General features: G+C 45.4%; 1 protein-coding gene across 1 annotated transcript; it reads right to left on the reverse strand.

Annotated features, from left to right (window-relative positions):
- Positions 1-32,031: 32,031 nt before the first annotated feature.
- On the reverse strand, positions 32,032-455,283 carry LOC138566975 (endothelial PAS domain-containing protein 1-like). Its single transcript, XM_069644763.1, has 15 exons — positions 455,132-455,283; positions 277,031-277,221; positions 174,127-174,269; positions 169,868-169,952; positions 167,662-167,768; positions 136,633-136,811; positions 109,393-109,499; positions 105,959-106,106; positions 98,505-98,710; positions 94,361-94,506; positions 93,192-93,308; positions 78,781-79,238; positions 47,995-48,112; positions 43,178-43,340; positions 32,032-32,546 (listed from the first exon to the last, which is right to left on the reverse strand). The coding sequence occupies exons 1-15, from the start codon at positions 455,155-455,157 to the stop codon at positions 32,356-32,358; spliced, it is 2,385 nt and encodes a 794-aa protein (XP_069500864.1). The 5' UTR covers positions 455,158-455,283; the 3' UTR covers positions 32,032-32,355.
- Between the last annotated feature and the right edge of the window lie 121,433 nt (positions 455,284-576,716).

A 576,716-nucleotide genomic window follows, 5' to 3' on the forward strand; every position in this document is an offset into this window, starting at 1 on the left:
CATGTTTGGGGTGTGAGAGATGTGTGCTGCTGTCATGGACATGCATGATGTACATGTCTGAGTAGTGTGTGCTCCGTGGATGCATGACCCATGTCCGTGACGATGTGTTGAATCACTGATACAGCCTACTCATCCATGTATCCACTGTGTCTGTGGGCATACGGGGCCAGATGCATGACCCTCCGGTGATGCATGTGCATGTGATCAGCATGTCCCATGATGCATGTGAGTTTCAGCCCACCATTGGATGTTTCTACGGTGCGGTGGACATGGATGCAAATGTTTGTTGCATGTGCCCTGCCGGTTCCTGCATGTGTGTTGCCTGCACTGACCCATGTGTTGTTGGGAGACATGATGGAAGTGACGTTTGACAGTGCCACTCATGTGCTATTGCTTTCTGTCTAGGGGACTATTGTACAGTACCCTGATGCTTGTGTTCAATGTCTCCCTTTACACAACGGCGAGTGAAGAAGAGGGTGGAGACGGCGCTGTGGAGGAAAGCGGCAAGGATGCCTCCACCGGCCGGCGACGCAAGGCCCAGTCACCCTCCCAGGAAATCCATCATCCGGGAGCGAGGAGACTGGTGCCGCGTCTGCCACTACAGCAGCAGCGGAAGGGGCGGATGAGCCCCCACAGGGGCTTGCAACGGCGGAAGACGGTGTGGAGCCATCCAGGTTGGTGGTGTCTACAGAGGAGGAGGCCACTACAGAGCCGCACATGGGTCCTGGCGGGGGTGGTACCACTGGTGCAAGTGGTGCAGTCCTGGGGCAAGGGCAGGAGGCAGCACAGGTCACCGCGGAGGTGCCTGTGCATGTCTCTGTCCCTGACACTGTGACTGCATCACCATGCACCTGCAGGGATGCCCCGTCCCAGGCCTGTCCACAGGTAGGGGGGAGGTCCACGTCATCTGGCACTCAACCTGCAGATGAGGGGACCCGTGACCGGATGGAGTCCGTCCTGATTGGTGTTGCTTTGCGCACACGTGACATTCATGATGACGTGCGTGCTTCCTGGGGGGACCACGCACATCATCACAAAGAGCTGTGTGCCAACGTGATCCAGTTGGGAGGGTCCATGGTCGGGGGTTTCCTCCATGTGCCGGCCAGTCTTGCGGCCCTCTCCTCCTCTGTGCACACTATACGCCAGTCATTTTCTGTGCCATCTTCCGGCCTAGATGCCACCAGGGCCCCCTGTGGATCTGCCCCAACCAACACAGCCAGCCAGGTGGAGATCCTATCCCTGCCGCAGTCGGGAGTCGGAGGTCCAGCAGGGCTGGCCACCCCACCAACTGGACCCCAGAGGATGGAGGATGTGCCTTCATCATCGGGCAAGGCACGTGCACGACGGCGCCGGGGATTCAATCAGCCCGGATGCCGTCGTGGTGGCAGAGGAAGTTGCGTCGGAGGCAGCAGCAGGCTCAGCATGGGAGGCATCGTGGCTCAGGGCCATCAACACCCTGGGGGCAGGCATCGGCCGAGGGGCAGGAGGACCCCGGACTGGGAGTGCCTTCCGTGTGGCAGCGGTTGGGCCGGCAAATAGATGCGGAGAGGCGGTGGGCGGAGAGGGCATGGCTCAGGATGGTCAGGGCGGAGAACGCCATGCACCGGGCTTTGAGGCGGGCGGAGGGCCTCGAGGAAACTCGCAGGGAGTTGAGGGATTCCATGGCTGCATCCCTGCGAGACCTCGAGTCCAGGGAACAGGCCCGCCTCTGGAACATCGACATGGATTCAATGATGCCCTGGGCCAGAACATCAAACAGTGAGCCGTGGGACTAGCCCAACGCCTTTGTAAATAGTTATGTAGTTTTAGGTTTCTTTTATTTATTTTTTCCTTTGGGGCGCATGGACTATGCCCTGCCTTTTTGTTAATAGTTATTCAATAGGTAGGTTTTTTCTTAGGTTTCCTTTGGATTGTTGGGCACATGGACCCTTGATTTTTACATTGTATATAGTTATGGACCTGATTTTATATATTTTTTTTTTACCATGGAGGAATGGTTTTGTTTTTATTTTGACTTTGGATTTGGTGTTATGGACGGACACTTTGGAGGCATTTTTCTTTGCATTTTATTCATTTCACCATTAATAATTATTCCTTGATTTCGGACATCCTTTTATTTGTCATTTTATTCTTGTGTAATTTCGTTTCATTAATTCATTTTTGTATATAATACATTTTTATTTTTTACTTCATTTGTGTGCTCTTCTCTCATTGGTTTCGTGCATGTCACAATGTGGGTTTTCTCAGTCATGTGTCTCCATTGTGTGGGTCTGACAGACTTGCACTCATGCACATACTGCTTATTTGGGATCTATCATGAAATGGGGATTTCAATTTGGAGTGGATGGAAGGCTTGGTTGGATGTTTGGACTGGGGTGGCGTGGGGTGGGATTTGGGTGGCCATAAGGGCCATGGATCTGGATTGTGATGACGTGTTGGGTGGGGGACATAAGTCGGGCCTGCTGGCAGGTGCCCATCACTGGGGGTTGGTGGGGAACATGAGTCGGGGCTCCCAAGTGCATGGTGCCATGTGGCCTGCCTACGGGGCATGGCCAGGGGTGATGGGCTGCCTGCGGAGCATGGCCAGGGGTGATGGGCTGCCTGCGGGCTATGGACTGGGGGGATGGGCTGCCTGCGGGGCATGCCCAGGGGTGTGGGGTGGTCCGCTGTGGTGTTAGCTGCCTGAGGGGCATGGGGGTGGGGCGCACACCCGGGAGAGAACATACTGCCAGATCGCGTGTAAAACTTCACACGCACCCCGCTCGCGCCAGCGAAATTGCGTGTAAAACTCCCAGCGCACCCCTCGGAATACACGTACCCCACTCGCGCCAGTGAAATCACGTGTAAAATTGCCCACGCACCCGCTTTTTCGTGGTTGGGGGGCTGTATGCTGGTCCACTGGACTTTGCTCCATGTACTAGATTTGTGCAATGTTTTTGGCGCACGGGCGGAGTTGGGGACGTAACTGGCGCTGCTGCAGGGTCGCTGCGCCACTCTGCGCCATGGCTGCTTATGTGTCAAGCTGAGATCCTGGTGTCTGCGGAAGCTGCTGAACCCCCGACAATCCACCCAAAATGTGGCACTCTGAGCTGATAATATATATAACCGCTCAAGTTTACCTCACTTCTAGGGGAAAGGGGGAAGGGACAAATAAACAAACACCAGGCTGGAAGCTATCAACTCGCTGGTTCTTCACCTGTAGTTAAAACATAAACATGTAATACACCTCATTACTCAATGGGTTACTATACTAACCTTAAAACTCTATATCCTTTACCAAAATAGTCAAAAAACCATACCTGGTACTTCTCTTCAATATGCCCAGAGAAGTGATAAGCAGACAAGACTTCCTTACTTGTTGACCAGAATCTTAAAGATCATTCAGCCTTCTCAGCAGGTCTATGAATGTAATATTTAACTTTGTATTTCGTCTTCTCAACCTCAAGATTCTTGAACAAGGTCTAAAGTTCTTCAAATAAGTTTAAGGAAGTTCTTTTAAGTTCTTGTATTTATTTTTATATTTTCTTTTTAGAGTGTCTTTTACTCTGGAACGAATTTAAAACTTGCGATGAAATCTTCACGTGGAAAAATCCAGCACACGCGCTAAAATCCAAACCGCGGGTAAAACGCACACGCGCTGAAAATCCAAACCGCGGGAAAAAACACACGTGCTTTACTCCGAGTCGCGGGAAATACGCACACGCGCTTAAAATCCAAACCGCGGGAAAAAACACACGCGCTAAAGTCCAAGACGCGAGTAAAACTCACTTGCGCTAAAGTCCAACCCACGAAAAAATACGCATACGCGCAAAAACCAAATCGCGGGAAAAAAGCACACGCGCTTTTATTTTATCACGTGACACTTCTGAGAGCTCGCGCGGAAGCTCCACATAGATTTGTTCTTGCGCACGCGCAGATACGAAACACGTAATATAATACACACGCGAACTCACATAGAAAAACCCTCGCGTATATGAACAGTAAACGCGAGTCCAAAGTTCACGCTCGCGCTTCACTCTCACGCGCAGAGTCACACGCGCAGGCTCAAGGTAACGGGGAAAAAAATCACGCGCTAGTTTGAAATGATACGTAGGAAAGAAAACAAACGTACGCGCTTCAGTTTTTGGATACAGGTTTGCGATTTCAATCCTTTTAAATTAATATAAACTTTTTACAAAGTTCAACAAAACATGGAAAGTCACTTATCTTGTGATTGAGTCTTGAAAACTTCTTTTCTCAGAAAATTGGAAATTTCTCACTCCTGTCCTGTGTCTCCACCAAACTCCATACACGACTCCTGTTATATTTTCAAAGATGCCGCTCGACTGCTTGAAACTTGACACCCTTGAACAAGTTAAGCAGGAGCTGCATAGCACACGACCTCTCAGCTGGGCAAAGACGATGAAAGGCAGTTTAGAATGTTCACTGTCCTCCCTATAAACAATCTCCAGCCAATTAGAATTTAGACTGATAACCTCCATCTTGGCTTGGGGCATTTTCCATAGACTGCAATGAAGGTTAAGGGCAAAATTGGCTGTTTAAAAATATAACCCATAATAACTTCCCAAAACCTTTCTATACTAAATATGTGTCTCCCCTGACCCAATGTAAATGAGTATATGATACTGTATGTAAAAGAATATGTCGCTCCAACCTGACAGTACCCCCTCCTAACGCCCAGTCCCTGGGCCACTTTTCAATGGAAATTTTTTATGGGATCTTTCAACCAAACGAGGAGCATGCACATCACTTGCTTTATCCCAAGTGCGCTCTTCAGGACCAAAACCCTCCCAATCAATGAGATACTGTAGCTTTCCTCTTACTCTTCTAGAGTCCAGAATTCTCTTAACCAGAAATTCTTCGGAAGCATCTTCCTCAATCACAACTGCTCAAGGAGTAGGTGTCAATCTAGTTCCTTTAACCACATGTTTTAATAAACTAACATAGAAAGTTGGATGAGTTTTCATATGTCTGGGTAATCTAAGACGAACAGCCACAGGATTAATCACCTTTTCGACAACAAACGGTCCTACGAAACGAGGACAAAACTTATTTCTTCCTTTAATTCTCAAAAACTTGGTTGATAACCACACCAAATCTCCCTCACTATATTGAGGACTAATCTTTCTTTTACCGTGAGCAAACCCTTTGTATTTTTGTTTACTCTCCACCAACACCCCTTTTGCCTTTTCCAAGTTTCTTTTCATGACTTCTAGTCTCCTTTCGACTTCTGGGTTTCCTGAATCATTATTGATCTCAATACTAAGAAAACGAGGATGAAAACTTCGTCCCAAATAAAACGGAGACATAGAGGTGGCATCCTTACTACAGTTGTTATATGCGAATTCTGCAACCCACAACAAATCTACCCACTCTTCACCTGTCTGCAGATAACACCTCAAATATTTTTCCAACTCCTGATTTATCCTTTCTACCTGCCCATTGGTTTTGGGATGGTAACCTGATGATAGACATACCTCAACTCCCAATCTCTTACAAAAAGCTCTCCAAAACTTAGAAATAAATTGAGACCCTCTATCTGAGATGACCTGACTGGGAATTCCATGTAATCTTACCACTTCTTGCAAGAAACTGTGAGCTACACTATCAGCGGTAACCTCTCCCTTCATTGGAGTGAAATGTGCTTCTTTAGTGAGTAAATCAACTACAACCAATACCGATGTACACCCTTTAGCTTGTGGAAGATCCGTGATGAAATCTAAGGACACTGAGTACCAAGGCCGCGGTGGAACTGGTAACGGCTCCAATAACCCAGAAGGCTTTCCGATGAGATTCTTAGATCTAGCACAAACTTCACAGGTCTTAACAAAATTAAGGGTATCTTGTCGAATTTTTTCCCACCAAAAATTTCTTCTGACCAACTCAAGAGTCTTCTGATACCCTGGATGTCCTGCCAAAACTGATTCGTGACACTCCTTCAACATTTTTTCTCTAAGTTCAATTGATGGTAAATAGTTTACCTTATTTAGATGACAGACTCTATCTTTAATTTTGCGAGCTGGATCCAAACGAACCCAATCTTCAAGTTGTCTCTCACAAATGGATTACCGTACTTTCTTGAAGATTTCGTTCTCCTTTTCAATCCCAGCAAGAACAAAACGTTCTGGAGCGATCAATGGAAGAGGCTCACAGACCGACTTAACCTCACTTTCTGGAAACTGCCTTGACAGAGCATCTGCTTTTTTATTTTGATTACCTGGCTTAAAAGTAACTATAAAGTCATAATCCGCAAAACATAAGGACCACCTAAGTTGTCGAGGTGTCAGAGTTTTTGCTGTCTTCAAAAAAAGTAAATTTCGGTGGTCAGTTAATACTGTCACAGTGTGACGTGCTCCTTTTAAAAAATGTCGCCATTCTTCAAATGCTGCTTTGATAGCAAGAAGCTCTCGGTCTGAAATGGTGTAATTTTCTTCCGCAGGTGAAAATCTCTTAGAAAAGTAGGCCACTGGATACAATTGTCCTGTAACATTATGCCTCTGAGACAACACTGCTCCCATTGCCACATTGGAAGCATCAGCCTCTACAAAAAATGGTTTGGAAGTATCAGGATGAATCAAGATAGGAGAAGTAATTAATTTCTCCTTCAAAATTTGAAAAGCCTCATCAGCCTTAGCTTCCCAAACAAATGGAACTCCTTTTTTTAAAAGTCGAGTAATTGGAGCTACTGAACTGGAGAAGCCTTCAATGAATCTTCGGTAAAAATTGGCAAATCCCAAAAAGCTCTGTATCTCCTTCACCTTAGTTGGAGTAGGCCAATCACGAACCGCTTCCACCTTTTTTGGATTCATTTCCAGGCCACAAGGAGTGATCACAAATCCTAAAAATTCTACCGAATCCGTATGGAACTGACTCTTCTCCAATTTAGCGTAAAGATTATTCTCTCTCAATTTTCTTAAGACCTGTCGAACGTGAATTTTGTGTTTCTCCAAATTCTGGGAAAAAATCAAAATGTCGTCAATATAGACGATAACAAAAACATCAAGAAATTCCCGAAGAACCTGATCGATAAAAAATTGAAAAGCCGCTGGGGCATTGCAAAGACCGAAAGGCATCACTTGGTACTCGTGCAAGCCAAATCTGGTCTTAAACGCCGTCTTCCACTCATCCCCCTCTTGGACCCTTACAAGATGATAAACTCCACGTAAATCCAACTTAGAAAATATGGTAGCACCTTGGATTTGATTTAACATTTCTGAAATGAGAGGGAGAGGATACCGATTTTTCACTGTCATTCTATTTACCGCCCTGTAATCTATACAAGTTCTGAGAGAACCATCAGCTTTTGGCACAAAGAACAATGGTGAGGCTGCCGGCGATTGAGAGTGCCGAATAAAACCCTTAGCCAAATTTTCCTTTAAATATTCTTTCAAATAATCATTCTCTTTTTCTGTCAAGGCATAAACCCTACTGCTAGGTAAAATAGCTCCAGGCTCCAACTCTATCTTGCAGTCAAAAGGTCTATGAGGAGGTAACTCTCCAGCTTCCTTTTCATCAAATACATCCCAAAAATCCTGATAACAAGTAGGAAGTTCACCCACAACTACTCCAATGTCAAAACCTATTGCCCCTCTTTCTGCAAGCGAAAATGAAACGGAATTCACAACTTTTTCCTTCTCTTCAAAAGATTTTCCTGAAAAACAATGTTCCAGACAAAAGGTTGATTCTAAGGATACAGTTCTTGCACTCCAATCAATTCTGGGATTATGAAGAGTAAGCCAGGGCATACCCAAAATAATTTTCAAGATTGGCGCATCAATTAACTCAAAAGAGATATTTTCTTTATGACCTCCAGTCATCTCCATCTCAAGTAACTCTGTATTATGAGTGATTGGACCTGAAGAAAGAGATGTCCCATCAACTGCCCCGACCTGCTCCACTTCTTTCTTTGCAACTAAAGGAACACCTAGAGTTTTTGCCAATCCCCTATCCATAAAATTACCCGTAGCTCCTGAATCAATAATAATTGGCCCAGAACCTAAAATTACTTTTTCAAACATCAAGGATACGTTCACAGTTATGTGAGGAACCGCTGTCTGTATTGTGTTAGCCACTTGTTGTACTCTGCCTGAAGATTTGGAGATCTTCTTGGGGGTAAAAGGACAGTTTTCAAGAAAATGGCCACTCCTACCACAGTATAAACACAAATTATTCTCCCTTCTTCTTGCCTTCTCTTCCTTGGACAACAGACCTCTCACCCGGCTCTGCTGGTCAATTATCTTTGACTTCACTTCTCTGTTCACCACCTCAACTTTAGGCCTCTCCATTCTTCCTGGAAACCTAACCTCTTCCTGAGAACGTCTACGCTCTAAACGTCTTTCTGTTAAACGAAAATCCAACTGAACTACCAAATCAATCAAGGCATCTAAAGTATTTGGTCGCTCCAAAACTCCAGCCAGAGCATCTTTTAACTCATCCTTTAAGCCCCTATAAAATAAGGAAGCCCTCTTCTCCTCTGGCCATTTACTTTCTAAAATTAAAGTTCTAAATTGAGTGATATAAGAAATCAACTCCTTTCCTCCCTGGGGCAGTTCCAGTAATTCTCCATCAACCTCTAAAGATATCTGTCTCTTATCAAACATTTTCTTAAATTCGGTCTGGAAAAGGGAATAATTATTCAAAGCCAAACTCTTTTGACTCACCAAAAGACTTCCCCACGCAGAAGCTTCTCCAGATAAATATGATAAGGTGAATGTTATCTTTAAAGCATCTGTGGAAAACAACTCTGGACGACTTAAAAAATGCAATTCACATTGAGTCTGAAAAATTTGAAACTTTCTTGAATCTCCCAAAAACATTCGGGAGCGGCCAAAGGAACAGGCATAACTAAAGTTCCTAAACCTCCCACTGCCCCTCTGGGAAGTCTAGGTTCTTGTTCTTCTCCTACTCTCACCAACTCAGGTGGGTTTCCTGCACCTTTCGAAACTTCCACTTCTCTTTCTTGTATTTGAGTTACCTTTAAATTTAACTCATCCATTCTTTGACAAAGACTTGAATATTCCTGATGAGCCACCCGTAACTCTTCTCTCATTTCCCTAACCATTACTCCCAATGACTCCATGGCTGTCTCGTCGGGGTTCATAACAGCTTGGGCAGACACTTTTTTTATAGGCCTTTCATTCTGTCAAGCTGAGATCCTGGTGTCTGCGGAAGCTGCTGAACCCCCGACAATCCACCCAAAATGTGGCACTCTGAGCTGATAATATATATAACCGCTCAGTTTACCTCACTTCTAGGGGAAAGGAGGAAGGGACAAATAAACAAACACCAGGCTGGAAGCTATCAACTCGCTGGTTCTTCACCTGTAGTTAAAACATAAACATGTAATACACCTCATTACTCAATGGGTTACTATACTAAACTTAAAACTCTATATCCTCTACCAAAATAGTCAAAAAACCATACCTGGTACTTCTCTTCAGTATGCCCAAAGAAGTGATAAGCAGACAAGACTTCCTTACTTGTTGACCAGAATCTTAAAGATCATTCAGCCTTCTCAGCAGGTCCATGAATGTAATATTTAACTTTGTAGTTCGTCTTCTCAACCTCAAGATTCTTGAACAAGGTCTAAAGTTCTTCAAATAAGTTTAAGGAAGTTCTTTTAAGTTCTTGTATTTATTTTTATATATTCTTTTTAGAGTGTCTTTTACTCTGGAACGAATTTAAAACTTGCGATGAAATCTTCACGTGGAAAAATCCAGCACACGCGCTAAAATCCAAACCGCGGGTAAAACGCATACACGCTGAAAATCCAAACCGCGGGATAAAACACACGCGCTTTAATCCAAGTCACGGGAAATACGCACACGCGCTGAAAATCCAAACCGCGGGAAAAAACACACGTGCTTTACTCCACGTCGCAGGAAATGCGCACACACGCTGAAAATCCAAATAGAGGGTAAGACGCTAAAGTGCAAGATGCGAGTAAAACTCACTTGCGCTAAAGTCCAACCCACGAAAAGATATGCATACGCGCAAAAACCAAATCGCGGGAAAAAAGCACACGCGCTTTTATTTTATCACGTGACACTTCTGAGAGCTTGCGCGGAAGCTCCACATAGATTTGTTCTTGCGCACGCGCAGATACGAAACACGTAATATAATACACACGCGAACTCACGTAGAAAAACCCTCGCGTATATGAACAGTAAACGCGAGTCCAAAGTTCACGCTCGCGCTTCACTCTCACGCGCAGAGTCACACGCGCAGGCTCAAGGTAACGGGGAAAAAAATCATGCGCTAGTTTGAAATGATACGTAGGAAAGAAAACAAACGTATGCGCTTCAGTTTTTGGATACAGGTTTGCGATTTCAATCCTTTTAAATTAATATAAACTTTTTACAAAGTTCAACAAAACATGGAAAGTCACTTATCTTGTGATTGAGTCTTGAAAACTTCTTTTCTCAGAAAATTGGAAATTTCTCACTCCTGTCCTGTGTCTCCACCAAACTCCATACACAACTCCTGTTATATTTTTAAAGATGCCGCTCGACTGCTTGAAACTTGACACCCTTGAACAAGTTAAGCAGGAGCTGCATAGCACACGACCTCTCAGCTGGGCAAAGACGATGAAAGGCAGTTTAGAATGTTCACTGTCCTCCCTATAAACAATCTCCAGCCAATTAGAATTTAGACTGATAACCTCCATCTTGGCTTGGGGCATTTTCCATAGACTGCAATGAAGGTTAAGGGCAAAATTGGCTGTTTAAAAATATAACCCATAATAACCTCCCAAAACCTTTCTATACTAAATATGTGTCTCCCCTGACCCAATGTAAATGAGTATATGATACTGTATGTAAAAGAATATGTCACTCCAACCTGACAGTACCCCCTCCTAACGCCCAGTCCCTGGGCCACTTTTCAATGGAAATTTTTTATGGGATCTTTCAACCAAACGAGGAGCATGCACATCACTTGCTTTATCCCAAGTGCGCTCTTCAGGACCAAAACCCTCCCAATCAATGAGATACTGTAGCTTTCCTCTTACTCTTCTAGAATCCAGAATTCTCTTAACCAGAAATTCTTCGGAAGCATCTTCCTCAATCACAACTGCTGAAGGAGTAGGTGTCAATCTAGTTCCTTTAACCACAGGTTTTAATAAACTAACATAGAAAGTTGGATGAGTTTTCATATGTCTGGGTAATCTAAGACGAACAGCCACAGGATTAATCACCTTTTCGACAACAAACGGTCCTACGAAACGAGGACAAAACTTATTTCTTCCTTTAATTCTCAAAAACTTGGTTGATAACCACACCAAATCTCCCTCACTATATTGAGGACTAATCTTTCTTTTACCATCAGCAAACCCTTTGTATTTTTGTTTACTCTCCACCAACACCCCTTTTGCCTTTTCCAAGTTTCTTTTCATGACTTCTAGTCTCCTTTCGACTTCTGGGTTTCCTGAATCATTATTGATCTCAATACTAAGAAAACGAGGATGAAAACCTCGTCCCAAATAAAACGGAGACATAGAGGTGGCATCCTTACTACAGTTGTTATATGCGAATTCTGCAACCCACAACAAATCTACCCACTCTTCACCTGTCTGCAGATAACACCTCAAATATTTTTCCAACTCCTGATTTATCCTTTCTACCTGCCCATTGGTTTTGGGATGGTAACCTGATGATAGACATACCTCAACTCCCAATCTCTTACAAAAAGCTCTCCAAAACTTAGAAATAAATTGAGACCCTCTATCTGAGATGACCTGACTGGGAATTCCATGTAATCTTACCACTTCTTGCAAGAAACTGTGAGCTAAACTATCAGCGGTAACCTCTCCCTTCATTGGAATGAAATGTGCTTCTTTAGTGAGTAAATCAACTACAACCAATACCGATGTACACCCTTTATCTTGTGGAAGATCCGTGTTGAAATCTAAGGACACTGAGTACCAAGGCCGCGGTGGAACTGGTAACGGCTCCAATAACCCAGAAGGCTTTCCGATGAGATTCTTAGATCTAGCACAAACTTCACAGGTCTTAACAAAATTAAGGGTATCTTGTCGAATTTTTTCCCACCAAAAATTTCTTCTGACCAACTCAAGAGTCTTCTGATACCCTGGATGTCCTGCCAAAACTGATTTGTGACACTCCTTCAACATTTTTTCTCTAAGTTCAATTGATGGTAAATAGAGTCTGTCATCTAAATAAGGTAAACTATCTTTAATTTTGCGAGCTGGATCCAAACGAACCCAATCTTCAAGTTGTCTCTCACAAATGGATTACCGTACTTTCTTGAAGATTTCGTTCTCCTTTTCAATCCCAGCAAGAACAAAACGTTCTGGAGCGATCAATGGAAGAGGCTCACAGACCGACTTAACCTCACTTTCTGGAAACTGCCTTGACAGAGCATCTGCTTTTTTATTTTGATTACCTGGCTTAAAAGTAACTATAAAGTCATAATCCGCAAAACATAAGGACCACCTAAGTTGTCGAGGTGTCAGAGTTTTTGCTGTCTTCAAAAAAAGTAAATTTCGGTGGTCAGTTAATACTGTCACAGTGTGACGTGCTCCTTTTAAAAAATGTCGCCATTCTTCAAATGCTGCTTTGATAGCAAGAAGCTCTCGGTCTGAAATGGTGTAATTTTCTACCGCAGGTGAAAATCTCTTAGAAAAGTAGGCCACTGGATACAATTGTCCTGTAACATTATGCCTCTGAGACAACACTGCTCCCATTGCCACATTGGAAGCATCAGCCTCTACAAAAAATGGTTTGGAAGTATCAGGATGAATCAAGATAGGAGAAGTAATTAATTTCTCCTTCAAAATTTGAAAAGCCTCATCAGCCTTAGCTTCCCAAACAAATGGAACTCCTTTTTTTAAAAGTCGAGTAATTGGAGCTACTGAACTGGAGAAGCCTTCAATGAATCTTCGGTAAAAATTGGCAAATCCCAAAAAGCTCTGTATCTCCTTCACCTTATTTGGAGTAGGCCAATCACGAACCGCTTCCACCTTTTTTGGATTCATTTCCAGGCCACAAGGAGTGATCACAAATCCTAAACATTCTACCGAATCCGTATGGAACTGACTCTTCTCCAATTTAGCGTAAAGATTATTCTCTCTCAATTTTCTTAAGACCTGTCGAACGTGAATTTTGTGTTTCTCTAAATTCTGGGAAAAAATCAAAATATCGTCAATATAGACGATAACAAAAACATCAAGAAATTCCCGAAGAACCTCATCGATAAAAAATTGAAAAGCCGCTGGGGCATTGCAAAGACCGAAAGGCATCACTTGGTACTCGTACAGGCCAAATCTGGTCTTAAACGCCGTCTTCCACTCATCCCCCTCTTGGACCCTTACAAGATGATAAACTCCACGTAAATCCAACTTAGAAAATATGGTAGCACCTTGGATTTGATTTAACATTTCTGAAATGAGAGGGAGAGGATACCGATTTTTCACTGTCATTCTATTTACCGCCCTGTAATCTATACAAGTTCTGAGAGAACCGTCAGCTTTTGGCACAAAGAACAATGGTGAGGCTGCCGGCGATTGAGAGTGCCGAATAAAACCCTTAGCCAAATTTTCCTTTAAATATTCTTTCAAATAATCATTCTCTTTTTCTGTCAAGGCATAAACCCTACTGCTAGGTAAAATAGCTCCAGGCTCCAACTCTATCTTGCAGTCAAAAGGTCTATGAGGAGGTAACTCTCCAGCTTCCTTTTCATCAAATACATCCCAAAAATCCTGATAACAAGTAGGAAGTTCACCCACAACTACTCCAATGTCAAAACCTATTGCCCCTCTTTCTGCAAGCGAAAATGAAACGGAATTCACAACTTTTTCCTTCTCTTCAAAAGATTTTCCTGAAAAACAATGTTCCAGACAAAAGGTTGATTCTAAGGATACAGTTCTTGCACTCCAATCAATTCTGGGATTATGAAGAGTAAGCCAGGGCATACCCAAAATAATTTTCAAGATTGGCGCATCAATTAACTCAAAAGAGATATTTTCTTTATGACCTCCAGTCATCTCCATCTCAAGTAACTCTGTATTATGAGTGATTGGACCTGAAGAAAGAGATGTCCCATCAACTGCCCCGACCTGCTCCACTTCTTTCTTTGCAACTAAAGGAACACCTAGAGTTTTTGCCAATCCCCTATCCATAAAATTACCCGTAGCTCCTGAATCAATAATAATTGGCCCAGAACCTAAAATTACTTTTTCAAACATCAAGGATACGTTCACAGTTATGTGAGGAACCGCTGTCTGTATTGTGTTAGCCACTTGTTGTACTCTGCCTGAAGATTTGGAGATCTTCTTGGGGGTAAAAGGACAGTTTTCAAGAAAATGGCCACTCCTACCACAGTATAAACACAAATTATTCTCCCTTCTTCTTGCCTTCTCTTCCTTGGACAACAGACCTCTCACCCGGCTCTGCTGGTCAATTATCTTTGACTTCACTTCTCTGTTCACCACCTCAACTTTAGGCCTCTCCATTCTTCCTGGAAACCTAACCTCTTCCTGAGAACGTCTACGCTCTAAACGTCTTTCTGTTAAACGAAAATCCAACTGAACTACCAAATCAATCAAGGCATCTAAAGTATTTGGTCGCTCCAAAACTCCAGCCAGAGCATCTTTTAACTCATCCTTTAAGCCCCTATAAAATAAGGAAGCCCTCTTCTCCTCTGGCCATTTACTTTCTAAAATTAAAGTTCTAAATTGAGTGATATAAGAAATCAACTCCTTTCCTCCCTGGGGCAGTTCCAGTAATTCTCCATCAACCTCTAAAGATAACTGTCTCTTATCAAACATTTTCTTAAATTCGGTCTGGAAAAGGGAATAATTATTCAAAGCCAAACTCTTTTGACTCACCAAAAGACTTCCCCACGCAGAAGCTTCTCCAGATAAATATGATAAGGTGAATGTTACCTTTAAAGCATCTGTGGAAAACAACTCTGGACGACTTAAAAAATGCAATTCACATTGAGTCTGAAAAATTTGAAACTTTCTTGAATCTCCCAAAAACATTCGGGAGCGGCCAAAGGAACAGGCATAACTAAAGTTCCTAAACCTCCCACTGCCCCTCTGGGAAGTCTAGGTTCTTGTTCTTCTCCTCACCCAACTCAGGTGGGTTTCCTGCACCTTCCGAAACTTCCACTTCTCTTTCTTGTATTTGAGTTACCTTTAAATTTAACTCATCCATTCTTTGACAAAGACTTGAATATTCCTGATGAGCCACCCGTAACTCTTCTCTCATTTCCCTAACCATTACTCCCAATGACTCCATGGCTGTCTCGTCGGGGTTCATAACAGCTTGGGCAGACACTTTTTTTATAGGCCTTTCATTCTGTCAAGCTGAGATCCTGGTGTCTGCGGAAGCTGCTGAACCCCCGACAATCCACCCAAAATGTGGCACTCTGAGCTGATAATATATATAACCGCTCAGTTTACCTCACTTCTAGGGGAAAGGAGGAAGGGACAAATAAACAAACACCAGGCTGGAAGCTATCAACTCGCTGGTTCTTCACCTGTAGTTAAAACATAAACATGTAATACACCTCATTACTCAATGGGTTACTATACTAAACTTAAAACTCTATATCCTCTACCAAAATAGTCAAAAAACCATACCTGGTACTTCTCTTCAGTATGCCCAAAGAAGTGATAAGCAGACAAGACTTCCTTACTTGTTGACCAGAATCTTAAAGATCATTCAGCCTTCTCAGCAGGTCCATGAATGTAATATTTAACTTTGTAGTTCGTCTTCTCAACCTCAAGATTCTTGAACAAGGTCTAAAGTTCTTCAAATAAGTTTAAGGAAGTTCTTTTAAGTTCTTGTATTTATTTTTATATTTTCTTTTTAGAGTGTCTTTTACTCTGGAACGAATTTAAAACTTGCGATGAAATCTTCACGTGGAAAAATCCAGCACACGCGCTAAAATCCAAACCGCGGGTAAAACGCATACACGCTGAAAATCCAAACCGCGGGATAAAACACACGCGCTTTAATCCAAGTCACGGGAAATACGCACACGCGCTGAAAATCCAAACCGCGGGAAAAAACACACGCGCTTTACTCCAAGTCGTGGGAAATACGCACACGCGCTGAAAATCCAAACCGCGGGAAAAAACACACGCGCTTTACTCCAAGTCGCGGGAAATGCGCACACACGCTGAAAATCCAAATAGCGGGTAAGACGCACAAGCGCTAAAGTGCAAGATGCGAGTAAAACTCACTCGCGCTAAAGTCCAACCCACGAAAAGATATGCATACGCGCAAAAACCAAATTGCGGGAAAAAAGCACACGCGCTTTTATTTTATCACGTGACACTTCTGAGAGCTCGCGCGGAAGCTCCACATAGATTTGTTCTTGCGCACGCAGAGATACGAAACACGTAATATAATACACACGCGAACTCACGTAGAAAAACCCTCGCGTATATGAACAGTAAACGCGAGTCCAAAGTTCATGCTCGCGCTTCACTCTCACGCGCAGAGTCACACGCGCAGGCTCAAGGTAATAGGAAAAAAATCACTCGCTAGTTTGAAATGATACGTAGGAAAGAAAACAAACGTACGCGCTTCAGTTTTTAGATACAGGTTTGCGATTTCAATCCTTTTAAATTAATATAACCTTTTTTACAAAGTTTAACAAAACATGGAAAGTCACTTATCTTGTGATTGAGTCTTGAAAACTTCTTTTCTCAGAAAATTGGAAATTTCTCACTCCTGTCCTGTGTCTCCACCAAACTCCATACACGACTCCTGTTATATTTTCAAAGATGCCGCTCGACTGCTTGAAACTTGACACCCTTGAACAAGTTAAGCAGGAGCAGCATAGCACACGACCTCTCAGCTGGGCAAAGACGATGAAAGGCAGTTTAGAATGTTCACTGGCCTCCCTATAAACAATCTCCAGCCAATTAGAATTTAGACTGAGAACCTCCATCTTGGCTTGGGGCATTTTCCATAGACTGCAATGAAGGTTAAGGGCAAAATTGGCTGTTTAAAAATATAACCCATAATAACTTCCTAAAACCTCTATACTAAATATATGTCTCCCCTGACCCAATGTAAATGAGTATATGATACTGAATGTAAAAGAATATGTCGCTCCAACCTGACAGTACCTGACATTATGGATGTATAAATCCATGAATACGCTGTGCGCCTAAATGTGTTTTGGGGCACGCGGCTGGCGGAGAGTGCCGCATGCGCCGAATTCTAGGAATTACCCCCAATGAGTTTGCTTCAAAACTACTAGAATACCTATACAGGCGAATGGATGTCGGTTAAGGTACGAAGAGTAAAATTATTTGTTGGTGACAGCAATTATCACAAAGCATTATATACATAGCAGCAAGTTGCAAGCATTTTTATAACTTTGCAAACATTGCATAGAGTTGCAAACGTTGTGTGACCTAGTGCAATACAGCACAGGACGCCATAGCGTTTGATGACATTGCTTATGAGTTGATGGCGGGTGGAAGTGAATTTACATGTGCATATGTACTGTCATGTAGATACATTGTGGACAAATGATGAGGAACTGGCAGTTGAGTAGAGTGGCGGCCGGGCAGCTCTCCTAATTTCCATTAGTGCCTTGCAAGGGGTTGCTGGGGCTTAGACTTTTAGGTTGAGAGACAGGGCTTCAAGTGATATGAAAAACACAGGCACCATTTATCCCTTCCTACTTTGCAAGTGACAGAGACAGAGCAGCCCTGTTGCCTTACGTTACCTTGCACCGGTTTTGTGTCCAGCGGACACACTTGGTCTTCACCCATCCGGGCAAAGCCTGTTAGGCCCTGCCCCAATGATTGCTTTAAGCTACAAGACTTTGGGTCTGAGCTAAAGGCCATCAGTGATTGAGTGGAAGGCTGACATGGGACAGAGTTTGCAGGATTTGGGCCTGCGGCCTGCAGTTAGAAAGGGCGGCAGAGCTTAGTGTAACATGCGTGTAATCTCTGCCTTCTCCATAATAAGTCACTCTTAGACAACACGTAAGCCCCCACTAAATAGAGGCACTCTCAGCTCCACTTTCATTTCTACGGTTCCTGAATGAACCACATTTTGAAGCGTCTACTGGGTGGTCAAATTGCATCTGTCAGTTTTTCAGTTGTCTGTTATATGGAGCATGCAGCATAAACACAGATGGAGGGAGCCAAGCAGTGGGAATTTAGGGGATAATACCGGCTGTATTTTGTATGTGTTTTTTTTTTATTTAGTGCAAAACTATTAAGATATTGAGTTCTGCACAACAAGGGTGCATGGTAATGGGTACAATATTATGGATACAATTAGAAGGATATATTAAGTGTGAGGAAAGGTCAAACAATACAGAATACACCCTTTTCTAAAGGAACCAGTGGTCTGACCCCTCAGTCCTAAGGCCAATACCTTTGTCTTGAAAGCAAGGCAGCTGGCGACGGTGTCCAACAAAGACACTCCGTTTCACAGAATGATAGTGTCCTAGGGCAGTGTGTGGTCCGGTCTAATGGGACCCTTGTTGCCACTTGCTATTGGTAACTTGGCCAGGTCTCCTGTTGGCCGTGCCGTGCCCTTCTTTCTGGTCCACCTTTTAATTCCGCGCTCGAACTGGGCTTCTAATGTTAGTGTGGCGTTTCCCCTCTCTATGTTCTACCTTAAATATGCAGGGCTGAAGCCTCAGGGATCAACACATGGGCTGGGAATATGTATCTTGATTACAGGCCAGCCAGGTGAAGTGGGCATGCTCCATAACCAATCAGAATCTTATCTTTGCTTGGTAGTATTTAAGGACTTCAATGGCCCATTTATTGCCATGCGTTCAAGTCCTATACTAGTGTAATTTCATTTTGCGACTAGTGCATACAATTAGCTGTTTCGTTCCTTGACTTTCTTACAATGAAACTTCACCGAAATTGATGTTAGAGGCGTAATTTTGAAGAATAACAATTCTGCAAAATGTTGGGCATGATTAAAAGGGGATGTGGGTCATTTACTCATAGCATCCTTCAATGTCTGAATAGAAAACCTTTCCTTACAGTCCATTCATTTCACTAGTTGGTCTTCCCCTAATTTATTGGTTCAGGCCCAGGTGACAAGGGTTCCAAACTAACTTTTTGCCCGAGAAGCCATTATGTGCCGAGGCAAAAATTTTAGGGGGCAAATTAAATTCTTAGATGCTACATTTTTAAAATGTTGACGAATTCAAAATGCCATTGCAAGACATCAAGCAAAACCGTTTCCTGTCATGTTATTTACTCGCCGCGAACCTCCCAGGAAGGGCAGACTGTAGAAGGAAAGTCCAGGACTGGGAGCATGGTGTCTGAGTGCCATGCAGCTAGATGCACACCCTACCCAGCCTCAGTGTAATGCCAGTTTGCCCAACCCATTTAAACCCCCAGTTTATCAAACCCACTATACTCCACAGCACTGGTATATTTTCAGTTTGAATGAACACCATACACTCCTAGAGTTTACTGGATTGTCTAACTAGTTGCACCATCCCAGCAAGTCACACGGTTTGTCAATCCCAATATAATGGCAGCTTTAACAAGCGTAGTATATCCCTAGCCTGGCCATCCTCCCAGTTTGCACTACAGAGGTATGGTTCTAGTTTCCAGTTTTCCAAATCCTAACACATTGCCATATCTATAATCCCAGCAGGTCCTCATTTTGCACACTGCCCCCGGATACACAATTGCAGTATGCTTCAAGTACGTATACTTCTAGTATAGTCCCACAGTGACAATTCCAGCAGAGTTCCAACTCACTATTGCGTAATTCTGGTATACTCCCAGTGTGCTATTGAACAGTATTATTTTACACTTTTTTACTGGGCAATCATGCCAGTAGATTACCCAGCTGGCACAATGCCAGTGTATTTGCAGTTTGACATTTACAGTAGATTCCCAGTTTGAACAACTCTGTATACTTCCAGTATGACAACCCCAAGTATATTCCCAGTTTGCAAAATGGAATTATACTGGTGTCAAATTGAAAGTATTTTTTGAAACTATTCAAAGTACATCGGGATTTTGCAAATCAATCCTGCATATTCCTAGATGCGCAATCACAGTGTACTACTATTTGCAAATTTGCAGTGGACTCCCTGTTGGACAGCCAAAGTATATTCCTAGTTTGACAACTGACCTATATACCCACAATGCCAGCTTTACCAAATGCACCAATGTCCCCAAATGGCAGTGCTGGTTTAGACGGTTTACCAATCCCAGAACATTTAGTACGTAAAAAACGGAGCCCACACGATAGAATATGGAAGAGTAGCAAGGATCAAGGTAGTTTTATTACATTGCATTCTAATACAAAAACTGGCAGCATGTCCACGTCCAAACTTCAAGCAGCAATCTTACTCCAGCTCCCACAAAGTTGTAGGGTTTATTGAGTTGACAAACTAGCTTTTAGCATGATGAGCTCACTTTGCATTGGAGGGCAGCCAGCCCTGGTAAGACGTAGATCTGCTGTATTAAGTCATGTGACATGAACCGTCACAGAGATGCTAATTCTGCAACCTGGATGGTGAACATATTTGACAACTGGGCTCTCTACCAAAATTTGCGAGAACAGACCGCATCCCCTTCGCCCATTTGCCCCTTGTCATCACAAAAGCAGGACCAAGGAACACAAGGGATTAAATCAGAGTTGTGTCTGGACACAACGAAAAGGTTTTTCTGGCTTGTGCATGCTCACCAATAATGGCTGCACAATCATGGGGCTTGTATTCCGTTGGACTTGGTAAAAGAGTTGCAAGATTTAAAAAGGCAGTAGGTTGGTGAAATATGAGACTAGTTCAGTAATAGAATTCCATATTTTGTCGAGTGAGAAAGTGGAAGATGTAATTTCGTTTTCGATAATAGTGCAGTTATAGCATGTTAATAGTGCAGTTATAGCTTCTTAATAGTGCAGTTATAGCCTGTTAATAGTGCAGTTATAGCCTGTTAATAGTGCAGTTATAGCTTCTTAATAGTGCAGTTATAGCCTGTTAATAGTGCAGTTATAGCATGTTAATAGTGCAGTTATAGCTTCTTAATAGTGCAGTTATAGCCTGTTAATAGTGCAGTTATAGCATGTTAATAGTGCAGTTATAGCATGTTAATAGTGCAGTTATAGCATGTTAATAGTGCAGTTATAGCATGTTAATAGTGCAGTTATAGCATGTTAATAGTGCAGGTATAGCATGTTTTACCACAACTTCAAATGGGAAACGCAGAACAGTGCATTCACATTATTGTACTACACACGTGGTTGCAGTGACAGACAAGAGGGGAAACCTGCAGCCACTAGGTCAAGCACTGTGCTATAATTAGAGTGTTCACTACTTTTCACTGTGGTTTTCAGAAACAACTGCAAGCAAAAATGAATTTATTTGGTGGCAATACAGCCTCACCTTTTCATTGTATTCTTGCAACCCTAATGAAGGTACAATAGCACACGCACATTTTAATAAAGTGAAACTCTTTTTTTGCATCTGCTGACCATGGGGATGGTGTTGGGGTATGCAATGTGTTACTTCTTGCAATGGTTTGACCAATACTGCATAACCTAGTATCCATAGGTCGCATTACCCTGCCATCTCTAGAAATGTGTGCATCCGTTTCATTGTGCTGGGTCTAGGTATTTCAATAGGACTTCGGTTGCAGGGCTCATTAGCAGCCGATGTCCTGCCATGATGTTGCATCCTGGGTAGGTAATGCACCCCCAACATATCTGCAATGTCTGATGGATGCTTTGAGACCCTCGTTAGTGCATCTTGTTTGCAAGCATCATAATATCATGAGGCTAAAAGGAGTCTACGTACTGATCCAATATAGACTTTGCTGGGAATTTTACATCATCTTAACTCTTCTTGTAAAGTTGAGGAAATAGGGTATGGGGTGTATCCCTAGAGGACGCGTTTCCAGGTGTACTGTAACACACCGTACAACAAATCAAACCAGTACTGCATCTGTGAACTCTGGGATGGAGAAGAAAGCAAGACCGAGGTCTACAACTGTAAAGGTGGTAGCTGAGGGTGGAATGCATGACAATATTGTTGCAGGATTTAGTGCCATTGGGATGCATATTGGGATGCATGGCAACACTCCTGTGTTGACAGCACAGGGGTCCTGCACAGAAATGTGAGTGTCCTTTCTGCCTTTTATACAGGGGGAATAGGAGTATTACAATGGCTACTCATTGGGACAGTTATTCCTTGCTACAGCAATGAGTGTGTCACCGGGGCGAAGCCTTCTTCTGCCTAAGGCTGCAACTGGTACTGGGGAATGGCAGGCGGTTGCTAGGAGGGGCCACTCGTACTCAAGCAGACTCTCTACTCTGAATATATGCTACTTTATTGTCATCTGAGGACTGAAAAATCATGAGCTCATTTTGCTGCGAGCAGTGAGGGCAATTGAGGCATAAAAGCGAGGCTTTTTGCTTTTATGCCGCCATTTTGTGCTATGTCCCATTTCGAGGGATCGCGGGAATGCAGTTTTTTTCACTTTTAGTAGGCCGCCTTGAATCGGCCGAGAAAAATCTGTCTTTTTGTTAGGCGACCTACAAAAAGCAAAATGATGACATAGAACCGATAATAGTGGTGGAAGCTTTTATATTGCTTAGCTAATGTACTAGTTTCTGTGTCTGCTAGACATGAAACAGACTGCCCTTCTATAACACACTGCACATATGGTGAATGGGTATAAGGGACTCATAACAAAGCTATCTCTCATGCTGTCCTAACACTGATCCCTATTTGGAGTAGCTGGTGCTGTGTTGTGTTGTCATAAACACTGGTGTGCCTGAATGAGGTAAACAAGGTGGATCTGGGAGTGAGGGTGGATAGTTTTGGTGTAGTCGATTGGGACATTCTTTCTTCCAGTTATCATCCTGTTTGCAATAGTTACAGGCTGTGGGGAATCTAAAGCCTGTCCCCTGGGATTTCTCTACCGATCCTCTACCTCTCTCTCTCCCAGTTGAAAACCTCTCCCTCCCCTTTGAGACATAGTCTTCCCTTGGAGGTTATGCAGCGGCAAGGCCATGGGTTTGTTCTCAGTATTTTCTCTGTTGCTCTTGGCACGCGAGATAATGATTAGCCATCATAGCCAATTGAGACAAAGGCTCTGTTTGCCTCCCAATCTTTATAATTTTTAACTGCTCAACAGAAGCATTAGCCAAGTTCTTGTTCAGAGTTTGTTGGTTTCATTATGACAGAATGCTGGGAAACAAACGTAAGCTGATCCAGGTAGTCTGCAGGGTAACCCCCCTTGTTCTGTTTAAAATTCTTAATCTTGCCCCGGTCTGTCTTTTTGAGGCAAACCTCATGAATGACATTTAAAGGTTTCCTCTGTGCATGCCCCAAGTCTTTGTGTATCCCAAGGTCAATCAACGGCTAGCTGCCTTGTCGGATAATTCTCCGTCTAATGTCAGCAGGCCTCATTACATGCATAAGGTGCATGGATCAAAATAAGGATTTGATTAGCAGGAGCTAGAAAACAGCTCCTAGGTATTCGGAACCTCCTAGTAAGCATGACATTCTTATGGGAAACCAGGAACTATTATATAACTTGACACAAATGTATCATTGTGCTTTAAATGTCTTCTATATGTGTCCCAATGCTCATTTATACACATTGACAAACATACATAAGGTTTTATGGATACGTTTGTATGGTGCCAGTTGCCCTGGGTAGCCAAACGTAGCACATGCTAGATGTTGGTGTCAAGCCCACCAGGCTCCCCTAGTGTATAACCAGGAGCGAAATAACTCCACACAATTCTGACCCCTGCAGTGGTTCATATCAGCCCATGAGGGGTTAGAGCATTGTATCACAGTGTCACGTTCTTCAGTAAAACTTTCTGGCTCTTACCTAATATTTGAAAGCTGTTTCCTAGGTTTATGAGGTCTGCTGTCCACAGTGTGTGTCCACGGCAACCAGGGTGTTTCCTTCATCAGAGTTCTTTTACCTGTCTTAGATGGGATTGAAATATCAGTGTATGTCCCTTGTAGTTGGTGCCTGTTCTGTAGATGGTTCCAGATAGATGAAAGGAGTGTTTGGCCAATCTGAGGAAAACTGGGAGTGGCCACCTTCCCTGCCACCCTATTTGGGGAACAGGCTGGTGAAGTTGAACCAGAGAGTAATGATAGTTTGGGATTGGGTACCGGGTGGAAGGTAGAAACTGGGCAAAGTTTAAGTGGGCAATGGGGAGCTGTTGCGCAGGTTGGGGTGGGGTCTGGACAGTTTACTAAAGAAATCTGCTATATCCTCTGCTGTACCCTCATCTTCCATATCATTACCAATTGAGAGCACAGCGGGGTGAGTGCTGGCCTCAAATCTGCTTATTTGATTGATGTACCCTGTAATCAAATTTTATTTTAGATCTTCATCTCAGTTCTTCAATCTGCTTAATTTGGAGGCATTGAGTTTGCTTGATACCTGTCGGGACCAATCAGAAAAACTACTGAACCGATGAGCTTGCCAACCAAACACTGCAGCAAGAGCCACTTCTTTGGCAGTTGCTATTTCCCTGCCCCTGACTGCTGCGGCTGTGGTGCTGGTTATTACAGTAGTGGAGCTGTACAAATATCGTGCAGGCTGGCTGGCGCACTGTGTGGCATGGCCAGCACAAGCACCCAGCATCTATTACTGCCTTCCAACTCATTTCTATCCCTGAAAATGGATAACAGCCACCACCCTGCCATTCTGGGTCATTAGGCTCATGAATACATTTCCCTACCCATAATGCAGACACCGTGGCCAGTGAACACTGAGTTTGCTTGTTGTGTGGCTATGACTAACTGACAGTTATAATATAAAGTTGCAAAAACATCACATAAAAATCATGAGTCCGGGACAACAAGTGCGACGGCTCAGAAAGAAGTGGCGGGGCTGAGCCTTCGCACACGTCCCCACAAATTAAGCACTGGCGGCGGGCGCATGTGGAGGAAGTGGGCAGGGCTTAGCCTACTACTAGTAACTTTGTCATCACATAGCCCTGGGTGAGGAAGATGGGGCCAGATTGAACAGGGACAGATAACCAATCCAGAGAGGGTGAGGAAGGATAAAAAGAGACAACAGGAAGTGTGGGTTATTAGAGAGAGAGAGAGATATATTTCTGAGGCTTGTGGAATCTGCTTAGATCACATGCTGTGCATAGGCCGACATCTAGTGGAAGCTGCGGAGTATTACAGTTTGTTTTTCGAAACTCGAAAATGGGCGTCGACACAGGCGTGTCAGTAATGCTATCCCTAGTGTGACGTCCACTGTACCCAAGATCCCTCACGCGTCTGGGATCCTCAGATTGTTTTTTTCCGCCATACTGGTCGGAAGCATCTTGCGGAGTCCCCTGGCCTTAGCCATACTTTTGCTAATTATTGCAATTTAAAATTATTTATTGACATCCTTCCCCACCCCAACGTCGACCATCGACACTCGACGACGGCTGGAGAAGACATCGACCGTCGGCTGCTGCACGACGGATCTGGGCCTCGGAAGGCCGCTGGCCTCGGCCCGGGCCTAGTAGGCCGCTGGCCTCGGCCCTGCAAGTAGGGAGAGTGGGGGGTGGTACATACTCTTCACTCTTGGTATATAGGTACACCTTATATATTTCCTACACTTACCAGCCCGCTGCCTCAAGGTGCGTATGGAGGGTACCCCTTTCCAATTCTGCCCCAAGTGCAACCGCAAATACCCTTGGGTCGACAGGCACGCCACGTGCAATCTCTGCTTGCCGAGGGACCACCCCGAAGCGAACTGCAGAGCGTGTAGTAGGTTTAAACCTAAAACACTTAAGGACCGTTCGACAAAGCGTTGGGCCCACCACGCCAGGCAGGCAGCCATGGCAGCGGAGGGCGCCTTCAGCGATGGCAGCGACGCCGTACTTTGGGACGGCGAGGGCATTACGGCGTCGAAAGACTGCCGAGCGCAGGTCCCCGACCTCGGAAGGTTGTCCGGCAGGGCGGCTATGGGGAAGACCCCCGGCGACGCAAGCGCTACACCTACACACACTAAGCACACTAAGTCCAACCGAACCTCGACGACGTCGACTTCTCGGAAAGAGGCACGGATAGAACGGTCCGACTCGGTGTCCTCTGGGCGCTCTCGATCGAGATCGCCTCATGACGCAAGGCAATCATCCACTCTTGCCAAGAGTGCCTCGCTCCCTAGATTAACGGAAGTTCGATCGTCGGAAGACGAAGACGACTTCCACCCCCAGGCCGCGCTCCAAGAGACCGAGAGCGCAGTTAACACCAGCGAGGCCCCACGCTCGAAACAAGATACCTCTCCCGACCCTCGGCGCCAGGCGTCGAAAGTCTCTGGGGCCTCCAAGGGGCAGGGAAAACATTTTTCCACGCACGGGGAGGGAGGGAAACAGCGGAAAGCTCAGCCTTCCACTCCTGTAAGACCATCCTTCCACCCCAAGCAGACAGATAAACATAAATCTACTGGGACATCAACATCCAGCAAGGGTACCCTTGATAAGTCCTCTAAGTTGCCTACTAAAGTCATACCCTGTTCCAAAGAATGGTCCAGTGAGGACATAGACAGGGTCATGTCAAGGATGTCTTCCTTAGCGGATTTTTATGACAAAAACCCAGAACATTTCCTTTCGTATGACCCTCAAGGGGCCACACCCTCAGGCTCCTCTGATCCTATCCCCCTAAGTAAAAAGGCCCGGGTCGAAAGACCTGACCCCTTCGAGGTGCAGCCTTACTCTACTCCATACTCTACTCCACACCCCAGATACCAAGGACAACCTTTCCCTGAAGGGGACCAGGAGTTTTCAATTATGGAGGAACGAACTGGGTCTGAATACTATGCGGAGGATGAGGACCTGGAGGAGGTAGAAGATGAGCAGGAAATTTACAGAGTAGATTCCCCGGTAGAGAGCGAAGCCCCAGTTACCGACTCGCCAGTTGATAACCAACCCCTCCTTAATGAAGTTCTTGCTCGCGCAGCAGAACATTTTCACATCGACACCCACGGTGTACAGGAGGAAAAGGACTTCACAGAAGAGTTGGTGGGAGAAAGGAGGCCGGTCGCTCAGACCATCCCTATCCTTAAATCCATCCAACGTAGAATAGATCCATCCCTGGTGAATCCTAACCTCACCAGAGCCGTCAACCCCAGAGTCGAAAAACTTTTTCGGGCAGCCCAGTCTGACCCTCTTTATATAAGAGGTCATCTTAAACCAGACTCCCTAGTGGTTACCAACACTCGGAAGAGGGCTGGGACACCCTTATCGTCGTCAGAAGCTCCTCCCGACAAGGAGAGCAAAAGACTGTACGGGTTTGGCAGGAAGGTAGCCTCAACGTCCGCCTACCAAGCAAGGATTGCAAACTCCACCACCCTGTTGGCAAGTTACAACTGCCATCAATGGGAAGAGGTCGCGACGCTCATAGCCTCTGCTCCTGAACCGTTAAAGGGCCAGTTGGCTCGGATCTCGGCAGAAGGGAGAGCCGTGTCTGGTTGCATATTAAAAGCAACTTTCGACGCTGCAGACAACGCAGGAAGATTGATAGCAGAAGGTACTGTTATCAAGAGACATGCGTGGTTACGGCAGTCGGGGTTCAAAACAGAAACACAGGCTTCATTAATAGACAAGCCGGTGGAACCAGATCTATTGTTTGGGAAAGCGGTCGAAGACGCACTTAAGAATGCCAAGGACGAGTACGAGACTCTCAAATCCCTTGGCCAGCTTACCAACAAACCCCCGAACCAGAGGGGGAACAGTAATTTTCGTCGCCCACGCGGCCAAAATTCACAAAGAGGCAACTATGCCCAAGGACAGGGTACACAATGGAACAACAACCAGCAGTCTACCCAAAGTTACAGCAAGGGTAACAAGAGAGGTCGTGGAAGAGGCAGAGGCAGCCCCAACAAGGGAGGTGGCACGCCTCCGCCAAAGCAGTGACGCTCAGTTCAGGGTCCCTTCTCACACAACCCCAGTAGGGGGACGCATTTCCAACTTCACCCAGGCTTGGGAAGGGATCACCTCAGACAGATGGGTGCTGTCAACAGTGTCCACAGGATATTGTATTGAATTACTGCAGCGTCCCCGGAACCACCCTCCACGACAAAGAATACACTCCTTAGAACATCAGAAGATCCTTCTCGAGATCATCGCCATTCTGCTAGAAAAGGACGCGATAGAACTCGTCCCAGGACACCAGGTAAACAAGGGTATCTATTCAACTTACTTCCTTGTGCCAAAGAAAGATTTAACAATGCGCCCAGTATTGGACCTACGGCCTGCCAACAAGTATGTCAAGCCCCAAAAATGCCGTATGACCACGCTACAAGAGGTAATCCCCCTCCTAAAAAAGGGGGACTACATGGCAACCTTGGATATGAAAGATGCTTATTTTCATATTTCCATGCTCCCGGCGCACAAAAAATACTTGCGCTTCAAAGTGGACAGTCGCCACTACCAATTCAAGGCACTGCCCTTCGGGATAGCTTCAGCACCAAGGGTATTCACCAAGGTACTGGCGGTGGCAGCTGCACACCTACGCAGGGAGGCAATCCCAGTGTACCCTTATCTGGACGACTGGCTCATAACGGGGGAAACCCCAAGAATTTGCAGGTCAAACATTCAGAGGACTATCGACCTCCTCCACGAGTTAGGCTTCTCTATCAACGAGAAGAAGTCAAGTCTGGTGCCAAGCACCTCAAAACAGTTCCTAGGAGCAATCCTAGATACTCAGAAAGGGTTGACCTTCCCCTCGGAAGAGAGAATTCGGAATATACTACTGCAAATTCCACATTATCAGTCAGGTCAACAAATAACGGTACGCAAAGCAATGCGGTTACTGGGCATGATGGCGTCATGCATTTACCTGGTCCCCCACGCGCGTCTGCGCATGCGTCCCATGCAGGAATGGTTGGCGAAACAGTGGTCTCAGGCAAGTGGTCAGTGGGACGATCTAGTGGTCGTTTCGCCAACACTCGTACAGAGCTTACACTGGTGGACAAAGGAGAATCTCGCAAGGGGAAAACCCTTTTACGATCCCGAAGTACAAGCAGTGGTAACTACAGATGCTTGCCTGACTGGGTGGGGAGCTCACCATCTCCACCACACAGCTCAGGGTCTCTGGTCTCACTCAGTGGCCAAGAACCACATCAACCTGCTAGAGCTTCTGGCAGTATTCCGAGCGCTTCGGGCGTTCGAGCCCCATCTACTAAACTTGTCGGTTCAGATCCGGACGGACAGCACAACAGCCAAGTTCTATCTGAACAAACAAGGAGGGACTCGTTCGCCAAATCTGTCCAAGCTTGCCCAGAAAATCTGGATATGGGCACTCAGACGGAACATCTTCCTATCAGCACAACATGTTCCAGGGGAGCTCAATTCCCTAGCGGATGCCCTAAGCAGAGACTCCCTCCCAGAAGAACACGAATGGGTCCTTCACAGAGAGATCGTAGAAGATCTCTTCTCTCAGTGGGGTTTCCCCACTATAGACCTATTCGCCACAAGCGAAAACAAACAATGCCCAGGATTTGCATCCAGGTTCCCCCAGCCAGACTCCCAAGGGAACGCCCTGTGGATGAACTGGTCAGGGATGTTTGCGTACGCTTTTCCACCAACTCCTCTCATCAGGAAGGTGGTGTACAAGATGAACAAGGAATCGATGACGCTCATCCTAGTTGCTCCCATGTGGGCGAGACAACCATGGTTTCCACACCTACGCAGGATGGCGCTGTGCGAGCCCATCAAACTCCCAGCCTGGTACAACCTACTGTCCCAGCAACAAGGTCTAACAGTGCACCAGGAACCCAACTCAATGAACCTGGCAGCATGGCTCCTGAGGTCATAGAGTTTGGGCATCTCAATTTACCACAGAGGTGTATGGACATCCTAAAAGAATCCAGGAAACCAAACACAAGGCACTGTTACTTTGACAAGTGGAAGAGATTCGTTATTTGGTGCCAGAATAAACAAATCAACCCAGTTGATTGCACTCCTTCCAACGTGATAACATACATGCTCCACCTGCTGGACGCAGGTTTGGTTTTTAACTCTCTGAAAGTACACCTGGCAGCCCTCTCGGCTTACACCACATCCCATAACAAAGTATCGTGGTGGAAAGTACCAGTAGTTAAAGCCTTCATGGAAGGAGTAAAGAGACTTCACCCTCCTATTTCGAACCCACCGCCAGGATGGGACCTCAATGTGGTGCTAGCTAAGCTCATGGGCCCCCCTTTCGAACCCATGCATAAAAGTAGTCTCAAACACCTGACTTATAAAACGGCCTTCTTAGTAGCCATTACCTCCATAAGAAGGGTCAGTGAAATTCAGGCTCTGTCAGTGCAGGATCCTTTCTTTACTATCCACAAGGACACCCTAGGTTCTCACCTAAATTTATATCTAAATTCCATGTAAACCAGTCCATCGAGCTTCCGGCTTTCTTCCAGAACCCGCAAAGCTCGGCTGAGGTGAAACTACACACCCTTGATGTGCGTAGGGCGGTCCTCTACTATGTAAATAAAACCAAACCGCTAAGAAAAACAGATCAACTGTTTGTCTCCGTAGCTACAGGCAGAGAGGGGGATCGCGTCTCTAAAGGCGCGATCTCGAAGTGGATTATCAACTGTATACAGCTGTGTTACTCTCTTTCTGGAAAAACTCTGCCTTTTACGCCAAGGGCCCATTCTACTAGAGGCATTGGTGCCACTCTGGCTTTCATTGCAAATGTTCCCCTCGACACCATTTGCAAAGCAGCTACTTGGAGCTCTATTCACACTTTTACTCAGCATTACTGCATTGACACTCATTCCAAGACAGATACACAAGTGGGACAAGCGGTTCTAAGACACCTGTTTGCTCATGACCCTTCTCACCTGTTTGCTCATGACCCTTCTCACATCCCACCTCCTTCTTCGGGTACTGCTCGCTAATCTATGCACAGCATGTGATCTAAGCAGATTCCACAAGCCTCAGAAGGGATACATTACTCACCGTAATCGTATTTCTGATGCTTGTATCTGCTTAGATTCACATGCGACCCACCCTTCCTCCCCTCCGAGAGAAGGCGCATGATTGCTTGTAGTCTTACCTTTCTGTCTATCTGCTTGGATTATCTGTACTCACGCTACTCCTCATGCTTCCTCATGTCAGAAAAAATACAATCTGAGGATCCCAGACGCGTGAGGGATCTTGGGTACAGTGGACGTCACACTAGGGATAGTATTACTGACACGCCTGTGTCGTCGCCCATTTTCGAGTTTCGAAAAACAAACTGTAATACTCCGCAGCTTCCACTAGATGTCGGCCTATGCACAGCATGTGAATCTAAGCAGATACAAGCATCAGAAATACGATTACGGTGAGTAATGTATCCTATATATATATATATATATATATATATATGAGAATTTTAACACAAACCCGTGAGCTGCCCCAGAGATCGATGAGTGATTCTTAGGAGGCACATTGTCGAATGCAGCTAAACATGCTAGGCTTCACCGCATCAGAGTAACGCAACGTGTGGGTCTCCGTAACAGGGCCAGAGAGACTGTTGGATGATACGCAGTGATGGGCTTAGAGAGACTGCATGTATGTTTTGGTGCAGTGTCAGCTTTAGAGAACCTTTGCAGCATCATAGGAACAGTGTCAGACCTACAATGACCATAAAGGGCACAGTGACAGGCACAGAGTGACTGTAGCATGAGGTTCATGGCAAGAGGCTCAGCGAAACTGTTGACACGCTCAGAAAGACCATCATCTCTCCAGATGGCAATTGCCATCTCTGGCCCTTGAGGAGACATCCCAAGAAGAAGACAAAGACAAGTGCAGTGACAGACTTAGGAAGTGCAGCATGATAGGCTCAGTGACATGCTTAGAGGGGCAAAATAATTAAAGTGACAAGCACAGAGTGACTGTAGCATGATGGTCACAAACGTGGGCCAGAGAGACTAGCAGGAAAGGCACAATGGCAAGCTGAGGGTGACTAGTAAAATGGTCAAAGTGCCAGGTTCTGGCTGTAGCATGATACAAATGGGGGCAGGTTTAGAGAGAAGGTAGCATGGAAGACAGTGAGATTTGTCTTAGCACAGTATGTGGCATGAGACCTGGTAAATAATGTTGAAGACAAATGTATTCCGATTTATTGTGAAGCATCTCTTAGACCACACTTCGACATAAGCTTGTTGCAAAGCATCATCAAGGACCACGCTTGCAATGTAATGACGGTCTCATCATTAAAATGCTGCTTTGACAAGCACGTTCTTGAGCTGCCTATGACTGTTGACATAGGAGAAAGCTGAGAGATGGACCCTGTTTCTTGATCTACGTGTATCGGGCATTGTTTGTTTCACATTTAGCGTATCCCGTCCAGAAATGGTTGAAAAGTCAGCGCACAAGTTTCCTCAGCCTTTGGAGTGCCATTTCACAGCAGCCTTGCTTAGTGCTGAATGTGGCAGCTACCTAGAAAAGCAGGTGCCATGGCTGCCTGCATGGCAGTGGAGACCTGGTCCAGCACGCGCAGCAGCTCGCGTCCTTGCAGCAGCCGGCACTGGCCCTGAAGGGGGGCATTCACCTCACAGTCCAGGTTATTAAGCACCGGTAGCGCGCCGAGAAGAGAATGTCCGAGATCTGGAAATAAAAGCACAAGTTACTCATCATAACCTTTAAGCCCTTTGATTTTGGCATTCAATGTGATTCAGTTTTGAGAATTTGTAAAGCGGAAGCCATACATTTGCCATTCTTGGACATCTTCACATGTGTTAGATGTCCAGCCATTGGATGGTACCAGAGCAGGAGCATAGCACTTTAAGAAAAACAAAAAGCATGGGTGGCTCCACTCACACCGAGGCTCCCTCCCCCCAATCCCACTCAGGCTTTCAATTCAGTGTCTCTTTTGTTCTCCTGATAATCGAAGTGTATCTTGTCTAGGAGGGAGTTAATAGATTAGTGGTCATTTCTGTGAATGATCGGATTGAAGGTCTAACAGCACGATAGTTACTAAAGTGTAAGTAACATGTACTTATAGAGCACTGCCAATTGTAATCCAAATAAGGGAAGATTCCTGAGCATGATGTGAGGAAATTACTTCTACTCTGCAGGAGTACAAAGATGAGTAGTGGTTAAAGCGCCACCTCAGCCCCCACAGTTCTACAAATCAACAGTGAACCCAATCATGAAGGGAAAAGAGACACTGCCAAGAGATATACCTCCATTGCCTTTTGTGGTAACGTGAGCAGAGGGACGGATATATGCTTAGAAGTGGCGTGAATGTGAGGCTGTAGCAGCCCAAACAGCAAAAGTACAAAAGTTCCAAAATAAAAGAATGTCCAGTCAAAGTTCTTTAAAAAATATATTTGTACTTTAGTTAAACAAATCACCCACCCCTGTAAGAGAAGATAGAAAATACAGAACTAATATGTGTAGGCACTCTGTATACTTTGGGAGGGAGGAAAAAGGCAAGAGTTGCAATAATGTCACTCAATGGATATGTTTCTTGAAGAAAAAGGTGCACAAGTGCTTTGACCAGTCACCAGGGCCCCACAAAAGACCAAGGGGACAGGTGGTCTCAATAGTACCTGATTCCAGTGCGTATGTTGTTCAAAAGGTTCGAACTAGGCTTCAGGTTGCTGTAGGTGTGGGCCGAATCAGGTTTGAGGGTGGCAAGTTGCCTTGATCCCAGGTGGTAAGTCGATGTTGAGTCGGTGCAAGCAGTGCTCTTTGTGTTTCGAAGGCGGCGTCAAGCGATGCAGGTCAAAGGTCACTAGAAGCGGTTTGGCGATCAAGCGTGGTTCAAGTCAGTGAGTGACACAATGCTCCAGCGGTTCGAGTCAAGCTGCAATGCGAAGTTCCGGCGGTACGATGTTTGGTTTAATGCAGCGGTTAACAGTTGTCAGCACTGTGTGCTGATGCTCGAGGCAAACAGGTGACAAGGCTCTGCTGAGGTGATGCGGCATCGAGCCGGTTCGATGATGCAGCAACAGAGGTTCAAAGGTGAGTGCCAAAGGTAGCACCAGGGTCCTGGATGTTCGAAATCTGCAAACATGGTTCAAATGCACTCTGAGGTGTTCATTCAAGCAATGAAAAAAAGGAGACCAGGCTTTTTTGTCGCTTTGGATGCTGTAAATCCTTTTCAGTCTCTTCCAGCCTAGGAAGGTGCGCTAGCAGAGTGGCAGGCCTTGCTCCTCATCAATGTCCCTCCCAATGTGCTCTGTCATGGGTAAAGAGCAGGGGTATCCTTTGCCTCAAAACACTTGTCTTCACCTCAGGTAGAGGTCTCTGAAAAGGACTGCTTTCCCAACAGAGTCTAGATGAATTTTTCCTGATTTCCTTGAAGGTCCAAAAGTGACTCAAAGAACGAGCGGGCGATCTCCTTTTTGACAGGCGAAAGGCCACAAGGAATTGGATGAAAGTAAGCCTGCTTTAAGGGTTCCAATCCCCATCTCCGCGACAAGTGACCCTGGCCTCATGATGTCCTATTCAAAGTATGCTGTATTTCCGGAAGTGGAAGGGGCAGGAAGGAGAGAAACCCCCACAGAGAAAGAAGAAGGAGGAACCCTTCCTCAAGCTCACCTTTGCACGCTGACTGTCCTAACTCCACCCCTGTCTCAGCCTGCAGCTTCAAAGTCCCCCCTGGCCCCCCCCCCTCCAGTGTGAGGCATGCCTTTAATTTGGAATTGCTTCTTTGAAGCCAAGCTCCAAGGAGATCTCCTGTTGTGAGCTACTGAGCCGGACAGGGAGGAGTTACCTATCGTCCCAGTGTGTCAATAGAGGTGGGCATCCTACTTTATTGTCCCATTTATTGGAATGCAGACAGTCAAGTGCCTGGAATCCACATCTCCTCTCACAGCTGCTCTTAGCTCATAGGGTTGACACTTGTATGCTACAAATGAGATGCAGTTTTAATAATTATGTGAACCATCAGCCGCCATGCAAAACCCTAGGTATGGCTTTTATTTGCAGATTATTTGGACACGAGCTGATAGTTTATCATAAATATGATGGGTTTGGAACATAGGGGCACACTCAACGTATTTGCTGTCACAGCGGTTGGCAAACAGGTAACCTGTGACCTCAGAACAAGCTCTGTGCTAATGGAATGACATCAGGATACTGATGTAGCAGAGCACAGGTGTACAGTATGATTTTGTCATGGAGTTTAAGGAAAAAGGGCTCTGATTAGCAGACCACCCTTTCTGAGATGGATTACCCATATCATTGTGTCATAAATAAAAAAAGCCAGGGCTGTTACACTCTGGTCAGATGGCAATCCTTCACACATGGTTTTCAGTGGGCCAGGTGGCACTGGACCATCTGGTAGGTGTTCTGGCCCCATTCATTTTTCACCAATGCCTGATTCAAATGGCCATTCTTAGAATAAGCATTTTTGATGTTGTGTTCATTTTCAGATAGTGGGTGGAGTAGCATGGGGCTAACTGTCTCTTAAAAATTTCTGACAGCGTGAACATGAATGGTTGCTTGTGTAAGGCAACCCTAATTGTATCACAGTAGATTGCAGGACCATCCAGTGATTAAAAGGGAGTTTGGAAGATTCTTTCAACATTGCAAAAACTGCACAGGTAACAAATAGCTCGGTGAACACATGGCCTGATAGACGTCAAGGAGGGGGTTTCAAAAAGATTACTTACAGCATCTAAAGAAGAATATGTAAAGATTATTGCTAGTCAAATGTATTGCTAGTCAAATCTCTTGGTTTAAATAAAAGTCAGTGAGCTTCATTACACGGATGGCGGTAAGGGTTTACCGGTACCGGTATTTTACCGGTGCCGGTAAACCCTTACCGCCTTACTACGAGGTCCCTTTGTGGGTTGGGGAATTTAACGCCTGCTTTTTGCAGGCGTTAAAAATCCAACCCGCAAAGGGACCAGGGAGCTAATTACGGTACCGCAATTTGCAGTACCGTAATTAGCGCCTTCCCCATTCCCATAGAGCCCTATGGGGCAAAAATGGGAATGGGGAAGGGCAATGGTAGAAGGGGGAATTACCGCCCCTCCAACCTTGGAATACGGTGGTAATTCCCCTTTCCACCAAGGCGGTGCCGGTATTTTACACGCCATCCGTGTAATGAGGCCCAGTGTCTATGTCAGACAGAAAAGAAAGACTGTTTATATATATATATATATATACTTTATATTTCCAAAAGCGTGGTTGGCTTTTCAGCTGAAAGAACTGTAGGCCACAAATTGACCTGGCCACCACTGACACATCGATTTACCCTGTCACTAATGTTTCCAGAGGCCACGGGTTCGAAAGTCTTAAGAGTCCAAGCATTCTAAACAACAATTCCTCCTAACCCTCCCATTCTGTAGCCAATACATTCTTCAGTGTTAGATCAGGCCTCAGTTGAGGCCAGGTAGGCGTTACAGGATTTATCTATCCTGTATGCACGAATGGACCAGAGAAGTGGTAAACGATCAAATAACACTAACAAGACATTTCATTGGATTTATATATCACCTCTGGAGCTCTTCTCAACATACATCCCTATTGTAACCATTATGCAACTCCATGTCATGTAACCACATTGCCACGCTCAATGTAACCAGTAAGCAATGCCGTATCATATATTGAACCTACCATCTATTAACAGTGCCTCGATGCCTCCGGGCTGTAAGTGTGCTATATAAGTTCAAATAAATAAATAAATATGTCTCCAAAGGGCACAGTGGTAGGAGCTGACCATCAGCTTCTACATTGTTTCTTGAAATATAGCTGTGCGGCCGCTTGGAAAATGGGCACATGCTTGTCAGAAAGACAGACATGCTGAGAGGTTAACCCCCTCTCGGGCAACAATGCCGTCAAGTTCATTGATTGAGGGGCACAGGTTGGGCTGAACAGAGCTACCAAGCTTATTCTGCAAGAATACCTGTGCACTTTGAGGACTGTGTTGCAAGGAAGACGGTCCCCTGCAGTGAGATGTATCCATGAGAGGAATGGGGGCATGAGCAGGAAGACAGAGTCCATCACTTCCGGGTGAAGAGCTCATTCTAGCTTTTAAGGATGGTGGGAGATTGTGCAAGTTGAGAGAGTATGTGGCCCCTGCACTAGCCTTGGCACGAACAGGGCGCTGTGTGCCGACTTCTGTGTTTGCCGTCCCTTCTCCTGTGACCTGCGATGATTCAATGCCATCAGGGTTGCAGCAGACCCCGGAGCGGGCCTGGTCGACGCAGTGTTTGCATTGAGCTGAGCATGCCTGCAGGGAGAACAGTGATTCACAAAGCATGCAGATTGCCTGTCACCACTCCCCCCTCTCTTCTTCTTCCCCAGCACTTTGGGAGGGTTCATGAGCAGTGAAAGGCCAATGGATGCAACCAGCATAGCATTACATTATTCTGCTTTTCTCTTTACTCCTTTTCTATTTCTATCTTTCCACTGCATTTTCCTCTTCACTCATGGCGCTTTGAGATGCCTAGTGGGCGTGAACGTGAAGTGCAAGGTGCCAACATAACATACCATGATGTTGGGTCCTTCCCACTTTCCCCCTTTCTTTTGGCCTCCTTTTCACCCCATGCCCATTCAGACGTTCTGAGGCCAGTCACTGCATATACAAGCGTCAACGCAACATAGTCCTGATGATTGGGGCGTGTTCACAACACAAGCTGCTTTGCTGATTCTTTGTGATACCGCGTCTATAGGGCTGAATGCCAAGGAAGCACTGCCAGGCAGCATAACTCTGCCTCATCTCCTTTGAGGCACTTCACCCGCTTAGTAAATGTGCTGGTGGGCACCACACTGCCTCTACTGATTGTGCAAGTGGGGGAGGGTATAAGGCCAGTGCACTGGGCTTACCACAGAGAGCGGGTGCTGCACAGCCTCATGTTGGCACGTATTTTGATTTGAGTCACTAGCAGCAGGGATGCAGAGGGTTCTGGACCTAATGTGCTGCTGCCTACGCCTACTGTTCAAGAGCCATCATTTGTGTGGGTCACAGTAAATGCCAGCCAGAACTCAATGAAGACTACGGATCTACCTGACTTAAGTCCTTTTTTTTGCATGTCAGCCGTTGATACAGCTCTAGAAAAGGGATGTTTGTCACCTCAGTTGGATCTCTCAAACCTGGGACTTTCCTAAATGCTACCTGGAATCCTCTGCTTGAGGCGAAGCCTAAAACAGGGGGCGCACTGACGTCCTTTCTTTTTCTTTCATCAGCAGGCGACAGAAACCTCAGCGGAAACTCTTCCTAAAGATCTTGGGCCGTCCATGTAAATGAGTGTGAACATTCGTGCCCACGCAAGGGGACATTCATCTCCCAACCGAGAGGTAGTCACAAGAGACCGGGGTCATGAAGGAAGAAGGGGCACAGTCATGGAGCACAGTCCTCACTGCCACACAAGATACAATGAAGGAAGCCAAGGGAAGGGGGCATGTGAAAAGGGCGTCCACTTTCCAGAACTGGCCCCTCTCCATTGGTGGATACACATTGAGCGCTCCATAAGCAGCTGATGAGGCACCACCTGCTCTGGAGTGCTCCAATGGCTGGACACAAGGGGCTAGTGCATAGCATTTAGACAGGTTACACAGCGTTACTGTAATCTACACCTACCATCAGCTGCTGCGACTAGTAAAGCAGAGCTTTTAAATAAGTAAGGTGACAGGTCGGACATGAATAGTTTCAAAAGAAGTCAAACAGCGAGCATCAAAATACAAATACCAACACAACCTCTTTTCCCAGAACCTGGGGTCAAAACATTGATGATATAATTCTGTTACTTTTGAAATACCCACCGTGGCATATGCTATCTCACGTTTTCTTTATCCTCTGACACGTGAAAATGTTTTATTTTACACAATAGAGGAAGCGCAACATTACTTGTGACCTTTGAAAATGGACCCTTATTTGTAAAACAATTCATAGAGACTATGCGGCCGATCGATTCTTGGGATTGCTTTCTCATTGCAAATTGAGGTGACCAGGTGGCTTCCTTTGCACCACAGCAAACATTGTAAAGGACCCTTGGTCTTTGCAATTGTTGTGAACCCCCTGTTTTGTACAATGGTTTTGCACGGGTTTTGCTGGCTTCCTCTATGTGCGTTTTTCTCCTGGTAACTGCTGTCGCATTTCTAGTATACCTCAGGGTGTGGCAGTGTGCAGGAAGGAACACCAACCGAAAATCCCTTGCTCTTTTTCCCGCTCAATCCAGCTAACCACCCTCCTTGCATTACGGATCCGCCAGAGCACCAAGAGTCCATGCAGGTGGCAACAGTGCGCGGTATAAGAACCTTTAACATCAAATAACATACCAAACTACAGAGAAATTGCAACCGACTTGCTGTGTAATAAACAGTGCAGATGGAATGCCTCCTTCACGGTGTATTGCTGCTGCAGTGTTTGTTGAAGTGCTGTTCCTGGCTGCCAGTGCAGGTATGTAGAAATATGATGCAGGATATTCACAGTATGTATACAAACATTTAACATTAAATGCCATGTCATTTACTTCATATCCTTGTATTTATATGATCCTTTTTGATGTTGTTATATGTTTATATTTTTGTTGTCTATCGTGTGGGGAACAAAGCCTATTTATTTATTTTGCAATTTGTATAGTGCACCCAACCCAGAGGCATCTAGGCGCTGTTCTTACAGAAATGGTCGTACAAGGTACTGTAGTTACATAGTTACATAGTTACGAAGTTACACCAGTGTCAAACAGCCATACAATCATACAAGGCTATATGCGCACACAAATGGTGCACATCCAGCGCTGGTAATTTGGCTGGCTCTCGCCGGATCTGAGATCTGGCACCAGATGTGGAGCCAAATTTCAGGATCTGGTCAGTCAGCCACCCCAAACCCCTGTTCTGCGCTGGCGAGAAGAAGAGAAAAAAAATCGCACGCAAGCAAACTGTAACTGCTTCTGGTGACCCCATGCAAGAGGTCACAAGAGGAAGTCACAGTCCTCAGCTACAACCCGGTTTATTTATTTATTTATGCAATGTTTGTTAGATACATGGACCGGCTTATTTATTTATGCAATGTTTGGCGGATACCTGTATCCGACAAAAATTACATACATAAATAAATATACAGGTATGTGACAAACATTGCACAAATAAATACCCCTATTAACGTCCACACGATGCAGCCACCCAATTGCTTTCAGAGGAGAGCTGCAGGAGCTGTGCCGGGTGTGGTTCAAGTAAAGGAAAACGTTGCTTATGGAGAACAGAAATCACTGGGCCTCATTACACGGTAGGCGGTGAGCCATGGCGCTATTAGCGCCATGGCTCATGCCGGTAAAATACCGGCACCGCCTTGGCGGAAAGGGGATTTACCACCCCATTCCAAGGTTGGAGGGGCGGTAAATCCCCCTTCCGCCATTGCCCTTCCCCATTCCCATTTCTGCCCCATAGGGCTCTATGGGAATGGGGAAGGCGCTAATTACGGCACCACAATTTTGCGGTGCCGTAATTAGCTCCGAGGTCCCTTAGCGGGTTGGATTTTAACGCCTGCAAAAAGCAGGCGTTAAATCCCCCAACCCGCTAAGGGACCTCGTAGTAAGGCGGTAGGGATTTACCGGTACCGGTATTTTACCGGTACCGGTAAATCCCTACCGCCATCCGTGTAATGAGGCCCACTGTGTTTGAATGGTACCCAAGGGGAATTTTTTTTCTGTAAAATGGAATGCAAATTATGCATTAAAAAAAATATTGACTCAGCAACACTGGTCATAAATATTATCCGCAAAGTGACGTAACTCATCACCAGTGCCATGGAAGTGGTTTAAAGTGGAATTGATATATAGTTTGGAAAAGAAGCAGCATGAAAGAAATAGTGCCGTTTACAAATATTATTTTGGACATTTCCTTTGATCAAAGGTCAACTGCCAGCTCTGCTTCCCTTAAACCTGCCTCCTCGGGCACCGCCTCCCCCAAACACCACCCCCACCCCGGCCCTTATGGGACCCCCCATCTTTTTCTTTCCATTTCCACCACTGTGCACATCCATGGCACAGATAGATACAACCATAGCTGGTGTCGGTGTTGGCAACTGCCCCCCTGTGATGCAGACAACACGATTTGCACATGCCTTCCCTAGCCACGAGTGGAGAAATACATCGCCACTACGATACCAAAGTCCCACCCACGCTGCCAGATGCTGCGATGCCACTGCTGTGGTGCAACACACTGCAGCCTGCTATGAACACTCACCCACCAGTCTCAAGAAAACTGGCAGTAAATGGCATTGGACATCTTAAAGTTGAATAACTTTAAAAGGTGGAAAAACGGTGAAATCGGACTTAATTTTGTACAGCCCAGATGTGACCTGTGTCGTATGCCCCAATCTTTGCAAGAGATGGAGAGAGGGCTGTAATCTGCTGTCAGCACTACTGGACACCAGGAATATTTTAGAAAGCCTGTGGTGACGTTTACAGATAAAGAGCGAAGCACTGAGGCATATTAATTGGCCAATCGCCTTCCTGGTCCTTCCAGGGCCATATTTGATATGATAATGATATGATATGGCATTCATAACAGGCATATACACAAGTGTTTCAAGGCATCCCACCGGCCAGCCACAGGATCACACAGGATTTCTTTTTGATGATACATCAAGACCAACACATGTACCCGTAGCTTGACTACCCCCAGCAATAAAACTCCCAAAGTGGTCAATCTGGAAATGGTATATTTTCTGCGCTAGGGAACCCTCTCTGTGCCAGGGCAAAGGGCCGGAAGATCACTTGCTTGTCCGATTGTAAAAGAAAACGTTACATTGGACCACGCTGTGAAGTCCACCCAGGCAAGCAGGCTCCCCTTTTTCTTACAGTACATCCAAAGTGACTCCATGATATCTGACTCCCAGGGTATCAGGAGGTTACACGAGACCCAGTCCCTTGACCCCCTTGAGACCAGAAATCCCACACACCCAGCAGCCCCCTACAAGAAGGCCCATCGCTCGTCCCATGTGATCCACAGCATTTATGTAATGACACCGAAATCTGACTGTCAATCCTGCACCATGTGTCGGCTGATCCTGATGGCATAACTGGACCTATGATTCTGATGGGAACATATTATCTGGCGGAATACTGTGACAGGGGAAAAATGCCCATGAGAATGTTTAGTCCCGAGTAAAACAACAATCTCAATACAATGGCAGGGGTAGCAATGTTAAAGCGATTACTGAGCCATACGGAAATGCCCAATGGCGGTGTCTGGCAGGAAAGGAACGTGCATCAGAATACTCTTGCCAAGGAGACAATGGGCCTCATTACGACCCTGGCGGAAATCATGGCGCAATATGCACCATGGAGCACGGCGGAAAGCTGCCGATAGCGCCATGGGGGTTGGCGGATTTACCGCCCCATTCCGACCTTGGCGGGGCGGTAAATCCCCATTCCCCATTTTACCCTTCCCCATTCCCATTTTTGCCCCATAGGGTATAATGGGAGTGGGGAAGGCGTTAATTGCGCCACCGTAAAATACGGTGGCGTAATTAACAACAAGGTCCCGTAGCGCCATGGATTTCTCCGCCCGGAAAAACCAGGCGGAAAACGCTCCACGGCGCTACGGGAACTCGTAGTAGGGCGGACGGGTCCGCAGCGAATAACGCTGGCGTAAACCCACTCCGCTAGGGTCGTAATGAGGCCCAATGTCAATTTCCCATATGCGGAAGAGACAGATATGGGGCGAGGATTCTAAAAGGTTTGAAACCATATGGAAGATATGTTGGTAAACGTGGAAAATGTATATTACATATTTAACTTCATTTTGGCTGTTGATGTGAAATGACATCCTCATACTAGGAAAGACAGGAGTAGGTGTTTGGGGAAATTGCTGTCCTTCAGGAAAGGGAAGTAAGTGGACTTCAGATCAGAGCCATTGTCTGCCATTCGGTGTTGCTCTTACAGTGATTTCACTAGCCCTCCGGAAGCGGGGTGATCATGCTATCGCTGAAGTATGTGGGTGTGTGTGGACCCACATGAGATGGGAATCGTGATTTGAGATTCTGATATGGCAGTGCCCGGCACTATCACAAGGGCACAGGGCCAGATAGTTCCAAGATAGCCTATGCTTCTTAATTTATCAGCCTTTCGCATAATAGTATGTTAGATAGCATTTAACAAGATGGGTGTACATGCTATTATTTCCAATATTGTAAACTAACTTCATTGAACCTGATGGGAATCCTGGTAACTTAACCAACAGCAAAGAGAAGCTCATCACTTCCCAAGTCCCCATCATGTACTTCCAACTTAACCTGAAAATCCAAAAAGCAAAAGCAACAGATTCTCCCGTACCTGCTTTGGGCATATTGTTGTAGTTGCCTGGGCTTTGCCAGGCTGGCTGTCTGTAAGCTTGCGATGTGTCTGGAGGCTCCCAGCTGGACTTGGAGAACCACTGTGTCCCCTTCTTGAATGCAGACTGCTGCTCTGAAGCAACGCGTGTCTTCTCAGGCAGGGGCTAGAAAATCATAAAACGGTGTAATTGTGGAGTAGGAACCATTCTGGGAGATCAGGGACAACAGTGGTGGGATAATAAAGGACCAGCTCAGGTAGAGGCAGATGGGTAGGACCCGAAGATTTACAATAAACAGGGTGATGGATGGACAGAGTAACTGAGTCTAAGTTGGGGTGAAAGCTTTTTCGCACCGCAGGAGGCCAACAATGATATAGGCCCTCATTACAACCCAGGCGTTAAGGGGTTAACGGCGCCGTTAAAAGGTGTTGGCGCCGTTAAACCCTTAACGCCTGATTACGAGGTCCCTTTGCGGGTGGCACTTTAATGCCAGCTTTTAGCAGGCGTTATAAAACCAACCCACAAAGGGACCTAGGAGCTAAATTACGATACATGCAGACATCACAATGAGTCCATGGGCTTCATTACCACCCAGGTTAATTAATAGCACCATGGTCCATGCCGGTAACTTACCGACTCCGCCATGGCGGAATGGGGAATTACCACCCCATTCCGAGGTTGGCGGGGCGGTAATTCCCCATGCCGCCATGGCCCTTCCCCATTCCCATTTTTGCCCCATAGGGCTCAATGTGATTGGGGAAGGTGCTAATTACGGCACCTTAAATTACGGTGCCGTAATTAGTTCTTATGTCCCTTTGCGGGTTGGTTTTTTAAAGCCTGCTAAAAGCAGGCGTTAAAGTGCAACCCGCAAAGCAACCTCGTAATCAGGCGTTAAGGGTTTAGCGGCGCCGTTAACCCCTTAACGCCTGGGTTGTAATGAGGACCCCTGTGTGAGTACACTAAAATGCAGGTGGGTAGTCTGGGCCAGTGCAAGGACTTTGCTACCACAGATGAAGTGACATTCAACCATCCCCCGCCTCACCCTCGCCTCTCAATGGATCCACATTTGCTTAGTGTAGTAACAGTTTGACGTCCTCACCCCACTAGTATTTGCATAGGCAGCCACAAGAGTATTTCCGGTTACCCTTTGTCTCTAAAAAGATGAGGCAGGAATCCAGCTTCTCCTAAAAATGCCCCGTTCGTTGTCGTACACAGAAAGATGTTAACATCATCAAGTTACTATCCAAACAACCAGCACCGCTACCACATCCCTCATAAGCTTGTTCAACTCCAAAATACAGTACATGCGGCAAGCCACACCACACACAGTCCCTTTTCCAAACCTTTCAACACATGGGACATATTCCACCCCATTGACCAAAACACCCTCAACACTCTCACAGCCAAAACGAAACCAGCACACTTTCTGGATGACACCTACAACCTACGTCTAGCTGCATCACCACCCTGACTCTACACTGGATCAACATCCTCAACTCATCCCTCTCAAACAGCACCTTCCCTTCCAGAACTCAAAACAGGTTTTACACACATATTTTGTACACATGCACAGAAAGTGTGCAGCTAACGGGAATATTTGGTTTGTTCTCACTCCCTCGAATTTATTTAATGTTAGCGTTGCGCAGCGGCTTTAACACCACGCTGCCGCATTGGATCCTTAAACAGACACTTCTTGGGTCTCTTCTGGTTCAATCAGGAGAGATGGACACAATTTGTATCTTGATTAAATTGTTTATAAGCATCCTGCAGCGGAAATGTCCCATACAGGTTAGGACGTTGTGCCTAATGTAGCTTTTGTTGCCAGGCTTGCAACCAATAGTCGGACACAGACTATTCTTGGGTAACAGTTATACCCTTCTCTAGAGTGATTGGACAACAACGGCTCCAGCCCAGCAGCGCATACCATGAACCCCAGCATTCATTGAGAGGGTATTATGCCATTATCCCACCGTGATCAACACACAGGGTAAGACTTGTCTTCTAGTGACTATTCGAACTCCACAGAGGAGTACTATTCTACAAGGGCTACAACATGGTAGCCAGAACATATAGCTATTTATTCACAGTAGGAAGTAGAGACCCACTATAAAAATTCTATTCTTTTACCTATAGGAACTTTGGTAACAAGAAAAAAAAAACAATTATATCCATCCTCTAGCCCCAATCAGAAGCAGATGCATTTAGAAATACACTGTGTAAGCACCAAAACACAGTAAGTTTGATGATCTTCTTCCTTCAAGAGGGAGATCTGTCCTTTCTTAATAAGACATGCATTAAATGCTTATTTCATTTATTCCAATCAGAATTTGAACTAGTACACACTTTCAAACATAAATCTCTGTTCATTCCTTGACAGAGAAAAACAGGACCCCACCATCCCACTTTTTCTCCCCGTCCTGATGAAGGCCATCTACTCCTCAGCAACACAGATCAGCTAATGATTGGCCAAAACATAATTGTGTCGAATCCCCCCCAGTGTTAAATGTCAACACTGCAAATGTTGTAATCTGATGCACATCGTCTATATGTAATTTGTTCACTATGATTCCTCAGTATTGCAAGGGACTGTACATGTCATTTTATATTCGGGTCCAGGCCAAACCACTTGGAAAAACACCAATGTATCACTTATGGATACTGTATTCTCATGAACATGTGTCCTGTTATAATAATTTTAAAAAAATGCTTCAATATTCATTTATGCATTAAAACATTTGGTGAAAATGAAAATCAATTTCTTCCAATCTAAAACAATGTCAATTGTCTCAAGCGTGAAAATTGTCTGAAGTGTGTACACTACGTTCGGTCACCCTGATCGTTCTCTTTTTTCAATTTAATATTTAGCCTGTCAAGCTGCTGAGTTGGTTGAGTTATCAGGACCTCCTCAGCAACATCTAGATCATAGCCTAGATCTGCGTATCAGTCTTTATCTCACAAGGTGCCTTATATAACACACAGTCAAGATGCCACTCTTCGGGATGAATTTCTCATATTTATTTGCTCTAATTGCTCAGACACCTGTAATTCAAATGGACTGGCCACTTCTCAATGGGGCGGTATTACTCAGCACCTAGCTCAACACCTTGCCCATGCCAGCCACCAGACTCTGTTCTCCTGAGGGTCGTCCTTCACAGCGGCAACACCAATCTAATCATCTGAAACCAACATTCCTTTCTCAGCTGCAGAGAGCTGCTCGACCGGGCACAATTAAGACCGGGCACAATTAACTATCTGCACTGCTCTTCTCCCTTTCTCCATAACCTTGGCTGTCTGCACACTCGCTGCGGGGAAAGGATGCATAAAATCTAATAAAATGGACATAGCAAAAGCTCCAGAAGGTGGACCAATTCTCTAACTATCAGAAGCTGCAACTTCAAACGTGGCCTAATCCAAAATGGTGGAACTCTTGCTCGCGCAGCACACAGACCTCATGTTACTTCAACACAACCCTTACGCTATCTCACTGCTGGACACTTCCAATACCCATTTACCTGCTACCAAAAGATGTACTAAATGTCAAAGGAAACAGCATATTCTAAGATCTCCTTAATGCAATCAAAGCACAACATCAATCACTAGTACTAGCTACAACATTTTTAAGCACACCCTGGCTCTATCCTCTAAATATAATAAGCAACGTTATCACATTGTTGCTCCTTGTTTCATTGTGTAAGACTCTGTGATGCTCTCTAAAATGGCAAAATACTGACGCTAAAAGACCGCTCTTCTTGCAAATACAATTTACGCAGCCTAAACCTCTTCCCACGGTTGGTGCATTGCACTTGCATCCTAATACCAGATATACTTTCAAATCTGCTCCCCCTCTAAACTTCACACTCTCAAAAACGGTCTCACCCCCATCGCCACCTGGATAGCAACTCACTTCCTGAAACTCAATCCACCCAAAACAGAAAACCTTCTCATCTTCCCACCTGCCACAGGGCACAAATCTGACCTCAATCTCTGTAAGAAATCACCATGCACAACCCACACATAACCCCCTGCACATATGTCTAGTCCCTAGGCTTCACCATCGACCGACACCAATCCTTCACACAACACATAGCCACAGTCACCAAAACATTCAGCCTACAGATGCACCTCCTACACAAAATAAGACACATCCTTCCCCCTGACTGCTTCCATACCACAGTTCAGGCACTACTTCTCTCCAAGCTGGCCTATGGAACTGCTATCCCACTGATCCCCCCGACAACACCCATGTCGCCCCCTGCAAACCATACAGAATGCAGCAGCATGACTCAGTCTACACCGACCCAAACACTCACACATCACCCAAGCTCTCTACCAACTGCACTGGCTACCAATACCCCATTGACTTTTTTCAAAGGACTTTACATAATTTACAAGGCCATTCACTGCAAAACCGCATTCCACCTTGACAACAAACTGAAACCCATCACCCCAGAAACACCAGACAAGTCAGCCCACATCTTTTGCATGTTCCACTTTGCAAGCTAACCTGCACACAACAACAAGCCTTCATCAACTGAGCACCCAGAACCTGGAACACCCTCCCACCTAGCATCTGTGCCACAACTCCTAGCAATACCTTCTGCAAAAGCCTCAACACTTATCTCTTTCCTTGCACCTAATGAAGCCACCTCCCTTGCTGTCCTTTGCCTATCCTAATCTTCCCATCGTGTTCTTAAAACCTGTAACTTCTCTTTCACCTCCTCCCTTTTGAACTTTTAAAGGCGATCTGAGATCCTCTAGGTAGGCCCAGGACTGTATAGAAGTTTAAATAAATAAATTAATATGATGGATGTTCACTTACCTCTGAGGCCTGCACGAGTGCAGGAAGTTGCAAGTCCAGCTTCCGTTTCAGGCTGAGGGGCTGTGTCCGTGAAGAAGAGACTTTTGTCCTGTGCCTTGCCTGCCAAATATTTTGTTTCCTGTTTAATGAATGAAAGAGCGATATTTTTAACGTGCAAATTGGCTCTTAATTAAAGATAGTCAATCGATGCAATATTCACAAATAGCCTATAGTTAAAAGGGTTTTACACTGCTGCAATTTCTTTACACCAACAATCCACTATTTCCCTTTATGCTGATGTACTGTAATGTTTTGTATTGATGCTTTTATGATGTGTGGGAGGAGTGGGGAGTACACAAGCTTGTTCCTATATCGGAAAGGTCTGTAGGGCTGGACCACAGACAACCAGTCACATATGAGATGTTGAAATATAGTATTGGGTTTGGCATGATGATTGTGTGGGCCATTTCCAACTCCACATTTCCTTGGGTCCCTTCACTTTTTATTGACCAGTTCATTGTGCAGTTTATATGGGCATATTTTATTGCTGTTGGCCACTTCAGACTAAAAGCCTCACAACGCCTCTAAAGACATTTAGAAAAAGCATACATCTGGTTTGCCAGAATCTGGAACTTTGCACATATTAGTATTAGTACAGAGTAAACGATTTATTTCAGTATGCAATCCATAAAAGCCACATATTAACATAAACAATCACAATACACTAATACAAAATGCCATGACTTCAATATTTCCTAAAAACATGCCAACTGTGATTCCATAAAATCCCAATTTAAAAAAGAAGCTGTTTCATAACAATTTTGATGACCAAGATACTCTTAATCCACGTATTTCCTTCTTAAACGCCACTCTTTCTTCAGATATTGAGCCTGAGCCCAGTGTTCAGAATCGCTCTTGGTTCCCAAAATGTTTTCAATGGCCTCATTGGTAGTCACAATATTTAGGTTCTTATACATTTGGAAAAACCATCTACACCTCAAGAAGTTGTTTTACAGAGGACAAAAGATAAAAAATGCAGCAAATCCTCTCAGTTTGACAAATCATGCATCCGACTGTAATGCCCCCACTCCAATTACCTGCAACGACTGCCAATGGCAAGACCCCTATTCTGGCCTTCAAATACAAGATTTTCACTTCTTTGTCTTCCAGGGTACTTAGATACTTTTCTGGGCCAAAGTAAGTGATGAATACTTTGCCGTTATGCCAGTGGAGTCTATCAAAGACAATTTCAGTTGGTAGTACCAGTCTTCATATTTCTGTACAATGCACGCTACAGGGACTAAGTTCCCTAAGCTTGTGGTTGTAGATATCGGAGGGAGCCCCAATTTTGCACTTAAATCAGAAATGTTATGAAACCAGGGAGCTTTTTTTTGCACCGCTTTGTTCAAGAATATTCCCAAATGCGGATTTATGAGAAGATAAAGACTCTATTGTCATAATCTTATATAGGTATACAAGGGTTTTTTGTTTGGCATCATATACTCAGTAGTAGTCCCATCAACCCCTAACTGTAGTCTTAGAGATATCAATGGTGTGGTAATCGGAAGTGAGAACATCTTCTTCAAGATGCCAATCTCTCTTTTTTCTAACTTCCTGAGATCTGAGTGTCCCCGAATCTCAGCCCCATAGAGCGCCAAAGAGTTGGCACACGCTCTCAATAGCTCCAAGCTTTGGTATGTTGCCTTCCAACCATACTGTTTCAAAAAGCCTTGTGCGGCCCCCCCTCTTGTCTCATAAAGTTCAATATAGACACATCAATCTGTTTCCCCTATCCTCATCTTTCATCTAAATGGGCTCCCGGATAGTCCTAGAAGTTAACCTTCTTGACTTTAACATTTCCAAAGAGGATTGGTGGGGTAGATTTTCCAATGCCTTTAGAGCATATCAGTGATTTGGACTTAGAAAGACTGATTTCCAAACCCATACTCAAAGCTAGAGCTGCAAATGAATTCAACGCCTTTTGGATACCGATCCTTGTTTTACTGATCAATACTGTGTAATCGGCATATAGGAGGATTGGCATTTTTTTCCCCTCCCAAGCGTGGGGCATCCATGTCTTGATTTTAAATTTCTATGGCAATTGTAATCATATACAGGCTAAAAAGAGTAGGGGCTATAACACAGCTATGTCTTACGGCTGTAGCCACTGTGAAGGGCCTTGTCAGACACTTACCCTTACCCAAGTTTACCTGAGCATACGTATCTGTGTAGAGGCTTTGTATAGACGCTAAGCGATTTATCGGAATATACCCAGTTCAAGTAAGTACTGCCGTAGCTGTTCTCTTTGAATGAGACGCAGTCCATAGATCTATAAAGTCCAAATACAACTTTTGATTCCTAAGCTTTATGTACTTATCACAAAGTAACATTAACCTAAAGACCTGATCCAGGGGGGCAATGCCCGCTCTGAAGCCTGCATGCAAATCAGAAAGAACTCTGTTTTGGCTCATCCATCCCTCCAATCTCTTCTAGAGTATTTTCAGATAGATCTTAGAGGTATCATCAATTAAGGAGATGGGCCTATAATTTTGTGAATCGCCTTGGTCCCTTTTTTATGTATTGGAAGCATTATGGCTTCTCTAGAAGTTAGAGGTAACAATTGGTTGCTAGTTATACTAGCAAACATTCCCCAAAGAATAGGCCCCATACTATTAGATCCGTGAGAAAAAGATTGGCCGGTATTACATCCGGTCCTTCATTCCTTTTCGGTGACAAGATTGCCTCTTCAAACTCCTCTGGAAATATGACCGACAGGTAATTGGTCTGCATACACTGCAAAGCGGTGTCTGCTTAAATGCATATACCAGTCGTTTTTCACAACCGACAATTCGATAGGCAAAGAAGTCATAGAAGTATTGGCAGAGGCAATCTTCCAGAAAGCTTTGGCGTCTTTCTTTTTTCGGTCACTAACTTGAGGTCCTCCCATTTCTTTTTTTCAAATGCAGCTTTCTTTTGTGCTAGAAATACCTTGTATTCATTTCTTATTCGTATTACTGCCTGACTGTCCCTTTGTTCCTTTAATTTCAGAGTTGCCAATAAAATGTCTTTCTTAGTGCGACATTCCTAGTTAAACCACCAACATTAGCATATGCCATTTCTCCCCCTGGATGAGCAAGACTTTGTCGGTAGTGGAAATAGCAAATTTAGCGAAAAATGTACGCAATCAGATGCTAGAATTTCAAATATAGGAATTTTGCACTTCGTACATTAGGCCTATTTGATTCTTATCAACTAACACTTGCCATTGTACCCTTAACTTGTTCCAGGGTCCCCTGTGCTTTATTGTAATAAGTAGTCTGATTATTCATTCCAACTCGGAAAGGGGTCAGGGGGAGACAGTAGTAGTAGTGGTAGTAGTAGTAATATTATTTATTTATTAAATGCAAAACCTATCACCAGCACAAGACAGTTTCAAGGCGCTGGGACACAAAGTCATAAAGACAATACAACAATTTAAATAATTAAACACAACATGATAAAATCACTATAAGGTTAATTCTAAAAACAGACAAACAGCCTAATTTCAAGTGAATCAGCAGGTAAAATGGAGGCGGAAAAGCACGGCTTAATTCTTTTCTGCCTTCATTTAACACACAGCCCCATTTTGGAGCATTGACGGGGCGGATGATGGGCATGGAGTCGAGCCAGATCTCCACCGTCCTGATATTTTCGTGCAGGCGTACAACAAATGGTTTCCCATGGCATCCATTTATAAACACCACCTGCATGGCATATCGTTTTTACGAAACAGTGTGAAAAATGAAAGAGTAACGGCGAGTTTGCCTCGTTTTTACTCCTTCATTCTATCCTCTGCCTCGTGAATGTGTACAATTACACGCATTTGAACGTTGATGGTCCCCTGCATACAATTTCGATTTTTCATAAAATGATCTTGAAAGAGTCTACTGCCACCGGGATCTCTCTATTAGTTCCCAGATTTCAGAGGGCCATATGGATCTCTCTCCCTTGAACCAACTGTAGATGCAGTGGTCACCCTTGTAGTTGAAAACCTTGGATGATGCCCCCACATCCATTAGTAGCAAGTCCTGGCAAGACGGCCACCCACAGGAGATAATGGGAGGAGCCTTTGAACAAGAGGAAAGGGGGCTTGAAGTTGATGAGGGTGCTCTTGTTAGTGTTAATTCAATGGTAGATTCCTATTTCATACCAGAGTTTTCACTCACTTTAAGCTATGATGTTTTAATTGAAAGGGTTCATTCGGAATCTGGCGATTAATGTGTGCATTCCAATTGCCGAGTTTGACAAGATAGGCTCTGGTTGTGCGGGGGAACGTTCCGCGCATGGCGTAAGTTACATAAACCTGAAAGATGAGCAGCAAATTAACGTGCCAATGCTACGCAGGTGGGGCAATCCAAAAAGTGAAAAGATTTCTGAGGGAAGTAAGTTAAATCTGGGCGCATGAGTGCCCATTTAGCTACATTGAAACAAGCCTCTGCTACACTACGGGACTGCCACAAATTAAAGGTGAAAGGGCACTTTGTAAAATAGCAAGCTGAAGTGTGCATGATAGTGACGGCAATAGGGATGCAGCCATTAAAATGTCGCATTTCTTAATTGTTGCTTTAATGTCATGGAAAGGTTTGCAGCAGAGAAGGGGTCATAGATTTTAGTATGGGATGAGCATAGGGCTTTAAAAATGGCCTTCAAAGCCAATAGCATAGAAGGAATTACTGTTGTCAGAAACAGAGCTTCCAAATATGTTCAGTGTCAAATGTGGGGAAACCAAAGTTTCTGTGCACCCTATTTACGTGCAAGATGCTGCAAGTCTTAAAGTCTCTACATTGTGTTTGGTTCCCATCTCATTAAAAGCAGCCGTATTTGAAGAAATAGAGCAAAGGGTTAAAACCAGCTGCCACAGATGCCATTAAGTGTTCAAATTGACTGACTACTTCGGTGATTGGGTGGAAATATAACAGTACGTGTTGGATGTGCATTGATCTGAAATAATTAGAATATTTAGATCTAGAAGCATCCCTTCTCCTGGTCCAAAAATAATTAAAACTGTTTCCACTATCGATGAAGGCTTGATTTCTACCTCCACACAGCCACAGATGTCACAGCATGACACCATCAAGTGCCACTGGATTCTGAATTTATTATAACACTAGCCGGGACTTTCGGTACGACAAAATGACATTTTGGCTGCCCTCGACTTCTGGAAGTTTCCAAAAGTTAACTGTTTGTTCAAGTCGATGCCTGTAGGCCAGTATTTTGCATAGATGATTGTTATGTTCTGTAGCACTGTTTGTGGTGGATAATACACTACTAGAGGAAGTCGTTTTTGTGTGTAACTGGATTGCAACAGTGACCTAATGCCCCTGGGCTTAGGTGCTTTACAAATGAAAAAAGAAATAAATAAATACATTTAAAGGAAATTGTCCTGATTTAAGGAATGAACATGATAACAGATTGAACAATATGTTAGAGATATTGCAAAACAAGAGATTAACAATGAATGATGGCTAATACACACGTAGAGTGCTTTCAGTCTAGTGAGGTTTGTCAAAGATGCACATGAGCGTTCGAACAATCATGAATTATAATAATACGTAGGGTTGGATTTACAAATCCTACAAAGTAGGACACTTGGTGACAATTGGTGACAAAAGGCACTATTTGTGTAGTGTTCTTAGTTGGTGGGTGGTGAGAAGTCAAGGAAGACCCATACAGGGTCTTCCTTTACATCACATGTTCAAAAAGGGCTTGAGGTTTTGACCTGTGCAAGTGGTTCTTACTACTGCATCAACCTGTCCGCAGAGTGCCAGTTATTTAGTGTTAATCAAAGCAGAGCGGATTATGATAAGTCTCCAAATAGTTATGCCACTGGTTCCAAGACAAATGTTTATGCAGCTAGTGTGGCCCCAAGAGACTGTGGAAATAAGACAGCTGCTAACGGTGTATGAAACCCCAAAAGTTGGTCGCACTCTCCATGCAAATGTCAACTTTTGTTCTAGTGCGGTGACTATACGGTGCATATTAAAATTCCTAAACATACAAACTTACCTACTTTCACTTTGGCACTCATAGTCTTGCAACTCTACTATGCTGCTGGTGCATATTTCGGATTTTCATTCAAATTGGTCAGCATCAGCCAGAAGTGTACTCCCCAAATACTCCTCGCGAGAGGGGCTCTATAAACATTAACCTGACTGTCAGTAGAACATAGAATACTAATCAAAGAGCACTGTGTGACACACAGCTGGATTCTAGGGCTGGCCTAAGCCTATAACACTGATGTACCTGATCTATGAGCCAACCAGAAGCCTGTGTCGCTTAGCATGTAAGATGCATCACTGAACACAACTTAATTTGGACCATTCCTATATGTGTATTCCCTCAGTCCCACTCTTTTAGTATGGGTACCCAGCACCTAAATGCCTGCATTGGGCGAACAATGCACTCTATAAGTTGCAAAACATACCAAAATGCAAGAGGTACTCACCTTTCGGTGTGGAGAATATTTTAGCAGCTAAAAACATTCTGCATGTAATCTATCTAAAGACCAGGACTTGACACTCTGATCCTTAGAACAGAAGAAGTTGGTTATAATAAAGCCAGCCGACAAGGGAGGAGGGATTGTTATACAGGATGTGGAACAGTATGATCAGGGAGCTTACAGACAGCTCAGTAATGTGCTGTATTATAGCAAATTGACTAAAGATCCAATCAAGGAGTTACAAAAAACTATACTGAAAATAACTGAGCCAGCATATGTTGAAGGCCATTTAATTTCAGAAGAATTCACTTATCTTAATGAAAAGAATCAGAGATTATCAGCCTTTTACCTGGTGCCTAAAATTCACAAATCTTTACATTCACCACCAGGAAGACCCATTGTTTCTGCCTGCGGGACAATCTTAGAATCAGTGGCACAATACATTGATTTCTTTGTCAAACCATTATCTACATAGGGTGCTTCATACCTCAAATATACGAGCGAAACTATCTAACTCATTACGAGTTTGGCGGTAGCCTTGCCGGTAAAACCAGCAGGCTGCCGCCAAACTTGCAATTCTTTCCGGCGCCTGCAAATCGGCAATTACTGGGTCATTACGGCCCTGCAATTGAATGGAATGCTCCCCATTCCCCCGTAGGGCACAATGGGAATGGGGAGGTCAGATGCACCGGCACCATTCTGAATGGTGCCGGTGCATCTGACATGCTGTGCTCGCGGGTGCCGTTCTGCCCGCCAGGTCCGACATGGCAGGCAGGTAGGAAGGCACCTGCGAGCACAACTCGTAGTTTGCCGGTCCGGGAACTACGGTACCAGCAAGCTTACCAGTACCGTAGTTCCCAAACCGGCAAACTTGTAATGAGGCCCATAGAATTGTTGTACACAAACATCTCTCACGATCAAGGACTCTATGTACTAAGGAAGGCTCTAGACACCAGGCCACATTAGATCTCCACCGATGTTCTCATCAGTTTAGTAGACGTTTGTCTCAAATGGAATTACTTTATCTTTAGGAATGAGTTTTTCAGCCAAACAAAAGGAACATCAATGGGGGCAGCGTTTATTTTATTTATTTATTTATTTGCATGCTTCTATAGCGCCGAAAGCCCGCAGGCATCAGGGCGCTGTGACACCAAACACGTACAGAGCTAGATGAACAAACTAATCACTGACCCGGAGGGTAACAGGGGAAGCTATTTGAAAAGGTGAGTTTTCAGGAGTTTTCGAAATTGAAGGTGGTTTTCTTGGCTTCTCAGTGCTAGCGGAAGGGCATTGCACATCTGGGCTGCCTTTACTGTGAAAGATCTGCCCATGCCTGATTTGAGCCTGTGCTTCTGTTCAACTAGTAGGTTTTTTCCTGCTGAGCGAAGCTGTCTCTTTGGTGAGTAAAATTCCAAAATTTTCTTCAAATAATAGGGCGCTTTGCTGAAAAGGCATTTGTGCAACAAGGTAAGGGCTTTAAATTCAATCCTGTCTTTGACTCTAAGCCAGTGGAGAGACTCTCTGGCTGTATTGACATGGTCTCTTCTAGCCAGTTGTTTAACAATCCTGACAGCGTCATTTTGTATGACTTGGCACGTATGTAGGTTTTTGGCACTTCCCCCTATCAATAAGGCATTGCCATAATCTAACCCAGATAGCACTACTGCCTGGCAATGGTGGCCATGTTATAATCGTTAAAAAAGGGTCTAATGGCCCTCATTAATCGCAGGTAATAGGCAGTGTTGTTGCGCAGGAAATTGGCCTGGGCCTCTGAATTAACCGAGGAATTTATCGTCATGCCCAGCGCCTTCACTTGGGTGGAAACTGTTATGGTGGCCTTTTTAATGTGAAATGTTTTTATATTCCCCGCCCAATTTGTCAAGTTGGCGGCTGGAGCCGAATAGCATCAGTTCCGACTTTGAGTCATTGAGGCACATCCAGTTGGATTGCATCCATTCGTCAATTTTACCGTATATTAAGCCTAATTTCTCGCTGTCTTTCTAATGTAGCCCCTCTAACTCTATTATAAGCTGCATGTCATCTGCGTAATTTTGGAGAAAAAACTCCAAGTTCTGAAGTCACACAGTGCACGCAATGTTTGGCACAGAGTGCATTTGCACCATGTTTGGCCAACCTGTTTGTAAATTAATTTTAGGCAAGACACATCTAGTCTCCCAACAATCCCCCTCTTCCACACATGAAACTATACAAAAGATACATTGACTAGGCCTTATCATCTGCACAGACAATCAAATCCAACTTACAGAGTTTGGCCTGTGGATCAAAACTTTGGATTCCAATTTAAAGTTCACACAAACTTCTATTTTCTATCTAGATCTGCTCATTAAAGCAGATCAGGGACAACTAGCAGTAACTCTATACCGCAAGCCCACCGATAGGAACACCATCTTACATCATTACAGCCAACATCCTCAAAGTTTTAAAAAACAACATCCCATTTAGTCAGTTTCTCAGAGCCAGACATAACTGCATTGATCTTGCAGATTTCTACAAAGAAGTAGAGATCATTACGCAACGCATGAAAGCAAGGGGTTACTCGAGACAGCTACTGAAGCGCTCACTCAAAAGGGTCCAGTTTTACAATAGGGAAACCCTATTTGGACAAAAGGATAAAAACATTCAACAACAGGATGACATGCGCTATTACCTTTGGACCCAATAGCAATAAAATTCGGAACTTGATACTCAACAATTGGAAGATTTTGCAATTATATCACCAGAGTTAGCAAAACCTCTGTTTGCATTTAAAAAAGGAAAAACCTGAGGCAATCCGTAGTGCATGCCACCAGAAAAGGGGAAAGTAAACCCACAGACCTGCAGAGCCAACTCAGTTTGGAACCACTACCAGGGCTCTTCCCAGGTAGTAGTTGCATTGCGGGGCCAATCCACCATGAAGATCAAAGGATTCAAATATGAAGGGAAAATATGGAAGCTTAAAGCACACACCAATTGCAAAAGCGCAAATGTGGTGTATATCATGCAATTCCTGTGTAAACTACTTTATGTGGGCAAAACCCGGTGCTGTTCAAGAATTTGGAAAGGCACTGTCCTAGCACCACTGGTGCCGCGCTTTAAAGAAAAAAGCCTTTCTGTAGACGATCTACGATGGTTCGTCATGGAACAAATCCATAAAATCAATTCCAATAAAACTATTGGCACAGCATTGGCCAAAAGCGAACGATTCTGGATATTTTCTTTGAGATCATACTCCGAGGATGTTAATGACAATGAAGAATGGGCACCATGTGTCTTAGAACCAAGCCAAAACATTGCCTCCAGTTAGCTGGGCGAACTTCAAAAACATTTCATGATTTTTGGAAGCAGAGTTTCACAAGCTTGTAAGGGGTCACAAATGAGAGGTGGACACAAAGTGATAGTGCTTTCAACACCAGACATCTTTATTAAAAGAAAAGGGTTGGATAAAGGCATCTCGGTCCCTATCCTAAACAGAGTTTCCCTACCTAGGAAACTAAAACTAAAGATCAGTCTGTGTCTTGTCGTCAAAATTTTGCAAGCTCTCCTTGTGTCCAAACCTTATCTGGCCCTCGCACTAGAAATGAAACAACTAAGAAGTGTAAGGAAAGTTATCTCTGATATAGGTTTAGCCAAAAATGTTTTAAAATGCAAAGCAAATAGATAAATCCAACAAAAATGGTTTGTTCCAAGGAGACATCCTTGGATCCAGAGGATGGTTCCCTTCCCCTGGATTATTTCAGGAAGGATGGCGAAAGTGTCTTTTCCAAACAATGTTTCCTTAAGGATGGTAGGAATATCTTTTCCATACAACGTCTCAAAGCTGGCAAAAGTGTCTCTTTTATACAACAAATACTTCAAGGATAGCAACAGTGTTTCTTCCACACAATATCTTTCTAAGGATGGCAAAAGTGTCTCATCCACACAATATCTTTCTATGGATGGCAAAAGTGTCACTTTTGTATAACAACTTCTCAAGGATGACTTCCTGGCATACTCCCCTGCCAAGAATCCTTTAGTAGATTCTTAGATCCCCTGGAATAATCTCCTGCCAGGTATCTATTCACAATATCTTTTTCTTTCATATACTTTACATGGATTACCTGGTGTACTCCCCTGCCAGGAATCCCCCTCTTGGTTTTGTAGATCCTCTGGTATTCTCTCCTGTCAGTTATCTTTTCCCCAAAGGCTCACTGCCTGATTTACTTAGTTTATCAGGACGTCTTTCAATGTTCTCCCAGTCTTTCAGTATAGCACAGTTGTACTCAGACACTGTCTATACTTGATTGACTTTAGATGCTACTTTCCCCATATTGAAATTTCACATATGGAGATTTGTTCAAGTTCTGTCTTTTAACTTCTTCAGCAGTGTTCATTTTCTTGTGGCAATACTTGTTCCATCTGCTTGTGATAACATTTGCTCCAACTTTCCCCATATTGACATCTCATATATTTGCAAATTCTGTCAATCTGTTTTACTTGGTCGGTATTCAAAATGAGTTTTCATATGTTCATGTGCCTGTTGGTACGCCCCGAAGTTCCCACTGTCACTGGGCCAGCTCACTAGTGTTTGAAGGCGTTTCCGACCCATGGCATGCTGCTGCAGCAAAGTCTTCACTCGGGAATGGCGTCTCCCACTTTGCAGACCCTCTTCCAGTGCTCTCGCCGGCTTTGCATTCAATTGCCGGTTAAGCTGCTGCTGTTCGGCACTACCTCGTCCTTGACAGCTTTGTTGATGCTCCTGGTTCCTTGGTGCTTCTTCACTGGTGCATAAGATACAGAAGACCAGGTAACCAACCTGGCCACACAGCCGCTCTCTGTATTTGCCCAACAAGGGCCGTGCAGTTTCCAAAATTAGAGTCAAGTAGCAAATGCTCACTGTGTTAGCAGAATAAATCTTGTCCAAATAAATCACTAGTAAGGTCAAAAGTGATATGTGTTTATCAGAAAGAAAATTCCAAAATGGTCACTAATTTAATCTTAGTGAGGGCGCGGCTAACACATCCCATAATTGTTATAGACATAAAGTGCCAATGCATTTCGGAGCATGTCGCTCCTTCATCAGGGCAAGTCTAAATTACACAAAGTGTTGAGTATTGCACAAAAGTAACAGGTTTAAGAAAACATCGACATAATTATAAATGTGGTACAAAGTATAACCATACGTGAAAAAAATAAAAAAAGTAGAAAATGACATACCAATGTTCGATGAGATTCAGGGTGTATAGAAAGGGTAGGCAGTAATAAAAAGAGAAAATACCAAAATGAATATTGTGCAACTCAAAAGTGTAAATGGTGAAAGATGGTGAAAAGCATGGAAAGTTACCTCAATGGATCGAGGTGGCCCGTGGTGAAAATGTGCGGGGAGTTGTCAACAAATCCACGTAAGATCGACGTTTCAATCTGTGGGTGCAACGGCATGTATTAAAGTGGGCTGAAAATGAACCTGCCACTGAAACCGGTTCCATAGGTCTAGAAGCTCACCTGCACTCGTAAAGCTGCGAGTATACTGAAGCTGGGACTGCGGTCAAGCGGAGGACGCCGTTCCGCATTGCCAGGAAACAGCGTTGCCAAGGTTACTCATGTTAATATAGACACGTGACTCAAACGTGTCTTGAAACCGGCGCGATGCCGATGAGGGGTTGCACACTATGCAATCAGGCAATCCGGGCCAAGATTAATAGAAAAAAGAAATATCAGTGTAGCTGGAGATGATAGCGGAATTTTAGAAGAAAAAAACGGACAAAACCGAAGATAAGGAAAAGGCTAATAGACATAGAAAACATACTAAGAATTTAGAGAAAATCAGTGAATGAAATCAAAGATCTGGAAAATAAATTCATAAACAAGCAATACAATAATAATGAGCATATCAAGCACTCTGTATCAAGATGACAGTGATATAGAAAGAGAAATCATAAAAGTGTAACCTGTGTATCCTAATCATTGCATAACCTAACAATACCACCAAGTGGATATAGCAGTGAGATATGTCATCTACATTCATTGTAAATACACCGGTCGCATGTAGTAGCACCAGAAGGCGCTACCTTGGGTCCCAAACCTCAGTTCGGGAAAAGCGACAATGGTGTATGAGTGTAAGCATCTAGATCTGTAATAATACAAATGTAATAACTGTTCAAATTTAGAAAAAATAATAAAAATGATGTTCACATTTAGATCAAAAATTAAATAAAAGACATAAATGGCCTCCTCTGACAAAGTGGACATCTGTTGTCAAAAGAGTCCCGGTTCAAAGGTTCACTGATGATGGAAGGAGATCCTTCACTTAACACTCATGTATCAACATAACTTTCGAAATCAAGCATAGAAAACAATAATTCAAATGTAACAGTGATAGTTAATTTCTTCATTCAAGCCATTAGGATAAAGGCTCCCAAGTTTATCTATCCAAAAGGTTTCCCTTTGGTTGAGCCGCAGGCCCAAATCCTCATGAGGATTGGTTTTCTTCAATACTTCCAGGATGACAAATCTGACTTGAGTCAAGTTGTGGCTTTCATCACGCCAGTGGCGAGCCACAGCCGAGTTGGTGTTACAATTGCGTATACAAGAACGGTGTTCGTTCCAACGTACCTTTGCGTTTGTACAATTCAATCTTGGTATTAAAAAGAGTGGTACTGTGAGTGGGTACAAAACTTAACCCCTTTTGTAGGGTATCCTCTTCAGTTTTATTCAGAATTCTATGAGATTTGTTTATGACTAGGTTTTCCTCAACTGCAATCTTGTTTGTGGCTTGTTTTTGGGGTTTCCTCCTCCCCCTGCGGGTTCTTTTGGGCGAGCTCCTAAAAAAGGCGCAGTCGTGGATGTGCGTGAGTGATCGAAGAGAGAACTTAAAACTCCAGTATATGTTTCCAAGTTCTCTATCCAGAGCAACAAAATAAAGAATTCAATTAAGAAACATTGGAGCATCTTTAAGAATGATGTAAGGGTCCAGAATCTATTTGAACAACTTCCAGTATTTGCTTACCAAAGGAGCAAAAACCTACGAGATGAACTGGTCCATACGAGGCCATCGGTGAAAGAATCCATCACTTTACGAACAGGAACATATCCGTGCTTACATTGCATCAACTGTAATCTGGTGATCAAGGGAGACACAATATACCATCCCAGAACAGGCAACAACATTTTCTTGAAGACATTTGGCACCGGTGATAGTGTGAACATTATATATGGTATAAAATGTCCCTGTGGTAAGTACTATGTTGGACAATCCAAAAGACTGGCAAAGGTACGTTGGAACGAACACCGTTCTTGTATACGCAATTGTAACACCAACTCGGCTGTGGCTCGCCACTGGCGTGATGATAGCCACAACTTGACTCAAGTCAGATTTGTCATCCTGGAAGTATTGAAGATAACCAATCCTCATGAGGATTTGAGCCTGCGGCTCAACCAAAGGGAAACCTTTTGGATAGATAAACTTGGGAGCCTTTATCCTTATGGCTTGAATGAAGAAATTAACTATCACTGTTACATTTCAATTATTGTTTTCCATGCTTGGTTTCGAAAGTTATGTTGATACATGAGTGTTAAGTGAAGGATCTCCTTCCATCATCAGTGAACCTTTGAACCGGGACTCTTTTGACAACAGATGTCCACTTTGTCAGAGGAGGCCATTTATGTCTTTTATTTAATTTTTGATCTAAATGTGAACATAATTTTTATTATTTTTTCTAAATTTGAACAGTTATTACATTTGTATTATTACAGATCTAGATGCTTACACTCATACACCATTGTCGCTTTTCCCGAACTGAGGTTTGGGACCCAAGGTAGCGCCTTCTGGTGCTACCACATGCGACCGGTGTATTTACAATGAATGTAGATGACATATCTCACTGCTATATCCACTTGGTGGTATTGTTAGGTTATGCAATGATTAAGATACACAGGTTACACTTTTATGATTTCTCTTTCTATATCACTGTCATCTTGATACAAAGTGCTTGATATGCTCATTATTATTGTATTGCTTGTTTATGAATTTATTTTCCAGATCTTTGATTTCATTCACTGATTTTCTCTAATTTCTTAGTATGTTTTCTATGTCTATTAGCCTTTTCCTTATCTTCGGTTTTGTTCGTTTTTTTCTTCTACAATTCCGCTATCATCTCCAGCTACACTGATATTTCTTTTTTTCTATTAATCTTGGCCCGGATTGCCTGATTGCATAGTGTGCAACCCCTCATCGGCATCGCGCCGGTTTCAAGACACGTTTGAGTCACGTGTCTATATTAACATGAGTAACCTTGGCAATGCTGTTTCCTGGCAATGCGGAACGGCGTCCTCCGCTTGACCGCAGTCCTAGCTTCAGTATACTCGCAGCCTTACGAGTGCAGGTGAGCTTCTAGACCTATGGAACCGGTTTCAGTGGCAGGTTCATTTTCAGCCTACTTTAATACATGCCGTTGCACCCACAGATTGAAACGTCGATCTTACGTGGATTTGTTGACAACTCCCCGCACATTTTCACTACGGGCCACCTCGATCCCTTGAGGTAACTTTCCATGCTTTTCACCATCTTTCACCATTTACACTTTTGAGTTGCACAATATTCATTTTGGTATTTTCTCTTTTTATTACTGCCTACCCTTTCTATACACCCTGAATCTCATCGAACATTGGTATGTCATTTTCTACTTTTTTTATTTTTTTCACGTATGGTTATACTTTGTACCACATTTATAATTATGTCGATGTTTTCTTAAACCTGTTACTTTTGTGCAATACTCAACAGTTTGTGTAATTTAGACTTGCCCTGATGAAGGAGCGACATGCTACGAAATGCATTGGCACTTTATGTCTATAACAATTATGGGATATGTTAGCCGCGCCCTCACTAAGATTAAATTAGTGACCATTTTGGAATTTTCTTTCTGATAAACGCATATCACTTTTGACCTTACTAGTGATTTATTTGGACAAGATTTATTCTGCTAACACAGTGAACATTTGCTACTTGACTCTAATTTTGGAAACTGCACGGCCCTTGTTGGGCAAATACAGAGAGCGGCTGTGTGGCCAGGTTGGTTACGTGGTCTTCTGTATCTTTTGTTCTACGAGCCAGGGTGTCTCCAGACTCATCGTAGCCAGCTCCTGAAATTTTTTTTTTTAAAGATTCTCCTTAATTTGAATTTCTTTTGAGACATCGATTTGAAAGTGTATTCAAATTAGTGGTGCCCACTTACCCTCCCTCCTGCTCTTCACTGGTGCATGCCATGCTTCCCTGGGTCTCCCACCACTCCAGTAGGTAATGCTGACAAGCGGCAGCTTGGAAGCCTCTGCCTCTTACAGCACAGACCGTTCTCGTGCGTCTGCCTTCACCTGCGGTTTCGCTTTCTGCTTCGCCTGCTCTGCTTCTCTTCTCTCTGACTCCTGATTGAAAGTGCAAGCTATTTGTAATTGTCCCACGCAGCTGATCTCCATTGTAATATCTAGTCTGTGTGTTTAGCTTGGAGTTTCCTTCAAGCCAGCCTAACTCCTCCTTCCTCTTCCTCGTCTCAGTACTTGAGGTCTTATGGAAGTTGACAAAGGATGTTAAATGGAATTATGTGTATTTGAGGTGTGAATGTTATTCTGCTCAGAGTGTTTTGCAGAAAGGAAGGGTTCTTTTGGTCCTATTATGGGAGGGATTTGTAAAGGTGCCAATCAGCCATCAAGAATTACTGAATTATGTGGTATTCCTCTCTGGGAAGGGAAGAATATCATGTCCCTCCTGGCAGGGTCACTCCTTTTTCCCGACAGCCATCTCCTCCCATGTGATCCTCCCTCTTAATACCACCCCCAGGGTCAGGATCATGTAGTGACTTCCGTGTCCTGGCCACATGGGAGGTGATCCTTGGCTGGGGATTAGTGTTGACTTCACAGGATTCCTTACAGCTTCCATCTAGAATTTTTCTGGGAGGCATTAGGTAGTAGATTATATTTCCTAGTAAGCGTGTCAAATATATGCATAGCCTCAGCATTGCAGAGTAAATTCACATTTTCCCTTAGGATTTCTGCAGTCCCCGCAGGATACCACACAGATGCAAGCAATTTCCAGATGACCACTGTTCATGCCGGATACCGTTCTAGTCATCAGAATGCAGACTACTAACGAGTCTGCAGGATAAACAGACCCACGAGGCAAGCGCGTTTCACTAACATTGACCCCGTACAGTTCCCTAATGTTTAAGCATGAGAAAGCCATTAATAAAGTGATTAAGGGTGACCGACTACCTATGGGATCCACTACACAGACAAGCATACATCATAAATCTTAAATAAACATATGTTCAGGATAAGAAGAAGGCTCTTTTATCAAAGGTATGCATAGCAATGCTCTGAAGTAGGGAACATTCAGGAAGTCACGGAAACACAGACAGAATCTTGCTATATTGAGTATTGTAATGTGTGAGCCCTAAAGATAGAGTGAGAAATTACTGCCACAGCAAGAACATGATTGTGTCATGGATTTAATTGCACACATAAACCTATATATTGAATGTGAAAGAACAGTACATCGAGGAACACTTGAGGATAAAAAGGAACAACCATCTTTGCACATGAATCAGTTGTGAAAAGTAATTTCCCCAAGTAGTATCATTATCAAAGACCGTCAATGAGAACTGTTGAATCAACTGGAGTAAACTACTAGTTTAACTATAATTTGAATGTTCTTGTAGAATTAACTTCTCTAGAGAATCAGGGAACAATGAGTGAAAGATGGCTGTCAGAGACAGACCGGTGCATCAGAGATATAAAGCCACGTCGTTATCCCTGCATCTTGGGGAGATGTATTCAGAGAGATTTATGATGTATCTATGGTGATCTATCTGGATCCATATTCATTGTAATCTCAAAATGTGAAGAACCATTATCAACAAGCAAAGGAAATATTGCAGTGGCTATACGAGAGTCACTTGTATGGTAAATATGATAACAATCTTTGTTTCCTTAATGGAGGGAGGAGTTTCCAGGATGTTTTTGCACACGGCAACCCCTGTGGATCATTCCAAGGTGCAGGCCATACAATGGTCAAAGTTCATTTGGGTTTTCTTGGTTGTATATATATATATATATATATATATATATATATATATATATATTTATCCATTTATTTATGCACCACACTAAATAGTTGTAAAAATAGAACCTCAATGTGCAGCTAGGATCAGAAATTGAATGAACAACTTTAGGAGCAGAAAGAACGGTTATTAAAGGTGCAGAGGAAAGGGAAGGCAAATGTCTTGATAGCTCTCCTGAAGGATTTGAGGAAAGGTGAGAGGCTTTTCCAGAGCTGGGGGGTGGGTAGGTTGAACAGAAAAGCAGCTGTCACCTCTTCCAGTGTAGTTAGAGTTAGTACTTGTCAAAAGATTGCGATGGGCAGATCTAAGAGGGCCGACTGGAGTGTATGTGAAGTTTCTATTCCGGGATATACTGGTGCACTTTCTGTCAGACCTTTGAAAGTCAAATCTAGGGTTTCTTTTCATGTCATTCTTTTGTGAACCACGGGCTACTGGAAATTTGTTAGGGAAAGGGTGGACTCTTTCCTTAAGACCTGTTACCCTGACAGCTGTTATGTTGAGATTTTGTTTTTATTTCTTCAGGTTCAGAATCCACACATTTTGCCAACAATGATTCGGCACCAGTGGCAAGAGGTATCAAATGACAGTTCAACATGTACAAAGTCAAGATGTTGATATGCAAAAGAAAATTATGAAAATGTTTTAAGGTGTTCAGATAATAACGAGGAAACCAACCGCAGAGTTAAATAGTGTAGGCCTCTGTGCTAAAAGCTTTGATTTTCCTGCAGTTCATAAGAAATGACAGCCTTGATTTGTTGGTCTTTTTTACAATTGTCAAAGAGATTAACCTCATGGCAATGGAACTGGATATTCCTCACAATTGGGTTGTGGGGGCACAGGGGCTGAGCGGTTATCACACATTCTGTTTTTCTTTATGGTAGCTACTAGCCCTAGTCCTATTGTCTTTCTTCTAGTTCTCATTAGATTACGTTTTAGGTTCTGGAGAGTGTCAATTCGCAGTTTACCCAACTTAATTGACAGTAAGTAGCATTGTCCAGTGAATCTCTCTTAGGAGTCAATGCAGGAAAGGTTCATGCCAAGACTCTAGTAAAACCATTTAATTCCAGTGTCCGAATAGATTTGAGATTTTGATTCCAGAGAGGAGAAGCAGATGTTGAAGGCATATCCTTGGTGCATGTTGCAGAGTGCCTGTTTAGCTTTAGTATACAGAATTTCAGGCAGCCCTCTACGAGTTGAAGAGCTCAATTATTGAACTCATTATGTTCAACGCAGTCATCAATAAAATGAGTGCCAAGACATTTTGAATTGGTTCATCACAGTGGAATGAAGATGGGGAAAAGGGAGGTAGCAATTTCCTCCAGAGCACTCGCCAAGTTGAAGGAACAAGATTCTGTTTTCAAAAGAAGACATTAGAGAGTGGGTTCATATGGAGGCGGTGGGGTGACTGATAAATTGTAGGTACTATGTGTGGGAAAACATAGGGACAACAGACCCTATAAGCGCACCCTACTGCACTTGTGCGATCTGAATGACACAAGGCCCAATAAGATCATTGTTTTCGTCCTCCCTCTGTTTCCCCCTCCTTGTCTTGTCGCGCCTAGAAACACTTGTGTAAGACACGTTATAAATGCCATATCATATCAGGTTGGAGGGCAAGGTCTGCACCCAGGGTAGCTGGGGTATCTTTTAATTACAGAAGTGTGCTTAAATTGTTGCAAGGGACATTTTTGTCAAAGAATGTTATAAGATTGGCAAAATCAAGGTGTGATGCCGGAAACCGACCCAAATTAATATACAGCACGATGGAAAACAGAGTAAGTTCTGCACAGAAATGAGTCAGAAGCTGTTTAGTTAGAAGGACACCATTATGCAGTCAGAGTTGATGAGAGTAAATGTTCGAGGGCTGAGAAAGGAGTAGTGGTTGAGGAGGATTTGCCCTCTTGGGAAGTTCATGATGACTAGCCCTTTAGGGAGGATTTCTTTTGCCATTAGATAAGATATTTCTACCCACAGCCCTCGCCAAGGCCTTCACTTTGCTCAGCCTACCATGGCTCGGGCTGGCATGCCGTTACGGGCCATGTATGTCCCACCTGGGCATGAAAGCCATAGTAGTATCATAGAGTTTTCATGCAACACTATATGGGGAAATAATCTGCCTGGAAATTAATCGATTAGATACTACTCTGTTATGAATGAAAATACATTTTTAGATTGTTTATCCTGTTGTTTAATACTTTTTTAAGATGTTGTGTATTCTGACATGAAAGATATTTGGGTTTTGTGGTGTTGTGAAAAATAGTATTTCAGAAATAAAGATTTTGGATGGTGGCGCGCTTTGGAGCCTGCCCAGGAGGGCCACTCTCTAGTGAAGCTCCTGACTGGGACCCGCGATAAAGGAATGATTTCTTATCTCCAAACCTGATGGAGTTACCCAAACAGATCATAACAGGCAGGGAAAGCTGCTGAAACAGTACTAGAGGACTGCAGTTCCTAATCTTACCTCATTTGCCTCAGGACGGAGTGTTTTCAGTGGCAGCCCTCAGACATACCTCGCATGGTCGAACTTATCTGCCGATGCACGCCGTGGTGCAGGGCGGTCCAATGGTTGCGCACGCACCCCGTGTGAGACAGCCACTGGGCTGATGAACAAACAGCTCAATCCAAAAGCGGCAGTCATCTAAGTGCATTGCCCGACCGGATACACCACAACTGCAGGCAAAAAATGGCACTGAGCAAGGACTGCTGAGCATGGAGAACGGGGTAAGATTCCCCACTGTGGGTGCACTTGCCAGAATATGTGCTAGTTCCGTTTTGGACACTACATGCACCACTCCCCGTTCACAGGCACCCCAGACCTGACAAGTTACACACACACACTCCGGCGCTACCGTGGACGGGCTGGCCTAGGCTAGATTGTCAGCAGCAAAGCGACATGTACGGACTTGTGTAGTCCCAAACTTGTCCGAATGGCATGATTGCAGGGCCCCATCAGAAGAAATCACTGCTAGCGCCAGGCTAGTAGAATCGCTGAAGCAGCCGCACCAGCCAACAGCCCTCGTTTGCCTCTATCCTGAGCTGCATATAAAAAGGCCAATTACTCAAGAGACCCAATCCCACTCTCCACAGAAAGTTTGGTGGGGCCCCTGCGGTCAAGCCTACCTACTTAATACCGAATGAAGACTGCAGGTATCTACATAATAATGCATACAAGTACTTCGGTGAGACGATGAACTGAGGGTATCCTACAATTACAAGTGACAGCACCATTGTGAGCCACCCATGGGCCAACATATGTATGTGTAGGTGGTCCTCCAAATAAGAGTCCCTGCCTGCGGGAACCGCAACCGGCCCGCTAAGCCATTAGTTGGCTACAGGGACTATCGCCAGGTCCTTTGGGTAGCCTTACCGAAGACCTGATGTGCGATATATGAGCGTCAACAGGAAGGAATGCCAAGGTACCCACATGCCTTCGCAAGAGCACGGGATAGCTAGCATGCAAGTTAAGCATTAGGTTGACAGCCAGCCTCTCAAGCAAGCAAAAGATGGCTTCTAAAGTTAACACAAATAGGTGTGCAAAGCACTGAGCTAATTGCCGCGCTCCCAGACTAAATACCTAACAGTATAGTCGGCACCACACCATCATGTCATGTCATACCTCAGACTCGTGTCATGTCAAATCTCAGTCTCGGAGTCCGGCAGCAGAACAAGCAGGACACCTCGGCACAGAAGCAATCACAGAGAAGAACGCGGAAACAAGGCTCAGACTATCAGAAACCATAGCTGCTAACTCCCATGCTAGACATGAAAACGCTAAACCAAAGAGTACTAGACACAAATAATGCTGTCTAAGATGTTGCCAAGGAGCTTCAAGACCTCAACAACTGCATGAACCTGCAGTCTGAATGCAAAGCCGACAATGAGCGACACATAAGTGGAGTGGGAGACAAATATGAGACATTGTCGATTGAAATGGACACTACAATCAAAGGTATTGAACGCATCACAGCAAGGGTGCAGGACCAAGAAAGGAAGGATAACGTCTGTATCCCTGGGGTACCAGAAGATAAGGACACGCACGTAGTGGAAATGGTGGTCTATGAATTGCTTGAAAAAGGCATTCAACAGGTTAACACCAAAGACCTTATCATAGTTTGAGCCCGTAGTGCCCTAAATAACACAGCCGAACAGAGGGGACCGTCTTAGGAACATCACTGGGCCTCATTACGGGTCTGACGGCACGGCTTCCGCCAGCCCCGTGATTTTACCAGCACCCGTGAATGGGCAATTACCGGGTCATGCCGAGGCTGGCGGATCCGGTAATTACCCATTCGCGGGTGCCGGCAATAAGAGACTCCACATTCGGCCCCATAGGGCTGAATGGGAATGGGGAGCTTGGATGCACCAGCACCATTCACAACAGTGCCGGTGCATCCATGAGTTATGCCCGCGGGTGCCGCACTGCCTGCCAGGTTGAACCTGGCAGGCAGAGCGACACCCGCGAGCACAACTCGTAGTATGGCGGTACAGTAGCAACGTGGCCGTTAGTGATATCTGCCATACTTGTAATGAGGCCCACTGTGTACTTCCTAAATGTACGACATTAAATCAAAGTAATGCATGGATATCAACGCGTTGGAGAAATAAAAATGGAAAACAGCACAGTGATGGTTTTCAATGTCTTTTCCATTGAGGTCTCTCACGAACAGACGGAATTCAACCACATTTGTGTGGCGTGAAAAGGTTCGAACGAGCAATATTACATTCAGTACCCAGCAATCATCTGTGTGTTTTGTCAGGGTGAATGGCACTTGTTTGACACCCCAGATACGGCGTTGACCTACTCGAAACAGCATGTTTGTGTTCCTCAAGAATCACTACACTCACAGCAACTGGTGGCAACCTTTCTCATGAGAGCATTCAGAAGGTCACAGCTGTTCCTCCCTGGAAAGGAACAGTGCAGGCTAAAAGAAAGCAAGGGGGAAATCTAGAGTCAAGCCACAACTAAAGGAAAAGGTTCTGTCACCTCCCAAACACGGCAAAGCAAGGAATGAATATAATGACTGCTGATGAAACCTGAAACTCCTCTCCCCAGGTGTCCCGTACGCCTCAGGCTTTTACAACATCCCGAGGTACGGGAATTGGTCTGTGGTAACCTTCAAGTTGTACATGCAGGCTAACGTAGCCCTATGTACTTTATTTACAATCATGCTCCTTATGCCCTTCACACCCTCCGTGCCCATCACACCAGGCCCTAAACCTACCACATGAGATGGAGATGAGATGGTAAGCTGTTTAAGACTCACTCGCCAGACTTCTAGACAGCTAGATTTCACCTCTATTGGGCTACCATGAACATGGACCAAATAACTGAGATAGCCCTTGAGAGTGGTCTGTCTGGCCATGCAAGTAATTGATTGATTGATTGATATTTTATTTCTATCGCGCACGTACACAAGTGTTTCAGAGCACGACAAGGCAAGGGAGGGGAACAGGGGAAAACAAAACAGAGATCTTACTAGGCCCAGTTAGATTGAGAATCGCAAGTGCATGGGAGAGGGGGAGGGGAAAAGTGCATGGAAGGGGGGAGAGGTGGAAAGTGCGAAGCAGAGGAGAAACAGATAAATAAATAAAAAAGGCAACAAACAGTGGTAATGCAGCCAGCAATTTGCAAGTGCTAGGTTTAAGGCAGCAGACAGGATAGGTCTGAGAAGTGCAGGAAGAAAAAGGGGGGGCTGTATGGGTACAGATACAGACCCCAGTGCAAGGGGTGGCCCGGAGGCAGTGCAAGAGGGTGGCAGGATGAGCAGGTTCCTGGGCCCAAAAGACAGAGGGAGGGTGGCCAGGTGCACGGTGCCAAGAGAGAACAGATCAGCAGGGGGGAGGGGGAGCGAAGGCAGATGAAAAGAGGCAGGTCTTGAGGTGCTTCCGTAATCCGAGATGGTTCTCCTCAAGTTTTAGAGTGGCAGGGAGGCTGTTCCAGAGGGAGGCCCCAGCCGAAGACAGAGAACTACCCTAAAAAACATACTCGACAGTCCCTCCATCTGCTGAGTGTGTAGTGCATGTTGGTCATTGTGATCACACAGAAGGCACTATTGCTGCCTTCACCTTTGCATTCTGAGATGGGGAATGCTTCTAGCAAAAAGGAGATGTTCCTTCCACTTTAACCGCAATCTTATTTCTTATTGTATCCCTCTTTCAGAGAAGCAATGTTAAGTATAAGAATGTATAGGTGGACCATGATTTGTAATCTAGGTTGGTGGGATTCTAATGTGATAGAAGCATTTGAAAAGTTCACGTCAATCAATGAGTCCATAACCATATGGGTATGTGATCAAGCAAATCTCTTGTTGTACCGCAATAGCTTTACCCAGGAGCAGTCTGGGTCAGAGTCGATTAAGCAAGGCCCGCAAACATCAGGAGATAGCTATGGTCAATTTAAAATGTATATACCCAAATGTACAATGTATGAATAATCCAGTAAAAAGACTCAGGATTGCTAATTATATAACCAGAAGGCGGACATAGTTTACCTCCAAGAGACTCATTTTGCTATGGAGGAAGTGCAGAAACTTTGCAGGGGCTGGGTAGGACAAGCCTTTTCCGCACCTTTCCCATGGAAGAAAGGGGACCCAATTCTTCTCCATTGACAACTGCCGTTTTCTTTCTCACAAAACCCTTACCATATCCTAATGGATATTTCCTTATCATGCGGGGAACGTTATGATCACAGCCTATCACATTAATAAATGTATGCAGCCCTACTTGTAGCAACTCTAACTTTTGTATACATCTCTTTACAACGATGGCCCACCTGATGACTAGTCTCACATTTAAGGGAGGAGACTGCAACTTAGTAATGTCCCCTATGCTGGATACGCACCCTGGGTATTCTGCCTCACGTAGCCCACAACGGGAGACCTGCACTCATAAGGAGTTAATGGGAGACATGAAATACAAAGATGTGTGGAGAGTGTGTAACCCATAGAGATGCTATTATACCCTTTTCTCTCAGCCCCACCACAGCTATACCAGGATAGACATTTGGCTTGCACCGCAACATATATTGCCCTGCATAACAGGATGCACCATCCTTGCCATCACACTATGAAATCACACCCCAATCACTCTCTATGGCAAACTTTCAGTGGAAGATAGCCCACACCACACTGCTGTTTAAATGTAGGGATGTTGGAGTACCCAGAGCAAATAACCCAAAAGAAATATAGGAGAAGAATACTCTGCCTTCCACTTCTGGGATGCCTACAAAGCCTTCTTGAGTGGTTCCTGTACGTGTCAGCTTAGTCTCACAAGCTACGTACTTGGAGGAGCAAAGAGGCACATATCACAGATGAGCTTAAGACTGTAGAACAATCTCATAAACATCTCCGAGATAGAGCCTCACTGTGCAATCTAACCCAAGCACGACATGACTTCAAAGCCCTTACTATGAACAGTGTCGGCAAATATTTCAGCTGCTTTATGAAGAAAGGGACAGATCGGCCAACTTAACAGCATTCATGCTAAAAGTCCAACAACAAAATAGGATCACGGAGCAAGTTTATAAGGTGGAAGGTGTGCTCGCTAACAGAGATCGAGAAATTAATCTTGAGTTCTACAATTTTTATGAGAGCCTATATGTAACCCCCTCCTCCATTAGACACTCACAAGCTGGGTGTTTTTTTTAGCTGCCATTGACCTCCCAAAATTGAATCATATGGGCGTTGAAACTCTGAACAGCCCTCTTTTGCTAGATGAAATCAGAGGGCAATTCTTGGGATGCCTAAGGGTAAAGCAGCAGGGCCTGATGGTTGACATTTATGCAGCCATGCTGGAGCAAATAGCTCCTCGCCTCTGGGAAGTATGCTTGGAAGCGGGAGAATCTGGCCAGCTAGCCAATTCAATGAACACTGCAAATATAGTCTTAATGAAAACAAATTGGAAAGATCCCACAAGATGCGGATCATACTGTAAATTTCCCTAATTAATGCAAATGTCAAAGTGGTAACCAAATGCCTGGCAACACCCTTACGTTACATCCCAACTTTAGTGCATGCAGAATCAACTGGTTTCATAGCAGGCAGGCACTTGGCGGACAACCTGCAAATGTTGGTAAATATACTGGCAGACACAATCGACCCAGATGCAGTGATCGTCTCCCTCGATGCCGAAAAGTATTTTGCTCGAGTCAGCTGGGACTATATGTTTAGGGTACTAAATACATTCGGCATTGAGGGGCACTTTTTGAGTTTAATGAAACTGCTATACAAATCCCCCAATACCTCTGTTCTTATGAATGCCCAAACAAGCTCCCACTTCGAGTTCCACACAAGACAGGGGTGTGCGCTTTCTCTGTTGCTCAATGCACTCACTATTGAGCTACACACTGCCAGAATTAGACGCAATGAGCACTACAGAGAAATCACAATTTAGGAAGTAGAGCATAGAATCCTGTTATATGCCGATGATGTTCTCCTGCAAGTGGGATAATATGCGAACACACTCCCAAGACCTCTAGAAATATTAACACTCTATGTCCAAGTGGCAGGATATAAAGGGAACTTTGACAAATCAGAGATGATGCCAACCTGCCCGAATATACCGTAGGACCCAGACTGTTTCGCACCATTCAAATTGCAAGAAAAGGCCATTAAATGCTTAGGAATATACATCATGGCAGACATACGTAAAATAGTCCCTCAGAATTATAATATAATAGTACCAAAAATCTGTACAGATCTCTTTAGATGGAACAAACTACCACTCGCACTCTAGGGATGTATAAACATGATTAAATGGAACTCCCTTCCCAAAATCACATCCTTACCACAAATGCTCCCCTTCCCTCCTAGCGCAGCTATTCTGCGATAGCTTGAGAAGAGCACCCGCAACTTCATTTGGAAATATAAAAAGGTTCACCTGGTAGCTAAGGTACTCCAGGCTGGCAAGAAGATGGAGTTCTTGCCCTCCCATTATGGGCAAACTACTGCATAGTCGCACAGCTTGTTTGGACCAAGAGGTGGTTGGCCGATTCTGATACGGCATGCTGTTCACTCACAGACTGAAAAGGTTACCCTTCTGCCATTTACCTCTCCAAGGCAATTGTGATCCCTTGGAGCAGTTTACTCACCACAATTAAAAAGCACCCTATCGTAGTTGAGACTTTTAAAAGTTGCCATGGAACCCTATGTAAACTATCGATAAACAACGAAGGCATCCTGCCCCGGCTGTCCATTCATAAGACTCTAATGATTGTGGTAAGAAACACAAACAATTTGTTGCAGATAGCCACTGGTGAGACATTACTATTGCTGAACTATTTAGCGATTATGTTTCCAAGAAGTTCCAAGAAAATCAATGAACTACTAGGGCTACCTGCCATTGAATGGTTAACGCATGTGGCTATTATGCATGATCTGAACAAAGTCATTACAGAAGACTCACCCGAAAGGGTGGTGTTTGCGGATGAAAGCATATTGTACCGAAGGGAGGGCTATCCCAGGCTTAGAACATTTTACAGAACTCTTATGCCGATTAATATGCCGTGTGACACTATATTAGCCACCCAATGGTCTGAGGACTTACACAGAACACTAAATAGCAGTGACATTGTCGACTTCTTTAATCTATTTTACATGGCTTCAATAGCCTAAAGAACTGAAACGTACAGTTCAGGATTATTCCGCACACTTACTACACACCGGTGAAGTTACTAGCTATGAGACGTGCAGAATCACCAGATTGCTGGAGGTGATGTGGTCACTTAGGCATGCTGGGGCACATATTATGATCATGTCCCAAGTGCAGAGGTTCTGGGGTAAAGTGACCCGTGAATTTCACAGACTGGCAGGGTGGACGGCACAGCTCGATCCTATTCTTTTTTTGTTTTGCAGGGGTGTAGAGGATAACATAAAGGACCAGGCTGGGGCATGCACTACTCTATGTAGCACAGAAGTTAATTATGTCACCCTAGAAAGCAGTGAGCCCCTCTAGTGTCAAAGACTGGGAGAGCTTGGTCTCGCAGACTTGTTATAAAGAATGTGCTATATTCCTGAAGAGATGGCAACTACACAGGGTGGACAGGCTCACTGTCATTTTTGAAGAATTCCTATAGTAAGATGGCTGCCGCAATCAGCGATCATTACATACATCAGTCCCAGAGGCGTTGCTAGGGGGGGCTGAGGGGGCTATAGACACAGGTCTTTTGGTTGTAGCCCCGGATAGATGCTGAGGGGTTACAACCAAAAAGGCTAGCTAGCCCCCAGTCCCGACAGTCCCAAAATTAGTGTAGCCCCAGATCTTTTACAGACCTAGCAACACCCCTGATCAGTCCTATTGCGCAAGCACCGAGGATGAACTAGTGGTAGCGCTGCATGGAAAGCTGATACTGCTAGAACTTTAATTCTAGAAAGAGGCTTCGCTATTGTACTTTTAATTATCCAGGACACTCTGGTATGCCACATAACACAGCAAACCAGACTGATCAATATCATGATGTTGCCATTAGTGCAACTGACGTGCCTATGTCAGTTGCACTAATGCCACCCAGTAAATGGTGTAAGTATGGGTATGTGTGTCTTGTAGCTTTGTTGTGCTATTAAGGTTGCTCCTTCCTGCTCTATTCTAATCTAATTTAATTAAGCACTTCCCCCCTGCTCGTGGACCTCACTGCCACGCAAATATACTAAGCTCACGATAACCCGATGATATAAAGCACCTGCAGATGCTCCCTTTATCATCCAGGTATGTTGAATATGTCATGTTACGGTGTGTTTCTTTTCTATAACTTCTTCTGCACTTCCTGTGATGTTGCTCGTATGCTTATGGAAAGTTGATGATACAAATATTGAAATTAAAAAAACACTGAAGAGAATGAGATTTGGGGCATTCATGAACTTCAAACTCTCCCCTTTACTTGTCACTGCAAAAAGAAAGTAATAAAGATTTTGACTGACTAATTCATAATAATTTAGTAGACGACCCTCCAAATGCTCCCCTATTTACGCTCCCTTTTCTTGCCCTGGCCTGATCTTCCTCTGACAGTTCTGCCCCATCAAACCACCCTCCCTGAGACGGGTCAAAGGAGACACTTGGGCTATGACTCACAGAACAGGCCCCTACTCTATCTGTGAACATCCACCATAGAGGGAGGCCACGAGGTGGCCCCAGTGGGCGGTTCCATCCCTTAGGTGGCCTTCACTAGGTCACTACTTCTCCTCCCTACATCACGCCAGGGTAGCCCTATACCTAAACCCCTTTCAGAAAATAAAATACATAAATATCCTTAGACAATCACATATAAACCTAAATGATTAGCAAACTAAACAATACTAATACATGTATTAATTTATACATGTATATACATAACAAAACACTAATTACTATTAATATACACTAATTAGTAAAAGCTAATTACTAAATACTAATAATACATAGAAGCATGCCAATATATATACATTTGACTTGTATACAGTAGTGTCATGGGTATGGCTGCTGCGGTCAGCCACACACTTCTAGTACCTGTCTGGTGTTGTCATTGATTGAGATGGGCGGGGTCTGCTCCAGGCACTTAAATGGGGCTGACCGGCCCCAGGAATGTTTCTCATTCTGGTGGTGCCCCGTCCACCACATGGGACACCACATCAGACTTGGACGATGCCTCCAGGAACTTTTCTTGTTCTGGCGGTGCCCCGTACACCACATGGGACATGTCAGTAGGCTCGGCCTGCGCCTCTTTTCTGTCCGATGGTGGCTCTGTCCAACACATGGGTATGCCGCATCACTGCTGCACGTGCTGCGCACTCCCTTAGTGTTCTTAGCGGTACACAGTGCCCCTGTGGGGGTGGCACATTCACTGCCGCCATATCCCGGCATAAGTACATACCTTTGTGGCACCGCCATGCCCTGGGGGCCACCTCACTCACCACCATGCTGACCTTGCATTGATCTCTCCAGGTGGCATCCCCTCCACCATGGGAATGCCGCTACAGTCTCCGGTGAACGTTACAGGAAGCTGGGACCGCACCCTTTCTCCTCTGACCATGAGCGACACAAATTACTCTGGTGCTTCAGCAGCAGGCGAGAGCTTTTGACCCGGTCTGAGGGGATGCAATGGCCTGTAACTTAGATTCTTCACCACCCTGCCCTTCTGGTATCTGGTATCATCAGTTCCTCCCCCTGTGGGCCAACATGGGGCACAGCCACACTGTGTTGTCTGGACTGTCCCGCACCCACTGCTGGGACCTGGTGGCCCTGATCTTCTCCCTGGGCAACACCCTAATAAATGTCATTTAGCCATGGTGGGGCACTGAACGCCATGGCCCTCCAGGAATCGCCACTTGTTGCCTATGGCTCCCTTTTCAACAGTCTCCCTCTCCAACAGTTATTTGTTCATAGCACTCTCCCCCCTGCCCATTCCAGTCCGGTGCAGGGGACACTTGCTCCATTGTTCTTCCCCTTTCTTTGTTGTCCTTCCATATTCGGTGAGGCTGGGTGGCTAAGTCCACTGCACACTGGTAAGTGTTATAATCAAACAGACACGATAAAATAACTACTGCGTCACCTTTTGTTCCTTTTATTTTGCTTCAGGAAGTAAGCATGTAGCCCACCTAGTCGAGCCCAAATTGGGCCAGTGGCTACATGATATTATGATAGAATGTCAAGGAGGAGTGTGCATGTGTGTGTGGGGGATGTGGCGAGTGGGCATCAAACCTATTAATGTCATAAAGAGTGATTTTTGATTCTCATTGCAATGTTCTGAAATCAGACAGTTAGACCAGTGACTTGATGGTAACCCGGTCAAGACGGTCTGGGTGTCCAATCATTATAGTTTGAAAACTAGTGTTCATGAAGCCATGGGAAGGCATAGACACCTTCCTTATACATTGATATGTGTCACAGAATTGTGCAGTAGCCCTAAGTTCGTAGTGGGCTCCTAGTGAAAACTGGACACGTCATACATAAAAAGTCAGTTTCATCCATCTCCGGATCAAAGGGTTAAAGCCGGAGCTGAGCTCTATTGGTAAGCACCAAACCAAAGATTATGAGGTCCTTCCAGGATGCACAGAGTATGGTGACATGTCTAGAAATTCCATACAGTACTACATTCTAGTTAAGTCTGCTCTTACTTTTTGGTGTGGACGTACTCCTGGCCTTAGTTAGCATTCATGCAAAAACTCGCTTCACTTTACCAGCAACTTTGGAAACAAAACTGTAAATGGGTGTCCCAATTAAGTGCTACATTCTTCTGTCATGGAAATTAGGAAGGTGGTATTGTATGTTTCTTACCCTTCTATGGCTGATAGTGGGACGATTGCCGGTGCTTTGTATCCTAATATCGGAGGCCAATTCCCATAAAGAGCTCCACTGGATGAATTGTCAAAGGGTAGTTCTGGGGGCCAGGGGACATCAGGCCATCCAATAAAAGGTAGTGAGTATTCTTGGGCTGTGTTCCAGGAGTGGGTGATCTTTCCATTCTGTGGCCTTGCACGCATCACTTCCTGGTTCAATGGAATCTTGTGTTCGGATGATATATGGTATTTTTCAAATTCTGGCAGGGAATATTCCAAAAGAGAGGCGTTATCAACAAACTGGAAATGCATGGTGTCAAAATCGGGCATGTCTATAGCATGCGCGGAGCTCCTGGATGAGGGGAGATCTTCGCAGAATGTTGTGAGCGAAAAATCTTCTCCCTCCATAGGGATGTAAGGAGCCAACATCTCCAGGTCTGAATGCTTGAACACACTCTGAAACAGAGAGGAGATGTGTTATCATGGAAGGCACCATCTCATATAAATGGCATTACAAACGAGTCATCCTACTCTTTTGCATTATTCAGTGAATTTCTGTTGTTGATGAATAAGAACATGTCATGAATATGCAATAAAGAGCGCTGTCATTAAAAGTGTTACTCGGGGGGGGGGCTGGGAGGGGATGTGCTCTCTTCCCAGGGTAACATTTTCTTTTTGATCTACTACAATGGCACAGGATGAAGTTGACTCATGAGGAACAGCCTCTGCTCAAATGTCACAAACTAGAGAATGCCCTTGTCTTTTAGTGAGGGAGTGCTACCACCTTGGCTCCTTTTTATTCTCCACTATCCCCCTGGCCCTCTTACCACCATTGGGGGGGAACCACTGTCCCCTGTGCCCCCCCGTGGAAGACATTTAAAGATGGCAAGACTCTCCACATTGCCAATCGCAACACTCGCTCTGCCGTCAAACACTCGCCTGACATCAGCAACCTGCTCAAACTCATGGATCTTGATGTGCTAGTCCATCACAGAAACATGGTTCACGGATAGCTGCATCACAAGCTTTGACACCCTCCTCCCTGAAGGCTACAAAATCCTCTCTGCGCCCAGGCCTAAGAAGACAGGTGGTGGAGTGGCACATCTTCCCTGAATGGATACCTGTGTCTATCATCCCTACTCAGGCCTACTCCTCCTTTGAGTGTCTAGTTTGCAGACTCTCACTCGCCCCTAAATCTTCTCTCCTTATGGGCACCTTCTATCGGCCACCAGGTCAGTCCACTCTCTTCCTCTTGGAATGGTTGACCTGGCCTCCTCCCTATTCTCTACTTCCTCTCAACTACTGTTGGGGGATCTGAACATCCATCTGGACTCTCCTGACTCCTCAGGGCCTTTCCGCAACCTTTACGACTCTCTCTCCCTCTATATCCTACCGTCGGGCTCCAGGCACATCACAGGCCACACCTTGGATGCACTCATCTCTCTTTACCCCTCTCACTACCTCCCTCTCTTCTCTCAACAAACCTGAAGCTCTCCTCTCCTCTTGCAGCAACTCGCCCGGCACAACTACTCAGCTTCAAAGTCAACAGACCTGTGAATAAAGTGACAGTGACTGCCTTTGCCACCACCTAATCTCCTCAACCCATTCCTGCGGGTGACTACCACCCTGACACAGCCCTCGCTAACCTCATTCTCTCTATCTCCAACACTATTGACACTATTGCCCATGTCATGAGAGTCCGACTGAAGCCTTCCAAAAAGTGCAACTCTTGGTACGACTCCGACCTGGCTGCCCTTAAACGCAGGTGTAGGGCAGCTGAGCGGAAATGGAAGGCTTTGGGCGAACGATCTGACAAACTGGCCGGCTGCCTCCTTCACAGGCAATATTGACTCTGCATCCACTCCAAGAAAAGAGTCTTTATTCAAGCCTGCATCTCTGCGGCATCAAACAACACGGCCGAACTTTTCGAAGGGCCTGATCACGACTTTGGCAGTAGCGCCAGTGGTATTACCGCCGGCGGTATTAGCCCTACCGCCGAACTCCCCGGCGCTAATAGCGCCGGATCACGAGTTCAGTGGTAATGTAATTCCCCATTCCCTATTGAGCCCATTCCGGAATGCCCCATTTCCCGTTGGGCTCAATGGGGAAAATTCGCACTTACCGCCGGCAGATTTCCCGCTGGTGGTAATAGCGCAAACTTTCGGCGGATTTTTCCTCAGCCAAGAGCTGGGGCGAAATCCGCCGAAGTCCTGATTTGGCAGACCCTTAAATCTGGCGGTAACAGCGCGACCGCCGTATTTAAGGGTTACCGCCAAAGTCGTGATGAGGCCCAAAGTCTGCAAGGAACTTGCCAGTCCTGCAGCAGCCTCTTCTTCTGTCACACCCACCCAGGACCTTTGCTCGTCCCTGGCTGCACACCTCATCCAAAAAACCGAAGACATCCTTTCCACCATCTCTTCCACTCCACAGCATACACCAACACTGGAGCCTCCATTGGTCCTCCCTCCACTCACCCTCTTTTCTCTCTCACCTGTCACACCTGATGAGGTCACCAGACAAGTCTGATCTATGAAGGCTTCATCCAAACAGACTCACCCCTGCCCCTCTAAAATCTTTAAAGACAATATTGACTCCTTTGCTCCAGTCTTAGCTGATCTCTGCAATCTCTCCTTTTCCACTGGAGTCTTCCCAACTGCCCTTTAGCACTCCCTTGTGCATCCTCTGCTCAAAAAACCCTCTGCCAACCCCTCCATTCCGGCAAACGACCACCCTATCTCCATCACCTCTTTCCTGAGAAAACCTCTAGAGAATTTTGCTATCTCTCAGGTGACCATCCATGTTGAATCTTTTGGTTGCTTTCGTGACCATCAGTTTGGCTTTAGAGCATCCATAGGCCCCGAAACAGCTCTTCTGAACACCGGTGAAGATCTACTCTCAAATCTTGACACTAACACTCCCTCTGTCCTCATGCTCCTTGACCTCTCTTCTGCTTTTGGCATGCTTAACTTACAACATCCTTATTGCATGTCTCTGTGACACTGTGGGACTCACATGTCAGGCTCTGGCGTGGTTAACCTCCTTTCTCTCTGACTTCCCATCCCAGGTGGAACCCGAAGCCTTTCTCTCGATTATAGCTCTCTTAACCTGCGGCGTCCCCCAGGGATCTAACCTATGCACCTGGTTCTTCAATATCTATATGGCTGCCCTGGCACTTGTGAATGTCACTTTCGCCTCTAACTTCCAGTGTTATGTGGATGACACACAACTATCTTTCAGGCTACCCTCAGCCGCCTCCTCCTCATCACTCATATCTGACTGTCCGCTATTCAGTCATGGTGTGCTGCAAACAACCTTTGCCTCAATGCCAGCAAGACAGAGATCGTTCGCATTGGGACCCCTGCTCCCGCTTTCCCACTTTCACTCTGGATGGCTTCCCTTGGCCTTGCACCTGCACCCACCTGCGAGGCAAGAAACCTTGGGGTCATTTTTGCCTCTACTCTTCTCCTTCTCCTCTCACAGTTCGAACATCTCCAAAAAGTCTAACTATCAGCTACACCTCCTCAGAGATACTTTGCCTTTTCTCACTTCCCCCCAGCAGCTCGCTGTCTCCAGAGCCCTGGTTTTCTCTATGCTAGACTTCCTCAACCTCCCTTCTTCTTCCCTACGCCCTCTGCAACTCATCCAGAACAGAACCGGAAGACTTATCCTTGGCCGTAAGCCCAGGGACCGCATCTCTCCAGTGCTGAAATCCCTTCACTGACTCCCCGCGGCTGCAAGGATCAAGTTCAAGACCCTCTGCATTGTTCACAAGGCTTTCTGGGGCCTGGGACCGACCTACTTGCAACACTGCCTACCTAAATACTGTCCCTCATCAGCTCTCCGCTCATCTACCTCCAACCTTCTGTGAGTGAGCAGGTTTTCCAAGTAGAGATTTTGAGGGCGATCGTTATCCTCAGCAGGTGCCTCCCCCTGGAATAGCCTCTCTGCAAACCTCTGTCTTGAGCCTGATCTTATTAAGTTCTGCAAACTCCTCAACACCTTCTTCTTCTCCTTTTCCTTCTCCTTTGCCCCGTTCCCTGCAAACCTAGCTCTCAGCTTTTTCCCTCTCTTCCTCCTCTTCCTTACAGTTTGCTGACTGGCCGCCTGGTGTACCTCAGAGTCTCACAGGTCCCTGGTATCCCCGCCAGTCCTCTTTCGCGCTTCCCTCAGGGCCCTACACCCCACACACAATTAGTGCACTTGAGAAAAAACCAAAGAGAGTTGCTCTCTCTGCACATACCCCAGTCCCCACCGACCGGGTGCACTTGGACTTCCCATGCCCTCCCTGTGACCGTCTGTGCACTTGCACGATCTTTACACGCTATGCCTGAAGATCGTCTGTCTGCGCTCCCTTGTTTTCACCTCTTAATTGCACTGGTAAAACTGCACAATCGCTGTCAGGCTTATTTGCTGTAGCTCAAACTGTTAAATGTATTTTATGCACTTACTCTGCCTGTGCAGACTGTTATAGTCTCGAATTTTAAGGGCTCTGAGCGTCTGTTTTTTTTCCCACATTTTCCCACCCTTTTTGAGTGCTTTGGAACACTTGCCTGTGTGTAGGCGCTTTATAAATAAACAATACCATAACATACCATACCATTTCTTCTCTAACAGCAGGCAGTCTACCAGGGAATGGCTGGTTGAGTACAGCATAATGGTTCAACCCTTTGAGGACTCCACGGCAATATGCTCGAGACAGTGACTGGAACCTTCTACTCATTTTTCTATTAAAAGCCTGCCGGTAGCTTGCCTAAAAATCTGATTCTAGAGCACTGGTGGTCCAAAATATTATGGAGTCTCTTCAGGACTATGAACAATAGTTTCTTCCTCCTCAACAACTTTCTTGCCAAATGATGGTATATCATGGTTATCGCGGTATGGCAGGTGGAGTTAACTAATCTTCACAAATATTTTCTAAAAGGTCATACATTGTCAGATTTATCATCACAAACAAAACCAGGCACCCCGGGTCCAGAATTGAGCTTTTCAACATACTTTCCACTGAAATGCCACCCCTTGCTTCCACCAAACACACGTGTGGAGAGGAGGGGAGAAAGGTTTTCGTACCGTCATAAAACTAATACCGTGACACCCCTGCATGGGAGTGGGGGTCATTATACATTGAATGCAAGATTATTCTAATGGATTATATAGCGAGCTTCCAGAGAAAGAATACGCAATTGTTCTCAGAATTGTGAATGCAGCAGTACACATGGTGTCCACCCTGAGCCGCACTTGATTTGACAAACTTAATTTTATTTCATGTTCCCTGAAGTGGTATTTACCACATGCAGTATTTCTGCAGAAAGCTCCTTCCACCTCATAATGACCCCAATACCTTCTCACCTGGATCCATCAAAGTATTGTACTTTCTGGGTTTTCATCTGCCTTTTCAATGCATTGTGGGACCAGTATTCACCAATTTACTTCTGTTTTTGCACATATGCAAGTCGGCACATTTATTTATTTATTCATAGCATTTGTTACACGCCAAAACCCGGAGATATCATGGCGTGGGTTGCATAGGAGTGCTTTGTCTGGTTACAGAAGAAATTACAGTGCAGTCGGGGTAAAATGCATAATTGGTTACATAGAACAGCATAGTTCAGGGAGAACATAGTTACCACAACAGCTAATTATTTAGAGAACAGTGAGGCTGGTTAGAATGTATTGAATAGCCATGATTTCATAAGACTCTTCAACCGCTGGTGAGAAGGCTAATTTCAGAAATGCATAGGAAGGGAATTCCAGATCTTAGGTGCAGCAACTGGAAAGCTGACACCCCCTGCCCTGGAACTCTTAGATCTTGGGACAAATAGGTGTGTGCTAGAGCCCGATCTACGGGATCTAGTTGACCCTTTTTGGGTGATTCTATTGTTGAGATATGAAGGGCCATTGTTGGTAATGCATTTGTATGTGATGATGAGAGACTTGAATAGGATTCTCGCTTGGATGTGTAGCCAATATGCTTCTCTCCTGATGTGGGAATTGCATTTTGGCCAGATTGGTATTTGTAGTTTCTAGCAGGAGGATATTGCAATAATCCAATTTCAATAGTATGAGTGCTCGCGCTAGGGTGAGGCAGTCTTGTGGGGTAAGAAATTGGCGGCTGAGTGCAATGAGTTTAGCAATGTAGGCAGTGGCGGTTGACAGTGCATTGATATGCTTAGTCATGGTAAGGTTGGAGTCTAGGTATACGCCCGATGTTTTGACCTGTTTGAGGAATGGGATGGGTGTTCCATCAATGGTAATGGTAGAGTAGTCGGAGTGGAGGGTTTTTAATCAGGAAGGGGGACCCACAATGAGGATCTCGGTTTTTTCATCACTGAGACCCAAACTATTTGTGGCCATCCAGTTTTGTATTATGGCATAAATCTTGTAAATGGCAGCAGAGTCTTTTCATGGTTACCTGTGATGGGGATGAGGACCTGAGTATCGTCAGCAAAGTTGGTATAGACGGCTCCCATGGCATCAAGCGTTGCAAATAGAAGTTTGGTATAGGCGTTGTACAAGGTAGGTACAAGGTAGGAGATAAGCATGAGCCTTGAGGGACCCATAGGGGTACCGAGATGGGGTCGGCAGCCTCATTGCAAATGTATACTCTCGAAGTGCGTTACGATAGGAACGGCTTGATCCATAGGGTGGCTTTTGTGGAGAAGTTGACAATTTCTGACAGTTCATTACAAATCTTATTATGGTCCATCAAATCAAATGCAGCAGATAGATTGTGTAAGAGGAGTATTAGCCCTACCGCCGAACTCCCCGGCGCTAATAGCGCCGGATCACGAGTTCAGCGGTAATGTAATTCCCCATTCCCTATTGAGCCCATTCCGGAATGCCCCATTTCCCGTTGGGCTCAATGGGGAAAATTCACGCTCTTACTGCCGGCAGATTTCCCGCTGGTGGTAATAGCACAAACTTTCGTCGGATTTTCCCCCAGCCAAGAGCTGGGGCGAAATCCGCCGAAGTCCTGATTTGGCAGACCCTTAAATCTGGCGGTAACAGCGCGACCGCCGGATTTAAGGGTTACCGCCAAAGTCGTGATGAGGCCCAAAGTCTGCAAGGAACTTGCCAGTCCTGCAGCAGCCTCTTCTTCTGTCACACCCACCCAGGACCTTTGCTCGTCCTTGGCTGCACACCTCATCCAAAAAACCGAAGACATCCTTTCCACCATCTCTTCCACTCCACAGCATACACCAACACTGGAGCCTCCATTGGTCCTCCCTCCACTCACCCTCTTTTCTCTCTCACCTGTCACACCTGATGAGGTCACCAGACAAGTCTGATCTATGAAGGCTTCATCCAAACAGACTCACCCCTGCCCCTCTAAAATCTTTAAAGACAATATTGACTCCTTTGCTGCAGTCTTAGCTGATCTCTGCAATCTCTCCTTTTCCACTGGAGTCTTCCCAACTGCCCTTTAGCACTCCCTTGTGCATCCTCTGCTCAAAAAACCCTCTGCCAACCCCTCCATTCCGGCAAACGACCGCCCTATCTCCATCACCTCTTTCCTGAGAAAACCTCTAGAGAATTTTGCTATCTCTCAGGTGACCATCCATAGTGAATCTATTGGTTGCTTTCGTGACCATCAGTCTGGCTTTAGAGCATCCATAGGCCCCGAAACAGCTCTTCTGAACACCGGTGAAGACCTACTCTCAAATCTTGACACTAACACTCCCTCTGTCCTCATGCTCCTTGACCTCTCTTCTGCTTTTGGCATGCTTAACTTACAACATCCTTATCGCATGTCTCTGTGACACTGTGGGACTCACATGTCAGGCTCTGGCGTGGTTAACCTCCTTTCTCTCTGACTTCCCATCCCAGGTGGAACCCGAAGCCTTTCTCTCGACTATAGCTCTCTTAACCTGCGGCGTCCCCCAGGGATCTAACCTATGCACCTGGTTCTTCAATATCTATATGGCTGCTCTGGCACTTGTGAATGTCACTTTTGCCTCTAACTTCCAGTGTTATGTGGATGACACACAACTATCTTTCAGGCTACCCTCAGCCGCCTCCTCCTCATCACTCATATCTGACTGTCCGCTATTCAGTCATGGTGTGCTGCAAACAACCTTTGCCTCAATGCCAGCAAGACAGAGATCGTTCGCATTGGGACCCCTGCTCCCGCTTTCCCACTTTCACTCTGGATGGCCTCCCTTGGCCTTGCACCTGCACCCACCTGCGAGGCAAGAAACCTTGGGGTCATTTTTGCCTCTACTCTCTCCTTCTCCTCTCACAGTTCGAACATCTCCAAAAAGTCTAACTATCAGCTACACCTCCTCAGAGATACTTTGCCTTTTCTCACTTCCCCCCAGCAGCTCGCTGTCTCCAGAGCCCTGGTTCTCTCTATGCTAGACTTCCTCAACCTCCCTTCTTCTTCCCTACGCCCTCTGCAACTCATCCAGAACAGAACCGGAAGACTTATCCTTGGCCGCAAGCCCAGGGACCGCATCTCTCCAGTGCTGAAATCCCTTCACTGGCTCCCCGCGGCTGCAAGGATCAAGTTCAAGACCCTCTGCATTGTTCACAAGGCTTTCTGGAGCCTGGGACCGACCTACTTGCAACACTGCCTACCTAAATACTGTCCCTCATCAGCTCTCCGCTCATCTACCTCCAACCTTCTGTGAGTGAGCAGGTTTTCCAAGTAGAGAGTTTGAGGGCGATCCTTATCCTCAGCATGTGCCTCCCCCTGGAATAGCCTCTCTGCAAACCTCTGTCTTGAGCCTGATCTTATTAAGTTCTGCAAACTCCTCAACACCTTCTTCTTCTCCTTTTCCTTCTCCTTTGCCCCGTTCCCTGCAAACCTAGCTCTCAGCTTTTTCCCTCTCTTCCTCCTCTTCCTTACAGTTTGCTGACTGGCCGCCTGGTGTACCTCAGAGTCTCACAGGTCCCTGGTATCCCCGCCAGTCCTCTTTCGTGCTTCCCTCAGGGCCATACACCCCACACACAATTAGTGCACTTGAGAAAAAACCAGAGAGTTGCTCTCTCTGCACATACCCCAGTCCCCACCGACCGGGTGCACTTGGACTTCCCATGCCCTCCCTGTGACCGTCTGTGCACTTGCACGATCTTTACACGCTATGCCTGAAGATCGTCTGTCTGCTCTCCCTTGTTTTCACCTCTTAATTGCACTGGTAAAACTGCACAATCGCTGTCAGGCCTATTTGCTGTAGCTCAAACTGTTAAATGTATTTTATGCACTTACTCTGCCTGTGCAGACTGTTATAGTCTCGAATTTCAAGGGCTCTGAGCGTCTGTTTTTTTTCCCACATTTTCCCACCCTTCTTGAGTGCTTTGGAACACTTGCCTGTGTGTAGGCGTGTTATAAATAAACAATGCCATAACATACCATACCATTTCTTCTCTAACAGCAGGCAGTCTACCAGGGAATGGCTGGTTGAGGACAGCATAATGGTTCAATCATTTGAGGACTCCACGGCAATATGCTCGAGACAGTGACTGGAACCTTCTACTCATTTTTCTATTAAAAGCCTGCCGGTAGCTTGCCTAAAAATCTGATTCTAGAGCACTGGTGGTCCAAGATATTATGGAGTCTCTTCAGGACTATGAACAATAGTTTCTTCCTCCTCAACAACCTTCTTGCCAAATGATGGTATATCATGGTTATCGCGGTATGGCAGGTGGAGTTAACTAATCTTCACAAATATTTTCTAAAAGGTCATACATTGTCAGATTTATCATCACAAACAAAACCTGGCACCCAGGTCCAGAATTGGGCTTTTCAACATACTTTCCACTGAAATGCCACCCTTTGCTTCCACCAAACACACGTGTGGAGAGGAGGGGAGAAAGGTTTTCGTACCGTCATAAAACTAATACCGTGACACCCCTGCATGGGAGTGGGGGTCATTATACATTGAATGCAAGATTATTCTAATGGATTATATAGCGAGCTTCCAGAGAAAGAATACGCAATTGTTCTCAGAATTGTGAATGCAGCAGTACACATGGTGTCCACCCTGAGCCGCACTTGATTTGACAAACTTAATTTTATTTCATGTTCCCTGAAGTGGTATTTACCACATGCAGTATTTCTGCAGAAAGCTCCTTCCACCTCATAATGACTCCAATACCTTCTCACCTGGATCCATCAAAGTATTGTACTTTCTGGGTTTTCATCTGCCTTTTCAATGCATTGTGGGACCAGTATTCAACAATTTACTTCTGTTTTTGCACATATGCAAGTCGGCACATTTATTTATTTATTCATAGCATTTGTTACACGCCAAAACCCGGAGATATCATGGCGTGGGTTGCATAGGAGTGCTTTGTCTGGTTACAGAAGCAATTACAGTGCAGTCGGGGTAAAATGCATAATTGGTTACATAGAACAGCATAGTTCAGGGAGAACATAGTTACCACAACAGCTAATTATTTAGAGAACAGTGAGGCTGGTTAGAATGTATTGAATAGCCATGATTTCATAAGACTCTTCAACCACTGGTGAGAAGGCTAATTTCAGAAATGCATAGGAAGGGAATTCCAGATCTTAGGTGCAGCAACTGGAAAGCTGACACCCCCTGCCCTGGAACTCTTAGATCTTGGGACAAATAGGTGTGTGCTAGAGCCCGATCTAAGGGATCTAGTTGACCCTTTTTGGGTGATTCTATTGTTGAGATATAAAGGGGCATTGTTGGTAATGCATTTGTATGTGATGATGAGAGACTTGAATAGGATTCTCGCTTGGATGTGTAGCCAATATGCTTCTCTCCTGATGTGGGAATTGCATTTTGGCCAGATTGGTATTTGTAGTTTCTAGCAGGAGGATATTGCAATAATCCAATTTCAATAGTATGAGTGCTCGCGCTAGGGTGAGGCAGTCTTGTGGGGTAAGAAATTGGCGGCTGAGTGCAATGAGTTTAGCAATGTAGGCAGTGGCGGTTGACAGTGCATTGATATGCTTGGTCATGGTAAGGTTGGAGTCTAGGTATACGCCCGATGTTTTGACCTGTTTGAGGAATGGGATGGGTGTTCCATCAATGGTAATGGTAGAGTAGTCGGAGTGGAGGGTTTTTAATCGGGAAGGGGGACCCACAATGAGGATCTCGGTTTTTTCATCACTGAGACCCAAACTATTTGTGGCCATCCAGTTTTGTATTATGGCATAAATCTTGTAAATGGCAGCAGAGTCTTTTCATGGTTACCTGTGATGGGGATGAGGACCTGAGTATCGTCAGCAAAGTTGGTATAGACGGCTCCCATGGCATCAAGCGTTGCAAATAGAAGTTTGGTATAGGCGTTGTACAAGGTAGGTACAAGGTAGGAGATAAGCATGAGCCTTGAGGGACCCATAGGGGTACCGAGATGGGGTCGGCAGCCTCATTGCAAATGTATACTCTCGAAGTGCGTTACGATAGGAACGGCTTGACCCATAGGGTGGCTTCTGTGGAGAAGTTGACAATTTCTGACAGTTCATTACAAATCTTATTATGGTCCATCAAATCAAATGCAGCAGATAGATTGTGTAAGAGGAGGATGCACCATTTTCCAGAGTCACTTATGATGTCCACCTGTATTTTGAGGTCTAGAAGGGCCGTTTCTATGCTGTGTTTTGGTCGGAAGCCTGACTGTCTTGCTCCTAGTAAGTGGTTGCATTTGAGATACTCTTGGACTTGGGTGTATGCTATTTTGTCAACTATTTCTAACAAGAAAGGAACCCTAGTAATGGGTCAGTAGTTGATTGGTATGCTGGGGACCAGAGAGGGTTTCTTCAGAAGTAGGGTTACCCAGGCTTCTTTGATACTGGCTGGGACAGTGTTGGTGATGAAGGAGACATTAATGAATTTAGTAATGATAAGAGCTAAGGTGGGAGCACAAAGTTTGACTAGGAGCGCAGGGAAGCTGTCACCTTTACAGTTGGATGGTTTCAACCTGGAGATGGTACTTAGGGCCTGGTCTTGGGTGACAGTGGTGAATTTGAAAAGAGGGGCTGTGTTTTCCAGCGCTGGAGACGGGCACAAGTGAGGCCGTACTTTTACCGGACAGTAGTTTCCTTTTGGTCAGTATTTTCTCCTGGAGAGTACCAATTGTGGAGGCTAGTGCATTCTGGATAGGGGTGCACCAGGCTTTACTAGTGTTCATGGGGATGGTAGACGGGATGGGGGCTTCCAGTTCTCTGAGTATGGAGAGCAGTTCTTTGCTGTTGGAAGAGGCGTTATCTGGGCGCGTATTCAAAGAATTCGCTTTGTGGGCAATGACAGCTGCCTTGTAGTTTTTGTTGGCGGCTAGAAATGCATTAGTAGTGGCCATGTTCAGTGTCTTTTTGTGTAAGTGCACCAACGCTCTTTTGTTTCGTCGAAGAGCGTTGAGCTCTTCGTTGAACCAGAAGTTACTTTGTTTGGCATTCCGGGTTATTTTGGATGTGAGTAGGCCTGCTGCATTTATGGTTGCTTTTAGACAATAGACAATTATGGATAGGGTATCCGGTCATTGCATCGAATCCAAAGCATCGACAGACCATACCATTGAAAAAAAATGCATTGGAAAAAACCCATCGAATGCATTTAAATGGTAAAGGGCTTAGTTTAGTAAAAATGTGTTTTAATGGTTTAAAAAGGGAGCTAGGGGGGAAACCCCAATAAAAAAAATAAAACATAAAAAAAGCATTCAATGTTTTTTTTTAAGATGCATTTTTGTCCGTGGTGTGCCGATGATTTGGCTGTCGATGCAATCACTAGGAACCTATGATAGATCGAGGAGATGCTATCGGGGTTGGCAATTGGAATTGGGTAGGACTCAAGGGTATCAGTGAGAATGGGGGCGATATTTTCTATTGTAAGTTTGCGGTTGTTTCTCACAGTGATAGGGCGAGGTGTGGGTTTGGGTACACCCTGCGTATTGGGAGTCAGTATGATAAAGTATATTAAGTAGTGGTCCGACCACATAATTTCGGAGATAGATTCTAATGATAAACTGATGTTTAGTGTCAGGATCTAGTCCAGGGTTCTTTCTTTGGAGTGGGTGGGGGAGTTGACATTTTGGGACATTTTGGGAGTTGACATTCCAAGTGCATTTCTTGGAGGGCCATGTGAAAAGCGGTAGATTTCTGGTCCAGGTTATCAATGAATGAAGGTTAATGTCTCCTTAAATGATGAATTTTGTGCTGGGCTTGAGGAGCAGGGAAATTATTAGGGGATGTCTGATTCGGGGTAGTTAGCAATATTCGTTGATCTGTAGATAATGAGAAAGTTAATAGTGGTTTTAGGGTGGGTGGTAAATTTGAGTAGCAGGAGTTTGTAGCCTACCACTGGCTCTAGAGTGCAGGATCTGAGCTACAGTGTGGATTTGGCCATCATGTCTACTCCTCCCACTGTGGTATCCTGGCGGTCGGCCCTAAGGAAGGTATAGTCTGGAGGCATAGCCAGGGCTAGTAGAGGTCCAGAACCTTGATTTAACCAAGTTTCTGTAACACCTAGAAAATCTAGCTGTTGGTCAAGCAGTAGGTCATGTATGTCAAATTGCGTGCGTTCCTAGAGATTGCACGTTAAGGAGGGTGCCTTTGAGTATGGGGTTGGTCAATGGCAGGGGCAGGGTGAGGGCTGTAGATGTGGCAGGGGTGTTGTGGGGGTTGTGCACCTGAGTCTGTGAGGGGTCATGGACGCGCTGCTGAGTGGGAGAGGCGGTCATCTGTACCTTAGACCGAGTGGAGTCCTGGTCTCTTTGTGGTGAAGGGGCAAGGGTGAGTGGAGTTAGGCCCGTGGTGTACCAGCGGGGTGGTGACGGACATTGAGAAAGCTCTGTCTGCACAAAACACATTGGTGTAATCAGTACTTTTCTTCTAAGGCAGTGGCATGCAGCTCCTTCTTTGGATTAGCACTAAAAGGTTTGTTAACGGTGAGCTGTACCGTCATGCTCTGCCTGACCAACGTGGACCCAACACTGCAACCTATATGGACATTTCTGCCACTGCAACAACAGTAAATTCCTCAACGTGGTTCAGAGGGAAAAGCTACTTAAATACATAATCCTTTTAAGGCCAGACTTTCGCATTCCCAGCTACAAAAGAAGGTTAGCTACAAGCGATGTACTGGTACTGGTTGGGAACATGTTAATGACCCAGAGAAAAGTGCCTCGAATTTTGAAACCCTAAAATGGGGTGCAAGTTCTCTGTGGTGGACCCCTGAGCGTACCAAGGTTTGTCTACTAATGCTTCATATGGTGGTTCCTGATACTGCAGGTAGCCAAGGGGGGCTTGAAAAGCACCACCATCTTCTTCCCAGTAGGCTACTAAAAAGCTTCCTGTTGCACATTTTTATTTCTGGCGTTTTTTTCAGTGACCCAGAAGTGAAAGACTCTATGACCCTGTCCAACACCATTCAGTTATTCAGACTCCCAAATGTTCTCAACCTTTTTGAATGAGAACTGATAAAGATCCCCTCCTGTTCTGACCTGTAGAGTATAGTCAGTCTGGGGATCCACTGGGGATGCAAAGAGCTTCTCGATACAGTCCATGGGAACGGTCTGACCCTCCTGCTGGTAACACTGTTCACTGACGGTCTTAATGTCCTGTCAAACAGAAGCTGGTGATTAGCACTGAGAAATGAGGGTCGCATTCATGCCTTATAAGTTATCACTGCATGCTTGTACATATTGTAAGCTGTGCAATTAAATGCAATTGCACCAGTTTTTCCTGTGTTATCAGGTATTACCCAAAATTGACCTTTTACAATTGACCCTTTGCACAATTGACCTAATTACAGTGGTCCTAATTGACCTTCTGCACAATTGACCTTTGTATTATTTTGGGTTAAGGGTTGCGGGGGGTTTCCCCCTGCATATATGTCCTAATTGACCTTCTAAATTAGGTCAATTCTCCCGAGGTCAATTGTGAAAAGTATACAAACGTGTTATCACACTAACTTATTGTATAAATCACATTGCTTCAACCAACCAATAAGAATTCTGTCCCCCATCACATGACATCTAATCTTGTATGCAGATGTCACACTGACTTGCTCCCTCCAACTATAATGTTACAATCATTGTACAATTGAAATCGACCATGTCGATGGCCGTTTATTCAATGGGACAAGTATCAGTCAATATATAGTGTGCCATTAACCAGACACCCAGAGCCACAAGAAGGTTTCATGCAAGTTCTTGCAGACAAAACGACAAACCTAAACCCATCTTGCCATGAGAGCAGGTCTTATTTCAATAGGAGAAGCATCATGGAACATATCTTAATTTACATTTGGGAAGACTTGCCAGTAGTTTTCGCGTGTAGCGTGTGGAATTTAAAATCTCTGAAATAAATTCCTTTGGGAAACTGAGCACTTTTAATATAGATTGCAAGACTACTGATTTAATCTAAATGTTCAGCCACAGGTTTTTCTAAAAATACTATTGTGTTCCTAATATTTGTAAATGAGTCCCATCTTCCTCTCAAGACAGTGCTTAATACTCGAAAATAGTACACAGCAGTTTGCTTCCGAAACTGGGAAACACACTCTACCATGGGCCCAGTAACAGGTGTACGTGTTATGGGCCCTGGAGTGTACTGCAATGCTGCTATCTGCTAGCTAGGGGACTGTCTGCTGTACAGTGGATTTACTTACAGGAGAGGAGTGTATTATTGGGTATGCAGGACAGGCGGCTTCCGTGCAAAGTCTTTCCATCGTAGCATTGGCTCTGTATGTTGATCCTGATGGTGGCCTTTCTTCATGAAGGTGGATATCGCGTGGATATTCCAGTGATGGCAGATCTGCAATGAGAGCTGAGTGGTTACATCAGGAAAAGCAAGAAACACATAATTACATTGAGAATACCATATTTAAATTACAGTAACACATGGGATCAGAGATAGGACAGGCTTTGCCATCCACTATGCCCCCGGCAGAGATGTATACATGTAGGATGAGCTGTGTTAACTGTGGCTCCAGCAAAGCTTGTCATGCTGAGCATGGTGTTGCTAAGCATGTACCTGCAGAGACTGTCATGCTGATGGTGGCCTTGCTAAGCATGGGACTGCTGAGATTGTCATGCTCAGAGGGAAGCAACAGAGAATTCATGATGAGTGTGACCCTGCCCAGCATGTTCCTGTTAAGATTGTTGAGCATGTGCCCACAAGGATTGTCATTCAGAGGGTGTCTGTGGCAACCATGTACCTGCAAAGATTGTTAGGCAGAAAGTGGCCGTGCTAAGCATATACCTGGAGATATTGCCATCCTGGGGTTGCCTGTGCTAAACATGCACCTGCAGAGATTGGCATGCAAAGGTTGGCTGCACTGAGCATGTACCTGCAGAGATTGTCATGTAGAGAGTGCCATGCAGAGAGTGCCTCTGCTAAGCATAATTCCAAGGAGATTGCCAGGCAGTGGGTGGCTATGCTAATCAATGTCCCTGCAGAGAATGTCAGGCTGGGGAGGGCTATGATAAGCATATTCATGAACACAGTGTCAGGCTGTGGAGGGCTGTGCTAAGCATATACCTGAAGAGATGTCCTTGCTTAGTGTGGCAGTGTTAATCATGCAGAGGTGTCTATGATACGTTTGTACCCGCAGAAATGGTCATGCAGATAGATGGTGGCTATGCCAAGCATGCGCATGCAGCGATTGTCATGTAGGTGGTGGTCTGTGTTAAGCATATCCCTGCAGAAATTGTCATGCAGAAGGTGGCTGTGCTAATCATGTACATGAAGAGATAGCAATTGAGAGGGTGGCTGTACTAAGCATCTACCTGTAGAGATCATCATGTAGAAGGTGGGCTGTGGTAAGCATGTTCCAGTGGACAGTGTCATGCTGCGGATGGTTGGGTTAACTGTGTACCTTAAGCGATTGTCTTGCTTAGGGTCACTGTGATTCTTTGTAGTCACATTCCATTTAGCATTTGTACTGTGCTTAGTTTTCGACTTATAAAGCAATGTTGTCTATAATTATTATTAGTACCCGGCGAGGGGGGTGTGACGGCATTACCCAGCTAATGGGGAGGCTCAGAATGCGGGCATTACCACACGGTAATCCCGCCGCCCTGAGCCTCCTCAGGTTTGGCAGCCACCATCTCCCCTCGCAGGGGAATCAGGTAAGTCTTTATCCCCCCACCATCCACAGAATTCCCTTCCCGACTCTCCCACCCCCACTTACCTTCTTTTCTGTCCATTTCAAAAGTGGGCATGCTGGGAACAATGGGAACACTTCTTTCCCCAGTGCGTCCGCTCCCGATCTGCAACAGGGTGCCATGGAAAGGAAGAAGGGACTATAAGTAGTTTCTTCTGTCCTTTCCATGGCAGAAATGTTTTGGTTTACTTTTTTCCCTATTTTTTGAATGGCTGCCATGCAATGGGAGAAGAGACTAAGTGTAGTCCCATCTCCCTTTGCATGGTGGCCATTTTGTTTGTTTACTTTTTTTCACTTATTTTTAATGGCCGCCATGGAAAGGGAAAACAGACTTTGTTTTCCCTTCCGCGGGGGCCATTTTAACAAAAAAAACATTTTTTCTGTTCGCAAACGTCATAGCGTTTTGGAACAGAAACAAAAACGCCATTAGTACCCTGGTCTAACAGGCCGTGGTACAAATGGCAATAATCCCCTCACTTGTGGGCTATTACCGCAGAAGGTAACACTCCCGGGGCCTTCGTTAAGGCCCTTGCTACGTCCTGTTGCCTAATTATGGTGGAAAGATCCATGAAAACCAAGCCGCTCCCCTCTATCCCAGCGATCAATTATACTATTGTTGCACTGAATATTCTACTCGTTCATTTGCTACTGACATATTCTGCAGCCCCTTTTCTGACCTTGTGTGTATGTTTGGATGGCAGTAATGTGACTGGGGCCATCGAGTGATCAGGTCCATCCACTACACCTACCTTCTTCCAAAACCATGTGAAACAGCCTCGCAAAGAACATTTCCCTTTGTTTGAATTGTAGAACTAGAATTATGAGCCAAGTTATTACCATGGAAGAATCATGAAGTGCAAACTAATGGGTAGGATTGGCTACCCAGGGAATATTAATATCATCAAGAAACGTGCTTTACTGAAATCCTAAATAAGTACATTCATAATGGGCAACAAGAGCATTGGGTGTGAGAAATAACAAATGTGCACTATTGTAACATTTGGTCCAATTAAATGTGCACAAGGAAAGATAGGAATGACCCTACTCTTTCGCTCACTCAAATGCTGAATATTGACCAGAAGAACTCATCATACATATCAGTTCATGTGCGCTGCCTATTTTTAATTTCGGATAATTTATGGTTGATGTGCCTGGTTCATTCTATGCTTTCCATTGATCAACAGGTGATCAATGCCTCTGAGAGAAAGCCTTCCTTAAATGCAGTGCTCCAAGTGGGCGGGAGCGGTGCTCCTCTGCTTTAGTCAATTACGTTTGTCCGTTCCCATACTATTATTATAAAAAAGTAACCGTTCCGGAATGGTTTCATTTGAAAATAAAAGTGTAGGAAGAAGTTGAAACATCAGGCGTGTTGGTTTTTTGCTTCACGGTGAGCTATCATCGTACTGATGGGTTATTATTATTTTTTCAGTGGCCTGCTTGAGACACAAAGCCCTTTGCCCAGCCCCATCATAGCCCGGCTCCCCCAGTAATCAGAATGTTTCTTCTGAATTCAGGCAACTTAGCGTGGAAACACTGCAGGCGCAGCAGTACATGCAGTCAGTGGTAGAAGTGGGCGGGAGCGGTTGGGGGAGAGGTGCTCCTCTACTTTTTTAAATTAAGTTTTACTGTTCCTATACTTTTATTTTAAAAAGAAACCGTTCCGAAATGGTTTTGTTTTAAAATAAAAGTGTGGAAGAAGTTGCAACTTGCACTTTCAGTGCACTACACTGAACGTTCCCTTAAATAGCAGGGGCATGTTGTTGGGGGTTTGTATTGTGTGTGGGAGGGGCTGTGGTGATGGGGTGTGTGGAGAGTGGGTGCAGGCCAGCAGGGAACATAGTTCCACTACTTCTATTCGTACACTTCGACCACTGCATGCAGTTAATGAGTGGGTGGGAGGCGGTGGCTTTAATCTTTAGCATGTTCCTTAAGAGCTGCGAAGGATGGGTGATTAGAAAGGGGAGGGTGCGTATATCTGGCCTCATTACGAGGTAGGAGGTAGCCATTGTGCTATTCCCCTTACCGCATTCCGGGTCCGGGTTCCCGAAATAGGGATTTACTGGGTCATTCCAACCTTGGAGGACCCGGTAAGTCCCCATTCCGGGAACCATTCCCCATTCCCATTCGAGCCCCCATAGGGCTCAATGGGAATGGGGATGGAGCTAATAACGGTAGCGCAATTTGCGGTACCGTTATTAGCTCTGAAGTCCCTTAACGAGTCCCTTCCATAACGCCTGGTAAGGCGTTAAGGAAGGGACCTGCTAAAGGACCTCGGAATAGGGTGGTAAGGGATTACCGGCACCAATGTCCTTACCGGTGCCGGTAATCCCTTACCACCTACCTCGTAATGAGGCCCAATGAATATAGAGGGCAACACTGGTAGAAACTGGCTCTGTTTCCTCTTCTGAAGCTTTGTAGCAAATGACCCATCTCTCCCAAATTCTAACCATTGCGAGGAAGCAGCATTTCTGTCATTTTTCAATTAAAAATTTTAAATCAGAATTTGGGCAATTAGGGTTTCAATTTGGAATGGGGTTGCAAAATATGCGGTTGATTACGTACTATTTTGGTTAAGGGAGAAAATGAATACATTTATGCTGGGACGTGCTAATGAGTACCCTAGACGATATATCCTCATTGGACTCACCGCTCATGTTAAAGTCCAGCATGACGATGGTATCTCCTGGTGTGGGGGCCAGCTGGGCTAGTTCCTCTGGGTGCTCTCGGAGTTTTGTGAAAAGCAGGTCACTCTGGTCTGCAGGTGATGGATCGCCTGATGAAGGAAGGTCCCATGATTTGAAGAAGCACTCCGTCTGTTCAAGGGAGAAGATGATGTCTCGCTCCACAGGCTCACTATTAAAGATGACATGGAGGGTCGGGTAGAAGACAATAAGGTGATCAAGAGTCAGAAAGAATGTCTGTAGTAGCTAAAAGTTAATTACAGTATTTGAAACAGTCACCAATGTTGGAATCTCCCATACATTCTTCTGCTGAAAAATATCTACCCTTTCTGGCAGATACTCACTGAAGCCTGGGGAACGCTTCTCAGCACTTGAATCTACATTTGAAAGATGCAACAGTGGAGACATACGGTAACATGCCTCAAATAAGGCTTCAATGATTGTTTGCCAGCAAGGCTAGTTCTCAGAAAATGAATCAATAGGAGATTTAATTTGAGATAAACATACATACCAGTAATATTATTCCTGCAATGTTGGTACCATCCATAAATTAAAATCCCGAGAATTGCCATTCACCTACAATTAAAGCAAGGGGCTGCCAGCGGTGGTAGGCCATAAGATATCCAAGTGGTAGGGAAAGTTACTTAACTTGGTTTAATGTAACTAATGCAATGTACGTTGGGCCTGATTCATGGAAAAGTGCACAGAAAACCTGCAAGGGCCTTGCGCCGAGAAGGACACTGCACGAGCCTGCGCGCAGAATAAAAAAATGCGCACCCGCGTATCCATGGAGTTACCAGTGCAAAACCACCACATCTGCAGGCTGCGTGAGAAAAGCCCACGACACGCCCACACGCAGGGCCGTACCAGCCATGGAAACAGACCTTTTTTGCACTCCTCGCGCATGATTCAGTGCACCCCTGAAAACCTGCATGCGAACCCCCACAAGCAGGCCAGCACCCAGCCGGGGTGTGTGGGGTCCCTCATGACCATTCCCAGCACCCCCTCAAAACGCGTACCATATATCGTAAAAGTCATCATTAGCTGGTAAATATGCATGCAAACCCTCGCAAACCACTCCTGTAGCCTGATACGATGAATATGCGCACCCCTAAATCCGATCAGAACCCTGACTGCGTGCACGCACCCCATAATCTGACTTGCGATCTTACCATAGCGTGGCGATTCAATGCGCAAATGCCTGTACACCTGCCCTTGGGTGGCGGATAGTATGAAGGACTTGGGTGGCCAATTCCCTGCCGAGAAGTTGCGCGCTCGCATCCATGAATACGTCTAATGCCGCACAATTGTGAGCGTGCAATGGACTGCCTGTGGGCTGTCCCTCATAACGCCCACTTTTATTGAATGTTGTTCCCCATTTCTATGTTCCGTCCCTACTCTGCCCTCTGTGCAGGCCTTGCCCATGCTCTGTGTGGTGTCTCGCACAAGGCGCTCGACGCTTGGCAGAGATGTGCCGTGCCTGCGCGAACTCCACGCAAGTCCTGGAAAAGTACTGCACGTTCGATTCAATTAATTGACAAATGCGGATTTGCACTCAGTTTGGCACGCACATACTCTATTTTCCGCACAAATAATTCCATGAATCAGGGCCCATGTGTCAATCCTTTTTGATGGTATATAACGTCACTGATGGATCAAAGAACACTCCAATTCCCAAAGATGGTTCAAGAGTGTTTATTTCATTTTTTTTGTCAGGGTACTAGGACTGTTCTTCTCTCTCCCTCTCTCTTCTCTAAAAGCACCCCAATCCAAGTGTTCTTACTTTCCAGATTAGTATACGCTGCAGGTTTCACCCTACTGTTAGGTTCTGACTTTTGCTCAGAGGGAAACGTAAGGCCAGTGCCTTATCTATCTAAGAGACATCTTAAACTGTCCCTGTACTATCAATGTTGTTAGCTGCCTACAAGGAATTATAGGATGCACCTTCTAAGCACACTGTCTGATGTAGTCTTCTTCCTATCACCCTCACATACTCCTCTCCCTCTCTTAATTTGATGTTCTCCCCTTCCTACTCTCCTACTCCCAACTCCAACTTCCTTAGCTCCTTCCACCACCTGCGTTTTCCTTCTCTGACCCTCCGGTCTCTGTCACTCCTCTTACCACCCTTCAATGTTACTTCTCCCTCATGTATACACTACTTCTCCCTCCTCTACACTACTACCTCCTCCACATTAATGGTACTGTTCCACCCCACCTTCTATAGTCACACACCACTTCACATTCATCCCTACACTCCCTGTAATATTCCAATGTGCTAGTATTGCACGCACAGTCCACATAGACTCACCAACCAATACCTCACCTGCTCAGAAAACACCTCCACACTTCAGTCCACTGTCCTTCCTCCTGCTGGTCTCTTGGTCTGCCTTCTCCTCCCCCTCTGACCTCACCTGAACAGCCCACAACTTCCTGTTTTCTGTGGTCACTTTTATCACCCTCCATATCTTCTGATCTGGTTCTCTCTGCCCCGCCTGGTGGGGGTCACAATTACAGAAGGTTTCAAAAGGTGGGTCGAGCCCTGCTCCTTGTCTCCCTGCAAAGCCACCATTCTGCAACAATGGTGGCCTAAGCTGCAAAGTTTCCGAGATCATGTTAGGGGACCATGGCTCAGTCCCCTCACGGTAAGTGCAGCGCTTTTGAGTGGTTGTCAGTCTGCTTTCATGATGGCATAGGTAACCCACAACGGTTTTCCTTTGCTGCGCGCCGAGGCTAGGGATGGTTGTGCGTCGTCTGAAAAAGCTGCGTAGGATGTCTGGCTCATCGTTAGCTTGTTCTCTCGCTGCTGGTGGCATCTGTATGTGGATCGCTCAGGGCTTGGAGCAGCCACGTTGGCGCTCTGACTGCCTATTTGCTAGCTCTGGGTATCTGGCTGAGATCTGGCCTTTTATCGTGTGGGGCACTGATTGGCTGCTGTCTTGTAGGTGATCTCTTCTTGGCGTTGTTTTTTCTTTAGCAGCTGTAGAAAAAACAGAGCTAACTCGGCCATCCCTTTCGTTAAGAGGCATGCAGTCGATGTAAGTTGGTACTGCACATGTAAAGAATGAAGCCGGGGGAGGGGACAAGAATTGGGTCCCTCTTTACTGCCATCATCCACCTCTGGGGTTAGACTGGCTTCCACCCTGGTAGGCCTCCCACCCCAAAATGTGAGAAACTCCTCACAGCAAAGGCGTTCCTCAGGGGGGGCAGAGGGGGCTATCGCCCCAGGTCTTTTGGTTGTAGGCATGGATAGAAGCTCTTGTGTCCACAACCAAAAGGCTTGCTAGCCCCGAGTCCCTACAGTCCCGACATGAGCATAGCCCCAGAACTTTTCCAGACCTAGCACCACCTCTGCCTCACAGGATCAACTGTGTTAAAACGGAGCTTCATTATATAAACGCTCATCAGCATGCAGGGGAATAATAGGGGTCTCTTTTTGTCACATTGTTGCACTGTAGTCCAAGCCTGCAAGACTGGAGTTCACAATAAGAAACATCTTCTCCGGTGGGCAGTGGAAACAGGCACCAGAAATACATAATGAAGGGAGAGGAAAAGGCCAGATAAAGTTTATGCAAGCCATGATATGGTATCACTGATAGTGGGCTCCAGCTAAGCTGCCTAGGAATATTGAAAGATGCATGTAAGTGACTTGTGCCCTCAGTCATGTACCCGCCCCCACCAAAAGTGCACATGTCCAGCAGCACATCACCCTGACATTCAGCCCCAGGGAAGGAAGGACCCCGTGTAAAATGTGTTCTGTTAACATTGAATCCATGGACCTGTCAACTTAGTTTTGTTGTTGATCTGAACCTGTGGCACCCCATTTTCCTATCTTTTGGCATTTCTGATCTTGAAATAGGCCTGACTGTTTTAGGGGGCTGCAACCACTGAGTGTAGGGTGCCTCTGTAAAGGTAAGTTAATAACCAAATTTGAATAAATGAACCAATTATTATGTTATGTCCGGGGCACTGATTTCTCACTGTGTGATGTGCACTGTAGAGTAGTTGACTGTGAAGCCATACCTGCGCATCTACTGGATGTTTGACTCTAAAAGTAAAAAGGGAAGATCCAGGAGCCTCATAAGTGCTCGGGGGTCTAACAAAAAGTACATTGGCCGGCCTATTTTTGACACATTACAGCAAGGACCTGTCCATGGTAAGGAACAACAAAACATATTGATTAGGCACAATGCATATGCCAGTGTTACCACTGTTGAATCCAACATTATACGTTGTTTGAAGCCACTAGTACAATGCCCCAAAAGGTCACAAGATGGAAGGCTTCCTTTAAATAACCCGCTTCCTGAACGTACTAGTTAAAACCATTTCCTACATTACACATTGTGCAGTGAAATTTGGCACCATTACAGCGAAACCTTTTAACAACCTTTGCAACGACTGACCACTGCACAAACGACATTTGCGCTAGTTCACCATTGCATGGATGACTTGTGCACCTGACGGTCTCTGCAAATATTAGTTCCATGTATGTAACTTTGCCCGGCACAGGAGCATATTATGTAATTGGACCACTAGCCTCCACCATGGGCAACGCTTCACCGACAGACAGTGCAGCTATTGCGCCAACTGTATTAGCGTTGCCCACTTCTGGTCTAAGCCGAATTTCTGCTTTTTCCTCAAAGCACAATAAAGGGCAAGAGCTATATGAACGACCACTACCCGCTGAGAACAGGAACTTGTCATATACTCAAATGTAGCTAAAAAAAAGACCCTAGATCACAGCATACGCCTGAGTTCCTTCATGGCATGATCGTGGTTGGGTAGAGGCACACACAGAAAGTCCAGGCCTAGGAAATAACTTTCTGACCCTGCAAAGAAAGACTATAAGAAAAGTAACTCTTTTAAAACTTATCATGGAAGCACATACGTGTCTGGAGGTAGAACTGCCATGTGGAGTAACAAACAAATCGAAGAAGTTGCAGGGCATATATACTCCTGCTATGGAAAAATGGCATGCCGCAGCTCGCACGTGCCGAGCACATTGCCTCATTTCGAGTTAGGATGTATTACTGTGGCAGTACTGTTCCCTCCAAACGGAATTGCAGTTGCAACCGGTGGTAACTGTGGAATCTCAGGCCGATTGTGTGTTTGTTAGTCCCCATTCTGAAGTCCTATTGGACTTCATTGGGCAATGGCGGCAATGCAAGCCGCGGCAATACCTCCATTTATTGCAGGTAATATGGCTAGTGATAGTGATAGTCAAGTTTAGCTTAAGTAAACATATTACAACCAATGTTCAAAACAGTACAAAGAGCTATTGGTTTTCTGTAGCCAGGCTTGGGGTGACCTAACACGTGGTCTTGACTATCACTTGTCACTAATAGGTGGTGGTCACTATTTGAATTCTAAAGCATCAAAATGAATTATATTTGTCAAAAAAACCTCTTTGAATTTATAAAACTTCTTTGAATTTATAAACTTAAATGCAAAGATAAAAAACCAAACATTTTTGAATATTAATCTCTTTATGTTGAAATGCATAATTAATAAATGCAACTTTATTTTATATGAAGATGTGAATCTTTAAGTCTATTTGTGTTTAGATTTCACTTCTACTACACAGGATTGAACACGTGTGACATGACTAAATAACCTAATGTGTACTATTTAAATTTTAAAAAAAGAGTACCCCCCCTCAAATCCAGTTGTCAGAGCAAACCCACTTGTGTATCTTGTTCTCTACAGCCCTTTGCTCTGACACTCCAAGGGCATTTCCCTCTAGTTACAAAAAAAAAAAAAAAAAAAAATATGTCTTCAACCCAGACAGGAAGTTACATGATGAATACATGTTCTATTTAGTCTTTGCTCTTGTCTTTACTCTTCCCCTTTTTTGATGAATTCACCTTCTTTGCTTAAATGATGTAGCACACTTTCTGAATGTAACACGCATACTTTTAAAGAAACCTTTTTCACTTTTCTCTAATTAGGAATTAATAAACATAATGTTTTAATGCAATTAATGCTGGACTAAAATGTCAAATGGTGGCTTATGAAAACAGATGCTGAATATTTTCAAGTCACTGATACGTCCCGAACATTAAAGGAGAGCAGCATTCCCCAGCCTTCAGAATGAGTCACAAGAGCCTCTCACTGTCCCCAGATAGAGGCAGCCTCCCATTATACAGAGTACAGGGTCCTCTGGATCTGAGCCAAAAAGCGAATGCAGCAGAAACAACCTTTAAAATGTACCCTTCCCCCCAATTTCTAGGCGTAAGTTCTTCCACTTTTCACTGCCAGCTGGCAACATTAAATACTTTCCAAATATGATAATACCATAGTTATATTAAGAAGTTTCAAATTCTGATTTTTAGGATGAGCATTTCTTAATTAATTTTATGAATCTGCATTTGTATTTTTTACACACTTCTCTTTCCTATTCTGCCAGGGGTCTGTCGCGCCTCCACCACCATTTCTGGATCTGTGCCCTTCTCCCCTTTGTGTGTTTTGGGTATCTGTTCAAATTGGATTATGAAATTCAGTTCCATAATAGGTTTTTTTCTCTTTTTCGTATTGAACAATGTGTAAACCTTTTGTAGTCCCCATACATCAGTCTCTTCAAAAAGAACCCATATGGGGAAGCAAACATTCTCCAATACAGTTAGTAACATTGTCTCAGTCATAGATTATGGTACACAGGATTAGACAGTCCACACGCAGAACAGATATTTAATGAAGTTAGCAAAAAGAAGCAATTATTTAGAAAAGGAAACAAACCAGTGATTTGAGTGAATCGCTTGCTAACCGCTGGGAATGCCTCTGGACTGCATTCATTTCCATATGTTTCTGTATTTGCATTTATTCCTGGTTACAGACGTGATATGGCCGAGCATTTGTGTCTGGATTGCTCCCGATGAGGGAGGGACAGAGACAGATTTAGGCTTGGCTGAATCCCCCCCATAGTGATATGATATGATATGGCATTTATAACACGCCTATACACAAGTGTTTCAAGGCGCGACGAGGCAAGGGAGGGGGAACAGAGGGAGGACAGACAGCGATCCTACTAGGCCAAGTGTCATTCAGATCACGCACGTGCATGGGAAGGCGGAAAGGAAACGTGCGGGGGTGAGAGGAGGGGAGAGTGTAGTACATGGCACAAACAATACAAAACAATGGAATGGAATGCCACCCATGATTAAGTGGTTAGGAAGCATTAGTTGAAGCATTTCCATGCATCACATTTTACTTGCCATAAAGAAAGATTAATGTCCTGTTACCCAATCACAATAGAATTCTCATTTTCAATATTTGTACTGGGTGGTGTGTGACAATTTATATGGTTATTGTAATGTGATCGATTTCAGAGAGGGTTACAGTTCAAGCCATCATATGGGCAATTGTTATCTAATTGAGGAGAATTGGGTGGTCATGAGCAGCCAGAAGGTGAAGTATGAGGCCTTACCTTAGAATGTAGTTCATGCAGACAACACTTTCCGCTTGGAAGTGTCGGCCCGTGTAGACAAGTGTTGCATCTGTCTGAATCCAGATGTAGCCCCCATGCTTGGAGAGCATACGATACTGTGTTGTGGAAGTCTGTCCTTTGCTGAGCACTGTGGAAGAAAACAGTTGGAATCTTCAAAACTACAGAAAGTCTGTTCCTCTCTTTTGAGACTTTGTCTTTCCAGATTGCCACAGTTTAAGTTCATTCTCAAGCAATAAACGTCCCTTCATGCTTCAAGATGGCTGCTATCATAGCCATTATAAACAACACTCCTACTTAATCCAGCCAACTATCGCTCCATCAATCTTCTCTCTCAGTACTTACAAATGTTGCGACTTGTGATGTTGCAACATGTTTAAGTGGACTACGACCTATCTAGAGGCTAAGAAACCCAGTAATCCTTCACCAAATCGGGCATCCGGAGCAGACACTCCCCAGAAATACCACTCACCCATGTCCAACTTCTCAACCATTGCTCATGATTGTTATCTCTCTTTCTTCAGAGTTGTCTGCTGACTTCAGCACTGTTGAATATTGCCCTCTCATACTCACGCTCTCTCATCTTGGCTTTTAGTACACTGACCTCACATGGTTCAGCCGCTACCCGATTGGCTGCTATTTCTATATGGCTTGAAGAGATGACCTTGCTTAGTATATGGCTTGGAACACTGGCACTCGCATTGCATTCCCTGTAGGGGCTTCAATGGTTGGGACCAAGCCTGATTTGCATAGGTCTTCCCCTTCTGTAATGGCAGAGCAGGCTGATAATCAATGATCTGGAGGGTTGCCCAGAGCAATTGCTGTCGGTTTATAATAATTAATAACCTGCAAACCATCAACCTTATGTTTTTCATTTGTCAACCGAGTTGGATGGGTATGACCAGGAGTGAGTCCAGAGCCTGCTGTGCCTAGAAGCCCAAGCAACACTTCACGGATGATGCCTGATGAGGCCAAAAGTTGTCAGGGGTTGCTTATGGTTTCGTGCATAAGGGATGTGACCTAGTAGTTTCTTCCCTGTATGGGGAGGGGCCTTGCCAGATTTGCATATGGTCTTTCCATGTCCGAAAAGCATGCCAGGCTGAAATACAACGGTATGGAGGGTTTCCCAGAGCAGTTCCTGCTGGTTAAGAAAAAATCATAACTTTCCAGCCATCATCCTTCTGTTTTGCATTTGTCACCCAGAGTGGGATGGGTGTGCTCAGACATGAGTACCATGCCTGCTGTGGATATAACCTAAGCTGCATCTCACTCATGTCATCCAACGAGGACGCACAATGTTTGGGATTGCTTGTGGTCTCATACAGAAGGGATATAGGATAACAGATATGATTTGTCTCAGCTAATCCTAAGACTGGCAAAGTCACCAAATGTACATATGTCTACCCCTATGGGAGGACGAGTGAGAGTCCTTCTTTATGGAGCACACCTACGTTTCCTTATCAGTCTCAGACCAAGCACATAATCAGTTTCACTGCGACAGCAATTGCAAGTAGGGAAAGACTGCACTGCACCTTTTGGGGTTGCGCTTTTGAAACTATGATTAAGCTGCCGATGCAGCGAAAAGTTGGTTTGTGTTGCAGCAAGATTTAATAAAAGGTACCTGAAAATATGTAACGTCTTAGCCCAGTTCTTCCAGTGCTCCCTCTTTGTACTGTTCTCAGTGTCCTCCTTTGTTTATCTCAGGCCCTTTGAAATTGCACCCCCAGGGGTTAGCACGTTTAAAAACTCAAATATAAATAAGTGTATGAATAAACTCCCCCTCCCAAATAACAAGTAGAGAATAGTATCTCATATACGTAAATCTTTGCAACATACACCACTGACAAGCCAACAGACATGGCAAGCAACCAGCACATTAACCAGGTTGCAATTTATGTTAAGCTGCAAGCAATGGGTTTGGTAACAACTGCGTTGTTTCTGATGCAATCACTGTGTTTGTACAGTGTTTCTGATTCAAGCACTTCAATCTAATAAATACAAGTAGAAGAGGCCTGAGAGGCTGTGCAGAGCACTCTGCTGTCTGTGCAGGGGACGCTCATGCATGTCGTTATCATTTCCTTGGTGTTATGTAGAATAGACTATGCAAATAGTCTCTACCTAGGAATGCATCCAAAACCTCAACAAAAGAACTACAATGCAGCCAAAACACAGTGGCAAGACAACCCATGAGACTAAATAGAAGAGTCCACATCACCGCAGCTCTGAGAAGTTTACATTGGCTACAGTCAAGAAACAAATCCATTTCAATGCCCTGTGCATTTCCCATAGATCACTACGCAGGCAAGGAGGTGGAGCAGAAGTCACTTAATAGATACCCAGAAAAACCTTAAGATCTCGCACCAATCTCCAAATAGAAACAAGGCACTAAGAGAAAACTAAACTCGGAGGAACTGCCTTCTCCATTCTCATAGCCGAATTACGGAACTCGATTCTGAAGGAAGGTCAGGACGATGGAAGACCATGTAACCTTCTGGAAATGGCTAAAAACCTGGTTATTCAACTCGCTGAGATAAAAAAGGATCACTAATACTATGCGATGATCTACCTTATGAGGAGGCCACTTCAACTTCATTTTCAACCCCTTACAATGACCAAACCACACCCAGAGCCCACAAGGCTATGCGAAGGTGAACACCTTACAAAATGACAACAAAAGCACAGCTGCACAATATCCAGAACACCATCCAAAAACCTGCAATTTCCTTTTCTCTATCACCCTACCCCATCACACACTTACCACACATACCCACCCATGAGATAGCCAAACCACCTTGCTAAAACACCCAAACCGCACATACCTTTCTAAGCCACTAACAAACCCAAGTAGTCACCAGCTTCCAACAACATTGTCTCGGGAGGATAGTTTAGGGGCAACATGCTCGCCTTGGAAGCAAAACGACACGGAACAAAACAGGTTGGATCCCCGGGTATGCGCTTAGAAACCTATGGGTATTAAGCGCGTTATAAATAACCTATAATATCATAACACAATCATGGGCCGCTGTCCATCCGAAAACAAACATACAGTGTACAAAGCATACACAGAAAGCACATATGCACAGATACCAGTTTCTCCTGGTTCTTCACGCATCAACATATCCCTCTCTTCCTCCCTAACCAACCAACCCCAATTTACAATAGTGTCTGGAGATCATGGAAATGGCACCTGTGTGCGGTATAAATCAACTTAACATAACAAATACATGTGTTATGTATGTATCAAAGGTAATGTTTTTGTTAGAACATTTTCATTCTTAGGTGTGCAACTCCATTAAAGCCAATATGGCCATTGAAACTGACCAATAATGAGACTGTGTTTTTAGGTGTAAGATTCAAACCTTATGTCTGGGACTTTGGTGAGGGCTAGGCCTTCAGATAGAGGTCTACATACGTACGATTCTGGTGGGACTTCCTGATGAGTTCTGTGTCGAGGGCGTGGCAGTAGTCATACACTGAGCGGCCTTGGAGCTCGGTCCTGCTGTACCCCAGCAGCTCTTTTATCCTAATGAGTATTAGAATAGTGGAGAATTAGGTACTGGAACATAATGAAGTATGCATTAGTGAAGACAGGAAGAGCACACCATGCAGTGCACGCATGCCATCATCACTTTTTACAGAACTCTCTACTAGCACTTTGCACATTCAAAGGCTCATGTCTACTGCTGTACTGTTAGGACAAATGGAATTGAGTACACATGAACAGTACAATAAACAAACACTGTGCACAATTACCAGCTGGGAGTTCCCACAATCACGGATGGCACGGCAATGGGGGGTAGATCTCTCTCTCCTGCAGGTGCCTCCCTCTGGAATGGCATCCCGGCCCATCTCAACAAACTTGAGCCAGACCACCTGAAGTTCCGGAAGCAGCGGAAAACTTTCATCTTCTCCTCTGATTTCTCTCTCTGTCCCTCCCCAGCTGACCTACCTGACCTTCCTGTCTGCTGTACGGACTGGTTGCTGGGCTACTCTCAGAGGCTCTTTCTTGATCAGTCACCCTTGCACTGCCTCCGGGCCTACCAAGCGCTTAAACATAAATCACATCACACACACCACCCGTGGATTTAAGAAACATTAGATTAGGAGCCCGCACAACCACACCGCACACCAAGAATCACAAACACACGGTGAAAACACTCCTCCCACCAAAACATGCAAACACTCCTACTACTAAGACCTATGACCCTGTTACCATACAAACCACCAACACTGCCAAACCTAAACCTAGTATAAATAAGACCACCCAAATCCAACTTGCACTCATTAATGCTAGATCACTGCAAGCCCATGCCACAGAAATCCACGACTTAATCACCGACCTGGAGCTAGTCGCTCTAGACATCACAGAAACATGGTTACATGAAGCATCTGGACCAGCCATATGCCAGTCCCTACCTCCCGGGTACATCATCCTCTGCCAAGATAGACTTACACACAAAGGTGGAGAGGTGGCCCTTATAGTCAAAGAAACACTTAAGGCTAGACAAATCAAATCCACAACATCTGAGAACTTTGACGCCCTATCGGTAAAGATCTCCTTCTCACCCAACGACACAATGACAATGTACCTCATCTACCGGCCTCCAGGCCCGCTTCTGGACTTCCAAGCCAACCTTCTACACCTCATAGGTAACAACCTCAAACCGAACACTAGAGCCATACTCCTAGGAGATTTTAATCTCAGATTTAAGGATACAAAAGACAAACACAGTAAAGCCTTCGCTAAAGCTCTCCAGGACCTACAATTCATCCAGAAAATCGACTCTGCCACTCACACTAAAGGTCGCATACTAGACTGGTTAGTCAACCACAACTGCAGGGTAGATATCAATTCTATCACCGCACAACAGTGGACCGACCACCATCTCTCCATTTTTAAACCCCAACAAATGTGGCATCCATACAAAACCTTCCCATGCCAGCTGCCCTAGACAGATCTAAAAAACTACTCACAAAAGAGAGAATTCTCCCACTCCTAGAAGTCTCAGCATTAGCATCACCCCTCTCAAGTAAACCTAAAGAACTGGTTGATCTCTACAATACTACTATTAAAGAGGTGATCGACACAATCGCCCCATTAGAGAGTAAAAAAGCTAAAAGACTCTTTCATGTTAATTCATGGTTCAACCAAGATTTACAGGACCTAAATGTACTCAAAAGACAAGCTGGAAATCCTGCCCCTCTGCTCCCACTCGTGCCTCCTACCTAGCAATTGCTAAACAATATAGAAATGCCATTGCCAAAGCTTAAGCCGCTGCCTATAACACTAGAATCGCCAATGCTCAATCCCACTCCAAAGAACTGTTCGCCATCTTCAATGAGTTGGTCATACCTCCCACGTCCAAACATCAAATGGTTAAGGACGGGAAATGGTGTAATGACATCCCGAAGACTATGCTGGACAAAATTGACCTACTTCAACAACAAAAATTCACAGCATATTTGACAATTTACCCAAGACCACCAGCACAACACAGACTGCTCCCAACCCTAAACCACCCATCCAGCATGGCAGCAATCCACCACCGCCATTTACCTTTAGAAAGGTAACGATTCCTGAGGTTCTCATTATGAAGCAAATAAAACCCTCACTAGGCAAACGGGACGTCTGTCCAGCAAAGATAATCAAAGACTGCGCTGAGTCTCTGGCTCCGTTCATCACAATTTTCATTAACGCTTAATTTGCCTCTGGCTCAGTACCCTCTTCGCTTAAGGAAGCATGGGTTCGGCCACTGCTAAAACAGCCCACCCAAGACCCAGACTCTCCTAACAACAACAGGCTGATTACAACTGTGCCATTCTTGCTGAAAATCTTGGATAAGCCTGCATATCTACAGATACAAGCCTACCTAGAATTACACAACATCCTAGAAAAGAGACAATCTGGTTTTTGTCCATGACACTGAATCTGCTTTGCTTGACTTACAAAACCAACTCCTAAGAAATATGGAAAAGGGCAAATGTGACATCTTCCTACTTCTCAACCTGTCGGCTGCGGTCAACTTAGTTGACCACAAAATCCTAAATACACACCTCACAGACACGGCTCACTTCTCCACTGAGGCCACTACACGGATTACATCCTTCTTGGAGGGCAGAGCTATGAGGGTCTTCTTAGACCAAGCATCAGCCACTCCCTCCCCTATTAGCTGCGGAGTACCACAAGGCTCCTGCACCTCCCTTAGGCTCTACAACCTATTTACACTACCACTCTTTAATGACCTAGAAGAAATTCGACATAACTTTCACCAATTATGCTGATGATACACAAATTCCTCTCCCATTATCTGGTGATTACGAGCAAAACCTAAAAACCCCACCAAAAGCTGCATCACTAGGGGTAAACCCCTCTTTTTATTATCAACTTTGCGAGCATCCTTGTTGCTGCGGGTGTGATAACATTTTAAATCTGGGACGGATTGAATCCATTGATGTCCATTTTTCTATTTTTCAGCCCTCCTATTTAGTGTTGACCACTAAGTTTGTCCCTGACATTGGCTTTGTCTGTCTATTGGTCTGCGTCAACAGCAATACAATTGGCTAACTAGACTTTTTCGCTGCAGCAATCACAATGGCAGATAACCAAACATTCAGTTATTCAGAGCAACAGACCCTAGGAATCATGAGTGGCCCATCCATCTTTGATCCAGACCGTACAAACCCAAATGCGGCTCACTCTACTGACAGTGAAGATTTATTGAAACTCAAGAAAAAGAACTTTAGGACAGAACTACATGGACATTTTTTATGCAAATATTTAAAAGCTAACACCATTCCGGCCGGTTTAATTGTACACAACGGCCCTCATTACAACACTGGCGGTAAACAATGGCGCTATTAGCACCATGGTTGCTGCTGGTATTGTAACGAGTCCGCCATGGTGCAATGGGGAATTACCACCCCATTCCAAGGTTGGCCGGGCGGTAATTCCCCATGCACCATTGGCCCTTCCCCATTCCCATTTTTGCCCCATAGGGCTCAATGGGAATGGGGAAGGCGGTAATTATGGTACCGCAAATTGCGGTACCATAATTACCTTCAAGGTCCCTTAGCGGGTCCCTACTTTAACGGCTGGTCCAGACCAGCCGTTAAGGTCGGGAGCCGCAAAGGGACCTCGTAATTAGGCACTAAGGGGTTAACGGCGCCGCAGCCTTTTACGGCGCCATTAAGCCCTTAGCACCAGGGTCGTAATGAGGCCCAATGAGTCTTGTCTCTTTCTCTCAGACAAACAGTACACCACCACCTTTAGCCAGATTGCAATTAAGTGCAGCCAAGACCTTATGGTCTTAACTATCACTACGGCTCAAAGAATCAGTGCAGATATTCAAAAGTCTTTAGATACAGAGGAAGAAAAATTCTTAACCATTACCCTTATCTCAAATGCCAAAGACCAACTAGAATCCATCAACAAACTTTTCGAGGATTTCAAAGCAACCACAATTGCTAAAAAAATGAAGAAATTAGCAAAGGATATCCGTGAATTTAAACTTGAGAAGGTCTTTCCATATACTACGGATGATTATGCAGAAGCCAGGAATAAACAATCCAAACTTAAAAGAGGACAGGGCAGCAAGAAAAGAGGGGTTTCATTTTCTAGTACAAGCAGCAGTGGCTCAGACAATCAGGCCACACAGAATCAACAGCAGCAATTTAGTTATCCCCAACAAAACCCACCCTCTTTTTTAGGCAGAGGAGGGATGGGAATACCACAATAGGGTCCTCCTTGGTTTCAACCATACTTCCCAATGCGGAGACCATGGGGCGGGAGGCGACGAACTCGGTAAATCACCCAAGATCTCTAATTCCTATTTTTAACTTGCCAAAACTGGACATGAATCAATCCCAACCATCGGTTTTATCAAAGGGTCTTTCATTTGTCCCAACAACAGGGACTAATTGGTGCTCTTCAGAGACTGAAGTCCGACGATTTTTACAAACTATCAGATTAAAAACATTCATCCAGGACTCTCTGGACCAAATACCAGTTCAGGACTCTGGACTTTGACGTCCTTCCTCCTTTACACCCCAAGACAACCAAGTGCCAAAGGAAATTCTTACCTTTGAGAAATACGTTCTCAAAGACTTACACTTTCTCAAAAATAACAATACCAAAAGGTTTTTCAAACACAATCTATCCAGGGAAGAAGATCTAGCTCTCAAGGATTTGGCAGCCAATAAAAATATAATCATAAAACCGGCAGACAAAGGTGGGGCATAGTTGTTATGACCAACACCCAATACCTCCAAATGGTCAACAACTTACTAGAGGACAGGGACATCTATAAGAAACTAAAGAAAGACCCCATGAAGGAAATTCAAACAGAAATCAATGACGCAGTGAAATACGCTTCTGACCGTAACTGCATCTCAGAAAATGAATGCGAATTTCTGACTGCGAGCCAGGGACGCACCCCAACTCTATATGCATTACCCAAGATTCATAAAAATCCATCTAATCCACCTGGAAGACCAATAGTATCAGGGTGTGGCTCGATACTAGAACCCTTATGCACATTTATTAATACCTTTCTCAAGCCCATCAGCATTCAAACAAACACATATCTTAGAGACACCATGAATACAATCCAGATCTTTGAAAATCTAAGTATTAGTCACCATGGATATATCATTCCTTTATACAAGCATTGCTCAGGAACAAGCTTTGGACTTCATGTTACAATACCTAACAGACTGTGGGTCACAAGATCGAGTTCCCATCAACTTTTTTGATGGAACTATTGGAAATTGCACTGTGCAAGAATTACTTTGAATTCAATGGCACATTCTTCCTTCAAGTGAAAGGAACTGCTATGGGTGCAGCTTTTGACCCAAGCTTGGCTATTTTATTCATGTCCAAATTTGCAGGCGACCATATTTTCTGTGAAACCAACCCTTTCTTTAAATCCATTACAAACTGGAAACGATATATCGATGATATTGTTTTTATCTGGGAAGGTCTAGAAGCTGAGCTGTATTCCTTTAAGGACTGGCTAAACCAGGTGGACAGCAACATTCAATTTACTATGGAACATTGAAGATATCACATTATCTTCCTCGATCTAATAATCAAACATGAGGTTGGCAAACTACACTACACTACACTACACTACACTACACTACACTCCTACATTATAACAGCAATCACCTTCTCCACCTTAAGGACAATCTTCCTTATGGGCAATATCTGCTCATAAGAAGAAATTGCACCAACCTTTCGATTTTCACGAAAAAGGCAGATGAATTAGACACGAGAATGAAAGAAAGAGGGTACCCTAAAAATCTAATCAGCCGCTCACGCAAGCAGGCCCGAATCACGGACCGTGAGTCTTTATTAACAACAAAAACCCAGACATTGGACAACAACAAGATGACATGTGTCCTTACCCATGGATCTGACACTTTCAGGATAAGGAAAACCATTCTTAAATATTGGGACATTGTGAAACTAAACCTACCGGACGAGCCTCACCCCCGTTTTGCTCTGAAAAGAGCAACACATATAAGGGACAAACTGGTACATTCCAGTTAACAAAAACAGTCACCTAAGATGGGCCTTTGGGATCTACGATCAATGAAAGGCCACCATCCCTGCAGTGTATGTTCTGCATGTGCCTTTACAAAGAAAATGAAAGACTTTCAAATTGGTGAACACACTTGGACTCTGCCAACCTTATCAAACTGCAAGACCAAACAAGTGGTTTGTTGTATCGAGTGCCCATGCGGACTTAGATACATGGGACAAACCACTCAAGCTGTTCATATCCAAATAGCTGAACACCGTTCCCGCATCAGGTGCAAAACCACTATGGCACCTCTTGTTAACCATTACCTGACATCTAAACACTCACCCAACGTCATCTTGTGGTGGGTGTTAGATGTAGTAAAAAACTCGCCCAACATATCCAGGTGCTTGCTTGAGAAACAAGCACAGTGGATTTATCGGTTGGAAACCCATACCAAAGGACTTCATGAGGAATTCATTCCACCCATCTAAGATGTTAAACCTCTGAGAAAACCAGTTAGTGCAGTGGCATCAACACCATTACCATATTACCAGGTACTTATTTGGTAACCAAGTTGCAATTGCTTCCAAGTGAGAATTTGAATTGCATCGTTTTGGTCCAAACAAACTGTCTCTTAATTGAAAACTATTTTTTTTCCATTTTGGAAAAATATAGCAGCACAACTATAACCCTCAAAAATGCTTGCCTTAGCTGACAGTAGTCAAATCATTCACACATTGGCATCAGCTGTTTATTTTAAGGTGATCAACTTATACACAAGATCTCACATCGTAATTAGGCTATGAGCGGCACTCACCGCACAAACCCAAAACCATGCAGCCTAATAGCTACATGTAATAACATGGATGGCTACATATACACCGCTAAACAGACATCTTGTTTAAACCTATCCGTAATGAAGAAAAAGATTCATTTTTCTCTTTCAAATATGCCGGGCACTACAAAAACAAAGTGTTTTAATGTAACCTTGGTTACATCGCTACGTAATTTCAGGCAGCAATATGAACACCCAATCAGCAGTAAGCATACGCCCCAAACAGGTAGTGACTAACCAATTGTAAGCAGGCTATGTCACTCCAGGAAGTAGGCACTTAAGACGTTTCGTCTGAACTATGGTGTAAGCTGACTGATTGCTGCACTGCCCGAGCTACCGTGAACACTGACGGAAAGGTAAGCATCAGCCAATACACTCGTATACTTCAGCATTTACGCAGATTACTTAACAAACGGATTGCGCCCCAACATTGAGATAATTGGCATCCTTGTCCCCCGCTCCTTCCCGTAAGGGGTGTTCTTAAAGCCATAAGGACGGCGCAACAATGGTTTCTTTAACCACATTTAGAATTATGACAAATACTGCATGCATATTTGCATGCACCATTTTTAGACTACTGGTCCTATTGTGTCTGCCCCAGCCAACCCATGCTACGTGTTCCAGTCCGTGTCTGCCCACATGTAGCAGCACGGTCATGCCATCATGATTCCTAATCTATTTTCCTCTATTACTTTTCAGGATTCCTTCCCCGATATACATTTGTCATCAAATCAATTCGGACTCCGAAAAACCAACAAACATCACAAAAGCAATTCAAATCATGCTTCATCTGAATTGATTCAGGCTGAACAAACACAGATGCAATCCTGACGTTGGGAAATAAAAGGTAAAACATAATTGTTTGCTGTCATAACTTACCCATAACAACTCTCAGTAGCATAGACAACCCAAGTGCTCAATGTAATGGTTATACACATGCCAATAACGACGGGTCTTTATATTGGGACAAACTGCTCCTGCTTTTTCTTTACCAACTAATGTGGTAAGATTCCCTTTTTGTTCAGGAGTTTTGAAATAAGTTGTCAACATTCATGTTTACACTAAATGTAGAATACTAACCTTTGCAGTTAAATACAGCCAGTACGCAACCTCTGAAAAACTTTTTTCTTCTCTTTCTGTTTTTGTCTCCCTCACGGGGATTGTTACCCTAAAATGACTGCCCCAAGGAAGGCGTATTTTTCAAATTCAGGCCCCACAGGTGGTCTAACTGAAACGTAACAGAGGTCAACAGCAAAGAAAAACTATTTGAGTTTTTTACGAACTTGAAATACAGCATTTCTGACCTTCCACGTAGGCAAACCTCTATCTAGTGATACTTTGAATACTCATAAACAACTTAATCTGTACAAACAATATTACAAACTGCTTTTTTGTTGTTCTATTGTCTTGTGTTATGTAATGTTTTTGCTTATACAGGTTGCTTTAACAAAACATTTTTCTTAAACAAGAATAACCGTTTTTGGATCTTATTGTCCACATCAGTTTCGCTTTTAACTTTTATTAGCAACCTACTGTTTTCAAACTACTTGTATTATATTTTTCAACAGAAGTCTTTTTTTATACTTTTTGTCACCATGGAATAAAAAATGTTAAGATTTTCTCTTTTTCCTCTCCTCTTTTCCGGCTGACTACTCACTTTAACTACAAAGGTATTAATACAACTGAGATATTTAAAGATACTCAACATAAAAACGAATTGAATTAATTTCATCATTTGGGCCAAATAATAATTTTGCCAGCGGTCTTTTGGAAACTAAACGTATGTATATTTCTAAAAACCTTTCAAAACACATATGCTATCATCCAGGCCTGGATGGCAGCCAATGGCCTCTGTCTTAATGGGGACAAGACAGAGATCTTACTGGTGGGCCCTAAAGAAACCCTGAGTAAACTAGACAGCAAATACAGCAATTTCAAAATTGAGAGCACAGTAATTACAGTCTCTTCTTCGGTAAAAACTCTGGGAGTGTACCTAGACTCAACCTTGTCCATGGATAGACATGTAAGCTATATCTCCTCAGCAGCAGCACTGACAACTAAAATAATCAATGCGGTAAAACCTCACCTATCCACTGAATGAAAACTGCCTCAACATTGCCAGGGCCACCATAGGTGCAAAACTGGACTATTGTAATATCCTCCTACTGGGCACCTCTGCCAAAAACATGAACAGATTACAAATTACACAGAACAACGCACTGAGAGCAGCCCTCTGTATTCCCAGGAGGGAGCACAACTCCCTAGCAAGACAAAAAGCCCACTGGCTCCCTGTCAAAGAGCGCATCCTGTTGAAGACTCTCACTATAACACGTAGATGCATATCCCAAACTGCTCCCAGCTATCTAACTGAACAAATACAACTGCAGACACTTAGACCCAAAAGGGATTTTTACACAAACCAACTCTCAGTCCCTACCTTTCACAGAAACAAAGCCGGCGGCTCGAGTTTCGAATTTCTAGCACCAAAATCTCGGAACTCACTGCCACCTAAACCGAGATCTGAAACATCCCTCATGGCCTTCAGAAAGGCACTGAAAATCATCTTATTCAAGTAAATCTGTACCTAAAACACTACCTGAAACACGAATAATGTCTGTAACCAATATTCTACTTGTGCCCACAAATTGTACCTATGCTCACTGTTCCCATGTAACCTTGGAACATGAGCAATGTCTGTAACCAATCTCCTATTGTCCTCATATTATACGCATGTCAAGTAAGCCTCATGTAATAGCGCCACGTTGCCCGAGGGCAGTTGCACGCTTTAAAAATGCAAATAAATAAATGAATTAGGGGCTGTAACTGTAACCCTGCAGTCCCTTGTTTCCCTTGTGCTACCCAGAGCCGCGCTGCCCTGGCTGCACTTACACAGAGCATTGCTGCCCTGTTTTCCCCTCCCCTCTCCCTTGCACTCGCCCCTCCCTTTCCCCTTGCACTTCTCCTTCTTGCACTTGCACGATTTGAACGACACAAGGCCTAGTAAGATGGTTTGTCTTGTCCTCCTTCTGTCTTCCCTCCCATGTCTTGTTGTGCCTAGAAACACTTGTGCACAGGCGCGTTATAAATGACTTATCATATCATATCAACAAATGAATACTAGGCAGGGACATTATGGAGTGCCTTTCGACACCCTAAAATATTAAATCTGGCCATAATGTAAAATAATTTTCCAAGCCGCAGGAATAGCAGAAATGTATTTTTGTTACTGTGTCCCCTCGTGGGCTAATTGTGAGGAAATCGTAATGGTTGTTTTAAAAAGTATTTGTTTTGTAGATTAAAACAGGTTCCATGAGGGCACCGGACAGCTGGGTCTTTTAGGAAGGGGTAGCTATGGCAAGGGAAGAGGCCACCTTGCGGCCAGGATGCAATGAAAGCCTAATGGTCATCTTTAAGAAGCTTTTTTTCATCGCAGAAGATTTCTCCTTCCGAAAGTCACTAAATGGAATGTAGAGAGTAATCCAGAAATGTATTATTGTAACTGCACCCCGCCGTGAAATGTGAATGGTTTGGGGGGGATTCATTTTGTTGTAAAGAGCATTTATATTTGTGGATTAAAGAAGGGCTTCCATATGCACTTGCCAGTTATACCAATCAGAAGGGGTCGGGTGAGAGAGGGCCTGAGTCCGCCTTATAACCACGTTTAAGAAAGGCTCGAGGCCATTTTTATAAGCTACCTTTGACTGGTAAAAGACTGCACAACCCCAAGAAATGGACCAAAGTAAATATTGGGAGGAAACAAAAAATGTATTCTTGTGACTGTATTGCATGATGGGCTGGTGGATAGGGAGAGAAAATTATTTTTTGACATTCTATTTTTATTAATTTTATAAACCACTAGCAAAAAGTACCCGTTCTCCGAACTGGTTCTGTGGACAGACATGACAACACTGTCATAAATTGTTGAAAATCAATGATCGTGTAAGTTGCTGTTCCGATTCGCTGATTGATTGATGTGCTTTTCACTCTGAAGTAAACTGCACTGAGAATGGCTGACATACCCCGGAGCAGATGTTGGGGAGAGGCTAGAATTGGTGTGCTGCTGTATACTGGGACCTACTGTGCTCCCCTTCACCTGTTGTCTCACCCTGGCGTGGAGCAGTTCATTGCGGTGCATTGCAGTGCAAATGACCTAGGAACGGTGCATTCTAGGGTTGAGGACCAGCCTTTTTTTTTAGAATTTTCTTTATTGCACGCCACCAGTCTTTTTAGCAATAATGTCACGTATAATTTACCCAACACACCCAAGAGAGCAATAGGGTGATAGCTACTTGGATCGTCCCTGTCGCAACTCTTAAATATCAGGATTGCGTTTGCCGATTTCCAAGACAAGGGTATGGTTCCGGTTGCCAAAACATTCTCCAAAATCATGCCCAAAATATTAGCCTATTGTTCTGGATTTTGTTTGAGGACCACATTAGATAGTCCAGCCGGCCCTGGAGCTCGAGAAGAGTTGGAATATTTTATCAAATTTACAAGAACGTCAAAGACCAAATGAATGGTTTAGATACATGTCTCTCCTTTAGCAGTGGGTCAGCATGCAGGGCCATGAAGAACCTTACCCAAACAGCTTCTGCGACTCTGTTAATTTGAGCTGATTTGACACACTTTTCTGTGGATTTGATAATGAACCAGATTTCCGACGTGCTCTTTTTCTCTTAGCTCTCAACATTTTCCCAGCTTCCTTCTGGACCATTTCTCTCTTGTGGCCGATAAGCCAGTTTTTATAATTATTTCTTAGCATCTTAATGTCCATAGCTATAGTCGAGGATGTGGACCGTTTTAAGTGGCTGATTGCCTTCCGCAAGTCCAATCTTTTCGTGATGACCTGCTTATCGTGTACATGCTGGTGTCTAGACGAGTTTCCTTTTTCAAGAGTTTTTCGAACCAAGAATGAGGTCAGCAGCGGAACATAGTCAACGCATTTTCATTGCCAATACTCTAGACGAGTACATGACTCCCATTTGTTTTACGTTTCGTTTAGACATTTTGAGCCTACAGCCATTGTTTACAGGGTTCTATGTCATTTCATCGACATATTTTTAAGATGAGTTTTTTACAATATTTTTCAATGAACAAATTCATCAAAATTGAATTATTTTTTATTTTTGGGGGGTTGCCCTCCAAGCCCCTAATGCCTTTTGTTTTTCTCTATCCCCGACCCCGTCACACCTTATATGCACTTACCCAGCCCTTATATTTTTTGATGATTTTTTTCATGAAAAATGTTCATAAAAAAGCTCATCGAAAATAGAAATCCATTGATGAAAGGACCTTGTACCATTTACAGATTCCACCGACGTAGGCAGTTTGTGTATCTGTCTATCGCCTCCGACTGACCACGACATTTTTAGCAAGTTGTGTTCACTTGCCTTGGTTGGCACTATTTAAAAAGCATCGATAGCCTCAATCAAGTCTCTGGACACAAATATTAATGCAATAACAAAGTTTTAGGAGCCACGGCTCTAGGTCGGATGACAAGTCCTTTTCAAAATGGCCATTCAAAATATGGAGATCTCGTGAGTCCATTAATCGTTCCAGAGTAGGCCCCTCTGCTTCTGAGGATTCCAAACAATGGAGACCACTATGATACATTTTCCGTTCTCTCTAAAACAGGTCAGGTTTAAGTCTCCACATAAAATTATTGATGAATCCTTTAAACTATAGACCTCTGCAATTTTTTTACCATCTCTTTTGTCTCTGTTGTGGATGGATTCCAGTAAACATTAATCATTGTCAGATGTTTATTAAGAAGCTTCCTCAAGTTCTTTAGGTAGGCACTCGTTAAGAGTGTAGTTCGCTGGATATAATCCCCCCAGGTAATAGATCCAGCTACTTCAAACTTAGTTCCACTCTTTATTAGAGTCGAAAGCCCCACAATGGGTCTACCTGCAGCGCCCCTCACTGCTGGATTTATAAATGTTGTAAAACCATACAGGTTTGTTCTTAGCCAGACCTCTGGAAGCATATAAAATCTATATCAATCCAGCTTATCTCCCCCTCTGAAAACAGATGGGAGAAGCCTTGTGTTATCCGAGATGCTAAAATCCCCCCAAAAGTGTTTACTTTTTGGGGGTTCAGCTATTCGTTTTGCCCACTCGTTAGAGCTGCTGATAGCCAAGACAATGATTCGTCCTCCGGAAGCTCAGAGGGTTTTTGAGTTTTAATTTCAAACTTTCTTTCCTGACCCTTTACACCTTGGCGGGTTGTAGTGAGTGTTAGATTTGGTATAGGTTAGGGGTGGAGAACTTCTTCACCTACCGAATCTCGGGGACCTCTTGGTTGAAGTTTAAAGCCCCCATTTCTTGGTACCCTGGTCGTTTCACCTAAGGTTTCTGCCGAAACTATCTTTATCGACTCCTTGTTCATTGAATTTCTCTGCAAGGAATTATTTGGGGCTGGTGCGTCCCGATCTTCCATCAACCACATGGCGGATCCTCAATACAGGGCCGAAACACCCCCGTGTCGACTATATGTCATTTAATACCTCATTCAAAGATGCGAATTGAAAAATCGCAGGGATATACAGACATACAAAATCATGTGTGAATATTGGTAGATAAATTTTAATACAATTAATGTTTAGACCAAGATAGATCCACCAAGGAAGGTACATGTTGGGTAGTTTTGTGTATATCCATATGGGTATAAACAAGTACAAAACTTTGTTTTTTGTATTTATGCACTATAATGATCAGGCAAAAAATGTAGGTCTTTCTGTGCAGGAAATTTAGAAACTACTGTTACTTGTTACAAAAATGTTATGTTGAAACTACTGTCATTTGTCATAAAGATGTTATGTATATAATCTGTAGACCACTTGTGTTGTGGTGATCTGGGCCTAATGTCTGTGGAATTGTATGTATAGCACAATACATGTCTTTGAATACATGTGCTTTAAGTCCAATGTAAATCAGAAGTTTAGCGCAGCATCTGTTTCTGAGAACTGCACACCTTCCTGAACAAGCTACTGGGTCTGCACAATACAGGGAGGATAGCCTCACACTCACTTTTTTGTCTATCGGACTAAAGGGGTCATTATGGCCGGAGTGCCTTGATTTTTTGCCCTCCTTTTTTTGGATTCTCTGGGTTCCTTGGTCCGGCTTAGATGTACTCATATTCACTGTCGATAAGTTTGCTGACCTCCTGCAGGAAGTTCCAGCCAATGAACCCCCATCCACCCTGAGAGTGTTCACCCCTATTGCTGGTAGTATATAAGATCCCATATCCAACCCCGTAGGGGATGTCAACCCCATCCGGGCGTCAATCACCACGTCACCAACGTCTAAGTGATTTTGGTGGCAAGGGACTCGAGTTCAATGAATCTATTCTTTCTCTCAGGGTGTCAATGTCGTTCTGTAAAACCCTGCTGGTCAAACTACTAACTGAAGAGTTTAGACCTTCATTCCGCTGGTCGGGAGAGGAGCGGGCATTGATGATTCATTTTTCTTCAGCGGCTTTATAAGCAGTCTCTGTCAAAGCGACTTGAATCTCGAACCCACCCCACAGTAAGGTGCTTACATTTAATCAGGCTCTTTTTTGCGCTGGAATTCGACCCCATGTTCATGGGTTGTTGTTTGTTATGTGTGTCCTTTATCTCCTGACTCAACATTCAACAGCCGATCTTCCACCGGTGAGCGTGCACTGCAAAGGCTTCGAGAGCACTCCAACACTCATGTGTGAAGGTGCTGAAATTTGGGCGAAGGAGTGGGGTATCCAAATGTTATGTATTCAGTAATGGCTGGAGGGTTCTAACAGGTGACTCTGCAAAATGTGGTGCAGATTGGTCCAACGGTGTGGAATTGTATAAGGAACACCACTTCGCTAAGCCACAGACCCATAAATGAAATTAGATTTTTACTGAAATCCAGTGAACAGATGGGGTGTCCAAATGTTATGTAGCCAGTTCTGTCTGGAGGCTCCCAACAGGTAACTATGCAAAATTTGGTGCAGATTGGTGAAACGCTGTGGAATTCTGTAAGGCAAAACACTTTGCCACAAACAAACCCATTTTCACTTTTATAAATATAGATGAAATGAAAAATATACCACACTACATTATAAGTAGATCTTACACGATGCAAACCTGAATATAATTGTTTCTTCTTATGATTTCAGTGTTTAAATATGATATATCTATATAAATCTGTAAACGTCATAGTATTTATTGGAAAAGGGAAATAAAGTAGCTAAAGAAAATGCATCCATTAATGAACGAACTAGAAAAAATACTAACTCTCTCTATTAAATCACAGTATGACTTCAAGCGTCATATGTCAAATAACAATTCTTAAACAGATCTGAATGGATAAACAAATAGCAAAACAGCAACCAAACAACACGTGAAGCAGTGTTACATAAAATCTGAAGGCTATACGTATAGAAGGGTTTCGCATTTCTAAATATTCTAACCTATATCACAAATATCTCACTCAAAAAATCATTGTTCAAGCTCAAGTCTATAAAATTGCATTTGAAAAGAAAAACTGAGATGTAAATTCCTGTTAAAAGTGCCGGATTACAAGCATTTCATTTTCCGAAGTATCTCATGCGTTAATATGACATATTGGTCCTCATTAGAAGTTTGCCGTCAATTCTGCAGTATATCTGCTGATTTGCCTCCAAAATCGCCACTGTAGCATTCGCACAGGATTATGAGTAGCAGTATGCAGTGTAAATCTCAATTTCTGGAGTTCAAAGGACGTCATTGGGATTTTTGGCCGATTTACTGTGAGTGGCAATCCCATGGGGTAAATCTGCCGTCCTTTTGAGGTAAAATTGAGATTGAGGTTGACCTGCAGCATTTTGTTGGAGGAGAATCTTCTGCTTTACTTCGAACACCAGAATTTGGCTGTTTGGTAGAACTGGTGGTAAAAAAATTGCCATCACGTTTTACCATACTGATAAATTCATAATGTCATTAATTCATTGATTGGCTGAGATGGTTGATCCTATTCTGCCGTATAATTGTTAAATAGTGATCCAGGTTTTTTGATTGACCTGTTAGTCCACTGGGCCGATTGAGATTATGTGTTCCCATGACCTTATTTGTATGTTTTTCTTGCGTTATATGTAAAAGTCGCCTCCAGGTCATCATAAAGAGTTTTTCTGCATTTTGTGCACTATGTATTACATGTTTGTAATAAAATGTGTCAGTCTTTGACTGGCTTCTTTTGCACTTCTCTCAAAATGAAGCATGTATATTATTTTCCAGTTATCCTCAAAAAATAGCACATTGAGCATTTTATCCCATCTATCCCTGATGTTCCTCATTCCTTTTATCCTTAAATAGAGATTCTCTTGAGGTGGATTATAATTTAAGTACAAATTACTTATTTTGGCCGCATTGCAAGATTTTTGCAAGATTTTTTCTGCAATAGCTGTGTAGTTTGTTTCGCTTTGTTTTCATTATAAAGTGCCTAATCCAAAGGTTTTCCTCAAATCATCAAAAGATATTAATTGTTCCACTTCAGAAATTGAGTCTCTTAATGTATTAATTCCCTCAAATGACTATGATGACCAGTATATCGATTTATCACCAATTTTTATTCTTAAAATCCTCCACAGTTGTGCTTCTCCGTGCCAGTGTTTATGTAGCGCTACCAAGGAATTAATCTTTCTCCTAACAAATGTATTATTAGAATGTATTGTTAGCTAGACTTGGATAAATGTGAGTTGTTCCATGTGTAAGGGCGCACAAGGAGGAGACTGACACACAGGTGGCCTGGTTGTTGGCATACACTTGTATGGGAGAGGGGTTCCCCTACCTCAACTGAAATACTAAAGACTTGTCCAGAATGTCCGCATCAATCAAAACGTCCACCGTCCTGTGTCCAAAACCCTATTTCTCGCCCTTAAACTAATAACTAAACTAAACAGGTATTGGATCTTCTTGGTCCAGAAGAATTACTCCCTTCTTCTGGACAACAAATCACAGTTCCAACTTTAGGTGGGACCTTTAGCAGAGGGAATTAATCCTTTCCTCAGGTCTCAATCTCTTTCCAAGGTACAAAACAAAGTTCCAGGTTGAAATGTCACCAAGCAGTACAGTTCTCAGTTCAATACAAAGGGTAAAGTTCCCTTTCAAACATCAACATTCCTTATTGCCCATAGTTGTTTCTTCACTGTTGGGTTCCTGGAGAATGCCTCCCTTCTCCAGGTATCTTGCACACTCAATTACCAAGAGAATGACTCCCTTCTTCAGGTGTCTGACTCTCAGTGTTAATTCTCCGCACACAGACCAGGGAAGGACTCCCTTACACTGTACTCTCGCTTTACTTGCTCTCTTGCTTTCACAATGCCAGGAGAAGAATCCCTTCTCATTGCCTTCATTGGCTTTGTTCTCACACTCTCTTGGCTTTTAATTTCACAGATCACAATACCAGGGGGAATGACTCCCTTCCCCTGGCATTTCTCAGTATTTGTGTTACAATTCACAACAGCACAAGGAATGTCTACCTTCCGTGGCCTTTCACAAGCTTCTTATTACAGTTCACTACAGTAGGGGGAATGTATCTTTCTCCTGGGCTTTCTGAGGTTTCCTATTACAGTTCACAACAGTAGAGGGAATGTATCCCTTGCCCTGGCCTTTCTCAATCATGCACTGCCATGAAGAATATAGTTTACAAAGGTTCCTCTAGGCTTTGCCAGACCTGGTTCACTCTACTGCCACGTACTGCCACAAAGAAGATTACTGGCAAAAATTCCTCAAGATTTTGGCAGACCTGGTTTGCTCCTGCCAGGAACTGTGTCGTGTGCTCACCTGCTGCCTCTCACTTGCAGAGCACCCTCCCTGGGCCGCCAGGTGCGTGAGGCCGTTTGCGGCAATTCTGCCTTGGTATTCTGGGAGTCCAGCGCTGTACACGGCTGCATTTCTTCCCTGGCTCCCTATGGTAGTGCACATTGCGGTTGCCATGGCGCCTCAACAACGCTGCACAATGCACAGCTCAATGCTGCGATAATGTGGTCACATGAAATTGATTTCATGTGACCTACCAGGAAGTCATTCCCGGCAGTATTTAAATGCTCAACCTATGGACAACACTGCTTCTAAGCTGTTCTGCGGGTATCATTTCGTTTTTGCATGTGTTTTTGTATACCTTGGCTTCAGGATTTCTTGGCTTTGCATTTTTGGATTGCTGCTGTTTTTTCCCTCGTCGGTTTTGGTGCATTGGATTTTTTCTGGACTTGGATAACTAGATTTTGACCCTAGAACTTTGGCTTTTGGAACTGCTTTTGGATTTTCCCCTGGATTCTGGAACATTTGGACATTGGACTTGGTGTCACTCTTTGCTCTTTGCTCTACTTAGAACTCTGGTGAGACTGTGGAATTATTTCTTTCACCTAGCTTGTGCCCTTGTGACGTTGGGGTTAGGTTTCCTTATATTGGATTACTTGGAAACTCTGAATAGAAGATCCTTTCTTCAAGGCTTTTCCATTGCTGAATCAGGTATGCTATGTATACAGGGGTTACATGTGTATGTATAGTAGTATTGACTCTGTGTGTTTAATTCTCTGTTTCGTTCTAGCTGCCAAGTGCCAGGCGGTGCTGTATCCTGTCTGACCATTTGTCCCAATTTCCGGCCAGGTATTTCTTTGTTCTTCCCTGGCTGGTACTTGGGAAAGAATGCATAAATTCATGTGGGACCTCAGATCATGACATACTGCCACGAAGAAGATGACTTGGATGACTCTTCTCACTTCTTGGATGCGTGTCCCAGACTTGTATATGTTTCTCTTTCCCAGGGTTTCCCTCCTCACCCCTGCTAGGTATTCTTGGAGTTTCCCCAACTCTGTTACACCCTCACCAACCTTCCCAGCAACCCATATATCTTTTGGGTTCTTGCTGGTTTCATCCGGTTGGTCTGAGGCTCTCTGGGCTTCGGCCTTCACCAGGTTCTTTAAAGTCCGGCTGGCTGTGGTGACTCCACAGCGTGGTTCATTGCTCCGCGCGCGCATCGACACTGTTGTGCACTGCCCAGGCTTCTGAGAAGCCTAGACATTCTGTCTGCCGGGTTTCCGTTTGGTTCTGCAGCGCTGGACCGAAAAGAAACTTCCCGGCTCTCTTGCTCTTGCTCCAGTCACTGGCTTCTTTTCCGTACTCTGTCGAACAGCTTTTTTCCCTGCGGTTCCTTCTGGGAGGGCTTCTGCCTTTGGTAAGTCCTTAGTCTGTTTTTATCTTCAAACTAGCAAAACAACTAGAATGCGAATGTACGTTCTCTTGAGGACTCCTCATTGGTCCGCATGTTCTCCTTCCTCCAGTACATTCCAGGGCAACCTTTCTAAAATCATCCCTATGCTTCCTGCTCTTCCTTGTCCCAGTCAATCTTATATTTTCAATGCGACAAAGGCAAATGGAAGTGTGGGCTACAGAGGTTTGAGTGAAGGGATAGGAGGATGTGTGGTAGGTGAGTGGAGGTGATGAAGGGTTGGTATACTGCATTTCCCTTGGAAGGTCGCCTCTGTCCCTAGAGGGAGAGTCTCTCTCCATGAGATCCTCCTGCTGAGTGCCACCCCCAGAAGGACTATCGGCTAGCCCCTCACCTCCCAGACCTTATGGTAAGGGAGCTCCACTTTGGGGAAAAAGTGACGACATCCAAGGATTCATCAGACATGTTTGTCATATATGACCGCTAGACCTTTTTTGTCCTGTCAGAGATTTATCAGGCATTCCCCATGCAATCGATGATATAGCGCTAATGAAATTGTGCCTATTGTGATCATTAGTGTGTTAAGTACTTAAGTGCTATGTTGGGTGGTCTTATAAACCCTGCAGCAGATGGTGCATATAATCACTCCAATTTAAGCCTGAGTTATTTAATTCCTCAAAGTTTTCTTTTTGACTGTTTTGGTAATTGAGTTTTGGACTGACCATCATCTTTAAAGTATGTATGTCCCCATAATAAGTGAAGTGCTCTCTGTCATATTGAATTGCATTAAATCTTAGACCAATTGTATTCTATATTGTCTTTTATTATGTTCTGGGTCATGCTTTCAGATAGAAAGCCAAATATTTAAGATTGGAAGTGACAAATGTTCCCTCTAATGATTTTTCGATAGCTTTGGGAATGGTTGGCTTTTGGTGCACACATTATTTTCCATGTGTGCAACTGACTACCAAGGTGAGACACTTTGTGAGCATGTGTAGTTAGTGAGCTATCATCTCTGAAGAGAATTTCCCCTTCTCAACCACTGCAACGTTTTACAAATCAGTGTAAAAGGTGCGTCTTACAGCACTTTTTCCGAAGATATCGGCTAACAAAACAAATATTGTATGTGTGATTATAAGGAGAGCTCATCAACCGGTCCAAGACAGATCTGCCACAGTACCAAGCAAAGTATTCCTGTGCAGACAAAAATATGTGTATGCACCAAAAAAGCATTGTATGCTCAGTAGAAACAATAGGTTTAGTTGTGGCTCATTTGTTGACACTGCTCAGAGACAATGCAGACATTGGAAAAACACACTCAATAACAAAAAGCAAATAATACTTATCAAAACTTATGTGACTGGCAGAAAAATCAGACAGTTGAAATAATGGCAACTGAAAGGAATGTCACAACAATTTCCTGGCATGGCATGTGTCCTGTCAGAAACTGGGTGAGCTCAGCTAGCTGTGTCCGCCAGGAAAAGCCATTTAAAGAATGCTGCATTGCACGTAGAAACAATTATGAACTTTTGATAATCCTACATTGGTAATTATATTGATAACTGATCATTCTTTTAGCCTCACCATGATATTATGGTCAATTTTACAAAATGTCATAACTCTGCATGTACACAATTACTTTGTAGTGCAAACAAGATTGTTTGCAACATGCCGCATCCTGATATTGTTGCATAGGATTATACAAAGGCTTAGTAAAACCGTTTGTGTATAGCAGAGAGTTACCATATAATTTGTTAAGGTATATGCCCAATGGAACTCTTAACCTTGCAAATGATGCAGAGTGGTTAGAAAGCATTCTGACTGCTTTAATATCTGTTGCCCTAATACTATGTACAAGTAATATCAGGCATAGTTCATGCCCAGTATCCCTTTCAGTTCGAGTAAATGATATTGTAATGTTGCTCTCCACTTATAGGATAATGTTAGCAATGCTAAAGTAGGAGACACTGAACATGTCATTTGCCTAATCAAAATTCGTAGAGGGCAAATTAATATTTGAATTTTAACTTGTAAGGGTAAGACTTCAAACCACTTGTGTGACTCTCCTTTCTTCACTCTCTATACTTGAGCTCTCCACTTCTATTATTACTTGGTTCTGTTCCTATCTCTCTAATCTCTCTTTCTCTTTATCTTGCACTGGTCACACTTCTTCTCCCCAGCCTCTCCAGTATGGTGTTCCTCAAGACTCAGTGCTGGGCCCCTTTATTTTGTACATCTACACAATTGCCCTTGATTCTATTATTGAATTGTTCAGTCTTTCCTCTCACTTCTATGTGGACAACTCACAAATATTATTTTATGTGTCTACCTTTTCTGACTCTCTTCATGCCTCTGTCTCATCCTGACTCTCTGCTGTCCAGGGGGGGATGCATTCCCACTTTCTCCACCTTAAGCCCTCTCCGCATTGAGTGAAAAGGCCATGTGGGGTCTATGTTTTCTTTTTTTCGTTCCATAATGAATGATGTAGTGAACACGTGTTGTTGCTTGCTGATCTACCTGACAGAAATCCCACTTGCGTTTCAAGCTCTAAATCAGAGAGCAGCTCCTTCACTCTGCTAGCTAAAATCGTGGTCAATGTTTTGATATTTGCATTGAGAGAAAATGGCCGGTAATTGCTACCAAACACAGGCTATCGCCGTTTCTTTGAAATGAATGTTTAGTAAATTCTTCATTAAAAGATCCCTTTGAAATAGTTTCATTGTAACATTTTGTTAATAGCGTTTTCACCTGGTAACACCTCAGTTCATGAAACCCAACAGTGAGTCTGTCTTCCCCGGCTCGTTTACTGTAAGTCCTCTCTCCTTTTCCTTTTGTCACTTCCTGTACAGTAATTGGGCTTTCCATGAGATATTTCTCTCATCTGTCAGAGTGGAAATTTTAAGTTACCCTTAAAGCATGTTCTCCCTTTTAAAAAAAAAAATTCAATGCTAAATATGATTCCTGAAGGACAGGGCAGCTGGGCATTGGCATCTGCACAATCATTTCTACATTTCTACAACATATGCATACATGTGCTACAGCTGCAAAAACACCAATCAGCACCCTGCAGGGGATATTTCGCACCATCACATTGAACACTCTATACCCTCGAACTTGGATAAGACTTGATCTGAGTACCTTTACAATCAATCATCGAGACTGCTGCTGTTTGCATTAGGGCAGGGTTCTGTGACCTGTTGGTCTTCAGATGTTTTGAACTGCAACTCTGATGAACTCCAACCATTGATTTTGCTGGCTAGGGTTAATGGAAGTTGTAGTCCAAAGGTTGCAGACCGCTGCATTAGATTGATCAGTGGGATGATCATTCACCCCTGTTACACACACATGCATCTGCGGCAGTAACACAGTATGCAGTGACACTGGCCATGACACATTGCTCACCATCAGACATGATGGCTTATTATCATCCAACATAGGGTTCTCTCCACTTCAGCACTTCACAACCATGCATCTAGTTTATGATCTGCTGGAATCGAGGGAGGCTAGTGGGCCACTTCCAGGCTGATGGAAGTGCCATGTGGCCATACTAAAGTCAAATGTGCAAGAAGCATAGTATTCACAGCAAATACCTACAAAATCCCTTTCCTCCCTGTGAACTAGCTCTCCCAGATAAGGACGTGTCATTCAATCCGCTTGCAATTGAGTAAGGCATTTTATTTTTAAAAGAAAACTTTAATTTATAATGTTTGATAGTGAGAGATGGTATGTAGAAGCATAAGAGCGGGACAGCTCACAGAAAGTTAGTTCAGACATATTCAGACAGTTTTAAGGATGCAACAATACGTCTATGCTACACATCTTCAAGAATGGTTGGAATTGTGCCCAGCGAGAAGGCTCTCTGAGAAGACAAGATGCTTCTTGCTGTGGTGGAGTGTATGATCTTACCACAACATAGATCTGGGCCATTATGATTGGTCATTGACTGTTTAGGGTGCTGTGGTGGCATTCCCATCCAGGTAAACACAGAGCTAATCTGTAAATAAACTTTCTTTTCAACTTCTTTTGTTCATTGAGCAGCATCAACATTTCAGATGTAAGCAGTCATTTATCATTTATTATATCATTCACTTTTGATTCGACCGCTAATCAAAATCGTTGAAATGTGTACGCAGCTAGCCAAATCAAGAAACCCAGCACCAGAGGCATAACCGCTTGAATAGTCATCCTCATGGGGAGCGCCTATTTGGTGGAATCCTCTGGGGGTGCAATGCAATTGGATGCATTATTTAAAATTAATCTGTTCAGGTAAATTATTATAAGACGCTCCCTTGGGCTTGCCTACATTTGAAGGCTCACTGCTTATCGGTTAACACATGTTCGAGCTTGCTTCCAAACTTTGCTGAGCTCATACTATAAAAATTGGATATGATTGAATCATTACAGCGCTTACGCCTGCTGTTAGTGAGGCAACATTGCACAATATCGAAGTTGCATATTTATTTATATACCATTTCTCGTGGCCGGAAGTAATGCAGTATGACTAAAATGTAGGCGGGCCCATTGCTCATAAATAGCTCAAGGGTAATTCATGAACCATTGACAACTAGTTTGCAGGTGTTCGCGAGTCCCAGTTAGCATGTATTTGGTCTCAAAGTTAGCATTCTTACACTCCATTCGGCAGGATTAAAGGGTCAGGTAATTTTCAATAATTTATCCCATACAGTCGTTATACTGCTGAGTCTCCGAGGACCTATGGGGCAAAGGGTGCGGTATGGCCTTCTCCATATAGATATGAGGGATGGTGGACTTCCCATCTCAGTGAGCACCAAACTGAGTTTGTTCAACTAGGTTATAGGTTTGCAGATTGCAGATAGCCAAGCTGCCATGCACACATGATGTCCCAGATGCATTGTAGGTGATCCTGGCCAGGACCCTACCATATATGTCTTCCAAATGCAAAGAACAGAGGTATAGAGAATCATTTATAAGCATTCATAGAAGTAAACGCTATTCTTTTGGGAGTTAACTCCCTACCACTCTTGCAAATCTATTCTTCTCAACATCCAGGCCCTCAGCCACCCAGAGCCAGCAGGATAATAAGCGCCTTAGAAAAATACGTAGATGTCTTCCTTTTTTCTATATATTGGGCCTCATTACACGGATGGCGGTAAGGGTTTACCGGTACCGGTATTTTACCGGTACCGGTAAATACTTACCGCCATACTACGAGGTACCTTTGCGGGTTGGGGAATTTAACGCCTGCTTTTTGCAGGCGTTAAAAACCAACCCGCAAAGGGACCCAGGGAGCTAATTACGGTACCGCAACTTGCGGTACCGTAATTAGCGCCTTCCCCATTCCCATTATGCCCTATGGGGCAAAAATGGGGAAGGGCAATGGTGGAAGGGGGAATTACCACCCCACCAACCTTGGAATGGGGCGGTAATTCCCCTTTCCACCAAGGCGGTGCCGGTATTTCACCGGCATGAACCATGGCGCTGTTAGCGCCATGGTTCTCCGCCATCCGTGTAATGAGGCCCATTGACTCTCTTTCTAATCTTATGTAGCATTAGCTTTTAGCTCCCCGCTGTTTTCTCTGCAATTTGGGTTGAATCTTTGCCATTAGGGTTTTAGTCCAAAAAATCCAAGATTTGTGCCAATTCAACCCTTATAACAACTTCTCTATTGCCCAGAAAATGAATGCCAGATATGTATGTTAAACTGTTAAACTGGTTGGGGGGAATACATTCTTCCCCAAGGCTACCTGCAATTCCCTAAACACAAGCCAAAGGCCACAAGCGGTTACTGTGTTAGGACAGGAACTCTTGAACTGGCAACTTGTCGGTTTAAAGCCTGTAGTGTGTGCACTCAGCTGGCACTGTGAAAGCATAGTGTTGTATTAGTGGCAGCATGTGACAATGTAGCATTTTGCATATTTTGCGGCAAAAGAAAAGGATCACAATATTTTTTATAAGCAGATTCCTTTCCTTCTAGTATTGAATCCGTCCCTCCTGCAAGCCTGTTCTGCATAGCTTCCAGGCTCTTAGCCACCCACAGCCCATCAGGGTGGTAAGAGCCTTAAAGAAATGCAGAGATGTCTTCCTTTTCTTTTTTTCTAATATATTGACTTTCTTTTAAATATTCTGCCTGATTTGCCTTCGACACACTCTACCCCACCATTTCCTCTGCAACTCGGGATGAAGCCTTAGTGACGTCGTTGCAGCCCATACATCAAATAAATGTGCCATTACAACCTTTACAATCAGCAGTTATAGGCGCATTTTGGAAAATAAACAAACATTTTAGCAATGCCACCATTTTATTAGTGGCACAAGGTCCCTCAACGACAGACAGCTGATTTGACATGCCTGCCACATATTCCACAAAGTCCGCTCATGCTCTTTTTGTTGTCTCTGAATAGGATAAAAGATATGATTTACCCCAGGTAATCCTGAGACTAAGAAAGTCACCAAATGTACATATGTCTGCCAGTATGGGAGGACGAGTGAGATCACTGCTTTATGGAGTACACCTACATTTCCTTACCAGCATCTTTGCCTCATATCAAGCACACAATCAGGTGAACTGTGACAGCTATAAGAAGTTGGAAAGATGCCCCTACCAGAGGAGAGTGTGGCAAAGATGACCGAGGGCCTCATTATAAGTTTGGCAATTTCATTACGAGGCAGGAGGTAGCCATGCCGCTAATTGCGGGTACCGGGTCCGGGTTCATTGAATGAGGAATTACCGGCCCATTCCGACCTTGGAGGGCCCGGTAATTGCTCATTCAACGAACCCATCCCCATTCCCATTCAAGCCCCCATAGGGCTCAATGGGAGAGGGGAGGGTGCTAACAACGGGCCCGTTAATAACGGGCCCGTTGTTAGCACTCTGGTCTGCTCGCGGGACCCGCTAAGGGTACCTGGTAAAACCAGGCACCCTTAGCAGGTTCCCGCGAGCAGACTCGTAATGAGGCGTTAAGGGGTTGATGGCTCTGGCACCTTTACCGGCTCCGTTAACCCCTTACCGCCTCACTCGTAATGACCCCCAATGTTGGTAAAACAAGCAATATTTGCAAACATTGCCCTTTTTACTGCTCTGGTTAATTATGTGTTTCAGAACCAAGACCCACAAAAACGACTCCATTTGAGTGGAGATTATTACGTCCACAAAAATGGTACTACAAATTGGAAATTACATTTTGAATCCACATGGCTCTAAATCAAGCAGACCATTACCGTTACTATAGTGTTGGACTAACCCTAATTGGGTTTGGTTGTATTAACTGAGTTCAAACCACCAGGCACGTAATGAAGTGGCAGGAGGGAGTTGAAGGTGTAAACATTGAAATACATATCCTGAGATTGCTCTGGATGTAGAGACAGGGTATGCATTTAGCCTGTTGAATCTTCTTTTCCTTATTTGTAAGGATTCAGGCCTGCAGAGGCAGATGTTATGTATTTGTACCACTAGAATTCGTTGCCGGAAAGGTCACTACGGAGTGGATGTCAACAATAATGGTGCTCCCCTTCTCATTCTGGATGGATGACACCAACATCCTGCCTGGCCTATCAATGCTGCCGTACATTTTATGCTTCTTGTTGGTTCCTTAACAGGCTCCCCCATGGAAATCATTTGTAACCAGTGGATGCACAAGCACTCTGTGACCTCCAATGGAGAGCACCGACTGGTATTCACTCTATTCTATTCTGGTAGAGGCATCATGACTCCCTTTATCATGGTCACATGCCCAACACAGTCACAAATGATTGTGGCATGTCACACTGGCGCCTTTGAGGTCAATTGTGATTCTTTCACAAGACCAACTGTCAACAAAGCAGGAGAAGGCAGGAGGCCATTGAAAGAAGAAGAACAAAAGCAGGTCACTTGTGTGCATTCCCTCGTTGTTTGTCAGATGATCGACAAGTCTGTATTGGCTTAAGTTGAAAAGAGAATTTCAATTGGGACAGAGCATCAGAACATGGTGGGGAAGGTTTGGGGACTGGAGCCCAAAGGGAAAACCAGGTCAAAAGAAGGTCATTCGATTTGTTGCTGGATCCTGGCAGAATGCAGACCACAAGAGCTTGGTGTAGGGTACTGGAAGGGCATAGATAATGTAGCATGCTCTTTGTGAAGGAATATCCTTGGGTACTTGAAGACTGAGGACTCACCGGCCATCACATTGTGTAAATTTCATGTCAAGAGTGTGGCGACTCAAAAAGATGTTGGCACCTGGACTCTCCACTGGTTCACAGGGGAAGAGGATAGGTTCACAAAGAAGTACTGTGCATCTCTGGGGGCTTCCTGTGGTGTCAGCAAGCAGCTTCCCCTGACCCCGGCAGTGCAGTACCTGTCAGAAAAAACAAAGATGAAAATGTGAGTTAAGACAAAGACTTGCATGGACTGAGGGTGGCCTGCTCTAAGATTTAGATCAAACCAATAAAGGCACAGAAGAATTACCATTGTTAGGTGCTCATTGGATGTCAGTTTGTCATCAGGGTAGCCACAGTGACTGACATTATCTAGATAAGTGGTATTCAAACGATTTTATACTGAGGTCCCCCTTGAGTCAAAATATTGTTTCATGGCCCTCCTACCCACAAGCTCCAAGCTGCTTCTATAATCTATTAAAAGGGTATGCGTTATTATGTGGAATAACAAAATAACATATCCAATTACATCAAATCCAAAATAACTCATTCCAAAATAACGAATGTGGTAGAAAACTAAAAATGAGGTTGGGAGTGGAAATAGTGGTTTTGGGGTGGGAGAAAAGTATTAGGAACAAAAAAGGGGGGCTTTGGGTGGGGAACCAATGAAAGGAATTTGTTATTTTGTAATTAGCTATGTTGATATTAGTTCTAATTGGATTCGTTATTTTGTGATTCTACGTAGTCACATGTAACCATTAAATCAAGCCACCGTAATCCCTTAATAAAGAGCCTCACAACCCCTTCCCTCGGACCTCATTCGGGCCCACCCAAGGCTAGCCCTACAGTTTAAAAACCACAGATGGAGGAGACCACTGAAATAGAATGGTTGAATAATGATTTGAATGATGCATGTGCATGATCTCACCCTTTGGATAATGAAGGTGAGAGAGAGACCTGCAGAGAAAGGATCCATGTCTACCACCCATTAAGAGACCCTTACTTTGCTGTCACCAACCTTCCCTTAGTTCTATTGTTCTGCTGCACGTTCATAGACAATAGGACCCTTTCCTATCTTCGGTCCTAGTCTTTGGTAATCATTTACCCTCTACCTCACACATTAGAGCCATTGAAGCCCTCATGCAAAACATTCCCCTTTAAAAATCTTCCTTCCTGTTTGCTAATTTGTGCAATCTCTTTCCCTTCTCTTCCCATTCCATTTCCCCTTCTTTGGGCTCTCCACTCTGTCTCCTGGCCTTTCTCCTTACATTAGCTTGCCTCCATGACCTTGTTAGCAGCGCTAAGATGCAATTCAGTTTGAAGTGTGTGTGATATCAATGAAATAAAAATATGTGCCTTGGCAAATCGATGTTGGAATAATGGCAAACCACTTCAGAATGAAACCAATTTAACATGTAAGATTGAAAGATCAACGTGTTTTGCACATTGATTATAGCTTTTCATAAATGTCAAGAGATAATCAGCGAGCTGTCACAGACATTGAAAGCCACCGCACACATGTGCGATGTGCTGCAGGGCAGTCAAGCAGAGATAGCTTTGTGATAGTTTTGGATGCTGCAGACCTTTAATACTCCTCTTTGTATCAATCATGGGGAACATTCCCCATACATGCCCTGACAGAAGACAGCCAATAAACATTTGCAACAACGGAGCAATTATAGTTCAGGGAAGCTACACAATTATTCTATCCTTTCATCCAACCATCTTGTTCCTAATGAAAACTTCAATCAACTTCAACTTGCCAATTGCCTCCACTTGTGCATGCCTCCCTGAGCCGGATTCTTCTGGTCTATGCACCTCATTCCTGGAACAGAAAGGGAATCAGCCTGAAGGCGACTTGCCTCCTGCTCCTGTATCTAACACAAACTAGGTCCATCTGCTGGGCCTGCCCCTATTATGTATACCGAGCACACAGCTCCGTTGCCTCCTGCATCACCTATCATACGGATCAAACCAAAATCATTGCCTGATGTAGGTACCCTACATATTAGGTCTGCGGCCAAGCATCCTTTCACCATTTATGACCTATTTCAAGACTGTTTCATTGATCTCCTGGCCATAACTGAAATGTGGTTCACTGAAAACGCCCTTGCTTTGTTTGGACATTCCCTTGCCAGTTGCCTACAAAGTCATTGCTAACAACAAATTCTGATACACTCAGACAGATGCATCGCTTTGATCCGCGCTCTATCCCTTAATTTTGTTAATATCTCTACAAATCCCACTTTTTCAGTTAAGGGCTTGCTTGCAAACGTTCCCTTGATCATACACCAGCCATAATGTGATTATAATCTACAGACCCCCTGTTGAGCCCTTTACCTTCCTCAAAGAAGGGATAGGACATATCAGCAATTTTCAGTTGAGGTCTGAAAAGCTCCTTATTCTAGGTGGCTTTTATATCTGTCGGAAGGCAGCCCCAAGAAACATGGTCATGCCAACATTCCTTGACTAAGTGAATTGCCTGAAATTCGACCTCACCTTCCTTGGCTACCCATGAGGGAGACAACATTCTTGGACCACATTATCACAACCCTCTTCTGAATAGACCATCATGTCTATTGAAGAAAACAGCACCATAACTATGGATCTCCTGCCCCGCTCCCTTGGCTGAAAAAACTACAATTGCGAATAAAATACAAGAGCAAGTGGTTCACTGGTGAACTGGCACTACTAAAAAGAAAAACAGACAACTTGAATGCAAATGGTGCATAATCAAAGATAAATCTGACCACACTATTTCTATTAGGCAGCACAAATGTTCTCGCTAAGCTATTATTAGGAAACAGAAGGCCTTCCTCAAATAAAGAAACATGCTTGCCCAAAAAAACAACAGAAGCTTTCAAACTTTGCCAAATCTTCAAAATGCAGTTCAAGTGCTATTTTTTTTATTTTTATTTTTTTATTTTTGATTAAAATGTTCTGTTTGATTTTAGAAACTTTTCATTTCTACATAACAAAATGAAGTAATACATTTAAACAGAAGAAGAGGAAAGAGAAAGAATAAAAAGAAAAAAGAGTGAAAAGGAAATTGAGAGTATCACAAAATCCATATTTATATTTCATTCATTTCGAATTTCATTTAGTAATTGCCAGCCAAAATGTAATTATTGTCAAAAATAGGTTTTTATCTTGACCCCTTAACAAATTGTCCCATCTTTCTTGAGTTGATAGCTGTTTCTGCGATAAGCCAAAATAGTCTCTGTGCAAGGATCTTTGGTCCTTCAGTGCTGGGCAAATCATAATCAAATGGAACAAAGTTTCTTTGCAATTTGCGACTTTACAAAAGCGACAGTAAGGAGTTATGTTTTTTGTTTTGTCCATCATAGACTGATAGTCCCGCGTTGGTAAGATGTTAAACCTAAATCGGAGAAACAGATCACGAATGTTGCAATCCGGAAGGAGGTTTAAATAAGCAGGTAATTCATGAAGAGCTCTTGTTTCTGTTTGGCATTTTAGATGTCTTTTGTATTTATTTTGACCAGCGATGGTTTGGATCCAATCATTAGTCTGTATTTTACGCTTTGCGTGCTGAGGTCTATTGATCAACATTTCCTCAGAGATATCTTCGGCTTGCATTTTCATTTTGATTTCAGAAACCCATTTTGTTAGTGCAGTGATGTGGAAAGCTGAGTTTTTTTCTCTCAATATTTCCAGTGACGGGATCTTGTTTTTTGAGATTATTTTCCTAAGAAGGTCCATTTGCTTCCACAATACTATAGATTTGATGGACTGAATAGCTAGTTTGTAACAAATTCTTGCCATAGGAAACGACTTTGGGAGAGATAGAGTTTTCCTCCAAAACAACGCTTCATACCTGGTCCATTTTATGGTTTCTTGGTTGATCATGGACTCAGACGCATGCGTTAGTATTGGGATCACCTTTTGCTTGTACAAGGCTATTGTGGGTTTTATAGAGTATGTTCCATACTTCCTATGAAAGAAACAGCCTTGTCTGGCCAGGGATCTGGCTTTTTCCTCGATATGATTCTTCCATTCTTGTTCATTTGCAGAAGAGTTGATCATCACACCCAAATATTTCATTGACATTGTTATATTGATCTCATTTCTTTCTAGATATATTTTTAGAGTGGATTTATTATTTTTCTGCGAGGCAAGTTTCATCGTCTTCGTTTTGTTGCTGTTAATCACCAGGTCATTCTCATGCATAAATTCTTGAGTTTTATCTAAAGATTTTTGTAAGCCCGATACAGTTTTGTCCAAAATGATAATATCATCAGCATATATTAGTGTCAGGATAGATTCAGTATTGATTTTTGGTGGATTGGCTGCTGAGTTTTGAATTGTTTTGCTAAAGTCATAAGTATACAAATTATAGAGGCAGGCTGCCAATGGACATCCTTGTTTCAAACCATTGGAGGTGTGAATGGGAGGTGTAACCATTCCGTCATTGGTTAGCCGGACTCTAGCAGAGGTATTTGAGTAGAGTTGCTTGATGGGATTCAAAATAGAGGCTGGACAGCCCCAGGCTGTGAGTTTGGACCAGAGCTTTGATCTGTTCACTGAATCGAAGGCCATCTTTAAATCTATGAAAATTGCATATACTTGTTGTTTCTTGATTATCGCCTCATGTTTGATCAGATTCAGTAACAGTAGATTAACGTTTGTTCCAATTTTCTTGACAAAGCCAGTTTGCCTTTGTTCTTGTTTTGCATTTTCCTCAGCCCAGTTGTTAAGTTTTTTGACAAGATATCCCGCGAATAATTTACCCAAGGGATCCAGCAGGGCTATGGGTCTGTAGTTTGCGGGTCTTTTACGATCACCAGCTTTGAAGATAGGAATCAAAACAGCCAAAGTCCAACTTCGAGGGATTTTTTTCGTTTTTTCGATGAGTTGGAGAAGAAGAAGGAAGAAGGATGCCCATTCGTTCGGATTTGCTTTGAGCATAGAATTTGATAGCCCATCGGGTCCTGGTGCTCTGGAAGGGTTCAGATCCATGATGGTATTTCTTATATCATTAACGTCCCAATTGAGATTCCAGGAATCCTCGTTTTGTGTTGTGGCAGTTAATGAGACAATAGGGTAAGGATTATAGAGTGTTGTGAAATGCTTAGTCCATTCTTGAGCTTCCACTTCTTGGATCATAGATGTTGTTTTGAGAGAAGCGTTCAGTAGAGACCATAAATGCCTTGTGTTTTTCTCTTTGAGTGCAGCTAAAATTGCTTCGGCATCATTCTGTTTTATTTGGGCCTTGATTGCTTTAATTGCATTTGAGTATTTTTGTTTTTCTTTTTTTATTTTGATTTCAAAATCATGTTCTTTCATTTTATTAGTTGTCTAATTTGTTTTTGAAGAAGCTTTTTCTTCAGTACAATTTCTGGGTTGAATTGATGGGATTCAAAATAGAGGCTGGACAACCCCAGGCTGTGAGTTTGGACCAGAGCTTTGATCTGTTCACTGAATCGAAGGCCATCTTTAAATCTATGAAAATTGCATATACTTGTTGTTTCTTGATTATCGCCTCATGTTTGATCAGATTCAGTAACAGTAGATTAACGTTTGTTCCAATTTTCTTGACAAAGCCAGTTTGCCTTTGTTCTTGTTTTGCATTTTCCTCAGCCCAGTTGTTAAGTTTTTTGACAGGATATCCCGCGAATAATTTACCCAAGGGATCCAGCAGGGCTATGGGTCTGTAGTTTGCGGGGCTTTTACGATCACCAGCTTTGAAGATAGGAATCAAAACAGCCAAAGTCCAACTTCGAGGGATTTGTTTCGTTTTTTCGATGAGTTGGAGAAGAAGAAGGAAGAAGGATGCCCATTCGTTCGGATTTGCTTTGAGCATAGCATTTGATAGCCCATCGGGTCCTGGTGCTCTGGAAGGGTTCAGATCCATGATGGTATTTCTTATATCATTAACGTCCCAATTGAGATTCCAGGAATCCTCGTTTTGTGTTGTGGCAGTTAATGAGACAATAGGATAAGGATTATAGAGTGTTGTGAAATGCTTAGTCCATTCTTGAGCTTCCACTTCTTGGACCATAGATGTTGTTTTGAGAGAAGCGTTCAGTAGAGACCATAAATGCCTTGTGTTTTTCTCTTTGAGTGCAGCTAAAATTGCTTCGGCATCATTCTGTTTTATTTGGGCCTTGATTGCTTTAATTGCATTTGAGTATTTTTGTTTTTCTTTTTTTATTTTGATTTCAAAATCATGTTCTTTCATTTTATTAGTTGTCTAATTTGTTTTTGAAGAAGCTTTTTCTTCAGTACAATTTCTGGGTTGAATTGATGGGATTCAAAATAGAGGCTGGACAACCCCAGGCTGTGAGTTTGGACCAGAGCTTTGATCTGTTCACTGAATCGAAGGCCATCTTTAAATCTATGAAAATTGCATATACTTGTTGTTTCTTGATTATCGCCTCATGTTTGATCAGATTCAGTAACAGTAGATTAACGTTTGTTCCAATTTTCTTGACAAAGCCAGTTTGCCTTTGTTCTTGTTTTGCATTTTCCTCAGCCCAGTTGTTAAGTTTTTTGACAGGATATCCCGCGAATAATTTACCCAAGGGATCCAGCAGGGCTATGGGTCTGTAGTTTGCGGGGCTTTTACGATCACCAGCTTTGAAGATAGGAATCAAAACAGCCAAAGTCCAACTTCGAGGGATTTGTTTCGTTTTTTCGATGAGTTGGAGAAGAAGAAGGAAGAAGGATGCCCATTCGTTCGGATTTGCTTTGAGCATAGCATTTGATAGCCCATCGGGTCCTGGTGCTCTGGAAGGGTTCAGATCCATGATGGTATTTCTTATATCATTAACGTCCCAATTGAGATTCCAGGAATCCTCGTTTTGTGTTGTGGCAGTTAATGAGACAATAGGATAAGGATTATAGAGTGTTGTGAAATGCTTAGTCCATTCTTGAGCTTCCACTTCTTGGACCATAGATGTTGTTTTGAGAGAAGCGTTCAGTAGAGACCATAAATGCCTTGTGTTTTTCTCTTTGAGTGCAGCTAAAATTGCTTCGGCATCATTCTGTTTCATTTGGGCCTTGATTGCTTTAATTGCATTTGAGTATTTTTGTTTTTCTTTTTTTATTTTGATTTCAAAATCATGTTCTTTCATTTTTATTAGTTGTCTGATTTGTTTTTGAAGAAGCTTTTTCTTCAGTACAATTTCTGGGTTGAATTGATAGGATTCAAAATAGAGGCTGGACAGCCCCAGGCTGTGAGTTTGGACCAGAGCTTTGATCTGTTCACTGAATCGAAGGCCATCTTTAAATCTATGAAAATTGCATATACTTGTTGTTTCTTGATTATCGCCTCATGTGTGATCAGATTCAGTAACAGTAGATTAACGTTTGTTCCAATTTTCTTGACAAAGCCAGTTTGCCTTTGTTCTTGTTTTGCATTTTCCTCAACCCAGCTGTTAAGTTCTTTGACAAGATATCCCGCGAATAATTTACCCAAGGGATCCAGCAGGGCTATGGGTCTGTAGTTTGCGGGTCTTTTACGATCACCAGCTTTGAAGATAGGAATCAAAACAGCCAAAGTCCAACTTCGAGGGATTTGTTTCGTTTTTTCGATGAGTTGGAGAAGAAGAAGGAAGAAGGATGCCCATTCGTTCGGATTTGCTTTGAGCATAGCATTTGATAGCCCATCGGGTCCTGGTGCTCTGGAAGGGTTCAGATCCATGATGGTATTTCTTATATCATTAACGTCCCAATTGAGTTTCCAGGAATCCTCGTTTTGTGTTGTGGCAGTTAATGAGACAATAGGATAAGGATTATAGAGTGTTGTGAAATGCTTAGTCCATTCTTGAGCTTCCACTTCTTGGACCATAGATGTTGTTTTGAGAGAAGCGTTCAGTAGAGACCATAAATGCCTTGTGTTTTTCTCTTTGAGTGCAGCTAAAATTGCTTCGGCATCATTCTGTTTTATTTGGGCCTTGATTGCTTTAATTGCATTTGAGTATTTTTGTTTTTCTTTTTTTATTTTGATTTCAAAATCATGTTCTTTCATTTTTATTAGTTGTCTGATTTGTTTTTGAAGAAGCTTTTTCTTCAGTACAATTTCTGGGTTGAATTGATAGGATTCAAAATAGAGGCTGGACAGCCCCAGGCTGTGAGTTTGGACCAGAGCTTTGATCTGTTCACTGAATCGAAGGCCATCTTTAAATCTATGAAAATTGCATATACTTGTTGTTTCTTGATTATCGCCTCATGTTTGATCAGATTCAGTAACAGTAGATTAACGTTTGTTCCAATTTTCTTGACAAAGCCAGTTTGCCTTTGTTCTTGTTTTGCATTTTCATCAGCCCAGCTGTTAAGTTTTTTGACAAGATATCCCGCGAATAATTTACCCAAGGGATCCAGCAGGGCTATGGGTCTGTAGTTTGCGGGTCTTTTACGATCACCAGCTTTGAAGATAGGAATCAAAACAGCCAAAGTCCAACTTCGAGGGATTTGTTTCGTTTTTTCGATGAGTTGGAGAAGAAGAAGGAAGAAGGATGCCCATTCGTTCGGATTTGCTTTGAGCATAGCATTTGATAGCCCATCGGGTCCTGGTGCTCTGGAAGGGTTCAGATCCATGATGGTATTTCTTATATCATTAACGTCCCAATTGAGTTTCCAGGAATCCTCGTTTTGTGTTGTGGCAGTTAATGAGACAATAGGATAAGGATTATAGAGTGTTGTGAAATGCTTAGTCCATTCTTGAGCTTCCACTTCTTGGATCATAGATGTTGTTTTGAGAGAAGCGTTCAGTAGAGACCATAAATGCCTTGTGTTTTTCTCTTTGAGTGCAGCTAAAATTGCTTCGGCATCATTCTGTTTTATTTGGGCCTTGATTGCTTTAATTGCATTTGAGTATTTTTGTTTTTCTTTTTTTATTTTGATTTCAAAATCATGTCCTTTCATTTTTATTAGTTGTCTAATTTGTTTTTGAAGAAGCTTTTTCTTCAGTACAATTTCTGGGTTGAATTGATGTTTATGGAAGGTATTAGGTTTGTTTTTCTTATGGCATGGTTGATGATATTTCTCGAGGATCCAACCGTAGTTAAGTTTTGCTTGATCCTGAAGAGTGGACTCTTTAAAAGTTGATAATATGCCAGGTATTTGATGGTTTTTGATGCAAAGTTTATTAAGAGCATTATTAATCTCCAAAGCTGGCAAAGTTATTCATGGATATTTTGTTTCTACTGTGTCCCATGTGATTCTTATTTGGTGGTGATCACTGGTGGATTGAGGAATATTGTCAGTAGAAATGATTAGGTTTCTTAGCCCTTCTGATATAAAGATATAGTCAATAATTGATGTTGTGTTTTCGCGAGACCATGTTGGTATAGGCACTCCTTTATTGTTCACAGTGGGCTCAATTAATGAGATATTTCGGATGGATAATTCTTTGACCCATTTTTTGGCTCTTAGTGATAATGCATTTGACTCCAGATTTTTGGCCTTCTTTGTCAAATAAATGGAAGTTGAAATCCCCTGTGATTATAAATTCAGCTCCTTGGTTTACTGAGGCGATATTATCGATTTTGTCGTATATAAATTCAAGGAACTTGTTGTCATTCATTGCAGTAGGATTCCAGTATATATTGAAAATGGTAGTGTAGATGTTTTCTGTACGTTGTTCTTGATTTTTGTTAGGAGATGGTATGAGAATGGACATATACTGTGCCCACGGGTGAATGTTCATTCTTGATACAATTGTCCAAGAAGGGTTGATTTCAGAATGCCTGATGCTGGTCGGCCTTGTTGAGAAGAGATCTCAGGATTTGTTAAGGTTAAAAAACCTTCGCAAACTACCTCTTCTTTTAACCAAGTTTCTTGTAAGCATATTATATCAGTTTCAGCAAGCGCAGTTGAGCCTTCATTAAAGAGGTGTTTGTGGCCTCTTGTATTCCACGAGCATAGTGAGACCGTGCTCGCCTTGGTTGGTGGTCTTGTTGGTTGTTATAGGTATGTTTTCTTATTCAGGGGCCGACGGGCAAGGCCCATATTGGATCTTGAGTTGGTGTCAAGTGCTATTCCCACTCAGAGACAAGATGGCAACCTACCAGCCCTTTTTTCGGAATAAGGTCAATGATATCTCACTTAACATCAAAACAAAGGACAGATTTAACTTGCCGTCACAGCCGCTCATCCAATGTGCATCTCCTTCACTGATGACCACTGACAATTTGATACAAAACTGTGTCCCAAATTACTGCAAAGCCCCCTGTACCCAGCTATCACAATCAAAAAGCATATTAACACACTGGCTCATTTCTTAACCACACTCGTACACTGCTTCTTAAGTGCTTCTTGATATTAAGAAAGCCATCATTGTTCCCCTATTGACTGCTCAGTTTTTGAAACATATTGCCCAATCACAAACAAGCCATTCATGGGTAGGATCCTATGAAAAATGGCCACAAAACAGCTCATGGACATCTGCAAAAAAGAACATCTCTTACATAACTTTCAATCAGACTTCGGTCGAGTTCACAGCAGGGATTCCGTACATGAAGGAGACCCTCTTATTAAAGGCAGTCAAACATGTGCCTGCTGTGCTCTTCCTTTTCAATCTCCATGCACTTTCAACACTGTAAATCAGTCTACCCAGCTCTGAAGACTGCAGCACTGCCTGTGTATCCAGGAGCTGGTGCTACTATAGATATCCTCCTACCTGCAGGAAAGAAGTTCTCAGTTGAAACTTGGTTCCATCTGCCTCAAACCCTTCCACTCCTCTTTAATTGCTACTTAAATCCCTTGCCCGCATGGGAGAGACATTCAATACACTCTGACAGTTGTATGCTGATGATACACAGATTGCCATCAAGATACAAAACTCATCCAACTCATCACAAGCCATCATTAAGTGCCTCGTTGCTCTCCAAGACTTGACAGTTGATAATCACTTCTGCTTCAAAGCAGAAAAAACAGAGATCATTTTTCTTGGCATGCATCCTCCCTGCCCCTCCACTTTGACTGGCTTTCCTCCATGGTCTCTACCCACAAGCCTGTCCCATAAAGTTAAAAACAATGGCACCTTCTTTGACTGTAAACTTTCCTTTAGCCAGAATGTTACTGAACTCTCTAAATTCTGTCATTACCACTTGCACTTACTCAAACGGATACTGCCCTTCTTGATTATTCACCACAAAGTGGAGGTTACCAATTCAATGATCTTAGCCTGCATTAAATACTGCAATAGTTTACACCTGGATCACCCAAAACAACTCTCCTACATCCTTCAGCAAAACTGCCAGGCTTATCCCAAATCTTGAAGTGCATGATCAAATCTAATATGCCCTGGAGCCCTTTCCCTGGCTTCCATTGGAAAATAGAATTGACTTCAAATCTCTGAGCCTTATCCATAAAGCATTGCATGGCGAGGTGCCAAAGTACTTAGCTAGTTAAATCAAAAGATACCATCACCCAAGAACTTTAAAATCCTTATATTATAAGAATCTTTTGCCTTCTACCTTAAAGAAAAAGCACCTGGGGCAATACCCTACCATTGCATGAGGTGCTTGCTTGTGGAAATCCCTTCATGCCAATGTACAGTAAGAAAAGAGCATCACCAAATTCAGAAAACAACTGAAAACATTCTTTTTTAAACAAGCTTATACGTCTCAATGACTCCGATTGCGTCACATTTTCACCAGTCGCCAGTTCCTAAAGAGCCCCTTTCCTTCTACTGAATGCACCTGTTTACTAGTTGATTGTCAAGTGCACTTTTCACAGCACCCTTCATTTTTATACTTACACTGATCTCAATGTACCAAGTCCTGTGAATGATCAGTTCATCCTTTCGCTCCCTGTCTTGTCCCTCCCTCCACTTCACCTCCTTATTGGTGGGCCACATTTTTGTATTACATTTGGCACTGTATAAATCAACAACAAATGAATGAATAAATACTGTGTCCAATACTGGAGGCCAAATGTTCCTGTTTATTCATCCACCATGGCACCTGTTACTACCAGGAAGTCTGCATCAGCGCTATTGCTGGCAGATGAGAGTTCGGTTCATGGGTACCATAACTTTGGAGGGATTGTTTAGTTATCAAAAAGATTGGTGCTGTTGGTCTGTTCCAAAGAGCAATGTCCTTCACCGCCAGACTTATACTTTGAAAATTCTGTGGTTTAGAGGAAGGAACTATAGAGTCTTAAACATCCAAGCCATTAGGCCTCTCCCCGGATATTCATTTGTTGAGGTTTCGTTTAATCGGCCTAGGTTGGAAGTATTTTATTTTCATTTTCTATTTAAGAGGACAACCTATATAAAAATATCCCATTAGCAAAATATATAACCTACCACAGCCAAGACAAAGGCTAACATGTGACTAAATCCAAGAAGGTAAAAAGTATGGGAATGAATCTCAGTAAAAAGGAAATAGTTTTGGTGAAACTATTTATTGAGTTTTGTAAGAGAATTAATCAATTAACTAGTGGCCCCTGAACATTTCTTATCACTGGCAATTATTGGTTCAGGCACAGATTAGGCGGTGAGGTAATTATGAGAACATGGATCTTTTTCCAAGGTTTTTCTTGTTTTATGATGTGCAATGGGCATGTTCTGGGAATGCCAATGGCATTGTATCTTTTGTATGGTGTGAACCATTATAGCATGCGGAACCCTTAAAGGAAAGTCTCCAGTCCTGGGGTGTCACTTATAAGCCTTGGGAGGAAATTGGCGGCAGATAGTGAGTGTCACCATGACTCAGTGGTGTCCTGGAGCTAGCATAGTACCCTGGCCTGTGTACCATAGTAAAAGAGGGTTAGGATATAGACACCCTGTCTCACCCCTTCAAAGAATCTTAGATGAAACTGGCATCTTGATTGATTGATTGATTGATTGCTTGATTGAGGTATTTCTAACACTCTGCGGGCTGTTGTCTAGGCACAGATGGAGCAATCATGGAACAATCATGCTGAAGCTAAGGCTAGTAAATAATGACATAGAGAGAGCTTCGAAAAAGCATTACATTTTTAACTCCTTTCAGAAGGCAAAGAGAGTCGTCCGAAGCCCGGTTGGGAATGCATTGAAGAGAGTTGGCCAGCTGTGGAAAATCTACTGTCACCTCTAGACCTGCATCTAGCCGGAGGAGTGACACAGAGATTTTGGTGAGAAGATTGCAGATATTGCAGAGATTGAGTAGAGCAGTAGCACGTGATTTTATTGGGCAGATAAGGAGAAAACAGCACAGGAAGTCACTTGTAGACTATACACAGGATTTTAAATTGAATACACAAAGAGAACAGGACACAACAGAAGGGGAAAATCAACAACCAGCTTCCCTCAAAAAGGAGGGTTTTTAGGCATTTCCTGAAGGTAGAGTGTCTTCCTTCCAGGAGTAGGTTCATGGGAAGATCATTTCACGCTTGCGCAGCCAACACAGGGAATGGTCTTCCATTCGCCCTTGCTCTTTGAACCTGAGGAACCATGAGATGCTGAACGTCATATGACTACAAGGATCGCTGAGGCTTGTAAAAAGGCAGTTTTTCTTTCAAATAACGGATGGCATCCCCGAACATACATGTATGGGCCAAGGTGAGAACTTTAACTCTAACCCACACAGCCACTGGCAGCCAAGTGTTCGGGTCTCTTTCTGAGACCTGAACACTTGTTTCCCTCTTGGGGATATTGCATACTCTCTGAACAGCATAATTTTTAATTTTTTGCTGTTTTTATTACACATTCCTTGCTGGTGCCCCCAAGCTGTTGGCATGATGATTGCACAGACTAATGGCTCACAACTGTTTTGTATTGTTATTTATTTGGTATTTATATAGCGCATTAATCCAAAGCGTATAAAAACGGTACAATAGTGAACAAATGAAGATTGACATTGGGAGCCTGGAATCAGCCCTGCTGGATCAGATGTAGTTTCAGTGATTTACGAAATAAAGAATAGGAGGCGATAGAATGTAGAGGAATAGGAAGAAGATTCCAGTGCAGTGGGTCAAGGTGAGCAAGCATGCAAAAGCGTGATTGAGCACAAGGAGTGGGACTACTAGTCGAAACTGAGAATTAGAGCGAAGGAGTGTAGAATGAGACCAGTGAGGAAAGGTATTCAGGAGTAAGACCATATAGTGATTTAAATACCAAGCAAAGAACATTTTATTTAAGCTATGCATGGAAAGGAAGCCAGCCCGGAGTGAGAAGAGCAGATAATATTGATTCAGGCGAGGTCAAACAAAGGAGTACCCGAATAGCAGCATTGAAAAGAGATTTTAGAGGAGCAAGTCTAGAAGTAGGAAGACAAAAGAGTGCAATGGAATAATAGGAGAGATGTGAGTAGCCCAAGGACGAATTTCTCGCAGCACCCTTAGGTGATGATAAGAATTTTTCCACACAGCATTAACATGTGCATAAGCGCCCAGAGTGGCTTCCATATGGATGCCTAGCGTTTTTACCTTATCTGCCACCGAGATTTGACATCCTTCCACTTTAAACCTCTTGTATTCTTGTCCCAGTTTGGCCCTGGCTTGCTTGTATCCGTAGATCATGAGCTCCGTTTTTGAGCTATTCAAGCATAACCAATTTATTGTCATCCAATTTTTGATGAAGACAAATATTCTATTTAATTTTCCCAAACCTTGTGAATAGTTCCCACTAAGCTCCATCGTCTGCATAGTTAGTAAAATGCAGGCCCATCTGTTCCATTTAGACATATAATGGTTTTATATATACATAAATCTGCCATCCGCTCCCTCTGCCTTCTCTCACCTCATAACTCCATCTCCTCTTCTCTTACCTCACTAGGTTGGCTCTCTTTTCACTTCCAGCTCAAATTTAATTTCCTCTGTCTAGTCTTCAAAGCCCTCTATGGTTTTGCCCCTCCCTACCTATCCTCCCTTCTCACCTTCTATACGCTTGCTCATCCCCTGACAAACTGGCCTGTCGCCTTTTCCAAAGGCAATATCGCCTCTCTGTACTAACCAAGAAGCGAGCTCATATTCAAGCCTGTGTTTCTGCAGCATCTAACAACTCGGCCGAACTCTTTAAAATCTGCAAGGAGCTGGCCAACCCTGCTGCAGTATCCACCTCTCCTCTCGCCTCTCAGGCCCTTTGCAATGACCTTGCCTCACACTTTATCTGTAAAACTAAGGACATCCTGTTCACACTCTCCTCCTCTCCTTCTCCCCTCCCCTTCCCTCCTCTGCCTTCTGATCCTCCCTCAGATTCTCTTCCTCCCTCTTTCTCCGCCATTCCTCTTTTCTCCCCTGATGAGGTTGCCAGACAAGCCCGATCTATGAAAGCCTCATCTAAACAGGTTCATCTCTGTTCCTCCAAAACCATTAAGGACCACATTGACGCCCTTGCACCTGCTCTTGCAGACTTCTGCAACCTCTCCTTTGCCTCTGGTTCTTTCCTCTCCCCCCTGAAACACTCCATTGTGCATCCTCTACTCAAGAAACCCTCAGCTGATCGCTCCTGTCCAGCTAACTATCGCCCCATTTCCATCACCCCCTTTCTGAGTAACCTTCATTCTGACTCTGTCGGCTCACTCCATGACCACCAATCTGGCTTCAGAGCCTCCAGAAGTACGGAAACTGCTCTCCTGAACATCCGTGAAGATCTGCTCTCCAATCTTGACTCTAACATTCCCTCTGTCCTTATCCTACTTGATCTCTCCTCCGCTTTTGATACGGTCAACCACACCATCCTGCTCAATCGTCTCTGTGACAACCTTGGCATCACTGATCAGGCTCTGGCTTGACTTACCTCCTTTATCTCTGATCGACCTTCCCAGGTACAACTTGGGTCCTTCCTCTCCTCTATCTCCCTCTCTACCTGTGGTGTTCCTCAGGGGTCTAATCTCTCGCCCTGGCTTTTCAACCAATACTTGGCAACCCTTGCCTACTGCATCTCCATCTTCTGCTCCAACTTCCAATGCTATGCTGACGACACACAACTAATTTTCAGGCTTCCCTCTGCCACCTCCCCTTCCTCCCTCATCTCTGACTGTCTAATCGCCATTCACAATTGGTGTGCCACCAACGATCTCTGTTTAAATGCTAATAAAACTGAGATCCTCCTCATCGGCACACCCTCTCCTTCCTTCCTTCCGCCTTACTCTCTGGCCTGCCTCCTTCGGCCCTTCTCCTGCACCTACCTGCGAAGCAAAGAACCTCGGGATCATCTTTGATTCTACACTATCCTTCTCCTCCCACATCTCTGAAGTCTCAAAAAAATCTACCTTCTTACTACACCTGCTCAGAGATATCTTTCCCTTCCTCTCCTTCCCACAGATCCTCACTGTCTCCAAAGCTCTGATTCTCTCTAAGCTGGACTACTGCAACAGCCTCTTTCTAAAGCTACCTGCCTCCACCCTCCGCCCTCTACAGCTAATCCAGAACAGAACTGCGAGACTTGTCCTTGGCCTCAAGCCCCGGGATCGTATCTCTCCAGCACTGAAATCCCTCCATTGGCTCTCAGTGGATGCAAGGATTAAATTTAAAACCCTTTGCATTGTCCACAAGGCTTTCTAGGGCCTGGGTCCTAAATACCTTCAACTATCCCTCCTTAAATACCTCCCTTCTCGAGCCCTTCGCTCCTCTACTTCAAACTCCCTCAGGGTCAGCCGCTTTTCTAAGAAATGTGCAGGGGGCAGATCGTTGTCCTCGGCCGGAGCCTCCCTTTGGAACAGCCTCCCTGCCGCCCTGAAACTGGAGGAAAACCATCTACGATTCCGTAAGCTCCTTAAGACCTTCCTCTTTGCATCTGCCTTTGCCACTCTCCTCCCCTGTTGATCTGCCTTCTTTTCTCAGCACTGCCTCACCTGCCAATGGGGCCCCGTTGGCTCAGTTACCTGCCCTCCTGGACTTCCTCCGGCACTGCCTCCCGGCCACCCCTGCACCGGGGCTTGTTATCTGTACCCTCACAGGTCCCCCCACTCCTCTCCTGCACTTATCAGATGTTACCCTATCTGACTTGCCCTGCATTGCACCCTTCACCGGCTGCACAAATCACTGGTCTTATCACCTTATTTATTTACTTATGTATCCACTAACTTATTATTTATCCTATGCCTGAACTTCTTTGCCCCCCCTCCCTTTTTCTGTTGCACTTCCCCCTTTCCCTTTCCCATGCACTTGCACGTTCTCAATGTCACTAGGCCTAGTAAGATCGTTTGTTTTTGTTTTCTCCCCTGCTCCCCCCCCTTTGCCTGGTCGCGCTCTGAAACACCTGTGTATGGACGCGATATAAATAATCATATCATATCGTTCACTCCGTTCTGTGGATCTCTTCCTTCTCTCTCCTCTTCCTCCTCCTTGTGCCCCTTCCCGCTACCGCTCCTTCCAACTCCTCGCACCTTTCCATTGGAACTTCCTTCCCCTCCCCATCCACTCTATTACCTCCTACCCTTCATTCCGCACTTCTCTAAAACCGTATCTCTTCCATTCACCCCCTAGAATCTTTCTGCTTCCTCTCTCACTACTGATTCTACCTCTACCTACACCTCCTACCCCCTCTCTCACTATGGTTCCTCTCCATTACCCCTTAACCTCATCAATAATGTAAATTGTTCCTTGTTCGGTTTTCTGGTTTAGATTCAATTGTCATGTATTGCTTGTTGTATTTGCTTGTTCCTCTTGTAAAGCGCTTTGGATTGAAGCGCTTTATAAATTAAAATAAATACAAATACAAATACAAATTAAACAATGCTATGCTGAGGATTAAACAACTCTGCTGAGGATTTTCCTGCCTAACCAAAATTAAAGGGAAACACTCTAACACAGGATGCCTGGCCCTCACACTAAACGTCTGGCCCTCACACTAATCGTCAAATACAAAAAAAATATGGCAATTCAAAATAACAATAACAAAAATTCACAGTTTCTTGATAATCTCCCAATAACTGCGTGAGCTCCCTTCCTCAGAATTCACTTTGAATTCTACTCCAAGGTTCAACAAAAGGAAGAAACAAGGAACTGCTCTTTAGAGAAGATAGTCTCAAATCAGTTTTAATGTTTCAAAGTCGGGATAAAGTTGTGTTAACCGAATTTCCAACAAAAGCAACTCTTGTCTTCTTTGTGAAATATGGACTTTCTACTTCTACAGAACAGCACCAATGGTAATCCTGGCCACGATTCTTTGCCACAGTTCAAAAGAAATGCAACTCCTACAATTCTTAATAAAACACAGTTCTTAGTTAACCTTTAGTAGGTCATTAGTCACAAGATTAGGATTTACAATGGGTATATTGGTCAGGTTGACGTCACAGTGCTGCTACTTCCACTTCAACTTCACTTCTATTCAAGTTTATCATGAGAGCATTCTGCTTCATCTCATAATGCTTCACTTCCCTTGGGCTTCACAATGTTCCATCCACTGACACTTAGATATGCTACTACAGCTTCAGTACTCTGAAATACTACCAATGCTTCAGGACTTCGTATTTCAAAACAGTTTTTAGTTATGACAAGATTATGGTTAAGGCACTTCAACACCCTCTGACAGGCAAGACACTCTTCCTCTGAATATCTCTTCAAAGGGGACAGCCTCTTTGCCTCTCTTATCTGTCTCAACTTTAAATAATATACAGCAACAAGTACTTTTAATTGTGTCAACTTCAGATAGTATTCATGAGCAGCAAGTTTCCCTTCCCCAACTTTGCTTTCATCTCTCTGCCAACGGTTAGCCGAAATGATTACCTAGAAGGCTTGGTGCCACTCTCTTGGCTCCAGGTAATGCTTGCACACCTGTATCTTAAGCAACATTAAACTTTCTGTAGGCTCACAGTCTTAGCTCGTTTTCTGGCTTTAAGAAAGCTGCCTTCAGGCTCAAGAGGTTAATACTATTGGCTTGGGAAATACTTGTTTCTTCAATTGTAAATGTTAAGTTTAAAGGCTTTACTTCTTTAACAGGCATTTAAGGTACACATGCATAAATATGTAAAAAGTCACTCTTTTCATAGAAAGCAAAATGTGGCGCACTCAACCACTTCTTCATATAGTTTACAACACTTAAGCATTACAACAATGGCTGTTTGTAGCGTTTGCTCTTCATGTGAGTGAAATAGAATGATTACCACTCACACGTGAGTGCTACTTTCGCATTGTTCCATTGTTAAAGGTTTAACTAACTACTTCAGCTCACTTCTTTCTAATGCAAGTGAAGGTAGGACTGGATACTGTCTCTGGCAGTGTTCGCGCAATGAATCAGAACACACCACTGGTACGGCAATCTTCACAATTAGGCCCACATGGGGAAAGGCATCCTTCTTGCCTGCCTTTTCCATCTTAGAGTATGGGGGAACAGGACCCTCTCAGAACAAGCAGGTGAAATACGCTGTATCAATTTTCCTGCGTCCCTTCGGTTCTCCCACTTCTGCACAGATTACCAACACTTCTGCCTCTGCTATTGCACGCAGTCCAGTCACAGTTCCAGCTCTTTCTCATTGCCTGCACCCAAAGGGGACTTTTATGCCTCTCAGGTTCCTTCAGGTGTGGCCTGTTAGGCTTGATTGCCTGACTACTACTACAGCATGCCTCTTCAGCCTTCTTCCTCGTCCTAGTACTCATGGGATGATGGGACTCCTAGTCCCCAATAATAAAATCAGTTAGCTCAAATTCTGCTATTTGGCAAACAGCCATCAAAAGTGTAGGATTATGGGGAAAGTTGAACAAGGGGTTTTCTCAATCTTCCTGGACCGGTTCCCTCCACCCCCATGTGATCCTCTCGCAGTACACCAACCCCAGGGTCGGGTTCAGGAAGCGTCTGCCTTTCCCTGGCCACATGAGAAGAGTCCCAGATCAGGTTTCTACGAGGACTCGTGACTGATTCATCACAATACTAGTACATTTACTACATACCACCCAAAATGCAACCATAAAAGAATAAATAAGTAATACATGTTTGTACCTTAACATTTCTAATTCCACTATTTGTAAAATTGACTTAACTTACCTCAAGCTAACACTTCTCTGTTCCCTCTAACCTGCCTCTGTCCCTCACTTTCTCTGCATCCACTCCAGCAATCATCCAACATGGTCCCTAACACATCTGGCTGTACCACCTATCTGCACTTAAACATGTTTTTTAAAAATATATATATTTTTTATTAGTTTCACAGTTGGAGCAACAACATTATAATTGACCACACAGCAACTTCCAAGCATAAGCAGTTCAAATCACACCGAGGGATGTTCGACCTCCCTACGTGGCGGCGAGATCCTGAGGCCCGGGTTCCTGGTTCTCCCCCTCCTCCAACCCCTAGGCTTCCCACACCCAATATGCACAAAAGTCTGCACCCCTCATCAGTTGCCACATAGGCTTAAGTAGAGTCTTGCCTGACGTGGTTTGAAAGTCAGGGCCGGGAATTTTAGATCATAGTCTAGCTGGGGAGACCAGGTTGCTTGAAATTGGTGGCGCTTTCCCTCCTTTGCAGTAGGCACCCTTTCCACGACCAAAATATCCCAGACCTTAATCCACCAACATTCCAGATCTGGGCCTTCTGCTGTTTTCTAGCACACTCAGATAGTTAGCTCAAGTGGACTTAGGGATCGTGTAGCCTTCTGTCTCGTTTCAGGATGAGTGATACAGTGACATCTTTGGGTATATATTATTATTATTATTTATGTGAACCTATCTTACTCTGAGAGGTGAAATTCCCTTTTACAGTCCCCAAATGAACGGGGTTGGACATCCACAAACAGTTCACCCAGAGTACGTAGGCCCCCTCGGAGGGATGCCCGTGGTAAAGGCAGGGTTACTGAAGACCGGCGAGAGTGGGCCCATACCCCTAGTGATCTTTTTCCTCCTTAGTACCTCATCCCACAACTTTAGAGTGGTGTTCGTTGATGAGAGGAGATGAGACCAACGCCTACGTAACGTGTAAGAGACAAAAGGTAGGAAGCATAGGGGAAAATATCAGTGGATTGCTCAATTTCCGTCCACTTAAGTGCGGGAGTGTCAGCCGTCCAAGTGGACAGATGGGAGAGGTGGGCTGCCTCCGCATAGCTCAACAAGTTGGGATCCCCCTAGTCCGGATCCCCCCATCATCACCCTCTAGGGGGATTCTGGATTTTTTCCCCCTCAAATGAAGCCCAAGAGTTTGTGTTGGAGCCTTTCTAATATGGGTTTCGGGACCTCCACTGGGAGGGATGAACCGCAGTATAACAACGAGGAAGGAGGTTCTTTTTAGCTGCCGTGCACGCTATGTAGGTTGTGTCCCAGCGGATCGGACAGATAGCTTTCAGGGAGCTGATATCTTGTGAGGTTAGACCCACCACTAGCTCCACTGATTTCCCAAAATGAATGTCAAACCGTCCCACCTGACCAAATGCTTGGAGTTCCTGTAAGGTCACCTACATGGAGGGGGTGATGTTGGTTATAGATAAGAGAACATCATCGGCTTATAACGACACCTTATGGGGAGTCCTGCGCTACTGGGGACTGCATCGCATCGTTTTCATGTGTACATTGAGCCAATGGCTTCATGATGAGAGCAAACAACAGGGGAGATAGCGGGCATCCCTGACGTGTACCTGGAGTGAGGTATTCAGAGAGAAATAATTGACGGCTATCAATTTCCTAAATTGTGGTCCAAATCGAATGCTTCCAGAGTCAGGTGCATGAAAGACCAGTCTACCTTGTCAAACGCTTTTGTGGCTGTTTTCTAGCACACTCAGATAGTTAGCTCAAGTGGACTTAGGGATCGTGTAGCCTTCTGTCTCGTTTCAGGATGAGTGATACAGTGACATCTTTGGGTATATATTATTATTATTATTTATGTGAACCTATCTTACTCTGAGAGGTGAAATTCCCTTTTACAGTCCCCAAATGAACGGGGTTGGACATCCACAAACAGTTCACCCAGAGTACGTAGGCCCCCTCGGAGGGATGCCCGTGGTAAAGGCAGGGTTACTGAAGACCGGCGAGAGTGGGCCCATACCCCTAGTGATCTTTTTCCTCCTTAGTACCTCATCCCACAACTTTAGAGTGGTGTTCGTTGATGAGAGGAGATGAGACCAACGCCTACGTAACGTGTAAGAGACAAAAGGTAGGAAGCATAGGGGAAAATATCAGTGGATTGCTCAATTTCCGTCCACTTAAGTGCGGGAGTGTCAGCCGTCCAAGTGGACAGATGGGAGAGGTGGGCTGCCTCCGCATAGCTCAACAAGTTGGGATCCCCCTAGTCCGGATCCCCCCATCATCACCCTCTAGGGGGATTCTGGATTTTTTCCCCCTCAAATGAAGCCCAAGAGTTTGTGTTGGAGCCTTTCTAATATGGGTTTCGGGACCTCCACTGGGAGGGATGAACCGCAGTATAACAACGAGGAAGGAGGTTCTTTTTAGCTGCCGTGCACGCTATGTAGGTTGTGTCCCAGCGGATCGGACAGATAGCTTTCAGGGAGCTGATATCTTGTGAGGTTAGACCCACCACTAGCTCCACTGATTTCCCAAAATGAATGTCAAACCGTCCCACCTGACCAAATGCTTGGAGTTCCTGTAAGGTCACCTACATGGAGGGGGTGATGTTGGTTATAGATAAGAGAACATCATCGGCTTATAACGACACCTTATGGGGAGTCCTGCGCTACTGGGGACTGCATCGCATCATTTTCATGTGTACATTGAGCCAATGGCTTCATGATGAGAGCAAACAACAGGGGAGATAGCGGGCATCCCTGACGTGTACCTGGAGTGAGGTATTCAGAGAGAAATAATTGACGGCTATCAATTTCCTAAATTGTGGTCCAAATCGAATGCTTCCAGAGTCAGGTGCATGAAAGACCAGTCTACCTTGTCAAACGCTTTTGTGGCATCCAAAGCTAGGATGGCCAGCTTCTCATTGCTCTTAAAGACTGGTTCAATCAGGTTCAACGCCTGCCTGATGTTATCTCCTGTTTTCCTGCCTTGGATGAAACCCGTTTGAATGACGTTAACCCATCGTGGAAGGAGTGGGGCCAGGCAATTCGCCAACACCTTTGAATAGATGTTGGCATCAATATTCAAAAGCGAGATTGGCCTGTAGGAGGCACAATCGTTATGGTCCTTACCGGGTTTCAACACCAAAATTGTGGTGGAGCTTTGCATGGAGGGGGTCACATTTCCCGCTTCTGAGAATTTATTAAAAAGGGACGTCAAGGGGACAAGTAGCTGATCCTTAAAGAGTTTATAGACTTTAAGGGAGAAAAGCCATCCGGGCCAAGGGCCCAGGATTTTAGGGATTTAGTTACTGTCTCCGCTTCCTCCTGTCGAATCGGGTCTTCTAAGGCCTGCATGTCTTCCCGGGCAAGCTGGGGTAGGGGGGCCTCTGCGATATACTGCCTCTGTGCCTCTGTTGATCTGTCTGAGATGGCCATGGTCTCAAGTAAATGGGCCTGCACTAACTTCAGTTTATCCTGCTCACTGTATTGGGTTGCCCAGATTGATTCCGGAGGCCAATGATGAAATGTTGCCTTCTGGTTCTCGCAAGCTTCCTTGCCAGTAGATGGTTGGCCTTATTACTTTGAGCATAGTAGCCCTGTTTGACTGTTAGCAGGGTCCGTGCCATCTCCTCAGCATACAGGGCCTCTAATTTGTTTCGGCCTACCTGTAGGGCAGCGTGAACCTTGGGGGACCATCCCTTCTTGGATGTACCTTCAATGTCCAGGATTTCTTGTTCCAAGAGGCTCCTGGTCTGCTTTTTCCTTCTGTGATATGCTGCTGTGTGTGATATTAGGATCCCTCTGATGACCGCCTTCATGGCGCGCTACGTTATAGCCGGGGAGGTTAGATCAGTGGGGTTCTCTTGAAAGTAGTCTCTGATTGCTTTGGCTACCCCATCCCTCAAAGCCAAATTGTTCAGGATTGGGTGATATAAACGTCATTGTCATCTGAGTCTGGGTGCTGGGTTCCAAAATCTAATTTGCAGCAATAGTGGGGCATGGTCCGTGAGAACCTTCGGGGTGATGCACACTTTATTAGTGAATGACAAGAGCTGGGGTGAGGCCAGGATCAAGTCTATACGTGAGGAGGTACGGTGGACCTGTGAGAAGAAAGTATAGTCCCTTTCCTCTGGGTTAAGCACTGTCCAAGTGTACGGACTCCCAGAGATCTAAACAAATGGGGGATCCTCAGTGCGATTTTATAGTCTCAAGGGGATCCTTGTCGGGGTCAGGCACCCTGTTGAAGTCTCTCCCGATGATGACCTGCCCTTCCAGAAAGGGGAGGAGGGAGGCCTCTAGTTCTTCCAGAAAATGTTCTTGCCCCTCATTCGGGGCATAGATAGAGACCAGTGAGTGTAGTTGACCCGAAGTATCCCCTTCACTCCCATGAATCGGCCACCTGGGTCTGTGATCATGTCTAACTCCTCAAATTGAATGCCTCTGGCCATCAAGACTGCTGTCCCCCCGCCCCCTTTTGGTGCCGGAGAATTGAGGCCCTTAACATTTAGAGAGACAAAGTTCACATACGGCCATGGTATCTCTGTGCTCTCCTCTGTTGGTGTTGTGCGGAGGTGAGCGGGGGGAAGAGCACTTAAACATGTTCAATGTTGATTGTTCTTAATCTAAGTATGTCCACCCATGTATTGTCCCCGGTGACTGTTCCATTGACTCTGCATCCTCGTCAGAATGTCACTCGTTCTTACACCATTGAAAGAAGCTCACTGCTTCCCATCAAATCTGATATCTTATCTAATGTACATTGTTTGGTGATGAAAGAACATTGGTTTCCCTGTTTATAATTAATAAATAATTTATGTTAGAGTAACCAATGTATGTAGTAATTGTAGTGATATGTGCTAAGTGTTTGTACCTTAACTTTATTTCCACTGCTTACGGACTTTAATGTTTGTTAGATTAACCATAACTGTTTAAATAAAAGGTTTTTTTATTGATAATATGCAATATAATGTAATATGTACTATGTTATGTATATATATTTATATATATACATATATATATTACATGGCCTGCGTAGCGGCCATGTGGTAATGGTTAGTTGCTAAACCCATAGGAAGTGCACCTTTTTGGATGGCTTATAACTTTGCTCCCCCTGGACGAATCCTCACCAAACTTTGCAAAGAAAGTATATGGCCCACTCTATAGTCACGTTTGGTGACGTTTAGTCAAGGGGGGGCAAAGTTATAGGGGGAGTCCGAAATTTATTTTTTTCCCATAGACATAATGGGAAAAACTTTGCTCACGCCTACAGCCCAAACCGCTGGATGGATTTTCACCAAATCTGAGGCAGGTGCGGCGGCTTGGTCCCGAAAGCGTGCTTTTGTTAATTTGGTGTAAATCCGTCCAGTACCTTTTTTTCTAATGACCAAAACGTAAGGCAAACAAATTAGTGATATCTATGTCCGCTCCGCAGACTCACTTCCCTCTTCAGTCCGCAGACTGGCCTCTGATTGGCCCGAAAAATTCGCTGACTTTTGCATGGTCCATGGACATCGGACGCGGCCGCTGATTGGATGGTGAGAAAACGTGAAATGCGTCGGTTTCCCTGAAATGCCCGCCATCTTGGATTTGCAGACTTTTTTGGGGTCCGCAGACAGAGCAGTGAAAACATTAAAAGAAAAGCAACATTGCACTTGTCAAACTCAACAAACAATCTCTGGGGAGGTGGGGGGATGAGGATGAGATATGCCCATAAGAAGCCAAAAACTGGTTGGTTCACCCCCCGACAGTCCGCAAACACTCCAGATGTCCTGGGGCAGTCCTGTGGTGTTCGCGGACAATTCAGATGTCCTAGGACATCTGTACCTATTTCTGCATTACAGGGTGATAGAAAAAACAGTTTTTGGATGGCTTATAACTTTTGCGCCACTCAATGAAACTGCATGTAATTTTGCAATTTTATTCTAGAACTAATCCTGAATGGATTCTGTCAAGAGGGGGCAAAATTAGAGGGGGGGTCCCAAAATATTGTAAAGGCATATAAATGTGGTGTCATTTGACGAATGCACAACATTTGCAAAACGATTTTGGATCTAGATATAATGGTTTTCTAAAGTTTGGTGGGATTTTCTCAAGAGGGGGCGAAATTAGAGGGGGGATCACAACATTTTTAGATGGCTTATAACTTTGTTGCTATTTGACGAATGTGGACAAAGGTTTTGAGAAAGATTATAGACCCAACCTTCAATCTTTGTGTAAAGACTCAATGGATTTTGTCAAGTGGGGGCTAAGTTATATGACTATTGTATATACATACATTTTGACACTTGGAAAAAGTAGTCATATACCTTTGGTGACTGAGGTATAGCCTGTGGCCGTGGGCAGTAGTCAGATTGTCTGGGACATGGCACAAGGTCATGACACGGACAATCTGGCTACTGGCCATGACCGCTAGGGATGAAAAATGATGTTAAAGTGGCTATGTCTACCTGGGACCGGCTATGTGGTAAAGTTATTCGAAGGAAGGGTAGGTTTGAAAGGGAAAAAAAGTGCTTGTGGTAATATGTTCATAGGGTTTTGTGCAGGCTGCCATGGCAAGGGAAGAACGGTTGTGTATGGCGCCCTGCCTTCTCTTTCCATGTTGGCTGTCTTGGAAAAGGATTTTCCTTCCTTCTTACAGCGGGATGCCAGAGGCGTCCCGCTATAGGAAGAAAAATCTATGTTTTAGCACCCCGAGTTCCCGCTTTGGGAACCAGGGGTGCTAATGGCTCTTATCCCCCATTTCAGGGGCTGCAATGGATGATAATGGTGTGTAGCCCTCCTTATTAATTAATTAATTTATTTATAACACGCCAACGCCCGCAGACATCAGGCTGTATGGTTACAGTATTTGTTGAGGAAGATGAAGCGGAGGAAGACAGCTAACTTCTTGGCGAGAAAGGAGCAACCTTTCTGAGAGCATTGCGGTCATTGGATTTGGTGTGGAGGAGGTTGGAGTTGGTCCCGTAGGAGTACTGTCCAGGTAGTCTGTGACTGAGTACAAAATTGCACTCAGTGCATTTCACTTTGGTAGCTTTAGCCTTTGGTACACTCCCAACAGTAGCACAGAACTGGCCCACTCATAATTCGATCTTGGTGCTAGAAGTAGGCACTTCCTCTACCTCATCTTCTTGGTCCTCTTCGTTGTCTTTGAAAGTACAGACGCCTTCGCGAACACGTCACCATGCCGTGCGCATGGTCACGTGGCGCTGTCCAGAAGGTCTGTGATGAAGTCAGATGTTCCCGGACATCTACGGATGCAAAATTATTTCAAAAAGTTGTAATAAATGTATAGACGTGTTAAAAATTGTGCTACAAGGTGGGAAATGGCAGAGTTTTAAGGTGAAACTTTGTAAATTGGACAAAAATATTGCTTATTGGCTAAGTTTGATATTAGTAAGTTGTAGGAAAATAGCATGCACTGGTAAAAACCCATGAAATTCACTGAAAAAACTTTGTTAAAGGGACGTTATGGGTAAATTGCACTAATAAAAACCTATGAAATTCTATGAAAAAACTTTGTTAAAGGGACATTATGGTTAAGTTGTACTAATAAAACCTATGAAATTCAATAAAAGAACTTAGTTAAGGGGACGTTATGCTTATGTTGCACTAATAAAAACCTATGAAATGCAATGGAAAGAAATGGTTACAGGGACGTTATGGTTACAGGTAAAACCGAAAAACCTCAGAAATTCACCAGTTATGGTAAGCTAAGCAACCATAACCCACGCCACCACCGTGCACTGCTAAGGCTAACACCCAGGACATCAAAGATGACATTACAAATGTCATTGATGACATTGACCTAGTAACCATCACTGGAAGTTGACCTCCAGTTCAGAGCCACAACAGCAAGGCATTGCTTGCAATTAGCCCAAATGCAAAGCCTTCTACTCTGGAAAACTGCCTTTGTCTTACAGGGCAGTGCGTCTTTATACATAGCTTAATCAACCCAAGACAGACAGTTCTCAAGACTGCAGACAACACTGTAACAGGTTCCAGCCTTATTAGGGATCATCAGTGTAGTATAGTCTGACAGTCTTGTGGTTGGAGCACTGTGGCATGTTTAGCAAACACCAGCACATTTATGGTAGGTTCAAAAAGGCTTGAAAAAAAAACTTTCACCTGGAATGTGAAAGTAAAATAATCCATTTGAGCTAAGTCACTCATTCCATAAGGCCACCTAGTAAGCATTATTGTAAGTTTACCTCCAGTTCAAAGCCACATCAGCAAGACATTCACAGTCTGGTCAATAAGATTCAGAGTCAACTGAGGCGTGCACTTTAGTGTTAGAGTAAGGCCCAGCAACCGTTCAAGTACAGTCTTCAGTGTTTATAATGCTCCTAGCTTCAAGAACATTGAGAGTGGTTTGATCAACAGTGCGCCCCTCAAAATTGTGTAACTAACATCTGCAGAAAGTAGTACATTTTGTATGTGGAAAAGCCTTGCGCACAACTAGAAAATGTCAGGGGTTGTCACAAGCACACGACTGCAAAACCTGATAGGAATTTATGTTTTCTAACCATCAGCCAACCATTGTAATTTGTAGACAGCTCCCCTGAACGATGTCACAGAACCTCTATGAGGTGAGATGGCCATCTTTGCGTGGCAGATTGAAGGCAGAGCAATACAAGGTGAGTGCATAGTATGTCTGGTAGCTAGGGTCTAGGCATTGTGACAAGTCACTTACTCTAGGCATACTGCATGTGGCCCGGGACTCAATTTCCCAAAATACACCACAAGGGAGTAGACTGGTCAATGGACCAGGCTGTAGAAATAAGCAGTGTGGCACTCGCCAAACATGCACTTCAGAACCCATACTGTGGGAGACACTACAGCCGGCAGCACAGATACCACAAAACCCGGCACGCTGGAACGTGCAAAGTAATGCAGAACACACATACAGCTGATAAGAAGCAGTGAGGGATTTCCAAGATGGCACTGGATTCCACAGACACCGTACACACCTCTTAGTTGCAGGCTAGAAGGGAGGACATCGATACAAAGAACCAATCAGTAGAGTGATGGTAAAATGCCATTAGGCTATCACTGAGTCTAACTCATTCCAGATAAAGAGACACATGAGGATTGTAGGGAACTAACCAGTGTCCTTGCACCAGAGCACCAGGGCAATGAAAGGGGCTGAGAAATGTCATTCTCTGTCTTGGACCTGGAAGAAGCAGACGTACCTGCTGATGCTCCCTGGATGCAAGGGAGGCTGGTGGAGAGAGGACCCCTGAGAGCACTGTTGCCTGGAGGAAGGCAGTACAAGCCTGGAGGGGCTGGAAGGAGAGGTGGGGAGTTATGTCATGGGATCTCTGGAAGCCCTGGATGGGAAATGCTGACCAAAAGGGCACGCCAGACCCTTTTAAAACCTTGGGGGACCTGGAAAGCCAATGCCTGAGGCTTTTAACCCACATCCCCTGAGTGAATTTAATGCCCTGGCTAGAGGGGCCAAGGCCTATGTGAGAAACCAGCTGTATATGTTGAACCCAAGGCCAGGGGGGAAATACCTATTGGGAATATGGCAGCAAAGGACCCACAATAGAGCCCTACTCTGAATTCTGTACTCTTGATGCAAAGGAGCCAAGCAGATAAAGGACCCTGGCACAAGGGAAGGGAAAAGCGCTATATAAATGAAACAACATTTTAAAAAAAATACAATGCAGGGGACATGGGTATTACTAAGGGATCACTATTGGTTTATACTCATTCTGATTCATCTTCATGTAGAATTACATCAATTCCCCCTAGTAATATTGAGAAAGATAATAAAATGTTTATAGGCATACATTCTGGTATTGTTGTAGCCTTGCTCCATGTTCCACGGCATGACAGGTTGTGTGGTCATAAAAGCATTGAGAGGATATAATCAGGAGAATCTTAAATCGTTTCCCAGCAGCTAAGTGGTCCCCTTTCATATCAGTGGGTGGGGCATCAGGGTAAGATCAAGGGCAGGTGCTGATGAACATATCACGTGCCAAAGGGAAACTCATGTGAAATACGTGGATCGATTGCTGAATAGGAGATTCTGTGATTAAGGTGAGAGGGTTGTGGGGGTTGTGGAGGGGGGAGAAGGGCTGTGTTTAAGAAGACAATGCAACCTGAAGGGGATCTTGAGCTACAATGGACGACAGTAAGCAACCATATTTTGAATTATCTGTTTTTGTGGCATCATTAGCTGTAGTCGAGCTCCCAAATCTATTCTGTTATTGACTTTTAAACCTCGAAAAACCTGCTTTAAAAATGCACCATTTGGTAAAATATCTTAAGCGGGTGAGTGCCTCTTTAACAATGCTTTAGAATTGTACCCCAAACATAATGTGTCAACATATGAATTTTAAAATGGTACCCCATTTCGTAAAGTGTTGGGATTAGAGTGCCAAGTACCCTTTGAGTTTATTTGTAAATTGAGGCCCCAACCATATATGAAATGAGGCTGGTCTGCTATATTTTCTGCGTTTAGGGCCAGGCGTGACGTTGCTTTCTTCTGACCACCTCAGACAGTTACCAAAGATAAACATGTGGTAAATGACACCAGTCATTTTAAAAGGGCTAAATGCAAAGAAAAAAAACAACCTAAAAATTAGTTTGAGACCATCCTTTGAGTGGAAATGTGCCTTAAGTCTGAGAAATACTTTCTACTCAAGTAAAGATTCGGAAGACATCATTAAATCTCTTACTTTAGAAATAACTACTGCCTAAAAAACATGTTTGGATCTTGAAGCCCCTTGGAATCAAGGAGCACCTGGCTTGTAGCCTTTTAACTGCCTCCCACTCTTGAAGTGGTCTACGAATTACAGAGCAATGCCGGCTAGTGCGCTGCTACGGTGGTGCATTAATGGACCACAACAGTACCATCCGTGCTTTTGCTTACTTCTGGTGTCGCTAAGTGTTAAGAGTGTGAAGAACGCTACATAGAACATCAGGAAGTCAGGATACTGAGCCGACGAGAAGGCAGCTCTTGAGAATATACTTACTTCGTTAAGACCAGTACACAATGAAATAAAAAGCATTAGCACTAGGGGGATGGAAGCAGGGTAGGTGTCATCCGAGTGTGCCGTTCTTTGATTTTCCTGCAGCAGGTGCCCAATGCTCCTCCTTCTCCCCCCTTTCGCGGGCTTTGAATGCACGTGTCAACTCTGGCATTGGCCACCAGATGGTCCGAGGACCCTAGAATCATAGCACGCAGTGAGTGATGTCTCTTACTTTCCAAGACGCAGGCTTAAGATTCGGACTCCGTTCCTGGCTGGCCCAAGTGCATTTCATCCTGGCGAAAAAGTCACACGAGCTGCAGTCTTTCTTCTTCGAGGTCTCTGCAGACAAAATAAGATACACTTCAGATTGTGCAAACTGTACATCTTCATCTGCCAGGGCTCTTAGTGAGGCCTAAACCATGCTGCAATGTGGATAAAGCATGAATATATTGATGGTTGAAAAGCAGCAATGAATGATTCATGGATGGAGATGTTATACATGACATGGCTGCTGTAGAACTATGTAAAGCTGCTTGCACCAGTTCACATTTGAAGTGTAGAAATTGAGATCTAATACAGGACACACGTCATCCCTGATTGATTGCTGGAAGATGCATGTACTGACAATCCTGTAGACTTTCTCACTCAGGTCTCATTGAACATGACCCTCAAATAGTCAATCCTCAAAGGCAAAGAGTCGCAGCTAGCATGGGGATCCACTGACCTTACACGTTCCGCTCATGTACAAACCTTGGGTTGGCAAGCCTTTCAAACGGAAGAGAATAGCTGTGGTTAGAAGAGTGCCTAAGGCAGTAGTAACCAAACATCTGTTAACAGCATGGAAATATTTCACCCTAACCGTGCCACTGATTGGCCGACACATAGTTGCGTTTCTTAAAAGTCTAAATCAACTTCGAGGCTGAACTTGCATCAAATAGGTCTGGCAGGATTGTTGTCTGGGCCACGCCCTCTCAACCTGTCTCTGTTTGTATCTATAGGTTATACAGATTGTGGAATGCTCTGTAAGAATAGCTCAATCTATACACATCTACAAGTGCGGTGGCATCTTGCAGATGGCTCTGAGGTTTCCTTCTGAGGGTCATGTGTTGAGGGAGTATCCTCAGGGTCAGTTTAAGTATATAACCCTGGAGATAGGAGTTCATCTCAGTGACTGGTGGCTTCACAGAAGGAAAGCTTGTGTGTATGATGAGATGGCCTGACTCCAGCAGTAGCTTTCACTGTATAAAGGCCCCGAAATAAACAAAGGACTTCACATCTATTTCCCCCCACTGGAAGATGAAGAGGGGTGCAGAAGACAAAGTCAGTGGCTAATGTTGAAAGAGCAGGTTTGGGGTAGGGAGAGTAAAGAAAGGGTGGCTTCAGTAGGATGTAGTCATTGGAATGCAAGCAATTGCTGCCAGCAGTCAAATGGGGATAGAAGAATTATAAAGAAGTGTAATGCAACCAATCGCAAACAACATTCATTTGGCTTGTCTGGTCCCTGTCCCTCCATTTATGGCCGCCCATATTGGTGGCCAACCTTTTTCTGTAGCCGCGGCTCAGTTGTGTAGCTCTTCCTTGTGCTTTACTGGCCACTGAGTGCCAACTCTGTTTCAGGCCGTTACTTAAAACGTATCTTTTCTAGTTTCCTTTGCATCCTGGTTCCGCTAGCTAGCGCCAAGATACCATTTGGGTGATGTTGCACTTTATACATTTTTGGTGACATAACTTAGGGTGCCACATCCATAGAAAGGCCAAAGGCAGAGGCCACTCAGAAAAATAGGAGTTGTCAATTTGGGAGCAACATTTAGGTAGGAGGGGCATGAAGATGTAGTGTTAGGGTATTTGGTTATGGGGTGAAGGATCAGGGGGTCTCTAGTGGACGCTACAGCAGCTAAGATAATGGCTTAAAAACTGGACACAGAGTCAGTCAGAGGGTAGCTGCAAAGTAAGAGAGGATAAAAAGCAACATTCTGTACATGGGCCTACAGGACAAAGAGAGCCTGGGTAGGATCATGAGAGTGAGAGGATATTCATGTTATCAATAAGGAGACAGATTACTGAGGTACTTGTTGAATAATAGAGCCTGTGCTATTTCCTGACTTTGAGAAGTGGCAGGGCCTGATAAAGGTCAGTAGGTAAAGAGTTTCAGATTTTTGGGGCACCACCCTAAACAACCTGTTTTAGAGTTTGCAGTTTCTTGAATTTGTGGATTTCCAGGTAACTTATCCTCACGCTGAATTGGTATTTCAGAGCACTGCAATGGATAGGCCACATGTAATTGGTGTCCATTCAAACGTACCAAGTAGAAATGAGATCCACGATTTGCATGAAAGGTAGTGTTGCCCTGTATCTTGCTAAATTGAAAAGCGTAGGGCCTCAAACGTTTGTTCTTTTATATCATCCAGAAACCATAGAAGACTGTATTTTAGAATTACCGTGTTTGGAGTGGAGAACCTCTCGGATCTCTTCTTCATCGCAAGGATGGATGTATTCAAACAAGCTTTGTCCAATCATGTCGACCTGCGAAAGACAAAACAAGGTATGTCAGAACTGAGAGGAGTTTGGTAATTTGGTATCCTAGCAATTGACCCGATAGATGATACTGGAAGTACGAAAAAATATAATAAACCCATTAAAACAGAACAAGATGTGATCTTGGCAGCAGGTAAGTCCAACGTCATGCAGTTACATTTCCTTCCGCCATCCTCACAATAGGAGAGCGAGCTGAGTTCGTTATGCTCCCCATTATTTCTTGCAGTGCCCTCCTTATCAGCACTTTAGAGCCCTTCTGGATTGCGGGCTGTACCAGCAAGGGATTCAGGGCATGGGACAATTCCTGTACATGCTTTGCCCTACAGTACTGAAAGCAATGCCATCGGTGTGCTACGTTTGACCATGAACTACCTTGTTTATTTCTCAAAGATGCCAGCAGAGAAGCAAATGTGCCCCATTAGTTGTGCAGTTCTTAATAAAGTGGACTGTTTTGGATTGACCCACCGGCACGTTAAGATGATAGACCATCAGATTTCAAAACACACCAAGTAGGACACGGTGTTGTCGAGCAGATATCAACAAGCACCCAAGTGTCCTAAACCTCTTAATATTCAATGCAACAAAGGTTCAGGGCTGTTAGAGGCTAATAAATTAACTTCACCTCACTGATGATGACCAACTAGGCTGAAACATGTGTATGGGGTTGCTGTGGTACGCTTGTTCAGAGGAAAATTGCCTAGCATTTCGGTGCTGGACTGCCCCTGGGCAGGACGAAGACTGATATGTGGGGACATTTCTTCTCTGTGAAAAGAACAGTGAGCTAAAGACTTGGATAAGACTCTCCCAGGGGCCATCCACCCAATAACAAGTCAATGGGCTGTGTTCGTGCCGGTAGAGGGACTCCCTGAACCCCCCCATCCCTTGTTTTGCATACCAAATAACTTTGGGTCTCACCCTAAGTTACCAGGGGACTCCAGACTTGGACCTATTGCTCACTGCTCTTAGAGAGGCACAGCTTCACCTCACTGATGATGCCCAACTAGGCTGAAACACATGTATGGGGTTGCTGTGGTACTCTTGTTCAAGAGGAGAATTGCCCAGCATTTTGGTGCTGCACTGCCCCTGGGCAGGACAAAGACTAATATGCGTGGAAATGTCTTCTCTGTGAAAAGAACCGTGAGCTAAAGACTTGGTTGAGACTCTCCCAGGGGCCATCCACCCAAGAACAAGTCAATGGGCTGTGTTTGTGCTGGTAGAGAGTTTCCCAGACCCCCCTCTGTAATACATTAACTTACCACCTGGATATAGGTTCTCATATTTAGATTCAACCTACTATGGCTAATTTAATAGTCATAACGTCTGACTGAGTATTTTGTTAGCATCACAAAATGGATAATTGTTATTGTTATTGTTATTGTTATTTTGCATTTATATAGCGCCTTATATACCATTGGTATGGTCTGAAGGCGCTGGTAGGTTGAACGCCCTTGGGAACCGAAGTTCATATCAGTAGAGAGAGAGAAGAGAGAGTCAAAAAAGTGCGTGTGAGCACCAGGTATGTGTACAGCTCGTGCAGTATCAGTGTAATAGCTGCTTTCTAGCGGTAGGTGTGGTGGTTGAGAGGTCAGGAGTATGTGTTCGTTCTGGCAGGATTAATCCAGATCGGATGTGGCTGCGTTAGGCCTGAGGAGAACGCCTTGCTGGGGGGTGTGTAACCAGCAGTGATTATTTAGAATGATGTGGAGTGAGCAGCGAATGTTGATATGAGAACAGTTATACCGAATGGTGTCATAGTATCTCTGTGTTCTAGTTGAGTGGTGATGTAAGGAGAGAGTCAGCGTGTTGGTGAGATATGATGGGTTTCATGCCCTTTCAGAGACTTCTAATTCACAGGGAGGCTATTGGGGACACTTCTAAATTCAACTTCATAGAGAGGCTATTGGGCACATTTCTAAAATCAACATTCACGGAGAGGCTATTGGGCACATTTCTAAATTCAACATTTCACAGCTATTGGGTGCACTTCTGAATTCAACTTTTCACAGAGAAGCTATTGGGTAACTTCTAAATTCAACTTTCTACAGAGAAGCTGTTGGGTACACTTCTAAATGCGACTTTCTAAATGTACTTCTAAATTCAACTTTTCGCAGAGAGGCTATTGGGCACATTTCTAAATTCAACTTTTCATAGAGAGGCTATTGAGCACAATTCTAAATGCAACATTTCACAGCTATTGGTCACACTTCTAAATTCAACTTTCCACAGAGAGGCTATTGGGCACATTTCTAAATTCAACTTTTCATAGAGAGGCTCTTGAGCACAATTCTAAATGCAACATTTCACAGCTATTGGGTACACTTCTAAATGTAACTTTCCAAATGTACTTCTAGATTCAACTATCCACAGAGAGGCTATTGGGCGCACTTCTAAATAGTACTTTTCACAGGGAGGCTATTGGGTACACTTCTAAATTCAACTTTTCACAGAGAGGCTATTGAGCACAATTCTAAATGCAACATTTCACAGCTATTGGGTACACTTCTAAATGTAACTTTCCAAATGTACTTCTAGATTCAACTATCCACAGAGAGGCTATTGGGCGCACTTCTAAATAGTACTTTTCACAGGGAGGCTATTGGGCGCACTTCTAAATGCAACATTTCACAGCTATTGGGTACACTTCTGAATTCAACTTTCTAAATGTACTTCTATATTCTACTTTCACAGAGAGGCTATTAGAGAAGCCATCTAAGTGTGGCATAAGCTAACAATCACATTTCTGGCTAGATGAGGGGCAGGCTAATCAGTGTGGTTCTCTAGGGCAATGGTGCTGGTTAACATTAGACTGCAGGCCATTGAAAGGTATGTGAGAGTGGCAGGAGATTTCTGGAGTAGAGTAATTGCTCTACCCCCCACCCAAGCCAGCACTTACAGTTTTGTCGGTGTCTGGTGGCTTCCTTGGCTTCCCCTGCGGACACCTGCTGACACTTCCTGGAGCCGCCCTTGGCCTTGGGGCCCTTAGCCGCTGGGGCTGCCGGGCAGAGGGCTGCCCTGGGAGGACCTGTGATGAAGGGCTCACGGCCCAATGAGAGCGGGGGTGGGCGGGTTGGGAGGCGGGAGGGGAGCGGGAAACAGGAAGAGGGTGCGGGGTGGGAGAGGGACGCTCCGAGGGCCTGGGGGCCCAGTTGGCTCCAAAATCGGAGACATGCACAGAAGGGCTTCCTTACCTCGCATCGGCCGCCTGCACTGAAATGCAGGGGCCGCCGCGAGGAGGGTCGCTAGACCTTTCCAGCTGGGGCTCACGGCCCAATCAGAGCGGGGGTGGGCGGGTTGGGAGGCGGGAGGGGAGCGGGAAACAGGAAGAGGGTGCGGGGTGGGAGAGGGACGCTCCGAGGGCCTGGGGGCCCAGTTGGCTCCAAAATCGGAGGCATGCCCAGAAGGGCTTCCTTACCTCGCGTCGGCCGCCTGCACTGAAATGCAGGGGCCGCCGCGAGGAGGGTCGCTAGACCTTTCCAGCTGGGGCTCAGGGCCCAATCAGAGCGGGGGTGGGCGGGTTGGGAGGCGGGAGGGGAGTGGGAAACAGGAAGAGGGTGCGGGGTGGGAGAGGGACGCTCCGAGGGCCTGGGGGCCCAGTTGGCTCCAAAATCGGAGCCATGCCCAGAAGGGCTTCCTTACCTCGCGTCGGCCGCCTGCACTGAAATGCAGGGGCCGCCGCGAGGAGGGTCGCTAGACCTTTCCAGCTGGGGGTCACGGCCCAATCAGAGCGGGGGTGGGCGGGTTGGGAGGCGGGAGGGGAGCGGGAAACAGGAAGAGGGTGCGGGGTGGGAGAGGCACGCTCCGAGGGCCTGGGGGCCCAGTTGGCTCCAAAATCGGAGCCATGCCCAGAAGGGCTTCCTTACCTCGCGTCGGCCGCCTGCACTGAAATGCAGGGGCCGCCGCGAGGAGGGTCGCTAGACCTTTCCAGCTGGGGCTCACGGCCCAATCAGAGCGGGGTCAGGAGGTTCGACTGCTTTCTCTAAGATACAGTTTGCGTTTATTTATGTCTAAAGAGGCACAATGCGAAGGCAACATTGTTATGAGATCAGGGTGCATGAGAGAAAAAGGGCCAATTGTGCAGTCCAGGTGCATTCTTTAATGACACCAAGAAATTGCCTCTTGTAGCTAGAGAGCGTATGAACCCTGCACCCTATGGTGGACCTACCTGTGTAAGGCCCAGATGCTTGTTGACATTCTCTGACAAAAAGAGCATCTCTCCAGTTTGGGAGACCACCATGAGAAATCCTTCCAGGGCATCGAGGAGGAGCCGTACCTGGCTGCCATCGGCAGTGTCTGTGCTCTTCTGATCTTTGAACAAGGAAAACACACAAAAAAAGAGTTACATTTGTGATCCAAATCTTGCTGAAATGTACACTGATCCCTTCATACACCCCCGTTTTCTGGCACGCTGGCAGACAACTTCAGGGCACCAAGACATTAATGTGGTGCGATAAAGAAGCAAGATGCGTCCGCGACAGCATGCAGATTACTTAAGTTCTTAACAACTACTACAGAACTCCACATTGGTAGCGAAGTTCCTCGTTCTCCCGGGTGTAACAAAAGAGCAATGTTTTCGTTTTTGTAGCTGACATGATGGGTTCAGTTTGTTTCATATTACTGGATCCGTGCTCCCTGTAACCTGCTACAGCACAGTTTTCATTCATGGGCGAGCTGCAATCTGTTACGAGTCTCAGGACTCAAGCCGGTCTACGCTGTTCGTTTAGTTGATGCAGATACTTGGTGGTCTCTGGACCAGTTTGCCTTTTGCGCAAGGCTGAACACCTAAAACTATATTGTATAACAATATACATTCCCCAAACAGATCTCATTCAGTAACTAGACATTTATTGGGCCTCCTTACGAGCTTGTCGGTCCATATACAATGGTAGCGGTAAACTTGCCGGTACTGTTGTATCCAGACGGGCAAACTCTGAGTTGTGCTCGCGGGTGCCTTTCATTCCTCCAGGTCTGACCTGGCGGAATGAAAGGCACCCGCGAGCACAGCATGCCTGTAGCATTGGCACCAGGCATCCCAATTCCCACTGATCCCTATGGGGTTCAAACGGGAATGGTGGTCACCAGATTCTGGCACCCGCGAAAGGGCAATTACCGGGTCCGGCGGGGCCAGAATACCTTGGAAATTACCCATTCGCGGATGCCAGACTTTCTTGCAAGTTTGGAGGTAGCTTGCCGGTTTTACTGGTAAGGCTACCTCCAACCTTGTAATGAGGCCCATTTACTGTATCAGCCTCGGCACCAGGAAGCCAACAGGGTGGTATTGGACACAGGTTAAATGACTATTTTCTATTTCATATTTGTATTGGGGTATGGTTTACAGAAAACCTTACACAAAAAAGATAAAAGAAAAAAAAATGACATCAAATAATCACACACTTGATGAAATATCATCAGTTGGAAAACGTAGAAGAGCAAAAAATAGAGACACATTTTCCCCACAGATTATTCTTGGCCAAAACAAATCCTTAGCACAAACAGAATTAAAAACAGTCCAAGTGTTTATTTAACACCTTTACACGCACAGTAGCCAGAGCCTGGCACTCCACGACCCTGTGTTTAAGAGTTTGCAGCTCTTAATGCAGATTGCAGAACCGAAAAGTAAGGGAAGCTGTCCCAGAAGAAGATATGGACCATCCTCTGATCCTTTCTTTTCTCTGAAATTGATTGAGCCTAAAGCGCAAGAATACAGATCAGATCTCAGTTTATTACACAGAAAGCGTTTCAAATAGGATAAAAAATTACCCTTTTTGTGAAGGAACCTGGAATATTCAGAGAAAGAAGAAAAGGAAGGAAGGGCTTCCAGGGTTGCTCTCCAATCGTCCCTGAAAAGCTTGGCTTTCACTGCATCCACTCGTAACTTAGGGGGTAATGCATAGAATTCAGCGCACAAGTGGCGCACGCAGCTGGTGCACAGTGTGCGTGTGCGGCAGTCTGCACCAGCCGCGTGCGCCAAAATCCATTTCCGCCCACAGCGTATTCATGGACTTCTACATCCATAACCAGCCGTGGCGCGGCGCAGCGACCCTGCAGCAGCGCCAGTTATGCCCCCAACCCCTCCCCATGCCCCATGAACAGCGCACAAATCCTGTACATGGCGCACAGGCCAGTGGAACAGCATACAGCCCCGAAACCATGAAAAAGTCTGTAAAAATCCCCGCGCACCCCTCCGAATATACGTACCCTGCTGTGTGGGAAGTTTAACACGCAATTGGCCCTGTGCGAGCGGGGTATGTGTATTTCGGGGGTGTGCAGGAACTTTCACACGTGATTGGCCCATTGCAAGCAGGGTACGTGTATTTCTGGGGTGCGCGGGAACTTTCAGACGCGATTGGGCCTGTACGAGCGGGGTATGTGTATTTCGGGGGTACGTGGGAACTTTCACATTCGATTGGCACTGTGCGAGCGGGGTACGTGTATTTCTGGGGTGCGCAGGAACTTTCACACGCGATTGGCCCTGTGCGAGTGGGGTATGTGTATTTCGGGGGTGCGTGTGAACTTTTACACGCGATTGGGCTTGTGCGATTGGGGTACGTGTATTTCGGGGGTGCGTGGGAACTTTCACACGCGATTGGCCTGTGCGAGCGGGGTACGTGTATTTCGGGGGTGCATGGGAACTTTCACACGTGATTGGCCCTGTGCGAGCGGGGTACGTGTATTTCGGGGGTGCGCGGGAACTTTTGCACGCGATTGGCCCTGTGCAAGTGGTGTACGTGTATTTCGGGGGTGCGCGTGAACTTTCACACGCGATTGGGCTTGTGCGAGCGGGGTACATGTATTTCGGGGGTGCGCGGGAACTTTCACACGCGATTGGCCCTGTGCGAGCGGGGTACGTGTATTTCTGGGGTGTGCAGGAACTTTCACACGCGATTGGGCTTGTGCGAGCAGGGAATGTGTATTTCGGGGGTGCGCGGGAACTTTCACACACGATTGGCCCTGTGCGAGCGGGGTACCTGTATTTCATGGGTGCACGGGAACTTTCACACACGATTGGCCCTGTGCGAGCGGGGTACGTGTATTTCTGGGGTGCGCGTGAACTTTCATGCGCGATTGGCCCTGTGCGAGCGGGGTACGTGTATTTTGGGGGTGCGCGGGAAGTTTCATACGCGATTGGCCCTGTGCGAGCGGGTGGTACGTGTATCATGGGTGTGCCCCAACGAATTGACAGTGTGTGTCCTCCCAGGTGTGCCCTCTCACCCCTCCCCAGGGCCGGTAGGCAGACCCCAACACAGGGGTACACACTGCACCCCTGGCCATGCCCCACAGGCAGCCCATCCACCCTGGCAAAGCCCCCCAGCCAGCCCACATGTCACCACCCACAAGTGAGCACTGACTCCTGTCCCCCAGCACCCCCACCCACCCAGCAGTGAGGGGCACCTGCCAGCAGGCCCCGACTCATGTCCCCCAGCACCCCCATCCACCCAGCAGTGAGGGGCACCTGCCAGCAGGCCCCGACTCATGTCCCCCAGCACCCCCATCCACCCAGTAGTGAGGGGCACCTGTCAGCAGGCCCCGACACATGTCCCCCAGCACCCCCATCCACCCAGCAGTGAGGGGCACCTGCCAGCAGGCCCTGACTCATGTCCCCCAGCACCCCCATCCACCCAGCAGTGAGGGGCACCTGCCAGCAGGCCCGGACTCATGTCCCCCAGCACCCCCATCCACCCAGCAGTGAGGGGCACCTGCCAGAAGGCCCTGACTCATGTCCCCCAGCATCCCACCCACCCAGCATTGAGGGTCAGGCCCCGACTCATGTCCCCCAGCACCCCATCCACCCAGCAGTGAGGGGCACCTGCCAGCAGGCCCCGGCTCATGTCCTCCTGCACCCCCATCCACCCAGCAGTGAGGGGCACCTGCCAGCAGGCCCTGACTCATGTCCCCCAGCACCCCCACCCACCCAGCATTGAGGGTCAGGCTCCGACTCATGTCCCCCAGCACCCCCATCCACCCAGCAGTGAGGGGCACCTGCCAGCAGGCCCTGACTCATGTCAACCTGCAAAACGACAGGAAGCTGCACAATCATGGCCCTCATGTGCACCAAAATACCACAGCACACCCCCCCAGTCTTGACATGCAATGATTTCACCAATCCACCCCACACCGACATGCCTATGTCAGGACACAAATCAAAAGTCAACCATGTACATCAACACATGTCCGTCTCACATACACACACTGTTTCCCATAGATTGTGTAAACCCACATTTTGACATGCATGAACCCAATGAGCGAATCCCACACATGGAATTAAAATATAAAAATGTATTATGAACAAAAGAAATGTAATGAAATGAAAGCCAAAAAAATAATACAAACATGAAATGAAATGCATGTCCAAAAAAATCTAAAAGGAAATGTAGGTCCAATCCAAAGAATTCCTGAAGAAAAATGGTCCAAACTCACTTTTCACCAAAACAAATCCAAAGTAAACGTAATAATCAAATTCCATTGCTCCATGGTGAAATCCAAAGAGAATGTACACATGAATCCAATGTCTAACTATGTACAAGCAATTTTGAAAGGGTCCATGAGCCCAACAAAAGAACTGAAACCTATCAAAGAAACTACCTAAAAAATAACTATATACAAAAGTGTGGGGCATAGTCCAATCACCCCAAAATAAATCAAAATGAAAATGAAACCTAACACTACAAACTATATACAATGGGGGCAGGCTAGTCCGACGGCTCACTTCCCGATTTCCCAGGCCAGGGCATCATCGAACTCCTGGTCTATGTCCTGGAGGCGGGCCTCTTCCATGTCCCAGAGGTTTCGGACGGACGATGCCATGTTGAACTCCAACTCCCTGCGAATTGCCTCGAGGCACTCGGCCCACCTCAGTGCCCTCTGCATGGAGTTCTCCGCCCTGACCATTGTGAGCCATGCCTCTTCTGACCGCCCCCGCTCCGCATCTATGGCCTGGCCCAACCGCTGCCATACGGAAGACACTTGCAATCCAGGGTCCTCCTGCCCTCCGGCCGATGCCTGCCCCTCTGATGTTGTTGGCCCCGAGACATCATCGCTCCCACCTTGAGCCTGCTGTTGCCGTGCATGTGCCTTGCCCGTTGTTGCCTGCATGTCAGCCACCTGCTGGGGTCCAGTTGTTGGGGTGGCCACGCCTGATGGACCTCCAACTCCCGACTGTGGCAGGGATGTGTCCTCCACCATCCTGGCCGCTGGGTCAGGGACAGCTCCACAGGGTGCCCGGGTGACACTTGGGCAGGAAGATGGCATGGAGGATGACTGGCGCATAGGGAGTTAAGTTGAGGAGGGGGTCGGCAGAAGCTCCAGCACATGGAGGAACCCAGCACTAGTGAGCCTGCCCAGTAGGTTGACGCGGTCTTTGAGACATTCAAAATGACGTGCGCTGTCCTCGCGAGAACACCGCACGTCATCCTGAATGTCACGAACACGCAACGCCACCCCACCCAGGACAGGCTCAATCCGGTCCCGTATTGTCACGTCCACAGGGAGAGGAAGGCCAGTTGTTGTGCGGCTATCCCCTCCCTGAAAACGGGTCTGGACGAAGGCATCCCTGCTGGTGCCGGATGATGATGCAGTCACAGGATCGGGAACAGGATTACACACAGGCACCTCCGCGGCGGCCTGTGTGACTTCCACGGCCTCCCCCTCAACAAAACCCCCCACCAACCTGGATGACTCCGTGCCATCTTCCTCTGTAGGGCCCTGTGGGGTCTCAGCTGCCCCTTCTGCTGCCGAGGAGTCCACCTCCGACCTCTGCCTCTTGGACCTACCCTCGGCAGCTGCAGAGGCGGCACCAGACTCCTCACTCCCCGACGAGATGGAAACTTGGGAGGGGAGCTGGGCCTTGCCTCTCCAGCAGGCGGTGGGATCCCTGCCTGTGTGCTCCACAGCACCGTCTCTGCCCTCTTCATCAGTTGACGCTGCAGACAGGGAGAGACAGAACACAGGCATCAGGGCACCGTACAATGGTCTGATACACACATTACAGTTGCAGATGAGTGGCAGTCTCAACCTTCACACATGGCCTCACACTCCCCAACACACATATCATCTCTATCAACACTCACTTCATTCAAGTGAACTGGAATGTTGCAGCAGCCAGCACCATCCATACACATACAACACCATGACCATCCGAAGGTTAGCCTGACATCACATGCAACACGCGTATTGGCAAACAAATGCACACATGCCACCAGACGTACATGCATCTGTACATCTACACCACCTGTTGCAGTGCAATCCCGGCATCCATTTCACATCTGCCAATCAGCCTCCTACATGTCAGTGTCACATGCATCCATGGTGTATCACAGTGGCACACATGTCAAATACCCTCACACACACGCATGTACACTATGCACGTACATGAAGTTTGAACCCGCATCCATGTGTCACACCCCAACCATGCAATGGTACATACACAGATATGTAAACATGTGTGCACCCCAACATGCATTTGGCCCTAATGCTTTCGTACACATACACTGTTGATGTGCCCCACACATGACTGGAGTCTCATGCGGCAGGCTCATATCCCTGTACATGCACATACATACATGGTCCTTCAAAGACATATGTGCAAACTGCACACACCTGCCACACCTCAACATGCACAGCATCCAATCATTACGCATGCACACTTACCGCTCGACTCCGGATGGGTCTGCCTCCCAAGGACCTGGAGGTGGAGCGCTGGGCCTATATGTTCCAGGACCCTCATCTGCATGTTGGTAAGGCGGACCCGGCGCCCCTTTCCATGCTTTGCCTTCAGGAGACGCCATGCCCTGCTGCGGGTCCTGGACCTGAAGTCCTCCCAGCGCTTCCTGACGTGTTGTAAGTTGCGGGCTGCCACCTCCTCCCCGTTGATGGCAGCCACGATGTCCGTCCAGATCCTCTTCCGTCCTTCATTGACGGCGCGTGAACTTCCTAAGAGGGCATCATAATGCCCCAGGACTTGCTCCACCAGGATACCAACTTCTGCAGCAGTGAAGCTGGTAGCCCTCTGCCTCTCTGACTGGGTGTTGCCAGTGGTGCCAGATGGTGTTGTGTCCGACATGGCAACCCCCGAGGCAGGTGTGGGTGGGCAACTGGGTCCTGGGCTGGGCTGTGGAGCAAGATGGTACACCAGTCGGGAGTCTACTGTTCCAGGAGGGGTGGTCACAGCAACTGGACCCCTGCAGATGGCTGACGTGCAGGCACCAAATAGCAGAGCACGTGGCCAGGAGGCATGCAGGCAGCAGCAGATGGCAGGTGGGAGCGTGCTCGGGGATCTGGGGGGCAGTAATTCGGCCTTCTGGGCAGGAGCATGGTCTTCCGTGTGTTGTTGCGTGGCCCGCTTGATACAGAGTGATTTGGCATGTGAAAAAATTGCACGTCAGCGTGAAATCCGAGGAAAGGCCCTTAGCGTGTAAGCGCATCTGTGACATTACGTGCGTGGGCGTTTCCCACAACACGGGTGCATTGTGAATAAGCACGTGAGAATAATGCATGTCAGCGTGCTATTGGAGGAAAGGCCTTAGCGCGTACGCGCATCTGTGATGTTGCACGTGTGGGCAGGGTTAAAAGATACGTGTAGGACGCCATTTCCTTGTACGTGCTTTTTGTGGAGAGCGAGCGGGTGATTCTTGTACTTCTTGTCGGTTCACACGCGATTACTTCACAACGTTTCCAGTTCGTACTCCCTGTTTCCTCAGACTGCATTCTTTTCTTCGGCTGGGGTGTTGCCAACACGCACACGCGCATCTTTTTCACATTCTTTTTTAAGGCAGACGGTGAGTCACGCACGTATTTTCCAACTGTGGTTGCCCCCGTGTGTTGCGTACCCCTTCAGAGGTCATTGTAGGCTGCGTGTAACACGCGTATGCTTATTTTTGTGTTTCTGGGTGCCACAGCGTAGTGCAGGTTCTTTTTTCCATGCACGTGGTCTACCAGGGGTTGCGTACACGTGTACTTTTGTTTTTGGGGTGCCTGTGCATTGCGTGACCTGTCATCTTCCCCCAGGGGTCACAGACAGCCTTGCTAGAGAACTAGGGTACGATTTCCATCTAGTACCCTACCCCTTTTACCCCAATTGCCCAGGACAATTGTTTACTGCAACTCCCATACGCACAACAACATCAGTGCCATGGTTGGGAGGCGACCAAGCAGTAAGGGAGGCAAAGGTGGCTGACCTCAAAGAGGTGGGCGTGGTGGGTGCTGATTTGCAGGGTGCCCCTAGAGCCCAGTGTGTGGAGGACTAATCGGGGCCACCTATACCCCCCCATGGTTGTAGGAAATGTAGCTGACACCATCCCAGCTCAGCCCTGGTTGGAACGGCCCATTTTGTCAACTGAACTGGCACAGGATGACTCCCAGGCTGACTTCCAGGTCACCAAGTCTAAGCCATGTGTGGCAGTGAAAATTGCTGTCACCAGGCCACGTGGATCTGGGGCTGCAATGTCATCTGCTGCCCCAAGTAGCCAGGGTGAGGAGGCTGCAGGGGCAGCTGCAGCTGAATCCACCCAAGCTCCGAGTCTCCCAGCCGGGTCAGTGTCGGTCGAGGTCCTTCACACCGACGTTGGCCCTACCAACATCACCCTGCAGCCAATGCCTGCACCAAGACCTTTGGTCATTGTGCATTCGCAAACTTCAAGTACCCAGTCGACCTGCACTTCCGCCCCTACTAACCAGAGCGGCGTAAGCCACTCAGGATCCGCACCACCTTCCAAGAAGCAGAAGAAGGGTGCTCTTGCACTACAGGCTGAGACCCCAGACACGGCTACACACTCTGGCACGTCAAGGAAGCCTAGTTTCAATGTTGCCGAACTTGATGCACTTGTGGCCTATGTGTTGGCACAAAGCCGCAAAATGGTGGTGACTGCAGGCTGCAAGACTACGCCTGCTCAACGTAGGGCCCACTGGCAGACCATCGCGGACCACATTAGTGCCCTTGGATTTGTGAGGCGCACAGCTGATGATTGCTACAAGCGGTAGAATGAACTGAAACGCAGAGCAAAGAACAAGCTGGCTTCCAATTATGCCTCTACTCTGGTGAGTGGCCGTGGGTCTCCACCAGAGGACAACCAACTCACTCAACATGAGTCTGTTGCTGGAACTTTCGTCACAGAGGAACAGATCCAAGGCGTGGGAGACCTACCAGATTATGAAGCATTGTCCGGTGAGTGCCCATGCATGTGTGTGTTATCCATGTGTATGTTGCTTGGGTGATGTGTTCTGATTGAGTGCCAGGTGAGGGTGTGTACTCCTGAGTGGTATGGGTCACCCATGTGCTTCCTCCAAACCATTCACCGGCCTTGGATTTGGGTATGACAGTATCCCTTCTGACCACAGTAGCCAATTAGCACCACATTACTGCAGTTGCCCTTGAACTGTCATCTTGCAACAACATTGTTCAACATTTTCAGTGTTCATTCTGCCTGATTGTTTCAATCCTCCCATTTTTGCAACGCATTTTTCTGCCCTAATGCCACATATATGACATGCTTCTGTCATAGATTACACCCCACAATGGCCCACATTTATTACCTTGTTATGGGAATGATTTGACCATTCAGGCTGATTGAGTAAGGGCCTGCTCACATTAATTTGTGGGGCCTGTTTGAATGTGGAACATGACTGTTGTTTCCTGTCATGTTGAAGTGACCAACCATTGATGTATCCATCTGCCTGCCATCACTGTATAATTGTGAACTGGATGTGTTGAAGTGTGTGGCACATGCGTATTTTGTCACACTATTTTGAATTGTTCATCTCATCATGTCCATCTCAGATGGATGGGTGACAGTACTCATTCACTAACAAATGGCTGGACTTGTCAAAAGTACCATGGCTATGCTAGATGCCATCTGTGTGCTGGCATGTGTCATGTATGTGTATTGGATGTGCCACTCACAGGCTAATGTGTGATGCCAGTGCTATCCAGCATGCAGCAAATGTGTTGCTTTTCCATCTTTGAGTCCTCAGTGTCTGCTTTTTTCCTCCCCTTCCAACTCATTGACAGTGCATGCATGGCAGGATTATAGTCATGTGGGACATGTGTTATTCATGTACTGCATCTCTGGCTTGTCAGGCCTATGTGTGTGCTATGGTGCTCATGCCCGTTTCCGTTTGTTGTCTTTTATGTTTATGCAGGTGATGACGCACTTGATGCTGTTGAGGTAGAGGAGATGGTGCAGAACCAGGAGGAATCTCAGCCACAACCGGGCACCAGTGGAGATGTGGGGTGGTGGTGGGTGAAAACCCAATCCTCCTGCAGACCATACTGTCCACGGGTGTCTCTGGGTACACCTCCGCAGATCTCTATGATTCAGGTGCTGAATCGGACAGTGAGACATATGTGCCGTCGCAGGTGAGTGTTTCTGGGAGGGATGCTGTTCTGTCCAACCCACCTGCACCGGGGGTAGACCCCTCTATGGGGATGTTAGTGTTGGTAACTCCGCCTTTGGCAGTTATGGATGCAGGGTCACACTCCACAACATCTGATCCTGTTCCTGGGCCAGCAGATCAGAGAGGGAATGCAGTCCTGCAGCCTCAGGCAGTGCCAGCACAGCAAGGTGCAGATCGCCTTGCCCCAAAAAGCTGTGGTGCCCGCCGACGCGTGGCCGGTCGCCATCATGCAATACTGTATGCGAAAACTCCATGTACGGTATAGCAGCACAGCAGGGAGCATCGTGTGAAATGATGGCTCAGGCAATGGATAGGGTGGCCACTTCCATTCTCCCCCCTGAAAGACAGATGGAGCTCCAACAGCAGGCAACAGACTCCATTTGCCAATCACACAGGGAGGACATGTTGGCATCCAACAGGGACCAACGGGCGGCACTGGAGACTCTGCGCGAAGCCATATCTGTAGAGTCACAGGGCCACAGGGAAGCCCTGAGGTTAGAACACCATTTCCTCAGGGAGACTTTGGGTGAACTTGAGGCTTCCCGAAATTGTAGGTCAGAACAGCAGCTGGTGCAGCTCACACGTTCACTCTCAGCAGAGCTCCAGGCAACCCATGTGGAGATCCGGGCATCACGCGAGGCCATGCAGGTAGAAATGTGGGCTACCCGTGAGGTGCTGCATGGGGATCTCCGCACCATCATCCTCCAGAACGAAACCTTCCACGCCTGCATGCTTGCTGCCATGGAGGACCATACCAGGGCTTTGCATGGGCTGCCTCCCATAGCACGGCCCCCTCCTGATGTAGCAGCAGAGGGTGAAGAGAGCGCCAGCAGTTCTCCAACATTAGCGTAGCCGTGCAGGCCATGAGCCCATGGAGGTTTTTTTTTTTCTCAACATCCACGCAGGTGGGTGTTGGGGTGCACCCTGTCCTCAAACCCCCTGGGTGCCACCCCTCGCCCCTTGGTCCACACATGGCCATTTTTGATCATTTTTTCTTTTCATATTTTTGTACAGTGTGTTGCCTTGTGTGGCTCCTGTGGGCATCCACTGTGTATTCCAGCTGGGCACATGCAGGCTTGTCCTGTCTTTGGGTTAGATGCTTGGGTTCCTGACACACACACCCCTCCTGCTTCCCCTTTCCATGGGCTTGCAAAGGGTGTGACCAGTGACAGTAACTTACACAGTGACATTGGGCTCCCATGAGCTGTGTGGGCAATCTGTAGTCAAAACTGTGTGTACATCCCTAGTGGGGATTGTTTTTGGATTGAACACTGCATGGTGTATTGATATGTGCTTTTGCATCCATGTCTTTCTCCTTATTCACATGTACCTTCTTCATGTCTTCACACGGCTGTCTCCTTTGCAGATGCAGTTCATGTTGTATGCAGTACACTGACACATTTGCCTGACAGCAACACTCTGCAGTTGGAAGGGGTCGATGTGCTGGCTTAGTCAGGTTGTGAGACTTGCACTACTTTGATTTTGTACTGTCCTATTTTGACACTGTTTCATCCTGTGTTGCTGTTCTGTGTTGCTGGTAAGTATTTGTTCATGTGTGCTGTTTCTTATTGATTACTGGGAGCATATTGTCTGTGGCCTGTTTACATTTGGGACAATGCACTTTGTGACACTTGTGTCATGTGTTGTGCATTCATTTTGTTGCTTTCACATTGCATGACATGCCATGGTGTGTTGGGTAGCTGAGATGGGGAGGGGTTGGGTGACATGGCACTATTTTCATGTTGTATTTTTCAAGGGGGTAGTCATTCATGCAGCATGAATGTGTGTCTTTTTGTCACACAGCATTGGTTGTCTTTAAGTAGGTAGGGTTGCACAAAATGTGACACTTCCAAGTGACCAATCTCAGGCTGGTATGGTTGTGACAGTTGACTGTCCCTTATGTCATCATCATTGATTGTCAGCTGGTATGTACTAGGGCTGTGTGCACTCCACAGGGGTAGGATTTTAGGTGAAGTAATTAGCCACCAGCTGTGTACCGGCTGCCTCACCACGTGCCCTTTCACCTCCCATGTGCAGCAGCCGTGCATGTGGTTGGGGATGTGGGGGCACCACCATGTCCACCCGCAGGCCCACGCAGGTTGCAACGTTGTGCAAGACACATGCTGCCACTATGATCCTGCACACTACTGGGGGCGCGTTTAGCAGCTGCCCACCAGAGCGGTCATGGGAGTGAAAGCGTGACTTGAGCACTCCGAATGTGCGCTCCACTATGCCCCGGGTTGCAATATGGTCTGTGTTGTATCTTACCTCAGGTGGTGTAGTGGGGTTCCGAATTGGCGTCATCATGTGGATGCTCAGAGGGTAGGCACTGTCCCCTGGGGAGGTGATGATGGGTATCATTAGTGGGGTTGCGACATTACTCAGTATCTGATATGCATGCATGTGCAGGGGCATTTATACTCACCAAGCAGCCATGTATCACCATGCCGCCCAGCTTCTAGGTCCCGGTTTAGGGGTGACATTCTGAAAATGAAACTATCATGGGTGGACCCTGGATAGTTGGCATATACTGAGGTGATGATTCCCTTGGCATCACATACAACCTGCACGTTGATGGAATGCTAGTGCTTGCGGTTTCTATAGATGTGCTCAGTTGCCCTGGGTGGACGTAGAGCCACATGGGTGCAATCAATGGCACGTAGCACTTTGGGGAAGTGTGCCACCCCGTAAAAGTCCTGGACGGCAGCCTGCCTTTCTGCAGGTGTTCTGGGCATGTATATGTGCCTGCAGACTGAGAAGCGTACAGTCATGATGGCCAACACCTGGTGTAGGCAGCGTGACTGCGTGGTCTGTGACACCGCCCCTACCCCCACTATGACACTTGTCCACTGAAATGAACCAGTGGCCAAGAAGTGCAGTACATTGAGCACCTTTTCCAAGGGGCTCAGTGCTTGGGAGCACAGGGTGGGTGATGTGAGGTCATCCTCCCACTCACTCACCAGGTCAAGTATTATGTGTGGTGGGAACCTGTACCTCCCATACACCTGGTCATCAGGCATCCCAAAAAGGCTGGTCCTGGGTGTAAAAATTTGGGGCCTGGCTATCCTCCTCCTCCTGCGGTGCCCCACGACCACTGCTGCGAGGAATGGTATATTCATTGTAGCGTCTGAGCTTGTTTGTTGTTTGCGTGCACTTTTATGCTGCGCGGGGCCGCGTACACCTGCTGGCGTACGTGTCTCCGGATTGTAACACGCGTGTAGGTGCGCGTGTGGGCGTTGCGAGCATTTACCTCCTGTACTTCTCCCGTAACACCCACATTTTCACGTGTTGTTCCCCATTCCGCATGTTACGCCCCGTGTTCCGCCCACTTTTGTTGTGTGCGCTGCGCTATGTGCGCTTTCGCTGTGCGCGTAGCGCACGCCGTTTGATGACGTGTGCGCCCACGTGCGCCACCCACGATTTTAGCGCACATCGCAGGATTGACACGTGCACTGACTTTCATGAATCGATGTGCGCGGCTTTGGCACGCTTGCGCTGCGATTTTCTGCACACATTAATTCCATGAATCGGCCTGTATAGCTCCCCAGGAGAGGAGCCAATTCGCTCAAGCAAATTGAGCATCTGGGTGTTGAATGCATTGATAGACTTAACAGAGGACGCAAATACGATCTGTTGTAAGTCAACGTAAAGAGAATTAGATGGAGGTGTCAACATTTTCAAATAATTGGACAATAACCTCCAATGATGATGAGCCTGTAACAACACCAAATCCAGTCCATGCCTGACTCTTGCATTTGGAATCGAAAAAGCAAGCCCCAAGACATGCTTCCAGATTTGGCCCTGTAAAGAATCCAAGAGTCCAGATCCAGTAAGCACAGGTCAAGCCCGTAGAGTAGAACATGTTCTATTTTAGATGAGTGGTACTTTAGAGCAGGAAGAAGTGAAAATGTGCATAGTTTTATATGCACTCTCTTCATATGCAATAACAGGGGCACCATCTTAGCTTTTAGCACAAACTTCCACATTTGTAAAGATACAGAGTTAGACCGGTTGTACCCCAGATAACGTAAGGAAGCAACCCTCTCCACTCTCTCCTCTCCAAGAGTCCAACATGTGGTTTTACTTATTCTGCTAGAAAATATAACCACTTTGGAATTGGATCCTTTCACCAGAGATTATTACCATCAGTATAAGAATGGAAAATATTCAACTTCCTTTGGAGAGCCAGGGGAGTTTTATCAAACAAAATGATGTCGTCTGCGATAGTGAGCCAATGGATCTTCAAATGGCCCAATTTTACTGCAATCAAGTCGTTTGCCTCCCACAACTCCTCTATGTCAGATAAATAGGCATTGAAGAGCGTGGGAGCCTGGATACATCCCTGACAAAGACCGAGCTGGACTGGGATCAATCGCGAGACTGTCCCTGACTGAGTCAGACATGCACCCTCAAGGTGGAATTCCGATGGAGAGTAATTAATTGGACCAAGTCGAGGGGAATACCTGAATGTAGTAGCTTAGCCCACAAGCTCTCTCACACAACACAGTCGACAGCTGATGACATGTCCAGATAAGCCATGTAGATAGAAGCCGCATGGCTAGACTTTACATTTTGCAGCACAATAGCCAGAATGGTGGCATTAAGGGAAGTCCCCGTGCCTTTACGAATTCCCAGCGGGAATCAGCAGAGAACATTATGCTCTTTTAAGGTTCCAATTGAGTTCTCTAAACAAATGAATGGTGAAAACCTTACTCACCACATCAATAAGTGCTATAGGCCTATAGTTGGACGGCTCAGCGACATCACTATTCTTGTAAATTGGAATAATTATGGACTGAGACCAAGAGGCAGGAGCTAGATTGGTACTAAAAAAAAGCCCATGCCACCGGGTCCTTTATAATCAAAAAGGGCAGAAGACCATCCGGACCAGGGGCCTGAGAAACCTTTAATTTGGAGATGTTCCATACAATGTCATATGTGTCCCAAAGGGACATGCCCATGGTTACCATGCCCAAAAAAGGATCAGGCAACTTAAGAGAAGAAAAGGGCAAAGCAAACTTCGTAGTAAAGAAGTTTACCCAGGTAGCCTCTTGTATGACTTCGCTTTTATGCAAAGCTTTCTTATATTAATTTGGGCCTAAAACTGTCTCAAATCTCCCTTAACAACGCGTTTCAGCACGTGTTGATTATCACCAACAGACATCTCACACTTCAGAGATTTAACAACATTAGTGTGATGTTGTAAGATGCTCTTTTTAGCAAGAAGGAACTCAGGCATCCGAAGCTCACGGTTTTTAAAGAACCTAATAGCTTTCTTCTTCTCCCTTTTAGAAATCATGATGCGACCATCAAAGCGATGGGAGGAAGAATTGTTTGGAGAGAGAATATGAGCCTCCAAAGAAAGTTGCCTAAGACATTTAATTAAGATGACATCCAAAGGCCAAGAGGCCAGATGGTGGGTTGAGCCAGTCACACAAGTGAGATACTGGGGGCATCACGAACCAAAGTACAATTTGCAATAAGCTTCAGTAACTCCATGTATTTTGCCCAATCTCCTAAGAGTCATACTTTTTTCTGCTCTAGTTCAATTGGACCCTTTGCACAGTTGCCAATTTCCCAATATCGCAAGACATTCTTCAATTTACATTGTGTTGGTAGTGTTTCAATGATATTGATATTGATACTTTATTTATATCGCGCTCATACACAGGGTTTTCAGAGCGCGACCAAGGAAATGGTGGGGAACAGGGGAGAAAAAAATACGATCTTACTAGGCCCAGTGAGATTAAGAAAGTGCAAGTGCATGGAAAAGGGAAAAGGGGGGAAAGTGCAGAACAGAGGAGAAAACAGAATAAATAATATGTGGAATAAATAAATAAACAAATGCAGTGAAAAATGGTAGAGCAGCCAGACAAGTGGCAAGCGCATGATTAGTAAGATAGGTCATATCTGATAAGTGCAGAAGAAGAGCGGTGGACAGTATCAGTACAGACAGTGATCCCAGTGCCAGGGGTGGCCCGGAGGCGGTGCAGGAGGGAGGCAGGGTGAGCAGGTACCTGGGCCGAAGGACAGAGGGTGACCAGGTGCACGGTGTCGGGATAGAGAACCAGATCAGCAGGGGAGAGGAGGGGCAAAGGCAGAAGCAAAGAGGAAGGTCTTGAGGTGCTTCTGGAACCGGAGATGGTTCTCCTCAAGTTTCAGGGTGGACGGGAGGCTGTTCTAAAGGGAGGCCCCAACCGAAGATAGAGATCTGCCCCCAGCTCATTTCTTTGAAAAACGACTGCCCCTGAGGGAAGTTGTAGTAGAGGAGCAAAGAGCTTGAGAGGGGAGGTATTTACGGAGGGATAGTTGAAGGTACTTCGGACCCAGGCCCCAGAAAGCCTTGTGGACAATGCAGAGGGTTTCGAATTTAGTCCTAGCATCCACTGGGAGCTAGTGAAGGGATTTCAGAGCTGGAGAGATACAATCCCAGGGCTTGAGGCCGAGGACAAGTCTTGCAGTCCTGTTCTGGATTCGTTGTAAAGGGCGAAGATTGGAGGCAAATATATCATAATATCATATTGATTGCTTTCCTACGGTCAACATCTACTTCACTCACTATGCTTTCTCCAAAAAACAGTTAATGCCTGATTGCAATTTTAGGGGTAGTGGTAAAACATGCAGTCAATCTGAACAGTGCATGTGTTAGTGCTCTGCCAAACTACGAGTTTAGTTACTGAAACACTTTCTAGCTACCTGCTTTTGTGTGGAGGAAATGTCCTTACCACAAAAGCATTATTAAATGTGGTGTTGCCCAGGCTGTATTACCATATGTGATAATACCGTATGTCCGAATTGAGTCCCAGGGACTCAGAAATGGGTAAGAACAGAAGGGTCTGCATGACTCCGAATCATATGAACCCTTCCAATTACTGCATGTTTACAACATGCGATAATGTAAAGTTACAACACTAGGCAATCTGCATGTTACGTGAAGGGTCATGTGGTGCTATCATGGAAAATTACCTAGGGATCTTGACAGGAAATACAGGTTGTGACTTGCCTGTCCCTTCTATTCTGCTCTGAATATATGTGATGTCATGAATGCCTGGATGTAGAATGTTGAGTGAATGTTCTCTGCTGAGCGGTCTGTGAATGTCAGTTGATGAGAGGCTGGCTGAGAGACAGGGTGGCCGGTGGCTATGTCCCATTTGCAGCTGTCCTGTAACCTTTAATCTTTAACTATGAAACCTGCTACTAAGTAAAAAAAATGTCTGTTCCTACGTGAGACTACTGTGTCATCTGTGCTAAGAAGGTACAATTATAACATTGGCTATGAGATTAAGAACCAGTGTGGGCTGTGCTGGTGGGACAGCAAATTCTCCCACAGGCTCCAGACAGATACAGAACCTGTCAGCGGATTTAGGTAGAAAGAGGTCAAGGCGAACCAGAATTTGGGTGTCATCAGCATAGGAATAGCAAAAGAAGCCATGGCAGAAGAGGGCCACCGCCTGAGAGTGAAACAGAGAAAGAGAGAGAGAGTCTGATGACAGTCCAAAAGAAAAGAAGAGAACTAGGCCAGGATGGTACCACAGATGTGGGCCCTCGTCAGACGATCAAGCAGGACAGCATGATCAATGGTATTGAGGGTATCCATGCCAGATCGTCCATGACGGAGACCAGCACACTCTTGGTCCCCCAAACTGGGCGAAAACGGTGAAGCACGAATTAAGTTTCATAAAGAAAATAACTGAGTAGTGGACAGACCAGGGATTTCAAAAGCTTCATTAAGAAGGGGAAAAGAGAGATAGGATGAAAATTAGCTGAAATAAGATAAGAGTGCCCAATGTTGTTTTTTTAACAAAGGAATAGTTGTGCATGTTTAAGGGACACAGGAGTCTGTCCTGTTTGAAAGAATCATTCACTGCTACAGTCAACAAGTGAACAATAAACAGCAGGATATCCTTAATGATACAAAGAGGGATATACCGACTTCAGTTTAAGGATGGCAGCTTAGACATCCTCGGCTTAAAAGATAGGAAACACTGACCACAGACTAGTGGGCAATGGAACTATGGATGAGGTAGATGGGGCCAACGACCTAAGTGCTGACGAGCAAATACTAGACCAGATTTTGCAAATTCTTTCTACAAAGTAGAGAAACAAGGAGTTGCACAGGCACTGCGACAGGGAAATAGGGTCAGATGCAGTGGAAGATAACCTGCGCACAAACATGAACATTTATTTTGAATGATTAATTGATGCCCCTATCCGTGAAGAATTGTAAGTTCTCTTAGCATTGTCAATAGCAATATGATAGATAGGCTTGCACAAAGAATTATTTGGCAGCGGGATAATCACTGAGTCGCCCTTTACGTTCGGATTGCTTACACTTCAAATGAAGTGCACACAATTCATAGGAGAACCAGGGCTGAGACGGGCAGGCTTTAGGCCTAGAGTTTTTAAGAAGTGCTAACAGTTCAGCCACAGCCTTAAAACTGGCAGATAAAGAGTCCAAATCCAAAGAGCTAGAATTCAAGTGGTGAACATTGATTTGAGCAACAATGCCGTCCTTAGGTACCGTATGCCAACCCCAACTTGTGGTAGCTTGAGAATGTGGCAGCAGTTTAGAAGGCCTAATATCCCGTAAAAAGGGACAATAAAGTGGTCAGACCAGGTGACCGGGATATCAGTGTATACAGAAACCTCAGACATCGGGGCAAACATAAGATCCAATGTGTTTCCTAGCCCATGAGTGGGGCAATTGACTTGTTGAACGAATGCCACTTTGCTCATGGCAGTAATACAATTTGGGATTTTAGTGTCAGTAGGATCATTCACCCATAATCACAAGATATGCTTGCTGAAGCGGAAGATTGGCTGCTTGATCAAGAAAAGAATTAGAAAAAGAATTGGGATTGGGATTCAAACCTGTGTTGCCCCTGAGCTATCCTCCCTCACCTCTAGGAGATGGACACGGAATGTGGGAGATACTACAAAATGAGCAAGCAGGGCCTCCACCTGGGCCTGAAGATTAAGCATTAGCCAAGTGACAGAGTAACAGGAATTACAAATAATGACCACACCACCCCCTAACTGGAGCGGGGGGATAGTCTGAATGCACAATTTAAAAATTGGCATACAGCATTTCCACTAAAGCGGGATCCGAAGTCTCGCATAGTCAGGTTTCGGTCACACAAATGCGAAATCAGGGTGAAACTCAGACAGTACATCATGGCACTATGCTGTGTGGGCGACCAGCAAGCGTGCATTAAAGAGCAGGCATTTTTGAAAAGACTGAGAAGAAGAGGGAGTGATGCCAGCCATGTTACGTACCATGAAACCCCCAGGGAGTACTGTAGAAGCTAGAGCAAGTTGAATTAGCTGGCTACACGGATGCATTACCAATCCCTCACTCGCAGATTTTATCCAAGGAAATGTGACAACCATGCCGGCCGTGAGACGGATGGGCTGGGATGGGATGGATTTATTCACAACTTTGGCGCGTAAGGCGCAAGCCTGCTGCGTCAGACCACTGCGCTTCCTGGTGACAATGGGCCTAAACAGGCACATCGTATCGCAGAGGCCATTCCCCTGAGGACCTGCTGAACTGACAGGGAATAGCGACTGCTGCGCAGTGAGTGCAGGAAGGACACAGGCTCGAGGGCGAACTGAAGCCAGGCAACCTACTGCCGCCGAACGTGGACTCCAAGGAACCAATGAGGAAGACAAAAGGAAGAAACATCTAAAATAAATACAAATAAAATAAAAATAAGTGGGAGTAATGTAAGCGAAGAACACGAAAATGTGGCGCCCGGGACCGTAAAAGGAACCAAGTAAAACAGAAAATAAAATAAATAGAATGTAATCAAATAAATCACAGGTATTGTTCTGGGCAGAGGAGACTAACCACTGTACCTGCTTTTCCATCTGATCTTCGTCCCATCCTGCCTATCCTGATCATACATCGAGGCCATATTTCTTTCCATGTTTGTGAAAATATGCCGCTTGCCATTAGGTTGGCTTGGTTTGTAGAATTACAAACTATTTACCAGTCTTTTGATTTTAGTTTTGTTTTCTCATCATTATTGAATTGAATGAACGTTTATTTCGGTAAGCAAAGCAAACCATAAAAACACAGCCATAATCAATCAATAATAATATTACAAACAAAAATAAAAAATAAAAATATTAGTGCCACAAGCTTAAAACCCCCTAAAAACATAGCCATGTGCACATTTAAAACTTCCTTAGTAAAATATTTCTCAAAGAGAGGGGACACTTTAAGAACATTATGACTGGCCACCACACCTGAACTGACTGAGTCTGCCCATAACAGACAATAAAAGGCCTCTTTATAACATCAGAAAACCTGGCATCATTGCAAAACGTTTTTCAATGTATGCTTTCTTATTAACGAGAATGCGGGGCACAACAGAAAAAAATGTGCTAAGTCTTCTTTCGGCGCATCACAAAATAAGCATGATTGATCCACCACCCCCTTGGACCAAAACACCATCAGTGCTCTCACATGAATCCAATTGAAATGGGCCCTGGTAACAAGAATTTGCTGTGAGGGATTCTGAGCCCAACTCGGGAACTGCTGTAGATGAGGGGCCATAATCATCAAATGTTACCTATTTGCTGCCCTCGTGGTCTCCAGCGACTCTCTCTTCACTCTAATAAACTGGAGTAGTCTGGTTTTCATGATTTTGACATCTTTAAATGGTATAAGGTCTGTCGGATAAGAAAACTGGGCCACTGCCGTATCCACCAACACAGCCTTTATGTACCTAAGCCATGGAATCATCAGGTAGCGGTCTATTGTGATCAGATAACTGATTAGGTCCTGGGTCAAAAATGCCTTTCTATTCCCCCAACCTCTAACCAGGTCACCCAGAAACCAACAGCCCAATTCTTGGTGGACTGTAAAGTTAGGGGTCGTTCTAGGTAACCCCAATATGCTCTTAAAAAAGTGTTCTCAACCACTTGTATAGACTCAGTTTTGCCGAAACCCCACAGCACCATCCCATAACTAGCCACAGACGTGGCTTTATCCCTATGGACTCCGCCGGCTTTGATTTAAACAAGCCCAGTGCTCTGGTAAACCACCAATTGCCTGCTTAAATCTCAAGTTCTGCTTTTCAACATGAGCTTCAGCCCCCAAATTCGAAGCAAATCATCATTATGTTTTAAATGTTGTGATCTTGTAGAATATCCTTTAACCAAGTGCTGCATGATAAATTGCGCTGTCAGTTGGACAGATTCTTCCAAAGATTCTTCGTTCTGTTGCATTCACTATCCCATAATGTGTTGTCTGTGGCCAGGAGGTATGCTGGTGCAGCTGCCATTAATTATGAGCCATGCTCTTTGGAAGCAATTAGCATGCTTAGGGGTGTTATTATGCATTTCTACAACGTCATGGGCACCAGTCATATTTGGTGAATTTTAAACTGGGATTTAGGGCTAATTTGTGGTTCTGGTTCATATGTATCTAGAATTGATTGCTGTGATGAGGCTATATTAAAAATAATTTTTTATTCCTTTTGCCACTTTGGAAACATTGGGGCAGTGACGCAAGATGCACAATATATTGCCTGTGATGTTCTAGTCTTTCTAAATCAGCATTTGTACCATGTCTTTAATGCAAGTTCCATTCACACACTTCTCTAACTTGGCTGAATAGATCTTTTGAGATCATTGATTACCCAATTGTTGCCTTTTGTTTGTGGGTGACCGTGTCAGTGTTTTGGGTGTATAAATGACTCAATGAATGTTGTATCTTCAATGTGGACCTCTTAGATATTTTGCTGGCATTGATGAACTAGTGGATGCTTTGTACAAATTCATGACCCTGTGGCTGTTTTAGAATTGTGACTACTCAATAGATGTATTGTTCGCTTTGAAGATTCTGTGAATGTTTAGTGATCAGTTAACGTGTTGGGTTTATTGTTGGCCTTGTGTCTGCTCTCAGCTCATTAATGGTGCAGTGGATATTTTTGTCAGATGTCTCAGTGGATGTTGTGGGTTCATCAATGACTTCTTGGACGTTTGTGGTGCATTGATGGCTGAGTGAATGTTTGGGGTTCTGTTGGGGTTATGTTTTTCAACTAAATCTGAAGGAGACCATTCATTTACGTTTCATATGGTAGCATCTTTGAGGAGATTTCAATTAAAATACAACTCATGATAAAAGATGCACACAGGGATGCTGGCATCCAGATGACTGGATGAGTGTGCACAGAGAAAAATACAGGCGAGGGAGAAAGGAGTGAGGCGAATCCACCAGTCCCCCCCACATCATAGTCACAAAGCCACTAGTGGAGCGGTGGGCAGGTATCGGCCAGAAAGTGTTGGGGTGGTGAACAGATGCCTGGAAGCTATCACATACCCCCGTAGGGCACAGAGTGCAAGAGGAGTGGGCCTTACTACTCAACATAGGACGGGTAAGAGCGCCACAAGTATTGTAAGGTGACAGAGCGTCTCCCATGAGTATAATGTGAAAGGGCAAGGGCAGGAGCTCGGCGTTCAAGATCAAAACACCATGCAAAACTCAGCAAGGTTGGGTTCCTCGGCTATGGGGGCAGAAAGCCATGCAGGGGATTGCATCCAGAGAGAGAGAGGCCGTGAGGAGAAACACCAGGGAGAGCAGATCACCCCTGACGTGGCAATTAGCAAAACTGATCTACAGCAATGCTTGCAGGAGTTCCAAGATAAAATGACGAAACCTTTCCAGACTCAACTTGTTCTGCTGAAGGCCGACTTAAAATAGTCCCTATATGAAAAGAGGGGGGATCTTGCCAAACTTAAGTAAAGAACTGATGCGATGGAAAAGGCTCTTCAGGAGGTAATGGAAGACTCGACAAAGAACAACGAGACAATCAAACATCTATCCAGACTATCACAAAACCTGGAATTACAATGTGGGGACTTGGAAAAATTAGTGAAGGCGAACAAAAATGTGCATCAAAAACCTGTCTCAGGATATTCCCGATGCAGATTTATCGAGCACGGTACAGCTGCTTTTTACAGATTTGCTGTGGGAGGGCCTGGAAGTCATGGTCCCAATAGACAGGAGCATTGAGTGGGCCCGAGAAGGAAGGAACAAGGGGTCAGATCTAGAGACATATTACCAGCTCTGACATCTTATGGGCAAAAGGGAAGATCCTGCACGCAGCACGGTCGGCCTCCCCATGACTGTTAACAGTAGAAAGGTTCTGTTGTTTCAGGACCTGGAAGCACGGTCGGCCTCCCCACGACTGTTAACAGTAGAGAGGTTCCACTGTTTCAAGACCTGGCACTAAGCACTCTACAAAAGAAGAGAGGGATGGGTTCAGTGGTGCGAATCCTCTCCCAAACAAAATCAAATACAAATGGACATTCCCCTTTGTTCTGATATTTACGTGGGACGGTATCCAACCTCGGATAACAACATGCACAGAAGGGGCTCATATCTTGCAGCTGAATGATGGTGACGGGTGGAATAAGGGTGTAGGAAAGAATTTCGCTCCACCTAGGAGGAAGAAGGGGAAATGGGAGGTGGTTAACGGAAGATCTCCAGAGGGGAGAGATCATGGATGTATGAGCACAGTAATGGGATTGGAGGACTCTGAAACACCTGTGTATGGGTGCGATACAAATAAAATATCATATCTTAATATAGCATAACATATCATACTCAAACATTCACTAGACAAAACAGAGGTGCTCCTAATTGCCTTCAGGGACACACTTAATATTTGGGTTTTAGATACCGGAGCAGATCGGAAACGGCGATATCTATTTATGCAGATACTATATGAGAATCATTTTTACACCTTAGCGAATGTATACGCTCTCAATAAAGGCCAGGATGGCTTCTTATGGGGAGTTCTGGCAGAGCTTGAACAATATGCACAGGGCGACATAAATGTGGCAGGAGATTTCAATCTTGCATGGGAACATTGGGTGGACAGTAGTAAGGGTGCGTCAGAATGGGCACTGGAACCAACAAAGGCCTTACAATGGAGATTCAAACTCTTAAACTTGCAGGATGCATGGCGAGCAGTACAGGGAGGAACACAGGTATATGTATTTCTCACACGTCCATCAAGCACTTTCTAGGATGGAATATTTTTGGGGGTCTGCGAGGCTCTTGGGGAAAGTGAAGGAGGTTGAACTAGGTGTAATTTCATTGTCTGACCATGCCCCAATTATGATTAAACTCAACTTCCCGGGGAGGAGTGGAGGTGGGGGTTCCTGAGTGAGTTGCTCAAAGATCCCATTTCTAGCAGATCCATAGCAAATAAGACACATATCTTGCAGAAAATGCTGTTCCGGAACTGAAGATGGAGACAGTTTGGGATGCTTTTAAGGCAGTAGTGAGGGGGGAACTCATTGGGATCAGGGCTCAGCAGGAAAATGAATGGTGAGGCTAAGAGGAGGAATTAGAGTGTCAATTGAAGGACATTATGGGGGGCATACTGAAGCGACCGGCGAAGGCTCTATGGAAAGCGCTAAAACATGTCAGAGGACAGTTGGAGCTCATCCAGACAAAAAGGGCAGAGAAGGCCCTCTTATAAGTAAAACAAAGATACTACATTGGGGGAGAACAAGGCAGATTGTATATTGGCTAGGCAGCTTAGAAGTAAAACAGCAACCTAAACCATTCTTCATGTGAAAGATCTGCAAGGCATAGAGGTTACACATATGGCAGTGATCACAGAAGTGTTTGCTTATTACTATAAGGATTTATATTCCTCAAATGACCCAAAAATTGACTTGCAAATGGAATATTTGAAGACTGTCCGATTTACCTAAATTATGAGTCTAGAGAGGGAAGAATTAGAGCAGGAAATTAGGGAACATGTGGTGGAGAGTGCCATTAAGGATCTGCTGCTCGGCAGAGCCCTGAGTCCAGATGGCTTCACAGTCATTCTTTTACTTAATTATCCAACTCTTTTGAAAACTACGGAAATATAACCCCCAGGATGGAGGAGGCAAAGGTGGTCCTGTTTTTTTAAGCAAAACAAGGATCCAAAGCTCTGTGGTTTATATCGACCAATTACGCTGAAACCCTTAAGTGCCAGGCTATTATGCAAGTCTATGCAAAAAGGATTAGCACACTCGTCCTTGGCACTTAAGGGGTTACTCTTGACTCCAAGCTATACACCAAAATATTGGCACAGAGGCTATCTTTACTGCCCCCAAGGCTTATCAGTGCAGACCAGTCCGGCTTCATTTGTGAGAGGTATGTGACAGACAATATTCAAAGTGTCTGTCACATCTTGTAAAATACTTCATTCGTGGAAGATCCATCCTTACAAAATCGTTCAATGCTGAAAAAGCTTTCGACCAAGTGGAGTGGTCTTTTCTCTTCAGGGTACTGGAAGACATGGGGTTTGGGTCCAAATGTATAGAAAAGATACAGGCTAACTATCCATCTGCCTCCATGCAGTAAATGGCAATCTCTCTAGGAAAATGTTGATAACAAGGGGTATGAAACAGGGGTGTCCCCTGTCACCGTTATTGTTTGCACTATATTTAGAGCCCTTCCTAGGAAAAGTTCGTAATGTGGAGACAATTAAATGGATAAAGGAGGGGGTGAGGAGCACAAGATAATGGCGTTCATCAATGACATGCTGCTAACACTTACAGATCCTGCAAAATCTTTAGATAGATTAGTACAGGAAATTGGGAAATTTGGTGAGATCTCAGGGCTTAAAATAAATATGCGAAAGTCTGAAATCTTAAACTTATCGATACAGCAGGACCAAGTAGAGCAGATTCAGATGGAGTCCCGATTTCAGTGTTTGCCAGAAGGTCTGCAGTATTTAGGAGTTAAGGTACCAAATAGACTGGACCCATTGTGTGTTGCAAAATACCCTCACGCCCTACCCAAAATCAGGGCTGATCTGTGGAGGAGGAGCACGCTAACCATATCATAGCTTGGGAGGATAGCAACAATCAAAATGGTGGTACTACTGAGGATTATTTATTACTTCCAGGCACTCCTAATAGCAATGCTCAATTTTCTTTTACATCCCTCCATAAAATGGTTGGGGCCTTTATATTGCAGCATAAACTACCCTGAGTGTCGATGAAAACATTGATAGCAACAAGGAATACTGGGGTACTCGGTCTGCCGGATTTCCGTAAATATTATGAGGCAGCACAACTTCAGGTTATTCGGGAATGGTTCTCCAGGGACTTTACCAAACACTGGTACGGATGGACAGAGCATTGGCCGGTTACCCTCTTGCAGTGGTTCTGTTGTTGGATAACATGCGTAAGCCAGCTAATGTACATATCAGTCACATAGTGGGGTTGGTAGCTGACACCTTGGATTCTTTACTAACACAGGGGGACCTCTCTACAAAACCGTCACCATTCATACCATTATTCCACAACCCACAGAACGGAATCGCGTGCGTTTACGAAATGGCAATGTGCAGGGTGTCTCAAACTAAGAGAGCCCAGGGGGCAGGATATCAAAATGTTTGAAACATGTAAGCAACTATTGGGCTTGGAGGAGGGGGAACGGATACAATATTATCAGTTAAGACAGTGGTTATCTAACCCAGGAATAAAAGAGGTGGTTACTAGACAGTTAACCCTTTTTGAGAAGTTCTTCACAACACACTATGGGTCGAAAAAGCTAATATCATCAATTTATAAATTCCTGATAGGCATACCGACACAGCCTCATTGGTCACATATATGCAAATGGGATAAGGTGATGGAATCCACTGATTCCGAAACAGACACGTTCAATACAAATGAAGGAGATGTGGTTTAAAGTTATGATACAATGCCACTATGCCCCAGAAGTGCTACATTCCAGATTTCCCAACACACACTGGCGTGAATGCACAGGCAATGGGGATTGGGCCCATATATGGTGGGGTTGTCCAGCAATGAAACCCTTCTGGGAAGCTATTTCTATTAATTTATGGGCAATGTTCGGCATTGGAAACAAGGTTAGGCGTTATGGAAATGATGTGCATAATGTGGGACCCATTTGATGACCTACCCCCCCCCCCCCTCCCACCCACCCCAAAGTGCAAAGAAATGGAACCAGGAACGATACCGATGGAATTTGACTGGCTCAAAAAGATCTGGAACTTTGTCGCTTTGGAATCGGTGACCTATAGTTAGGACTTGGGACAGTTTTGTCTCACCTACAAAGTGATTTTATGGCTCAATGGTGCCCGCACAGAATTCGTATCCTGGACATAATGTGAAACCGTTCTGCAGCATCACTGTTAGGTCAATGGTCATGCTGTGACTTTCATGGGGTTCAAAGGTGATGACAGGAAGGATAGGAGGGTGCAAGGGGGTAGAGGTCTTTGGGTATAGTATTGTTATTATAAAATGTTAATACAAATATATATATATTTTTAAAGGGACTCTAATGTAAATTAAACACTTTTTAAAAACTGACAATGGTTGTCACTTATTTTTGAAATGGTATTATTGTTTTCGGGTTTCGCAGATTTGACAGCATGTTTTCAAACATAAATATTGAGTTATGGATTCTAAGAAGGACTTGCAAGACTTTCTCTTTGGCTATTAGGTAGCGCTATAACCCACAACTATGGCATTGGAGTACAGTTAGGAGGGAGATGGCATATGAGCAGGGACACATAGCTTGTGTGTGTTGTTTGGTTCTTTAACCACCTATTGACTGCCCTTGGTCATGCTAATTCCTATAACCATTCACACCCACTGCCTGCCCCTTCCCACACAAAACACACCCTCCAAGAGTCTCTCGGAGCAGGATTTATCAAGCAGTAAGATCAAACTTTGTTACTTCTAAGCATCCTTTTGAGTTAATGGCTTAATTGGAGCTGTAAATGTACTACTGGTGTAATCAAGCTGAAGTTCCTTTAAAAACAAGCATTGCCAATGCTAAAACTTTGGCTCATTTATAGATATTAGGTAGGCATTTGCCAGGCACTACTATAATGTGCCCAGGTATTCACACCATGTTCTAGCTACTGCCATTAATGGTCAGTGGACCATCAGAGCATTGCCTGGAAAATACCTATCCTGTATATGTAATTGTATTTATTTTATTTTATTTCAAGGTCCAACAGTTTAATAAATAACTTTTGACGTAAGCAAATATTAAACTTTTCACATATACAGAATGCAAAGAAAGAAAACCATTTATTTTAATACATTAAAATAGATTTCCACAACTCATTAACCTTTACAGAAACAGTCTAAAAATACAAAATCACTTTCTTCTCAAAAAATGAAAATACAATATCATTGCTCAATCATTGATTGTTATCAACCTACTCACATATCTCCAAGGTGCAAGGAATCCAAAAAGCCATTTATGGCTATAACAAGAGAAGATGATTGACCCGATAGACATCCTGCCCAGAAATTCTCCTTGTCAATACTATTTGAATATTTCCCACTTAAATATTTTTTTTTTAAAGTGGAACGTTTCGCTCTTAGAGCTGGGCATTGGTGTCACCAGGTGTTGAAGAGTTTCCATTCTAACTCGATGATTGTTCTCACTTTCGCGAACAATCATCGACTTCCCTTAAAATGCCATATCTTAGACACAACTGCATTGTTAAATGAAGATTCAATCTAAACTTGAAAGGTTTTCTTTGTATGAAACTATTAGGGTGCCTAACTAAAAAGGGAGCCACGTTCCCCAATATGTTCTAGTCATATTTCAAATAAGCTAGGGACTTAAATGCTAGGTTGTCCAGTAGATGTTGTTTAGAAAGACTAATTTTCTCAAGAACCTTTGTGCACACACCACAAGATCTATTACATGGCAGTTCTTACATTCAGTTTTAATTTGATGTAGATCACAAAAAAGCATGTTTTTCGGAGGGTCAATACAATAATTCTCCACAAGGCTCGACTTTGCAGCGAGCACAAACCGAATTTGTGTCAAATTGCAGTTAATGGAGTGGATTTTTGTAAATTTAAAACTTTTCTCCAAATAAAACCTTCCAATTGTTTTAAACATTTTAAAACCCAGAAGAAAGGTCTCAATAACATATAATATCCTTGGGATAAGTTTTTCTTCATAAAATTGTATGAGCGGTTTAACAGAAAACATTTTGAATTTCGAGTCAGCGCGTCTCATTTAATTACCTAATGCCATTGTGCAAACTCTTAACCAGCCCTTGACTCGTGTCACGCTGCATTTATTAAAAATTGGAAATCCCAATTAAATAAAATGATATACCTTTTCTAATATATCCACTCCAATTAGCCAAGTATATGACAATTCCCTTTTTGACAATGGGCACTGCATAACTTGACAATTTATTTCTAAACCATTCTCTCTGGCGTATGTGTCAAAGGACTTCAACAGTTACTGCAGTTCCCAGCAAGAAGTTATCTGCATAACTTAACCGTTTGATTTTTAGATGAGCCAACTTCGGAGATGTAAAAGCTTCATTTTCCAAATGCTCCCCGATGTCTGACATGTACAAATTAAAAAGACAGGGAGCGAGGATGCATGTATGTAATGTCTCCTTTAATTGACAGGGCCCTGGGACTGAGGCAAGATAATGTCCAAGGTAAGACATTTTGGGGGTAATTCATAGAAATCAGCGCACAAGTGGTACAGGAGGCTGGCGCACAGTGTGCGCGTGCGGCAGTCTGCGCCAGCCGCGTGTGCCAAAACCCATTTCAGCGCACAGCGTATTCATGGATTTCAACATCCAGAACCAGCCGTGGCGCTGAGTGGTGCAGCGATCCTGCAGCAGTGCCAGTTACGCCCCCAACCCCGCCTGTGCGCACAAATCCAGTACATGGCACAAAGGCCAGTGGACCAGCATACAACCCCCCAACCACGAAAACGCATGTAAAACTCCCTGCGCACCCCTCAGAATACACGTACCCCTCACGCGCTAGCAAAATCACGCGTAAAACTTCCCGCGCACCCTTCAGAATACACGTACCCCTCTCGCGCTAGCAAAATCGCATGTAAAACTCCCCGCGCACCCCTCAGAATACACGTACCCCTCTCGCACTAACGAAAACGCGTGTAAAACTCCCCACGCACCCCTCAGAATACACGTACCCCTCTCGCGCTTGCGAAATCATGTGTAAAACTCCCTGTGCACCCCTCAGAATACAAGTACCCCTCTCGCGCTACCGAAATCGCGTGTAAAACTCCCCGCGCACCCCTCAGAATACACGCATGCAGCCCATCCACTCTCCCCATGCCCCACAGGCAGCCCAGCACCCCAGTGCATGTCCCACAGGCAGCCCACACCACATGGGGTACTTTTCCCATGCGTTTTCGCCAGAGCGAGAGGGGTATGTGCATTTGGAGGGGAGCGCAGGGAGTTTTACATGCGATTTGGCAGTGTGGGCCCTCCCTGGTGTGTCCCTACCCCCCTCCCCATACCCCGCAGGCAGCCTGCATGGCACCATGCACCTGGGAGCCCTGACACATGTCCCCCCCACCCCACCCCCATTGACGGGCACCTGCCAGCAGGCCCCAACTCATGTCCCCCTGCACCCGCACCCCCAGTGACGGGCACCTGCCAGCAGGCCCCGACTCATGTCGCCCTGCACCCCCACCCCACCCCCAGTGACGGGCACCTGCCAGCAGGTCCCGACTCATGTTCCCCCACCCAACCCCCAGTGACGGGCACCTGCCAGCAGGCCCCGACTCATGTCCCCCCACCCCACCCCCAGTGATGGGCACCTGCCAGCAGGCCCCGACTCATGTCCCCCTGCACCCCCACCCCACCCCCAATTTCGGCCACCTGCCAGCAGGCCCCGACTCATGTCCCCCCCAACACGTCATCACAATCCACACTCATGGCCCTTATGGCCACCCAACCCCACCCCATGCCACCCCAGTCCAAACACCCAACCAAGTTTTCCATCCACTCCACATTGAAATCCCCATGTCATGATAGAGCCCAAATGACGTATGCACATCAATACTCAACACACAATGGGGGCAAGTGAATGAGAAAACCCACATCGTGACATGCACGAAACCAAAATGCATGAAAAATATATGAATGGTGAATCCAAATAAATCCAAATGAAAATGGCTCCAAAGCGTTTGTCCATCAAACTAAATCCAAAGGCAAAAAAAAAAAGAAAACCATTTCTCCATGGAAAAACCAAAAATGAATGAAATCAAATCCAGTCCTGAACTATATACAATGTTAAAATCCAGGGTCCATGAGCCCAACAATCCAAAGGAAACCTGCAAAAAACCCTACCTAATAAATAACTATATACAAAAAGGTGGGACATAGTCCATGTGCCCCAAATTAAAGAAAAATAGAAAGGAAACCAAACACTAATGAACTATATACAATGGCGGCGGGCAAGTCCTACGGCTCACTTGTTGGGCCAGGGCATCATCGAACTTCTGTTCAACGTCCTGGAGGCAGGCCTGTTCCCTGGCCCTGAGGTCTCGCAGGGATAATGCCATGTCCACCTCCAACTCCCTGCAAATTTCCTCGAGGCACTCAGCCCGCCTCAGAGCCCTGCGCATGAGTTCTCCACCCGGACCATAGTGAGCCGTGCCTCTTCCGCCCGCCACCACTTCGCATCTATTTGCTGGCCCAACCGCTGCCACACGGAAGACACTCCAATCCAGGGTCCTCCTGCCCTCCGGCCGATGCCTGCCCCTCTGATGTTGATGGCCCCGAGCCATCATCGCTCCCACCTTGAGCCTGCTGCTGCCATGCATGTGCACTGCCTGTTGATGCCTGCACGTTCTCCTCCTGCTGGGGTCCAGTTGTTGCGGTGGCCACCCCTGCTGGACCTCCGACTCCCGACTGTGGCAGGGATGTGTCCTCCACCAGCCTGGCCGCTGGGTCAGAGGCAGCTCCACAGGGTGCCCAGGTGATACTTGGGCCGGAAGATGGCATGGAGGACGACTGGTGCATAGGGGGTTCAGTTGAGGAGGGGGTCGGTGCAAGGTCCAGCAGACGGAGGAACCCAGCACTGGTGACCCATCCTAGTAGGTCGACACGGGTCAATGAGGCATCCGAAATAACATGCAGAGTCCTCACGAACACCCTGCACATCATCCTGGATGCCAAATTGATGCAACGCCACCCCAGCCAGGACAGGCTCAGGACAGGCTCAGCACATTCCCGGATTGCCACATCCGCAGGGAGAGGAAGGCCAGTTGTTGTTTGTGCATCCCCTCCCTGAGAACGGGTCTGGACGAAGGCATCCCATGCAGTGACAGGATCGGGGACAGGATTACACACAGGCACCTACGCGGCCGCCTGTGCTGCCTCCTGTCCCTGCCCCTGGACTGCAGCACTAGCACCAGTGGAATCCCCCCTCCAAACCACGTGTGTGGCCCTTCCACGGCCTCCTCCTCAACCAAACCCCCCACCAACCTGGATGACACTGTGTCATCTTCCTCCATAGGCCCCTGTGGGGTCTCAGCTGCCCCTTCTGCTGCCGAAGAGTCCACCTCTGACCTCCGCCTCTTGGACCTACCCTCGGCAGCTGCGGCCATGAACGCGGCACCAGACTCCTCACTCCCCGACGAGATGACAACCTGGGAGGGGAGCTGGGCCTTGCGTCTCCGGCTGCCGGTGCGATCCCTGCCGCTGTGCTCCACAGCACCGTCTCCGCCCTCTTCATCAGTTGATGCTGCAGACAGGGAGAGACAGAACACAGGCATCAGGGCACTGTACAATGGTCTGATACACACATGACAGTTGCACATGAGTGGCAGTGTCAAACTTCACTAATGGGATCACTCTGCCCAACACACATATCATTTGAACCCACACACATGCGCAAATTAACAGGAATGTTGCAGCAGGCAGCACCATCCATACACATAAAACAGCATGAGCATCTGAAGGTTAGCCTGACGTCACATGGAACACGGGGAGTGCAGAACACATACACACACGCCACCAGACATACATGCATCTGTACATCTCCACCACCTGTCGCAGTGATATCATCACCATCCATGTCACATCTGCCAATTGGCCTCCTACATGTCAGTGGCACATGCATCCATGGTGTATCACAGTGGCACACATGTCAAATACACACACATGCACATGTACATTGTGCACATACATGAAGGTGGAACCAGCATCCATGTGTCACACCACAACCATGCCACATTACATACACAGAAATGTAAACATGCGTGCACCCACACATGCATTTGGCCAGCATGCATTTGAACACATACACCATTGATGTGCCTCACACATGACTGGACTCACATGCGACAGGCTCATGTCCCTGTACATACACATCCATACATGGGCCTACCAAGACATATGTCCAACCTGCACACTCCTGCCACCCCTCAACATGCACAGCGTCCAATCAGTACGCATGTACACTTACCGCTCGACTCCGGACAGGTCTGCCTCTGAAGGATCTGGAGGTGAAGCGCTGGGTCTAAGCGTTCCAGGATCATGCTTTGCCTTCAAGAGGCGCCGGGCCTTGCTGAGGGTCCTGGACTTGAAGTCCTCCCAGCGCTTCCGGGCGTGTTGCATGTCGCGGACTGCCACCCCCTCCACGTTGATGGCAGCCACGATGTCCATCCAGATCACCTTCCGTCCTTCATTGTCAGCGGATGAACTTCCAAAGAGGACATAATAATTCCCCAGGACTTGCTCCACCAGGATGCCAACTTCATTGGCACTGAAGCTGGCAGCCCTCTGCCTCTCTGCTGGGGGGTTGCCACTGGTGCCAGATGGTGTTGTGTTGGACATGGCAACCCCCAAGGCAGGTGTGGGTGGGCAGCTGAGTCCTGGGGCTGGGCTGTGGAGCGATCGAATACCAGTCGGGAGTCTTCTGTTCCAGCAGGGGTGGTCACAGAAACTGGCCCCCATGCAGATGGCTGATGTGTAGGCACCAAGTAGCAGGGCACGTGGCCAGCAGGCAGGCAGGCAGCAGCAGATGGCAGGTGGGAGCGTGCTCGGGGCTCTGGGGGGCAGGAAAATGTCCTTCTGGGCAGGAGCGTGGTCTTCCCTATGTTGTTGCGTGGCCAGCTTGAAACGGAGTGATTTGGCACGTGAAAAAACAGCACGTCGGCATGTAATTCGAGGAAAGGCCCTTGGCGCGTAGGCACATAGGTGACGTAACGTGCGCGCGGGTGTTTCCCTGGCACGGGTTGAAGGTCCCACATGGTTTTCCATCGCTTTGTACGTGCTTTTCGTGGGAAGCGGTGCGTGTGTTTTCCAGAACTTGGGGTTCACACGCGATTACTTCACAGCGGATACAGTGAGTACTTCTTCTTTTGGCATGGGTGTTGGCTACGTGTTCTTCTACAAGCAAGGCAGAAGGTGAGTCGCACACACTCTATTTTTCGTACAGCGGGTGTCCCGGTTGGTCGCGTACCCCTTTTTCCGGGCATACTAGCCCGCGTGTTGATCACATACTTTTTTTTGTGTTCCTGGCTGCCACAGCGTACTGCGTGTGTTTTTTTACACTTACGTGGGCTACAGGGGTCGCGTATCTATTTTTTGTGCTTTTTTTGGGATGCCTGAGCGTTGCGTGACACTTCATTTCTACTAGGGGGCCACAGAATGGGACATTCATCATGGCTGTATATACGTGTTTGTTGTTTGCGCGCACTTTTGTAATGCGCAGGGACGTTACTGCCTGCCTTTGTGTGGCGGATGTGTTTAGGCCTGGCGTGTCTTTGGCCGTGCGCAGGTTTCCCCTATTCGATTCCATGAATACGTGTAGTTCGCGTGCGTGTGGGCGTTCGGTGTATTTCCATGCAGTACTTCCCCAGTTATGCCTTCTTTTTCACGCGTTGTTCCCCATTCTGCGTGTTCCGCCCTGTGTTCCGCCCCCTTTTTGGTGTGTGCGCTGACTTTGTGCACTTTCGCTGTGCACGTCACGCACGGCGTTCTGGATGTTGCAATGACGTGTTTGCCTGTGTGCGCCACGCTCGGATTTGGCGCACATCCCGCAGTAAACACACGCAGGCCCTTCCATCAATCGGCACACATTTGTTCCATGAATCGGCCCCCTAGTGTGAAGTACAGGTATCTCACGACACTTTGGGGATTATCTCACAGAATAGCCCAGCCAGAAAGTGTTTCGCGCATTAAGTTGTGGAGTCTGTATGCTTTGTATCTGCCTTTTTTTCCAGATCTCCTACTAAGCATCTAGGCAGCAGTGTTTTATGGGTAGGAGAGCAAATGGTTGGAGCACTGGTCACGTAATAACTTCCTAACTTAGAGATGATGCTGCAATCATTGAGTGCTACTTTGATTACTAGATGCTGTCGCATTCCTGTAATTGATTCCCAGCTGACAGGTTGTGGACACTGCTTTGGCCATGTGATCCAGAAGCAATGCAGTTGCGTTGCTGCTTAGCAAAACGATAGAACTGAGAGACAAATTGTAGAAGAAAAAAAATTCCACTTTTTGATACAACTACGTTTTATTTTTACTGGTATCATGTACTTCTTGGTAAATATTTATCAAAATAACAATAAAAAACATTGTTGACAATAGCTAATTCAGTGTCATGAACTTGGTTAATGGCTCTGTGCAGAGGAGGGCTGGTCAGATGTGCATTCATACCAGCACGTACCGATACATAGCTATGCACACTGCATTCACTCCCCATGCTTTTCTTCATTGTTTCATAAAACTGAAACAACCCGGTTGCTCCAAAAAAAATCACACTACGGAAAGGAAGTATCTAAGGGATTGTATGCTATCCATAACAACAATTCCTACCGCAGACTGTTTTGTTGCGTGGTCTTTCTTTCATTTCTCCCGAGTTCAAGGTTGGCAAGTTTACGATTGTGTCTGTTGATCAACAAAGATTTTATTCACAGCAGTGATGGGATCTCGCCCGCTTGGGAAATTATCCCGAAGCCAAGATACGAAACAGTTGCACATTCGAGTCTATTGCCAGAATTTAAGTTTACTGTAGCGATTTCTATTGTGATCCAAACCTGTAGCAAGGCAAAATGGATGACTTCTGCAATTGATTAGTAGAGAGGAGTGCGGTGGTTTGGAGAAACAATCATGAATGGCTCTCAAGTTGATATTTCCTGCATGCCATAGTGGCACATTATTATTGCTTTCCGCTGGGGCTGTGTGACCCATATACGTAAGCTGTGTTCCCAGATGAGTATTTGAATTCCAATACTATTGTTGTTTGGCCACCATTAGTCTTTTTGGGAACGATCTCAAGGTTACATTGGGGTAACCAGTGCTTAATTAGTACAAACATAAATGTCAGGGCACACATATTTTCTAGCACGCCTCTTACACATTATGGGGGCAGGGGCAACTCCCACACCCACTGGTGACACTACCAACGGCTGCTCCATACTGTGTCAACATATTTCTGGTTATAGCTGCAACTCCCAAGCATTCATTGAGGGTGATGGATGAACTGTGAGATTTAGAGCTATCAATCAACATAACATATTACTTGTGTCTTGAAATAAACTAAGAGCCCGATTCATGGAAATATTTGCATGTAAAATCTTGGATATGTTTTCCAATCTGCACCCAAATCCCCGTTCGGCGAGTCATGGAACTGAATGCGCAGGACTTTTCCGGGACTTGTGAGGATTCTGTGCAGGCCCAGCATGTCTCTGCGAGTCGATGGGTGCCTTGCGCGAGACACCATGCAGAGCGTGGGCGTGGCCTGTGCAGAGGGCAGGGAAGGGGGCGTAGCACCGAAAATGGGGAAGAACATGCAAAAAAGTGGGCGTAAAGAGGGACGGCCCACAGGCAGTCCATCGTACACCCACTATTGCATGGAACAATACGTATTCAGGGATTTGATTGCGCAACTTCATGGCAGGGAAATTACCACGCAAAGCTCTCATACTATCTGCCACCCGAAGGCAGGCAGTACAGACACTTGCGCATAGGAATCACAGCGCAGAGGTAAGATCGGGTGTCGGATTTAGGGGTGCCTGCACGCAGCCAGGGTTCCGATCTAACTTAGGAGTGCTTATATGCAGTGTAGCGGGTTGCAGGAATAGTTACCGATGTTGTCTTTACTTTACTTTTTATATTCATAATGCGCACAGGGATCCGGAGGCATAAGGGCCCAACAAACAAACATAAATGAGTAATATGTGTGTAGAACACACATACAAACGGGCAGCTATACTGAGGGACAATGTATTGATCATTTAAACATCTTTAGTTTTTTTTTAACATCGCTGCTGAGCTCATTCTCTGAAATCTGAGGGTATCGCGTTCCAGGCCCTGGGGGCTGCACAGAAAAAAGCACATTTTGAAGCTCGCGTGAGAGAACATTTAGGGATTTTAAGTAAATTGGGTGATCATGTTCAAGCAGAGATTCCTTATATGGGGTCTAGTAATTAGTGCATCTTTCAGATACAAAGGACCATGGCCATTCATGCATTTATAGGTGATAACTAGGAGGCGGAATTCACTCCGGGCCTCAATGGGGAGCCAACGTAAGTCTCGTCGGGCATTTGAGACATAGTTTCTCCTACCAAGACCAGTAATAACCCTGATGGCATTATTCTGGATGGTTTGGAGTCTAGAACATTCTGATATATTAAGTCCTCACAGGAGGCTACTACAGTAATACATTTTTGAGCAGATGATAGCTCTGCCCACGGTCTCACAGTTAACGTGAGAAATGAAAGGGAAAAGTTGTGCCAACAGTTTAATAGAGTAGGCTGTAGAGCAGACCAGGCTACTCACTTGGGCATGCATGTTCAGGTTTTGATCTAGCAGGATCCCCAGTGTTTTGACTTTATTCTTGGTTTGGATTTCAAAGCCTGCTAATGTGAGGGCCTTGTAGTCAGGACCCAGTTTAGACACTCTCTTTTCAGTGCCTACCACCATCAGTTCAGTTTTCTCTTTATTGAGAGCCAGGTCATTGTCAGCCATCCATACTTGAATCAAATCATATGCTCTGTTTATATTCCTGGCATCTACCTCATAATTGCCAGACAGTGAGATGATACACTGGGTATCATCCACATAGTTTGTAAATCCGACTCCTTGCTTCTCCAGATGATCAAAGAGGGAGACTGAAAAAATGTTATAAAGGGCAGGAGACAACCAAGACCCCTGGGTGAACCCATAAAGCAAAGGTGCTGGGAGCGCCTCTGCTATATCACTGCATACTCTACAACATCTGTTGTTCAAAAAAGATTCAATCCAATCCGCAGCCTGATCTGAAAAAGCAGCCACATCCCGGAGTCTAGTGACTAAAAGGGAGTGATCGACCAAATCAAAGGCTGCAGATAGATCTAGCACCATAAGCATAGCAACTTTTCCCTTATCCATGATTTGCAGTAACCTTGATTTCAAATCAAGTAATGCAGTTTCAGTGCTGTGTTCTCGTCTGGAGCATGACTGCCATTTATTTAAGATTGTGCGATTATTAAGATATTCTGATAGTTGTATATAAGCAACATGATCTAAGATCTTTAAAAGATAAGGAGTGTTGGTGATTGGTCTGTAATTAGCCGGAGTTAACCGGCACATGCCTGTTTTTTTTTAAAACCAGGGTAATCCACACATCCTTGAGAATGTTGGGTATGTGACTTTCCCTAAAGGAGGCATTAACAAATGTACACAATGCCTGGATCAAAGTAGGTGCACAGGCCTTAGTAGTAACTGTGGGGCATGCGTCCCCTTTGCAGTTTATAGGTTTAAGATTGGCTATAACCACAGCCAGCTCATCTTCAGACAGTGGTTTAAAATTAAATGTGTACTTGTACTCAGCATGAGGGAGACTATTTAGAGTGTTTATTTCAGATAAACAAGTATCTTTATTTGGGTGAATGGACGTTTTAATCTTATCCCACTTCCCTAGCATGGCTTCTTGTATGGAAGCGCACCACTCAGCGTCTTTGATGAAAGGAGTTGAGTTCTTGGTGCTGGGGTTTTCCAATTCCTTGAGAATCTTAAACAATTCTTTAGATTAATGTCGTGCTTTAGTGATTCTGCTATCATACATAACTTTTTTTGGCTGCTATGACTGCAAGTATATATTTTATGGAAGCAGGATTATAATCGTCTTTATCACCTAGGTCTTTTGATGTTTTCCAGGCATAGAAGCATTTATTTGTATGGCTTTTTAGTATTTGTAAGTCAGAGGAGAACTAATTACAAGGCTTCTTATCAGAGATAGACCTGGTTCTCAGGGGTGCTGAAGTGTTCACTGCTTCCCGCAATGGTGGATTGGATCACCCTAGTAATGTCATCAGCAGACTCCAGCTCATTGACCACCAACACCAGAGATGATGTCCATGTTCCTATGACTTCTGGTGTCAATTTCTTAGAGTTCCTGGAAGTTATAAAACGTTATCTTTTCGACTTACTAGAACACTCCTTTCACAGACTAATGAAAAGTGAATAAGGGAGTGGTCTCACCAGGGGCATGCGGATGCACTAACATCTGACATACTAATGTTATGTGTAGCTACCCAGTCCAGGGTATTCCCTTTTTCATGAGTTGGGACCTTGATTAATTGGACAAAGCCCAGATTCTCAAGAGAGGCTTCCAGGGTACGAGCTTGGGGGTCATTGTCTCTGCCAAGACAGAGGTTAAAAGATCCACAGCCTTGGCATTAGGTTTATGCGTGGATAGAAGAATGTTACACAAATTTGAAGGAAACTCCGGCAATGGGACCAGTGGTCGATAAATAATGGCTATATTCACTTTGGTTTCGGCATCTGTCCTAATTTTAGATCAGAGTGATTCACAATCCTCAACAACTGGAGCATTTACCTTCCAGATATCCAGCCTAGATTTATAAATACAGACAACCCCACCCTCCTCTTCCTTCTACTTTATCTTGGCGTAGTATATTATAGCCTGACAGAAGTGCCAATGAGATGGTAGGGCCCCGGACACTATGCAACCCTGTTTCGGTCAGGGCACAAAGATCCACATCGTGATCTACAATATATGATGCTACATCGGTGGCATGCTTCATTAATGACCTCGTATTTAGCAGGATGATTTTCAGGAGGTGACTGTGAGGCTTTTTACTAAACGATTTCATGATACGTTGCAGGCTTTTCCTTGGGGGATGTATTGCAGACCTAACTTCAGAGTCCCCTATATTTAAAGTCATGTTAAGGTGCCAGTAACAATTAAGGCAGGCCTGCTTGTGGGGGGACCCCACTCACTGTTTTGAGGGTGCATGCATTTTCCCCCGGGGGAGCACACAACGGTGGCCGGTACTGGCTGTTATTGATTAGCGTGGGGGTGTGTCAGGGGCATTCCGGCTGCGGCTTGCTTTTACGGTTACTTTGCGTGAACAATTCCATGAATATGCTGAGCGTGCAGTGACGTTCTCAGCTTGGGGGTGTTGCAGGATTTCTGCACACTTTTCCATGAATCAGGGTGTATAAGTTTAACTGTTTCTTTAAAGGAAATCTTACTCTGTCTGATGCTATCGGTGGCAAGTGGAACATGCTAACCATCTTTCTACAGAAAATAGCATGCTTTCCTCCTATGGTAAATTGATGGACAAATGCAGGCAAAATAATTACTTAACTGATGAACTTGCCTATCAGACACTGCAGCAAGATTGCCTTATATAGGTTGTCACCCATGACAGAGGCTCCTCTTCGAAATTGTCCTTTTCACTAACCTTGCCCCTGTGTTGGGGCTGCTGGCTGGTGACTGTCCAATTGTTGCCAACCCACCCTGATGGTTATTACAGTAGAGAATTTGCAGTAATGTTATGCGGGCTGATTGTAGCAGTGTGCAGACATGGCCAGCATCACCGTCCAACTCATTGTTATTCATTAAAATAGATAAATATCCCAGCCAACCTGGGCCATCAGGTTCATGAATAACAATGAGCTAGCCCATGCAGAGCCCTGGCCAGCGCACACTGCAGGGCTCAAAATTAAGGTTCAATGAGCAGGAGCTAAAAGCTCCTTTGCTGGGTATCAGGCATCACCCAGTAAGCAGGGGCAATGGCTATGTAACTAGGAGTGTGTGCACCGCACACTACAAGTCTAACTTCCTCATAAGATGCACAGTAGCTTTTTTGCTATTATGTATGATCCATTATGTATACATGTGTCTGAGCTGTGTCCTAGTTTTTCTTTATTAACATTTTCAAACACTCAAAGTTAATGTCATATATGGATTTTTGTAATGCACCACCTGGACTGGAGAGCCAAAAGTAGTTCCTGGTAGTTGTTGGTTTCAAGGTTTCAAGGCTCTCCTAGGGTAGAGGTAGGAGCTGAATAGCTCAGAGAAACGTCGAACCTTGCACTGTTGTTATTATACTACTATGACTGGCTGACTGCTTGTTAAAATAATAAAGTTGCCAAAACACCACAACATAATCAAGCTGGAATGAGCAATAAGTGCAGGGGCTCAGAAATAAAGGCCAGGGCTGAGTTATGTTAAGCCCCTCCCCACCACACCTTAAGCTCTGGGGGGAACTATAATATGCCACTCACGCCTAGATATGACTGCCTGTGGGGTTTGTACCCCAGATGGAGCTGACTCTAGTAGTATTTTCAGGCTGCAATAGGCGCCTTGGGGCTTTCCTATCCTAGGAGCACTTCCAGTACCTCTTATTTGATCACAAGTTCATTTTGACTAAAAAGGCAAAATAGCATTTTTGGCAGTGAGTGTTTTTGATGGCTATCCAGAGTGCCTTGATGTTTGCATGACGGTGTTTTGAGGGGATGGTAGTTCTCTGTGCTCCTTTCAGCAGTTGATCTGCTCAATAAATATTCTGGATGGAAATTATATATTAGCCAAATGCCTGGCAAATGCATATCCCATGCCTATACAAACTCCAAACTGATGAGGTTGCCAATGCTTATTTTAGGTAACCTTTAAATGATAAGGCCTGTGGCCTTTCACTACAAAGGTTATGTTATGATTTGATCCAATCTCAGTTTATGCTGCGGAATCCTTGAGGCCACTTTTGTAGAGTGGTGAATGCCTTAGAAATACACATTTCGGATTCTAGAAATGACTAACAGGCGATGGCAGTGTAACTTCAGAGCCCTTGCCTTCCGAACTATTCAGCAATTCTTTTGGAGACTGGTGTGAACTCCCCCTTTTTTGGCAGGATGTCCTCAACTGTATCAGAGTGACATTACCTACATGCTAGGAAACCTAAGGGGGACACTAAGGCCCCAAGTGGGGGAGAAGACACTGAGAGGGATGATGTTACAAGTCAGTGACTTTTTGATATTAAGATATCAAGCAGGGAGATGAAATAAGCCTTTTACCGAGTAACAGGTGCACTGATCATCTGGAGGAAATGATCTCAGAAGGGGAGGACCACTGCTAGACTTTGGACTTTGAGGCTTCCAAAATGGAAAAAGACAGTGAGCAAGTCTGAACAGGAGAACTGCTCCAGGGGAATAACCTCCACATTTTGGTTTTTCATGAAAGATCGAAGAGGAATAACCTCATTGACTCTTTTCAGAAGAAAAACATGCCAACTGCCCTGGGGAAGTCCTTTCAGATAGTAAGAGTGCGGTGTGCAGTCATAATGTCGACAGCAATAATGTCGACAGTCAAAATGTCGACAAATTAATGTCGAAAAACAATAATGTCGACAAACAAAAATGTCGACATTTTTCGATATTTTTTCGAAATTTAATTTAGTGTATGTATAAATAAATAAATAAATATATATATGATGTGTTGAGTATGAGGGGTGGTTGGGGGGGTGTGGGGGGGGTGGCAGGGGGGTGTTGGGTGAGGGGGGGGTTGGGGGGGGACCCCCCCGTAGTAAATACAATTTGTATTTAATTATTGAATAAATAAATAAATAAATAATTGGTATGTGTTGAGTATGAGGGGTGAAAGGGTGGTTGAGGGGGTGTGGGGGGGTGGCAGGGGGGTGTTGGGTGAGGGGGGGTTGGGGGGGACCCCCCCATAGTAAATGATCCTTTTTTAGGTTATTTATTTATTGAATAAATAAATGAATAAATAAATAAATAATTGGTATGTGTTGAGTATGAGGGGTGAAAGGGTGGTTGAGGGGGTGTGGGGGGGTGGCAGGGGGGTGTTGGGTGAGGGGGGGTTGGGGGGGGACCCCCCCATAGTAAATGATCCTTTTTTAGGTTATTTATTTATTGAATAAATAAATAAATAAATAAATAAATAATTGGTATGTGTTGAGTATGAGGGGTGAAAGGGTGGTTGGAGGGTGTGGGGGGGGGGTGGCAGGGGGGTGTTGGGTGAGGTGTTGATAGTTTTAAGGGTTTATAGTCATAATGTCAAAAAAAAAAAGTCGACATTTTTTTTTCGAAAAAATGACTTTTTACATTATAAGTATAGGATGTCGGGGGCGTGGCTTGGCGCCGATGGCGAGCGGTAGCTGATCCGCCGAGCTCCGGCCGAGACGCCGTTTCCTGATCCTTTTTCTCCGGCTCGCGTGCGACCCCGACTTCTGAAAAGGAACGAGCGGTTGGGCGAAGCAGCCCTGCACCTGAATAGTTGTTGGGCCCACCAAATTGGACCCCCCTGAGACTCCGGTGGCCCTGAATCGGTTCTCCCCCCCTCCCGTTCTTACTGGATCCAAGATGGCGCCCCGCACAGCATAGCGGTGCCTGCGAGGGGTACCCCCTCCCCCAACGGATTCCAGGGCCCGGCGGGGAGAGGCAGCAGCAAAGGAGAGGCTCCGCTCTTCTAGAGACCACCTCTACGGACCACACCATCACACACGGGGGCAGACCACAGCTCACGGCCCGATATTTGGCCAGGTGAAGGGCCCCACCAGTGATCTCACAAGTGAACTAACTTTTGAGGCCTAAAACACCCGCAACCATCGCCCCAAGATGGCCGCCAAGAACAAGACCAGAGCCGCCACCATGGACTCCTTTGTTTCCACCAGGGCGAAGACCCCCACTCAATCCAAGGCCAGCTCCTCTGAAGTTGCCCAGTCGAGCGAAGAGGTGGCGGCCGATAACCACTCTCAGATACTTGATGCTATAGCCTCGCTAAAGACGCATATCGACTCCAAGATCGACGAATTCAAAGTCGATATTCAACTGATCCGCCAAGACGCTCGCAACTTAACGGAGAGGGTCGCGACCGTCGAACAGTCGGCAGAGGAAGCCTCCACGGCCATCACAGCCATAAAGTCCGAAGTTGTCCTCCTGAAGAGGAAAGTCACCTTTTTGGAGGAAAAGGCGGAGGAGGCCGAAGGTCGGGCCAGACGGAGCAACATCAGGATCCTGGGGGTCCCGGAGGGGAACGAGGGAGTAAATACCACATCCTTCGTCGAAACCCTTCTGCTACAAGAAATAGGGGCCGGCAAATTGACCCAGGGATTCTCTGTCGAAAGGGCCCACAGATCCCTTCAGAGGCGCCCTCCCCCCGGATCGCACCCCAGACCCATAATCGCTAAGATACTGAACTTTCAGGACAGAGAAACTATCTTACGGCGATCCAGGGAGGGGGGCCCCATCGAGCGAGGAGACTCCAAAATCTCCATTTATCCGGACTACACGCAGAAGGTACAAAGAGAGCGGAACTCATTTGTCCCGATAAAAGCCCGGCTCCGACAACTGAACCTAAAATATAGACTACTTTATCCATCGCGCCTAAGGGTTGTCTACAAGGAGAGAGTGGTGTTTCTCGAGAACCCAGATGCGGCCAACATGTGGCTTGAGGATAATAACCTGGCGGATGGCAAGGACAACTCACAGACTGAGACCTAACCCCCCAGCGACCCCCATGTAAGAAACATCGCACGTGAGACCGGAATACAGAAGATAATCCAACTACAGTTTTTTCACTTGGAAACGGCCTCGTTCGGCTCTGCCGCCAGGCCCTTGCCCCACCCCCAGCGTAGTATTTACCCGGTCTGGGCACCCGCCTGACCCAGCTCGCGCCCGACTCCCGGATGGGCTCCGACGGCTCGAGAGCGCCTGAGCACCGCGACAATGTTGTAGTTGCTGGGCGCACCAGTTTAAGTTTTGTTGTTAGTTTTATTAGTTGTACAGTCTTCATGCCTCTTTTGCCAACGCAGACCGAGATGGGTCTGGGACTTGACACCGATGAACGAAATGCAGTGGTATCCCCCCTGCAGCCCACCCGAACAAGACTAAAGTGGAGTCGGACCCCAGAGTCCCACACCAAATCTGAAACTCGAACCGGATGGCGACACAGCTTACTGTAATGACCTGGAATGTGCGGGGCATGGGCTCATACCTCAGGCGCAATCGTATACAGTCCTACCTCAGGAGGAAGAAAATCTCCATTGCACTCCTTCAAGAGACTCACCTCACGACGGAGACCATGTCTAAAATTGCAGACCGATGGGCTGGGACTGTTAGAGGGTCCCCCTACTCTAAATACGCCAGAGGGGTGCTAATATGGATAAGCCCGGACGTCCCCTTCCAGATGGAGGGAAGTGAACAAGATAAAGAAGGGAGATTCACAGCGATTTGGGGCACATTGGAACAAACCCCAGTCTGCTTCATCAACTCTTACTTCCCTCATCACGGGATATCGGCGTACCTCGCCACATTGATAACGAAGCTGACTCGGTACCGGGACCGCACCTTCATATGGGGAGGGGACTTCAACTGTGTTGCTGACACGAGTGCAGACAGATCGCTGCCCCCCCCACGCCCGAGCAGCCTCACATCCGGTGCCTTGAGGGAAACTCTGGAGCAACTCAACTTAGTGGACATCTGGAGGGAACACCATCCGACCGACAGGTCCTACTCCCACTACTCAGCTCCACATGGAGTTCACACAAGAATTGACTATCTGTTCATCAATAAGGAACTCACCCCACACATAGCAACCACAGAATACCTGGGGCGGACGATCTCCGACCACTCCCCACTGACCATGTTATGGCAAATGAGAGGCCCCAGACCCCCGATCCCCATGTGGAGGATGCCGACCGCGGCACTTGCGGACCTCGAGTTCAGGGAAACCCTTGCCGAAAAATTGGAAGAATACTTGGAGAACAACATCGGTTCGGTCCCCTCCTGGGGCACATTATGGGAAGCAATGAAGGTGGTGACCAGAGGCGAAATCATATCGAGAGCCGGCGGAACTCGCAGGCAGTTGCGGAGCACCCTGGAAGCACAGGAAGCTGAGATCTCCCGACTGGAGTCCACATGCGACAACTCTATGGAGACAGAGACCAAGCTGAAGGAAGCCCGCACAGAATGTCAGCAGGCATGGGAAAGACTGGAAAAATTTGATTTCGCCACGCACACCGCCAGATCTCATAAAGAATCGGACAAACCGGGAAGACTACTAGCATGGCTCTGCAAACGGGAACACCCCAAACATCTCCCAGTGGAGATACGGGACGCTAATGGGTCATCCCACTCGACTCAGCTAGGGATCAATGAAGCCTTTGCTAAATTCTACACAGAACTGTATACCCACAAGACCCAGATTCCTGCTGCAGACATCATAGACACACTCGAGGAGATAGAACTTCCCCACATTTCGCTCGAGCAGAGAGAGGAGCTGGAAACCGAGATCACTCTTGAGGACGTTCAAGGGGCAATCAGGTCCCTCTCCAACAACAAAGCCCCTGGCAGTGACGGCCTCCCACCTGAGTTCTATAAAGCGTATGAGTCCATCCTTGCCCCAGTTCTCCACGAGGTCTACCAGGAGGCACACACGGATGGGATTCTCCCCAACACCATGAAGGAAACCATAATAGTCCCCATGCTCAAGCCACACAAATCGCCCACCGACTGTGAGTCCTATCGCCCTCTGGCTATGCTAAACTACGATGCCAAGATCCTCACATCCATATTGGCCCGCAAGCTAGCCAGGGTGGTGGGTTCCATCGTTCACGAAGATCAGAACGGATTCGTTCCTGGGCGCAACACCACTGCTAACCTCCGGAGGCTGCAGCATGTAATGGCCGAAACATATGACAGGGACGAGGACCTGGCGGTGTTGTCGCTCGACGCCATCAAGGCCTTCGACTCCATATACTGGGAGTGGATCAGGGAGGTCCTGAGAAGATTTGGCTTTGGAGAGGGCTTCATCAGGTGGGTTGAGGTCCTCTACAATTCCCCGACGGCGAGAGTAAGAACGGGAAGAGTGGTTTCAGCGGCTTGGGATATACAAAGGGGAACAAGGCAGGGCTGCCCGTTATCACCCATGCTGTACATACTGGGCCTGGAACCGATTGCATTATACTTCAGGCAGCAGCTCTTCGATGCTGGCATTAAGGTGGGCAATGCACACCACATAATATCCTTGTATGCAGACGACGTCCTTCTTTACCTAAGCTCCCCCGAAGTTAACGCGCCAACCGCGTTGGAGATACTGGACAACTATGCGAAGTACTCAGGGATCCGCTTTAGTAGGAATAAGTCCTCTGCCTTCCCCTTGGCGGGCTTACGCAACATTCCGGAAAACAATCTCCCAGAGATAGGAATAAGCTGGCAACTGGTCCAGTTCCGTTATTTGGGGATCAACATAAGCCACACCCCGCTACTCATGCATGAACACAACACCGAGGCCGCCATCACGAGTCTCCGAAGTTCTATAAAGTTTTGGTCCAAGCTCCCATTGGCCATGGTGGGCAGGGCAGCGATTGTCAAGATGATCGTACTCCCCCGATTCCTGTATTTCTTCGTAAACATTTGCCATTACATTAGACCGTCCTTCTTCAAGAAGCTGGAGGCCATCTTCAGGGACTTCCTTTGGGGCCCACACAGGCATAAACTGTCGCTGTCCGTCCTCTCTCTCCCACACAAAGAAGGCGGAATAAAGTTACCGGATCTCCAGTTGTACTACCTGGCTGCCCAGCTGAGTCACATAACGAGATGGCTCTCGGATGAGCCTTCAGCAGAGACCGAACTGCTGAGGCAACCCTTGGACAATGTGATCCCCAAGGAGATCCTATGGCACCCTACATGGCAACCCCCGGTCCCCTCCATGGTGATTGACCTGGGAAGAAAGATATGGGCCAGGTCCTGCTGCATCAGGCGAATACGACACCCATACTCTCCGGACAATCCCATCCTAGCAGACACCTGTCGAACGGCTGCAGACATCTCTACGGCAAGGAGGTGGGAAGAGGCCGGCATTTACACATGGAGCGACATGTATGAGGAGGGAGAATTCAGGGATTTCGAATCTCTTAAGGCTGCCGATGGAATTCCCCCGGGCCAGTTCCTCTGGTATCATCGCCTCAAACAAACTGCTAAGAAACAATGGACCGGATGGCCGGAGGAGCCCTCCCCTGACCCTCTGCTACAAGAGATGCATGACCTCTCGGACGGCTGGAGACCTGTCTCCAGGCTTTACAGCAGACTATGTGATAAAACCAACCCTAAATGCGAAGATCTGAGGACAAAATGGGAGGCGGACCTTGAGACCCCGATTTCAGATAAAGAATGGGAAAGAGCGCTGATATTTCCCAAAAAAGTATCCAGGAACACCAGGTTTGGCCAGATCCAATTGAACGTTCTTTACAGGACATACATGACCCCACATAGGGTTGCCTCCTTCAATAAGACATCCTCCCCTGCATGCCCCTGGTGCGGGAATGATAAAGCAGATGTGATTCACATGTTCTGGACCTGCACCAAGGCGATGGCACTGTGGTCCAAGGCCAAACAGACCTGCATGGACGCCGGAATGACAAGATACGAATGGACTCCTGGCGAGTGCCTCCTGGGGACCTACCCCAGACCTAGCAAATCCAAGCACGCTGTTAAATTAATGGACATCTCATGTATCCTGGCTAAAAGAACAATAGCGATGGCCTGGAAGACGCCGTCGGGCCCCAGGCAAGAGAGATGGCTCAAAGAACTCGAGAGATGGACAACAGCTGAAACCAGGGCCTGGCAGGAAGGAATCACGAACAGTGGCGAAACCGAAGGTGGCACTTTGGAATCATGGAAGGCCCTCCTCAGAGACATACGCTTCAGCGCTGACTACAAACCCCCCTGAAGTCCCACACCACTGCATTGACACTGCTCGGATGCCGGCATTGGTGGAACCACCTCTGTGTTTGACCCCTCTTGCTTCCTGAAACTGTGGGTCATTGCCCCTAACCCACCCGTCCACTGTAAGTTTGCTACAACATGAAGACTGTTGTTGATTTGTTTGTTCCCCCCCCCTTGTTTCCCCCTCACCGTCTCCTCCCCAGTTCAAACCAATGTTGATTTCTTGTTGTATTGCACGTTTTCTTTTTCTTTTTTCTATCAAAATCAATAAAATACGTTTTAAAAAAAAAAATAAGTATAGGATGTCGACATTATTATTTTCGACATTTTTTTTTCGACATTTTTGTCTGTCGACATTTTTTTTCGACATTATGACTATAAACCTAAGAGTGCAAGTGTGCTAGTGATCAAGGCCAGCTGCTGAGGAGGCAACACAACACATTATTTTGACATTCCTATGGTTCAGAGTGAAGGAAATACTTCTTAGATGCACTAGGAAGCTGTAGCATGATATCTGAGGGCCAGAGTTGTACAAGATGATGTTTTTTATTGAGAACAGTAAAAATAGGATTGATCAAAGAAAGCTGTTTTGAAAATCGAAGGGTCTGGCATAGGAGTGACATCTAACTTATTACATAGTGTACCCAGCAATACTTGAAATAGTTGTAGATGGGGTTATCCATCCCTTTCAAGCTGTGAAATACTTGGCTGGACTAGGAGAGGGGCCCAAGAATCACCTCCCTGAGTCCCGTAAATACCAGTCAAGTCTGGACTGGATGCTAGACACTGTAAAAGTATTTATTTTACATTTAAATTATAAGCTCTCAATTCTGAGCAATGAACAGTGTGTTCTATGAAAACCTGAATTTATTTAAAATATTTAAAGTCAAATCCAAACAAAGGTGGTCTCCAGCTTTATACCGGGGAAGTCACCGCAATATCACTCAGGCAAAGACAACTTATGAACAAAGCGAAATGCCCATGCCTGACTGAATCCCAGTATTGTCGATACACACATACACTATCACCCCTTCTTTGATTATTTCTAAGTACTTACTTCAATAATAGCATTGTCACTTATCAGGCAGTGTGTTCACATGTATTTCTATTACATTGTTCTTAACTATTGCAAAATTCTACAAAAACACTTGATTTTCTCCAGTATCAAAACATATATGGCATCACAGAAAACAATTAATTGGACAAATGAAATTTATATGCCCATATACACTTCCATTGGTTTCCCTACATGACTGTGGGGTAGTGACTGAATTCGCTCTGTGTAGGTGATTTAAATATAGTCAAGGACACATAGCAACTGACTCCAACAGAATTGGAAACGGAAAATAATACTCGCAGAATGAGGAGACAGTGGGCCTCATTACGAGGAGGGCGGTAAGGGGTTAACAGCACTGGTAAAGGTGCCAGAGCCTTTAACCCCTTACCGTCCTACTACGAGGTCCGCTCGCTGTAACGCTCACCTGGTATCCACGGGGATGTCACTCAGCCTGTTCTGACCTCTTATAACCTCAAACCCTTCCTGAGTCTACTCGACTGGAGACTGGGCCTGAAACACAGGATTGGTAGAGTTTAACTCCCTATTGTCTCTGTGTGCTTCAACCCCTTCTTCCCCGGGGTCCAACCCTTCCCTTTGATCCACAGCTCACCTTGTTTTCTTGGAAAGTGTGCTCTCCATCTTGCTTTCAGCGCAGGGGCGCGTTGATTGATGCGGGCTCATTGCTGCCTACTTACTTCACTGGCAAGAGTCCGACAGGAAAGTATAATGAGTCTTTTGAACAGTTCTCTAACTTCGTTCCTTTCCTTCCTTAGATGATGGCCGGCATCCAGGGATGGCGACGTGCAGCTGAGATGAGTAGCGCTGAAGGTGAGTGAGAGCGCGATGTGCGATGCGACCCTTTCGTATTTGTATTGAACTGAGTTCTTTTTGTGTGTCTTTTAGGTGCCGCAACGTTTTCAGCATGGATGCCGGTTATGAAGAAGAAATGCGGTGAGTAAGCGCGGTATGCGGCGCCTCTAGATGTTTCCACACTAACCTGAAGTGTCTTTTCCCTCTTGCAGATGGATGAGAAGTTCCGGAGACAGAGCTCCCCCAGAGCGGCTGGGATTCAGGTAAGCGTTTGAAGCTCGTACAGTCTTTAAAAATAAGCAAAGTTTTGCTGAATGCTCACTAATGCCTTTTTTTCTGTTCTTTTCCCTTTTCCTTAGGAAACGGCGTGCCGGGATGGGAATGACTCCGCCGAAGATGCCTGCAGAACAGAAGAAGTGATTAATGATGGGCAGAAGCACTGCAAGGTAAGGCTGTTCCTAACGGTGTTCTTGTTCTTGCAGGAGCTGAGCGCAGGTGCAGAAAACACAAAGCATGTTTCACACCCAAAAGACTAGACTGCACATGCAGTTCTGGGAACCGAAATATGTGGGGGCATCCATCTTGTCCCCATCAATGCACTACAAGTCCAATACCCAATGTTATCCTATGGAAGTGAGTGAGTCTGGTGCCACAAGCGCCAAGTCTGACTCCAAGTGGGTCTTTGGAGGGATGGAGAGGCCCTTGAGGGCCATGTAAGTGATCGTGGCCTGGCTCCAGCCTGACATCTTGGAGGGCTGGGGACATGAGGGGCAGGAATCATGACAGCACTTCCCCCCAAGGCCCCTCTCAAGGTGGCTTTCCTGTCTGGTCCTGGTTTGTTTGGATGGTGTTGATGAAATTGTCTAAGCAAGCGAGGTGCATGGATGTACTCACAAGGCTCCCATGTCCTGTCTTGTGGACCATACCCCTTCCAGTCTACTAAGTAGTATAATTTGGATCTGACGTACTTTGAATCCAGGATGTCCTTGACTTCGAATTCTGGCTCCCCAGCGACTGCTACTGGCTGCGGTGGCGTTGCTACCCGGGTCCCAGGTTGAACAGGTTTAAGGAGAGACACGTAGAACACAGGATGAATCTGCATGTTTGACGGCAAAGCTAGTCTGACCGCCACAGGATTTATCACGGAGGTGACGGTGAATGGACCCAGGCATCTTGGATGAAAAGTTCGGGTTCCTTTAATGGACACGTGTTTAAACACCAGCCAGACTTTGTCTCCCACTTGGTAGTTGGTGGCCTTTGCTCGGTGTTGATCAGCAAACTTCTTTTGGCGATTCTTAGCTTGAAGTAGGTGTTCAGCTGCCCTTTTAAAGGTTTGAGAAATGGTTGTGTGCAAGGTTTTGACTGCTGGCATTTCCAGGGTTGTAGGAACGTCCAACTCAGAAGTACGTGGGTGCCTGCCATACATGGTATAAAAGGGTGTCTGCCCAGTGCTGGTGTGTAGGGAAATATTATAAGCATATTCAGCTATCCATAATAGGTCGAACCAGCTTCCTTCAGCTTGGTGTAACATGCAACACAGATACTGCTCGAGCGTCTGATTTTTCCTCTCAGTTTGACCATCCGTTTGGGGATGGTGACTGGTGGATAGCCGGATGTCGATCTGGGCCATAGAGCAGCATTTTCTCCAGAAGTCAGATACGAATTGAGTACCTCGGTCTGAGACTAAAACTGAAGGAAACCCATGGAGCCATACAATGCCTTCAAGAAATACCTTTGCCAGAGTGGAAGCATTTGGGAGCCCCTTAAGAGGAATGAAATGTGCCATTTTTGAAAATAGGTCCACGACCACAAGAATAGTGTTAAACCCTTGACTGGGTGGTAAGTCAGTAATAAAATCGAGGGACAACGTGTGCCAGGGTGCTGGTGGGATTTCCAATGGTTGTAATAGCCCAGCCGGTTTCTGCTTGGATGACTTGTTTTGAGCACACACTCCATAAGATAGGATGAATTGAATAATGTCTTTACGCCACGTGGGCCACCAATTATTTCATTTTACCTTGGCTAGGGTTTTAGCGATTCCGTGGTGGCCCTCGATCAAGGAATCATGATAACCGGACATGACTTGTTATCGTAGTTCTTGGTTTGGTAAGAATAAACGATTCCAGAAGTAGGGCAACTGATCTTTTATCATATAACGTTCTTCTTGTGCACTCCACGCTTGTAATTGCTCCGGACTCATCAGGTTTTGGATTTCTTCATGTAATTCTTTTTGAGTTATGGTTGCTGTGATTCCTAGGAGCTTGTCACTCGTGATGATTGCTATTGGGTCAGGGGTCTGATACCCTTGCTCTTCCACCCCCATACGGCAAAGGGCATCGACCTTCCCGTTTTTCACCCCTGGTTGAAATGTAATCACATAGTCATATTCAGCAAAAAAAAGAGCCCAACATAGTTGTCGTGAGGATTGGGCCTTTGCCGTTTTTAGGTACTGGAGGTTCCGGTGGTTAGTTATTACGGTGATTGTGTGTCTGGCTCCCAAGAGGTAGTGCCGCCATGCCTTAAAGGCTGACTTAATGGCCAGGAGTTCTTTGTCTGTGATAGCGTAATTGAGTTCAGGGGGTGTGAATTTACGTGACCAGAAGGCAACAGGGTGTTACTGTCCCGTTTCGGGGTGCTTTTGTGAGAGGACGGCTCCCATAGCCATGCTTGAGGCATCTGTTTCCACCAGGTCTGGGAGATCAGGACGAGGGTGGTGTAAGATTGGGGCAGATGTGAATCTTTCTTTGAGTTCCTGGAAAGCTTCCTCGGCTTCTGTTGTCTACTGGAACTTATTGTTGTTTTTCCTTAGCAATGACGTGATGGGATGCACGATTTGCGAAAATCCTGGGATGAACCGGCAGTAGAAGTTTGCAAAACCCAGCATACTTTGAACCCCCTTGAATGAATTTGGGGATGGCCAGTTCAGGATAGCATGTACCTTGTGTACATCCATTCAGATTCCATTCGGGCTGAGAATAAAGCCCAGGAATTCCACCTCGGAGACGTGGAATGAGCACTTTTCGAGCTTGGCGTAGAGCTGCTGTTGACGGAGTTTCTCCAATACGCATCGGACGTGTTTAACGTGGTCCTGCTTTGATGCGGAATATACGAGAATATCGTTGATGTACACTAGAGCACAGACATCAATCAATTCCCGTAGGACATCATTCATGAAGTATTGAAATGCTGCAGGTGCGTTGCAAAGGCCAAAGGGCATTACTTGATATTCCTACAAGTTGTATTTGGTGCCAAAAAACGGTTTTCCATTTGTCCCCCTGATTTACACGAACAAGGTGATATGCCCCCCTCAGGTCTAGTTTTGTGTAGATTTGGGCATCTTTGACTTGATCGAGCAATTCAGGGATCAGTGGCAGGGGGTAGCAGTTTTTTACAGTAATTTGGTTCAGTGCGCGATAGTCGATGCACGTTCTCAAGTCCCCCTCCTTTTTCGGTACGAAGAATAGAGGACTTGCTGCTGGAGACTTTGAGGGACGGATGAACCCGTTGGTCAGGTATTAGTCAAGATAGGCCTTCAGGTGCTGGTTTTCTGGTTCCGTGAGTGTGTAAATTCGCCCACAAGGGATTTCTGCGCCGGGTACCAGGTCGATTTGGCAATCGTATGGTCTATGCGGTGGCAGGGTATTAGCCTGTTCTTTCTGAAAGACATCTTGAAAGTCCTGGTATTTACTTGGTAGGGTGCCGATTGCCACAGTCGCAAGTGTGGAGGCTCTGGTGTCTATTGGTTGTTTCTCTTGGCAATTACATGTGCGGGCGCAAGTCTCGGGAAAGGCCAATTCTTTTGCTCACCAAACGATTCGAGGATTGTGAGCTACCAACCATGGCATTCCCATAATCAACCGGAACTGTGGTGCCTTAATGAGGTCGAAAACGATAGATTCTTGGTGTCCATCATGGCACAGAAGGGTTAAAGCTGCAGTGCATTGGGATACTGGACCAGAAGCTATTTCCGTGCCGTCGACAGTGGTAAAAGTGTCGGTGGTTGATTTAGGGCGTAACAGAAGCCCCATCTTTGCCACAAGATCCTGGTCGATGTAATTCCCAACGGCTCCACTGTCAATGTACGCTCTTACTGCGTGCATCCAAGATGGTTGTTGGTGATTGATCAAGACCACAGATAGTGCAAAATGGGAGGTCTGTAGTTCACTTTCTTCGCTCGACAAGTGGACCCCTACACTTGCCGGGCTGGGGAGTTTTCTGATTCCTTGATGGTATCTTCCTTGTCCGTGGCCCCTACCGTCCTCCTCGGTGGCTTAACAGGGCACTCTTTAAGGAAATGACCGGACCTTCCACAGTACAGACATAACTGCTGCTGTCTCCTTTTATCCCTTTCCACTTTAGTGAAGGGGGATCTGACCCCCCGATTTGCATTGGTTCTCCTGAACCTTCCGTTGTGCAGGCAATATTGTCCTTTGAACGCACATAAATAGGGCGAGGGTCCGGTCTGGTTCGATCTGCTCTTCGGTCCTGCAACCTATGATCCAGTTGAACAACAAGGTCAATGAATTCTGAGCAGTCTTTTGGGGGGTTCACTACTTGTGCAAGAACATCCTTGAGCTCCCCCCGTAACCCCTGATGAAATAACTTGGTTCTCTTCTCCACTGGCCATTCTGCTTCAACTACGAGTCTATTGAACGTGGCTATGTATGTTAATAGTATACAGAAAATGGTACCAGGAGGTGAGGAAAACACTGTAGAAAGAGGGTAAATGGATGCATGAATCAATTTATCATTTTCATTTTATTTAGAATTACATAAAATACGATATTACAAATACATTTAGATCATTATAAAAACTTTTGCTACTAAGCCATTCAAAAACATTCATTCAACTAATTTGCACATCTAAAAATTTGTATAAATATACTAAAGTGCCCTAAGAAATGTCATTTAATTCATTGGTACATTTCTTTTCATAGTGGATATAATAATTCAAAAAAATACAAAACACGCAAATAACAAAATTGTAGTTCAATCCAAAAAATATATCGACTATTGGTGCCTTAACAAATCGTTCTTCTTTACGAAAAAGCTTCCCAGTTGGTAAAATAGTTTCGACTTGACGGATAGTGTATGTCTTCATCAGGATTGGATGAACATTTAACAAATATTTCTAAAAACAAACAAACATACAATAGATCAATATATTGTTTAAAAATGCATACCATAATCACCCCTCTCAGTGTTTCCTCTTAACAATATTATATACAACATCCAAAATTTGAAGCATCCATATGGCTTTAACTCCAAGGTAGACATCTCATTTATCCACCATTTCATGTACATACTGGAATAAATCTAACCAATTATGACAGAAATTCTAAACTGACCTAATCAGTCTAGTGTTGTGAACCTCTTATTGTAAGATTCAGAAAAACTTGAAAAGAAACAAATCTTCACTTTCTCATTAGTGCTGAAACAGCCCACTCCCGTCACACCTGACGACTCTCCTATAGTCAACAACTGATTGCAATTTCCAAATTCGCAAACGTCCCTCCTACCTGCAAACCTCCATTTGGTTCGCCCTGTGGCTTGTATTCCAGCAGCCTCTGGTTAAGGTCTAATACTGAATTTCCTAAAGAAATCGGAAAACAATTGTTGTTATATTGGAAATATAAAGATGTTCAATGAACAATTGTCTAAGGACAGGCACGCGTTAAGTACCTTCTTTAAAAATGAGTGTCTTCCACTCTGAAGTCAGTCCATAGTTATGCCGTACCCATGGGATACGAACGGTACACAGCTTTCATGGCTCGCCGCCTGTCTTTGTTAAAACGACGGTCTGATTAGAAAAGAAACCCAGTTAGCTCTAGTTAAACGAGAACTGTCTGACTACCTAGACATAGCGTGCCTAACGCACATTAACTTACCTTGACATGGTCTCTTTACTGAAGATGTTCTGTATCCGCTGAACGATCGACCGGATCTCGTGTAAAACGGCGGTCCCTCTTTTATTTCGGATCGGTATTTAAGACACAAACGAAGGACCAAAAATCCTTTGCAGTGGTCCCAGAGTACAAGAGCTAGAAAAAGGACTCTAAGAGTCTCCTGTATGACAATATAGGCTCCATAAATGAAAATCCAGTAAGTCCAAAAATGGAAATCAATTCCATTCCTCTTGTTGATTAAGCCCAATGTTTAAGCTATTGGTGTGATATATCCACCATTGTTCCTTTTGTGCTAAGCGTGCAGCGGTATTCGCTGCATCAGTGCCCAACACCTTTTCCAATACCCACCATCTCAAATCTTCTGGCTTGTGGTTAAATTCTAAAAAATGTAACGTTAAAGGAGCATTCTGCTGACCTGTTCTAATCTTAGATTTATGCTCGCTAATCCGAAGTTTCACCGCCCTTGAGGTTTTCCCTATATATGCTTTCTTACAGGGACATACAATGGCATATATAACATTAGCACTAAGGCAGGTGGAGTGTTGCCTCAGTTCCCAGCTTCTTCCATGGATTTTAACTGCCGCAGTAGCCACAGTACTAGAACAGTTCGAACAATTACCACAAGGGTAATGTCCCTTAATCGGTGGCATACCTCACATGGCAGTGATAGTGGGTTGACTATCAAGAACCGAAATTCTGTCCGCCTTGGACACCCAATTCTTAATGTTTCTGCCTTTTTTAAAAGCAAAGATGGGTTTTGCTAATTCAGGCATATTTAGTTGTAATAAATGCCAGTGCGTAGAAATAATCTTCTTAATTTTATTGTGTTCGGTGTTGAACGTGAGGGCACATACTAGCTGGTCCTCTCGCAGCTTTCTCTCTTTCGTGTCCTTTTCCAATAAAGAGTCCCTATGCTGATATCTAGCACGTTTTTTAGATTGTTTGAGCAATCGCTTGGGGTACCCTCTTTCCGACAGTCTATCTTCAATTATCGAGGCTTGTTTGAGAAAATCTTCAACTTTAGTACAATTTCGCCTCGCCCTCAAGAACTGCCCATATGGAATATTGGATTTCAATGACTGTGCATGAAAGCTCTTATGGTGCAGTATAGTGTTTCTGTCCGTATCTTTCCTATACAGATCCACTGCCAATGCTTTTTGGTCAACTTTAATAAGGAGATCAAGAAATGGGATCTCCTTATTACTGGTTTCAATAGTAAACTTTAAATTTGAATTTAGATTATTCATCCAATTAAAGAAGGCCTTGTGATCCCCTTTGGAGCTGTCCCAAATGATAAAAATATCATCAATATATCTCTTGTACAATTTTAAAGCTGATCTGAAAGGATTTGAATCTGTCATGATATTAGTTTCTTCAAAATCCCACATATAAAGGGTGGCATAATTCGGTGCAAAGGATGCGCCCATAGCCGTCCTCTTGATTTGCATGTAATAAGAGTTTTTAAATCTGAAAAAGTTTTTTGTGAGCACAATTTCCAATAATTCCACCAAGAATTCACTCGGAACTGAGATAGTATCAATTCTGGTTTGCAAAAACCTCTTAATAATCCCCAGTGAATCCTCCTGGGGAATGTTGGAATAAAGTGACTCAACGTCTAAAGTTATCAACAGGTCGTGATCACTATTAAATGGAAAAGCCTCTACAATTCTGATGACATCACGAGAGTCAGACAGGTATGTCGGAGTGTTCTTGGCTAGAGGTTTCAGAAAGTAATCTAAATACTGCCCAACCGGGTCCAGAATGACCCACTAAGGGAAACAATGGGTCTACCTGGAGGAGCTGACATACTCTTGTGAATTTTTGGTAACATGTAAATAAGAGGAGTCCTGGTGTTCTTAGGGACAAGAAAGTTAAACTCTTTCTGGGTGATGATTTCCCTTTCTAACGCATCTTTCCCTAGGCATTCAATTTCTCTTGATATACTGGAGGAGGGATCTCCTTGCAATTTAACATACACCTCTCGGTTATCTAGTTGTCTCATAAACTCAGCGTCATACTTAATCGCGTCCCATACCACAACTCCTCCTCCCTTGTCCGCCTTTTTGATGACCACGGATCTGTCAGAGTGTAAACTCTTGAGACCTGCCCAATCCTCTTTGGAGAAATTGTAACATTTGGGCCCTGCATTCTTTTTATTGTCGTAAACAACATTAAAGTCTCGGAGCACTACCTTTTCAAAAATGGCAGTTTCTTTAGAAATCATGTTGAGAGAAGGGGTAAATCTAGAAAGTGGTTTGAAAGGGGTCTTGGCCGTGTTCTCGCCCAAGTCTTTCGGTTGGCCACTAAAAAAATCTTTAAGTCTGATTTTCCGAAGAAAAGCTCTCAACTCTGTTTCAACATCCATCTTGCTCGGGATTTTCATGGGTATAAAAGAAAAACCCTTTTCCAATATAGATGTTTCTTTGGCGGTCAGACTCCTGTTGGACAGATTATATACCGCTGAAGGAGGGCTTATCTTCTGTATACTCGCCTTCTTGTTTCGAACATTTTTTCTAATGGAGGCGGGCCTGCTTGGGGCAAAGGAAAAGGAAGTTCCTGAGGTGGATATGATTGCATGGGCCCAGGGGGAGCAAAACCTTGTGGATAAAAATAGGGAGGGTATTGGAAAAACATGTTATTTCTTCCTCTCCTCCCTCCTCTTTGTGAACCTCTGTTCTTTTGCCTTTGTTGATTACCTCTCCTTCCTCTCTGATATCCTTCTTCATCAGATGAAGTATCTGAGAAAGTGACTTTTTTCCTAACAGGTCCATCTGAATTGCTATCTGTGTCTTTCCAGTTCATTGGACCCTGGTAATCTGCAAGTAAGTACGGATAAGCCCTCTCTTTAGAGAAGTTTTTAACATCCTTAATTAATTTCTCCATTTTTTAGCAGTAGTGATCTTAATGAAATCTATCACTTGACTTTCAATTAGTTCCAACTTCTCTTTAATATTAACAATCGTAGTGTCAGCCTTAAAGGCCGATTCTGCTTTCTGGATCTCCTCTCCTACTGCCATGCTTTTTTTTAAAGCTGTATTTATGGTGAGAAGCATCCAGTCCCTACTGCACTTTGTTCCTATGCCCGAAAATGCATTTTTGTATTCAGCATCATCCAAAAAAAGACATGGCTCGTTACGAACGAGCAAGCCAGTAGGGATGATGTTCTTCTTTAAATATTCTGTTAACAAATGACTATGCATTTCCGTTCGAAATTTCTTTTTCCTTAGTCGCAATATGCTGTCACTGGTTATGTTTAAATAGTCACCCGTAACATTGTCTAACTGTAGTTTATCAAAGAACGAAGGGGTCTTTATAGCCTCTGCCAACTGTTCTTCACTGAACGACACTGAATCTGAAGCCGACATAGTGAGCCCTAGGTGTGACCAGGAGGAAAGCAAACAAACCCCAATGAAAAGAGGAACTAATACCTCCACATCGGTTGGAAGCGCAACTTCCGTATTCCCCACACAGCAACGTGCTGCACCTAGTAAACCAACCCAAAAGAGGTGGGAACCTCAACAATCACTGGTACCTAGAGGTAGAAACATATAATAATATACAGAAAATGGTACCAGGAGGTGAGGAAAACACTGTAGAAAGAGGGTAAATGGATGCATGAATCAATTTATCATTTTCATTTTATTTAGAATTACATAAAATACGATATTACAAATACATTTAGATCATTATAAAAACTTTTGCTACTAAGCCATTCAAAAACATTCATTCAACTAATTTGCACATCTAAAAATTTGTATAAATATACTAAAGTGCCCTAAGAAATGTCATTTAATTCATTGGTACATTTCTTTTCATAGTGGATATAATAATTCAAAAAAATACAAAACACGCAAATAACAAAATTGTAGTTCAATCCAAAAAATATATCGACTATTGGTGCCTTAACAAATCGTTCTTCTTTACGAAAAAGCTTCCCAGTTGGTAAAATAGTTTCGACTTGACGGATAGTGTATGTCTTCATCAGGATTGGATGAACATTTAACAAATATTTCTAAAAACAAACAAACATACAATAGATCAATATATTGTTTAAAAATGCATACCATAATCACCCCTCTCAGTGTTTCCTCTTAACAATATTATATACAACATCCAAAATTTGAAGCATCCATATGGCTTTAACTCCAAGGTAGACATCTCATTTATCCACCATTTCATGTACATACTGGAATAAATCTAACCAATTATGACAGAAATTCTAAACTGACCTAATCAGTCTAGTGTTGTGAACCTCTTATTGTAAGATTCAGAAAAACTTGAAAAGAAACAAATCTTCACTTTCTCATTAGTGCTGAAACAGCCCACTCCCGTCACACCTGACGACTCTCCTATAGTCAACAACTGATTGCAATTTCCAAATTCGCAAACGTCCCTCCTACCTGCAAACCTCCATTTGGTTCGCCCTGTGGCTTGTATTCCAGCAGCCTCTGGTTAAGGTCTAATACTGAATTTCCTAAAGAAATCGGAAAACAATTGTTGTTATATTGGAAATATAAAGATGTTCAATGAACAATTGTCTAAGGACAGGCACGCGTTAAGTACCTTCTTTAAAAATGAGTGTCTTCCACTCTGAAGTCAGTCCATAGTTATGCCGTACCCATGGGATACGAACGGTACACAGCTTTCGTGGCTCGCCGCCTGTCTTTGTTAAAACGACGGTCTGATTAGAAAAGAAACCCAGTTAGCTCTAGTTAAACGAGAACTGTCTGACTACCTAGACATAGCGTGCCTAACGCACATTAACTTACCTTGACATGGTCTCTTTACTGAAGATGTTCTGTATCCGCTGAACGATCGACCGGATCTCGTGTAAAACGGCGGTCCCTCTTTTATTTCGGATCGGTATTTAAGACACAAACGAAGGACCAAAAATCCTTTGCAGTGGTCCCAGAGTACAAGAGCTAGAAAAAGGACTCTAAGAGTCTCCTGTATGACAATATAGGCTCCATAAATGAAAATCCAGTAAGTCCAAAAATGGAAATCAATTCCATTCCTCTTGTTGATTAAGCCCAATGTTTAAGCTATTGGTGTGATATATCCACCATTGTTCCTTTTGTGCTAAGCGTGCAGCGGTATTCGCTGCATCAGTGCCCAACACCTTTTCCAATACCCACCATCTCAAATCTTCTGGCTTGTGGTTAAATTCTAAAAAATGTAACGTTAAAGGAGCATTCTGCTGACCTGTTCTAATCTTAGATTTATGCTCGCTAATCCGAAGTTTCACCGCCCTTGAGGTTTTCCCTATATATGCTTTCTTACAGGGACATACAATGGCATATATAACATTAGCACTAAGGCAGGTGGAGTGTTGCCTCAGTTCCCAGCTTCTTCCATGGATTTTAACTGCCGCAGTAGCCACAGTACTAGAACAGTTCGAACAATTACCACAAGGGTAATGTCCCTTAATCAGTGGCATACCCCACATGGCAGTGATAGTGGGTTGACTATCAAGAACCGAAATTCTGTCCGCCTTGGACACCCAATTCTTAATGTATGTTAATAGGTCTTGATTCCCTTGGCGTAGGGACAGAAATTCATTGTCTAATGCCTGCCCATGAGTACGAGGCGCTACCACTCGAGTGGTGCATACCACAAAAGCGACCCGTGATTGGTCATTCGGAAAGGCCCCTGGACTACAAAGGAAGTGCAGGCAGCACTGGTTCATGAACGTTGCAAACCTCTTGGGATCCCCGTAAATCGTTCGGGCGGGGCCAAGGGAACTGCCCCAGGAAGGGTTATCTGAACGGGATTGGCTGATGGTGCTGGCATCGAGGGCACGCTTCCCGGCAATGGTGCATGCCCTGCTTGTGACTGGAGAAGTTGCCGGCTTAAATCCTCAGTGCGTTCTTTGGCTACTATCAGCTCTCTCCTCAGGGTGTTGGTCTCCTGCCTGGCTGCATGTACTTGCGAACGTAGCAGCTCCAACATGTGGGCTAACTGGTAGGTTTCTGACGTTTCCATGACCCGAGGTGGACTTTGATGTGAGGCTTTGTGTTCTGTAACGCTCACCTGGTATCCATGGGGACGTCACTCAGCCTGTTCAGACCTCTTACGACCTCAAACCCTTCCCTGGAGTCTACTCGACTGGCGACTGGGCCTGAAAAACAGGATTGGTAAGTTTAACTCCCTATTGTCTCTGTGTGCTTGAACCCCTTCTTCCTCGCGGTCCAACCCTTCCCTTTGATCCACAGCTCACCTTGTTTTCTTGGAAAGTGTGCTCTCCATCTTGCTTTCAGCTCAGGGGCGCGTTGATTGATGTGGGCTCGTTGCTGCCTAGTTACTTTACTGGCAAGAGTCTGACAGGTAAGTATAATGAGTCTTTTGAACAGTTCTCTAACTTTGTTCCTTTCCTTCCTTAGATGATGGCTGGCGTCCGGGGATGGCGACGTGCTGCTGAGATGAGTAGCGCTGAAGGTGAGTGAGAGCGCGATGCGACCGTTTCGTATTTGTATTGAACTGAGTTATTTTTCTGTGTCTTTTAGGTGCTGCGAAGTTTTCAGCGTGGATGCCGGTTATGAAGAAGAAATGCGGTGAGTAAGCGCGCTATGCAGCGCCTCTAGATGTTTCCAGGCTAATCTGCAGTGTCTTTTCCCTCTTGCTGATGGATGAGAAGTTCCGGAGACAGAGTTCCCCCAGAGCGGCTAAGATTCAGGTAAGCGTTTCAAGCTCATACAGTCTTTAAAAATAGGCGAAGATTTGCTGAATGCTTACTAATGCCTTTTTACTGTTCTTTTCCCTTCTCCTTAGGAAACCGCGTGCCGGGATGGGAATGACTCCGCTGAAGATGCCTGCAGAACAGAAGAAGCGATGAATGATGGGCAGAAGCGCCGCAAGGTAAGGCTGTTCCTAACGGTGTTCTTGTTCTTGCAGGAGATGAGCGCAGAAGAAAGATGCAGGCCTACTGGAGACCGATCCGAACACGGTGAGTGTCATGCTGCAGGTGCAGAAAACACAAAGCATGTTTCTCAGCCTGGGCGTGGCTTAAATAGTCTCTGGGTATCCCAGGTGTCTCTGGGCTGAACCACACCCAAAAGACTAGACTGCACATGCAGTTCTGGGAACCGAAATATGTGGGGGCATCCATCTTGTCCCCATCAATGCACTACAAGTCCAATCCCCAATGTTATCCTATGGGAGTGAGTGAGTCTGGTGCCACAAACGCCAAGTCTGACTCCAAGTGGGTTTTTGGAGGGATGGAGAGGCACTTGAGGGCCATGTAAGTGATCGTGGCCTGGCTCCAGCCTGACGTCTTGGAGGGCTGGAGACATGAGGGGCAGGAATCATGACACTCGCGGGACCCGCTCAGGACGCTTGGTTTCACGGCCCAACGGGCCCGTTGTTAGCATGCTCCCCATTCCCATTGAGCCCTATGGGGGCTCAAATGGGAACGGGGATGGACTGGGTCTGGGTTCCCTGAATGGGGAAAGACCGGGCCCTCCAAGGTCGGAATGGCTTGGTATTTCCCCATTCAGGGAACCCGGACACGGACCCGAGTTTGGGTGTAGCCATGCCCTTATAAGGGCATGGCTACCTCTAACCTCGTAATGAGGCCCACTGGGGTCCGGCTCCGGGTCCAGCGAAAGGGGAATAACTGGGCCATTCCGACCTTTGCAGGCCCGGTAATTCCCCAGTGCGGGACCCGGAGCCGGTACGTCCCCATTCCCGTTTGAGCCCCCATAGGGCTCAATGGGAATGGGGAGGATGGTAGCAGCGGTACCGTCCATAACGGTACCGTTGCTACCATCCTGCTCTGCTCGCGGGTGCCGCTCTGCACGCGTGGTCTGGCCATGCGTGAAGAGCAGGACCCGCGAGCAGAACTCGTAATGTGGTGGCCTGGTATGAACGGTGCCAGTGCCTTACCGGCACCGTTCATACCGCAGCCACCACTGTTGTAATGAGGTCCAGTAACTTGTTAAATGCACTGACTTCAAGCTGGTTTTGGATAATAGGCTGGATAGATCAAGAGGGAGTTGAAGTGGCTCGCTCTGCCTCTAATGCAAGCAGGCTACACCGTCCTAACGCTCTGAGACTCCTGGAGGGTTTTCCAGCCCAGGAAAGCGAGTACTATTTCTACTCCTGGGTGCATAATTCTTATTCATGGATCAACCACATTCTTCTCTCACAGAACCTGATGCATGACGACTCCTGTGTTGAGGTGGGTGAGTTTGTAACATCATATCACGCAACAGTCCATACAGTGTTGTCTGTGCGGAGGATGTCAGGTACAGGGAACAGGTACTCTTTTCCGAGGTATTGTTCGGGAGATTGTGAGATATGTGAGTAGGTAGACTTGTTCCTTAAGGAAAATAAGAGGTTTGTAAGTATGGTCTAGTATTAATTATATAATTAATTAGAGCGTTTGGTTAAAATAACATGTGAAAGTCTGAGGCATTTCCCTTCTCAAAGTCATGTTTTAGGGTTCTTTAACACATAAATGACAGAAGGATGATTAATAAAAAGTTATTCTTGCAGCTGGGACCCTAGCGATAGTTAAATGGCCCTGTGTCAAGTATCTCTTACAAAGTAATTGCAGTCTAGACCAGCCCCAGTCAGTGCTGGTGTGCCGACTACAAATGGGATGTAGAGGTCCTGACCCTTTCCTCTCTCACTACTTTCCTAAATTCTACAGTGTAAGTGCATACCTAATGGGGGTCGGTGTAGATTTTTAATAGTACCGTCTCCAATGTGTATGTCTTATAAAAGAAAAATAATAGTTATGCCTGAAATGATCAGACAAGGGATTAAAAATAACTTAAAAAACTGATTTCCTATTCAACAATTAGTTGTTCAGTAGTAGATTGCTATGATATATCTCTTTAAACGAGCCGTTTCATTTTTATATGTGGGGTATCGGGGCCTGGGTTATCAGTCCAGAGCTACTTTAGAATGAGTCAACTGGTTTCAGCGGGATTAATTCTTTAGCCGCTTTCTTCAGGACAAGTGCATTGATTTTGCAGTGTTCTATATACAATCTCCAAATCATGCAGTTTTGTGAGGATATCTTCGGGTATCCACAGAGCTAATAGGTAGTTCCCTTGGTACTAAGGGATTAAAAAGACAAAGACAAATGGAATCTGCCATCAGTCTAAAAGTGCTTCTGACAATAGGGTCTGGTGAAGAAAGCGGCTAAAGACTTAGGGCCTCATTACACGGAAGGCGGTAAGGGTTAACCGTCACCGGTAAGGGTACCGGTGACCGTTAACTCTTACCGCCTTACTACGAGGTCCCTTTGCGGGACCCGACCTTAACGCCTGGTGTAGACCAGCCGTTAAAGTTGGGACCCGCAAAGGGACCTTGGTGCTAATTACTGTACCGTAATTACCGCCTTCCCCATTCCCATTATGCCCTATGGGGCAAAAATGGGAATGGTGAAGGGCCATGGAGAAAAGGGGAATTACTGCCCTGCCAACCTTCGAATGGGATGGTAATTCCCCCTTTTCTTCATGGTGGTTACCGGTATGGTACCGGCAGTACAGACAGGAGGCGACCACCTTCTGACTCCACTTTGTTGTTACTTTATGTTTTAGGGTTCGCCTGGCGGTTTGTGACTTGAAGTGTTCTAGAGATGGCTGAAATAATCTGGGACGTTAAATCCATTCCCTTGACCAATATTGTGGGTGCTTTGATACTGATTAAATTGGACTTAGTGATATGAGCAAAGTTTCATTTGACCCTATGGAGATGTGTGTCTCTAAGGGGCTCATGTTCAATGGGGGGGCGGTGCAACATTAATGGAAAGTGAAAAAGCCTTGCGTATGGCTTTTACACCTTCCATTAACGTGACCCCCCCACTTTCAATAATTTGTATGGTGGAGAGGATGGTCAGAACGCAACTACGTTTCCGCCACATCTTTCCTCAGTGCCATATAAATTTGCACCGGTATGGATTTTCATGCCGGCACAAATGCTGGAGATCCCTATCGGGTCCACCAGATTTATGCACCAGCATAAAGCAGGCAGACTCTATAGGGATCCATTGTGAACGTTTTCTGAACTGATTGCATGTCAGACAGCATTTTTTTTTTTAAACTTTGTTTATTGAGGGAACAATTCACAGCAAGACAGTTCTCGTAAACAGTGCAGTATAGCATATGTATAATATCGACAATGGCATACATCTGTGGCAATAAGACAGGCATCGTCACCTAAGGCGACGGGGTAGGTGTTTCATCGGCATCAGACATCAAATCACATAAATACAAACGTAGTAGCGACCATATATCTTTAGGATGACAGGGCATCGGGACTGATAAAACAAAGAGTTCCTCGTCATTGTTCAACATACACAAGTCTTTCAGGAAATTGGATCGGGTAGGCCCTGCAGTGGATTTCCAACATTTAAGGATGCAGCGTTTGGCAATAATACATGAGATGTTAAATAATCTTCTCGTGGTCTCCTTCACCTTCCCAATGTCACCAAGCAGGTATTTTAGGGGGGACAGAGCGGCTGGTATGGCCATTATCTCCTCAAGGAGCTCAGCCACTTCTCGCCAAAAGTTCGCAATAACAGGGCACGACCAGTACATATGATACGCCCCAGCATCAGGAGCACCACATTTCAAACATGTCCCTGTGCAACCCTCTACAAACTTAGCTAGTCTGGCCGGGGAGTAGTGTAGCTGGTTCAGGATCTTAAATTGGATCAGCCGGAGTCCAGAGTTCATGGAGACCGATTTGGTGAGTTGGCAATATTGGGCCCATCTCACGTCATCGATCTGGGTGCCCACATCCCACTCCTAGGTTTCTCTGATAGTGTTTCGTGAGGGGGAGTGTGATTGCACCAGGGTGTATAGCGACGAGATTCCCTTACCATGACCGTCCGTCGTCACCATGGCTCTGATACACTCGTGTGCCTGGGGTTCTACCGGGAAGGAAGGCCATTTGGCAGCAAAAGCGGTTCTCATACAATAGTATTGAAGATGCTTAAGCTGAACCCCCACCCCACCGCCCTCGTGAAATCTGTAAGTTCACAAAACGTGCCATCAGGGAACATATCTCGTAACCTGAAGAGTTTATTCAGGTCTCAGGTTCGCTGAAGGGCCCTGTCGAAGGTCGGGGAAACACTGGAGAAGTTCCACAGGGGTTTATCTGGGTCATAGGGGACTTCCAGGCCAATCCTTTTATAGACCCTGGATCATGCTTGTGTGCTGACGTATACCGGGTCGAAGACAGCATTTATTTTTAATTGTGAACACTGCTTATCATGGCATAGACCAGGACGTTTATTTTATGGAGGGCAATTTGTTAGTATTTCCCCCAGCTAATATGCACTCTCTGCGGGCAGACTCCTTGTGCCAGGCACACCAAAGGCCATAAAAGACGGTTTGCTCCTGCTGCCAGAAGGTTTTTGCTCGAGCTGCTAAACACATCCTGGGTGCAGGTTGATCTGAGTTTTTCCTCTGAGCATGCAGCAGAGGACCGGCCTTAGCAGCCCCTCAATCATTGTTTCAGAAAGGACAGATGCTTTCCATCCAAGAGCTGAAGACTGGTCATGCCCTCCCAACCAATCTCCACACTCAGAAACTCAGGCCGTTCATGGCTGAGGTCTAGCAGGTGAATGAACCTAGCTAGATTCACATACCTAACCTCTACCACTGATTTTAGGATGTGATGCCCTGAACCTAAACTGGAACCTCAACTTTTGGTAAGCCCCTCATACAGTATGCAGGGCAGGTGCTTTGAATGCCTTTGAATTCCTTGCAGTTGTTTGTGTTTATTTTGTATTTCAATGAACCTCAATCATATATTCTAAGTCTGGTCTTACTTATGATCCTCAGCAACTAATGATGCCCACGGGTGCAGACAACAAGTATAGAAGGAATTTGGTTTCACAGATCTGATGCATGATGTTGCATGCCCACCAAGCTTCTGACCCGGTAAGATCTCAGCCTCTCCCGCACTCCCTCCTCACCAGTACCAGCAGGGATACAGAGGCGTTTTTAAGGTGGTGTATTTTACTCCCTTATTTTAAAATGTGGAGTAAAAGGATATTTTTTTCGGAAAGTAAAAAATGGGTACTCTTTGTTGATTGTGGTATTTTAGTTAAGTAAAAATACATAAATAAATTGTAGTAAACATAAGTATTTTTGTTGTAGCATTGCTTTCTTTGCAGCCAGTAATTACAATAAATAAAAAATATGTTTTTAAATCTCTTCTGTGCCTACCTTGAAGAAAACAATAGGTGGGATTTCGAATATTTATGGGGACCACTCTCAATGGTTTTGTTTACATCTTATGTTAACGGAAAGCTTTGAGCTCTAAAAGCCACTCTCTTGATACTGCCAGTCTTGATATGTCCTCTGCCTTTCACAAGGTTGACAGAAAGAGCATGTGGAGGAAACTTTCCTCTTGCAATATTCCTACCAGTTTACTGAATATGCTATTGCTCTTTCATGCAAATAATAGATTACAAATCCATTCGGATTCAGAAGGGGCTTTGTCTAAAAAAAGATGTTGGGTCTCATTATGAGTTTGACGGTAGCCATGGAGCTATTAGCTCCATGGCTGCCGCCAAACCGGGCTCCTTTACCGGGGTCCCAGAATGGGAAATTACTGGGCCATTCCGAGTTCGGAGGGCCCGGTAATTCCTCCCTCTGGGAACCCGGGCCCGGACTTTCCCCATTCCCATCTGAGCCCCCATAGGGCTCAATGGGAATGGGAGAGGGAGCTAACAACGGGCCGATTACGACCGACACGTTGTTAGCTCCCTCTTCCCCTCGCGGGACCCGGTAAGGACGCCTGGTAAAAGGCGTCCTTACCGGGTCCCGCGAGGGGACCTCGTAATTTCACGGAACGGGTTTAACGGGTCCGCCTCCATTAGCGGAGCCCGTTAACCCGTTCCGCGAAGGTCGTAATGAGGTCTGTTGTCTCTTCAGGGTTAAGGTGCATCTTAGCCCCCTTCCTCTTTTGTAACCGTTATCTATCAGACATTCAAGAGGAGCTGCTTCAACCAAATCTTTTACCTCCTCAAATGTGTTCCCTTTCGGTAGGCTGGTGAGTATATGCCAATGACAGAAACCTTTTCTACCCGAATAGGGCTCCAACAAAGCCTAGCAAATTTGAGAATTTTGCAAGGGCTAATAATTTGGAATTAAACCCAAACAAATCTAAGTTTGTCGCCTTGAAGACAGAGCGGAAACCAAAACATTTCAAGTGGTATATTAATAACAAAAGTATTGAGGAGTTTGATCAACTTGTTCACCTTGGACTGGTTATTTCAAACAAGAATCATCTAGACGCTATAAAGGATAAACTCCTCTCTGAAATCATTGTCTTCAAAATGCAAATAAAAATCTTATTAGGTAAATAGTGTTGCTTTTCTCTTCAGCCTCTTATTTCAAACGGCACTCCTAGTATCATATATGGCCTGGAATTATTGGAGATACATAATTGCAGCTGGCTTAATGCCATGGAAGGCAAATTATGGTGCTCAGTTCTAGCCCTTCCATCTTTGCGTCCGGTTGTGATGGTTTATTTAGAGGTGGGGCTGAGATACGTGTGGTCCTTGATAAAGTGGTATAAGATAAATATTTACCACAAATTGAGAAAGATAAAAGGAAACAATCTCTTTACTGCCTTGGATTCAGTAGGTCTTCAAGGGGAAGACTACTTTTTGCAGGAGTTTATCTCGAGCTGTGAGAGTTACTTGTATATTAGAGATAACTATTGACTCTAGTCTTGTAGACGAAATCCAGGTTTAATAAAAAAAAAAGAAATAAGAGAGTGGAATAATATAGAAAACAGAGCTAGTTTAAGTAAGCTCAAATTGTTTAAAGAATATGCAAACTGACTGTTGTAAGGTCTCTAATGGCCTATATCCAAAAGTGTCCTTCTTCCACTCTCAGGACCTAGTACTTAAGATTTAAATTAAACTTCCAACAGGCATTAGAAGTAGAAGGTCCTCATTTAAAAATAGCCTCTGAACTTTGAACATGCATATTATGTAAGTTCTACATTACATACAGTATAATTTGGATTGCACAGTTTCCTCCATTTGGAGAGATTTATACATTCAGGAAATATGGTCTTATCGGATGCTCTATGGTGGGGGCTTATGAATGGCCAACAAGTATGCCTCACGGTTGCTTTGGTATCCTTCTTGAAAGTAATATTCGTATCACTGGGCATAGATCCTGCAGTCTACTTAGGTAATGTTTGTTGGTACACCCGTTTTATTAGATCCCAAAAGCACGTGTCACTTTTAGCTCATAAGAAGCATTGGTTACTTTTATCTCATAAGATCCAGACAGATATAATCTTACAGAAGAAGTACTGGAATTACCTAGTTATTCCAATGCACTTGTGCAGTAAGATGCACTGTTAATGCAATGTGAATAGTACCTCACTGTCTAGATAAAATTTGTATTGTAATTGTATGATAGCCATAATTGTGTTTTAAGTTAAGGAAACATAGTTTTTAAGGAAATCTGATGCAATTTCAAATGTTTTAATTGATGTGTATTTCTTTGTTTTTAATTGTGTCCTCCTTTTCTTGATTTTCTAACTTATGAATAGATTCATTGTATTTTTTTATGTGAAAGGTTTAATCTTAAAATCAAATCACAATTAAAAAAAAGAATAAAACAATACTAGAACTCCTCTGTGTGCCACATACCACTGCTGGCTCTGGTCCAAACTCAATGATACAGCAGTGCAGATGGCAGAAAGGGGCACAGACCTGCCCATCTCTTACTCCCTGTTTTCTTTCTGTTAAGGGGGTTTGCCTAACTTTGGAGTTTAAAATTGGCTGGTATGCCGAGTCCCAGGAATCCTTATCTCTTGCTCATCTGTATTTGTGAACCACTACAAAGATCAGGTATTTACAGTAAAGTCTCCTCCGCAGTGTCTTAGGAAATGCATTATAATTTTGTAGAGGAACTACCTGCAGTGCCCTGGCCACAGCCTTTTGTGCTTTTAACCATGCTGCTGGCACATTGTTGCTATCCTTTCTGCCTGCATGCCTGCATCAATGCCCATCTGACGCTGAGGCTCTGCCTGGGCATGACCTTTGCCGTCAGTTAATTGAGCCATCCTTCAATGCCTGGGCCATGCACAGCAGGCACTATGCCCATGGAAATGGCTGAATGGGCCTAACAGCAGTGCCTGTTGGACAGTGCCTTCTAGGCACCTGGGATAGGGAATGGTCTTTGACCATGTCCCAGACACAGGTTCATTAATTACAGACCTCTTTCGGCCATGCCAAGTGGCAACTTTGTCTGGATATTGGACTTATCGATGCCCTATTCACATATTTACTCCACCCGCAGTGGTCGATGGGCATGCCGTCAGTGTCCACTGTTCCAGGAGCACGGTCAAGCTGCTGTGCCTCCATGTCTGCTTTCTATACTCTTGTCAAGAAGTTTGTCTGCAGGTTTATCCTTGTCTCTCCCAGACAATGATGAGTTTAAAGCATTCAGGGTAAACATTTGTGGAATGTCACTGTGTAGTGCTAATATGTTAACCTCAACTATAGGGTTTCAGTGACTCCTCGCTCTCGGGGACGTGAATTCACCAAAATGTCTGGGGAAGCATGGCATCACATGATGTGACATCACGCAACCTTCTATGCTGGTGACATCACTGCAGATATAGAATGAAAATGATATCTTTGAGAGCGATGCATTGGCAAACTGCTAAGTACAAACTACTTTGTAACTAGGGTGGGACTTATTAGGCCACGGGTAAACACATAAGAAGCAGCTTATGCCAGGGGCACCGTCTTTATCTGACAGTACAGGCTTATATAGTCAGTTACTGCCATATATAATCTCAGTTATAGCCTCAGACACAAGGTATAACAACACATGCTAAATAGAGCTCCAAATTCTGTGGGGAGACCATCATATGCTGAGTGTAGTGTCTTATATGTGGCAATGTCTTCCAAAACTACAAATCCCAGAATGAAAAGGACAAAGGCAGGACTGGATGAGGAAGGCCTGAATGACATGGGGCATGTAAGCAATGGCAAATATTTACTTGCAAAAAAATATGAATGCATTCAATCAGATTGTAGCTAGTCAGGAAATATGTTTTCCAGGCCACGTTATTGATGTTTAAACTATAACACTCGACTCTTTTAAATGTGGCATGTGAAGCTCTGTGCACATATTTTTTTGAAATACATCAGAAAAACCTGCACTGCCATTGCAAAAATGGGCATGTACACTAAGGTTTGTACGAAAGCAATTATTGTGCCTTTCAAAAATTATCAATACATGTGACAATGGGATAATTTAGTAGAGCTGTTTGATCTCATGCTTTCTTCAGTCACTGGGCTAGATAATTCTAGTAGCGCTTTATAGCCAAACAACACATAAATGAAAGCAAAAGATGTTATCAGAAGTAAATTAATCCACCCTACACAAATCTTAACAGTTATAGACACACAGCTTCTGGCTGCGGCTGCACTTCTGTGCTGCTGAGAGTTCCAACCAATCCACAAACTAAAGAAAGCTCATGAGAGCTGAGACGTCGATTCACCAAAATGCTAGGGGTAGCGGTGACATCGCACACCTGACACCATCACAGTAAGTGATGTCTCATGACCTTGGCATCAGTTCCTATTTAACACTGGTAACATCACCAAAGTGTCATGCGGCGTAAAACAAATACGTAAATGTACAATTTCTAAAATGCAAAATAGGTACTAAAGCAGATTTTAAAAATGTTCATACCAATCAGATATTAACAAGGATGCTGCCTTCATATGCCATGGAAGATATGATTATACCCAATAGAATCAACATAGGCAGAGGCACTGCCATAGATATGCCACTTTAGCACTGTATGGAATTAATGTTGACACTGAGCTCCTTAGTTAAATGTATTTAGGTGTGGCAGTTTTTTTAAAGACATATGTAGCTTTGTAAGGTACTCTATATTTTGGAAGATTCAAGGTGCGGGGGAGAATGAAACAACCTTGGCATCTAGGTTGTGTAGTGATATGATCCAAAAAGATGGAGTTCCCTGTTAGGAACCTCCCGTGCCCTGCACACTTTCTATGGCCGTAATAAGCCAAACTCTATGTATTTACAACCCACCGTGGGCTATCTTCAAGGTAGGGTAGAGCACTCAGGTTTCAATTACTTTATACACAAATTCATGCTTATTTCTATAATGATCATCAGATTACAACATTAATAATTCAAATTACCATTCTATAGTTCACAAAGTGCATACGTTTATTGTAAAGATGGCCCAACGCGAGTGTTTTCAATTATTTCTACAAAAGAAGGTTAGAAAATAAGCTTTGATCAAACTCATATTGTTAATTATCAGAAATCAAAACCTTATTTATATATTTACAATTTGTTTCAACAGTATTGTTCTATTTTACCATTGACAGCTAATATCAACACTTGATAACATAAATAATCTTTGGGTGAAGCATAGGGTTCTCTCCCAATAATCAGTATTAGAAACCGACTTGATCCCAAGACCCGGTTCATGGTTGTCCAAATTTAGAGAGGATTTCAGTTTTTATAAAACACCAAAGGTACAATTAATCAAACATCACAACAAAGGCTATGGCTTGCTACTGAGCAAGTGCATAAGAGCTGGAGAGGAACGCTTTTGGCCATCTTTACAATACATTTGTACACTTTGTGAACTATAGAATTGCCTTTTGAATTATTAATGTTGTAATCTAGTGTTCATTATAGAAATAAGCCTACATTTGTGAATAAAGTAATTGTAACCTAAGTGCTCTACCCTCCCTTGAGGATAGCCCACGGTGGGTTGTAAGTACAAAGAGTTTGGCTTATTACGGCCATAGAAAGTGTGCAGGGGTCAGGAGGCTCCTAACAAGGAACTCCATCTTTTTGGTTCACTTCAGCACTCTATGGCCACTTACTTCCATATTATGCCAGTTATAGCTGCATGACAGGTATTGTCATTATATGATAAGTAGAGCCCCTACATTGCCAGTTGCCGCGATATTACAGTATCCAAAAATCCAATAGATGCAAGTCACCAACAATGTACAGGAGTATCAATGCTTTGATTCATGATAATTATTTGTTATTTCTATAGCCTTTCCGAAAGCACTAAACATAGCACATATTTAAATACAATTATCATTCCAACCGAAGTTGGTACTCATTTACCAATCTCGGAAGAATGAAAGCCTGAGTTGGCGTTGCCGGGATTCGAACCTGCAACCTGAAGATCACAACCTGCTGAGCTATCGTACCGCTTTACTATTTAAAATACAATCCCGCAATAAGAAAACATGTCAAAACTGGCTGCACAATGTAGGCTAGACATGTAATAACACTTATCATGTTTGCTATAGCCTTGGTGATGCACAGTAAAAAAAATGGCATGCCACAGTAAGACATGCCTAAATGGGTTGCATCAAAATGCCAATCTAACCACGTAATAACACTTATCATGCTTACTTTATCATAGATACCCAGATAAATATACCATGCCACAGTAAGGAAAGGCAGGACTGGCTGCACCCAAACACCAGTCTAGTCAGTTAATTACACTTATCATAATTGCTTTATCAGAGATGCCCAGTACAAAATGTCATGCCATAGTAAGAAATGACTAGATATACTGGCTGTACCAAAATGCCAGCCTAGCCAATAATACATACCATGTCTGCTTTATAATTGTTGACCTTTATGTATTAGTTTATCCATCTCTTGCCCCACCTTTCCCACATGTCCCCTCTGCCTCCCACTCACCTCCTCCAACCCCCCAAATCAACCCCTCAGCCTAGTATTACCTCAACGTCCAGATTCTAGATTCAAAGCAATCAACCTTATTAACTTAAATGTCAGGATGGAGAAAGGCCTAGCTTGTCCTATACTAAGGTGGGATTTCCCTATCTAAATAAAACTAAGGAAAGTTTGAGTCAAAGAGTTCAACTTGGGAATCTGTCTGTGTCCAAACACTATGCTTGCCCTCACAACTATAACCATACAATGTGTAGGGATGTCAGCAACCAAAAAGTAAAACCAGTGTTTAACACAGAATCCTGAGCTTCTTCCAGCTTGCAGCTTTCTTCAGCTCCCTTCCCCAAGTATAAAACAGTTCAAAAAAGTAAAGTCTCAAAGTTCCCTTTCTGAGAATTAGAATATAATAGTCTCTTCAGGTCTCTGGGTTTCCTTCCCCAAGTTAGGACTCAGATTTCCCTTCCCCAAGTTCCAAATTACACAATTTAAATGACCTTAAAATGAAAAACTTCTAGTCAGGACTCATGGTTCCCTTCCCCAAGTTCCAAGTATCACAATTCCAAAACAGACACAAAATTGTCCCTGACTTCAATACTATAGATGGAGTTTGTTTTCAAATGTACAGTTCAGATAATTGTGTAGCTTTCCCACATATTGAAAATGTCACTGTAAAACAGGCTTCAGTATCCTTTGTTTGCCTGTTCTTTTAACATCCTTTTATATTTCAGCATACAGTGATTGGTTTATAATTATATTCATTTTAGTACTTCAATGTATAATGGTTTATATTGATTAAAAGTTGCTTTCCTCCTTTAGATTTCACCCGTTTAATTCTGTTTAGCGGCAAAGTCTTAGTTCTGTTTAATCGCAAAGTCTTAATTCAATTCTGTGTTGGATTATTGCTCATTTCACTTTAAATGCATAGGTCAATGTATGGAGACCTTCAAAAACGTGTGTCATGCCACAGACGACCACTCCGATGCAAGATGTTCACTTTTGATTCAACATTGAACAAATGTAACTGTCCATTGTACTTTAAATGAATAGTTCAGTGTTCAGAGACATTAAAAAAAAACATGTTCCTTTCCACATGCGACCACTCCGATACAAAGTATTTCCCTTCATTGTATTGTTAACAGATATAGTTGTTTGTTTCCCTTTAATTGAGTAACTCACTGATCTGAGACCTTCGAAAACATGTTTCAGGCTACACAAGACCACTCCGATACAATGTATTTCATTAAACGCTTCAGTCTACACACATGCACCGGATTTCTCAAGCATTAGAAACCCACTGGTCGCTTTGAATGCTTGTGCTGCAGTGCGGTTCACACAGCCTTCTTCCTTCTGTGTCGGGGTTCCAGTTCCTGCCCCTCAGGAACTCCTGGGGTAGTCCTCCACCCCAGGGGAACAAGAAAGTTGAATGGAAAGGAAAGGGGCAGCTTTCTTGCATGGCTCCCTTCAATGTTCTGAGTCCCCACTCCCACATCATGCGGGGCCCGGTCCTCAGCTGCCTGCACAGACCTCCTGGTCCTGCTCCTGTCGATTCCTTCTGCCACTGGGTTGGTCTCCATTTATACACCTGCAGCCCATTGACAGGCTGCAGGTGTGGCTGATTATTCAGCCCTGCCCGAGTCTCATTGTAGGGACATGCCTGACCTTCACTACTCTTAGCAGGTATCTTCCTCCTCCCAGTACTAGAGTGGTAAAAGTGCCTAATCTTCATTGCTCTTAGTTGCCTCTTCTTTCGTCCCAGTACTATCAAGTGTCAATGGTGGAGAAATGAGGGGAGTTACTTATAATAGCCCATAAATGTTGGGGCAGGGTTGGGTTGGTTGTCACTAGGAAAAGGGGGATACCATGTCTCACCCAAGGATACCCCACTCTTAGTTCCCGAGAATCCTCCAGCCAGGTGATCCTCCCTTGCTTCTCTGTCCCCAGGGTCAGAATCCAATAGTGATGGCCTTTCCCTGGCCACCTGTGTAGAGGATCCAAGGGGTTGAGGAGTGAGAATACCCTTAGGTTTCTGGCTCCCATGCTCTGGCATGCTCACAAGGAACCAGCTTTGGTTCCTGTCATGTGCAGCAGAACACAGGAGCCAGAGCCATCCATGTCCTGGGCCGGCTCAGATTTCAAAATGAAATATTTTCTGGTGTGGAAAAGCAAAACAGAAATCAATAATCCCATTTGTGATGTCATCTTTGATGTCCTGGGTGTTTGTGTTAGCGGTGCCTGGTGGTCGCACGAGTTATGGTTGCATAGCTTACCATAACTGCCAAATGTCTTGGGTTTTTCGATTTTACTTGTAACCATAACATCCCTTTAGCAAAGTTTTTTCACTGAAATTGATAGATTTCTATTGTGCAACTTAACCATAACGCCCCTTTAACAAAGTTATTTCACTGAATTTCATAGGTTTTTCACTGAAAGTCTTTCATGATGTTACATCACTGTATATAAGTTATTTAAGGGGAACTACACTCAGAACGTTTATTGGCCCAATTGATCGGGCATTTAATTTTTTAGCATACATCAATCGATCTTGAAAAATGTCCTATGCATCTTAACTTACTTTTTCTCATATTTACACATACCCAAATGACGGGTCTGGTAGCGCCATCTTGTGCTAAACTTATCCGTTGATCTACACTTATTCACATCACCCACCCCTACTGCTGACAACAGTAGTAAAAATGATATGCTCCACCTAATTTCATAACGTTCAGGACAGCCTAGCCAAATGTACCCTGTCATCACGCACGTCACAACGTTACCTAACGAAGAACAAAGAACATACACACACACACATCCACACACAACACAAACCTTTTTTTTACACAAAAAGAATTTTAAAAAGTATATTTTGAAGAAAACAGTAATAGTCGGAAACATAACAAGTACTTTTATTTTTCACATAACCGTCAAAAGAGAAGATGATGTCCAAAAAAATATTCATAACTTTTCCCAATAGAAGTTATAGCTACCAAACTTTGCATGCTTTGCATTTTTTCTATAACTGTCAAATGGGGTCATAACGACCCGGGCGGTAAGGGATTACCGGTACCGGTAAGGGCACCGGTAATCCCTTACCGCCCTATTACGAGGTCCCTTTGCGGGTCCTCCCTTAACGCCTGGTTTTACCAGACGTTAAGGACTGGACCCGCAAAGGGACTTTGGAAGTAATAACGGTACCTATGGGGGCTCAAATGGGAATGGGGAAGGGCCCTGGTGAATGGGGAATTAACGCCCCCGCCAACCTTGGAATGGGGCGGTAATACCTCCATTAACCAGGGCGCAGTCTTTATGGATTTGGAGGCAGCCATGGCGCTAATAGCGCCATGGTTACCTCCAAACTCATAATGACCCCCAAAGTGTTGATTGATGGATTAATCCTATTGTTGGCACTCTTTACTAAAGGTTCCTTTTAGTTAAATTTACACGCTCATGTTCCATCACTGATGTTTCATCGACGCACATGGTGTTCCGTTAGTAAGAAGAAATTAGTTCTTTCACTTTCAAATGCAACACTTTCACCTCTGTATGTTTTCAGAGCCTAAAGGCTAACATGTTGCTTGTTATTACTGTTGCCGCAAAGGGACACATTGTTGTCTAGCGATCGTCCCAGATAATGGTTATCACAGATGCGTTGTTGACTATTATTGTCCATTCCGATTGAAGAACCCGTCAACTGGAAGATCAAACCCATGGCAAGTGCACATCAGTAAGACATAGCTATATAAATGTAAGAATACAAAAATATATTTCAGTACCCAGTTTTGTAATAGAATATACACGGTACACAGGGCTTTCAGTGGGTTGAGGCTAGCCAGGGCAAAGCCCTGTCAGTCTCCAAAAAAGGCTTCCGAGACAGGGCTCTGCCCAGCCCACCCCGACTACCCCCAGCCATGCTGACACCTCGGGCAGCCATGTAGCCGAAGCACTGCACAGTAACACGAAGTGCCTGCAGGTGTGAGCACTTTCGAAGTACAGACATCTGCAGACGGCCAGTGTAACCGTGTCTTCAGCTACATGGCTGCCAGATTATTCTGAACTACGAAACATGAGGAGGGCTTGAGGGCCCAGTCTTTCCTTTTGTTTCTGAGTAAACAGTCATCATGCAGCATGAAGCCTTTTAAACGAGGCTTCATGATCCGTAATCAGTCTTTACTCGAAAACAAAAGAAGAGACTGGGCCCTCCAACCCTGCTCCTGTTTCAGAGTACAGAGTCATTATGAAGCAGGCAGCCCTTTCACTCAAGGAGCCCATCGTTTTTAACAACGTGGTGACTGGAATGAAAAGGCTGCCTGCTGCATGTGAGGGCTGTGACACACTGGTGTGGCACCTTTGATGTGCCCAGCCACCAGGTGCTGGGCTCCGCAAAGGTAATAATGCCAGTGTGCCCCAGCTCCCCTACTTTCACCACCACCCCTGCCCCCATTGGTGAGGGGAATTTTGTGTTAGATGCCGTCCCCTAAGTACACACATACTTAGACCATACCCCCTAATAAGAGACCCTGCTCGATTTAGCATTCCACTTAATCCACTGACAGTACATAAATATGATAACTATTAATTTACGTTAAAAGTAACACGTACAATGGGCCTCATTACAAAATGGGAATGGGGAAGGGCCATGGTGAATGGGGAATTACCGCCCCCGCCAACCTTGGAGTGGGGCGGTAATTCCGCCATTCATCATGGCGGAATCGGTAGTTTAAAGGGCGGCAACCATGGCGCTAATAGCGCCATGGTTACCGCCCAGCTTGTAATGAGGCGACATGTCTACTCTTTGCATCACATTAAAGATTTATCCGTCACATCGTTAATAATCAAACATACAGCACACATGCAACCCTCAGCCACCTAAATATTATGTCAAAGTAAACCTTACATGATCTGTTGAGTTTCCATTCTCTATATGTGACACTGACCAACAGCTTCGAACGAGAGATCTCAGTAATAGAAACTTAACGTTCTTACACTCCTTTCAAGAAAGAACATCTTATACATTTTTGTGGGCATTCCATACATTGTGTCCTTCAAATTGTTAGTACTCTTAATTCAAGGACGATTAACAATGAGACTCTTTATTGTTCTCAGCTTGCCGACGCTCAGCGCAGCATTTCAGAGGAATTTCCATCTGGGTGAGTTTTTAATCCATCTTGTGGGCCCCCCACTGTTTTTTTTTAAACATATTGGGCCTCATTCCGAGTACGGCGCTAACCAATGGCGCTATTAACGCCTTGGTTGACGCCGTACCCGGACCGGCAGCGCCTTGGTGGATGGCGGAATTACCGCCCCATTCCAAGGTTGGCGGGGCGGTAATTCCCCAATCCCCATTTACCCTTCCCCATTCCCATTCTTGCCCCATAGGGCATAATGGGAGTGAGGAAGGCGTTAATTACGCCACCGTAAATTACGGTGGCGTAAATAACATCAAGGTCCCTTAGCGCCATGGATTTTAACACCTGCTAAAAGCAGGTGTTAAAACCTCCATGGCGCAAAGGGAACTCGGAGTATGGCGGTAAGGGATTACCGCCACCGCTCTCGTTAGCGGTGGCCGCTATCCCTTACCGCCATACTCGGAATGAGGCCCATAGTGTTATTATTGGGCCTTGCCACATCACGGCTCCTGTGATCTTTTCTTCCCCTCCTGCCTTGTTCCCTCCCGCCTCCCACCCCACCGATGACCCCTGATTGGGCGCTCTGTCCATGCTCTCAGTGACTACCCGGCTTGGCTGTGCTTGCCATGGCATTCAGAGCATTTTCAATCAGGGTGGGTGTTTAATCCATCTTGTGCGCCCCGCTGCATTTGGTTTAACAAAAGTTATATAATTGGGCCTTGCCGCATGGCGGCTCTTATGAGCGTTTCTTCCCCTCCTTCCTTGTACCCTGTCGCCTCCCACCCCACACCGACCCTTGATGAGCGCTCTGCCTGTGCTCTCAGTGACTACTCAGCTTGCCGACGCTCAGCGCAGCATTTCAGAGCATTTTCAATCTGGGTGAGTGTTTAATCCATCTTGTGCACTCTCCGATACATTTGGTTTAAAAAAGTTGTATTATTGGGGTTTGCAGCATTGCGGCTCCTGTAAGCTTTTCTTCCCCTTCTTCCTTGTTCCTTTGCGCCTCCCACCGCACCCGACCCCCTCATTGGGCACTCTGCCCCCTCATGAGAACCCAGTAGGGCATCCCACTGCTCGTTGCAGCCCCCTGTGGCTAAGGGCCCAAGGCAAAAGGGAAGCTCTGACTGTAGCAGCTCCAGAGGGTGTTGGCCGTGGGAGCATGGAGTGCAGTCGTTGACCAGCAGCGACTGACAAGTTAACAAAAGATCAGGCAGGGGGAACAACCATTACTGCTTCCTATTTAACCGTCCCTCCTCTCTTATTATTTCTATTATTTAATTCTGCAGTTGGCCGTTGTATGTTATCCATATCTGGCTTTGGTGAATTGTTGTAAGTTGCCTGTGGAGCTTCTCCCCCTCCCAGATAAGTCAAATTGGTGTGTTGTTTAATTTGCTACTGTGTTTAAATATTAGGCATTTTCCCTCTTTCTAGGAAAGTAGAATCTGTGTGTTTTTCATTTGCTACTGTTTTTAAACATTCTCCCTATATCCCTTTTTCTAGGTTCTTCTCCCTGTCCAGACATCTTGCTTCTAGGCGTTGTGCTGAACAATGTAACCTAGGCCTTTTTGACCTTCTTGGACACGTGCCTCTTGATCGTTGCATTGCTGTGTGGTTGTAGCTGGTGTCGTGCCCTGCAGTTCTTCCCCTTCCTTCGTTCCCCACACTCTCCCTCTATGGTGCTCTCAATCTCCCCTATCTTCTCTAATTGCTATTCGATCACCTATCCTATCCCTCTGTCAAAGTATGGAAGAGAAAAGTTCAAGAGGGATCTCCTGGTCTCCAATCCAGGCCTGCCCATCGCTGACAATGCTTCTTCCAGGCAGACTTTCTCTGACAACCTGTTTGTTGTTCCTTCTCCGGACCTTTGTATTTCCCATATGGTCTCTGTGCTCTCCCTTTTCTCTTTCTCTCCCATTAATCGTGGCACCCTTTGAGAGGTTCTCTTGACAGCCTTCCTGTCCTCTAGGGCAGAGGCATAGCCAGGATTGTCTAACAAGTGGGGCCTGAAGCTAATGTAGTTGGGTCCATCGCAGTGACATTAACATCTGTAAATATCCACACAGGACTGCTGAGTGGGCATTTACAGATTTTGTTTGGGCCTGGCCCACTCAGGCCCTACCTTGTCTACTCCTGTGCTCTTGGGTCATCATTAATGTCTACCTAAATGGCACTGTCATGGTGCAGCAGGGCTCTTAGGTGAACCTCTTCCTTCTTGATAGGCATCTTCCGTCTCTCATTAACCTCTTCCCCTCTCCTGTCAATCTTCTTTCTGCCACCCCACTGGCCTCTTTGCCACCTCTGATACCCCTCCTCGGAAGACCTTCCAAAGTGGCAACCTACTCTACTTAGCTACCCTCAACTCTCGCTGTGCCGTCAAACACCCCTCTGACATCTGCCTCCTCCTTGAAGACCTCGAACTAGACGTCTTTGCTCTCAAGGAGACGTGGATCACTGCCAGCTCTGTCATACATTTTGACACTCTCCCCCCTGAGTGTTACAAGATCCTCTCCGAGCCCAGGCCTAACCGGCTCAGGGGCAGAAGGGCCCTGATCTTCCTGAGTGGGTCCTTACTACTATCATACCCACTCAGGCCTACCCTCTTTTGAATGCCTTGTCTGCAGGCTTGGTGTCTCTCCTGGACTCTGTTTTGTGCCATCAAAGGGTGATAATCAATAACCGGAGACTTGTGAAACACGAACCTTCTCCTTTAATCATACTATAACAACTGACACTTCAATATTCCAATCCCTCCTTCCACATTCTACAATCGAAAATATTAGCATACTACCATTCCATATTCTAATGTCTACGTACAATACGTACAATACAACAACTCCCCGCTTACTTATCATTTAACTTACCACTAATGTGTACAGTCATTCTTGATTTCTTAATTTCATCAGATTCACTTGTAATATTATTTATTCTGTACTTAACGTTTGTTGACTTGACCAGACACCTACATTTGCTCAATAAGGCTTTCTGGTTTACGCACTATTCGGTGAGGACGACTCCTCCAAACTGTAGTTCCAGCATCAGATTCCAAATCTCCACCACCAGGTTAAATTTCCTTTCCACTACCTCCTAAACCCCCATCTACAGAACCCAAACCACCATGATCATGACCATCTCCCGCACGTTCAGTCATTTCCTCACTACTCTGAAGATCTCCTGAGTTCACAGAAATTTCATCCCACGTTGAACTATCATTTATTTCCCCATGACCAAATCTTGCTTTATCAAGCTCATCCTCGACCTGCTCCTCTTGAAACAACCTCCTGAAAAACGATGTGTTTCGTGTGATTTCATAATTGTCCTCATCAACTGCAGTGATCATAGGACCCTTTACTGTCTTTACTTTCCAGTTCACCGGCTTATATCTCGAATCCAGCTTTAGAATGTACTCTTTGCCGAACTAACACATTTTCTCCCACCCCAATGTTGTTATCTTTGGCCTTTCTTTTATTATCAGTCCATTCGTTGACCTTCTTTCTTTTCACTTCATCCCGTTTCCTTATCTCATCATCTTCTTCCAGAGTGTTATTATTTAACTGTGGAATACGGGTTTATGGTTTATAACGAATGATTAATTCAGACAGGGAGTACCCCGTTATTTCTGTGGGAGTATTTCGATAATTCCTGAGCATTTGTGACACCGCATGATTCATTGCCATATTGTCCACTATAGCCTTCTGTCTCGTTTCTTTTAGATTAAGCATGAACTTCTCGACCATGCCATTGGCTTGTGGCCATAGCGGAGTAATCTTTTGATCTTTAAATCCTAGGTATGCTGCGAATCTTTCAAATTGATGTCCCTGAAAAGTAGGACGATTATCTGTTTTGACTTTCTTGGGAATTCCCCACTCAGTAAAGACCTCATCTAGAACTCCAACCACATGATGGAATGCTGTTGAAGCTACATGTTTCACCAATTCATCTAATATTACCAATAAATATCCCCCTTCTTTCAAATGTCCATAGAGATCCATGGATATTCTACTACAAGGTGCATCAGGCATGGGAAGAATGTGAAGTGGGCAAGCATTGCTATCAGGTGCAGATACTTGACACGCAAAACATTTTTTCACAAAGTCTTCAACCATTGCATCCATCCATGGGAACCATACATGATTTCTCAACATTTTCTTTTTGTTTGTTATTCCTCTATGGCCTTCATGTGCTAGCATCACTAGTATCTTCCTTAAACTTCTAGGTGCCACCAGTCTGTTTCCCCTCAAAAGCATGCCACCATCTGTTGATGCTAATTCTCCACTGATTTTTGCCATCCTCTGTAATTCCTTTATATCTACTTCTTTATCGATCTTGTGTTTTGTTGATATCATTTTCCACTGACCAGTTATCATCAAATGTATTGCTGCTTGAATTGGCGGATCACCCTTGCTTTTTTTCAGCAAACATTGCCCTTGATATTGTTGTTGTTAAAGCGTTAGTAGACAAATATGACACATAGTTTTCCACCTCTACTTGCATATTATCTTCATTCTCTTGTTGGATGTCGAGATAAGTAATCAGCTGGGTTTACCTCTTTACCTGGTTTGTGTACGATAACATAATTGTATTCTTGCAGGCGTATTTCCCACCTTTCAATTCGTGGAGGCATTCTTACTCTCGGATTTCCGAAGAGAGATATCAAAGCCTGGTGATCTGTAATCGGTACGAAAGGTCTTCCGACTATGAAGTGATGACATTTCTCACAGGCCCACACAGCAGCTAAGCTTTCTTTTTCTGCCTGTGAGTATCCCTGCTCAATTTTGTGCAAGGCTCGACTAGCATACATTATGACATGCCTTTCTGGGTTTCTTGGTTCAACTTGTGCTAGATTTGCTCCCAACCCTACAGGGCTGGCATCCACTGTGACTTCCGTTTCCCAATCTGGGTTATAGTAAGCCAATTGCCGGCCATTAACAAGTGCTTTCTTTATTAATTCAAACCTATTCTTACACTTTTCGTCCCACATGAACACTGTTTCCTTCTTTAATAATTGTCGTAAAGGGTCTGTTAGCATTGCAAAATTAGGCACATAACGGGCACAATACCCTATCATTCCCAGAAATGATCTCACTTCAGTTATATTCCTTGGTGGTTTTAGATCGAGAATGGTGATTACTTTGCTTGAATCTGCTCTTACCCCCTTTTCAGAAAATGTATGTCCAAAAAAACGTAGACTCTTCTTATTCACATCACATTTAGATTCATTTAGAGTTAGTCCACTATTTGGTAGTGCCGTACATACTTCTTCCAGTGCTTCATCTTGTTCCTCCTGAGTGGTACCATACAATAATATGTCATCACTGTAATTAAATGTATTTTTTACAGGAGCAATTACTTTCCTGATTGCTTCTTGGAATATTTCTGCTGCTGATGATATTCCAAATCTTAGTCTTTTATATCTATATAAGCCTTCATGAGTTGCAAATGTGGTTATATACCTGGACTCAGGATCAATTTCTCGTTGGTGATATCCTTGATTTAAATCAAGTTTTGTGAACCTCGTTGCTCGATTTAATCTTATGATCATGTCCTCAATTCTTTCACTCTGTATTGCTACATTGGGAATCCTTATGTCTACACATAAGCGGATACGTCCATCAGCTTTCGGAACAACTGCCAGTGGTGACGCCCATGGTGTGGGACCGTTTTCTACCTTTTCAATTATATCATTGTCAATTAACTGTCTCAGTTCTTTAGACACTCTTTCTTGGAGATGAAACCCTATTTTTCTCGGATGTTATGGCGTTGGCTGAACCTGTGAGTCAATGTGAAGGTGTATTGCATCTCCCTTTAGCTTTCCCACTCCTTTGAACAAATTGGAAAATTTCTTCTGGATCACTTCTATGTTCATTTCTCCTTCCATTATATTTTGTATATCCTGCCTCTGAGGTGGAATACCCTTTATCATCTCACTCTTGTTATAGTTCACATTAATAATTTTCAGACCTGTTGCAGTCTTGCAGCTGATGAGACATGTTCCTTCTACAGGGCTGTTTATGACAAATATTTCATGTGCATGTGAGTTTCCTTATGTATTAGGTCACATATGAATTTCTCTTTCTCATTCAATGGCCGTGTAGTGCCCCATTGAAATATGCTGGCTCTTGATGGTTGTAACAGGTATAACTGTGCTATTCCCTCATATATCTTGTTGCTCGTCACATTCACCGTGGCTCCAGTGTCTACCAAGAAAGGTATGTTTTGATTTCCTAGACCTATAGTTACTTTTATGGCTCTGTTTTTGTCCGATGCTCCATATATTAGTCTTACATATTCTTTGCCATACATGTCATAGTCTATATATTCATTGTTTGTGGCAGCATTCATGTTTATTCTGTTTTCTATTGGAGGGTTTTCATAAGGATCACTATACATTTCTTTGATATAACATTGACTTTTATTTGTTTGTGACAATGGTATTCGTTCTGATCCTGTTTGTCCTATTTGTACAGCTTCTTCGATTTCCAGAGCATCCATGGTCTTCACAAATCCTGATCGAAAGTTCGGTTGACTTAGTCGGAAGTTTGGTTGACTGGATCTTGGTTTCACTTCCTCCACTCCTTCTTTGTTTGTTCTTGTATTAAATTGTCTCTGATTCTCATACCTTCAGTTTGGAATTACTTGTCCACTTGATTTCTGCGCAGGCATCCAGGGCATTTTTTCTCTGCAGATATTTTCAAAGTGGTTTTCTTGACCACAATGTAGACACATGTGGCCTAGAGCTGGACATTGACCTTTGTGTGGGAATTCGAATCCACACCTGTAACATTGCCTTTCTCCGTAGCTCTTATGATTATTATACCAATAGTATTCACCTAGGTTCTTCTTTTGCCATTGTGTGCTTTGTCTTTGACCCATGACAGCAACGGTGTCTATCCCTATGTTAGCTGCCTGCATATCCACCCTTTTGTAGATTCGTGCCAGTTCAAGTACTTCTTTCAATGGAAGTGACTTTTTTAATAAGTGTTTTCTGAATTGTGAAAACAAACAGCCCTCAATTATTCTCAATCTGATTGCTTCGTCATCATTGAAATGCGAGAAATCACAATACACGGCTTTTCGCTGCAAGCGTAGTGCAAATTGTGCAATGGTCTCGTTTCGGTTCTGAGTGCATTGATTGAAGATATACCGTTCATAATCTCTGTTAGGAGGGACAATGATCTTTGTATTTATTGCCATTATTAATAGTTGATATGTCAATGTTTCCTCTGGAGGTATTGTTTTAATAATGCTTTTCATTTCCCTCTCTACTAGGTTTATGAAGATGACTAGCTTGTTGACAGCATTTTGATTTCCTACTGCTCCCAAAAATTCTTCAAAATCTTCAATCCATTCTTGCCACCTGTGTCCTTGATTCTCTTGAGGTTCTAGATCAAAAGGATTAGGTTTCCTCAAAAAATGTGTTGAATCTGTTTATATAACTGATGATCCTGACGTACCTTGCGACGCAGTACTTATGGATGCAGTGCTCATATCCCCCCCCCTGCATTTTCAGAAGACATCTCTTGTGTTTTCTTGCAGTTTTTTCACTCCTTTTATTTATTTATTTATGACTCTCTTTTTAGTTTATGTCACTGTGTTTCTCTTTCTCTTTGTTTGTTTGTTAATTGTAGACCATCCTTGTTGATGCATTCAACTATATTATATTTATTACAAGCATCACGTTAATAGGCATAAGTCATTTGTTGTTATGGTCCTTCTTGTTGCCCTTTTAAACTGTTTGCTTATACAATTATTTTCTATGCCTGTTTCTTTTTATTCACTCGTGTAAACATGAGTTATATAAGCTCTGATGTAGTATTTTGCTGTCGTGTGACAGTTCCGGGACTTTACAGTGCAAGCACATTTATATTATGGCGTTCTTTTGTATGCCGCGTTGCGTTGTTATGACAACCTTTCTTTCCAAGTAATGAACTTAAAATGGAGTCACGTTATCGACGTTTTTTGAGGTGCCTTTCTTTAATGTGTATGCACCATCCTACATTGGTATTCAAATCCAAAATGGGGGCATGTTTATTGACGTTTATAAGTACTTTCCTCAGCAGTATCCGCAATGTTTCTACATCAGTAGCTTAACAGCTTCAGGCACTCGCGCTCTGCTTTCCTCGCGCACCCTGGTACGTGCGTACATTTCGTAGCGTTTCAAAATTAAACACAATTCCATTGACTTTGTGAGCGCTCCTCTTTCCATATAAATTATATCAATATGTCAATTACAGTTTCCTTGTTTGTATATTGCATCTTACCGTTCATCCAGACATTCTCACTTTTGTCCTGGCTTTCCTTGCACGACAACTTCAATTCTCCTCCTCCCACGCGTCCACGTTTTTTATTTCTTTCATCCTCGTCGCCAAATGTTTTGTGCCATCAAAGGGTGATAATCAATAACCGGAGACTTGTGAAACACAAACCTTCTCCTTTAATCATACTATAACAACTGACACTTCAATATTCCAATCCCTTCTTCCACATTCTACATTCCAAAATATTGACATACTACCATTCCATATTGTAATGTCTATGTACAATACAACAGCCTCTCTCTACTTTGGCCACCATTTATAGGCCGCCTGACCAGGTCTTCCCACTTCTGCTCAGAATAAGCTGACCTCAACTCTTCTCTGCTGGCATCCTCCTCCAAGCTTCTCCCCCTCAGAGACTTCAATATTCACCTTGATTCCCTGACTCAGCCTCTGGGCTCTTCTGCAACCTCTATGACTCTCTTTCCCTCTCCATTATTCCTTCTGCTCTGACACACTCAGCCGGCCACACCTTGGATGCTCTCATCTCTTTAGACATCCCATCTCCAGCCCTCTCATTACTCCTCTCTCCTGGTCTGATCATGCTCTCCTGCCCTCTCGCCTGGACCTCCTGGGTCCCCCGGCTAAGCCCCTGCATGCACTGCCAGCCTCCTTCTCTGTCATTAGACCCCTGAAGTGAGTCATTTGCCGCTTTTGCTGCCACCTTCAGTCCCCTTCCTAACTTGCCACTGACTTTCACTCTGACACAGTCCTTACTAACCTTCAACTCTCCATCTCCCTGGCAAACTGCACTTCTCTGGCCTCTCACTTAATTTCTAAAACTCAGGACATCTTGTCCTCATTTTCCTCTGCTCCACACCCTTCTAGCTCACCCACTCTCAGGACTCCCCTGGCCACCCCTTCCCTCCCCTCAAACTCTCCTCTTGTTCTCCCATAACACCTGATGAGTTTCTAGACAAGTCTGCTCTATGAAAGTCTCATCCAAACAGGTGCTCCCTACTCCTCCAGAACTATCAAGGACAACATAGTCTCCCTTGCTCCACCCTTGGCTGATTTTTGGAATCACTCCTTTTCCACTGGATCATTTCCCTCGCTCCTCAAGCACTCCCTTGTGCACCCTCTCCTGAAAAAGCCTTCTGCTGACCCTTCCTGTCTGGCAAACTACCACCCTATCCCCATCACCTCCTTCCTGGGAAAACTCTTGGAGAAGCTGGCCATCTCCCAGTTTATCCACCATACTGAATCTGTTGGTTGTCTTTTAGGACCACCAGTCTGGCTTTAGGGCTGCCAGAGGTACGAAAACTGCTCTCCTGAAAATCCGTGAAGACTTGCTCTCTAATCCCGATTCCAACTCTCCTTCTGTTCTCATTCTCCTTGACCTTCCCTCTGCCTTTGATACTGTCAACCATGCCACCCTGATAAATCAGCTCTGTGATCCCCTTCGCATCACGGATCTGGCTCTGGACTGGCTGACCTCCTGCCTCTCGGACGGACCCACCCAGGTTCAACAGGGCCCTTTTCTCTCCACCATCTCACTCTCTACTTGCGGTGTCCCCCCAGGGCTCTATCCTTTTGCCCTAGCTTTTCAACATCTACCTGGCCCTCTAGCCCATTTGACCTCCACCTTCTCTCCTAACTTCCAGTGTTATGCAGATGACACACAGCTCTCCTTCAAGCTTCCCTCCTCTTCCTCCTCCTCTTCCTCTCTCATTCCTGACTGCCTGTCTGCTATTCAGGCATGGTGCACTGCTAATGATCTTTGCCTTAATGCAAAATATGCCCTGTTCCTCCCCACCTACGAGGGCAACTAAAGGATGAGCTCGACACACTGTTGCAGAAGGGCGTGACTGAAACGGTTGAAGGCACGCAATGGCTATCTACAGTGGTTCTGGTGGTGGAGCCCAATGGGAGTCTGAGGCTATGAATAGACCTCAGGGATCTGAACAGAAATATATTAGTGAACAGACATACCTTGCCTGTAATTTCTGATGTATTGGCTCTTTTAGCAGACGCCAGACATTTCACGGTTATTAACCTCTCTACATCTTACCATCAGGTACCACTGTTAAGATCTCACTTCCTTCATCACACCGGAAAGAACTTTCAAATATCGCTGAATGCCCTTTGGGCTAGCATTGGTGGCTGCTGTTTTCCAGCGAGCTATTGAAAAAGTACTGGAGTGTGTGGGAATAGTCATCATATTCCAAGACGATGTGCTAGTTCATGCCAGCTCTGTCAAGGAGCATGATAAGGTCTTGAGAGACGAATTGTGCACATTGAAGGAAGCAGGTCTTACTGTCAAAAGGATGCAGGATTGGTATGCAAAGTGTGGAGTATTTGTGTTATTGCATCTCGGCTGAAGGTATTGTCCCAAAACACTGTTTGGTTGAAGCAATAAGTCTGGCCCCTAAACCCAAAGATAAGGAACAGCTACGTTCCTTCCTGGGTGTATCAGAATACTATCACAAGTTTGTAGAGAATATTGCAGCTTTATCAACACCCCTTAGAAGGTTACTAAAGAACGGGGTGAGATGCGTGGGGTCAGGGGAATGTAAGGTGAGAGTTGCCAGTGCTCCATCTTTGGGGACATTTTCAGCCAGAAGCAGAACATGCCTTACTGTTGATGCCATCATTATGGGTCTAGGAGAGTCATTGACCAAGAATGATGAAAAAGGGGAGGAACATGTGGTGGTGTTTGTCTCCAAACCCCAGAGGGGTGTAAAGAGTAACTATACCATAGTAGAGAGGGAAGCGTTAACTGTGTATTGGGTAGTGCTACATTTCAATTCTTTTGTATGGGGCCAGCGTTTCATAGTTAGATCAGATCACAAACCCTTGGTACAAATGATGTCTAGTGCGGTTGGAGCAGAGGATCTCCCAGAGTATCGAAGTGGCTGCTGGGTTTATACAAGTATGATTTTGGTGTATGTTATCTAGCAGGTAAGAGTAATTCAGTAGCGGATTGCTTGTCCTGTTACCACTGAAGGATTAGTTGTGGCAAGCATTGAACAAGGTGCTATTCATGAGAAAGAAATGGAACATGCAGTTGCCGAGGACAAAGTTTGAAAGGTGATTGCTGAATAGACGGTCAAAGAATGGCCCAGTTGAAAAGTTGGTGAGCGATTGTGGAGAATGTTTGTTGAGCAACAAAAACACTGTAGTTTGTGAGACACCCTTAATTCCTGTTAAAGTGCCAGCCCGGTTCTGGCAGAAAATTGCTGTGGGTGTGATGGGACCAATTCAAGGATTTGGAGATGAATTTAAATATTTGTTTTTTACGGTGGACTACCATTCCAAGTGGGTGGAATGGGCAAGAGAAGCGATGACTGTTGAGAATGTGTTTTTCACAGAAGGGTTTCCCAAAGTTTTAGTGACCGACAATGGTGTACACTTCTCCTCTGAAATGATGAAGACGTTTTTGGAAGACTATTCCATAGCTCATGTGCACAAAGCACTATGACATCCCAGGGGAATGGCTAAGTAGAAATGGTCAATAGATTTATCAAGGGGGGATTCAGTTGGCATTGAGAGCTGTTTTGGTAGTCTTAAGACAGTTGGTCTGGGGATCTTGCACCACCCCACACTCAGTGACAAAAATATTGCTCTTTGTTTTGTTGAATAGCCACATGCCAGGAACTAAGCTGTAATTGTATGTGATGAATAGCTGAAAGCTGAAATTGTATGTGATTAATATATTTTATTATATTTTATATGTAATGCAGAAGGTTTATTCTATAACCATTGCATAGTTTAAAAAAAAAACTAAAACCAAGCTGGGCCCAGGGTGGATGGTCTCAGCGGTCCTGGTTGGGGTGAACCGTGAAAAAGTCATGAAAGTGGTGAGAGAGGGCAGGATCATTAAAAGAGAGTAGTTGATTGTCACGGCGCGAAAGATCGCATGTGGGCTGTTGATGATTGGATATTGGTGAAGAATCCCAGGGTGGGTGCCAAATGTTCTGAAAGTACATTTCTGGGTCCCAAAAGAATTACTGCTGTGAGAAATGGAGTGGTAATTGTTGAGGGGGGCGAGGTATGGTCAATGGGCATATTGGCTTGCTTCAAAAAGGGTGACCCAGCGGATACAGAGATTGGGGAAGCCAAAAATGATGATCCTGATACTGAGATGTGTGGGGGAGCCACAAATGATGACTGTGATTGTGTCCGAGTTAGTGGAAGGGCAAGGAAAGCCCTGGGCTATTTGAAAGACTGTACAATGACATCTAAGTTGTTTTTCATTTTGATAACCAGCCGGTTGTCAATTAATCCTCCAATTGCCAAGTTTATTTTTCTCTATTTCAATTTTCATTGAATTTGTAACAAGCCCTCACTCCCTTTCCTTATTTGTTGTTGTCCTCTCATTAGAGGGGAAGATATGTTACGTTATGTTCAAATTGTTGTGACTTACCTTGTTCTGACTTCAATGTTCGGCGCTCTAAGCTCTTTATGTTCTAGAATTGATTGGAGGAACTTATCAGTTGGTGGATGAGGCCAAAGCAGAAGCTGCGTTCTATGGGCTTGAATAAATATTGCTAAAGTGATCCGGCCTCGCCTCATCAGAACCCCGCTACATCCAACTCTCTCTCCTTAAATACCTCCCTGTTAGAGTCCTTCGGTTGTCTAGCACTAACTCTCTGCAGATCAGATGCTTTTCCAAGCAGAGAGTGGGGGGTAGATCTGTCTCCACCACAGGTGCCTCCCTCTGGAATGGCCTCCCTGCCCCTCTCAGACTTGAGCTGGATCTCCTTATGTTCCAGAAGCTTCCCAAGGCATTCCTTTTCTCCTCTTCCCTCCCTCTCCCCTGCTAATGTCGCTGTCTGCCTTTGACTGGCTGCCTGGTTCCTTCAGAGTCTTACAGGGCACCAGGCACCCCTAGTCCAGTCTACACCTGCACTAGGTCTCTCCTGACCCCACCCCCACTCATTCTGCACTTTCCCTTTCCAGCCGCCTCCCCCTGCACTAGCCTGGCTGGGCCTGCACCCTTGTAGCCCTTCCAGCCCCTTACCTTGCACTTAGCTTGTGGAACTTCCTTCCCCCGCACTCTCTGCTTTCTCCTGGCACTCGCTTCCTCACGGGCCCTCCCACCCTCACCAACTCTCCCCCTCCCCTCTCTCCTGCACTTCTCATTACTGCACTTGCATGCTCAAAATGTCACAAGGTCTAGTAGGATTGTTTTGTTTTGTCCTCCCTGTTCCCCCACCCTCTTGTCTTGTTGAGCCTCGAAACACTTGTGTATAGGCGGATTATAAATACCCAATAAATAAATAATGCACCCAGGTGAGGTGGACACAGGCTCAGGCTGGCCTATAGAGCAATAGTGCAATGTCCAAAACAAAAATAGAAAATGCTAATGTGTCCCAGTTTTCTTGGTCAAAGTGGGGCACTTTTTTGGCCAATGTGACCCACTTAGAAGAGTTTCTTCAAGGTGTGGCTAGTAGTTTTGACCACTGTTGCTCAGCAAATATTCTTTAAATTTCACAATTTGTATTTCATTTCATCAAATAAATCCCCCTTTGGCACTATTCAAACAGTCTGTTACAACAGCAATAAATTGTCATTAGCAAATATAGACCACTTTTACTTTTACCCGACACAATTCAGTGCCCTATTCCGACCCTGGGTGCACAACACATACACCACACATTGCTGTTTCCTAGTGTGCAATGTGGGGCAGGGGTACTGGAGAAATAAGGGAATGCTGAGGTGCACTAGCATTATTACCTTTTCACACCAGTGTGCCGCAGCCCTCACACACAGCAGGCAACGCTTTCATTCAAGACGCTGCGTGGGTAAAAAACATGGGCTCCTTGAATGAAAGGGTTGCCTGCTGCGTGATCACTCTGTACTACAAAACAGGAGGAGGGCTGAAGGGCCAGTCTCTCCTTATGTTTCCAAGTAAAGAGTCATGACACATCATGAAGCCTCATTTCAAAAGCTTCATGCTGCATAATAACTCTTTACTCAGAAACAAAAGGAGAGACTGGGCCCTCCAGCCCTCCTACTGTTTCGTAGTTTAGAGTCATCTGACAGCCGTGTAGACTAAGCCACACTTACACTTGTTGTCTGCAGATGTCAGTACTTCCGAAGTGCTAACACCTGCAGGCACTTTGTGTAACTGTGCTTTGCTTTGGCTACATGGCTGCTTGAGGTGTCGGCATGGCCCGGTGTTATCGGGGTGGGTTGGGTAGGACCCGGCTCAGGAGCCATTTCTGGAGACTGCCAGTGCTTGGCCCCGGCTGGCCCCTGCCTACTTAAATCCCTGCCTGAGCATGTATGCATTGTTTCATATGGATGCACAAAAGGGGGGCCATCCTGCAACAACGTGGTTGGGATGCAGATCTGTCTGCCTGTTGGGTTCAGACCGGGCTAGGTGGTGATTGCTTTACTGCCCGAATAGATTTTACAAACAAGTGCCAGTCTTTCTTCAATGTAAAGTCAAGCAGCAGCATCACAACAAAACATTATTGTATCACGCCAGTACATGTCCAAGCCATCTACTCACTTCGGAAAAAACTAAATTCGAAAACACACCATCAGAACAGGCTTTTCCACCTTGTTCCCAATACAACCACTTCATACATGTTGTCCATTGTTTAAATATTTTCACCATTGGGACTCTGCAACCTATTGCAACTTTGGTCAATGCACTGACTTTCCAACACCTGATAAGTATGTAATACTGTTAGCTAACTACCTATTCACGACCCACCTTCATGTGCGGATTAAAAACTCACTAATTTCAGAAATCATATTGGACATATAGAGATAATTACAGCGTGAAATACAGATGCATGGATATAGATGGGTGAAAAGTGGTGCATTAATATGTAGAGACAGCACAGAGAGACAGGAAAGGGGGGCAAAAGGTTGATTGCCCACTAGGCTGGGTGAATTGTTACTCCCAGGACCACACGTGCAAAAAGCAACAACAAAAAAAGATAAAATCACTACAATTCCAGCATGCCTAGAATTGCCTGAGTTTTTAAAGGCTTATTGTCTTCTCTATAGATCTAGACCAGCAATCATCTTGATTTCTGCAATGTTGCAGGCATGTGTGGTTGTCCTCCACATGTGGACCTCCACAGGCGCATGGCCATAGTGCATATTAGCAAAGTATGCATTTAAATGACATATTCTATCACCCGTTGTTTGAATGTTGGCTAACAATGTGGCCTATGAACCTCCTATAACAAACATTTTTTGCAACGCATACTGATGTTTATCGTTATCAGCAGTGCATGCTGGAGATGCAGGTCATAGCTCAATTGCCTACGCATGAAGCTCGACGATGATCTCCGCCCACTAAACCCCACCCCCCGTTGCCCACTGCACCTGCCCAGCATCCTAGTTCATAGTCCACTATACCCTCATAATGTTATCAATAGCTAGTGCTCATGGCTTGCAGCCATGACCAGTCTCCAAAATCCATTGGGCATGCTCATGCTCCAATAAGTAAATCAGAGTAGAGATTTGTCCTTGCCAAAGGCCACACCCACTTCCCAGGCACCAACGTTATAACACTATTGTTTGTACTTACATTTTGATTCTTTAGAAAAACTAAAAAAAACAGCACACATTTGCAAAACTATACTTTCACGTCCTTGTTGATGCTCCTCACAAGACTTTGCTGCTATCCTATCCACCACTTGGGAATGCAGCCGCAAACAGAATTTGTTTCCCCATTCAAACCTATGCTGATTTCGAAAAACGTTACCACATACCCAGACCCTGCTGTCCATGCCCACTTTAACCCCAGTACCGGTCCCCCATGGCCATCGTCTGTAGCCAAATTGTGCGGGTCATGGCAGCCACAGGCTATACCTCAGTCACCAAAAGTATGTCACTATTTTTTGTACCTACAGCATGACACTTTTCAAAACATAAAACAGTCACATTTGCGAAACCATGCCTTCGGGTCCTTGACAATGCTCCTCGCACAAGTTTGCTGCCAATCAGTCCATGTTTTATGTTTTTTAAATGTTCAAAATATACATACAAAATATTGTGCTATAACGTATCCCCCACTTGAAAATATCCATTCAAACTTTGCACATTCAAGGTTGGGTATATAATCTTTTTGCAAACATTTGTGCAGACTTGTGAAATGGCACAAAGGTTCTAAGCCATCTAAACATGTTGTGACACCCCTCTAATTTTGCCCCCTTTTCACAAAATCTCATCAAACCTTTCAAAAACATTCAAGGTTTGATATAAAATCTCCTTGCGATCTTTAATGCAGATTCGTCAAAAGGCACCAAATTTATAACCCGTTCAAAAACTTTGGGAACTCCACTGTACCTTTGCCCCCACTTGGCAAAACAGCATCAAACTTTGCAGAAGCATTCGAAGTTTGGTCTAAAAAGTCTTCATGTAGTTTCATTGAATGATGCCAACATTATAAGCCATCCAAAAACTGCTTTTCACTGTCCCTATAATGCAGATATTCGCAGACTTCGGAGATGAAGAAACACCAGATTTTTGTCTTTTTCTGGACATATCCCCTCCCATCCTCATCACTCCTGACCTCCCCAGAAATTAATTTTACATATGTAATATTTTGTTTTTTAATATGTTTTTACAGCGACGTTTGCGGACGTTTGCGGCACAGTCCGCAAATCCAACATGACATCGGTTTCAAATGTGTTCACGGATCTCACATTTTTAATTCACCAATCAGTGGGTGAGTACAACGTCTGCGAATGTCACGCGGCTCTCAGGTTGTTCAAAAGGCGACCCGCACACCGAATCAGGAAGTGAGTCTGCGGACTAGATGCAGACATCACTAACTTCTTTTTTGTACCTACTTTTCAGTCATTTGTTTATAAACGACTGGACAGATTTATACCAAATTTGCAAAACCAAACTTTTGGGACAAAGCCGCTGCTACTCGCGCAAGTTTGTTACAAATCCGTCCAGCGCTTTAGGCTGTGGGCATGAGCAAAACTATTTTCCAAGTTTGGTGGTGGAAATATTTCTAATCTAACTAAGGGCCTCATCATGAGTTTGGTGGTAATTCGGTGGTAAATCTGACAAATTACAGCCAAACTTGCTTACTGTTACCGCCACTTGGTCCTGTGGTTTTACCATGGGATTACAAGTGGTGGTAGGACGGTGTCAATCCCCAATAGCCTTAACATGGTGTTTTAGACTGATCCATTTCAGCTCCCTTAAGGCATGTTTAGATTTTTCCACATGTACTTTTTTCAGCCTAGCACTTCCCTCTTCTTATTCCCGACATGATATGATAAGTCATTTATAATGCGCCTGTACACAAGTGTGTGTAGGCGCGACAAGACAAGGAATGGTAGAGTGAGGACAAAACAAATGATCTTAATAGGCCTTGTGTCATTCAGATTGTGCAAGTGCGTGGGGGAGAGTGCAATCTCTTTCTGCCTAAGGTTGTCCCTTGTTTTCGGGAAGGTCAACACTTTGCCGCTTATTAGGGGATAGTGATTAGTGACTGGAGAGCGTCACTGATGTAAATTATATATGTACTGCCCTTTCCATGTCTCTTTCCTGTAGGAACACATAATCTAACCTTGAGGGTGTGAAGTGTGCCGAAGAGAAAAGCTCCCTCTGTTTTGGATGGCTGGCCCGCCAGATGCCCCTCAACCTTGGCGTCATCTTCGGTGGTTCCTTTCCTTGGATTGGTCTGGTGCTTGGTCCATCATGTTACTGAAATCGCCTTCTACCATCCCTGACTGAGCCTTTAATAATATCCTGTGTCCTTCTTTTAAAATGTGCACCTCCCTCTTGATTCAAAGACTTACATAGAGGACTTAGTACAGCAATACAATCCTCCAAATTGAAAGATATGAGATACTGAGAGTAGCTCACTGGAGCTGTAGGGTGATTGAAAACTTAACTCTCAATATGTATAGGTGATCTATCCCCCTCACCTCACCTTTTCTTGTATTTCCTTCCTTCCTTCCTTCCTTCCTTCCTTCCTTCCTTCCTTCCTTCCTTCCTTCCTTCCTTCCTTCCTTCCTTCCTTCCTTCCTTCCTTCCTTCCTTCCTTCCTTCCTTCCTTCCTTCCTTCCTTCCTTCCTTCCTTCCTTCCTTCCTTCCTTCCTTCCTCTCCTTCCCCGCTCCTTTGTCTTGTGGGTCGAGATGTGTCTGTCTTTCTCTGTAGTGACAGTGAAACAGCGGCTTTGATATATGATCAATTTTAAACTCTATTGCTAGATATGAGGCACTGGTTGTGCTTTCGATCAGCATATTCACTGTGTGGTAAACGCATTCAGTACATTTGTAAATTTCTTACCTAAAGGCAAGTTTCAAAATATGTTTTTTGAAAGAAATACCCTTCTGCGAATCTCCATAAAATTGGCTAATTGTCTGCGAATCTCCATAAAATTGGCTAATTGCTGGATATAGCTTAGCCACATTTCTTAGATATCCCTAAAAGGCCCTCTTTCTAGTCTACATGCAAAGAAATATGGTGACAAATGCATGCTTCTTTGTTATATAAACCAATGAAAGTAAAGTAGGACAATTATACTTTTGTGTTTCTCTGTGTAAATACAGCCCTGATGTTTTAGCTCACAGAGATAAAGTACCATATTAAGGAGAAAAAACAAGCACATAGGAAAACATGAGATCTCTGCTTGTTACCATGGAAAGAGTGAGGGGACTTATGCCCATCACTTACTTCCATGTTGGCCATCTTGTTTTTTGTTCAGGGGAATTTGGCACCCGTGAAAGTCACAAATGTACTCCCCCCCCAAAATACCATTATAACCGTGGGGAAATGTCCTCAAGGGCTAAAAGTGATAATGCAGGGGTTGCCAGGGATGGTAAAGGCCAAGAGCCCTCCAAGGGACCCTGGTTAGGCTCAGGCCTAATTGGAATTGGGTTTGTGGTCCCTTACTGGCACTGTCTGACCTGAATGCAGGGATTATCCCTATAAAAGAAACAATGGGCCTCATTACGAGTTTGGCGATGTTCCGGTGGTAAATCCACCAAAATACCACCAAACCCAATTATCATTATCACGACTTGGACCACTGAAGTTACCATAGGACTCCATGGGGATTTTTGGCGGATTGACTGCTAGTGGAATTACAGTGCTGTAAATCCGCTGACATTTGGAGGTAAATAGGAGGATTTACCTCCAGCAACAAGCTGGCGGTGAATCTGCCTTTTTTTCTCAAAAAATCAGCAGATATATTGCACAGTAATTGTGCTGGTGGTAAAACCACCAAAAATTACAATTGATTGGTGTGGGAAAAGTGGCGGTAACAGAATTACTGTCTGTGATTAATTGGATTATGCCTCGCCAGAGTAAAAGTTTGCATTGGACTAAAACGGGCCATTCAACCCTCAGACTTCTAGAAACCAAACCTCAACGCTATCAAAAACAGGGACAATCAAGTGATATACCTCCTTTGTCTTTCCATGGTAAAACAGGTCGAGGAAAGCTATAATCTTAAGAGGGGTTTGAAGGTGAACCAGTAGGTTCTATAAAAATGTAAACACTTTAATAAAACACACCATCTGCAAGAGGAACGAAATGGATTTCTATACAAAAACCTACCCCAAAGGAAAGAACAAAAGAGATGCAACAGACTGGAGAAAGCAGCACTTTGAGTACAGCTCCAAGGGTGATAGGTAAGGTACTACCAAAAAGGATATCTTGATGAAGACAAGGACGATCATGACCTAACCAGTCTCTAGGGCCCATCTGGGCTGTGAGGGCAGTTCAGTGTCACAGTCCCTGAATTTGATTCTTGATGGACTGGCACGTCAGACCCTGGTTCGAACAACGATGCAAACTGATCAGGCTGTTGGGCACATAGAACTGTGAGGTCCTTGTCAACAAGCGGTGTCATGCAGGGGCAAAGGTGGGTTCTAGGTGCGGTCAAGCGGCAGCAGTTCAAGTGATGAAGGTCGGGCGGTCCCAAGAATGCTTCAATGTTGGCCAGGCCGAGTCGACAGGCAAAGGTCATGCAGTGGTGATCGAGGGGGCGTCAATGTGCAAGAATGAGGTGGCAGTTCTGCGGTCAGAAGGCACTTCGGGCCTGGCAAGTGATGTGCTTGGTGAGGGCACAGTGCAGTGTCAATAGTTCAACTGGTTGGAGGAAAGAAGATACCAGCATAAGCACCTTCCATCTTGATCAGGAACACAGATGGTCGGGTTAGGTGCAGGTAAGCAGGGAGTTGATCGGGCCCTCTGAGTTGCTGTGAGGCTTTTGCAAAGAATTCAAGGACAGGATCCTCCAGATCAGGGACTGCTCTTCTAGCACAGAAGATCCGTTGGAGATTGTTGGTCCTTGTCCACAGCACTGGTCACTCCCTATGTTCCCTGGGAGTGATTTGGGGACAGAGCTCTCTTCTGTCTTGGACGGTTCTTTCTTCATCTCCGGTGGAGGACTTTGGCCAGTGCAACTGCTCCAAAAGATATCCAGGTGAGAGTCTTCAGAATTTCTCTTCGGCCTTAAAGGATCTTCAAAGCACTGAAGGTGTTCTTTTGAAGGGTTGTGAGACCCCCTCTTTTAAGGGCACAAGTCCTCAGGTGATTGGTCTAAAGCTAGCCTGCATTAGGAGACCAATCCCTGCTCCTGCGTGGAGTGGATTCTGCCCTTGTGATCTTTTCACCCAGAGTGCTTTGCTACAGAGGAAGTGGAGGGGATGGGAAAGGGAAAGCTAGAAAGAAAATGGTGGAAAGCTTCTTCCACTGCCCACAGCACTCCTTCCTATCCTACTCTTTCCCCCTTCCCTTCTACTGAACAACAAAGCCCCTTGAATATGCAGCACCCTGGTGTGAGGCTACTCCTCCATAATGGGTGTGCTCTTTTGATACCTGGGGCAGCTGCCTGCTCTGTAGCTGTCTCTGAGGGAAGGGGTTACCGACCCTCCCAAGAGAATCAAAGATAGGCCAGATCCTCAGGGGTTCTGTCCTGCCATGTGGCAGTTTTGACCCGACTGACTCAAATACACAATCCCTTCAGCAGTAAAGCTGACTAAAAGGCGCTGACACATGTGCAATATCAATTGGGATGTGGCGGCCATAATCATAAGTATCGCCATGCACTATGCATAAACCCAGGCATAGATTATTCTTTGAGATTACCCTGCCAGCAGCATGGGTTACTCATGATTTGGGTACCGGGGACATATCGTAAATTTTGCACTGATGCAGCAGTGAAACGCTGTTGCAGCTGTGGTCAAGTGAGCATCTTGTGACATTTAAACCCGCTCTGTACCACAAGCGGAGTGGGTGCTACGGATCAGGCTACCGATGTGGCAGGGCACGAGTGCACTATGTTTTTTCACAGAGTTTCGGCAAATGGGAATTTGGTGAGCAGATTACCCCTGTGGAGAAGGAATTACCTGCATCATTTTAGATAACAAAAATCAAAAAAGCCGGGTCTCAGTGCTCTTGTCATATGGCAATTCCTCACACCGCCACTTTGTGCCCTCACCGCCACACTTGTAATGAGGCCCAAGGTGGCTAGAGCACAAGTAACAGGCAACACCACATCAAGCAGAAGCATGCATGCTTTCTGCGTTTCACAAAGATGGCTGCCGAGGGAGTACTGACCTCCAGGAACAGGGCTCGTGCTAGTATAAGGCCCTTTTAGGCATCCTGCTAGGGCCCCTGGGGGACCATTTCGGAACTAAGAACATCAAACGTAATCACAGTGTAAATAAAAGTGGGCAACAAAATGACACTTTGCCCAGAGAAGAACGATTCTTTGCACCAGTCCCGAACATGGTTGCCAGGTGGAGTTGCAATCACGTGAAAAGAAAGAAACCCAACGCTAACCAAACGATGCAGAACATTACACGAGTTTAGCTGCTGCCCATAAACAATTGAGTACCGCAAATTAGTCACAAAAGTGACTTCTGACTACCAGAGATGTGTTACATAGCAATGGTGCAAACAGCTACTTCACAATAAAATGATTCGATGCTTGAAAGCTCCAGAAGATAACATGCATGGCCGCGTCTCTGCTCTTTAAGGTGCTGGAGCATTGCGACCGTGGGCCTGCAGCACATTATAGAGGCGTCCCTTGCACTTACCTTCCGACACGAGGTCCTTCAGGCGCATGAAGCTGATGGCCAGCCGCATGATGGACGCCTTGTCCAGTTGAGAGGTGATGCTTGTGGGCAAAGGCAGCTGCTGGGCCAGCTCCAGGAACAGCTCACTCTCCTTAGAGCGCCGATGTCTCGCGGCATTCCTGGACTTCTCCCGCCTCTTTTCTGAGCACATCCTGGAAGGCATAATTGTAGCCTTTAGACATGGGTCACTAGGTTTATAATAGTTATCCATTAAAAGCATTTTGGAGTGGGAGGACACCATGTTACAAGGAAGGAACTGACTAAAAGCTGAATTGCCTGTCTGCACTTAATAGGGAGTGGGGGTAATGGTTGGCATATGGGGTGGGGGCTTTAGTTTGATGGCGTCTCTTTACATCTGAGCATTTGCATAGTTATGCATTTGTATAGGTGCATTTGCATCTGTTTTGCTTATTGTTCACGTAACAAGCAAAACAGATTTAAAAAATAGTATTCGGGTATATGGAAAAAATTCAAATGGACCGGAGTACAGGGGCTTTTTTTTATACATGCAAATGCACTGATGGAAATGCACAGATGCAATTGCATAACGATGAGCATGCACAGATGTAAAGACATGGGGCCGAACTTCACATGCAACCATCCGGGATGAAGGTGTAATGCCCTCCTGGGTCTCTGCAATCCCCTTACCATTCTGAATTTCGCTTGTGTTTATACTAGGCTTGCCTTGATCTTTTTTTTATACATGGCAGTGACTCCACCTGTCCCCTTTGGGGGGGACAGGGGCCCATATATTGTTGGTGTGTGGTGTATAGCTCATATATAGACATACATACGTTTGGGATGATGGCTCCATCTCGCCACACAACGACATAACACGCGCTACCTATTAAATCATGGATGTACAAACCAAACTATATTACATGTCTTTCATTTCTACCAGGTCTTAATTCATCTGTAATTAATGCAACATTTAACGTTTTACTTAACATATACTCCCTTCCATGTTGTACCCTATCCTGCCCAGTCCCTAGCAATGTTGGCACCTTACATGTTTTGGATTTCAGCGTGAGACCTAAATTACTGTTTGATAAACAGACATAACTGTTTCAGTCACAATCTGGTAACCTCTGTGTGGGATGTACTCCATACAGGACACACACAAGAGATATAAGGCTTTCCAGCGTTCTGTCTCCATTTGAGGCATCCATTATCAACATTGACAGCTGTGGTGCCAACCTCTGGCTGAGGACTAAGGGTACACTGCCCTGGGCTCTTGACGGGCGCAGCAGACCATGAGTACTTTTTTGAAGCAGGGCTGATTGGCTGTGAGGATTCATTAAGAATGACCTTCTCTGCTGTATATGGATCTTGGCTCCATAGATACATGAGTGGGACCTAGTTAAGGGAGACTTACCACACAGACACCTCTCAGTATCTTCTGGGGTAACCCTATTCGACTGGACGGGGAAATATACATTTATGTACAGACATTGCTTGTATGTCTGTCATTTGTTCTTTCCTTTTTCATGTCTACTATCAGCAACGAAATTCTGCTAAAAAGATTGAAGGGCATCGGAATGAAATTAACTGCTTCATGCTGGTTCGCTTCATTCCTCACCGCCAAGACTGAATCCACACACACTTCTCCTTTAAGTTCGCGCCCTCAACGCCTCACCCATGGAACACCCTCAATATCCAGGCTCTCGTTTCTCCCTTTCAAAGTCTACAGGACCTTCTCCAGGAACCGATCAGTAACTCACCCTGTCATGGTTCAACTATGCCTGACAGTACCCCAAATAACGACAAGCTTAGAAACAACTCTACACAGACTAAATAGACCTTAGCGCATGCTTCACGCAAGGCAACTCATGGATGGTGACACAAACTCTGAAAATTAACCCAACCAAAACTAAATGTATTGTGTGTGGCACCACAACATCAAACACAGCAATCAACTAGACCAAAGAACCTGGAAGTGTTCCAGCACATCATGCCTACCTGAAATTCCAGTAGGGACACAGTACTCTGAAGGCTATACTGCACCCGCCACCTCTACCTGGGGCTCCTGGATTACTCACTCAACAAGATACAAAGCCAAACTGAAGCAGCTGGACTACTTCTGAGACTTCCAAGAGACTTCCAAGAGAAGAACACGTCACTCCAGCCAGTCAACTGACTCCCGATCCATGGGGGACTTAATTCCAATGCCCACGCACACCTCCATTTCACCTTACAAGGCAAGTATCCTTAATCCACCATGAGAAAATGCAACCACTACCAGGCAACCAGAACATTCAGCGCAGCTACATGGCCTTAGTAGCATTGCAAAGTTTCAGTCAATACACCACAGAGGATTGTCCTTCTCATTTCTCTCTACCACACTCTGGAAGTCTATGCACAGAAGTCTGCGCATTTAGGAAAACCACCTGACCCTCAGAAAACCCCTGAAAACCTGGTCATTCAATTGACACCAGCACAACACCAGCACATGCCAGAGGGAACCTAAGCACCACAGCCCAGCATCAACCAACAGAGTGCCCATTTCTGTTATCATCAAACAGATGAAGCCTTTCTCTGCACACTCACACAAAAACGCCATGGCCACGTGTATATTGCAAGATCTGACTCATTGGGTTCACTCTCACTGCACTGCTTACGTGAAACCAGAAGAGCGGGAACCTTCACCATCAGAGGTGAAACTTAATATACCATGCCACCAGAACAATATTATTCAATCGATAGTTTCAGCCTCACGAAACCCTTCCCCTTTTCCTCCTCCCACTAATAGTCTTCATCCCTCACCACCTTAGACTACGCACTCAACCAAACCTTGCACATGGAAGAAAGCTGCCTAAAAACATCCCACATTTAAAAAAGGAATGCCACTGATCATGTCTCTTGTCCGATTTCCCCCGCCCTACGCCAAAGGCAAACCTGGTCCTCACTGCACTGACTTCAAGTGATCGATCTTTGACTCACCCCTCTGGAAGTAACCAGTTTGCATCATGCCAACATCATGACTCTGTATCAACACAACAGGATTCACATCTGCATTCCTAGGTGAGCCCTCCATAAAATGGAAGGACTGGAAGGAGGCATTTTACATGCCGGCTATTTATGAAACAAACATCTGCAGTGACAGGCAGGATGCCCTGCTATGTAGCTGCCTGGGCCCTGCAGGGCAAGAACTATTTAAGAGATTGCCGGAACCACTGGTCATTGTGGGAGAACAAACCTTAAACCAATTTGAAATAAGTTTGGCTAAGCTGGATAGGCATTACTCAAGCAAAAATAAAAGAAATTCTAGCAAAATACCACCTTGAAGAATGTGTCACTCCACTGAGTGGTCGCACTATAAGGTGCAAGTTCGGACATTGCCAAGAGAACTATATTCATGATCAGCTCACAATAAAAATGTATTATTGACAAGATAAGAGAGGAACTGTGGCGAAAAAGACATCCAAAATTAGGTAAAGCAATTAAAATTGTGATTGGAGTGCAGCACATGGAAAGCTGTATCAAACTGCTACACAGTGAGAGTGACGTCAGGGGAGACGAATGCCAGTAAGAGACAAAGGTGTTCATTCTGAGCCTGACAGTCCGGAAACAACGGTGCTGGTAAGGTTACCAGCACAGTTGTTTCCAGATCAGCATATTACAGGTCTGCATGCCGGAACCGCTGTGGCCGACAGGTCGGACCCTGCCGGGTACAGCAGCCACGCTATGCCGACCGTCACAGAAGCACCAGCACCGTTACAAATGGTGCTGGTGCTTCCGTGTTCCCCATTCCCATGGAGTCCTATGGGACTCCACGGGAACAACATTTTACCAGCACCTAACACCCGGTCCGCCGGGACTTGTAATCTCCCGATGTTACTCGGAAGCTAGGTGCCGGTAACTTTAACGTGTGCGGTGGCAACCGGATGGTAGTACCGGCACGGTTATATATAGTTAGAAGTGAATTGAGGCCCATAGTGTTCCCAACAGGGCCTCAAGGGTATACTTATAGTTATTGTAATTTTGTTATAATTTTATTTATTTTTTATAACATGCCTAATACCAAAGAGGTTCCTAAGTGCGGACCCAGGATACGAACCTGCGCTGCTCTGCGTCATCTTGCTTCCAAGATGAGCACATTGCCACTGAGCTATACTACCCATGCTGATGGGGTGAAGGTCTGAATTTTACAAGTAGAGAAGAAACTGGTAAGATTGGAAGGTAAGGGGAGAGTTGCCTTCGTACACACCCAATGCTAAAGGAGATGTACAATCTGGCAGTGTCAAGAAATGTGCGCACTGTGGAAGCACGCAACATTTTGCAAACGACAAGGAATGTGTAGCACTACACATCATATGCAGAGAATGTCAAAGGAAAGCACACATGGTGAGATGTAGACTAAGAAGGGAGAGCACAGGAGCATTGTAGAACAATGTTAATCACTCCTGTTGAGAGGAAGGTGCAGGAGGTGAGGAGGTGGTATCCACAGTGAGTGCAGTCAGTGGAATCACCAAGAGAAAGTAGCCACAGCCGAACTTAAGGATACGTGCAATCAAGGTCAATGTATTTGTGGAAAGGGGGGTGGATTATACACTGATCAGTATGCAGACCTGGAAGGAAAGCTGGTATTGCTGCACATTGAGGGCAAATGGGAACACAAGCTAATGCCTATGGTGACGTACCCATAGACATTCTGGGGGGTTCAAAGCCAGGTTGGAGTTTGAGAGCTTGACAGCTGAAGGAAGGTATACGTACCAAGGAATGGAGGGAACCTGCTTTCCTGGGATGATCAAGCAGAACTTGCAATTAAGCTAGATCCAAAGCAAGCCAACCACATATACTCAGTTGTGGGGAAATTAAAAAAAGATGATATAGACCCCACAGAAGAAATATCTACATGGGCTCCAGAAGTATTCAGGAAAGAGTTAGGTTGCTTGACAGGATTTGTCCATAGGATCAAATTGAAGAAAAATGCCACAACATCAATAGCCAGAGTGAGTCGTGTACTGATGTTGGTAAGAGGAGAATATGAGGATGAAGTGAGGGTAGTGGAAAAGGGAATTTTTGAGGTGAGAGAGATGCTTCGGAATGAATAAGTCCGATAATGATAGTCAGGAAGACTAGCGGATCGGTCCGTCTCTGCAGTGATCTCAGGGAGCTGAATCGCAACACAGTGGTAGAAACGATTCTACTGCCAAAGATCACAGAGATGCTGGCTGACATAACTGGATCAAGAATGTTCTCCTCAATGAACTTGCAGTCGGCATATCATCATGTGAGGATGCACAGTGAGTTCATGGACTTTATATCGACTAGAGGTTGGCGCTTGATGTATTCATTCAATTCAACTTCAAAGGGGTGAAACAAGCTTATGTGTTTGTAGTGATAGATCTCCTATCAAAGTGGTCAGAAGCGTATGTGTGGAATAATATTTCCACTGGTGGAGTTATGAAGTTTATAGAGCCATTGTTCTGTAGGGAACGGTTCCCTAAAAAAAGTGGTGTTGGATAATGGACCGCAGTTTATTTCAAATAAATTCAAGAAATCTTTGGAAAAGTATGGGATTTAGCAGATGACCAAATCCCTGTATCACCCAAAGTGTAATGGGTGTGTTGAACGATTTAACCAATTGTGGTTTGCACAAGGGGCAACTGACTAAGAGCCATGATGAGAGAGGGGTTTTCAATATAAATTGGCACCTCACGTAACCCCAGTAGAGTTGCCATTTGAGGTGCTATGAGGATGCTTGCCCAACTCACATTTGTATGCGGTTTAGATGGGAAGGTCAATGGTGAAACAAACCAATCTTATCAAGGTGGGAGAGAAGAAAGTGGGAGTTAACTAATGGGAGATATGATGAATTGAGTTGCTGTAGATTAGCGTTGGTGGAGCCAGGTACCCAAGTTAAGCTCAAGATACCAAGAAGCAGTAGACTCAAGGAGAGTCATGCTTTTCAGGGAGAAAAGAGGTGGTGAAGATTTGGGCAATGCCATACTGGTTTCAGGAGGTGGTGTGCGGAATAAGGAGTCAATGGCAGTGGTGAGAAGGAGGATGTGAGACAAAGCCATCAGTGTTTCAAGTGAACTCTGTTCTAAGAGAAGAAGGACTGGATCTAGTCATTTCTAGCCAACCCACTCAACCATGTTGTTCTTCCAGTGTGTAGGGAAGGGAGGTGTTGTGGCTCCTTCCTGAGTAACCTGAGAGGGAATGGAATGGCATGGTGTTGGTGGAACTTGTAGAGCTAGTAAGGGAGGAATTGAGAACAGAAAGGAGATGGTTGGTTGTAGGTGTGCGAGAGAAACATTGTAAGGGCTGCTGCTGCTTATGTCAAGGTCTGAATCAATATTACTCACCTCCACTCTCGGTACATCGTGATCATTTGCTCCATAGACCACTACAAGACCCTTTATTGTAACTCTGCTTTCAAACATGAACCATTTTACCCAAGCACATTGATGTGAGCTTGAACCCTATGGTATTGTTATGGTACTTTTATGTCCTATCAAAAAAGTCCTTTATGTGAGGGGTCAAAAGTAAGACTCATGCACAATGGTGGTATGGTTTCTGCACAGATAAATGTATTATAAGGAGTGGAACAATGCCTCTCTGTCCCTAAACCTAAGAGGGGTTTCCCTGCCTCAACCAAAATTAAGGAAATTGTCAGAATGTCAGAATGTCCAAATTATAAAGTCCGTCCCTGTTGTGCCCGAAAGGCTTACTTCTGTCCCCAACACTAATAACATAAAACAGCTGTGCAGGGATAAAATCTTCCTAAAATAAAATGCTCTCTGTACCTCCAACCAAAAGAAAAGTTCCCAGTCTCTGGGGCAATCAAATGGGTGATAAAAATAAATATTACCAAATGTTGGACGCGACGGTTTAAGTTCTGGTGTCCTTTCCCATAGACTCCTCTTTTGTGGTATGTATTGTGTATTTTAACCAACAGAAAGGTTTCCCAGATTATTGGGTAATAAAAAGTGGCAAAAATAGAGCAATGTTCAAAACTGTAGAACTCCAAGGTTAGGGTCATAGTCCTTTCCCCCAGAATCATTCTTGTGGGTTCTATCTACGTTTTTGAACCTGCACTTTCCTTTTGGGGCCTCTTAGGCATGTACTTGCTTAATAAAATGTCAAAAGGCAGTTCAAACGAATATACTCCTTATGCTTATCTGATTTATCCCAGCACCTTGGCACACTCCTTTTGCCAAGTGTAGGATCTGTTTGCACCATGTATTATTCACTTACTTTGCGTGCGGCTCCCAGACTCACAGTACTCCGAATGGCTCGGTTTCTTCCTTGCCAAACAAATGTCCTCTTATGGACTGTCCCTCTTTTAGATGTAAGTCCCAGACTCCTAATATAAGTGCTTGGTTCACTCTCCTGCCAAGCAGTTATCCTTTCATGAAACATCTCATTTGGATGCGGGTCCCAGACTTGCAATATTCAGTCTGGCTTGGTATACTCTCCTGCCAAGCCATCGTCCTCTCATGGACTGTCCCTCTATGGGTGTGAGTCCCAGACTTGTAACATTCACAGTTGCTTGGTTTACTCTCCTGCCAAGTAACAGTTCCAACATAGTCTGTTTCTCTTTGGGAGCGGGTCCCAGACTCAAAGTATTCGGTTTTGCTTGGTTTCAGTTTCTCATATGGGTGTGGGTCCCAGACTGTTCGATATTAATCTGTGTTTCAAATAGATGAATGTTCCAGACCTGCATTCGGTTCTCAGGGTCGCAGACCCCCTTTCTACACCCCTGCACACCCCCGGACCTCCTGCTCCAATCCAGCTCCAATATTAGATTGACTAACCTGGCTATAACAGATATTGGCCTTACATTGAATGAATCACAGCATTTTATTTTAGGAGAATAATATGGATGCATTCAATATAAATGCTGAGTTGTTTAATGTAAAGATAAATTATAAGGAATGAATGTCTGTATCATATTAGATGAGAACATTTCCCTTTGTAAGATAGTGTAAGTCATTGGTGCACAACAAATGCTGATGGACCAGCTACAGCCATTCAGGGTATTACCCATCTGTCCCTTTTCCACATCTCAGTCCTTATATTATGAGGCGTTCAGCCTCAGAGATAGGCACCCTGATAAAACAATGCTTTGCAGGTATCAGGCTTTGACTGTTCTCCTCGGCTACGGTGGAATATATGATAATTCTAAGAACACAGCTATCCTCTGTGTTTTATTTTCCACATGGCAGGTACAATATCCCTGCCCACCTGCTGCATGCACCATCTATGGACAAAAGCTGTATCCGCTCCTGGGTGGCCCTAAGTGAGCGTCTCCTGAAGGACATCTGAAGGACGGCATCCTGGGCCTCCCCTCACACTTTCATAACTCATTACAAGATGTATGTAGGTTCACCTTGATCATTCTTTAGAACTTGTGTCCTTTTCTGTGTGAATGACGTCATAATTCCACAGTTGAATAAAGAGGTTTCTGTGCACAGCAAAGGTTATCTGTTTGCTATTTCAACAAATATGTAGTGTACTCGTTTTCAGATCATGAGAATGTAAGGACTGGGCAAAGGAAAATCAATGAAGCAGTAATTCCTAATTTCCTACTTTTCTTTGTCCCAGTCCTACAGCCCTCCCACCCTTCCTGGGTTGGATGTTGACACAATTCAGACTGATTTGGCATTATCAGTAATGTCTGGGTCATTGAGCCTATCTTATAATCCAACCCAGAAGGGAGAACAACCAAGGAGTGGCCCACACAACAAACATTGTTTGGGATGTTTTTTGTTCTTAAATGGGTATCTAACTCTGAAGCAGACTGCCTCAAAATGCAAGGGCAGGTGTGAATAGCTGTGTGTGTAAAGGTTTGTTTGGTAAATGAATATAAAAATGATGTCTAGTCCTTGAAACAAATGCAGTTTTACAATAAATTGGAGCCTTCTTCTGGTGAACTTTAGAGAGCACATAAAGCAAGTCAGAAATTAAAACAGGTTAACACATATTCATTTGCAAATTGTTCATACATGCAAAGAGAGCAAAATCACAAAATCAAAACTTTTCATACAAGGAAGGCAGCACCTTAAGTGTTCCATAAAAATAATAAAAGTCATGTCATTATTCGGATATAAATATCCATAAAAGTAACAATCACAAGATATATAGAATCAACCCATAAAACATTAAAACATTTAAAGCTTGGCCAACCCCATAACATGAGACCCCCAGAATTTAACCACCTTCTTAATGTGAAACATGACTTAAATATATTACTAAAAGGCATATTTTTCCTGTATAATCTTCTGATGCCCTTTCAATGCCCTTCTTGCACAAGTCGACAAGGCCCCAGCAGTCAAAAGGGCTTCAGCTTTCAACAGGAAGAGAGCGCTGGGGTGTACTGGGTAAAGTTTCTTCCTCTAAAAACAGGAACCAACAACTACCTACTTAACCCATCAAAACAGGGGCAAAACAACAAGAAATGTGCTGGATCCTCCAAACTAGCATCACATACAGGACAACCAGCATGAATACTCAATCCCGTTCTATTTGCTATTACTTCCCCCAGTGGTCAGCAATTGAAACCGGCTCTAGTAATGTGACTTCTTTGGGATTTCTTATGAGACCGAACCAAATAGTCTTTGATTTAATTTGTTGATGGTAGCATGAAACATCTATTCAAAGTTTTTACAATCTCTAAAATTTCCCTTTTAGCATAAATCCAAGCTGTCACTCTTTTCCATTTTTCGGCTTATCACCCTGGTCAATAAGATTGGCTCGTCAAAATGCCCCTCCAAATTTAAATTCTATAAAATGTTATTTTAAAAGAGCCATTTAATGTGTTTCGACCATTATACCTTAACAAAGTGCTGAAATGGAGAAGCATTAAGATTTGCCCAGACCCTGAGCCACATGGAAATTGGTTCTCTTTCTACCTCATCCATGATATAACTCAAGCCCAACTTATTGTGGACAACTAAGTTCGGGGCGGACAGTGGCAAGGCCAATACATTTTGCAAAAAGGCTTTTCTTCGTATTGAATAGTCTTTTGGTTCACATAGCCCAAGATAGCAGCACCATATTTAATGATTTCCCTAGTCCTAGCTGTATAAATCGTTCTAACTATCTTTAACGGCTGCTGCCTATGCAACCCCATAACAAGAAAAATGCCCCCTCCTGACTGCCTCATACTGCACAATTGTTTTTTTAAAATGAGCCTCAGGAGAATAATCCTCAGAAAAACAGACCCCCAAATAGTCGAATGAGTCGACCTGTGGAATCGGTTATGCGCACTCCACATGGTCCTAAACTTCCCCTTCTTCCTAGTTGGTCCACAGAACATAACTGCAGATTTCTTTTAAATTAGCCTGCAGGTCTAATTCTCCCTTTAATGCTACATAGCTATCAATCAGGCATTGCAAGGCTCTTGGGGGGGCTATAAGCACAGAGTCATCCGCATAAACTAAAACTGGCAGTGGCATACCCCATATCTTTGGGGCATCCACTTGACAATCTACTAGGTCCTTGTACAGCTTACTAATATACAAGGGCAAGCACGCACCCTTGCCTGACCCGGCCTGAATTGGAAGCCAAGACGTGCAGTAGCCCTTTCACCCTGATCTTACACGTGCAGCATTCTTCTCATGTAGAGAAATAAGGAGAGCCAAGACCCCTGATTGAAAATCAGAGGACTTCAGCACCTGCCATAACTTACTTCATTTGACCTTGTCAAAAGCAGTGCTGAGGTCCATAAATGCAAGTTACACTGGCTCTTTCCTTATATATAGTGAGCGTGCAATAATCAGGTCGAGGTTAAGGCTTTGGTCAATAGAACCTAGTGATGGACAGAAAAGTTGGATTGGGGATAAAATGTAATGTGCTGACGCACATTCCTCTATTATCTTCAGAAGACATCTCCTGAAAATGTTACAACTCAAGTTTAAAAGTGAAATAGGGCGATAAGATTGAGGAGAATCTCTGCGCCCTTTCTTGTATAGAGGGCTAATAATTGCCTTCTTCCATTCTCTTAGGACAATGCCCGTCACCATTATTGCATTGAACAACCCTGCTAGAATGGGTCCCCAAATCTTTATAAAGTCTTGATAATAGTCAACAGGAATTCCGTCTGAGCCCGGAGCTCTATTTCTTTTTGACATTTTAATTGCTGTTACTACATCTAAATATTCAAATTTCACAGGATTGTTACTCAATAATCTCTGGATATTGACCCTAATAGCCAAAGCCTCCCTACTTCCCCTCTCCTCGTAGGCTCCTGCACTCATGCGTCATTGTTACAAAGCTTGGAGAAATGCGCAACCTAACTGCTATATGAGATCATAGTCTCTAGATCAGAGAGTTGCACCAGATATGCGGGGGTCTTATGCACCGCCCACCAAAAAACGTTTCAAATTCTTTTCCAAACTAGCTTCCTCCGGCGCTTCCCAAGCACTAATATCAATTTGTAGATTTCGATTTTCCACAGCTCTTTTGTAACGTCCTCGAACGTACAATTTCACACGCCTGCGTAACCTTACCCTTCAATAACAAGACAAGCACCGTTCTTGCTGCTCCGCATTGCTCATCAAACCAGCCTTTAGATGCTCCATTCTTCCTTCCCGATGCACTTTTTAGTAAGAAAAACTCCTGGGTCCCCCTCGTAACGTCCTCATAGTTTGAGATGGTTGACTCTGGCTTCAGCTGCTCATTCAGCAACAACATAAATATTGGACTATTTAACTTAAAGATTTGTTGCCCTATCCATGGTTTATCTGCTAACTCCCATCGTAGTTTAGTAACAATGCCCTTGCAAGTTAGCCCTTCAAGGTGTTTAATTGTATTCCTGCATGGTGCTATTGCATTAAACTGGACCCCCGGGCCAAGCCCTAATGATCACTAAAAAGGGCTTTAAAAGACACCAACCACTTCCCTATAAACACACAAAATCATTGAGCTAACCAGAAATGACCTTTGATGTTGCAGCTATGAAACTGTATAAAACAGGGTTGACGTGGAAAATTGTACTGGTTAAGTTGAACTACAGTGTAATTGTAATTGTAAAAAACAATATAAATATATAAGCAAACAATTATAGTAATAGCTGAATTAGACAGGAAAAGAGTACTCAGATTTGACAACTTGTTTTTCTTTTTTTATCAACTTGAGCATTGACGCATTAAGGACATCACAAAGAGTGACAAATACTAAATTAAGTCACTGCACTCCATAGGAGAGTGTCTCTTTCAAACCCACATGCTCCATATCTTTCAAAATGTTATTCAAAAAGGATAAACTAGGAGCAAGGAACACAAAACAATAAAATATTGCTATGATCACCAATAGCATAAGCCCCCTTGGCTTCAACACCCCAAAACTGCAGCTCCGCAATCAGGGAAACCTTGACCGTGGCCAAATCTTTCATACTGCTCTACAGAGCATCTTGATTCTCCTTGGGTTTTTTAGAGAAACCTCTGGGGAGTCTTCACGCTGGAGAAGAAGTATCTCACTCTCTCACAGAAGACCCTTAGCCTGGACGGGGACAGATAGATCCAGGAGTTAACCTCATTCAGACCTATTGCAAAGCTGCCCTTGCCTGGTGGTGGGCCCCAACTATCCACTGCCCCACGGTGTATTTATTTGTTTGTTTTATTTATTTATTTGTTTATATAGCGCCAGCAGCTCGCAAGCATCAGGGCACTGACATGAAGACGTAGGGACAAAAACACATATAATCACAGGACAAGGCACTCAGTAAGTCATTGGGGGTATCAGTTTGCCTGCCAGATCAACACCATAAGCACCTGGCATCACAGTGGCCCATGGTACGTCATCAGCAGCCTCTGTGGATAAAGGTGCTGCAGCACTTTACTGGTTCCTCTTGTATTCTATTCTCCCTGTCCGAAAATCCCCATCATAGTGCTCGCACTAGCTCCACTGGGAATGCGCCAACGCGCACTATATTCCCAGCAACCACGGGGAGGGGCACCCCACTCTTCATTGAAAAATAATGCAACTCGTAGCGACTACCACATTTCCATCAGCCCCACACTGCAACACACACTGCAACATTACACACTAATGGAATGCAGCAGGGTCACTCTCCATTCCTGGGGACGACATGTGCACCCAAATCTTTACTGGCGATCGTGGAGTGTGTTATGAAGCAGCCATCTTGTTGTGGTTTGGTTTTGCCTTACACAACTGCTTTCTATAACAAAGAATCACATTTTGCATTGCATTTTAAGCATAATATGGAATGTATTACAATAAGATGGTCTTGAAACTGGGTGGGTTGTTCTTAGTTGATAGTATACAAAGTGTGGGGGGTAGGCACAACATTCGCAGATTGCAGCAACAATGACAAATTAAAGACATGGTGGTAACCCGCTATAATTAGAGCTCCAGGTTCATAAATTAGTGATGCAAATCCTTAATGAAAAGTCCTCTTTAGTGACTAGTTAAAATTATTAATTCAGTTGGAGGCAGAGAGACAAACATCCAAAGCATTTCGTGCCATTCTGGTCCATCCTCGGGGATAACATCTGGAAAACATATATAGAAAAGACCCCACAAAGGGCCTCATCATAAATTGGGCGGAACGGTAAAAATGTGACGTTAACGCTATTACCACTGCATTATCTCTCTGCCCAACTGTGATTTGGGTGGAAAGTCAGCAGCTTGAGCGGGAGGTAAATCTTCCAACTTTCTGCCCATTTTCGGCACAATTACAACAGTGCTATTTGCGCTGCAGTAATTGCGGCACAAATGCCCCAATGGACCCAATACAAATGGGTACTTACCGCCTTGCCACAACTCGGGATGCGGCACTAATAGCACCGGACCGAGTTGCGGAAACGCTATTTGCGATGGCCAGTATATAGTGCTTATAAATCGAGTGGCTGAAGCAGACCTGGTTAAGAAATTTTTATTACACAAGTAGCATGTTCACAACTCCAAATAAGTCATTAACTCTCAGATGACTGCTTTGGAAAAAACACTAGAAGGCACTTCTACTGCATAGTATGATGATAAGGCTTGATTAAAGGGAGCTCAAAGAGTTCCCATGAGGAGGCGTTTTGGGCAGGAAGGGGCAGGGACTAGGGATTAGCATGACAATGGACAGTCAATGGGTGGGCAAATAACCAAACTACATCTACAAGCGTTATCCCTCCCCATCTCCCATTTCTCCCTGTCTGTACTCTAATGCAATCATTCCAGCTTATAGGTGGCGCTAAAGACCCAAGCAATAGCCCAAACTAAAAAGGGCCATACCTTCTCAGTATTTTGCAAAACCCACTGTGATACAGGGCCTTAACTCAGACTACACAAATTAACACAACACAAAGAGAGAAAAAAACAAGCATGAAATAGTAATACATATATGTGCAATTTAGTAATTATCATGGTGTACTATATATCCGTAATCTTAACCTACATATTAAAAGGTTCCCATACCAGTCTTGTCTCAAACATTCCAAACTGCTAAAAGCTAATTATTTAAACAATTATAAAATGTGACAGCGCACTGGCCTTGTGCGTGACGACTATGGGCCTCATTACGACCCTGGCGGAAGACCATGGTGCTATTAGCACCATGGTCTATGCTGGTAAGTTACCGACTCCGCCATGGGGAAAGGGTGAATTACCACCCCATTACAAGGTTGGCGGGGCGGTAATTCCCCCTTCCTCCATGGCCCTTCCCCATTCCCATTTTTGCCCCATAGGGCTCAATGGGAATGGGGAAGGCGCTGAGTAATTAGCACCAAGGTCCCTTTGCGGGTCCCTACTTTAACGGCTGGTCTACACCAGCTGTTAAGGTCGGGTCCCGCAAAGGGACCTCGTAATTAGGCGCTAATAGGTTAACGGCGCCGCAGCCTTTTACGGCGCCATTAACCCATTAGCGCCTGGGTCGTAATGAGGCCCTATGTTCTTAAGTTTCAGTAAGCAGCGTCTTATGACCTTGGGCAAATTGCATATTCAGTGCTCTTGCATTGATGAAAAGGAAAGGGGAGAAATCAGCACTTAGAGATGGAGACATTCATTGCAGTGCACTCTTGTAATCCTAGACACTTAGATCTAATGTCACATGAGAAATAACAAACAGTTCTGGGTGCTAGATACGCTGCTAACAGTGTATCTATGTGATCTTTAGCAAGGAGTATATTATGAGCTATTTGGGTGGAGCCCATGAGGAGGAAATAAAAGCGAACACAACTCACAGATGGAAGGAGTCATTACAGTGCAGCCTTGTGGTTATGGTAAGAGAGTATACTCTGAGGTCTTGTTTTGTGTGGAGGGAATAATAGGAATTGGCCCATGCTGGTAATGGGATTGAATGCAGTGCAGCCGTATGAGCTCTTGCATTCCAGCCATGGGAAAGAATGCAATCACCAATCAGTGCACAGCAGGACAGGCACTACAGTGGTTGGTGGAGTGTATTGCAGTACAACCACGTGACCTTGAGCAGACAGTAACCCAGACCTCTCATGTTGTGAACATGATGGGGAATGGAACCGAATAGCGCAAGTAGATTTTTATGTGCATGTTTAATGTGTGACTGTGTATCTGTGTAATGTTTGTATGTCTATGTATGATGCATGCGTGTGTGTTGGATGTGTGTGTATATATATAGATACAGATATATATATATATATGCATATGTGCATGTGAATGGTGTGTGTGTTATCGTGTGAATGCAAATGCAGTGTGTCTGAATGTTCTTTATGAGTGTGAATGTGATAGAAGGTGTATTGGTGATTGACTGGTGGGTGAATGGCTATGAATGTGATTGTGTGTGAATGTTCTGGATGGGTACCTCTGTGGCAAATGCAGTGTGAATGTGAGAGAAGGTGTTTGGGTGAGTGAATGGTTGGTGAATGGGTATAAATGTGATTGTGTGTGAATGTTCTGGATGGGTACCTGTGTGGCAAATGCAGTGTGAATGTGAGAGAAGGTGTTTGGGTGAGTGAATGGTTGGTGAATGAGTATGAATACGATTATGTGTGTGTGCGAGGCACTGGGGGGCCCAGGGAGCACTGGGGCATTGTTGACATTTCCTTCAAGTGGTATTGTATTATTGTATATCATCATCCAGGCATGGTTGGCTTCAAACGGTCTATGCCTGAATGATGATAAAACAGAACTTATCATCCTGGGGACCCATGCCAACCTAAAAAACTAGGCCATGACTATGCCTCATTCGCGATGATGGAAACACCATCATGGTGTCCAAGGAAGTGAAGACGCTCGTCTTCTACCTGGACTCCACCCTCTCATTCGACAAACAGTTTAAGTCCTTGGCTTCAACCACTGCTTACACCTGCAAACTCATTAGAGCTGGCAAACACTTCCTATTTAACAACAACTGCATGATCCCAGCCAGAGCCTTAATCTTATCTTGGCTTGATTATTGTAATGCTCTTTACATTGGTGCTAACAAATCCATCATCAATAGACTACAAACCCTTCAAAACAACGCCTTGAGAGCTGCTCTCGGCGTGCCCAAAAGATCACACATATAGCACATCAGGTGTTAAAATAACTGGCTTTCCACTCTGAAAACAATACAAATAAAATCGGCATCTCGGGTTCACAAAACCCTAAACAATGCCGCTCCTAGCTATCTGACCGATAAATTCTCTAAAAGATGCTCTACTAGACTTGCAAGAACTTCCAATGTCAACAGCCTCATCACACCTAGATTTAAATTGTCCAAGGCCGGAGGAACTAGCTTCCAGGTCCAAGCAGCCCAACTCTGGAACTCACTGCCACCTCCCTTACGTGAAGACCAGCCATTTCTGAAATTCAGATCTAAATGTATCAATCTCCTGAAAGCCTCTGACAAATAGCTGATCAGTACCCACCAAGCTCCCTTACTCCCTAGAGTAGACTGGCTACATTTCTGAGCAGTCATGCTAGACACCTCCCGGTTACCACTCTATCCCACTTGCACCTCCTGGATCTGTGCTAGTTAGCCTGATAGTGTCTATTTAAGATAGTCTCGCCCTACCACTAATCGACCTCTCTGGTCTATGTATATTGAGCCTGGCTGTAGCCTGCTACTATTTCACCCATATTCTGCACTCCATTGTTCAAAAGTCTAATTTTTACTTGTCAGCATGCTACATGTAAAATCCGGTATTCACTCAAATGTAACCTGTATATAATTGTACATATATGCACATCACTACACACTATTTGTAACCTGTACATTACTGTATATTTATGTTCTTCATTGTATATTATCTGTAACCTGTAACCTAAGCTTCGCATTTTCTGTACTGCTGCATCCGGTAACCTCCGGTTCTGGTGCGCATTACAAGTGATTAAAACAAACAAACAAACAAACAAACAAACTTGCATTTCTGGGCAAAGCCAACTTGATGAGTGTCATTACGTGGCTAGACTGGCATTTTGGTGCAGTCAGTATAGCCATAGCTTACCATGGCATGGCTTTTCTACTGGGAATGTATAATAAAACAAGCATGGTAAGTGTTACTGCATAGCTAGACTGCCATTTTGGTGCAGCCAGTCTAGCCATTTCTGTGTCATGACATTTTGCACTGGGCATCTATGATAAAGAAAGCACACATGGTAAGTGTTATTACGTGACTAGATTGGCATTTTGGTGCAGCCAGTCTAGCCATTTCTTGCTGTGTCATGACATTTTGTACAAGAATGCATGATAAAGCATGCACGCATGATACATGTTAAGTGACTAGACTGCCATTTTGGTTCAGCCATTCTAACATTTCCTACTGTGGCATGACATTTTTACTGGGCATCTATTATAAAATGAGCATGATAAGTGTAATTGGGGAGGAAGGATAGCTCAGTGGTAACACAGTTGTTTTGGATGCAAGACAACACAGCGCAACACAGGCTTGAATCCCGATCCTGCTGTGCCATGACATTTATTTTTACTGGGCATCTCTTGACAAAATAAGCATGATAGGTGATATTATGTGGGTAGACTGGCTTTGGTGCAGCCAGTCTGGCGTGTTTGCGAATGTGGCACGACAATCTTTTACTGCCCATTTATGATAAAGCAAGAATGATAAGTGTTATTAAGTGGCTACACTCAGGCTAGCTATGTCTTGCTGTAGCATGGCCTTTTTTTTTTACTGGACATTGATGAGGATGCAAACATGATATGTGTTATTATGTGATTAAACTGGCATTTTGGTGCAGCCAGTCTAGCCTTTTCTTACTATGGCATGACATTTTTCACTGAACATCTATGATAAATCAAGCATGATAAGTATAATTATGTGGCTGAAATGACATTCTGCTGCAGCCAGTCTTGCCGTTTCTTACAGTGTCATGCCATTTTGTACTGGGCTACCATGATATAGCAAGCATGACAAGTGTAATTATGTCACTAGACTGGCATTTTTACACAGCAAGTCTAGCCATTACTTACTGTGGCATGCCATGTTATACTGGGCATCCATGATAAAGCCAGCATGATAAGTGTTATTATATGGCAAATATTCCAAAATGGCTTTGGGTTTTAGGCCTAAGTTACTAGGCTTATCCAGATGTGGAACCTTTGCTCACTGTTTTTAGAGAGGCACAGCTCCACCTCACTGATGAGGCCCAACAAGGCTGAAACACGTGTCTGTGGTTGCTGTTGGTACTCTTGTTCAGAAGAGAATTGCCTGGCATTTCGGTGCTGGGCTGACCTCTGGCAGCACAAACACTGATATTTAGTGGACATTTCTCTTCTGCAAAAGATGGTGAGCTAAGGACTCTGCTTAATAGTCTAACCTGGGATAAAGGCCGGTAGAGAGACACCCTCAGGACCCCCCCTTGTGTGTTGTTATAATAGCATTACTGGCATTAGACACAAAACAAACATGAGTATGTTCTTATGTGGGAATACTGACATTTATTGTTGCAGCCAGCATGGAAAGGTATGGGAACAGCCAGTGTGAATATGTCTTTATACTGGCATATGCTGTGGGGAAAGGAATTAACATTATTTGGGAAATGCTCCTGTGCATTGGTGGCTTGCATCTATTGGATTTTCTCATGAGTTACCCTACAAAACCGATTGCAAATTGTCTGATCTTTTACGCATCTTTTCACAGAAAGTGTACTGTATGATGTGCAATTTGAACCCATTATTTAAAAAAAATCGCAAGTGGGGAAGCTCCAGTAATAATATCAGATGCCTATCAGAATTGCCATGTGATGAGGCATCAAATACGTGTGCTGCTACTGCCATTATATGCCATGTGCTGCCTCAAATATCCTAGTAAGAGCCACATAAGACTACCAATAGACAAATGAATGCATGTACAGTCTTGCAGGGAATCCTTGAGACCGAGTGCACTTTTTTAAAGATGCCAAAAGTTGCATTTTTACCTGACAGTATCTTCACTGCAACCTATGAAGAAACTCGCTTTTTAAATCAGCTTTTACATCTTCCTTTTCCATGGATTGAAATATTAGACCTCAGTAAGCCAGAAGAACAAGCACGCCTCTGTACCGGCTAACGACCTGCCAAATCAATTGTTTATGTGTGTGTGTATGTTATGATTTCTCTGTCATTTCACATTCTGTTACTTATACAACGCTAACAAGCACTCTGTAGCACTCTGTAGCACCCCAAGACAGCAGCAGGTTGCTGCTGCATACCTAATGAGGAGTGAAGGAAATGGGGGAGTCTAGGTAGCATCTCTAGAAGCCTGTTTCCCTTAGAATAAACACTCACAGAACTGAAGACCTCCAGCGCAATGCAGCCATGCAACAAAAACAGTTGCATTATAGCTCAGCAGAGAAAAGATCTAGCACTTCTGTAGTGTATTACCAAGGCATAAAACAAGATACCAACAAAGTTAGAGGAAGAAGCTGAATTCCAGGAATAAGGCTGTCGCTGAAACGTATCACTTCCTACATCTGAATGACAGCATAAAAGAGTGAATAGCATAATAGCATACCTTACCATTTCACAGTCCACCAATGTCTGCACGGCATGAGTGTGGCCAGAGTGGGAACATTGCCAAAGCCTTGGTATAGACGTTTCGATCCGCGAATGCATGTTCTATTAAAGAAGGTGTAATTTATTTATTTATTTAATTTATGTATAGGGCGCTGGAACAAATCCCTCAGGCATGAAGATCTGTACAGGACTAACAGACAAAAAAAACACAGAAGAAATTAGCTGAAGAACAGTTGAGTTAGCCTATAGGGACCTTTCACTCGAACAGTTTCGTTATAATTAATTATAACTATAATTCTTCTTTTATAGCATGCTTAATACCAGGGACCAGTTTCTAAGCACGAGCCCGGGATTCAAACGTTGTCTTGCTTCCAAGACAAACGCGTTGCCCCTGAGTTATCCTTCCGGCTTCAATGTATGTGCCACCCAATGGCACTCTTGGGAGAAATGCTGGCACAATTTCTGTTTAGAAGCAATGTGCCCATACAAATTAATTGTTTTTCTGCAGTAAAACAGGCCCGGGGCGTGGATATCATCTCTGATATACTTTTTGTACAACGGATCATAACCCTTGAGGGTGCAAAGCCTGCACAATGTCCTCAATCAGAGAAGGTTCTAGCCTTATTTCCTTCCTTGTGCCCCTCGTATTCCAATTGTCTTCCTTAAATGCACAGCTGTGTCTCCTGAAATCCATGCTGCAGTTTATGGTTTACTGCAAAACCACCTCCAATCTCCAATCATGCTTCTTGCCTGTCTTGTCCTATATTAAGATATGTTACTGGAATACTAGCGCTAATTGCATAATCTTCCTTGAATATGTAATGAATGGCTCTTTGAAAAACTGAAGATGGTTATGCAAGCCCAATTGACACGAGTAGAAATGGTAAGCATCCTCCAGCATGATGTGCAAGGTTAATGATTGCAAACCACCCTACGTTTGGCATATTAAAGCATACTGCAGCATCTATTGGAACCTACCATCTCAGAAATGTTAGGCATGGGGTACCATTCATATAAACATAAGCTAACTGCAGTCTGCTACCAATTCAATAACTGCCAAAGTATACGTTTATTTCTAAAACATTCTGATCATTTCTCTCAAAGGCCGAATATGCAGGGTTTGTTACCCCCTTCTCTTGCTATAAGAAAAGTTGCAATACTAAAAAGAAGATGAAGGCAAAATGGCACTCGCTTCCTTACGACATGGAAGCCGATGGCTACAGCATCCAACACAGACACATGTCGAACAAGACAGGCGGAGGCCTCACAGTCATACACAAGACCTTGTGGCCCTGCACCAGACTTGACTTCAAAGACACTGGCTCCTTCGAAGTCCTCTCCTGCCATGTCCCGCTCTCCCCAACGAACACAGTCACCTTCCATTGCATCGACAGACCACATAAACCCAACACCGCCTTCATCAGAGACTTCACAGATGTGGTCACCACCATGTCTCTCGCACACGCAAACAACATCTTCCTAGGCGACTTCAACCTCCCAGGCAACAAGGCCACCAAACCGATGAAGGAAGCTTTCCTCAGCCTTCTTGACATGCTCAGCCTCACACAGCACACAAAAGACCCAAAAACTTGAGAAAGGTCTTCCCTCCACCACAGCGCTCCTCTCCCGCTTGACTGGTCTGACCACCGAGCTTTCAACATCCTGCACACTACACCAGTCAACCAGTCCCAGCAGAAACCCAGCAGAAACCCAGCAAACAAACCTTCAGGTCCTTCAAGAACTTCCTGGTGGATGCCCTCACACAATACCTCGCTAACTTTCACCTTACATGGACCAAACACCCCCAACCGACTGTGACTCTCTACTGGAAGCACTCAATGCCACCCTCTCAGCCTCCATAGACCGACACGCGCTTCTGAAACAACACACCTGCAAACTGAAACCATCAGCACCCTGGTACACGCAAAAACTCAACCTCAGCAAAAGAGTCATCTGGAAACAAGAGAAAACCTTGTGCCACACCAGGACCGCATTCAACTGGCGCTCCTCAAGGAACTCTGAGCAACCCACCGACAACTATTCAACACACCCCAGGCCTCCTACTATCAGAATACCATAGCAGAAGCTGCCAACAAAAGCAGAGCCCCTTCAAAGTGGTCAAGCACTGCGCCAACTCGCTACCCAACCATTCCATACCACAATCAATAGAAAATTCCACCGCCATCAACACCTTCTTCATCGACAAAATCAGCAAGATTCACCAGCACATACATGCCAGCTCTGCATCCACAGACCCACCTCATGTCCCTCCTAATGAAATCTCCACACCCTGGACAACATTCAAGACACTCTCGACAGAGGTCCTGATAGAAACCCTGGCCGCCCTCAAAGCTACATTGTATACAGACGACATCCTCAGAGCATCTATCCTCAAGACCCTCCCTGCAGAAGCTCTCCTTCCCTACCTGGAGATCATCACCAGCTCCCTAACTCAAGGCCCTTCTCAGCAACCCTAAAAACAGGACACAGCCTGGCTCCACTAAAGAAACTAACTTTGGATCCTGACAACCTAGAAAACTACTGCTCCATTGCCCATCTTCCCTTCCTAGGTAAGATCATCGCAAAAGCAGTAGCGGCACAACTGCAGCAACACATCGACACCAACAATCTCCTCCAAAAATACCAATCCAGATTCAGACCCAAATGCAGCATGGAGACAGCAACGATACAGGTGGTCGACGACGCCTTCAAAATCCTTGATGATGGCCACACCTGCCTCCTGGTTCTACTCGACCTCTCAGATACTTTCGACACAGTAGACCACCAGGCACTTACAGACACCCTATATTGGTGCATGGGGATCAGCAACCTTGTCCTACACTGGTTCAAGTCTTACCTCGCCAACCGCAAGCAGTTTTTTCAGATGGACTCCTCTAGATCACCAATGCTACCCATTACCTTTGTAGTACCGCTGGGTTCCATCCTCTCCCCAGTGCTCTTCAATCTATACATGGAGCCACTGGGAGCAATCCTAGCCACAAACAACATCCACATCCACCAATACGCCGACGACACACAGCTATACCTCAAGATCGACTCTATCAAGTGCATCCATAGGCTCAAAACCTGCCTCTCCCTGGGCCATTCTTGGATGTCCAGTACATACTTGAAGCTCAACCCCTCCAAGACTGAATTCCAACTCCTCACCAATGATACTTCCTAAAAACAGGAACATACTCCCAAAAGAAATGGGGAATATAAATACTCCCAGCAAAAAATAGGAAACAGACACGGAGAACCTTGTGCCCCTGCTTTCACCCAAGCAGCTCAATTGATATGTTTGAACCAGTGGCGCTCGTAGTACCACAGGAAGAAACCATTACTGTCTGATCGGAAGAAGTATGTATCTTTTAATGTAAATGAAGAACTAGGGGCAAAGAAATAATTATGACAAAAAATAATCCGTTTTACAGTTAAAACCTATTTTTACTTGCATGTCAAATACCCCCATTGGGAATTGGACTTACATTTTTACTCCCTAAAAAATTATTTTACTCCCAACTTTAAAAAATAGGGAGCAAAATACTCCTACTTCCTACTTCCAAATCTTATCTGGAGCACTAACCCTGGCTATCAACCATGAACTCTGAGGGCTTCACACCTGAGCGTACCTCCTGCGCCAAGTGCCTTGGTTTCCCCATCGACAAACACTTCTCCTTCAAGAAACACATAACTAAGAAAACCCAGACAGCTTGGTATCAGCTCTCCCTCCTGTGAAAAGTCAAGCCCTTTCTCCCTGCTGACAGATTTAAATCCACTGTTGAAGCACAGGTCCTGTCCCACCCGAATGGGGCAATGCACTCCTCAAAGGCCTCCCGTCATCCTCCCTTGTGTCTCTGAGAAGTGTCCCACATGTGGCCACATGCCTCATCAAGAGTCTACGCAGATATGACCACATCACCCCGGCCCCGGCCTTCATCGACCTTCACTGGCTCCCACTGCGCGCCCAAATCCCCTTCAAGTCTTGCTGCATCATCTATGAGGCAGTTGCCCTCAAATCACCCAGCTACCTCATGGAGAAACTCAGCATCTCCGGCAGACAGCACACCACCAGACTTGAAAATCGCTGCTGCAAAAAGGCAAGGACCTTCTCTGCCTACGCCGCAAGGCTATGGAACCTCCTCCCAGTTAGCATCAGACTCGCCCCCACACTCATACAATTCAGAAAAGAACTCAAGACCCACCTCTTCCAGGAATCTCTCCTCCTCAACACCTTCGGCCATCACATCGCCCCTCGTGCCTCCTGACTAACTAGATGCTGCACGTCCCTCTCTGCACATATTTAGGGCCCACAATAATTTCCTGGGACCGTTCTTCCGACTGCCCTCTGACACCTCTAAGACACTTCAACCATAGTGATACACAGACTTACATGAGGTTATGGTACACTTCAGCTGGACTTTCTTACACAGGAAGGCCCTCAAAACCTGGCTCTTCCCATCAGCATCCTCAAGCTCCACAAGTCCACATTTAACTAGGTGTCAGCCTTTCTTCGCTGGAACGTCAAGCACTCCATAACAACGAATCATAGCTGTATCCCACCCAGGGCACATCCCTCCCAACACCATATATCTGCAATAAACACGGCTCAACTTCACCCATCCAAACACTCATCGCCACGTCCAATAGAATACAGCTGAGTCCCACGAAAAGATTCGGTCTCCTTGACTCTCCTACTCCCCTGACAATTTGTCACGGCACCCATCCTCTCATTTTCTATCTATTGGCTGCTATTAGGAACCTAACCACTCGATACCTTCCTTCATGCTGGCAAAACAAATGCACACACACATTTTAGAAATCCTTCCTTCACATCTCAGACTACGGTCCTCCGAAGGGCGTTCCTCCCCACAGCGCTTTCAGGCCATACCAATGGCAGTAGGTGCTATACAAATACTAAAATATACCCTGAACTAACTAATAAGGCCACCCACACAGCACATCAGGGGTGCAAAATGACCATGCAGGCTGGTAACTATATAAATTAGCATTTTGTCTTAAACTGTTTTGGTCAATGTCACTGGCCCAGTGTTCTTTAAATTCCACCATTTGCTGCTAATTTGATACTAGTTCCAACACACATTACTTGGTGGGAACGGGAAGGGGTCCCCCTCCAAATAAATGTGCACCCACTCAGAAGGTAGGCCCCACCGCCATAGTTTTGGTTTAGTTGTGCCTTTGGCAGGAAGTAATGCTGCAATCACACTTTGAAAGGAACTTGATTGATAAGGGTATTGTAGCTTCCATGTTTTGTGACTCTTTTACCCGGTTTGCTGATCGTAAGTCTTATAAAGCGTTAATGCTTTGAGAGTGAGGAAGCTCGACCGGTCGCTAATGGCATTTATTCTGTTTTGGAAACAATGTTCCACTGGGATGTGCAGTTAGGTAGAAATTAAGCATTCGCACAGAGCTAGAGCCTCTTTCAGGGGTTACGCTGCCCTGTCTGAGGGGATACGAGCCGGCCGCTCACTTCCTGGACTGCGCCTTACCGGAAAGCCTTTTTTCCTGTTGAAATGCTGAAGTCTTTTCTTACAGTATCTCCAGAGAGAGAGAGGAGTATAGAAAATGGCGCGCCGTCAAATTACGGTCAAGGTTATGACGGGAGCCTCTTTGAGGAAATCCTCCTATAGGACCCTTGGGAGCTTCAGCAAATTCTAGCAAAGCATGTTTTAATATAATGTCCATTGTACAGGGTGTTTTCCTTCTTATGGGGATTTGCCACTCACACCTGTTTCTACCCAGGGATACTAAATGCTGTGTTGTATATAGCACTGGGCATGTTGTATTATTGTGCTTTATTCCACGCACTGCTGCCATCTGCATGTAAGTAGCTTGGAGACATGGGATCTGCAAGGAAAGCGGGTTCATTGTAATTGGTTATTTATATCGCGCTTAATACCCAGAGGTTTCTAAGCCCGACCCGGGGATCGAACCTGTGTTGCTCCTGGTCAGTTCGGTTCATTCGTGGGAGCGTAAATACAATGTAAGGTTGCTTTGCTGTTCTGTTGATGCAGGCACATCAGAAGCCACTGGTCTCTGGGTGCAGACTGATATCTAGGCTTCTATGTGCATCTAAAAAAGATATTCATGTGCCCATGGCCTAGTGCAACCATGGGGGGACTGGGGGCTGTGCTATGCAAGCTAGTGGGAGAGAAGCAGACTGTTGGTGGGTTTAGTGTGTATTGGGAGGGAGGGTGCTTGCTGGAGTTCAATTTCTGTGTGTGTGAGTGGCTTAGTCAATGTGCGCAGTATATTTTATTTTTTGTTATGGTAGTATTTTCTTATATTACACTAAATCACCCCCGTAGTAGCCTCAGAGTTCGTAGGTTTGTCCAAGGGTTGGTGCAATGCGCACCCTAAAGTGCTTTCAAGAACATAGTCTACAGAAGGGAGGTCTATTCGAATGTGCATGGGATTAACTGCAGTGCTTTGCAAGGCAGGTTTGGAGAACAGGAATAATATCACACTTGTACTTTTGATTACACGAGGGGCTCGAGATGTGCTCAGGCACACACCTAAAATATGGCGGGAAGTATGATTTTGAGTGGGTTACTGAGTGGTACAGAGAGTGAAGATGCCAATGGGCACTTGGAAGTTTTCACAGTCAATATCACCGTAGAAATATTATAGACACCCTCTGGCACGGTTCAGGCTGTGAAGGCTGTAAACAAACGCCAACCTTGTGAATTCCAGCGAAAAGTATGCATTAGTTAGAAGCCATGAGCAACAATTTCTATTTCAAAATGCTGTATCCTTTTTTGTGACGTCATTGCGGAGGATGATGGCTTTCACAAACAACTACAGTGAATTCACAGCAAGCGAATATAGCGTTTACCTCTGCATCCAAGTTTCCCAGGGCCCAGGCATAAAAAACAGCAGCCGCCTTTTACAATGGAAGCCGTGCCTGTGCGAGGGGTGGTGGGAGTGAAGAACGGATGGTGGGTCGCAGGAGGCCATGCAATGCATGTTTCTCTGCATCGGGGTGTGAAGGGTACACAGCACAATAAAGGAAGTGGAGGAAGATGGCACAATGCCTGGTAATTGTTTTGATTGGGGAAAACTGGTTGGGTTACCAAAAGGGTAATGGCGGAGTGTGACAAGATACCAGATATATTTCTTTTACTTTTAGGTGAAGGAGGGCGGGACAGGAGGACCCATGAGGGAGGTGGTGGTGAGGAACAGGACAACAGGTATATTTCTTCCTTTTCGGTATTGCAGAAGGGATTTAAGTACTCAAGGGAGGGGAGTGATAGAAAGAGAGAAGGGAGCTCATTTTCTATAGTGGCGTAACATGAATGGAAGGCGTAAAAGCCTTGAGTAAGGCTGTAACGTCTTCCATTCACACCATGCCATGGGGAGGAGGGCTGGAATGCAACTTGCGTTTCCTCCACCTTCCTTCTTGGATTTTTATGCCAGCGCGAATGCTGGAGATCCCTATGGAGTCTGTCTGCTTTATGCGCCAGAAAAAAGCTGGAGGAACACATAAGGATCCATTGTAAATGCTGCCTGTTTACAATTACAATTAAACCGTGCCCGACATGCGAGCATGACCAGCAGCGCTCACAATTAAAAGTAAAATCTGCCTGGCATGCGAGCATCACAGACAGTTTTTACTCACTTTGCATGTTGGAGTACAAAAGTACAGGGCAAGGGCAGAACAACAAATGGCAAAAATGTGGAGGCCGGGAGCCGCCTACCTGTATGTCAACATGTAATGGCTCTCTGAAGCCAAATTGCTTATTTCCTTAAAATGAGCTGTAAAGTGTTTATTTCATGTTTGGAGATGGCCTTTTCATGTTGTACATAGCCACTCATGCCTCTTCTTTCCACCCCCCTACAATTCTGGCACCCTGAAACAGCCGAATAACTGATTACATTGAGTCCGATTTCTGGGTCAATGATTATTACTTTTATGGAAAAAGTGCAGAAATGCTCCTGTATCTCCTTGTCCATCCAAACATTACTAAGAAACCTGCTCATAAATGTCACCATTTGCATTGCACCTGACTTGACTCAGCTGTCTCTCTCCAATGGACATTTCCACAGTTTCTCTTATCTGTTTTAAGGGAAGACTGTTAGATCTGTCAGTGAACAATGCAAATGTGTGCATTAAGAATGTTTATGGGGTTGCAATTGTAAGTGAATTGAATGCATCTGTAAAGAGTATGTTCATTTGAGGACGATTGAGCTTAGTATTAGGCCCAGTGGAGCTGAAGGAAGAATCCATTTTGGAAATGTGTGTCTGCAGACAGAATAGAGAAAGGTACCTTAGCAATTAACAATCTTCATCTGACACATTTGTGATCTGCTGCAGCATCAAAATGATTTAGAGAATTGATTGTATTACTAAAAGTATATTCGTGTACTTATAAAGTTGTTTCAGACACTTGTTGCTAGAAAAATAATAAGGTTTAATTATATTCGATGTACACAACTTTGCGGGTTATCTCATTTAGACTCAAAATTGACCTTAAGGGTCTAAATTTGCCCAGATTCTCAGAGCCAGCCAATGTGATTCTCGGGGAAGACTAAACCCCTTCCTAATGAAATCATGAAATCAATTGCATTGAAAGCAGTGCATTTGAATATGTGAAGCCATGGGGTGGGGAATCAGGGCCTTGGATTGCATGGGAGCCTGCATGTTCTTCTTGCCTGTGTCTATTCTGCAGGGCTGCTATTAAGGATTTCATTAACCAAACTCACCTGAGATCAAGTTCTGCATGTGTTTTCCACAACATATCCACAGCTGTCTTTGCACCCGTAATGTTATTGTGTATTAATCATGTTTTACAATATACTTGGGCTTCTTCGAAATATCTGGCTATACTTGCCAGGCCCAACTCCCATCTGTTTTTTGTAAACACTGAGTACAAGTATCAGCCGGATGTATTGTGTACTCTTGTACTTGCTTAATTATTTCATAGTTATTTGCTCAGTGTTTTATTGTATGGACCATTAGACAGAGGCCATAAGACACAGGCCAGATAAGTCGTTAGTTAGAAAAGATAGGCAATAAAGCCTAGTAGGTGTACAGGGACAAATTAATTGGGCGCGCCAATGAGATATAAAGACTACTGAATAGGAGGCCTATACGTTTTGTATTATTTTGGCAATTAGCTAATAGAACATCATGTTATCTCTACTCCTGAAGATCTGGTGTGATATCCTCCATGCCCATTCCCTCTCACAAACCCTCGCAGAGATGTATTTGTTCAAAGAATATCTTTAATTGAGAATTAATAACATTAGAAGTCTTGCAACGAGTAACTGCAATGATACAGCCTGAAATGAACCACTAAATCATAATGCATAGCTGTGTTATGAAGTATAATATTTTTAATTTACTTGGGTGTATAAGACAATGCTAAGCAAGACAGTTCAGGGGTCACCGTGACAGCTCACTGGAGGTCTTGCCATGGCAATCATAGGTTTTGGTTTACGACTCCTCTGACACCCAAAAAACTTCCTATTTTTCAATGTTATACCCACTCTGCCCTCCTTCAATTGGGTTGGGCCTCACCAAAATGACGCCAACGTCTGTTACATTAAAAAATCTAAAGATTTCAGATCTCCATCTATGATGTGCCCATAAGCATTCAATGAAATGGACTTCCTCTCCCTCCCCGAAACCACCCCTCCCCACAATTTACCGGCTGAGTGGTCCATCAAGGATATTCACAGGCAAGTCACTTGTATTCCCTTCCCATCTATATTAAACATAAGTAAACCTTCCACACCAGATTACAAAAAGGGGTTCAATTAACTTTTATTTAAAGCAATGTGTAAACATAGGAATACATTACTTAGTAAAGTAGTGGTGTAACTGTTTTTCTCTTAGCATAGAACATTTCTAACTGAGGAGCAATGTAAAACAAAGGAAATGTAGTGTTTGCATGTTCATTTTAATTCAAAGCATAGATACAATGTACATTATCCTGGGAGGCGTGATTCTTTAGTTATTCTATAATGTGTTATGTTATCTTATGTCTGTATAACTCCTCCTGCCATGTGTAATGGCGTGGAGGTGCTGCAGGACGCATGGCCCATCAGTAGACTGTAGTCTGTTCAGGCATGGTGCTCTGCTAATGATCTCTGCCTTAATGCCAGTCAGACAGAGATCCTTCTAATAGGGACCCTTGCTCCCTCTTTCCCTTCCACACTCTGGCCCTCCTCCATGGGCCCCCTCCCCTCACCCTGATGTGAGGGACAACACCCTGGTGTCATCTTTGACTCCTCTCTCTACTTCTCGCCTCACATCACAGACCTTGCCAAGAAGGCCCACTTTCAGCTGCACCTTCTCATGAGGCATTCCCCCTTTCCTCACCTTCCCCCAGAAACTCAATGTCTCCAGAGCTCTGGTCCTCTCCAGGCTGCACTACTGCAACAGCTTCTTCCTTAATCTGCCTAACTCCTCCCATCGCCCCCTTCAACTAATCCAGAATGGGACTGCAAGGCTTATGCTTGGCCTCAAGCCCAGGGACTGCATCTCTCCAGCCCTAAAATCTCTCCACTGGCTCCCGGTTGCTGCGAGGATCAGGTTTAAGATCCTCTGCATCTTCCACAAGGCTTTCTGGGGCCTGGGGCCCCTCTACATCCAACTCTCTCTTCCTAATTACCTCCCTCCTGCAGGCCTTGGGTTGTCTAGCTCTAACTCTGCAGGTAAGATGCTTTTCCAAGCAGAGAGTGGGGGGTAGATCTCTCTCCTCCTCAGGTGTCTCCCTCTGGAATGGCCTCCCTGCCCCTCTCAGACTTCAGCCAGATCTCCTTAAGTTCCAGAAGCTTCTCAAGACCTTCCTTTTCTCCTCTTCCTTCACTCTCGCCCTCCCCTGCTAATGTCCATGTCTGCTTCTTGACTGACTGCCTGGTTCCTTCAGAGGTCTTCAGGGCACCAGGCCCACCTCATTCCAGTCTTACCCTGCACTTGGTCTCCCCAGACCACCCACCCAGGGACATCATTTCACCAAAATGCGTTGGGTAGCAAAAGTGACATCCCATGACCCTTGACCTATGATGACATCACAGGGAGTGATATCATTTGGCCAAACCACAAAGTGACATCACGGGAAGCGATGGAACACAGCCTTTTACCCCTTGACCAAACAGGAAGGGACATCACATAGCATTGTCCCTAAGTACACAACGAAAAATATGGTTACGATATTACTTTAATGTGATATACATTTCATACAAGAATGGATCACCATATGTATCATTAAAATCAGTGTGTATGGGCCCATATTACTAAATTATTGTGAATGCAAGCAGATTTCCAAGGCCAAATGATAACGATGTGTTATTATAAAGCACTTACACTTAAGAGCTTTATATAGAACAAATAGACACACAATATCACCCAGCCTGTGTTGGTACTCATTTATCGACCTCAGAAGGATGAAAAGCTGAGGTGAGGTGACTCAACTAAAACAGTGACTCACCCCTAGAAGGGAGCTTGAAATAAACCTTTAATGAGTCTAGCAATTATTGTAAAGAATTCCAGAAAGACAAATTATTTATTATTCCTATTCTTTCTTATTTAGGGTCACTGTTCAAAGTGTTACACTTGTGCAACCCCCCTGTTTTTGAGGCCTGACCAAGAAATCCAGCCACTCCAGAAACAAAGAGCTACAAGGCGCTGGCCACAGTCAGCCAAGGAGTTTACATTAAAACAACACTTTTTCCCCCTCTTTATTTTAGGAATATCAAGCGAGACCTCAGGGGTAGCAAGGGAGACCATAGGGGTAGCAAGGAAGACCACAGGGGTTGCAGCTGCGACACCCAAATTGCATCCCTGCACCCCCTCTTAACCTACACTTGCCCTTCCAGAACCTTCCTCCTGCATTTGCCCGGCCGTCACGGTTGCAGCCCTTCCAGCCCCGTACCTCGCACTTAGCCCGTGGACCTTCCTTCCCCTGCACTCTCTACTTTGCCCCGCTCTGTCCGCCTCGCCTCCCCTGCACTTGTTTTACCTCATGGGCATTTCTGCCCTGACCACCACTTCCCCCCCCTCCCTGCTCCCCGGCACTTCTCTTACTGCACTTGCACGTTCCGAATGTCACAAGGCCTAGTAGGATTGTTTTGTTTTGTCTTCCCTGTTCCCCTTGTCTTGTTGCACCTTGAAACACATTGTGTATAGGGGCATTTTAAACACTCAATAATTAAATAAATAGTCTGAAATGACAAAAGAGATGAGTAGTGCAATGCATGCAGCAGAACGTGTAGTTTGGACACTCTACGGAAAACAGAGATGTCTAGTGTGGAGACATTAGAACCCGAATAGAGGATGGAAAAGAAGCAAGGTGTGTATTAAAATGATAGGACTATATGACTGCTGGACTGCATTTTTTTCAAGGGGCTGAGCTGCATGCCATTGGGTGCAGAGAAATATACCAGAATGAGCAGTGTATGAACCACTAGGGCAACTGCCTACAGTTGAGGGATCTGCTATGCTGTACATGCAGTGTATATGTGCACATGGTAACGACTATGTGACAGCTGGACCAACATGTTCCTGAGACTCAGCTCAATGCTATTGGGTGCAGTGCTACATGCATCATACGTCCAAAGCCAATGCTATGCAGTCACATGCAATAGTAATTGAGCAAATCTCGCACCTTGACTCAGCAGTGCAGTTGCAGTACACCTTGCCTGGTGGCAGGCTCCGGCTTTATTCACTTAGCTCCAACAAGTTTAGATTTCGAGCCTTGTACACATCACGTGTAGCTACTATTACCATGAAAGCTATCAGGTAATATTTTCGCCACCAAAAATATCGCCGTACATATGGTCGTCGGGAACAGCCAAAGGCAATATTTTTGGTGGCGAAAATATTAGGAGCGGGGGTGTCCCCCGCACATAAAAAAATGTGTTATTTTCGCCGCAAAAATATGGCGATATTTTTGCATCGCGATATTTTTGCGGCGAAAATATCACATGGAACCCCATGAAAAGCGGCAATATTTGATCAATAAATATTAACTTGGGCTTTGCACGTGGACAGGATTGGCAGGTGTTGAGAGAGAGACATTGCGGTCGAAATTACAACACATTTTAAATTGAAAACTGAAAGAATTGTATCAGTACTGTTTTTGTTCTTGTGCAATTTGCTATTCATGCTCATGTTTAAATAAATGACGCCCCCAAACCCACCGTAGCTTGGATGCAATATTCTTGCACTGTGACTAGTGACCACCATGTTACACATGAGGTCACTCACTGGCTGCATGTCCTGTGATAGATGTGAATTCCTTCTCTACATAAAGGTGACGTCTCCCCATCTTGCTGAAGTCTCGCGATTGGAATGTCATCTTCCTCTAGCCTGTGGACTCTAGAGAGCATGCACAAACATGTTCACGCTCATGTAAGTAAATCGTATATTTTTTTACATTTTCTTGGTGTCTTCTTCACTTGTACATGTGAGGGTATCCAGTGATAATGTTGCTTGGGAAATGGCCACTAGGTGGCGACATTTCCCTAAAAATGCACTCTGCAGACAATCACTTTCCAAGAATAGTCTAGGCTTGGAGGGAATCATATATACTTAGACCCCCCCTAGAATGTTTTTGGAAAAAATGTTAGGTGTCAGAAAAATTAAGTCGCCTACCTGGTGACCTTTTCACAGCGACACCGCCCCGCCAGGATGAGCTGCAGCCCGACACGTCTCTCTGCTGGTGCACTGCAATGGATGTTGGTGTACGTGCATTTTTACATCGTGTTAGGCCTTTTTATCCATAACACCGTGCTCCTTATTTGTTTATGTCCTTTGGCGCCACCCGTGAGACTTCCTTTAACTCCACAATCGTTGTTTTCAATTTCAGAATCAGTCCCCGAGACAATGCCTCGCGAGTACTGCTTGCTCCTGAGGTGTGGCTGGGAAAGTTCACCCTTACTTGATTTATTAGTGAATACAACTTAAACCTTATCTTTGCACACACACAAAGGCTTCTCATTTCGGCAAATAGGATGGTCAAGTTTGACATGATGCGCGCCTAGAAACACTTGTGTCCAGGCGCCTTATAAATGACATATCATATCATATGCGGAACCCACCTTTAGAGTCCTGGCTTTCAACAGGTGTACTAGACCTAATGAACTATTGCTCCAATTAAAGTTACCCTCCCTCCCAGAATGCGCGCGTATGTTAAAGGAAACCCGTAACAAGAGAAGTGGTGCCCAGTACGCACGGAGCCCTGGCCACACTATGCCAAGACTGTGACGCACAGATTTACACTATTCAGGGCAGATTCTAATGGAGCTGACTTAGAACACACCCTTCTGGACACACCCTGTCTGGAAGGCCATGGGAGCCAATGGCTGAACGGATCAATCCCTGGAGGTGCTAGTACTGTACTTGGGAATGTGTATGGACTGAAGTCGGGATGGAGTTGGGCATCCCTGCGCGAGAGGCGGTGTTGACCACTGCCTAACATATTGTCCCACTTCTTGTAGCTCCCAGCAGAGCCGTAACAAGATGCCCCGCGCCTGCTCCCATAGCATCCATCACGCTGACAATTGCTTGGTCATTTCACAAAGTCACTTCATTTTAAGTTGTGCCTTTGTAATATGGTGCTGCAGCAGAGACATATATGAGCAAGCAGTGGCAAAGCCAACAGTTGGGCTTTTTTTAAGTTAATGGATAGGCAGTTGCTAGGTACTGATGTAAAGGTACTACCTGCCCGTAACATTGACACAGCTGGAAAATGAAGCAATGACCTGGGCATAGGACATCAGTACCTGGCAAATGAGTAGCCAATACCGCAAGCCAAAACTGTTGGCTTTGCCATTGCTTGTTTTTAACAGGATCCCAGTGCATGGATGATATGTAAATCAAATAGCTAAAGGCCCACTTGGTTATGAAATGTTTACTACACCAGTAGCCATTTACAGTTGCAATTATGCCATTAACTCATAGCAGACTGCTTAGAAAAAACAATGGTATGCTAAAGTGTGATGTTACTACTGATAGAGCAAGTTCAAAGAGATCACATGAGAATGTGACCTGAGAAGAGGGGGCCAGGTAATGGGTGGGAATGGCCATACCTATTAACATGGCCATGGGCAGTATGTCGGTGGGTAAAATGCATGTAATTGTATGTTATTGAGCATTTGTATAGCGCCTTTTACCATTGGTATGATTCCAAAGCGCTGTGGGTTGAACGCCCTTGGAGACCATGGCCCAGGCCAGTGGAGAGAGCACTGTAGTAAAGTGCTTGGGACACTCGGTATGTGTACAGCCAAGGCAGCTACAGTGGTGTGTAGCTGCATTCTAGATTTAGGCATGGTGCAGTGGTTGAGTGAGATCAGTGGAATGTGTGCATCAGGGCGAGTTGGACTTGGTAGCTACATTCTGGCGGTGGCAGAGTTTGTGAATGGGATTATGTGTGCGGATAGGCCGGTTTTCGTGTGGTATAGATAGTGGCGGCTGGTGAATTTTTTAACTGGAGGGGCATAAATATTTGCCTCTGATATGGCTGAGTGACCGAGCGTAGCGAGGGAGCCCACACCACTCGAGGAATTGGGGGGGAGGGGGTTCTACCCCCGAGAAATCTTTTTAAAATAATGGGTGAACATGATGCATTTTAGATCACACCTTTTAGAAAAAATGGGTAAAAAGCCAAACAGTTTGCAATTGGGTTGTGTAGGGTAACTCATTAAAATAATGCAATAGATGCAGGTCACCAAAAGTGCACAGGAGCATTTCTCCTACACATTTTCATGATGCCTTTTCCCACAATATGTGCCAGTATAAAACATTTTCACACTGGCTGTGCCCATACATTTCCATGCTGACTGCAACATTATACCCTAGTATTCCCATATAAGAACATACTCATGCATAATGCCAGTAATGATACTATGAGAAAACATGCCCATGTTTGTCCTTCCAATATACGGCAGCATCCCCACATAAGAACATACTCCATTTGGCTTTAACATAAAAAATGCATGCCGAAGTATGAAACATGTCCAAACTGGCTGTACTAAAATGCCAGTCGAGCTACATAATAAGACTTATCATGCTTGATTTATCAAAGATGCCCAATACAAAATTTCATACCGCAATAAGAAATGACTAGACTAAGGGCCTCATTACACGGACGGCGGTAAGGGTTAACGGTCACTGTTAATGGTACCGGTGACCGTTAACCCTTACCGCCTTACTACGAGGTCCCTTTGCGGGTTGGAGACTTTAACGCCTGCTTTTTGCAGGCGTTAAAAACCAACCCGCAAAGGGACCAGGGTGCTAATTACGGTACCGCAATTTGCGGCACCGTAATTAGCGCCTTCCCCATTCCCATAGAGCTCTATGGGGCAAAAATGGGAATGGGGAAGGGAAATGGGGGAAAGGGGAATTAGCGCCCCGCCAACCTTGGAATAGGGCGGTAATTCCTCTTTCCACCAAGGCGGTGCCGGTATTTTACTGGCATGGACCAAGGTGCTAATAGCACCTTGGTCCTCCGCCTACCGTGTAATGAGGCCCTAAGTGTACAAAAGTGACAGTGTTGCTTCATAATAACACTTATCATGCTTGCTTTACCAATGATACCCAACACAAAATGCCATATCACAATACAAAATGACTGAACTGGATGCATTGAAATGCCAGTCTAGCTACATAATAACACTTAGGCCCTCATTACGACCCAGGCGTTGGACCATGGTCCTAATAGCACCATGGTCCATGCCGGTAACTTACAGAGTCCGCCATGGTGGAATGGGGAATTACCGTCCCATTCCGAGGTTGGCGGGGCGGTAATTCCCCATGCCGCCATGGCCCTTCCCCATTCCCATTTTTGCCCCATAGGGCTCAATGGGAATGGGGAAGGCGCTAAGTACGGTGCCGCAAATCGCAGCACCGTACTTAGCACCAAGGTCCCTTTGCGGGTTGGTTTTTTAATGCCTGCTCAAAGCAGGCGTTAAAGTGCCACCCGCAAAGGGACCTCATAATCAGATGTTAAGGGTTTAACGGCGCCGCCACCTTTTACGGCACCGTTAACCCCTTAACGCCTGGGTTGTAATGAGGGCCTTATGCTTGTTTTACCAAAGATGCCTAATACAAAATGCCACGCCACAGTAAGAATAATACCAGTGGTTATGCTTGCTTTATCAAAGATGCCCAATACAAAATGCCACGCCACAGTAAGAATAATACCAGTGGTTATGCTTGCTTTATCAAAGATGCCCAATACAAAATGTCATACCACAATAAGAAATGGCTAGACAGACTTCATTAAAATGCAAGTCTAGCTGCATAATACCACTTATCATGCTTGCTTTATCAACCATGCACAGTAAAAAATGCCATGCCTGCTCCATGGTGTGCCAGCGCCTTGCAGTCAGACATAATCACAATAATGATGAATGTGATTATGTGTGATTGTGAGGCGCTGGGGGGCACTTGGGGAATGCATGTTTTTTTTACTGGCCATCTATCATAGATGCCAAGTAAAAAAATGACACGCCTGTCCCCTCGGTCCTGAGCTCCTGACACAATCAAAGTGATTATATGTGTATGAAAGGTGCTGATGAGCCAGCAGGGCAGGTATGGTATTTTTTTACTAGACATTTATCATAGATGTCCGGTAAAATAATACCATCTCTGTCCCCTTGGTCCCACAGCACCTCAGACGGAGAGCTGATTTTGGCCGGTGGGGAGGCAATTTGTGCAACAAAGGCATTTTTAAAATGCCTTTGTTGTACAAACGTCCAACACACACTCACCAACATCATCTCGGACCAGCACAAACACACACACAGACTTACACAACATACACAAAGCAAGCACTCTCTGTCTCATTCACAGTCATGAGCACCCATCATGCACTCACTCATAACGCAAGCATACATGCATCCATACACATAGTTAAATAAATAAACAATCACACACATTTACACAACATACACATACAACCTACACACAGCAAGCACTCTTTCATCATACGAACATCCATCATACACTCAATCAAAACACAAATATACACGCATCCATACACATATTTAAATAAATAAATGAACATACAAACGCACACATTTAGACAGCATACGCACTGCAAGCACTCTTTCATTCACACAAGCACCCATCATGCACTCTCACAACACAAGCATACAAGCATCCATATTAATAAATACATGAGCATACTGTAAAGACTGGAGGGGGTATCTGTACTCCTGCACTCTATATGGCAGAGTCGAAGCACAGAGCACCCCAGCCAAGATTCTCTATTGTTGGTAGCAATGGACGAGCAATCAAGGCTTAGCTCTCATGAGGTTATGCGTGCTAGTTCTTAAGTACAGTGTAGTCCCCAAGCACCCATAAAGGAATGCCCACACACTATGTTACTGAAAACACAGTCTTTATATAAATAAGGTTCAAGTTATATAAACAATCACAATAACACACTTTGTACTCTCTGAATACTATAATGGCAAATATATAGAAGTCTACGTGGTACCTCTCTTGTATGTCGACTCCTTTGAAATGCATCAACTGCTAATAGTTCAAATGACATACGAATCAGATTGTAAGATGAATGAACGATAGACCACAGAAAGAATGCAAGGTAAATCAAGCAATGGCAGAACACTGACTCCCATCTACCTAGAGACAGTCCTGTGTGAGGATCCCTCCACCTGGGCAAACTGTAAATAAAACATATTGATAAGCCCAGTTCAGTTATGCTTAATATAGTCCTTCTAAAGGTTTTACAACCTCAATGTACCTGGTTTCGTAGAGTTCTTCAATGAGTCATCGAAGGGCCCTTCTTGATGGAACTTCCTTTAAGGCAGAAGCCACTGGTCGATGAGATTCCTTGATGAAGAAAAAGGTGAACGCCGTTGTTGGGGAAGCAGCTTTGATCCTCGCAGTGCTCGTTGACGTAAGCTCGTGAATGTCCTGGGAGGAAGAGGCATTGCGGTATACCTCGATGATGATAGTTTGTTGCTGCAAAGCGTCTATGAAGAACTTTGGCCCAGCAAGGGCGTCGGGACGCCAGCGTCTGGGGTCGGCGATCGGAACTTGACCACGGCTGGCTTCCTGATATTCGTGGGTGTCTTTGAGGACTTTGGGTGGTGGGAAAGCCACCAGTGGATTCTCCTCGGTCATCGAAGACCATGACTTCCTCTGGCAGGACGAAAGCGGTCCACGGTGGGGCAAGAGAGTCCTTGGAAATGTCTTAGGCAATAGAGCAGTGCGGCTCCGTTTGACGACGACAGTCGTCGGCAGTGAAGGATTTCAATGTCCGTGCATTTTAGTTTGGATTCCGCAGCGGTCCCCTTCTCCAGTCGGCAGCCTTTCAAGGGTTTGACTTCCAGGGAGCTTTGGCAAAGATCAGCTGGTGCTTGGTGGTCCCTCGGACCTTGGGAACAGGTCTCCTAACTAGGCCCTCTCTTAGATCAGTTCTTGAAGACACAACAATTTTCAGTTGGCGAAGGAATGTGGCAGCAGATCTTCTCGTCTGGCTGGGCTTCAAGGTTAAGCATCAGTTTCGACTTCAGCTTCTGAATAATTTCCATCAGTGAGAGGTCCCCAGATATACTGTTTGGTCTTTCATTCACTCTGCTGGGTCACACTCAACCAATAAATCAGAATGGCATTCAGGCAGGCAGGCAGCCAATGGGGCTCACAGTGCATTCAGGCCATTCTTCCCCATCCAGACACTCACAACACGAAATGTGGTTTCGGACAAGCACCCAGCCTTTCAGCACTCCACACTGCATTCATACCAGTTTCGGGCAGAGCTGTCTCAGTCGTTGTGTCAAACATCAGAAACTTGACACCCATAACATGAAATGCAAATTCGTTACATACTCCATTCACCCAGGTCCCACCCCACGGGCGTACCCACAACACACAGTCAGTGGGAAGGCTCCAGCCAGTCTGGCCTGGACTTCCGGACAATATCATATATGTAACTTCCACCCAACAGCCAGTCAGGGGGAAGGGACAGAGTCAGGGCTTCCCAGGACTTTGGGAAAACAAGGTAACAGACAATAGAAAGCAAGAGGCCACAGGGGCCATCTTGTCTCCTATCAGGAATCAACTGATTCCAATGGCTGGGCCTGGGTATCCCAAATTGGAGGATCTTCAGAGCATCTGTCAACTTCAGCATGGAGCTGCCACCAGCACATACCCTGCTCTGTGGGCCACACACAGGTGCCCAAAAACATACACTAGGGGTACAGGGTTGTACCCCCCAACCCATGGGTGCCATAAAGATATCCCAAGGGTCTGTTCACCAAACCAAAAAGAGGTAGAGCTGCACCGCCAGGAGCCCCACATGAACTCCTGAACGGAAAACAAGACAGAACATACATGATAAAGGTATAACGGGCAAGGATACAGAGGCCCTGTCCTTCCGATGCATTTCCAGCCTCACAGTCACCCCGCCCCCAGACTGAGGTTAGGGTGGTCAAATATCCCACGGGATTGACACCCTCATTCAGACGGTCAACATACCTTCTGGAAAGGCCATCTGCATTATCATGACTCTTCCCTGGTCTATGCTCAATGGTGAAGTCTATCCCTTGCAGGCTAATGGACCACCTCAGCAGTTTCAAGTTTCCACCCTTCATCTGCATAAGCCATTTTAAGGGCTAATGGTCGGTCTGGACCTTGTAGGTAGACCCCGTAAAGTAGGGCCTAAAACGCCTAAGGCTCCAAACTATGCTAAAACATTCCTTTTCAACAGTAGCCCACCTAAGTTCTCTACCCTTGAGTTGTCTACTGATGAAGATGATAGGATGTTCTCTCCCTTTGTCATCTAACTGGGACAAGACAGCTCTGATTCCAGTGTTGCAGGCATCAGTCTGAACGATGAAGGGTTTGCTGTAATCTGGCGCACACAACACAGGTGTCCTACATAGACATTCCTGAAAGCCAATAAAGGCCTTCTGACAGTCTTCGGTCCAATTAACCTTCCTCTGTTATTTGGGCGAAGTCACCACCGCCACTGCAGCCAAAGTGGCTGTAGCCAGTGTCTGGTTGCACATCCTCCTTCCCTTACCAGTGATTCTACGTGCTACAAAAGCAGCGCGCAGGCGCGGAGCGCGGCGCGGTGTGCGGAGCAGTGTGTCTTGTGAGGAGTGAGGACAGGACTCTGCTGGTCACACTCTGATTTTCTTTCCAGTCCGCCTTCGCTTACCAGTGATTCTACGTGCTACGTGCTACAAAAGCACCGCGCAGGTGCGGAGTGCGGCGCGGTGTGCGGAGCAGTGTTGTGCAGTGTGCCTTGTGAGGAGTGAGGACATGACTCTGCTGGTCACACTCTGATTTTCTTTCCAGTCCGCCTTCGCTTATCAGTGATTCTACGTGCTACGTGCTACAAAAGCACCGCGCAGGCCCGGACCGCGGCGCGGTGTGCGGAGCAGTGTGTCTTGTGAGGAGTGAGGACAGGACTCTGCTGGTCACACTCTGATTTTCTTTCCAGTCCGCCTTCGCTTACTAGTGATTCTACGTGCTACGTGCTACAAAAGCACCGCGCAGGCGCGGTGTGCGTAGCAGTGTGTCTTGTGTCTGGTGTCGGGAGTTGGGTTGGATTGGAGGTAAGATACGACCCGGTCCACCTCCCTCAACCCCGTTGCCACTCACCCATCATAGATGGCTCCACTATCACCCACGCAGGACGACATCAGCCGACGTCTACGCAGCAGCAAAACAAGCCAAGATCTACATCCAGGCTATCAAGACCTTACAAAAGTGCCTGAGAGGGCCCGGAAATGCGAGAAAGGGCTTTCAACAGCAGCTATCCGCACCAGTAGGGAAAGAGCCCAGCACAAAATTGCCTCGGGTGTGCTCCCCTCTCCCGCTCCCTCGCCGGAACTCACATGTGGATCCCGTCGGACGAAGAAAACTGGACGGGCAGGGGCGCCGGAAGACGCTGTTTCATCCAAAAACTCCTTACCATCGGTGGCTAGTACGAAAAGCCCATCTAGCCCGGTTGCAAGAAGGTCCTCTATGCCCGGTCCGATCACCGTCTTGACGAGTGATTCCTCGCCGGAGGCCGTCGGAGGACGGTCGCGGCTGGGATCTGATCGGCCGGGCTCGACGGCTCCAAATCAGCCGCACAAAAGTCTTGACAAGAACAATCACCCCGATTATCTCGACCCTTCGGCGGGCTCGTACGCTTCACCGCGCCAGCCAAACAGCCCTGACCAGAAGACTGAGAGAAATCTAAAGGACCCGTTGGCCAGCGTGCCAGCAGCAGCCGAGACTGGGCAAACGGACACCCGTCCCATAGCTACTACAGTTCAGATCCAAGTACATCACACAGGCCTCTCAAGGGGGTCGCATCATTACAGGTCGAAACCTACCACCCGGAAAATTAGTCCGATTGACTCGTGGGACACGGAATCGGAGGACGAGGTCTTTGCGCCTAACACACAGCCGGATGTGTCGGAGGTGTCGGAGGTGTCAGAGGTGGATGCCGAACCAAAAGCGGCTAGCACCACGGACCCCGAGTCGGCCAAAGACCCCCAAGTCAACACTGAGACCACAAGGTCAAAAGTGGCGAGTGAACCTCCAGTCCAGGATCGGGACTCAGTTACGAGAACTCGTACACCAAACCCGGCTCCAGTTGTGATTGAAGCACAGCTGAGTGACACTGAGCAGCGGGGACAAGCCCCTAAGAAATCACTTCAGGTCCCAAAGACTCTGTTCAATAATGGGAGCTCAAATAAGAACCAAACAATGGGGAAAACTAGGTCAAAGAAACAGAAAAAATTCACTGCAAAATCCCAAGGGGAGCACAAAGGAAGTTTGAGTTCGACGAACCTGAAAACTCTCAAGGAATATTTTCTGAAGCAGCATAAAAGAAAATTAGGCCAAGAACCTGAACTGTCAGACGCGGAAATCTTGGAGGCTATCCAAGATAACTCACCATCGAGCAAAGCCAGAAAAACCGACTCAACTCTCCAAGGGCGAATACAGACGGCACCACCACGTGAAAAACTCGGCACCACACCATCGCGGGGCTTAGATTCAATGAGACCAACACCATCAAAAGTCTTACATCAAGAAATAAGCCAACAGGACTCGCCTGAAAAGGAAGCAGATCTTGCCAATAAGTTAGTCGAAGACCCCCCAAGTTCGTCAAAGACATCAAATGCAACTCTTCCAAACCTTTTGACCACCCCAAACTTACCTAAGCCGACCCAAAAATTCCGCTTCAACCAGCAGACAGATAACTTCGCGTGGACCCGGCCACATATTCAAGGAAAACCGAATCAAGTGTTAGAAAATCTGCCGCAGGCAATACATCCCAATACATTAACTTCAGAAAGAAGGCTCTCGGAAAGATTCATGGTACTCCAGGGTTCCAAAGAATCAAATACCCCGCTTAAAAACAGATGCCCTACTAATGCATCAATCACGTCGGAAAGTGACCCTCCCTTGAAAAAGAAAAAAGACCTTCTGTCGGTGATGTCGGCAATCTCAATCTCCTTAAATCCCTTTGGAAAGCTGTATGAATCAATACATGAGGCCTTGAAAGACAATACGTCAATGATCAGTGAACTAACAGACAACCTGATTTTTGTTGAAGCCTAACAGCCACTGAAAGAAATTCAAACTACATATATGCAAAATTAGAGGAAAAAATTGACAATCTTACCACAGAACTGCAGAATAGAGGTGGTCTTTCAAACAAAAGCATAGAACTCTTGACGAAAGCCACACAGACCACCCAGACTGAGAAGAACATAGAAGTAGCCCCTATCTTCACAAAAATGCCCCCAAAGACCAAACTGCATTCGGTCACAGCAGTGCTACTGTCCCCGCCAAAGTCTTTACCCAGGGGGAAGGCGAAAGAAAAGAGAAAAAACTGCACTAAAGCGTCCGTGCTCCTATGTGCGGAGGAATCACTGCCAGAATCTTCGCCTACACGGAGCTCTATCAGGGGAACGGAGATGTCACTAAACCAAGGGGAAGCTGCTAAAAATTCAACGTCTATAAACTTGGAGCAGACGGATATGGCAGACACACCTAGAATAAGTGTGGACTCAAACTCATCCTCAGACCTGCAAAACATATCACAGTATTCAAATGCTAGGGAACTAGATTCACCATCTCCGACGAAGCCAGGTGACCCACCAAAACAGTCCCAAGAAATCCACCCACAAGATCTTGACCCTATCCAGGAAGGGGGGAAAAAAAAGCATAACAAGGTGTCTAGCGACTACACTGACCAACGATTACGCTCAAACTCCCCGTCTACTGCACTAGAAGCTTTAAGAAATCTAAAGAATACAAATGAAAATTTTAAACACGAGTCACGAAAAGATCATGTAGAAATCAGGATAGTAGCTGATGTGGAGTTTTGTAGACCTTTATTACACACTGGTTAAATGTAATGTCTTAACCACGGTAGTTGAACTCCAGGATTGACCCCACAGTTACTTCACTGTGAGTAAAAGGCACCAGGAGTTCCTCTTTTCTTGTAGTGTCTCCTACTTTCCCGGACCCGGATAGGCCCACCAGTTGCTCTCACTCTCCTCTCCTTCTCCCTGCAAAAAGCAACCAAAATGCCATTAGGCCAGTCCCTTTTATACCTGGTGCTTGGAGGGAAAAAGGGCCAATCAGGGACAACTGCCCTCCCCCCCTTTCCGATTGGTGGGGACTCTAGGCACCCACCCTCTATAAATAGAGCTGCCTCCTCCTCTCCTCCTCCTCCCTTACTCTGGCTGCCTGGTTCCGGCTCCCCCTCCCCTTTGTCAGCCACGCCCTCTCATTTGGCCCCGCCCCCTCCCCATGGCGTCTCCCCTGAGGCATGCCTCCCGGAGGCCCGTCCTGCTCGAGGCCCCGGTTGCTGTTAGGGGTCTGCCCTGCTTGAGGTAAGGAGGGGGCTCTACTCTGTTCCCCTTGTTGTGCTCCTGCCCAGCTGTCTGGCGCACCTCCGACGCCGAGCGGTCGGCACAAGCCGGGCTCTCCAATTCCCGAGCCTTGCCGCCGCTCGCCGCCGGAGGCCGCCGAGGCCTGTCGTTTTCGCGGGTCTCCCAGCCGCAGCGCCAGTGTACCAGGTCCTCGTGGACACACGCGGCGCTGCGGCTGCGGGGACCCGCGGCGCCGCGGCCGCCATGCCGGCTCTGTCGCGGGCCGCCGACAAGGCTCTCCCTTCAACAGGGACGCCTCCCCGGCGGCCGCCCCCAGCGTCGCACACGCCCGCGGAATAGCGGGCTCCTCTAGCCGTGCTTCCCGCTCCTCCCCGTCTACCCCGTCCACCCTCACCTCCTCACAGATCAAGATCAAAAATACAACAGATCACATCACGCTGATAGACCGCGACTTCATTCTAGGAAGGAGCCGAGACGTTTCCAGGAGGCTGTTGCAAATAAAGACAGAAAACTCAAAGGGCAAGCTGGAACAAATTTCGGCCAAGGACAGCTACCTGGTTCTAAATCGCAGAAGTCTTAAATAGACTGGGAAAAATAGACAAGCTCCACCACCTAAGATCGGACCACTTAATATTGGTCGAATCTTACCATCGCGAACATAGAGCGAAAGCTTACCTCCACGTAAGAAGTAAAGTAGCGATGGAGCTCACAACGGAAGTCCAAAAAGACCTTCACAAACTGGGCCTCAAACTACATCTCCTCCAGAAGCTACCAAAGGACAATCCTGACAGAACGAGAGACAAAAGGGAATGCTCAAACCAGGGCATGGAATGACGGAGAGAAAGATACGCACAGAAGACCCCGAGGAGTGAAAACCAGACATATGGCACCGAACGGCGATGGTGATATAACCGAACTACTCCACCCATTACCAGTCCAGGCAAAAAACATTTTACATTAAAAACCCAAGAAAATCAGGAGAAAAGAGATCAAAGAGAGTCTAGGACTGAAAATACAAGAGAGATTAGATCCAGAAAAGAACTGAGTGCGCCATCTGCACCCAAACCATGGAGATGGATCACGGACACCTTCTCTTGAAACCAAAAGAAATAGCAACAAACACAGGGACCGAATTCTACAAAGAAGCTCAATACCGGTCCCTAAAATCTTCGAACAAAGAGCACCCTACACATGGCATCCTGGAATACGAGAGGGTACCGGCACCTAACCACGCCAAGTGATGTAAACCTGAGCACTTTCGAACTGATATGCTTACAAGAAACATGGCTGGTTCATAAGCCCTCCATGGACGGCTATGTAATAGAAGCCTCTGCAGCATCCAAGTCTATCCTAGGCCGCCCCTCTGGAGGCGTGCTAACAGCAATCCGTCTAGGCTCCGGGATCACACCCAAGGGAAAAATAGCAGAGGCCTACGGAATGCTAACTACGCTGACTTCATGGTTCCACCAAGATCAAACCAGAGACGTTTGGATAAACTCGGAACTAGGCATAATAAATTTGTACTGGAACCCGGCCAAAACTAGTACTACTGAGTTCTGTACCATGGTTGCCAACCAAATTGATGACCTGACGGTGGAGCGAAAAGTTCCAAATATCATAATCTGTGGCGACCTGAACGCCAAATGCGAAGGAAAAATGAAAGACGAACAAAGTCCCAAATAACGATGGATGAAAGAGGACGGGCATGGTGCCTCCTAATGAAAATGAGAAAGTTCCATAACATGTCATCTCTTCGAGACCAAGGGTCCCGAATTCCAACGTGGGAAAGATTGAGTTCGGCCGCCACTATGGATTATATTTTTATCACAGAAGGGCTGATACCTTATTTCAGTGACTTCACAGTTATAAAAACAAAGGAAAGTGATCACAATCTTCTCAAAATGTCGTGGAACGGGACAGCTGTAAAAAGATCTCTTTACCCAGCAGCCATTGAGTCAAACCTGTGACAAAACAGACTTCGCCTAACATCCGACAATGTAAGATCCTTCGCATCCAATATTTCCATGAAATTTGCTCAAGTAAGGGATGAGAAATGCGACAAAAGACCGGAGTATGTCTCCCTCCTGGCCCCCCACAAAGTGAACTTTGCGGGGAAAAATCCCGGTCAGCCCACGCACACGCACTCATTCAATAAAGAAGTGGCGACAAAAAAGCAGAGAGTAAACAAACTAAAAAAAATGGCTCTAAAAACAGACTCCCCAGAAACCTGGACCGCATATCTATCAGAATATAGGCTCTACAAATCGTGGCTAAAACAACAGCGACTGCAAATGTACCAGAACGATGCCGAAGCAATGCTACACACTTGAGCTACAAGAAACTCTTGTGACTTTTGGTCGCTATTAAAATCAATAAATGGACAAAGGGCAAATTCACTCTCTAGCTGCGTCCCTGAGCAAAAGTGGATCCAGCATTTCACGGAGCTATACCGCAGTCCCTCGACCTCATCTCTGTCGCAAGCAGCTCTCCCTGATTCTCCATGGATCCCCTTATCATCTACCGACGACATTAGGGAAGTGATCATGAATCTCAAATCTTCGAGGGCCCCGGGGCCAGACGGCCTGACGAATACCGACCTGAAGAAACATCCACTGGCGTGGGCATGAGCTATTGGTGAAATATTCAATCAAGCTCAAAAAATCAAACAAATTCCCAAAACCTGGACAGAGGCAGTACTGGTGCCCATCCACAAAAAAGGCGACAGAAGTACCCCGGCCAACTACAGACCCATAGTCTTACTTGATATCATAGGGAAGATTTATGCGTCGCTGCTATTACGCCGCTTTAAGGACTGGGCAAGCTCCTCCCCGGGAGCCGACATCTTCCAAACAGGCTTCCAGAAGGGAGCTGGGACGGCGATCAATCTGCTAATTTTGAACATAATCAGAGCAAAAGCAAAGAGAGGAGCACCGAAGGTCCACATGGCAATGGTGGACCTTTCCCAGGCCTTTGACTTAGTAGATCGCGAAAAACTGTGGAAAAAGCTATCTACCTGGAAATGTCTGGCTCCGATTCTTGCACCGATAATGGCACTACACGCAACCACTTCGCTCAGAGTCCGCCTAAACCAGCAAGGAGTACTTTCGGATCAGATCTTCACAGAACGCGGTGTAAAACAGGGCTGCCCCCTGGCCCCAGCCCTGTTTATTGCCTTCATCGAGGACTTCCAAGACTCGGAAAAAACACTAAGATCGTTTCCCCCTCAAGTGGGCACATCGAAAGTCTCAAGACTCTGGTACGCAGATGACCTGATCTTGATGGACCAGACTGCGATTGGCCTCCAAAGACAACTAACAAATCTGTCCAAATACATGGAAGAAAACAACCTCCAAATTAACAAAAACAAAACGAAAATCTTGTCCTTCTCAAAAAACGCAAAAAAAGCCAAGATAAGTCCCAGCTGGTTCCTTGAGGAAACAAAAATCGAAGTGGTCGATGAATTTAAATATCTGGGCGTGCAATTAGACAACTCTCTGAATGAAAACTCACTTCAAGCCTCACTATGGGCAAAGATGAGAAACCTAACAGCCCAATCGCGAGCAGTAGACAGAAAATTCGGCAAGTTTTCATGGACACCTGTACTACAATTCTACAAAACCAAGGTAGTCCCTGCAATAACATACGGCATGGCAGCCAATCTAAATCTACCTGAGGAATTCTGGTCGAGACTTGAAGGCTATCTTTGGAAATCGGTTTTCGGTCTTCCAGCTTCAGCCCCCATTCGTCGCGACCTTGGCCTCCAATCACTAGCCTCGGTAGTACTCCAAAGTGCAATTCTACTCTACAGAAAAATACGGACTTCTGACACCCTCCCGATCTTTCGAATAGTAGAAGCTGAATTGAACAAAGGAACTTGCTTACCTCTAATGAATTGGGCAAAAAAAAAATTGAGGAAAAACTAGATGAAGTCCTCTGCAGTGAAGACCTCCTCATCTCAAACCCTGGACGAGTTAAGTTAAAACTTTCACAACAAGACTGGATACATACCAACGAAAAAATACTCCAGTATAAATCTCTAAAAGATCTGCCACCAACTCACAACCAGCCAAAGGTCCCGCTGAGATACTGTGAAAAATTCCCTGAGAAAAAGCTGAGAAAATTACTTATGCGGGCCCGCTTAAACCTACTTCACCCTAGAGAAATTCTGGCCACCAGAGCCCTTGCAGAAACATCAAACTGCCGGGTTTGTGGCCTGGCTGACCAAATAGAGTCAGTCCGACATCTTCTCACCTCCTGCGCAGGACTCGCTGCAGAAAGGCGGGCTCACCTGGCACCACTCGTCACCTTCCCTACGACGCTTGATGAAGAAACAATATGGTTTCGACTGATTGCGGGCGATTCTACGAGATGGTCTAGAGCGGCAGCCAAAGTTCTCAAAGTAGCCCTTGCGAAAGCAAATGCTCTTGGTCCCGCTTCTTCCATTTCGTCAAAGCTGACGCCCGAACCTGAATGTTAAACCGGACCTGCGGACCTTTGAGTGGTGTCCTGAGTAGCCTCGATAAGACGAAATACAGTTCGCCATGGCACATCGATTTTGTAAAAAACCCAAATTGGGTTAATAAACAAAAAAAATAATAATAATAATAATAATAATATTTGGGCAAAGTCAGGATTGTCAGAGGGGCAGCTATGGTTCCATAGTCTGCCATGAAGTTACGGTAATATCCAGTGAGGCCCAAAAAAGCTCTTACCTGAGTTTGAGTAGTGGGAGTCTCCCAGTCATGTACATCCTGTAACGTACTGGGCAGAGGTTGGATTCAACCCCCCTCCTATCTCATGACCAAGATAAGTGACTTTCCCCTGAGCTATCTGGCGCATGGTGGCCTTGATAGTGAGGTTATCCGTTTCAAGGCCTGCAACACTTTATCCAAGGGAGTCAAATGCTCCTTCCAAGTGGACCTGTAGGCCACATATAAGGTCTCCAGCCCACTGAGTGCAAGATTGACTAAAAGTTGGAAAGTGGCAGATGCATTTTTCAACCGAAAAGGCATGACTCTAAACTGTTAGAGCCCCTCAGGCATTGAGAATGCAGTTTTTTCCTTGGCATGGTCTGTCAGAGCTATTTGCCAATAGCCTGAGGTAAGGTCAAAGGTGCTCACAAATTTGGCAGCACCTATGGTGTCCACAAGCTCATCAGTCCTGGGCAATGGGTGCGCATGAGATTTGGTGATGGCATTGACCCCTCTGTAGTCCACACAGAAATAGCAGAAAAAAATGTACATTTACCACTAGCTACCCACCTCTAAAACACCGAAAGGTGGCTACTTGTCAGAAATTTACCTCACAGTAGGAATTTCATAGGATTATATCTCCCACCATAGACAAAGAAATGTGTTTAGCATATTGTAATTATTATATCAAACAACATGGTAAAACAACATAAAAAACCTATTTCCAGCGTTCGTTATTTGTAGAAACACAAATGGGCGGAAGAAACAGACACCAAAACATTTGCAATGTACAATTTGCGTGATGTTAGTAATGGTGTATTTTGATCGCATTTTCAACTATACAACAACATGGTGTAATAGCGTCAACATTTGAATATGTTTCTAGGGAGAAGGACAACACTGTTGCAGTTTAAAGCTCATCAGTAAAGTCCAGCGCCCGTCTTCAGGACGCGATAGGTAAAGAAACACGTTACACTGGCAACATGGCGCCTATGTGTCAGTGTAGTGACCTAAACAGATAAATAAAAATTGTTTTACTCAAACATGATAAAAACGGTGATGGTGGTGTTTGTGTGCATACAAAACAAGTAGCCAGGTTGCTAACCTTAAAAGTGATTTCTTTTGGTGTGATGGGCAAAGCGATTGCATGAATCAATTTAATTGAGGCGGCAGACCAGTCCGTCTTAAGAATTCAAGCTGTAAATCAATACGTACATTTATTTAGATTTTTGTTGAAACAAGTAACATATTGAACCAACAATAGTTACATTTTGATATATGAATCAATCATATTTACCACTTTATGTGTAAGGCAGGGATTTTTGTTTCAAGTCCTGCAGAGAAATTTCAGTGGTGTACCGAGTTTCTATGGTATTCCGGATACTACATGTCCCATAATGCATCATGGAATCTAAAAGAAATGCGAAAAGCCTTTCAATTTCACAGGTTTCACCTGATTTATGTTTCTTTCAAGCATTTAAGTGGCAGGGAGTAACACTTACTTGGCCATAATGATCCCCAAGGCTGTCTTGCATTGTTATATATTGGGTTAGATATTTTAAACCGCTCGCGTGTCAGTGAATGGCTCTGTGTGGGAGACAAAGGCACCAGAGAGTACAATTAGACTCTCTGTACGTTTTTGAGCAACAATCAAGTGTGGCATGGATTTCAAAGCAGGCTTACCTGTCGTGTGTGCATTCGCCTTCACAGAATCGCTTTTCCCCGTGGCTTTTTCCTTGGTTGAATACTGGTGTAAGCCAAATGCCATTCGTTGACATCGAAAGAGGACTGCCAAGTCCAGTCCATTTGTGTGTGTAATAGAGGAAGGACTTTCCTCAGTATTAGAAAGGGGTCGGCCATTTTTGAGTGTATATGGATCCTATGAAGGTATACTTAACACTGCAGTAAATAATGATCTGCTTGCTAGTTCTCAGTAAGGGGGTGTGTATAGTGTGTCAAATACATTTTTTCTTTTCTTATAGAGCAAATTTGTGCACACAATGGTTATGCATTATATGACAATTTTAGACAAGGCATCACCCTCCAGCAGACATGATAGGCATAAATGGCAATGAGATCATATTTCATTAACCCCCCAATGGTTGTCTGAGCTATTAGTGGATAAACAGACTCCACTCTATGGCAATATTTAGAACGGACTGGACTGTATTGAGATTATAAATCCATTTTTGCTCAATTTTTTTAAGGAACAGATCCCAATTCCCTCCCCGTGGGTGAGCTTTAGATGTCTCAATAACAAACCAAAATATATCTTTGCATGTGTGTTTCGCTTGTAAATAATGGCCCACCAATGGTTTATCCGGAGTACCATTCCGTATGGCTGAGCGATGTTCGCCAATCCGTAATTTCACTGACCTGATCGTTTTGCCTATATAGATTAACCCACAAGGGCATTTTATCCCATAGATCATCCATTTAGTCAGGCAATTTGAGAAGGATTGATATTTCCATAGCCTGTCATACAGATGAATCTGTTTCAAATTCTTGGTCAAATGGCAGACTGAACAATGTCCGCATGCATAATGACCACTGACTGGTGGCAGTCCCCATAATGTAGATTGAATGGGTGTCTCAATGCTGTTAATAGGGTAAGTGTGTACTAATTTATCCTGCAGATTAGGCATCCACTTGAAGGCAAATCTAGGACAATTGGGTTGAAAATCATCGGTATGAATGATTTTCCAATTTTTTAGTATCACCCTTCTTAGGTCATTACTCAGGGGCGAAAAAGATGAGACACATGTAATGCTATCATCTTGTGGTTTTGTGTGTTTCTGAAGGATCACTTCGCGATTTGCGTTACATGCTCTCTTCATAGATCTCTTGATTATTTTCCGAGGATATTGTCTCTGTTTTAGTTTTTCGCTCAAGAACTGGCTATTGATTTTAAAGTCAGCCAATTCACTACAGTTCCGTTGGATTCTAAGAAATTGTCCGTAGGGTAAATTTTCCCGTAGACTAGACGGATGGAAGCTACTGAACAATATAAGCGTATTCTTGTCTGTGGGTTTTTTGAATAATGTAGTACCCAGTTGGTTTTCCTTTTTGAAGATTTTCAGTCAAGAAAGGCTATATTGTCAGTGCTTAATGACATGGTGAATTTGATGGTTAGAGTTTGGCTGTTGAGCCATATTAAAAAGAGATCTAGTTGGTCCTGGCTTCCGTGCCAAAGCATGAACACATTGTCTATGTAACAATGCCATGAACTAACGTGTTCATGGAAGGGATTAGTTGCCGTGTAGATGAAATTAGATTTGTAGTGATCCATGTATAAATTTGCTAAGTCTGGTGCAAATGTAGCACCCATTGAGGTCCCTTGACTTTGTTGGTAAAAGGTTTGGTTACACAAGAAAAGTTTTTTGTCAGTGTCAGCCTCACGCATTCGATGATAAAATTGGATGGCACTGTACGGTCAGCTCTTGTCTCTAGATATTGATGTAATACTTCAATGCAGTGGTCCTGGGGGATGTTAGTGTATAACGACTCTACATCCAGTGTGACCAAGATGTCATCGGCCCCTGGGTGTAGACTGGCAACGATGTGTATCATAGCTGTAGTATCTTGCACATATGATTCAATTTTAGCCACAAATGGTCTCAGGAAAGAGTCTGCATAGATGGACAAGGGCTCCAACAATGAGCCTATAGCTGAGACAATCGGGCGACCAGGTGGGTGAACCGCATTCTTATGTATTTTGGGTAATAAGTAAAAGGCAGGAGTGGTCGGATTGGGTCTAGTCAGGAACATCAGCTCATCCTTACAGATCCACTTTTGATCGTGTGCATGTTTCATAAGGCTCAGAATTTCTTCAGTCAATCCGATCAAAATACACCATTACTAACATCACGCAAATTGTACATTGCAAATGTTTTGGTGTCTGCTTCTTCCGCCCATTTATGTTTCTACAAATAACAAACGCTGGAAATAGGTTTTTTATGTTGTTTTACCATGTTGTTTGATATAATAATTAAAATATGCTAAACACATTTCTGTGTCTATGGTGGGAGATATAATCCTATGAAATTCCTACTGTGAGGTAAATTTCTGACAAGTAGCCACCTTTCGGTGTGTTAGAGGTGGGTAGCTAGTGGTATATGTACGTTTTTTTCTGCTGTATCTCTCCTCACATACCACAGCCCCCTTAAAAAATTGAGGAAACCCTTGTGCTCATAACACTTGCTTGTCCACACAGAAATGCCAATCCTTGGTACCTGCCTGAGAACTTGCCTTGGGGACAAGGACCACTGGACTGGACCAGGGACTGGTTGTGGGTTCAATAACACCCAGATCCAATATCTTGGCGACCTCAGCCTAGATGCGGTTTTTCACAGTGCCTGACAACCTGTAGCATCTGCTTTTGACAGGTACGCTGTCACCGGTGTCAATTTCATGTCACTGGTGTCAATTTCATGCCTGCACCACGGGTTGAGGCCTGGTGTCAACGAGAACAGAGGGGCATACTGCCAGAGCAAAGCCCTCTGCTGCTCTGGTGGCAGATCCGGAGAGAGATGCACTCCCTCCTCTGAGCCATCTGAGGGTTGCTATGCAGCAAATCAGGAAGGGGCTCACTATCATCCTCTTCTTGCTCTGAAGCTAGCAAGAGGCATGAACCTTCTGCTCGCCTATGGAAAGGCTTAAGCCTGTTGACGAGGAATATTTCAGGGGCTACCCCATGCATTCCCATGTCCATCAGATAATTGACTTTGCCCATCTTGGAGATTATCCTGAAGTGTCCAGTCCACTTATCTACCAAAGCTCAAGGCTTGGTAGGCTCCATCGCAAGGATCTCCTTTCTGGGAGTCCAATCCACTTTTGATGCTTTAAGGTCATGCCAGTATTTGTGCAATTCCTGGCTTGCCTGAAGGTTTGCCGTTGCTTGACCCATCATCTGTGTCATCCTCCATCTGAGGCCTAACACATAATCCCTACTTCCTTGGCAGGACCTGGAGGGGTGGCTTCCAAACCTTCTCTGATCAAGGCGAGGGGCTCACTCACGGGATGTCCAAAGAGTAACTCAAAGGGGCTGAAACCAACACCTTCTTGAGGTACCTCTCTGTAAGCGAACAGCAGGCATGGTAGGAGGAGATCCCATTTCCTCCTTAGGGGCTCCTCCAAAGCACCCAGCATGCCCTTAAGAGTGTTCTTAAATCTCTCAACCAGACCATTGCTCTGCGTATTTTAGGAGGTGGAGAACTTGTAGGTTACTCCGCACTCTTTCCACATTGTTTTCATGTAACTCGACATGAAGTTGGATCCTCTGTCAGAGACAACCTCTTCAGGGAATCCCACTGGTAACAATGCCCAAGAGTGCTCTGGCAACCACCTTGGCATAACATTCTGAAGGGTTATAGTCTCAGGGTAACTGGTGGCATGATCTACCAAGACCAGGATGAACCGATGTCCACCTGAAGTGGGAGGGTGAAGGGGACCGACAATGTCGATGCCCACCCTCTCAAATGGGGTGCCAACCACTGGCAATGGGTGCAGTGGAGCAATGACACTGCCTCCAGTCTTGCCAGACAACTGACAAGTTGGGCAGGTCCTGCAGTGGAACTCCACTTCTACTCCCATCCGGGGCCTGTACAAATGTGACGAGAGCCTTTGCTTTGTCTTCTTGGTACCAAGATGACCAGCTAAGGGCACCTCATGTGCCAACTGTAGTATAAAGGGCCTGGAAACCTGGGGTGCCACCAACCTCTTGAGGGCACAAGGTTCAGATTTAGTGGGCTCACTGCAATGGAGCTCACCCTCCCAATATATCCAAAACGAACTAGGCACTTCAACTTGTGCCTGGGCCTGTTTCCTCAGACCCTCGAGAGAGTGTCACTCTCTCTGACCCTTACAGAAGTCTTCCCTAGAGTGTCCCCCGTCAGCCAGAATGCATTGAATATCTGGGTGGCCCTCTGGGTTGGGCACCTCTCCCGCAAGAGGGTCTTACGGCTCTTCTCCTTCCGGAGTCAAGTCTTGGGTCATCACTGGATTCAGCCCATCCGGAGTCATAATCCTAGCAGAAGCTTCTACAGCAGCAGGAATAGCAGGAGCCCCCTTCTGCCAGATGGCCTTCCTATTCTTCTGTATCGCCTTAGGTTTCCCCTTCAGCTTGGGTACCGGACTCTCAGCAGACCCGGTTTGACCTGTGATCGGGTGACTGCCGCAGCTGTCATGGGTAGACCATCTGCGATCATCCCCAATTCAACCAAATCATTGCCTAACAAAATGTTAGCAGATACATTGTCCTGAACCAAGGCAGGAAGCTTTGCTATCTTGTCTCCAATCGTAATGTTGACTAAGGCTACAGGCGATAATTTAGTAGACCCACCAGCTAACCTTGTAGTTCTCACCTACATACTCCTCTGGCATGAGCAGGGTCCTGTCCACCACTGTTATGCCTGCCCCAGAGTTTCTCAAACCAGTAGAAGGCTGGCCATTCAGGAGGACACTTCTCAAAAACCTACAGGTGTTCTGTGGGATTGTAGCCAGTACCTCTGCGTACTGGTCCCAGGCCCCAAGGACACTAGAGAAATCTCTACAGGAGCACCAAATGTGATTCCTGTAGAGGAGGGGAGGACAGTGGCCTCCACCTCAGGCATGGGGGTAGGTCAGGCTAACAGCCTGAACTCCAAGTGCCTTACCTTTACACTTGGGGTCATCCTTCTTGTGGTCCAGGGCCCCACAGTCCCAACAAGTGCCAGGAATGCTAGGTATGGTACTGTAGCCACTGGGTGCCTGCTTTGCAGTAGGTGGACAACTACTCTTACTCCCACCCACATAGGACTTATCCCCACTAGATGTTTGGGTCTTAGGAGAGGAAGGTTTTGGTTTACCAAACTGTGACGGCTTTTGGGACTCCTCAGACTTCTGAGAGGCCCCCTTTTCTTTGTACTTGTCCTTCCCACTGGGTTCCTTAGGGGACACCCAGTGGGAGACCCACATGTCAGCCAGCCTGGCCAGCTTAAAGGAATCTAAAATATGCTGCTCAGCAACATACTGATGCAGCTCTGGTGAACAGGCTTCAGAAAAATGCTCAATAAACCAAAGGTGGGACAATTCAACAAACGTTTTCACTTTGTAACCATCAATCCACCCCATCATGTTCATATGTGCAGCACTCACCAGTCAATCCAAGACACATTATCTCTTTTCTTATATTCCCTGAACCTTTAAGGTATTGGGTAGGTGTCTTGCCAAACTTGACAATCAAACCAGACTTCGTGCACTCATACTGACCCACACTCAGTTTCAGAATACAGTCATAACCAGTCTGAGGCACTCTGCTTAACAAACACTTAGCCCAATCTCTTTTATCAACATCATGGATTCCACAAGCCACTTCACACGCTTCAATCCATTGGAGGATATCAGAACCCTCTGCTTACACACCAACCAAATCATTCATAAACTTGCTGGTAGGGGACCTGACACTCTCAACTGATTTTGCTGAAGTCTCCACTCTAGCTCTCTCCAGCTGAATTTTCTGGTGCTCAGTGTCCCCATCTTTGAGTATCACCTGTTGCGCCAACTCCTCTTTCTTCAACTCAGCTTCTGTCTCCAACTTTTTCTATTGAAATTCTAACTGTTCCCGTTGTAGCTCCGATTTTAAAAGTTCAATCTTCAGGGCTTCCCCCTGAAGAGCAGTGGCAAGTTCCGGAACAGAGGCAGCAGGAATGGCGGCATCCTCAGAAACAGATTCAATAACATGCCCAGGGGCAGGGACTTCAATGGTCGCTTCCCCGCGTCAAGACTTTCACAATCAGTCTGGTAGTTCACCAGGGCAGCTATCAGCTCAGCTCTAGACCTATCCTCAAAGTCTAATTCCCTGGCTTCACAAGCACTCTGGAGAGCCTCTAAGCTCATTCCAGTCAATTTACCATTTGCAACAGATTCCATTGCTTGTAATGTAGTAATCTAGTACAGAACTAAACCTCAATTTAACAAAGTGTAGATATTTTGTAAGTGGCAAGGTTACACACTGATTCTTAAAACCATTAGCATCCCAGCACTGCCACCAGTATAAAGGACTGTTCACTATATGGCAGAGTCGAAGCACAGAGGATCCCAGCCAAGATTCTCTATTGTTGGTAGCAATGGACGAGCAATGAAGGCTTGGCTCTCAGGAGGTGATGCGGGCTGGTTCTTAAGTACAGTGTAGTCTCCAAGCACCCACAAAGGAATGTCCACACACTATGTTAGTTAAAACACAGTCATTATATAAAAAAGGTTCAAGTTATATATACAATCAGAATAACACAGTGTGTACTCTGGCAATACTATAATGGCAAATATATAAAAGTGTACATGGTACCGTTCTTGTATATCGACTCCTTTGAAATGCATCAACCGCTAACAGTTCAAACGACATACATACAGAGGGAAGAGTTAGTATATTGTTGTGTTGGAGTGTTTTTGTGTATTTGAGGGGGACCTTGTTCCTGATGAGTTTCCTGTGCCTGTCGATTGGATTGTATCTCCCTTTGGGTTTGGCTATTAGACTAAGTTTCTCCCTGGGTCTTGTTGGGTCTGCAATTGCTTAATTAGCGTTGTCTGTTGGATGATGACAGCCTGATCTGGCCCAAATCAAATTGTTTGAATATAGGTGCTAGAGAGGGCCTCGGTCAGTAGTTTTCTAGATGCATAATAGCCCAAACTGAAAATTAATGAATTGTGGGAGAGACCCTTTTCTCTGGTCAGTTGCAGCATCTTTGAAGCATTAATATTAGGTGATTAGCAATTCAATGGCAGCGATGTGTTTCAAATACCCTAGCTGACATTTCAATCTGTGCCTTCTTCAAAGTAAGCTGCAAGCCTGTGTCAAAGAATGACTAAAAGCAGATTACTTTATCACTCATGATCTTTTGGGCTCTGTCTTTCTATCTTAAAAGGAGGATAGCCCATGGGACAGTTTAGGATAAACCCAATGTATCTGGTGTAATAGAATCAGCCATGTCTTATTGCTTTTTAACACTTGTAGGCTTGCCTTTATAATTGATAAAACTATAAGCAATGTTCAAGAAGGCAACATGACGTGCTAAAAAAAGCTAGGTCTACAGAATAGCTGCAAGCTTTACTGCAAAACATGTCATCACTACTGCTTCTTGTGAGTGATGTTAGTTGAGAAAAGTGTGCAGCAGTTTGTCAGTATTACTGGAATTTGTGGAATTATGTTATTCAACTTCACATGCAGATTACTGTAAAACATTGACTACCCACAAGGAAGTGGGTTGATCCCATAAAACAAGGTTCACATAATTGGGGATCTTTAGAGATCTGTAAGATACGTAGAATGCTGTGTGCATCTTGCAAGTAAATCTATAGGTTACGGCATAGCTGTCTCAGTAGTTCCTTCTTTCTGCAGTTGATGAAATGAATGAGAATGAGTTGGTTATTTGTAATGCCTGTGGTTTACAAAACTGTGGTGGTAAGTGGTAAGCACAAGCAGGTCGTTATTATTATTGAAGACAATTGCATCGCCGATGGATATACATTGGAACCTAAGACTGAATCTGGTCATACAAAGGTGCTCCTGGCGTATATATTGACTGGTATATTAAGGTGCCCCCGGCATATATGACGGCACATGGCAATGTGGAGGATTAGTAAGTGCCAGTACTTCACTTCATGAGAACATTAATCTGATGTTTGTGCACACTCCTATTGGGCATTGGGGGTTCATGCAGAACACAAAACATGCTCTATGTCCTCCCTCCATTTGCGATTTCGAATTATGTGTTTGTGTCCACCGCTTCGTTTTGAGGTGTAGCAGATTTGCCCACGCGCCACCTTTAGCTGTAGTTTACTTCTGACTGCCGCATCTACCCACCCCCCACTTTCTGCAGAATTCCAAATGGAAGTGTAAGAGCAAATGTTTGCTGTCCTGTTACCTTCCTGCCCCTTGGGGGTTTCTATGTCATCACTGCATCACCACCCTTTACTCCCAGTCAGATTGTATACGCCGCATTCTGTGAGCAGGGTGCATCACTGGTTGTAATTGTAATTGGTTATTTATAACGCACTTAATACCCAGAGGTTTTTATGCGTGGACCCGTTGATCAAACCTGTGTTGCACCGCGTGGTCTTGCTTCCAAGGCGAGCGCCTTGCCCCTGAGCTATCCTCTCGAGACAATTGTGTTTTCCTTATTGTCATTCTATAGGTCACATTCTGGTGGGACATTGATGGTGCAAGGTTCATCAATGTTTTTTTCGACAATTTTCTTCTACGTGCCTCATTCTGGCGGGGCATTCTAAGAGCAGGGCTCATCACTGGTTGTTTTCCACATTGTCTTCTGTATGCCTCATCCTGGTGGGGCATTCTGGGTTCAGGGCTCATCACTGGTTGTTTTCCTCATTCTCTTCTATCAGCCACATTTCTGGTGGGGACCTCTGGGTGCAGGGCTCATCACTGGTTGTTTTTCCCATGTTCTTCTGTATGCTTCGTCCTGATGGGCCATTCTGGGTGCAGGGCTCATCACTGGTTGTGTTTTCGTCATTCTCTTCTATAGGCCACATTCTGGTGGGGACCTCTGGGTTCAGGGCTCATCACTGGTTGTTTTTCCCAATTTCCTCTATTATATGCCTCATCCTGGTGGGGCATTCTGGGCGGAGGGCTCATCACTGGTTGTTTTTCCCAATTTTCTCTATTATATGCCTCATCCGGGTGGGGCATTCTGGGTGCAGGGCTCATTACTGGTTGTTTTTCCCAATTTTCTCTATTATATGCCTCATCCTGGTGGTGCATTCTGGGTGGAGGGCTCATCACTGGTTGTTTTTCCAAATTTTCTCTATTATATACCTCATCCTGGTGGGGCATTCTGGGTGCAGGGCTCATCACTGGTTGTTTTTCCCAATTTTCTCTATTATATGCCTCATCCTGGTGTTTTTCCCAATTTCCTCTATTATATGCCTCATCCTGGTGGGGACCTCTGGGTGCAGGGCTCATCACTGGTTGTTTTCCCCCATTTTCTTCTGTTATATGCCTCATCCTGTGGGGCATTCTGGGTGCAGGGCTCATCACTGGTTGTTTTTCCCCCTTTCTTCTATATACCTCATCCTGGTGGGGCATTCTGGGTGCAGGGCTCATCACTGGTTGTTTTTCCCCATTTTCTTCTATTACATGCCTCATTCTGGTGGGGAATTCTAAGCACAGGGCTCATTACTGGTTGTTTTTCCCCATTTTCTTCTATATGCCTCATTTTGGTGGGGCATTTTAAGAGCAGGGCTCATCACTGGTTGTTTTTCCCATGTTCTTCTGTATGCTTCGTCCTGGTGGGCCATTCTGGGTGCAGGGCGCATCACTGGTTGTGTTTTCCTCATTCTCTTCTATAGGCCACATTCTGGTGGGGACCTCTGGGTTCAGGGCTCATCACTGGTTGTTTTTCCCATGTTCTTCTGTATGCTTCGTCCTGGTGGGCCATTCTGGGTGCAGGGCGCATCACTGGTTGTGTTTTCCTCATTCTCTTCTATAGGCCACATTCTGGTGGGGACCTCTGGGTTCAGAGCTCATCACTGGTTGTTTTTCCCCCATTTTCTTCTGTTATATGCCTCATCCTGTGGGGCATTCTGGGTGCAGGGCTCATCACTGGTTGTTTTTCCCCCTTTCTTCTATATACCTCATCCTGGTGGGGCATTCTGGGTGCAGGGCTCATCACTGGTTGTTTTCCCCCATGTTCTTCTATTACATGCCTCATTCTGGTGGGGAATTCTAAGCACAGGGCTCATTACTGGTTGTTTTTCCCCATTTTCTTCTATATGCCTCATCATTGGTGGGGCATTTTAAGAGCAGGGCTCATCACTGGTTGTTTTTCCCATGTTCTTCTGTATGCTTCGTCCTGGTGGGCCATTCTGGGTGCAGGGCGCATCACTGGTTGTGTTTTCCTCATTCTCTTCTATAGGCCACATTCTGGTGGGGACCTCTGGGTTCAGGGCTCATCACTGGTTGTTTTTCCCCCATTTTCTTCTGTTGTATGCCTCATCCTGGTGGGGCATTCTGGGTGCAGGGATTATTGCTGGTTGTTTTTCATCATTTTCTTCTATTTTTCTTCTATATGTATCATTCTGTTGGGTCATTCTGGGTGCAGGGATTATTGCTGGTTGTTTTTTCCTCCCGTTCGTTGCCTCCTGGGAGCCTGCAGTTCAGGCTCAGAGAGACTGGGGCACCCCACTGGACTGCTGTTGGCCATACTGTTGTCCCCACTCTTCGTTTTGGCTGGTCACCGTCCAGTTGGCCTTTTCCTGTTTTCTATCATGTTTTCTATATTTTTATTGTGCTTTATTCTTTTTTTCTCTTCTTAATATCATTGCATATTCTTGTACTGTCTCCACTGTGCCAAGAGGACTACAGGTGAATGACCGCTCTTCAAATAAGAAAATTATATATATCATTGTTGTGTGACAGGGCCTTGTTTTAGAGGATGCTCAGAAGAGGTCAGCGGGTCAATGTCACGGTTAAAGCATACATGCCAACATGCCCCGTTCCATTCGGGAGATGGTAGTCCAGTCCTGGTTTAAACTTTTCCTTCGGATCCTTGTAGTCCAGGGTTTCTAACAGGGACATTCAGGACTACAAGTCCCAGAAATTAAAACCAGGACTGTACTATCATCTCCCGGATGGAATGGGGCATGTTTGCACTTATGTCTGTTTGAGGCACGTGCAGCAAGCCACATAAAAAGGTTCCTTAGACGGTGGTGCAAACACATTGTTGCCGGTGAAAAGGGGTATGGCCCAAAATGTCACCCTCATAATTGCGACTGCCGAAATTCCTACTTTTATTTTTTTAACACCCCCCTTACACCGCATATATATTTCATTCATTTATTTTGCATTTTTAAAGCGCTCACACAGCCCGCAAGCATTGAGGCGCTGTTACAAGAATTGTTTTTTTTGTTTGTTGCGTAATTGTTTTTTTTTGTCTTAGTTGCGTATTTATAACGTGCTTAAATACCCAGAGGTTTCTAAGCACGGACCCGGGGATCGAACCTGTGTTGCTTAGTGTCGTCTTGCTTCCAAGGCGAGCATGTTGCTGCTGAGCTAGGGGGGTATGTGATATTATAGTAATATGGGGTCTGCGGGGGTCTCTCCCCGCATATATATGTGGTGTAAAGAGGGTTTAAAAAATAAATTGAAAAAAGTCTGCATTTTCGGCCGTTGGAATTATGGGGGTCGCAGTGATCACATAGATCCGGGAAAAGGGACTGCAAATTGCTTTTGAATAAACTACATGAAGCACTTGAAGCTCTGAAGTTGTTCCATTTCTTTTCTGAGTAGCTCACCAATCCCTGGTTTTATCGGTTGTGATACAAGTTGTAGAAGACAGAGAAAAACACAGGGCTGGATGAACTACTCACGCATTACATATAGAAACTCAAGAGTGCGGAAAAACCTCGGAAGCATTGCTGTGCAACAAGGGAGATGCTGCCTGTGGCCTCAGGAGCTGCCCTCTTCTTCTTGGGAGCGTTGCAGATGCCTCTGGCAGATGGGGGGCTGCTATTGAGGCAAAGGGGGGCGAAGCCAAGGCTCATCACTATCCCTCTCCCCCGGCCCTGAGTGTCCAGGGCTGATAACAAGTGGGCCGTCACGCTTCTGCTCAAGCACCACCAAGGCTGACTTTTTGGTGTTGGCTGTTAGGGGGCACTGTAAGCGCTGACTAAACGCAGAAACTACCGCCATAAGAACTGAAGATAAGAAAGCGATGGGGTGTAAGGGAGGGTAGCCTCACATCCCATCCCATAAAGGCTGTTAACCTGGCACCTTTGCTAAACAATAGACCTAGTATCGCTTATAGAAAGTCCTCCTCTCTGAAAGGCGGCTTAGTGTCAAGTTAGTTGGTAAGAGATGCATCTCAGGATCATTACGACGCAGGGTCCTCCTGGCTGTGGAACTTCATGCAAGGCATGTCAGTATGCCCTCAAGTTCACCCCACACCCACGCCCAGTGTTAGGCCACTAAGTGGGCATTTGTTCTAAGATCTCCTAAGAAACCGAGTTTGTGCTCTATATAATGACAAGTGAACGCAATAAGTGGCCTGGAGGAAGCACTACCTGTACGTTAAAAATGTGCATTTCTCGGGAGGATAGCTCAGCGGCAAGGTGCTCGCCTTGAAAGCAAGACGACATGGAGCACCACAGGTTCGATCCCCGGGTCAGCGCTTAGAAACCTCTGCGTATTAAGCGCATTATGAATAACCAATCATTTCATATCCAATATGTTTGCGCGAATAAGAACGCAGACTTTACATGACCAACGGCTAAACATTTCTATGGAGTTCATGCTGGTAGCCCTAAAGGTTTTAGGTCCTTTGGTATACAGAGAGTATTAAGCTCGCCCAGAGGTGACAAGGGGGAGTTAAAATTGTGACAGAAATTGACTAAATGTATACTTGAACTGAAACAAAATTCCCTAAAGGTCGCAATGTAGATGAAGGGCAACACACTTCTACGGGCACATAGTGAGATTTCCAGAATAATATACCTTTGATTATCAGCAGGTGTAGTGGTCAGCTAGGCAATCCCCCTAAATTGAGTTATTTACTAACATCAGTGGTGTAATACTTATCAGTGAAGTGGAGACAACATGTTTAGGAATTTGCTGTTTTCATTGTTACTATATATTTTTGTTTTCATTTGCCCTCTTTATTTATGCACTCCACCCTGTCCCTCCTTTCTACCAGCAGAATCTTTCCCTTCCTAGTGTACATATAAAGTTTGTGACTTTATGCAAAGTTTCTCTCTGCTTGATGGGTATTTTGCAACGCTAAATGATTGCTAACTGCACGCTTTTAGTATGTAACAACCATTCCTTTGAAGGGAAAGTGGAGTTTTAAAAAGGCAGGGTTTATATATTACATGAAATTCTTTGAGGTGCCCGATTTTAGAGTGAATTATCCACTCTTAAAAGATTTTGGAATTCAGCATGCTGTATAGCTCGATAGCATTGGAAGATTTTTTAATTGATTACAATTTTGAATGTATTATTTGGTTGGGACAGGCTCTTAAATTCAGTATATGGCTTGTTAGTTCTATCTTTGCATATTGCACTTTAGGTCAATTTAAGATAATATAAACAAGCTATCAACACTATGCAATCACTGTGTAAGTCACTAAAGATGGTACTACCGACTTTCAGGGTGTATTATTACATTTTGATTAGTCTGTCAATTTAGCATGTCGTACTTTGACTGAGTTGCAGTAATGTTGAAATGACTACAATTCTGAACTGATTGTGTTGTCATCGTGAGTTTTTCAGCACTTGTCAATTTTTACTGTTAGCATAAAGCACTTTATATCCATTTAGGAAAATACCACTGGGTTACCAGTACTGTGTGACAACGTTTCAAGTCATCACACACAATATTCCTGGATAACTGATTTGAGAGCCATGCCATGTTGACATCCTATGGAAGAACTAAAATGAGCTCAATTAATGTGATATTATAAGATATTCTAATAATTGCAAGCAAAAGAAAATTCATATGAAACTGTTATGGCGACACATGCTATCAGGAATTAATATTGTATCAACACAGCTTCCCCGTTTTTTTGTTTGTTTGTTTGTTTGTTTGTTTGTTTATTTATATAGCGCAACAAACACGGACGTATCTGGGCGCATTACAAGTAAATTTCAATTTTCAAGTTACACATAGCAATAGTTACAGTCGTTATATACAAATTTCAATTTTCAGATTGCACATAGGAATAGTTACAGTCATTCTATACAACAATACTGCAGGGAACAGACTATATAGTACATAAGGTAGATACATCACAGCAGCAGTTTACATAGCAAAATACATTGTTTTGAAGAGATACAACATCCGTGTGTGTCCTAGAAAACATCATGAGTCCTTAGTGAAAAGCCAGCTTTTATTGTGGGCAGGCTGATTAACTCCTTGCCTGAGGTCTAGTTTGGTGAGGGTGTTCGCCAGGGCCAATGCGTGTTGGTCATTAGGGTCGTTAGGACCAAGGTTGAAGTCTCCTAGCAGTAGTATTTGCGAGGTAGGTTTGGTATTTGCAGATGGTATTCTTGTGATGTCTTCCTCGAAGGCACCAATGGGACCTGGAGGTTTATAGATTAGGTGGGCAGTTAGGGTGCGTGACTTAGAGATGGGGGATTTCACAGTGAGAAGTTCACAGGACTGGACGTGAAGCGATGTGGATACCCTGAGACCTAGACTGGACTTAGCAATGAAGGCAATGCCACCACCTCTGGAAGTTTCTCTACTCTCAAGATGGTGTAGTTATCGTGAATAGCGAGTAAGAGAGAAGGACCCGCTGCTGCGTGAAGCCACGTCTCAGTTATTGCTAAGAAGTCTAATTGTTCAGAGATGATCAGGCCATCTATGTCTATAGCATGTGCTACCATAGATCTCGCGTTGACTAGGGCACCTTTGATGAGCGGGGTAACCATGTTAGAAGGGTTGGTATGGGGGTTTCTCTGACTTACTGTGTTTTTATTTGTAGAGTTCGTCTTGGTGGTGGAGTTGCTGAGCGAGGAGGTCGCACTAGGTTTAGTAGGAAGGCTGGTCTGTATAGAGTGGGTTCTAGTAAATCTTGAGCCCAGCCTGTCATTTCTGGCTCCAGTAGAGCAGGGCTGGTTGGTTACTGGTCTGGTGGCAAAACGTTTAATCAATTGGATAGGAGTTAGGGTACATTCTGAGCCGGTAGCGGTAACGGCATCTGTATTAGGATGCTTAATTCCAAGATTTATCTCTGGTAGGAATGAGGTAGGTCTAATTGCTATCAGCTGGAGGCTGTGTTTAACGGGTGGTAAACATTTAGTAGGCTTAATCCATGGTGGTAGTGAGGTAGGAGTGGTCATGGTAGAAAGCTGACATTCAGTATGTAAGGAAACTACAGCTGTAACATAGCAACTAGCAACCAGTAAGTCAAGCAACAGTTTTTTACAAAGAGGCAAATGAAAGCATACATAGTATGGGTGGAGATGCCAGCTGGCTCTAGAAGTGAGACAGACGGAGCGTATCGAGGAGAGTAGATACTATTCTGAAGAATGCAGTCTGGGAGCGTAGGCTACTCGATAATCGTAAAGGGCTCGAGTAGTATGGCACAAAAGATACTTCACAGACAGTCTGGTAGCTAGGGTTTATTATTAATATGACAAGCACAATGTTGAAAAATGCTTATACAATGTAGCAAAATACTAATCCAGCTATGGCAGTGGTGCTAGTATATAATCACCAGGTTAACAGTATTACACTTTGGTGTATTTCAATGGCAGAGAGGTATAAGGCGTAAACGGCTGCTACGGCATACAGGTGAGCTGCTACTATTAGCCTGAAACATTTGCAAAAATACTCGAGTAGGGCTGTAGCACTTGACTGGTTTTATGCCACGCGACAAACAGCTGCCCTCATGATTCTAAAGCACATAAGTGACATTAATACACGTTGGCAATAAAGACAGTGAGGTGATGGAGGCAGTACATTTGTGTACATCGCTCGATGGGACGCAATAAGTAAATAACGATGGTGAACATAGCTTTAAGCGTAAGATTGGCCTGATAGTCTAGTAGGCTTAACGAGCTCGGCTGCACCGTGCTCATGTCTTTCTAGCGTTTATTAACTGGTACGCCAATGAGGAACAGTCTGGTATATGAATATAACAGAATTTCAACATGGCCCCCAAGCACTACATACAAATCCGTATAAGCAAACATAAACAATTAAAGGAAAGAAAGGACTGGCTATTTGTATAGTTGAGGTGGGACTATTTAAGTAATAACTGGCTATGTTCATCTTATGTAATCAAGCTCCTTTGGTAGGAGCAGTGGCGCAACACAACATGTAGGGGCCCCCCCTATGAGTCACTCTGAGGGCTCCGGCCCTCCCCTAGCTCGGCAATAAAGCACAGGGCACGCCACACTCCGGGCATGCCTGGACCACCATGCAGGTGCAATGTACACGATGATCATGCTGCTGCAGGGAAACGCTGTGCACTGCACTAGGCGAAAGATCAAGCCTTATAGCTTTCACCTAGCGAAGAAACAAGGGGCTGCGCCTGGCTCCTGAGTCCAGACACCCAAATGTACCAGCCAACTCTGTGTATGGCCAGTAATATTATGCTCAGTAATGCTACTATATGAAAACATGTTCATGCTGGCCCTGCCAGTATATGCCAGTATGCCCATGTATGAACATTCTCTTGTTGGCTTTGCCCTTAATGTCAGTAAAACACTCCCGCCAGAAGAAAACAACATGCTATTGCTGCTGCACACATTGCCCCCACACCACCATGAAAGAATACTCATGTTGACTTTGCCCCCATTTCCAGTAAAACATGCAATACTAGAGTAATGAAACATTTCTTTGCTTGGCTGCACGTATGCCTCCACCCAATATGCAAGAATACGCATCATGTTGTCTTTGCCTTTAACACCAGTAAAACATCCAATGCCACAGTAAGAAAACATTTACTTGCTGACTGCACAAGTGCCACCACCCCCTTTGTAAGAACACACATCATGTTGACCTTGCCCCTTGTGTGAGTAAAAAAAGCTATGCAAAAGAAAGAAAATGTCCAATTTGCCTGCCCCATTGTGGTATAATCCCCCACCCCTCCTCCATGTAATAACATTCTTCAAGTTGTCTTTGGCCAAAAATAACAGTAAAACATGTGAAAAAAAGCATCCATGATCCAATTGGCTGGGCTTCAGCCTTGCATGCACACATTCATACCCATTCACCCACCAGCTACTCAGCAATTGGCGGCTGGTGGTTAAGTTAATCAGAGGGTGTAAACATTTCCCACAAATATGCCAGAGCGTGCGGGCCCAGTGAGGGATTCTGAATCAAACAAAAGGGGTTCCGAGGGTTCCCCTCTTCGCCGAGAAATATTTTTGAATAATGGGTTAAAATGGTGCATTTCTTAGCACAATTTTTGTGGAAATTTGTTAGAATGCCAGACAATTTGTCATCGGTTTGAACCCAAAAATCCAAAAGATGCAATTCACCAGTAATGCACAGGAGCATTTCCATGGTGCCTTTGCCCACAATATATGCCAGCATTAAAACATTTTCATGCTGACTGTGCACATACATGTCCACACTTTGGCAGCACCTAAGTATATGCCAGTATTCCTATTTAATAACATACAATTTTTGCTTTGCGCATAATGCCACTAATGATACTATAAGAAAATATGTCCAGGATGGCTCAGCCAATATATGTCAGTATCCTGACATAAGGACATACTCCTCTTGGCATTGCCATTCAAAATGCCATGCCACAATAAGAAAACATTTCCAAACTGGCTGCATACAAATGCCACTCTACCCATGTAATAAGACTTATCATGTAATAACGTATCATGCTTGCTTTATCGTGTATGGCTTCTCATTAAAAAATGTCATGCCAAAGAAAGAAATGGCTATACTGACTGCACTCAAATGCCAGTCCAGCCAGGTAAAACATGTGTCATGCTTTCTTTATTATACTTGCCCCAGAGAAAAAAATGTCATGCCACAGTAAGAAATGGCTAGACTAGCGGCACACAAATGCCAGTCTAGCCTGGTAATAATGTATCATGCTTGCAGCTTGCTTTATCCTGGTGGATTCCCAAATATGCATTAACCCCTGACCCTCCTAAGCCACCAAGTCCTGCCCCTCGCTCCCTACCCCTATCCCACCAAAATCAGCTCCCCAATGACCATTCCAGCAAAAACTCATTCACAAACGGACATCCATTCACTCAACACTCAGTCTCCCATTTACTCCATTCACACCAACACCCATACACCAAACACTCATTCATTCACATGCGCATACACAGCCACCATACAACATACACTCACTCCATCACATACATTGCATAATTCACCCTTACAGGACCGCACACATGCATACATACAAACATCCAGCTTACCCATGCAACCCCATTGCTCACACGCATGCTACAAAGATTTGTATTCCTTATCTGCTGTTTCCCAGCAGCGGCGTGCTCCACTCCAGGAAGGCATCTGGCTCCCTGAGCTCCACCTCGACAACAGCAAAAAGGAAGCCTGGGAGAGCCCATGGTTCCTAGTTCCTGACATACGCAAAGGAGCCAGAGCGCATCCATTAAAAAAGAAATGTTCCGGTTACACAGAGGGATGGAGGAACCAACCCGATTTGCAACCGGAACATTTTTTTCTTTCTGAAAGAAATCATTTCTTTCTGAAGTCATCCTCCAACTTCGAAAATAAATGATTTCTTTCAGAATTGGCCAAGGAGGTTTATAATTTGCTTGATATTCCAATTTGTTTGGATCCCTTCTGGTGTATTAGAGGTGTGGGACTGATTGAAGGTTTCGAAACCGATATTCACCCCAGGACAACTGGTACCCCGGTAGTTGATTCATCACATATGTGGATCATTGGTGAGTTGCAACACAGCAAAAATACAATTATTACTGAATGATAAAAGGAGTGTCCAGTCAAGGTTTTATTAAAAATATCTACTTTATTAATCACAACAGACAGTCGAACAACACTACGAAATACAACTCACCCTGTAAAGGAATGCAGAGGACAGACAGTTTCAAAGAAGGAAAAAAGATGCACTCTGGATACTGACAGGAGTTTAGTCGGAATGGTTAATAATCACAACAGTTTTTTAAGATTACATCCAACTTTCTCTCCCTAAATATCTCCCTGCAAGAGTCCTTAGGTCCTCTAGTTCTAACTCCCTGCAAGTCAGACATTTCTCCAAGCAGAGAATGGGGGGTAGATCTCTTTCCTAGGCAGGAGCCTCCCTCTGGAATGGCCTCCCTACCCCTCTCAGACTTGAACCAGATCTCCTTACGTTCTGGAAGCTTCTCAAGACCTTCCTCTTCTCTGCCTCCTTCCCTCTGTCCCTTCCTTGCTAATGCCCCCCTGATGCTGCAACTGGTGGCCCGGTCCCTTCTGAGTCATACAGTGGCCAGGCCCCCCCTTGACCAGCGGCCTGCTTCAGCTCCCCCCCACTAGCCCTTGCCTTCGGGCACCCTTCTCTGACTAGAATACAGAGTCTAGACCACCCGCTCACATTAGCTGACTGTTAAGTTGGGTTCCTGGCCAAGCATGACACAGAAACTGGTGTGGACCAGGAAACATATTTACTCATGTTCCAGTCTCAGGTACAAGGTACAGGTTTCGGGAACATCAGGTAAGTTACAGGGACAGACCATCCACCGTCATCCTCTCTCAGTCAACCCATCTTCTTAACTGCACATTAAAAGAACCAATAAGAACATCACATTCTCACACACAGCATTCTGTGTCACTCACTCACCGCATTCCACGCATAGAGGGCAGGGTGCAGGGAAAGACAAGACACAACACATCTTCCACCTTAAATAAAACAAGACACACTCAAGAAGCAGAGACATACATATATACACACACAGTCCCAATACATGTACATCCCTCGATTTCACAGCAAATCCCTCCGACAATGCACCCAACACCATCCCCATAACCGTCCTCACCTAGTGGGACAAATTTGCACCAAACAATTTGTCTCCCTTTTTCTACCAAATAAGGGACAGACACCAACCACTGAACCAAAGGATACCACAACCACACTTTCAAGCAATGTAAGGCTTCAGCCTCAAACCACACGACGGAGGCAAAACCATGCTGTACTAGCATGCAAAGTGTACTCCGGAAGGCACGGAGAACTGATCTACCAAACACCTCTCCACTACAACATACCATGTTACCCCAGAGTGTACGGATACTGGATCTCCCAACGCACATGGGAACGGATCTCCCGCAGAAAGCATACCACACACCCATCATACCACAACAAACCTCAGCGCCCTGAATGCAACGCTAACCATTCAAACTGCAACTCACTGGCTGCCCACCATAACATGTGCACCATCCAACACAGAAAGGTACTCCAAGTACCCCGGGATAACCGACACCCCAGAGAAAGAGCACTCCAAGTACTCCAGGTATCGACACCCACAAAGCGCCTGTGCTGAAGGACTACATTCCACAACTTCAACAACTCCAATTCAGGAAACTAAGTACGACCACACCTCATCATGACACTAGTACCAGACAACGCAGAACAAATTGTCCTGTCACTTTCCACAGTCCACTAAACACATGAAGATGAACCTCCCTTACTGTTTTCCTTAAAGCACTGAAATTACGCACTTGAAATTCAATTTTTAATTCAATGTTATTTAGTAGAAATCCAGCCTGCAGACTGAAAGGGTCAAAAGAACATGCATCATAACTTGCACATTACCCTACTAACTTAGTAAGTCCATGTCCTAACTAACCTTAAAACACACACCCAACCTGTAAAAGAAAGGGTTAAAACACAGCTAAATTAGTGCACACTATTCCTCAGCAAAACAAAACTAAATGCACAATAAATCTCTAGAAACAGAGGCCATGACTTCCAAAACACAAGCACATCAACAGATGTAGAATATTGAACAGTCCTCACATCACAATATTCCAAAATACTAATGTGAATTAAACTCTTACGCCTCTCTCTGTTCAACTGAGATCTCCTTGAAGAAATTCAAGAAATCAGGATCTAATTCCTGGAGTACAAACAATTTGCTATTTTCCGAACTTTTCAGTACCAAACCACATGTAGCACACAAACTTGAAGGAAGAGCCCCTTCCTTCTCCATTGTTTCCTCCTAGTGCTGTCTAGAACAGTGTACACATGTTGCCCCACAGTACCTTAGGGAGGCAAGTCCGCCTCCCTCTGCAGCTCTTTTGTTCACAAAGGGACCAACTTCCTTCTTCTTCATTCTAGCAAGATTGGCACGTTTCACTGGGATCCCACAAGAGCCAACAATATCAAAGGTGTGTCTCACTTCTGTAAGTAGGTCTGCCACCGCAGCAACATGTTCACCAGTTTCCTCCAGCAGTTTCTCTGGCCCACACTGCTTTCATTCTTATGCTGACATCTGGATTCTGACTCCTTTGCTGCCCCTCGCGGACACAACTGGTTTCTGCAGTCACTACTGCTCTTCCTTGGCCTGGGTTGGCTGCCCCTTGCATACTCCAAACTTAGGCTTGAATGCCTCACGCAGCAAAGTTACTGTCTGCCCCTTTCAGACCTGATAGGTGCCCAGGACCGGCTCTGCCTCCTCACAACAATGTCTGGGCCTCACTGGCACCACTGCAGCTCACAGCGCTCCTAATGTCTTTGTCTTCCCCTTGTAGACCCAATGAGCCCCACGACCTGACGCGGCGGACCTGACACTGCTTCCTCACATCAATGGCTGGTCCTCCCTGGCCCCAGTGCAGCTTGCTGCGCTCCTACCTCGAGAGCAGATATTCTCTTGTTTTGGGGAGCAATGGGAGGTCCGCCTCCTGGGGCTGTCTGCCGAGCACAGCCATCATCCTCGTCGGCATTGTTAAGTCGGGTTCCTGGCCAAGCATGACACTGAGACTGGTGTAGAACAGGAAACATCTTTACTCATGTTCCAGTCTCAGGTAAAAGGTACAGGTACAGGTTTAGGGAACATCAGGTAAGTTACAGGGACAGAACATCCACCGGGAATCACCTCTCAGTCAGCCCATTTTCTCAACTGCACATTCACAGAACCATTCAGAACATAACATTCTCACACACAGCATTCCATGTCAGTCACTCACAGCATTTCATGTATGGAGGGCAGGGTGCAGGGAAAGACAAGACACAACACTGACCCTTCCCCATGGCACTTGCCTCAGGGCTCCCCTAAGCACTTACCTAGCCCCTGGGGCACCCTATGGCACTTGCCCTTTGGGCCCCTTGCGCACTTACCCAGCCCCTGGGACCCCTCCCTCTTAAATTGCCCCTCCTCTCCTTATCTTTCTTCGCTCTGACCGCCCCCCATGCATTTTCTGATTGCTGCAATTGAACGATCCAAATGTCACAAGGCCTAGTAGGACTGGATATTGTTTTTATCCTCCTCTGTTCCCCCTCCCCCTAAGCCTTGTGGCACCTGGAAACACTTGCTGCTGTATAGGCTCCATAAAAATGTCCAATAAATAAATAAGGGTTTCGTGGCTTCAGCACAAAGGGAGCAACGGGTCTTAACAAGTCTCTAGGGGCCTTCTGGGAAGGATCAGGGGGACAGAACCACAATGTACCTTTGGCTGTAGATGTTCTTGGCGCTCGACAGGGTTGAGTCGGCTTCAGGGTGCTTTGCAGACTTTTGTGACAGTTCAAGATGGGAGGCAGTTGCGGGTATCACGTGGCATGACGGTTCAGTGATCGAAGCAGGACGAACGGCTGCAGGCTAGCCTAAATGGCGGCTCAGAGTTAGGAATAATTTTCCCAGTGCTGATCGGCAGTTCTAAAGCACTGGTTGAGACATCGCTGATGTCTTTAAACAACTGCAGCTTGACCACGGTCAGCATTGCAGTCGGTTGCGGATCGAGGAACTAGACAGGCTCGAAAAGTTCCTTTAAGGAAGACGGTTGCAGATGCTCGTCTAGGCACTTCTCCCAGCTTCTTCAATGTCTTATGTTGTCCTTCAAGATGGACGGCCCAAAGTGGAGTGTGTTGCCGGCAGCTGCCTGTCCTTGGTTTTAGGTCCAGAGACCTTCTGGAACTCCCTATCCTGGAAGCTTGCTGCAGAGACTAGCAGGGCACACTGTGTGCTGGATGGCTGGCTGCTGGTTCTGGAGCGACTGGAGGGTCCTCTGAGTTCTGTTTCTCCCTCTGTTCCCTGGGAGAGAATCAGGGGAGGGATCTTGCTTCCCTCTTTGGATATCCTGGCCTTCCTTCATTGGCAGAAGATGTAAGGCAGATTATACCTTCAACCAGGGACCAAGGTTGAGTTCTTCTTTCTTAATTCTTATGAAGTCTTCAGATTATCAGACCTCTTTTAAAGCCAAGTGTGTCACAGTGATTGGTGTAGGCTAATGCTAACTTAGTGAACCAATAATGGGGTCCCTGCCAACAACCTTCTGTATGCGTGAGATCATAACCAGAGTGCTTGGCAAAAGGAAAGATAACAGGGTGAAAACAGGAACAAGGTGTGCCCCCAAACTAATATGGGGAATGCTTTTCTCAACAGAGAGCGCTCTCTGCTCACTCCCTTCTGCTACCAAGTCCTCCCCATCTTCCTGTCTGTTGTGTTCAAAGAGTCTCTCTGGTTAATGGTCCTCCCTGTGTGGTTCCTGGTAAAGCGGCAGGTCTCCCATGAAGCTGCTGAGCTACCAGACTCTCTGGCTCCTGCAAACCACATTCTCACACCTTATGAATGGGGTTCCCCTTGCGGGGTGGGCTACTGTAACAACATACCCAGACATGGCAGTTCTCTGCCTTTGATACTGAGAGGCCAGGGTTGGCTTCAGGTTGACACAGTTACATATGAAAGGTTGTTAGGTGTCCTGTCTCCTTTGTTATCCTCTGCAGCCAAGCCCCGGGTGGGCCTGTTTGAAATACCCCCTGTTGGTATGATAATAGCTGCCACCAGTTGCAAGGCATTTTCATAGAGACTTTCCCAGTTAATCAGGCTGACCATGGCAGGGGAAAGAGTGGTCTTACCCCTTCCCTAGGATGGCATTGCACCCTCCTTGGCTGTCATATTCCAACTAAGTATGGCAGGGGCTTACTGTGCCTGTAGGTGGTGTCCAGCCTGGAGTACATGAGTCTATGCTTTTTTCATGGTGTGAGTATAGAGAAATGTGTGTGGATTAGTCCCACACATTTTTATGAGGTCGGTCTACCAGCATTTCACTTAATTAAACATTTAAAAAAAGCTGAGGTGAGCGCACGCCCAGCATGTGCTTGGACGAATTCCTCAGAACATGCATATGTATATTACATGGCCACGGCAGTGGCCATGTAGTTATGGTTAAGTTGCTGATTCCATAGGAAGAACACTTTTTGGGCAGCCTATAACTTCGCTCCCCCTGGACGAATCCTCACCAAACTTTACAAAAAAAGTATATGGCGCACTCTGAAAAAGTATGGTGAGGTTTGGTCCAGGGGGGGCAAAGTTATAGGGGGGGTCCCAAAACTTATTTTTTTCCCATAGACATAATGGGAAAAAACTTTGCTCACGCCTACAGCCCAAACCGCTGGATTTGCGGCAGGAGCGGTGGCTTGGTGATGTCATCTTTGATGTCCTGGGTGTTAGTCTTAGCAGTGCACGGTGGTGGCGCGAGTTATGGTTGCTTAGCTTACCATAACTGGCGAATTTCAAGGGTTTTTCGGTTTTACTTGGAACCATAACGTCCCTTTGACAAAGGTTTTTCACTGAATTTCATAGGTTTTTAGTAGCGCAATTTAACCATAACGTCCCTTTAACAAAGTTTTTTCACTGAATATATATATATGTGTATATATATATATATATGTGTATATATATATGTATATATGTGTATATATATATATATATATATATATATACATATATATATATATATATATATATATATATATATATATATATATTACGTGGCCACGGTAGTGGCCATGTAGTTATGGTTAAGTTGGTGTTTCTACAGGAAAAGCGCTTTTTGGGCTGCTTATAACTTCGCTCCCCCTGGACGAATCCTCACCAAACTTTGCAAAAAAAGTATATGGCCCAAAGTTTGGTGAGGATTCGTCCAGGGGGGAAAAGATATACGGGGGGTCACAAAATGTATTTTTTTCCCATAGACTGAATGGGAAAAAAAATGTGCTTGCGCCTACAGCCCAAACCGCTGGACGGATTTTCACCAAATTTGGACCAGGAGCAGCGGCTTAGTCCCGAAAGCGTGCTTTTGCAAATTTGTTGAAAATCAGTCCAGTAGTTTTTTTTTAAAATGACCAAAAAGTAGGTAAAAAAAAATTAGTGATATCTGTGTTCGTTCCGCGGACACACTTCCCTGTTTGCTCCGCGAACAGTATCCTGATTGGCCGAGTGGCTTACGTCATGTCCGCGGACATATGGCGTGTTCGCTGATTGGACGGTGTTAAGCATGAAGCGCGTCAGATTTTCGGTAGCGCCCGCCATCTTGGATTCGCGGACATCCGCGGACAGCGCAGTGAAAGTTTGTTTGAAATCTGTATTTAGTAGAGTGTGTTGTTGTGTGGGAGTGTTGTTGTTGTGTGGGAGTGTTTGGGGAGGATGGGAGGGTTTGAGATATGTTAAATGTTGTGCTTTTTTATGTGGTGGATGTTCTTTTTGTGTTCGATTTGTCTGCGGACATCGCAGGTGTTCTGAAATGTTCTAAATAAACTGAATGGGTGGTGTTCTGAGGACTCAAAATGTGTCCGTTTTGTTCGCAAGTAAGCTGAAACTGTTCCAAGAACACTCACGGCGTCCTGAAATGTTCGCAAATAAACAAAATGGGGGTGTTCTGAGGACACTGTCCGTATTGTTTTTTGTCAAGTTGAAAGTGTTCTAAGAACTCTCGCGGTGTCCTGAAATTTTCGTAGGGGGTGTCCTGAAGATGCTGTCCGTATTGTTCTCTGGCAAGGTGAATGTGTTCTAAGAACTCTCACGGTATCCTCAAATGTTCGCAGATAAACAAAATGGGGGGGTGTTCTAAGAACTCACTTGGCGTCCTCAAATGTTCGTGGGGGGTGTTCTGAAGACGCTGTCTGTATTGTTCGTTGTCAAGTTGAAAGTGTTCTAAGAACTCTTGCGGTGTCCTGAAATGTTTGTAGGGGGTGTCCTGTAGACGCTGTCCGTATTGTTCTGTGGCAAGCTGAATGTGTTCTAAGAACTCTCGCGGTGTCCTGAAATGTTCGCAGATAAACAAAATCGGGGTGTGTTCTAAGAACTCACGCGGTGTCCTGAAATGTTCGTAGGGGGTGTCCTGAAGACGCTGTCCGTATTGTTCTGTGGCAAGCTGAATGTGTTCTAAGAACTCTCGCGGTGTCCTGAAATGTTCGTAGGGGGTGTCCTGAAGACGCTGTCCGTATTGTTCTCTGGCAAGTTGAAAGTGTTATAAGAACTGTCGTGGTGTCCTGAAATGTTCGCAAATAAACAAAATGGGGGTGTTCTGAGGACACTGTCCGTATTGTTCGTTGTCAAGTTGAAAGTGTTCTAAGAACTTTTGCGGTGTCCTGAAATGTTCGTAGAGGGTCTCCTGAAGATGCTGCCCGTATTGTTCTGTGGCAAGCTGAATGTGTTCTAAGAACTCTCGCGGTGTCCTGAAATGTTCGCAGATAAACAAAATGGGGGTGTGTTCTAAGAACTCACGCAGTGTCCTTAAATGTTCGTAGGGGGTGTCCTGAAGACGCTGTCCGTATTGTTCTGTGGCAAGCTGAATGTGTTCTAAGAACTCTCGCGGTGTCCTGAAATGTTCGCAAATGAACAAAATGGGGGTGTGTTCTAAGAACTCACGCGGTGTCCTGAAATGTTCATAGGGGGTGTCCTCAAGACGCTGTCCGTATTGTTCTGTGGCAAGCTGAATGTATTCTAAGAACTCTTGCGGTGTCCTGAAATGTTCGCAAATAAACAAAATGGGGGTGTTATGAGGACGCTGTCCGTATTGTTCGTTGTCAAGTTGAAAGTGTTCTACGAACTCTCGCGGTGTCCTGAAATGTTCGTAGGGGGTGTCCTGAAGACGCTGTCTGTATTGTTCTGTGGCAAGCTGAATGTGTTCTAAGAATTCTCGAGGTGTCCTGAAATGTTTGCAAATAAACAAAATGGGGGTGTATTCTAAGAACTCATGCAGTGTCCTCAAATGTTCGTAGGGGGTGTCCTTAAGACGCTGTCCGTGTTGTTCTGTGGAAAGCTGAATGTATTCTAAGAACTCTCGCGGTGTCCCGAAATGTTTGCAAATAAACAAAATGGGGGTGTTCTGAGGACGCTGTCCGTATTATTCTTTGTCAAGTTGAAAGTGTTCTAAGAACTCTCGCGGTGTCCTGAAATGTTCGTAAGGGGTGTCCTGAAGACGCTGTCCGTATTGTTCTCTGGCAAGTTGAAAGTGTTCTAAGAACTCTCACAGTGTCCTGAAATGTTCGCAAATAAACAAAATGGGGATGTGTTCTAAGAACTCAGGCGGTGTCCTCAAATGTTCGTAGGGGGTGTCCTGAAGACACTGTCTGTATTGTTCTGTGGCATGCTGAATGTGTTCTAAGAACTCTCGCGGTGTCCTGAAATGTTCGCAAATAAACAAAATGGGGGTGTGTTCTAAGAACTCATGCGGTGTCCTCAAATGTTCGTAGGGGGTGTCCTGAAGACGCTGTCCGTATTGTTCTGTGCAAGCTGAATGTGTTCTAAGAACTCTCGCGGTGTCCTGAAATGTTCGCAAATAAACAAAATGGGGGTATGTTCTAAGAACTCACGCGGTGTCCTGAAATGTTCATATTATTCTATGGCAAGCTGAAAGTGTTCTAAGAACTGTCACGGTGTCCTGAAATGTTCGCAAATATACAAAAATGGGGTGTTCTGAGGATGCTGTGCGTATTGTTCGTTGTCAAATTTAAAGTGTTCTAAGAACTCTTGCGGTGTTCTGAAATGTTCGTAGGGGGTGTCCTGAAGACACTGTCCGTATTGTTCGCTGGTGAATTGAAAGTGTTCTAAGAAAACTGGTAACGTCCGTGGACATTAAAAGTTTCCATAGGCCATAGTTGAAATGTTTGAGTGTTTGGGTGTGATATGCTGCGGTGGTTGTGGCCAGGGCATAGAGTGATGGGTGCATGACCATTTGGTCATGCATCCATCACTCTATGCCCTGGCCACAACCACCGCAGCATATCACAGTTATAGTTGCTTATAACTTTGGATCAAAAACAAATTTATAAGGAACAAAGTTATAAAATATTATGGGTGTGATATGCTGCAATGGTTGTGGCCATGGCATAGAGTGTATAATATACTTACTGTTTGGTTTAGTAACTGGAGTACATGTATTACTTTTTGATTCCTGTGATAAAAGAAAATAGCATGTTAGTATTAGTATTTTGTAATGACTTATTACATTGTATAATCAACATTTTTGGACCCTCATATTTAGTAGATTACAAACCAGAGTACTGTGCAATTTGCTCAGTTTCTGTGTTCGTTGCTAAAATCATTGGGTCTGTGGGAGGAAAAAAAAATCCATGTTGGATTAAAAAAAAAACTTTTTCTGTTATGATACAGATTATTTGTTTGTTTGTTTTCAGTGCTCACTTGTTGCTTCTGGCTAATGGTTTATACATTGGGTTGTTGCATTTTTTTGGAGCAGTAACATATTATTTATTTGTTTGGATATTATAAAATTTTGGGGCAGTTAGATACCAGTAGGCATATTCCCACTGTCTATTTAATGATATATTTCAGTGGTATTGATTTATTTGTTTGGATATTTTTAAAGTTTGGGACAGTTAGATACCAATTGGCGTATTCTAACTGTTATTTTTTGCTCTAATTTAGTGGTATTCATTTATCTGATTAGTGGTTGTAGAATATTTGGGCAGTTATATAGCTTTTGGAATATTCTAACAGTTTATATTTTTTTACTACAAGTTTAGTTAAGGTTTCAGAACAATTTATTTATCAAATGTTGGTTTTAAGAACATTAAATAAGCATTTGTAAGATTTGCTGGTAATCTCTGCTTGAGAGTAATGGTACTATCATCACATTCAAACCATCCACATTTCTTTTTTATATATGCAGTGTAGTGACCTGCATTGGTTGTGGCTCCTGCGTGGTAGATTATACCTATTGTTGTGAAGGTTTTCTTGCCAAGTGATATTTGACAATGTGTGAATCCAGTCAGCTTGCAGTTGTGTTTGGTACCATCTGCATTGTAACGTAGAAACATTAGTATTACATATTTACTATGTGTTTGTATTACTAATGTTGAGCGATTATCTGAATTGCAGGTAGAACATAATCTACCATGGTTTGCATTTTGTACAAGTTGATGAAATGGAATGGATTCACAATTAGGTATTGATATATATACGAAGCGTTCATTAGGGATTTCTTCTTGTGTGACATTGTTGCAGAGAGTGCATGTATGTTTCCACATGTATGAAATCTGGAAGATTTCATTTATAGGTATGTTTTTGTTTTCTAGTACTTGTAGTAAGTACATTAGAAATGTTTGTGGATCTTCCTGTGAGTTTATAGTGAATGTAACCATTCCAGCACAGTAGTCCAATTCTTGTCTTATTCCATAAACACTTTATGTGTTATCAGGATTTTTTGCTGCATTTCTGTGAAGTACTAACATTTGCAAACACAATTGGTCTGTACTGTGTAAGTAAATGTTGTCAATAATTGGTGGTAATTGAAATAGAATATGCATTGCTACATTTGCGTAGCAACTTACACCAACTATATTTGAGAGTTTAAATGGACCAGGTAGTTCTATATCTGACTGCTTTTTTTGGAGTTTGTCTTCCTTCTTTGAAGAAGTACCTGGTTTATTTTCTCTAATTGATTCTTTTTTGCTTGTGGTATTTGATGAAGTATTAGTTTCTTTTATTCTCTTTGGAGGATTTGCATTGACATCCTGTTGCATTTCTGTTTGATTTATTTTTCTTTTATAATGTTTTACTTTTTGTGGAACAGAATATGTGTTTAGATGGGGGGTGTATAGTGAGCGAATTCTATTGTATTCTAAAATGGAAGGAATCTCAGCGTTTACTTTACTTGCATCAAAGTTGATTAGAAATAGACCGTCAAGTGTACGTAAGCGTGATAGTGCTACATGGCTCATGCCTTCTTGAAAGACTGTGTTACCAATATCTATCATTGCTTTGTCTAGGGTAAGACCTTGTGATTTATGAATTGTGACTGCGTATTCAAGAGTTAGAGAAAATTGTTCTCTGCGTACATACATGTCTTTGAAGAGAAGGAATCGAGCTGTTGAGCGTCCTATCCTTTTTTTGTTGTGCCAGGAGAGAGTTTCTCAGATACTCTTTTTGTTGAGAGAACAACAGATAGCTATGGCTGTGTGTTTCAGAAAACAGATTGTTTGGATTTTGGGAGATTCATGGATACATTGGTTGAAGGTGCATACAGAAAGCTGTGGAGTAGCTGTAGATCTTGGATTTCCACATGTGGAAGTACACTGGCATGGAGTACGTGGAATGAAGTGGTTGGACTTGCTACCTCTTTGTGCTACTTTGGAGACAGAGCAACATCCAGACATAATTGTAATTCATTGTGGAGGGAATAGTTTAGGACATGTGTCTGGAATTTCTTTGCAATTTTCTATGAAGGAAGGACTTGGGAAGGTTATGGACATGTTTCCTAATTCTCAAGTAATATTTTACGGATTGCACATAGACAAATGTGGCTTCGTCCTTCATTTGGTCCACGAATGGAAAAAGCAAGGCGCAATGTTAATAAGGCTGTTTGTGCCTTTCTAAGAGATTTTGGCATGTCCTATTTTCATAAAGAAAATATTATGTTTCGTAGTACATACATTTTTCGCAGAGATGGAGTCCATCTTACTTATGCTGGCAATCAGATTTTTTTGACAAATATACAAAATGCATTACAACCTTTTTTAGATTTACAGCATCTATTTTGAAGTAGGTGTTAAGTATTTATAATTTTTGACATACAAACACCTCCCAAAGGATCCTTTAAGAGCCACCACTTCCTACCAGAGAAAATTGCAATGGTTAGGGTACCAACCCAATTTTTTTGATGTCCGCGAACTGTCCGCGGACTTCTCAAAAATACAAAGTGCCCTGCTTCATTTATTTTCACTTCTATTTTTAACTGTGAAAGGCAGCTCTGAAAAGAGCCTTATTTTTTTTGATTTTTGTAATTTTGTATTTTTTTTGGTTTTTTAGACACGACACACTAGGAGAGGATGGGAATGGAGGGTAAAGGGGGGACACCAACCACAGGGATAAGAAAGGGCGAGCTGAGAGAGGAAGATGTTGAGTGGGTTTTATTTGGGTAGTGAGCAGGTCTTCTCGTGCTCTGAGACGATAGTCTCAAAAGCACTCTGAAGTTGCTCGCCCCTGCAGAGTACTGTGTCACAGTACATACATGCAACTGTGACCTTCGAAAGGTAAGGGTCATCAGAATTCTGTATGGCCTGTGAGGCAGCTTGAGGAAGACGCTGTCCCACAGAGGTGGTCCTTGTGGTGACAGGATCAGAAACGGAGGATGAAGTAGAGGAAATCAACCTACTACGTTCTTCGCAAGGTACAACCTTGCGAATAGCCCCAGAGTGAAATGACCTCAGGTGTCGCTTCATGGTCGTGGTCCTAAAGCTGTACGAACTGTGCTTCCCGCGACTGAGTATCATTTTGCACTCATTGCAGATAACACAGTTTGCACGAGCCTTAGGACCATTCACATAAATGGAAAATAACCGCCACACCCAAGACTCATGTCTAGTGCGGGTAGTAGGGATTTCCTCTACCTCATTCTCGTCATCCTCTTCTTCCTCCTCTGCATCCTCACTCCTGTTCCCCTCTTCAGGCCCTTGGGAAGGTGGTGATGGTGGAGGGGGTGGGGGTGGTGCTGAAGCAGGTGCAGCACCAGATGGCAGTTTTGCAGCCCGGGATGCCAGCTCGATGGTGTAATCAGCAAGTTGCAGGAGAAATAGCTGTGCTCTGAAGAATAGCTAGAAACACAATGAGAATAAGCTCTAGGGTGTGGTCTTTTATAGGGGTGCTGGTACGCGGTTCGCGGACATGCGCGCTGTCCGCGGACAGATCGAACACAAAAAAGGGTTCAAAAAGTTTCAAAAGATATGTAGAAACTCAGGATTACTAGGTGGGACTTGTGCCATGATGAGTTATTATGGAAAAATATTGTGGATTACTCGAAAATGTACTTTTAATTTGTTCGGGGACACGAACAGAGTCCGCATTCAGAACACGCGATTAGCGTTGGTGCAGTCACATGATCCCTTCGCGAACATGTCCGTGAAGGAAGTTCCTGTCTGCAGGACATCAAATGCACGGACATTGGTTTGCGCATGCGCGTTTATGTTCTACGGACAGTGTTCGGGTCCTGAATTAATTAAAAGCGCATCACACATCAAACGAACATTTCTGGACATCGCGTGTGTTCTAGAACAGTTTAAACTTGCTAGCGAACACTACGGACAGATATAGTGTTCTTTAGGACACTTCCATTTTCGTTTGATTACAAACTTTTCAGGACATAAATTGTGTTCTTTCAACAGTTTAACTTGCTAGCGAACAGTACGGACAGGTATAGTGTTCTTTAGGACACCTCCATTTTCGTTTAATTACGAACATTTCAGACCACCAATTGGGTTCTTAGAACAGTTTCAACTTGCTAGCGAACAGTACGGACAGGTATAGTATTCTTCAGGACACCTCCATTTTTGTTTATTTACGAACATTTCAGAACACCCGCGCTGTCCGCGGACATCTACATTGTTTTTGAAAAAATAAAAAATGGGAACTAATTACAACACAATATAAAAATGTAACTTTATTTCACATATATTCATAATTTATGACAGAGAAGGTGAGGCAGAAACAGTAACAAAAACAGGAAAATTAGGGGTTTCAAAATGATTGGTATCAGGTGAAGAAGGGATGGAAGTCTCATCAAAATGTTTTGGATTATGGAGAGGGTTTAGGGATAATTGACTGGGATATGGTGAGGGGGGACAAGTACATGTGGGACAATGGTATGAAGTTTTTGTTTTAAAATGATCCTCAACAAAAGTTTTCAAATTATTAAAATTGCTCAATAATAAATCAATTTTTTCTTTTAAGCTGTCAAGCGTGTTTTCCATAACAGTTTCTTCAGAGATATTTTCTGTTTTGGTATGCTCTGTACAAAAAGAAATATATATGTTAAATAAATATAAAATAATAACAATTAAAAGGTTTATATTGTAAAGTGTGTACCATTAGCTTCACTATTTTCTGACATTTCGTCATGTGGGAAGTGCTCCTCTAGCCATTCCAGAGTACTAGACATTTCTGTGAGAAAAAGAAAATATATAATCATTTGTTTTTACCTAATAAAGAAAGTTTATAAAGATATGAGTAAAATAATGTACACTTACTATTTCAGGTAAGGTATGTTCTGAGTACTCTGTAGGTCTGGTCTTGGTCTTAGTTGTGGAGTGTCTGTGAGGTAATTATGTTGGAAGCCAATTTATCTTCTCTTGGTATATTCCATTTTAGAACATATTGTATTTAAATGAATGGTTAGTGTGGTACATATATGGGTTACATTTCTTATGTATTACTACATATAATATGTATGGTTACTACTTTGTGAATTTTTTAAATGTTATCATGTTGTAATATAACAATTAAACATACCCCCCCCAGACTTTTTAGGTAGTGGTACTGTTGTCCGAACATGTCCGCGGACATCAAAAAAGTTCACAGGCATCACATTCCGTAGAAGTGGTTCAGTATGTTCCATATTACATGTACATAAAGTCAAAGTTACGATTGTTAAGCTTTGCTACTACAAACCTATGAAATTCAGTGAAAAAACTTTGTTAAAGGGACGTTATGGTTAAGTTGTGCTACTAAAAACCTATGAAATTCACTGAAAAAAACATTGTTAAAGGGACGTTATGGTTAAGTTGCGCTACTAAAAACCTATGAAATTCAGTGAAAAAACGTTGTTAAAGGGACGTTATGGTTCTAAGTAAAACCGAAAAACCCTTGAAATTCGCCAGTTATGGTAAGCTAAGCAACCATAACTCGTGCCACTACCGTGCACTGCTAAGACTAACACCCAGGACATCAAAGATGACATCACAAATGTCATTGATGACATCACTGATGACATTACATGTGCATTTACCTTTCATGAAAAGTCTGTACAAGGGTTTCTTATTGTAATGTTAATAAAAAAAGTGTGAAGGATCATTGAAATAAATATCAAGGGCTAATTAGTCCATCCAGTATACTAACGTGCTCATGTAGAAACATAGGCAATGTGTGCAGCAAACATGATGGAGATGCAATATTCATAAGCTTGCCATGTTAAATAGTGAAATGATAACTGTTTTCTTATTAGACTTTTGAATACTATGAAACATGTGATAAGTAGATAATAAAACCCACTTACTACATAATTGCATTTTTATAGACAAAACACAAAGAGACAACACCACATACAAATATGAGTATATACAAAGAAATTGAAGTAAGAGAAAAACAGCAGCAGTAGTAGCAGAAAGTGTTCATAAACTATCTGATTACCTTTATGCAGATAAATTATTGTTCTGTTTCAAAGCTGCTACTTACCCTATGCATATATATCATATGATGTGCCTGGACTCTAATGAAAGTAGTGTGAATACAAGATATAAAAAATAGGAGCTTATACAGGGATAGTACAGTAATAAAAAAAACAACAGAACTATCAGAAAGTGCTGACAACTCTACTGAATATTTTAATGCACAGAAAGGATTGCTATCTTTTAAGCTCGTGTCTTCCCCTATGTATATGTTTCATATGATATGACTGGACCCTAAGGGAATTATTGTAAGAACATAATTGAAGGATAAGTCTACAAATATACTACCTTTTCCACTTTTAATTCCTGACTGTTACTGAAGAAAACCATGTGGCCTAGATATGTCAGTAAAGGAAAAAAGGGGGAGCCACACATGTAATGTCATCAGTGATGTCATCAATGACATTTGTGATTTCATCAGTGATGTCCTCAATGACAGTTGTGATGTCATCTTTGATGTCCTGGGTGTTAGTCTTAGCAGTGCACGGTAGTGGCGCGAGTCATGGTTGCTTAGCTTACCATAACTGGCGAATTTCAAGGGTTTTTTCGGTTTTACTTGGAATCATAACGTCTCTTTAACAAAGTTTTTTTCACTGAATATATATATATATATATATATATATATATATATATATATATATATAAACTTTGTTAAAGGGACGTTATGGTTAAGCTGCACTAATAACACTAATAAAAACCTATGAAATGCTGTGAAGAAACGTGGTTAAAGGGATGTTATGGTTACAAAGAAAACTGAAAAGAAACCTGAAATTCTTTTATATTAAGCTAAGCAACCATAACTCATAGCACCACCGTGCACTACTAAGACTAACACACAGGACAACAAAGATGACATCACAAATGCCATGTGTTTATTAGTGCAGCTGAACCATAACGTCCCTTTAATAAAGTTTTTTCAGTGAATTTCATAGGTTTTTACCAATGCACCCTTAATTTGCTACAAGTTCGTTATATTAAACTTACCCCAAATGTAGCAGCTGTGTAGTCCACGGACAGTAGGCATCATTCACAAAGCCCAGAAGCACAGGGGAGAACAAACAATGTTCTACCCTTCCACCAACAAACACATATACATAAAACAACATTAGGTACATTTACTACACCCAAATATACCTTTTTCTACTTAATGATCACTTGAAAATTTAACATAATGGAATGCCACATGTACAAACCATGTAGAAAACAAAACTGTACACCTCATATTATCACCTCAGTACAACTCTGCATACAGACTCACATACACCAGACACTTATTCAAAAACAAGCTCTTACTAAATAGTAAGTGCACTGTATTTATTTCTCTATTATTACCATTCATTATATAAACTATTATTATAAGCAAAACACACTTTTTTAAATTTTTACAGAAATGGCAAACACACTTGAGTGGTTGGAAGAACATTTCCCAAAAGAAGAAATGAGTGATGATAACATCTCTAATCGTATACAATACATCTTTTAATATAAATAATGTAATTTGTACGAACCTCACTGAAATAAAAACATTTTTTTTCTTATAGTTCATAGTTTTCATGAAGAAACAACACCCCAATTTAATTATGCAGAATACCAAGAACCACAAAGGGAAGGTCTATCCCCAAGTATACATAATGAAATCATGATGTTGTCTGCAAAATTGGATGAAATCAGTAATGACTTTAAGGAACCTTTTAATTATGTCAAAAATCATGTGATTAAATATGTTCATTATCACTGTCCTTCTTGCACCTGTCCCCCTTGTCACCAGCAATTATCCCCATCAAATTCCCAAAATGTAAATGAAAGATGCTTTGATGAAACCTCACTCCCTTCCTCCCCTGATCATTATTGTACAGAAATTTCAAATTCTCCCATTTATGTTTCCCATTCTGATACCCCATCCCTTTCCTAAATAAATGTATCTTTTAAACAATACATTTCTTTGTACATTGTTCTGTCATTTATTTTTAAAACGCCCAATAGTAACCGGTCACTATGACTGCCCGGAGACACCTCCATTTTGAGAACGGACACCCCGGACTGTCCAGGGTGTCCGCACACAAAATGGAGGTGCCCCCGGATGATGCAGTGTCCGGACATGTCCGCTTTTGCATGACACACTTTTAATTAGTCCGCTGATAGCGGTTCTGTTCTACAGACAGTTATGTGCATCCACCCTGCATCTCCCGCCCGATGGTGTCCAAGGACGGCTGTTATGGCCATGGATGTCCCTGGACTTCATCATGCGACCACACCCGTGTGCTTTGACGGCCTATCCACAAACAGTGTCTGTCGTCGTGGACAGTTTAAAACTGAATTCCTTGGCCAATCTAGGGTGTTTCAAGTTGAAACTGTACCCTTCCAGAGTTCCTAGACCGATTCTTGGTTGAGCTGGCAACTTTTAAAAACTTTCCAAGGCCTATTTGTGACTCAGTAGTCTGCGAACAGTTGAGTGGTCAGCAGACAGCTCCTCTTAAGGGACCCACCCATTACTTTTTAGCCATTGTCAATCTGGCACACCAGGAGAGAGCACCTAATTTCAAGATCACTTTGGACATCTTGCAACCTGCATCAATGGCATCTGCTATGGCCATCCCTACTCCTGGGTGAGGATCAAGAGGAAGATAAAGATGAGGTAGAGGAAGTCCCTATCTTCAGCACCCAAAGTGAGTCCTGGAGATGGCACTTTTTCACCACCGTTGGGGTTGTACCAAAGGCTTGGGCAGCCAATGTAAGATGCTCTGAGTGGCACGTCGCACTCAGTCGTAGAAAACCTGGGATGTAATCCTACGGGACCACCTCCATGCGGCACCACACCAAATCCAACCACCCAGTTGCTCTGAGAAAGGCAATACCTTTCTCAGGTAGAAGTAGGTTGACACCCTCTACCCCAGCGTCCTCAAACGCTCCTGATATCACAAAGAATGCTTCTTTGAGGCAGGGAATCCTAGTGGCCACCTCACAGGCCATACAGAACGCTGGTGACTCTTACCTTTCGAGGGTCACAGTGCTATGTTTGTGCTGAGAATCACCGATCTGTAGGAGGGAGCAGTTTCATAGTGCTTTTCGAGGCTGCTGTCAAGGAGCACTAGAAACACTGCCACCTACCTTAAATTCAAGGCCCGCCCAACATCTTGCTCTGTCCACCTGTTCCTCCATCTCTGTGGTTGGTGCCCCTTCCCTCCCTCACCTAACCGTGCCTCTCCTAAAAAAAACACAAAAAAGCCAAACAAAATACATCTAAAAAATACCAAAACACAGTTCCTTTAAGAGCCACCTTGTACAGTTAAAAGATAGAACTGAAAAGAAACCTCATAGGCCCCATTGCAACCTGCATAGTCTGCGGATAGCATGGTAGTCTGCAGCCATTGGAAAAAATTGCAAGCGTGGGGTGGCGAAATGAAAATCATTTTAATTCGTTTTCACGCAAAAATGGTGGCTCTTAAAAGAAACTTTTTTAGTCTTTTTCACTTTTAAATATTTTTGGGATTCTTTTGTTTTATATACCAAATTACCAAAGATTCTACACAACGTCATTCTTTTTTGTACCTTTCACAAAAAGTGCTCCTAATTTTTATTGTCTGTTTTTCATTTTTATTTAATGCAACTTCTAAAGAATATTTGAATCCATACTTTATGTTTTCAGAAAAGCTGCTTCATTGCACCTTGAATGTTTCCCAGAAAAATCTGATTCACCTCATCAGTCAGATGCACGCCATCTCTTCAAAAAATGTTGGCAATATCAAATTTAATGTTTCATTATGAAAAGATGTCATGCCAACATCTCCCAAAAAAACACAATCAGCTTTATTCACAATGTGCCTTGCTTTTTCCATTTGCGATCAAAATAAATTTGAAAGCATCCACATTTATCTCTGAGCAATCTGAGAATTTTTTTTCGGATTTGGGAACATTTCCATCAACTTTCCAAATGTATCATACATTGCAAACTGCAATGACATTCCTGTGACATAGCCCAAACTGTTCCTTCCTCAATGAACCACAATAATGTCCGGATGTTTCAAGTAAACCATATTCCTACAAAATAGGAGGAAGTCCTCTCACTTCATTACTCACACTCCATACCATGAAACTTCAAATTCATGAAATTCACGATTTTCCACCAATTCACAGTGCTCAGAATATACCTTATATAGCCAATGGATCCAAGAGTATCCCAAAATCCACACACTCTGCCTCTTCAAAGACATAGCCATGGCAATCTTCAGTTCTCTCACCAGACAAAACTCCTCTTACCCTCTCTTCCTGTACACCACACCCAGGAAACCTGATTGGCTGGTCCCCTAATGTCCGTGGACACCATGACTATTCCCTTTCCATGCCAGGCATCCTCAAAAGACCCAGATGTGGAACGTACATATTCACGGTGTCCGCAGACACTGTGTGCAATTGAAGGGGATTGGGGGGAGTTTACACTTAATTTAAACAATTCATTCTACAATGGTGGCTCTTAAAAGAGCCTTTTTTCATTTATTAAATTTCTTTTCTGTTTTCCTCATTTTTATTGCCTACACCTACTAGGAAAGGCTCCACATTTTCCCATTGAAGTTGTTCATATGAACTTTTTCAAAGCATTTCTAACATTGAAAAGAAAAATGTTATTACCAACATTATTTAAATGGACTCCATTGCTCCAAGAACTATTAATACCATCCAACATAATATTTTCATTCTGAAAAGAGGCCCTTCCTGAAGCATACTAAAAACTACAATCACCTTTATTCACAAGCTTCCTCGCTTTTTCCATGTCTGAACTAATGCATTTGGAGATCTCCATATTTGGTTCCAATTAATTGTAGAAAACATAATCTGCACAGTTGGAAACAGTTCCATTAGGCTTTTCAAGAAATCCTTAATGGCAAACTTCAACAATACAGCAGTCACATGGCCCAAACTGCTTCCTCCACAATGCACAATAATAATATCTGCCCATTGAAATTCAGCCATACTCTGACAAAATCATAATAAACTCACCCAGTTTACCCCAGAAGCTGTAATACCAGCTAACTTGTACTCCCTGCAATCCTATAGTCACAGAAATACCAGAAGATTCACTATAAACATTTAATAAATTCATCTTCCACCATCCACACATTCATCTACTTCCTGGCAATAGCCACAGCCATTTTCCCTGCACACAACAAACAAGATACCTGCTACTCTGTCATCCTGTAAACCACAACCAGAACACCTCATTGGCTAATCCCTACAGTCCCCTTTCCATGGCAGGCACCCTTAGCAGATCTGGATGTAGCACGTGCCATCCATGGACTACTGTGTTGTCTCTCAGACCCTGTAGCACAGTGGCAGCCCTTCTACCCTTTCCCCTTTCATGTTTCTAATACTCCCTCATTGGCTGCTTTCAGGGATTCACACATCCATCCACTAATCAAATGCAAAAACTGTACACCTAACCTTGTCTTCTCAGTTCAACAGTTCAGATGTACACTTGAACTCTGAGAGTCCATATCTCTTGTTCATCAGAGCCATCTACATCAAAAACTATCATGATACTCTCCAACATTTAGATATATATGTGTGTGTATCTATATATATATATATATACATATATATATATATATGGTTCCTGCTACTTACCTTGTAATAAGCTTCTCAATAGGCTTATTCTCTTTTGTAGCCACTCCAGCAAAATCCATACAATGCAGCATTCAGGACCTGCTCACATCAAGCAGCAAATACTTACAATGCTGTTCATTTAAAAATGTTTCTTTTTAGGAGCAATTTGATGAAAGTTAAACAATTCATATGGCCATTTAAAGCAGCACTGGGTGTACATTTTGTGTAACAGAAAGAAAAATCAGATGCAAGACATTTGTACAACATGTTTAAGTGCCACTTGGTGTGTGCAAGTTTAATATATTAGCAGCACACACATACCTGCCAAAATGATCCATTCCAATCTGTAGGTGCTTATCAAGTGTTCCTTTTTTTGTGTGCATTCTGTGACTTGTAATTCCACTTTTTCCATTATACAACTCAGACTACAAGCCCCACAATGCAAAGAAATAAACAGAACTGGAATGCAATATTCAAAAGTATGACATTTAGATTGAATAAAAAAAGAAATGCCATGCATTTAAAAATGTTTCTTCTTAGGAGAATTTTCCAGAAAGAAAAAGCATATGCAAAACATTTCTACAACAATTTTAAGTGGCACTTTTATGTGGAATAAGGATATGTTGGCAATACATGAATACTTGCAAACATAACTCACGCCAATCTGTAGGTGCTTATCCAGTCCAGTTTTTTTCTCTGCAATCTGAAACTTATAGTTCAATGTTTACAATGGGAAAAGTGGAATTACAAGTCCCAACACGCAAACCAAAAAACGAGGACTACATAAGCACCTACAGAAAGGAATGGATTATGTTGGCAAGTATGCATGCACTGCCGATATATTAAACACATACAAAGTACTACACATCTTTTCCATCTGCTTATATTTTCTTTTGCAAAGAAGTTGCACACAGGGCTCCTATAAATGCACATATGCATTTCTTCACTTTCATGAAAATACTCCTAAAAACAAACATTTTGAAATGGTCAGCATGTTCAATTTTTCATTTAATATTAATGTCATCACTTACCTCACTCATTACATCCCTTAGACTACCACCATTCTTCCTCGGCTCACACATATCTTTATACCACCAAAGTATCTATACACAACACTTCACCTTACATATAAAGTACTCTTCTTTCCCAATCTCTGCTATAACACACCAAACACTGCTGCAACAACAATCCGCTATTGCATTACCACTAGGCCACACTTTCCCTATTCTTCAAAAACACTGCAACACATTACAATTACATTACACCAGAAACAGAGCACTTCTTTTAGTAAAACCAGCAGCACAAAGATAACCTACATATGAACGTTTTCCTCACACCCATGTTTGCCCTGTTCCTTCCAAGGTCCAAAACACAACTACTTACACTCCAATTCTTCTAACAGCATGATTAGCCCACTTTGCTACACCATCCATAACACAACTTCATGAACTCTTTTTCCAAAGAACTCCTCCTACCTTCATGAATAACAACCTGACTTACTAAAAGTACTTCACCATTACCACTAACTTTCTTTTACAATTACAGGAAAGAAGAGGATTGCCGAAACCAGCTGCTGAAAAAGGAATACCCTTCACATTCTACAAAGTAAGTACATTAATGTACCATGAATATTTCTATAAGTGTAACAATATACTTCCACTATATATTAGCCCAGAGTATTTCTATTCCCATCTGAACACCACCATTATAACACACACTTTTCCCTTCAAAACATCACAGTGTTTCTACTTATTCAATCACACCACCACTCACTTCCTCATTAACCCAAGCCCATCACACATCTTCAGACTATTAGTCTTCCAACCTTCTCAACCACATCTATTATGCCACTTCACAATCAAACAGCACTCTATTTATCTCTAAAATCACCCCCACACACCCATATACTATACATGAATATACATTCCAAAACTTTCAAACCCAAACTTTTGTTTTTCCAACAGACACAACCAAATGCCTACTAAAAAGAAACTCCATAGAAAACAAAGAATACATTGATCAGATAAGAATAAAAGCAAACCATATAGTCATCCACTTCTAAAACAATTTCTAGAAAACATAACTAAAAAGCTAGTAGCCTCACAAAAAATCATACAAAGAAAAGCAGACCTACTAATGAACCTAACACTATATCTACCAGTGTTAATGTAGCCACTATAAACCAATCCAAAAAATGAATGTTACAAAAAGTGTTCCACCGTAGAATTCGTCACAATCTTATAACGAAAGCTGAAAAGTCACAATCTACACTTAAATACTACCGCCGGAAAGTAATCCTCAAAGCTCTAATTGACAGCGCATTTCTACTTGTTTATATCGATTTGAAACAGAATGAAACCAATAACTAAATTAATTAATCCATTAGAAAAAGTACTTCTAAACATGCACAATGTCAATATAGATACCTCTTGAAACATCTGTGAAGGTCAATGGATTCAAACAAGCAGCACAGAACCATATTTCAATGAAGAAGTCTTATAAACAAGAAAAAGAATTCCAATAGACAGCGGTGGCCGAGGGTATGAAATGGTAGGAGACACCATTATGGCAGAAGAAACCCTTAGAGAAAAAACATCCCCAACAAACGTTCAACCAAATATTCCTTTCACCCAAACAAACCGTCCAGTGTACAAATGGACATGCAGCTCAATGTGTAACGTACGCCAACAATCCTTTAAATCTTTATGACAATTCCTCAATCACTATGTGAAACTAACAGACAAAAGTAAAATGAAAACTTTACAAACCATGCACTCTTGTCCAGTGAGCAGCCACACTGCACTTCGAGGACATTCATTAGCCTGCGTTTTAGGAACTGCTTGCAAAAGCACCTTCCACAACATCAAAATCTTAGTAACAAACCATTCGGCTATATGGAATCTTGTGCATGGACTTTACTATGCAACAGGTCCTGCTCTAGAACTGCAAAATTTAAATAACACCAATTATTTTTCATTCAACACGAGAAAAAAGCCAACAGATTTGTTCTTGTGTTGAGTGAAAAATAATTGGTTATAAACCTTTCTGTGGCAAAATAAAACTTAAAGACATTTCTGTTGAATACTCAGTGTGTTGTTGAAACGAAACTATGTTCTATGGCATAATATATTTGTATAATTGAAGTAAATATGTGGTTTTGGTGCTGGAGGTGGATCTTTCTGAGTAGAATTTATTTTTCACTCAACACGAGAAAAAAGCCAACACATGTTTAGACCTTTCAAGTTTGAAACACGTGTTGGCTTTTTGGTTGAGTGAAAAATAATTGGTTATAAACCATTCTGTGGCAAAATAAACGTTCTATTGAATACTCAGTGTGTTGTTGAAACGAAACTATGTTCTATGGCATAATATATTTGTATAATTTAAGTAAATATGTTGTTTTGGTGCTAGAGGTGGATCTTTCTGAGTAGAATGTAACACTTCATGACAGAGGTTGAGTCTTTTTCTTGATCCAAGGTGCTTTCCCGCTGCCAGCCACACTGATCCAAAGTTATAGATTTGGTTCAAACATTGTTTGGTCAAAGCTCAGACTAATGTGCAACCTTAACTCACGCTTATCACATCCAAAGTAAATATTTTGGAACTGAAGTAACTTCACAAAACTCAGTGTATCATACACAGTGTATCATACACTAATGTTGTACCACACATAGTACATAGAAAGTACTGTTTATGAGGGTCAAAACAAGTAAATGCATATGTAAAATTGTATGCAATTAAAGCTGTTTTTCCCCACAGAAAATGAGCCAGAGATACCAGCTTCATTGCTGTATGCAACTAAGTAATCATACCAAATATGAACAAATACATATTCCATAAGAACTATCCTCAATTGTACTACAATCATAAATACCATACACAGTTCAATTATATATTTCCACCATATTACAAACACTTTATACTCCCACTACATTGCCTATAATTACTATACACATATTACTACTGCAGTGGTTGTGGCCAGTGGCCAGTGGCCAGATACGATACACCTTCAAATAATCAAACTCACCCTGAATCCCCTGCAATTTAGACAACGTCCACGGACACTAGAATTGGCTGCGGACTCAGTGGCATTTGCAGACCCTGTTTTCACCTAGAAAAACAGCCCCATATTATCGTTATTCCACCACACCATCCTTTCCAGTCTCTCTTTCAACCACCAAATAACCCCAAATGTGGTTTCCAGACTTTTTCTTCACTGCGCTATCCACGGACACCATGGCTGTCCTTGGATCCAACATGGAGGGCGTTTAAAAAAATATGCTTTTCACTAACCAATCAGCAGACACGTCCGATGTCCGCAGACATGACAATACCCCTTGATTGGGCCGGAGGGCTGTCCGTGGACCGAATCAGGAAGTGGGTCCGCGGACTGAACTCAGATATCACTTATTATTTTTTACCTACTTTTTGGCAAAAAAAAAAAACGGACGGATTTATACCAAATTTGCAAAAGCACACTTTTGGGACCAAGCAGCTGCACCTGCTGCAAATTAGGTGAAAATCCGTCCAACGGTTTGGACTGTAGGCGTGAGGAAGCATTTATTTTCCATTGCGTCTATGAGGATTTCCACAAATATTGGCACCCCCTACAACTTTGCCCCCCCCCCTGGACAAAACCACACCACACTTTGCAGAATCATTCCAAGGGGGCCATATATTTTTTTGAAAAGTTTTGTGATGATTCGTTCAGGGGGGGTAAAGTTTAAGCTGCCCAAAAAGTGCTCTTTCTATGAGTTGAGCAAATTAACCATAACTACATGGCTGCTACCGCAAGTTTGCTCAAACCTACAGCCCAAACCACTGAATGGATTTTCACCAAATTTGCGCCAGGACTGGCGGCTTGGTCATGAATGCATGCTTTTGTAAATTTGGTGTAAATCTGTCCAGTAGTTTTAAAAAAAACGTCCAAAAAGTAGGTCAAAGGAAGTGATATCTGGATCCGGTCCGCTGACTCACTTCACAATTCGGGGTCTGCAAACAAGTCTGAGCCAATCGTGGGGGTGGCGTGATACTGGCGGACATCATACGCACCCACTGACTGGATGCTTAAAAGCGTGAGATGCATCATATTTACTGAAACGGTCACCATGTTGGATCTGCGGACAACCGCCGGTGTCTGCAGATAGCGCAGTGAAGAAAAAGTCTAGAAAACACATTTGGGGTTATTTGGTGGTCAAAAGAGGGACTGGAAAGGTTGCGACGTGGAATATAGTTGATATGGAGCTGTTTGTATAGCTGAAAAAAGTGGGTGCAGGTGCTTCCGAGTCCGCCGACACCGCAGTAGTGCAGGGTCAACACAGTGAACATGGAAAACACATTTGGGGTTATTTGATGTCTGAAAGAGGGCCATGAAAGGGTGGGGGAGTGGAATAAAGATGATATGGAGCTGTTTTTAAAGGTGCAAAAAGGGTGTGCAGGTGCTGCTGTGTCTGAGGTCAGTTTTGGTGTCCGCTGACATCATTTCAATTGCAGGGGGTGCAGGGCGGGTTTTGTTATTTGAAGGTGTATTGTATGTACTTGTTAAATGGTTTAATTATTCTGTGGTAGTTGTAATCTGGCCACTGGGTACACACACTATAGTAATATGTGTATAGTGATTATAGGCACTGTAGGGAGAGTATACAGTATTTGTAATATGGTGCAATGATATAAATGAAGTTATGAGAAACCAAAGGGTGTCTCACAGACTAATCCCTTGGGATCTGTCATCCAGGTGGCCAACACACAGCCATTGCTTTTGGATCCAGTTCCTGGGGGTAGACCATTGCGGGAGGATCACCTGGATGTGGGGCTCCTGGGGAGTGGGACACCCGATGGAGAGACGCGGTATCCCCTTCCAGATTATCCCTTCACCTCTTCTCATTCCATGTGTTATTTAACTTTACTCCCCCCTCTTTTCCTGCACGAACACAACTGCAGGGACTGAGCATTCTGGTAGAAGACAGACTCACAACCAGCCCTTGCATGCAGCATGTCATGCAGCATGTCTCAACATCAGAGTCAGGCAGAGTCAGGCAATTAACCTTAACAACTCACACTTGATTCCCATTACCTTTCCCTTCACACATAAAAGGCGGAGCAGGAGCGCACACTATGAGGAGCAGGGCAGCGAGCGAGGCAATGATCAAAGCAGAGCCAGAGAAGGAGAAAGCTATTCGAGGGCGCAGCTGAATCGAGGAAGCCAGACAAAAAGTCACAGGGAGAAACCAAGTAGAGAGGTACCCTTGACCTGTTTAACAAATGATTTGTGGGGTGTTAAAGACTCGGACACAGTGCGTGTGCGGCAAAGAAGAAAGGTCTTCCGATCCTACAAGGTGCCTCTGAGATACCAGAAGCCCTCCGCCCTGACTGGACGATTTGGTGGAGAAGTGCAGCCGTGGTATCGCCCTTGACTTCACGATCACAGCCGCTGAGTTGAAGGCAACTGTGTGAACCGGGCTGCACATGAGAGAAGGTTGCAGTTGGTCAAAAAGTGTCACGTAAGGCATTTGATGAAGGACATGAGTAAAAGAAGGCCAATAATTTTTTTCTCTGAACTTTTAAGAAGTGATCGTTCAATATTAAGTAGCAGAGTGGTCCGGCACCACGTGGGTGCCCAGTCGAAAGATCTCTGCCGGAAAGTATCTTGCGAACTGGAACTTTGAGTTTGAATTGAACTTTGTGATATGATTGAACTTTTGAGATTGGATGAAAAGGAACAAAGTGGTCAGGCAAGGGTAACAGTCAAATCCCTTGTTCTGTCAAAAGTCTTCAGTTCTTTTATAAGGGAAGAAACGGTCAGAGCCCGATTGAGGGAGACCGAAAGAAGAGAAACCTTTGGAAAGAAGGAAGTTGTTGTAGTGTCAGGTCTGAGCCCGAATGAGGGGGACCTAACATGATCATAAAGGAAGGGAATCCGAGCCCGGCTGAGGGAGATTCCATTGTGAAACAGAAAGGGAAGAAACGTTCCGAGCCAGGTTGAGGGAGAATGAAAGAAGCGAACTCTGAGTTTTATTATTATCTTTGTGTTCATCAAGGCACTGTGGAAGAAAGAAACTTGATAAAGTATATAGAGACGCTATGCAGAAAGACACTGATGGTCTTAAAGACTGCCTCCTCCCAGGGGCGCTGTTGCGCGCAATCAAAATGGCCACCTGATCAGAGAGCTCCGATCCCCTGAATATCCTGGGACTAAATTAATCCTATTTGGAGCCAAAGCGACAGAAAATACTTTTCCTGCCTGGAGCTTTAACATATACACCATATTCTGAGCAAGTCTGGGTGAAAACCGCAGTGTCGTTACGGAGTTCGAGGCATACTTAGAAGTGACGGGAGGGTCCACTTGCGGTGACCCGACGCACGGGTCCAGAGAGAACCTACGCCACACCGTGGCTGAATGACCAACACAGGGCCGCCTAGGGTAGGAGTGTTCTCCCATGGCCCGCTAATACAGAAACGCCCAGACACTTCATATACCTACAGCACTAGCCGGAGCCGACTGGCATTTATACGTGGCAGATTCTGGACCAGGCGGGGGATCGTCGGGGAGATCCTTCCATGTCTCAACTCAGCGCACCGCAGGGCGAGTCACCAACCGCGTAAAGACATCTGCTGATGCCCAACTGGCTTTCCGGCACTACACGCACCCTCTGCGGGACCGCGTAAGGCCCAGCAGAGGAGACGCTCCAGACACCTACCCACAGGTGAGGAGGCGGAGGGCCTGTCACGGCAGACGGCTAACTACCTCCACATCAGGAAGGGGGATACGGCCCGCCGACATCATGAAGGTACGCACTCCACACGACAGGGGGGTAGCTGATATTAACCAAGCGGTACCCCATCGTTTCATAGTACGTGGGAGGAGACAGCCCATCAGGAAGGGGCCAGAAAGCTGGAAACACCCTGAAGATCCATACATTGGTGCTGGCTGTGGGATGTTGGTGGAGCAGGCCGGCAGCATTTAATACTGGGGGGGGCCAAGTCATCCACACTAGGAGGAGCGTACTAGGTCCCAACCCAAGTCGTTACGCAGGGTGAACACACTGGAAAAAGGAGTAACTGTGGTCTACAACCCCCGGTCTCCCGGCCATCAAATCTCCAGTGCCCGCGGCCTTACCTGAAGCAGGACCCGGCTTAAAACTACGCACTTCCAGATATATCCACATTTGGATCCCGAGCCCCACAGTTGGGGGTCCCACACTCGCCGTGGAAGGGTCAAGACATCATAAGACATCCTAGCAAAAACGTGGTGTACGCACTTCTACCACCATAGACGATTTCGAAGAGCAGGGGGTGCACATAACAAATTAACCTTGCTGGCGGGCTGAAACTGGATACAGGCCTGCCCTCAGAAGGAACCAAATATTTTCTGAAAACCTACAATCGGGCAAAGATCTGGCCCGAGTGATAACCTACCATATAACAAAACCCAGGCAATAACGAGGAGAAGCCCAGGTGACATTCCAGCAGCAATACATTAAACCACCTTGGTAACAACGCTGGCAATTTGCACAAGATCCTACTATGCTGGCACCTAACAGGTCAGGTCGTGCAGGCAAGATACCCGACCTGCTCGGACAATATTAAATCAGTAAAAGGTCCCATGCCAACACAAGACGTGGGAGAACACAACCCACTCTCGACTGGCAATGGTGATACATATGCTGCCACGAGAAGAAAAGTACAGGAGCAAATAAAACCGGCCCATTAGACTCCTTCGCTAGATCCCAACACCGATGGGGACAGACAATCAGGCTGAGGCGCTACCCGATGCAAGAGAAGATCGCCTAATGAGTATGGTGCAAAATGGCTTCTTAGCAGTAAATGTTCAGCTGGACGACATTGTGCCAACAATCAGCTTCCTGAAAGCTAGAGTGGACAAGGAAAGCGCTCGCATCACGGATGCAGAAAATAGGATCAGCACAAACGAAGATACGATAACCCAACACAGCTTGGACATTGCACAATTGAAGGGAGAACTACAAAAAACCCAAGCTAAAAGCGAGGACATCGAATTGAGATCCAGGAGGAACAACATATCGGATTGTCGGAATTTCAGAATCCTTCTGTAAGGACCTGATGGAGCGACATGTGGAAAACCTACTGAAAACCCTTTTAGGTACAGAATCCTTTTCAGATCACTTCCTTGTGGAAAGGGCACATCGCACCCTGGCACCACCACCCAAACCTGGGGCGCCACCCCGCACGATAATCGCTTGTCTACTCAACTACAGGGACAGAGACACGATCCTGAGGTTATCCAGAGAAAAATGTACCCTACACTACGAGGAAAACAGAGTGCACATCTATCCTGATTTCTGTGTCCAAACACAAAGGAGGTCCTATGAACCGGTCAAGAGACAACTAAGTCTTCACCGTGTCCCCTATGCTCTCATCTTTCTGGCGAAGATGCAAATCCAATACAGGGGCAGGTCACATTTCTTAGAGAACCCCACAGAAGCTATGACATATATTGAGGCGTCTATCCCTATCCCGCCCAGAGATCGGGCATGGGATCAGAACATGCGAACAAGACCAGATGATGAAAGACTAGGCCCCGCTGATTGAGTCGGGTCTGCACCAATATTCTTTCACATGCTGTGAGGCCTTCAGCAATGATTACTGGCTCCAATTAATAATAATTGTGAAAGTTGGGATTGAAAGCCTCTGCTGATGGAGGCCATGTGGCTGCAACGAGCAACCCTCAGGAGAGTCCCACAGGTTACGGGAATGGGATACATCATTGGGTTGGGGTTAATGGTGTGGGAGGGGGTGGGACAGGGTACGAAGTTTGGTCACAACTGACAAATGTTTAAAATCAGAGAGTTTTGTTGCATCGGTCATAGCTGCAATAGCAGATACCACTCATAGCCTAAATCACAGAACTATGATAAAGGAAGATTATGGCGCAGGTAGACAAGGGTATAACTATCAAACTCCTTTCATGGAACATCCGTGGCCTCAACAACCCGATTAAGGCCTGGAAAACGGCAGCATATATCACCAGACATAACCCCCAGATCAAACTACTACAAGAGACCCATGCACTCGGTCAAGTCTGTACTAACTTTCTCCCAAGGTCGGGCCCGCTAAGACATTATACTGAATACTCGACCCATGCTAGGGGGGGTTCTCACACGGATCCATTCAAGACTGGGATTCCAGCTCTGTGATACCAAAAGAGATACCCAAGGTAGATATGTTCTGGTTTGGGCGGAGTTGGCAGAACGCAAGGTTGTTATTGTTAACACATATGGTCCCAACAGCGACGACCCCGAATTCTACAGCACCATACATAACATGCTAACCACTACTGACGATGCAGCAGTAATATGGGGTGGAGACTTCAATACGATCCTCGACACAGCCCTCGACCTGTCCTCAACTTCCTCCCGATTCCTAACTAAGGCCGCATTGACCATACGGCAGATAATGCAACAAATGTCCATGGTAGATATATGGTGAGAATTACACCCCCATGAAAAGCGGTTGACTTATTATTCATCAGTACACGATTCCGAGTCCTGCATTGACTACTGGCTTATTAGCTCGACCTTCTCAAACACAGTCTTGAACTGTGAGATGTATCCGTGCACGCTCTCGGACCACTCCCCAATATCAATCACCCTAACTATCTGCAACACTAGACCGCAAACTAAACACTGGAGAATGCCCCCCGCAATGCTAAGGTACCCACACGTGTGTGAATCATTACATATCGAAATAGAAGAATTTTTTCAACTAAACAAAGGGTCTGTAGACAGATATGCCACGATATGCGAAACATTCAAAGTATGGGTGCGTGGCGCAATCATGGACAAGTCCACTGGAATACTGAGATCTGTCAGGAGAGAATTAGACATAATGGAAGCAAAGCTTGAACTACTTGAGTTTGAGTACACCACTACACATAGCAAAGGAGCCCTCTCTGATATACACATGACATTGGGTGAATTCAATAAACTTGCTGAATGGGAGATCCAGTACATGGCCGCCCCAGCCCGGGCTCGAAGATATGGGGAAAGCAATAAGGCAGGGAAATTCCTGGCTCAAATGCTCAAAGCCAAACGCCATCATACCCCCATCACTAACATTCAGATGCCCAATGGGAATATGAATCGAGATCAGGATATCAATGATACGTTTGCCGAATTTTAGAAGACATTGTACTCCAACCGAGACACCAAATCAAGGGAGGAGATAACAAATTACTTACACACACTTGATGTTCTGACACTCACCCCAGAAACACGAATGCTATTAGACACTCCCATCTTGCTAGAGGAAATAATAGAGGCGATTAAAGCTTTTAAAGCTGTTCCCGGGGCAGGGCCATGGGAACAGACGGTCTGGGAGCCGAATTATATAAAGAATTCCAAGACAAACTAGCCCCGGCCCTGCTGAAAGTCTGGGAAGAGGCAATGGAATGGGGAATACTACCAGACACCATGCGTGAGGCAGTGATAACGGTTCTCCTTAAGCCCCGGCGGCCTGAACAAAATATGGGCTCATACAGACCCCTTTCACTTATTAATACAGATGCAAAAATCTTTGCAAAAATTCTGGCGACTAGACTACTGCCCTATATGCCCATATTGGTTCACCCCGACCAAGCCGGCTTCATACCGACTAGATCCATGGCCCTTAATCTGAGATGACTCTTCGGAGTAATGGCACAAATAAACCCAAGGGAGAATGCGGCTGTAGCAGCACTTGATGCCGAAAAGGCTTTCAATTCCGTCTCCTGGTCTTACCTGTTTTTGGTTCTCGAGAGATTCAGACTAGGTCAGAATTTCTAAAATGTGTCCGACTACTCTACACGTGCCCGGGTGCGAGAGTACTAACCAACCATACTATGTCATCACCATTTCTATTAAATAGAGGTACCAGGCAGGGCTGTCCCTTCCCCCCCATTCTGTTTGCACTCACAATAGAACCCATGGCCGAATATGTGTGGCAAAACCACATGCATGGGGGTCTCAGAAAGACCGGAGCACCGCAAATAATATCCCTCTATGCAGATGATACCCTACTGTACATCCAAAACCCCAAAGAAAATTTGGGCCCCATCACGGCGGATATCGAGATGTTCTCTGAGTATTCAGGATACAAAGTTAATATTTCTAAGTCCGAACTGTTCCCGCTGAATTCCAACATCAGAGACATGTCCAACATACAAGGGTTTAAATGGTCCCCTGTGCGCGCCCGCTGTCTGGGCATCATGATATCCACGGATAAAAGCACACTATAAAGTCCCCAACTCTTTGTACGGACGAATAGCACTCCTTAAAATGGTGGTACTCCCCAAACTATTATATCTTTTCTGCAACATCCCGATCTGGCCGGGCAGACATTTTTTTACAAAACATAATACATTAACCTCTACATTTGCGTGGGGGGGCAAAACATCCAAGCTGAAATGGTCCAAAATGGCAGAACCTTTCTCAAAGGGTGGGATTGCGGCATCTGATTTTGAACTTTATTACTTAGCATCGCAGGCACACTTTGCGAGACATTGGTTCAACCCCGAGGATACAGCTACGCATATCCCCTTGGAAAAGTATGCAGCATCCCGCTCGGACTTACGATCAGTGATGTTCGATCCCAAACGTAAAGACTCCTGCGAATACGACCCTGTGAGCACTACCGCACGTGCATGGTTTAATATATATAGGAGAATCGATCCCACGACCCCATACGACCCAGAAATACTGTTATGGAACTTTCCTGGCATAACACCCACATTTGACAAGGCACAGAGGGCAATGGACCCAAACAAATAGTTCCAGATGCGGGACTTGTTTCCGGAGGGCAAGTTCTGCGAATTAGAAGACTTTGTCGGGGCAGTGGGTGGGGGACACCTTAAACAATTTCAATTTCCTAGAATGAAAGCCACCTTTCCCGCTAAATGGCCCTCATTCCCGGCGGAACCGCCCATGCACAAATGTATCGGGGCAATGAAGGATACAGGGAGACACAGGAAAAGTGTATCTGCACTATTTAACTTAGTTCAAACACACTCCAAAACATGCAACACCATTAAAGAGACCTAGAAGAATGATTTGGAAGTATAACTGTGCGAAACTACCTGGCTGAGATACTGCCAAATCACTAAACATGTCTCTATGAACTCAGGGCGATGACTGATCTAATTTAAAGTACTAAACCAACTCCATTATACCCCCGCCAAACTGGCTAAATTCGTAGACGGCCACACAGGGAAATGTCCCAAATGCGATGCCCCTAAGGGGGATTTGTATCATATGTACTGGGCCTGCCCACCTGTGGCTAAATTCTGGGGGGAGGTGGCAGAAATCCTAGAAGACATCACCACAATCCCGGCCACACCCTCACCACAGAAATATCGTGACACGTGTAGTTGCAAAACTAAACATTCTGAAATGATGGAAATCCACCGAAGTCCCCAGGAGGGTAGACTTTTTGAAGGACTTGTCAATGATAAACGAATGTGAGGAAAAATGTATTATAACTTTACCATCAGCGTGCCGACCTAAGGACATATGATCACTATTCCGACTTTAGCTATGTAATATGCTCCCTGAGGATGAAAGTAATGCAGTCGCCTTCCTAAAAAGACTGAACAGTATGACATGCGTAAATAGATATGTGTGCCCTTTTTTATTACTGTAATGTATCGATTGCTTGTGGCTCATTGTTGATGTAACTCTCTTTGAAAAAATAAAGGTTTAAAAGAAAAATGAATGCCTCTTCCTGCCAGAGAAGTCAGTATGCTCCAAGTGCTGTATTGTTTCCGTCTTGTCCCGTGCTGAAACGTGGGGAGGGGGCTATAGTTCAGCAATCCTGAACTCCCATACCACATGGACCTTTTTGTTTATTTTACACTGGTTTCTTTTTATATTGCAACACCCCACACCCTTTTGTTCTTTAGAGTATAGTTTGGCAATATGTTTTCTAGTATAGGCCATTTTATTTGACAAGATATGACTAGGATAGTGTTTTCTTTTGTTTTGATGGTCGTAGCCTGCTCCCATCGTTGAAACTTAGGTTTAGATAGGCATTTTTCCAACCCAATAATAGTACAATAAACACCCCTGAACTACATAATTTGTGTCTGTCATACTTGTGATACCATGCCTTCCTTACAAAGTGTATATGGTATTTATGATTGTAGAACAATTGAGGATAGTGCTGATTAATGTGTCCACCACGTTTCGCACGATCAACCATTGTATCCTCATTTAACGGTTACATGATACCTTTAGCATCATGGACAGGGCACTGGAACGGTTGACTTGTTTTGCTCACTAATCGCCCTTCCCAGCTGCAACTGGGCTGTTTGTGATTCACCATCACTCTCTACCTGCAGAGTATCCTAGGGTTCTATCCTATGATTGTGGCTCTTCAATATGTATTTCGCCCCTCCGGCTCATGTGATGCCCTTCTTCTTTTCTCATGTCCAGTGTTATGTTAATGACACAAAGCTTTCCTTAAACTTCCCTCAACTAATTTCTTCTCCTCTTTTTTTCTCCCTGATTGTTTGACTGCCATCGAGGCATTGTGCGCAGCTAACAATCTCTGTCTTAATCCTAGTAAAATGGAGATCTTTCTTATTTTGACACTTGTGCCCTGCTTGTCTCCTACCCTCTGGTCAACCTTTGGACCCTTTTCTGTCACCATCTTGTGAGGCTAAAAACCTTGGGGTCATTTTAACAGTCTCTCTTTCCTTTAGTCTTTACATTTTGGGGCTTGTAAAGAAATCCCACTTTCAGCTTAATCTCCTTATAGGCATTCTACCATTCCTCACTTTCCCCCAGAAGCTAATGTCTCTAGAACCCTGGTGCTATGCAGACTGGACTACTGCAGCAGCCTCTTCCTTAACCTCCCCCTTTGTTGACTTTGCCCTCTTCAGCAAATGTAAAATAGGGTTGCAAAATGTATCCTTGACCTGAAGCCCGGGGACCATATCGCTGCAGCCCTAAAATGTGTACATTGGCTCCTGGCAGCTGCAAAGATGAAATTCAAGATGTTCTGTATATTGACAAAGCTTTCTGGGGCCAGGGACTACAATATCTCCAGCTTTTTCTCCCTAAATACTGTCCTGCTAGAGCTCTCTGTTCCTGTAACTCCATTCCATGCTTGTTAAATGCTTTTTTAAACAGAGAGTGGGAGGTATGTGTCTCTCTTTGGCCAGTGCCTGTGTTTGGAATAGCCTTCCTGCTTCTCTTATACTTTTTGTTGACTTGCTTAAGTTTTGGAAACTTAAAAAAACAGTGCTTTCCTTTCCCTGTTTTACTTAATCCTTACCCTAGTAACTTATACCACTGCAACTGAGATTGGTAGTCTGGCCCGTCATGAACCTGACTGGTTCCAGGCTGTATATTTAGTTGACACGTGTACAGACCCCCCCACCCTTCCCCACTCCTTTAGCACTGCCCTTGTGGGTGTTCCACCTGGCAGCTGTGTTCTCTACCTTTGGGACTCCTCTGCCCCAGCAGTTAGGCAGTGGCCTCCCACTTTGGCATCTTTTGGCACTTTCCTTCTGGGCTCCTATAAGTACTTGGGAATCTCCACTCCTTTTCCCATTCATGCAATTCTGTTACTGCAAAATACATATGTGCATTCATAGCAACAGTGTGTACAATGATTTTGGATAAGCAAGGAACATGCAGATGCTAAAGATTTCTAGAACATTCTTAAGTGGCAGTTGGTGTGTGGAAGTTTAAGGTGTTCATAGGGTTATGTGTAGTGTTTTCTGAACTAATTGGTGGATAGATGTGTGGCTGTGTAAAGGCAGGTAATGAGGGAGTGTTACAAACATAACAGTAAAAAAGGGTAGAAGAGTTGTCTTGTAAGATAGCGTGCACGTGCAATCCAGATTTTTGAATGATTCATGGCCTGGAAAGGGGACTGTGGAGGGAATCCTTGGTTGGTTATGAATATGAAGGTCCATGGATTATGGTCCTTATTGTATGCTAGAGAAAAGTATTTGGGACAGAAAATTGTTTATGTGCTTTTTTTCCTGTAGTATAACATTGTTCATTATTGCCATTAGCATATTAGAAAATGCTAATGGGAATGCTGGAGAATCTTATTGAGTCTAACGACTTTACTGGAAAATGTAAAGTAGGTGGAGTTTAGAAGCTTATTTTTGTACTTCTATTTTGTAACTGTGAAAGGTGGTTCCTAAAGGAACCTTTTTTTGGTGTTTTTTTATTTTGAATTTTTTATTTTATTTGCAGTAGAGGCCAGGAAGTAAAGTGGGGGGGGGAATGAGGGAATGGGCATCTACTACAGATATGGAGGGGCAGGCGGACAGGGGAAGATGATGCGCGTGCATTTTTTCTAAGGTAGGGGGCAGTGTTTCTCATGCTCCTTGATTACAGCCTCGAAAGTACTTCAAAACTTCTCACCTCTGCAGAGTGGTGTGTTGCAGTATGTACAGAGTACTGTTGTCTTGGAAAGATATGGATCAACAGCTTCTTTGTGACGTCATCTTTGATGACCTGGGTGTTAGTCTTAGCAGTGCACGGTGGTGGCGCGAGTTATGGTTGCTTAGCTTGCCATAACTGGCGAATCTTTGGGTTTTTTCAGTATTACTTGTTACCATAACGTCCCTTTAACAACGTTTTTTCACTGAATTTCATAGGTTATATATATATATATATATATATATATATATATATATATATATATATATATATATATATATATACAGAGTGAGAGAGAGTTCAGTTTTCTTGTACCATGTTTGCCAAGGCTAATATAAAAAAGTGTTGCTCCAAAAAAGGCAAAAGGATGATACCTTAGTTAGGCTAATGAACTCATTTATTTACAAGCCATGGTAATCTTCAGATTACCTCATCAGGAAGTATTAGGCTCTTGCAATGGCAGGCCAGCTCAAGGATTCACCGATGGAATGTCTTAGTTGTTTGTGTCTGCTTGTGATTTGTTTCCTTCACAAAGAACCTTGCACTTCAGAAGCTCCCCCACGATTTCCAGTCACAAAGATTTAAATGGGGCACTGAAAACAACATGCAAGCAGGCAAGAGAAAGAAACACTGCTGGGCTGCATTCAAAGAAGCATAAAGGGATGGGGCAGTTCCAGTAATGGCATGCGCAAACCTACTGAAGTCCAGTATCTTTTAGACAATTTCACGTGTATCTCCACTAAGCCTGTTGTGTACCATACCCACCTACATTTAACTTGGCATAGGAAACGCAGCCAGTCACTTGTTTGACAATTGTATTTAGAGAATTATTTACGCTGTTGGTCCCATTTTCATTTTTGCCTATAAATGCTGACAAGACTCAAATTGAGCAAGCCATGTGTCGCGCTGATCCCTTAGCGCAGTAATCCAGTGTTGGGCTTGTGCCTCTACAAGGCCAATAAGGAGTGTAACTAATAGTCATGTTTTGGCCCTTTGACTTGTGCAGGCTGTTGCGAAAAGGATACTGCTGTATTGAGGGGGAACTTCTGAAGTGCAAGGTTCTTTGTGAAGGAAAATCCCAAGCAGACACAAACAGATAAGACGTTCCAAGGTGAATCTTTGAGCTGTCCTGCTACTCCAAGACCCAATTCCTCCTATGCCTGATGAAGTAATCTGAAGATTACGGTATCTTGCAAAGAAATGAATGTCATCCTAAGTAAGGTATCACCCTGGCTTTTTTCGGAGCAAAACCTTTAAAACCTTTTATATGTGTATATATATATATATATATATATATATATATATATATATATATATATATTACAGGGCCTGCGGTAGCAGACCTGTAGTTAAGGTTAAGTTGCTCAACCCTTGGGATGCTTATAACTTCGCCCCCCCAGGACGAATCCTCACTACACTTTGCAGCACAAGTATATGGCCCGTCAGATTGATTCTGCAAAGTTTGGTGAGGTTTCATGCAGGGGGAGAAATGTTATAGGGGGGGTCCCAAAATGTGTGGTTTCTGGTGTAAATCCGTCCAGTAGTTTATCTTGATACAGCCAAACAGTAGGTACAAATAAATTAGTGATATCTGGGTTCGGTCCGTGGACTCACTTCCCTGTATGGTCCCCGGACGGGCCTCCGATTGTTCCAAGGGGAGGTGTGATTTCCACAGACATCGGACGCACCCGCGGATTGGATGGTGAAAAGCATGAGGTGCGTCATATTTGTTGCATCCGCGGACAGCGCCTGTTGTCCACGAACATCGCAAAAAAGACATATTAAAAAACACAACATTTCACTTGTCAAACTAATGAAACAATCTGTGGGGAGGTGAGAGTTGATGAAGATGGGATGTGATATGGCCATAAAAAGCCCAAAAATAGGTGGTTTTTCATCTTTGAAGTCTGTGAACAGTTCGGGATATCCCTGTTATGTTCGCGAACATCTCAGATGTTTGAGGGCATAGATACATATTTTTGCATGCAGGGTTGGTGAAAAGCAGTTTTTGAATGGCGTCTAACTTTCGCGCCACTCAATGAAACTTTATGACATTTTGTGATATCATTCTAGACGTGACCTTGAATGGTTCTACAACGTTTGGTGCTGTTTTGCCAAGAGAGAGCTGAATTAGAGGGGGGTCCTAAAATATTTGAAAGGCTTTTAAATTTGGTGCCGTTTCACGAATCTGCACAGAAGTTTGCAAAAATGATTTAAAACCCAGATTTGAATGTTTTTGCAAATTCCGGTGAGATTTTGTGAAGGGGGGGAAATTAGAGGGGGTGTTTCACCATTTTTAGATGGGTTATAACTTAGTTGCCGTTTGATCAATATGCACTACATATTATAGACTGAACCTTGAATTTTTCTGCAAAGTTTAAATGGATTTTGTCAACTGGGAGCTATGTTATATGACTATTGTATGTATGTACAGTTTGACACTTTTCAAAAAATAAAAAACATGGGTGGATTTGCAGGAAGGTTGTCGAAGGAGCATTGGCAAGGACCTGAAAGCATGGTTTTGGAAATATGCCCGTGTTTTATTTTTGGAAAACTGTCATAATGTCGGTACAAACAATAGTGATATACCTTTGGTGACTGAGGTATAGCCTGTGGTCATGGGCAGTGGCCAGATTGTCAGACTCATGGATTGTGGCGATGGGCAGTGGCTAGATTGTCTGAGTCATGCCCAAAGGCCATGAATCGGATAATATAGCTACTGGCCATGACCAGAGGGACTGGCAATGGAGTTAAAATGGGCATGGCCGCTAGGGACTACCTACGTGGTGAAGTTTTTGAAAATCGGGATAGGTTTGGATGGGAAAAAGAATTTTGCCTGTGGCTAAAATTCTGTCTGTGGCTACAGCATGAAGTGCTGCATAGGCTTGCATCAACAGATCAGCGTGACTATTGCTGCATACACTCTAAGACAATGCTAATGAGCAGATAATTACCAAGCACACTGAACAAGGTGCCAACGTGGTCCCCAGGCCACCCTTTAAAATCATTAACTACCCTTCCTTGGGACCATAGTGGGACAAGATATTGGAATTGGATGGCGGACTCATTTCCACAACTTTGCAGCAATGACTGGCCCACAATTCACATGCCTTGAGAAAGACCCTAGGGGGTCAAATAATGCCTCGGCTGACTTCTAACAATAAATATAGCATCAAGAATGGTTTTGAAGTTTGCTTCATTTCAACAACAGTTACTTATTGAATAACCCAGCACTGAGGTGAACAGGGCTCACTGTCCTATTTGAAACCTAACACTTGAAGAAGGAAGGGTACCTTCACAAAAGAACCCCATTACCATTAGTAGGGTAATCACGTTAAAGTACTAGATGAAGTGCAGTGATCTACGCATTCTACCATCCTGCAATTATTTGATAATCTTGTACTGATTTAATTATTGGGACATGCAGCAGGCTGAACCATAGGTTTGAATGGAAAGAAATATTCTGCTTGCGGCTACAGCCTGAAGTGCTGTACTGAATTACAACAAACCTGCGCAAGGAACATCAGCAAGTACCTGAAAGCATGGTTTTGCAAATCTGTTTTGTGTTTTACTTTTCCAAAGTGTCCAAATGCAAGCACAAAAAATAGTGATATAAGTTTGGTTCATGGACAATGGGCCTGGACATCAGTAAGGACAAATGCGTAATCTGATTTACTTATCGGGGCATGCAGCAATGCTGAAGCTCTAGGGAAATGGGAACATAAATTCTCCTTGCGGCCGCAGGCCTGAGTGCTGTAACGGATTGCAGCAAAGTTGCACGAAGACCATAAGGAAGGACTTGAAAGGATTCTTTTGGAAATCTGTCCTGTGATTTACTTTTTTGAAATTGTCGATAGTTAAGTACAAACAATGGTGCTATAACTTTTCTGTCATGGGCAGAGGGCTTGGCCTTCAGCAAGGACAAATGTCTACTCTGATTTGCCTATTGGGGTATGCGCTGCTGAAAACGACTCACATAAGTATGCGTTGCAAAAAATATGTTTGTAAAAGGAGGTTTATAGTTATTGTATTTATGTTAAAATAGGACTTTGTAATAACTTATATACAGTGATGTAACATTATGAAACATTTCACTTATGAAAAGGTATTCAATTGACAAAAAAAAACGTTGTAAGAAGGACGTTAGGGTTAAAATGTGCCCCACCCTTGGGACTCATGTGTTCCAGCTAGTGGCCTCCTACCTTGGCATCCCTTGGCACTTCCCTCCTGGGCTCCCATGAGCACTTGTCCATCCGTACTGCCCCTTTTATTTATACACTTCTGTCACTGCACAATGCACATGTGCATTTATAGGTGTGGTATGTAAAACATTTTGGTATAAGTATGGGAAAAGGGCATCAGGTAATATGATCCCCATAAATAATGTCACCATATATATAGTCGCTGGGAAATGGCATAGGCGACATTATTTATGAGGATAATATATGGGATAAATGGGAGTGGGGCTTGCGGGGGTGTCCCCCGTTTCCTTTAAAAAAATATGGGGTAGCGGGGGTGTCCCCCGCAGGTTCCATATGGCAATAGCACCACAGGAAATCTGCACCATTCCTGTATGGTGACATTTTTGCGGGTATATTATCACATGAAACTGGGAAAAGTAGACGCAAAAGATGTTTAGAACATTGTTGAATGGCAGTTGGTGGGTGGAAGTTTAATATGTTGATAGGCTATATGTAGAGTTTTTTAAGTGATTGGTGGATATATGTATGAATAGTTTAAAGCAGGTAATAAGGCAGTGTTACAAACATAACAGTAAAAAGAATCAAAGGGCTGTCTTGTGTGATGGTGGGCTTTGTGGTAACAGCACTGGTTGAGGAAAATGAGGCAGAGGAAGACAACCTACTACTTCCTAAGAAAGGAACAGCCTATCTGAGAGCATTGCAGTGGTTGGGCTTGGTGTGGCGCTGCATAGAGGTGGTCCCGTAGGAGTACTGGCCAGGTTGTCCGTGACTGAGTACAACATTGTACTCAGTGTATTTCACTTTGGTAGCATTAGCCTTTGGTACATTTCCAACAGTGATAAATAATGGCCACACCCATTATTCTCTCTGGGTGCTAGAGGCAGGCACTCCTTCTTCCTCATATTCCTGGGCTTCTTGATTGTCTTTTGAAGTATTGCGTTTCTTTTGTTGTGTAGGTCCTCCACCTGGTGGTGGTGGTGGTGGGTCTTGGGGAGGAGGGATGGCAATAGCTGATGCCATTTTTAAGATAAACAGCAGTTTTCCTAATATTCTCTGAAGTATGTGCTGTGTGCTAGATTGTTCATGGATAATGAGTATGAATATGTGTATGAGCTGTGAAAGGGTAAACCGTGAGGTTCAAAGTTCCCACATGAGCTGGAAAATGCAGTTCTGAACTGTTCGCGATGCACTGACCCATTCGCGAAGTGCAGACGCGTACACAAAAATGTCATCATGCCGCGCATGTGCGTGTGGTCACGTGACACGGTCTGGAAAGTCTGCACTGACGTCAGACGTTCACGAACATCGGCGAACACGAAAAAGAGTACAAAAAGTTGCAAAAAGTGTATACAAGTGTTAAAAATTATGCTAGAAGGTGGTGAATGGCAGAGTTTTAAGTTTAAACTTTCGAAATTGAACAGAAATGTTCCTAAATTGGGGTAAGTATGATATTAGTAAGTTGTTGAAAATTAGGGTGCAATGGTAAAAACCCATGAGATTCACTGAAACAACTTTCTTAAAGGAACGTTATGGTTAAGTTGCAGTAATAAAAACCCATGAAAATCAATAAAAAAAACGTTGTTAAAGGGACATTATGGTTAAGCCATTGCCTATGTGTATGTATGATTAGGTTCCTGTATAAACAACAACACTCGAATATAAATGTTTCTTTAGATTAGAACATTCTTTAATACATTAAGTAGCTTATGATAGATCTCCCGATGACCCCTGACATCTTGCTCCCAACATTATAAATACTACCCCTTATAGGGACTGTTAATCAAAATTATTTTAATATGTGATGTCATCAATGACATTTGTGATGTCATCTTTCATGTCCTGGGTGTTAGTCTTAGCAGTGCACAGGGGTGGCGCGAGTTATGTTTGCTTAGCTTACCATAACTGATGCATTTCTGGGGATTTTCAGTTTTACTTGTAACCATAACGTCCCTTTAACAATGGCTTTTTATTGAAATTGAATTTCTAAGGTTTTTATTAGTGCAACTTAACCATAACATCCCTCTAACAACGTTTTTTTTTCAGTGGAGATATACTTATTGCAATTCATCTAATTTGGCTTAATGATGATTATTCAACCCATGTTTTTTAGGTTTATCAGGCCTTGTTGTTTTTTCAATTGATATATTTGAAATGTTGAAGTCATATTTAGTGAACAATAAACAGGCCTAGTGTTTGTACAGGCCTATTATTTATATTTTGTGACCATCAAGAATTGAGTGAGAACATTAGAAACTTGAACCTCCAATGTTCATATTCTGTCATTTGGGATGCTAGGGAGGTGTCCCAGGCCACATTCGAGTTTCATGTGACACTGGTGTTGCCTTTTCAGTAGCTATTTAGAGTATTGATCATGTTAGCTTATGCCTAATTTACTAGTAATAATTATTTGTGTATAGGGTATTTTGGCATGTTTGTGAATTTAATTGTAATTTTATTTTATTTTATTTAGTGTGATACAGTTATATAGCTTTACACACCTAGGCATCTATAATAATAAAAATAATAAAAACAAAGAAAAGGACACAACCTTAAAATTGTACCTAAATATTATAAATTAAACATACAAAACAAACAACAGAATGAAGCGAACTCACATTGTGCTCTAAACCGTTGTCAATAGGCCATCCATATGTAAATATTAACATTTGACCCATCATGTATATGCGTATTCGCAGCGGCCAGACAATTATTCTTCTATCCTGAAATCAGCGTCTAATTCAATCCCCTTGATCATGGCGAGCTTCCCTTCATCAACTGACCAAACCCTTGTAATAGCCCAGATCATGGATAAGTTAAAGCCGGAGATACAACGTAACCAAAATACCTCGTTCTGGATCTCACAAAGGTCTTCAACATGAGAACCATAATAAAGGACAAACATATTCAACATGGTAGGGCACATGTTCAGTACATGTCGCGCCATTTCCAACTCATCATTATTATGGCAGAGCCGGGAAAAGCGTTTCTCAGTGAGGAAACCCAGCCATGGCCATCTAACTGCCAAAACATTCAACTTATTTCATCTTAATAACATGTATGTTCTTCTAAGTTTCACCAAAGGAATTGATAAATGTACTTTTGATGTTTCTTGAAAGGGAAATACATCCTAGCAAAAGTGCTCAGGGATTTTAGTTTAGAGACGTGGCCATGAATACATACACAATCCCACCTAACAATTCTTTTTTTAGAGAGTTCCGCAAATCCAGCGCCCACTTCCCATTTCGGCGTTCAGGTAATTTGTTCAAAATATATTTCATTAGAGATCTTGAATCTTCTCAATGCACAACAAGAATATTCCAATGGTTCCTTTTATTGCTAAGAGTGGGTTTTCATCAGCCGTCACGATTTTTATAGTATTATTTGCCTATCCTTAATTTCACGATAGCCACCAGGGAAGTAAGGCCTAACTCCATCCTGATCACTTCCACCGGGGTACCATTCGTGAGACCAAGGAGTCGACGCCATATGTAACCCTCCAGGACTTTCAGCCAATCATCCAGGTACAAGCGGCTTCTAAAGCATACAGTATGTTGTGTGTCACCAACTTCCGTTTGTAAACCGTTATCATACCTAGTAGAAGCCATTATCTAGAAGTACGTTGAACAAACTGTTTTATCATTAATAACGTGGAAATTGCCCTCTGCTTACTTTTACATAGTAACTTAGTTCCACCTTTTTTTGTCCTCCATCTCATAATCCAGGTACCCATAACTGCAGACCCTTTGAAGAGCTCCCTCGGTGGTATCAATAATGCTTTTAAACTTTTTGATCTTACTGCAGCACATAAACCTCGTTTTGTGCATATTCACCAGCATTCATTGCTTTTGGTGTAGTCCAAAATTGCCTGGGCACTCCTGCAGTTGTCCACGTAGTTACAGTCCAATACGACAATATCATCCGCGTAGGCGAGCCATCCAATATTGGAGTGGCCCAGCCTAGACGGAAAGGTTCTACCCTTCTCATGTGCCTCACCTACATCTGAGACATAGAGATTAAAAAGCATGGGGACCAGTACACAACCCTGTCTGTCCCCCTGCCGATGTCTACAGATTCAGAGAGCACACCTGCCCCATTGAGAAGAAGTCTGGCTTTGTTCTCTCGATGGAGAAGTTTGCAAGGGAACAATAATCCTTCAGGGGCGCACAACACTGCCGTCTTTACACACAAAAAGTGTCTATCAACGGAGTCGAACGCTGCTGAGAAATCAATGTATAGGGCATGTAAAGGGTGTGCGTCTTTACTTTGAGCTTTTTGAATCAGTAGATTTAAAATGAAAATGTTAAACACTGTCGACATGCCTTTTCAAAATCCTGTCTGTAAAGGGTTAAGCACCTAAAGAGACCAAACCCACTTATTCAGACCCCCGCAGTATGAAGCTAGAGTATACTTTACTCATACAGTCCAGTGAGAGCAGATGATAGTTTTCACAATCTGTCCTTTTCCCCTTTTTGTAGACTGCCACTAAATGAGCCATGCCCCAGGACTCAGGGATAACTCCTGATGTCTTAACCGTGGTGAACAAAAGGCACATAATATCAGCCCAAAGATGCAGATTGGCTTTCAGGACAATACTGGAATCCCTGTCCCGGCACATAGGTCTCCAGTGCTTTAGCCCTTGAATCATCTCGACTATACTTTTGTGGTCAAAGTCGACTTCAGTGTTTCTCGTAGGGGGCAATGCTACCTGATCAGATCTAAATGTTTGCCTGAGGGATTTACACTGCATCTCTTCGTTGATAACATTTACTGGTGAATCTCGATCCCCAAATTTCCTAGCTTTAACCTTTTCCCACAGTTTTTTTGTTTTACCATTCTTAACTATTACATACATGTCTTATTGTTGTATTGTCTTTTTAGCTCGTCTGATCAGACAGTGTTTGCTCCTGGGGGAGATTTCATAATTCCTTCTCCTTCTCAGAGTTTGCCTCAACTCCCATTTCCTAACCCTGATAACCTTGTCTCTCATCGCAAATAGGTATTTTCAGATTCGTTATGGGAAAAACTCGAGCCGTGATGTTCGACACCCTATGAACAATCTCATCAGGGATATTGAACCAGAGAGAAGCCATGTGTTCAGAAATGGCACAAACATTATGATCAGACCATCCAATTTTGTTTTTATTAGGATTGATCACCAACTCCCTTGCCCGGTCCATACGTTTCATTTTTGCGTTGCTGGTTGCCACCTTAATCGACAATATGGCATGGTCACAATGATCGTTAAATGTAGTGATAGACGTCAACATACTGAACATATTAGAACTGCCGTAAAAATAGTCAATGATAGAGGATCCACTATCACTTCTCCAAGTTGCCGCAGCCGGTCTATCCCCCCACTTGGCCATTTCATTTGTGCAATTCATGAAAAAATTCCACCCATGAGTGAGCACTAAATCTACATTTCTCAACCTTACCTATGGCAGATTGGGTCCGCACATCCACACTGCCAACTACCTCATAATTAATGCATTTGGAATTTAAGTCACCCTACTAAAACCCAATTTGTATTGTGCTTGTGCTGCAGCGCCATTAGCATCTCATAAATGAACAACTAGAAGGACTCTGTACAAGCACCACGGGGGGGAGGATGTTCATACACATTAAAGATTATCATTGCGACTTAAAGCCTTCAAAAAATTTCTAACAACCGACCCCGGGGATAAACCACTAATATCCAACATCTATAAAATAGGCATGGATGCGGAGCACACACATGCCACCAAATATATGCAGGCTTGGAAGGACACACTTGGGGAGCACATCTCGGAGGAGGATTGGGAGGGTTTATGGTGCAACATCCCTAAACTAACCCAGGCATTACAAATTAGGGAATTCTGGTACAAGTTGATAATGAAATGGCACTAAACTCCATCACGACTAAAACAGATATAGCCCAATGTGACTGGTATGTGCTCGAGGGATTGTGGTGAGGTGGGAGATTGGATTCATACCTGGTGGGACTGTCAGAAACTGACGGGCTATTGAAAACAGATAAACCAACACTTGCACAGAAATTCACAGAGGACCGAGAGAGGGGATTCTATGCTTGATTAAACTGGTCCGCAAACAGTGGGTGAAAGCAACTAATAAGGCCTATGTGATCCTCTCACTAGCGGCACTTCTGGTCATAGCCCAGAAATGGAAAGCCAAAGAACCACCAACAGAACAGGACTGGCTAATGAAGGTATGGCACTTCACGGCGCTAGGGTGGATGACCTATACGCTGCAGGGAACCCAGGCAAAGTTTGCAACTGACTGGGAAGAGGTGATGGCCTTTCTGAACGATGATTACTGGAGAAGCTTTTGACCTCAAACTCTCAGCATCCTGGAAATAGGGTGGTTGCCTAATTGCGACATTAGACTTCACTGGTGGGGGGGACAGAAGGAGGGGGGGAGTTCTTGTGAGTTTTTCGCCATATGTTGGTGGCAATTTTGCAATGCTTTTTCTTTAAAAAAAACAATAAAAAAATACTGTTAAAAAAAAAGATTAAGCCACCATATGGACAGCCCAATTTCACGTTCCTTGCTTGCTTCTGGTAACAGGTATACCCATCAAAAGAAGCTTTCCATACCAACGATATCTCCTGTAAGAGCGATGTCCGCATTACATAATAATTTTAAAGATGAGACATTAGCATCAAACAAATGAGAAAAAAGCACTCACATTCCACGAATTGATTACCAACGATCAGGTGTTGTTTTGTAGCGGGAGCAAAAAGGATAGTAACCCTTCCCAATGAGAGTTTGTACTTGGAGACACTCCACCAGATTTGGCGTTGACCCCCTCCCCGCACCCTACCCAATCCTAATTTATGATTCATAGTGCTGGCTGCCAGATCATCTCTAAAACCCTCTAAAGTCAATGCCACTTTGGCTACCGCCACTTTTTGGCTAGGAAGATCCAAGTCATAACCCCAATTTAGCAATGAGTCTGCATCTGATCTAACTAAGGACACCACTTCCGTTGAGTAACAATACATTCTTGTCATAGGGAGAGATTGATCTACAAGCTGTTCCACAAAAACAAAGTCCTCGCTTCTCAGGACTCTTAATGCCATTATATGACCCAACAACAATAGCACACTATTTCGATTCAGTGGCAACTTTTCTTTATCAAATAAACTAGATAAGGAAAGGAGGTAGAAGGTAATTGGGACTTGCACGCAGGGGAGATCCTGAGAAGAAGATGTCTTCTTATTCTCCACCACCTGAGGGGGGCCCGAGCTTGAGGTTGTTGTTAACATCCTCTACAGCCACCTCTTCTTCTGATGGGGTTGCATTAACTTTGTGGATTTCCTGACGTAGGCCAGATTGTCATCGCAGTTCAATTGCTTGGGCTGCCTTTTAGACTTTAGTAACCAGTTGGCAAGGTTCCCCGCTTTATTTTTTGCTCTCTTCAAGCGTCTTCCCATTCTTTTCAGATTTTTACCTACAATCGTGGTGGAGGCCGGAGGAGTATGAGGGTGCTCAACAAGGGGGCTACAAGAGGAAGAGGGGATCTCCTCCACCTGCAGATGTACAGCAGGAGGATAGTTACCCTTACTTTTTCTCAGCTTCTTTAGTGTTTGTCTTTCCTTTCTGGATAGTACTGTATCATACAATGGTTTGTCTTGGATTTCAAAGGGTACAGGTGCTCTTGTTTGTTCCACTTATGTAGAGTCAAGAACCTCGTCCCCAGCAACTCTCTCTCTCCAAGACCCATATTACTATCAACAATTGATGAAACCGGATGCTGCATGCTCTCCAGATTCACTGAAATGTTGGGCCTGGAACGATGAATAAGCTCTTTTTCCAACACTTCCAGGATAACAACGTTTTTTTGCACCTCGCCATGTATATAGTGACTCAGCTTTAACAATATTTTCAAAGCGAAGTTAACCGACTTGCTATGGACTGCTACTTCACCCGAGCCCATAATCATGCAACTAGAAGTCAGATTATCTTCTTGATTCGGCCCGGTCAGCCTCAGAGAGCTGGACAGGCGAGGCGATGATTGTGAAGGATGTTGGGTTGTTCCTCAGTCTGCCCATTCTCAATATTCTTTGAGAGCTCTACTTGTTGCTCAGCTTGTTGGGCCTCATCTTGAAAGGAATAGCACACATTTAGCAGCGAGTTATTGTTATCAAAAGCTGCAGACGTTCCGGAGTTACCATGAGTCATTGTGTGGCCCGCAGGCATGTTGTCTCTGGCTTCTAACGGACCCTTAAAGTATACAGTTATTTTACTCCTATCCTGTTTCACAACAATCAGGCCTTCCTCTGCCAGGCCATATGTCTACTGCCGCTCTGTCCTTGCCACGACCGTTAGCGTACACACAGTAGCTATTTCTGCACCACGCAGGTTGTACTTGCACTTACCCGCCTTATAAGGCATTGGTACTTCCCGAAATAATCGACCAGAGAGGCTGCTTCTTAAGTACAGTGTTTACTATATGTTGTTTGTGGGCACAATAGCAGTACCCCACCGTCATAACAGTATTCATAGAAACTGATAAACTGAAACCATTTTAATATAAAAACAAAACTAGAGCACGTATGGTGAGGTTCAAACCCAGTTATCAAGGCTATTGACTTTTTTCAAATTGAAATGTCTGATTTTCTACATTGCAGTCCCAGCGGAGGTACAAAGGGAGAAATATTGTGAAACCCTCTCGGGAGGGTAAATTCCAAGTTTACTTAATATCCTTTAATGTGGAAGAAGCTTTCAACCAAAGACTGTGCAAAGGAGGAGATTGAGAGTGGGAAACCCTGTTGCAAGGATGAATGAACCACAGAGGAGGGAGGGGGCAGGCGAAAGAGTATGTTTGCAAGTATATAGGCCATGTTCTGCCTGTTAACTCTCCTGGATGAAGAAGTGGCTTACAAAACAAGGATTACTCTTTAAGAACCCGGAAATCACCATTAGTCTTACAGAGAGAGAGAGAGTCACGCTGATATCAATTTAAGGGCACATATTAAACCCAAAGTAGTCTTAGAGCACAAAAGGGAAAGTTAGAATCAGAGCATTGATTGACATGTCAGAGCATATGTAGCAATGGAGTCAGTCAACAAAAAGCAAAGTATAAGCATGCATGCATTATTTATTGAACTATCCACTTTGTACACTGAGGTAAGTACATTTTATACTGAGATGTGTATTCAGTATATTGTGATGAATATACGGTATATTGTAATCAATAAGCACTGAGATAAATACATTGTATACTGTGCTATATGAACTGCATACCTAGGTGCATATATTTTATATTGAAATAGACATACTGTACACCAAGATACCTACATTGAATACTGAGCAGCATACACAGTATTCTGAGATGCACACACACATACTCAATAAATGCAGTGCATGAGATACATATACTGTATATTGAGATGCATACTTCAATATTGAAAGGCATACAGTGCAGGTAGCTATAGATGCATTCCATACTAAGCTGTAATGTATAGTCATGTTTACATGGTGCGTTCTAATAAGCCATACACACAGCATGCTGAAATTCACGAATGGCATAATGAGGAATTGCTTAAGCTAAACACTGAGAGACACATGCAGTGGTATATTAAAATGCAAAATACCATGCCACAGTAAAGAAACATGTCCAGATTGGACCCACTAATCTGGGCCACAACCAAGAAAAAAGGAGCGCCAACATGCATTGGAAAATACAGCAGTAGCTCCAAAGATGGTCGGTCGTGCTTCATGAATCGTCATTCCCCTCTGAAGCCTATTTGTATATTACAGGAGGGGAGTCGTCCAGATATGGACTTGTCTATGGGGTTGCTGGGCAAATGGCTGTATGTGCTTAAATTCACTCAGTGTAATGAAGCTCAAAGGCTCCACAGGAGAACGTGGGTTTTTGCAGTTTCAGTGCAATGGGAAGCATTGCTATGGCACCCCCGCTGTCAACGGTTCAACCTAAACTACAATCATCTGACAACACTTGTCTCTTTTTTCAATTCCTTAATTTTAATTTATCAAATTTGCACAGTAAAAAACAACTTTCTAGATGTTCATCTTTAATTTCATGTTTTCATGGAGTTTACAGTAGTGTGAGGTGGTCGTTTCTCTATGACCCACCACCTTCCTTCAATACAAACTTTATTTTCAATTATACTTCTCACATTTCACTTTAGTTACAACCATTCATTCCCATTTGAGTATAGTAGGAAGGTGGTGGCTCCTCGTTGAACTTTCAAGATATTGCTATCTTCTGCAGAACGAAATTGTGAAACATAAGGTTTGATTCTAAGAAAGTGGAATTGCACTACTTTTGAAAAAAGAGTCACAATACATAGGAACCCACAACACAAGACTGGTAGAACATTTGATCTAAAATACACTTAAAATATCATTTTCGAGCATACGACATCTGAAGATCATTGAGTTATACCCCACGGAATCAAGTCATTTTTAAAATCGTTCCAGACTGCTGGATATACTCCATCTTATCCCTGAATTAAGAATGATTACATCCAGTGACATTGAATCTCTCCAATTACCTGATTTTTATAGTAGTACAAATTGGGTATTGGCGACTCTTGTGGTGTAAAAAATATCTTTATGTTTGTTGGCCCTGCAGCAATTGGGATTTGATTTATTCATCTTTAAGCCCAAATCAAGCAGGGACAATGAATTTGGTACATCAAACACCAGTATCTGGAACCATGTGGACCTTAACCACTGTATCAGGGACAGATATGAGACAAGCTTACAACATCCTGTGCACTTTAACTTCTTGAATTCATACAAGTGTAAACGACGTCTGGAAGGCACCTGGATATCTCCCACAGAAGTCTTCCCATGAACCCTGAAGGTTATGCATGACTCAACATTTTGATCCATCTCATGGAACACTCAGGGATATCGCTAGTTTTTCTATAATCAGATAGGGCAAGAAGCATTACAGAAAGCACAATTGTTTTTCCTACAAGAGACCAGGCTTTTGTACCAGTTTGATTGGATGGGTTCACTGTGGGGGGTGTCCAAAGGGCGTCCTCTGCATTGGGGCAAAATCAGTGCTTTCATTAACTAGAATGTCTGATGTGCGAACCCATTCTAACTTTTTGTGAGCAATGCTCCCTAACTTCCCGGCAGACGGAACCCAAACCTTGGTGACAACTCTTTAAGTCCCGCCGGATGGACAAACTTCTAGTGAAATAATGACAGTGGTCTCCGACGCGTTGAGGTCCTGGTCCAATTGTAGAACCTGGGGGGCTTAATCTTGATGGGAGACTTTAACGCTGTTTGTACTACTAGCTCTACGCTGGCAGAGGATTTGTTTGACTTACCGGATGCAGCGGATAGAGTCATGCCCAAATCTTGCATAAGAGGCAGTCTGTGGCTGGATCTTTTATTTGAGTTTGACTAATTCCCGCTGGCATCCAGGGATCAGTACTTTGCGGCTACTTGGACTGATCAAAGAGTTGTATTGACTTTGTATTCATCAATCCTATAACTAACAGGTATTTTATAGAGATGTCTATTGTTCCAACTGAATTAAGTGATCATGCCATGCTAAAAATGTTTCTCAGGACAAGAGTTGCAGTCCTGTACTAGTGTTTGTGTAAGTACTCAAGGAACTAGAGTACAGTGGTATGTGAGGAACAGTAACAGCTTAAATACCTCATTGCTCAGAAGTAGATGTACCCCTAGGGAATTATTAATCGGCAGTAATTGGGATCTCGAGCAGATGGTGAATTAGATTTTAGATCAGGAGATAAAATACTAATGTCCATACCCCGGACTAAGCAGGTCTGAAAGGGGGATAGGAGGTTCTCGGCCTTTGGTCCAAGGGTATGGAATCATCTACCACTTACCATTCGTTCACGCTCATCGCTGGAAAGCTTTAGAAAGGCATTAAAAACCTTCCTCTTTAAGTAAACCTAAGAAATCTATATGCCAGCCGCTGCATTGTGAATATTCTGGTCATCCTGATGGATACAAACCTTAGTAATCATCTGCGCCTGAATGCAGTTCAGTCTGCTTGGTGCGCGTTAGAAATCCTCACAATCAAAAAATCAAAATCAAATTATCTCCGATTGATCTTAGACATCTGACCGCACATACATCTTGGGGAAAGGTGGGGGTCCATATGATCTGTCTATTGCAAAGAGGAAGTGAACCGTACATGCAGCGACACATAAGATCGGGCGGGGTGGGCCTTCTAGAGTGTGAGAAAAGAAAGCAGATTACAGCACTTCACACGAAATGGAAGAACTAGGTCTGCAGTCATAAATTGTAAATGGACTCTGCCAACTTGAAAATGATCCGAACCCTGATTAAAACTTAAAACTCACAACACCAATACATTTTTGGCATTTGCTCTGTTATTACAGGACAGGAGAGGCCGCTTACGAAATATACGCATCTCAGAAGAGACCTGGGGCACATACATTGAAGGGATGTATTGGGGGACGGTTTTGTCACATAAGGAACATAATCATCTGCTAACATTGGGTAACTCACTCTTGCACTATGTAAATGAGGAGGTAGTGATCTTAATAAAGCAAAAGCCTTGAGGGCTCCCACGCTGGAACGACTTTCCAACGTTGCAATTAAGAAAGATCCCCCTTAATGGGCATCCATATTTTATGAACTCTTCCTCCATATTCTTATGGTAGGTCAATTACCTCCTTCCTGGAAACAATCCATCCTCATTCCTGTTCATAATAAGGGGTCCCACCTTGACCCGAATAACTATAGATTGTGCGAGTAGAGCGCTCGCTTTGACATCCGTGCAGAGCCTGCTAACACAGGTTCGAATCCCGGCGAGGCCAAACTCAGCCTTTCATCCTTCCGAGGTCGATAAATGAGCACCACACACTGTGGGTAATAAGCAGCGCTCAGATACCTCAGGGTTCGTAGCGCTATATAAATGCCAAATTATTATTATTATTATTATTATTATTATTATTATTATTATTATTATTACTAGCGATTTCGGATTCTCGAGCAAACATTTTTGCTTCCATCCTGCTAGAGATTATTACAAATTGGTCTACTACTAATAACTTCCTAAGGATTAAACAAACAGGGTTACGCAAGGACGGCAGTAAATCTCATTCTATCTGGGTTCTACCATCTTTGATCTCGGAAACATATCAGAATCCGTATCACACTCTTTATCTTTGCTATGTCGACTATGGTGCGGCATTGGATAGCGTTTCACGTATAGACGCTCATTATTCAGGCTTCACCCTTGATGCCCAGTAAAAGAAATACCCCGCCACAGTACAGAAACATGTCCAGACTGCACCCACCAATGTGGGCCAGTACCACGACTGAACACTCATCATATTGCCTTAACCTTTATGCCTATTCGAAAAATGGCATGTCACAGTAAAGGTTTGTCCAACTGGGCCCACCAGTGTGGGCCAGTACATATAGGAACATGCATGCTGCCTTAACCCTTGATGCCCTGTAGAACATGCCATATCTCAATAAAGAAATGCCCACACTAGACCCACCAATGTGGGCCAGTACCATGTACAAACAGTAATTATGCTGCCGTCACCATTAATGGCCAGTAATAATTGCTACGGGTCCGTAAAGAATGGACCTGCCAATATGGCTACTGCTCGAGTACCACTTAGGAGCACTCGTTATGCTGCCTTCACCCTTGATGCCCTGTAAAGAAATGCCATATCATGGCAATGATTTGTCCAGACTGGACCCACCATTGTGGACCAGTACCACGTAGCTAAACTCATTATGCAGCCTTCATCCCTGCATGGCATCGTTTAGTGGGGATCAACTTAATGTTCATAAAAAATGCCATTGCACAATACGAGCTGCCATCCCTCCCCCAGGCACATTTCATTCTTCATACACCACCCACCCTTCCCCACACACAATGAAAGGTCTGCAACTAGGGCCTGGCACACACACATCTGCAATCACACTGCATCATTCATTCTTCGTTCCCTCTCTCATGATTCTCACACACACACAATAGCATTCATTGTGGCATTTATTCTTCATTCACTCTCACACTCACAAACACGTATCAGCATTCATACGCCATTCATCATCCATTCCTCATTCACTCTCACAAACACGTATCAGCATTCATACGCCATTCATCATCCATTCCTCATTCACTCTCACATTCCCAAACACGCATCAGCATTCATACGCCGTTCATCATCCATTCCTCATTCACTCTCACATTCCCAAACACGCATCCGCATTCATACGCCGTTCATCATCCATTCCTCATTCACTCTCACAAACACATATCAGCATTCATACACCATTCATCATCCATTCCTCATTCACTCTCACATTCCCAAACACGCATCAGCATTCATACGCCATTCATCATCCATTCATCATTCACTCTCACAAACACGTATCAGCATTCATATGCCATTCATCATCCATTCCTCATTCACTCTCACAAACACGCATCAGCATTCATACCCCATTCATCATCCATTCCTCATTCACTCTCACACTCACAAACACGTATCAGCATTCATACGCCATTCATCATCCATTCCTCATTCACTCTCACATTCCCAAAAACGCATCAGCATTCATACGCCATTCATCATCCATTCATCATTCACTCTCACATTCACAAACACGCATCAGCATTCATACGCCATTCATCATCCATTCCTCATTCACTCTCACATTCCCAAACACGCATCAGCATTCATACGCCATTCATCATCCATTCCTCATTCACTCTCACATTCCCAAACACGCATCAGCATTCATACGCCATTCATCATCCATTCCTCATTCACTCTCACATTCCCAAACACGCATCAGCATTCATACGCCATTCATCATCCATTCCTCATTCACTCTCACATTCCCAAACACGCATCAGCATTCATACGCCATTCATCATCCATTCATCATTCACTCTCACATTCACAAACACGCATCAGCATTCATACGCCATTCATCATCCATTCCTCATTCACTCTCACATTCCCAAACACGCATCAGCATTCATACGCCATTCATCATCCATTCCTCATTCACTCTCACATTCACAAACACGTATCAGCATTCATACGCCATTCATCATCCATTCCTCATTCGCTCTCACATTCCCAAACACGTATCAGCATTCATACGCCATTCATCACCCATTCATCATTCGCTCTCACATTCACAAACACGCATCAGCATTCATACGCCATTCACATTCACCGATGCTGCATAACCAAACAGCACTCCTATGCTCTCTCATTCACACACACAACCAAACACCATACACTCCCTCATCCACGCACCCAGTTCCAAACACTAACACTTACATACACGCACACACAAATACATATTTACAGCCCGGCCTGGATTCTGTTCTTCTCGGCCTTGCACTGCCTGATGCTTTGATGGCCTTCAGGATCCTGCCAAGGATACAACAGGAACCGGTAAAGAGGGATTGCTTCCTGGCTCCTCCATGTGCACGTTGCAGTCGGAGCACCTCCATCTCGCAGCCCCTCTGCATCTGGATGTGCAGGAAGGTGCAAGATCGCCTGTAGTATCCCAGCCTGCATCCACAATGCGCCATGCAAGGCTGGGGAAGCAAAACGCTCCGCCCTTGCATGACTCATTGGGCATGCGTGCTGTGGAACTGTCAAAGGTAAACCATGTTTCCCTTTTACAGTTTAAACTAGACCAGGAGTGCTCCCACAGCTGAAGAAGGCTGCTAAGGGTCCAGTGTGTTCACTGGGTGGGCTCAGCCCTTCCATAATGAGTCAGGGTACTGGCAGGTCAGCGCACCCTCATCCATTGTGGGCAAGTCACCACTGCTACTAGCATGGTTCATATCTTTCCACAGCTTTTGTCGGGAAGGCAGGGGTGGGTCTTCAGACAGATGAGAAGCTTGGAAAGACATCCCCTTACTGTCCGTTTGTTGAGGCTTTGAGCCTTGGCTTTATCTGGTTGCTTTGTGGTGAGTCATTGTTGAGGCGTTTGGTGGCCTAGCCAGCCAATTGTGACTGTGTTAAGTATTGGAAGGCGGCACAGTGTAGTTTACGTTCTGTTGTTCTGGGGACATGATAAGCTCGGGTCATTATTGCTGGGGGCAATGGTTTCTGTAGTAAATTCAAGACATGACGAGCATTTTGGGAGCTTGCACAAAATATTTTTCAGATTGATTAGCTGTTTTGGACCTGCTCCTCAGACGGTTTTTATCCATAATGACGGTAGCTCAGTTGAAAGCTTAGGCAAATGTATAATTTTAATGGTTATTTAGTTTTGGGAACTGGCAGCTCTCCCTGCACCATTGCAACGACCCCTGCGATGCAGCTAAAGGCAGGATGGGCTTGCTGCAGAAGGCAGGATGGGCTTGCTACAGATGGCAGGGTGGGCTTGCTGCAGATAGTAGGATGGGATTGGGCTTGGGCTTGCTGCAGATGGTAGGATGGGCTTGCTGCAGATGGCAGGATGGGTTTGATGCAGATGGCAGGATGGGCTTGCTGCAGATGGTAGGATGGGCTTGGGCTTGCTGCAGATGGTAGGATGGGCTTGCTGCAGATGGCAGGATGGGCTTGCTGCAGATGGTAGGATGGGCTTGGGCTTGCTGCAGATGGCAGGATGGGCTTGCTGCAGATGGCAGGATGGGCTTGCTGCAGATGGTAGGATGGGCTTGGGCTTGCTGCATATGGTAGCATGGGCTTGCTGTAGATGGTAGGATGGGCTTGCTACATATGGTAGGATGGGTTTGGGCTTGCTGCAAATGGCAGGATGGGCTTGCTGCAGATGGTAGGAGGAGCTTGCTGCAGATGGTAGGATGGGCTTGGGCTTCCTGCAGATGGCAGAATGGGCTTGCTGCAGATGTCAGGATGGGCTTGCTGTAGACGGTAGGATGGAATTCGGCTTGCTGCAGATGGTAGGATGGGCTTTCTGCAGATGGTAGGATGGGCTTGCTACAGTTGGCAGGATGGGCTTGGGATTGCTGCAGATGGGAGGATGGGCTTGCTGCAGATGGTAGGATAGGCTTGGGCTTGCTGCAGATGGCAGGATGGGCTTGCTGCAGATGGTAGGATGGGCTTGCTGCAGATGGTAGGATGGGATTGGGCTTGCTGCAGATGGCAGGATGGGCTTGCTGCAGATGGTAGGATGGGCTTGCTGCAGATGGCAGGATGCGCTTTCTACAGATGGCAGGATGGGCTTACTGCAGATGGTAGGATGGGCTGCTGCAGATGGCAGGATGTGCTTTCTACAGATGGCAGGATGGGCTTACTGCAGATGGTAGGATGGGCTTGCTGCAGATGGCTGGGTGGGCTTGCTGCAGATGGCAGGGTGGGCTTGCTGCAGATGGCAGGATGGGCTGGCAGGATGGGCTTGCTGCAGATGGCAGGGTGGGCTTGCTGCAGATGGCACGATGGGCTTGCTGCAGATGGTAGGATGGGCTTGCTGCAGATGGCAGGATGGGCCTGCTGCAGATGGTAGGATGAGCTTGCTGCAGATGGTAGGATGGGCTTGGGATTGCTGCAGATGGGAGGATGGGCTTGCTGCAGATGGTAGGATAGGCTTGGGCTTGCTGCAGATGGCAGGATGGGCTTGCTGCAGATGGTAGGATGGGCTTGCTGCAGATGGTAGGATGGGATTGGGCTTGCTGCAGATAGCAGGATGGGCTTGCTACAGATGGTAGGATGGGCTTCGGCTTGCAGCAGATGGCAGGATGGGCTTTCTGCAGATGGTAGGATGGGCTTGGGCTTGCTGCAGATGCTAGGATGGGCTTGCTGCAGATGGTAGGATGGGCTTGCTATAGATGGCAAGATGGGCCTGCTGCAGATGGTAGGATGGGCCTGGGCTTGCTGCAGATGGCAGGATGGGCTTGCTGCAGATGGCAGCATGGGCTTGGGCTTGCTGCAGATGGTAGGATGGGCTTGCTGCAGATGGCAGGATGGGCTTGCTGCAGATGGCAGGATGGGCTTGCAGAAGATGGTAGGATGGGCTTGCTGCAGATGGCAGGATGCGCTTTCTACAGATGGCAGGATGGGTTTACTGCAGATGGTAGGATGGGCTGCTGCAGATGGCAGTATGGGCTTTCTGCAGATGGTAGGATGGGCCTGGGCTTGCTGCAGATGGCAGGATGGGCTTGCTGCAGATGGCAGTGTGGGCTTGCTGCAGATGGCAGGATGGGCTTGCAGCAGATGGTAGGATGGGCTTACTGTAGATGGTAGGATGGGCTGCTGCAGATGGCAGGATGGGCTTGCTGCAGATGGCAGGATGGGCTTGCTGCAGATGGCAGGATGGGCTGGCAGGATGGGCTTGCTGCAGATGGCCGGGTGGGCTTGCTGCAGATGGCAGGGTGGGCTTGCTGCAGATGGCAGGATGGGCTGACAGGATGGGCTTGCTGCAGATGGCAGGGTGGGCTTTCTGCAGATGGTAGGATGGGCTTGCTGCAGATGGCAGGATGGGCCTGATGCAGATGGTAGGATGGGCTTGCTGCAGATGGTAGGATGGGCTTGCTGCAGATGGCAGGATGGGCTTGCTGCAGATGGTAGGATGGGCTTGCTGCAGATGGTAGGATGGGCTTGGGCTTGCTGCAGATGGCAGGATGGGCTTGCTACAGATGGCAGGATGGGCTTGCTGCAGATGGTAGGATGGGCAGCTGCAGATGGCAGGATGGGCTTGCTGCAGATAGCAGGATGGGCTGTCAGGATGGGCTTGCTGCAGATGGCAGGGTGGGCTGGCAGGATGGGCTTGCTGCAGATGGCAGGGTGGGCTTGCTGCAGATGGCAGGATGGGCTTGCTGCAGATGGTAGGATGGGCTTGCTGCAGATGTCTTCCCCACGAGCATGGCCAAGAGATCACAGCTGCTGAGGTTTGGACCTTCGCAGAGGTATGCAGTGGACTGACACAATAAGTACCAGATTCAGTTTCTTCTGTAAATTCAGTACTTTGAGAACCACAACGGCCAAGGGGAGGTAGGAGAGCTTGACTTAAGTTTAACATTAAGAACAAAGGATTCACTGTCCATTTGAATTGATGGATGTAGCAGAGCAACACCATTTTACATGTTGTGCTTTTTGGTGAGTCTGTGGGGGAAATAGGTATGAAAGAACGACTGAAGTGTGCTGGGAGATGGATTATTCTTTTACAAATAACAGTGATGGTAGAAGCGTGAAAAGCATTAAGATATGTAATTCCTGGCTATGTAATTCCTGGCTATTATTAATGTATATCTTTGTACTTTTCACACATTATAAAAGTGAAATTATAAACTACTTTTGATAGTACTTTCTACGAATATTATAGAAAACAAGTTTGTTTGTTAGGCGCTTATACAGCAAGTAAAATACTGCTTCAAAGCGCCCACAGGGCGAGGGGTGGGAACAAGGGAGTGAAATACATTACAAAATACAATAATTAATAAAAGCAGTGGAGGGAAACGGACGAAGGGTGAACCTACTATGCCTTGTGAGTATTCAGAACGTGCAGGTGCAGCAAGGAAAAGAGCAAAGGGCATAAGTGCTGGGGAGTCTGGGCTCATGGGTGGGGCACAGATGAAGTGCTTGGGTTGATGAGTGCTACAAAGCCAGGGGCCTCGTTAGGAGAAAGTGTGAACCTCTGAGGCAGAGGGTGTGCCAAGGCAAGTGCTGAGGGTAGACAGGAGCTGAGGAACAGGACAGGAATTAGAAGAGAAGAGACGAAGGGAGGGAGGAGGTGAAGAGGTAGGTCTTGAAGTGCTTGCAGAATTTAAGAAAGTCCTGACCAAGCAGCAGAGGTAAGTGGAGGCTGTTCCAGAGGAGGGAGCCAGCTGAGGAAAGTGATCGACCACCTACCCACTGTTTTAGCAAAGCTCTTTACACACAAGGTGTTGGTGCCAGAGGAACAAAATGGTCTAGAGGGAGACTATTTAGTAAGGTCAAGTTGGAGAGAGTGTGGTCCCCGGGCCCAGACAGCCATGCGGATGATGCAGAGGGATTTGAATTTAATCAATGCAACACCCAAGCCAACTAAGACTTTTTAGGGCAGGAGAGATGCAGTCACTGGGTTTAAGACCAAGGATAAATCTTGCTGCCCTATTCTGGATTAGCTGGAGGGGTCACAGAGTGGAAGAAGGTTGATTCAGGAGGAGCTATTGCAATAGTCAAGCCTAGAGAGAACCAGGGCTCAGGTAACATTGACCCTCTAGGGAAAAGTGAGAAAATTGAGAATTCCTTTGAGAAGGGAGAGCTGAAAGTGAGACTTCTTGGCAATGTTCTGAGTGTGAGGGAGGAAGGAGACAGAGGAGTCGAAGATTACTCCAAGGTTTCTGGCTTCAGAAGAAGGAGCCAGGGAAGAGCCCAAGGAGGAAAGTCAGAGTGAAGGGAAGAAGGAGGGAGCAGGATCCCAATAGGAAGGATCTCAGTTTTACAAGCATTGAAGCAGAGATCGTTGGAGATGCACCAGGACTGGGTGGCAGGTAGGCAGTCAAGGATGATGGAGGGTGCAAGAGGGACAGCGGGAAGTTTGAAAAAGAGCTGTGTGTCATCTGCGTAACACTGGAGGTCGTCAGAGAAGAAGGAGAGGAGGCATGCAAGCAGGGCAAGGTAGATGTTAAAGAGCCAAAGGTAGAGGATAGAACCCTGGGGCACATCACAGGTGGAGAAGGCAGTAGGAGAGGAGAAGGTGCCTAAGATGATTTGGGAATATGGTCAGTAAGGAAGGATGTCAGCCAGTCCAGTGCCCATTCCAAGATACCCACAGTATCATGGAGCCTTTGTATGAGGTTGGAATGGTTGACTGTGTCAATGGCAGAAAAGAGATTGAAAAGGCGAGGACAGAAGTGGAGTTGGAGTCCAGAGATGCAAGCAGTTCTTCACAGGTGTTCAGAAGAGCAGTTTCTGTGCCTCAGAATCCAGATTGATGGTCATGGAGACTGTCAACAAGTTTGGTGTGTGACTTGAGTTGGGGTAATGCCAGCTTCTCCAACAGCTTACCCAGGAAGGGGGTGATGGAAATAGGGCAGTGGTTAGCAGGGCATGTAGGGTCTGCTGAAGGTTTTTTCAGGAATGGGCGCACAAGGTGGTGCTTAAGGGAGGAGGGGAAAGATCCAGTGTCAAAGGAGTGATTGCAGAAATCAGAAAGTGTGGGGGCAAGGGAGTCAATGTTATCCTTGATGGTTCTGGATGAGCAAGGGGAAACCTGTTTAGAAGAGACCTTCATGGAGCGGACAACACTGATAACTTCTTCAGGTGTGACAGGGGAGAAGGAGGAGAAGGAGGAAGGAGGAGGGTGAGGGGCCAAGGGAGTCAAGGGGGTGAGGGGTGGGTTTGGAGGTTGGCTAGCAAAGGAGTTCATGATGTCCTGGGTTTTGGTGGCTAAGTGTGTGGCCAGTGCATTGCAGAGGGCCTGGGAAGGCAAAGGGGAGAAGGAGACTGTGGAAGGGTTGGCTAGTTCCCTGCAGATCTTGAAAGTTCAGCCCTGTTGTTGGATGTACTGGAAACCCGTGCCTGTATGTGGGTTCTTTTCCTGGTGTGGATGGAGTGTCTGTATTGCCTTTGGAGAAGGCAGCAGGCCAGTTTGTCAGAGGATGAGCCTGAAGATTGTCACTTCCATTTCGCTACCCTGCAGTTTCATTTCAGGGCTGCAAGTTCAGAGTTGTAACATGTGCCATGCTCTGAGCCAGGTTTCAGGCAGTTCCTCATGACTGTGGTGAGAATGTCAAGGGTATTGGTGATGGAAAAGTGGAGGTTGCTGAGAGCAGAGTCAGAGGTAGTATCAGAGGTAGGGGGCTGAGGGGGAATGAAGGTGGAAGCAAAGGCAGCATCACTCACACGTTTCATCAGGCGGATGTTAGTGAACGAGGATGGAGGGGCTTTTTGGGGGGCGGTCAGGGGGCAAAGGGACCGAGGTGGGAGGAGAGGAGAGAATGGTCTGACCAGGAGAGAGGGGTGACTAGTGGAGGGGAGAGGGAGAGGTCCGTGTGTATGAGGGAGTCCAGAGTGTGTCCAGCTGAGTGGGTTGGCCAGAGTCACCAGATGGAGGAAGTCTCTGCATTTGAAAGTTTTCTGAGGAGGTATGAAACACCAGTCAGAGGAGGGAGAGAGAGAGCAGTAGGGAGGGATGCAGGAGTAGGAAGGAAGTTAATGTGAGAAGGCAGGATCCGGTCAAGGAGAAGGGGGTTGTGTTTTAGACCCTGAACCAGGATAGTGCCTGTGTGATAGACATTAACGAAGCAACGAGAGGATGAGAAGCCGGCCAAGAGAACTTCCCACTTTGGGCCACCATTAATGGTGGAGGATGTGGAATAAGAGAGAGTGGAGATGACATGGGGGGTCCATAGGTCTGGCAAGGGGACAGTGAAAACCTCTCTGGAGGAAGCGCTGACGTAGGTGGCAGCAATGGGTATTCCAGGTTTGCACTCAAGATATCTTTTTGTGCTTTTTCCTACCGGACTTTGTGCTAAAGGGGGGAAAGGTGATAGTGTAGCAGTTAGAGAAAATTGGAGAGATGGAGAGCCATAGTGGTGGCAGAGAATAGTTGAGGAATGAAAGAAAAGTGGCTGCACAGCACAGTTCTAGCTAAACTCACCAGGAGGCCTAGTGGAAGTAGTCAGAAGGCATGAATGCAATCCAGAATGGAAAAGAATAACAAGAAATAAGAGGTGCACAGATGTAAAAGGTAAACACAGCCAAAATCGAATTTCCCTTTTTTTAAAAGAGGTACAGATGCAATGCAAGAGAGGTGCACAGATGTAAAAGGTACACACAGCCAAAAAATGAATTTCCTCTTTTTTTAAATGAGGCACAGATGCAATGCAAGAGAGGTGCACAGATGTAAAAGGTGCACACAGCCAGAAAAAAATGTTCTTTTAAAAATGACTACTCCTACGCAGGAGTAAACGAATGAGAAGTGGCTAAACCGACTTGTCAGCCCCACACTACTATTCAACCAGCAGTGTTCCCAGTCATAAAGGTGAAACAGGCACAAAGCAAAAGGTTTACCTTGTTCCTCTCTTTTGGTAGTGTAGGCACGGTCAGGCCATATCTTAAAGGAGGAGAATGAGATGATAGCAGCAGGCCAAACAGTAACAGTACAAAGGGCCTCATTATGAGTTTGGTGGTATTCCAGTGGTAAATCTGCTGAAATACTGTCAAACTCAAGCACTGTTACCGCCACTTGGTTCCGTGGAGTTACAACGGGATTAAAAGGGGTGGTAATTCCCAATTTTTGGAGCCTATAGGACTCTATGGGGATTTTTTGATGGATTTACCGCCAGTGTAATTTACTGCTAGGCTCGCTTTCGCGAGTGCCCTCATGAGGGCTGTCGGCTGTGTCGGCGAGGGAATGCTGTTGGATTTACATGCTCTCTTTTCACTTTTTCTGAGATTATTGTGACCGCACAGAAGCCCCACCCACTATCCTAGTGACCTCCTATGTAACAGCTGGGTCACGTACATCCACACACGCGCATTCAGGAGCGCCCTTGGGAGTGCTGTCGGCTGTGTCAGTGAGGAGACGCCGTTGGATTTACATGCTCTCTTTTCACTTTTTCTGAGATTATTGTGACCGCACAGAAGCCCCACCCACTATCCTAGTGACCACCTATATAACAGCTGTGGCGCATGCATCTGCACACGCACGAGTGCCCTCATGAGTGCTGTCAGCTGTGTCACCGAGGAGATGCCATTGGATTTACATGCTCCCTTTTCACTTTCTCAGAGATATATTGATGCCTGAAATTGACTTGACCTGCGGGGAGACACACCACGTTTGAAAAGACAATTCATAAAATGGTCACTAACTTTGTTCTCTGCATTTGCCCTAGATTATTGTGATCGCACAGAAGCCCTGCTCACTATCCTACTGACTTCCTATGTAACAGCTGGGGCACGGACATTCGGGAGTGCCCTTGTGAGTGCTGTCGGCTCTCTGCTGATTCGATGGCTCACAGCTTAGGGCCATCCCGGTTTAACCCCCGAAGAGTTGCCACTAACAGAAGTGTGCGGATAGAAGGTGATTATTAACATACGAATAGTCCCCACAATATGTGAAACGTACTTTAGCAAACAATTGTCTGCAATCGAAAATAAGACCAGTCTATCATATGAATAGGCAAGAAAGAACCATGTCCCTTAGGAAGGACTCCCTTCCTTCCCCTATTGGCCCTTTAGTTTTTACAAAAAAGACGGGATAGTTACCCGCGGGTGCTAGCTCTGCCCTTGCCAGACTCTCCACCTATAGAACCCTTAGGAGATCTACTAGAGGGAGTATCTGGGGAAGAACCCTCGGATGTTATAAGTAACGGCCAGATACAGATAGATTTGTCACAGTCCCTGTTTCAGGAGGAAGTGGATTTGCAGGCCCTAGAAGCCTTCGGAAAAATAATAGACGAATATATAGTATTGGTGCCTAATGATAACCTGAATGTCAATAAATCTATGTTAGCTACACCCCCAATATTCAGTACGGGGAGATCTCTCTACTTGACTTTACTGAACATCTCTATGTGGTGGAAAGCGATAGTAAACCCCCAGAATCCCAACTTTCTGGGGGAACTTCCATAGTGATTCCAGCTGTAACTCTCCAAGTCCTAATCGGGGCAATTAATAAACTTGAGGACTCTATACATAATGAATTAAAAACACAAACTTTTCAACTTAAAGAGATCCTATCATTCCTAATGGCAGCAGATAGGGTAAAGGAGAATCTCACTAAGAATTTTCCCTGTAAGATACCACTGTAGCTGCCTATGGGAAACGGGGTGACGGGTAACCTGTTGCCGAACAAACTGATCACAATTGAGAGTGAAACTCCCTTGCCAGAGGGGGATGGGATGGTTGTAGAAGTTCATAATCTCTACAAAACATTTTTTTAAATGAAGAAAATATTAATAATAAAAAACTCACTCAGGACCCTTTTGCTGAGTTCAAAGACTACATCACGCAAATATCTGCGCACATTAGCGTGCTGCAATGTCGAGGATTTCCAGACTGGCAGAAAGAGATCTCCAACCAAGAGAGGAACTGAGAAAAAAATTGATTGTCAGAGTATGACTGAACCATATGAGGAGGATTTGATAGAATTAAGGGGACGGGAGAGATGCTAGATGTGTGTTTGATTGAGGACGACCTGTGTAATGAAGAATCATACACAGAATCTAAGGTTACTTTGTAGGATTCCTTGAAACAAAATAAATTTACCAGACAAAGAAAATATAACATATGATATGTTCAAGGCTAAAATTGGCAAGAAAGAGATTGGTACTAAGACCAATCCTATTATGAAACGATGTAAATATGGCCAAGTCGGCCTACAATGTCCACCCTGAGACAGCCAGCAGTACCCCCTCTCCAAAAAGATGTTATCCATATATGAACTCTGAAATAATGGAGGAGCAAAATCTCTCAGAAAATGTGTCTAAAAGGGAAATAAATGACTTAGACATATTATAAATCATGAATACCGGGGAAGCTTGATGGAGGGGGAGGGTTGCAGAATTAGCAAAACACTGGAGACCTGCAAGGAGCAAACCGAGGGTGCGGGACTGGGAGGGGAAGGGGGTCTTGGGTAACCATGTCCCACGTGTGGGCTGATCGCTGGGCACCCACTAGAACAGAGGGACTCACTTAAGTCCAAAGAAAAGAACATGAGTCCAAGAATAATTAGTGGTATAACAAGAAATGTTATTAACCCAAACCAGGGGGGGGGATCAGTAGCATGAATGAGAAAAAAGCTAATTGCCACGATAAACCATCCTCAAAGCCCCAAAGAGAATACCCTGGGTAAAGACCTCAACCAACTTTCTGAAGGGAGAATGGTAGTGAAATGTTGAACCTGAGAAAAACAATCTTTGTGGAGGATTACAGCCTAATTCTGATTTATATGTTTGATTGGGGTGGTCCCCGTCTCTTAACCATTATAGAAGCCTGAGCCTATTTAATGAGATTCCGGCACACCGGCTTATATACTCTAAAGACATCAGGCTTGTAGATTTCATACACAACATACTTTATGACTATGTAAGATTGATGATACCTTCTAGATTGGTCTATGATTTACTATTGAGCAAAACCGAAAATCTACAAAGGTTTGGTTATGATAATTTTCCTTTCAACCATTTCTGCAATAAAGAAGTAAATAATAGTGTACACGTTAGCTCCTTGGAGCCTTCTAGATAAGCCTCACTAGTCAGAGATAATGCAATGGAAACTAAGACCAAAAATGACGAAATCAATTGGAGATTGCTCGCATTAACGATCAAGCAATCCATTACACATTTAAAGGATTTGAACCACAATCTGTAGCGCTGAGCACAATCTCACGTTTCTATCTTGGAATGTTAGGGGTCTTTCAAGGCTCTACTCTTTACCTGAATTGTGTGGTTATCTCCAATCTTTCACTATAATATTCTTACAAGAAATGTGACATGTAGATACACTGGTGTTTGATGGTCACAAATTAACTAGCCTGCCTGCGACCCGGGGGACCGCTGGGAGACCAGTTGTGGGGCTAACGGTCGATATAAAAAATGGTATGGGTTTGCCATACAGGCTGAATAGATGATCGCCAGTGGTATTTTGGTTATTTTCCTAGATAGTACCGCACAATCAAATCTGAAATGGCTACTATTAATAAAGATATACTGGTTTCCGAAGAATAATATAGATGAGACATTGGAGAAACTGGGGGGATTCATATGTGAGTGGCTGGTTAGTCATACCAGGGGGTGGCCAGGGGGGCATATAATAGCTGCAGGGGACTTCAACTCAGATTGCCTCTCGCAGGCTATAACGGACATTGAGATGCTATTGCTTGAAACCAATTCTGATGCATTGGTAGGGGATCTCAAAGAATTGCCTAACTCTCGTAAAAATAATTCAAGGGACAAAATAGAAATCTGCCATGGAAAATTGGGGCTTATCTATCGTTTGGTTGGGATCTCCAATTTGGTATGCTCGGGGACTCTCATCTACGATAGATTATATATTCATTAGCAAAACCCTGGGTGATGGCCTAATTAAATTCAAAATGAGGCGTAATGACTACAGTGATCATGCTACATTGTGTGTGGATTTCGGATGTGGTTTTGTCGAGAGTACACTGATTGTTCCCAATTTATCTGTCCGGTCTAATGTGCCGAAATCCAGATTAAGCTGGAATGTAAGAAGCATGTGTAAGTACAACTCTGTTATGATCAGGGATTTTGAAAACTGTAGCATGGACAGTAAGATTAAGAGCTATTCTCATCTGAACTTCAATGAAAATATAGAGGACTTATAAAAATAAAACATGACCGCAAAAGCTGATTCTAATAAAGTTAGACAGGCTAAGTCTCATAGTCGTAAGTTTAACTATTTTGTCCAACTAAATAAGAAAGCCCTCCAGAAAAGTATTAGAATCATTAACAGAGATTTCCCCAGGAATCTTGAAGGCCAAACTAAAACAAAAAAAGCAAAATTGTGTTATAAGAACTGGCTGATATCCTTTCGCCACCAGCTTCATAAACAAGATTGTGAGAGCATGATGGTGGCCATCAGGGATAATTCAGCGAAGGCATTTTGGGCAAAAATTAATGAATTGGAGAATGGTCAGTGCACCCTCCAAGCGATCCCGATTTCAGATCATGCCTGGGTTGAGCATTTCCAGAACATCTATAGTAAAGGTACAGAGGTGGAGATATCCAACGCAAATTGGTCACTGAACATATCAACTGAGAATATACAGAGATTGATATTGAGGTCGAGCTCATCCAGAGCAGCTGTCTCAAATCAGCTATCAAATCTTTTGTTCAAGAAAAGCCCAGACCTATGGGCTAAGGCCCTACTTGTACTCTTTTGGGATTTTGTGAATTCAAAGGAATCCCAGAGAGCTGAACAAAATTGTATGCGATACCAATATATGAAAAGGGTATTAGAACTTCCCCTAACAACTATAGGCTGATCGCAATCATGGATGCGGACTCCAAGATCTTTACTGCACTACTGCTAGAACCTATTGTGGCCTGGTGTTCTGTAAACAATATTCTAGATTTTTGACAGATCGGCTTTCGGAGACAGATGGGGACTGATTGTGGGGGTTTGATAAGGTGTAGTTTGCAAGAAATGGCTTGGGAAACCAATGCTTGTCCTATCTATGTCGCCTTTATTGACCTATCATTGGCCTTCGATAGAGTGGACAGATGCCTTTTATGGCAAAAACTTGATGTTCTAGGTATAACGGGAGGTCTCCTAAGTATGTTGATTCATGTGCATGATGATTCTCGAATACAGGTTAGGGTCTCTATGGAAGGCCTTCTCACTAGACAAATAACAACATCTAATGGACTGCGACAGGGATGCATACTTGCCCTTACTTTACATAATCTTTATGTGGCCGACATGGGTAGGGTTTTAGATGCAGCATCTTTTGTCACCCCTAACATTGGAGGTTTGAGAATGGCTCGACTGCCTGCGCAGATGACTTTGTTCTAATTGACCATTCCCCAGTCAGACTGCAAAAATTGATGGACGTCTTTGATAAAAAATATGACACTTAATGCTCTGAAAATTAACTCAGCAAAAACAGTCATTCTTAGATTCTCCAAATCTAAAGTTTCAAAATTCTCAAAACAAAGATTTTTCTGGAAAGTATGTGATGTAAAGATCTCATCCAAATCGAATATGTCATATTTGAGGTATCCAATTTTAGCAAATCCATAAAAGGCTTTTTATAGAAACTACCTGAGGGATAAAGCTAATAAATTAGCAACCCAGCTGAGACTTGTTGACAAAAGATTCAGAAAGTTCTCATTGACTCCAGCCATCACAATTTACATTGCCAAAATAATTCAAAAATGTTGTTATGGGCTTGAATTCTTTCCTTCTTGGGCACAGTAAGAGATTGATCTATATGAAGCGTTGATATGGACACAAGTACATCCCGAAAAGTGTCACGTTTGCAGCTTTACGGTATGACTTGGGTTTATTCTCCATCCATAACAATATTGAATGCAAGAGACTTAACTTGTTTAGAAAATTATATACCAACAAGGAGAACTCATTATATTACAGGATGAGTGTGGAAGTCATGGCTGGGAAGCTAAAGAAGGGCTTTATTCATGATTTGAAAGAAGAATCCCTAGAGGCATTACTCATCGCAGGAATATCTGTGAATTTATTTCTTAAGCGACCTTGAAAAGTTAAGAACATCTTACAAATGAGTGATTGGGGAAACACTGTGACAAAAACATGGGAAACAAAATTGTATGCTCAGGTGGTTTTGCACATTAAAGAGCCGAGTACTATAGAACCATATTTAATACGTTTTCTGAGTAAAAACATGAGAAATTACTTCATTCAAATAAGAATGAATGTTTTACCAAACAGAGAGATCCTAAATATTAGAGAGATTGAAGATGACCCAAGTTGCAGATATTGCAAAGAGAAGGACACAGTGGAAACATTATACCATATAGTGCTATGCTGTCCGGTACTGACACCTTACCTTTCAGAACCAAATATTTGAGTACATTTGTGTCTAATACTGAATATGTCTGTTTGGATTTACTTTCGTTGAATATTCTGCATGGAAAATCAATTAGTTTAAGATTGTCAGTGATAATGTTTTTAAAATGTGTATGTAAATTCTGCTAGTGGACTGGACATAGAATTCAAATAACGATCCATTTGATAACATTTAGATATTAATGGTTTTAAGGGTTTGCCAAAGGATAACATTTTTTTTAATTAAACAAATTTTGTTGAATGTACTGTATAACTAAAAAACAAAAGTGTATTTGAAAAGTCATGGAGATATTAATCTATTCCACGTGTAAATATGCTATGAACCGCAAGCAGATGAAGTATTCTTAAAGGCTAGCTTTATAGTGAATAGAGTGCGGCATGCGCCAACATGTACATATATATATATATTAGAGTCAGTAAAAGATGGATGTTCCCACTACGTACGATAGCAGTGCTGAGCAAAAGGAGGAAGGCCCCTTTTTTCATTTTGTCGCAGTCAGAAAACAAGTGAATTACAGACGAAACTCAGAAAGGCGAGGTTGGATGAGCCAAAGAATCCAAGGTCTTATCAAACTGGGGTGAGCTGACATTGTATACAAATCGTGTGAAAGAACGAATCTCCCGTTCTGAAGGCATTGGACGGAAACAAGAAGACGTCAGAGATCTATTAGAAAATAGCATTTAACTACACTGACAGCTCAATTTTGTGGTCTTTTGTCATGTGGGGAGAAGAAGCTGGACGAGCATGATGGTCACACCTACGCACGAGGGCAGAGTGTGCCTTCACTCCCCTGAATTCTTCAGTAGCAAAGAACATTTCCAAGGATGAGTTCAAAGCTCTAACTGACTGCAGACCACTGAGGTGATGATGGATGGTCATGCTAATTGGTGGGAAGCTATGGTTAAGACTAGCATATCTGCACCTGGATGCTCAGCCTGCGTGCTGCTAACATAGGTTGGGAAGGTACTGACGGAGGCTAAAGAGTAACCAGTGATAGAGGACCGCATGATCAAGGGTCCTATAGTTGTGTAGCCAATTAGACGTTGTATATTTAGTGACGTTCATAGTGACATATTTTAGGGAAGGGCTTCGTTGCCCCACCTGATGTTAAGAAGCCTTTCACTTTATTTCACTGCCCAAACGAATATGCATCGTATACCTAGATGATTCATTTAGACCCTATCACATTCACCCGTAGGTTTTTAAGTTTTGCAACGTAAGATGACGTTAGTGATACGCAGGTTAACGTCTTCAATGATGAATATTTACTACAAAAATGTGATTTTTTATTAAATGCTTTTACCAACTACCTGAGTTGTTTCAGTCATTGTTTGAATACATTCTGCATCCCCATCTATTTCAAGGGTATTGCTATCTCATCTTGAAGGGCTGGGAGATCCAGTTCAAAAGGAGAGAGCAGAGAAATCAGAGAAGAGAGTAAAGGAAATACATGAAGGAGTAAGAATAGAAGAAAGAAGGCACAAAGAGACAAACTGAAAAAGTGTGAAAGGAAAAGGGAAGGATGGAATTGACGTTTGCAAGGAAAAGGGCAAAATCCGAGAATGATGAGAATGTGTTGATAAAGAAGTGAGCAGCGTGAGGGGACTAGCTGGAGTGGAAAAAGCTATCCCCTTCAGCAGATAAGACATACGGCAATTTCAGTGCAATGTGTGTAAGAATCAGTGTTTATGGGTACACTGTTTCACCATGCGATATGTAAGCTTCTCAATACGCAGTAAACATTCTCAATATATACTGTATATATTTCAATATGTTGTATGCATTGTGACAAGTATTTATAAGTCATACGTACAAGGAATCTAGTTTAGGATTATTTATTTGCTTTGACAGGAACTTGAGGTTTTAAAGTGGCCCGCACTCTGTAAAATAGTCTCTACATACTTCTTGCCTCCTCCTTAGGTTAACGTCTAGGCCTCTCTTGCAGGCAGAGGTCAAAGTGGGAGGGAACTAAAGGGTTGAACGTTCCCTTACTTCTCAGAGAAATCTGTTATCATTCCCTTACTTTATGTGACCTGGTGTACCATTCCAGGATGGTAGGAAAGGGCAGCTATTATTTTGTTTAAAATAATTTTCCCCAGTTGGGGATTTGAACCTACACTCTGCCGGTAACAATCCTGTATTAAATCTCATTGTGCTATCTCACAAGTGTTGACTAAGCTTTGTTTATTTCAATGGACTGCTCACACATGAAGCCCATTCCCAAGCAGACAGGGAGCAATCTGGGAATTGCTTTAGGCGCAGGGATGCTTGTGTAGGCACAGAGGGGTTTTCAGGTAATGGGATGGGTGTGTTAGTGGCTATAGTCCTGGAATTTCATTTGAGAGGTGCGAGAACTGGTTTAAAAAATAGTGTGGTGTATGGTCGAGGGGAGGAAAGGAAGGGCCCAGGTTGGGGGTTTAAATTTGGAGGACTGGGGGGAGGGAATTGGGAGGGGAATGACAGTGGGTTTTTGAGAGTGAAGGGATGACAACCAATTCACTTGCCCTTAATAGAGACAAAACAGAGCTATTGATCTTGGCCTCAGCACAGCGACTCAACAAGATGCACACTGACTATGAGTCCTTTATCATCTCTGGCAGCAGAATTGCAGTGGCCAGCAGTGTTAAAACACTAGTTGTTATTCTTGATGCAGAGCTCACCATGAATACTCATGTTGCCCACATTTGAGCAACGGGTGGCTATATCACGAAACTACTTAACTACATCCGTCCCTACATTTCGATCAGTAGCAGATCCTTGCTGGCCACTGCTCTTGTAAACTCTTGCTTAGACTATTGTAACAGTCTTCTGCTGGGTACATCACAAGTTAATATCAAGGCTCGTCAGATTACTCAAAATGGAGCTGTCCGGGCAGTTCATGGTCTACACCAGAGAGACCACATCACTGAGGCAAGGAGGGGGCTTTACTGGCTCCCCATTAAACATTGTGTAACACACAAATTACTTACCCTGATCTACTAATGTCAGAACTGTTAGGCACCAAAATATCTCATGGATCGCCTCATAGTCGCCCACCCTTGCCGTACTCTGTGGTCTCAAGACCAGGCACAGTTGGTACAAGCCAGGATCAAGCTCACTGGATTCGCCGGAACCATCTTTGATGTCCAGGCACCCTCTGCCTGGAATAAGCTCCCACTGGCCTGGGGTTCAGGCTTTTCTCTCTGTGTCTCCTTTTTGACTACAGTCTCTGAATTTACCTTTGTTGCCTTTTCAATGTATAAGGTCTCTGTCTGTTCATACGTCACAGTCTCTTACTTTCCTGAGATAAGGTGCTCAGCTCCACTTCCTCTCCTGTGCCTTCTTCTGGGCCACTGCTTCTGTCTTTTTTCTATGGGGATACAATGCTCCACTCACCCTGCTCTTTTGGGGTAAGTTCTCCCGCTCAACATCTTCTCCTCCACTTTGGTTTTGTCCTCTTCTACCATCCTCCACTGTCTCAATCGTCTCCCTTCTCCTTCGTCCAATCTCTGTTTTTTCTCTGTCTCTCCACCTTCCTCCACTTTCCTCGTTTCCTCCTTCAACCTACTTTTCTTAATCTCCAGGATTTACAGACTGCCCTCTCCTTACTTTTCTTATGGTCACTTTATCCACTTCAGAGCCCTTGACACCTTGCCTGTTCTTCAGTTCTAAAGTATTCTAATTCACCAACTCTTCACTCCCAAACTTCCTTTTGCTGCTGTCCTGGGAGCTGACATTTATGTTGGGTTTGGACAGAATGCTTTCTCCCAGTGGGACTGGAAAGGTTAGGTCCTCTATCTGAACATGTTCGGTGGCAGAGATGATGAGTAGTCCTGGGTCTAGGATGGAAGCCTTTAAAGAAATTGGTCACCAAATTTGTTTTGTTTTGTGTGGGAAGCTGTAGTGATGGCGCTGCTCTCTTGACTCTCCTCCTCTGGCTGCAAGACTTACTCTTCTTGGAGTATGGTTTGGCTGGCCCCTGCACTTATTAGGTTTGTTTGTGTGCTGAAAGTCCTGTTTTTGGACTGGATGTTGGGAAAAAACCTTCTGGCTGTATTCTGTGTCGTGTTAGAGTTTTTTTTCTATTGATTAAAACAGGCTTGTAGGTACAGAAGGCTCTTGTTCTATCTACCAGGATTGCAGCTATAAGGAATTTATTTATTTATCTATTTATTGTGCATTTGTAAGGCGCTTATACATCAAGTAAATTGTGTTTTAAAGCACCTACAGGGAATCAGGGAGGGAACATGGGAATGAAATGCAAATATAACAAGAGATAGAGGCGGTCCTAATAGGTCTTGTGAGCATTCAGAGCGTGCAACTGCAGGGAGAGAGAATGGAAGAGGGAGGGGGGTAAGAGCTAGGAGTACCACAGAGAGAACTGCTAGGGAGTATGCAGCTGTTAAGTGAGTAGGTGGGAGTGGTCAACTGCCGATAAATAAAGTGCAGGCCTGTGATGGCACAGGCCAGTGGTTGCCAAGGCAAATGCTGGAAGCGGGCAGAGGCTAAGGGCTATTGGGTGTGGGAGGCTAGGACCCAGGTGGACACATCAATCTCAGCAACTGTGGGATTTAGCAGAGGAGGGAGGAAGGGAAGGAGGATGTGAAAGGGAAGGTCTTGAGGAGTTTACGGAATTTGAGGGGATCTGGCTCAAGACCAAGAGGAAGTGGGAGGCTATTCCAAAGGAGGGAGCCAGTTAAGGAAAGAGATTGGCCTCCAGCATGCTGTTTAGCGAAGCGCTTGACAAACAGAGAGTTGGTGCTGGAGGAACGTAAAGATCTGGAGGGAGAGTATTTAGTCAGAGTCAATTGTAGATAGCATGGTCCCAGGCCCCAGACAATCTTCTGGATGATGCAGAGGGATTTGAATTTGATCCTTGCAGCAGCCGGGAGCCAGTGGAGAGATTTTCGGGCTGGGGAGATGCAGTCTCTGGACCTGAGGCCAAGGATAAGTCTTGCAGCCCTATTCCACATTAGCCGGAGGGCTCAAAGAGAAGAAGAGGGAAGATTAAGGAAGATGCTATTGCAGTAGTCTAGCCTAGCGAGAACCAGAGCTCTAGAGACATTGAGCTTCTTGGGGGAAATTGAGGAAAGGAAGGATACCTTTGAGGGGGTGGAGTTGAACGTGGGCATTCTTGGCAAGGTCCTGAATGTGAAGGAGGAAGAAAGGAAAGGAGTCCAAGATGACTTCAATGTTTTTGGCTTCAGATGATGCAGAAGGGGCAGAGCCTATAGAGGTGGGCCAGAGTGAGGGGAAGAAAGAGGGAGCTGGAGTCCCAGTGCAGAGGATCTCAGTCTTGCTGGTATGAGTCAGAGATCATGGGAGGCACACCAGGACTGGATGGCATATAGGCAGTCAGGAATGATGGAGGAAGTAAGGAGAGGATCAGAGGGGAGTTGGAAGAAAAGTAGTGTGTCATCTGCATAACACTGGAAGTTAGAGGAGAAGGTGGAAATTAGGTTTGCAAGCGAAGCAAGATATATGTTAAAGAACCAGGGAGAAAGGCTGGAGCCCTGGGGGATGCCACCGGTGTAGATAGAGGTGGGGGAGAAGAAAGAGCCCAGAATAACCTGGGATGGACAGTCCTTGAGGACGGAGGTAAGCCAGTACAGTGCCCGCTCCAGGATACCTAGGGTATTGTGGAGCCATTTTATGAGGATGGAGTGGCTGACCGTATCAAATACAGAAGAGAGATCAAATAGAATGAGGACAGCTGGAAAGGTAGAATCAAGAGATGCAAGCAGTTCTTCACGGGTGTTCAGAAGAGCAGTTTTCGTGCCTCTGGAGGCCCCAAATCCAGATTAAAGGTTGTGTAGGCAATCCACAAGTTCAGTGTGATGGTTTAGTTGGGGGGGGACCAGCTTCTTCAAGAGTTTCCCAAGGAAGGGGGTGATAGACATGAGGCAGTAGTTGGCCGGACAAGACGGTCTGCAGAAGGTTTTGTCAGGAGGGGCGCACAAAGGAGTGCTTGAGGGAAGAGGGGAAAGATCCGGTAGCAAAAGAGTGGTTGCAGAAATCAGCAAGTGCAGCGGCAAGAGAGACAATATTGTCCTTAATGGTTCTGGAGGAGCAGAGGAGACCTGTTTGGAGGAAACCTTCATGGAGCAGACAACGCTGGCGACCTTATCAGGTGTGATAAGAGAGAAGAAGGAGAGAAAGGCAGAAGGCGGGTGGGAGGCCTAAGGTGGCAGTGAGCTGGGGTACGAGGAGGAGGGAAGTGAAGTTAGGGAGCTCAGGATGTCCTGAGTGTTAGCGGTGAAGTGGGCAGCCAGTGCTTTGCAGAGGGCCTGGAAGGGAAGCAGTGAGGTGGGGACTGCTGAAGGGTTGGTTAGTTCTTTGTAGATTTTAAAGAGTTCAGCCGTGTTATTGGATGCACCAGAGATGCAAGCCTGGATGTGGCACCTTTTCTTGGAGCGAATGGAGAGTCAGTATTGCCTTTGGAGCAGGTGACAGGCCAGTTTGTCAGAGGGTAAGGCTGAGGTCTGCCACTTCCGTTCCAGGGCTACAAGTTCAGAGTCATACCAGGTGTTACGCTTGGGGGCATGTTTTAGACAGATCCTCATGACTGGGGCAACAGTGTCTAGAGTATTAGTGATGGCAAGATGGAGGTTGCTGAGAATGGAGTTAGACGTAGAGGCTGCAGTAGGGAGAGAGGGGGGATGAAGGTAGATGCAAATGCAGCAGCTGACACTTGTTTATCGGATGGATGTCCGTGAATGAGGTTGACCGGGCTAGGGGAGGTTCGGTCAGATGGCAGAGAGGGCCTGGGTAAGAGGATAGGAGAGAATGGTCTGGCCGGGAGAGTGGGGTGATGAATGGGGGGAGAGCCAAAGATCAGTGTGGATGAAGGCATCAAGAGTGTGTCAAGCCAAGTGGGTTGGACCAGAGGGGAGAATGGAGAGGCAGAGCGAGGTGCAGAGGTCAGGGAAGTGAGTGGATGCTGTAATTGAGGAGTCAAGGTGTATGTTGAAGTCACCCAGGAGAAGGAGTTTAGAGTTGGTTGTGAGGGAACACATGCATTTCTCTTTCCTCAATTCTCTCTGCAGTGTGGTGGAGAAGCGAGTCTGCTTTGCTTGTCTGGTTGTTGCACAGGGAATAGTTACGCTTCCCACTGCCACCATGGCTGTTAAAAGAGGGAAAGGTGCCGGTCTCTCATAACTGCTCTCTTTAGGATGGGAAAGGTACTTCTGTGGGCTAATAGGGGTTTGCTCATGGCCTTCCAGCCCTTGAATTTGTGGTGGAGATTGCAGGATCGGCTCTGGGTTTTCTCTCTGCGAGAGAAGGAGGGTTCTGATCCATGTATTATTTGTTTGGTCTTCAAAATAGCCTGGTAGACACGTCTTTGGGATATGTTCTTAAGAGTCCTTCCTGGCTTTGAGGACCTGGAGATAGCTCTCCCAGGTCCTTGAGACGAATGCTGAGAGGTCACTTCATCCCAATATGTATTACTACACATAGCATGCATTGTTTAATGAACAATACTTGTGTTTTAATGTTGAGTATGTAGGAGTTCTCCCTTTATACTATACCTTTTTGCACATAGTACATTCATTTTAATACATCAATGTGCGTCTCTGAGTGTACAACTTAAGCAATTCCTCATTAAGTCATGTATGATTTATTAGACTGCATCATACGTATCGTACTATAAAATATGTGGTATACTCTTTATGCATTTCAAGCTGCGCGTCACGCATTTTCGATCTCAGACTATGATAAATGTATCTGCATGTATATTTCATTTATAATATATGGCCCTCGATTTACACTATATGCATCTCATTTTGCAATTTAAGTACCTCAATGTACACATTTCAGTACATAGTAGTTACACCTCAAAATAGCAATATATGACCAATACATCTCGGGATATGCATTTTTAGTAAAAAATGCACGTTATGAACGTTGGATAATGTCGCTATTACTCCCCCATACCACAACACTCGCTCTATACCTACCTCGTTCTCTATCTCACAAACGTACACAGGCGCGAAAGCCCAGAGAGCTGTTAATATAAAATGGCGTCGGGAGCACTCAGCCGTGTACCGGTGGGCAGTTACTGTCAAGTGCTGTGCGCGAGCTCTCCGGGAAGAACAGTGCACCATTAGTGTAAAGTTCCATGGCAGAGCATGCTTTCTTATACGTAGCTGTGAGCTGTGTGGTGTGTAAGGGATGGTCTAGGGTACTTTGCTTTCGCTCGGCATTAGAAACTCTTGATGTGAAAACCAGTTCTGGAGATCCCTCTCAGTCCTATAGCTGTGAGCTTCTTGGTTAAGAGCTACCACCCTCGCGCCCATAGAACCTCCTGCTCATTTCCTGATTCCGTTTACTCGCATTAACACTGTGGTTGCTTGGTACAAATTGCCAAAAGAGAAAGAAAACATGTAAGGGACTGAGTATATAATCCAGGTCACTGGCGCCTGCACGTGCCGCTTCTGGATGGAAGATAAACTCCTTACACAACATCGCGTGACTGAGCACTGGACATGTACGCAGTGATAATGCCCGAGTGAAAGGACTAGGGCTGTTATCCACCCCGAGCACGACACCGCTGGCAGCCACCTGTTTTCAGGGCTCAGTGTTTAAAATGGGAAAAAGGGCCGAGTATTTATCAGGAGTGAGAAGCAAACAAAATCTGTGTAGAATCCGAACATGCCGTTTCACAGGACTGACCCACCGTCCAGCGCTCTCCCAGTCTCTAGGCAGAACGTACCTACGGTATCAGCATAGCAACGTTGTGAAATATTCACCCATCATCAGACAGGTTCTGACCAACAGTTACATTCACCCTACCCCCCATCAGGCAGCACCCCTCATCTGGCACAGTCACGACTGCACCCCATGCTTCTTCTACTAGGCTTGGGTTGGGCACCTCCACAAGGGAAGGTCGCTTTCTATCAGATGCTATGTCAGACGTGGGGCATCACGTCCATAATTGGCAAGGGGGTGCGGGAGCGATCCCTCGGCTGCTTGCAGCTAAGGAAGTGCTCCTGGGCTGGCTTAAACAGTGAAAGGGAAATGCAGTTCCCCTTTGACAGTTCTGTTCACCATTGCGCATGCCCATTGGGCCATGCAAGGTGGGGGTGTTTTGTGCCCCCATCCTTGCATGGCCCATTGGAAATGTAGGCTGGGGAAATGCACTTTGGAAAGTGAGAGGGGTTGCTCCTGTATCTCCCAGCACATACAAATGGATCCGAGCGCCATGTCAGAAGCACTTCAGTTCCTGCGCAAAGGTGCAGAAACCAGGAAGTGCTGTTTGCTTCTTGTTTTCTTTTCGTGATGTGTGGGAGCAGGAGAGCTATCTGGCGGTGGCAGTGGCACATCTGAGTCAGGAAGGCGGCTGTGTGTAGTTAAAATTTTAATTTAAAAAAAAATGTATTTTAAAAGGTGTGTGTGCGAATGAGTGAGTGTATGGGTGCACATGTAAATACTTTGTATGAATGAGCAAGTGAATGTTGTGTGAATGTGTAAGTGTGCGTGTTTGTGCAGGGCCGGGGCAGCTGTTGGGGATAGGGGTGTGGGTAGGGTTGTGGGAACAATGCATTTTGTACTAGGCATCGACGATGCATGCCCAGTAAAAAATGTGGTTAGATAAAGAAATGATCATGTGGATTTAAATAGCTAAAATGGCAATTTTTGGCAGCAAGTATTGTCTTTTCTTATTGTGGCATGACATGTATTAGTGGACATATATGATAAAACAAGCATGATAAGTGTTATTACATGGCTAAACTGGCATTTTGGAGTAGCCAGACTGACCATGTCTTACTGTGGCATGACATTAGTTACACGGCACCTATGATAAAGCAAGCATGATAAGTGATCTTACATGGCTAGAGAGCCATATTGGTGCCGCCAATGTAGCTGTTTCTTACTGTGGCATAATTATAATTGTTGTTTTATAATGTGCTTAATACCAAAGAGTGGATTCTAAGCATGGGATCGGGATTTGAACCTGTGTTGCACTGTGTTGTCTTGATTCCAAGGCAAAAACGTTGCCCCTGAGCTACCCTTCCTCCTGGCATCCTATTCTGAGCATCTATGATAAAGTACGCATGATAAGTGTCAGTGTGTGTCTAGATTGGCCTACATTCTGCAGCCAATTTGGACATGTTTTCTTATAGTATGATTACTGGCATTTTGTGCAAAGCAAACATGAGTATGTTCTTATACAGAAATGTTGGCATATATTGGTACAGCCAGCATGAAAATGTATGGGCAAAGCCAGTGTGACCATGTTTTTATAATGTTATATATTGTGGGCAAAGGCATCATGAAAATGCTTTGGTAATTCTCCTGTGCACTGTTGGTGACTTGCATCTACTACATTTCTGGATTTAAGTTACCCTACAAAACCAATTGCAAACTGTCTGGCTTTTTACCCAATTTTTCACAGAAAGTGTGCTATATAATGCACCATGTTAATACATTATTCGAAATGTTTTGAATCAGGGGATCCCCCCTGAATCCCGTTTGGTTGGTTCGGGCTCCCATGCTACACTTGGTCGCTCAGCCGTATTTGTGTAAAATATTTACACCCCTTCATTAAAAAAATCACCCACTGCCACTGGTCAGACATTGCTTCCCCATATCAAACACTGTAGCCCAATTAGGTATACACGCACAGTGGGGATTGTGCAGAAGCAGAAATCACAGCATTAAGCTGCCACCCTCCCCTACCCACCCAGTAGGTGTCCACCATCAAGCAAAGTCTCCCCCTACAGTCAGTCATAACATCCTCGTGAACTTGGCAGTCTCTCTTCCGTTTTCCTCAACTTTTTTTATGACTGTAATCTGAACCAAAGAAGTCCTCAAAACAGTGGCTGTTCCCCCACACAAAGCTTGGACCTGTTCCTCACCGCCGCCTGCTGTAGAGGAACTAAGCAGTGACGGATGGTCTGTCTCCCTCAAACCACCAGCTATTAACACCGACCAGGCAAGGCAGGTCTAGCAACTGCCCTGAGACTCAGAAGCATGCTTAACACCGACCAGGCAAGGCAGGTCTAGCAACTGCCCTGAGACTCAGAAGCATGCATAACAAGGACCAGGCAAGGCAGCTCTAGCAACTGCCCTGAGGCTCAGAAGCATGCTTAACACTGACCAGGCAAGGCAGCTCTAGCAACTGCCCTGAGACTCAGAAGCATGCTTAACAACGACCAGGCAAGGCAGCTCTAGCAACTGCCCTGAGACTCAGAAGCATGCTTAACGCCGACCAGGCAAGGCAGCTCTAGCAACTGCCCTGAGGCTCAGAAGCATGCTTAACAACTACCAGGCAAGGCAGCTCTAGCAACTGCCCTGAGACTCAGAAGCATGCTTAACAACGACCAGGCAAGGCAGCACTAGCAACTGCCCTGAGACTCAGAAGCATGCTTAACGCCGCCCACGCAAGGCAGATCTAGCAACTGCCCTGTGACTCAGAAGCATGCTTAACGCCGCCCAGGCAAGGCAGCTCTAGCAACTGCCCTGAGACTCAGAAGCATGCTTAACGCCGACCAGGCAAGGCAGCTCTAGCAACTGCCCTGAGACCCAGAAGCATGCTTAACACCGCCCAGTCAAGGCAGGTCTAGCAACTGCCCTGAGACCCAGAAGCATGCTTAACACCGACCAGGCAAGGCAGCTCTAGCAACTGCCCTGAGACCCAGAAGCATGCTTAACACCGACCAGGCAAGGCAGCTCTAGCAACTGCCCTGAGACTCAGAAGCATGCTTAACGTCGCCCAGGCAAGGCAGCTCTAGCAACTGCCCTGAGACTCAGAAGCATGCTTAACAACTACCAGGCAAGGCAGCTCTAGCAACTGCCCTGGGAGTCAGAAGCATGCTTAACACCGCCCAGGCAAGGTAGCTTTAGCTCTATGCAGACGATAAGCTTTCGGCTTCTGCACATTTGGCACACTAGCACCACCAAAAGGACAATGCCATTGCTAACTAAGAGAGGGAAGGAATGGGGTTGTGAACTTGAACATCTTGTTGACAGGGGAACTGGCAATGCTCATGGCTCCAATTTCTCCCACCCCACTTTGTACCACCCGACCCCTCCCTCGACCACATCCCCCTTCTCTCTTTACCACACATCCTCTCTCTCTACCGCACACACCACACTCTCTGGACCATGGCCCGCCTATCTCAACCACTCACCCCTCTCTCTCTTGACCAACCCCCCCTCTCTCTATCACACTCCACCCTCTGGACCATCCCCTTGCTACCACCCTCTCTCTAACAAAGGTCCCTCCTCTTCTGCTCCCCTCTTTACCACACTCCCCCTCTCTCTACCACACCCACACATTCTCTGCCACACTCCACCCCTCTCCATCTCCTCTCTAGCACATTCTACCCTCTCTTTGCACCACTCTCCTCCTCTCTCTCTAACATACCTTCCATTTATCTCAAACACTCTGCTCCTCCCTTCTACAATACTCCCCTCTCTATCTACCAGCCCCCCTTTCTCCCTACTACCCCTTCTCTCTCTACCACACTCCCCCTCTCTTTCTACCACACTCCCCGACAATCCTCTCTCCCTCTACCACACTCACCCTCGCTCTCTACCACACCTCACCCTTTCTCCGCCATGCCCCCTCTTTCTCTCACACTTTGATACTCCCCACTGCTAATAAACTCACCCTCTCCCTATTACACTTCATCCTCTCTACCACTCAACTCTCTCTCCCTACCACACTCCACCCTCTATTGTTGACACACTCCACCTTCTTACTCCAGCACCCTTCACCGTCTCAACACTCCTGTCTGCCACATTCCATCCCCTTTCTCTACCACACTATTCCATCCCTCTACCACACTATCCCCTGTCTCCCTAACACTCTCATTCTCGCTGTACCACTCACTCCTCTCTCTCTCTCTCTCTCTCTCTCTCTCTCTCTCATTCTCTCTCTCGCACACTCCACTCTCTGTCTCTACCATTCTCCACTGTCTTTCTCCACCATATATCCCTGTCCCTGTCCCTGCCATACTCCCCTCTCTTTGCCACACACCACCCTCCCTCTGTAACACTCCCATCTCCCTCTACCACAGTCAAAACTCTCTACCACACTCTACTCTTGTTCGACCACAATTTTCCTCTCTATCGCACTTCTCTTCTACCTCTACCACATTCCCCCTCTGCCCCACCTCAGATCAACACTCTACACCACCGCTTCCACACCCCAACTACCACACTCTACAACACCACCACACCTCTACACCCCAACCTCCATACCCCAACCTCTCCACCCACAACCTGCACACACCAAACTCCAAAACCCACTCCCAACCACAACACAACCTCACCAACACTCCACACTACACCACCGCCCTACAACTCAGCACTGCAATGTCCCCATATCTTCACACCCCTACATCTTCACCATCAACAACCATAACATCACACAACTACTGTACAGCACCACCTCACCACACCACCATTATACCCTTATATGTCCACATTAACACACCACTCGACCACTACAACACCACAATTACACATCACCACCCCTTGCCACCACTCCACACTATCACTCCAAGTCACCACCACAAACCACAACCCCACCATTCCACACCACCACACCTCCACACCACTCTGCACCTCCACACCTCAACACCACTACACCTCAACACCACTGCACCTCAATGCCACTACACCCTAACCACTGCAATCCCATCCTGCAACCTCAACACACCAAACCTCCACACCACCACTTCTCACCCCACAGCCCCTTATCTCCACAAGCCTACACCTCCACACCCCTAACCACCACAACTTACTTATTATTATTACTTATTATTATTATTATTTATTAAGTTGTTTTCAGTTCATAAAACTTTACAACTTTACATACATTCATACTAAACACATATTAACCAGTTATATAATAGAGAAAATAGAAACAAAATAAATAAATATTAAATACTCACGATTCATATTACAGTACACAATTAAAGTGCATGAATACATGTAGATAACAATATTGATATTGATTACCTAAAATCATTATCATTACATGCCGTCACCAAGTTGTCATTACCATTTTCATTATTTCTAGACGGGAATGTTTTCCATACTCTATATAATGCTATATAGACTGCCTCTGATTGCACTTTCAGGCACCATCTCCAGAATTCCTCCGTCTGTATATAATTCATGTTATAGACAAAGCGGCCATAATTCAACATATAATGATTACGTCTTTCAGGACATAAAGTGAGTACACGCCTAACAGTGTCAGATTCTTCTACATCCAGACACATTCCACAGCATCTTTCTTTTACAGGAATCTTCCATTGGGAGCCAAGAGTTGACTTTACCGGAAGTTGATTTGTGCCCATTAATAACTAAAACTTCCATACCTGAGGATCAGGACAAGGTATTAAATATCTTTGAGGCATATAATACTCGTGTACAATCCATTCAATATGTTTAAAATGTTTCAATTCATACATTCAAATAAAATTAATTTCCCAGTCAATCCTCTTTGCTTTAGCTTTAAACGCTTTTTTAATAACAGGAAAAAAACACATTGGTTCTTTTTGGCCACCCACTGTAGTTCTTGAAAGTGTACACTACAACTAGATAGATATGTGTTCCTATTATTAGGAACGTCTATTTTGATGCTTGTGTTCCAATAATTTGTAGCAATTCACTCTCAGGGTGGCACATTGCTTTCAAAATGAGGAGACCACGTTGTTGTCTCACAGTGTCAGTCTTCTAAGAAACGAGCTGGGGGTAGATATCTGTCTTCGGCTAGAGCCTCCCTCTGGAACAGCCTCCCTGCCACTCTAAAACTTGAGGAGAACCATCTCCGGTTCCGGAAGCACCTCAAGACCTTCCTCTTTTCTTCTGCCTTCGCTCCCCCTCTCCCCTGCTAATCTGTTCTCTCTTGGCACCGTGCACCTGACCACCCTCTGTCTTTTGGGCCCAGGTACCTGCTCATCCTGTCACCCTCCCGCACTGCCTCCGGGCCACCCCTTGCACTGGGGTCTGTATCTGTACCCATACAGCCCCGCTTTTTTTTCCTGCACTTATCAGACCTACCCTGTCTGCTGCCTTAAACCTAGCACTTGCAAATTTCTGGCTGCATTACCACTGTTTGTTGCCTTTATTATTTATTTATTGTTATTTATCTGGTTCTCCTCTGCTTCGCACTTTCCACCTCCCCCCCATTCCATGCACTTTTCCCCTCCCCCCTCTCCCATGCACTTGCGCATTTTCAATGTCACTGGGCCTAGTAAGATCGCTGTTTTGTTCTCCCCTGTTCCCCTCCCTTGCCTTGTCGCGCTCTGAAACACTTGTGTACGAGCGCGATAGAAATAAAATATCAATCAATCAATCAAAACAGTGGATCTCAAGGACTGTAAACCGAGTTCCACCCTTATGTATTGGATGGGACATGATCGAGGAATCCCCAAAATAGTACGCCAAAATATGCCTTCAATTCTGTCTAGAAAAGTAAGGTCAGTGAGAGTGATGGCTTCTAATCCATAAACCAAAACCGGAGTGAACCATTGATGATATAATGTAATTATACCTTTTAATGAATAGCCAGCATATTCCTTAACAAACTTACGCACCATCATAGTAATTTGCTTGGCCCTCCTAATTCTGTTCTCAATGAGATACCTGTATCCAATTTTACAGTTAAAGAAGACACCAGGATATTTATTTAGCTCTGTATATTCTACATTACCCCATGATGCTTCCACTTTTACTCTATTAACCTTTTTACGGGAGAATAACATGGCCTTAGTTTTTTGCAGGTTAATTGTTAGGCCATGTTCCTCAACACTCCTCCACACCCAAGGCCACCACAACACCTTTCCACACCTATGGCCACCACAAGACCCCTCCACAAACACAACCACCACAACAAACCGATTTACCACCACTCAGCACCATTACCCCCTACACCTCCACACCATCACTCCATTCCACTCTACACCACTACTCTACATCATTATACCACCTACACCTCCACACCACCGCACAACTTCATTCTATTACAGCACTCCACAACAGTTTCCCACCATGTCACCACTCCACACTTCCATTCCTTGCCACCACTCCCAGACACCACCCTCCATCCCTCCACTCTATGCCACCCATATCTATGCCAGCACCCGTGCCATCACTCCATGCCCGCACCTAATGCTACCACTCCATGCCATCACTCCAGCACTCGACCCCACCACTTCTCTCCCACTCTAACTGCTTTCCTCCACTTTCCCCGCAACCCTCATTCTACCCCATCAACCAATTTCCACCCCACACCCTAACCACATCCCTACCCTCAACCACCATTCCTTACCTTTGTCTATTCACACCACACTCTACCCTGGGCACTCCAAATATTCCCCCATGTCTGACTCTTCTCTACCCACCCAGCCTAACTCACGCCGCTATACCATACCGCCCCCTTTAGCTCCCACACACACCTCACCCCTCCCCACTGCACCATACACCACTTTACCACCACTTTACCTACATCACACAGGACCACCCACCCTACCATACGCACCATACAGCCACCCACCATAGAGCCACCACTTATCCCCACGAACCCACTGACCCCAGCTCACCTCTGCCTACCTCATTGTAACTTATCCATGTCTACCATGCTCACCCTTGCTTACTGCCTGCCACCTTAGGCCATCCCTTTTCCCTTAGCTCACCACTGACCCGTGCCCCTAGTTCACACATAAAATCACCATGAATACCGTAAAAGTTCATGTCTGTAAGTTAGTTTGTTGACATGTAAAATGAGTAATACGCATGGTAAAAAGACTTCTGTACACCATTGAAGCTAAATCTTTCTACTATGTCTATTACTAATGTTATTTGCCTGTAGATCTAAGGTGCAGACATGTTTCGAATTACTGGGAAGAAGAGCCCACGTATTTACTGTATTCTTAACAATATAAATGTAAAAGGCAATAAAAAAACAGCAAATTCCCAAACTGGTGCCTTTCCAAGTGCTTGTTTTATGTGTGTTCGTTTTAGAAATGTGCAGGTCGCCTAATCCTTAGAGGTGACCTGTGTATTTCATGGGGGCTGTACAGGTGCGCAAAAGCGCTGGGAAGCAACTTTGCATACTTTAGTGCTTAGAGCGTTCTCCCAATACTAAGGTTTGACTGCCTCCCACCACCCAGGAGGGTTCTGTAAGCACATTTGACAGCGACAGGCTCTTAAACTTGCTCAAAAGCATTTTTATTTCGGCTCAAGAGAGGGAATGTAAGCAGAGCAGTAGCGGTTCCACTTAAAAAAAAAGCATGACAAAGTCAGGATTTACTCTGTAATGCAATGCAAATCCCCCCCCGTCCCTTTTCCATTCAGACCCAGGGCGATGTTTTTGTGTTATGTACATTTTTTAAAAAGTGTGTTTTAAAATGTGTAGAACTTCCCCCTGATTTGAGGGGGTAAAAACCCCCTTTTTGCTCCAACCAGTGCCTGCTCGGGGCACTGAATCGGTCTTGGTATCGGTTATGGACGATCTTGTGAGGCTAGCTGACCTGGGTGGAGAAGGCGTCCTGATATTGTTGGATCTGTCGGCCTCCTTTGACACCATAGATCATACCATCTTGCTTTGCAGGCTGTCGCTGGCTGGCATCTCTGGGGTGGTGCTGGATTGTTTTCAGTCCTTTTTGGCTGATCGGACACAAACTCTGTCTTGCGGACCTTTATGGCATCTCCCTCTCTTGTGGTGTCCATCATTGGGCTGCGCTCTTGTCCATTCTTTTTAATGTATATGCCCAGCCCCTCACTCATCTTATCCAGTCTTTTGGCCTGCGTTGTCACATGTATGCGGACGACACTCAGATCACAGTCCCGCTTAAATTGGACAACCCTTCTGGGGATGCAAATCTCAAGAACTGCCTAAAAGCTGTAGGGGACTGGACTTAAATTGAACAGCGAAAAAACAGAGGTCCTAATTGTCGGCCCGCCATCGGTCATCTCCCTCTGGACACCTGACTTCTGGCCCCCGTCCCTAGGCCGTTTTCCACTACCTGTGACTATGGTAAAACATTGTGGGTGTTAAGATACTGCCATCCCTTTTTATGGAGTCACAGATCAGTGGAATTTGTCAGCAAGGCCATTTTAAGATTTGAGTGCTACGTAAAGTACTTCTGTTCCTCCCTAATGCACTCCGGGCTCCTGTAGTGGCCTCACCGATATTGAATGCACTGAATTATTGCAGTACCTTCTATTTATCTCAACCCGCCTATCTTCTGGATCGGCTACAGGCACTTCAAAACACTGCAGCGCGGGCAGTCCTTGGGCTTTCCTCCATGACCATATCACGTCAGGAAGATGCAACCTCCGTTGGCTCGTGATGACTCAGCGAGTTGATTTCAAGGCACTTTGCCTTGTACATCAGGCCCTTAATGACCAAGGTCCCGACTACCTGCAGCAAAAATGTTGTCGCGCTGTGCCAGCACGGTCGCTTCGCTCTTCCTTGAATTTCCGGATATCAGTGCCAAGATTCCGCCGAGCTAGGTTAGGCAGCAGAGCTTCTTCCATCGCAGATGCACGATCTTGTAATAAGCTCCCTCTGAAACTTTAAAATATTACAGATCTCCTACCCTTCCGCCGCCAGTTGGAAACTGTCCTATTTCAATTAATTTCATTGGTGGACTTTTGCCTATGTTCCCACTGGTTCTCTTTAGTGCCATGATGCTCCCGGGTGTAAGTGCGCTTTATAAATCAGCTTAACATAACATGAGTGGACATTTGAATGTGCTCATTCAAGTGGCCTTTTAGAACAGGACACATATTTTGTTGGGGGAAATGATGAGAAGGAAGACTGCATCTCATTTGCACCAAAAAAGGTTTGCAAAATGTGCTTGTCCGCATCTGCCAGGGAGCAAGGTCGGCAACACATGGGCCTTTCCAGAGATACAACATTATAGACCTCGTTACAGTTTGGGCGGTGCAGTGAAAATGCTGTGGTAATATCATTACAACCACATTACCGCACTTCCCAACTGTGAGTTTGGGGGTAGGGTGGAGGAAAAACCTCCAGCAAGAAGCTGGAGATAATTCCACCACCTAACTGCCCGACATCGGCCAATTTGGAGGTATTACTGACGGCGGTAATGCTGCCAAAATCCCCTGTGGAGTCCTATGGACTCCAATTAATGGGGACCTACAGCGCCTACTGCAACATGTAATACTGCTGTACCGAGTGACAGTAACGGTAATATAGTTTGGTGATATCTCTGCAGATTTACCACAGAAATGCCACCAAATGTATAATGAGGCCTTGTTTGTGGTGGAGAAGCCCCAGAGGTCTCTGAGAGTTCCAGCCTAACTGTTCATGCACGCACAGGACTGTAGCTCTGCATGATTCAGCAGTGGAGATGTATCAAGGTCTTGACCTGGTGGCCCGCCATAGAGGCAGAACCTAGGGAAAGAAGTGATTTATACCTCCTCTGCTTGCTTTCTATTTCATGCATATGTCAATAAGACGCTAAAGGGACTGGGAGAAGCAAAACTGCAAGTAGGGAGAAGAAGGGCTAACTATTAAAGTGTGGTTGCGAGTATTTGAGAGAGTGTTTATAGAGCTGCCACAGCATGGCATTTAGTTGAAGTACATCTGATTGACATGCGTTACCATCCACACATGCTAGGGAGTGTGTTTATGGGGATGTGAGGGTAAAGCCTCTACCTGTCACTGCCAGTGAGGCGTTGGGTGCTACCAGGGTATGTTGCTATGTTCTTGGTTAACTTTGAAAGGGCCCTAGGAACATTTCCGGGGTCAATTTCAAGCTGTCATGACACTGTTTTTTGTGCGGGGGGTGGGTGATTCATTTGAACCTGGCAAGATATTTTTCTTGGAACGAAGCCTTGGTATGATAACTTTTCAAAATGGGGACAATGTGAACGTGGCATGACACTGTCTCAACTGGCATGACACTATTCTCCAGGCACTATGGTACTGGTAAGGTAATTTGTTTTGGGCAATTTTAAATCTTCACATTTTGTTTAATGATAGTAACAATATGCGTGTTTTGGGCAATATGAAACTAGCATGAACCGCCTAAATTGGCATGTCAATTTTCTTGGACAATGTGAAACTAACCTGGTAATTTTCTGGAGACAATGTGAAACTGGCCTATTGATTTTCTAGAGTGTTTGTAAACCTGGTATAGTATCTTTGCTGGGTAAATATGAAGTGGCATGGCATTTTCTGGGGGAATGCAACCCTGGCAGCAATGAGAACATGAAATGTGTGTCAGCACCCTGGATAACTTGAACAATATTTGAATAAACTTTGATAACAAGGTTCCATGCCAGAGGAGACACTTTAGACCACGGCATCGATTTCACTTTAGTTTTAATTCAGACCATTCAGTTCCATTTAAGTGACCCAAGACTGAAACTCCCAAATGTCATTGTTGAAAAATGTAAACATGAAAGTAATCTGGCATATAGTGGCAGCACAGAGGTAAAATATAGCAATTGGAAAAATGACACCTTAAATCCTTCAGCGAGGACCCAATGGAGAGCAAGTCTAATGCCTGCAGGCATGGTAGTTCCTGCTCCTACACCATGTATTAAAGTTGCTGCGTTTAAAAAGGTTGAAGTTGTGGCTTGGGATCCAGCTGGTGGTCTGCTGAGATGTGAGCTCTTACCTGTCCCAGCCCTTCTTCTTGGTTTCCCGTTGATTCTCTGGACTAAGTATCCTTGGGGTCTGAAGAGTTTACCTTCAATATACTGATTTTCGTTGCATTTTATTAATTTTCAGAGGAACAATCTCATGCATTATAGGTCCAGTCACAGTAGTTGAGATAGATATAAGTATATGTATTGTCATGATAGTTCAAACTGGCATGCTTTCATGTGATTGGTCTTTTTTTCAGAGCTGGAGTGGCGCGCAATAAAGTGAGCGCTCCTTTAAGGATGTGGCCAAAATATATGTCTACTGTGTCTCCAGTGTTTCCACTGACTGTACAGTTTTCAACAGGACATGCACGTGTTTGGCTGTAGTGAATACATATAAGTGTGTACAGTGTCAGTTTGTATCGCTATAATATTGGACTATCGCATCTGTTCCTATTCAAAACCATTGGCAGTGGCAGGCGAGCCTCCCATTTTGCTACCATTCCAGTCCTCTTTTTTCCTTTCCTGCTTTCTTTTTTCCCCTCCTTTTCTTGTTAACACTCTCTATTCCTGTTTTGTTTTGTCTGCATTCTTTCCTTTCCCACGTTCATTTTCCTCCCTAGCCTTTCTTTTACCCAAACATTCTTTTTGACGTTCTTCACTGGTCCTTAAACTCCTCTTGCCCTCCCATCCCACCACCTTTTCACTCTGGTTGTGTCTCTGCCCTTCTCTTCCTTTCCTTATTTATTTTTGTTATCATTGTTCACCCTATTCTCCTCACCCCTCCCCATTGTGATCACTCCCTTAGACACCCAAATCCCCATTCTAGAAAGAAAGTGGGCCTAGGGAGAAATGGTCACACCTTGTCCCAGGTGGAAAGACTTAGGCTAACGTTGGGGATGGTTAGTTTCACAAAGAGGTGTTCTTGTTTGGAAGGTGTGCGCCTTCTGAAAAACGCTGAGCAGTTAAGCCTTTGGCTATATCATGTGCTGGGCTCAAGTCGAGGGTACACGTGGGTGGACAGAGTCCACTCACGTTTTTCAGAAGGTGGACTCAGCACCCCCCAGCTAAAATGCTAAACATTGAATGTCCGCTTTGAATTTATGAACTAAAGCCAAACTCTGGGATGAAACTACAGTAGTCAGGTTTGCAGGCCAGACACTTCACTACTGCACTATATAACCGGACGAAAAAATAACAAACAACTAAAGGTGAAATGTCCCATTGCGGTACCGCAAGTGCCAGGAAAAACATGTGTATTGGTTCTTGGAGTGTAAAACATGCACACCATTTAACGTTCTCAAAAAAAAACTATTCGAAGAAAACTATTCCTCTCTTTTGTTTGTGTGTGTTGATTTATGAAAGGCAAATGGCATTCGTCCTGTGCAATTTGAGTGCTTATGCAAAGCCAATTTAATGAAATATGCATATTTCACCTAGATATGTTAATTTCGAGTGACGTCACATCCAATAGCGTTTGTTGATGAGTCCCCCCACTTTCATTTTTAGGACCCCTGAATTCCTGTGGCACACATACACCTTTCCCAACTGCTGTCAGTGGATTACTGCTGCTTCTGAATGAATGTGGAAACATGTTCTCTACTCCTCTAGTGACTGACAGGCTTCGGCTGCAACATCACTCGCACATCTGCACCCCACACCGTTTTCTGCTGTACACACCCACAGGGAAGACCCTGTACACAGTTCTTCTAGAGCACAGGAGGGTGGTGGGATATGACACAGAGGGGCAGATTCTGAGCTCATGATCAAAAGGGTGTGGACATATGACATTCTCCCCTCCAATTTCCAACACCACCGTTCTGAAGTGGGTGGAAGTACTGGAGGGAAGATGTGTGCTTTCCGGCAGCAAAAGCTGCTAAAATCACTTGTTGTGGGGTTAACGTGCTCCAGTGGCGTTGTGAACATTTCTAGAAAGGTTGACACTTTTCTAATTTAAGAAAATTGTTTTAAACTTTCATTAAACTAGAAAAAGGGTGCTGCAGTCTACGAAATTGTATATTTATAAAGGGAAAAAGTGTGCAGTGCTGAGGTGCCGTATTTTCATTCCTTTTATTGACATGCTAAACCAGTGCTGCTGGGAGGAGAATCCCCTCCATGTGGCTGCCCTGCATTTCTGATGGTTGATAGGGCTGTTGTCAAGCCATACATCAGGCGCATACAGAAGATGAGTCGTTCATTTCCCTGCAACACATTCTTTCGTTATCAGAATATGGTGTTTCTAAGGAAAGTTTTCCTTCTTCATGGAAGAACACTTTCCTACGTTTGCATGCATTCAGATTCAGCCCCAGAATCACTCCGAACAGGAAATCTTTATTATTCCCAGAACCACTCCTGATAATGTTACGCTACAGATTGTTTTCATGATCTTAACAAAGATAAACCTTCTCTACTCACCAACATGCCGTGTGCTGGATGCATGTAAAGCCAACATTAATCTTAACCTGCTTATCTCCCAAGAGGCTTATGAGCGACGTGCAAGTGCATTTTGTGTGTGCTGCCCTTCTGTGGACCCTGTGATCCTAATCTAATAAATATGACATCCACATGTATGCGATTCCCCCTAATTCCAGTCCAATTGCGTCTTTACTGGTACTGTTCATCCAAGTTGTATGTGGTTTCGTGACTTTCACCTCACTAACTGTGCCTTGTTTTTCTACACCATTTGTAAACACGTTCGTATGGAACAGCTTTTTAGTGTGGGCATATTAGGTAGAAGCCGAAATGATTGCATTAGAATACAGATAGAGAGAAAGGGCATTTGAGGAGGGACACAGTCTCTGGAGGTGTTGTTTGGTTATTTGCCCACCCATTGACTGCCTATGGCCATTTACACTGCCCCTCCCTGCCCAAAGCACCTCCTCATATGAACTCTTTGGGCTCGCTTTTATCAAGCCTTACCAGTAAACTTTAAACGTGAAGTACCTCCCAGTGTTTTTCCAAAGCAGTCTTCTGTTAATGACTTGATTGTAGTTGTAAATGTGATACTGGTTTAATAAAAATGACTTCGAGGTCTGGCTTCACCCACTCTATTTATAAATATTATTCATATCCTTCAATGAATTCCTGTTAAAAACAAGCATTTGAAAGGCCAAACGTTTTGGCTTGTGTTATAAGTATTAGGCATTTGCCAGGCACTGCTATTAGATGCCCATGTACTTGCACCATTTTGCACCTGCTGCCTTCAATACCCATTTAATACCACTACGGCAGTGCCTGGCAACTGCCTGGCAACTGCCTTTCCCGAAGACCAAACGGTTGGCATTGCCAATGCTTGTTTCTGCATAGCAGTGGCTCTGTAACACCTTTCAAGTACATACATTTATCAATCAACACCACCCATGGGGCCAAAATACTATCTCTGCAAACAGGTTTCCTTTTCATGTAACACTGACAGAACAGCAGCTGAACAAGACAATGTAGTTAAGCAATAAAAGACAGATGTACTACATCCCAGAACTTTTACAGCTCCCAGCTGTCCATTTCTGTAGATCATTTGGAGACATAACTCAAGTTAGTACCCGGCGAAAGACAATCAGATTGTTACACGCAATCTGATTGGCTCTCGCCGGGGCTCTACCCGATGTTCAATCCCTTGAAGATTAAGCTTCCTTCACATCCCCAGCGGGTTGTGGCAGCCCCTCAGCCAATGAGGAGTCTCGGAACAGGGTAATCCCTGCTCCGAGCCACCACATGGCTGGAGGCTGCCATCCTTCCACGGCTGGGATTCAGGTAAGTGCCCCCCCCAAACAATCCCCTCCCCGCCCTCCCAATTCCACTTGCCTTCTCTTTGCTCCATTTTCGATAGCGAGCACGCTGGGAACACTTCTGTTCCCAGCGTGTCTGCTCCCGATGGCCGCCCTGGAAAGGGAAAAGGGACTCCTTTTTCCTTCCCTGGCAGCCATTTTTGTAGAATTTTTTTTTTCTGTTTCCGAAATGCCACAGCGGTTTGGAACAGAAAAAGAATGCTATTACCCCGGTCTTGCAGGCCGAGGTACTAATAGCAATAAGCCCCTCGCCGCTGGGGCATTATTCTCATTTTCAGAGGATTGTGATTTGTGTTTATTTTTGTCAGTAGTTTGTATAAGGTTTGAAATAAACCAATACAATAAAAAAAAGAAAACAATCAAATTATACACCCAAAAACCAACATTAAACCACGGATGCAAAAACACTTTACTAGATGGTACTGCAGATACTTAAAGCAAGCCAGGTCTATTGGATAAAAGCACTATATTATTATCAGATAAATACATACATACATTGCTTCTACCAATACTTGCTGGTAGACATTTCCTGGTGCTGGTCCAGGGTGGAACAATCTCTTTGTCCAAAAAGGGATGTTGAAATAATTATATATGAAAATGTTAACACCCACTTATGGCCTCATTACGTCACAGTCCAGTGCATACCCAACTGTGTGGGCGAAGTGGAATAATACCTTGCAGCAGCCGGGTGTGAGGATCTTGTGCCCTCCATCTCTCTTTAGATGTGTGTGATTTGGCCACTTGAGAACTGCTGTGCCCTGATTGGCTATCTGCTGTCCATTCACGTTGAGATGAGCAGCAGGAAATGACGGGGGAGGAAGTGGTTATCTATAATCGAACATAATGTTTATTTTCTACTGCCCGTAAATATGTGTGCACTCACTTTATTTTCTCAACACAAAAGTAAATCGTCAAGACATTATCCAACAAGCACGTGCATTTCATCAGTTGAAAAGTCAAAGAAAAGCGTCAAGGACGTATGGATTTTAATTCTTTTTGAGCATCATTATTGGATTATTGATATTAATAAGAAATTGGCGACCGAACTCAACAGTCCCCCCTTTCCTAGCCTTTTCTCTGATGCATACGCACACCACCGTGTTTTTTTTTTGTTTTGGCTCAGAGCAACGCTGGGACAGAGATGGCATGCGCGGCGGGACACACATCCTGTGGGTGTTGTTTGGTAATTTACCCACCCACTGACGGCCTATAGCCATGCTAATCACTACGCAAAATGCCCACTCACTACTTGCCCCTGCACACCCAAAACACATTTTCCCGGGATCTCTTTGAGCTAGTTCTATAAAGCAGTAACATCAATGCTGGCCTGCCAGTTTTATTTCTAAGAAGCCCGTAATGGCTTAATTGCTGCAACAGAAGATGCCCTGCATAACATGTCTCAACCAAGTGTCCCTTCAGCCACTTGATTTATGCGTCAGTTCTCTGCACTGGAGTCCTCTTAAAGGTAAGCACTGACAAAGCCCCCCCCGTTCTTGCTTGTGTTTCGGTATTAGGTATTTGCCAGGCACTGCTAACACAAGCCCAGATAATCACACCATTATCACTCGGGTAGGTAATACCTTTATGGCAGTTCCTGGCAAATTCCGAACCGCATGCCTAAACAAAAGCCCAAACTGTTGGCTTTGCCAATGCTTGTTTTTTCGGTGTGGGGGCAGGTTTTCAGGGTAGCGGGGGAGGGGGAAAGGCAGTAAATGGAAGGGCTTACCAAAGGAACCCCATGGGACATTGATTTCATTCATGTCTTAGGAAATACACACAGCAACATGACTTTATTTGTGTAGTAACACAATCATGTCTTGTGATAGCCAGTAACCACGATTACATGGAGGGCATAAGAAATATAGTGGTCTGTCTGCACATAGGATATATAAGAGACTGTACAGGGCCTGACTTCCACAATCTGACATCAAAATAATGATTTACTAGCAGAAGTACACGTTCTCCAGACAGGTTCTATAGACAGACATGATAACACTGATCCTGTAGGTCGCTGTTCCAATTCGCTTATCGTTTGATGTGCTTTGCACCCTGAAGTGAACTGCACTGAGAATGGGCGCGTGTGACTGACTGGCGTGCCCCAGAACAGACGTTGGGGGAAGGCGAGGGTTGGTGTGCTGCTGCATACTGGGACCTTCTGTGCTCTCTCCCCACATGTCGCCTCACCCTGGTGTGGTGCAGTTCATTGCAGTGCATTGTGGTGCAAATATCCTGGAAACGGTGCATCATAGGGTCTGGACTTCAAGTTTTGTTTCTCGTGTCGGGACCAGTCCTTCTACGACAACATTAATGTTTTGCCAATTTCTGGCAACCGTCTTATGTGCGAAGGTGCTGAAATCCAGGGAAAGGGATGGGGTGTCCAAATGTTATGTAGCCAGTAATGTCCGGAGAGTCCTAACAGGTAACTATGCAAAATGTGGTTTAGTTTGGTGAAACGTTGGGGAATTGTATAAGGAACAACGCTTCGCCAAGCCTCAAAGCCACAAACAAGTCTTGACTTGTGCTGAAATTCGGGGAATAGGGTGGGGTGTCCAAATGTCTTGTAAAGTAATGCCCAGAGGGTCCTAATGGGTAACTATGCAAAATATGGTGCAGGTTGGTGAAACGGTGTGGAATTGTATATGTAACAATGCTTCGCCAAGCAAAAAACCCACAAACCCACAAATGTTGACTTTTGCTGAAATCCAGGGCAAGGGGTTTGGTGTCCAAATGTCATGCAGCTAGTAATGTCTGGAGAGTCCTAACAGGTAACTGTGCAAAATGTGGTTTAGTTTGGTGAAACGTTGGGGAATTGTATAAGGAACAACGCTTCGCCAAGCCTCAAAGCCACAAACAAGTCTTGACTTGTGCTGAAATTCGGGGAATAGGGTGGGGTGTCCAAATGTCTTGTAAAGTAATGCCCAGAGGGTCCTAATGGGTAACTATGCAAAATATGGTGCAGGTTGGTGAAACGGTGTGGAATTGTATATGTAACAATGCTTCGCCAAGCAAAAAACCCACAAACCCACAAATGTTGACTTTTGCTGAAATCCAGGGCAAGGGGTTTGGTGTCCAAATGTTATGTAGCCAGTAATGTCCGGAGAGTCCTAACAGGTAACTATGCAAAATGTGGTTTAGTTTGGTGAAACGTTGGGGAATTGTATAAGGAACAACGCTTCGCCAAGCCTCAAAGCCACAAACAAGTCTTGACTTGTGCTGAAATTCGGGGAATAGGGTGGGGTGTCCAAATGTCTTGTAAAGTAATGCCCAGAGGGTCCTAATGGGTAACGATGCAAAATATGTTGCAGGTTGGTGAAACGGTGTGGAATTGTATATGTAACAATGCTTCGCCAAGCAAAAAACCCACAAACCCACAAATGTTGACTTTTGCTGAAATCCAGGGCAAGGGGTTTGGTGTCCAAATGTTATGTAGCCAGTAATGTCCGGAGAGTCCTAACAGGTAACTATGCAAAATGTGGTTTAGTTTGGTGAAACGTTGGGGAATTGTATAAGGAACAACGCTTCGCCAAGCCTCAAAGCCACAAACAAGTCTTGACTTGTGCTGAAATTCGGGGAATAGGGTGGGGTGTCCAAATGTCTTGTAAAGTAATGCCCAGAGGGTCCTAATGGGTAACTATGCAAAATATGGTGCAGGTTGGTGAAACGGTGTGGAATTGTATATGTAACAATGCTTCGCCAAGCAAAAAACCCACAAACCCACAAATGTTGACTTTTGCTGAAATCCAGGGCAAGGGGTTTGGTGTCCAAATGTTATGTAGCCAGTAATGTCTGGAGAGTCCTAACAGGTAACTATGCAAAATGTGGTTTAGTTTGGTGAAACGTTGGGGAATTGTATAAGGAACAACGCTTCGCCAAGCCTCAAAGCCACAAACAAGTCTTGACTTGTGCTGAAATTCGGGGAATAGGGTGGGGTGTCCAAATGTCTTGTAAAGTAATGCCCAGAGGGTCCTAATGGGTAACGATGCAAAATATGTTGCAGGTTGGTGAAACGGTGTGGAATTGTATATGTAACAATGCTTCGCCAAGCAAAAAACCCACAAACCCACAAATGTTGACTTTTGCTGAAATCCAGGGCAAGGGGTTTGGTGTCCAAATGTTATGTAGCCAGTAATGTCCGGAGAGTCCTAACAGGTAACTATGCAAAATGTGGTTTAGTTTGGTGAAACGTTGGGGAATTGTATAAGGAACAACGCTTCGCCAAGCCTCAAAGCCACAAACAAGTCTTGACTTGTGCTGAAATTCGGGGAATAGGGTGGGGTGTCCAAATGTCTTGTAAAGTAATGCCCAGAGGGTCCTAATGGGTAACTATGCAAAATATGGTGCAGGTTGGTGAAACGGTGTGGAATTGTATATGTAACAATGCTTCGCCAAGCAAAAAACCCACAAACCCACAAATGTTGACTTTTGCTGAAATCCAGGGCAAGGGGTTTGGTGTCCAAATGTTATGTAGCCAGTAATGTCTGGAGAGTCCTAACAGGTAACTATGCAAAATGTGGTTTAGTTTGGTGAAACGTTGGGGAATTGTATAAGGAACAACGCTTCGCCAAGCCTCAAAGCCACAAACAAGTCTTGACTTGTGCTGAAATTCGGGGAATAGGGTGGGGTGTCCAAATGTCTTGTAAAGTAATGCCCAGAGGGTCCTAATGGGTAACTATGCAAAATATGGTGCAGGTTGGTGAAACGGTGTGGAATTGTATATGTAACAATGCTTCGCCAAGCAAAAAACCCACAAACCCACAAATGTTGACTTTTGCTGAAATCCAGGGCAAGGGGTTTGGTGTCCAAATGTTATGTAGCCAGTAATGTCTGGAGAGTCCTAACAGGTAACTATGCAAAATGTGGTTTAGTTTGGTGAAACGTTGGGGAATTGTATAAGGAACAACGCTTCGCCAAGCCTCAAAGCCACAAACAAGTCTTGACTTGTGCTGAAATTCGGGGAATAGGGTGGGGTGTCCAAATGTCTTGTAAAGTAATGCCCAGAGGGTCCTAATGGGTAACTATGCAAAATATGGTGCAGGTTGGTGAAACGGTGTGGAATTGTATATGTAACAATGCTTCGCCAAGCAAAAAACCCACAAACCCACAAATGTTGACTTTTGCTGAAATCCAGGGCAAGGGGTTTGGTGTCCAAATGTTATGTAGCCAGTAATGTCCGGAGAGTCCTAACAGGTAACTATGCAAAATGTGGTTTAGTTTGGTGAAACGTTGGGGAATTGTATAAGGAACAACGCTTCGCCAAGCCTCAAAGCCACAAACAAGTCTTGACTTGTGCTGAAATTCGGGGAATAGGGTGGGGTGTCCAAATGTCTTGTAAAGTAATGCCCAGAGGGTCCTAATGGGTAACTATGCAAAATATGGTGCAGGTTGGTGAAACGGTGTGGAATTGTATATGTAACAATGCTTCGCCAAGCAAAAAACCCACAAACCCACAAATGTTGACTTTTGCTGAAATCCAGGGCAAGGGGTTTGGTGTCCAAATGTTATGTAGCCAGTAATGTCCGGAGAGTCCTAACAGGTAACTATGCAAAATGTGGTTTAGTTTGGTGAAACGTTGGGGAATTGTATAAGGAACAACGCTTCGCCAAGCCTCAAAGCCACAAACAAGTCTTGACTTGTGCTGAAATTCGGGGAATAGGGTGGGGTGTCCAAATGTCTTGTAAAGTAATGCCCAGAGGGTCCTAATGGGTAACTATGCAAAATATGGTGCAGGTTGGTGAAACGGTGTGGAATTGTATATGTAACAATGCTTCGCCAAGCAAAAAACCCACAAACCCACAAATGTTGACTTTTGCTGAAATCCAGGGCAAGGGGTTTGGTGTCCAAATGTCATGCAGCTAGTAATGTCTGGAGAGTCCTAACAGGTAACTGTGCAAAATGTGGTTTAGTTTGGTGAAACGTTGGGGAATTGTATAAGGAACAACGCTTCGCCAAGCCTCAAAGCCACAAACAAGTCTTGACTTGTGCTGAAATTCGGGGAATAGGGTGGGGTGTCCAAATGTCTTGTAAAGTAATGCCCAGAGGGTCCTAATGGGTAACTATGCAAAATATGGTGCAGGTTGGTGAAACGGTGTGGAATTGTATATGTAACAATGCTTCGCCAAGCAAAAAACCCACAAACCCACAAATGTTGACTTTTGCTGAAATCCAGGGCAAGGGGTTTGGTGTCCAAATGTTATGTAGCCAGTAATGTCCGGAGAGTCCTAACAGGTAACTATGCAAAATGTGGTTTAGTTTGGTGAAACGTTGGGGAATTGTATAAGGAACAACGCTTCGCCAAGCCTCAAAGCCACAAACAAGTCTTGACTTGTGCTGAAATTCGGGGAATAGGGTGGGGTGTCCAAATGTCTTGTAAAGTAATGCCCAGAGGGTCCTAATGGGTAACTATGCAAAATATGGTGCAGGTTGGTGAAACGGTGTGGAATTGTATATGTAACAATGCTTCGCCAAGCAAAAAACCCACAAACCCACAAATGTTGACTTTTGCTGAAATCCAGGGCAAGGGGTTTGGTGTCCAAATGTTATGTAGCCAGTAATGTCTGGAGAGTCCTAACAGGTAACTGTGCAAAATGTGGTTTAGTTTGGTGAAACGTTGGGGAATTGTATAAGGAACAACGCTTCGCCAAGCCTCAAAGCCACAAACAAGTCTTGACTTGTGCTGAAATTCGGGGAATAGGGTGGGGTGTCCAAATGTCTTGTAAAGTAATGCCCAGAGGGTCCTAATGGGTAACTATGCAAAATATGGTGCAGGTTGGTGAAACGGTGTGGAATTGTATATGTAACAATGCTTCGCCAAGCAAAAAACCCACAAACCCACAAATGTTGACTTTTGCTGAAATCCAGGGCAAGGGGTTTGGTGTCCAAATGTTATGTAGCCAGTAATGTCCGGAGAGTCCTAACAGGTAACTATGCAAAATGTGGTTTAGTTTGGTGAAACGTTGGGGAATTGTATAAGGAACAACGCTTCGCCAAGCCTCAAAGCCACAAACAAGTCTTGACTTGTGCTGAAATTCGGGGAATAGGGTGGGGTGTCCAAATGTCTTGTAAAGTAATGCCCAGAGGGTCCTAATGGGTAACTATGCAAAATATGGTGCAGGTTGGTGAAACGGTGTGGAATTGTATATGTAACAATGCTTCGCCAAGCAAAAAACCCACAAACCCACAAATGTTGACTTTTGCTGAAATCCAGGGCAAGGGGTTTGGTGTCCAAATGTTATGTAGCCAGTAATGTCCGGAGAGTCCTAACAGGTAACTATGCAAAATGTGGTTTAGTTTGGTGAAACGTTGGGGAATTGTATAAGGAACAACGCTTCGCCAAGCCTCAAAGCCACAAACAAATCTTGACTTGTGCTGAAATTCGGGGAATAGGGTGGGGTGTCCAAATGTCTTGTAAAGTAATGCCCAAAGGGTCCTAATGGGTAACGATGCAAAATATGGTGCAGGTTGGTGAAACGGTGTGGAATTGTATATGTAACAATGCTTCGCCAAGCAAAAAACCCACAAACCCACAAATGTTGACTTTTGCTGAAATCCAGGGCAAGGGGTTTGGTGTCCAAATGTTATGTAGCCAGTAATGTCAGGAGGGTCTGAACAGGGAGCTATCCAAACGTTGGTGCAGATTTGTGAAACAGTGTGGAATTGTATAAGGAGCAACGCTTTGCCACAAACCCAAAAACCCACAAATGAGGACTTTTGCCGAAATCTGGGGAAAGGAGTAGGGTGTCCAAATGTCATGTAGCCAGTAATGCCCAGAGGATCCTAACAGGCAACTATGCAAAATGTGGTGCAGACTGGTGAAAAGGTGTGGAATTGTATAAGGAACAACGCTTTGCCACAGATCCCACTACAAGAAAATTTAGATTTACATATATATAGATAGTATACAAACAAGTTGCTCAGTGAAGAGTGATATAGAGCTGTAAGGCTTTCAGGGATATTTCTATGTGTCCAATTGCAAATTCAGCATCATCCATTTAAGAGCAGTTATGCTACAGACAGATCTCTTTGCAACAATTAGAGGTCTGCAGTGTGCACCATACGAATATTGTATAAAGTTGGCATGAACATGCGAGCAGGGCCCCTAGGAATTGCAGGACCCTGGCCGGCGTAAGAGTTGTGTGCCCCCCTAATTTGCATATGTAGTGACCTCACAGAAAATGACATCACAGAATTTTTCTTTGATACTTGAGGGGATTTACTATCTACTTCTTTTTCTTTGCCGTCCTTGGTTCCTATTGTATCTTCTTCACTTTCTCCTAACTTCTTCCGGCATGTTCTTCGGAATCTGGGCCCCTATGAGCTCACTGATTCTCTTCTTCTAAACTGCCTTCCTTTGGTCATGATTCTCCAGCTAGTCTAGATGGCATGATCGAGGATTGCAATTCTCCGGTTTTCTCATCTCTTGATGGACTTTGTCATTTGTCGCCATTCACTCCTAAGGGCAGACCCTCTCATACCTGGCTGTCCAGTTCCTTGAAACAACTATGGATTTGTCGACGTAGGGCCCAAGCGGAGACGGCTGAAGCATTGCACTGAAGCCAACTTTCAGGTGTTTTCTTCCCTCCATCATTCCTTCTCTATTTCTTTAACCCAGGCTAAATCAGATTATTTCCATTCTCTTATTCACTCCCAGTCATACTCTCCTAGATTTTTATCCTCTACTCTCAATAAAGCTTTGGCTCCTCCTACTCCTAATCCTTCATTAATTTCTTGTCATGGTTCTAATGATTTCGCACATTTCTTTCTTAACTAAGATTTATAACATTTGTTCTTCTCGTGATCATTCTAGTCCCCCATTTCGATCCTGTTCTTCAAGGATAGTTAACCCAGCCATATCTATTTCTTCCTGTCTTGGATAGTGATGCGTTAGCCACCCTTTCTCATTCTAATCCTACTTTTGCTCCCTCTGAATTTTCTTCCAACTTCCTTCGTTAAGGTTATTTTTCCTTCTTTCTTTTGTTCCCTTCCTTACTTTTTTCTTTTATTTGTCCTTATCATCTGGCTCCTTCCAAGCTTCCTATAAAATACATACTGTAATTCTTTTACTAAAAATGCCCTCACTGAATGCTTTGATCTTGCCAATTAATAGCCATATTGTACTCTTAACTTATCTGTCTAAACTTCTAGAGTTGCCATCATCTTTTTCTCTCACAACAATCTGGTTTCCGTCCGTAACATTCCACAGAAACTGCCCTCCTGTCTGTTTCTAATTCTATTCTTCTTGGATAAAGGCGCTATATAAATACCATAAATAAATAAATAAAATAAAGATCAGGGGGGGTCACAATAAAAGAACTTGCCAGGAGTAAGGCCAGCAACAAACACATTTTATGTTGTCCAATATATGCATGGTCGCTGTTAATATTATATACGGGGTGAGTGAGGCTTTTTTGGAGTAGCGGGCTGTGTGAGCTGAATCACTTGTGGAGACTTCTAATTTTGTCAGATAAGGCATAGTGAGACGACATTTTGGTTACGTGATGGAGGCGGGGGTTTTACAGCAGCCTGCCATTCAGGCCCTTAAACAAATCTTCGCAGCGGTAGTTGGCGGAGACATCGCTTGAAGCAGGCCCTTCTGCAACTTTGGTTTGAAAACACCATCTGACTTTGCAATAAAGTGCAGAATGTTATTGGGTTTTGCTAACTGAAGTTAACTGGGGGGGCGGGGGTTGCATCAGTTTCTTGAGTGCTTTTATTTGCATTGTGTATATATTGCACCCTATTGTGCAAACTAGCAATATGCTTTTAATTCACAAGATATAGATGAGGATTATTTTGCCTGTCCAAAGATATATATGTTATCAATGATTTTTACATAAGGAGAGCTTTACACATAAATCATGTCTCCAGCTGTGGCTGCAGGTTCCAAAGATCTAAGAGCGGTTACTGAGTATGGGGCAGACTGAGCACAGTGCCTCTACTGCAGGACCGCCTCATGGTGCAATCGAAACACAGCTTCAAGTGTTAACAAACTTATCCCGGGACTGGGACCAGGGGTAACAACCTCTCAGGTTTCCAGGTCAGCAGCCTCTTTCTCACGTACCTGGATTGGGGTAAATCATTGACCCACTTGCCCTCTCCTCCCTCCCTTCCTGACCCCCATGTTTGGCTTTCAACAATACGCTGATTTAAAGCGATGACTTAAAAAGTACACATATCATAATTAACCACTTGGACAATATATAAGTCCTTAGAAAAATATATTTAGCAAAAAGAGTACGATTGTAGCGTTATTTCCCCTATCTTGAATGGAATACTATACATACCAAAATAGAATACAGCATGGAGTTATAAAACCTCTTTGCGTTTCGTAAATGTACTTTCAAGACTTAAAGGTTCAGCCCAAAAAATAATGTGTGAAAAGGTAACCTGGTTGTTTTTCATTGTTTGACAAAGACATGCTTCATTTATGATGTGACGAGAACGTGACATTCGATGAAGAAAGAACGCTTTTGGTGACAAGCATAGGCGAACGCAAGGGAGCACGTTTAAAATTTTGAAATTGTGTGATATTTTTGTCTTGACGTAAGGCATAGATTTGTGTGGCAACTGGTCAGTTGTGTGCGCTTTTAGAATAAAAATGCCTCTATTCTCAATTCTTATCACCTAAACATTACAACTTAAGCCCCTGTAGAAATCAATGGCTACTCAACTGAACCATCACATATTTAAGGGCTCGAACTTAAAGACAGGTTTAAGTACTAAAGTATTTACAGGCTCCAGTGGGACCTGCTGTGCACCGACTGCTGCACCACTCGGAAGATGGGGGAGAGCATTTCCCTCCGGGCCTCACTGGAGTTGGGGGGTGAGAGCATCTCTGCTTGGATGATAGGAGACAGACACTCACGCTGGAAGCAGCGCACACTCTCTGAAACACAATGGAACTGATTTACAAAGCCTTTTCCAGCTGGATTGCGCCATTAAAAAACACTTTTGTAAATCAGGCCCAATGTTTTCATTGATATGGACGTGGCAGCTGGTGTCTGCTGGGCCCCCATGCGCGCGGGGACCTGGGCCACAGCACAGACTGCCCATGCCCAGGGCTGGCCTTGCATGTGGGGATTCCCATGTCCTGACGAAGGCCTTTTCAATACACAGACACAATTCTTGTTATATGTTAATGGGGAGTGTAAATGGGAATAGCAGACAGCATTCAGACATATTGTGGTGCGATCAGGTCAAATATTAACAGTCTCAGGCGTAGCCCACCTGTCTGTGTGCTGTGTGTCAAGCTATGAAAAGTTAGGAATGTAACAGTAAATAAGGCACACCTTGCATGGAGGTATACACTTGTCACTTTTGTATACATGTAAGATATTTTAGCATCAGCCTAATACAGCTATTTTCTATGTCATTTTTCACATGTATTTTTGGACAAATAAAATAAATTCTACATTTTGTAAACTATGTATTCTGGCAAGGTTTCTGCACAAATTGGCAGAAGAATGTGAATGAGGTGCATGAACAAATGAAACCCATGTAGACACACACACTCTCACACACACACACACAATATCCATGTGGCAGGCACATTAAACCACTGTGCAGCCTAAATGACGTACAACAAATGCGCAGCCTTTGTCATTAGAAGGGGACACTACTTAGGAATTGATAACACTGGAGAAGAACGCGAAACATGTTGTTGGATAAGTATATATGAGCGCAGAGCTAGAGTCTATTGAGCTGAAATCGGACACAAAATGCAAAACTACTGAAGGCTGTGGCAAAAGTGCGGCAGGGAACCTCGAACCAGCTAGGACTGGCTGCCTCTCGGGTAGTGCGTTAATGCTCGAGGGGCCAGCCCAACCTTCCATCGAGTGTCAGCTTTGCAGGACAGCGTGGGCCCGTTTGATGAGCTAGCACTGATGGGAGTTGTCACCATTGTTGCCGACCAAATGGCTATTACAATGAATTACGTCACAAATGTTGCCAACAAAAGTTCCTCCAGCTCAAAATTGCAAATTGCTATTGCCGACTTCGTACTACTTTTTAGCTGCCCGGGACTTTTTATTCTCAGACTTTGGTTGTCTCTGGTGCATTCAACACGCACCTTTTATCAGCTGCGCATTTATGCCACAAATAGCATGCCTCTGCAGTGCAGGATGCTCAAATGCTTGCAAGGGCCCTGGCTGCCTCGATTTACATGCCCCCAACCCTCATTAATCTTTGCGTGTGGTGTGGAGTCATTTGTTTTGTCATCTGCCACTGCGCCAGAAGCCATTCCTTTTGAACTTTGCAATTAACAACCCGCATTCCCATATTAAGGCCCAGGGGGTGCTCAATAAACACTAGTCAGCCGCCGCCCTTGCCCCAACACCTGAGAAACAGGCCAAACACCTGCATTAAACCATCCCTCACGATTCAAAGTGCGCAACGTTTGTCATGACCCACCGCCCCTCTAAAAGTTACAACTATAATTGTCTCGCGGTGCATATGACGACATTCGGTAAATGCTCTCGCTCTTTAACTTATTTCTCTGATTGAGCTCCCAAGCAAATTAAAAAGTACACGTACAGGACACCCGGAGTATCACCGCGTGGAGCGCCCCCACATTACCTCAGCTTCGTGTTCCTGTCGCTCATCGCAGCGGGCCTCAGATAGACGTCAAGGAAACAGTGTTGTCTGATTCTGGGAACCCGCCCTGCTTCTGCACAGGAGTTTGTGTGCTGATATGAACGCAGCGCTGCAGAGTTGTGACGGGCGCTGTTTTCGACAACCCGAAGACAAGGGCCCCCCGAAGTGCCGCCCTCTGAGCTGGAGCAGCGCCCAGTTCCTCGGTGCGTACCCAGCCGCTACACAATTAGACGGAGAAAGAAAGGCTCCACGCGCTCAGAATATGGCCCAAATCCAAGACAGGAAAACAAGTAAACTCTGGACAAAGAGTTGCAGAGATATCTAGGCCCTCCACTAGGTCATCGCATCCTTGAACAAACAAGTATTGCCACATAGGACGCTTGCAAATGAAGCTAGAAAGAGCTTCTGCAAAGCAGAAAGCCACATAAACAATAGCGCGTCAAATAGCGGGAAGGCGTGGATACTTGATTGGTTTAAAAAAAACGTGAGCTTTTAACAAGGGTTATGATACCTTCGATAGACTAACATGTGTACATTTTTAAAATTACAACTCCCTTACTTAGGATGTCAGCCTCACCTCTGGGCTCCCAGGCTGGAATGGATGATCCCGCTTTGTTTCTACTCATACAGTAGCTCTTCAAACTGGTGTTCGGTCGGTATCCGAGCCCTCACAGTTTTATAAGATATGAGAAATGAGCCAAAAGTGAAATAATAATCAGTCCAGGACCTCATAACTGGTCAAGTGGAGAAACCGGATTTTGAACTCAAGTTTGCATGAGGTCAAGTTCAGGCTCCAGACCCCACATCCACTGAACGGGTGTGCCAAATGATTTTCCTTATCTGCACCTGTTTGACCAAATTAAATATTATGTTTGCTAGGTTTTATAGCTCGCTGGCACACCCAGAGGTTTCTTGCCGCTAAGAAAAGCAGAAGGAGACAGCCCCAGGAGACTGGAAAAGAGCCAGGCCTTGACAGATCATCAGAAAGGAAGGTGGCCCAGATAAGGAACAGGTAGAGAGAGAAGAGAGGTCCATAGTTGGGATGCAGGGACTGAGATAAAGGGCACACACTAAGCCATTGTTAACAGAACCTAGGGACTGAACTGAGGTGTGAGGTGCTAGATCGCAGCGCTAGGAGGATGACAGGACTGGAGCTTAGAAATGAGAAACACAGTGTCAACTTTATGGATGGCTGGTTGGGCAAGACATAATATCTCGAATTTGGTCTGGCTATCAATTGGTAGACAATGCTGATAGCAAAGGACTGGTAGGATCTGGTAAAAGTGTGAGGTCTGTGTCATAAGCCGAGTGGCAGAATTCTGGACCATCTATATTCGCATTTTCATCTGGAGCGAGTGCAGGTGAGCCACCTAGTGCAGCGACCCTCCTGGGCCTGCTATTTCCATGTTTAGGGCATTGTTTGGATCTCGATGCGGCCCGGCACCCTTCCACTTCCCTCTCTCTCCCTCCTCCCAGCCCGCCCCTGGACCCTGATTGGACCAATGTTGTGATCATGGCTGGTGTACTCACTAGCATCTCCCTGCTCGTCCATTTCATCTGGAGGGAGTGCAGGTGAGCCACCTAGTGCATCGACCCTCCTCGGCCTGCTATTTCCATGTTTAGGGCATTGTTTGGATCTCGATGTGGCCCATACCCTGTGCAGCCCTGGCACCCTTCCACTTCCCTCTCCCTCCCTCCTCCTGCCTCCCAGCTCGCCCCTGGAGCCTGATTGGACAAACATCATTACCATGCAGCAGCTTTCTGCACTACCACCAACCCTCCCCCAAGGGCCTGATTGGTGGGATACTTGGTCTTAACTGACCTTCGCTCTGCCCGGCAGCCCCTGCGGCTAAGGGCCCGAGACAAAGGGCGACTCCTACGTTGGTGGCTCCAAGACGTGTCAACAGGTGTCCGCAGGGGAAGCCAGCAGCCAACAAACACCAACAAAAATTGTAAGTGTGGCATGGGTGGGGTGTAGAGCAATTACTCTACTCCAGAAAGCCCACGCCACTCTACCTTACCTTTTTATAACGTAGACTGCATCTAGATAGGATTATGAATGTTAGTATGTGCCACACTTAGACAGAATTCTTAACTTTAGCCTGCGTCGCATCTAGATAGGATTGTGAATGTTAGCATGTGCCACACTTAGACGGAATTCTTAACTTTAGCCTGCGTCGCATCTAGATAGGATTGAGAATATTAGCATGCGCTACACTTAAATGAGACTGTGAATGTTGACAAGTGCCACACTTAGATGGAATTGTCATCACTGGCCTGCCTCACATCTGGACAGGATACTGAAGATGAAATGGTGAATGATAGCAAGATTCACAAATAGACATAATTGCAAGGACAGCAATGCCAATTAACCAATCCAACAACAATTTCACCCCTCTGCATACACCTCTCAAACTCTAACCAAACACACCCACAAGCCTAAAAAACAGCAATCCGCACAAACTTCACTACACTGCAACAACAAAACAAACCACACATAGACTCGCACAACAGCACACAATGACTACCGACCATAAAACACCCAAGCCCAGCCAACGGACCCACCGGGCTGAGGCTGCCAACAGCACATCACTGCTCTCTTGCACTTTTCCAGCTTACTCCCACTAACTCATCCCCCCTTCCCTTCTTTCAGAACCACCAGAGTGCCAGGGGACCACTCCGGTGGTGATAGTGCGCGGTATAAATATCCTTTAACATTAACATTAACATTAACATTAACAGTGCAAAGTAGCCAGGGCATCCGCGATAGAGGGTGTTGCAATAGTCTAAATGGGCATGCTGTAGTAGCAAAGACCACTGAGAGGTGGCTATTGGGGCAGGAAAAGGAGCATCTTCCACAGGAGTTTCAAATGGTACGAGCTAGAGCTTATCTCCGAATTTGATTGAGAGGCAATGGTTTTGTCCAGCTTGACCCTAAGATTTTTTCTGCAAGAAGAGAGTAGAAGTGGAGCCCCTATGACCAGTGGCCAGCAGGAGTCATTCCAGAGCTCATCCGATCCATCTACTAGTAGAATCGAGTTGAGGTTTAGCCAGTCGTGGCCCATCCACCTGGCACAACAGCAATGTCAATAGTAGGCAGCCTACTCGCAGGTAGTACACATCCCCCCATTGCTGTTGACATACATGGCACCAGCTGTGCACATTATCATTATTCTGTATTGTCTTTCAACACAATTCTGGTTTTAATAAATTACACTTTAAAGAAAAATTGTTCAGCCAACAGGTGTTTCGACACAGAGGCTGTCAAGAGAAGATGCCGAACAGGCCAGCCCATCCATTTGAGGAACATATATAGAGTCAAGCAGAGATAACGTCATCACAGCAGTGATACATCTAAAGACTACCTCAACATTAAGAGCTATCAGAGAAGAATTGCGTATACGACTCATAATCAGTCATCAGTCTTACCCGAGCACTGCCCACAATACCAAGGGACACTCATTCATGCTACTACTGCCTTGAAAAAGACTGTGTGTCGAAACACCTGTTGGCTGAACAATTGTTCTTAAAAGTGTAATTTATTAAAACCAGAATTGTGTTGAAGGACAATACGAATCACGTATTTATAACTTTTTGTTCCGACGAGCACGACTAACGAAGACCAACCAGTTATAGCTTGTACACTTCTTTGGGGTTTGGAGTAGAGACACAAGGTTCTAGTTGCGCTGCATGCCTAACTAATCACTTTCAAGGACCATAGCGCACCGACAGGCGGTCATACTCATATACTAGTTTCTCAGTATTTTGTATGTCAACATTGACTAGCAATGTGACTGAGTAACGTTGTAGTGGTTTATTGAAAACATCCTGATAGACATACATGCATACAACTGAGCAGGGTGCCAGTGAACTGTGCCAGATAAGCACAATAACACTACCTTGACCCATTCAGTAATGAGGCTACTCGTGGGCAGATGGATAAGGGGCTTTGCCCCAGAGCACAGCTTGAACGTGTCAACCTGTGTGTTTTGCAACTTCGCAAGCCTCACCTGCTCCGTTTTATAATGGCTAGGCAGCCTCCTGGTGCGGAAATGATGTGTGACAGCTGGCGCTGTTGAAGGCCATACCGCTACTTCTCCACTGCTCGTGGGTCTCAACTGCGACCTTAGTACATAGGTCAGTTATGTCAGGATTAACCTCAAGGAAAATTGGTCCACCCCCATTCCCCACTGAGGTGGAAAACACCCACAGCGGCTCCTGAAATAAGAGATGGTTATTAAACTGTCCAATTTATTGCCTGCTGCTAATACTTAGTACCCCTCCCTCACCCTACTCTTCGACCCATTACAGTTACTGAACCCTTTTGCACTTGGAGATATTGAAGTGGCTGTGGTACTACTTGTTATATTTACTGAAGCTGAGGTCCTTTATCCACTCCCCTGCATGGAGAGGAGTAAAACAAGTATTTTTTAATGTTTTATGCAACAACATGCCTTTCTCTGTGTGGGGTCACCCTCAATTCTGTGGAGTGGGATGAGGAAGAGGGGGACGGACGAGTGATGAAGATAACCAGTAACTAAGCAACACACTCCTGACCACTCCAGCCCAGACCAGTGGTGCAACAGGACAATTCTGCACAACTCCCTACAGTGCAACAAGCCAGAGATATACATATATATATACAGAGATAACAGCAATTCTGGCCCCACTGTTAGGGAGTGAGGGTTACAAAAAGTCAGGGATGACACAACTCTTTTACACCGGCCATTCTACAAGCATGTTCCGCAATGCACACTAGATAACTCCGGAAAGGCATAAAGGTATACAAACCATGGAGGTAGCCTGGACAACACACACAATTGTTCAAAACAATGTACAAGAAAGATACATATCCAGTGTGCCAGAATAGTATTAATAAAATGAGTAGATCCCATGTCAAACTCGGCCTGGGAAATACATCTAGCACGTTGGCTTTCTAACATGCATAATACACTTGACTAGAGGGACGGACATCCCCATTGCTATCACTGGGGTTGCCATCACAATCTGGGTTGTTCTCACCTTACTTTGTTTCTACCCCAACTACCTGCCCTTTGATTGGGATAGATTTGTCAGAGGCAGCCTAAAGGACGTTTGACAATCTGCCTGCATCTTTCAGACAATACCGAATTAAAGGCATCTTCCCATTGACCCTCAAGACTGGAAAAATCCACCTGCTTCTGAAGAAACCAACACTGTAACCTGACAACCACAGCAACTAACGCACCATCACCTATCTTCACTTTCTAGGTCAGATCATTGAGAAAGCAGTAGGCACGCAACTCCTCCGACACTTTGAAACCAACCAATTCCTTTAGTCCTACCAATCTGGCATTACACCCAGGTGCAGCACAGAAATGCCTACTATCAAGGCGATTGACAATGCCCTTAAAATCATTGATTATGGCCATCCTTGTCTCCTGGTTCTCCTTGTCATGGAAAAACGACCACTGACTATTCTGGTAGATTGGTGAATGATTTATTAGTAAAAAGAAAACAACAGGACAAAACAAAACAATGACAGTATAAGACTTTGGTGCAAGTGAGAACCCCCACTCCCTCTGTGCACCGTTCTCTTATAACCAAAGGAAAACATGCATTTCAATGGAAGGAGTGGTCCGGACAGTGAAAGGAATCATGCTGAAACAATATTGCAAGCAAGGATTAAAGCCCCACCATACATGTCTTTGATACAAGCTTTGTTCTTACATGTTAGTGTTATCAGGGAGGTCAGCATAACGTGATACATTCAGCGAAGTTGAATATACTCCTCAAAGATTCACACACGGTCTGCGGCAGGAGAGAACGCTTACAGTACAGTCTGCTTACTCCGCTTTTCCTAAGAAAGTGGGAGCCTAAAACACACTTAGACATGCCAAAGGGGAAACACATTAGAACCGAGAAATGTGAAGGTGAGCATAGTTACACTCTAGGCAAAGAGCCTTCGTCGCACAGTTATGCGCAGTAAAGCCTAAAGCTTCACCTGTTATGCTCACCTGGCTCCCACAGAGGCGTCGATCGGAACTGGGCAGCTGCGGTCTCCACCAGTGACGCGTAGGGCTGAGATGATGGACTGGACTGGCCCACCTAGCTTTGTTTGCTTGGCCCGTAGGAATATTCTTCTGTAAATGGAGAAAGGGAATTAACCACCCGTGGAGTTGAGCGTAAATCCCCCCACCCCCGCTGTTCTCCCCACAGATCACCTTTGATGTCCCCTCTTATAGTTTCACCTGATGGTTTGAAAAGATGAGCTCTCCATCCTGCATTGAGCGCAGGGGCGCGTTGATAACCAGTTGCTTCACTGGCTCGAAGGAATTGGTGAGTTCCAGAACAATATTGACTCCGAGATTCCCGGCAAGATGTCGTAAGTATAAAGTTCGTAAGAGTTCAAATGCCTGGCTTTCACTCTTGTCCGATTCCTTGCAGGTTGCAGCTTGACCCTAATGAAGAGTTCCTCGTGGCAACCGGTAGTATTCTCGTAAGGATTTGTATTTTTCAACACAGTTCGCTAAAATAATGTCAATATGTAAGCTGTTGCTTTCTCCCTTATTCAGGCGCAGAGAGAAAGTATGAAGTCTCGGGGAATAATACCTCCGGCGGTAAAATCAGGTAAGTATATTGTGTTGAGTTGGGTTCCCCTTGTTAGTCCCTTTGTTTCACCTTGCTGTCCTTTTGTTTCCCCTTAGGGGCTGGGGTTCGGCGAAGATGCAGTGGAAGCTGCGCCGACCCGTGAAGAGGAATAGTACCCCTGGTGGTAAAATCAGGTAAGTCTATGGGGGGGTAACTAATATTCCTCTGTGTATTCCCTTGGCTCATGTTGCTGTTCTTGTCTTCTCCTTAGGTGCCGGAGTGCGGCGGGAACATGCAAGAGGATGCGGTGGAATGTGAAGATGCTGCGAAGGCCGGTGAGTTCAGCGTGGCGCTGCAGCAGGCGAGGCGACACGCATAAAATAACTTCTTTCTTCCAGCTCGAAGGCGCGATGGATCGGGAATTCAGGTAAGGATCAAAGGTATTGCTCTTGTTCTAACCTTTTCTCCTTCTTTCTCCATTTTTCTAGGAGCTCCAAACTCGAGGCGGGCGGGCGTGGCAGAAGGCTGGATGCAGACTTGCAGGCACAGTGAGCGTTACGCTGCTGGATGCAGAGTAACGCGAAGCGTGTGCTGCTTTCCGGGCATGGTTTAAATAGCCACCAAAGTAGTCCCAGGTAAGTATTCCTCCCCAGCCCCGCCCGAGTAAAAAAATAGTCCCTAAGTAAAGTAGTCCCTTCCAAGCCTCTTTTGGCTTGGAGCTCTTGCAGCATGGTCTGCATCAGGTAAGTTTGCAGCATGGTCTGCATCAGGTAAGTTTTAATCTATGAGCCTGGCGCCTATGGCGCCAGGACTGACTCCCCATATGAGCCTGGCGCCATAGGCGCCAGGACTGGACCCAGATAGCCCCTAGCAGGGGTTGTTGGGTTTGCTTAGTATAACTTGATGCCTGCTTCCGGGGTTGCTGGACGTGGTCTGGGTCCCCGGGGGTAGGCATCATGACAGCACTCCCCCCCCCAAGGCCCCTCGTAAAGTCGTTCTTCCCTGTGGTTTCGGTTTATCTGGGAAATTTTGGTGGAATTTTTTCACCAATCGGGGTGCATGAACATGGTCACTAGGTTCCCATGACCTTTCCTGTGGTCCGTAACCTTTCCAGTCGATTAAATAAAAGAGTTTTGACTTCATCAGCTTGGAGTCCAGGATGTTCTTAACTTCAAATTCGGGTTCTCTATCTACAAGGATAGGGTCTGGTGGCTTGGTTAGTCTTGTCCCTGGTTGCATTGGCTTCAAAAGTAACACATGAAAGTCGGGGTGAATTTGCATATTAGCAGGTAAGTCCAACTTGACAGCCACCGGGTTGATAATGGCCTTAATAGAGTAAGGTCCCAAATGTCTGAGTTAAAGGTCCGTGTTCCCTTTAGAGGTATATGTTTTGTGGCTAACCATACTTGGTCCCCTATCTGGTATTGTGGAGTATCACTTCTATGCCGATCAGCATCTTTCTTGTATTTTTCTTTCGCCTGTTTTAAATGTGTAGTTGCTTCCTTAAAGGCTTGTGTAATCGTAGCGTGCAGATGGTCCACTGCGGGCATTTCTAAGTGTTGGGGTGAGTCAAGGTCTGAGGTTCGAGGATGGTGCCCATATAAGGTATAAAAGGGGCTTTGTCCTGTTCCAGAGTGTACTGAATTATTGTATGCATATTCGGCGATCCAAAGAATGTCTTTCCAATTACTCTCAGTCTGATGTAACATACAACGCAGGTATTGTTCGAGAGTCTGGTTGGTCCTCTCCGTTTGACCATCGGTCTGGGGGTGGTGACTGGTCGATAACCTCACATCGATTTGCGCCAATTGACAGCATTTTTTCCAAAAATGTAAAATTAATTGACTGCCCCGGTCAGAGACCAATATGGACAGAAATCTGTGTATGCGAACAATGTTTTCGAGGAACTCCTTGGCCAGGATTGAAGCTGAAGGTAATCCCTTTAAAAGAATAAAGTGTGCCATCTTGGAAAAAAGATCCACAATAACTAGAATGGTGTTAAATCCATTGCATGGGGGTAGATCAGTAATAAAGTCTAACGATAAGGTGTGCCATGTTGTAGGCGGAATGTCTAAAGGTTGTAAGAGTCCAGCTGGTTTTTTCTTTTGACTTTTGTTTTGGCACAAATGCAACAAGACATCACAAATGATTTAATATCCTTTCGCCAGGTGGGCCACCAGAATTGTCTTTTAATTTTAGCGTCAGTTTTTGCAATACCTGGGTGCCCCTCCATTAGGGTATCATGATAACGGGAAATGGCTAGTTCCTTGTGTGGCAGAAATAGCTGCCCTTGGTAATAAGGCAGATCATTGGTGACAGAGTAGTCCGGGCCTTTTTTTACCCAGTCCTGCAGGGCTGTAGGATCAAAGAGTTGCTGGATCTTTACCTGAATGTCCTCTAGTGTCTGTAGAGTAGTCATGCCAAGAATTCTTTGTTCGGAAATTATAGGTACTGGTTCTCGGTTCACTTCTGCCTCTCCCATCCCTATTCGGGACAAGGCGTCTGCCTTACCATTCTTACAACCTGGTCGATAGGTTATTATGAAATCGAACTCGGCAAAGAACAATGCCCATCGGAGTTGACATGACGATTGGGCCTTGGCTGTCTTTAAATACTGTAAGTTCCGGTGATCGGTGATCACAGTAATGGTATGCCTGGCACCGAGTAGATAGTGCCGCCAAGCCTTGAAGGCGGATTTAATGGCTAATAACTCCTTGTCGGTAACCGCATAGTTTAACTCGGGTGCCGAGAACCTTCTGGACCAAAATGCTACTGGATGAAGCTGGGCAGTTTCAGGGTCCTTTTGAGACAGGACAGCTCCCATGGCTAGACTGGGTGCATCAGTTTCCACTATGTATGGAAGTTCAGGGCGCGGGTGCTTTAATACAGGTGCAGACGTGAATTTCGCTTTCAGCTCTTGGAAGGCATTTTCAGCTTCTTCAGTCCACATAAAGCGTTTATTTTTTCGCAAGAGTGCTGTGATGGGATGTACAACATGTGAAAAATCCTGGATGAATCTGCGGTAGAAATTGGCAAAGCCGAGCTTGCTTTGTACTCCTTTAACTGAACTTCGTGATGGCCACCTAAGGATTGCGCCCACCTTTCGTGAGTCCATTCGGACTCCCTTTAGGGTCAGGATAAACCCAAGGAATTCAACTTCTGTGGCATGAAAAACGCATTTTTCCAGTTTTGCATATAGTTTGTGCTGGCGCAATTTCTCAAGGACTGCTCGAACGTGCTTCACATGGTCAGATTCTGAAGAGGAGTATACTAGAATATATCGATATATACGACAACACAAATGTCAATGAGTTCACGAAGGACATCGTTCATGAAGTATTGGAAGGCTGCTGGTGCATTGCACAACCCGAAAGGCATCACCTGGTATTCGAATAACCCATACTTAGTGCGGAAAGCAGTCTTCCATTCGTCGCCTTCTTTTACACGTACCAGATGGTATGCCCCCCCGGAGATCTAATTTAGTGTATATTCAAGCGTCCTTCACTTGGTCTAGTAGTTCAGGGATCAGAGGCAATGGGTATCGGTTCTTAACAGTTATCTGGTTCAATGCGCGGTAGTCTACGCACGTTCTGAGGTCACCTTCCTTTTTGGGCACGAAGAACAAAGCTGAAGATGCAGGGGACTTGGATGGGCGAATAAAGCCATTGGCAAGGTACTGGTCTAAGTATTGTCATAGGTGAAGGTTCATAGATCCTGCGACAAGGGGGTTGTGCACCGGGTATGAGATCGATTTGACAATCGTACGATCTGTGAGGAGGTAAGGTGTTTGCCTGTTCTTTTTGGAAGACATCCTGGAATTCTTGGTATTCTGGAGGTAGTTGCATGGCTGCTGTGGTTACTGTGGCCAGGCCTGCGTTCTGACTTTTCTTTGGGTAACAGGTTTGTGCACAATCCAGGAAGGTTATTCTCTTCTCTCGCCAATCAATACAAGGATTATGTGTTTCAAACCAAGGTATCCCCAGTATTTTTTGGAACTGTGGGGCTTTGATTAGATCAAACACAATAGTCTCTCGATGCCCATCCTGACCCAATAGTGTCATCTCTGCGGTGGAATGAGTTACAGGCCCAGAGGCAATTTCAGTTCCATCGACTTTGGTGATGACATCTGAGGTGGTTTTTCGGCAGAGAGATAGATTCATCCTGGAAGCCAATTCATAGTCCACATAGTTTCCTATGGCCCCGCTATCAATGTATGCCCTTACTGCGTGCATACGCGATGGCTGCCCTGGATCTACGAGGACCATTGGTATGATGAAATGCAAGGTCTGAGTATCCTTCTTCAAGCTCGGCAAGCGGACCTCTACGCTTGTCGGGCGTGGTCGTTTCCCGAGTCTGACTCCATATGGCTTTTATCAGCAGCTCCTACCACCTTCTTGGGTGGTTTTACAGGGCAATCCCGTAGAAAATGCCCAGACGTTCCACAATATAGACACAATTGCATTTGCCGTCTCCTTTCTCTTTCCTTCTGGGTTAAGGATCCTTTAACCCCTCCGATTTGCATGGGTTCTGAAGCATCTACTCCTTTGGGGTTAGCGTGGGTTTTGACCAACACCCGATTCTCAAACTTGGCTCGATCAGCCTTTCTGTTCTGAAGTCTGTGATCTAACTGGACCACTAAGTCTGTATATTCAGCGCAGTCTTGAGGTGGATTCACGACTTGAGCCAAGACATCCTTGAGTTCTCCTCGAAGCCCTCGATGAAATAACGTGATTCGTTTTACCTCAGGCCATCCAGTTTCCACTATCAACCTATTAAAGTTTGCGATGTAGGATAGAAGGTCCTGGTTACCCTGTCGTAGGGGCAAAAGTTCGTTATCCCCGGCCTGTCCTTGGGAGTGCCGGGCAAATAGTCTTTCCATGCTCGTTTGAAAGCCCTGAAAATCCCGAAGAATTGGGTCATCAGGGTAACTAGTGGAATTGACCAACCAGCTGCACTACCACTGAGATATGATAATACAAAGGCTACCTTGGCTTGATCATTTGGGAAGGCTCCAGGTCTTCTGCATAAAAAGTGCAAGCGGCATTGGTTCATAAACACTGCAAACCTTTTGGGATCTGCGGCAAAGCGTTCGGGTGGAGCTAATGGAATATTTCCTGGTAGGTTTATTTGCACATGGTTACTCGATAACACAGGAGCTGGATTTCCCCCGGAACCAGGTAGGGGTGCTTGTCCAGCCTGGCTTTGCAATAGTTGCCTAGCAAGGTCATCAGTTTGCTCCTTTGACAAAATCAGTTCTCTCCTAAGAGCATTGGTTTCTTGACGGGCGGAATGCACTTCAGCCCTCAGTTCCCCTAGTAATTGGGCCAATTGGTCAGTCTCTGTGGTATCCATAACGCCGGGTGGGAATTTGTGGGTAGGCTTCGCGTTCTGTTACGCTCACCTGGCTCCCACAGAGGCGTCGATCGGAACTGGACAGCTGCGGTCTCCACCAATGTGACGCGTAGGGCCGAGATGACGGACTGGACTGGCCCACATAGCTTCGTTTGCTTGGCCGGTAGGAATATTCTTCTGCAAATGGAGAAAGGGAATTAACCACCCGTGGAGTTGAGCGTAAATCCCCCCACCCCCTCTGTTCTCCGAACAGATCACCTTTGATGTCCCCTCCTTATAGTCTCACCTGATGGTTTGAAAAGATGAGCTCTCCATCCTGCATTGAGCGCAGGGGCGCGTTGATAACCAGTTGCTTCACTGGCTTGAAGGAATTGGTGAGTTCCAGAACAATATTGACTCCGAGATTCCCGGCAAGACGTCATAAGTATAAAGTTCGTAAGAGTTCAAATGCCTGACTTTCACTCTTGTCCGATTCCTTGCAGGTTGCAGCTTGACCCTAATGAAGAGTTCCTCGTGGCAACCGGTAGTATTCTGGTAAGGATTTGTATTTTCCAACACAGTTCGATAAAATAATGTCAATATGTAACTTGTTGCTTTCTCCCTTATTCAGGTGCTGAGAGAAAGTATGAAGTCTCGGGGAATAATACCTCCGGCGGTAAAATCAGGTAAGTCTATTGTGGTGAGGAGGGTTGCCCTTGTTAGTCCCTTTGTTTCACCTTGCTGTCCTTTTGTTTCCCCTTAGGGGCCAGGGTTCGGCGAAGATGCAGTGGAAGCTGCGCCGACACGTGAAAAGGAATAGTACCCCCGGTGGTAAAATCAGGTAAGTCTATGGGGGGGCAAATAATATTCCTCTGTGTATTCCCTTGGCTCACCTTGCTGTTCTTGTCTTCTCCTTAGGTGCCGGAGTGCGGCGGGAACATGCAGGAGGATGCGGTGGAATGTGAAGATGCTGCGAAGGCCAGTGAGTTTAGCGCGGCCCTGCAGCCGGCGAGGCGACGCGCATAAAATAACTTCTTTCTTCCAGCTCGAAGGCGCAATGGATCGGGAATTCAGGTAAGGATCAAAGGTATTGCTCTTGTTCTAACCTTTTCTCCTTCTTTCTCCCTTTTTCTAGGAGCTCCAAACTCGAGGCGGGATTGGCAGAAGGCTGGATGCAGACTTGCAGGCACGGTGAGCGTTATGCTGCTGGATGCAGAATAACGCGAAGCGTGTGCTGCTCTTCGGGCGTGGTTTAAATAGCCTCCAAAGTAGTCCCAGGTAAGTATTCCTCGCCAGCCCCGCCCGAGTAAAAAATAGTAAATAGTAGTCCCTTCCAAGCCTCTTTTGGCTTAGAGCTCTTGCAGCATGGTCTGCATCAGGTAAGTTTGCAGCATGGTCTGCATCAGGTAAGTTTCAATCTATGAGCCTGGCGCCTATGGCGCCAGGACTGACTCTCCATATGAGCCTGGCGCCATAGGCGCCAGGACTGCACCCAAATAGCCCCTAGCAGGGGTTGTTGGGCTTGCTTAGGATAACTTGATGCCTGCTTCCGGGGTTGCTGGACTTGGTCTGGGTCCCCGGGTGTAGTCATCATGACATCACCTTGCACAAGCACGAGAAACAGTTGTTTAAACATGGCAGTTTGCAGTATCTCCTCAATATCATAATGCAGTAGTGTTAATTGGAGTAGATAATATTTAAAATTCCAAACTTTCCCCCAGAGTCCCCTCATATGAGACTTTCAATCCAGTCTCATTACATGCATCTCTAGGGGAACAAACATCAGATCCCGGCATGTCACAGCATATTATTTCTTCAGTAGCTTGTCAATAAAGTACTTGAGCAGTCTGAGAGATAGAGAGATTTACAAGCCATCATCAGACAGGACAGACTTAGAATTATGACTAGAGCTATGAGAAAGATCTGACCAATAGACACAAACAGAAGTCCCAATAGACCTTCAATCCAAGACCCACAGGTTCAGAAAGCCTCTGGACTGGTGTGAAGGAGGCTTAAAGTGATACGAATGTGGGTGACAATATCAGTAATATTGCTTCAAAAACTAGGCGTGAAAGTACAGCACTCGCTCTTTAGAATTGCACAAACGCCTTCTTGTGGTGCCAGAACAATGTCTAGAGCCATACGATTCTGAAGCACCATGGTTCGGATGGATACTTGTTCTCGGGATAATAGAGTCAAGGAGCATGGAGTGGCACACACAATATCCTCCACTACCCGCGACAATTGGGTCAAACCGTCTCTATCCTAATCCGAAGGGCTGATATAAGATAACCCACCCAGCAACAACGTTTTCCCAGGCAGTACATCTTCCGAGAAAGGTGGAAAGGTGGGTGTATGAAGCACTGCAGGAAGGATATACCCCAATGTAACAACTCCCTCCCCAATTAACAGGTAGCCAGGGCTAAGCTTTGTCCCCACAGATAAAATAGGTTCCAGAATACGTAGCGTACACGGACTGGGAAAATGAAAAATGACTTCCAAAGGCAAATGTAACATTATTGATTACTGCACTGGAATTGGTGGACAGACAATAACAACATTTGCTAGTAACCATGAACAGAGGACCTGGGCTGGTGTAGCATACAAGACCAATTGCTGGGGAGGACAGGTGGAGTGCTACTGGCTTATTGTGTACTTGGTCTGAGGTGGGAACATTTGGAGGGCCGGTAATGCCCAAGTGGAATGAGCATCCCTACAGGGTCCCTGGCCTTGGGACTGAGTAACCAACTTGAGATCCAAACAGACATCCCCACTGAAACAGGTGTGATAGGGAACCTGGAGGATAAGTCATGTGGCAAATGGGCATAGACACAGCAGTTGGTAAGACTGAAAATGCAAGCATACTACCAGGAGAGATGCAAGTAAGTGTTTTCACTGTGAACCGAGGGTGGTGCAGAGGGACTATAATTTTCATGACAGGATGTGCAAAAAGCATCAGTCACAGTTAAGCAATAATATATCAATATTCTGACAATCACAATGATAACAGAAATATAACCAGACGAGGCTCATTATGAGTTTGCCGGTATCCCACTGGTTTTACCGGCAGGATACCGGCAGATGGTAGTACCATTTCTGCCACTTGGTTTGCCGGAATTACCAGCAGATTCCAAGGGCGGAAACACCAATAAATCCCCATTCCATGGAGTCCAATAGGACTCCATCGGTGGATCTTATAGTTGGCCGGTTCTGGAAAAGTGCTGTGGTCATGACACCAGCACATGACAAAAGTGGTCACGACACCAGCACAAACGTTTGCGGTTTGAAGACAAAGTGTGATTTAGTTAATCAAGGCAGGTAAGGTGCGAGACACAAGTAAAATAAGTTCACCAGACCAAAACCTCTAGTGAAAAGTTTATGGGCCCATGGAGTTGCAGCAAAGTACATATCAATGTTCAAAATTTCCATAAGGAATCAGGCACTGAGCAAAGAGTTCCCTCAACATGCATGTAAGGGTCATTCTAACAAAAATAATGACCAACAAATGATAACAGCAGGGGACCTATTTTGCAGATATTGGCGAATCAACAGTAGTGGCTTCTACCCTCTGCCAGTGCACCACCACTTCAGGGGAATTCATCATCATTGAACGGACAAATCCAGGGACGAGTGATTTGGCCAGTTACCACTTTTTTCAGAGCTATTGACTTTCAGGAGCTCTTCCGCAAGATCACAAAGCATACTGTTTGAAGGTTGCATTGTGAGGTCCAGAGGGGTCAGACACTGAAGATGGCTTGCCAACATTGAGGTCTGAATTGGGGTTGTTTCTTTTAGAACGTTGACCGCCTGATGAAGGAGCCTTAGCAGTAGCTCCCACAAGGACCTGTTCAGCACATGGGCATATTGGCTGATCGAGGGCCATGCTCTCGACTCTGGTACTGGCCATCTTGTTCCAGCAACACTAGAAGAGTATGACATCGGCAAATGATTGGCGGTGTCACTGGTGTTGGAGTCAGTGGTCTCAGTGGAACTGCAGCCAAGCCGAGGAAGATTGGTCGTAGCGGAGGTGATGTCATGAACTGGGGTGGTGATTTTACAGCAGTGCGCCACATGGATCCAAGCTGGGATCCCGAAGCACTTCACTGCGGAATTCTTGGTGAAGAGGACCTGGAACATGCCACGCCACCTAGGCTGGAGTGCAGATTCCCACTGGTGGACCTTCACAAGGACCCAGTATCCTGGCTGTAGAGGTTGGCAGGGTTCTGTAGCCAGTTCAGGCAGGGCTTCCAGGACCTAAGCATGGAGAGATCAGACATTTTTTATCAACATGCAACAATACTGGAACAGTGTACCATTCTCTAATGGCAGACTTTGAATGTAGGGAGCTGCTGGTGGTGCAGTTCCCATTCTCATAGGGTGACCAGCGAGGATTGCATGGGCAGACAGTTTGTGTTTACGTTGTGGATTATTCTGCATGGCAAACAGAACCTGAGGCTAGGCTTCGTGCCATTTCAATCTGTTTTTTTGCACATTTTAGACAGCCTTAACTTAAGGTTCCCATTCCGCCATACTGCATGCATGCAAGAGCAAAGGTGATAAGCGCAATGGAACTGTCGAGCTATTCATAATGTTTAACAAACTCCTCTAATCACTTGACCAGTAAATGGGTACTGTCTATACAGAGGGGCAATTCAAACCGGAGTATAAACTCTGCTAGCAACCTTTTAGCCACTGTGACAGCGACTGCTTTTCTACATGAAGTAAACTCCCGGAGTTCTGTGCCAATGTTTGTAAGTAACTTAATTTAATTATGGTCCAGTCACAAGATGCCCTTGCTGATGACACGTGTTTCAGCTCTATGAAGCCTTTCTCAAATCAGGTCTAAGTCTAAACAAGTACATTTATCCAACCATTTTGTATTTGATAAACAGACCAATGAAGAATCAACGTTTGCACCTGTTATGTCAATTGAAGAATTTCGCAGGAAATTGGCATTCATAACATCACTTGCATCTTAAGTGGTGGGCCTACTTTGATTTCAGGTGATTAGAGGTCCACCTGCACACTTGGCGTCCGTGGGTGGGCTCCAGGCTTTCTGAGACATTGGGGTTTTCCTGTCTGCACAACTCGGCTGTGATGCTACTCTGCTGGGGCCAGTCTTCTATGCACAGTGAAAAGGTGCCATATTGGTTAGAGGCCTATCTGTTCCCCCGGAGGCATGGTGCCGTGGTCCAGCTCTACAGGGCAAATTGAAAGAGCACCACTTCGGAGCGCTTCATAGTTCATTTTTACGTGAATGCACTTTTGGTGTGTAAAGCAATGGATTGATAAGAGAAAACAGGGTTTGTCTTTGATTTACAGGGTTTGGTAAGGGTAAGATAGGCATGCATGTGTGGCGGTGGATTTAGAGGGTGAGTGCTTTGGTGGAATGAATGAACTGTTTCATGTTGTGAATCCTTTGTACATATTTTTACATAGTTTGTTATTTTAGCGGTGTGAGGTGATATCCCAAAACACTACGTTCATGGTGACGTTTGCCCTGATACCCTTCGGTTTGCTTGTCCGGTTGGTTGCAGCCCTCACCCAGGGGTGGGGTGGCATCTTATGTTAACTCCAACCATAATATACCTTTCTGGAGTATATCCTTGCCGCCTTTCATTCTGTATTGGCTGTACGGACGGAGCCCTTGGCTCGCTTTTCTTGGTTAGTCGAAGTAGTGAAGGGTACCTTCCTGCAGTCAGGGAAAGACAGTGTTGCAGTAGAAAATGCCATACCAGTGATCAAGAGAGAGAAAGCAGCGGTGTTGTAGGGACAAACATTGCACTACGTCTATGCTTGAGTGAAGGAGATATCTCAGAGATTTGCCAGGATTGTGGTTTTTTGATATGCTTTTTGTGAAAGAGTGAGAAGTAGAATTAAAATGAATAGCTAAGTGAGGTGAATGTGGTGAAAGTGAACAAGGTGAGTGATTGTTGGGAAGATTAAGAAACTGGGAATGGGAGAAAAGGAGTTCCTTAGGTTTGTATGTTTGTTTGTTTATTTATTTATAAAGCACTCCTCACCCGAAGGTATCTGGGAGCGGCAAGATTATGCATTTTTATATGCAGTATAGGGTACGTTACAGGTAAGATATTACTATTTACAATACATAGAGTTTACATGTAAAGTGCAGTACAATGTGGTACAGAGTGAAATTACCAGATTACATAGTTGCATTTAGATGTGATTTGATACAAGCCAAGTTTTCGTGTTCTTTCTGAAACTCTGAAGGTTTGGTCTGATCGGAGATGCAGAGGAAGGGTGTTCCAATATTGGGCGGTTTGGACAGGGAAACTGTTCCCACCTACGCTTTTCAGGTTAAATCTAGGAACTGTGATACAACAAGACTGGCCTGCCCTAGTGGGGCGCGTTGATACTTTTCTGATAATCTTTTCTTCTAGGTACTGAGGGGCAGCATTGTTTAGGCATTCATAGGTGATGGACACTAGTTTAAATGTAACCCTGTCCTTGATGGAAAGCCATTTTGTTTCTCTCCTGGCCTCAGAGATATGTTCTCTCTTTGGAATGCTTAAAGCGGTCCTTAGAACATTGTTTTGTAGAATTTGGAATTTCAACAATATTAAGACTCTAGCAAGTGTTCTGCAGCTTTATTTGGAGGGATAGGGTTTGCAAGCATGAATCAACTTGCATGTATACGCTGTTGCAGAGGAAGTTGCATTGACTTACTTTTTCATGTTCAGATTAGCGTCCAAGTAAAAGCCTAGCGTTTTGGTCTCTTTGGCCACTCTGATAGTAATGCCATCAATAATAAATGAAGAGTATTGTGCATTGAGTTTGTTGAGATTGGCTGCAGCCCCTAGGATTAGGAGTTCCGTCTCATCGTCATTCAGGCAAAGGCCATGGGCCGCCATCCAGGCCTGAATGTCTGGGTATATTTTGTTCAGGAGGGCTAGATCTAAGTCATAGGGCCTCATTACGAGTATGGAGGTAGCCATGCCGCTTTTAGTGGGCCATTCAGACCTTGGAGGGCCCGGTATTTCCCCAATCAAGGAACCCGGACCCGGTACATCCCCATTCCCATTTGAGCCCCCATAGGGCTCAATGGGAATGGGGAGGATGCTAACAACGGGCCCATTAATGACGGGCCCGTTTTTAGCATTCTGGTCTGCTCGCGGGTGACGCTAAGGACACCTGCTTTTACCAGACGTCCTCAGCGGGTCCCACGAGCAGACCTCGTAATAAGGCAGTAGAGGGTTAACGGCGCCGCAGATCTACCGGCACCGTTAACCCTCCACCACCTTCCTCGTAATGAGGCCCATAGTCTCCAGAAAGTGGTAAGAGTATCTGGGTATCATCTGCATAGTTGGTATAGAAGATACCGAGATAAGCCAACTTGTCAAATAGAGGCTTAGTGAATATATTGTACATAGTTGGGGACACACACGAGCCCTGCGGGACTCTGCATGTAATAGGGAATGGATCAGCTACTGCCGACTGAGAAAAGACCCTCATTGACCTGTTGTTGAAGAAGGAACGGATCCAATTGGTGGCTTCTTGGGAGAAATGATGTGCCGCATGTTTGGCTTCAGTGTTTTAAGTCATTTATTTTTAAGTAAAATTGTTACGGTTTGATTGGTTTGGAGTATGGAGACTCCACTGAAACGTCTGTGTCAGGTACTTCCTGGCTATAAGGTAAAGATTTTAAAGTACTATTGAGAATGGCTGCAGGAAACTAAGGGTAAAAATATAAAATTCTTGGCCTAATGAGCGGACCAATGATAAGAGGGTATTGGAAAATCTGTATACTTTCTTAGTCACTAGGCATAAGGGTTCTAAGTTACAGAATCATTTAAATATCATAGAGCTATGGAGGATGAATGAGAAGGGCGGGGAGGTCCATAATGTTAAAGTTTTAGAGGAAGGGACAAAAAAGTAGGGGGCGGGAATTCCTTACAGACTGCCCCCTTATGGGTGCTATACTTTATCGCCCGCAGAAGGGTATGCAGACACTGAGTTTGAACCTCCATTTTCTCCAGCGGCCACTCCAGTGGTTGCGAGACAGACACAGGACACACCTCCATCAGCTACGATTCCTAAAAGATGGGAGGATGAGGAAAGTGGAAGGGTAACTCCTCCAATGATTATGGTTGCAGAAAGGTTGAGAACTGAGAGCAAAAAGGAAATAACTCCCCCGACTGCTAGGTTAGCAGAGAGATTAAGAGTGGAGGACCGGGCGAGAGTGAGGCCGGGCAAGCAGAAGACCAGGTTGAGAATGAGTGAAAAAGGGGAGACTGTGCCTTCTCCCGCTAGGATAGAGGAGAGGCTGCGAATGGCAGTTGAAAATCAAGAGCGGGAAACATTGGAAGAATCTTTGAGGCTAGTGGAGGAAGAGGTAGTGCTGTTACGTCAGCAGAGGAGTGAAGAGCTGGAAGAAGTGAATAGGAACGAAAACGATGTAGAAGAAGGAAAGTGGAAGCATGGGCAAGTATTTGTTTTTTTTTAACAATTTTTATTATTTTGTTAACACCACACCAAACATTACAAACATTGAGGACATCCGCATATGAATTTTGCTTCATTATATTCACTTGTTGTGCATCGCCGTCCTCCCCCCTCCAATCCCCTTAACTCGAGCCCCTGCTTCAATGCGACGAGCTTGCATATCTCTGTGCTTGTCTTCCTCAATAGTCCCCCTTATGTCATCTTCACTAAGATCCGCCTGGGGGGGTCCCACCATTGTGGCCACCAGTTGCCTCCACGCTATCAGGGGTCCCGCTTCTTCCTCCCCTCCTCTACTGATTGCTTCATACCAAGCTGCCGTTTCTGCATCTGCCCACTTCAGGAGGTCAGCCCACCACATCTCTGTCCTGGGACGTTGGGCAGCCTTCCAGCCCATTGCGAGTCTCCATTTCGCCAGGATGTAGGCCATATCTTTCATCTTACTAATCTGCTTCAGGTTGCGTGGTCTGGCAAAAACCCTAGCATGCATGCCCACTGACTCCACCTCCAGTGCGATCCCCTTTTCAGCTAGGTGTAGCTTAACCTCTGTCCAGAATCTACCCACTTCCGGGTAAGCCCAAAACATGTGTATCAACCCAGCTTCCACCTCCCCGCACCGTGGGCCTTTTTGTGTTGCTGAGCTTCCAAACCCGGCAATCCTACTAGGGGTCATATATGCCCTATGATTGACGGATAACTGGATCTGCTGTAGCTTTGCGTTACGGGACACCTTCTTGTGATACCTTTGAACTCTATCCCATTGTCCATCCAACATAGGTTCTCCCACCTCCTCCTCCCAGTGTCGCCTCAGTTGGAGCACCTCCTTACCCACCCTAGTCATCAATCATTTGTATATGCGGGATATTTCGTGCCCACGCTCCGATATGTCATACATCGTCTCAATGACCATATCAGGTTGCTCCGCTAGGTCTTCCGCAGGCCACCTTTCCCGCACCTGTTTGATGATTCTTGTATAGGTAATATATTGGCCTTTGTGCACCCCAGTATCTTCCATCAGCCTCTTGAAGTCTAGTGCCTCCTCCTCTTGCCATACATCACAGCGGGTCGCAAAGCCCATCGGTTCCCAGTATCTGCGGATCCCTATTGTTATTTGCAAATCCTCCCTGCATAGCGCCACTAACGGCACCTGCAGGGAGCATGGGGTCAGGTTTCCCACCACCTGCCACGCTTTGTTCCATATTTCCCAGCCCAGTTTAAACAGTCTCGTCCTTCCTTGCAACTTAGATTTAGGCAACCATACCACCTCTCTCAAAAAAAAGGGGGCGGTGTCCTTGTACAATAGCCTGGTTTCAGCTGTCTCCACTTCGGACAACCATCTGGCCACATACTGGAGCTGCCCCGCCAGGTAGTATAGCTTGAAATTCGGTAGGTTTATACCCCACCTGTCACACGGGTTTTGTAGCTTCCATAGGGCCACCCTATTCCTGGAGTTGTGCCAAATAAAGCCCCTGCATGAACTGTGGAGTTTCGCAAAAACCGTTTGGGGAGCATGTATGGAATGTTCGTAAAAAAGTGCAGCAGTCTCGGCAGGACCACCATCTTGATCAGCGCTGCCCTACCCATCATGGCCAGGGATAGCCTGGACCAAAACTCCATGCTATTTTTAATGCCTACCACTGGCCTCTCCATATTGTGCTTGTGTTCTTCCTCAGCCGTGTGGTATACTTCGATACCCAAGTATCGAAATGTCCTAGTTTGCCAAGGTATCGACAGGACCGGTAGGTGCCTCTGCGCGGCCCTCCTGTATCTCCCTAAGGGGAACATGCTTGATTTCCTGGGTTTTACCGCTATGCCCGAGAGGGTGGCGTAGCGTTCCATCACCTCCAGGACATATTGGCCCTCATTACGACCCTGGCGGAAATCGAAAAACGATGGCGGAAATGCAATACCACCATCGAATAGCGCTCGGTGCGATTATGACCCGTCACCGTAAAGTACGATGCCATTAGCGACACCGTAGTGAACGCCAACGCTAACTGCACCAAGTACGCGCACGCGCGCCATGCGAAACTGTAATTGCCACCATGGCGCAACGGTACGCGAATTCTGACCCTAGCGGACATTTACCTAACGCCATCAAGCATGGCGGAAAGTACCATTCCGCCATGGTGAGAAGTACGGCATCGCGAACCAACCATAAAAGGCCCTACTGAGTGCCTGTACACCACTCCCTGGCCACATTGCACAACTCCTCGTAGGTGCAATGAAGTCACACAATGCAACCAGTGAAATGTACAAGTCACCCATGCATGCCAACGAACAAATGAATGTAAGGGCTCCAAGTGCCTTGTGAGTGGCCATCCATATTTGCCATGGCACCATTGCCGTACTGATGCAGCACAGGCATGTGAAGGTTCAAGTACAGCAACATGAACTGAAATATGAGACAAACAAAAACAGGCCCCCCATCGCTTGACACCAGTGTAAGGCAACATTCAAAGCAGTATCCTGAGTGAGACTGCACCAGCCCTGTACTCCTGCCAGTAAACAAACCAACCATCAGCATAAGCATGTACCACACAAGTTGGCAGAGTGACTGAGCAGCCAGGCTCATCTCAAGAGGGGCCAATGGGAGCTGCAGGGCACAGATGGCACGAATACAGAAGCTATTCCAATGGACATGACCTCAGTCTCCCTCCAAGAAACGCACGCAAACACAGGCACCTGTGACCAGCCATATTCTGATAATCACATCATTCCACCAATCCACCTGGCTGACCGGCATCTGTTACACAAAAGCTAATCCCCCGCCCCTGAGCATGACATCATTAAAACAGTCATAATGGCAGCCCCTATCCCTGACCTCACTGGGCTTCGTAGGCAAACGCGCCCAATACAGTACCACGCAACTATACTCAGAAGCCGGAACCCAATGCAGATCTTCTCACAATACATCGCCCCACAAATAGGAATATGCTACATTACTTGCAAAGAAGAACGCTACACGGTTAATATCAGAATAGAAATTTAATGCACAACAAAATCACCAAGCCCATACAGCTATTAGGTCATGAACTCCAAAATATATTTCATTATTGTGGGCTGCATCCGCAATAAATGACCAGCTTCTTCTTGTGTGACGCCCTGTTCCTTCATGGTACACAGGGGCTACATTCACGTTCAAAAAGGCAACATGGAAGCGCCTAGAACCGCAGGGCCGTCCCATTAGGTAGGCACTAGTCCAGCTGAAAGGTCGATATGTTGCTCCTAGCCACTAGTACTGCGTAAGGGCATGTGGCCCATTGGCGATCGTCCTATAAGATCGTAATGGTGCTCCACTGATTAACACGAAGCAGCAGGTGTCGGGAGTAAAAGCCATCTGCAGGAGTGGCATACAGATGGCAGCGGCAAAAGGGGAGGAGATACCTGTCACCCAAATGAAATGAAAAAGAATAGTATGGGCATCAGAACTTCATTTCAATTACTCACTTCAATGATCACACTAAATCCACAGCCATATGCATGCTAGCCCACTCAAAAGGATCATTCCCACCCAAAAATCACTTGCGAATCATAACTATATAAATCGAGGTGAAAACACTATTACAAACGAGTGTTTGTGTGCATGCGTCTGTTAAAACAGAATCCATTAGATGGGATTAGTAACGTGCATAGACACAAGTGTTTGAATGCGCGTCGAGACAGGGAGGGTTCAACAAGGGCAGATAGACGATGGTCCCACTATGGCAGCCCTGCATCACATAGCGCAGGGGAAGTGGATAGATTCCAAAAAGCCATGTACATGGCAAACTCTCTATTAAATCATCTGTCCATGCATCCATACATCATTCCCTCATCCCGGTATGAAAACGCCTGATTATTTACTCACATAACATGTGAAATTTCCATTGAGTCTGTGCGTAATGCAGTCTGCAAAATCCACTGTGCTCCAGCCCGGAATTCCAGTGTTGTGAAGTAACATGTATTTGGGAACGTCCGGCCTTATCGTCCACTACGCTATTGCGCATCCCATACTATTCATATCAATCATTGCATTCTCGCCATGGCCCCTGTCCGAAGGACATTAAACAATAGAACTTTATATCTGCAGTCAGACCTGTGGGCGTCTCCTCGCCGCTAGCTGAAAACCGAAAGCGCTGTCCTTCGAATTCCTCATTTGCAACATCACGTTGAAAAGGCATCTGTGACCGCTTGAAATCACAAATCCATCCATGTAGTGCGGCAGTGTGTGAAAATGGCAACTGGCTTCACTCACAAATGGGACGCCCCGCCCGTCGGTGAACCTCGGTACAGTGCTGCATGAGGGTCCACCGTTAATCGAGTACTACATTCCACTGACCCTTCACAAGTTTGTTCGCGACTGCAAAGATAGTATGTGAAACAATGGGACCATAGCAGAATGAACATATGAACCAATATTTCACTGCCATCGGGATTAAATACATGATTGTAATAGCAAGATGCCATGCGTCAAATTGCAGCGTTGTGTGCGGGACGTGCTCGCCCAAAGGGGATTGCAGCTTGCACAGGTGGAATGAATCACCACAGGTGGAGGCTATACAGCCTGAAAACACATAAATTGCACACCCAACCCCCTCCCACAACCACACCCACTCCAAAATGCTACCGGCAGGACTAGCGATGTTGGCCCTGGGGGACCTGATAGCACTGCAAGTACTCCAACTTCAAGAAGAAGACGAACACCAACTACTACAACAACCGGCCGCACAGAGGAGACGCAGGAGGAGGAGGAGGGCAAGGCAGGGCCAGCAAGGCCCACCAGCACAGCCACTACCACCACGCAGGCAGCCCGCAATCCCACGCCTCCGAGCACATCCGTTCAACCTCACTGATGAGCAGATCCACACCCTCTACCGTTTGGACCGGGACACCATAATCGCCATTGTGGACATGACACACGCTGACCTTGTCAGCATGATAGATAGCCCAACCGCCATCCCACCCCTACTGAAGGTGGTGTCTGTACTACACTTCCTGGCCACAGGCACATACCAGCACACAGTCGGACAGTTGCATGGCATTTCACAGCCACTGTTGTCACGGACACTATTGCAAGTGCTCGATGCCCTCCTGAAGCACGCAGACGACTACATCTCTCTACCACGCTCGGAGCAGGAAATTACGAACACAAAAGTGGGATTCCATGCACTTGCCGGCATACCGGGTTGCATTGGTGCCATCGACTGCACCCATGTGGAATTGGTTGTCCCACATGCCATGGAGGCCCAGTACCGCAACCGAAAACAATATCATTCTCTTAATGTACAAATGGTGTGTGACTCCAACAGGATCATTACACATTGTTGTGCCCGATTTCCTGGATCAACCCATGATTCTATGGTCTTGAGGAACTCTACAATTCCACGCTACATGGAGCGACACGCAGGGAACAGATCCTGGCTACTCGGTGAGTCTCATTTCATGCATGATAATGTGGGGTATGTGATGCGGCAATGACCTGGCAGGAAGGGGGGGGGGATGCGTACGTAGCAATGTCATTCCACAAACATCCTTTATTGTCCACATACAGGTGATGCCGGGTATCCACTGAAGAGATGGCTCCTTACACCACTCCGGAACCCACAGAACCAGCATGAGGAGGACTACAACCATGCCCACTCACGTACCCGTGTAGTCATAGAACAGGCATTCGGCCTACTGAAGGGTCGTTTCCGCTGCCTCAGCAGGTCTGGCGGGGCACTCCTTTACCGCCATGAGAAGGTTGCAAAGATGGTCATGGCATGTGTCATGCTACACAACATGTGCGTACGTAGAAATGTGCCCATGCCCCCTGACGCAGAACTGCAAGCACCTGAAGATGGTCATGATGAGGATGGGGATGTGGCAGCACCTCAAGGAGTCTGCGAGGCACAGGAGGGCCGTGAAATTCGTCAGATTATCATAGATTCATGCTTCTAGCACTCACGCCTGGTGGCTGATACATGGACACGGGACTTGTGGCACTGTGTGTGTCTGGAACATGCACAATATGGACTGTACGCCTATAAAGGCCTTGTACACAAAGATCAATGTCCACACATCTCATTGGATGATTGTGAAATGTTTATAGCATATGTGAAATTATGTTACACACCCCATCGACCCGCCACCCAAGTAAGCCCAACACACCCCCTCCACCCTCCTACCTCCCCCCCGAACACCAGTGTCCAAAGATGCTCATTGTCAGTGGGCAGACGCTATTGCAAGCCCCCTCTCCAGGTATCAGGGGCACCCCTGCCTGTGGAGCGCAGGTTCCTCCCAGATCTACGTTGGGGGCTGCCCTGGACGGAACTTGCAACGGATGATGTCTCTGCCTGCTCACGTCCATGCATGTCCCTAAGGGTTTGTGAGAGCTCAGTGAGCACACGGCGCACAGCGGCAAGTTCAGCACATACGTCTTTGGACGTCGCATGCAGTTCCCCCCTCAGGCTCTCGGTGCTTCTCTCCATTTGTACTCTCAGGCTCTCGGTGCTTCTCTCCATTTGTACCCTCAGGTTCTCGGTGCTTCTCTCCATTTGTGCCCTTAGTGTCTCTGTACTTCTCTCCATTTCTGCCCTAAGTGTCTCAGTAGATGTTTCTATGGCTGCCTTAGTACCCCCACATTCATCAGCATGGTCCTTGAGGAGCGTGGCCAGTTGCTGCTGTTGCACGATCACCTGGTCGAGGGACTGTTGCCTCTGCTGGGCCATGCCCATTTGCGGTGGTGTCACAGAGGGGCTGATCACCTCATGTTGCCTTGCCACAGGGCTTGTGGGGGATGGCCAGTCGTCGTCTTGTGGGTGCCCCTGCGTGGTATCCTCATGGTGTACGGGATGAAACAAACAGGGGGATTGAGACAGGTCATGGATGGATCCTACATCGACATCACCGTTTTCTGTGTCGGAGCATGCTGCCATTAATGCAGTGTCACCTATGGTGCTGCTGCCACCAGAAGCAGTGCCTTCTGTGGCATCCATTGGGGGGACCTGTGGTGGTGCTGTTGTGCGCATGCTGGCTGCTGGGGTGCCTGTTGAAGTCCCCTCCTGTGTGCTGCCACTTGATTTGTGCTGCTGCCGTGTCTTGATCCGTGCAGCTGAGGTGGAGGGTCTTTGGCCGTTGGTCTTGGCCCTCTTTGCAGGTGTGCTGGTAGGGGTGTCCTGGAGCTCGTCGTTTGAATCGGACCCTGTGGTGGAGTAAAGGAGGGCGAGCGTTATTAATGGGTCTGTGGAAATTGGAATGGCAATGTATCACATGCATTGGGGTGGTACCTGAGGGTGATTTGGGTCAGGGCCTTGGAGGTGGTTTCATTTTTGTGTGGATTGAGGATGCAGTTGTTTTGCAGCCTGCAGTTAGGGTGTGCCTGCTGCACGTGTAGAGGGTGTTTTTAGGATTTTTAATTATTTATGTATTTATTGTGACTTTTAAAGTGCGCTATCAGGCCAATGTATGTGGACGTTGTCCTGGACATGTGTTTCTGTTGCACTATGTGGACACATGGTACTTCACATGATTGGACATTGTGGATTTAGCATTGTTTTATTTGGCCCACCTACCTGATTCTTCGGATGTCTGCACTCCTTTCTCCATCCCTCCGACTCCCTCTATACTCTCCATTCCAATGGTGGAGGCACAGATTTCTTCCCAGGGGGTCAACTTGATGGGTGATTCCGATCCTCCCCCGGTAGCTGTGGCAATGTTACGGTTGGCTGATAGTATGCTCCGTACGCGTATCCGCAAGTCGTCCCATCGCTTTCTGCATTGCTGTGGGTTGCGGGGTGCGGTCCCCACCGCACTTACCCGCTGTGCCACCAGGGCCCATATGGCCTTCTTGTTCGCAAGTGCCGTCCTGGTCATTTGCGTCGAGAAGACGACGGCAGCATTCTCCTGGAGGGTCTCTGTGAGCACGGTGAGTTCCTCACGGGAGAAGTGGACCTGCCGCTTGCGGTCGCACGCTTTTTTCGCTACTTTTCCCATTTTTATTGTTTTCACTAGGGTGGATAACGGGTTGGGATGTGTCTCAGGGTAGTATTTTTAATGGTTGTGTGGGAATTCTGATTTTATAGGTGTACGGCGTGCTGTTTCCCGTTCCGGGACCATGTTTTTACTTCCGTTTCCATATATTTACGGTCACCGTATTTTCCGATTGCCGCTCATTACGGTGACCGCTATGATGGGTGGCGGAATTGCACCTAGGGCGCCGTACGATGGCAGTGAGGGGCGTTTTGGGGACATTTCCGCCATCGCGGACTTTGCACTTCCGCCATGGCGTAGTGCTCGTGCCCGATGGGTCAGAATTAGCCGCACTTTACTCCGTCGTGCAATGGCGGAAACGCTATTTACGCTATGGCGGTCAGGTCAGTTACTTTCCGCCAGGGTCGTAATGAGGGCCATTGTAAGTTTTCTTCTGGGAAGCGCAGGTATAGCAGGATGTCATCCGCGTACAGTGATGTACGGTTCGTTCCTCCCTTTGTAGGGATTCCAATCTCCCCGTACTGTTGTCTGAGGCAGATTTCCAGTGGCTCTAGAGCTAGAATGTACAACATGGGTGACCAAGGGCAGCCCTGTCTTGTGCCCCTACTAAGTTGCCATTTGTCCGAGATTATTGTGCCGGTTTTAACCCTGGTGATTGGGGATCTGTATATCATTTTGACCCATCTCAGGTACACCGACCCCATTCCATATTCCTTCAGTGCCGCTAGCAAACCCGGCCACCTCACAGAGTCGAAGGCCTTAGTGGCATCCAACAAGACTATCGCCATTTCGTCTAGGTCCGCCTCTGTCTGCTCAATTATGTGGTGGAGTCGTCTGTGATTGTCCATTATATTCCTGCCTGGAACGTACCCTGTTTGATCGGGGTGTACCAGTTTGCCAATAACACGTTTGAGCCTATTTGCCAGCGTGGCTGTAAGGATTTTACTGTCTTGGTTGAGCATTGACAGGGGTCGGTATGATCCACAGTCCGTGCTCGGCTTGCCCGGTTTTAAGAGCGGAATTATCACTGCCTCACTCAGGGACTCCGGCAGCCTCCCTCGTTCAAACGCCTCACTTAGCATGGCGAGCAGTGGGGGGATTACCTCCTGCTTGTACGTCTTGTAAAATTCACTTGGGAGCCCATCTGACCCCGGAGCCTTAGACGTGAGTAGGTGCTGAATCACTGTCTATTGTTCATCTAATGTGATTGGAGCGTCCAGGTCCTCCCGCTCCTGGTCGTTTAGCTTCGTTTAGGCAATCCTATGTCTTCCAGTGTCTCCTGAGTCTCCTGCCCCATCTCCTCCCCCATATCCTCATATATGCGTCTATAGAATCTGAGAAACCCCTCATTGACTCCCTCTTGGGTATCCCAGGTCTGACCTTCTTCAGCCTTTAACTCCCTGACCACTGGATGTGGTGTTTCGTTTTTGTATAGCCATGCCAGCAGCCTTCCCAGTTAATCCCTCCCGCATGTTGCCTCTCGATATATTTTTTGTAGTTTAACTTACAGAGTCTGTCCCAGTGCTCCCTGCTAGTTTGTTGCAATAGGTTCGCCTGTGCGGTATCCTCCTGTGAGGAGCTCCCCTTCTGTATTATTTCTTCCAGCTCCTTCTCTGTCTCCTGTAACTCTCGCTCTATGCCCCCTTGGAGCCCTCTAGACTTGGATATGGCTGCGCCCCGTAATACCACTTTTAACGCCTCCCATAAGGTTCCCTCCGACTGCACACTCCCTGTATTAATGTCAAAATACTCAATAATTGCCTCCCTTAAGTCCTCACGGAATCCCGAGTCCTGCAGGGCTTCAGCCCTAAGTTTCCATGTTGTGATTCCCGCCCTAGGCGGCTGATGCCTGCAAGCATGGAAAAGTTAGTTAGGAAGGAGGACAACATGGACCCCGAGGACGGAAGTGTCGCTAGGGTTACAGGGTTTGATCAAGGTGAACAGAAATCGGCAACCTGTGGTAGTGCCAAGTATGGTTCCATGCCCATAGAAGTATCAGGGGATGGGTTAAAAGGAGTAGGAAATGAGTGTGAATGGGAATCAGATGTTGAGCAGGGAGTGCAGGGTGTAGTGGCCCCACCTCCTGCTAAAGTAGCAGCGATAGAGAGTACACCATTGGGGCTTAGCACATGCTGTGTTACTCGTATGGCTGTGTGAGCAACTGGGGAAAGATGGGGAGAGCCCCAGCACAGGCAGTTGTGACTCAATTTCCATTGCTCCAGAAGGGTCAGGGAAGGGCCTATTTTGTTCTGTGGTCACACATGCACTGGAATAATTTGATGAAGAGACTCCCTTCGCTCACTGCAGGAGTGGGGAAGTGGATGGATGCACTAGAGAAACACACTGCCATTGTCATGATGGCCATAGGGGATGGGCGAAGCATGGGATAAGAACGTGGCCATTATTTACCTTATGCTAAAAAGGGACTTTCTAAGGAAGTCCAGCATGATCTAGATAATGTAGTGGGGATCGAACCCAAGAGTTGGCTGAAAATTCAGGCACATATTTAGCATTTTTGAAAAAGGAGACAGGAAAAGGAAAAGGAGAGCACAGTGCAGGCACAAAAGGCAGAGGCCAAGCTTGTTCAGAAAAAGTTAGCAAAGATTTGTTTGGAAGGAGCAGTGATTACCAGCTCAACCGAGGGAAAGCAGGGACAATCGGAACAAAAGGGACATTCAGAATTAGGTATGGCACAAGGTTGGATGGACAGGTATGCTCCCGGTCAAAGGCAAATGAGAGGGTTTCCGAGAGGTAGGAGAGGAGTTCCACGAGGAGGTGGGTCATTTGGTGGGTTTGGAGGAATGGGCCCCCAGTTTAACGGGCCGATGAAAATAACTATGGAGCCCAGCAAATGCAACCCCTGACCCTGCTATATGTCCCAAGTTCTGTGCAATTGCAGCAGGTATGGGTTGAACAGAGCGAATGTCTGGGGCCGCACAGACCTATGCATTTCAAATGACTGTTCTGGCACAGGCACTGGTACAAGCATGGGAGAAATACCCTTTACCCCAAGGAATGGCCACTCACTACAATGGAGCAAGTGTTTTTGGAGGAAATACTTTCCCGCTTCCCGGTGCTAATATGTACCCAGATTAGGACAGTCCACAGGAATCTCTGATGTGTCCAGTCCTGTCTGTTACTGCTGATCTGGAAGAGGAACCCCGGATAGGTCTACAGGTGGGTGATAGAACGTTTTCATTCATGGTCGATACAGGGGCTCCAATATCTTGCATCCAGGAAGGTGAGTTCTCCATGTCAGGCAAAACAATGGACACACAGGGCTTCGCTGGGGCTACTCTGTCAGTTCCTTACACCAAGGACCTACGCATTAAGGTAGGTACACAAAACATATCTGCTCCTCTGTTGTATTGCACAGATATACCAGCGAATCTCTTGGGCAGAGATCTCCTCAGCAGACTCCACATGTCAATCACTTTCACGGAGGAAGGTATATTGTGCTGATTCTACAAGTTTGTACCCGGTAAGAGAAGCAACGCATTTGAATGCATTTTGTAGTGCTAGCGCGATGAGGGGGGTGCATGTACATTTGACTTTGTTTCTTTATTGAGTAATGCTTTTGTTGAGTTAGGTCCCAGGAATAAGAGATCATAAATGAATAAATGGAGGGCAGCAATTGCATTTTTGTTTAAGCCTGCTGTACTGCCGGAGGTAACACCAGGCACCATTTTACGGTTCTCCTAGAAGCAGTAGTAATCAAGATGAGCATGGTGGTTCTCTCAGGCACTGCTGAGGAAGGCAGAGAGTGGCGCACAGTTTTGAGCATTGATCCGACCTTATCGCTAAGGCACACCTCCGACGAGCAGTTGTTCGAAGACACTGAATACACAGGAGAGATGGTCTTTGAGATTGTGGTGTCTTGCCAGATAGTGATAGAGCAAAGGGAAGTACCACAGACCATGTTCATTGTTAGAAATATCTTGCCATATTGGAAGTAAGATTTGGAGACGGTGCTGGACCATTTATGGACCAGTAATCCTCATGATGTGGGGGTGTAAAAGAGTTTTGGAGCAGTACAGATACAATTGAAACCTGGTGCGATATTACCATGGGTTAAGTAGTACCCCATGTCTAGAGAGGCTGATGAAGGCATTTATGAGACCATTATGGTGTTGTTGAAACATAATACAACCTTCTGTGTCCCTATGTAACAAGACCATCTACCCTGTGAAGAAAACAAAACGGTCCAGTTGGAGGATGGTCCATGATTTGCGCCATCTCAACAATATTGTTGAGATGGAATTCCCGGTGGTACTAAATCCTGCAACCATTCTCTGTAATATCCCTACTGGTTTGACCCACTTCACAGTGATTGATTTCCCCGGTGTCCTCAGATCCCGACTCTCATTAACTCACAGTGTTTACATATCATGGTCAGAGATTTGAGCACACAAGGTTGTACCAAGGGTACTGTGAATCTCTGAGCGTTTTCAACAGGGTGGTGCAAATGGATTTGGAAAATGTACATGTGTCCAGTACAGTAATCCAGTATGTGGATGATTTGTTAGTCTGTAGCACTTCAGAAGAGCAGTGTCGAGGAGATTAAATAACAGTCCTCACCCTGCTTGTGGAGAAAAGGTAGATAGTGGACAAAGAAGAATTTCAATACTGTCAGACGGAGGTAGTATATTTGGGGCAAGTGATATCGCCTGCAGGAAGGAAGTTAATGCAGCAGTTCAGAATACGTCTCAACCGGTCATGGTGAAACAAATGCAGCAGTATTTGGGACTCTGTAACTATTGTAGATCATGACCTTTGACTACTGTAGTTACGTGATGCCCTTAATGCAGGGACCTAAGGAAGTCCAGAAGGTGAAGGGTCCGATAGAATGGTCTGAAGCGATGGTGAGTTGCTCTCGGGAACTCAAGGCTGCGATCAGCAATGCTCCAGTATTGGTGTCCCTGAATCACAAGAAACCATTTGATCTATTTTCTCACTAAAATGGGCAGATCATGTTAGCTGTCCTGGTCCAACAAACATCACTAGGTCATAAACCTCTAGCGTATTACAGTGATGCAAGGGCAGTTCCTTTCTGAACAGGCTTTAGAGGCAGCAGCTTTTGCGATTAAAAAGTCTTCAACTATCACTATGGGTTGCTCTGTGACATTGTATGTGGAGCATGCAGTCTTTGCGATCTTGGAAAAATCCAAGTCGACTTTGATGACCCAGAGAGTCTCGGGGTATGAGGTTATCCTATCAAATGCATCCATACATCCCGTACGGTGTCACCTAGTCAATCCAGCAACATTTGAAGCCAATTCCGTGAAACCTGATAATATTGTCCACGATTGTGTGACTTATGAGGGAAAAGAGGAAGAAAGAACGAATGCTAAGGAGGCTGCCTTGGAGGGAGTTGAGGTAATTTCTGTTGATGGGTCCACGACAATCAATCAGGGCATTGGTGAGATGCATATGAGTGCATCTGTTGTGGGCCTGGTGGATGGGGAATACCAGGTCAGGATGAAGAAACGGTTGCCTTCACATTACCCCGCCGAGGCGGCAGAACTAGTGGCACTTATAGAGGCGCTAGAAATAAGTAAGTGAAGGCAGTTACTAATTATTCTGACTCTGCGTATGTAACCTCACGGTGCATTCAGACTTGTCAAGGTGGCAGAGAAGGGGGATTAGGAGATCCAACGGGACCCCTGTCTAGCATGTTGTGCTGCTGTCCAGATTAATCAAAGTGCTACATTATCCTCAGAGGTAGGCATTGTTAAATGTGCTATGCACACTAACCATACTAATCCAAAAGCGCTTGGAAATTATGCTGCAGAGAGGGTGGCAAAAATAGCTGCATATTTGCCATTCCTATATCCCCAGAAAATGGAAACCATCTCCCAGCAGGTACAGTTGCCAGCTCGGTACACTGCAGTCCCTTTGATTCAATTTATGGAGATGCAAGAGAGAGCACCTAAGAATGACAAGGAGCTCTGGGTAAAGAGAGGATGTGCCCTTCCACCCATAGATTTGCTGAAGAGACAGGAGCTATGGGGAAGTTAGTAATGCCTGTAGAGCTGCTTCTAGTGGCTCTAGCACAACTACACTACCTGGCAACAAATTGCAGCAGTGCGCCAGGAGGAATGGGGCATACCAAACCTCCAGGAACAGGTAAGTAGATTTGTTGGGAACTTCATAGTTTGTAGGGAATTCAATCCTGGAAACACTATGAGGTCCATAAGGGGAGTTTTGCTGAGGACCTCTGGGCCATTTCAGGAACTCCATATTGATTTCGTAGATTTGGTGCAGAAATGTAATAAATGTCGTTACCTCATAGTTGTTTGCCCATTTTCCCGATGGCTTGGGGCTGGTCCCTGCATACAGCCTGTCTGCAGCAAAGGTTTTGGTGAGGGAGTGATTTCCATGGTGGGGAATTTGTGAGGTCCAGAAGTCTGTCATTGGGACCCACTTCTTTAATACCTTGTTCGCAGAAATTCCTTTGCTCTGGGGATCAAGCACAGGTTGTGTTCAGTGTACCACCCTCAAGCCAATGAGATTGTAGACAGGCTAAATGCAGTTCTTAAGGTATGTCTCTCTAAACTATGTAGGGATTTGCACAAGAGCTGGCACTATTGCCTACAAATTGTTCTGTTTTATTTGAGGAATCAGCCAAGGAAAGATCACCACCTTAGTCCTCATGAGATTGTAACTGGGCACAGGTTACATGCACCACTCTCACCTGCACGCACAGCATCAGATGCACATAAATCTGCAGATATCTTTGGTGAGGCGTTTAGGGAGTACCTTAAGACCTTAACCAAAAGTGTCAGATTTATATCTTCACAGGTTGAGTCTTCTCATCAACAGGCTACAGGAGAAAATGGCAAGGATTCCGACGATCTACACCAGCCTCAATTACTCCCCGGGGATCTGATCTACGTCCGCACCTTTGTTCAACGCTGAAACGAGCAGCATTTCCATGGGCCACACTGTGTGATTTTCCAAACTCCATCTGCTGTGAAGGTGGAGGGTAGCAAGAGCTGGGTCCTTCTTAGTGATGTGAGAAGGGATGAGGGCACCCCTCCACCAGCACAGGAGAAGGCTCAACATTAAGTATGCCCTAAGGATTCACAGTTCGTTCCAGTTGAAATGGGGGGATCGAGAGTATCCCAGTAACTATCAATTTTTAAGAATAATGGGAAACATTGGGTTTATGAATATCAGGATGATTAATTATATGTATTTCCATTTTTTTGTTCATATGTGCAAATGTGGCAAACAGTATGGATGTGAATGTTTCAAACTTATCTAGTATTGTAGAATTTTATCAAATATTATTGAGGTCACAAAGGAATATGGACTCTGACTTTATGGACAATAATGATGTAAATTCAGATTTAATAATGGATGAACATGGTTTTGCAGCAGATAAAATATGGTACAGGCATACGAGGAGAGTGGGGAGAGAGAGAGAGATTGGTAGGATTTTACTACATCTACTCTCTCTTCCCCTAAGCTTCTGGTGTCCTAGGTTGTTTATCCCAGACGAGATAGTGCTAGCGGAGGCACTGTTTATAGTGCGCCTAGCTTGTGTAGAGTCTGAGGTTCAGTTTGAAGGTCAATCAGTCACAGCATCTATTTTACCTGTTGATGAATAAAGAGCAGAAGAATGTGCTTTGCATGCAAAGAGTCCAGTTGATTTAAAAAGAATATTATAATAAACAACGGGTGGGAGTAAGGGGTGAAGAGTTGCAGAGCTGGAGCGATGAGGGGATTCTCGGAAGAAGGGGTGGCACGGGTTAAGATTGTGGAAATGTATGGAGGAAGTATATGAAGTATCTGACGTGGCTCATGGAGCCAGAGGAACCTATTAAGATTCTGTTACTCACACATTTTTTCTCTGCATTTTAAGGGTGATGGCACTGTGCACGTTGGTCCAAATGGGAAGTGCAGTCACACGCTACACGCATTGCTGATCTGACAGGAGGCACAGCTGTACTTCTCGATGTGTTTTGGACTTGTGGACAGCATGCCTACAGACAATTGCCTACAGCCTGGCGAGGCATGTGCAGTCTCACTATGTTACATGTGCCTGTCCTTGTTATTCCTGGGGAACACTTGTACTCACCCGTTCGATGCCCAAAGCAGCATCTGTGTCCCCTTTGTCCCCTGGGCCACTTGCCTCTCCTATGCCATCATACACGGACAATTTAATGACTTTGCCTGATCGTGAAGAAGAGGAGCCCCTGCAATCGACCAAGCGGTCAAGTTACATTTCGGCGACATCTTCAAATGCCCTAATGGACATTCTGCAGCCGTATCATTTGTTTAACTGTACTGAAGTCTTTTTCACCTCTCTCACGGCCCCTGGTGTCCAAGCTGCTGTGAATGTGAAGTGGCTCCAGGTGACCCAATTTTAACTTTTGTTATTTGTAAAATCCTCTGAATGAGCTTTCAGGGTTTATAGTAAATGCATTGAATGCCAAAGCATCAAATGCCTTACCATGTCAAAAAAAGCTTTGAATAAAAAGCATCTAATGCATTTTTTTTCTTTTTTTTAATGGTGGGTCGGGTGGTGCCCCAAACCGCCTTTTATAACCTTTAAAAACTCAATACAATTAAAATAAACCCTTTGCCTTAAAAAAACTGCATTAGATGCTTTTTTTTCGACGCTTTATTTTAGATGGTAAGGCATTCAATGCTTTGGCATTCAATGCTATGACTAGATACCATATTTCAGTACCATCAAAGAACAGCTATGGGCCCTGAGGCTCATTGCCTTGCAGAATAACTACACCTTTGCCCTCCTAACAGCTATGGAGGCGGGTGTGTGCCAGAAGATTCAGAGTTCTTGCTGCACATTTGTGCCTCTGAATGAATCAAGGAATGGGACTCTGACTCAAACAATTGCTGCTTTGCACAAGCTTAGGGTGGTCATGGAGAACGAGGCCTCGTTCACAAACGACCCTTGGTTGGACTCTCTTTTCTCTTGGGTACTATCTTGGATGAGCTAGCTGTCAAGATTTTAATGCCAATTCTTGTCTTTTTTCTTGCTATCTATTGTTCTTGTCAAATGCTCTTATGATGCTGTTCTGCCCAGGTATCGAAAGCAGCTGCCATGATCACTGTGACCCTGTTCAAAGCTACAACCACTACTATTTCATATCACATGGGTTCTCAAACTGAAGCTAACTTGTGTCCTCCACCTAATTGGGATGATTGTGTGGAGCAGCGGGTAGATTGCACACATGATGGGGGGACGAGTTGGGTTTGTTCAGCGGAGGAGTATGCCCATATTGGTACCGATGTGAGAGATGGTTGTATGGTTTTTCCCCAGAGAAGATGTTTTAAAAAACAATAAATTGGTTTATTAGTTAAAGTATTAACTAAAGGGTGAATGTTGGGCTAGTCAGTAAAGGCCCCAAGGAGAAAGAGGGGATCATGTTGCATGGGCCATATTGATGACTGGGGAAATTGCAAAGTTGACGCGATGTTGCAATTTTACATACATTTAGTGTAGTTAATGGGAATGGGATATGTGTCACTTTTAGTGTTAGGATTGTGTTTAAGTTGATACATTTTAGATTGCATGCACACAGCAAGATAAATGTCAAAACTACTGAAGAAATATAAATGCAATATAGGTATGGTGTGCCACAAAGCACCTACAAACTGGACAACGACAAGCTTCGTAATGCGCATGTGATAAAGGAGATTTACAATAAAGAAATCACTGTAAAGAGGATGCAGTCATTTTAAACATGCATGCAGTGACATACATACATGGGGGTCTTAAGGGACATATGTTTGGGAAAGTTGGGGGTAGATGGGGTATTTACAAATCTGTGTGCTTTTTCATAGTTGGGTCAGGCCCTGCAAACAAGGTTTGCGAGGTGAATTCTGTGTGACTGGGAAAACTGGTTTAGCATGATTGAAGGCCGAAGAAAGGGCATGCAGCTGTAACAATATCAGATGGTCAGTTACAGCCAGGAAAGCCAGGAAAGTTTTTAGTACATGGGAGCCGGTTACTCATTTTCCAGGGAAATGGGCCCATCTGTTGTTACCAGCAATAAACTTGTTCCAAGAGCCACTTAGAGCAGAGTTGACAAATGCTTTTATTGGTTTTACTCAGTTCCTCCGGAGGCCATGCATGTTGAATTAGTAGTCATGTAGATTAGTGTGAAACAAGGACGCCAGCAAGTCTGGGTCGGTGAGACAGTTATCGCCAGTTCAAAGGAAACTTGTTATTACTGCCCCTCCTCATATCATTAAAAGTGTCCTTGCAAACCATGTGCATCACGTCCGGGATTAGAAGATCCCAGGCTAGCTGGAAATTGTAATGAATTATGTTTGTACGTGAATGTGTTACTATGTGATGATGTCATGACCTACCATGGACAAATCCCCAAAAGGGGTGTGCTATGACTATGAGCTGATGATGGTAGTTAGATAAATATGACCAATGAGAATGTGGAAAGGGGAGAAGATTGGATTTCTTTTGTATATGTTTAAGCAATCGTGTGTGGGGGTGATTGTAATAAAATATTTAGGAGTGTTTTAACTGTTGCAAAACTCTACAGCATCATCGAGCCACACCTGTCCGTTTGTACAATAAACTTGCTCTACAGATAAACGTACACTCACTTCTTAGGTGGTTAGTTTACTTTGGGTTAAGGTGATTAGAGGTCCACCCAGACAACAACTGTATAAAGTCTGTCTGCACACGCAAGAATAGACATTCCAGTACAGGACATGCACACATACTCATGGTTACCACTCTCCCAACCTTATACGTTAGACAAATGATACAATTTTCAAAATAACCCTTGGTCATACAGGCAAAATAAGGAGCCAGTCAATCTTGATGCAATAACGTCATCATAGCCTTTTTACCTGAATGGGCGAAGTTGTGAGCTTCACATACCAGTTAGGGGAGAAGTACCTTAGGTGCCACCAGACAGCCACCTGGAGATTGCCAGCATGAATATATTCCTATTTTACAATATTGTTGAGTCCAAGTTACCTTTTTGGCTTCCTGGGCATGTCCTTAGAGGATTGCCAGACAGGAAAGAGAAGTGATTGGTGACCGTGGAATTGCAACAGAAACAAGAAATGCATTAGGTGCCAAATGCCTATTTAAGGCCACGGGCCGAGCTGCGCCATCTGATAAAGTATTTCAAGGGGCCGTGAAGAACTGTGAGGGATCCTGTCCCTTGCACTTAACTATAGCTACAGCTGTGGGAAGTAACAATGTATGCAATAAATCTGATACATGTTTACTATTTAATATTGACGTGCCCGTGGATGCTCAATATCAACGCTGCTCGGGCCAGAGCACAAGGACGGGTGAGTTTGGCAGCATGTGCTGATTTTACCATAGGTAATCAATATGCTTCTAGAACCGTATGGGGAGTGCATACAGAATAACCAGAGACCAATTCCCCAATTTCTGGGACACAGATACAAGATCCATCGACAAAAAGAATCAGGTCAGGATTCAACAAAGGTACACGGACAAATAAACATGGGGTGACAAGAGTGTCTCCATGACAACCTGACAGCCTGAAAGTTATGCGGCTCCACATCGTCCAGAGTTGGTAGCAAAGAAGCAGGATTCAGGACTGAACATTGATTCAAAGTTACACTGGCAGCGGAAATAAGCAACTTTTCATATCAGGTGAGATGGGAATTTAACACATGTTATGTTATGTTAAAGGATTTTTATACAGTACACTAGCAGCACCTGTGTGGTTGCTTGGCGGACCCGTAAAGCAAGAGGTTAAGTTGTGGGTGGGGGGAGGGTAGGTTAGTAGGGCTGAGCGGGAATAAAGAGCAAGAAAGCTGTGATGTGCTGTTGGCAGCTTCAGTTCAGTTTACACCGTTTGCTGAGCGTAGGTGCAAATTGTCGGTCGGAAGTCGTCATGTGCTGTAGTGCGAGACTATGTGTGGTTTGTTTCATTGTTGCAGTGCAGTGAAGTGCATGCTGTTTGTTATGCTGTAGAGGTTTGGTTGTGTTTAAATTACAGTTTGCGAGGTGTATACAGAGGGATGGGTTGTTTTAGTGGGGTGGGTTAGTGGCGATACTTTATCGTACCCCCTCAGTTTTGGCCGCCTGTGGCACATATCCCTTCCAATGTCGTACATTGTGGTGTGCTATAATTTCCACTCCTATTTTCTGTGCAGAGTTGTTGGTTGTTAACAGGGCTATTTAATGGTGATACCTTCTCTACCCCCCTGTGTTCAGACTAGTGGATGCCCATACCCCTTTACCCCCTGGCACATCCTGGTGTGCAGCAACCACTGCCTCCACAGGCCCCTTGAGGAGGGGGCATCTCTTCCCTGTGCCCTTGACCTCCCTGTGCCCCGTGGTCAATCTGTCCGATCGCCACTCTCTCCCTTTTAATTCTAATGCCCTCTGTCTGTGGTTCAATTAGGTCAGTCCCATCTCTCACTTTGTTTCTGGTAGGGCCCCCTATGGGGACGGGTACACCGGGTCTCCCTCCCATTCAGAGGCCTCTCTACTTCCCTGCACTTTGCTGTGGTCTGGGCTAGTCCCCCCTCTTTCCACTTTCCATCTGTGTGTTCATTCCATAGGGCGTGGGTGTTGCTCATTTGTTTTTGTCCCGCTCTCAGATGAAGAGCCAGGTTTTTAGAAGTTTTCTGAATTTTAGATGGTCCTTCATGGTTCGAATTTCTCTGGGGAGGGAGTTCCAAAGTTAGCTACTAGGCAAGAGAAGGCTGATTCACAGAATGTTTTCCTCATGTACGATTTAGTTTGCCTGCGTGTGTCGTTGCTGGAACTGAGTGTTCTGGCAGGCGGGTAAATGCTGATTTTCTTCTGTATGAATTCTGCTCCTTGGCCGTTGATTGCTCTGTGTGTTATGTACATTGTTTTGAAGGTAATTCGTTTATTGAAGGTAATTCATTGTCTGGCAGCCAATGTAGCATCTTTAGCGCTGGAGTGATGTGGTCCCTTTGTGAGAGTTTGAGGAGAAGTCTGGCAGCTGCGTTCTGTATACGTTGCAGTTCTTCAGTAAATAATCTGATATTCCGAGGTATAGGCCCATTAGTGTAGTCTATCCTGGACATGGTGAGGGAGATGATGGCCAGTGGTTTGTACATGAAGGAGAGGAATAGTAGAATCCTTTTGATTGTGTGTTGGTGGAAGAAGCATTTCTTGATTATCGCGTTTACTTGCGGCTCTAGGGTCAGCTTGTTGTCCATTAGGATTCAAAGGTTTTTTACAATTTTGGATGGTGTGGGTGCTGTTTCTAGTTCCGTGGGCCATGAGATGTACTGGTTGTACTGCTTGCTCCCTTGGTTTTTGGATATAATCATGATTTCCGTCTTGCCAGGGTTAACTTTGAGGCTGTTAGTGCTCATCCATTTGTAGAGTTCTTTGAGACAGTCCATTAGCGTTGTGTTCTCCCCTTGTACATCTTCGATTTTGTAGATGATTTGGGTGTCATCTGCGTAGTTGTAGCAAGTGAAGCCGTGTCTTTTAATGAGGTTGATAGTGGAGTCATGTAGATGTTTAAGAGGAGTGGGGATAGGCAGGATCCTTGTGGTACTGTGCAGGTGGTGTCCCGCTGTGTGGATTTGAATGGTTTCATCCATACTGTTTCTGTTCTTTGAGACAAGAAAATTGAATCCAGAGCAGCGCTGTGTCAGTGATCTCTATTTCTTCCAGTCTCTTGATGAGGATGTTATGGCTGACTGTCGAAAGCCGCAGAGATGTTGAGTAGTATCAGTGCTGAGTTTGTGTTGGAGTCTGCATTGGTCTTTAGGTCGTCCCAAATGGAGAGACGTGCCGTCTCTGACCCTCTCATGTGTATGAAGCAGATTTGTGCTTGGTCAAATAGTTGGTGGTTTTCTATGTGTTCCAGTGTTTGTTTATAGACATAGATCTCTAATAGTTTTGCCGGAGAGGGAATGTTTGATATCCGTTTGTAGTTAGAGAGGTCTTCCACATAGCCCGTTTTATCCTTCAGGAGTCGTTTGATGTACGCAGATCTGCAAGCCTGCGGTACTCTCCCTGTTGAGAGTGATAAGTTGAAGAGGTTTATGTGGCATTCTGATGGTGTGCCCTGTATAAGGATTGATTAATAGATGTCAGGTAGGCAGGGGTCCATTGGGGAGCCTGCTTTGTGGCTTTGTTTCACCAGCTTGAGGAATTTCCCTCTTGACATTTGGGTGAAGCTTTCCAACTTGTTCTGTGGATCCAGGGTAGGTATGGATGGTGCACAGTCTGGTTGATTGGTGTACTTTGTATGATCCAATGTATGTCAGTGATTTTATTTTTAAAGTGGTCTGTGAGATCATGGCGTAGTTCGTGTGTTATTGAATCCAGGAGGATTTCTCATCTCATTTACGATGTTGAATAGTTCTTTCTGGGTGTTGGTGGCTTTTGTGATTCGGTCGTAGTATTTCTTTTTGGCTTCAAGGGTTTCCTTTTTGGATGCTTGGATTTGTTTTTTATAATTTATTCTTTTGGCTTGATCATAGTTTTTCCTCTATTCTAGTTCAGTTTCTGGTTTGTTTTTTTTCATTGTATTGAGGTTGGGTGTAAACCATCTTGCCACTGCTTTCTTTCATGATGGGATGAAGGGTATTACCAGGGGGATGCTGTCTATTGTATCGGCGATCCATTTCTAGATTAGGTCTGCTTTTTCATCTAGGTTAGTTCCGTTCAGGGTTGTGGTCGATGGCTTTGAGGTTTCCAGTTGTTCTTTTAAGTTACCTCTTCTGACGGTATTCCAGTTTCTTTTCCAGATATTAGGGAACTGTTGGGTGGATATGTGTGTGACTGTTATGAGTGTGTCAGTTGGTAGCCTGAGCTGGGGATGGCTGGATGACCGGTTGGTCCACTCCTTTGTTAGTTATGTTTATACCCATCCATGTTCCTGTCACAGTCTGTACGTGACTGTACATATATACAAGAGAGAATGGAGTAATGTACATAATGTACCTATTTAAAATAAAGCCTTGCCTGGAAACAATTCTAGACTTCACAGGTGGTCTGTGCTTCAGTGATGCATCCTGATGTCTAGTGAAAGGCTTTACAATATAGTTTGCAGTGTATTTTATTTATAGTGCCTTGTTTTGTTCTTGGTTTCATCTTAGAGTGGTCTTGTTGGTGAATTTCTCTGTTACTCTCCGAATGTGGGATGTGTTCAGTAGGTGTTTCGCTCACCTGGTATCCACGTGGGCACCACACGATACTGGATGGAGGTCCAAGTGCTATCCCGGACCCCTCTCTGCTTGGTTAGGTGCCAGACATTGGGTAGCGCCTATAACAGGAGAATGGAGGGTTAAGATACTGGTTGTGTGATGGGTGTACTCCCACCTCCCTCTGGTCCAAGTCCCCACCCTTGGGGTTATTGCTCACCTTAGGTTTTTGTGCGTTGAACTCTCCGTCCTGCGTCTCTGTGCAGGGGCGCGTGGCTGGTGCAGGCGTTCCGTGAACCTAGTTGCTTCACTGATCCGTGTGCCCTTATGTTGGGTCCAGACCGGCTGTGACTCCGACTGTGTTTGCTATCTTCCAGGTGAGTTATAATATCTTATCCGTCTTTATTCTGTCTCTTTCTTTCCCTTCGTTTTCTCTGTCTTCTCGGCGTCTTGCTCCACTACGCTGTTCCCTAACAATGTCTCTTTTGTTTTCACAGGGATGGTTGCGATCTCAGAGTTGCCGCGCCGATGGCAAAGACCACGGTGAGTTATTTATGCGCAGAGCGCTCTGCTGTTTATTGGTGTTAATTGCTAACCTGTGTTCTCTTCTCTTCTTTATACAGGTTGCGGTGATGTTCCGGAGTGATGAGTGATCGAAGCGCTGCTTGCCCAGGTAAGTGCTTTGTTAATGCTGACCTTGCTCCTTCTCCCTTGCAGGTTGCGGTGAAACCCAGAGATGGGCGAGGTAAGAGAAGCGCAGGGTGCTGCCAGGACTCGCTGCTTGCCCAGGTAAGAATTGTTATTAATGCTGTCCTTGTTTCTTTACCTTTGCAGGATGCGGCAAACTCCGGAGATGGGCGAGGTAAGCGAAGCGCAGGATGGATTGAAGGCCGGTTACTTCACAGTTAAGTGTTCTTGCTCTCTAATGCTGTTCTTGCTCTTCCAGGTTATTAATGGAATCCGGATATAGGGCTTCAGGATCAGGCCGCCGGAGAAGCAGATGAGCAGGAGCTGGACACGGTGAGCGTTACGCTGCAGGAGTGCAGAATAACGCGAAGCGTGTTCTGCTGTTTGGGTGTGGTTTTAATAGCCCAGGTAAAGTAGTTCCAGGCCAAGTAGTTCCAGGCCCTGCCACACCCAAAACACTAGACTGCATGGCTTGGTTCTAAAGAACTGAGCTGTGTAATAGGCCTCCATGTTGGATTAAGGTCCAAAACTGGTATTACTTTATTCCTGATGATGAGCCCGGAGCCAAAGGCTGTAGGGCCCCTAAAGTTTTGGTGATATATGGAGTGAAGGTGTTGTTTTCCCTCTTTCTCCTTCCGAATGTTTCTGCTCTTTTCCTGTGTGGTCCTGGTATTTTGCTGGCATGTCTAGCATTGTTGGTGGTCGTAAATTGCTCTGGTGGGTGGTCCATCACGAGGTATGGTGTTAAGTATAAATATTTCTGTCTTATTTTAGAGTTTGTTCTAGTTTCTGTCATGCTTATGGGTGTGTGTTCTGTTGCTGTGTCAGTGTTTGTTGGTGTGGTGGTATGGTGTAGTTCCATTTGGTATTCTGTATCCCAGTTTACTCTTGCATCGTCCCGTTCTGTGTCGTGGCATATTCTAGTCCTTTGAAATCTTCTAGTTTATGGGGTTTGTGTTATTCTGTTTGGGTCGCAGAGGCTCTTGCCCACCGGCAATGTTTTTCCTAGTTTTGTTGGGGTTGTTGTTGCCCTTTTCTTCCTGGTTTCGTTGTGGTTTTAGTGGTCTGTGGTTATTGGGGGGATGATCGAGTGGGGGGACTTATGGTCTGATAGCTAGCAAATTGGGTCGAGGGGGATCCTAAAGGGCAGAGGTGGGGTTGGTTCCTGAGTGCACGCTTTACATGGAATTATTTGTGGGCTGTCTATGTGAACCTACCCTCCTCGGATTATTAGACAGCTGGTAGTTTGTGGCTACCTTTCTACTTTCTGCTAGCTACCCCTAGCAACGCCTAGATTCTAAACATAGTTGAGGTGGTGGGGCACCTAAAGGTGGGGCCCCTTACATTGCAGAGACCTAATTCGGGGGTTGCTTCACTCAGAGCACAGCTGTACTGCTAGAGAGAGGCTAGAGCTGAACCCAGCAGAGGCCGTGGAGCACTTAGAGCTGGAAACACGGTGCAGGATGGAGGGGAGAAGGCCTAATTTCCTGGATAGATGGAGGAACACCGAAATTGCAGCCACAACAGCAAATGTAAAACACTGATTCGAGATTCCTGGATAGAGGGAAAAATGCCTAAATTGCAAACACACCAGCAAATGCAAAACACTTAGATTTGACATTCCTGGATGGATGGGAAAGTGCCTAAATTGCAAACACAAAAGCAATTACAAAACACCTACATTTGAGATTACTTGATAGAGTGGAAAACTCCTAACTTGCCAACACAATGGCAAATTCTAAACACCTGGATTTGAGATTCCTGGATAGAGGGAGAAACCCCTAAATTGCAAACACAACAGCAAATGCAAAATACCTACCACTTAAATCTTGGTGTACAGCAGTGATGGGAAAATAGTAGGTAGCTTGCTAACTTTGGTGTGCTATGTTCTGTAGGTAAGAAGACTAATTCATTATCATATAAAATACTAATGCGACCGCCAAAAGAAGTTCAATGTGTTTCCATATATGTAGCGCCACGTTGGGGAGAATAATAGAATTACCCCATATTAAATATTTATTTATGTATTTAATTTTTTTTAAAGCGCTGGGACGGAGCCCATAGGTATAGAAGCGCTGAGACAAAAAACAAACAAATAAAAAACAGATAAGCATATCAAGCAGTTGAAATCCAAAAATTAACAGGGACAGGAGACCCTTAATTATTCTAAAAGAATGGTCTTCAGCCTACGTTTAAAGATTGTTAGAGAAGAGCAAGATTTAAGGTCTGGAGGCAGGGCGTTTCAAAGGCGTGGTGCAGCCACAGGAAAACACCCATCTGACGCTAGAGACAGTTTTGCCTTAGGAGGAATGCAGAAGGCATGAATTATTTGACCTTAGGGCTTGCTTAATCGGGAACCACCAGAGCTGGTTAGAAAGATTGACTGAGCTTTTTCACATACAAACAGGCATGGGTAATACACAAAGTCCTGAAGGTAATCCCTTTTCTGATGGGCAACCAATGTAAAGATTTCCTTGCCATTGAAACATGATCAGATTTTCGCAATCCTTTGACCACCCGAACAGCATTATTTTGCACCACCTGTAAGCGGGTTCACCTTTGCCTATTCACTGAAGCAGGCTAGAGCAATATTCGAAACAAGCTCCAATAATGGCATGAGCCAGAGTGGCATAGTTGGATGAGTCAAGAAATTATCTGATTTGGGCTAGGAGCTTGATATAGTAGGAGGTGCTTGATACAAGGCTACTTATGTGAGCTTTCATAGTGAGCTCTTGATCAAGAACTACTCCCAAAGTCTTGACTTTGGTAAGTGTCACCAGAGTACAATCAGCAATTTCAAAGGAACAGTAGGTGGTGTCTAATTTCCATAGTTTGGGTGCAGTGCCGACAATCATAATCTCGGTTTTGGCATTGTTAAGTGCCAGCCCGTTAAGCAACATCCATGTGTTTATGTGGTTGTAGACAGTGTTAATAGTCATGGTGTCCCGAGTATGATTGCCTGTGAGAGGTATAAGGCACTGGGTATCATCTGCATAGTTGTTGTATATCATGCCTTCTGAGTCCAGCATTTCGGAGAGAGGCGGGGTGAAGATGTTAAATAGAGTTGGAGACACACAGGACCCCTGTGATACACCACACAACAGCAAATAACCATCTACTATGGTGTCCTCATGATGGACTCTGGGCGTCCAGTTAGTCAAAAATGAGTGAACCCAGGAAGAGGCCTCACAGGAGAAAGCGGCATCATCTTGCATTCTAGCCAACCTAATAGAACAATCTACCAGATGTGCAGTTTTTCCTTCATCACAGTACTGTAAAATGTTTGTTGTCAGATCCAAAAGTGTGTACTGTGAGCGCTTCTGAAGCCTGATTGCTTTGGACCTAGAATATTGGATTTGGCAATGGGCAGTTTTGTCTAGAATCTTCAAAAGAAAAGATGTGTTTATAATTGGGGGATGGTTGCCCACAAAATTAGGATCCAAGGTAGATTGTTTTAAGAGAGGAGAAATCCAAGCCTGTTTTATCTCTGATGGCACATAGCTCTCCTGGAAGCAGGCATTGATGTATTTGGTGATAAGAGGGGCGAGTAACACGGCACAGGATTTAACAATGGCAGCATGGAATACAACAACTCTGCAGTCAGTTGGTTTTATTTTCTCTAAGATATCCAACATGTCAGTTTCCACAACCTGCCTGAACTTGAACTGAGGCAAAGAGGCAACTGGGCTTCCGCAATTGCTTGTAAGAGAGCAGCCGTTCAAGGAACTTAAATTGGCCGTGATGTCACCCTTGATTTTCTCAATTTTGTGCAGCATTGCATTCTGGATGGATGTGCACCAGTTAGCATCTTTCGCAAATGTGTGAACGAGAGGGTGAGGGTCTTCCAACGCTCTCATGATTTTAAACAATTCCTTAGAGTTGGATGTTGCATCCTTAATTCTTTTATTTTAAAATGATTGTTTTGCTAAGCGGATGGTGGCTTTGTATGGCTTAACTGCATACCTGTGGTTTAATCTATCCTCCAGGGACACAGTCTTTTTCCAGATCCCTAGGGTTCTATGTTTCTTAAGTTTAAGTTTCCGTATTTCAGTACTAAACCACACTTAATATGGTTGTGATTTCATAAGTCTAAGTTTCTGCGGTGCCAGTTTATTTGTGGCTGGGGACATCACGCGTTGGTATACAGCAGACAGTTTAGCGGAAGACTCGTAGTTTGCAAGATTGTCTAGAAAGACGGTAAAGAATGGTAACATAGAGGTTGGGGTCGGTCACTTTTGACGGAAGGCCTCTGGATTTCCTTGGAGGTATTATCCGTGTAAGTTGAAATTGAATAAGGAAATGGTCAGACCACGGACATGGATCTATTTTTACATTATCCACCATTACTCTGTGAGAGGCCACCCAGTCCAAGATCATGCCTCCTGTATGTGTGGCTTGCATAACATGCTGTCAAAAATCAAATGTCCAAAACGGGTCCGTTTGAGTTAGATTTACACCATGCAGAGATTTTGTGTCTGCAGCCTACAGCATGAGGATCCGTAATCATGACAGGATGCTCTTGCACTATGGAGTCAGTCTTTTCTATCAAAAGAGCAGCTGCAGCGACGGCTCGCAGACAAGCTGGGAGTCCTGCTGCTACTCGATCTAAAGCTACGCTGTGGTAGGATACATCCCAGAGGTGGATTGGCCCCTCAGCCAAATCAGACGAAATTGTCCTTGGGGAGTTGGAGCCAGTTTCTGACCACGGCTGGGTTGGTTTTGAAAAAAATGAAAAAAATGAAAAAATAAAATAAAATATATATTTTTTTTCTTTCAAAAAGCTTTTCATCCTTCTTGGGTCGATAAATGAGTACCAACACAGGTTGGGTGATATTGTATGCATATTTGTTCTATAAAAAAGAGCTTAAGCATAAGTGCTATACAATAACATTATCATTTGGCCTTGGACGTCTGCTTGGATTCACAGTAATTTGACAATATGGATCTATACACACAGATATTAATGAAGCATATGGTGATCCATTTTTGTATGAAATGTATATCACATTAGTGAAATCATAACCATATTTTTGTATTGTACCTAGGAACAATGCCATTTGATGCCACTTCCTGTTTTGTCAAGGAGTGAAAGGTCACGTTTCATCGCTTCCTGGGATGTCACTTTGGGATGGAGTCAAAAGACAACACTTCCAGTGATGTCATCAGAGGCCAAGCGTCGTGAGGCGAAGGGTGGGCCACTTTTTTGAGGCGAGGGGTGGGCCACTTTTTTTTGGGTGACCAGGCTTATTTCTTCTCCCAGTCCGACCCTGATACAGGCCGGTGCTTATCACCATGTAACTGAGTCAACACACCTTGAGCAAACCTGTTGCACTCATCACATAACAGCACAAAAAGCTTACTGCAATCCAGCAAACCTAAAGCTGGAGCCATTGCCAATGCTTGCTTAATGGTGACAAAGGCATCTTCTGCTTCCTGAGTTTGGGGGTCACATTATGTATTAGGTTCTGAAAGGACTTAATTATGGACACATATCCCAGGACCCACACTCTTCAGTAACTGACCATCCTGAGGAACCCTCTTGTCTGCTTTTTGGTCTGGGGCCTAGGGACTTTCTAAATTGCTGAAATACGATCCGGGGACAAATGGCTTTCCCCACCAGAAATCCCATGACCCAGGTATAGCACAAAAGACAGACAGAACTATAATTTCTATAAAAAAAGCAGCAGTTCGCAGGTAAGACCCCATGGGCCTCATTACGACCCTGGCGCTAAGTGAAAAACGATGGCGGTAAATGGTTACCGCCATCGTTTTCCGCCAGGTCCGATCATGACCCGTGACCGTTAACTACGATGCCATTAGCGGCATCGTAGTTAACGCTGCCGCTAACTGCGCTAAGGGTGCACGCACGCGACCGCCCACACCGTACTTAGCGCCATGGCGGAAAGGTACGCAAATGCCGACCCAAGCGGACATGCACCTAACGCCATCACCCAGCCCGTTAAGTACCTTACCGCCATGGTGCTAATAACGCCATCGCGAACCAACCGTAAAGGGCCATGTTAAGTGAATGCAGCTGCCACAGGTGCACAGAAACAGCACAGGTGAAGGCAATACAGAGTCAGGAAGTACAAAAAGAGCACACCCCACCCCTTCCCACACCCAGTCACACTCCACAATGATACCAATACGACTAGCAATGTTGGGGCTGGAGGACCTGATAGCAATGCATGTGCTACAACAGCAACAACAACAACAGGCAGCACAGAGGAGACGCAGGAGGAGAAGGAGGGCAAGGCAGGCCCAGCAAGCCCCACCAGCACAGCCAGTGCCACCACGCAGGCAGCCCCCAATCCCACGCATCAGAGCCAATCCATTCAACCTCACTGCTGAGCAGATCCACACCCTGTACCGTTTGGACCGGGACACCATCACCGCCATCGTAGACATGACACACAACGACATCGTCAGCATGATAGAAACTCCAACCGCCAACCCCCCGTACTGAAGGTAGTGTCTGTACTCCACTTCCTGGCCACAGGCACCTACCAGCACACAGTGGGGCACCTGCATGGCATTTCACAACCATTATTCTCACGAACACTCATCCAAGTGCTCGATGCCCTCCGCAAGCACACAGACGACCACATCTCATTACCACGGACTGGCCAGGAGATTGCAAACACCAAAGTGGGTTTCCATGCACTAGCCGGCATACCCGGTTGCATTGGTGCCATCGACTGCACCCATGTGGAATTGGTGGTTCCACGTGCCATGGAGGTACCGTACCGCAACCGGAATCAGTTCCACTCAATCAACGTGCAAATGGTCTGTGACTCCAACAAGATCATCACACATTGTTGTGCCCGATTCCCCGGATCAACCCATGATTATATGGTCCTGAGGAACTCCACAATACCACGCTACATGGAGCGACATGCAGGGCCAAGATCCTGGCTACTCGGTGAGTCCAATGTCATGGAAGTGGGCAGGTGAATGACGTACCGATGCATACTCCACCTGGCTGAAGGGGGGGGGGATGATGCATACTCCACCTGGCTGAAAGGGGGGGATGATGCATACTCCACCTGGCTGAAAGGGGGGGGTGATGCATACTCCACCTGGCTGAAAGGGGGGGGGATGATGCATACTCCACCTGGCTGAAAGGGGGGGATGATGCATACTCCACCTGGCTGAAATGGGGGGGGGATGCATACGCCACCTGGCTGTGAGTAACACAGAGAACGGAGACAGAGGATGGGCACTCACAATGCACACAACCCCTCTGCATACATTGGGTGATGGCATGCAAAACAGGCCATGGGAGCCATGAGCATATACTGGTTGCATTGTGTGAATCAATTAGTGCATGTAGAAGTGAGCCAAAGTAACAGTTGGATGCAAGCCATGGTGGAACATCATGTTCTTGATCAGACAACATGACTGACACATACATTCTCGCCTACATACAGGTGATGCAGGCTATCCCCTGAAGAGGTGGCTCCTTACACCAGTCCGGAACCCGCAGAACCAGCACGAGGAGGACTTCAACCGTGCACATACACGTACTCGTGTGGTCATAGAGCAGACATTCGGCCTATTGAAGGCACGGTTCCGAAGCCTCAGCAGGTCTGGTGGGGCACTCCTGTATGGCCATGAGAAGGTGGCAAAGATCGTCATGGCATGTGTCACACAATATGTGCGTCAGACGGAATGTGCCCCTGCCCCCTGACGCAGAACTGCAACCACCTGACGATGAGGATGAGGAGGGTGCAGATGGGGCGGCACCCCATGGAGGAGGCGATGCACAGGAGGGGCGTGCAATGCGCCAAAGTATCATCGACCACTGCTTCTAGCACACACGGCTGGTGTGTATCACATGGTGACTGCACTTGGGGCACTGTGTGGCTCTGGGACATGCACACTGTGGACTGTACACCAATAAAGCACACATACGCAATGAAAATGTCCACACATTTCTTTTTCGGAAAGAAAAAAGTGTATTCAAACTATGAAACGTCGTGACACACCCCCTCCCACCTCCCCCCTGCACACCCCAACACACCCCCCCACCTCCCCCCTGCACACCCCAACACACCCCCCCCACCTCCCCCCCTGCACACCCCAACACACACCCCCCACCTCCCCCCTGCACACCCCAACACACCCCCCCACCTCCCCCCTGCACACCCCAACAAACCCCCCCACCTCCCCCCTGCACACCCCAACACACCCCATGTAGGTGTCAACAGATGCCTGTGACAGTGGCCACAGGCTGTTACAAGCCCCCTCTCCCGGCCCCCGGGGCACCCCTGGCTGTGGAGCGCAGGTTACGTCCGGAATGTTGCACGGGGCTGCTCTGTGCAGAACTGGCAGTGGAGGATGTCCCTGCCTGCCCCCGTGCATGCACGTCCTGTAGGGTGTGGGTGAGCTCAGTGAGCGCACGACGCAAGCCGGCAAGTTCAGCACAGATGTCCCTGGACATGGCCTGCATGGCATCCCTCAGGGTGGCAGTGCTCTGCGCTACTTCGGCCCTTAGGGTCTCCCTGGCCTGTTCAATGGTTGCCCTAGCCCCCACACATTCCGCGGCATGCTCAGTCAGCATCGTGGACAGTTGTTGCTGCCGTTCTGTGATGTCCTCGAGGGACTGCTGCCCCTGCTGGCCCATGGCCAGTGCTGGTGGTGTGATGGAGGGGCTGCTCCCCTCCTGTGGAGTGAGGACTGGGCATGGGGTGGAAGGCCACTCCTCTACCTCTGTGTGCCCCTGTGTTTGATCCTCATGGGGGCTGGCGTCTGAGAAACAGGGGGAATGTAGTAGGTCAGTGGGGCTTCTGACATCGTGCTCCATGTCTGAGTCTGAACATGCAGCTATTGCAGCTGTCTCACCGATGTTGCTGCTGGCCGCTGACCCGGTGCTTTCTGTGGCAGGCAATGTCGGTACAGGTGGAGCAGCTGCTGCTGGCCTGCTGCCTACAGGGGTGCTTGCTGGTGGGACGTCCGGTATGCTCGCAGTGGGTCCTGCTTGTTGTGGGGTCTGCCTCACTGCAGCTGAGGTTGAGGGTGCGGGGACGGTATTGATGGCCTTCTTGGCTCACTTCGTCGCAGGGGTGTCCTGGTCCTCGGGGTGTGAATCTGTGCCTGTGGTGGAGCAAAGGAGGGAGGGCGTTATTGATGGGTCTGCGGACTTTGGAATGACAATGATTGACATTATTCTGGTCAGTAGATGAGGCAGATTTCAGGCAGGGCCATGCAGGTTGTCTCCTTTTAGTGTGGAATGTGGATGCAGGTATGCGGGTGCCAGCAGTGTATACATGGTGGTGCTCGCATGTGGCTATGGGCAGTGTTGAAATGTGTTGCATTTACACTGTAGGGCAACCTTGTGCTACACATGAATGGACTGCAGTGACTATGGCATGTCTTGTTTGAGGCACCTACTTCATCGCCTGATGTCGGAGCTCCCCTTTCCATCCCTCCGACGCCTTCAATGGATTCCATGCCAATCGTGGTTGCACAGATCTCCTCCCACAGTTGGAGTTTTAGTGGGGATTCCGACCCTCCACCGGTACCCAGGGCAAGGTTGCGGTTTGCAGAGATGACGGCTCTGACCCGTATGCGTAGGTCATCCCAGCGCTTCCTGCACTGCTGTGGGGTGCGGGGTACGGTCCCCACCCGCTGACGCGCTCGGCCACCAGGGCCCAGATGGCCTTCTTCTTCGCTATCGCTGTCCTGGTCATTTCCGGGGAGAAAACGACACCTGCGTTGTCTTGCAGGGTCTCCGCAAGCATGCAGAGTTCCTCCCGGCTGAATCTCTCCTGGCGCTGGCGGTCACATGCCTTCTTTATAACTTTAGGCATTTTCGGGTACTTGGATGGGTGGGTGATTGGTTGGGACAGGTGTCAGGGTTGGATCTGGTGTTGTTCGGTAGGATGGCAATGGATTGTGTTTTTAAAGATGGCCGACGTGCTGTTTCCCGTTCCGGCGCGATGACGCTATTTCTGGTTCTGCTTTTTACGGCCGCCGCAAATTACGGTGGCCGATACTTACGGTGGGCGCTAATTACGGTGGCCGCTACTTACGGTGGCGGAAGTGCACCTTGCTCGCTTTACGATGCCGGTAGGGGCCTTTTCCGCCATGGCGTTAATTGCATTACCGCCATGGCGTAATGCTCGTGCGCGATGGGTCGTAATGTGGCACTCTTTACGCCATCGGCCCACGGCGTAAACGCTCATTACGCCATGGCGGTAATGACGGAAGATTACCGCCTGGGTCGTAATGAGGCCCCAGCAGCGTCTCGCGCTGGCCTTCTCCACATCTTGGCCCCTTTATATAAAAAAGCATCAGGTGCACGGCACCTTCCCTTTCCAAGCAGGAAAGCAGCGTCTCGTGCTGTTTTTCCCCATCTAAGCCCAATATTAGTGAAACCAGGTGCACTCAGCACCTTCCCTTTCCAAGCAGGAAAGCAGCGTCTCGTGCTGTTTTTTCACCATCTTGGCCCAATATTAGTGAAACCAGGTGCACTCGGCACCTTCCTTTCCAAGCAGGAAAGCAGCGTCTCGTGCTGTTTTTTCGCTATTTTGGCCCAATATTAGTGAAACCAGGTGCACTCGGCACCTTCCCCCTCCCAAACCCGTCCCTGCAGCCCCCCCTCCTCCCTCCCACCATCCGTGATTGGCCTGTGCATTTGTGCACAGAAACACTACTGCAAGAGAGTAGCTCTTACCTCATGGGCCTCGAGCACTTCCCAAGCAGCAGCTCGCAGGTAAGACCCCATGAAAGCAGCGTCTCGCGCTGGCCTTCTCCACATCTTGGCCCCTTTACATAAAAAAGCATCAGGTACACTGCACCTTCCCTTTCTAAGCAGGAAAGCAGTGTCTTGTGCTGTTTTTTCCCCATCTAAGCCCAATATTAGTGAAACCAGGTGCACTTGGCACCTTCCCTTTCCAAGCAGGAAAGCAGCGTCTTGTGCTGTTTTATCGCCATCTTGGCACAATATTAGTGAAACCAGGTGCACTCGGCACCTTCCCCCTCCCAAACCCGACCCTCCAGCCGCCCCCCTCCCTCCCACCACCCGTAATTGGCCTGTGCATTTGTGCACAGAAACACGACGGCAAGAGAGTAGCTCTTACCTCATGGGCCCCGAGCACACCCCCACACCCCTATCCCGCCCCACCCCCTGATTGGGTGGCTGCAGTACTTAATAGTCCATGCCAGGGCAGCCCTCTGCCCGGCAAAGGACCACGAGGCAAAGGGCGGCTCCTACATTGGCGGCTCCAAGATGTGTCTGCAGGTGTCAGCAGGGAAGCCAATGAAGCCACCAGACACCAACAAACCTGTAAGTGCTGGCATGGGTGGGGGGTAGAGCAATTACTCTACTCCAGAAAGCTCCTGCCACTCTAACTTACCTTTCTATGGCCTAGACTGCTACAGACCTACACCATGCATTATTAGAGAGATATGTGACCACTAGCCTTACCCTATTCATGGCTGGACAGCAAACACTGCCTGCAATAAAATATTAACTAGTCCCATACCGCGAGAGAACCACAAAGATTAGCCTGCGCCAAATCTAGACAGAAATGTGATTGTTAGCATATGTGATTCTTAGTATGCACCACACTTAGAATTCCGAACCTAGCTTGCGTTGCATCTAGATAGAAATGTGACTGTTAGCATATGCCACACTTAGATGGAATTCTCAAGTTTAGTCTGCGCCAAATCTAGACAGAAATGTGATTGTTAGCATATGCCACACTTAGATGGAATTCTCAAGTTTAGTCTGCGTCAAATCTAGACAGAAATGTGATTGTTAGCATATGCCACACTTAGATGGAATTCTCAAGATTAGCCCGCGTCGCATCTAGATAGACATATGACTGTTAGCATATGCCACACTTAGATGGAATTTCAGAAATGTGATTGTTAGCATATGTGATTCTTAGCATGCACCACACTTAGAATTCCGAACCTAGCTTGCTTTGCATCTAGATAGAAATGTGACTGTTAGCATATGCCACACTTAGATGGAATCCTCAAGTTTAGTCTGCGCCAAATCTGGACAGAAATGTGATTGTTAGCATATGCCAAACTTAGATGGAATTCTCAAGTTTAGACTGCGCCAAATCTAGACAGAAATGTGATTGTTAGAATATGCCACACTTAGATGGAATCCTCAAGTTTAGTCCGCGCCAAATCTAGACAGAAATGTGATTGTTACTATATGTTATTCTTAGCATGCACCACACTTAGAATTCTGAACTAGCTTGTGTCGCATCCAGATATAAATGTGACTGTTAGCATGTGCCACACTAGTATGGAAACCTGAACTTTAGCTCGCGTCGCATCTAGATAGAAATGTGATTCTTAGCATGCACCACACTTAGAATTCTGAACTAGCTTGTGTCGCATCCAGATAGAAATGTGACTTGCCACACTTAGAATTCTGAACTTTAGCTGGCGTCGCATCTAGACAGAAATGTGACTGTTAGCATGTGCCACACTAGTATCGAATTTTGAACTTTAGCTGGCGTTGCATCTAGATAGAAATGTGATTCTTAGCATGCACCACACTCAGGATTCTGAACCCTAGCTTGCGTCGCATCTACACAGAAATGTGACTCTTAGCATGTACCGCACATAGTTGGAATCCCACAATTGCAAGGACAGCAATGCCAACTAACCAACCAACTAACAATTCCATCCCTCTGCATACACCTATCAAACTATAACCAAACACAACCACAAGCCTCAAACGCAGCAATCCGCACAAACTTCACAACAATGCAACAATAAACCTAACCACATAAAGATTTAAACAACAGCACACAACGACTATGAACCATAAAACACCCCAAGCCCAGCCAACGGACCCACCGGGCTAAGGCTGCCAACAGCACATCACTGCTCTCTTGCACTTTTCCAGCTTATTCCCACTAACCCAGCCCCTCTCCTCCCATTTTTCAGAGCCGCCAGAGCGCCAGGGGACCACTTCAGTGGTGATAGTGCGCGGTACAAATGTCCTTTAACATTAACATTAACATTATATGCTTTGTGAGCCTTTTGAGCAAGCGTTTTCAACAGAATACAAGAGCCTTCCTCACAATCTTTCAAGGAGGGGGAGGCTAGGGTAGATCATCTACCTACTGCACCAGTGTCGACCCTCCTGGAAACTGAACTGAATCAAGATCTTTCTTTAAAATTTGGGAGAACAGGATAGGGCTTTCTATGCATCCCATTGAAAGCCTATTGAACGTATATTGAGTGGACTTAAGAGTAAATGTGAGCATGTACCGACTGTCAGGATGTATGGGTTTGGAGAGAAATGTTGAACACAAATCTACAACAGTGAAGTACTTGGCTGAGTAAAGAATACCTGACAAGATGGTCGCTGGGTTAGGTACAACCAGAAAATCCAGTAACACAGCTGCATTAACTGATCACACATCCTGAATAAAACTATAAACCTCTTTACCTGGCTTCTTAGTGGGCAAAATTGGAGCTTTGTAGGGACTGCGAATTGGTACAATAATACCTTGTTGAAGAAGGGATTTGATTACAGAGCGAATACCTTCTTCAGCTTGTCGGGAAATAGGATACTGAGGTACACATGGTAGGGGCGTGACATAACCAGTATCATTTGCATTGGTTGACCATTATTTGACTCGGAATGAGTCCAACAGTTCTTGTCGCGAGCAGGGAGTGTCGGCTCAGTCTGCAGGGTTCTAATGCGTCATTTCCTGTGCGCTGTCTGAGCAGAAATATCAAGGTATACATCATCACGGAAACATTAAATAGGGCAACTTAGATTACACAATAAGTCTAATCCAAACAAATTCTCAGTAGAACAGGGACTCAGCAAGAATGCATATTGGTCAGAAATTAGACATATTGTGACCATGAGCAGACTAGACACAGGGTGAGGTATTGGAGTACCCCTTATACATATAGCATTAATTACTTCATCAGAATGTCTTGTTAGTGAAGATTCCAAAGCTTTTAGTGTGGAGCGTGATGCTCCATTGTCAACCAAACATGAAATCTTTTGACCATCAATAACACAATCATCATGCGTGGCAGTAGGATCAATCAATATGACTGGTGCAACACGTTCAGAGACTGTTTGAATGGATTTCTATACTCTGGCCTGGTGGGCAGATGTTTAGTAGGCCACCCTTGTTAGATGAACAGGGGAAACATCTAAGAAGATAGCCAGACAAATTCACGGTAGGTTGGAGAGCAGTCAAGGCTAAGTCTCAGGAGGAATGAGGGTGATCAGGGGTCTCCAATGAGCATAGACAGTGAAATACCAAGAATTACAACTAGACAGCAGTATACAAAAATATACTATTTATTACAGGCCCAATAACAACACATATGAATATGGAAACGTTACAGCAACACACTTTGTAATATAAATACATTCACTATTGTCAATGCGAAAAAGTTAATTATCCTTTGAATAACTGTTCGGGAAAAAGAGTGCATAACTTATATAGCACAGAGTCTTCAGAGATGGTAACCCTCATGTTATAAGTCGAGCACTAAGATATATGGAGCCTTGTGCTCAATGTATGCGTAAAAGCACGCTCTTGTGCGTAAAGTTCTCAAAGTACTTCTTAGACTTCAGAAAAAAGTTATGGGGGATTATGAAGGGGTAAAACGGGTTCCAAGAGTCAGGATAGGATCTGCTAGAGTGAACAAATCTGTTCCAGACTTTCAGAGGGCTTTAGGGAGCAAATGCTACCCAAGACAAAGGAAGGTCAAAATCAACCTTCTGTGCATAAAAGCGATTGGATTAACAAGGGGCCACTGGTAAGTGACTTCGCTACTCGCTGCCCTTAGCTCAGTTTTGGCCCAGACTTGGCAGGTCTGGAGTTGGTCATCAGAGGTACGATTTCCCACTCTTGCTTTGGTTCCCAGATGCACAGGTGCTGCGGGTGTAGATATGCCGGATACAGGTCCGGCATGGGACAGGAGCTGCTTCTTTTGATTCAAATGAAGAATGAAGAAATCACTGATGCAGCAGGCCTCAGGGCCCATCTCGTGTGGTTTTACGCAGCCTCCTATCTCGCGGGTCAAAGGTGCAGCAATGACAAAATTCAGCAGGAAGGTACTTCGTTGCATATGCTGGAATTCTCCAAAGTCTTGGGTTGAAACTCAAAATGGCTACGCTCCTCCGTGGCAACCAAGGATTAAGCTGGACAGTCCTCCGGATGGCCCCTGGACACTTCCAAACAGGTTCACTTGCAGGGTTAACAGGAGACGTCGAGACTGATTGTTCCCACCACTCCATGGTTTAAAAACACCTTCACAGGTCTTCGGAGATCAAGCACAAAGCAGGGCTTGAATGGGACAACAGCGCATCTCACGATCCTCTTTTGTTCTGCTCGGCTCTTCAGGATGCTTGGTTGCTTTGTCAGATCTGTTTGGAATCTGTTGCTGACCATCAGGAATGAATCCAGGACCCCTTTTCATATCCACAGTCAGGCGGGGGCTCATACCGGGCCCACCAATGGGAAGATCTGCTCCATGCATGCACACCAGCAGTGGTCCAATCAGGGACCAATGGGGTTATCATGTTCTCGTGCACACCAGACACCCTGGCACCTGTAGCGTGGGTTGGGACCAGACAGTCCCAACTCAATTCCTGATTACCCAGACACGTAACCAGCAGGGACCTGCAAAAGATGCGGCTTTCGTGGGCAACTGCATGCCCAGATAAGGAGGTCCTGGCCCTGCAAGGGGGAAGGTTAAAGGATGAAATGGCCAAAGGGACAGACAAAAGACATTGTGGCACAGTCATGTTGTACACTAGCCACAGTCAGGCAGTAAACGGGCTAGAGCTCAGTAAAAATACAAGAAAAGGCTACTGCTGCCACCAGTCTGTTCCAAAGCACATTGTACAACCACCAAACATTCCTTAGAGTGTGTCTAGGGCTGAAAAATACAATGCCTCCCATGCGCAATACTGTAAGGTACTTTACACAATGATACAATGTTACCCACAAGAAGCAAGCTGAAAGACTAAGAGAAACAAAGTTTCTCAGTACTGACAGCCTGAAGGATGTGTCAGTTTCCCCATAACAATGAGCGAAAACCCAATGGAGTGCAGCCGAAGGCTGTGCTCCACTGTAAAAAAAAGTCAGGTTTGGATACAAAAACAAATGCAAAAAATGTGGGGGTGCAGGGACTTTGGAGGAAAAGTTATTTTTAGAGAAATCATTTCTAACAGAGACCCCTGGGCAATCCTAATCATCGGTTTGACGTGGTGGCTTGGACCTTGTCATTCCTCTTGATTGTGGCTGGCTCTCCGCCTCGACTGTCATAGTGAGGCTGATGTGTACACTCAGCTTTCCAGAGTGCAAACTCTTAGAGATCATTGCACTGGTCACTGTACATGTTCATGTAATGCCTCTCAGCAGTTTTGTTCATATGATTCATATGATTGGGATGCTCCTCTTCCTCTTCAACCTGGCATGGTGCGAAACCATCGCCTTCCCTGGGGAGGTTGTAAACTCTGTATCAGCAGCGCCATATGTTTGGCTTCTGTGGTTTCTTTCTGTCTTTCAACTTTTTCATGAAATTGTTTGCATACAGCAATTTTACACCAATCAGTGTTTCATGGTCACATTTCAGTGATTGTTTGTACTAGTCTATCAATAAAAGCTTTAAAATCCCTAGAGGTAGCAGGTTCTTCAGTTGGCCAATTGGCGCACACTTTGAGCAAGGTAAATGTATCTGTGGGCAGCCCTGCTCGCAACAATTGATTCAAATCTACACAAGTGGGGGTGATAGAAATCTATTATGACCTGAAGCTCTTCTTGGAAATTAACAGGATCTTCTCGTATCTTTGGAAATCTCTGAACAATATTAAACAAATCAGTAGCGCTTCAGGGGGTATGCATGGTACTGGTATTGCTGTCAAATTCGCAAACCTTTCCAACGTGGCTGAGGGAGGGGAAACATTTTAACAGATCTGAGCTTGTATTACAGGGGTAAATGGGCCAACCATAGGGTTTATTGGAGTGGACTGATGATAGGTTGGGGGTTAGGTAGAGTCTGGGCTAGCTGGTTGTTTGTCGGGTGTACGCAGTGTTGTAAGTGTCCAAAATATCTTCGGGAATTTCCTTTAACGGGAGCTCCCCTTGGATCACAGGATATAATCGCTTGTACCTGGCATTATCGACCGGTGCCTGGAGGTTAGCATGCTCAGTTTTCTGGGATTTAATTTGCTCCTGGAGCTTTTCTTGAGTTTCTGTCAATGCTGGGTCTTGGATTCAGTCTGTCTCTTAGTAGCTTCACTACCAATCTACATAACTGTCCCATTGCTGTTGGTATACACGTGTGCCTTTCTTTTCTAATGCCTTGCGTGAATTCATTATTCTGTCTAAGTCAAATGTGCCTTCCTGGGGAAGTGTCTAGTTGATTCACTCTGTGTATATAGTGCCATTTATCCAGTTATTTACATGCTTTGGGCGAATACTGAGTAACCATGAAGTGTGCTTGTGCTGGACTTCCTTTAGGATGATGTGGCACTTGTCTAGACTGCCCTGAACCCATTCTCACCGGGGTAAGACAAGGTCTGATTTATTATGGATCCAGGTCCGATCCCAACTCCGTCTGCATCAGGACAGTGTTGTGACACTGTTGTGTCCTTCCAACTACACCTCCTCAGAGGTATTCTTCCTTTCCTCTCCTTCCGCCAGAAGCTCACTGTCTCCAGAGCTCTGGTTCTCTCTAGGCTGGACTACTGCAGTCACTGCCCGACGGCGCCAGACAACAGTCGCAGTATTACAATTGAGCCAAATACGGTATGAATATTTGATAGATACCAATGCTGGTGGACTGTAATTACTTGAATCTGCAACATTGACCTTTCAGGAAACTGATCACTAACAAATACCGACTTTACACGGCCCATGTACCTTATACATTTTGATCAGAGTAGAGTATATGTTTCAAGGACGCTAGGAGGATTTACACATAAGACTTCCTGTGCAAACTAGGATTGTCCACTGAATATGTTTATTGCACTAATATCAGTAGCTTTACGCCCTGAAGACGGCCTAGATAGGTTGAAACACGTGTTGGCGTGACCAAGTTTTTTTTCTAAATGTATATTTAGTATATGTGCAAATAACCAAGTGTGACAAAAGTCTCTACATGTATGACTAATTGTTTGTCAAAGGATGGATCTTTTCTTTTCTATTTGGACAATAATGTATGCAAATAATACTTCTGTCCAATGCTGGATTTAAAAATACAGGAACCGTACTATATACACTTACAAGGTGTCTCTCATATTTATTTACTCACTCTGTTAACTCTTAAACACTATTAATCAATACGACACTGTTGTGGTATATGAATGAAGGAGCGCAGTCTGTAAGGTTAGCACTATCCATAGATATGGACTACTGCAACTGCCTCTTTCTAAATCTGCCTGTCTCTACTCTCTGCCCTCTGCAACTTATTCAGAACAGGACAGCGAGACTTGTTCTTGGCCTCAAGTCCAGGGATCGTATATCTCCAGGACTGAAATCCCTGCACTGGCTCCCAGTGGCTGTGAGGATTAAGTTCAAAACCCTCTGCATTGTCCACAAGGCCTTCTGGGGCCTGGGGCCTCAATACCTTCAACTCTCTCCTCCTAAACATCTTCCTTCTCGAGCTCTTCACTCATCCGCCTCCAACTACCTCAGGGTCAGTCGCTTCTCCAAGCGACGAGTTGGTGGTAGATCTCTCTCTTTGGCTGGAGCCGCCCTTTCGAACAGCCTCCCTGCCTCAATGAAACTTGAGTAGAACCATCTCCAGTTCCGGAAGCACATCAAAACATTTCTCTTTGCTTCTGCTTTCTCTCCTCCTCTCCCCTGCTGAACCCCTGGCTGAAACTACACTGGTTACCTGGCCACCCTCCGATCTCGGACCCAGGTCCCCTCCACCGCCAGTTGCACACCTGCACTGCCTTCCTGGCAACCCCCGCACTCTGGACTGTTGCTGTATCCCTAAATTCCCTTTACCAGCACTTGACACTGGATGTCTCCACTTACCCTTGCACTTGCAACCAGCTGGCAGTACTTACTATGTTAGGTATCCCTACATATTATCCCCACCAAAAATATCACCGTACATATGGTTGTTTGTCTCGCCATAGGTGATATTTTTGGGGGGATAATTTGTGGGAGCTGGGGTTGCGGTGGTGTCCCTCGCACATTTAAAAATAATGCAGGGGTTGCGGGGGTGTCCTCCACAGGGTCCATGGCTCAATATCACGGCAAAAATATGGCAATATTTTGGTATTGCGATATTTTTGTGGGGATATCAACACATTGAACCCTATGTTATTAGTCTATTATCCCATGGACTGCAATCTCCCCTCCCCCTTGCACTTTCCCCCTTCCCCTTCCCATGCACTTGCACCATCTGAATGACAACGGACATAGTAGGATTGCTGTTTGTCTTCCCTCTTTTCCCCCTCCCTTGCCTCGTCGTGCCTTTAAACACTTGTGTATAGGCGCGTTATAAATGCCATATCAGATTATATCCCTTGGCTGGCAGCATGGGTATGCCTCATAACTGACCACTCTTCCACATCTATACCATCTGGCCTCTGTTCCTCCCCCAGGACAGAAATTTCAGTGACACTCACAAGTGTTGGTCAGATTTCAGATGACTGCTGGTTCACAGCCTATATTCCCATTACAATACCCACAATGTAAAGTGGTATTTCAGATTCTTTCACAGAATTAAGTAAGTAAAGGTCAAGGACAAAACACATAATCAGTAGAAACAAGACATATTACAGCTCCCATACTAGGATAGACAAGGGTGTGAAATATAAAGCAGAATCGCAACTGAGTTGCACATTTAGTGTTTCAAGCATCAAGGTAGAGGTTTTAGACAAGACACTGACAGGGTTTACATCCAAATATTTTTTCACACTCCTACAGAACACATTTGCCCTAATCCCTAATCCATACTACACTACCCTGACTGGCGTAGTGGCCTCATCTTCTCTTAAATCAGGAAGGAGCATGGATGCACTGCTTTTACATTTTCTTATTCAGATCGACAGTTTTATAGGCAGGGTACTTTCCCTCCTGTATCCTTGGATAATCACAACAGATTTCAAACTTCAGATTTCAAAGACAAACATTTACCCCAACCCGTTTCAAACACTACACCTGAGTACACGTGGGAAAGAGGCTGCACCAAGAGCCCCACACAAATCGCAAGACTCTTGGCTGATGGGGAAACTGATTCACCAATCAGAACTTTCATTGGAACAGTTAGTGCCAATGCACAATATAAAAAGTCCTAAGCCACTAGGCTCTGGGGGAGTTAGGATGATATTGCAGAAACTTGGTGTTGTAGCAGCAGGACCAACAGAACAAGCAGGAAGCAGAGGGAGAGAACACAGGAGGGGTCTGATTGCAAAGTAAATACAGTCCTTCAGGTTTACATCGGCAGACAAGGGCACCATTGCAAGCTTAGACTTTCTGGCCTTCCAGTAGTGGATTACTGGAGGAAAGCTGGCTGTATACTCACCCCTGGACATTCCACTGGTAAAATATCTAATGGTCTCCCTTCCCATGTATGGGGACCAGCAGATTGCCCACTGGCAAATCAACCACCAGCTTTCCACCGGGAATGAACCAATGGAAAGTCTGAAAGTCAAACTTTAAATAAGGTATTTTCACACTGGTTAAAACCTGGGTAATTCTATTTACTCCTCAGTCCTTTGATGTCCAAGTAAAATAGGACACACCATGACTCAGATAAGAAGCAGGAAGTGGTTAAGCCAAATAGTGTGAGAAAGTTAACACTTGCAGGAGAAAATAGCCTCTGCTGCAGGATTTGATCCAGAAGCTAGCATGAGCAAGAATATACTGAAGAGAAGTAAAAGGAGAATAGCCTTCTGGGGGCTCTAGCTCAGATCTTAATGGAAGCTGGTGGGATATTCAAAGACACCACAGCTGTAAGGATGCTTCAAAGACTACCACCCAAGGAGACCTATAGGGCAAGAGGGGAAAAACCACCCTCTAGTGGCAAGAGGAGAAACCTGAATGGTCTTGCAATTTAGGAGTGTGACTCACAACTACCGATTCCCAGAGGACGGTTCATCTCACCAAGGACGAGTAAATAAGTATGCTGGAGACAGTAAGCACTCTTAGACTGGAGTGCCTTCAAGGATGCTTTCCTGTGTGTGGATGCCCCGGAACTGTGTGTGGATTAGAATAGTGATTGGATATTGGACTAAGGAAATTCAGACTTCTTAGATTGGGCCCCTTTCACTTGCTTTAAAATCTACCTCTATCCTGACACTGTTACCTGAGGTCCACGAGCAGAAATTCAAGTTGCCAGCCATACAAAAGTCTCTTGCCACCTCATTTCTACACATACACACGGCACACCATTTCTCACTCACCAAGAATTAACATCACTAGCCAATGGCTAGTAGCAAGTGCACATTTTACTGATCCCCAACACCCATAGGTATTTTCCAACCCTCCCTGTGTTGAACTAATAAAGGTGTCAAACTATTCTTGTGCTTCACATGCGCTGTTGCATCTACTCCGTGACATCAACCAGCTCTGTAATATTGAGTAAACAATTGATCTCATACCATGCCTGTATTATGCTCCTTGTTTTTTGTTTTTTTTAAAAACTAAGGTCCCTACATCGTCATGAGTTGTTTCAAAATCATTTTTTGCTGATGAAATTATTTTGAAAAATCTCATTGAATTTTATATTTGGGGGTTTCCCACCAACCACCCGTTCCCTGTATTAGAAGCCCTACCCCGACTCACTCCCCACCTCTTGTATCCACTTAACCCACCCAGTATATTTTTATGAGTTTTTTCAAAATAATTTAGTAAAAAAAAATGATCGTGAAAAAAACTGCTGGGTATGAAACACTGTGATACCCTCCCGAATTGTAATACAATTCTAATTAGCTACGATGGATATCTGAACGCTCTGGCTTTTTTATGGGAACGTTTATTCATTCAGAATACCTAGCGAGTTATTAAATTGGTCACTAAAGCCAATCACACCAAAGATATGGACATGCTACCCTTTTGAATGCTACTGGGGGCAAGACAATGGCTGGCGGCAAGTACCGATAAAGAGCTATAATGGGATTCCAGATCTGGGTTTGGCAGTTGTGGTTGCCAGTCCTGCACTGAAATATGTTATTAAGCCCATTACCCTTTTTAGGGACTCTGTGGGTAACCATGGTCTAATTCCAACTCGTCAACAAGTGAGTGTACCCCTGTGTTCTCTAAGAGAGAAGATGATGGGTTGCATGGAAAGATTCTGTTATTTAGGCTATCCAGATTGTGTGTCATCGGGTCCCCATATTTAGAGAGCCACGAGTTAAAATCTATGAATACCCACCACAGTTTCAGTAGGCATTCCAACAGTTTCATCAGAAAGGCGTTGGAAAATGGAGGATTAGTCAATACATTTATTTTACTTCATAAAAAAGAGACAGTTGTCAGTTCAAAGGGTAGCATCATGAAGAGAAAACACGAAAATACAAATAACAATTCATTAATAATCATCATACTGACATTCAATCAACAATTGTGAATGATTGACAATTAATTTGTGTCATATATTACAAACTAAGGGGCCGATTGATGGAACAAATGTGCGCCGAAGATCCTGGCACAAGCCGGCGCAAGCGTGAAAAAGGGTGTTTCCCGCGTGATGTGCGGCAAAACCGTGCGTGGCACACACGGGCGCACACGTCATTGCAACATCCAGAATGCTGTGCGCAAGGCGCACAGGGAAAGCGCACAACGTTAGCACACACACCAAAAAGGGGGCGGAACACGGGGCGGAACGTGCGGAATGGGGAACTACGCGTGAAAATAAGGGCGTAACTGGGGATGCACTAATGGAAAGCACACGGAACGCCCACACGCACATGAACCACACGTATTCATGGAATCGAATGGGGGAAACCTGCACACGGCCAAACACACGCATAGGCCCAAATACGTCCGCCACACGAAGGCAGGCGGTAGCGTCCCTGAGCATTACAAAAGTGTGCGCAAACAAAAAACACGTATATACAGCTACGATTAATGTCCCATTCTGTGCCCCCCTAGGAGAAATGACGTGTCACGCAACGCACATGCATCCCAGAAAATCAACAAAAAGACATAAGAGACCCCTGTTGCCCACGTGCGTGTAAAAAAATGCACGCAGTATGCGGTGGCAGCCAGGAACACATAAAATACGTACGCTATCAACATGCAGGCTAGTATGGCTGTAAAAAAGGGCTATGCGACAAACATGGACACCCGCAGTGGGAAAAATAGCGTGTGCGACTCACCGTCTGCCTTGCGTGTAGAAGAAGAACGCGTAGCCAACACCCACCCGCTGTGAAGTAATCGCCTGTGAACTCCAATGCCTGGAAAACACACCCACCGCTTCCCATGAAAAGCACGAACAGAGCGATCTAAACCCAGATGGGATCTCCAACCGTGCCAGAGGAACACCTGCGCATGTCATGTCACAGACGCGCTTACGCGCTAAGGGCCTTTCCTCGAATTACACGCTGACGTGCAGTTTTTTCACATGCCTATTCACTCCATATCAAGCTGGCCACGCGACAACACACGGAAGACCACGCTCCTGCCCAGAAGGCCGAATTACTGCCCCCCAGAGCCCCGATCAGCCTCCCACAAGCCATCTGCTGCAGCCTGCCTGCTGCCACCGTGCCCTGCCATTTGGTGCCTGCACATTTGCCATCTCCAGTGGTCCAGTTGCTGTGACCACCCCTACTGGAACAGAGGACTCCTGACTGGTATTCCATCGCTCCACAGCCCAGCTCCAGGACCCAGTTGCCCACCCACATCTGCCTCGGGGGTTGCCATGTCCGACATAACACCATCTGGCACCAATGGCAACCCCCCAGCTGAGAGGCAGAGGGCTGCCAGCTTCACTTCCAATGAAGTTGGCATCCTGGTGGAGTAAGTCCTGGGGCAATATTATGCCCTCTTCACACCATTGCACACTGACAAGGAAGGACAGAGGAGGGTATGGACGGACATAGTGGGTGCCATCAACGCGGAGGGGGTGGCACCCCGCGATATCAAACACGTCCAGAAGCGCTGGGAGGACTACAAGCCCAGGACCCTCAAGAAGGCCTGGCGCCTCTTAGACGCAGCGTATGCAGTGGGGCCCCAGGGCCAGCTTACCAACCAGCAGATGAGGGTCCTGGAGCGCATTCACCCAGTGCTTCACCACCAGATCCTCAGGATGCAGGCCCGTCTGGAGTCGAGCAGTAAGTGGCCATGCATTGCTGTGTGAAACAGGGCATGTTGCAGTGTGCTGGTAGTTAGCTGCTTGCCTGTATGTGTGACATGGGCCATGTATGGATGTGTGTGTGCAGGGACGTGATGGTGCTGCATGTGAGTCCAGTCATGCATGAACCACATGTATGGTGTACATGTCTGTGTGTCTGAGTAGCGTGTGTGTGACTTGTGAACGCCATCGATGCATGACACATGTCTGTGACGATGTGTTGATTCATCGATGCAGCCTAGTCATCCTTGTATCCACTGTGTCTTGGTGTACGAGGCCAGATGCATGAAACTACGGTGATGTGTGTGCATGTGATCAGTATGACCCATAATGCATGTGAGTTTCAACCCACTAATGTATGTTTCAACAGTTCCTTGGACATGGATGCAAATGTTCATTGCAAGCGCCATGCCTGTCTCTGCATGTGTATTGCCTGCACTGACCCATGTGTTGTGGAGGGACCTGATGGAAGTGACGTTGGACAGTGCCACTCATGTGCTATTGCTTCCTGTCTAGGGGACTATTGTACAGTACCCTGATGCTTGTGTTCTATGTCTCCCTCTACACAGCGGCGAGTGAAGATGAGGGCGGAGACGGCGCTGTGGATCAAAGCAGCGGGGATGCCTGCACTGGCTGGCGACGCAAGGCCCAGTCACCCTCCCAGGAATTACCATCATCTGGGAGCAAGGGGACTGGTGCCGCGTCTGCCACTACGGCTGCAGCGGAAGGTTGGTGGTGTGCACAGAGAAGGAGGAGGCCGCTACTGAGCCGCACATGGGGCCTGGTGGGGGTGATACCACTGGTGCAAGTGGTGCAGTCCAGGGGCAGGGCAGGAGGCAGCACAGGTCGCCGTGGAGGGACCTGTGCATGTCACTGTCCCTGACACTGTGACTACACCACCATGCACCAGCAGGGATGCCCCATCCCAGGCCTGTCCGCAGGTAGGTGGGAAGTCCACGTCATCTGGCACTCCTCTACCTGCGGACGAGGGGACCAGTGACCATATGGAGTCCGTCCTTCCTGGGGGGACCACACACGTCATCATGAAGAGCTGCATGCCAACATGGCCCAGTTGGGAGGGGCCATGGTCGGGAGTTTCCTACATGTGTCGGGTACTCTGGTGGCCCTCTCCTCCTCTGTGCAGACTATGCGCCAGTCGTTCTCTATCCCGTCTTCCGGCCCAGATGCCACCAGGGCCCCCTTTGGACCTGCCCCAACCAATGCAGCCAGCTCGGTGGAGATCCCATCCCTGCCACAGTCGGGAGTCGGAGGTCCAGCAAGGGTGGACACCCCACCAACTGGACCCCAGCAGATGGAGGATGTGCCAGCATCATCGGGCAGGGCATGTGCACGACGGCGCCGGTGGATTCCATCAGCCCGGATGCCGTCGTGCTGGCAGAGGCAGTTGCTTCAGAGGCAGCGGCAGGCTCAGCGTGGGAGGCATCATGGCTCTGGGCCATCAACATCAGAGGGGCAGGCATCGGCCGAGGGGCAGGAGTTCCCAAGACTGGGAGTGTCTTCCGTGTGGCAGCGGTTGGGCCAGCAGATAGATGCAGAGAGGCGGCGGGCGGAGAGGGCACGGCTCAGGATGGTCAGGGCAGAGAACTCCATGCACCGGTCTTTGAGGCGGGCAGAGGGCCTCGTGGAAACTCACAGGGATTGAGGGATTCCATGGGTGCATCCCTGTGAGACCTCGAGTCCAGGGAACAGGCCCGCCTCCGGAACATCGACATGGAGTTCGATGATGCCCTGGGCCGGAACATCGAACAGTGAGCCGTGGGACTAGCCTGCCGCCTTTGTAAATAGTTCTGTAGTTGTAGGTTTCCTTTGTTTTTTTTTCCTTTGGGGCGCGTGGACTATGCCCCACCTTTTTGTTAATAGTTCTTCATTTAGGCAGGTTTTTTCTTAGTTTTCATTTGGATTGTTGGACACATGGACCCTTTAATTTTACATTGTATATAGTTGTGGACCTGATTTTACAATAATCTTTTTTTCCATGGAGGAATGGTTTTGTATTTAATTTGACTTTGGATTTGGTGCGATGGACGGACACATTGGAGGCATTTTTCTTTGCATTTTTTCCATTTCACTATTAATATTTTTTCCTTGATTTATGACATCCTTTTAATTTTAATTTCATTCTTGTGTAATTTCGTTTCATTCAATAATTTCTTTTATATAATACATTTTCATTTTTTACATCATTTGTGTGGTCTTCTCTCATTGGTTTCGTGCATGTGAAATGTGGGTCTTCTCAGTCATGTGTCACCATTGTGTGGGTCTGACAGACTTGTACTCATGCACATACATACATGTGTCGGGGCTCCCAAGTGCATGGTGCCATTGGGCTGCCTGCGGGTCATGGTCTGGGGTTATGGGCTGCCTGCGGGGCATGCCCAGGGGTGTAGGGTGTTCCCCTGTGGTGTGGGCTGCCTGCAGGGCATGGGGAGGGTGGGAGGTACACACAAGGGAGGGCCCACACTGCCAAATGGTGTAAAACTCCCCGCGCACGCCCCAGAATACACATACCGCGCTCGCGCCAGGCCCATCGTGTGTAAACTTCACACGCACCCCTCGGAATACATGTACCCCGCTCACACTAGACCAATAGCATGTAAACTTCACACGCACCCCTCGGAATACACGTACGCTGCTCGCGCTAGGCCTATCGCGTGTGAAACTACATGCACACCCCCATAATGCACTCAGGCAGCCCATCCACCCTCCCCATACCCCGCAGGCAGCCCATCCACCCTACCCATACCCCGAAGGCAGCCCATCCAACCTGGGCATACCCGACAGGCAGCCCATCCACCCTGGGCATGCTCAGCAGGCAGCCCTTCAACCCCGGGCATACCCTGCAGGCAGCCCATCCACCCTGGGCATGCTCCGCAGGCAGCCCTTCACCCTGCGCATACCCCGCAGGCAGCCCATCCACCCTGGGCATGCCCCGCACGCAGCCCACTCCCCAGGGGGGCCTTTTTCCACGTGTTTTAGCTGGCGCGAGCGGGGTATGTGTATTCCGATGGGTGCGCGGGGAGTTTTACATGCGATGGGCCTGGCACGAGTTGGGTACGTGTATTCCGAGGGGTGCGCGTGGAGTTTTACACGCATTTTCGTGGTTGGGGGGATGTATGCTGGTCCACTGGCCTTTGCACCATGTACTGGATTTGTGCAATGTTTTTGGCGCACGGGGCGGGGTGGGGGCATAACTAGCGCTGCTGCAGGGTCGGTGCGCCACTCTGTGCCACTGCTGCTTATGGATGTAAAAATCCATGAATACGCTGTGCGCCTAAATGGGTTTTGGTGCACGCGGCTGGCGCAGACTGTCGCACGTGCACTCTGTGCGCCAGCCGCGTGCGCCACTTGTGCGCCGAATTCTATGAATTACCCCCTAAAAGTTGCGATGTACATTGTGCAGTGTGAACTCTAACGAGTACATAAACTTCATACTGTAGTTGATAGACATTGCAAGTTGAAAAAAAGAAGAAGAAAAAAAGAGAAGAATTCATGTGGCAATCATTTGAACCCAGAAGTATATTATTAACTTCTTATGTAATTCTACAACCCCAGATGCGGGCTAATGGTCATTGTTTCAATTTTGGACCAAGCCTGTGTCAGCACTGGGGAAATCGGGGTCTCAATGTTACCCTAAGTAAGGACAAGATTCGATAAGAGGGTATTGTTCCAGGGTCTTGTGGTTGAAGATATCTTTGCCTTGGGCTACGTGGAAAGAGTTTATTTGGCAAAATCTCAAACCAGGGGACCTATCCATATATGGTTGTTCCCTGTGGTCTTCACGTTTTGGCAGGCCCAAGCTATTCGGATGCCGCCTTATTCAGGGCTCCATGTCAGGGACCCTACCGGGGCTTGGATCCCAATTTTAGAGTCTGAACAACCTTAGGAAGCAAAACAGTCGACTGTGGTGGTAACTATGTGGAATGGTTAGGTGAGGACTGGCGGTTGATCACAGGTGAGTGGCCTGTTGATGCCGTTTCTCCTGGCGTCTGGAAGGACAGGTAATATCTGTGTTTGATCCTGCAGATCGTCAGTCTGGGTGTGGTATTCCTCCGGTTTGTCTTTTAAGGGGCAGTTCCTGGTGTGAAGGATCCGTGCCTCCCTTCTCCTGATCGCGTCTCAGTCACGGGTGCCCACACCAGCCGGCGTTCCATCCGTGCTGGAGAGGAATGAAGGAGTCGAGTGGGGTGGTGGGCCTTACCTGTCACACTGGGAAAGGATGTTGAAGGAGTGTGATGTGGCGTCCTTGATATTGGTAGTGCATCAGCTCGATAACATGTCCTTGGCACTGGAAAGTTGCTGCAGAATGTGTTTGATTGCTGAGCATGGGGAGACTCTGAAACAGATGGGAACACAGGAGTAGATATAGAAATGGGCACAAAGGTGGGCCAAACTCTTCCCTCCAAATAAAGTAGTCCCGTGCAAAGGCTATTACCGTTTCCGGCACTCGTGTGCTGGGGCTGGTAGAGGCAAAGCCTCTTTGGTGGTCTGGACAGCTAAAACCCTCAGCATCCATAATTGGAAGAACCTTCGAGGTTAAGGTGGGGTAGGACCTACAGGTACAGTAATCGTCACATACTTAGAACACCGCCTCTCATTAACTAGCAATGGCGAGAGTGGCTCCTTTGGGGAAAATCACCTCCCAGAGATGCCTCGATAAGGGGCCAAAGGAAGGAAAGGAACGTGTTAGAGTTAGTGGAAACATTACATTGTGGGGGCCATGTGGCAGTAGTGATAGGGTTTGAAATCCCATCCTCTATCTTAACATACTAACAACACAGGCATTTCAGAATGAAGTCTATAAAGTAGTAAACAAAACTCCCTGTGCTATTGAAATTTATGTGAAGATGAATAGCTCATGGTGTTTGCAGTAAAGATTGCTGCTGTGGTCTAGGTAGCACAGGCTGAGTGATGACCAGTGTGGCCCTGGTGCATTAAATGCACCAGCTACATTGGCTGAACCTCCCTATAGCCATACCACCTACAAACATCCTAAGGTACCTACCTGTGAAGGCCCGGAGAAAGAATAAGTAGGCATCAGCACGGGGCAACAATTTACAGCATAGTTGGGATGTAGAAAGACTGCATAGAAGGGGCAGAAAAGAAACTAAGGGCAGTACCCTTTCAACTAAAGCCAGGTACGTCATTTAGGGGTCTTCAGCCGTCACAACTGCGACCCCTGGGGTCTCCTTTGCCACCCCTGTGGTCTCTCTGGCTACCCCTAAAAAATGGGGGAAAATGAACATTTTTTTCTTCTTTTTTTTAATGTAAGCTCCTGGGCTGTGGCCAGCGCCATGTGGCTTTTTGCTTTTGGAGTGGTAGGCTTTCTTGTTCAGGCCTCTTAAAAAAAAATAGACTATAAAAGAACAGACGTTCCACAAGTCTAACACTTTCAGCAGTGACCCTAAATAAGAAAGAATAGGAATACCAAATAATTTGTCTTTCTGGAATTCTATGCAATAATTGCTAGACTCATTAAAGGTTTATTTCAGGCACACTTCAGGGGGTGAGTCACTGATTTAGTCTGTTCTTAAACACCTGACCTTAGCCCTTTATTCTTCTGAGGTTGATACATGAGTAACAACACAGGTTGGGAGTTATTGTATGTATATTTGTTCTATATAAAGTGCTTGAGCGTAAGTGCTATATAATAACACATCATTATCATTTGGCCATGGACGTCTGCTTGCATTCACAGTAATTTGTTAATATGGGCCTATACACATTGATCTTAATGATGCATATTGCGATCCATTCTTGTATGAACTGTATATCACATTATAGTGATATTGTAACCATATTTTTCGTACTGTACTTAGGAACACTGCTATGTGATGCCATTTCCTGTTTTGTCAATGGGCGAAAGGTTGTGTTCCATCGCTTCACGTGATATCACTTCAGTGTGGGGTCAAATGACATCACTTCCTTTGATGTCATCAGAGGTCAAGGGTCGTATGATGTCACTTCCGCTACCCCTGGTATTTTGGTGAAATGACGTCCCTGACTAAAGCTAGGAATTACAGCAATGATTGGAGCACTTTCACCTAAGAGGAGTTTTTTCAGGTTAAATCAGCATCTTCGCCACCTACACAAGGATGAATACCCTCAAACCCTGTGAGGACGAGGCCCGGAGAGGTAGGAGACTGTTATAGCAAAACTCCCTGGACCGGATGAGAGAGAGTAGCACCGTTTTAAATGCCTGATTGGTTTGTGGGGGCAACAGGCGTAGATAAAGAAGGGTATCTCCTACCTTATGCCCAGCTACCCCATTCACACACAAGCAGTCCCTAACACAGCTAGGGCAAAGCTCCACAGGCGTATTAGTGGTCTCTGACTGACAGAGTTGCAGGAGTTATTCCAACTACTTCAGTCTCATTGTCTGGTTCTGTGGGTCGGCTGGAGAGAGGGACCAGCAGCATCCTAATAGCAGGAGCCACGAAACATTAAACACTTACTCCACCATGTGTATCAAGGGGCTGTCTTGAACATCGTGTCATGGTGGAGACACCAGCCATCCGGATAGACAGCATGTTTGTGCCCAGCTCCAACTTTAGCATGCCTAAGTCTAGGCCCTAGCACAAATCTGACTCTAAAACATCTTGTAATCAATTGCCATCAACACCCCTCTCTGTACCACGGAAGCCCCATTCCTTGACCCTTCTCACTCCATGCCAGTGTTCCTCACATGCCCTGCATTCAGCCCATGTGCGCCTGTCCAGCTTACAGGGGCACAGCAGTTTGCCAGAATGTACGTCTCTGGGTCGTGCTTTACTCCGCCGTGAATACACCAGCCAATTAGGAGGCTAACATATTCCACCCGAAACATTATGGCTGACCTCAAGATAAAAACTTGGCGAAAAAACTTTGCTAAAACATCTGCCATTGGGTGAAGAAATTGATTTATTGACTTAAATTGAGATGGACTGGTAGCTGCTTGAACCTTTTGAGGGATGAGCATTAAGCCTGGATTTTGAGCGCTCTGAGGCCTGCGGGCGAGTTGGCGCCTAATAAAAATTCAATAGAATAGAAAAGAATTTTGTGTTCAATAAGCAATTTTATCAAATGACGTTTTTGATGGGTGGGATTTTTTTAATTCAGCTTTTAAATAAATGATTTGCTGGGTGAGTCACAGTCAGTCAGCCAGGTGAATCAACAAATAACAGGGATTCTCCCGCACGCTTTGAACAATGCGCTTGAAATGGTGCCTGTAGCTAGAGGATCCTAGTTCATATCTTCTCTATAAACATGACCTGAATGTTGAGTTCAACTCCTGCACTCTTCACAGAGGCAAGAACAGAGAACCATTTCCCCCATCATTTATTTTCTTTGTTATCTGTTAATTTGCTTAATAAAGGTCAGGTAATGGTTCGCTTGTGCCTTAACACAGGTCCTGGTAAAATTACCTAACTGGTAATGCCCTCCCCCACCAATGGGTTTATGCTATTAGCAAATGTGCATGATTTCTGGGATGTTAATAGCCTTTTTTTAAAAGTTGATAAACGGTGTGGTTGCTGTTTCTCAAATTAAAAGACACTAGAAAACAAAATGGCTGCCATGTATGCATGGAGAAGGGCTTTTCTATGATGGCCATGGCTGTGGAGGGGAAAGAGTGGGGAAGCTGGACTTGAAGAGAGATGGCATGTGTTGCTGTGTGTAGATGCGCTGGAACAGCTAAGTGAGGAGGTGGTGTAGGGATCAAGTGGGGGAAGTACTGTGGGACGGGTGGGCATAGAACTTTGCCCCAGGAGAGAAGATTGCAGCCTCCCACTGCTCGAATAACATGAGGTAAAGCTGAATTCCAAGCTCCCTGATTGGCTGGGAGGTATCATTACGTCACCTCCTGGGTGCTAATGTGTAAAGTATCTAGTATGTGAAGCCATCAATTATCTCGGGTCAGTTAGTGCACGCAGATCAAAAAGGTTTAATGCTGTAAGAAAGCCCCTCCACCCTTACCAATACCCTCTTCCATGCTGTTGGTTTATCAGAAGAACATGGGATGCCAGCTACGGCTATACTTTGTTGACATTTGCACATAGTTAGAATTATATCGGAGAGATTTCGGACTAGTGTTTTTATTTTAGGTACTATTGAGGGTAGATTACGTTTTGGGCTGGATTTTGTTCTTATGAGTGATTTCATTCATGGGAAAGACTATGCTAGAAATAATCATTTCAGTGGCTTTGCAGAAACCATTTGTTGTATATATTAATACATGATCAAAAAGGAAAATGATCAGGGTGACTGAACATGATCTACACAATTAACACAGTTTTCACTTATTAAGACAAATGGCCTTATTTCAGATTGGAAGAATATTTTATTTATCTTTAACAAATGCTTTAATGCATAAAAAGTGTTCTAAAAATGTTTTCAACAGGACAAATATTAATGAAAAGACAGTGGGGGGTCATTATGAGCTGGGCGGTAAGGGGTTAACGGCGCCGGTAATAGTACCCCTTACCAGCGCTATTACGAGTCTGCTTGCGGGAACCGCAAAGGGTGCCTGGTAAAACCAGGTGCCTTAGCGGGTCCCGCTAGCTCCCTCCCCATTCCCATTGAGCTCTATGGGGGCTTGAATGGGAATGGGGGTGTACCAGGTCCGGGTTCCTCAAATGAGGAATTACCGGGTCCTCCAAGGTTGGAATTACCCGGTAAGTCCTCATTTGAGGAACCCGGACCCGGTACCCGGTAAGGAGGTGACCATGCCACAAATTGCGGCATGGTTACCTCCAACCTCGTAATGACCCCCAGTATCTGTGAGTAGTACATTGGTGATTTTCCAAGCCGGTAATACAAAATGACATGTGCAATCCCTTGCAACATTCAGGGATCATAGTGAACAAATTACATGTAGACAAAGTGCATCAGATCACAACATTTGCAGTGTTGACATTTAACACTGGGGGGGTGGGGTTGACACAACAGTGTATCGGCCATTCATTAGCTGATCTGTGTTGCTGAGGAGTGTGTCCCTTCATCAGGACGGGAAGAAAAATGGAATGAAGGGGTGCTGTTTCTCTCGTGTTTAGTATTTCCACGGAATGATTCTAAACATCATTACTTCTGGTAGGGTCTAGAAGATGGCTGACAGATGTTGGTATTTCTTGTTTACCAAAATTCCTTGTGTGTGGATCACGCTGGGAAAATGGCTAAAAATCCACTTAACGAATGTTGGGGTGGGGTTCATGGTGTGCGTTGCTTGGCTGGAACTGGTATAATCACTTGGTCAAATGTATCCCAAAACCAGGCAAAAACGAATCAAGCAGGGGCCCGCGCGGGTGAACAGGGGTGCTGCTGTATCTCTGGCTGTGAAAGCAAAAAGCAGTGCAATAGTGCTCACTTGTATTAACACATGACCCATGCCTCGTCTTCCAATAACGATCGATTGAAAATTCTAGTGTGAATTTTTATTTTAGCTGAAATATTTTAATTCAATTTATACACAAAAATAAAGAATTCACATTTTCTCAAATTCCAATGCACCCCAGTAGTCTTAAAACGGTATAATGGCTGCTTTACAACAAAACAAAATTAAAATGTAACACATATACAAACCATTCAGGACATTAAGATATTGTAATTGGTGTGGCAGCTTGGCCTATAATGCATTATATCACTTATTCACCGTAAGTACAAACATAATGACCCGGTGAAGACATAAATTACAGTTATAAAAAATGTAAGATACTGTAACATATTCTATCTCATGATTTCTCATTATCTGGCCCTTCAGACGTTTTGGACTTCAACTCCCACCATCCCAGCCAACATACTAAGTGGAGCAGGATCATGGGAGTGGTAGTCCACAACATCTGGAGGACCACATAATGCTTTGATTAAGAAAAACAAACCATACTCATGGACATATTTGTGACCGCTTACTCAGCACACGTCACAAACCTGATGGCATATCTTGTCCATAGTAGGAGTGACTGCGGCCCAACTCAATGGAGAAATGCTATGGACCCTGATGAAAGGCTGAGTTAGCCAAGTGTGGATTTACACCTATGAACTCTAAGTTTCCTACAGCAGCAGGTGCTTAAGCCACTGTGCTATCTTAGTGGCTTTATGTACTAGTTAATCAGTGCCAAGTCTCATGAAAGCCGTCAAATTCAAAGTTTCCTATTTTGTTATTTATAGAGGAAACAGCATTGAAACAGGAAATGGACATACACAGAGCAAGAGAAACAGGAATCCAGAGGAGAAATTTGGAGTAAGTATAATACCAATCTGCAGTGTAGGTTGCGAGATCAGTGAATGTGGGCCAGGACTCAAATGTGAAGGTGAATAGGTAGTGGTCCAACAGGCAGGAAGTGAAAGGAAGTGGCAGAGCACCACTTTAAGGATTTGATGGAACTGGGAAACGGAGCAAAGAGTGAAGGCGATAAATCGAAGTGTTTCAAGATGGAGACAACAAGGGAGTTAAAACAAATTTGCTAGGAAGGAAAGTGAGGGCCGTTTACAAGGTCAAAGTTGGCCCTATAGACCATTGACCCTTTGAAGAGGACATCAAGATTTCTTGATGATGTCTGGTGGCTTGAAATTAGGGCATGAATCCATTAGCCTACAGCATGAGAGAGTCACAGCAAATTCCCATAATAGATTGGCATGCATGCATGTGAAAGCCAGTTTGCTGACTTTCAGAGATAAACTATTTGCGTGTAGTGAACAATTCAGGAGGTCCAGTTGTTACAACAATAAAAGGTCGTAATGCATGTGAAAATGGCATTTGTTCCAAAAAGGAAATGAACATTTTTAGTATCACAGTCATGAAACGTCAATCTACAAAGAAGAACCTCTACAATTTGTTTACAGTTTCCTTGTTGCATAAATCACCCTTCCAAAAATGGCGATGGAATGTGTGGTTTGCGCGCAAACTTAATACCATGACAACGCACTCTGTACAATTTAGTTTTGACAGTAAAATGCTTTAACAAAAAGTGAACCTATCGGCATACCACTTTTTAGATTAACGTAAAGACTTTTCAATGTAGCCTATTGATTGTACTCCATAGAAAAGTAAAAGGGGAGAGAATTGGATGTAAGGAATACGGTTTCTGGAGTATATGACCGAGGTAATCGGATCAGCTATTTTGGAAAGACATTTTAAAAATGAAAAATAAAAATACTTCAGTGCCAATGGCACAAAGTTCGAATGAGAGCACAAAAGGATGACAGAGCCAAAGTAGATATGTGCTGTGAGGATATCAAAAGAGAGCCATGATTGACAAGGTTATAACCCATATGATCGGTGCAAGAGATGCCTCTGCCTCTGATTTATCTGTAGGCAAAACGTTTGTTGACACCCTTAGCAGAGAATAAAGAATATATATAGGGCCTCATTACGAGTCGGCCAGGCCCGTATTAAACTGCCGGTATTCGTGTATACCGGAACTTTACTGGACCAGCCGACTACCGGTTTGCCGGTGGGGCACCTGAGTTACCTCCAGCTAAAAGCTAAAAGCTAGAAGTAAGGCAGGCAACCTACCGGCAAAAAATGCCATCATTACCGGCACTGGTATTGCCGGTGCCGGTAATGATAGCAAATCCCCCCACGGAGTCCAAAGGGACTCCATGAATTGGGATTTACACCGGCACTCGTAATCCAACGGTAATGCTGCCGGACCGAGTGCCAGAAATGGTAATAGCCTTTGACAGTACCCTTGCGGGTTTACTGCAGGATATCAGCATGATCATAATGAGGCCCGTAGCCTTTTATCTCCCTATTGAAGCCTGCAAAATCCACACTACAAATTCCTTAAGATCAACATCAAAAACATGGTTTGCTCTCATCTGTCTGCTGTTGAGAGATCGCATATTTGGGTCTCAATATTTTTTGACATAACCCCGAAGCTTCCTCATTAATAATTTGGCCTAGTTACATATTTTCCTTTGATCTGTATCATTGGACGGAATAACACATGCTTTCTCTATAGCTGTCAAATCTCATAACTTATTAAACTATTAAACAATATACAGATAGCACAATCTCTCCTTTCCCAGCAGCATTAAGGCTATGTCAGAAGATTGTTCAGTTATGTTACTTACATGGTGCACTTACCATCTCTATTTTTATCTACATTTGTAAAGTGCTAACTGATGCCTTTCCGCATCCTGGCGAGACCCCTATAGAATCAGACCACATCAGTTCATTGCCACCCACCCAGCCCAGGAGCATGAGCTCCTCGACCAAGTCCAGCCCCTGCAGGAGCAGTGGGCACCCTTCATCAGGATTCACTGATCCGTGCTGATCCGCGCCAAATTATTCACCAACGCTATATGCAGAGCGTCCGCTTTGGAGAAATCACGCCCAAAAAGCACCAAAGCCTCAATAAAAGAAGCAGCGCCGATGTATGGAGGACAAATTAGGCTGCCTTGCCTAATGTAGATGATTTCGCTTCTACAGTACCTGCCTCTCCATTTAGGTACACACGAGTCACCACGCTCCAAGATGGCCACCCGTTCTTTGTTCCATGCCCCAAGAGCCTAACGAGGCCCACATCAGCCATTATCTGCACCCGATTGGCTGCCTGCACCGTATACCCGCTGATTGGCCGCCGGCAGGCGTAGCCAGCCCACTCCCCTCAAGGCCCATGGAAGCAAGGCTGATACCTTTTCCTTGCTGGATCTGCCGTCTGCCAGATCCCGTGGCCCCCATAGGCGAGCGCCGGCATGCAAGAGCCGCTGTCCCAGGATCGCTTAAATCGCCATCCGGCTCCTGAGGTCAACGGGTAAGCCAACTATCAGCATATTATGCGCACTCCCCGATCACTAAACTGGCTACCCTGACCTCCACCCCATGCGCTAAACCCGACCACCTGGCCGTTGCCCCATACACCTTACTGCTACTGGCCCACGAGCGCATCGGCACAGCGCTCCATGTACACACAAGCGCCCTGACCACCGCCATAATCTGTCACCCCTTCCCCATGTGCATCACCTTTTAGGGCATGGGCACTCGGCTTACAGTGGCTGCCTAAACCCTCACGTGACAATTGAACTTTGACCTTGCCATGGTCTGCTGCACGTTGCACCCGGCTGAACCCCTCTCTTATATACCCACACTGTAATTTAATGCTGCACTATGCACCTGCCTGTACTGCTATTTGAATATTTGAATGCTTTCTGAGTGTTGCTCGTAGCACCTGGCTGCACCCACTTCTGTTTGCCCATACTGAACTGTTGTCTACACCTAGCACCTGCCTTTATTGCCATTGAATGCCATTTATTGCTGCATTTCTGCACCTAGCTGCACCTAGCTGCACCACCCCCCTTTATCTACCTATACTTACTTTGTTTGCTGCAACTTGCACCGGCCCATACTGCATCCTGCACCTAGCTGCACCCCCTCTTTGACGGCCGCTCTTAGCCCCTAGCTACCTTGCCTTCAGATCACAGCCTCTTACCCATACTCACCATGATTCTCCCTCAATCAACCAGCTCACCAGTTGCCCCCCACCTTCCCTTCCAACATTCCCTCTACTTACTTCCTACCTTCCTTCTTCACTAAAAGCAATAACACAGCAACTCACCCTCCACCTACTACTACATCATACACTAGACCCACTAACATCAGGAACCAACTCCTGGGTCTCCGCTCAAGATACCCGAGCATCACCCACCTAGCCCCACCTAACTCACCCAAAACCACAGAAACGTCCTCCAACTCGGCCATACCACCCCCACCTACACCATTCCTGGCACACCGCAACCCTCCCCCACCTGCACCACTCAACACCACAGGGTCCTCATCCCAGCCACCTCATAACTTACAGTGTGCCCTCATCAACACTAGATCCATCCCGGTCCACGCCACCGAAATTCACGAACTCCTTATCAACCTCGACCTCGACATTCTAGCCATCACTGAGACCTGGCTTCACAGTGCTGCAGGGCCAGCCCTCAACCTTGCTATCCCACAGGGCTACTCCATCATCAGGCAAGATCGCCTTTCCTCAGTAGGAGATGGGGTAGCACTCATCCTGAAAGATCACCTAGAGGCCAGACAAATCACATCTCACCTTGGTGACACCATAGACTCCCTAGCTATAAAAATCGCCCTCTCCCCAAACTCCACCATCAACAGCAACCTCGTCTACCGCCCACCTGGCCCACTATTGGAGTTCCAAGAGAACCTCCTACATCGACTAACAGAAAACATAAAACTCACCTCCCAAAGCATCCTCGTAGGTGACCTTAACCTAGGATACAATGACAAAAAGGATAAGCCAGCCAAATCTCTCTCACTAGCCTTAAAGGAACTAGGCTTTGACCAAAAAATAACCTCACCCACACACAACAAAGGCCGCATCCTTGACTGGGTAGCCGACCAAAACTGCCACATCGACATCAGCTCCAACACCCCAACCCCATGGTCAGACCACCACATCATTCACTTCTTCATCCCTGTCGTATCCAAAACCAAAACGCCCAACCCTATCCCCCCAGCCCTGGCAAGATGCACCAAAAATCTTACTAAAGATAAGATCGTACCACCTAAGCATTCTCACAACAGATCTTAAGTCCTCAGACCCGTCAGAGCTAGCAGACATCTATAAGAGCACCATAAGCATTGCCATTGACTCTATCGCCCCTCTACAGAATAAAAAAGCCAAAACAGGGAAACACTCTAACACATGGTTCTCCAATGAACTTAAAGAACTCCGCTTCCAGAAAAGAAAAGCATTGAAAACCTTGCAGAAATCCCCATCCCCAGCCATCCTATCTTCCTACAAAAAAATCACCTCCCAATACAAAAAAGCTATAAACACAGCCAAGTCAGCCTCCTATAATGAAAGAATTGCGAATGCAAGATCCGAATCCAAAGAACTCTTCGCCATCTTTAAAGAACTCACCACACCAGCTACCAAATCACAAGATATTGCTAAAGACCAAACCTGGTGCAACTCCATTCAATCTGCATGCTTGAATGAAATTGAACTCTTACAAGCCAAAATCAAGGAGCACCACAAAAACCTATCTCAGCACCTCAAATCTACCACCACTACCAACCACCTACCCACCACCAACTCAGAGCCCCCTTCCTCCAAAACCCCCACAACCACTTTCAAATTCAGGGAAGTTACAGAACATGAGTTATTGAGATAATGAACAAGTTCAAACCATCTAACTGCAAAGGAGATCCATGCCCAGCCAGTCTGATTAAAGACTGCACTGAAACACTCGGCCCCTTCCTCAAAACCTTCATTAATGCTTCATTCAATGCCAACACAGTTCCAGACAGTCTCAAAGAAGCTTGGGTACGCCATCTTCTAAAAAAACCTTCTCTTGACCCAGAAGTGGCTAATAACTATAGGCCCATTACCACCGTGCCTTTCCTGCTCAAGATCCTGGATAAAGTTGCCTACACACAAATCCAGGAATATCTTGAAACCAACCACATCCTAGGCAAAAGACAGTCAGGCTTCCGACCAGGTCACGGAACAGAGTCAGCCCTACTCAATCTAAAAATACAACTTGGAGACATCATGGACAAAGGCAAACCGGCACTCCTCCTCCTATATGATCTGTCCGCTGCCTTTGACCTTGTTAACTATGATATCCTAGGCCTACACCTAAAAAATGAAGCACACTTCTCCCCCGAAACTATCACCTGGGTGGCCTCGTTTCTAAACGGAAGACTCATGAAGGTCTTTTCAGACACTGCCTCAGCAACCCGGACTATCATCCACTGTGGCGTTCCAAAGGGCTCATGCACCGCAGCTACTCTTTACAATATATTTACCCTTCCACTCTTCAATGATCCCGACTCTCGCAACATAGCGTACACCAACTACGCGGAAGATACGCAGGTATTACTCCCGCTAACTGGTACTTATGAAGAAGACATGGCAGCCCTAATGAAAATCTACATAGCCATCCAAACATGGACGGCTGCCAACGGCCTCTGCTTAAACGGGGATAAAACTGAAATCCTCATAATAGGGACCAGCGAAACTCCCCCCACAATATAAATCCTTCAACATCGACAACTCCACCATCACATTCTCCAAGACTGTCAAAACCTTAGGTGTTCACCTAGACGCATCACTTCACTATCCATGTCCCGCCATGTCGACGCCATAGCATCCTCCTCAGCGCTCACCACCAAGGTGATCAATGCAGTCAAGCCTTTTCTCTCCACCAAAAACTGCCTATCCATCGCCAGAGCCACAATAGGTATCAAGCTGGACTATTACAATGTTCTCTTTCTAGGCACCTCTGTCAAAAACATAAAAAAACTCCAAATTACGCAAAACAACGTGCTCAGGGCAGCGCTGAACATCCCCAAAAGGGAATACATCTCCCAAGCAAGGAAAGAGGCCCACTGGCTACCAGTTAAGGAGCGCATACTCTTTAAAGCCATGGCCATCACACACAGATGCCTCACACTAGATGCTCCACCGTATCTTGCAGAAAGAATCACCCTCAACGCCTCGAACAGACCCACGAGAGCCCACCGTGCCAACCAGATCTATGTTCCCACGTTCAAAAGGTCTAGAGCCGGAGGATCTAGCTTCCAACACCTCGCACCCAAGAATTGGAATGCCCTACCAACTATACTAAGGAATGAAAAATCATACACCACCTTTCGCAAATACCTAAAAACCCTCCTTTTCCGCTAATGCTTAAATACGCATAGTTATGCCTGCACTGTTACCTCAGTAAAGTTTAATTCCTTTTCACTCTCAGTCTCATACTAGTTAATACCTACTATTGCAACCGACTGTTACTAGATATCTATGTTTAAATATGCACAGTTATGCTTGCACTGTAACCTCAGCAAAGCCTAACTCTTTTGACCCTCCCGGTCCCGTACCACCTATCAATGTACTTTTGTAACTGACTGTTACTCTATACCTATGTTTAAGCGTGAGCCTACTGTAACAGCGCCACGATACCTCAGGGCAGTTCTGCACGCTTTATAAATTCAAATAAATAAAATAAAAAGCTGGAGAAGAGTTATGTAAAACTACACTAGGTATAGCCAAGTTTTGAGAAACTTGTGAAACTTATTTAGATCAGCTGTAGCCTTCAAGAACAATGGAAGGGAGTTCCCCAATCTGGCGTCTTACCAGGAAAATCTACTTCCACTTCTTCGAACCCAGTAAAAATCTGGATGCTTCAGAGGTTTGTCAGTTGTTGACCGATTTCCACTTGACAGCAGAACCCATCGAAGTTTGTCAGCTAGGATTATGGATCTGGAACTATAGATGGTCCTGTGTGCAAGACAGAGAGATTCAAACTGAATATTGGTCTTCACAAGCAGCCAATGCAACCAGCGAAAGGCTGAAAAAATTTGATCCTATAGGCCCATATTACAAAAAAGACAAGTAGCCTAATTCTGTACTCCATGCAGTTTACAGAGAGCGTGATTGGGAAGGCCCAAGTACATTGTATTACAATCATCAATCCTGGAAGACTTCCAAATGCTAACCATACTAATTTGAGCACTGGGAGAAAAGAACATAAGGATCCTGCAAAGCAGTCTCGCTGAAAAAAGGCCCTCTCTGCAACCAAGGATATCTCTGGGGCAATACGTTTGTCTTGGAAACAAGACAAGGCACAGCGTCATAGGTTCGAACCCAATCCCACGTTTAGAGGCTGCTTTCCGACATGAAGCACGATAAGTTATTTAGCAGAAGGATTTCTGTTGACACACGCATCAGTTAAAGCTTGTTGAAGCTCATTGAATGGTCAATGGCCTTCAAACTAGATTTCAAGTTATAAGCAGAGTCTTCGCCGCTCTCATCCAAATGCCCAATTATCTGTTAGTCATTGGAGTAAGTAGAAAAATAAATCCAAAGGACCCAACAAACTGTTCTAATGGGGCCACATGAAGACAAAATAACAGCAGTGGGAACTTCCACATGTCAATAACTTTCTTGCGAATCGGATGAGCCGAGCACCATCATATGGATAGGATCTGATAAAAAGGATTCATTCGATCATTGCTGTACCCTGGGCCTCTTGTGGAGACAAACTGTCCAGGATCAAAAATTGATCCATGGTATCAAATACAATAGATCGGTACTACAGGGGCCAAGGCTGTGGCCTCTGTATCATCCCCAATCTCATATATTTCATCTAATACACTGACCAAGATACACCCTGTTCCCAAGCCTGGGCAAAATACCCACCTACCGATGGTGAAAGAGGTCATTAATTTCAGTATGTAGCTGTCATTATGAAGCCACTGTATTTTCAAGCAATTTTCCCAAGAAAAGCGTTTGATAGGGCGAATTTGAGCTTCAATGGTCGGGACCAGGGATGGCACCCTCAAAAGACGGTGTATACTTTAAAGCCGATGGTACATAGACCTCACTCAGGGAAGAGTTTAAGATGAACGCTGAATCAGAAAGCAGGCCATCACTAATACCCTTACATTTCTTTGTGGGTATCAGGTGATGAAGGGAGCCAGAGGCGCTGCTAATCGCAAGCAATTTGTCCCATTGCACCTCAGTAGGTAAGAAAGATTCATAGCAAATAGGCACATGCTTTACAGGCTGGAGGTATGTGTCAATGGAAAGGACATTTCATAATTGTTTTAAGATGCCAATGCATTGCATGATCAAGGGATAAGGGAATCGTGCAATCTGAGAGTGAGGGGTCTTTCAACTTGTTTAATATAGGGAATGCTTCTTTAGTTGGACATACTGATCTATCTGCTCTATCTGAAAACTAAGAAATGTTGGCAGCCTTCACTGCTCGTTTACACTCCCTCAGCATGATTGGAAAGTGGGCTTGATTTGGCTCTGAGTGATTCTGCCTCCGCTGTCACTGAGCTAGTCTCAGGTATTTACACAGAGTTTCCAGAGATGGAGTAAACCAAGAATTTGAGCTCTTTCTTTTTGCAAGATTTACCTTGTTTGCGTGGCAACTTGATTTAATGCTGTTCTGACATTGTTATACCTTCTAAGTTTGATATTGACTCGTGATCCATATGAGTAAAAGACAAACTCGTAGCTTTATAGGTGACAGATTCAACAAGCCAACATCGGACCAACAGTCACAAGGTAGTTGTCTACTTTCAATGTGCGCGTAGAGGGGCTCCATGTAGTAATTATTCCATGGTAATTTACTACGAAGTAATTACTTTGAAATATTACTTCAAATATTTTTATTTTTATTTTGGGGGCATGTCCCCCGTCCGCCTTCCCCCTTCATTACTACCCCTCCCAACCCCCTTTTTGCCCCTTAACTCTTAAATACCCATATCTGTCGAAGTAATTTCAAAGTAATTACTTCATAGTAAATTACAAAGTAATTACTGCCAATGAATGAACGGGATACCCTTAGACATGTTTGGTGCTCTTTCCAGGAGTGTGGGTATGATATGATATGATGTGTTATTTATAACACGCTTAATACCCAGAGGTTTCGAAGCGCGGACCTGGGGATCGAACCTGTGGTGCTCTGTGTCAAGCACGTTGCCCCGGAGCTATCCTCCCGAGAGGGTAGGAAGGGGATGGTGGATATAAGTCGCTTGAGATTTGCAACAGGTGTAATGGAAGGATTTTATCAAGTGAGCGAGCAAGTTGTGACTTTTAAATGTCCCAGTGGATTCTCCTGATCAAGAGGTGTGGCACATGGTGATGGTGCTTGTGAGTTGGCGGGTGCAATGATTGGATCTTTCACTAGCGTAGTGACCCTTTTGACCCCAAAGATGCTTGTTCGACTTTCATTGAGCCTTATGCCCTTATCTTGCAATGCGCACTGATGAACTATAGCTTTCTTAGTTCAAACTCTGGAAAGACTATAATCCCGCTAGTTTAAAGATTATAGTGTTTTAAGCTATAGTATTCTGTGTTTCCTAATGTTTTATTATTAGACAAAGTAATAGAAGGATGCATAAAAGCAGGACTACGGTGGTACAGTGACCTCCCAGTCACCGCCACTAGGACCTGAAAGTGATAATGCCAAGTCCCTCAGGCCAGGAGGGACCCTTATAAACATGCCCAAGAAAAAGTCTTCCAGACCTTTGGAAAAGGAACAAACAAGAGATACACTTCCCAGAATAACTCAGAGTGTACTGGGGAACTCAGCTAAAGATCTAAGACCAGGAGGACAATAGGGAAATCCTAATCCACCCACAGAAGAAACTTTACAACTGTAAACAGGACACTTGTTTGAGACCCACAGCTCACTCCCATTTAACACTAAAGGTGACAGAGAGAAGCACAACATTCCCCTTTGCGACTAGACACACTGAGAGGTTCCACTTCTTCTTCACATTACAAGAAGACTTAAGGAAAAGAAAACGTACTTTCCCCCCCTACAACCATGGCCGAAAAGTCGTCTCCTGCAGCCACCATCTCCATTAAAATCAATGAGAGAAGCGCCCCTATAAAACCAAAAAAACAGCAGAAATGTGTTTTCAAACTCTCATACCCACAAAAGAACTTTATAACACACAGACCAACCTGCTGAGTGTAAAAGGCAGCCAGAGTGGATACCAAGAAGAGGAAGTCCCACAGCCAGATGAGGAGAGGCAAGACAGCAGGTCCATCAGAGCACCTTACACCCACACACACACACACACACGCACACACACACACACACACACACACACACACACACAAACACACATACCCACACAAAAGAAATCCAAAAATGGTGGCTGCCCTATTAGACGACTGCCGTCCCAAATTAAGTATTCCTGACACTGCTAATGCTCCAAAAACACCGGACCTGTCCAGCAGGCGACCAGTCCACAAAAATGAAACAAACGACACATAGCCTCGCCCAACAGCACATGGCAGCTACCAACTGAAAAACACACCTACACTCATCGAACGGTGTAAACCAAACTCAAGCTGCCACCAGCACACCACAGCTCTGTTGCTCTTTTTTCCAGCTCGGTCCTACTAACTTTTTCCACCCCCTCCTCCCTTGCTTTACAGATCTGCTAGAGCGTCAAGAAACCACGCAGGTGGCAACAGTGCACGGTACAAGAACCTTTAACATAACATAATAGCCACTCAAAGAGATGCTATTCAATACAAGACATGTACAAAGGCCACATCCCTGGGCACCAGTGAACGGGAGTTTTGGAGTGAGTGTGGTGCTGTTGTAATACTGGAACTGGAAACTGCTGGAGAAGCAGTCAAGGACTGTGGGGTGTAGGGAGGACCATCACTGGGGTGAGCAGGAATAAGACTATAAGACCTAGAAAATGGAGGAGGGTGGAGTAAAAGACGTAAGCAAGAGAGTGGAAGAAAGTAAAACTTGGAGAGGCGAGGAAGGTAAAACCTGGAAAATGAAAGAAGGTGGAACCTGGTGACCGGAAGAAGGTAAAACCCAGAGAGTGGCAGAAGGAGGGGAAAGGAAAACCCAAAGAGTGGAAGAAGGAGAGAAAGCATCCAGAGAGGGGAGGAAGGCTGAAGAGGTGCAAACAAAAGAGGGAGATGAGCGGGTGTGCATGGCAGCATACCCCAAGACGCGAAGAAGGTGAACAGGGCACCAGAACCTAAGGGAAGAAAGATATAGCCTGCAGCCTGGGAACAGACAGAGGCTGCGGTCTGCGGAAATGCAGAGGGGAAGAAAGTGAGCACGACACCTTATCCCCAGAGGAGAAAGACACAGGGCCTCATTACACGGTAGGCGGTGGACCAAGGTGCTTTTAGCACCTTGGTCCATGCCGGTAAATTACCGGCACCGCCTTGGAGGAAAGGGGAATTACCACCCTATTCCAAGGTTGGCGGGGCAGTAATTCCCCCTTCCTCCATTGCCCTTCCCCATTCCCATTTTTGCACCATAGGGCATAATGGGAATGGGGAAGGTGCTAATTACGGTACCGCAAATTGCGGTACCGTAATTAGCACCCTGGTCCCTTTGCGGGTCCCTACTTTAACGGCTGGTCTACACCAGCCGGTAATGTCGGGTCCCGCAAAGGGACCTCGTAGTAAGGCGGTAAGGGTTAACGGTCACCGGTACCATTACCGGTGACCGTTAACCCTTACCGCCTTCTGTGTAATGAGGCCCACAGTCTGTTGCATAAGAACAGGCCAAGGCTGTGGCCTGTTAAAGGGAAGCAATAGTAAAAGCAGAGACTGATCAGGGAAAAGGAGAGACAAGCCAGAAGAGTCACCTGGTGACTAACCTAGGGGAGAAGGCAAACCGGAATAGACACATGGAGATTACCCCTGGCGGTAAAAATAGGCGGAAGAGTCACGTGGTGACTAACCTAGGGGAGAAGGCAAACCGGAATAGACACATGGAGATTACCCCTGGCGGTAAAAATAGGCGGAAGAGTCACGTGGTGACTAACCTAGGGGAGAAGGCAAACCGGAATAGACACATGGAGATTACCCCTGGCGGTAAAAATAGGCGGAAGAGTCACGTGGTGACTTGGCAAGCCTGAATAGACACATGGCGATTACCCCAGGCGAGAAGAATAGCCGGAAGAGTCACATGGTGACTAACCTAGGTGAGAAGACAAGCCGGAATAGACACATGGCTATTAACCCAGGTGAGAAGAATAGCCGGAAGAGGCACCTAGTGACTAACCTAGGGGAGAAGGCAAGGCGGAATAGACACATGGAGATTACCCCAGGCGAGATGAATAGCCAGAAGAGTCACCTGGTGACTAACCTAGGGGAGAGGCAAGCCGGAATAGACACATGGAGATTACCCCAGGCGAGAAGAATTGCCGGAAGAGTCACCTGGTGACTAATTTAGGGGAGAGGCAAGCCGGAATAGACACATGGAGATTACCCCAGGCGAGAAGAATAGCCAGAACAGGCACCTGGTGACTAACCTAGGGGAGAAGGCAAGCCGAAATAGACACATGGAGATTACCCCAGGCGATAAGAATAGCCGGAAGAGGCACCTGGTGATTTACCTCGGGGTGAAGACAAGCCAGAATAGACAAATGGCGATTACCGCAGGCGATAAGAATAGCCAGAAGAGGCACCTGGTGACTACCCCAGGGGTGAGGAACAGCTGGAATAGCCACCGAGTGACTAGCCCATGGAAAAAGTCAAGCCGAAAGAGTCACCTGGTCACTAAACCAGGGAAAAGGACAAGCCGGAAGAGTCACCTGGAGACTGGTCAGTTAGAAGAAAAGCTGTAAGGGACACCAGCAGACTACCCCGGGGAGAGGAGCAATAACAGTCTCACTAACCTGACAAAACAAATGAACTATGTTAAATGAACTCCTTTGTTTACATCCCTTAGAGCTCTCTGGTACAGTGCATAGCACGAGTGACAGTGGCACATTATGCATGGGGGAAAATATCAAGCTACTGCTAATAAAGTTGAGATATAGCAGAGTACATTAAAGCCATTTATGCTGGAATATATTTACACCTAATGAAAGTTGCCCAAAAGGAAATTAAATAGAAATCTTGATGGAAATGAAAGAAGACTGAGTATAAATAGCATAATATGCATGATACTTGGCTGTTCTATAGGATACTTAGGGGGTAATTCATAGAATTTAGCGCACAAGTGGTGCACGCGACTGGCACACAGTGTGCGCGTGCGAATCTCTGCGCCAGCCGCGTGCGCTAAAATCCATTTCCGCGCACACCGTATTCATGGATTTTAGCTACCAAAACGAGCCGTGGCGCACAGTGGCGCAGCGACCCTGCAGCAGCACCAGTTATGCCCCCAAGAACGCCCCTCACGCAGGGAAAAGCCATCAAAATCCCCAATCCAGTGCAAAGGGCTGCGCTAACCCTGTACCAGCACGGCAAGCGGGGAACGTGTATTACTGGGGTTCGCGGGAAGTTTCACACGCGAAAGGGCCTGTGCGAGTGGGGTACGTGTATTACTGGGGTTCGCGGGAAGTTTCACACGCGATTGGCCCTGTGCGAGTGGGGTATGTGTATTACTGGGGTTCGTGGGAAGTTTCACACGCGATTGGGCCTGTGCGAGTGGGGTACGTGTACTACTGGGGTTTGCAGGAAGTTTCACACGCGAAAGGGCCTGTGCGAGTGGGGTACGTGTATTACTGGGGTTCACGGGAAGTTTCACACGCGAAAGGGCCTGTGCAAGTGGGGTACGTGTATTACTGGGGTTCGCGGGAAGTTTCACACGCGAGTGGGGTACGTGTATTACTGGGGTTCGCGGGAAGTTTCACACGCGAAAGGGCCTGTGCGAGTGTGGTACGTGTATTAGTGGGGTTTGCGGGAAGTTTCACACGCGATTGCCCCTGTGCGAGTGGGGTACGTGTATTACTGGGGTTCACGGGAAGTTTCACACGCGATTGGCCCTGTGCGAGTGGGGTACGTGTATTACTGGGGTTCGCGGGAGGTTTCACACGCGATTGGCCCTGTGCGAGTGGGGTACGTGTATTACCGGGGTTCGCGGGAAGATTTACACGCGAAAGGGCCTGTGCGAGTGGGGCACGTGTATTACTGGGGTTCGTAGGAAGTTTCACACGCAATTGGCCCTGTGCGAGTGGGGTACGTGTATTACTGGGGTTCGTGGGAAGTTTCACACGCGATTGGCCCTGTGCGAGTGGGGTACGTGTATTACTGGGGTTCGCGGGAAGTTTCACACGCGATTGGCCCTGTGCGAGTGGGGTACGTGTATTACTGGGGTTCGCGGGAAGTATCACACGTGAAAGGGCCTGTGCGAGTGGGGAATGTGTATTACTGGGGTGCGAGGGAAGTCTCACACGCAATATGAGCAGGGTACGTGTATTTTGGGGGTGCGCGGGGAGTCCTACACGTGAATTGGCAGTGTGGGTCCTCCCAGGTGTTCCCTCTACACCCTCCACGGCCCCTGCAGGCAGCCCACACCACAGGGGACTACCCTGCACCCCTGGTCATGTCCCGCAGGCAGCCCATCCACCATGGGCATGCCCCCCAGCCAAGCCACAAGTCAGCTTGCACTACTGATCACCAACTCATGTCCCCCAGCACTCCCACCCCCAGCAGTGCGGGGCACCTGCCAGCAGGTCCCCACTCATGTCCCCCTGCACCCCCAGCAGTGCAGGGCACCTGCCAGCAGGCACCCACTCATGTCCCCCTGCACCCCCACCGCCCAGCAGTGCAGGGCACCTGCCAGCAGGCCCCCACTCATGTCACACTCATGTCCCCCTGCACCCCCACCCCTCAGCAGTGCAGGGCACCTGCCAGCAGGCCCCCACTCATGTTCCACTCATGTCCCCCTGCACCCCCACCCCCCAGCAGTGCAGGGCACCTGCCAGCAGGCCCCCACTCATGTCCCACTGCCCCCACGTCATGACGATCCTCAATCATGGCCCTTATGGCCAGCCTCCCCAGCCCAAAGACCCAACCAAGGATTGAATCCACCCACATAGAAAAGGCAATTACATGATACAACCCCAAAGGCAAGTATGTAAATGAACACATGTCCGTCACACACACAATGGGTGCAAGTGAATGTGAAAACCCATATCATGACATACATGAAAACAATCAGATAATACCACACATCGAAGTATGAAGAAAAAAATGTATTAAACACAACATGAATGTAATTTTAAAAAAAACACAATGGGAATAATTAAAGAAATGCTGCATATCTGTAAAAGAATAAAAAACAAGAAATCATAATCAAAAGAAACCCAAAAGAAATGGTGTCCAAAGTCACAGTCCAACAAAGCAAATCCAAGGGAAAAAAGAAAGTGAAATCCATTGCTCCATGGTGAAAATAAAAAAAATGTGAATAATCCAATGGTGAAATATGTACAAATGAACAATCCAGGGTCCATGAGCCCAACTGATGAAATGAAACCTACCAAAAATAATACCTAATGAAAAACTATATACAAAAACGTGGTGCATTGTCCAAGCGCAACCAAAATAAAAAATGAAAAGGAAAGGAAACCTAACTCTAAAAACTATTTACAATGGCAGTGGGCTAGACCGACGGCTCACTTCCCGACTCCTGCTCAATGTCCCGGAGGCGGTCCTCTTCCATGGCCCCGAGGGTTCGCAGGGACGATGACATCTGGACCTCCAGGTCCCTGCGAATTGCCTCGAGGCACTCGGCCCGCCTCAGAGCCCTATGCATGGAGTTCTCCGCCCTGACCATTGTGAGCCGTGCCTCTTCTGCCCGCTGCCGCTCCGCATCTATAGCATGGCCTAACCGCTGCCACACAGAAGACACTTCCAGTCCTGCGTCCTCCTGCCCTCTGGCCGATGCCTGCCCCTCTGATGTTGAAGGCCCCGAGCCATCATGGCTCCCTCCTTGTTGCTGCTGCTGCTGTGCCTCTGCCTGTGCCCTGGCTCTTACTGCCTGCACATCCTCCTCCCGGCTGGGGTGCAGTTGTTGAGGTGGCCACCCCTGCTGGACGTCGGACTTCTCGACTGTGGCAGGGATGTGTCCTCCACCAGCCTGGCCGCAGGGTCAGAGGCAGCTCCACAGGGTACCCAGGGGATACATGGGTGGAAAGATGGCATGGAGGACGACTGGCGCATAGGGGGTTCAGGTGAGGAGGGGGTCAGAACAAGGTCCAGCAAACGGAGGAATCCGGCCCTGGTGACCCGTCCCAGTAGGTCAACGCGGTCAACGAGGCATTCGAGATGACGTGCAGTGTCCTCACAAAAACACTGCAGGTCACCTCACATGCCCCGTTGACGCAACGCCATCCCACTCAGGACAGGCTCAACCCGGTCCTGGATAGCCACGTCCGCAGGGAGAGGAAGGCCAGTTGTTGTAAGCAGATCCCCTCCCTGAAAACGGGTCTGGACGTAAGCATCCCTGTTGGTGCGGGATGATGCAGTCACAGGATCAGGGACAGGATTACACACAGGCACCTCCGCAGCGGCCTGTGCTGCCTCCTTTCCCTCCCCCTGCACTGCACCACTAGCACCAGTGGAATCCCCACCTCCAGACCCCGTGTCTGTCCCTTGCACGGCCTCCTCCTCCACCAAACCCCCCACAAACCTGGATGACTCCGTACCATCTTCCTCCGTCGGACTCTGTGGGGTCTCAGATGCCCCTTCTGCTGCCGAGGAGTCCAACTCTGGCCTTCGCCTCTTGGACCTACCCTCGGCAGCTGCGGCCTGGGACCCGGCACCGGACTCCTCACTCCCTGACGAGATGACAACCTGGGAGGGGAGCCGGGCCTTGCATCTCCGGCTGGCGGTGCGATCCCTGCCGCTGTGCTCCACAGCACCCTCTCCGCCCTCTTCATCAGTTGACGCTGCAGACAGGGAGAGATAGGATACAGGCATCAGGGCACTGTACAATGGACTGATACACACATGACAGTTGCACATGAGTGGCAGTGTCAAACTTCAGACATGGCATCACAATTCCCAACACACATGTCATTTCAACTCACGCACATGAGCAATTCCACAGCCATATCACAACAGCCAGCACCATGCATACACATACAACAGCATGAGCATCCAAAGGTGATCCAGACATCACATGAAACACAGGGAGTGCAGTAGACATGCACACATGCCACCACACTTACATGCATGTCTACATCTCCTCCAACTGTTGCAGTGATGAGATCGCCATACATGTCAGATCTGCCATTCAGCCTTCTACATATCAGTCTCACAGGCATCCATGTTGCATCACAGTTGCACACTTGTCAAGTACACACACATGCACATGTACACAGTGCAGATACATGCATTAGGAACCACCATCCATGCCACAACCATGCCAATGTACATACACAGAAATTCAAACATGTGTGCTCCCACACCTGCATTTGTCCAGCATGCTTACCAACACATACACCATCAATGTGTCTCACACATGAGAGGACACACATGTGGCAGCCTCACGCCCATGTTCATACACATCCCTGCATGGCCCTACAAAAACACATGTGCAACCTGCACACTACTGGCACACCACGACACGCGCAGGGTCCAATCACTCTGCATGTACACTTACCGCTTGACTCCAGACGGGTCTGCCTCTCAAGGATCTGGACGTAGAGCGCTGGGCATATGCGTTCCAGGACCCTCATTTGGTGGTCTGACAGCTGGCCCCGGTGCCCCCCGGCATTGGCTGCCTTTGCGAGGCGCCGGGCCTTGTTGAGGGTCCTGGACCTGAAGTCCTCCCAGCGCTTCTTGACATGATGTAAGTCGCGGACTGCCACCCCCTCGGCGTTAATGGCAGTCACGATGTCCATCCAGATCCTGGTCCGTCCTTCATTGTCGGTGCGCAAACTTCCAAAGAGGGCATCATACTGCCCCAGGACTTGCTCCACCAGGACACCAACTTCCCTGGCACTGAAGCTGGTTGCCCTCTGCCTCTCTGGCTGGGGGTTGCCAGTGTTGCCCGATGGTGTTCTGCTGGACATGGCAACCCCAGAGGCAGGAGTGGGTGGGCAACTGGGTCCTGGGGCTGGGCTGTGGAGAGATGGAATACCAGTCGGGAGTCTTCAGTTCCAGCAGGGGTGGTCACAGCAACTGCACCCCTGGCTGACGTGCAGGCAGCAAATGGCAGGGCACGTGGGCAGCAGGCAGTCAGACAGCAGCAGATTGCAGGTGGGAGCATGCTCGGGGCTTTGGGGGGCAGTAATTCGGCCTTCTGGGCAGGAGCGTGGTCTTCTGTGTGTTTTCGCGTGGCCAGCTTGATACGGAGTGATTTGGCACGTGAAAAAATTGCACGTCAGCGTGTAATTGGAGGAAAAGCCTTTAGCGCGTAAGCGCGTCAGCACATGTATGCGTTTTAATTGGACCAAAGGCCCTTAGCGTGTAGTGCGTACACGCGCGGGTGTTTCCCTCGTGACGTGGGCAATGTTGGTCCAGCGCGCATGAAAAAACTGCACGTCCGCATATGAATGCGTGTAATCCGAGGAAAGGACCTATGCGCCTAAGCGACGTGACGCGCGCAGGCGTTTCCCTCAGCATGGGTTAAAGGTTAGCGGGGCCAGCAGATCGCTGTACATGCTTTTTGTGGAGACCGACGTGTGTAGCTGCTTCGTGTTGTTTCGCGCGCCATCACATCTTCACAGTGATCGAGGACGTATCTCTTCTTTTGGTGGGGGTATTGGCTACGTGTGTTTTTCTGCATCGCGCTAGTCAGACGGTGAGTTGCGCACCCTATTTTTCCCATTGCGGGTGCCCCTGTGTATCGCACCCGTTTTCGAGGTCATAGTAGCCTGCGTGTCCTACGCGAACGCGTTTTTCGTGTTACTGGGTGCCACCGCGTACTGAGGGAGGTTGATTCCACGCACGTAGGCTGCAGGGTTGCGTACACGGTTTTACTGCAGTTTTGGGGTGCCTGAGGGTAGCGTGACCCATCACTACTTCACCGGGGTCACATACAGCCTTGCAGGTGCAGGGGGGCTGTTAACATTTTGCATCCCACCCCCTTCACCCCAATTGCCCAGGTCAATTGTGGTGTACACCTCCCATTGGCACTACTCCATCTGTGCCGGCACTACTCCATCTGTGCCATGGTTGGGAGGCCACCAAAGGTGAGAGGTGCCTCAGCTGGGCGTACTCCTCGTGGTGGGCGTGGTCAGGGACGTGGCCGGGGTGACCAGGGAGTAGGGGGACTCCAGGGTGTCCAGGGTGGCCGCAGAGGGGGAAGAGGCAGGGGTGCGCCACTTGAGCACGATGTTGTGCCATGTGTCGGTGCAGTCATGCCACCATCCCCTGTGGTTCTGGGAGATGCAGCTTCTGCATCTGGCACTGGCGCCCGTGTGACCTGGCAGTCCGTTTCATCGACTGCCACGGGCCCAAGGGTAGTGGTAGCTGCAGGTGCAGCTGTGGACACCACCACCCAGGCTCAGGGTCTGCCAGCGCAGGCTGCGTTGGCAATTGAAGAGCCCGTGGAAGATTTCCAACAGGCCCGGAGGGAAACCGTAAGGGCACGCAGGGCTGCCCTGACCAAGACACGTGTCCCGAGGGCAGTAATGTCATCTGCTGCCCCGAACAGCCGGGTGTTTGCAAGTGCAGGGGCAGATGCACCCAACAACACCCCGGTTGTGAGTCTGCCAACCAGGAAAGTCGCGGTCAATGACCCTGCCACAGCGGATGTTGCTGCGCAGGGTCCATTAGAGGGCACCCAGCTGCCACTGATGCAAGTCAGGCCTTTAGTCGTCCCCCCACCTGCCACTCCCTTGGCTCAATCCACCGGTACCACTGCCCATGCTGATCAGGGCGGCATCAGCCAGCCAGGGTCTGCGCCACAATCCAAGAGGAGGAAGGTTGCACCTGCAGCACAGGCTGGGACCCCACACACAGCCACGACCTCCTGCACATCGAGGAAGAAGCCTTTATGCAACCAGGAACTGGACTACCTTGTGGACTACGTGAGGGTCCACAGCCGTGACATGATAGTGGGTGCCAATTGTCAGACTTCGGCTGCCCACCGTGATACCCACTGGAAGCAAGTTGCGGAACATGTGAGTGCATTCGGCCATGAGGTGCTCACGGCGCAAGAGTGCAAAAAGCATTGGAATGACCTCAAACGCAGTGCTAAGGCTAAGCGTGCCTCAAATTACAACTTGACTCTGGTGACTGGCAGTGGGCCTGCACCGGAGGAGGAAGACCTCACTCCACATGAGTCACTTGTTGCGGAGTTCATACCATCAGAATCGGTCGAAGGAGTGGAAGAGATGCCAGACTTTCATGCACAGTCCAGTGAGTGTTGATGCGTGTTTGTGGAGGACATGTGTGTTTTACTTGTGTGATGTGATGTGCATGACTGCCACTACATGTCACATGTATATGGTTATGATGTGTGAGTAATGCAATGCTTCCCTGATGCATATCTACTCTGCTTGATGGTGGACATGTGGAGCAGACTGGGACTGTCCACATCACCACTTTTGCATCCTACTCACATGCTGGTTACCAGTTTGCCCCTCCGGTCCATGTTCCAGCTAACTGGCACTTCTGCATGTAGCGTGGGGTGAGCTTCCTCTCAGCCCAGGAACTATGCGTAGCATGACTGACGTGCATGTGTACTCTGCCTGCAAGGGGGTAACCAATGTAGACATGCTCCCTTGCCCCTCAACCCCCTGCTCTGCACCCCAATTCCACCTTAGCACTAGTCTGCTCCAATATTGCCGTTGGGTACTTCCCTGTTCATCCCTCCTGTGTACATGCTAACATCCAGCGGCCAATCTGCCAGACATATCCATTGTGGTACATCCTTAGTACTTGATGCAGGGTGTCTCACTTGGACTGTGCAGAGGTCAGATGCCCCGCAGGGACATGAGTGCCCATTCATGCTCCATGTGCATTCCACGCATGCCCATATGTGCCATGACTGGATGATGACTGTAATACAAGTCCAGGATGACGTAAATTGCATGGCATTTCATCTGCCTTCCCATGTCAACTGTGTCTCAGTACTGCGTTGCACACATGTGTCGGGTCTGACAATCTGTGAGGGTCACAAGCCTAAGCCTGTTTAAAGGCCAATGACTCTGTCCAACTGGTGTAGTGTCTTCTTCACATTTGGGTGGACTCCAGAGGTTTCATCATGTGTCCTGCTTACTGTCCCATCATCATTTGCATTGTTGTCACTTGACTCACATGAAGCTGTTGATGCTAGTCAACACTGTATGTCAATACACAGGTCTATGGTCAGCCTTTTGATACTATGCTAGGCATCCCTGCTTTTGCACTTGGGTGGAGGGGTGCTTTGCTTGTAGATATGCTACCCATTGAATGCACATTGCACGTGATGCCTGAAGATGACCTTGCACTGCCTTCACATTTTCTGACACACACCATGGAGTCCTTGTACATGTAGGTAGTGAGTAACATACATATTCGCTGCACTGCATAGACCCACTTCAGTGCAAACTGCCACCTTTCAACAGGTCTAATCACAGAAGCAAATTCAAGTTGACCCAGCATGCATGCCAGGTTCTATTTTGTGTGTCACATGTCTGCCTGATGTGTTTGTTGTCGGTGTGTGTGTGTGTTGTGTGGTTCTAACATGTGTAGTGACCTTTTTTCTCTCTATTTTTCAGATGATGACGCAATGGAGCCGGAGGATGGCGTTGTCATGCCAGGCATAGGGTTGTTCTCACTACAACAACCCGGCACAAGTGGGGGTCGTAGGGTGGTAGGCCATGAAAACCCCAAGTGCTACAGTCCATCTTGTCTCTGGCTGCCTATGAGTCCAGCCCTGAAGAACACTCTGACGACCATGTCGAGTTGGATGAGCATCAGGTCCATATGTCAGGGGTGAGTGATTCTGATGTGGACACTCCTCTGTCCGCGACACCTGCACTGAGGGGTCAGACAGTCTTGGTACCTCCGCCTGTGGTGGATCAGGATGCAGGGTCACCCTCCACACCAGTGACTGATGTGCCTGGGACATCACGTCGACGGGGGCATGCAGTCGTGCAGCCGCGGGCGGTGCCAACACAACGAGGACACACAGTCCTTGGGTCCCGCAGGGGTCAAGCCCAGCAGCGTGGTCGCCGTGCGCAACCACAGTATACTGAGTGGGAGCAAGACATGACTGCCCATTCTGAACGGCAGGGGGCAGCAATGGAGAACATCTCTGAGAGCCTGGAGCGTGTGGCCCAATCTGTGCTCCCCCCTGCTAGGCAGGTGCTTCTCCAGCAGCAGGCGGCACGGTCCATGGCCCGCTCGCTCAGGCTGGGCATGGCGGCCTCAGACAGGGCATGCCAGGCTGAAATGTCGTCTCTGCGTCAAGCAATTGCTGCTCACGCAGAGGCACACATGAAGGCGCTGAGGGAGGAGTATGCTTCCCTCAGATCCACTCTGGGTGTCCTTCTGATGTCCCAGAGGGAGCGGGCAGAGGAGAGGTTTGCACAGCTTGAGCGTACCATCTCGGCTGAGCGACATGCTTGCCGGGAGGTGCAGCAGTTGTCAAGCCAGGCCTTGCAGGAGGAACTCCGTGTTACACGTGCTACCTTGCAAGAGGAAGCGCATGTATCACGGGAGGTTCTGCATGCAGACCTACATGTCATCACCACACAGAACCAGGCTCACCCGTCCGGCAGACCTGCTGCCGACAAGCTGCGGCTAGGCGTGGTCATGCTCCTGTGCCATGTCCTCCTTTCCAGAAAGAGCCAGACTCGGACGACCATCTATCTCTCACATAGGTCGGGCTGTGCAGGCGTTGAGCCCATGGAGGGTTTTTTTTTCCTCAGCATAATCGCATGTGGGTGTTGAGCAGCACCCTGTACCTCCCCCCTCCTGGGTGCCCCCCCTGGGTCGTATGTGGCCCTTTTTGATTTTTCTTTTAGTTTAGTTAGTTAAGTTTCTGTTTGATAGTTAGTTTAAATAGGTAAAGTAGGTTTTTCATAGTGTAATTAGTTAATATAGTTTAAAATTGCTAGTCTATTGTGCTTTCATGTAATGGTGTGGTGCTTTTTGGCTTTTGAAAGCATCCACGGTCTGTTCCGGCTGGGCCCTTCAAGCTTGTCTTGTGTATGTGTTTGCTGCTTGGGGTCCTTGACTCACATATGCCACTCCTGCTTCCCTTATCCATGGGCTCGCAAGGATGGTTCCGTGTAACAGCCTAATACACAAGGGCAATGGACTGTCATATCTGTGGCATTTCTGCTGCTGTGGAACTTGTGTTAACACCTCTAGTGGGGATGATTGGGGTGTAATTGTCCACTGTTCTTCTTTTGCTAGATGGTGTGTTTAATGATTCATGTGTACATTCATTGCTATGCATTGTGTAGCATGTTTCTTATCTTTAATGAACATGTGTTTGTTGCAAATCATGCCGTAGATAGTGTGTTCCACACTGTTGTTGTGAAAGATGGACTGATGGTGTGATTTCTGATGTACGTCTCTGACATGATCCAGTCATGTAATGCCTGAAGAGACACACACGGATGAATATCAAGCAGTTTCATGCACTTTCTGGAGGGGGATGAGCCTCAAGACCACCTTTGCCTGCAGACATAGGCCATTGGACGTCTGGAATCAGGACACGTTTGGTACTGCCGACATGCACATGTGTGCGCAGGCAGAGGCACAGGGATTGCGATCATACATCTGAAAATCGATGACGTGTTTCAAGGGACTCCAGGCAAGTTGAGCAGCACAGGGGGGTCACAACACAGCAAACCTTCCACCTGGCCAGCTGAACGTGCATGCTTAGTAGCAGCACTGACGGTGAACTTGGACAAATATTGGTGTAGAAGCACACAATACAGCTCAGATGTGTTAATGGACTGATGGCTAGTTGATGTGAAAGTTGTCTGGGGCACCTGCAGGGGCAGTGGCACATACCCTCCGGTCCACCATGGTCCATTGAGGCACTTGTATTAGCCATGTAGCATTCCAAGACATGGAATGAAGTAGCTCACAGGGACAGACAGCAAGGGACAGCCTCGGGTGCAGTGCATTTCATTTCCAAGTAGAAATTGATACATGCACTGGCTACTTTATTTTGGTCATGGTGGTACAGGACTTGTTCTGAAGTCAGACCTTGCTATATGCGTCTGTCTGCTTACACAGGGAACATTGCATGTTGTGTGAATCGTGACACATTGATGTTCCATTTGCCACGCACCCACCGGTGCCTGACTTACTGCATTGACTGTGTATGAACCATCAGAGAGGTAATGTTACATATGGGTATGAAGTATCCACACACGTTTGTCTGTTTGTAGTGTATTTTGTTACTTTGGGGCATATTTGGTAGTGTGCTTGTGTGTTTTGGGCACGCACAGATTATTAACTGTGGCTCTCTTTGCAGCATTGAACTGCTCCTGTTACCGGACCGGAGAGTGCGCAGGCAGGAGGCCAGCAGGCACCCCAGAGATAAGTTTCTCTTTGACTTCCATTTGAGTAATTTGCTGCTATGTGCACGTGAACAAGTTTTGTCGATTTGTGTATGTGTTAATGTGTGTACTACATTTTGGTGCATTCCCTACTTTCCTGTGTCAATCCTACTCCCCTCTCCTGCCCCTCATTCCCGTTTTCCAGTATGCCAATGCCTGTGCCGACTGCATATCCCTGACCCTCCTTCCCATCCAGTGTCTCAGAGGCCTCTGTGAGTTAGACCTTGCAGGCACCCAGACCAAGGTGGGGGTGGTTGTTTTGTGCCACTCCTGCGCCTGTACACGGGAGCTGTGACAGTAGACATCTGTTTGTGTTGCATCATTCTATGTTATGTACCACACATGGTTTAGATCCTGTAGTGACATTGTTTTACTGTGCTACCTTGGTTGTTGACATCATTGTGGTCGTACTTGGCCTTTGTGGCGTACTGCTACATGAAGTCATCTACTGGAGGCTGTTCTGGTTTGTTTTACTGCCTGCAGGGTATTTGCTTGGCTTCTTTGTTGTCCTACTTTGAGTTCTCTTGGATTTTGTGCTTTTGCAAATCTAGGTGGACTCTGAGGGTGCTGGCAACTTTTTACACACAAGGTGGGAGATGGTGACAAAGGAGAAGGGTGATCCTGTGGCCAGGTGGAATTCAAGGATGTACGATGAATGACCCAGATGCAGTTGTTCAGTGGGTCGTGGTGATTTGTGAGGGAGGGGGGTGTTTTGTTGTTGAAAGTTGCCTTGCCCTGCAGTGTGATGGGCACCCTGAAATTGTAATTGTGCTTTCCTATGTACATGATGTATTCTGCTGATCAATGCCTGTCCATGTGTTGTGTTTACCTTTCAGGTGTGAGGGGATAGTTGTGGTTTGACATGCTGGGGTATACACATGGTGAATGTTCACATGTGATGTGTAGACGACACTGATGGTCACTTGATTTCACATGCATATGTTGAGTGTATGTCCCTACTGACCCACACACTTGCACTATGATCCACTACATGTACAACCACCCTTCCATGTCCACGTGTACACTCTGTTTGCCTTCTGGTGCCCACTGTGTCCCTGCAGCACATGTTCTCTGTCCATTTGTGGATCCTGTACATGCCTAATTTGTTTTTTTATGTAGTTTGTCGCTTAGATGTCATGCTCAGGGTGTGCATCACACACAATGGCTGTTCACTGTGCTGTGCGCTGAACAGTGTGTTGCAGGAGGTGGACATGGCACACAGTAGCTGCAGTGTTGATTTTGCAATGCACATTGTGATTGTAGACAGGCATTCATTGTTATGTTTCTTCTACAAATTTTGGAATGCATTTGGGTATGACTTATTTTGGGTGGGAGGTTGTTGGTCAGTCATTTCATCTGATTCCATGTCAGGCATCATTGTCTGATGCCAATTTACATTTTTCACATGGCAATGTGTACCTTATTATTACTGTGTTGGTGTATGGCTGTTGCTTGACATGTCATGTTGTGGTTTTGGAGGGTTTGAGTGACATACCAGTAATAGTCATGGCCTGTGTGATTCAAACCTTGCATGTGTGCCTTTTGGTCACACAGGATTGCTTGTGTTTAAGTAGCTAGGGATGCACACAATGTGGCAATTCCATGGCAACAATCTCAGGGTGGTAAGGTTGTGACAGTTGACTGTCTCTTTGTCATCATCGATTGTCACCTGGTATGTGCCAGGCCTGTGTGAACTCCGCAGGGTGGGGAGCTTAGGTGACAAATCTGTCCACAAGCTGGGTCCGTGCTTCCTCGCCACATGCCCTATCCCCTCCCATGGGCAGCGCCTGTGCCTGTGGTTGGGGATGTGGGGGCACCACCATGTCCACCGGTACGCTCCGGCCATTGTTTAAACATTGTGCAGAACACATGCTGCCACAATGATCCTGCACACTACTGGGGGTGCATAGAGTAGCTGCCCGCCAGAGCGGTCAAGGGAGCAGAAGCGTGACTTGAGCACTCCGAATGTGCGCTCCACTATGGCCCTGGTTGCAATATGGGCCGCGTTGTATCTTACCTGGGGTGGTGTGATGGGGTTCATGTGGTTGCTCAGAGGGTAGGCACTGTCCCCTGTAGAGGTGATAATGGTTGTGATTATTGGGGTTTGTGTATTTGTGTGTGTGTGTGACATGCATGCATGTGCACGGGCATTTGTTCTCACCTAGGAGCCATGTGTCGCCATGCTGGCCAGCTTCCAGGGCCCGGCTCAGGGCGGACATTCTGTATATGAAACTGTCATGGGTGGAGCCAGGGTAGTTTGCATAGACAGAGGTGATGATTCCCTTTGCATCGCATACCACCTGTACATTGATGGAATGCCAGTGCTTGCGTGTTTCGGTAGATGTGCTCAGTGACCCTAGGTGGACGTAGGGCCACATGGGTGCAATCTATGGCACCGAGCACTTTGGGGAAGTGTGCCACTCTGTAAAATTCCAGGACAATGGCCTGCCTTTCTGCGGGTGTTCTGGGCATGTATATGTACCTGCGGACTGAGGGGCGTGCAGTTATGATTGCCAAGACCTGGTGTAGGCAGCGTGACTGCTTGGCCTGGGAGACCCCCCCCCCACTATGGCAGTAGTCCGCTGAAAAGACCCAGTGGCCAAAAAATGCAGGACATTGAGCACCTTCTCCAAGGAGCTCAATGCTTGGGAGCAGAGGGTGGGGATGTTAGGTCCTCTTCCCACTCCCTGACCAGGTCTAGGATAATACGGGGTGGAAACCTATACCTGCCATAGACCTGGTCGTCAGGCATCCCAAAAAGTCTTGTCCGTGGTGAAAAAATGTGTGCCCTGGCTATTCTCCTCCTCCTGCGGTGTCCCACGATCAGTGCTGCCACAAATGGGGCATTCATCGTAGCTGTATATACGTGTTTGTTGTTTGCGTGCACTTTTATACTGTGCGCGGGGACGCTTCCACCTGCCTTCGTGTGGCGGACGCTTTGACGCCTGTGCGCATCTTTTGCCGTGCGCGGGTTTCCCGTATTCTAATCCATGAATACGGGTTGTTCGCGTGCGTGTGGGCGTTCCGGGTAGTTCCCTGCAGTACTTCCCCAGTTACGCCTTCTTTTTCACGAGTTGTTCCCCATTCCGCGTGTTACGCCTCCTGTTCCGCCTACTTTTGTTGTGCGCGCTTTCGCTGTGCGCTTAGCGCACGCTGTTTGGAGACGTGTGCGCCAGCAGGGTCAGAGGCAGCTCCACACGGATTTGGCGCACAACCAGTGGGAAAGTAGCGCAGCGCCTTCTTTAAATCGCACACGTGCGCTTGCTTTCTCACGCTTGCGCCTCCTTGCGCCTGCTTGTGCTGGGATTTTCGGCGCACATTTGTTCCATGAATCGGCCCCTTAATGTTCTGGTGTAGGGAAATGGGAATTGAGTCTGAATAGTAAAGGGTGTGGAAAGTAGATTGAAGGCAGAGAAAGTAGTAGAGGCTGGAATGAGTCTGCTGGGGCATGTTACATCTTTAAGAAGTGCCTTGAATGAGGTTTGTGCCATATTAGGCTTAATAATAAGAGTGCAGCTTGTAATTCATGGTCCTTGATTGCCTCGGTAACCAGCAGAGAGGGTCCACCACCCACCACTACTAGAGGCAGGGCTGGACTGGCCTATCTGGAACTCCAGAGACGTAGGCCAATGCACCCTGGGCTTCTTTTTGTGTGGCAACCTATTTTATTTCCAGATGTTCCCATATGAAAAGATTTGGGCTTGCTGAACATGTGTAATATGGGGCCACTTTGATTTCCAGGGCCTCTTTTGTTTCGCAGTCCAGCCCTGGTGAGAGCAGGGTGGTCCTTTTCTGGGCTATCTCATTCTGAGCACCTTTCTGCTGTTTTGTTGGCAGCATCGTCAGGGTCCTTGTGCCCGAGCCAGAGCAGATAGGTTTTTGTGTTTCTTGGTACAGGTGCGGCCCCATGTTTTATCGCTTTTCGGGGCTATCTGAAGACGTTGCTTTTCAGATAGTCTTGTATTTTTGGCATTATGTTATCTTAATCTGTATTCTTCCACTGACCTTTAATACTTTGTTGTCTGTCTTGGGCCCATAAGCCTCCGGGTCTCCAGGTGCGCGGTACAAATAAGTAAAGGAAAGGATTGCTTTGTATCTGAGTGTTTGGAATATAAATTGATGGTCACATGTTTCATGTTGGAGGTCATTAGCAGAGTATGCAAATGGCGTGGACTGTTCTTTGAGAAATGGTTTGCCCCAAACTAAGTAGGTGCATCTCGTCTTCATAGCAAAATGTTTCATCAAGCACAATGAGAATCTGTGGTGAGCAGACAGCGCCCTCTGGTGTTTGATGAAAGAGAATAATCGAAAACCTGGAATTCATGAATGAATTGGTTTATAGGAAAGTGTAAACATGCAAACATTTCTTTTGTTCCCATAGATATGTTGGCTGAATTTTTCGTTTTACTGTTTGTTTCGCTGAACTGCCCCGTCGTTCAATTTGTCACCACTCCCCTCCCCCCAACATTATTCTGACCAAAATTATGTATTTGTTCTTAAAGGGAGATGTTCTTATTTTCGCACTAATTTATTTAGAGTATACGACCATAACTCCTGTGTGTTACAGTCGCCCCCCCAAGATTAATGACAGAATAGACCTGATTCACAGAAAAGTCTGCATTGATCCTGCAAAGCCCTGGTGCCGAAAACGACTCTGCGTGGCCCTACGCGCAAAGTTTCTAATGCGCGGTCCTTGTATTCTTGGAATCCAATTCGCAAAGCAACCTGACCCACAAAAAAAATCCAGATGCGTGAGGAACGCCCACAACAGGCAAACCAAAAACATAGCCATAGATCAACCTTTCCGCAAACCTCTGTGTCCACCTCCGTCCCAACATCCAGCACCCGGCAACACTGCACAAGGTCCCCCGTAAGTAAAGCCTGCATCCCATCTAAACCATGCAAAGTAAATAAAGGCTACACTTCAGCTAAACTGTGCGAGGTGCCCCGTAAGGAAAGGATGCACCCCAACTATTCTGCGTGAGACCCCATGTAAGGAAAGGGTGCACGCCAGCTATTCTGTGCGAGGTCCCCGTAAGTAACGGATGCACACCTGCGAATCTGCGCAAGGTCCCACATAAGTAACGGCTGCACCCCTGCGATTCTGCGCAAGGGCTCCCGTTTGTGACGGCTGAATCCCTGTGAGTCTGTGAGAAGTCCCTGTAAGTAACGGATGCATCACTGCGATTCTGAGCAAGGTCCCCCATAAGGAAAGCTGCACCCTTGCAAATCTGCAAACCACCTCCCCTACTCCCAATGCACCCAAACTGTTGGAATATACCCCTACTGCACAGAAGCCGCCTCAGGCCCAGACACCACCCACCAGCCCCCGTCACCTCAGACACTAACCTAAGGCAGCCCCTCACGTCCTAACACCACCCACTAGCCCCACTCACCTCCAACACCACCCCCACGCAGCCCTTCAGGTCCAGACACCACCCACCAGAACACCTTACCTCTGATACCACCCTTAGGCAGCCCCTCAGATCCTTACACCACCCATCAGCCCCCCTCACCTCTGACACTACCGCGCAGTCAGCCCTGACTCCACCCACCAGCCCCCCTGGCCTCTGCCACTACTCCCAGGCAGCCCACTCAAGTCCTGACACCACCCACCAGCCCCTCACCTCCAACTCCACCCCCAGGCAGCTCCCAGACAATACACCCCATCCCACATGCCCCTGACCTCCACCACTACCCCCAGGGAGCCCACTCAGGTTCTGACACTACCCATCGGCCCCCTCACCTCTGACACCACCCTCAGGAAGCCCCTGACACTACACCCGCCTCCCCACATACCCCTGACCTCCGCCACCACTGCCAGGCAGCCCACTCAAGTCCTGACCCACCAGCCCCCTCACCCCTAACTCCAGACCCATGACAGTACTCCCCCCTCCCACATACCCCTGACCTCTGCCACTACACTCAGGCACCCCCTCAGGTCCTGATACCATCCACCAGCCCCCCCTCACCTCCAACACCACCCCCAAGGTAGTCCCCTGATGGTACACCCCCTCCCCACACACCTCTGACCTCCGCCACCACCCCTAAGAAGCCCCCAAGTTCTGACACCACCCACCAGCCCCATCAGCCCCAACACCAATCCCATGCAGCCCCCTGAAAGTACACCCTCCTCCCGACATGCCCCTGACCTCCACCACTACCTGCAGGCAGCCCACTCAAGTCCTGACACCACCCACCAGCACCCTACACCTCCAACACCACCCCCAGGCAGACCCCTGACAGTACACTCCCCTCCCCACACACCCCTGGCATCCACCTTTACCCCAGGCAGGCCCTCAGGTGCTGACACCCCCCATCAGCCCTGCTCACCTCCAACACCACCCCCAGGCAGCCACTTGACAGTACATTCCCCTACCCACACACCCCTGACCTCTGCTATTACCCCCAGGTAGCCTCTCAGGTCCTGAAACCACCCACCAGCCCCCCACACCTCTGACACCACCTCCAGGTAGCCCAAAAAACACCCACCAGCCCCCTCACCTCCATCACTACCCCCATGCAGCCCCTCAGGTCCTGACACCATCCACCAGCCTCCATCACCTCCGACACTACCCCAGCCTGGCCCTGCCACATTACACAACCACCAGTCCAATGATGACCAACAGCTTACCTCATCTCCACTTTCCTGCCTCCAGCATAAAGCACACAAGCCACATATCCTCCCCTAGCCTGAACAGCTGGGGGAACTGCTGCAGAGTCCATGTCTGTAGCTCATCACCGGACTCCCTGGTACATCACACTCAGTTGCACAGCAACAGGACAGCAGAATGTAGCACCAGCTACACTTTGAACGCACCATGTACATGTGACATATAAAGCAATGACATGCAATGTGATGTATCCTTGTACACATGTGTCATTGCAATGGCCACAAAGCGCTGTAGGTAAATGACCTAGGAGGACACAAGTCCAAGACATCACTGAAAGTCACATGGAATGTGCGTGTGCATAGTAGCATGTAAAAATCAACTAATGAAGGCAGTTAGGTAGGAAGGCATAGCTGTCAAAGCCCCTGCAAGTAACATAAGTTGAACAGGCATGTGTCTGGGTGATGTGAAGGCTGTCTGAGAGTGTTTGAGCCAAGGAGATGGGTGATGTGTACAGCCAGATTTAAAACACTTTCATGTGAAGATGTTTCATTTGAGTTGCAGATGTGGAGCATGCCATGAGTGCATCTCCTGGGGGATAGCTGATGTGTGCAGGTGGGTGGCTATGCATTGGGATGGACACACCTACTATATAACGACTGCACAAGTGATGATGAATGGCCCTGCCAGGATTGCCTGTGAGCACTTCTTATCTGCTGCTGCCTGGCTGAGCGTAGGTTGTGCAGGTAACCCCGCCGTCTGGATGCCACATGTTTGGGGGCTACAGTGGCAGCACTGTCCTGAAGTGCCAGGTGTCCCACTGCAGCTTGTCCCTGTGTTGGTGCCTGGGCAGGCACAGTGACCACCCCTTCTGTAGTAGGTTGGACTTCCACTGGAGGCAGGGAGGTGCTCACCACCACACTAGGCGGTGTGGGTGGGATTGTGGTAGAGCAGGCCTTGATGTCAAGTCACAAGGAAGGCTCCTCAGAGGAGTCACTGGAGGAGGGGGCAAGTGAATGTCCCCACGCACAGAGACCACCCGAGAGTAGTGCATGTGACAGATGGCCCAGATAGTGGCACATCGATTGGAGATGCTGTGACAGCTCATCACGAGTAGCTGTCATAGCCTCATGAATAGTGTCCATCAGCCTCGCCAGACCAGCCAGCACCAACTCAGAGCTGGTCTCATCAGGCACAAGAGAGGGCTTTCGCTGGTCGAGGCATCCACGAAGGTGGGCACTGTTGCAGCAGCCATCTGCTGACCAGGGACAGGAGGATGGGCAGCTACCTCCATGGTCCACTGCACATCCTCCTGTCCCTGGCCCTGGGGTGCAGCCTGAACATTCTCCTGGATGCCTCCACCAGACCCCGTGTGCTGGCCTTCACTTGTCTCCTCCACCAACACCTGCATCTCCTTGGATAACACCCGAGAGCCTTCCGCCTGGATGGCCCCTCTGTTCCCGCACCCTTGCCCGCAGCCACTGGGAAATCCCAAACCACAACAACCTCCTGGGATGTACCCCCAGCAGCACTGCCCGATGTTACTTGTACTCCCCCAGCTAACTCTCCCTCAGATGAGGCGTCTCAATGGTGGCTGGCCGGGGTGTGCGCCTTGGTCTGGTGGCCCGGTCCCTGCCCTTCTGCTCCACAACGATGCCTAAGCCCTCTTCACAAGTTGCAAAAACTGTGGAAAATGGAACAAAATACATTGACAGCAGGTATCGTCATCAATGCATGTGTGGCATATACAACATTAACATCAACAATCATGCAGCATGTTGCAACCAGGATCTGAGACACACACAATGCACACACACACAAACGTGTCCATGCAAACTGCAAGTTAACTGCTGCATGAGTGTAGTGTGAAGGATGATTCACAGTCATGCCACAAGCACATTGTTGTGTGGCCACAATCACATCACCAAAAACATGCAAGGCCACCCTACCAATGACCAACCAACAGAAGCATGACATGCAGCCAGGGACATGGGAACTGAACCAGGACACCTGCCCACACAAACACAGTCACCAACGTGCAAATGTGACAGCATGACCTGCAAGCAAGCACACATATCTTGGAATCAATTGTTCATGCTATGCGGCCCAGCATACACATATTGCATGTACATGCGTACACTTCAGCTCCAAATGCAGTGGGATGAGAAATCACATACCTGTCCCAGAGATGTCAATGCAAAAACTTTCCATTCACAGACTTTCATGCACATGTGTCACTCTCAGTAGATGTGTCTGCATGGATGCACTTGTAGGTGTGCCACACATGGAGGTACCCCTCATGCATGTCCCTCACATGCCCACAACATAGCATGCCCATATCCATACGGTCTCTGCACTTGGTCCATGATCTCACACAGCTTGTGCCTGAGTCCAACAAGTCACTGAGGAAAATTCAACCAATACCCATGGGTACGACGTTCATTCATCCCCTGTTTTATTTTCACTGCACTTTTTGGTGAAAAATGTTTGCAGAAAAAACATCTGAAAATAGTGGGGGGCATATAAGGGGTAGGGTGGTGTACACGGTTAAATAATAGGGGAAGGGGCATTGGGGAGATCCCACAAATAAAAGAAAAAAAAGTTTATTTTTTTCGGCAAACGTTTTTTTAGCAAAAAGTGCAGCAGAAAAGAAAACTATTGAAGAATGAACATAGAACCATACCCATGCACATGCCAGTATACAATGTCTGATGGCACATACCCCAGCATTGGCATGAAGCAGCAAGCTGCTGCGTCTCACACCTACACACAAGCTGCATACAGAATGGGGCATCTGCAAACATGCATACCACACAACACTGTGGAGCATTGCTCCACATGGGTAATCACCAGCATCTTCCAGACGACTTCTCCACGCACAGATCTGGGCGTGAAGGTCCAGATAGAACCTCTCAAGGACCCATAGCTCTATCTGGGAGAACCAGTGGCAGCCCGCACAGTACACCTCCACGGTGGGCTCCTTGGTGAGGGCTGCCCCCACCGTGGAATGGCTATGGTCCTTGACATCCCATTGTTTCGGGACCATCTTCATTGGACAGTCTGCCACCGCCTCCGTGTTTATGGAAGCTGTGATGTCGTCCCAGATCTGTTGTCTCGCGTTGTTGTCCAGCTAAATTGCTGGGTTGAAGAGGGCATCATAGGCTCGCAGGACCCAATCCACCAGAATGCCAACTTCGGTGGAGTTGAAGTGGTAGCCCTCTGCCTCGCTGATGTGGCGGTGCTGCACTCTGATGCCAGACATGGCACGCCCAAGGCAGTTATGGCTTAGCTGGTTCCTGGGTAGGTGCTGTGGAGCTATGGTGATATTGGTAGGCAAAGGTGGAAGTCCCAAAGACAGAAGTGGTGGTCACAGGCCCAGCACATGAGTGCAGGCAAATGTAGGACAGATGGCACTCCATGACAGTGCTGGTTCCAAGCAGGCACTCACACTCAAGCAGACAGCAGCAGATAAGGAGTGAGGCAAAGCAGAGCCGGAGGAGACAAAATCAGCAGTTCACGTGCAGGAGAAACTCTGATGTGCGTCTCTAATCCTCAGCAGCTGAAAACAGAGTAAAGGCCCAAAGTCACATCCTACGCGCGGGACGCAGCGCACCTACGTGGCATGCCTATGTGGCAAACCTATGCGGCTCACGGCAATGATGGCGTAGTATAAGGCATGCAACGTGCATCACTGGTTGTGTGTGTAAAGGTATGAGACAGATGAGCATCGTACATATTTAGGGCTGTCATGCAAGCCATTTACTTCAGGTAACATGTGCCATACTTTTCTTTTTAGGGGATGCCTCTGAGCATACGCGCATGTATTTTTACCCATTTTGAGACCTATGGTGTGTTTTTCACGCACCTTTTGGTTTTGGGTTGCCTCTTCGTATCGCATACTGCTTTTTTCACCTTTCAGAAGCTTTCCGGGTATCGTATATGCAATTCTTGAGTTTAGGATGCATCTGTGTACGGCATACTGTTTTCTTTGTGTTTGGGGTACATTTCAGTCTTGTTGGACCACACATTTACGTCACACATCACTTAGACTGTTCCCTTCTTTTCATTGCCCAGAACACTATCTTGGTGTGCCTTCCATTTCTTCTTTACATCTGAAACATGAGTGGAAAGGCCCCAGGAGGGAAAGGAAGTGGACGGGGTTAGGGATATGGTGTGGACACATCTGCCCCAGGAGACGTGGTGGGTCTCAGCTCACAGGTGGCCCAGCAACTTGGCATTGACATGGTCGCAGCCAGACATGTGAAGTAGCACCATCTATTTCATTTATTTATTGATCATTTGTTAGGCGCTTAGACAACAAAATCGTGTTTCGCAGTGCCACAAGACAAATGGGGAGTTTACAAGGGGAGTAAATACATCGCAAAAGAACATTAAGTATACAAACATGGTCCTATTAGGCCTTGCAGCCTTTGGACATGCAAGTGCAGTGAAGAAAAGTGCAGGAGGTAAGGAAGGGTGGAGGGAATTAAAGATGGACAACTGCTGGTGACCCGGGAGGGAAGTGCAGGGTGTGCCTGGGAGGAGTCCACTGGCTTAGTGCTGGGATGAAGGATCCCAAGGAGTGGGATGCACAGCCGCCAGGCAAGGGACCCACAAGGGCAGTGCTGAGGAGTGCAGGGTACTGGTGTTGACTGGGCAGAGGGCCTGGTAACCTGTGAGATTCATGAAGGCACCAGGCCACCATTCTCAGTGAGAGAGGGGTGGTTAGCAGGGAAGGGAAAGAAAGAAAGAATTAGAGTTAAGCAGAGTTTAGAGACGTTTCCGGAATTTAAGGAGGTCCAGCTCAAATCTGAGAGGGGCAGGGAGGCTATTCCATAGAGAGCCACCAGTTGAAGAGAGAGACCTGCCCACCCCCACTCTCTGCTTGCAGAAGCGTTTACAATCAGAGAGCTAGAATTAGAGGAACGGAGGGCTCTAGCAGGGAAGTATTTACGGAGAGAGAGTTGGAGATAGTGTGTACCCAGTTCCCAGAAAGCCTTGTGGATGATGCAGAGGGTCTTAAAGTTGATCCTTGTGGCCCACGGGAGCCAGTGGAGAGAATTTAGGGTTGGAGAGATATGGTCCCTGGACTTGAGGCAAAGGATAAGTCTTGCAGCCCTATTCTGGATTAGCTGAAGGGGGCATAGGGAGGAAAGGGGGAGACTGATGAAGAGGCTGTTTCAGTAGTCCAGCCGAGAGAGGACCAGAGCTCTGAAAACATTGAGCTTCTGGGGAAAGGTGAGGAAAGGGAGAATGCCTCTAAGGAGGTGAAGCTGGAAATGGGTCTTCTTGGCAAGGTCCAAGATGTGAGGGGTGAAGGAGAGAGAGGAGTTAAAGATGACCCTCAAGGGATGATGAAGGGTGAGGGCCCAAGGAGGATGGCCAGAGGTTGGCGGGGAACAGGGGGCAGGAGTCCCGATAGGAAGGATCTCTGTCTTACTGGCATTAAGACAGAAGTCATTAGCCGCACACCATGCCTGGATAGCAGACAGACCATTGGGAATGAGAGAGGAGGAAGAGGAAGTGGTAGAGGTAAGTTTGAAGGAAAGATGTGTGTCATCGGCATAACACTGGAAATGAGGAGAGAAGGAGGAGATCAGGTGAGCAAGAGGGGCAAGCTAGCCTTGAAGAGCCATGGTGATAGGATAGAGCCCTGGGGGACACCACAAGTAGAGAGTGAAGTGATGGAGGAGAAAGGGACCAGCTGCAACTGGGACGGGCGGTTAGTGAGAAAAGAGGTCGGCCAATCCAGTGCCTGGTCTGTGATGCCGAGGGTATCTCGGAGCCATTTTCTGAGGATAGAGTGGCAGAGGAGAGATTGAGGAGGATAAGAACAGCAGGAGAATCAGAGTCAAGATTTGCAAACATGTCTTCACGGGTGTTCAGGAGAGCAGTTTCCGTGCCTCTGGATCGCCAGAATCCAGATTGATAGTCATAGAGGCAACCAACGAGTTTGGTATGGAGGGTCAGTTGGGGGAGGGCCAACTTCTCCAGGAGTTTACCCAGTAAGGGGCTTGTGGAAATGAGGCGATAGTAATTCGGGCAGGAAGGATCAGCTGATGGCTTTTTTAGGAGAGGGTGCACAGGGAAGTACTTGAGGGAAAGAGGGAAGAAGTCAGTGGTGAATGAGTGATTACAGAAGTTGGCAAGGGCTGGGACAAGAGAGGAGAGGTTGTTCTTAATGGCTCTAGCAGGGCAGGGGAGCACCTGTTTGGATGATACCTTCATATAGCGGACAACTTTGGTGACCTCATCAGGTGTTATGGGCAGGAGTGAAGAGAGTGCAGGGAGTGGAGGGGGCAAGGGAGTCAGGACTGCATGTACGAGAATTAAGGTGGTGGAGAGTGAAGACAGGATGTGCTGAGTTTTAGAGGTGAAATGGGAAGCCAAGCCGGTGCAGAGAGCCTGGGAAGGAGGGAGAGCAGTAGAGACTGCAGTTGGATTGGCGAGTTCCTTGCAGATTCAGAGCAGTTCTGCCGTGTTATTAGTGTCTCCAGAGATGCAGGCTTGAAGGTGGGCCCTCTTCTTAGAGCAAACACAAAAGCGATATTGCCTTGTTATGTTATTTTATTGATATTTGTCAAGTGCATGTACACCCGAGGGTATCATGGCGCTACAGAGAGGGAGTAGGGGTGAAAAGCAGACAGGAAACATTACACTATTTAAAAAGCAAAGTTTTCAGATTCTGCCAGAAGGTGAAATGGTCGATAGTCTCATGCAGGGGGAGAGGCAGATTATTCGATTCCATCGCGCCTGCTACCAAAAATGAGCGAGCACCTTTACGGGCATGTCGAAAGCGGGGCACCATCAGACGATAGGTCCCTTGAGAACGGAGGGCATGAGTAGGCCGGTAGCGGGACATTTAACCTGTAGGTATTCTGCTCCAATAGCATAGAAGGCCCTGTCTACCAGGCACATCGATTTAAACATGATTCGCTGGGCAACAGGAAGCCAATGCAGCTGACGCAGCAATGGAGTCATGTGGGCACCAAATGGGGGCTGGAGAATGGATCTGGCCTCAGAGTTCTGCAAGAGCTGTAGCCGTCCTGGGCGGGTTGCGCCAGGTAGAGCGAGTTGCAGCAATTCAGCACACTCAGCACCAAGCCCGCAACCACAGGAGCCTGGTTTGCGGCCGGAATGAAAGGAAGAACCTTTCGGAGGATCCTAAGTTTAAAATGACCGGATTTACATACCGCACTGACTTGTTCATCCATGGTCAGTGTGGCTGAGATCCGAACACCAAGATTGCGTACGGATGATACAGGTAAAGGAAGAGGACCGAGGGATGGAGGCCAAAACTCTGCAGTCCAGAAAGATTGTGGATTGGAGGTGCCTACAACAAGAACCTCAGTTTTGCTTCCATTAAGTTTCAGCCAATTCTGTGACATCCATATACCTAGTTCCTCAAGACAATGCCTGGGGCGAGATGCCGTTTCAGCTTTAGTTAGGTCAAGACGGACCAAAATCTGGTTGTCGTCTGCATAGGAGTAGAAGCGGAACCCATGTGCAGCAATAAGGAGCAGGAGGTATCTTATATAGATATTAAATAGAATAGGGGATAATGCTGATCCCTGAGGCACGCCACAAGATAGGTGAACCGGGGCAGAATGAAAAGGAGGGAGAGATACTGATTACGAGCGATCCGCAAGGAACGCGATAAACCATTTCAGCACTTGGCCATCAATCCCAGCCTCAGAGAGCTGGGAGATAAGAAGAGCATGATCAATGGTGTTGAAGGCAGCCGAGAGATCTAATAACAGGACTGCCACAACACCACCCTGAGCAACCATACACATCAGGTCGTCCATAACAGAGTTTAGGACCAACTCAGTGCCTCTGCCAGACTGAAAACCTGATTGAAAAGGATTGAGAAAATGCAAGGATTCCAGAAATGCCAGACGAAGGGGAGACACTAGCACCTCTAAGACCTTCATAAAGAATGGAAGTAGGGAAATAGGGTGGTAGTTGGCCAATACCTCAGGATCGAGTGAGGGTTTTTTTCAACAGAGGGATATCTAAAGCGTGTTTGAGGGGACCTGGTATAACTCCTGTGTGTGAAAGAGATGTTAACAGCAGAAGTGATGAAATTAATGATATCAGCCGACGACTCCTGCAGAAGAGCCAGGGGTATGGCATCATCAGGGGGAAGCAGATTTTAGTTTTAAAATAGCAGAAAGAACATCAGAATTGGAGAAAAGGGGAAAAGTAGACCAGGATCCTGTCATAGGAGGAGGTATAACAGGGGACAGAACCTTTGTGATCAACTGGGAATCAGTTTTTATGTTGTCACGGATAATTGAAATTATTTCCACGAAGAAAGTAGCAATAGAGTCGCATAGCTCCTGAGAAGGGGGAACTGCATTATGTCCAGCCTTAGCGGTGGACAAGGATTGGACAAGGTTGAATAGGGCTTTAGGTTTGTTAATAGCCTTCTCTACCGACTGACCAAAGTAGGCTCTTTTTGCATTTACTACGTCGATATGATATGCAACGCGCATATTCTGATAGAGCAGCTTGAATTCAGGAGAGTACGTTTGGCGCCATTTCCTTTCGGCTTGCCTACAGTGACGTTTGCTTTCTCTTAGGCCCTGTGAGAACCAGGGTTCAGGTGGACAGTTATGCTGTTTGCATAGTTTAACCAGAGACAGAGTATTAGCAGTGGTTAAAAAAGCTGCTTCCAATGGGGACAGGGTGCACGTTCCCATGCTGCTGCACTATGTTTGTAGTGAGCTAATTAACTCAGGTTTGACGACCCCAGTCCAGCTACGTTTAGAAATTGCAGGTTTCTTAGGCACAGTGGGAGGGCTTTTTAGAGAGAGGGAAAAAGGGACCATTAAGTGGTATGTCCATATTATAGGAACTGGAGTGGCTATGTTAGTAAGTAAGGCAGGGGAGAAAAGAAGATCTAATATATTGCTGCCATCGTGAGTAGAGGTCATAACACCTTGGGAGAGACCTAGGTCGGCCATAAGTGCTAGGAACTTGGTGATGGGTTTAGCCAATACCTGATTAATGGGTAGATTAAAGTCCCCGATAGTGATTAGGTCAGGGTACTGCACTAACAATTCCAGCACAAATGCAGGGAATTTGGTATAGAACGCGGTATCTATCCCAGGAGGACGGTATACCAGTAAGACTGTGAGTGTGTGGGTAGAGTTAATGCAGATACAAAAAAGGATGCATTCAATTTTTAAAGAGTGCTTATGGACTGAGCTAGAGGTTCTGTAGTTAGTTTTGTAGATAAGAGCTACCCCACTGCGAGGGTGGGGGGCTACATTGTCCACATGTATTATGGCATACTTTTCAGGGAGGGCTTGAACAATGGCTGGGCCAGATGTCTCTCTGAGCCATGTTTCAGTGATAAAAAAGAGATCCAGCCCCTCCTGAACAAGAAGGTCATAGCATTCCAACATGTGTGCCACAAGGGAACGAGTATTCAATAAGGCACACAAGTGAGTACCCGAGCACTTATGTTCCTGCAGAGGAGGAGCTGTTTTAAAGCCAACTGGCCATTTGGTAGTGCTAGGGGCAAAAGATAGAAGTTCTGTGCGTTTCTTCCAGCCATAAAGTGAGAGGTCCTTTGAGGTGGGTAAAGCACTCTGCACAATCCATGCACGGTCGGGCACAGACGGGCTTGCCTTGCACGCGACAGGCCAGTTTGTCAGAGGATGAACCCGATGTCTGCCACTTCCGTTCAGCAACTTTGCACTTACATTTCAGAGATGCCAGAATGGAATCGTACCAGCCATTGCATTTAGAGGCAGGTTTAAGGCAGATCCTCATTACAGTGGCAAGGTTATCAAGGGTGTTGTAGATGGGGAGAGTCAGGAGCAGGGGCCGGAGGGGGTGTGTGAAAGTGGAAGCAAAACCAGCGACTGACACTCGCTTCATCAGTCCAATGACAGTGAAGGAGGCTGGCAGTGCAGGGGGGGCTCGGAAAAAGGGCTGAGGGGCCAAATGCGGGAGGATGGGAGAGAGTGGTCAGACCAGGAGAAGGGAGCAGTGACCAGGTTAGAGATAGAGATGTCCCCATAGATGAGGTCATCCAAAGTGTGTCTGGCTGAGTGGGTTGGACCAGAAGGAAAAATAGTGAGAGAGAGGGAGTCTCAGAGGTAGATATTGAAGCCTCTGAGGAGGAGGAGTTTGGGGAAGAGGTCAAGAGAGATTAGGTGAGGTCTACCCATTTATAGTGGAAGAGAGAGATAGGGCCAGGGGGCCTGTACATGGTAGTGAAGGTGAATGAGAGAGTAGGGTAGACCCCAAGCCTATATACGAGGCATTCACATGAGGAGTAGGTTTGAGTAGGTCGGATGGCGTCAGGGACCCACTCAGGGAAAATCAGGGCCACTCCACCTCTGGGTGGGTTGGGCCTTGATTTGAAGAGGATTGTGTAGCCCTCAGGAAGGAGAGTGTCAAGAGCAGTGACAGAGCTGGCATTGAACTATGCCTCGGTAAGGGCGAGGATGTTGAGGTCAAAGTCTTAAAGAAGGTGACAGATATCGGAGGAGTGTTTGACAGCAGAACAAGCATTCAGAGTAGCTAACTAAAGCTGATTACCACCTTTGAAAGTTTTCCCAGGAGAGGCGTGGTACTCCTCTTGGTGGTGGTGAGGGGGTGAGAGGAAAGGAGGGTGGAGGAGTTGCAGGAGAAGGGAGGAAGTTAATGAGAGAGGGTAGGCTGCGGTCAAGGTGGAGAAGGGTAGGTTGAGAGACTTGGGCTATGATAGTGCCAGAGTGATAGCCATTAATGATGCATCTAGAGAATAAGAAGTATGCCAAGAGTACTTCCCATCTACTGCCACCATTAATGGGTGAGGAGGAGAAAGGGGAAAGTGTGGCAATCCGGTGGGGAGTCCAAAGGTCCGGGGAGGGGACAGAGAAGAGGATGTCAGTAATAGTCGGTCTGGAAGTAGCTTTGATGTAGGTGCCAGCCATATGTAGGCCTAGGTTGGAGGTCAGGAGAGCTCTTTTAAGCTTTTTTCTTCCAGACTTCGTGAGATAGATAGGATAGGAGAGAGAGTAGCAGTTAGGATAGGGGAGATAGAGAGTGCCATGTGGCTAAGGGGCAGTGGGGAGGGAGATAGACAGGGGGGCTACACAGTGCATGAATAAGCTCACCGGGTGACGTAGCAGCCAGGCAGGCACAGATGGAGGGGGTGTTATAACCAAGAGTACTCAGAGAAACAGAATTTTAGGAACCTAGACTTAGAGTGTGCTAAAATACAGCAGAATAGCCAATGCTCAAGTTTGAAAACACATCTAGGTGCAACTTTACAGCAAAGCAATAAAAAACAGCAGAATAGTCAATGCACAGGTTTGAAAACACATCTAGGTGCAACTTTATAGCAAAGCAATAAAAACAGCAGAATAGTCAATGCACGGGTTTTGAAAACACATCTAGGTGTAACTTTGCAGAAAAGCAGTAAAAAACAGCATAATAGTCAACGCCCAGGTTTGATAACACATCTAGGTGAAACTTTGCAGCAAAGCACTAAAATGTGGCGGTAGACCTTCAATACACAGGTTACAAACACAGAAATTCCAGATACAGGTGGTGCAGAGACTAAGTAAGAAGGCCTCATGAGTGAGAGTATGAATAATGCCAATGAGTGTGCCTGTCTGCATTGCATGTGATGTAGGTTCATGTTTGATTTACCAATGTGTTCATATTGTTCAAAATAGTACCATCTTTCTGACATGATAGCCCTGTATGTGTCCATAAGTCGACAGACACAGGCCTTATCCTTTGCATCATTGTTTCTGCCACTTTAGTATGTCTATGTGTCCACTGACGGGCTGGACTGGACCAGGAGTGGGGTGGCGCTGCATGTCAGCAAATGCCTTATATCCAT

The sequence above is a fragment of the Ambystoma mexicanum genome, chromosome 2p (assembly GCF_040938575.1).
Source record: "Ambystoma mexicanum isolate Mex_15411 chromosome 2p, UKY_AmexF1_1, whole genome shotgun sequence".
In the NCBI taxonomy this organism is placed as follows: domain Eukaryota; kingdom Metazoa; phylum Chordata; class Amphibia; order Caudata; family Ambystomatidae; genus Ambystoma; species Ambystoma mexicanum.

Excerpts from the sequence above, each read along its gene's own strand:
- LOC138566975 (XM_069644763.1), bottom strand. The coding sequence starts at position 455,157 with ATGAGCGACAGGAACACGAAGCTGAG. Across the intron at positions 174,270-277,030 it reads GAAGGACCTCGTGTCGGAAG|ATCAGAAGAGCACAGACACT; the intron begins GTAAGTGCAAGG and ends CCTTGTTCAAAG. Across the intron at positions 93,309-94,360 it reads CAATAATACACTCCTCTCCT|GACATTAAGACCGTCAGTGA; the intron begins GTAAGTAAATCC and ends TCTGTTTGACAG.